Genomic DNA, 534,600 nt, shown 5'->3' on the forward strand with positions numbered 1-534,600 from the left:
GCTTCAATCGATTAATATCGAATTTGATTTTACCCGAAATGCCTCGTGTTTCTCCTCTTATCGAGGACATCTGTCAAGATGGAGAATCCAGAGGAAAACTTTCGCAGGGAGGGAGGGGGGAGGTGCATTTCCAATTCACGCATAAGAAAAGTACGCGTGCACCGACCGCGACCACGCAGAAGACGCGTAACCCGCGCGTCTTCTCGGTCGCGCTCGTTTAAAGCTCTGTCGTACATACATCCTCCCCCGCCGCTCGTCTCGCTCGTAACCACCTACACCGCCACCGTGTAATCGCGCGGTGCCGCTTCTTCGTACGCGCGTAACGTGTGCGTGTGTGCGACGGTTCATTCATCCACGTCGCCGTATTCGCGCGCATTATGTGCACGTGCACGGGGAGTGCGTGACACATACACACGCATACATGCACGCGCGCGCGCGTCGACGACGACGGCGATTCGCGCGGTCAAGCCCGTCGACGGCGACGACTCGCGCGGTCAAACCCGACGACGGCGACGACGACTGTGAATGAAATAGTTGGATCTGTCAGTGCCAACTATCGCGCCGTTCCCGATGTTACGCGGCGCGCTCATCTCTCCGATCTGATCTTATCCGCCGCCTCCGTGCGCGTCCTCCTCGTCGTCGTCGTCGTCGTCGTCGTCGTCGTCGTCGGGCGCGTTAAAGAGGTAGCGAGTGGCCGCGAAAAGAGCGATTACTCCGACCCGAAGGTCGCGGGACCTCGTCGGGGCTCTCGAAATTCTGAACGCTAAATCCCCCAAGTGAATTCGGTTTCTCGATTCGCCGCGAGGAACCGCGAGAAACGACGGCTCTCGACGGTGATCGCGAACTGCAAGCGAAAATTCGTGAAAAGTAATTTTTAAAGAAGGAAGGATTCTCTCGCTAAGAAAGCTTAGAAGTTAAGAAAAGTTAAATCGCGAAACACAAAAGCTTACAAACCTTCGCGATCTTCTTTCCCCCTTCCCCCCTTCCCTCGCGCGAGGCCTCTTACACGGCCTGCGTACGATCGTTTTATTTTCAATTCAGAAAGGGGTCACGAAGAAGCGCGGCTGGACACACGTACCTTTTAATTCGACCCTGAGCTACTTTTATAATCGTTGAATTGTTGTAGCAGCTAGACGGGGGGGTTACTTATTCTCTCCTGAACTCTCTGAAATTAAGTATCAGTTTCAGTCACACCTCCCGCCCCGTGGGAGGCACTTCTGATTTCCCTCTTTTCCCCTCCCCCCCCCCCTCCTCCCCATTCTTTCCCCTTTTACTTTTTGGTAACTTTTCGTCGAACGTGAGCACGTCGTTTTCACGAAAAGTTTCCGTCGAGCGATAGCGGTCGGGAAACGACCGATAACGCGTGTGAAATAACGACGACGTGATAACGATTCCAACGAGAGTGAGGAAGAACGAGAGACAGACGTCGCTATTATAAAATATAATTGCAAGCTTAGACGCCGGAGCGGCACCACGAACTTTCGTCGTCTAGACAGAAAAAAAAAGTAATATAGCCAGTAACATACGTAATTGCGGGCTGCCAACTAGAATACTCAATGCAATATATATTTGCTATTAATGCAAGTACAATGTTGACACTGCAATAGCATATATTGTTGTATTGAATATATCTGTAGTTGACAGCCCGCAACTACATATCTTATTGAATTTATTACATTTTTTTTTTTCAGTGCAGTTTTTCTTAATTTAGCTGATAACTGATTCCGAACGGTCCATGTGTTAATTTACGCATCTGCATTCCGATTGCATTCTCGGTCCGGTTCTCTCGAAATTGACCGCCCGAAATCGGCCTCGTTGGGAGACGAGTAAAAAAAAATAAGGGTGCAACTACGCGAGGAGTAAGACAATTGTGCCCCGACGTGAAAGATTTCGCGCGCGCGATCCATCTCTCTCCTCGCATGGACCATCGTTCGTCGGCGGAGATCGAATGAGTGATCGTCTCACGTGCGAGATCGCCGGAATGCGGAGCGACATCGCCGCGAGATCATCTTCCACGGCCAAGACGACGAGCGAGCGCGTCGTCATCCGGCGCTCCAGCTGACCAACGTGTAAGTATATCGACGAAGGAAGGGTCTGCACCTGCGAAGGTTGAAGGGATGGATGGATGGATGGATGGATGGATTCTCTCTCGCGGAGCGTCTCGCGTGTGATTCGCCATCCGGCGACGAAAATAATATAATCGCGGCGAGCGAGCGAGACGGCCGGTGGGATAAGATACACCGGGAGAGACGAGGTATCAGAGCGCATGTTAAGTTATTGCCCGTCATGGTCGAACTTAAACACGTGGAGTAATTTATCAATCTGCGAATATGTTACGGAAGCGCTTAGGCGCTCGCGTCGCCCGGAGAGCGGTTTGCGGGCCTCGTCGGTGGAAAAGCGTTTCGCGATGCGAAAACGTGAAAACCGATCGGTCAGGGGGTTTTTCCGGAGATTTTCAGAGTAAGCGTCTTTCCTGTGATTTTTAGTGGCAAGTCATTCGTCGATTTAAGACCGCCCCCTCCTCTCCCCCGTGCGCGCGATAATGAAAAAAGAATAATGCTACAAGTTTTGAGATGCTCGAATAATCGTACGCTCGGGTGTGCAGGGTTCAAAGCTGCAAAAAGAGATATTACAACATTGATGGATGTAATAGATGCTATAACACGATTTTAACGACACATTGGGAATCAACGAGTGGCATTTCTATAATTTTGGAAATGAATTTTTTTTTCTTTGACGTTAAGAACAGCGTTAATCAGCGATTAATTTTTAAATAATAACGATCGGAAATTTGTACTGCACATGTTATATAAGTATATCATTTGTTTTTGAAAGGTTTGATAACATTTTCGTCTTTAGGTTTGTTTTGGCTTTGCAATAAAAAAACTAAAAATTATCAATTTTAAAACTACAGGCTTCTCAAGTTTATTCCTTTTTTTTCTTAATCAATGACAAAAAATTTCCTGAATTTTGATCCTGAAATTATATACAAAGAAGAAAGAAAAAAATTGGTTTATAATAAATTTGTGAAATTAAAAATTTTTTGATAATACTTTGAGGTGTACACATACGTTTTTAAATTCAAAGTTTTTAGTTTTTAAACCATTACTTGAAGTCCTTTACTTTCATTTTTTCAATAAAGTTTAAAAAAAATGGCTTTTTAAAATTTCCGTTTCCTTCTTTATTATTTTTTTATTACTCTTTTTATAACTTTATTTAAAAAATATACATTTTACTGTTATTCCTCAATGCCTAAGGTATTGCGATTGAGAAACAATTTGTTACAATATTTCAATTTTTATAAAAGTTATAAGCAATCAAAATTGACTTGAGTCATACTTAATGTATCTTTCTAGAGTTAAAAGATCTAATCATCATTTTCTAGTGGCAGAGAAAATTAAGTGCTAGTACTGGACATGAGATCAAATCAATACGAAGCATAGAACAACGTCGCAAAAATCTTTTACTTCTACTACTGCATAAATATAAAGCGCAAGGTATAATTAAAAAGCTCATGACAATCTAAAAAAATGATATAAACATGTATTATACAGTTTTTTTAAATATGATAGAACAATCGTATCAATTATTTATACTTTTTTTACTACTAGGTAAATGAAGCGTAGGCCGAAATTAAATTAAGTAAAAGACTCACGGCTTACAAAACATGTACTTTACTAGCTATTTTTAATATGATAAAACAATTGTATTAATTGTACAATTTTTTTAAGATTAAAAAGGGAAACAGTATCGATCATCTTCTATGCATTCTCCATTTTGCGTTTAAATATATACGGAATGGTCGTGAGTAGCGAAATAGCAGAAAAGTGAGAATTTAATTTCTTAGCGCGATGTAAAACGAGACGACGAGAAGCGTGGCCGAGAGACAAGCGTAAGTGTAAAAATATCGCGCGCAACCGTCTCGGGAGTACCGGCAGTACCGAATCGCTCGCGTGTGGTCCATCAGCCGCGGAGGAGGACCTCCTCTCACGTTGCACGCGATAACGCATTGTGTAAACCGTCCGCGAGTGCCGTGCAAACGGACGCCGGTGGCCGCGCATCTGTTTAATCTGTCTTATCGGACTAGTCGCACACGACGATCACGACGTGTAATACCCATGGATCGCACCACACCAGGAGGCGGCCTGCAATTGGAGAACACGAGCGCGAGGCGGCGCGATCAATTAGCGACGGGTCTGTTAACGTGTTTCGATCGCTAATGGAGGGATTTACGCGAAAGCGCGACGGTGGTCGAGAAATGTATATCTTCTCGTCTGTCGGGCTGGAATTCCTCTCTTCTGGATTGCCCTGCCTTCGAAATATCAATGGGAGACCTCGCGACAATGGCGTACGCTCGGCGAAGCGACCGCCACGGGTGGTTCCCTCGTTTCAGTCTCCGATCTCCCGATTATTTATGTACCCGACTGTAGCACCGCAGCCGTTTATGTGGGTATAAAGGGTCCGTAATTGAAGAGGCAAGTGTAAGGTAGCGCTTGCGTAATGCTCTCCCGACGATGCTCTTATTGTTGCCCGCCAACGTGTTTACGATACGTGGGTGGTGCACGTCGGGAACAATAAAAGAATATGCGTACAACAAGGGAATTCGGTATCGGTCTCGGGGATTCGCCGAAATCCGATCCGACGTGCAGTCGCGGGGGTCTCCAGTAAGTTAGAGGCGTGAAATTTTAACAAGCTCTTCCCATTCCCGCGCTTCCTCCAGGCACATTCATCTTTTCGCACATTGCAGACTCCACGAAAATTTCACGAGTAGCGCACCTTCCGATAAAAACGGCTCGCTTTATTACGATTTTCTACTGCGTAACCGAATTGCGATATATAACACGCGATGTAATTTTATTATTATTTATTAACGCGTCACCTTTTCAATCTGATAAATTCTGATTCAAAAATCGCTCCATAATTTTAAATTACTCTTTCAGTTGGCCATAATTTATCGTGCCACTCGACGCGTTATTTCATTGTGCTCCATGAAAGAATTTGGGGTAAGATAAACGTAGCTAATTGGGACAGAATACAAAGTGATGATTTCGGTAGGAAGGATGAGTCACGAAATTGAACGTGCGACTAATTAATCAGGATGGGCTGCTCACTCGAGGCAATTGCTGCTCCTCGCGTGACAAATCTTAATTGAAAAAGCATACGCGATTCATCGGCACTTCATGGAAACAACTATGAGCTGAGTGAGTTAGTGTGTCAGTTATGTCATATATGCCTGCCACGAAGACTACGCTAACAATATACCCGGTATTTCATCGCCATCGCTTATTCAGATTGCACACGCTCAAATATGTAGCAGATTTCTTTTTACGATATTATCGTTTATATAATCAAGCTTTTGTGATTATTTCTCTCTCTCTCTCTCTCTCTCTCTTCCTTCTTTTTAATTGAGATTTTATTGCGCGTAATATGTACCCGTGCAGACGGTGCACATAATATATATGTCGCAATGTATTTATAAATTGTTTATTTACGTTGTGTAATTAAGCCGCAGAAAAATATCAAGTACTGAATATTAATTCTTAAAACACACTAAGAAAAAAAAGTTTGATATTTGATATACAATAATATATAATTGAATGTGGATTCTATTTTTACAGATATTATTGCTACAATATAATTAAGTCCTAGACACACACACACACAATGTGTTACACTGACTATAACTTATTGAAAATTAAAATTATTAAATTTAATTTATAAATGATTCATGAGTGACTATAAATATTTTAATATTTAATTATAGTTACAAATATCAAGTACTACTCTCTCAATGTGTAATAGATACTAAAAAAGAGGTTTGGCAAATGCACCTCTATATGAGAAGAGCAATTTGTGTAGCAATATGCTTAATATATATTATTATACACTCGCTTTGATACATTCTGACACGTGTCAAATTAATGAACTCAGATAAATAAAAAAAAAAAGCGGAATGTACAAATTACAATTGCATATATGCGATCCTGTCGCACTGGTCTTTCAAATGAGAAGCGAGCGATATGCAAATCTGACAAGTGAGATCAGGTGTCGGTGTGAAATCTCGTATATCCATCTAAACGGTAGAATCCACGCGCGTGGCTAAATTACACGTGGGTATACGCTGTTTTATTGAAATTGCCGCGGAAAATCGTCGCGTATTTGAATGCGTTCCAGTTACACACGATTCATTCAGACTCGTGAGTTTCAATGTCGACCTTTGTCGAGTCAAGAGCGAATCTTACGTAACCGGCGCTTTAAAAGGAACCACGAAAGGTATGCGTGTGCGAGCAGATAATATCGCTTCTAGGCCGGATATATGCCAAGACCTACGCTTACAAAGAAACTTGCAGGCTAGCGTGAAAATATTATATCTTCCAAAACAGATCCTATGGAACATGACTGTGCATTAAATTAATTGTTTCAAAACTGCAGTCACTCACCTCAGAAGTTTTATTATAATTAAGGATGTATATGTTATATTTTGAAGCGTTTCCAAAATTCTTAAAGTTTTACAGATTTTTTTGTTATCACGTTTGAATATTTCTACAAAATTTGAACATAATTTTCTCATTAGTTTAAAAGTTATTTAATTTTTTATTTTTTTGTGAATTTCATATAAAATTATATTTTGCAGTGCTTATTTGCAAATTTGACGATGAAGCATTACGAATTAAATCAAATTTACTAATAAAACTCTAATAAATATTTATGCAAAAGGTTATTTGGATCCACTCATTTGTTTAAAAATTATTTATCTAAAGCTAGTAGTAAAATAGAATTATTTTTGCTGCATAAGCCAATAAGCTAATTTTTTTTTCTTTGCAGTTAGTTTCAAAGCCAAAATTCTCATGTTCCAATTACGATCACAATTTTTTAGCGTTGATTCGAAAAAAAAAATAAACTTAAGAAACCTACAATTAAAAAATTTTAATAACTTTTAGCTTTGTAGTATAGAAACATCCTTAATCGATTTATCCTGAAAAAGTTTAATCAAAATTGCGGAGGACAGGAAAACGTAAAAATATTTGAAGAATTTTTGCGTTAACCAATAATTAAAGACAAAAAGAAAATCAGCGAAATAGAATAAAAATATATTACTGAGACCGATTTACAATTAGATCAGCTACAAATTGATTCAAATGAACTGTCGAGCTCCCGCTTGCTTGTCATATTCGACAAATGTCTAAATTAAAATTAAAGTTTCAAGAAACTCGAAGAAAATAGGATATTGATTTTAATTAATTACAACCTTCCAAGACTTTAATGCGTGCCTATAAAATTTGCGTTCTTTGCGTCAGCATGACGCAAGGATCGAGGCAGCGAACAGAAATTGTTATCGTCGCTCGAAGTTATGCGACGGGCGTGTAATTAACTCGATAACGTATAAACGAACGGATTCGGTGCATCGTAAACTTATCGTCATGTACGTACGATGTTGCCCTTGGCGCATTATCGGCTTGTCAGCTGGCGGGCACACATTATCGCGGAGTTTTCGAATCATCGTGCCCACGAACGAAACACGTGTAAGACCGAGTGTCCAGTACGAATGTCGTTTCGATGAGACGTCGGTATGATCTGTCGACTTGGCCGTACGCCTTTTGACGCATCGCTAGAGAAATTCGTGAGGAAAATTCGCGGTCCCACCGAGTGGATGGGTTTCTTCATATTCGTGAGATGAGTGTTAATCTCTTGCCTCGTAATTTGATACTGGAAAGGATACTACAAATCACCCGCTGCGATCTGATCGCTCGAGGAGGAAATTCGATCGAGCCCGAGTAAGACGATCACCCAAAGAACAAATTGCATCGTTAGCGTCGCGGCGCCGATCGTGTCGATCGCCGGATCCCGAACGATGGGTATCCTAGCCTTGTTGATCAGAACGATCGCCGGTCGCCAGCTCGTGTGAGTGGTGTTCAGCGCTTAGCTTATCACTATTTGATATCCGACACATTAGCTGGAGCCTGCGCAATTAGACGTGTAAATACGTCGACCCGTCCCTCCGGACTATAACCGGCTGTTATTTATATGGAAGTGCGAATTGTAAACAGTCGCGCGTCGTTAAAAGTGTCGTTAGGGACACGATTACCGAGCTCTTGACACCCAATGCTCTTATTGCAGAAGGCTGCTACTATTTTAAACGATATAATCGGCATTTCGTTGAGTCTCTTTGCAAAATTCGGTTTTATTAATTGAAGCATTGAACATACAAGTAGATCACATACAATTTAGATTTTCGTGGTTTACTTGTTTTTAAATGGGATTTACAGATGCAAAATGTTGATCCAAATTTCTTCGGCTTTTAGCGCTTTACTTGGAAACGTCAATTGTATTTAGTAATCTCTCTTCACCACGTCGCTGCGTGGCTTTAATGTGTCTCTCCTTCATAATTTTTCTTCCTTTTTGTCTTGAAGAATGATTGATTTCGCTTCGCAATCCGATAATTCGATGGTGATTAAATGGCATCCGCGCTCCGGCGACCGTTCTCGTTTATTCGCGTATGTCGAGACCCGAGCATCTCCGACGTCAATTGCTCGTACGACAGGAAATACACGCGTTTCAGCGGAGTTTAATCATTAGAAAAGCGGGACCGTGTAATGCACACACGAGTGTGACCTAATCCTCAAGTTACCAGAATACAAATTGCCGTGTCACGAACGGCCGGAGTGCTTCGCTCCTACACAGGATACGGTCATAGACGGGCCAGTGAATCCTATTCGCGCGTCATTGACCGACTGACTGTTATGAGGGAATTTTTCCGCTCTACTTTAAATAAAGATTGCTGCTGAGCGATATGCGACCCGTTGAATCAACAGAGATTGCAATTCCCGCGCGCCTTTACGGCACCGTGGGAGAAATAACATTGGACTTTAATCCTCGAGATTAAACCAGAAACTCGCGAGATGATGCAATAAATTTTGCGTAAAAAAAAAACTGCGCGTTGTCATATTCATCAAAAAAAAAAAGATGAATCAGTTTGAGCCAGTAACAGCACAGATTTTTTTTAATGCAATTTTATTCAATTTATTGCATCATCTTATAATCATTATCTAACTTAATAGGTGACCTGCTTCGATTTCCCGACTCGTTTGCATGGGTATCGTGCAATCGATCAGCATAATTATACCTTTTTTCCCATCATATCACATTCATGGCCAGCCAGTTAACTGATGTAATCATAATTCGAGACTATTGCGTATGAAAAATCAAAGAATAGATATAGCGAATAAAATGAAATCAAAGAAATGAAAAATCAAACAAGAATAGACATAGCAAATAAAATAAAAATCAAAGAATAAAATTGTGTTTCTAAAACAAGGATTTTTGTACTTGTTAATTTCGAATCTAGGTTTAGGTTTAAAAAATGAGCTTTTATTAATATTTAATAGAACTCAATCTGATTTTGTTATAACTTATAATATAAGTTGCTTTGTGATAATATGCTTAATAATAAACAAATTTTTTAATCTCAAACAATTAAATGGTAATTGTAAAATTCTATATAAAAGCTAAGATAGGTTCCACATTAAAAAATGTTTCAAAAAATTGTAAAAAATGGAACATAGATCGAATTTATAATCACTTTGTGCTTAAACTGTAAGTGCACATTTATTGTGAAAGAGAATATTACATATTAATATAGATATATTTGTGGGTTATCTTTATTCTGCAGATAAATTTTAAAAAAATTGATATTATTTATTTTTCTAACGTTGGTGAAACTCATTAAATAATACAAGGGTTGACTACAAACTCTATTGCTCGTAACCTAAAGATTATCTCCAGATAATTTATATCACGATATCTAAGTCTTGATATATGATGACATTCATAATGTTAAACGAAGTTTCCATATGCATCGTCGCATGTTGAATTTTTAATGTTGCCAACAGCTGTGTTGGAAACTCAAACATACAAAAACATTTTTCAAAACTGGAAATTGAGGAAATCGGAGCAACAATTCCATTAAATTTACATTAATTTACAATAAATGCAAGGTTATGATTAGCAACGGTATTCAGATAATATGAAGCTAGTTATAACACGATAAGGGAAATTAGAAATTATAGATGTAAAAGGAAATAATTAAAAAAAAATCAAGCTATTATTTGATTGGGGACTAGATTAAGGAAATCTGTAATAGACGCCGCTTCAGTGCCGCTTCGTAATTCGCAGGATACGTGCAATCGTTAGTCAGGCAGGTATAATTATGCATAACTCTAATGGGCTCCGAACGTACAAAATGAAAATTGGCAGAATATTGTTGCCGAGGTAAATTATCGCTGCTATCATCGAATTACAGCGCATAAAAGCGAGCCGCGAAAATTGTGCGCGAGACGGAGATGGTTGTGCAACACGCGCGTAAATGCGCCGTAAATTCATGAATGAACCAGAAGCTTCCGTATACATCAGCTGTTGATTGATGACGTAACCGGTGTTTGTGTAATCGCCACGTGTCCGGCCTTACACGCAAGGAAATATATCGAACCGGTATTACAAATTATTTTCCACGGATATATCCGCGGGCAGTCAAATAAATAAAGTGCACCGTGCAAATCTCGTTCTATCCGATCCGGCGAATAAAGTTGTAGGGTGACACGCGTGCAACACTTGCAACGATGACGCAATCGTTCGCGACACCCGGGGGAGGATTCCGAGAACTGACGTCATCGGGATCTCAAACGCACGAGGGTGGCTCGTCGCGATTTCTGGAAAATGTCGGAGGGTGTCAGCGGAGAACCCAATACGCGGGGGCGAGACGATAAATCACAGCGGGAGGGGATAGGACACGGGTAGAGCACGGTTTAAACGATAACGCAATCGTCCGATGACAATGGGCCCGAGTGACGTCACGCGCGTCGGAACGCGAAAGACGACCCTCGCAGCGTGGAGCTCCAGTGGGGTGGTTCGCCGTTGGCGTACAGGTACCGGAGTGACGGGTACGGAGAAGCCTCGAGAGGAGTTTGCTTTGCGGACAGTCCGACATCCGGGGGAGAAGAGGGGGAGGGGGGGGGGGGAAAGGTAACGGTGTGTGGATCGATAAACCTGCGCGTGCTCCCTCCGGCGCGCCGATACACAGACACAGACACGGGAGGCTCGTGTGTCCCCAAACTAGTTTTAAGGAGGCGTGCTGCATGCATGCGAGGCATGATGCGCGATCGCGATCAGTCGCGATGTAACCGCTGCGTGAAACGGCCTCGCACCAGGCCACCGGGTGACCACCGTCAGATGCTGCTGGACATGGGCTGATCTCGCGCCGAAGTACCGAATATCCCATCGGCGAAGCCGGCGATCAGCGAACCTGGGCGGTGGCAGGTGGGCCACGTGGAAACGCCGGGGATCCGTTTGTCTGGGGGACCACGCCTGGAGGATCCAGGTACGCGAGCGAAGGAAGCCGGAATTTGATCCGACTCAACCCCCGGCGCGAAAGAGCGCGATTTCTTTCGGACACTAGGCCCGCGAATCACATTTCGGTCGGCGGAAGGGTTTCCGGAAACTAGTGCTCGATCGGCTCGGGCAGATTTTCGTGTAGCTAAGAGTTTTAAGTCATGACCGGATCGTAACAGCTGACGCGAAGTATGTACAAGTAACGTCCTCTTCGCGATTGAGGATTAAAGCGCTGAATAATTAAACAGTTTAATTCCGTTAAAAAGATCTACTTAAGAAAATTACTTTAGAAAGAAAAGAATTTCGGTTAATTTTCGCCAAGTATTAGAGAAATTAATCGTTATCAAAGTCTTTTGACTTGCCGCGATGTCTGCGGCTCGTTCTCTTCAAGGCGTCACCTCGTGCGTTAGATCCAACTCGACGAGACACGTGTTCAATATCGTTATCTTGGTGCACGCAGGTGGCCGCTGATAAATTTCGTCATCGAGTTTTTGAAGGTCTTCCCCCTCCCTCCCCCTAGAATAACGAGAAAGAAAAAAGGAGAGAACCGGTCGGAGGTGAACGCCAGACGAAGGTCGGACCCGCCGACCGCGGGAACGCGTTTTTCCCGCCGCTACCTGTTCCGGTTCAGGAAACCTCCGCGACGGACGAAGGACGCGAGGTGCAGTCGGCATCCATCGAGCGCTCCATCGAGGCTCTCCGACGAGGAGGAGAGACTTGATTGAGCTCGTGGGTTAAGGTCACGAGAGAGAGAAAGATAGAGAAAGAGAGAACTCGTGCGATTCGCGCGATGCTTTCGTCGGTCAGTCGAACATGCGTGACGTGCAAGGTACAGCTGATCAGACAATGAATATCAAATGCGATCGCGCGGTCACCGCGACATTGATCTTTATCGATCAGCTTAACGGCCTAGTTGTATCTCGATTGCCGCGATTAAACTTTGCTTTCGTCACTTGACGAGGACGGCGAGTCAAATGTGACACCTCTGCATAAAATATTGTGCCGATCGAAAGGCATCGATAGGACTCGATCATAAGAAGCTGCACGTTCCTAATATTCAGATTATAGAAGACACTAATGAAAAGACACTAATTAAGCAAAGAGAAATCAGCTGTTTTAAAATAATTTTCTAATCTACATTGAAAAAGGAAAATATGTAAATAAATTAACTATAATGATTTGTAATTATTTTCGGTGCCAAGTATATATTCATAATTGTTTTATAGTTGTTTTTACCAGACAAATTATAATTTTTAAATAAATAAATAGTAACTAAATATTAACAAAATAGTTATATTCACTATTATAATTGTAACGTTTATTATATAGAGATGTATGTTTTATTTTTGGCATGTCTTGATATTTGACAACATTAATATATAAAATTGTCATAGTTTATTCATAAAATTTATTCATAATTGGTAAAACTAACACAAGCTCATTATTATTAACAGTAGTAATTAAAAAATGGAGATTTCAACAATTATTTTACCATGCAATTATAATCACAAACATCAAATACTTTTCTCTTTGTGTAAAGAATTACTGATTCATATTTAAGTTTCAATTGACAAAATTGAACATTTATATTCAAAAATGTTACAATTGATTTTTGTTTTATAATTGTTGTATATTCTCTATTATTCTTTACTTACAGTAAAATAATTAAATATCGCGAGTGATACCGATTTCTTGGAAGAAGTAATTCGATAATTACTTATAGCGGAGCTCTAATTTATCAATCGACCTAATAAATATTCAATTTCGGAATACATAAAATTTCCATCTGCTTGTTTATTCATTCGTAATACTAACATATGGGATTTCTTCCTTTTTTTTCAAGTCGCAACGTGACATTGGCTGTCACGCTCTTGCAACTTTTTAATTTCACGCGTAAGGTCGCCGCACGATTAAATATCGTTATCATTCATTATACTCATTTATCGATATCAAAGCGTAAATTTGCGTAGATTTTAAATGCAGATAATCGGACCCAAAATCGTGACGTTCTCAAAGGTATAAAGTCCAGATTCGATCGACAGATTCGATTGAGACAAGAGAAAAATTATAATAAATGGATCCTGGCGCCGCAAATAACATATTATGTTTTTCCATTTTATGTGTCATCATCCGCATAAATTATTTTAATTGCATAATAGAGCATAGACGTGCGTTACGTAGGATACAAATTACCGCCAAAGATTATCGCGATTCCTTTCGAGACGGAACTCAAGCGATGGAAAATTGAGCGTGTTAGATGTTAATTAGAGGCACACGTAATGTATATGAGGCGCGTCTATTCATGATAATATTTGCATGACACACGCGATAAAGATTCATAAAAACGCGATGCAAAATCACGGAACTACGTAGTCGGAGCGGCTCCGCACGTATGACGATATCGTTTCGCAGGTGCGAAAATTGGAAGATTAGTTCAATCGCTTGGGAATGGAATCAATATCGCGATATTTTCAAGCAATTTACACTGATCAGAAACAACGCTCCGAGGCGTGAATCTTCAGAGTGACGTAGATGAGTTGTGTGCAGGCAAGGAACACACGCGGGTTAAAATTATCGCGCAAACGAATTCGACGAGGCAATTTCGCTTCGAAGGTGTAATTTTCCTCAAATTTGAAAGTTATCGCGAATTTAATGCGCTTACATAATCGAGCGGGTTTCTTAATCTTCTTACAACCTTCTAATAACGACTCTAAGAGACTTTCCGACTACTTCGTACTACACGTGCTCCACTAATCTCGCAATTAGATTAACATGACGATTGTTTGGCAGTGGTCATCAGGCACGAAGAGGCAGGCAGGCTGCTCACCTTTCGTCGACTGGCACGTCGCTGGATGATTCACATTTTGATTTTCGTCGCGATTAACAGCAGTTCCTGAATCTAATCAGCAAGAAAAAGAAAGCAGGAGCGGGAGGAAGAGAGGGAAGAGAAAGATAGTCGCTCTCGCCGCGGCATAAATTACGTAATTTACGTTATTTGTATCCTGAAATACAACCGTCGTCGTCGTTGTCGGCGACGCGAGTCTTATCATTCTCAAAGGAGAATGGCGATATATTCGCGACAGCGAGTATCACGCAGCCTTCAGTAGGAAGATGATAGAGGGCCAGGTGCATCAACATCCGGTACGAGTGCCGCCCGACAAGCCGCAGCCGCTTCAGACCGCCAATACCGGCGTCAAGTTCGAAAAGTACGTTGAAAGAAAAATATCGAGGGGGGAAAAAACAAAGGTTTTTTTTCGGTCTCTCTAGAAAAAGTGACGTGGCCAAAATGTCAAGTGGGAAAAAACTCGAATCGGCGTTGCGAGCGCCAGTGCTCGATGGTGGGACCGCGAATTGAAAGAGAATCATGCGTGTGACGGAATTAATCATGGATTTATGCACGTGTGCGCGATTTACAATGATCGATCGCACCCACGCGTGCATGCATTCGTCATTCATCCGGCATCGATTCGTCTCACAAAAGTCTTTTTTTTTTATTTTATAATTTAAAGAGAAGTGATTGATCGTGCGTTATTTTCTGCGATTAACTATCTTTTTACGACGTAACAAAATATCGCTAAATGATGTGTAAGTCGTAGAAAAACTTTATCAAGTGCTACTCTAAACTTTATGTTGTTTTTTTTTATAAATAAATTATCAACATTAATTGAATCTTATTCTGCAGTCTGTGAAGTAAAAAGGACGACTGTACTACAATGTTTCCTTTTGTCACTAAACGGCAAATGTAACGTTTGGCAAAGTATACAATGTCTACTGATAAACCGTAACAATTCGAGCTTATCGTCCATTGTCGACCGAGGAGCTAATTAGACTCTCCGGCGTCAGCGCTGAAACGAAAAAAAAAAAAAGAGATTTAACCAGCGGAGATCTCCTTTCTGTCGGCAGTGAGCAATGTAAGGAGCCGCTGCTTCCGGAGAAGCAGAACTCCCACAGGATGACCCCGACCGACGGCCGCTCGCGGACGACCTCCGAGTCGAAGGACACCGCGACCGCCATCACCACCAACACCAGCGGCACGATGACGACCACCAACGGACAGGCGACGGCGGCGATGAATGCCACCACCGAGGATTGCCTCGAGGTGACCATCTTCGACGAGGGCGTCGACGGCGGCCGGCTGCCGGACGTCGTCGCCGAGAGCAAGATCTACGGCGTGACCGAGGAGGACGAGCCGCTCGAGTCGTACTTGGCGATCACCATCCAGGTCTTCATACCCTTCCTCATCGCCGGCCTGGGTATGGTCGGTGCCGGGCTAGTCCTCGACCTCGTCCAAGTACGAACGGAGTTTATTCCCTGTCTTATCGCGACGAACCCTCGCGTGCGAACGAACAATTCTGAAAATATTTTATGTAGAAGCGCATTCATTCGCCGCGATTTATTCTGCGACACGCGATCATGTTATTTAATTGAATATCCAAGTTATATATCGATCTCGACGAGCTTGGTGTCGATTTTTTTTTTAAATTCTCTATGACTCCATGATATCGATTATTTTTCAAACATAAAAGCACACAATTGTTTGTAAATATAAAGTTACTTAAGAATTTGCTAAGATTAAAATTGCAAAATTTTATCTTTAGATCTGTTAATTTTCTCTGTTTGTTGATCAAGTATTTCACATTGTACAAAATCTAACTTGAAATTAATATGATCTTGATAGTATTGACTCTCTATACACACAGAAAAATATTCTACTGCCAAGAAAAGTGATTACTTAATTTACATTTTTCCTTATAATAACAATTATCTTCAATAAAGAATATTTTCTCAGTAATAGTCTTAAAATATATTTATTACAAATTTTAGAAAAACTCATTATCGTATATTTAAAGAAAGAATTTATACTTTCCTCGAAGAATATTATAAAATTGAATTGAAGAAAAGTCAAAGTAATAAATAAATCAAATTTTTATTTTTAACTTAATATTCTTAATTCAAGCACATATTTTTTTTGTGTGTACACAAAAGTTTATTTTAAATAAATCTTACTTGTTTCAAGTAAATAATGAGTACATTTTAAGACTATTCATCAAAGAGAGATATTTTTTGCGAAGATAATTATTACTTAAAAGAAAAAAAAAACTAAACAATGAATAACTTCTGTTCCTAGCATGAGAATTAAATTTTTCTGTGTGTACTTGGTCAAAGAGAGTGAACCTTGGCATTCTCTTACAGCACTGGGTAGTCTTCGAGAAAGTCAACGAGCTCATGATTCTGGTACCAGCGCTTCTGGGGCTGAAGGGTAATCTAGAAATGACTCTGGCGTCGCGTCTTTCTACTCAAGCGAATCTCGGGCACATGGACATGCCGAAGGAGCAGTGGCACATGATCGTCGGGAATCTCGTCTTAATACAAGTGAGTGACAATCATTCGAACGGGGGAGAGGGGGACTAAAGAGCAAATTTTTCCGGCGCCAAACGACTCGACTCGCGTCCTCTTTTTCCGCGTCGACCGGTCGCAAGTGCAATTCGTTCTGGCTCGGCTGTTTCGCGAACATACTTCAAAGTACACAGTCGTGCGAAATGGCACGGGGGTTGTCGACAGCCGTCGCGTCAGACGCGTCATTCTAGCGCAAAGGCATAAAGAGCCTCAAAGCAAACCGTTTTTAGCCGCGGGAGTTTACTTTGGCGAAACTGGTTCTAACTAGATGCTCCACAATTAAACGCCGATATTTGCCGTTTTGTCATAAAACAGCAGGCTGGCTCCTAACTTAATTCCGTCGAATACATTGCGAGACGCGTATCGGCTCGCTTTGGCGCCGCCGTATTTTTCCTCCTGGAGCCTCTCTTCTCGATCTACCCGGTCTCTTCTCGACTCCTCGGAAGAGAGTCCCGCGCGTCTCGCTCAGTAACAACTATGCGACGTAACGCGCGGAAAAGTTCTGCGCTATTAATCATCCGGCCTTCTTATCATCTAGCGTTTCTTATCATCTAACTCAAATATAATACATATCCACTTGAAATTGGATAGTTCTTTTCTACTTTTGGGTTCAAGTTCAGCCTCGTCAATTTTCACCGGCAATAAGGTCGCGAGACTCTCGCGAAATCCCCGTCATCTATCGACATCGTTGCCGATGTTATCCTGGAAATGTCGTAAATTGACAGAGAAAACGCCGCGGACAATTTGACCCGTGGTTAGCGGTTAATTGTGAAACGAGTCAGCGACACGATTCCGAGAAAGCGAGCGATGCGTTTCTCCTGGCCGCTCTCGAATCGCTTGGCGAGCTCCGCCCGTCTTATCGTTGGCGCCACAATTTTATTTTATTATGTGTTTAACAATGACAGACAATGGCCTTCGGGCGAGTACAAGTTGGTTACCTCACGCGACACACACCGCGCGATAAACGGATACACACACGCTCCAACGAGTCTATCTAAAGTATCGAGTATCAATGATTGTCTAAATATGTATATAGGATCAGCAGGCGGTAAATGCTAAAAATAATTCTCCAAATACGCGAAGAACCGCAATCAAACGGTACCAAAGAGTTTTCAAGGCGAAATATAAAATACGTGTTTCAGAACTAATGTACTCAAATGGAATTTTTAAAAAAAGACTTCTGCCAATTATGTGCAAAAAATTAATACTAAGAAACAGATTATGCTTAAGTAATGTAAATTATTGACAATTCTCAGAATCATCAAAATTCCACAAACCTGAAATTCATCTTCAACTTGTGGCTGACTGTTAATTCTCTTTCAATTTTAATTGAAGATATTCGTCGAATGAAATATTTATTGACGCGTGATTCAAATAAAATTCGCTGAAAAAGTTTTATATATTTTTCACCGATTCAACAAAATATCTTTTACCGTATGCTACATTTAATAACTACAATTAGTAAAATCAGAAAAATTGAAGGAACAAGGGAAAGAACCTAATTTCTCTTTAGCCGTCAACTTTTTATCCGTTACTCGGGGCTAAAAGTCACCCTTAATCGTGCACAGTGTCAAGCAATAGTGGTCGGCTTCCTGGGTTCCGTGGTGGCAATCGTGATGGGTGCCTTCCGTAACGGCACAGTCTCCCTGGACCATGCCTACCTATTGTGCGCCAGCAGTCTGGTCACCGCATCCCTCGCGTCCTTCGTCCTGGGCCTTATTACCGCGGGCGTCATCGTTTTCTCCCGCCATTGCCACATCAATCCGGACAACGTGGCCACGCCGATAGCCGCCAGCCTCGGCGACATCACGTCGCTGGCACTCCTCTCGTGGATCGCCACCATACTCTACGAATCCATAGACAAGCAGGACTGGGTGGCGCCTCTCGTCATAGCCTGTTACGTCCTCGTGACGCCGCTCTGGGTATGGATCGCCAAGAAGAACAAGTACACCAACGATGTGCTCTACTTCGGCTGGACGCCAGTCATGGTGGCCATGTTGATCAGCAGGTAAAAAGAGAGCGTTTCTTCGGACCCAAAGCCTGGCAGTAACAGAATTTTGTCAATCAAAGGCCTATTATTAGATCTTTGTTGCATTTCGGTCACGATTGGAAGTAACAAATTCGAATTTTGTTCACAGCTGTGGCGGCCTTATACTGGAGTTCATGGTGTCGCGCTTCGAGAACCTGACGGTGTTCCAGCCGGTCATCAACGGCGTCGGCGGGAACCTGGTGGCCGTCCAGGCCAGCAGGATATCAACGGCGCTTCACAAACAAGCCGAGCTCGGCACGCTACTAATCCCACCGGGCCATACGCACCCAGTCATCTTCATCACTCCAATTGCTAATTTTTTCGGGAAAGGTATCCTCTTGCGCATCCCCCGATGAATCAAGATAAATCAAGATAAATCAAGATGCTTCTTGCTTACTGAATTTTCCATTCTCTTCACAGGTATGCACGCCAGAACCACGAGAGTCCTGATGACGATGGTGATACCGGGCCACATCATCTTCATTTACCTGATCAACTACATGAAGGACGGCAACACGTCGATGACGCCGCTCTTCGTCTTCGTTTACCTCTGCGCGGCGATGCTGCAGGTCGCTGCGCTCCTCTACATCGCCTACATAATGATCCACTGGATGTGGAAGCGAAAGATCGATCCCGACAACTCGGCGATCCCGTACCTGACCGCGATGGGTGACCTGCTCGGGATCAGCCTGCTGGCGATTGCCTTCCAATTTCTGTACCTGGTCGGAGATCAAGAATTCGACGCGCCCTGACCGTAGTAAGATTCGTTTCTGATTACGAGCACTAACGGCAGTTCCATCGTTTGCACGCGCCATAATTACACCACCAGTTAGCGTTCCTTCGAACTTCCGCCGTTATAATGCATGAAATATCGGTTCATCGCGTGCTCGAATAAGACATTGCAATTTTTCTTTTTTTTTACAGGAAGTCGCAAATTATAGCGTTCTCCGGCGGGCAGGACGCACAAGTTAGAACTGTCGGACCGAAAGGGCATTCCTTTACGAGGCTGTGGTCGTCTGAAAGTATATTCCATCAAATCCAATCGTCGATCTGCCAGTCCGCCGACGGGTCTCACGGACGGACGGTCGCAACGGTATATTAATAATTCATCACTTATACCCCGCAGTTCGTTCAGGAGGTTAATTAAAAGGCCTGGTATCGAGAGAGCTGTCGTTCGCATTTGGTGAAAAACCGGTCGAATTATCTCCGTTATCTCCCCGATGCGAGCATCTCGATACTTAAATAATTCATTAATTTTTTACAAACGCAAAACCCAAGTGGCCGATCGTTAGTACCTTGTCTAGCCGAGCGGGCGCGTACTCAGGTTTTAATTAGCTACTAATGTATCAGAAGGTAATACGAAATCGGTAGCACGTGGCAAATTAATTCGTCGACTATCTATAGAAATTGTATTTTGACATATGGAAGCATAGGATTTTTTGCGAATCACCCTATCTCCGGAATTCTAGTCTCCTGAAGTTCGAGAATTATTATAATTTCCTCGGCCGAGGAACGACCGAAAAACGGACATTTCATTGATTACTTTACCGAGCAACGGCGATAATTTTGCGGGTTTCCTCGACAATATGCACATGTATCTGATGAAATATATCTCTCGAACCCGAAGCCTAAGATTCGCTAGTCTCGGAACTTAAGGACCTCAAGATTCTGGAGAATATACATTCCTCAGTATTACGAGTAAAAAAAGGATTGAAGAACGGAGATGCGTCGTGGTTTTTTTTTCCAGGAATAACTTACGAAGTTGCCTGTTAAATTACAATCGCGGGAATTGCGGTGACAATTTAATTATTAGGATTCCGTAGGTCCGTAGTTCGCTCTCATTCACGGGCTCGGCGAGAAATTCCTGATTCTTCCACGGAGCGCGCGTAAAATGGAAACACGTGTAGTCGTAATACCAACGCGTATGTGTCTTCGAATAGTTGCCTTCGTATACGACAAAATTTAGATAGGTATTTAGAAGCTGCCACACGACCTATTTTTGAAGCTTCGAGAGGCTTTGGACGGAAGCTCTCGGAGATTTACTCGGAACAATCGCCACATCAAGTCCGTACTCTTAGCTCTTGCGGTGCGTTTAATCGGAACTCGGTCTTCCTTATGCAAATAACCCCGCGACTTTTTAATCTTCTGAATTATATCCATGCGAAACATATTTCGGTTCTGGAGAATAATCGCCCACGAAAAGCAGAACGTATTGTCGAGCTAAAAATTCGGGCTGATGACGTAAATCATTGTGAATTACAAGAGCCGGATTTCTCAAAGATTCGAACGGATTCTGAATAATTTATAGAGAAAAATTGGAGTACACAAACGTGCGATGATCGAAGCTTAGTCTAAGGCTGACATAGAGACGAGTTGCGCAGTTGTTAAGAAAATTAGTTTACGATTTTTTTATTCGACCGACTGTATTATTAGCCAATTGGAAAGTCCACGCAAAAGGATAAGCCTTAGCAAAACTGCGCACAAAGAGCATCGTTTCGAGGGGAGATAGTGATGGGCGACATTAGGAAATCGCATTGCATTTACGAGGTAATGTCCTGGTGGAAATTTTCTTAGAATTCGTACAATTCTTCATGTAATATTTCAGAATTTCTGTATAATTTTAAGAAAATCTTGGATTTTTTATACGAATGGAAAACATTTTTCAGAAGTGTCGAAGAAAAAATCTATATATTTCTTATAAAATATTTTATAAATAAATTTTTCAAGTATTTTCTGATTTGTTTGATAATTTCCAATGAAAGGTTAGAAATCCGAAGAAGTTTAAAATATTTCTTCAGAATTCTTTGTTCGTAACAAAAATTTATAAAATTGAGATTCAAATTAGAATGTAAAAATAAAATTCGCAAATTCAAAATACATAAAAGTTTAAAAAAAATATATAACATATTACGTAAGAATTTTTTCACCAGGAGTGAGCGACTCACTTCGTTCGCCCTGACGCGAGTACAACACGCTTTTGTGTTCAAAGAGGTTTTCGAGCGATACTTCAATCGATATTGATTTCGCTCGGTGCGCCTGTCGCAGTTCATGCGGATAATACGCTGTAATTGTAAATTAGGATATTCTGAAGAGGAAAGGGGAAGAAGAGAAACGAAAAGGCGCCGTCACATTTCCGTGTACATATTGCCGTGTATCACGTACGTGTTTTACGTACGCTAACGTATATTATAGGCGCGCAAATTCGGGACTAATATTTAGTCCCCGCGATAGGAAGGTGAGGAGGGATTCACGTCCAAGTCGACATCGCCTTTCGGCCCACGTTCAGTATTATCGCTTTTACGATATGTTGTGCCTGTGGAATCGCCGAGACACGGCACGGTACTCCGATTCCGACGACGGAACGGTGCCCGCTTCCTCGGCACCGTGTGTCTTCTGCGTTCGAGTCGATCCGATTGAGTCGGTGCACGGTGCGACTTACGCGAGTAAAAAAAAAAAGAGGAAGAAAAAAAAAGAGAATTGGGATCACGGCACGGTGCGTTGCGGTCGCGTGATTTAACAGTGCGTGAATTCACTTGAGGTTTTAACTGTCGAGAATCATGTTCATCTCACATTTAGTGTCGCTTTATGAGTTTTTCGTCGGAGTTGACTACGATAGAAATGTAAAAGGAAATCGGAAAAGGGAAAAATACGCTCGCGGAAAATTCGCGTAGGTACCTTGAACACGCTTATCGCTCGTAGCATCATATATAGGGATCGTTATTCGTTTTATTTTATATAAGAAGCAGCATATACATGTTTTTTTTTTACACGTTTGTTAGTTCTCTCGATGATCGTATCACACATGAGAAGACGTGCTTTGAATACGCAGACAATAAATATACAATCTGGAGAACGGACGTTCGAAGTATTTTGTATGTGTAAAAGCGGAATTTATATGATTCCCCCTCTGTACAAGGCAGACCTTTTGCAAATAAAAATGATAAAAGAAGACGATATTTTAAACCACTTTACTCTCGCGCTGCTTGCGAAAAATTTTTAAGGGCAAACGAAATATCATGGAAGAGAACGCGAATGCTACCACTCGATCGCTCTCATCTCGACGTAAAACAAAGACAAAGTAATAGTTTATTAAACTTTATCCGTAGTCCGAAACAGCGTTTGTTTCGTAAATTAGAATGACGAACGCGCAGACAATAATTATTGCACACAAGCCGGCGAAAGGGGAGGGGAAATATTTTGTATACGAGACACCGTGTGTTCTTGCGAACAATAGAATTGAACTAATATACTTCATCAACGAGGAGATCGAGCAGCGTGCTTCGGAAATAATGTTCCTGTCTACGTTAAGTCTACGTTTTTAAAAGTATAGAAAAGAAATGTGGAAGGTTATACCTGGCGATATCTGTAGTCAATTACATACGCATTAATCACGAGAAATTCCACGATGAAGAGCAGCGTAATGCATGGGATAATCGCGCCGACAATTGCCCGACGCGTCCAGCTGAAATCATTAACTGTTAAACACGAAATGGTCGAGCAGCATAAGTAGTCGAGAAATATTTTGACGTAGATCTCACCGAGATGTGTAATTTTGTAAAATATGTACAATAAAAACGTATAAAAAAATTTTTCCCCTGACTTTCCTTTCTACACGATGTTTGTTTTACTTATTACAAGACATTAAATATTGAAAGAACAAATTAATATTTATTTATAATTATTTTGACAATGTATTCTCTCTTTACTTCTAATTTATTATTTTATATTTTATTTTATATTTTATTTCTATTTATTTTTACTGTTTTATCTTACATAAGGTTTATCTTTCATTGTCGAACTTGTTTTTATAATTCATTGGCCCGAACTTATTAAACAGTTATGTTGTTCAGTACGTGAAATTTATAACAAATCGAAACTTGAAAAGGATCTAAATTAATGGTCAAAACGTAGTTTATTTGATAAACAAAATTTGTCAGATTTAATTTAACTTATTTATTTCTGGTTCATTTTTCAACTTTTTGTATAAACTGTCAGAAGTATCTAAAAAAAAAAAAACGTCCAAATTGTTACGCTAAACACTCTGTGCATTTAAAAAATACATAACGTTTGCGAAATTCAACTGATTAAATGTATTTCTGTCTCTGTCATGAATTCTTCGAAAATTTTTTCTAAAAATTTACTTAAAATGCATTATAAAACTTTGCACAAAGACCTTGCAACATGGCAAAAAGCATATTCGGCAAGCCGACACTTCCAGTGTCGTCGCTAACAATGCAGTAAAATTATTATTTTAAACATATTATTACATCAGCTTTATTGACGTTTGTCCGATCAATCACTACAAACAACCACGGTTTTGAATTATAACACGGAAAAAAATTAGATCAAATCTACAATTCATAATTTATGTTTTTCAATGAATAAAGATCTTACGAAAGACGCGTTTTTTGTTCTTAAATATAATATTTGCTTTACATCACAATATTTTTTTTTACTTATTTAATCAATTTATTAGAATCAGTATAACACGCACAAAAAAATAATTTTACTGAAAATTTAAAATGTTTAGTTAAATACAAATTTTAAAATAACCTTTTGATTCATCAAAATAATTATATACTACGCCAAAAAAAATGTTTTGTTACTGTAGATTTCCCGATGTCACGATCAAAATATATCGCTAATTTTTGTAACTGCTAAAAGTTTGACCGTTACGTATAGAATTTGTAAATTCTACTTCTGTCAATTAAATTAATTAAGTGCAATGCATATACTCGTATTACAGTATATTTGCTAATCATTTAATTACTTCAGTTAATTTTCACATTACAATTTTTGCTGAAGTTGCATATAAGACCATTATAAGCGGACGTGCAAAGCGTGCACCGCAGGAAACTCCAATTCAATATTGAATTTTTTAAGTAATAATTTTATAAATTTTTTCCAAAATTTTCTCGTCTTGTTTTGTAGCCTTGCCAATATTTTCAGACATGACTTGAACTGTAAATGGGGCACCAAATTCAAACTCGCACGCGGGCGCTTGTGAATACCTAGCAACAACTCTGATTGCAAGATTTTTTTTTTTAGTGTACTTTGAGATGATATCAGTCGTGCTGTTCGTCAATTTTTCTGTTAAAAGATAGAATCTTTTTGTTCGGTAAATATCGCAAATTTTAAGATTCTATAGATATCTCAAATATAATATGTTAATTCTCATTCAAAATTCTTATTTAATATTCACTTTGAATATTAAACTAAACAAAAATAGAATAAAGCATCTTATAGTATAAAATTTGCCCCTGTAAAAGTCTTACAAAAATTTACGTTAATTATTCATCGAAGAATTATAGTTTAATAATAGGAAAAAATTTATTAATCACTAAACTTTTTGAGCAATGTATTAATATAATTGTGATATTCACAATATGTGTATTTGATGTATATAAATGATATTAAATAAATAATATTAAATGTTAATAGCATAAAATTCTCTAAGGGTGCGTTCCACTTAACGCTCGCAATGCTTGCAAGCATCATTTATCCTTTTAATATTCGATAAACAAGGATGAAATGATTTCAAGAGCGTTGCGAACGTTAAAGAACGCACTTTAAAATATGTCGATCGTAAAACAGTCGTTACGTGAACGTATGAGATGACAAACGCGAGTGAAACAATAATAGAATCGAGCGAGATAATTGACTAACAGCAAGGAAGACTCGATCTTATCCTCATCTCGCTGTTATTCTCATCTCGCTCACTCCTACTACTGTCTCATTCGTTTTTATTGACACCCAACTAGCTTTTATATCTTCTCGTTCGTTCAAAGAGAGAGAAACCTGAGAGCCGGTCATCGCGTCGTTTTAGGTAGGTGTTTTCATCCATCAGCGCCTCTATGTGCACAAAATGTGCACATTAAACTATGTAGTCAAATATCTATGAATACTCGTAGGTAATGTCCACGATTATTTAATTCTGCTATACTCGTAAATTTTACAACGTTTATGCAAATGCACATAATCGTGTTCTATAAATGTGCAATACCACATATACATGATATGAATTCAATTAATTGATTTGATAAAAATTCACTCACCGATTGCTGTCGCTGCTCCTGCTGCTGATGCTACTGCTACATTCCTTTTCCAGAATACCGAATCGCTCCATGCAGAATGCCGCTTTCTGCTGACATCATCCTGCTATTCCCGAACCCTCACATTAATAACGATCGCCCGATACTTCATTCGGCACTCCCGATATTACGGATAACATATCACACATATCACACACGAGTAAAACGTAAACTGCGCGCGAGAATTTTACTTGGCGCGACCGTTACATTTGAAAAAATACGTGAAAAGCACGTCGAGGCACACTGAACAGAAGTAAATCAGTTCACTCGAATCCCAGAGTTTTGTATCTCTGTATGATTGCGCGACGACTAATAGTTTCATTGGTACGATCGACGTTCTACCGTATCCCCTTCGAGTAAACACTTATTTGCTTCAACGCACACGCGACACTTTACTCGAAACCGAATCGAACCTAACGCACGACGCCGCGCTTTACACATACGACCTCTGCTACGATTCGCGTGTCGTTTGCTAGCGCGGCACTCAACACAACACTGTATGACTGTACCTGCACAATTCGAATTCTGAATACGCGAAACACGCACGGAGTTAACGGAACGTCCGACCACGTCTGACCGACGCTGGAGCACGAAGAAACATGACGGCAGGCACGGCAGCGGCGGACGTGACCGTTGGTAGGTACACTCGGCGGTACTCGGGGCTAGTCGGCGCCACTCGCCGCGCCTGCGTCGCTGCCGCCATGTTGCTCCGTTGCTCCGCGCTCCCCAGTCACGTACGCCGCTCTAGCGCCGCCGGTCAGACGCATCAGACGCTCTGTCGACTCCGTGCGTATTTCGCGTTCAGAATTGAATTGTGCGGTATTGTGCAGGTACGGTGTGTTGTGGTGAGAGTGCCGTCGTGCTGCTAGCAAACGATACGCGAGCCGTGTGAAGATCGTATTCATGTGTAAAGCGCGGCGTCGTGCGTTTGCCTTCGATCTCGAGTAAGTGTTCGCGTGTGTGTTCGAGCCAAGTGTTTGCTCGAAGAGGATACGTTCTGTAAAATATCGCGAGTGCTAATTGTGAAGTGCTACTAATCGTCGTGCGAGCATACGCAATTTTCGAAACGAATTTATCTCCGTTCGTTGTGTCTCGGCGCGTAGTTTTCATTCGAACGGTTTTCCTCGGCCTGCGTTTCCGCGAAGTTACGTGACGTCACGCCACTTTCGTGCCATGTTGATTTTCGCCAATCAGACGAGCTGTCCTTTTCACGTATTTTTTCAAATGTAACGGTCGCGCCAAGTGAAATTCTCGCGCGCGGTTTACGTTTTACTCGTGTGTGATACATTATCCGTAATATCGGGAGTGCCGAATAAAGTGTCGGGCGATCGTTATTCATGTGCGATTCGAGAATAGCAGAATAATGTCAGCAGAAAGCGGCATCCATGGAGCGATTCGGTATTAAATATACTATTTTTTTCAAGTGATACATTTCTTTACCTGCTTTTGTGTTTGAGTTTAGGAATAATATATTTATCACCTTTTCAGAATCAAAATCGGAAAAGGAATGTAGCAGTAGCAGCAGCAGCATATCAGCAGTAGGAGCAGCGACAGCAATCGGTGAGTGAATTTTTATCAAATTAATTATTTAAATTTATATCATGTATATGTGGTATTGCACATTTATAGAACACGATTATGTACATTTGCATAAAACAGATTAAAAATATGAATGCATATAATTGTAAAATTTATGGGTATAGCATGAAACAGAACCAAATAAACGTGGACATGGCATAGAAGAGACCAAAAAAGTCATGCACATTACCTAGGGGATTCATAGATATTTGACTACATAATTTAATGTGCACATTTTGTACACCTAAAACGACGCGATGACCGCTCTCAGATTCCTCTCTGGTTCAAATAACGAAAAATCAATAAATCAATCACAGTGTTACTGACATGCACATAGCACGGAATGCAACTAAAATTGTATGTATGTACATACATACACATATGCATTACCCACTTGCAATGTGAATGTTAACTATAGGTAATGCATGTGCATAATTTCCAATATCCACAGAAAGTGTATCGCTTTTGAAGCTTATTTAAAATCGAGTCACTTATCAATGTTTCAATTAATGTTCTCTCTATGTGGGCCAAGTGGTCATCACCTTATACTCTTACACCGTCAATTCACTTTACATATTTCAAAGGATAAATCTTTCAATAATGCATAAACTTATTACAAAATCAATTATAATATAAAAAAATAAATATATTTATATCTGTTGCTCGACTTATATATATATAAACGTACAATATCATTAATATAAACTGTTTTTGAAATAATCTAGGCTGTAAGGTTCAGTAAATAAATAGCAAGCAACGTATCTTATCTTTTTAATGCTACAAAATATAAATAAGTAATAATATAACAGAGAGTATAAAAATATTATTCAAAATGTCATAAAGCATATTAAATTCTCTGCATTGATTCTCTCTATTATTTATCAAATAGTATTTTATGTTCCGAGTCCAAATTAAACAAAAATGAATATCGCAAAATATAATTTTTTAGTTAAATAATTCCAAATTTAGTCTGTAAAGAAATTCTAAATCAAGGATAATGAGTGTATATTACATATTTATACACAAGAAGATATAATACAGTATACAAAATGTAGGCAGTAAAGTATGCGCAACATTACTGGCCAGCGCTTTCCTATTAACAAGATATAATTAAAGACTGACCAATGAAAGTTTTGGTCAAAATTTGAACAATTAATTTATAATTGATAATATATTAATAATTTATTTTTCATGATTTTGTTATTTTATGAATTACTTAGACATGTTTCATATAGATGCGATAATATTCTATTTTTATTTAAAAAAAACTTCACTGTACAATTACTCGAAAACTAATTATAATCATGAAACAATTCAGTTTTGCATATAAGTTGTATTATTATATTTTAAATATGTACTTCTATGAAAAATAATAAATAATATAAGGTTCTAGAGATAAATTTCGAAAATTACCTACCTCTTTCTCTAAACCAACACCATTGTTTCTGCATGATTTATTGAATGTATATCACTAATTGTACTAATTACTACATACATATCATTTTTACGCATTCAATTCATACGTATTTATACAACTTACATGTAGTATGTAATTAGTATAATTTATACATGTATATATATTCAATACTCACATAAAAACGAAGGCGTTGATTCAGATAGGCAATCTTGGAAATTCAAAAATAATAAATATTACTAATAATAAATAAGTTAATTGTTCAAATTTATATCGAGCGAACAAATAATAATATAATAATGTTTATACTCTAATAATTTCTCTAATAACTTCTACAAGCCTACTTAACAAATGTATTAAATTTATTCAGGGTTGGCTGTTTTTAACAATATCTTGTCAATAGTATTGCAAAAGCGAAAAATATGTTATTAAATACATAAAAATCGCAGCGTGCTTGTTCTTAAAAAATTGAGAGCACTGTTTCACTGTAATTTGGCTTCTTCCTTTACTTTCCAGCGAATTAACTCCATACAAGCGACGGCATCTTCTTTACTGTCATGTCCGCCAACTAAAATACAAATTATTTTTAGATGTCATTTATATATAAATATATCTTCTATCCTTTTTAAAAAAAGATGTCAAACTCACCGTCATTTTGTATGAGCTTTCTGAGATATTCGGAACTGAGATTTTTTAATGCTCTTTTTTGTGGAAAACCATTCTTATGGGGAAACATGACGCTAGTATCCACAACGGTATCATGGAGTAGCCTTAAAGCTTTAAAATCGCTTTCAAGACTGTGACCAACCAAGATTGTTTTATCCGAAAACATTGTGAGGAGCGTGGCTTGTACATCTAAAATAGTTGTCGTCACATCCTTCATGTCTTCTTCTGTGATCCCAGAAAACCTAGCACGCACACGTAATACAGAAAATTACTACATATAAATCATTTCATCGATATAAATCAATATAAACCATTTCGTCAGTTTATATTTCAAATAACATATACATGCACATCTAATCAGTTTTAAATTTCTTATTATTCACCTCGTATTATAATCAATTATCGGATTGTGCGGTTTGACTAATGTTTCGTAAATCACCTTACAATCTTCGTCAATAATTGTTACTCTAGTTAGTTCTAAGCCTTGTGTAGTATAACACATTTCACAGTCGAGTGCGTAAACACCTTGCTCATCGACAGGAATATCTTTAGACAAGAAAAGAAAAGAAATTAATGTGATGCATTTGAATATATGTAAGAAAAGTCTAAAAAATCCGAAAATATCTTACCTTTCGATAAAGTCTTAACGTAACCACGAAGATTCTCATAGTCTGTGTAATCCCATACGTGCGTCTTCGCATCGCAGCAACCAGTGGCGGAACCGTATTGTTGACAACAACTATACTTGCCTTCGCCTCTAACCGTAAACTTCCTGCCCCAATGATATATACAATTTTGTTGTCGCACAGCAAACCCTTGTTTGTCTATCATATAAGCTTGGCCACATCGACTGCATATTCTTTCATTAGGCACTTTTGATAAAACGCTTTGGTTTCGTGTATTCATTACATAAACCATTGCTCGTCCCTGCAAAATATAAAGCGCATTTTGTTATAAATAAAATACTGTGTCATTTCGATCAAAACGGAAGTCTTAACAATTTTATATTTATTATCGTTTATCTTATTTTATTTTTATTAATCTAAATAAACGTACACTTCCTTATTTACATCAAATTTACTATTTATATTGTTTGGTCCATATTCAGAACGTGCTAACAAAAATGTTAGCGCGTTGTTATCCAATAGAAGAATCTGTATTATAAAAAACAGATTTTTTTATTGGATAACAACGCGCTAACATTTTTGTTAGCGCGTTCTGAATACAGGCCTTTACCTTTGTACCATCAGGATGTTTACGTGGAAATCCGTTATCTCTAAGCTGCTGTTCTGTCATGATCCATTTCTTGAGCATATTGTAGAGCGCTGGTCCTTTAAAATCTGTCATGGTCCTCTTGGTTTTAACTACGCTCCAAGAACCTTTCGACTTACCAGCAAGAACAGCTTCGTGGGACATTGTCCCGCAACTTGAACCAATGGATCTTTCATTCGAATTGCTTTGATCTACCTCCTTCCTTAATCTATGAGCTGCTAGCATGCACGAACTCTTATATACCGCGAGCGCCTTACACCTTTCGTGGCACGCGAGTTCTTCTCTGACGGCTCGTTGTGCCGCGTCGTCACAGTTTGTATAAATTTGCACGCATATATCATGCATTAAATTAATATAATACTGACGGACATTTAAAGGAAACTTCTGGGTGGCGACTTGTAGCGGTTCTGGCCGTACAAGTTGAGGCACCTGGCGTGAATAGAATTTCATTAAATACATAATATGGACATACAATTTTATTAAATACATAATATGAAAATACAAGCACAATATATTTGATAAGTACTTATAATTAAAACTTACCACCTGCGGTACATGAGCGACGCGTGCACCACCCTTTGTTGTTTGCGCTATTGTTTTGTTATCTACCTCCTTAGTATCCCCGCTCTTCCCCGCTGTTATGACTTTTTTCTTTTCCAATGCAAGGGATTTTGCATATGGGACATGAGCAATTCGAATGCGACCTGTAATACATGTTAAATTAGCATCAAACATTTATTATTCATAATTCACAATTTGCTTAAACTACGAATAATCAAATTCGTATTCTTTATTCATAATGATTCACTGGGTGCAAATTGATAAAGTCTATCAAATAAGAAATCTAACCTTCCAATGCAGACTCGTCATCTTACATAAAAAAATATTATTTTATTGCAATAAGTTTTCAAAACACGTAGTCTAAATTATTTTATGTAAAGCCATTATTAAACACAAGCATTTAATATTTATAAAAAATTATGTTTCTGTCTGTTTTGATTTTTGCTTTTTACATTAACATAGGTTTCTATTTAGGGCCATTATATTGAAATTCTTAAATTTGACCAAACTAACTATTGGCGAATTCGATTGGGTGCACCAGTGCGCACTGGTGCATCCAACCAAATTCGCTATATTAAGCATTTTCTGATCCTAGAATTTTTAAAAGAACTCAGACAAAACATTTTTCGAGAAAACTAAAAGGCATGAAATCAATCAAATCATTATTAATTCATTCATATTGATAAGTAGTCCACAGGTCCCAAATTCGATCTTGATTTTTATTTCACATATTTTAAATAGATTTGAAAAGTTGAAAATTATGAATAAAAGAATTATAATATCAAATAATAATTCGGAAACTCATATTTCAGAGTTATAGAGCACTATCCAAATAACAAATTGTGAATCACAAAAAGATATACGAAAAAACATTAATCACAAATAACATAATATCAATTTAATTGCATATTCAACTTGCCATTCGTATTCGGCAGCACGTCACTATTACTTATCGATGAGGTAGACTCAACATGTTCTTTGTGTACTAATGCACGTTGCATGGTAACACTCGAAAACTTATCTGCTGATATAGGTGAAACTTGAGTCTTCGGGTTAGCTGACGCCTTCTCCGCGGCTTTTGCGGCCGCTGCCTTTTCTGCGGCTTTTTCAGCTGCCGCTTCTCGCATCAAACGCCATCGCTCATACATTTTTTGTTGCGGAGTTATAAGCTTTTTTGGTGGCTGAGTAGGACCTAATTGTCTAGAGACACTTGTGGCTGCCGAAGGATGCGCAACTCTTTTTTTCCCAGTTTCTACGTCTTCTACATTTTCAGTTTCTTCTTTCAATGATTTTTTGATTGATACTAGTTTTGGATAGTCCGATGCTTGATATTCCTGAAAAATTAACAAAACATGTAACATAAACTAACTATAAAAGTTGTTTAAAAAGTATTAAAAATTATTATATCTATTAATAAATTTTTATTCATCAGGTAATAAAAAATTTTTTAATAAGATAAAATAATTTTAATAATTTTAATTCAAACTATAAAAAAAATATTAGCATATATAAAATATAACTATAAGAGATATGTATACGTATATAAATTATAATATATATGTATAAATTATAATTACAATTAAAATATTATAATTATAAAAATTACACATTATATAGACACCACATAAATATTATTTACATTTGAATATATAAAGATTGTTTACCTGAAAAATTCTTAAGCATTCTTCTTGTACATCATGATCAGAATCTGACAGTTCTAAAATCTCATTATTAATAGAGTGAATACTGACTATAGAACTATCAGATCTATCGGATGAATTCCTTTCACTACTGCTCTCTTTGTGCTTGCTGGACTTTCTGGACGAATCACTGGATCTTCGATTTGATTCCGAGTGATGCTTCCTATCGTCACTTCTACTCGACGTGTGTTTACTCGATTTGGAACGGGATGAACTTGAACTTGATTTATGCTTGTCGTGCCGGCTAGACTTACGGCTATCGTTCCGCTCTTTCTTCGGAGAGATATGTCTGTGTCTTTGTGACTCCGAACGTTCTTTGCTCCGCGAAGAATCTTTACTATCGCGACTGCTTCTTCTATCCTTGTCTCTGCTAGAGGAGGAGCGGTGCTTATCTCTGGAGTCCAATTTCTGTTTAGATTTTTCTTTATCTCTTCTTTCGGAACTATGACGATCTTTTTGATCTTTTTCCTTACTTTTATTACGACTCTCGTGTCGACTTTTCTTATCAGTACTCTCCCTTACAGGGCCCTCTCTTTTTTCCGAAAATTTCCTCGAGTCGCTCGCTTCATGCTGCTTAGATCTATCGCTACTTTTTATATCACCCGTTTTAGCATCATAATGATTACTGTGTATTTTATTATCTTTATTGCTTGTTTGTTTATCTGTAGTATCTACAATTCCTGTATGTTGCAAGTTCTCCTTCTCCTTCTCATTTACATCCTCAATTTGCTTGGACTTTTTTTCATTATGGTTGTCTACAGATGTGTCTTCCATAGGTTCGTCATCGTCGTCGTCGTCGTCGGAGAACTTTGGTTCGACATAGGAATAATCTTGCGAGTCCTCGCTGGTCGACGCTTTGGATTGTTCTAAAGTTAGAGGAGTGACGTGAGAATTAGAAGTAATGATCTCATCTAACATATCAAACTCGGAATCGAACTGAGCGGCGTCGTTTAATTGCTGTACCGTCTTCAAAGGTGCTTTGATCTTTTTCGGGACGTACTCCTCCCTTTTCTTTTTCGATTTTGGATAGTATACTTCCTTGAATTTAAGTTGATAATCGTTCGAATTACCGTCGTCGTACGAATTCGATGACGAGGACGCGTCCGACTTAAGCGTCGGCACGTAACCCTGTATGGCATCCTGATCGGTCGTGTTCACTATTGTCGTGGGTTTATACGTGATCTCAGGCGTGACCTGAGAGCTGCTAGGCTCCTGAATGACCACGTTCGACCAGGGTTTAGTCCTTTCCGGCGAGAATTTACGTTTCACAGCCACTCTGCTCTCCCTAATTGGCATGTACGAGACCACGGGTATATGCCGTTTCTTCAATTCCGCTATCGGCGTCGGATTGTAAACACAAGCGACTGGTTTCGTTATGGGGGTGGGAATCGTAAGATGTTTTCCTACGCTGGGTGTAGCGTTGCGCAGCGCAGAGGCGGTAGAACCAGAGGACAGAGTTGGCTTGAGCCCCTCCACCACTTGAGAGACAATGTTCTGCGAAACCTTCTCTGTATCGGTGACTTCCTGATCTGCGAGTACTTTCTTCACAGCTTCTGTCACCAGATGTTGCAACATGTCAGGGGCCGAGGATACAACGTCAGTACGTATATCCTCCTGTATCTGGCCCGTAGTCTGGGCCTCCACCACACCTGCCACTCCTGTTGCACCTGCATCTTCTATACAAAATACATATGTTATTTATTTCTATTCTATTGTCTGATATTGAAGAAATCAGATTATGAATGATTTTTCAAGATATTAAAATTCTCAATTTTACACATGCAATATCAAATTATTTTAAACTTTCCTTCAAAACTGTATCAAAATCTGTAACTGTAAATACAAATACTGAATTTGCGAAACTTGTGTACTTTATGTTGACTGAAAGGTACTAATTAATTTCAAGAAATCAAAGTGATATAACTTGTATAAAAAAGATTAAACACTAAATATCTTTTAATAATTTAAGATTTATAATTGATGATAGGTTCAATGGACCCATTGTCAACTCAGAAAGGTACACATCTAGATTTACAAGTACTTTATTAATCTTCAAATTGGACATATAAAACAATTGATAAATAACTCTACAAATATATGATATTAAGAATCAAACTCTTATAGCATCAATTAAACTGTTTTAACTTTTAAGTCCTTAGTTAAAAGAAAGCGTTGCTTATTTGGTTTTTCCGAAGTTCTTTGTCTTCTCTGATACAGTGGACAAAGGAAGCAAACAAAGAATTTATCACAGAATCGAAATTTTGCCCAAGTAATTACAACTCATCAGTGTACAAGAAACGCAAAAATGATACGGTCAACGTGCGAGGTTTCTTCTAACAATTTTCTCAACCGGCGAGATCCTCCCGTGCGTCGAAAGTTACGTCAAAAACCCCCGAGGGTAACGCGCCGTTGAGGAAGGCCAGTCAGAAGAGTCGCAAGTCCTTACCTCGCCTGGAGTGCTTGAAGTGACAATAGGGCCGGTCGCACGAGCCGCTGTCATAGAACGGGCAATTTATCGCCTTAAAGTAGCCGGTCGAGGGCAACATAATAACTGATTCATCGCACTCCGCGCTTCGGGGAGGCCATTCTCCGTGTGCGTCGTCGTCGTTGTCGCCCTCCTAATACGTCGCGCGGCTCGATAACACGACGACGTGCGACATACCCGACGGGATGTTGTTCACGCTACTCCCGCGTAATGAGAATCCTGCCCGCCGTTCGTCGAAATCAAAGAAAAATCGATGCGGCAATTCCACTTCCGTCAAGATTAGCCTGCTTCGAGGTTATGGTTCTACACCGCCATTCGATAGTTCTACGATTCGCCGGTGCGAGGACGCCACCGTGCTAGCTGCAGTAGTGACCTCGTGCGATTTACGCCTCACACTAGTCACGCGAGAGCAAGGATGATAAAACAGTTTGTTTTCTTTGGCTGTGTTCCAATATTATTACTACATGCCAATAGTGTCAGCTATAAGTACTGAACAGTACTGAAAATCTATAGTTGGCTCAAACCCAATTAGTCCACAGATTGACAGTAAATCATCATCGATATAACGCCTGACGCTAGAGCATAGCATTCCTATTTTTTGTATTTTTAACAATACATATTATTTGACTAATTGCCGTCAATCAACTGACACGCTGACATATTCATTCTTGCTTTGTTTTATTTATCCGTAACAGTAGTCGTTAAATCTATAATATATGTACCTTTCTTTTGTCTCTCTTTCATCCCATTAGCCTATAAGAAAGGATATGTTTTGACTTGTTTGTTCCTGTCCCCCACAGTACATATTTTTCGGAAAGTTTTCTGAAAGATGTGCTCTATGGGGCTTTACCTTAGTGATCTCTTATACGTAATAAGAAAAAAATCCGAAAAAATGTCTGAACTATGTATACTAATTTTTCTAACTGCCATCAATCAACTAACACTGATCTAACCATTCAGCCGATCGAGAAACTTGAACGAGCATGTATTTCTTTTGTTCCTCCACTTTTACCGGTGTCCAAAAAATATATTAATTAATATATCACATATTCTTATTCTTTTATTTTACATTAATAAAAATCTTTTTACATTTTTCTCCTGACGAAAGAAACTACCACCTTTTTACGTTTTCGTTGAGCAATGAAATATATTATACGTACGTAATATGAAATTTTGGTAGCGCAAGCTGGTCAAAAGTGATGGAGACAAATGCGTGCACCGGGTAGTACCGGGTGCACGTGTTGCACTGTTGCGATGAAAATATCCTCGAGTCGTTCCCGAGACCATTCCGCTTCTTGGTTTACCTCACCAGGAGTGAGCAAATAAGCGAGTTTAGTGAGGATTTCAACCGAACTCATTGTGCCATTTTGCCTGGACATTATTCGATTCTTTGCCCGCGACAACATCAACATGAAAAAGAGAACACCACAAATCACCGGTTAATTATGTATCCAATGCGTTCCATAAAATGTCAGATGGTAGTCACGCTGATTTGGAAAAACCAATTTCGGGCAGCTTGCCACATCGAGTTTGTCATCAGAGGTACCAAGGATTTGTGAATGCGAGATTAAGTGCTTGCTAGAGCTGAGTACTCAAGGGGATGTCAGAACTGAAGATCTATGCTCTAGTTTACACCGAGCACTTGGTACGCGTATCAAGTAATGAATTTAAGCTGATCAGCCAATGATTAAACACATTTACTAGTTATTTACTATTTGATACGCGTACTAAGTGCTCGGTGTAAACTAGGTCTATGTCTATTCAAGAGCTTACGAATTCAAAAATATAAAAACTTCGAGAACTTTGAAACTAAGAGTTCAGATTAACACTTTAAAAGCACAAGCGTACAAAGATCTAAATATATGTATAAGAGAAAATCCTACGAGTCGAAATAAAAAAACCTAAGAATCTTAAAACTTTGTGTATTTGTTGATTTATAAATTCAAGAACTGGTTGAAATCCTCAAAAAATATAATATTGTGAAATATCAACAGAGAATATACATATAATAGATCCTTTGTTAGAGTCTACCTTTAACTCTATGAAAATGAAAAGTAGCCAAGAAAATGCTTACAAATGATGCACGGTTTCAAGTTCATCATTTAAATTTCTTATCATGGAACAAGTCGCGACTTACAGATCGTCCTGTAATTTAGCAGGCAGAACTCGCGATAAAACGAGCAAGAACAAATTGCTGTTGCGGTGCTATTGATTACGCTACTCCCATACAACGAAGGCATAGTCACTGGCATCTCGATGTTCAAAGAAGTTACGGGGTCACCGTGTTGCACGCCGATGACGACCGCGACTTAACGCTGGTTTACAAGCGGAGAGTTAATCTGCAGAAGGTAATTTGCTGTGCCTATGTTCATTCACGAGAAAAAAATTACATCCTCTCATATTTAACAAAGAACAGTCGACTAAGAAGTCCCTTTCGGGTCATCGCGACTTGTTCCTCTTATGCGCATATAATCCATTTCACCGCGCATGGCCTTTATTTCGATTCCTTTGAAACGCTTTATTTGTCTCTTATGCTACCTTAAAAATACGCTTAAAAATAAATACACGACTCTCAAGCGGGATCCCATTTTGATCTCCATATGATATTTTCGGTCTAGCGGAACGACTAACGTATTCTCTGTGAAATAGAGCCGGCGTTAGGATTGCCTATGCTGCTGCTCCTTAGTTCTCGCTTACGGACAACAGAACCATTATATAAGAGAATGATGTGCTGAGCACCTGCAACACATATATTATTTATCATAACTTATATTGTAATGCAACTTAAATATTATTATAATTAAGAATTAATTATATTAATTGATTAAAATGTATTATAATTAAGGGATCATAAAGCCGTTTTTTTTTACACAGAGAATTGTAAAAAATAATTTCTGCAATAGGCTGACCATTGCGGAAAATAATTATTGAATTTTTACAATACACAGAGGATTGTAAAAAATAATTTCTGCAATAGGCTGACCATTGCGGAAAATAATTATTGAATTTTTACAATACACAGAGGATTGTAAAAAATAATTTCTGCAATAGGCTGACCATTGCGGAAAATAATGAATTTTTACAATACTCTGACAAGGGAACTTCGCGAGAACCCGTAAATTCTGATTTTAATGAAACTTGGCATAAATGTAGAGCGGGGTGAATACATGAATTTAGAAATTTTTAGTTGGTTCTCAAAAACGGTTTGAAGGAGTAAAACCACCCTTCAAAGTTGAGACATTTTTGCGGTTTTTCGATATATCTCGTAAACTAAACAAAATATTAAAAAATGTTTTATACAAAAGTTTTACAGCATAAATACTTTCATTTAACTACGCTATTCTTTAAAAGAAAAAAAAAGAAATTAAATAAATAGCATAGTTAAATAAAGGTATTTATACTGTAAAACTTTCATAGGAAACATTTTTTTATATTTTGTTTAATTTACGACATATATCGAAAAACCGCAAAAATCATCTCAACTTTGAAGGGTGGTTTCACCCCTTCAAACCGTTTTTGGGCACTAACTAAAAATTTCTAAATTTATGTATTTACCCCCTCTACATTTATGCCAAGTTTTATTAAAATCCGAATTTTCGAGTTCGCGAGGTTTCCCTGTTAGTGAAGCCAATTTAAAGACATTTTCTGAATGAAAAAAAGTTGGTAATTGACTTTTATGATTTTTATATATGAAACTTTGATGGACAAAATTGTGTACTGAAATCAGTAAATGTTTTGGCATTGTATACACTAGAATACTAGATAATTATGTAATTAGATTTCTTAAGATATATTATTTAAAATTAAATTCAGATATTGTTTGACACAATAATCCACTTACTTGAGAGAAACTTCTGAGAGACATACTGTAGAACTTTGCGGCGGTGATCTTGGAAGGGACTTTCGATCGCATCATCACGATCTGCAAGTTGCGACCGAAAGTGCCGCCGAACCAGCGGCTACAGTAAGCCGACTCGCCCACGGCATCGCTCTGATTCGTTACAAGCGTTGGCCGTAAATTAATTACAGGCGATTGTAAGCTCAACGAACTGTGTACTAATCAGGATATACATGCGTTGGTAATCGGTCGATATGATTATCGTGCACACTGAGTCTTCTATTGTTCGTTTAAACTTGTGCAATTGGCGATATATACGTGCAATCCGACATATGTGACATCTAATGATCCACGAAAACTTATATATGTATATAACATATAATGTGAACTAACAAGACACATAAATTTTGTAAAAAAATTAATTTTGCGTCACTGTTAATTGCGTTACTGTTAATTTGATTTTTATAATGATGACTTCTATGTTTTATTTTGGCAATAACACCTGTCACACAGGAAATGTATAGAACATAGCACATAGCATAACTATATCTCGATCAATGAACATCTGGTCGTCATAAAGTCGCCATATTGACTCACGGAGCATAACGAAAGCGTCGATTAGATGCTTGTTGGTCCAGACGATCTTATGCTATGCATATGAAACTATGCATTTTGTGTGTGACAATCCTAAATAACTAGTGACTTAACTCACGGTAAAAATTAACCGATTAATTATGGATAATTAAAATAACTATTTTGTTTATCGAGATTTATAGCTTTGATCGAATAATATAATTATTAGAATACTCGCCTCGTCTATTAACGCATTTCCGCTAATACTGAACATAAAAAGCTCGAGGATGGCGGAATTCAGGAACATCGTGTATTGCATCAAGCGGTGTTTGTCTTGCAACAACTAGAATAATATTCTAGTATAATATTTTTAGTTATAACGCGTCTTTACCAAGTGAACATACCGAAGTAATTTGAAATCCTGCGAAGCAGAACAATCCGGTGCTGAGAATGAACTGCGCTAACGCCAAGACGTTTATGATTCTTTCGAGCGCATCCGCGAAACTAAAATAGATAGAATGTTAACAAGAATTGCAGGAAATATTATATATAAATATTATAAACAAATTTTACATTAATATATTTATGCAAAGGTGTTCTTTGCCATAAGTCATTAATCAATTAACAGTCAATGTTCTTTAAATATTTTATTAGAAAATTATTTCAAAAATTGTTTTTTCTTAAATTGTCGGCACTTTAACAGCAGATTTTATCTCACTCTATGTCTAATAAATATAAACTTACGCAATAACATCTTGATGTTCCTTAATACAGTTAACCATTGCTATATTAGCGTCGGAATTATTACTGTTTATTGCCTCTAGATTCTTTCGCAGCACCGCGAATTTCGCTGATCCGTGTGTTACTACGATAAAATTAAAAGTAGTTGCGCCGCATATCAGAGAACATCCGAAAAGTCCGCCCATTATATTGAAGATATAGATATATTCATAGTAGGGTGAAACCGTTTGATTGGCAAAGAAATAACCACGGTAAGGGAAGATTCTTTCCTTTCCATGAAAATATGTCTAGTCAAATAAATAAATTGTTTTTTAAATTAATTGAAATAGCTAGACAAAAGGTGTTTACTATCGAAAAAAAACTGGGAAAATCTAGAATTTTTTATCGTTGCAAATCATAAATTTTAATGAGATTTGACTCAAGGAAATATTTGGAATTTTACTTTTAAATTTAAATTTAAATCTCTCTCTCTCTCTCTCTCTCTCTCTCTCTCTTTCTGACAAAAGTTTTTTGTTATTTTTTTGCTAATGCAAAATGTTGATAACTATAGTAATACATACATGTCCATGTATATCCATATAATATCAAGTATAATATGTAAGGAACTTGGGGTATAATGGGGATACGGCATAGGGAGATATAATAGGATCTCTTTACAGAGATTCTCCCATGTAATACAATATGTTGATACATAATAATTTTTACTGTATCAATTGGTATTTGAATACCGTTATTTTTTGTCACATGAAAAAAGGAGAATCAGAGGTCGATTTGAGAGATAGTGCTGAATATATGCAATTCTTGAAGACAAAATTATATAAGGAGGAAATTATCATATAATTTCTATTAAATTTTAATCTCCCAAAACTTTCAAACAATATATTAAAAAAAAAACAGTTATAAAGTAATCTCATTATACACCGCATACAAAAAGTATATCTAGATTAATTCATTCTTTTACTATTAAGAAATTTTGTGTTTAAACTAATTTTTTACACTAAAACTTATTTTTTTTACAATGGATATTCTAAAGAATTTTAATGGCAAACAATCAAGTTATTCACTTTTAATATGCTAAAAACTTGTGTAACGCTTAGGATTCCCTATTTTCGTATAACTCGCGAATTTAAAAAAATAGAGATACTAGAAGCCAATACAATCTTTCAAAATTGACATATATTGCAGGTTAATTATATCCATATATTGCGGACAGATTATTGTATGCCATGTTCAGTTTATATTATTTTTTTGTACTTTCTTAAATTTAATATGTAAAATTTATGTGGCATTTTTTAAATTAAGGAATATTAAAAGGTAATACATGGTAATACATGCAAAAGATACAAAAGCATTGAATATCACAAGAATTAGTATAAAGATGCGACTATATGCATAGACAATGGAATCGCCATATTTTTTTAAAAGTTGCCTTTCAAATAAATCGCGAGAATTTTTGCACATATCTAAAATAATAAAATGATAATATAATAATTTATTTTAAAGCTTCATTAAAATTTTCTAATTGTACTTGAAATTTTTATTAAGTATAATTACTAAAAAATCCAAGAATATTCTTAGAAAATTCTTTTACAAAATTTTAATAAACAGTCTACTAAATAATTATCACTTACTATAGTTAACTAATTATTTTCTTATCATGTTTATGTAATGATTATAGTTAGGCCGAAAACATAAAACAAAGCAATTGATAATTATTTACTATTATAGAATATTTGTGACTATCTTACCTTTCCAATTATATTATTTAGTATGAATTATTATTATATTATATTCCTCTCCAACTCAAATTAATTTTGTGTAATTGTTAATAATTTATAAACAATTTAATTACTTGTATATTGAAGAAATAAATATGGTAAAGGGATTAACATTAATGTAACGTACACAAAGAGAAAGATTTCTTTAAATTTAATAAACAGTTTTGTTTGACTATTCCAAAGCGCATATTTCTTTGTTTCTAATAAATTTTATTAAATCTAAAGAAATGTGTATAAAATTTATTAAAACCAAAGAAATATATGCTTTGAAACAGTCGAACAAAACTGTTAATTAAATCTAAAGAAATCCTTCTGTTTGTGTACGCGTACGTAGTTGTGCAGATATTTTCGAAAGCCTCGTAAAGCGAAACGATCATCGAGAAACAATTGTTCGTGTTTGAGCACTATCACTTATTGCGAAGCGGTAATAAACAATTTCAAGAAAACGGTATCTTGTAAAAAAAGTAGGATTTTGAAAAAGCTACAAATGTCAGCGTTAATTTACATGTTGTATATGTCAATCTATACCATTGTTTCGTAGAATGGACATCTGCGAAAGTAATTTCTCTTGTTTGAAAACGCTTGATTAATAAACATTTTGCAGTTAAAATTTATTATTTAAACATTATTTTGTATTTAAAAAAGTAGGCAGTTAGATTTAAATAAACTTTCGTAGTTAATTGCTCTACAGGTACAATTTAATAACGGATTCAATTAAAAAGTTATATTACAGATAGAAGGATGAAGTCCTGAAACTAAACTAAGAGCTTGGAGAGATCTGAAGTTTTATCACTGAAAGATATTTTAATGCCACTTCATATTTAATTCAAAATAGACCTTCTATTATCATAAAATTGAAGATTTGCAACGTTACAAATAAAATAAAAATTTTAAAATTATTATTAAAATATTTAACACTAAAAATAAAACAACGAATAAATTTTTCTCATAAAAATTGAAATTTTAGTAAACTTCATTTTCTTTGATTTAATTTTCTTTTCTGAGCAACACGTTAATTGTTCAAGATATATTGGGCCAATTTTAACCCAACGATCGAATTGTGTTACTAGGGTTTAAGACAGTCTGTATATTGCATAAATATCAGAAATATTAAATGTTTGATTTCTTGTACGTACCTCTAAAATTGGCGAACATGCGAATATAATTATAGTTACAGTTACCATAGTTATGAAACATTTTGAGACCCAGAATGCAAAAAGGCACTTCTCCTTTAGAATAGCTCTGTTTTCATGAACTGAACAAGTCCAATCCTTTCTCATAGTCTCGACCACGTACGACATATCTTTTTGATGAGTCGAGAAAACAATGAGGCGTATTATATCAAGAAAAAATGCGCATGCTGTTAAAGCGCATGCCGTCAGTTCGTCCAAATCGTTTAAGTGGTGAATTATATCAGCTATTATGACGGTACACATTATGGTGAACTATACGTTGTAAATTGAATTATTTAGTTAATATCTAATTATATAAGAGAATTTAACAATAGTTCATTTTTATTGAAAAAAGAAATTTAATTGTGAAGATTTTAATAGCAACAGAGAAATAAATTTTCTTTTTTTATCGTAAAATTTTGTTTGCATCTAATTCAGTAAGATATTAATGCTACATACTAGAGCAACGAGAAAGAGCACGTGACAAATCTTGAACAGCTTCATGCTGGTCGAATGATCCCTCTCCAAAGGCCAGAATGACGCGATTTTGGTGACTATCATGATGGGCTTGATTAAATTGTCGTATTCCTTATCAGCGTACACTTGATGTTCCATGTCTTCTCTTTCTCGATCTGACTGTCAGTACGATCGGACGATGTGATTGCGGCTCGTGATTTTTCGCGACTGCGGAAAAGCTGAAAGTCCGTCATCGCTCGTGTCCGGCGAAGGGTCTATAATATGCCAATTTCGAAACTGCCAATCTTTTCTTCCCCTCAGTTCTCGTGATTCGATCGTACGAACGACCGGGTATCGTTCTGATAGGTGGCATAATGCCCGGAGTTGGAAACTCTCGGTAACGGGCGGGTGCATATTTCTCGCGTGCATAGATGTCGACTTATTTCTCCTTTTCGATGGGGAAAGAAAAAATACGTTATTCTCTTTCTATGTGAAATCGTGAACTTTTTCATGCAAGAATTTATCATTGTTTATAAAAAAATCAAGTATTATATTTTTACATTACTTTTATGTATTTTTATGATACTATAATTGATTAGCGTCCTTCAGTTAACAATTGTAACGTCGAGGTGGTCAAGGGTTATTTCAGAGTCTGCGCCAATGACTTAGGGGAGTAGAATGGGGGATGGAGTTACGAATATTCTGTAATCATGTAATCATGTAATCATGAACGTGTAGAAAGCTAGAAAATAATGAGAAGATGACAGTAGGTTCTATCTTTCAAAGTGATTTTTTTCGATTTTATTGCAGGGAGATTTCGTAGAAAGAATAAATCTGACGTCATTGAACGTTCCACGTTATTTGAGTCAGAAATAAACGAAATAGGGAAGGAAACTCGTAAAAGAAAAGTTATATAAGAGTATATAATATGTGGAGCATATATGAATAAATTTGGAAAAAGTGAAGTGTATATTTCTTTTGTGCATAGTTGATAATCATAAATCCACATGCATTTATTGGCTATTTATGCGATTGAAAGTTTCTTCAGAATAATCAATATGTATCTATACAAGAGTATCAACTCGCATAAATGTGAGAGATGCTATTCGCATTATAATCCCAGAAACATTTTTTCCCGAGTATACACACAAGGCCGAAATTTTTTAACATATCGTTTGCATAGAAGTAGAACAAACCGAACTGAGTAGAAAAGTTCTCTATCATTTTGCAATTGTCGCAATAGTTATTAATTAAGAAGGAATAGCCATTTTGCCCAGTCTACCGCCAAATACTGGCAAGCGCACGGCAGCGCGAGGCGAGATAAGCAAAACACAGCTATAGATTATAGAATTACTTCTTCTGAAAAATCAATGTAAACAAAATGAGGAAATAATAAACTTTAGATTTTTGGAATTAAAATACTTGAAGTTATCAGTGATGGCTTGTTTTATTTGATACTCAATTATATCGATCAATATTTTATCAATTTCCGGGAATTATATTTTTTGTGATTCAAATTTTAAAATTCTTAATTAGATAGAAAACTTTCGCAATAATTGTTGCATAAATCATATTTTTTGTTACAAAAGAATTTTGTGATTATATTATTTCTAAATATTTGATAAATAATTTATTCAATTATCAGATATTTAGAAATTTAGAATACCAAACATTTAGAAATGATATTGAAATAATACTATGTTATATGCTTGTTGCTTCAAATTTTTTAAAATTTTATTTGAGAATGCTTGAATAATAATTGTACAATTTCATATGCTACAATGTTTTTCTTTTATTTTGCAATAATTTGTACAATAATTACACAATTAATTTTAGAAATGTATTCAGCAATAATTATAAGATAATTCTTATTAATAATATAATTATACAGGTACTTTAAGCATCAATTGTTTAAAAATTGCTATATATCATTAAATTATATTTAAAATTAATAATTTTTCAAAAATTATATTTACAATTATGACATAATATATCATTATTATGACACATAATATGACATTATACTTTGAAATTAAAATAGTACCATAATTTTTCTTACATGCGTTCTTTTATTTGAAGAGAATTTTACTCGGAATTACGTAATTTCTTAAAATTCTTGAAAAATTCTTAAAATGTTAAACAGCGCAATTCTTTTTGTCAATTATATTCTTCTAATTCTAGAAAGTCACACAAGTATATATTAGCCAATAAATAAATAAAATAACTTAATATAATGTTATTTTCAAATAAGAAAATCATATTTTAATAAAATCTGTTTAAAAATCTAGATTTAAAGAGGTTTAAAAGATATTAATTTATTATTTTGTAATTTATTATTTTAAAGCTTTATTATTTAAAAAAAAGTGTTAATGACGCCAGCGGTAAACAGAATAATTTTTATCAATTAAAGTTTTTCTCTTCTCTTCACTTTTCTCGTTATCAATTATCTCTTATTATAATTTCGGAAACTTCCGAAAATCTTTTCAATGAATGCTTTATCTTATCGACCTCTCTTGAGTCATCTGTGCTGCTACTCGAAAGATATAGTTATATTTATTTAGAATTTCTCTAATAGAAATATTTTTCTAAAAATCTCTTGATTCATTTGAAATTCATGAAATTCATTAAAATACGTTAAAATTATTAAAATTTATTAAATTTATTTCATTGTTATTTAACAAAAAATAATTTTTACAAATTTTAATAAATCTTAAAAAACATTAATGAATCTTAATGAATTTTAATAAAAAAAGAATCAATTTTTTCAATTAAAACAAATTTTTCAATTAAGACAAATTTTCAGTAAAATATTATAGTAATATATTTCCATCAGGATTCTCTTATAAAAATGTAATATTGGACAATATTAAATTGCCCAGTAATTAATACTTATTTTAATTGTTGTTAGTACTTTTAATATATATATTCAAAATAAGTAATAATTATTAGTCAATTTAATACTGTCCAGTACTACATTTTTATAAAGATTTTATAAGCTTTGTATTCAGTCCAGTCTACATCTTCAAGTATGGAAGTTGTCACAATTAGCTCCTCCTAATGAATCATCCCACTTGTAAGATTCGAGACCCATCTTGCGTTTAGTTTATAATCAATTTTTTGCTGTCTCTCATAACTCAAACATCTTTGATTCATTACTATGTACTGAATAGTCTTGGCAACAACACTTATTCAGCTTTATTTCATTTACGTCACGTTCTACCAACGCGGTTCTTTTCCATATACACGTAAGCTTATATTATATAATTACTTTAATCTTCTACAGTTTTGACGATTAATTTAATGCTTTATAATCATGTTTATTATAAGTGAGTGAATGTGTTTTTGTGACTGAAGTGATTGAATGTATTTTTGTTTTATCAGCACCTGTATAACAGTGATTTATACCAAATTTTGACTTTTTATATCACAAATTACACAATGTTTAGAAAAAGTATCGAATCATCCGTACTATATCTACAGTATCTATACATTAACTAGAGCAATTCACATTAATACTTTTAAATATTTTTTATTTATTTTATCGAAATCTCTCTCTCTCTCTCTCATACTTTTTTTACTATTTTAATATTTTTTTTACCATAATGTAGCGCCTATCGCATTAATTATATTTTAACGCTTTTTAAAAAATTTGCAAGCAAACAACAAATATAATTATCAAAGTCTATCAGACATTCCGTATCCGTACCGTACACAGATAAAGAAACACACGTGTAATCAATCGTGATCACTGTGATCATTAGTACCGGATGCTTGTTATATGTCCGTATCCGTGTACGTATCCGTGTACGGATAGCGTATACATATGTTGTTTTATACTCCTGATTTTTAAAATATTTATTTTGGTTCTTTATTAATGTTAAAAATTGTCAACTGAAGTAAAGCAATTTATAATAATTCTTTTGCATGAGGAGATACTTGTTCTTGTTAAAGATATTTAAAGTTAGATCTTAATATTTAACTATTTAATTTATTTTTTCGCTTTAATTAAAAGTTAAATACTTAATATTATAAATATAATTTAGCATTAGAAACTTAATATTATTGTTGATTTATTGTTCCATGTCGGGTTAAAAATTTTATAATTTTTAATTAAAAATAAATAATTTTGTAAATAGTTTTTGTAAAGATCAAAGATATATAATAATATTTTTAATACTTTCTTGTGAAACATAAGCATATAGCTATGTTCCTGCAACAGAATCGTAAGGCGAGTTTTTTAATTCGATTGATTAATTGTAATACGCGCAAGTGCAACTTTTACAGAGCAAAGTTGTATTTACGCATAGTGTAACAAGTTAGTAAATTAAAATATTTACTTTTATTGGCACCTTAAGACTGTTAATACTTTTAAAATGAGAACGAATTATAATAAATGTTGGCCTTTATGTATACAGAGAAGGAATTTGAAGAGTTTCAACTTCTCTCTTCCTTAAAAATTGTTTATTTTTTCATGTTTAATTATATATAAAATACAACTTTATCTTTGATTTTAAATCGATTTCTTGTTATTACATAAAATATTGCTCACGATCTCCTGTTACATTTTGATATCTTTTGCTTACCTAAAAAAAAAATCTTACATACGCCCATGCTGACTTATTTACTACGTTCTTTTATCACATTACTACATTTAAAGATAACTCTAATCGAACCAATTGAATGGCTTATTTTAATCAAGAGGAAATCAGTTAGATAAGTAATATTCTCTAACTTGTCAAAACATATATACTCACCAGAATAAACGTTAGTCAAATTATTCACGTAACAGAAATAAGATGTTCTTTACGAACACATAAATATCTATATTACACATTGCAGTAAAACACGAAACTGTAAGTGCACGCTAGAGACGAGAGAAGAAAACGTATCAGTCAACGAATATCATGCTGACGATGGACTGCTTGATTTATTCCACAACCGCGCTGGTAATATGCCTCAGCCTCTTCTACGTGTACGCCAAATATAAGCTGTCCTACTGGAGTAGACGTGGAGTAAAGAGCCCACCGACGCATCTGTTATTCGGCAATTTCAAGGAGTGTGTCACCCTGCAAAAACCACCGGCTGAAATATTGCGTGAAATCTTCAACAGTGCCGATTCGGATGATCCCTACATCGGTTTTTATATCTTTCACAAGCCCATGCTGCTCTTGCGGGACCATGATCTGATCAAACAGGTGATGATCAAGGATTTCGATGTCTTTCCAAATCGACGATTCGGTTCAGGCCTAGAGAGAGACGCGGTAGGTCTAAACAGCATCCTATCCATAAAGCAGCCAAGATGGAGATACCTGAGAAACAAACTCACTCCTATTTTGACTGGGCAGAAACTAAAAAATATGGTATCACTAATGACAGAATGCGGGAAATGCATGTTGAATTTCATCGAGAAATTGCCCACGGACGAAGCTGGTAGGAAAGAGTGGGAAGCAAAAGATATGGGCAGTCGTTACACCAATGATGTCATAGCTTCCCTGGCGTTTGGCATTAGCATAAATTCTTTCGACGAGAAAGAAACTAACTTCTTGAACCATGGTAGGACTTTGCGTTGATTTTGTCTTGCGTAGAAGCCTGCAAACAGCTGTCATTCCACAATATGATATGCTACCTTAGAGTGAAAATTTTTCTTAGAAGTTGTCATATAATTATTTTATATCATTTTTCAAAATTTCTATTAAAATTTCAGAACTTCTGATTTTATAATTTGTAATTATAATTGTATATTTTCTTCGAAAATTTTAAATTTTTTTTATATTAATTGTAATACTTAAAAAATGTCATAAAATCGTCAAATTTATATTAATAAAATTTAAGATATTTTTTCAGAAACTTTCATAAATTTAAAATATTAAAAATTCTTAGAAGTTTATGAAATATTATGATAATTTTTTTTTCATTAAGAGTGGAATCAGAAAATTGTTTATTCTTTATTGTGTATTTGTAGAAGAAAAAAGAAAGATACATATGCTGTATGAAATAACGTAATTATATATATATATGTATATAATTTCATTACGTATTTGTAGGTGCGGGGATCTTCAGAGGATTCATGCGCAGCATTATATTTATTATCTTTTTCTTCATTCCCGAATGGGATTTCTTGACCGCACCATTCATTAAAAAACCGGCAAACTATTTTCGCGAGATTTTTTGGGACTCCATGAATACCAGAGAAAGGCTGGCGTTCAAGAGAGGAGACATGATAGATTCCATGTTGGCGCTCAAAAATGGAGAACAGAATCCCATTTACAGTAATGTTCATTCTATTAATTAAAATAATAACAATTATATCATAATATTGCGTAACATTTATACGTAATATAATGATACTCTGCTATATCATGAATTTTAATATATTTTTACCTCGTCAAACATATACCAATTAAGAAAGTTATAGAGATCAAGACACTTGTTAATATTAATACCATCATTTTAATCGTTTAATTTATGATGTCGTAGAGTTCGAAGGCGACAATTTACTGGCACATTCTCTTAGTTTTTACACCGCCGGATTCGAAGCTACCGCGACGACAATCGCTTTTGCCCTATATGATTTGGCACGTTACCCCGAGCATCAGGATACTTTGTACAACGAGATGCAGACACACCTAACGGGAAAAGAATTGACCATGGATCTGATAAATGAACTGTCTTTTTTGGACTGCGTTATAATGGAATCTCTGAGATTACATCCTCCTCTACCCGTTACTGATAGAATAGCTATAAAGAATTATGAGGTAGGCAATACAATACAAGTAAGTGAAACCTTTTATGTTTCCTTGACTTTCTTGACTATTACATACATATCATTTTCAGTTGCCAAATACTGGATTAATAATTGAAAAGGATGTGCCAGTGTACGTTTCTATAAATTCAACGAATCAAGATCCCAAATACTTTTCAAATTCGCGTGACTTTATTCCGTTGAGAACAGAAAGTAAAGAGAACAAAAAGTTTTACGAATCCTTGGCATTTGGTATTGGACCTCGAGCGTGTATAGGTGAATTTTAAAATATTTATAGTACAAAAATTTATGATAACATATATTTTCGTGTCATATAAATTTTATATTAATTATAACACGAAAATACTGTTATCTTATTTCTTTTATATGTGTATTATTACAAATTTATATGGCAATTTATATTGAATTTCAGGACAAAGATTGGGTCTATTAATGACAAAAATTGCATTAATTATGATTTTCTCAAATTATACTGTATCTTATGAAAATATTTCACGTGACAATGATGCTATTCACGTATTTACATACGCAGCTAATGGTTTATACGTGAAATTCAAAAAACGTAATTAGGTTTTTACGTTTCTTGCTTAAAACCAGCTATCTTTGATTCAATTGAAAAAAAGTATATCCAATAATTCGTAACATTATCCATAACAGTATTCATAAACAATGCTAGTAAGTAACAATAATCTTCTTGTGTTTTTATGGAATTGGCTTAAAACTTACTTAAAACTAATACATTATATATATATGTATTACTTGATCTTATTTTTGCTTATGATTTGTGCATATGATGATATAAAGTGGCTTAAGTCACATATTTCTCGTTTCAAAAAATATATGACTTTTTTATTTGAGACCAATTTTAAACTACTTTTTTTATTTAGACCACTTCCATAATTACTAACGTATTTAGCTCTCAAAATAAATGTTTAAAAAATTTTAGGTAGAAAATATTAGGTAGAAAAGATATTAAAAAACACGAAACATTAAATATACAAGATTGTATATTTACAAATGTATATAACAGAATATATCTCTTTAAATAATATAATACCATACATTTGTTAAAAAACTAATGTATTGTTACACATATCTTTTGTAAATACGAATGAAAGGTGTACGATTCTGTATTCAGGTAACTATGCATTATACAAAATTTCAATTATACACGAATTTTATGTCATGTATTTATGTTTATTTATTATTTGTGCCATTTTAATTGCACGATGCTTAATTATGTACTTGATTTGTCGTGATGCCTTATTTGCATAATTTTATGCAAAACACCACGAAAAAATTAAATTAAATTAGATTACGTTAAATTACATCGCAAGCAATGCATGCTAATATACTCTCACAAAAGAAACCTCTTGAATGTATTCTTGTATATGTGCATGTATTATGTACTATTAAATATGCTATTAAATATACTGATTTGCGAGCTCAACAGTTTTATACTGCTAACTGCTTTAAGAGAAGAGACAGATTCTGAAAGATATTTTTGAACACTGTATTACGCATTTTGCATGACGAGATTTTCAATTATGTATTACACCGTAACTTAAAGTTTTGTTTCATGCTTCACACGTGTTCTGAGTAATTGACCCGGTCGTAAAACACCGTGAGAATTATTTAAATAACAATTGTTAGATGTAATGTTAGTTGCACTGCACTCGGCGTTAGAATCAGCGACCCCGTTCTCCTTATTATTTTCGTATACGTGACGTCTCTGTAAGATTTCATCATAGTTGTGACCGTGATTGATTTTCATTTGCATTTGTACTTCCGAGTCTGTTTCATCCTCGTTATCAGCACTATCTACATCGCCTGAAAAAAATTACTGTCAGTATTAATAAAAGCATCATAATTGATTAAATCAAATTGTCTTATAAACATTTTTGACATGCAGTACAGATAAACTGCAATAAACAAAAAGCGTGCGTGCTCACCATCAGAGCTGTTGGTAGACGGCAAGTAAAAACGCGAAGAAGATATTTTATTATTTCCTGCACGGCGTTCTCGTTCTCTCACGGGGCCGTTAGGATTATACTTAAATTCACGGGGTAGCGTGTAACTCCTAGGTAACGAAATTTGGCTGCCCTCCATGTCGCTGACTTCCGCTTCTCCATCACCCTCACCTTTGGAACTCTCTTCGACGCCATTCTGATTCGCGTGTAATCTGATGAAATGAAATTTTTTACTTAAACAATCTCATCCAAATTCAATTAATCATGTTTTTATTTACCTGTGACCGAGATGTCCAGGCAGTGACCAATGGGGATAATGATGAGGAAGGCATCGTGGTGCTAACAGTATCTCTGGCGTGTCCGCTCGTTCTCGCTGAGGTGCCGCTCTCCAAAGATTCGAGGAATGCGAGTTTGGATAATACGGTGAGGAGGGTGGCGGAGGTAAAAGGCAGTGCATTTTCACGGGTGGCCAGGACGATAAGACGTTGCCGCCGTTCTGCTCAGAGAACGAAGGCGGAGATGTGAATAATGGGGAACTCGGTGAAGTATGCAATTTCATATTTGGTGGTGGCTGTTGATTAGACGCGGAAGGGGAGGACGAAAAGGAGGATGTAGAAGCGGAGGGAGGTGGGAATAATTTACCCTCCTTGATCTCCTCCTGTATCGCTCGCAACTCCCGCAGCTGTTGCTGCTTCTTCTCCTTCAGCTTCTCACGTATTAACGTGACGTTCAACGAGCCACCGATTGCCATATCAGTTTCATCTTTGTGGTCGTTGGAACCATCGTTCTGCATCAGAAGATTAATTTTAACGCAATGTTTCGCGACATTCGGTAATTAGATTTGTCACGAGTATTTACCTGTATTATATTAGAGGCTAAGGGTTTCTTCCAAAATGGGATCAACTGTCGCGATCCGTTGCCCATGTTGAGCCACTGTTTCGAGTCGCCAATCGCCGCTATGGAATTCATCACCGTTTGCGATTGCGTCGGCGGTGGTGGCGGTACGAAGCTTGTCGGTTTCTTCTTCTTCCGATTTGGATTTACGACTGTCGGGTTTGCAAAACGGCAATTAAATACACCCGGTATACCACCGTTACTTAATTTAACTTTCCTCATGCCAATGCTAATGTTGACCTTCTTTCCTTCATTGTAATCTATCTGCTTCTCTTCCACATTGTCCTGAAAATCCAAAAAATTGTATCACAATGCTTCTGAGAAACGAAATTCCGTCTTGTATCATACCTGATTAGACAGGGTAGTGAGATTTGAACCAGTCATTCTTCCACCAGCCTCGTACCTTAATCTTCTAACGTGAAAAAATCTGTACCAAAAGAGAAAAATGTAACGCAATATTAATAACTGATATTAGTAAAATAAAATTAAATAAAATCTCGCGCTCACCTATAATAAAGACCCATAAAAAACATGCCACCGAAAAATAAAGCTAGTAGAATAAGTACTAAAGTAACTGGATGTAGATGATGCTGGTGAGACAAAAGATCGGCACGATTAACACCAGCTATCCACACACCGATAAGTAAACTGTTCTCCAAGAACATTACAGTATAAAATATCACCTAAAAGAAGGAATAGAAATGTAACATTATAACACGGATTAGTATAACCTAAATGAAAAAATCTTTAATCTCTACTAACCATTTTTTGACGATGATTCGTCTCGTGTAGATTAACATATGCAAATATATATACAAAGGCGAGGAGGGAGGCGAGGAAGGTCTTCCTGAAAAGAGGAAGACGTTCGCCACCATGGAAAAGCCCGTCCGGTGTGAGCAGCAACCACGTCAGCATAGACAGCCAGTGGAGTGCCATCACAATCAACAGCCACTGTCCGCCGTACAGCGAGGCGTACGCGACCAATGCCCCGACCCGAGCACTTACTGTCCCCAGACGCCAGAATAATTGCGCCAGCACTCCCAGCCATGTTAACACTAAGCGTTCTAGATTACGCAGACGCGCGGCACCCTTGCTGAAGCTAGCGACCGCCCAGCATACGCTCCACAAGGAGAGTCCCGCCGATACCAGGGTCAGCTCCTCTAATTTACCGCCGTCCTTGCCCTCGCTTTCTTTCAGTTTTCCGACCGCCGTTTCATCGCCGTCGGTAGCGCCAAACAAGACATACAGCTGCAGAAGTAGCATTGGAGCGGCCTCACAGAACGCGTGTATCAGCCGTAGCACACAAAGCTCCCGTACCTGAGACAACGAGACTCGTGTAATGAAAGAAAAGAGACGACAAAAGATAACATTCGTCGAAATAACGTACCTCGTGCTTCACGTAAGTTAAATTGACTGGGATAAATAATTTGAAGTATCTCCATAGTACGCCGACTTGAGTGGAATGGAGTAATAGAACACAGCTTACGGTCCAGTTACCGACTTTCTTCACCGGATTTATGTGACAATTGTTTGGTGTGCTGTTTGTTAATTTACCTCTAGCTCCCCAGAGATACCATCGCAAGCTAACGATCTGCAGAAGTAATTATACAAATTACTACAATGGAATATTAAATATAAGAACAGCATCAAATTTATTTTTTCAGACACAAACCTGAGAAATCAACAGAGAAGTTGCTATAAAAGTGATGCTTAATGGGAACAGTATGGGTGGTGCTGTTGCTTGATGGGCAAGGGCGTATACCATTGCAAAATCGAAGACAACATCACAGAAATAGGATGCTAATGAAATAATGTTAAATAGTACATCGCACAGAGGCAAAAATTCGTGCTGATGTTGTGGTTGATGACACTGGGCCATAATGGGCCTTTATTGCCCATTTGGAATATTTAACAATTTTTTATTTTACTCAATCAATCTACGTTTTCCTCTTCCTGTAAATAAAATATTGCATATCTTATAATTAAATTACAGTAACAAATAAAAAAAGAGGCAATACATTTTTCATTTTTAATAAAATTTATATTTTTATCCGAACAAAATAAATTTCCTTCGAGGAGAAAAATTAGTTTTTCATTATAAAAAGCAAATTAAGAATAAAAGTTCATATTTTTATATTTTTCTTTAATCTTTGCATAGGTTCTCTCTTTAAATTTTTTTAAAATAAATGTACTTTTCTCTTATTATACTCCTTTTTATATAATTTAAATTTCACTAATTAATGTGTATCTCTCAATAATTTTTAATATATATAATATATACGTATATGTATAATTTAATATATATATATAATAGAATTAAGAGATGTGAAATTATTTTACAATCAGAGCCATGATAAAAATTACCAATAGGACTTTCGTGACGGGACAGCTATAAACAAGCCACGACGTACGATGTCACAGGTGAACTCATTTGTCCGTTATGCGCCGGGGTCAAACTGACGAATGTCGCTCTCGCGACGTCGCGAGATCCGTGTTTGCCCTGCGCCGCATTCAAAACGCGTTCAATCCACCAACAGGGATTCACCACACTCACGACCGACGTCGGGACGCGCGAACAGACGGATTTTTAAAGGCCCAGCATAACGAGGCGCGGACGCGCAACAATGTCGGCGCGCGTATAGCGCAGCGTGGGATCGCGCGCTCGCTCAGCGCATTCCGCGCGTGTCATTGACGAGAGCGGCGATCACAAAAATCACTCTCCCGATCCGGACGCTGCCGCCGCCGCCACCGCCGCAGCCGCCGTCGCCGCCGCTACCACCGCCGCTCGCGGGGAAGCTGGATCAGCGGCGTTGGTATGCGCGGAATTCGCCGCGGAGCACACGTTTAGAGAACGCGCGTTTCCACCTGGAGCGTCGCTTCCCCTCTCTTCCTCCTCCTCCTCCTGCTCTTCTTCCTCGCTACTCGGCCGATCCCGCTCGTCGTCTGCCGTTTCCTAAGACTCGCCGTCGTACCGTTGTCGTCTCGCGCTCGTTTACGCGCAGCATCTTTTGCGGGGGAACCGCGACGACGTATCCTGGCGCCACGGCGATAAAACGACGTGCGTACGACGTCGTCCCACGCATACCGATCCGCCGATTTACCTGTTGATTCAGTGCAATTCAATGCGGCCGTCTCACGCGTACACCGTTCGCTCGCTCACTCATTCCCTCCCTCCCTCTCTCTCTCTCTCTCTCTCTTCTCTTCCCTGTCGGCTTTCTCCTCTCTTCTCTTCTCTTTCTCTTCTCCTCGCTCGCATACTACCGCCGTAAACACCTGGCGCCGCCGGTGAGGAACGCGAGAGCGAGCCTTACCTTAGGCGGCCCGTGCGCGTCCGGAGATTTTTTCCGGTTATTCTTCCTCCCGCGTACCGATCGTCTCGATATCGCGAGGGCTGATGCGGATTCGGGGGGCTTCGCTTCATCGCACAATCTCGCGCGGCATGCGCATGTGTGCCTTTTTAATAAAATCTACGAGCGAAAATTGATGACCTTATGAAAATACAGAGGAATATTTTTCGCATGTATCAGAATAACGTTCATGAATAGACGAAATATGTATGATATGTACAAACTTGTATTAGAGTAAAAATTTTGTGCTTTACCACTTGCCCATATGTACATAACTTATAGTTTCCACATGATACACAATGTATAATGTATAAAAATCTTAGATTAACATCTTATATTATGAAATTATCAAAAATTCGTAATCACAATTCAACAAAAAGCCTCCAAAAGTTACATTGTATATACTTAGCGTTTCATCGTTTATGCGACTCTTTCATTAACATCTAAACCACTATATGCTGTAGGCTCATGACAACAGACCGTTCGTTCATTAAAGAATAATTTCATTCTTGTAATTTCTCGTAAGCTCCTTGTGCGGTAGAACAATGGAATTCAGTAAAATTTTTTCCGCTGCCAAACTCACGCTGGTACCTAAAAAGGTAAAGTAATAATAAAAAAATAATAATAAATGTTCATAATTGTAGTTGTACATAGAAAAAGTTTTTAGTATATCTTTCTATTTACCGAGTATAGTAATGGAAGGATTTAGCTTGCCGTTGACGTTAAACAACGGCAGGTTGTCCATTTTCGCGAACGGTTTATTAGGATTGGGATCGCACGGGGTCCCCTCGACGCGTGCCCATTCGCCTACGTTGGTGCCCGTCCCTATAATACTGTGAAGAATAAGGGAATGAGCCTGTACGTGCGCGTTGGCCAACACGATCGACTCTCTGATTCTCACGCCAGCCTCGATTGTCGTGTACGGGCCTATACTCACATTTGGACCTAACTATAAGTTAAACAGAAAAGTTACGTCAAAACAGGCGAGCAAATTTTTAAATCCATAATGCAGGACAATTTAGTCCTCGTACCACAGAAGTCGGATGCACGGAAGCTGACGGATGAATGTACACGTCCCCTATGATGCAACAGGAATTCTTACTCGTAGAAGCCAGACGACTCGACTGCTTTTGTTTGTAGAGTGCCAAATAATGTCGATTGGCGTATATCGCAGAACCTGCGGTTTTCACCTGCGACCACCATCTGAACACAGGTAGAGCGAACAGCCGGCCAGATCCTGCCAGTCGCGTCAGTATATCCTGCTCGAACGCAATGTGCGCTGGATCTCTGCCGTTGCAACACAGCTGCCTGCAGTCACAAAAAGAATATATTTAAAAAAAGAACAGACCTTCTATTATTGCGAATCAAAGTAAGAAATAATTTACATTGTGTGATCTTGCTGCTGATTAGAGTGAAAGACGTCCGCCATCGTTTGAAAAATCTCCGGCGACGCGAGATATATCCCACAATTGATCAGAGTTGAAACAAATGTCGAGGGCTTCTCCACATAATGTGCTACTCCACCATCCTTCCCGAGAACCATACACCCGTAGTTCAATGACTGCTGCCGAGTCGCCTCCGTCGCCATAATTGTGAGCAGCGCTTGCTTACCGCTGTGAAATTCCAGCATCTCCTGCAGAGGGAAGTCAGCACAGACGTCCCCGTTCATAATAAAGAAGTAGGTTGGGCTGCCTGAACGGATCTGATCGCGGAAGTGATACATGCCACCTGCCGTCCCGAGAGGTGTGAACTCTTGAAGATACCGAATGACTATGCCATAGATGCATGACATCTCCTGCACGAACTGAGCCAGATCGTTCTTGGGATACGCTCCGATTAGCAGCACTTCGTTGAGCCCGGCTATCTTGGTGCAGGCTTCAATGTGGTGCTGTATCATGGGTAATCCAGCCACTGGAAACAATGGTTTTGGAATGTCCAGGGACAGAGGTCTAAATCTAGTCCCTGCAAAAAAATTAGATCAACTTAATAAACATACAAAAATAAGAACTGAATCAAATATCCCTTCTCTCCATTAAAAGAATCAATAAATTATATTTATATTAAGGATTTATATTTAAAAAAATACATGTAATAGATATTTAAAAAATATAATAAATATAATAGATTTACAATAAAAGAAAAAACTACTGATGATGATGAAATAATAAAAACATTGCATAATCCAATTGTGAAAACAAAAGATTACATAGGGTCAACTGTATTATCAAATATACATAATAAAAATGTATAATTACATAATTTTAATATCTAATCTTGACAATTCTTTAACTCTCAATTTCAATTATAATTTCATAATTGAGTGACCAATACAAACCTTTTAAAGGACCTCCGATTAAGATAACAGCCTTCAACATGATTGCACCAAGTTAAATAAACCGAATAATTCCAAAGTATTCCCGTATTCTCGTGAGAGGATGCGGCGATCATCCAAGTCCTCCGAGTCGGCGAGGGAAACTAACGCTAACTCGGCTAATCACACCGTAGCGCGGACATGTTGTGTATGTACACGTGTGGAATTGTAGACGTGTCATCGGCGGCGACTCATGAGTGTGACATACGCCGGGTATCGATGAATCGACTCGGTACAATTCGGTGACGGAGCAACCGTGGAAAAATGACTTTCCTCGAACCTCTTCCAGGTTAAGCTAAGCTTATCAATGGCGAATAATCGGTAGATACGACCGCGTATTAGGGAAGGGAATTCGTCGAGATAATTGCCAACCACCACTTCAAATCTTGCGCACTTATTCGTGTTTCCATGTTTCGTCCCAAGTCCTAACCCTCTCGACGTCGTGCAGAAATCAACTTGTTTGGTTAGGATTAAATGGCGATCAGCTGACCGACGGGAAGTACACTCCTATTAGCTCCGATTCCTTTTCCCGCTCTAAGGGTGCCGTCCCATTAAGCACGGATCGGAATGACGGATCGGATTTCTCACTAGAATTGAGCGATCCGTTCCAGTTCCGTTCCGTAAAAATTTGCTCTACCAGTCCCATATAGCTAAAACGGAACGGAATGTCACATCGGTCGCAAGTTAATACGCTTAATTCATTGATATTTCGTTATTTTGATGCGACTGAACCGATAACATACATAATTTGTTTAATTATCTTGCCAATAACATTGATGTAAGTACTCTGAAATACTGAATTGTAAGAATAAAATATATTTTATAACCAGATTCCGTTCCGTTTTTGCTACATGGGACGGGTAGAGAAATTTTTTACGGAACGGAACATCCGTGGTTGAGAGGAGAAATTGTAAGAAACGTAAATAATATATGTAATATTAGACAGGTTTAATTTTAACGTGGAAGTGCGTACGTGCTCTTTGGACCCAAAGTTTGTGATTTTAACTATTATATATTTTGGCGAAGTCGTATTGTTTAGACGATTCTACATCTATATCTGGACATCCTTTCATATCTGAATATCAGCTTGCTGGAGCTTGTATAAAAATATATTTTGAAACACATAACGAGATGAATGAAAAAACAATCTTATTAATTATGTTAAAAAAACTGCAAACGGCGAAGAATTTGCCAACTTGGCATGCTGTATCGGTGTTCGAGAGAGTGCGGAAATTGTATTTAGGTTTTGTTTTTCTGCAAAAGCAGAAAATTATTAGAAAGAAACGGAAATTCTGGGTACGGCCAATGTTCACGCACGTAATGAGGCATTTGCAAGGTGCAAGTGACAATTTAGTTGTTGAGATGCAAATAAACGATCGTGAAAAGTTCTTCAATTACTTCAGAATGACTCCGGAAGCATTTCAAGAACTACTAATGTTAGTTGAACCACGTATTAAAAAAAAAGAAATTTGTCGAATCCCAATTTCACCTCGTACAAGATTGCAGCTGACATTGCGCTGGTTAGCATCCGGTGACAGTCTTGCATCTCATTCGTATGCATTTCGTATTGCATCCAATACAGCATCAAAAATCGTAAGGGAAACTTGCACTGCATTATGGGAGGTCTTAAAGGATAAAGTTTTTCTGCAACCCACCACTGAAAATTGGCAACAGGTTGCTGACGAATTTCAGGAAATTTGTCAATTTCCAAACTGCATTGGCTCTTTAGATGGGAAGCACATTAACGTTCAGGTACGTATCTGATACAACCATTTTTTGTACAGTTTTTATAAATCTGACATTGTATTCTTGTTAATTGTAGGCACCACCGAATAGTGGCTCGTCCTGTTATGATTATAAAGGTAACCACAGCATCAACCTACTTGCTGTGAGTGATGCAAATTGTTGCTTCAGCATCGTGGACATTGGAGCGGAAGGGAGACGTAGCGATGCGGGTGTGTTTGCTAGCAGTAATCTTGCTCATTTATTGGATACGAATTCACTTCAACTGCCTCCGGATAGGCATTTGGATAATAGTGGATTCAAATTTCCATATGTCATAGTAGGGGACGAAGCATTTCCACTAACATCTTATATGATGCGGCCATACTCTCGAAGTGGGAACTTAACTGTTACAAAGAAAATTTTTAATTATAGATTAAGTCGGGCACGAAGAACTGTAGAATGCTCATTTGGGATACTAGCGGCAAGGTGGCGAATTTTTCGTCGACCAATTATCGCTCACATTTCAACGGCCAAATTAGCCGTTCAAGCTGCAACAGCTGTACATAATTTTCTTATGAAACGCGAACTTCAATTAGAGTCAACAGAAAGAACTTATTCTGTTTTAAGTAGCAATGAGCGAAATGTAACGTCGACTGGAATTGAAAATCTACGTAATTGCAGTGTGCGAAGGAACGTTGAAGCCATACGAATTAGAGACGCTTTTGCTACGTATTTCGAAACTTCAAATCCACTTGATTGGCAGTGGAGAAAAGCACTAAACAATGAGTATTAAATTTCTATTATGTCCCTATAAACACAATATTCCTCAAAGAAAATAAGATATAATATCCTACACCTCATTGTTTTGAACTTTGAACTTACGTACATGTATATGTAATGTAACAACAAAATATTAATTTCTTTTATACTCAAATATGAACTACTTATCACGTTTTATTGAAATAGAAATAAATGTTTTAATATAAAATGTATTGGTAGAAAAATAAAGATAATAATAATACAAAAAATTTATCGCCTATGAAGTTCCGCTTCCGCTAATTGTTTGTCTTCTGCTCTGTGAACGAGCTGCAGCAGCTCTACTTGTAGTTGCCTTCTTCGGAGATAGCTTAATCTACGCAGGATATCTCCCACCTGCTCCAGAAAACTGTCTACTGCATCCTTCTTTGGTGCATTTTCACCAAGTAACTGCTGCAATATGTTATTATGCAGTGCCTGCGTATCGGAGTCATCCTGTTTTCCTGTAACACAAAAATTCTTTTTAATGCATTCAAAGTAATACATTTTCCTACATTTTCATACATTGTTAAACAGAGCTAATTGTCCATGAAAAAAGTAACACAATTATAATAAAAAAATTAGTGAGTCCCAAATGCACACAGATCAAAACGGACATCACCAATCAAATTCTATAAATTTATCCTAACTCAAACTAACTCAGCAATCTAATTGGTGGTGTCCGTTTCGATCTGTGTACATCTGGGACGCTCCCTAAAAACAAATCAAATACTAAAAAAATAGTATAAATATAAGAAAATGCACATTAAAAAGATCGATTTGAGATTATTACAAAAGACAAATTCTTCTGAAAAATGTGCACAATATAACAATTTATTAAGAGTTATGAAAAGTATGAAGATTATTAATAAATTATGAAATTTATAAAAAATGTTAATTATCGATTATTCATAATTAGCTCACTTTTTTTTTCTCGTGGTCTGCAATTAGCCGAATTTTCCGGTCTTTCAGGAGTGTCTGGCGTGGAACAATTTCTAGGAGAAGACACATTATGTTCCTGGGATTCCGAATCGTTCAGGTTCATTGTACTATCTTCGTCACGACATATGTTCCGTGGTAGAGAGCTCGTTGTACTAAAATTGAACAACAAAGACATGACCGTATAATTGGTTTAATTAAAAAAGCGTATAGTTGGCAGTGTCAAAAAAAAAATTTTTTTAATCCAATCGCTTCAAAATCATTTGAATAAAGTATCAAAATATTTTGATTGTTTGTAAAAAACAAGAAACAATTGTATTTTGTACAATAAAAGACAAGTTTTGACAGCAAGAGACTAATTTAAAAGACTAATTAAATGATTAATTTAAAGGACTAATTTAAAAAACTAACTTAATTGTGATTATTGTATGGTTTTTCAAACTCTAAAAAGTATTTTCCAAATACCTCCAAATAATTTTCAAACAATTGGATAAGATAATTTTAAATAATTTTTAATTTGCTTGACAACTATACGTCGGTAAAAACATGTAAAAAAAATATACAATTTTTATATTCTAAAGTCTATATATAAGACAAGTTATTACATACGAGGTTTCTTGTGCAGCATCGTCTAGAAATTGCATCCTTGAATAGAAACGAAATGTACTTTTTTGCGGATGCCCCGCTTCCGCACACGATCCGCTGCGTACGTAACCTTTCATTTTTTTGCGAGCTTTTGAGTAGCAGTCCCTCAGGTACGTCCACCGAGATTTCATCCACGCTACATCCTTAAAACCTGAAAATCCCTAGTTTAAATTACTCAACTCGCTTACACGAATACAAATGTACATTAGCCCATTTGCGAGTGCAGATTAAATATATATATTCATGAGTTCATAAAACAAAGTAAAATAATTATAATGAAAAATTTATCTTGTTCTTTGCCAATAAATAATAAAATACAAAAAATTTGTTTCGACCAAACTGACAAACTTTATTTCTTTTAATTAACACGACGTCTCGACTGATCGAGACTCCGATTCTTCTTAAATATGTTATATTTACATGTTCTTACAGACATTTCATTTATAATTAAGATATTGTGCCAGCAATAAATATAAATCAAAGAACTGAAAAATTAATATTGAATATATATAAAGTTAATTATTGACATCCAAGCGAATATGATAAAATAAAACTTACACATGTTCTGTGCGTCAATTAAAAATATAAAATACAAGTGGAATTATTTTAGATTATGACACTCCACTATATTTATTATTGTCAATCGATGCACAGAACATGTAAGTTTTATTTTATTATATTTGTCAAAACGTCAATTTGTGTGTTAAGAAATAAAGTTTGCCAGTTTGGTCAGAACAAACAAATTGCCTACATTTTAAAATGATTATATATTTTACCAAGATTATTGAAAACTTCATCCCACAATTCTCCTCGTACACAAGGACTTCGCCTTTTAACTGGCAATTTTTGATTCCACAGACCTGGTCTCTTCTCTACGGCATCGATGAGCATCTCGTCCATTATATCTGTTGAATACGGAGTAGACTCATTGTTACTCTCTGATGGTGGTGCTATATTTTCTTCTACTTCCTTCACTCCTATTTATACATAAATGAGTATATTTATTGAATATATTTAATATTTGCAGATAAACGTTGAAAAATATTTGCTTGCAAATAAAATTACTCATTGTAGCACGACCCTTCTCATCGACAACAATAAAATGAATATCTTCATCATAGCTTTTGAAGCAGTCATGGCCTATAATTCCCGCACAGGACCCGAACATTAACCACCCACAGTAACCGCATTTTACAGCCTACAAATATGAACACATGTAACATGAATCGCATAATATTTGAAATGTTGTCCGTATTGAAAAGATTAACGTGCCAAAAACTATTTGGTAAAAACTACGGAAAAACTATGTGGTAAAACTACATTGTGAAACAAAAAAAAATATATATATACGTTCAAGTAATGTTCAGTCATATAGAAGAAAGTATTGCTACCATTTGATGGTTTGTCAATGTAGTTTTCCACATACATTTTTTAAATAGAGGTGTCAATTTCAAGTTTTTCTTTTGGAAAACAAACAAAACTATAATCCTACAACCTATTAATACGCGAACATAATTCTGTGATATGTTCTGAATAATAATAATTAATGAATATAATGACCATGCAATGTCTATTTAAAATTATTATCATACCGGTCCTTTTCCGTGATTGTTGGTACTCATCTCGGTATAGAATTTCAGCTTGTCACACTATTACGTGAATTGAGACAATTCGGAATAAAACTTCATACCCTGTAGGCCTATTCTATAATTCTTAACGACAGTGTCGATATCGTTACATTGTCGTTGCGCACATATTATATGACAAAAAAATTGTTGCGCAACGACAATGTAACGATACCAAACTGTCGTTAAGAGTTACAGAATAGGTCTATTAATGATGTTTTTCCAATACAATGGTGTTTTAAAACTTGTGCGGACAGAAACACCCGCCCGATCAGTCCGGAATTGAGGAATATACACGTTCCGATCGGATGGAACAGCCGGATCAAGAATTCACTAGAATTGTCTCTAGCAGAATCCGTTCCGTCATTCCGATCCGTGCTTAATGGGACGGCACCCTAAAAGTCCGATCGATCGATGCGAGGACAACTCGACTGGTGCAGCGGGGGACGCACTCCAAGTCCAATCGATATTCCGATTGGAGATTTATATCTTTCTAGCAAATAAAATTTTTAAATCGTGGGTGTTTAACATTCAAAATATCACTGCAGTCCATCAGCTCACTCGTGGAATAAATAAATAACAAGAGAAAAGTTAAAAAAAAAATATTTGGATGAATATCCAGCGACAAAAAGTACTATTGAAGATCTCAAGCTTGCGAAAGTTTGTTAATTAAAATTTAGATGGTTTAGGATTCATAATTATGATAATATTTTTCCTCAGAATTTTTAAAATAATTTTATACGAATTGAAACATTTTTCGAAAATACGTACATTCTTTCAGAAAGGTCTACTTAAGAAACGTATACTTAGAATTTTTCATGTATGTAAATTCTGAAATATTTTAAAATTTCTAGAATTTTTAGAAAATACTTTAATCATAGAAAATACTTTAATCACTTTAGATTTTTATAAGATTTTATTAGAAATCTTAGGATTTTTCAGTATTTATATATAAAGAATTCATTCAAAAAGTGTTCCAATTCGTATATAATAAAAAGTCTAAGAAAATTTATCATAACACGATTTATTACAAAAATGTGATAATGGTACGACAGTGATTGTGTTTTTTAATGATTAGTTGTGCAACAACTATAAAAAAAAGTTCAAGTTTCTTGTCAAACTAGATATTATTGTATCATAATAATTATAATTAAATTTTTATTTATGACTGACTATCCAGATATATATAAAATGTGTCTATATGTTTTTTATTTTCTTATATAATCTTTGTATATTCTACATGTGTAAAGAAAAAAATAATAAGAATAACCATTAGAAATACCATTAGAAAATAAATTATTGGTTTTATAAAAAAATTGTGATTATAATCTATAATGTTTCATATATAATCGTTTATATTGTATTTAATTGTTTGATCTTATACATATATGAATATATATTATATTTTTTAATGGAAAATTTTGCTATCAAAGAAATATGTGCAACAAAAGAGCATAAATTTTATTACCTAAGGTAAACGCTAATTATTCAGATAGTTATATTGATAAATAAAATATTAATATATTTTACTAGTTATAAACATATATTTTCAAAATATTTAAATTAATATAATTTATGAAAACTTTTATAAATTACTTAAATTTATATAAAATTTTTAATAGTTTAAGTTATAGCTATCAAAGCCTTTTAATAATAAAAACTTCACACAAAATAGAATTTCATTTAAAAACTTTAATATCGGTAAACTAAGTAATATAAAAATAATTAAGTAATTAATTAAACTATATATACAAGTAACTGTTAAACTTTTCAATTACAAAAAATACAATTTTCTTACAAAATTGTTTAATGAAAGGAATTATTAATTATCGACCAAGTTCATACGAGGCGCCATACATCATTATTGACACGCGCGTATAATCGTCCAATAGCAGCGCGAGCGGGCAGGACTGCCAATGTTACCGCCTAGAAGAAACTAATCTAGAGATTCGTCCCACGGACCAGGGAATTTAAAGGCGGTGAGATGAGTCATGATGGAGGAGGGGGAGAGTTTATTTGCAGCTGAACTTTCTCCGTACTCTTTTTTTCCTCTCCTTTTTCCCTCCAATGTTTAATTATATATCCGTCCGTGTCGTTTTCGAGTGTAAAAAGTGCGACGTGACGAGGAAAACGGATCACAAAACGGAAAAAGGGAGAAAGGGACAACAAGAGAGGATCCAAATGACGGAGTCGAAGTCGGAACAAGTCGAACCGAATCTCACTTCACTTGGCGCGAAAACCCACCGACGATGCCGACCTCCCCGCCGATCGGCAAAGGGCGCCGCGCGCGCGTACGTAGGTAGGTGGTGTGGAGGGGTGAGCGGGACTGCGGGGAGCAGCGCACAGGGCGAGAGCGAGGAGGGCACGCGCGCGCGATCAACTTCGGCTCGGCTCGGTACGACCGTGCGCATTCGGTGCACTCGAGCGAGGACCAGCGTAGCGCGCCGATGGCAGAGGCGTAAGACGCTCTCGTCGCCGCCGCCGCCGCCGCCGCCGCCGACGACGAGAGACAGAGAGAGACATAGACTGGGACTCTTTTTTTGGTGCGCGCGACTCTCGGTACACCGAACCCGCGACAACTCGGGGAAAGTGTGAAGAAGAAGAATACAATCGGGCAAGAAGTAAGTGCGTGCGTGCGTGCGTGCGTGTATCGCGCTGCGTTGCGATAAATTCGCACTTCGTCGAAAGGAGGAAGAGCGAGACACGAGAGACGACGAGGGAGGACAAGGGCAGAGACTAGAGCGAGAGAAGAAACGGTGAGGAAGAGAGAGACGCACGCTCTCGGTGGCGCGTTTGCACACATAACCGCGGACGGAAAGAAACAGCCGAAGTTTGGAGCGGCCGGACGGACGGACGGTCGGGCGGACGGACGGACGGACAAACACACGTACGAAGAGACAAGAAGTGACGTGACGTGACGTTACGTTACGTTACATTACATTACGTTACGTTACATTAGGAACGCGTCGTCGCCACCATTGTCGTCGCTCGTCGGAGGACTCGCAGTCCGCGACTTCTTCGAGAGGAGCGTTGGCCAGTCGCACCCGCCGTTCGCTCCCGCCTCCCGCCGACGCGGATCGGGGGGTTGCCGCCTCCACCGCCGCCACCGCCACCGCCACCGCCGCCGCCGCCGCCGCCGCCGCCGCCGCCGCCGCCGTTGCCGTCGTTGCCGCCAGGGCTGTCGCCGAGGACGGAGCACTACGTGCCGCTGACCACCTGCCACCGGAAAGCATGGAAATATCCAAGAGTCTGTTCGCAGAGATCCTCGCCGTGCAACAGAAACTGCATAGCGCGATACTCGAGCATCAGGTGAGAGAGAGAGAACGAGAGCCTGAAAGAAAGAGAGAGACAGAGAGATAGACAGAGAGAAAGAGAGAGAGAGAGAGAAAGATTGCGATGCTGCGAGTGTGCGATAGCGATCGAGGAACGGGCCGCAGGAGGTTGAGAGGGGGAGGAAGACAAGAGCCTCCTCCTTCACCTCCTCCTCGCGACACATTTATCCTTGGCGATCGAAAGCTTTTATTTTTTTTCCCCCCGTGCGCGCGAGGGGCACGCGAGTGTGACGATCCCCTCGTAGTCGTAAAGTCCTCTTCGAGTCGATGCGATAGATCGAGAGCGCTCGAGACCGAACTCGAACTCGATAGATCCGCCAACGGCGTCTTTCGCGGATGTAACTTGAGCGCGCAAGCGCGTACGCGCGAGGCCCCTCGCTTTCGGGATCGGAGCGGAGAAGTTTTGCGATCGCGAAAGGGCGAAGGGCAGCGCGCGAACGTCGAAAGTTACATTTACAACTATTTACAACCATTTACTCCCGTCTCTCCCCCCTCCTCCGCCCAGCGCTTTGTTTTTCCTCTCCCTCCTTCTCTCTCTTTTTCTCTCTTTCCTCCTTTCTCTCTCGTTCGCTCTTATTACACGCCTCGTCGCAACCCGAGAAATTCGCCGCGCGCGCGCGCGCGGCCGGTGGGGGGAGGGGGGGATCGAGTTACCAGCAGCGTCTTCGCGAGCGATTTATCTCGGCGGCCGGGAACTTGTTGATCATTGATCGCGCGGCGGGCGAGGGAGCGCCCGCCACAATCGCGATATAGATTCCAAAGACGTCTCTCCACCATCTTTTACAATGTATCGATATTTACCGCCGTGTTAGATTCCTTTGTGCCGAGCGCCCGCGATAGTGACCCGCGCGGCGGCACGCGCGCGCGAGAGCGAAAGGATTCCCTCTCCCTTTCCCCTCTCGCTTACCCTCTCTCGCGTTAATTTCGCGCTTGCCGAGAGAAGTCCCGAAAGTTCGCGCGAATCTAATCTACGGGCGCCGTCCACTCGATTCGCGCGGCGACGCTATCCACACCGCGGACAATCGATACTCTCCGAATTATCCGGCCGCGCGCTTTCCCCTGCCCCCTCCATCTTTTTCTTGTTTTTTTTTTGCGCGCGCGAGACCCGAGAAGGATGCCGCCCGCGCGACGCAGCCGCGCGCACGTTCGGCAAACTTTGGCATCAGTTTTCCCCGGCTTAACGACCCTTCGGGCTCATTCCCGTGATTCTGCGGATTCAGGAAGAGGGACGAAATCGTCGCGATCAGCGGTCATTAATGACGTAGATCTCTTCCTACCGCCGCCGATATTTTCGATCCCTTTACCTTCAGAGAACTGGAAAAAGATAAAAAGGCCTGTTCTTTGTCGCTGAACTGCTGCACTGGTGCAGTAAGTTAGAGTAAGACAAATTTTTTTTTCTCATTCTAACTTATTGCACTAGTGCAGCAGTACAGGAATAAAAAACAAATGTTCTCTCCTCTGTTTTTTGTTTTAGAGTGAGACAAATATATATTTTTCTCATTCTAACTTATTGCACCAGTGCAGCTACCAAGAACGAACCTAAAGGGTAGGACGAACCGAGAGTTTAATCTACATCATAGAAATTGACGCGAGAGGAATTGTTCTTGTAAGTTTATCCACGCTGCAATTGTTCTATCTTCGCCGGACGCGATTTACGTAACGCAAAGTTCGCATATCTCGCGCTGGTGGGGGAGACAGGTGTACGAGTCGATACTTGCGCACCGGGAAAGCTTCCCCGTCGTCGTCGAGTCCACGCTTGATTTACTTTTACCGCGAGACCACGAGACAAGGTCGTTCTCTCCTCTACTTTTGCGCGATACGCCAGTTCCGCGAGTTTTTACCGCCGAACGAATTGCTCTACTTCGACAATCGTGCCGCGATAAAAAAAAAAAAAGAAAATGGAATCCATTTCCCTGCGCGTCAGAAGAGAAACAGAGTTGCTGGCGGAGCAACTCTTCCCATTTCCTCGGTGAAATTGTTTTTACAACTACTTTTAGTCACAGAATGGCTTTTCTTTTAAAATGCAATATAATTAAGAATTATGTGTATGACTATTATTATATATAATTATGCAGCAAAAAATATAATATGCATTCTTGTATATAATTAAAAATAATATCAATGTAACGAATGTTAATGATATTTAAACTATAAGGATCGCTTTTGAAAACACGAAGAGAAAATTATAAATGTACATAATTAAGAAAGTCGTACTATAAATGAGAATTTACGTTAATTGTGGGTGTAACTTAGAATCACATTAATTAAAAGAATGTGCATTGTACATTTTACGTGATAATTCACATGCAAACGCAAGTTACCTCCTTATGCTTAAATCGTGATTAACCTGCTTCCTGAAACGGCGAAGAAACTTAAATGCGAATCGCAACGGAAATTAACGAGATGTTAAATGCGAGATTCTAATTTGCATCTTTATTAATTAATGGAGGCAAAGGGAGAAAGAGAGAGAGAGAGAGAGAGAGGGAGAGTATAATTGCGTAATGGCGCATCGTGCTCCAGTTAGTCGTACATTGTGACATACTTCTAAATTATTTCTCGCTCGGTCTTGCTCCCCGATAATAACAAATATAGAACTTATTATTTTTTTATAATAATATTTAATAAATATACGTGTCTTATTGTTTTTTTGTTGTTGATACTGATACAATTTTTTCGTTATATTGCAGACAAGCGTGGAAAAGCTGAAGAATGATCCAAATGTAAGTATCGTTAAATTTATTGCTCGATATACGATTATACATTGTCATTTAATGACGTTAATCGTATGATACTGGCACTCAGCGACTTTGCAACTGCTATAAAATTTTTTCTTAATATGATTAGTTTTTACTCTTAATTTCTATCGAATCAAAAGTAAAAACTAATCATATTAAAGAATCTTACAACGCAGTTAGAAGTTTTTTCTGTTGAACGCAGCTCATGTATTTTTTCTTACAAAGTATAAAGGTTGCTTTTTTTATGTATAAGATGATAATTCCAATTATGGATCGTTGAAGGTTAAAATGATTTTCATAGATTTGTGTAAATTTAACACTCAAACCTCTAAAAGAATTTAATATTAATATAATTATAACTTTAAAGAAATATTATGTTTAATAATATGATTGTAAATTTAAGAAAAATATTCAAAAATGTATAAATCGTAATTATGAGTACATAATTAAATTTACCTTAATATATATGCTTTTAATGTAGAAAAAATGATCGGTATTAGCACATCACCTTTTTGTTTGTTTTTTTAAATATTTTTTTAACAAAAGTTAAAAATAAAACTTTGAAAACAAATGTTAACTAAAAAGTGTCTTAGTGTTAGATGCATATCTCAGATGTATATAATCATTTTTATTGTTTTATATTTTGTAATAATTAATGTTTTTGCAGTCAAGAATAAACATCTGAGAAATTGAACAAAATTGGCCAAGAGGCTTTTCCTTTTCTTTACGTTTAATATGAAATATTTGTATATAATATTTACATGTATGGGAAGATTCCTGGAAGCCTTTCACTTTGATGTAAAACATTTTTTGTCGATTATTCAAATACCTTGGGCTGTTCCTCAAGATACAACATGTAATATGACTCTACATAAAAGTTAGATTTTTCAGTATTCGATTTTATATAAGCCATGAATGTATAATAAATCACGGGTTTTTTTTCTTTAATTATTTAATTGTAAACAGATCATGTTTTGATTATTAATACAGTGTAATGTTTAGTTTCTAAGAAATAAGAAGGTTTGGGTAATTTATTCCAGTAAAGCGACCTTCCTCTATGTTATTGCATGTATTGTACTAAATACAGTCTACTAAGAGTATCATAATTTCAGGAAATTATTAAAGAGGTATGTGGAGAGTTTATTAGAAAGCTCATTAGAAAGAGAGTTTATTAGAAAAGTTACTTTCCGCTTCTCTTTCTAAACGACAGCTATGATTGAAAAATGGATTTCATATTATAATTAAAAAATATTAAAGAATGTAAAAAAATTGTAATTTTCTTAATATATGTAGGTATATAAAATATTTACTTTCGCTCAAGTTTTATTCACAGTTAGAACTCGATCCATAATTGAGTCTATAATCTTATTAAATATCTAACATATTTATGAAATGTATAAATATGCGCGCCGTGCAGAATTTCTGCACAGCGGATTTGCAATTTGACACGATTTATCTGGAAATTACAACAGGCTTCAGGAAACAGTCAATAGAGAAACTTTGAAGGAGTTTGTGTGCAATTCTTCTGGAACCTCGTAAGCCACGCTGCGCGCAACAAACTTTGACCAGACACTTCGTCTCTCGCGGCAATTAGTAGTAATAGATGATATTTATTGAGGAAACTTTTTCGTTATACATATTTAAAAGCCGAATTATTAAATCAATTATAATTCGAGCTAAAGAAAAAAAAGTCCTTGATATATAACTTTGTTACGTAAAATGTTGACTTCTCGTTAGCGATTCCAAATCAATTTTAACTTTTTATGATTGAATCATATCATCTATTTGCTTTCGTTTCGCATTACGCGAATGCGTATAAACATATTAATATTACACAATTATCCCGCGTAATATTCCAGAAGGACTTCGATACACGCAAATCATCCTAATTTAGACCGATTACGTGTTTCCAGTTACGATATGTTCGACTATGATATAAAATTGCTTTTGTCTTGTTACAGAACCAAAGCATTCTCGGCCAGATAAAGAAAATTCAGGTGCACATCGTAACTTTGGGAAAATGCCAGGTAAGCGCGGACAATTGACTTTTTGTGTCGCATGCACATAGTTGATTCGCGATGGCATCTATACATCGTCGTTTCTTCTCAAGTTACGAGGCCCTGCAATTTCATGATCAATCTCTCGGTAGATCGATCCTGCGATTTTGAGTATGAAAATGCAACTAAAGTTAAACGCGTTTGCGACGATTAAGAATGATTGCGCTTTGAAGACCGACAATTCCTTTTCTTCGTATGCATAGATATATGTATTAGCTATAAAATCCCAGAAAGATTCCGTGTAAGTTACATTATCGATCAGGGCTATTATTGATCCGAGGTGTTGGCAACTGCATAGCAAAAACTTTGGCATGCCTTGTCTAACTTTTACAAAGTACGACTCTTTATCGTGCCGCGGTATCATTCGCGTGTGGTGCCGACTGCAAAACGACTAAACATATTGATCATTTTTTTATATAAAAATTGGGTTGTTACGGCGAGTTACGGATACCCCTAATGGACAAGATGCGCGTGAATGAAATTTGTTGGCTTCATTATTCCAAGATCAAGTGCGAAATGTGTTTGTCACTCCTCTCGTAGCTCTGTGCCCGCTCGTTCCTTTCCAATACAACGCTCTCGTTCCTTCGACGACGTTGATAACAGGCGAGATAAATAGCCATAGGATGTAATGGACGGAGGATAGACGAGGGATGATACGCAGAGGCTGCGAGAGTGGGAAAGCGCGCGACGCGACCGCGCGCGGGGTATGGGGGTGCGAGCGGACCATGGAGGGAGGCGACAATTCAGAAAGAAGAAGCGAGAGCGACTTGGGAGCGAAGGAGAAGAGAAGCCGGGAGGCAGAGACGGAGCGGTTCAAAATCAATAAAATGTCCTGCGAAAACGTTTTCGGCTCTCTTTACAAAATCTCCGTCTTCTTTCATTCGTTCGCGCCTCCTCGCTCGACTCTCTTCGTCCCGCTCTTCTCGCTTATGCACTCTCCAAACCATTTTTTTTCAACGGTTTGTCGGTTTCTCGTTTACTTCGAAAGTGCCGGAAACTTTCCAGAGCTTTGCGAAAGTTAACTTTTGAATATATATACAGGATAAACGCGTATTCTGGCTTCATGATTTTAATCGAAATTATGCATTAATATTCTATCTCGCTGCAGTATTTGTTGTCTCTGTTTATTTTACGTTTATAAATAATTTACAGAATTATAATGATTGTCCAAATTGTCGTACACGTGCGCTTTGCTAAAACGTACTGAAGCTAATGCGCTTAGTTACGTCGAAAGTCGTTTCTAAAGATTCCTTTTAGAAATCAGCACTATTAAATAACACTACGATGTATATTCTATATATATCTCTGGTTGTTAACACAGAATCAGATCGTGCAGCGGCTGCGCAAAGAGGTAGAGTCCAAGGCAGACAACGCGAACGGATCGAAAATTTCTATCCCGTCTCTCCTCGGCCTGAACAACAACAATCACATTACGAACAATAATGAAACGAAGCATGAAGCGGCCACCAATGGTTTCGAGACGAAGGAGGACTACGAAGAAGTTGTTAGGAATGGCGATGTTCATGGTTCACAAGATAACGATTGTGCGAAGTAAGCTTGTGTACGGTAAAGAAACAGTAAATTGGTTAAAGAAGTTCTCCAGCTTAGAAAAGTGGAGGGGAGTCATGGAAGTTTTGACCATTGCCATCTTCTGATAGTAGTAATGGAGAAATTATTACTTTCTACATATATATAAAATAAAACTAAAACTTCTTGTCGCCAGTAATAAAGAATAAGAAAATGCTTCTTGTCGATACAACTGGCCAAATCTTTCCAAAATGTTGCACGTTTTGCTTAGATTTCAGATTCTTATCGAAAAAACAATTTAGGGAGTTCGAAAAAAATCGATGTGGAAATACTAAATGTGCTTGCGAAATATAAATTTAAAATTTATAAAAGAATGTATAGAATACAAATTAGTTAAGCTATTGTCACATTTAAACATTGTAATTTATTATACATACGCCAAACAAAGACATGTTAAAATATGTATTAAAAAACACAGCAATGATATAAAAAAAATACGACAGTAATTATTCTGTAATCAGTAAACATAGAGTAACTAATAATCATAATTTCAATTAGTCTAAACTTAACATTTTACATGTTGAGAGTAACAGAAGAAAAAAAAGATTGCAGAAATGTTCTTTATAAGAAATATAAGAATACTATTTACTTACAGAAGGACATAGAAAATCTCAATATTATTAACAATAAAATCATGACATATATCTAATTGTTGATCTCTGGTTTCTTCTGTTCCTCTTTTTATATACTTTAGTCACAAAGTGACCGCCGGCTTTTCTGTAACGACTTAAGAATTTCAGCGACTTTGTACAGTCTGATTCTTATTTCAACACTTTTACAAAGATTTTCTCGATTATTTGGACAACTGAAAACACGTAAGTCTTGATACTTGACTAAATGTGCTTACAAACAAAAACAAAATAATAGCTTAACTAACTTGTATTTTATACACCTCTTTATATATTTTAAATCTGTATTTTGTGCACGGACTTATGGATTAGTCCGTGCACAAAATACATATTCTACTAAGATAGTGTTTCCACATCAATTTTTCTCAAATCTCCGAGATTGTTTTCTCATTTGACAAGGATCTGAAATCTAGATCGAAACATTGTGCAACAATTTTAAACAAGGGTTGGCCAGTTGTGTCGACAATAAGCATTTTCTTATATATATATATTTAATATATATTAATTATAAACTTATTCTCAAAATTTGATTAAATTCTTGTATTCTATGAAAAGATACTAGAGTACTTAGCTAATTTTATTTAAATAACTAATATACTGAAATTTATTGTAATTATAAAGGTTTTGGAATATTTTCAATGGAAAGTTTCTTTATAGGCTACGTCCTAGCTCAGTGGAAACTGTCTCTGGCGAAGATGAAGATATCGTTGAGGTGTCGTTGGATGAGAATTCTGATGACAAACAAGAAGTCCAAAAGGAAGAGGACATCGAATCGCCTGAAAAATACGACTACCTGTATCGCCTCGGGCTTATTACCAAGTCCAAATGCATAGAGCTACAGAACAGAAGAGTAGAAAGAAAACGTCGTAGCACAGCGAATCCGCAATTCGTGTACTCCTTGTTCGAGCAACCATCCGTAAGTATAGATCAACGTTTTTGTACGTATTCTTACATGAAATATAGAGTTCCTGAAATGCACGGACTTATCTTTTATCCTCTTATATTCTTTCAATCAACCTCTTATAAAACTGAAGCATACATGGGATGAGGTTCGAGATTTATGTTGCACCTGAAACTTGCTAACACTGTTTGATATGAAGAGTGAATCACGAACCGGACTAAGTCAATCCTTATAAATTTTTTTTGTTTAAATAAAATTCACAAATAAAATTGCTCCATCACATTTTCGAGCTATTGTAACTCAAAAGTGAAATACCATTTTTTACGATTTTAAGTTCAATTTTCTAAAAAATGTGATATACAATTTCGTTTGCGGATTTGTTTTCAGCAACAAAAAATTTTTAGAAATTGACAAATTCTATAGAAAAGTTTCAATTTGTCAAACAATGCTATTAGTCAACTGCTCTTAAATGAAGCCATATATTATTCTTTTACATATAGATACTTGTTTTGGACGATAGATTAGCATGGCCTTTGCAGAAATATTACACACAAAGATAAATTAAATCATCTACATATACTATTAAAAAAGTAAATTTAAGATACTTTAAACAAAAATAAGTTTCTTTTCGATAATTTGTATTATTGACTTATTTAACAACTGATATTCTAATATCTAATATTAAAATCTAATGTATATATTTTAGAAGCGAAAGAGGTACTCGTATTTACAATCTGGAAATGCACCTCACACCCGACAGACCACCGCACGTATCAACGGCCCGTCGCCACCACCTAGCAAAACTCAGTCAACCAAATCTACCTCGCCACCAGCGCAAACGATAACGAAGTCGTTGATCCCAGTCCAAAAATCCACTACCAGACCAAATATCCTCAGAAACGCGGACAGCAAAGTCTTCGTCAATAAAAATAAAACGGAAGACAATCAAATGCAATTGTCCATACCTAGTGCCAAATCTGTTCAGTCGATGAATAACAAAGCTGTTCACATACCTGGATTGCCGTCTAGCTTGACCATTGAAAGGATTGGAAGTGACTCTATCGTGTGCATCTGTTGTGAAAATCCAGGTAAAAATATGGCATTAATTTTAGAAACATCATTAGTTTTTTTACACTTTTATTGAAAAAGTCTGTGCGAATATAAACATGCATACATATTTAATGTATATGCGCACACACTTTGTTATTTCGTAGGTTCGTTAACAACATGCAAGAATTGCTCAAGTAACTATCACATTTCGTGTCACATCCGATCATCGCCGCCATCCAGAATTTGTCCAAAATGTACACTAGCAATGGATGAAGAAGAAGATACCGAAAAAGATGAAGTAGGAGAGATCAAGGAAGAGATGGAAGACGACAACAAATTGCTACGTTACAAAAAGGACGAAAAATTCGGTAAATCGTCCTCGGTTTCTTGAAAGAAAAAAAATTCTTTAATAGCACTAAGCGTGTGATTGACAAAAAAGTTCTTGCTCCTACAACTTTAGTTATGAAAAGGTTCGCGGTAGACTTATCTCATTTTGCGGCAGCACAAGTCGAACGGGAATTATCGATTTTTTGATTATAAAGGAAAACCGGCAATTTTTTTGCTGCCTTTTTAGAGGATTGTAGAGTTAACGACAAGATGCATATCGTGAACTTGGTCGAGATAAAATCAAGAAAGACCGGTAAATCGGCGCAAAGCACATTATTTTAAATAAAATATAGGAATTTGTATAACATGAGTCCATAACTTCTAGATTTAACATACAACGAGGTATCGCAGCGTTACCGCAGACTTAATTGAGCATAAGCACGCACGCACTGAATAAACGAGAGAGGCAACCTGCCGGAAGAAGTGTCCGCGTGTGAGACCGGCTTCTCGATTACGGCCGAAGAATTTGCAATTAAGAAGAACTTTTTGGTCGATCGTCCACGATAGGGCACACAAAAAACAACCTGTGTATTGAACGCAAAATATCTTGCAGAGGAAAAAGAGAGAGAAAGATATGAGCTGCGCGAGCGAAACTCGGATCTGAGATTGCAGGTTTACGAGTTGGAAAAACGCTCACAACTACTCGGCCAGTCACTCCAGGTTCGTCCTGTTGGCCCGTATAGAGACAAATTATAAAGTTTATTTTTGTTTGGAATGCTCTTCAGTTCGAACGATTATGTAAATTATAAACAATTTTGTCTTTTTGTTTTTTTCATTCAAAAAACCTGCAAGATCTCTGCGTTTTCGTTTTTTTTTTCTTGTGATATGTTTTATGAAGACGAGTCGATTCTGTTGTCTAAAATATTTTTATAAATATGAAAAACGATCTATTATATTCAATATGTGATATATATATATATATATATCACATAGTAAAAAAACATCGATATATATATATATATATATATATCGATGTTTTTTTACTATTTTATAATATATTTTTTATTTAAATGCATTAATTAAGAATCGATCAGTCTTATATATTTTTATTTATCGATAATTCTTTCCATTCATGAGCCAGCTTCATTTCTTTAAACATTTATTTCCTTCGCACGATCTATAGATGTAATTTGATCATTGCATAAATAAGAATATAAAATTCCTGATTATTCAAATTTAATTTTCTTTTTTGTTATTAGTATCAATGACGATAGAAATCTTATATGATATCTAGATTTATTTCCCGATCACGTTAAAATATATTTAAAAATCATTCTAATTACACACATACACATGCATGCACGCATACATTATTGTATAAAATGTTAGAGATTTCTAAAATTTTACAAAACTTGCAAAACGTTCCTTGGATATTAAAAAAATTTCTCGAGTCTCTAAGAATCTCTATTTTATCTATCGATTTTCTTTATTTTGTAATACTAGCAATACATTTGAAAAATTTATCACAATAATTGAAACTGTAAGGTACTTCATATATATCTAAAGCCCATATCAGACTGCGTACTGCGAAGGACGACCTGATCGCTGACTACGATTTTGGACCAATAGTAATGACGCGTCAACTGACTGGATCAGCCAACTGGCGTTTAGATTGGAATTTAAATGCAAATCTGTGTAGTCGAGTCAACCTTCACAGTTAATAGTTAAACGGGCTTAATAATTTTTTAAATATCTTTATTGATAGTTTTTTAACATCTTTTATTTAATAATAATACAACAGTTTTCTAAATATTTATTTTACATCTTGATATTTATCTTGCCGAAAAAATATTTATAAGGAAAGAAAAATCGATATATTACTTAGGTTGGGCCTACAATAGGTGTAGTAAGTTTTAAGCCATAAGGAATTGACCAATCACAGTTGAATGTGATAAAAATAATCGAATATAATTAGTTAATTTCTTACGAGTTAAGGATTACTATACTTATTGTAGACCTGGCCTAAGTCTCTTCGTAACTGTAACATACTAACGTTACGTGATATAATGAAAAATATGTGTAATATATACCTTGCATAGAGTACGTTTCACGTATATTTTAAGTTTTATTGTGTCATGTGAATTAACAATCTTTATAAATTAACGAGGATTTGTAAAGACTTGCGTATTTTTTTCCAAACTAATGATCTGTTCTTTTTTGTTGTACTTCTTACACAGTTTACATGAAGAAAGAAAGAGTGAGTTTAATTGTAAGAGGTACAGTTAAAAAGAACAGACTATGGATTGTATGCAAACTAGAAATACACTATTGGCTATTTCGAATGTTAGAAACATTTAGATTTCTAATAATCTACTAGCTTGCATGATGCATGTATCATAGATTTAAGAACTGCATAACACTAAAAATTTTAGATTTCTTTTGTCGCGAATTTTTGGCAAACAATTTTAGTAACTTTTTATATGTAACGCGATAAAGGTTGCTATAATTGTAAGCTATTTTGGATAAAAACATATGCAAATGTCCATCTACAATTTTTATTAATTATTTTTTTAGACTCAAAGAAATCTTATTTTAAAATTAAAATCATTCTACCAAGTTAAATTTTAGATTTCAAGCAAATACCGAGGAAAACGTATAAAGTATAATTTCGATAATTTAATGTGAAATATATATATTTAATATTAAAGAGTATTCTATAAAGATAAGAATTATCTCATATTTAATGTATACTTTGTAGATTTACATATGTTCTTTAGATTTCTCGAAAATGTCTTACATTTAAAGATATTACCATGCTACATTATTATTTTGGAAATTCCAAGTTTTACAAATTACAATGTTAATAGAATACGAATATTTAATGTTTTATCGCATTTAGTTTTTATATGCGTGAAAACTACGTACTAGATGACTTTCTTTTTGTCACAATTCTCTATTTATAAAATCAAAAATAAAATTGGAGAGGACATTTGCATATATTTATTTGTAACAAAAGTTCACGCTACATCTAAAGTCCTCGACAAAATATCTAAAATATTTATGTCTTTTTTGCAATAGCTACAACAGCGAACGCGTCAGGATTTACTGGCAAAGCAAGAGAAAACTCAGAGATCTATAAAGCGCCTAGTGGACTTTATAAAATTGATCCAGCTCAGAAAAAACACATCTTCTCCACCGTCTTCGGCATCAATCAGCTGCCTGCCTCAACCTTCCTCATCCCGATCACCGCGAACAATGTCTCCGCCTCAAACGTCAGTCAGTCAGAGGACAAGCTCGCCTCGGTCTTCGATACCGAATACCGACAAAACATCATACATCGCAACCATCACATCGTCAGTCACCACTCACGGCCGAACATCACCTACATCCAAGAAGAGGTGTCCCACTCCTATCAATTGCCAAGTACCACCAGTATCCAGCCAGAAAAACATCAATCATATTTCATTATCAAAAAAATCACCGAATCAATTGGAAGGTCCAATCAGTCTCCTAGCAGTGAAACCGAAGACGAATACCGCTCCACAACCAACATTTTCAACCACCAATTGCCGACCAGTAGTTGCAGCGCTACCATTCAATCCGGTCTCCATCCCGTCATCACCTATTCCCTGTTCCACGATCGTAACAACCGTAAGAAACAAACCAATCGTGCAGTCTCACTCCAACCAATATCAAAATTGTCAAATTCTCTTTACTCCATCTCGAACGACTATCAGCTGGACCGAGCAACCTTCAATGGCAAGAAGCCCTGGGCCAAACTCACACGCGGCAAGCTCTGTATCAATCAATCAACCAGACCAACAGAAATCTTATTGTCTTCTTGCGACGACGTCGAAAATAACGGCAACGAACAGCAACGGCCAAGATCAACCGGATCAGCAGAAGAAGCAGCTGCAGCGAATCTCGATGGTTATAGCAAACACCGATCAAGAAACTTCATCCACTCACTGTTCCCAGGCCATAACAAGTCCAATACCATCACCAGTTGTGCACGCGAGTCACGAGGCGTCCGCGCAAACGACCGAGACTGTCCGCTCTTGCGACAACAGCTCTGTCGTGAGGAACACGAACTGGAATTGCGCGAGCAGCCAGAAGGCAAGCCAACAGCAGCAGTCCAGCTCCAGCGGCACGCTCTCACGCGATTCTTCGAGCACGTGAAATTGGAAGAAGCGCATATATCAGCGCCACTTAGAACAAAGCTAGCACACAAGGATGAGGTCGACGATGACGATGATGACGAGGTTGCCCGGGAGGACGAGCAGTACGATGACGGTCGTACCGTTGCTGAAGCTCCACTGTTGACAGCGTGCGATGTGGATGACGATCGCATGGTCATTCGCGTTCCTTGGCTAACCGACGACTCGGAAAATGCTTGCGACGGCGACAATATCGCGAGCAAAGCACCCGTTCGTCGTGTTTCGGATGCAGCCTCGACGCAATCTGGCAATTACATCGGTTACGAGCTCGTTCGCGTTGATTCACGATCATCGGCGGAGACTCGACGACATTCGGCAGAGCGCGAGGATGATCAATCGATGACAACGACAACGACGGCGACAGCGGCAGCACTGCGCATCGCACAAAGCAATCTTTCGGAGCTCCGTAACGAGGTCTCAGTTCCTGACGATAAGGCTGATACCGAGAAACAAGACTTACCCAGTGGTGGGCGATTGAGAAGCAGAAGCAATAGCAGTAGCAGTAGTAGCAGTGGCCACAGCGATACTCCAGAGCAAGCGATGAACGTGAACGATCTTACGAACGATTTTAACATGCTGACTAAGATGGGTCTCGTTTCTCCGGAAGAAAGGGACGAGGAGTTAGAGCAAGTCGGTGACGAATCGGCGAGTGAGGCTGACGCCGCCACTGGTTAGACATAGTTAGATTAATTATGCGTTGACATTAAGGCTCCTGATTTTACGCTGAATTACGAGCACGATTCAGCACTGAGGAATCATGGGAACGATTTTCTTGCACTATACAGAATAAATTAATTTTTTTTCATCTGTTGCGTACCTCACGTATAGTGTGTATTGGTAAAAACACTTTGAAAACTCTTTTGTTTCTAACAAAACATAAATACGCGAACAATGGAATCAGTATGTTCTATATTTAGCGAAAATGGATCTTTCGATACGAAGTTGATAAAAATTTATTTAATAATTGAAATGATTAAAAAGATATATATATATATATATATATATATATATATATATATATATATATATTACTAATTTATATTTGTCGAATGAGCAATGAATGGCACAAGAAGATAAGATAAATGTATATTGCAAGAGAAAAACAAGAGCTTTGTCGATTGTGCTCATCGTTACTCCTAATCGCGCTCAGAAACCCACAGGCAAATTGTCATAGCAATTATATCAGTATACGATTGCGTTGTATTCTAAGATATATTTTAACAATTAACAGCAACATCCCGTGAAACTTTTTATGCTAAGCGTCAGCACGATATTATGCCGCATCTACCGATGTATCGCAGCCTACGACGCGGAGGATAAAGACGTTGCTACGATCTTGTTAATCATTTTACTTTACGAATTATTGTTTTAAGACTCGTCCAATGATTTCACTCGGTCGAATTAGAATAGATTATTTGAGATCAGGTACGCTTCCTTTCGTAAAGTTAATTTTCCTCATTTTTCATATATATGTACGATTGTTGAAACTTTTTCCGAAGAAAGAATCACGTTATTTCTTTCGTAACGGAATTTATATCCAATATATGTACACGCAGAAGAGTGCGTCTAAAAAATCGCGGAACACAATCGAAAGAGGAGATCGCACAGTTTCATTCGATGTTTGTAAACGTTAAGATGATTTGATTTCTCTCGGTTCAACAATTTTGTCTATTCGAGTTGTTAGGCTCTTGAAGGGAAACTGAACAGTAGCTAAGAACGCAGTGATACGATTCTTCACGAATGGAAATCAAGAGCGATCTGATGACAAATCTAAGCCAAGTTGGACGAATTTTCCAAGTCGATTCTCCCGGAAACGGGACCTCGTTTTATTCTACGTGCCCGACTTTCTTCCGAGAGATCCCTCATTTGGTTGTGCGCCACGTTCTTCGAGGGAACCTCTTATATCCCTCCGCGATAAGATAAATCGAGCACATATCCGAGACGTCGCGCGAATATCTTGTCCCGAGAGAGAAGAGGACACGGGAGGAAGCCTAACTATTATTACGTAAATCAAGTCATATTACCATACTGCCTTAATAGTAAAGTAAAAAAAAGTGGTACTCTCTTTTTAAAAAACCGGCAGTCGGCGGAAAGCTGATCATTCAGCCCGGTGAAACGGCGGATCGCAACACGATGCGATCGCAATTTAACGCTGTTGGCAATCTAGATAACGAGAGCAATCACAGTGGAATAATACGATTAATCAAATTCTCGTTACCATAATCGAAAGCGTTTAGATATTAAGGACTATCGTCTATAAGTTCCACAAAGCGACGGTGGTAAAAATCGATCGTCCTGTTTCTCACGAAAGTTGTATCCTTGCCGAAGTTCGAAGAAAGGAGGAGGGAGATAGAAGGAATTATTATATGCACGCGTGCATGTATGCATACTTCGCAAGCAATTATTACGTTTTGTCGCAGCGAGTTGAATGCTAATTTCGATGTTTGGCGTTACGTTGACTTTAGTTTGTTTATAATTTTTTTTTTTTTTTTTTTGTCGCGATTAGAGCGGAGCTGTGATCTTTTGCAGCTTTTGTTTTGCCTGCAAAAAGGGACTGAAAACGGGATGATTGTTCGAAAGATACAATTACTAAATTACTTTACCACGTGAGAGACGTCGATGATGCTAGTATTATTTCTTTCTTTTTTTTTGTTTCCACGAGATTGAGCGAGTTACGCGCGAATCGACTTACTCGTTTTATTTATTTCGTATTGACGTTAGTATTCGCATTAACCGGCTTTTGCCCGTTATTTACATCTAAATGTATAAAAGTAAGGAAGAGCGAAAGAGACGAAGAGAATGTTATATGCAGCGTAGATGCAACGAGAAACTAAGATCGAAAGATTCGTATTTTTTATGAAATAAAGACAAACTTCAACAGCACTGTGTGAATATGTGTTTCAGTGTTTGCGAAGACCTCGACTGGTTTCTCCCCGAAGGAGGAATGTTTGTTTCGCGCCGTGGATCACGCCGAGTTCTCGCGTTCCGCGATCGATCGAGGATTTTCGCGCTCGGTGCCGGGGTTGCATTTCGTTGAGCCGCGAGGATGGGTTTTCGCTGAAAAAAAAAAAAAAAAAGAATAAACCGCAGGGACGCAAGAGCGGGAGGGAGGGAGCGGTGGAGTTACCAACTTGGACAAACAATCGGCTAATGACATGTAAATATGGCAGAGCTAATCAAGCGGCTGTGCCAACAGGCCGCGGGAAGAGACGCTGCGACCCGCTTCGCTCGCTCGCTCGCTCGCAACGGCACACAGAGTAAGAGTGGGAGGGGATGGAGGGTGTCCGATATATACCCGATGTATTTGCGAGCCCGACCTGCGCACACGCGTCGCGCTGTAGCAACGCGCGCGTACATATTTAATGGTTGCACGTTAATTGCGCTCTGTTTGCCCATTCCCCATTCTACGCTCCATCTACACGTCCACCCACATTCTCTTCACCCTTTCCGTGCCGCAATACTCCTTTGTTAGCGTGCGCCGTGCCGCCGCGGTTCGATTTTAATCAATTCACCTACGTGGGCGCCTACCTACCACCAGCTGGTTCACGCTCGAGATCCCACGGAAACCTACTTTCGACGGCGCATCATCCGGGCCGGGCCGCGGCCATTTCCGAGAGCCCCCGCGCGTGTTTTTACGCGCGTTACGCGCGCGGATTTTTCCGGCGGGGCGCGTCGTTGCGTAATCGCGGGGGAAAGGATTATTTTCGGTCGCGCGGTTATTTTCGATTGGCAATGCGCGGAAAGGAAACCAAGAGAAACGGGGAGAGAATCTGTCCCGGAGAATATAAATGCGACAGAAATAAATAAGCTCGTCGAGAAATTTCTCCTGTTTACGAGCTTTTTCAATCGATCAGCCTTCTCCGGATCCTTCGTGATTCAAATCAACGAATCTCAGTATTAAATCGTAGAAGATTTAATCGAAATTTACGAAATTATTTTAAGGACAAAAATTAATTCTCTGTTTAAATATTGTTTACTATTATATTTGAAAGATAGCCAATTAATTTGTTCTATAAAAATTATTTTTAAACTGTAGAAGTTTCTGTCACTGAGAATAGGTCCGAAAATTTCGTGTAAAAGTAGGTCAGGAAAAAACAATTGCTTCCCTAGAAATTACGGGATCGTGAAAAAAAAACTCGAAATTTTTGGGCTTAACTTCAATAACAGAAAATCTTACACTTTTGATAAAGTTTTTATTTACAAATTAACTTTTTATATCTTTTAAATATATTATAGTTGTAATTAACACTCAAATGGCGAACTGTCTACGCGCACATTTTCTCATTTTATGCGTTGCTATAAACTCAAATTTTATGTCAAGTTCAATCTTCTTAATTCAAAGTTGCTTAACGATCAATCTTTCTCTTGTTGAAGGATTTTATAAAGATCCCGAAACGTATATAGCCCATGCCAATTGTAAACGTTCGTGAATCGCAACGTCGAGTTCGCGGCGGCACGGAAAAACGTGGAGGCTAACACGTTATTGTTCAAAGTTCTTTAATTATCTCGCTTTGCGCCGTAAAAGGAGTGAATAAGGAAAGTACCTCACTTTTGTGTCAATAGAAAGAGAAAGAGAGAGAGAGAGAGAGAGAGAGAGAGAGAAAGTGCGGCAGTCTCTAAATACACTTTTTAGTCAGTTTTCTCTCTCTTTCTCTCGAGACGCGCTCTTGCTTTATGAAACGAGCGTTTCTAATTAGAAAATTCTTTCGAGTATATTTTCCGTTTCTCCCTTCTTTCCGTACCGAGGGAAAAAGAAAGAATGAAATCATCAAGCTGCTCGTGTATGTTTTTGTATGCATACGCGTCGGAAAATTAGTATTCTTTACTTTAAGATTATACTATCTCATAGAATAACCTTTCAAGATCTTTCGAGGCTTATCGGAAAGAAAATGTCGCAGCATCCGGTTGCGATCGAGACAGTCGAGAAATAATTTTTTCTAAATGATTCTCGAAGCCCGCTCTACGTCCTGTGGGAAAATTTGTCCCTTAAAAAAAGACCGAGGAACACATTTTTTATATCATGATAAAAAAATATTTATATTGAATTTTTTAAGTATCCAAGAGTTAATTTAATATAATTTAGATAAAATAGATAAATCAATAAATAACAAAATAACAGTTTTTAAAAGTATAAATTACATACGCACATAAACATGTATGTGTGTATGTGTGTGTGTGTGTGTAAAATGAATGCTTTACTAAAGAAAAACGTTCCAAAATTGTGTCACATTTATTGTGTTAATTTTCCACATAATATATTTACGTTACTTTTTAACATACTATCTTATGTTAAATTAACACGAAAATTTGGATGAATTTTTTGGGGTATGTTAAATTTAATGGAAATTATTTTTTACCGTAGACGCTATTACGGAGCACGTTTGGACGATTCCCACGCGAAGAAAGAATCAAGCACGAACCTTTTATGTGTATTCGATTCCCGATCTCGTAGAAAGATCGCGGGCGAACACTCGCGATCTCCTACGATTACTTTCGCGTGGTGCAATCGCCAAAGTTTGGACGCGGGCGCGATCAAATTTCTTTTTCGGTCGCTTCTTCTTTCCTCGTTAGAGATCGCGCGCTCGTTAAGCGCGCCGCGCGCCAGGATCCCGACGTTAATTGTCCGTTAAGCGGGTCGAAGTGCGCGTTGTTGCTCCGCGAGGAACCCGCATTGGAGTTGACGAGCGTCTTCCTGGATCGAGAGGCGTTCGCCGAGAGACAAATGAAAACCGTACGGGATGTCGGAGAAAGACGAAAGGAAATAGAAAAAGAGAGAGAACAGAAGAGGGAAGGTTCCAAAGAAATTTTAATCAAGAGCCGCTTTGCGTTAGTGTGAGGGTAGATGCTTTCACGTGTTTGCGTGCATTCGTGCGTGCGTGCGTGCGTGCGTGCGTGCGTGCGCGCGCCTCCAGTTCTGCGGTAAATTGCACATACGGGTTCCATTACCGGACCTCGTTACTTCGGAATCGAAAGCCTCGGCGTCTCTCCCGGCCACCGCGGTGCTTTCCCCGAGCCACGAGGAATCGATATCCTTCCGATAGCGCGGACTATCGGGCGCTCGTCGAGGGGACGCGAGCGCGAAAGTTACGTTCGAGGATGGACGGATAGGGGCGAGGGAAGGAGGAAGAGGAGGAGGCGGGGAAGGTACATCGTTTTTCGAAACCACGCGTGGATCGGCGAAGAGAGGGAAGAGGGAAGATTTGCTTAAACGTCGACCGCGCGCTTTCCGATGAATCCGCCTTCGAAATTATTTAGCGGATTTAATAGGTACGGCGCGAAGTAACCGTTCGCCCCGGGGAAACTCGGAGTGCCTCCTTCCTCCCTTCACCCTCTCCCCTCCCCCCCCCTGCCCCCGGGAAAAGAAGGGCGTAACGGGAGAAAACGAAGGCGGAGACAGCCCCCTACATCCTTTACAATCCTTTAACGATGACACATTACTTCCGAGCTTTCCCGATGGTCGCAATTCCGGCTGCGTTACTGTCACTTAGCGAGCGAGAGTCGCGAATCTGTCTCGAAAGAGAGACCGGCGGGGTAATCTTCTCTCGAGATTCACCCCGAAAGGCGAGGTTTCTCCGCACGAGACACCGAAGGCTCGCGAGATATTTGCATTTTTCTCTTCTTCTTTTTTTTTGAATTTTGATAATTTTCAGAAAAAAACGATAACATTACGGTATAAAAAGTATAAATTTATTCGATATCAATCCATTAATTTAAGTTTATCAAAAAACGTTCTTTGTATGATATAATACAGTAATTGATGATTATATTTTCCAGAGGGAAATATTTATATTCCTTCGAGAGCACCTTCTCCTTGCTTTGCAGCTAAAAGATTTTTAACAGAAATTATGAAAAAGTGGCACTCGGACGTCACACTTTTTCCTCCTTCCCAATATTTTTTCCGTCGCGATTTAATATCTTAATAATTCGACCTTATTACGTTATATATAAAACCTTTCAGTTGAGTGAAATCCGCTTTATTTGAAATAAGGTGAAATTAAATTAAATTGAAATTAGATTACGTGGATTAATTTGCGAGAGGCTGCTTTAATGGCTCACGATTTGAAGAGGAACCTCTCGGATTCAACTACCCGGATCCGCGTTTATTGCGAGAGCTCGCGCCGCCGTTTTTGAATTCGCAACGCAATCCCAAACTTCGCACATATATATTTCTCTCTCTCTCTCTCTCTCTCTTTCTTTTTCTTTTTGCGGAGAGTCCTTTGGCGACGAGAGTGCTCGCGTTTACTTCGCTCGCGCGCGGCCATTGCAAATTGCAAAGGATAGCCAAGGTGAGAGCATACCTGCAACGTCTCCGAAGCCATTTGCGAAGTTTTTCTGAGGATAACCGCGCGCGGCGGGCGGGGTGGATAAGAGCGACCAGGGAGAATGAGAGAGAGAGAGAGAGAGTGTGCAAGTAGGAAGATACAGGGGGGGGGAGGAGAGGAAAGTCCTTAGTGGTGTCACCGTCGTCGTCCTTTCGTCGTCCTTCTCTCTCTCCTTCGCTCGGTACAGGCAAGTGCGACCGATGAGACGTCCGGAGGACCGGCGAACGGTTAGTTAAGGAACACGAGAAAGCACTTCTGGATCACTCTCGGCGCTCGCGTCCCTCCCCCTCCGCCACCCCGCCCGCGGAGGAGGCGACGTCTCGGGATACGGAGATACGATCGACTCTCTCTCCCCATAGATATCATCTCGTGCATATAATACGTCAATTTTCGCAACCTCGTCGTCGCGCCGATAGCCTGACACGCGTGGACGCGAAAGATCTGCCCTTCTTATTATTTTTCAATATCGCGGGCGCGCGCGCGCGCGCGCTTCCGGTCCGACGAGAAAAGAAAAAAGATTATCCTTCCCCCCCACCCGCGCGCGCCGAGAGTCGAAACGTCATCCGGTAAATAACTTTACCCTTCGCTCCCGTACTTTTATCTTCGACCCGTATCCCGAACGATACTTGAGGGTTCCGGGCTCCCGGGGCAACGTTATCCCCCTTATCTCGGACAACGAATCGGCATTATATATCTACTAAAAGTCTACGATTTTTTGAGATTCTACATTTGCCGACAGCTACCGCGGCCGCGAAGTATACTGTCGAATTACACAGATAAATCACAAAGAGTGCTCTCTCTCTCTCTCTCTCTCTCTCTCTCTCTCTCTCTCTCTCTCTCTTTCTCATCGACGAAGGATTCTCCGGTCGGAGAAAGTCCACCTCCGTCTCCTCATCCTTTCTCGTTCTGCCGGCGGGGTTTTTCTGCCGGCGGCGCGCGCCTTTTTCGCGCGAAACCGAACTCAGAAGCGATGCATCATAATCAGGCGGTCAACTTACTTAGTCTGGAGTGCTGCGCGCTTAAGTTAATTAGCTAATTACTAATTTTAATCGGATGACGTATGCGCATCTCGGGGGATACAAGCAAACCCTCTTAGCTAGGGATAGCTCACCTCCCCCTGTCGCCCCTCGTAGCTCTCACACAAATGCACACCCATCCCCGCACGACTCCTCTCTCTCTCTCTCTCTCTCTCTCTCTCTCTCTCTCTCTCTTCTCCTTTCGACTTTGCCATCCCCTGCTGTCGTATACGTCCGACGGGGCAATCCCACGGTCTAAGTAATTTAACTAAAACTTCTCGGACATTTTTCCACCATTTTCGAGCGTCACGATTCTCTCTCTTTCTATCTCTCTCTCTCTCTCTCTCTCTCTCTCTCTCTCTCTCTCTTTCGTTTTTGCTTTTTCCCTTTCCTGTCTTTTCTGCCAATACGTGTCGTGCGAGTGTCCGCTTGCAAAACGCGCAATTTCTCAGACTCTGTTGACCGGACATGAAAGCAAACAAGCACAGCTCACGTATGAGAGATACCGGACGCAGAAAAATAAGAACGGTCGCGTTTCACGAGAAATTCGTACCGTGCCTCATTTAACCCTGGAATAGTCACTCTAATTTTATTATCTTTGTGTAAACGATTACCCGGGTAATTGTACAACGTTATTATTGATTGTTCAATGCTTAATTTATTAATGTCTAAGGACATTGTGTATATCAATTTATACAATATTCTAATCAATATTTTCTGAAAAATTTTCTGAAAAATTTTCTGAAAAAAATAAAAAGAAACAAAAAATATTAAACAAACGGAAGGAGCATATTGTGCTGTTAAGCAGCTTATTGTAATATTATTTCTAAAAGAATGATTCAATCGGATAATAAAACGCTTTATATTACGGGTTTTTGTATACTAAAAAGGGCTTCGTAAAGAATAGGTATTAGAAAAATAATAATATCCCTTTCATTAGCAACTTAAAATAAGGCACTAAATCGCTGACATAAAAAAATATTTGTATTGTTCTGGCCGAGGTATTATTTTTTGCAATAAATTATATACAGTTTTTTCGAACAAAAGGCAGGATTTTATAGATGCTTCTTAGTGTCGGTATTTAGTTAGTAACTGTGTTTCAAGATTGATGAAACGGCGCGCAATTTATTTGAGCTAGGAAAATGAAAATTTATAATAAAATTATTATTCAGCATTAAGATCCGCTGCCAACCGAATAGATAGACGATTTAATCTTTATCTTTATGTTTAATATTTATATTATATTTGCTATTGTGTGCAGAATTATTAAAAACGGTTAATTTTTTATTATATTTTATTATAAATAAATATATATATATACACAAATATAAAATACTATATTTTTATATTTGTATCTAAATACTATAAAGTATTTCTCAATAAAAATAAAAGTAATGTTTATAAAAACATGACATAAACTTTTTATATTGCATAAACATAAAGATATCAGTACCTTATAATATTTTTTAATTTAAACCTCATTCCGAAACTCATATTATTATGAATCTCAGAAACTTCAAATAAAATATAGATATGGATTTTAGAACAAAAAGATTTGCTGTGACGTGAGCTTTATTTTTTTCGCCTTTGTAAAAAACGTTCCAACTATTCCAAGTGACAATTCTCTGCAATTAAGCAACAAAAGAACGAAATCTTGACGCGAAACATCCAAAAAATGTAAACGTGTTCTTGCATTTCGATAACGATGAACGTTATCAGCTATTGCCGAACATCATGGACATTTCGAAACGCTTTAACGTCACAATTTTTGTAATTCCCATATCGTTAAGCAAATTATTGTTAAACGCCGCGGAATCCCGTTGCGGATCCGCTTGTTGTATATCTTGTGCGAATTTATCAAAGCACGGAAAATACGACCGCTGAGACAGCCGGCATGAATTTCGCCATACGGCATAGCGGCTTTACGCTAAGCGTTTCATTGGAAAATTGCTCATACATATTGTAACATATCACATCATATGCTCATGTGTTTTTCTGCAACTGCTTGCGAGAGGCGGCCTTTATTTAATATGCATCAGAGCACCGTGCGCAAACTAGCGTGTCCAACAGAATTCGTTATTGATACCAATGTAACTTTAACGCGCAGCACTGCATGCTTCAGGATCTTACTTTCCCATAGCTACAGGGACACAGCGAGAGCGGCGTGATAGCGTTCCGAGAACAAAAAGAAAAAAAAACAGAGAGAGAGAGAGAGAGAGAGAGAAAGAGATAGAGAACTCTGGTCGTGCTGGCGAGCGGTCGGGAGCGAGGAGAGATAGTAAAATCTAGACTCGTTCGTCGTTAACGAGACACGGATACGATTACAAGGGGATAACGACCGCCCTTGGAAAAACATCGAGAGGGGGAGGGGAACCAGACCACTGGACATCGCGCGGCGCGTGGTCTTTTATCACCGGCCGCGCCGATAATGCGGCGTTGTTAACGCGGCCGAATCCAATATCTGGCCGGCAAATTGGCAGCGAGGGCGGTGAAAGAGAGAGAAAGAGAGAGAGAGGAAGAGGGACGAGCAAAGAGGGGAAAACGGAAAAGCCGTCCGCAAACAGTTGTTATTAATAATATGCAATATGCCGGGAGGGAGAGAGGGAAGGGAGGCCCCACGTATCTGCGTAAGCTTCGCGATATCCGGCCGCCACTTACGGCGCGCGCACAGGAGGAGAAGCGCTGCTGCGCTTCGCTAATGAGGTAGGAATTAATTAATCGGGGCCTGCGCGAGCGAACGGGGGTCGGCGGGTGGAGATGGAAGAACGGGGGAGGATGAGCCCCCGGGATAGTCCGGGGAGAGCGGGGGATGCCACTGACGTACGAGTTTCGCCGCGCTCTCTTTCTTGCGGACTCTCTCGATGGAGAACCCCGCAGTATCTCCGCATCAGCTTCCCAGTCTCGTCGCTTACGGTTCAGGGAAGTATCGAAAGACATAACGAAAAATATAATATCATTATATTTACCCGAGCTTTAAACGATCGAAACTATATAAATATACTGTATGAACGGTGCTGGCTGTGTATCTCTCGGACGCTAATCAAGCCCACTTCTTGTACATTGTCGTTAACTAATATTTTCAATTCGTTCAAATTTCTTCACACAATTTATGTATGTAAGTTAAATATATAAAAACTTGAACTAAAGAAATTTAATTGAGCTGAAAATTTTGGTTAACAATTATATTTTTCCAGCGTAGATTTTTTAATTTTGGTATTAGAATATATGATATTATCAATTACATATTATTATTTTAGAGATCAGTTTGACTGCTGAAAGGCCAATACAAGATAGGATATTGCCACGTAGTATAGGAGCTTGCAAAAACGTTGCTGTAGCATTGCAACATTGCATATTAAATTACGCAACGTAGAATAAAAGGCACGGCATTATAAGATTTTTCACCCACATTCTAATGAAATAATTTCTTAAAGAATCTTCAAAATTGATTTTAAAAATGAAAGTAAACGAAAAGTATTTGGACAGTAAAATTTTTTATTCTTCTATTTAAAAAAATTAAAAAATTAATTCAAAGACAACCTCCTGATATTTCTAGGAGTTTTACTAATTGTGTTAGTATAATGGCATCTGAAATATTATCAGAAATACCAAAACAAAATATTGATCTGTATTTAGAATTTATAAATATGTTAACAAACTTTTCGTTATCGTTTATTAGACTTAAAATAAGGATGGAATGTTAAAAAGACACGTTAACATCTTTATAAATGCGTTCTGAATATGGACCATTATATCATAATATTGCTAGAGATCTTTTCATCTATCGCAATGTTGATAGAAGGCACTTTTTAATTTATATTTTGTATTTTCCAAATTTTTAGTTTCACATTGAAGAAACATTATCCAAAAAGACAAAGTGATAGTGCCAGTGATAACCTTTCCCTATCTTTTTATGATAGGAAACGCAAGGAACGTCACGCTTGTGACTCACGGCACGTGACTCTCGGCCGTGGATCCCGCCGAATAATTTTTCCGGTAACGCACGAGTGACGAGAGATAGCGGCGCGTCGTCTGTTCTCTAATTAAATATCTCGACAATTAGTAGTGGCAGATAACCGCTGCGCACACGCGCTCTCCGGCGTGTTACACATCGCGTAGGCAGCTTCTATCCGTTCCGCTAACGAGGCAGATTATTCGCGTCGGCTTCCCGACTGACAAGAAAACTAACGAACGCGTGTGCATAGGAAATGGTTTATCGTTTGCATGCCGATAGCACGGCGACGTCCTCAGCTCGAGAGATAAGTGCATCTGTCGACGGCGACGAGTTTGCCTCTTTTTTTTGTCCCCCCCCCCCCCCCCAGCTTCGAGAGCGAAAACGCTCGGAGGGTCTACCAATTTACTCGTTAAACGCGTGGGAAAAAAAAAGAAACAGGAGGATGTGTCGTGTTAATCTTTGAAACTTGCCTCCTGGTGAGCGCATTCCACGGAATATTTGTCTACGGGCTGCCCTAAAGTTGTTCTTAAACTCTTAAATTCTGGCAACGAATAATAATGCGAGGAAAAATTGTCGTAAATATGTAGACCGATTGTGCTGTTAAAGTCATTATCACGCGGGTGACGTGAAATCAATCACGAGATGCTCTCTTACGTAGCCTTTGATTTTAATATAATAATTAGGACGTTGAATTCTGTATACATCAATCTATTTAGTTATCGAGAATGAGCAATTTGATATGGAGACTCATTCTTTTGAATTTAAAATCCACAGAAAAATTGTACGTACATAAGATCGTTAAAAGAAACTCAAAGTTACCTTTTATAACTCAATTTTTACGTATATTTACAGAATACGTTTTTTGATGCAATTAAGATCAACTGGTACGGGCTTCACTCGCATTTCACGTGTGACGACTCGATCGATCCGGGTGTCGTGCATTGAAATCCGTTTGCTAATAATCGACGAGAATAATTGTTGCGTGATATTCGCCCGCATTGTATTCAGTATGTGCGTCAGTATCGCGTTTGACAGGTGCTCTCGATTGATGCGCCACGGTCATATTTGATTCGCGTACTCGGAATCCTGTAATCGGACTGGTGGCTCGACGCAGTCCTAAAGTTTCGTTTTCGTACAGTAAATATAATTTATCGTACTTAATTAATCTGGGATTGAATCAATGATGTTTTTACACCCTGGCGAGAAAATGCAGTAGAAATTACAGTAATATTTCTAGTGATTGAAAATCCATACCTAACTTTTTTTTTAGAAAGTATTGAGTAAATCTGTATACATGATAATAATTAATCTCAAATAATAATATCTACAACAATCTCTTGTAGTTAATAATTATTTTAATGGGATGTAAAAATCGTCTTAGTTGATCGGGAAACCGTGACACATTTCTAAGAAAAAATTATCCCTGAAAGAGTTAAATATCTGCTTTAATATCTAAAACAAGTATTCACAATTATGCAGTTCTTTATCAAGTTAATTAAAGCGTTTAAGAGTTAATAATTATTATAAGGATAATTTTTATATTCTTATATGTTAAAACATCTATTATCAATCTAAATCCGGATAATATTTCATTACGATAAGAACAGGTCAATGTGTAGCTAATGGCGCGTAATTATATTTTTTAAAATCAATCCAAATATTTTTTTCAACTTGAGATTCTAAATATTTTCAATCGCATGTATATTTAATTTTGCGACGGAAATGTAATATGTAGGCGAGAAAAATATTACTCCGTACAAATAACTGCGAGAAATAATTAAATGGTCAAAACATTTAATTAAATAATGAAATGATTGAATATTTACTTATACAATTTATTTTATATACAGTTGCGTTTTAACAAAAATGGTAATAATTAAATAACACACGGTAATTAATACGCACGGTAACGTAAAATGTAAGATAAATTAATAATTATAATGTATGATTTTTTCCAGATACTTGCAGCCAAGGATAGCTAGGGTACAACATCTGGTGAGTGAACTCGTTTATCATGTTTACATAATGCATGATGGTGGCGTTCAACAAATTCTCCGTTGTCCTTGTATTTGTTCTGCTATTTATCGCGCAATTATTTAATATCGCGCTCATCTTCGTGTCGCACCGTGAATAAATAATAAAATACAAAATTACTTTCTCTCCCTTTCGATGACAAAAGGATAATTGAAATATGTGATAATAATGAGCGATGATCATGATCATTATACATATACGTCAACAACTTTATTCGAGCGTCGTCTATTCTCCTCCCATCAAAAAGATGCTAAATCGCTGTAATTACCGTCATGATAAAAAAAACACTGACTTACATTTAAGTTTCGCGGAATTATAATTAATCAACCTCATTTTTTTTGTATTTTTTTTTTAAATCTAATAGCACAATTAATTTATAACTTCCTAAGTTTTATTTATTTTTTATTTCATAGAATTGATCGGTTTCATTTCTGAGGATTACCGAAGTCCTAAACGCATGTCTAAGAAAATTTATCTTACAACTTACAAATAAGTATTTTCTTTCATTTATTCCTTTTTTTTAGAAACATGTTATTATCAACTATGACAGCTGAAATTACATTAGAACAATACAGGTTTTGCGTTGAGTAACGTATGAATGAGACGTAATTTATTACGAACGAACAATAGGTGGTTCTATAAAGACATTTACGAATTCGGTCTGATGTCGAAGCTCGACACCCGTTAGCGTTACACAAAAATAAAACCGTAAGGATCGACGTCGCCAGAGACAGGGATAGAGAGAACGAGAGAGAGAGAGAGAGAAAGAGAGAGAGGAAGAAAAGAGAAGGCTTTCTCGCGCGAGTGGCGCTTTCTTCGGGTTGGCAATCCTTCACAGTTAACGCCCCTAATCGTATTCATTAAAGTGCTCTCAATGCTTTTACACGGCTCTCAAGCTTCTGCCACCACTTTCTCGCTCCCGCTTCTCGCAAACGCTTCTTCCTCGCCCTCCCCCGTCGCGTCGCGGTCCTTCCGCCTTAGCGCCTCCGCTTTCAGCATCCAAGATTTCGAGCTGACTCTCTCTCTCTCTCTCTCTCTCTCTCTCTCTCTCTCTCTCTCTCTCTCTCTCTCTCTCTCTTTGTAGGTTAAATAAAATCTATCTCTCTCCAGCTCTATTTTTCTTCTCTATCTATCGAGCTCTCCTCGTCATCGGCTCACTTTCTATTCTCTTTTTTCATCTCTCTTTCTCTCTCTCTCTCTTCGAGCCCGGTCGTCGAGAGAGCTTTTAAGTTAGCAACAATGCGCGGATTTATAAACCAGCGGCACCGGGCATTGTTATCGGCGAGTGATTGGAAGCCGTCGTTTCGACACCGGTCGAATACCAACCATCGGTTGCCCGGGCCATTGTTGACCCCTTTATCTTGGAAATTCGTGGGTGCTACGGTCTCTACCTTCCGCCCGCACGCCCGACGTACGTACGTCCGTCCGTCCGTCCGTCCGTTTCGTCCAGGAACTCGCTAAATCACTCGGGTTTTATTGATGGACCGCGGGGCAGAAAGGCGCGAGCCCGAGCGGGCCAGTGCCCCGATATCACGGCTCCTGATAAACGGCCCATTGTAGATCGCCTTTTCTTCACGGTTCCTTAGTGTGTCGCGCGTGCGGTAGTTTCGACCGTTTCCCCATTTGAGCGGCCGGATTCGGGCGCCCGCCGGAATCGGATTTACTCCGTTTCTACCGGCCGCCGAATGACGCGATCGCCGAATGCCGATGCACGTCCAATTCAGGATTGATATAGCATAGGTGCGGCCGGCGGTGCCCGATCGAACTTCTCGCGAAACGGGGAAGTCGTTCACGCTTTTAGTGTCTCATTTCGAGAAAGTACCTAGTTCAATCGGTGTAATTTAAGAAAGGCAGACACTTGTATCCTCTTTCCGGCATAAAGATTGTCGAAATGCAAGTAAATTTTTATCGAGAAAAATATGAGAAGACGCGTGGCACTTTTAAAATTCTGAAATGCATCGTGCGAGACTTGTTTCGGATTTCTAAGTTAAAGAGACGGCCCCAATTACGATTGAATTCTTATTACGGGTCAAATTTGTAATATTCAATATTTTACAAACGTGTATGTATTAATAAAATTAAAAAAAAATTTTATCCTTTAATTTTTTGTAATTATTGTAATATAAAACAATTTTCTCTATTTTTAGTGATATTTTTGAGAAAAAAAGCGAGAAATTATTGTTAATAAACGTTCTAAATACCTCGTTAATAATAATTTCTTAAAATTATAATATTCTTATTGTATTTAATGCATACTAAACATTTAATGTGCATTTAATTATGTTGATTCGTAATTAAGATTTATATGTGAACGTTTGTAATATTTGTTCAAAATTGTCTGTCTGTTGAATATATATATTATAAATTCTCTTTAAACTTATAATACCAAATCATTAACAACTTCTTTAAGTGTTCGTTTGTTCAAATTTACACGAATTAATGAAAATTATTTTAACTTTAAATAATCCATAATTAGAATCGTTATCTTAATCCATGTCAATCGAGCATAAAATAACAGTGCCGTAAGTTAACAAAGGGGAGCTTCGAGCGATCGACAGTTTAGCTAGTTTTTATCGCGACAGTCTAAATTCCCGCTAAACGTAAACACAGAATTGAGAAATAATCCTGAAACGCTAAGGTAGCTTCGAATAACAGTATTTTCCGGGTCCGTTTCAAGCCGAGGAACTGCCACTTTTCGGACAAAAGCTGTGTACCGTGTGGGTGTACGGAGCACCTATATTTCTCGTCGATAGTGCAGCTTTTGTCCGAGGAACGCGGCTTCCTCGCTCGAGGCCGAGCCCAAAAGGGAAAAGAAAAACGCCGTTGCGGTCGACACCGTCGTCTCGCGCCCAAAACTACCCCTCCCCCCCCCCCCTACTCGCGGCCAAAGGGTTAGGAGCCGGACCCGAGCGTGAAGAAAGCGCGTGACCGCTGTCCGGAATACATATGTAGATAGGATTTCAGGTCCGCATTTAACCGCCTTAGATCGGCGTGTAAACGCGTCGCGTTCTCACCCTAACGCCCCTAACCCTGGGCGATTCGCGCTTTCTGCCGCCGTCGGTGTAGCTTTAATGCGGAGCACGTGGATGCGCGTCGATCTCGCCGAATTATACACGTCGGTGACACTCACGTCGGGCACAATGGGGCACCGGGGTGAATCGCGCGGGTTTCTAACCCCTCCCCATCCTCCCCTACCCCTCGGCAAGCTGACTTTCCCATGATGTGTCCGTAATCAGATCATCTCTATCCTACCCACCCTACCCTACGGAACCGTGCGTCGGGTTTGTGCCGTTCGTACAACCCCTCCCCCCCCCTGTCCCATATTACCCTCGCCCTGCCACATTATGTGCCGACGGTCTCTCTCTTCTATCGGCTGCATCACGCACGTCCGCACACGCGTGCAATCTGCTCCGTAATCCCGAATTTTCTAACTAACTGGTTTTTTACGCGTCGCTCAGCCATGTAATCAATCTAACGATTAGCCTTTGTTACTGGGGGTAGCGACGAATATATAACGACGCGGCATACATTGTATATTACCGTGCGCTTTCTACCGAACTGTCCGCGATACTTCTTCTTTGTTTACATTGTAACTTTTTCCCCCGACCTCTCTAAATCGAAACGTGAGAACTTGGAGATGCGATATTGCATCAGCAATTGCAACGAATACGTAGATCTTAGGCGTTAGTGTTTTTTTACTGAATAAATCAACAGTCAACTTAAAATCAAATTAATAAACTAATTTTAAGCTGATTATTAATTTATTCCGCACTTAATTCTATGATCAATTCGTAGTAATTTTAATGCTCATTAAAAACCAGTGACGTTCTGATTTTTTAGGTTTGCTCTACTTGGCCTCTTGATTCCTCAAAAATTCGCATTTCGAAATCGAACTTTAAAAAAAAAAAAAAATCACCGATCGCGAATGACGCGACGACCCTCCGGTTCTGCGGTTTGCGGCGCGACGTCGCGTGGATTCCTGCGCGCGCCAAAATATAGTACGTGCAAGATACACCGTGCCTCGTACAAAGAACTATCGATTTTCAGGAGCGGGAGGCACGTGTCTCGGTATTTGGGACACGTGCCGGTCCCGCTTCGGTTCCGAGAAACCGCGAGACGCACACACTCCAGAGGGAGAAAGAAAGAGAAAAAGAGAGATATCGTCGATTCGGCCACACGCGTCTAATAAATGCGCCTGCGTGTATATCGATCTCACACGCGCGATTTCGAAGGTTGCCCTTCTCGCAGCCCGCTGTTGGAGGCAATCTTCCATCGATCTAATCCGTAATTACGTCGCTGAAAGAGCGAGACCCGGGAGTCACGGACACCTCGATAACGGAGAAAAGTTCCCCAGTCATTTTTCAGACGGGTAGGCCCCGCGATCAACTACACCCGTATATTCCCTCCGTTGAACCGGAGAGATGACATCTTTCACATAAATGCTATTAAAACTATTGATGTCGGATTACCGCCGCTAATGCTATAATACGTTAATTTATTATAGAACTTAAATTATTGTGATTTTCATTTTTTTTTAGACATGCTATTTATGAATAATTGAACATTTCAAAGTCAAGTATTCATTGTATGTCGTTTTATTATTTGAAAAATATATATACTAATTATAAATAAATAAAGAAAAATTTTAAAAAGATACATATCTCGAATAGTAAAACTGTATGCTTTAGTAAATTGAAAACGAGAGAGAGAGTTATCAAGATTTCTTTCAACTATTTATCTCATTTATTTTCTTCGATTTATTGAAGTTAACAGGCCATGTTTTATTCATATTATAATTTTTTTTAAGAACAGTTTAAAAGTAATAATTTTTAAGAATAGTTTAAAAGTAATAACATCATGAACATTATTTTATATAAATTTCTTGTTTATCAAAATAGAAATAAAATAAATATTCTTTAAATAATCATTAAATCTAAAAATACTTTGCAGACTTTTATTAATTAATAAAAAAGTTATTATTTTATTTTGGAACGAATTTAAATAATCTACAATTCAAAAATTTGCATAAATATATACATTTCAATTAAATGGTGGTCTCAGTCAATTAGAATTCAAGCAATAATAACTCCGGATATTTTTCCGAAATCGAGAAAAGTAAGAGTTTTTAAGATAATGTAAATGAATTTATAAAAAAATAATATTTTAGAGCGACAGTAATCAATGAGTTTAATTTGAAATACAAGAAATTAATGCCAGCATATTCGTACATTAAGAATTACGGTAGAGTTTTGCGTCAAGTAAATATTTTTCGCAAAGTTATTTATTATTCATTTCGTAATATCCAAATATTTCGTTGCGTGATATGATAATGGTTTGGACGCGTTACACGAAGTTTGAGTGTTATTTGTTTACTTGTGACATAGTCCGTATCATCGTGTATATACACGTGGATACCTTGTTGCGCCATTTTTACGGTGACCCTCGAGCGAAAAAGCAACGCGAGCGCACCGTGTACTACCGTGTCATTTCACGAAACACGACTACGACAAATAGCAAGTGGAAACAGGAATATTCCTTAATTATGATAATTACAGAATTTGTCCATGTAATTCCATAATTACTAGGTTAACTTCGTTACATGTGCTATTGAAAAGTTGATTTATCAGGTATCATTTATTATCTTTAAAATAAATAAATTATACCAATAGAAACTTTATTCTGTTGCTATAAAACAAATTAAATGGTGAATTATTCGTTTTCTTTATATTAAAAAAAAACTTGTAAGAATTTTGCATTTTTTTAAGTACACAAAAAAAAATTTACTAGATTAAAATAAATATTTTTGCAAATAGTACCAAGCAGAAGTTTTGTAAAAAATAAATAATATTTATTTTAAATAAGATAATATTTTCTATAATTTAGAAAATGTATTATACATTTTCTGTCAATCTAGAAAATGTATAACATTATATTATCTTATTTGAAATAAATATTACTTATTTTTTACAAAACTTCTGCTTGGTACTATTTGAAAAAATATTTATTTCAATCTAGTAAATTTTTTTTCAGTGTATATCAAAAGAAGTAAGATATACAGCCACTTATGACGAGGACAATCTGAACAAAGAATACAAGGGCTTAAGCACTTGAATTTTAATATTCTATCCATCCTTTATTATCCCTCTACACTTGTGAATCACGAAATAACCCCATCATTTACACTCCCTATGGAGAAAGATAGAAAAAGAGAGAGAGAGAAATCATTTTACGTATGTTGTACATCGCTGTACTATTCACAACATTAACAAATTAATTCAACTCACGATGGTTTCATTAGTATTAATATAGAGTGGCCAATGTTAACATACCCCTTTATTTTTGGTTAATATTTCTTAAATAAAAGCTAAAAATAAAAATTGAAAGAAATAAATCTAAACTAGAAAGAGTTCTCTATCAGATGATATAATAATTTGTATAATATTGTTTCACATTTTGTGACAATTAACGTTCAATAAATTCGAAATAAACCAGCAATAAAATTCTGAAAAATTGGACCTTAAAATCAGCATAACAAAGTTGCACTTTTGATATACATATATAACATTGGCTCGACTTGAGCTTATCACTCAGCGTGGAAAAATTTTTCGCAAACCCTGTCAATTCACAGAGTTTACACAATTCCCACCGTAACCTGGATATAACGGCTGTAACGGTTTCGGTGTACAGATACGCTCACACGCTTCTTTGCCGTGCTAATCTGTCCCTAATCGCGTACCAGACTTTGTCACGGCGGTGCCGTTTTCCCCGGCGATTCAATGCGAACCACCGTGAAGGATCCGCACCCCTCTCGACGGTTCTCTCTCCGTCTCTCTCTCTCTCTTTCTCTCGCAACACGACGGTAAACAAGTGGCCGGGTTTTTCTTTGCACAATATGTTGCAGGACCATTACTTAGTCGTGGCAACCTCCGTTCTCGCGGGGAGAGTGGCTCTTACCTAAATAACCACTCAGTCACTCGCAGACTTCTCTTAGCCAGAGAGGACGGCGGGAAAGAGGGAAACAGAGTAAGTAAGACAGAAACAAGGATAGAGGAAGGGAAAGAAAGAGAGAGAGAGAGAGAGAGAGAGAGAGAGAGAGAGAGAGAGAGAGAGAGAGAGAGAGATCATGGAACGGGAGCGGATAAAGGATGTGATACGAGGGGGCAAGCGAGCGGCCGGACCGGGCGGAGGTGGCCCCGATACTATTACGTGATGTAAGAGTAACCGAGCATCCAGAAACCACCCCGTCAGATTAACGAGGCCATTCTCCGATTGATTTCTCGAGGAGCGCGCTTCGACCGTTAACTTCTATATCGCGCTTCCGCGAAGGTGGAACGGCTGCTTTTTGCGCGATTCGATATACAGGGCCGATATTGAACTCCGGCCGATGGACTTTCGACCATTAGACGGATTATTTGATCAATTTGGAGCTGCGGGAGAGAGGTTTCTTTTCCCGTAGACAACAATATTATTATTACTCTGAGTACATTACCATTGGCAAATATTTTTGTCATGTCTCACGATAAAACTATCGAGCAATGGAACGATGTATAAAACGCGCCATGTATATGTAACAGATAATATGAATTAAATAATAAATTAGGGATTCTAAAAAATAAAAAAAAATTATGAATTGCATATTTGAGAGAGTACTACATTTAAAAGTATAGAAGAAATTTTTTAATGTAATTTTAATGGTATTTTTAATAGCATTAATAAAAGAAGAACGAAGTATTGAAAAATAATAAAGAATCCTTTCAAATAGAGACAAAAATATTGTTTCTTAATTATTTTGTGATAGAGTCTGTCGTGATAAAAACCTATCTGAGATCTATCTTTATTGCTGCAATACTAAATGTTAAAAAATTATAAAATCATGAAGCTTTGTAGAAAAAAAAATCAGTAATTATACTGTTAATACGGTGCAAGCTGTCGCAGCTCTCTCTCTCTCTCTTTCTTTACCTTGATTTGCTGATTCCGCAAGAGCGCGCGGTGCAGCAGGCGAAATGCATCGAGTGGCGTCATTCGCGCCACAGAGAAGCGGAACTCGAGATACAAAGGAGGGGAAGGGCCACAGGAGAGTGTGCGAAAGGAGGCGAGACGAGACGAGACGAGACACGTAATGGCGTGTCGGAGTTAACCGGTTGATAACCATCGGCTATAATTAACTCGGGCGAACCGGCGAACGAGCACCCGATAACTGCACCGTGCCGCAAACTATGAGTTTACGATACACGCGCGATACGTTTGTACGCGCGATGGAGGAGGGGTAGGAGGTGGTGGGGTGGGGTGGTGCCCTTCTTGCCCTTTCGACAATCGCGGGATTCTTGACGAGGTCGCGCGCCTTCGCCTCGTCTCGCGGGGAGGAAGCCGCCCTGTAATCGGAATTACGTTCGAGTGCATTACGTACCCCCGGGTGCGGAGCGTATACGATAATGTCTGTTTTACGGCCGGGTAGCTTCGCCGACCGACGATGATATTGCCCGCGCGTAGATACGAAAAACCGGCAGATTTATGGAGTTGTTGTTTACATTTGTTGACCAAAGGATCAGAGTGGCGTGGAAAACCACAAACTAACATATTAAAATAAGAAATCGAATTGTAAGTTAACAAATATTCACGCGTGTACGAGATAAAAATTTAATCGGATATACATTTCGCAAAGTGAGAAGTGCAGACTTTCTTGCACTACAGTTGATTACACATATATACGGATTGATAAATAAAGTACGGACGTAGTCGAACGAAACGTGCCCGCGTGTAACGGAAAAAAAAACCCGTCGTTTTACCTCACATTTTATTTACAATGCAAACAGTAAATAATGTGAGGTAAACGAGGAGTAAAATTTTTTTACTAACGAGCCGAATGAGGATCTATTCGAATAGTGCCCGACTTTCTCCGCGGATTATATACATCCGGAGAACTCTCGCCGGGCGTGAATAATTGACGGGACGCATTTGGCAGCCGGGCGGCGATCTGTTCGCAGTCGAATCCGCAATTTTCGTTAAGCAACGGTCGACTCTTCCTCCTCCTCCTCCTCCTCCACCCCCGAGGGGCAGAAAAGTTACGCCACGCCGCGCAATCATCGGTCAAGTCTTTTAATTTCCTATATTGGAGCGGGTACACTGATGTGAAATTGGTGTGCGAACGTGCGTACGTACGCACGCGTGAGCGCCAGTGGAAGCCAGTGGCGGATACAAAATAGATGTATGCGCTGCTCTCGAGGCTCTCGTGCACTGGACGAACCTCTCGGTTTCTCATAGACCCGTCGGCTCTATAAGAATAACCGAAGAATTCATCATTACGTTCACGCGACACCCTACCAGAGATCTATTACACCCCGTGGGTCATATACATAGCACCTGGGGCGTCAAACCATCTTGACTCGTCACTGACGTGAGGTGAGGACGAAAGACCGACGAAGGAGAGAAGGAAGCAGGGCGATGGTAGAAAGAGTCGAACGAGGACGGGAGAAAGAGAGATAGAGCGAGGACAGAGGGGGAGAAGGGAGGGAAGGAGCGCGAGGGTTGAAGGGATGGCTCGTGCGCGAGGGTCGGCACGGAGTGGTAATTGGCTGTCAGTGCTTCCCAGTCCTACCAACCACCCAACAACCCCGAGAGATTGGTATCGCTTATAATTAACTTCTCCGTGCCACGAAGCCACCGTTTCCATCGGCGTCCACGAAGGGAGGACGGGAGGGGGTGGCGGAGGAGCTGGAAAACAGAAGTATAGAAGATCGCCGGGGAGGGATGAGGGGGAGCTGTTCCCCGACACGGGGTGGACGAGTGTTTCTGGACGGTCCGGAAGTCCGAAAGATGACTGGTGGATGCGGGTAGCCGGATATCCGCGGAATCTCGGCTTTCACGACGTATTCGTGACACGTAGGGCGCTTGGTAAATAGAAAAAAAAAAGTCGGAGATTTTCAGTGACCGTGGATGCTCGAATACAAACTCGAATGGTGAACGTTTTTCCATTCCGTACTTCATTCGGGAGTAAAGAGTACATTAAGCCGGGAATTTTTGCGTAAATTATTTTATCCTTTAGCAGCACGTTAATTTCATTTACCTTTAATTAGCGTGTACCTCTTTATGTAAATATCTCTGTAAAAAATCATAATTACCGCTCTCGCATTCTTTTTCCTTTGGATAATAAATCTCAGGGAAAAATTGTATAAGCAAGAAATTCAGAGCGTGGCGTATGGTAAGAACAGGAACAACGCGACGAGCAAGGGACAATCCTTAATCCACCATCTCGCTCTGATTTTAAAATAAAAATTTTATTACGAATAATATAATTAAAGTAGACGAAATATAGACGATTTATTTTCCTCACATTCGTCCGCGATGGATCAATTTCCGAAGGCTTATTACGCCTATTGTAGGTTGAACCCTAAGACTTCTGAGGCATAAAACAATGATATTACAATGATAAGACAAAATCTTCCTCTCCCTTTCTCCCGCTATCTAATTCTCAGATCTCGGGCGATCAATTATCCGAACGACTCCGGTATTGATTCGAGACCTTCGGGGGGGAAAAAAAAAGAAAGGGCCGTTGAAATAAAATCTTTTATACCACTACGTCGGCCTTTAACGAGCCTCTAGAACGACTCGAGTCGAAACTCTAAGTTCTCTTTCTCTCCCTCTCTATGTCTCGACGCATTCTTCCACTCTCCTCTCTGAAACGGGCACGGGCGGCCCTGCAGCGATCCACGCGCGCGTCGCAACGAGCGTCGTTAGAGCCCCGGCGATGTCAACGGCAGACCGAAGCTAAGCGCGTGCGGGTCGCATCAAATCAGCGGGCTAACGAACTCGCAGCATCCGCAGCGCGCGCGGCGCGGGTTGGTTACCGTCGTGGAATACGACGTGAGTCGGCCGGGGCCATCAACCGCGCGCTGCGTCGAGCGTGTACCACACATACTCGCCCTGCGCCCCATCCACTACTACCACCCCCTCCTCCTCCTCCTCCTCCTCCCCCCCCCTCTCTCACGACCGGCATATAGGATCCACGGAATATCAGTGCAACCCTCCGGTAACTAGTTTCTGAGCAGGTCACCCCAATTAACGTTTCCACGTATAGCACAACCGCCCCTATCGTCCCCTCCTCGTCCCAGCTTCGTCTCTCCGTCTCGCTCGTTCATTTCGCTTTCTCTCTCTCTCTCTCTCTTTCTCTCTCCATCCTTTCTCACCCTAGCGAGCTTCTCCCTTTTGGTACCGAGGCTCCTACCGTTTTCCGCTGTGCGTCGCGCCGCGGTAAGTCTCCCAGAAACTTATAATTGCGAAAGGAGTCGGCAATTATAATTGCCTCAGACCGACGGAGACGGCTGTAATTATCCAAAAAGTCGGTGCACGCCGCGCGAGAAGCGCTCGAGCACCATGGCTCCGCGCCACGGCGCGCCGTGGCTAGCTGCACGTAGAGTTTTCTCGAAATCGCAGGGGGATTAAGGAGAATAACGGACCAGAGAGAGACAGAGACAGAGAGAGAGAGAGAGAGAGAGAGAGAGAGAGAGAGCGCCCGGCGGAAAATTTCGCCACGCAGCTCCCGCCGCTCCGTATAACAGAGAACCCGGCCTCGAATTAAAGTTCGTTAATTATTTGCATACTTGGGATTCGACGCCGACGTCCAAATCGAGACCTAATTCGGGGCCGTTAATGCCGGGAATGAGGGCCGAAGCGTTGTTTCGCTCGCGTGATCAATCTACATACGGTAACCACGTGATCCTCTGTTAAAGTCCGTTACTTCAACCAATTGCCTACAAAATGTATTTTATATATTTTTTTTTTAAATTTTGTTTTATCCTTTATTTTTAAACGGTATTACATGAAATTAGTTTCCAAATGTCTCGCAGTGACGAGCGAATTTTTTTCGAAAGCGACCGAAATTAGTTTCATTAAATTTTTTTATTGTTTTAAATTAAAGTTGTAGAAGATGAGATAGTTTTTATTTCTTATCATTTCAAATACACTTCAGCTATAAACCGAGGGTTTCGCTTCAACACAGTCAAATCAGTTTCTAACTGTCAGAAAATTGCGCGAAAATTTCGCAATGCGCGAATTTCCGACGGACTAATTTGAAAATATGTAGAAACGAAACTCTCAAAATTTCTTTATTTATCTTTTATTTCGTTTTTAAGGAAATATGGCCACCATAGGCAGACCCGATGACGGAACGATATAAATATAAAAGACTTTGTACACGAGCGTTTTTAAATTACTTCATCGACTTGCAAAAAAAAAGGTAAAAAAAAAATCGACAGCGCGTACAAGCGTCGAGACGCCGAGTCTTCTCATCCGCTCGGCGGAAAGCGCTCGCAATAAAATTCGTCGCGCCAAATCGAGTTTCTCCCTCTTTCTGGCGGGTTCGGCGGCGTTTTTGATTAAGTTCGCTCGGGCGGAGGCATTTAACGGAAAGGCATCCCGTTCCCCGCGGCCGCAATCGGTAAACTGATTAAAATATAATCCCGGGGAGCGGGCGGGCAAACAATCGAACGAATATCGCGCGCGTATCGACTGACCGATCGCCGCGCGCGCGGCTTCTCGAGAAGCCGCGCGTGCACGCGACGGGTGAGGGGGGGGGAGGCGTTCGATTTCATCGCCGAATTCTCTCGATATTCGGACTTCGGACGACGACGCCGCGAAAGCGGGGAAACGGATTAAAACGAAACGCCGAGCTAATTTAATGCCATTCAATCACGCGCCTTGGATACGCGCGCGCGCGCTCGCGCCACGACGACCACGTCGAGCTATTTAGTCCGCACGCGCGCGCGCGCTCGCATTTTGCGCGCTAATTGCCGCGCGTCTCTGAATGCCGCATGTCTCATTCATCTGATATGAATATTGCGCCCAACGTTATCACGGCTCGGGAATCAAATGGCCGCGCATTTAACGCTAGCGGCGGATACGTCGCCGTATATGTACGTATGCGCGCTTCCGTATTCCCTCTGTCGTCGGGTCCCGACGGTTTTTCGCTCGTATCTGTTGCGCCGGAAACAAAACGGCCGTGCTCGGAAAGAAGCTCGAGGGATGGGGAGGGGGAAGATTAGCGAACTTCTCCCTTCCGCGGGTTTCCCTCGCGGAAGATGTGCGATTAAAGCACACGCGTCGAAATTCCGCCTCGCCGCCCGGAGTTATCGCGTGGCGCGTTTATTAATTGGAGGCGGCGTTTTTAATCGCGTCCTCCGAAACTCGCTCGATCTCGTTAGGACTTTTGCCGGAGAGCAACGGGACGTCTGTATTTAACACGTGACGTCACTTTCGAAATATCATTGTATACGTCTAGGAGCGGAGAAAGAGAGTTGACTCCCGTCGCCGCCGCCGCCGCCGCTCGTTGGCCGATTGCGGATGCCTTCTTCACGGCCCCCGATGTAATTTTCTGAATGACTGCGTAATTAAAACTCTAATTTCCTGCGCTTAATTGACCGGAGTCTTGGTTCCCCCTTTGCTCGGTGCCTCCCCGCAGTCTCCCCTCCCGCCCTCGTCGGACCGCCGCCCGATTCACCCACCAGTCGCTCGCTCGCCCTTACGACCTCGTAATAAAGTAAAGACGCGAGGAAGGTGGGTGGGACTTCGTGCCCATTCTCGAAGTATTTTTTTTTTTTCCACGGAAATTTGGACCGCGCCGAAATGACGGAACAGTATACTAACGCTATATCGTGAATTGTGCTTCTGCGAGGAGAGATATGGATACCGGTAAATATGCGGACGAATATATCACATTCGATGTAATGCGATTATTCGGAAATATCGAAACCACTTCGTAAAATCGCGCTGACGTCATACGAGATGCTGATATCATATGAAACTGTCGTCGATGATGTTATTAAGAATGTACGATAGATGCAATCTCAGCATAAACCTACTTATATTATTGAGAACATAATAATTTTGAAAAATTTAGAATTTATTTCGATTATATAAGGTCACTACTAGTTTCAATTGAAGATTTTACGTACTATTTATGTATGTATATTACATTTTTTTTCGTAGTTTATTATTATATTTATTAGTTTGATAACTTGTGATGCTTCAATAATTATTTACACTTGAAATTACAACTAGCTAGTTTTTTAATCAATATTTGAATTTTATTATTTTTTAACAGTGTTGTCCAATTTGCGGGTTTTTTTGTTTATCAAAAGTTATCTTTCGTACTTTCATCAGTTCTTTTACTTGTACAAAAAATGAGGAGTTAAATTTTTACAAGGCATACAAAGAGGTTTATTCCAACTATTCATATAATTATTATCAAAGCGTTCTAAAAAAATAACGTAACATGATATATCAATCGTTCGATGTATTTATTATAAAATCTGCTATATATAAGATATAAAAGAAAAGATTGCTGTTAAGATTACGTCTATACGGATTATTAATATATTGTTTATGTTATTCTTACACAAGTTTTTCGTGTAGATAACACAAGCAATGTAAATTATTATAAATTCAATAACACAATGTAGAAAAAATTATATTACAAGAGTGTTTTAAGATATCTTTAGTATCGATATAAAATAAAATTATAAAACTATAAAATACTATAAATAATGAAATGTTCATTATTTGAATGTACATTCCAAAATATTTAATATAAAACATTAACTTAAACTTTTATTTTCTGAGAAATTACACGGCTAATCGGTTCAAAAGTTTAACATAATATTAGTTTCACTTTGTATAACACGCAACGTATTTTCTGAACACATTCGAAGCATTTTGACGTTTCCTTAAAATCATATGCTCGCGCGCGCACATTCACGAGGATGAGAATCAAGAAGGAAAGTCAGAAAGACCGCAGCACGATCACAATTAGGAAAATAGATTTTAAATCCGGAATATAGCGCCGGCAGACGCGGACAGCCGCGGATGGGTTGCGCGTGACAGCGGAGACACGGCACGATGAGGGGGGAAAGGGGGAGGGAGAGGGAGAGCAGACGTGGAACTCCAATGGAAATTAATTCATTACTCTAATGCATTGAGCGAGAGGGAATGAGCCAGGCGCTGAAGCGTTGAGCACCAAGCATTTCGCTAAAGATGGATGTCTCGTTTTCATTTCGCAAATTAACACTCTTCGCCGCTTACTTTTCAAGCCCGACCAAGAAATCCCGTATTGTGTTTCGCACCCTTCCCCCCCCTTACACGTCCGCATTGTAATTGTGTTTCGAGAATGAGAGAACTCGGTGGAAACCAATTTTGAGATGCGACAGGTTTAAATATCAACCCATTGAGATGGTTATTTCATAATTAATTACGTATTATTTTATGATGCGGCAATTTTTCGTCGCCCTCTCGTCCGCGCGAAATTTCATTTTGAATAACGCGCGAGTCGCGCGCATATTTAATAAAAAAGGAATCGCGTAATTCTATATTTAATGAAAAATTCACAACACGAGGTAATAAAGCTGGGGGGTGGAAAAAAAATGTTTCGAAACGATCACACATTTTTCGTATACTCGCCGATATTATATTTTTATTTGTAACATCAGCGGCAAATTATTCGGAATAACATTTAGGGGAAAATGCGATTTTCGCGGGATGTCAAACGTCGCTTCGGGAAGCGGGAAGCCGGCAAGCGCGATCGCTCTTGGCGTTTACGGTTTTTCTTTGACAAACGTTTCCTTTTCACGGCGCTTTTACACGTTCCGCTTTCCGCTGTTTGTCGTCGCGCGACTCCTTGGCCGCTGGCGAGGCTCGCGAGGTGCGTAGCGCGCTCGTTAACGTATTCATGGGTTTATGGGACAATTAACCCTTTGAGGGACAGTTTAATTACAGAAGTGATTAAACATCTTAACGTACAAACTCGGTGGGCCCCGGGACGACGTATATGCATTCGCAACGCGACGTGGCAGGCAGGCAGGCAGGCAGGCAGGCAGCCAGGCAGTCGGGTACGTCGGCATGGCATGGCATGGCGAGGCGTGGCGAGAGGGGTAGGAGTCAAGGGCGGGGGAGGCAAGCCAGGCTGTTACCAATTAACATACTAATGACACGAACCGCTTTTCGAGGGCCGGCGTAACCGGCCGGCAACCGAGAGAGAGAGAGAGAGAATGGCTCCGTGTAGGTGCGCGTGTCGCGTTGACGTCGAACGTGCGGTACATGTGTGTGTGTGTATGTGTGTATGTATGTATGTATGTATGTATGTATGTATGTATACGTGGGCGCGTATCTCAAGAATTGCGTTCGCGTCGGTGGCAATTAAAATCGACCGGACGTAGATTTTAACGGACGTCAATTTTTTTAGAATCAATTTCATTAGAAGTAGGGACCGCATTATCACCCGTCGTCTTATAAATAACATTCTCAGTATCAGACATTTTATATAATTTTTGAGAAAATCGATTAAACAACGTATTAGTATATAGTATATAGTTGAAAATGTCAAGCTTTTAATTGAAAATATTGACCATTAACAAAATTTTCGTGCAAAAATGTGTCATCACATTTTTATAAATAAACATCCTAAGGTATCAGATATTTTACAATTTTGAGTGTAGAATCGATTGAACGATGCATTGGCAAATGGAAATTGCCCAAGTTTTCAATTTAATAAAATATTAATTATCAGCAAAAAGTATCGTAAAGAAACGTAAACGGAGGGTAGGGAGAGCAGGTCATCTTCCCCTCTATCTAATCGCGGGGAGGAACGTATAGTTGGCTTTTGCGCGACACCCATTTCTCCAGGAAATATACTTGGCTCTCCCGCGTATAAAAAAAACTCCTCTTCTTCCCGCGCGCGCGCGCGAAGCTTAATTAAACGTTTATCGGGGCGAGCTTCGGACGACCGCCGCTCTCGTCGAAACGCCGCGACGAACCCGCGCGAGCTACTCCCGATAGTAAATCTTGCTCGACACGATTGGATTTCACGATATTGTGTATCTTCACGGTGGGGCGAAGTGCGCACGACGGGGTAACGAGCGGGGGGGGGGGAGTGGGTCGGGGGAAAGGAGGGTCGCGAGGAGAGGGAGCAGGGAAAATAGAGAGGGGGTGCCGCAGGGTTGAGCGCGCTAGATTTAATTAGCTGATTATAATGTTTATTTAATTAATATAATTGGCAAAGCGGCCCCGCGAGCGTGTGTATAGACTTACACTGGCGTCCCGCGGCCATTCCGCCGGCGTTGCATTTAATGACGTCCATTAACGAACATTTACATTAGCAGTAATTATTATCGCGTGGGCGACGTCACAGTGCGCGTGGACCCGAGCGACGAGGAATTTTCGGGCACTCGTTACCGGGTGCGGAGGCCGATAAAAGCGACGATTATATTCCCTACCCTCTCGCCCTCCCGTCCCTTCCACCTACCCAACCCCTCCCCCTTCCTCCCCCCGCCCCTTTCTTTCTCGCACGTACGCTCTCCCGTACGCGCGGGATTATTAACGCTATTTTGTTAAACTTTCCACGCGCGCTGCGCCATATAAAACCCGATCGACGCCAAAATCACTGTTTAACCGATATTCGTTACTTGATATTAATTGAGCGTTTACACCGACGCGATGTTTGTTGTTCGATACCGCTTCCGGCAGCAATATGCAGCGTAAATATATGCGGCGTAATAGTTAGCGGGAACGAGCATTTCCACGCCCGTGTTTTTCGTACGTCGTTAACTTTTTCAGCTGTAAACTTTCCGCGATACGTAAACGCTCTCTCGGGGGTTTGCGTTTTCCAGTCAATCCTCCGAATACGCGATAATAAAACACATTTTGGGTGAACGCTCCTAAGGTTGTTTACCAAGATTATGACTAGAAGTCTTCTCTTCTACGATTTGAAATTACATCGTAACCTCCCTTGAGAAAAAAGAAAAGTGTTTGGTATTTGTGATTGTAATCGTGTGATGAAATAATCAAAAAACTTAACCATATATTTTACGGTAATTATTACCGTTATAACGTTTGTAATAATAACCTTGTGTTCATAATCCTACTATGAAATTGTACTATAAATTATGACAATTTCAAATGTTAATGTAGTGAAATATGAAAATGTGGACAATTTAAATAAAATAAACATTTATATATAGTAAAAGCATTCGCAATTATATTAAACATAACTATTTTTTTAGATTTGCTTATGTTAATAATAAGCATTAGCTATAAATTTACTTAATTAAAATATAAAGCATTAAAAATAATTATAAATTATGATTAAATTACAGAAATCTTTTCTTCTCTTGGTGCGAAATAGCTGCCTGTCAAATCGTTGTATGTGTGTTAATTGTTGAAGCAAAGAGATTCGCGTAAAATATTTTATATAATGTAATACCTTAAAAAGGCGATATTCTCGATTATAGGTCAAGTCCTAATTTGCAAAATTAAAAGATTTACAGACGTACATGTATTAATAAAATTGCAGACTTTTTTATATAATATAACAGTGCAGACTATTCTTTACTTTATTATTACAAGCTTTTTCTTAATCATTGCATATTTAAGAAAAAAAATGGAGTTTTAATAACCTCCATAAATTCTTTACATATTTCTTTAATAATTCTTTGAAATTGTAAAACTTTCTAGTTGATTGTGTTTAATACACTACATATAATAACACATATTAAAAAAATACATTAAAATTCATACTTTAATATACAATAATTGTGCTGATCCATAATTGTAACTTCTACATTAACATTTTTTAATATTTTTCAAAAAAATCACAAGTTTATAAAACAATTTTTTTTGAAGTTACAGTATTTACTGCTTACATTAACATTAATGACATTTTCGAATATTCAATCGTTATAAATTTGCACGAATTAATGCAAATTATCAATCTTAAATAGTTCATAATTGTAATCGACATTTTTCTCTTAGTGTGGAATAATTATTATGTCACAGCATAATTTTAACTTGCTAACAATCGTAATTCTTTTTTCAAAAGTTCTATATTAAACTAAATTTCATTTCCTTAAAAAAAAAAAGGAAAACTTATTACAGATAAAGTTTAACAATCGGCACGCGAGGAAGGACGGGTGAACGGGCCCAGAGAATTCCGCTACGCGTGGACGGGCCCGCGCGTCTCGCGTGACGTGATCTCCGCTATGACGCAAGGGGAAGGCACAGCAGCCGCGTATATCCTGTACGTACATCCTGGAGTGTGGTGGAGCACCCGCAGGAGCGAGAGAGAGAGAGAGAGAGAGAGAGACAGAGAGAGAGAGAGAGAGGCAGAATAGACGGGGAAAGGGGAGAAAGAGAGAGATAGGTAAACACGAGAGGAGAAGCGATCGCGCCGCTTCGGGCGCTCCCGGCGAGTCTCGCTCGCGTCGCGACGCGCGGTGCGCGCCGCCTCCTCGTCACTTCGCGTCTGAGTGCCGTCGCGTGCGGACGTGCGGACCGACCGACGTACCAACGAACGAACAAAACGAACAACCGGACGTACGAGCGAGCGTAGTCGCCGTTGATCAGCCAGTTGCGCACAGTTTGCGGCGGCAAGGAGGGGTGGTGGACGCCTCTCGGATCATCAGTGCACGACTTGACGCCGCGGCGACACACAACGACGACGACGAGGACGACGAGGACGACGACGACGGGGGGGAGAGAGATCGTCGCCGATCGCGCGACGCACACGACGCACACGCGTTAGCGCGCGCGCGCGAGCGCGCGCGCTCTCACGCGCCAAGGAGGTGATCCCGAAGTGACCAGCCGTCGAGTGTCCGCGGCCGCGCGCGCGACGGACGAACTGCCGTGGTCTTCGTGAAGTCTTTCTCTCTCTCTCTCTCTCTATCGACGGCACGCGTGCACGCGACGACGACGGATCGATCGCGCTCATCGTGACACATCGAGAACCCGCCGAGAGTTGTGAGAGATTCCGGATATCGGGAATCTTGTTCTTGTGTGAAACGTTATACTAACGTACCCCCTTTCCTACGCGCGTACACACGCACCATCTCCGAGTTACGGCGAAGACGACGACGAGGAGGAGTAGGAGGAGGAGGAGGAGAAGGAAAAGGACAACGTTCCCCGTCGACGACCGGGCCCCGTGCCCCCCTTCCATGCACCGAGTGGACGACCGCCCGCCGTCATCGTCGTCGTCGTCGTCGTTGCGAGGATCATCGGCCGGCGGCCCTCCCGCCCTCCCATTCGTGAGTAAATTGAAAGCTGTATCCCCTCGGGACACAGGAGGCGCTTGTATTTCGAGATCGAGTATAATTAACGCGCGGATGACGCCGATGAAAGAAGAGGTAACACGACCGCGCGCGCAGGCATTCGCGGAAGGGATAACGATAGCGGCGATAAACGGCGGCGAGTATGATGCAAACGCGTCGAGTTATACTTGTGGCGGCGACTCGCGCACGATGAATCACGCGGATTCGCGCGGGCAAGGAACTCTCGCTCTCTCTCTCTCTCTATTTCCCTTCTTTGCCCTGTGCCCTTCGCTCATTTTAAGCGCGCGCGAATTCAAAGTAAACACACTCAACCGGTCGCGATTATCTTCGAATCTGAGCAGGGAGGGGAATTCCCTTTCGGCGCTTCGACGCGCCACGGACGGGGATCGATTTATCGATCGATTCGCCGGACGCGCGCGCGTAGGGCAAAGATTATATGTTGCGTCGCGTCGAATCGCAATTTTCGACTTTCGATCGATAATACCGGGTGGGTTGCCCGCGTTCATGAAAATTATATCGGCACGCGCTTCTACATCCTGATAAAAGTCTACCGCGCCACTCATGAAATTTTTGGCGACAAATTGAAATTCAAATCGCGTCGCCAGTGGCTCTCAGCGCGGCGCCAGGGTGCGCGCACTACCGCTTGCTTAAAAAAAAAAAAACCAGGATCTGCCGCATTTACCGTCCTCCTGCCCGTGAACCATATTTTTAATAGCTGGAGATTACGCGAGGATCCATTTATATGCATGAAAGATCACTTTTTTAAGAGATGTAATAAAAATGGGGAATTTTTAATATACACATTTTACACAAAAAAAATATAATTGGCGATAAACCGTTTGATTAAGCCGCGTCGCCGTTATTATTAACGTGCGAGTGGAAGGGCGAGAAATAGAAATAAACGGAATGCGAGATCAATCGCGGGGAGGTGATTCTCGATAGCTCTCAATAAGATCGAAAACGGGCGCACGGCCGACCGGATGAGGAATCAGTGGCGAAACAAGGCACTTACGAAGAGAGGGTACGTCGAGTGAGGGAGGCTCGCGCGGGATCGGCGGGGAAGGGCGGAGGAAGGGATGGGGGGGAGGGCGGGGGTGGCGCGCAGGACGGAAGAATCAACGTGGGCGCGTGTGCGTGCGCGAGTGTACGTATTGTACGTGCACGCGCGCACGAATCGGCGCAGGCGCGTTCGCCGAAATGGAATAGTATGACCCAACTCGAACGAGAAAAGGGAAATAGCTGCGGGAAGGGCGAAGGGAATGAGATGGAAGTGGCGTAGAGGTGGCGGTGGAAGAGGAGGAGGAGGAGGAGGAGGAGGTGGAGAAAGAGAGAACCAAGATAGAGAGAAGGAGAGCGAGCGAGGGAGAGGATGATGGAACGAGGGGGCGAACGCGGCGCAGGGAGCGGGCGGGCGAGGGGGGCGGGGGTCCAAGGCGTTGCTTGCTTAATTACTAAAAGCTAATCAATTCCGGAGGAAGTAAAGTTTAAATTGCAAACTAAAGTATAGCTACCCTTCCCCCGGACGTAACCCTGCAAAGCGATATTACCGCTCGCTGCATTCTGCAATTAGCCCGTGGTAAATCATTGAAGGAAAATTATGGCCCGCGCGCTCGTTTCTCCAGAGGGGGGGGGGGAGGGAGGCGGCCGGCAGTTTTTCGCAATTGGAAAAATTATGTAGCGCCGCGGTTATCTTTTTCCTCGTGCCCGTCGCTCACCTCTCGACATCTTTTCTTCACAATTTATTTTTTTTTTACGATACACAAAAATTACAGGATCGGTCTCTTAGACCTCCGGAGTCTAAACTAAATAATTCGGCGAGTTTTCTCTCGAATAAAATCGCGTTTCACGCCGAAGCGATTTATTCGAGAGCGTCGAACGATATATATACTCTCTCTCTCTCTCTCTCTCTCTCTCTCTCTCTATATATATATATATATATATATATATATATATATATATATATATATATATATAGAGTATATATTGTATATCGGTATCTTTCGCGCGAACGCAACGAAGTAAGGGTTGCGGAGATGGCTGCGGAAAACCGTGTCGCGGTTCTGTGCAGGAGAGGAGCGGGGGAGGGTCGGCGGTTGGAAGATGGAGAAGAGGGTAGGATGAAGTATACAGCGCTGGAAACAAGCAATAAAATCAATGTCGTTTCCGGCGATTCAATTCGCAAGACACATCGCACAATTTCACATACAATTTTACGGCAGAACGACCACGACTCCTATTTACTTCACGGCCGCCATTCCCCTTTCCTCCTAGCTCGCCCCCTCCCCCTCTCTCCTCCAACCCCGTCGGCCGTTCGCTAGTTCACTCGTTTCACGCCGTCCCTCAACTACACCTCCCTTCCTCCCTCCGTGTATTTTAGTCTTTTACAAAATAATTCGATTTTGCGATCCCGTTGACTCGGTCGGCGGGAATAAGATTTCACGAGGGCGCAATTTTTACGGAAATTACGTAAGAATCGTCTCGTTAACCTCGCAATGATTTTCACGCCGCGTACGATTGCGAATGAGCGATCGGTAATGGAATCCGAAACGTACGAGAAGCGCCAGAGAGTGCTTTCCGTCACTGTTGATTCACCTTTCCCTTTTTTTTTCCGCCTTTTCTGTACCGCCTAACGCTTAAACTCGGGGAGAAAGCTCATTCGTGATTCTCGAGTTTGGATTATCCCTTGCTCCTTGGCCGGGATCGGATTCTTAATCGGTGAGCACTGGCCGGAAAATAGCCACTTTGCCCTGGCACGAACGGGCGCGAATCTACAAGCGCTCCTATCGCCTGTACCACCGCTCTGGGTCGCGAAACAACCGGGGGGCGGGGGTGGGGGGATGAACGGGAGAGAGGGAGGAAACCTCGGCTTTCGAAAATCTTTCTTCTTCGGACGAAAAATTAATTGCGCGCGCGCGCGCGCGCACACACATACGCGCTTGCAGGGACCGAAGTAAGGACAAAAAAAAGGGGCAAAGACCCAATTATTATTCTCTCTTTCCAGTCGCAGATTCATTCATCGGGAATTCGTTCGGCGGGCGATTAAAATCGCTTCACAGCCCGAGCTTCCCGACGGTTTGATTTCTCGAGCTCTCTCCGTCTCTCTCCCTCGCGGAGCGTCAATTTTTGCAAATTAACATGACACGCTTTGGCGCTCTCTCGTTCACCCGGCTCGTACGTGTTAAACTCGCGTGCGCGTGTGCGCGCATGCCGACGGAGACGGCGGCGGCCACGGCCAAGCGAATCGATATCGGCGGGTAATAAAATTTGAAAGAATGTAATTCCGAGAAAAGTAGAAAACGCAATAACGCTTAATCGTATTTGCAATCTGCATCCTATATCTGGCCCGAAGTCGAGCCGGGGCTCGCCGCGTTCCGATTCGATCTGCTGCCCGCGATGCGGGTATCATAATCGCCGGCGACCGTAATATCGTTTTTATCTGGCGATTCGATATCGATTACGTGTATACGCGCCCGCATCCCGCCATCGGTAATCGTCGAGTGTATGTACATACGCGGTAATAATGTAATCAAATAATACGTCGAGGTGTTGCGGGGGGAGGGGGGGAGACGTCTGTCTTTTGTTGTTTTGTCTTTCAGCGCGTGAAATTTAGGAACCTGTACCAAATATAGGCCACCTAAGCATTGGAGATTTTTCTAATTTTTTTATGAATGCGAAATTGAAAGATAAGTATCGGAATAGGAAACAATTCTGAAACCAAAAAAAATGTACGAAGCATTTTCAATTATTTATATAAGTATAATAAAGATTTAAAGAAAAAGATTAAACTTGGTCCTTGTTGATTACATGTGTACTCCAATGGCTCAGTTATATATTTTTCTCTTTTTCATAAATATATTCAGAAAGAATGCAAAATAAAAGAAACACGTTTAATTAAGCATTTATTAACATATTTAAAGAATTACACATACAACTATTTATTAAATATAAAACTGTTTATTTACTACAAAGCGTTACCTTATCTTTTACCTGTCAAAAAGCTCCTCCAACTAATTAGAGAAAGACAAGAAATATTAAATGAAAGTTAAACACTAAATAAAGGAACGGAATCTTAACTCTTATGTAATAACTAGAGATATTGTTTCCAATAATATCCCTGACCATAATGGTTTCATCATATGACATGAGTGTAATGGCTATACTGGGTACCTTATTTTATTTTTATTTTTTTAATATAACGCCATCGCGCCACGTCGCCGTACGTCTTTGTCATTCCTATCGAGTCCTCGGTAAAACGCGGGACACGCGGTCCTCCTTTTTCGCGTTTACACCGCGGTAATTAATCGCGCATAAATAACGCTAAGCGGGACTATTATTACATCCGGGGATATTAGCGTATTACGGTATTACGTATCGCGATATTACAATATCGCAATATGAATATTAATCGCCGACGTATTGTTCGTTCGTGTAATTAAAGTGGACGTTCCATCGAGTTGGAAATTGAATCAATCAATACGGAGCTCGCCTAATTATCCGCCCTCCTCCCGCGCACCACCCGCGCCACCCCGCGCGTTTACAGACGATTTTTCGTTGCTTTAGATTGGATTATCGCGCCCCGTCAATCGCGCGTAACGGCGCGGTCATCGCGGACAACGCTCTCTCGATTCGCGCTTTCGATATTACGGCAAAACGGCCAATAACAATCGCCGTGCGATTTAACGTTTATTATTGTTCGAGCGGGAGAAGAGGAAGACGAGATGCGCGTCGTCCCCGGGGGGATAAACGACGACACGGTGACGGCGGCGGCCTGAGTTTCCGAAGTAAATTTTCGGGATTTCATTTGGAAAACATAACGTGCCCCCGTGCGGTATTTACGGGTTCCATTAGGGAGCTGTCAGTCGGTGATCCCGCGGCGCATCTTTGGGCCGCACGTATCTGTGAGGGGGAACTCGGGGGGAAGGGGGAGGGAGAAGCGGGAGGGAATAGAGAGGCGCGCGACATACGATGCTGCAGCAGCAGCAGCAGCAACAGCGGTGCGCAGTCCGTGCAACCATGAGACACACTGTACGTTTCGATGGAGGACAAGCTTATGGGATGGAACGTTCATCCGCGGTGATCCTCCGAGTACCGTTTCTTTCGGCTGACTTCCATCGGCTTCCGCCGCCTCTCATGGGCGTCGATCGAAAACGCGATAGGGCTCGTGTGTGTGTCTCTCTCTCTCTCTCTTCGTTATCTTCGTATAATGTTCCTGTTATTTGCGATGAACGAATTTTGACGGGGTAGATGAAATGAAATTTAAAAAGAGGAAAGGGGGAAATTCGCATTTTTGGAACGCGCGGATTACAATTCAAATCTGCAGATTCGCGAGCGGCGACTCGTCGCCGAGCTTCCTCCATGAATGAAACATCTCGGTCACCGATGGTTGTTCCGCGATTTTCCTGGAATTTGAGAGATTCGGTCCGCTACCAATTTGCGCCACCAAATCCAATTACGGTTACGATCGGGCAAAAATAACACTACATGATGACACGTGTGTGTTTTTGAGCGTTTTTTCGCCCACCTGAAATAACTCGACTACCGTTCCGACCAGTCGTTACGAAATTTGATATCCGCGAAGAGAGAGAGAGAGAGAGAGAGAGAGAGAGAGAGAGAGAGAGAGAGAGAGAGAGAGAGATAGAGAGAGATAGAGAGAGAGAGCTGCGCTGCGGATTCGACATCACGGGATCGAAGGCATCGCTAATAAAAATGTTCCCAGGATGGCCCCAATCCGGACAGTTCGATTGTCTATTAACGCTTCGTCTTTTTTTTCTCTCCCTCTCTTTCTCCTCCCCCCCCCTTTTTTAGTGACGTGTTACACGCCAAGTTACTACGCCGTCCGATTGAACTTAAATTAGTCGCAAAACAATTTACCGCGCCAGTGGATATCTCTTTTTCGTTTGACACGACTGTAAATAGTGTCCACTGCTCTGCTTTGTAGATATCGATTACTCGGCATCACTGGCTAACTGCACAATCTTTATTGGAGGCACATAACTGATCGCCGATATGAGAGCGTCCCTCGCAAGGAGACTTAAATTTAGACTCCGTCCGTTAAAAATTTCTCCCTGCCGAAAAATTCTTCACGTTTGAAAAATCCAGGAAATTCACTGTGTTATTTGGATATGTCGTTAAGAATGTCATTTTATTTAACGTTATTAATGTACAACTGCACTAAAGAATTTGCTAAAAAAGGGGAATTTTTTAAAATTTTAATAAACCACATGGTTGCATACAACTACGAACGCATTTTCTTAAAATAAGAAATTGTATTTATTTATTTGAAAAACATAATTTTCCCTATTCAATAAATCACGTATTTATTAATTATAAAGATTTTATTCAAGTCCCTTGTTCAGTGGAAAGCAAATTTTATAGTAAATAAATTTTTCAGAAGTCCTTTTTTTAGTTTTAATGCTACGGGTTATTATAATTAAGAGGAACAAAACTTTATACTTTGATCATTACTTAGTTAAATCAAGTTGATATAATTTTAATAAATATATAAATTTACTAAAAATGAAGAAAATTGTTTTCCTCACAGAGTGCATCTTTTCCTAAATCAGATTAATTATATTGATAGGAATGACAAGTAGATGTGATTTTTTTTATCGCTTATCGATATTGTTTTTTAATTTTCTCACTCGGTCTAATCTGTTACGTTACAAAAACGCATTTATCCGGTTATAAGCACCGGCTATAATCAGTTAAGTCCCCTGAAATATTCACAAAGGTACGATCGATTAGCCATCGAGTACTGCGTAATTATCGGTGCCGCGCGTATATAACTCCGGATAACTCAGTAATTAGAAATTCGCGCGAGAGCGACGCGAGTTGTGTGTTGTATACGTCCGTAACGCGAACGATCTTCGTGAGATTGACGCGATCGACGTTAATAACTTTATTAATTTACGTAACAATTAATGCGACCGCGATAATTAGTCGGCGTTACGTCGCCGCGCGTATTGCCGCGAGCGGGCGCGCGCGCGCGTGAACGCGGCGCATTACGCAAGTTGTCATCTGGGTTTTTCACCGTCGCGTCGCGCCGTTGGAAAAACTCGCTTTTTGTCGCGCGAGTTCAGGTCGATCGTCGACGTTGTCGGATGCGATGGCCCGATATGGAATATTAATTTTCGCTAACTCACCAACCTCTCACCTCCCCTCCCGCTCCGCTGGATCCGTCGAACCCCTTCGCCCGGCCCGTCCGTCCTCCCTACCCCTCGTCGCCCCCGTTCGTCGTCCCGCCACCGCTCCTTCGTCACAATTCCGTGTCCCGTCCCGTCCCGTAGTACAATGTTTTCCAATTAACTTTATTCGAAATCGAGCGAACCGCCGCCCGCGCCGTTTTCCCTCTCCCCCCCCCCCCCTCTTCCGCCCCCCCTGCCGTCGACCCGGGTCGCACCCCCTTATTCGCTACACTCGGTCGTAATAGCCGGATTCCATGTACGGAAAAATTTACGAAACACTAGAATATCGAAAATCCAGAACGTGGTATGTTCTGTAAAAATGCGCGTAATTTTCGCGTCCCGTGGGAAATGAACGTAGAAGCAAATGCTTGTTTTTCGCGCGTCCCGCCGCCTCCTGCAATGATTTTAAAACGAAAAACATCTCGAATCGCGAAAAAAAAATTATAGCGCGCGCGCGCGACGACGCCGGTGTTCGTTTAAACCCGCCTACCATTTCCCCCCCCCCCCTCCCCACGCTTTTTTTCCATCCTAGTCGCGATTGTCTCCGACTTCCAATGACGACCGACGTCAGTCGGCATTCAATAATCGACTTTAGACTCATCAGTTGATTAGCACGTCTCGCCCGGCGAGAAATGCGTCATAGTTACCTCGGGCGGAAGTCCTGTATTATTTCACGCGCGCGAGGTGATATAAAGTTAATGATATTTGGTGCCGTCACGTTCCGAAAGTTAATTCGTTCTCGGTATTAATACGGAGAGTGCATCCCCGATAATGAGATTGCGTTGTGCGAGGGGACGGATATAAGAGGTAGGTTATAAAGCTGGATCGTAATAACGTATTGTCTGGCGAGTCAGCGCGCGTGTCTATCGAAAACGAAACGACTCGTCGCGCACTGCCATGATACGTCCGTACTAAAAAGAAGAGATCCGTGCGCCACAGTTTTGTATTTAATTATTTTAATCAAACGCGATTTTGAATCGGCGAACATTTGGAAACTATGTGACCTCATTAAACGATTTTAATTAAAATCTAAAGGTTAAAACAAACGATTACAGCACGACTTTAATCGAAGTGCATGTTGTTAATTTCATAATTGCAATATTAAATTGATAATTAATGTAGTACTGATTGATGCTATCGAGTATAGAGAGAGCTAAGTCCAAATCTTGGTTTTACTTTTTTGCAACAAATTTTCCATCGTATTTTAGTTAGGGAGATCTTAGATTCCTTGCTAATATTAGTATTGATCGCCAATTTAATATTGCGATATTACTATTCTCGATTCTGGTTCAATTTAAAAGCTGCGTTTCAAGATCGGAAGTAATACGGCCACGATCTATCTTTTTCTATCTTAAAAAATTTCATATTCAATAGTCAATGTTCCAGAAACGCAATTTTTTAATCATATAAAATCAGTAAAAATTGTAATTTAATAATAATGTGAGATTATAGAGAAAAGTCGCCAAAATACTATAGCATATCACTTTGTTTTTAGATAGTGTTTTTAAATAAGAGGTAAAAATAAAACTTCGAAAACATTAATATAAACTAGAAAGCGTTTTTCTATCAAATGGTACATGGGAGTTTCTATAATACTTTGTAATAATTGTTTGCCCGACGTAATAAACGTCTGAGAAACTTGACGTTATAATATTAGCATTACATTTATCTTTTCTTTTTCTTTAACCCGAGTCATTTATACAAAATATTTACAAGTTAATGTACATACGAGTAATTTACAAGTTAATGAGATTAATACGAAGACTTATAACCTTTTCATTTCGATGTAAAACATTTTTTTGTCAATTATACAAATACATGCTGTTGCATAACACAACACGCAACATGTAGCGCGATTACATATATAGAGATTAGGTTAGATGCGTTTTTAATATTAATAGATTTTTTATAGATAAAATGAATATATAAACTATACGAGTTTTTTATTTCTTTAATTATCTAGGCAGATCGAGTTTTTCTCAGCATTAATAGTACTATCAATAGTACATCACACGTGTAAATGTTTAGCTTTCGATAAATAAGGGGGGAGACCTATGCCAGTATCAGCGATCTTCCTCTCGAATAAGAATTGTAATTGTTAATGAAATTCTTCGCTAGAATTACATAACGCATTAAACAAGATGTTTCGCATTCGATTCGGCTCTCGAGGCATGTGCGACAACGTATTTGGAGCGTTGTCAACACCGTGGCTCACGGCCGTTAAAGTGTTAATAAATCATAACCGCAAGTCGTAACCGCAATTTCTTTCGGAGTCTCTTTATGATGCTCTGGCGCAGCTAAAAACCGTGCCTTTCAAGTCTAATGCACGGACCCCATAAATCGAGGCGGCTTCTTGTCGGTGGGCCAGACGATACGACGACGGTCCGACCGGCCGTTTTTAGTTCCGCTCCGGCGCTATTATTATTGCGCCCACGCTTATAGGTCAGAAATCCACTCTTATACGGGGGAGATATTTATACGCCATTCCATTTGTGGGGCAATCATGGATGAAACAAGTTGGAGAGAGGAGAGTCCTCCCCGTATTGCGACACATAAATTACGCGCGTTGCCTTTATACACTTTCCCCCCCCCCGGATACCTTTATGCAAAAGATCCTTATTCCTTCTTGTTTCTTCTTTCCGCTCTTATCCGCCGGGGGAGATCTTGCGCCGCATGTTTGAGAAAATTTCGCCTCCAATAATTTCAACTTTTTACGGTCGAATCTCGCGCGAGAGACCATTTTAGCAGGCGAAAGTAATACTCTTGTACCTCTCTACCTTCCTCTCTCCTCCCCCCCCCCCCTCCCATTCTTACGGTCGTCTTTTTTTTTCGCTCGCAATTTAAAAATTTGTCATACGCGTAGCGGGACGTAATTTTTCAAACTTAGTCCGGGGGAAGAACGTTTTCTGTATTCATTACATACACACGGGTGCCGCTTTGGCGCCCGGCTTGAAAGCGGTTCGCGCGGCTCAAAGTAAAATTACGGGTGTATCAGCCAATCAAGCGCGGCACGAAGAAAAAGGGTATTGACGTTGCCGATATGCGCCCGTGGCCAATGTGTTAATTAGACGGGTTTTCTTATGATCTGGACGCAATTACCGGTTTCTCTCGCCCCCTTCTCTCCTCTCTTCCCCCTTCCTCCTCCACCGCCGTTCTCACAACACCGAGAAACGATCCGTCGCCGTCCATTGGACGGACGGCCAGGCGAGACGTTCCTTCCGTGAAAAAGAGACGTGGCCGGCCGTTCGGAAAGATTCAGATAATTACTTTCGCTTCTCGGCCGCGCGCGCGCTTCCCCGACGAGCCCGGGCTCGAAACAACCGTATCTTGCGGTCATGAATTTAATTAAATATTTTTGTGGCCGAATGTGTCCGTTCGGCCGCGCGATTATCTCGCTGTTCTTTCGCGAGCGCGCGCGCGCGTGGAGACGAGGCAATTTACTTTTTTAATCTCCGTAATGAATTAAACGCTTCTCCCTCCCCCTCTCGGTCTGGCTGGCTCTCTCGCCGCGGTCCCGCACTCCGGTCCCGCACGCCAACCCCCCATTCCGTTCCGCACCCCGCGCCGCGCTGCTGTATTAGCTTTTCCGATGGTTCTTCGTTGCCCATTGAGCTTCGTCGCTCGGTCGCGATAGATATGCGTACGTGCAGCTGTAGAGTGTGATATTGGTCGCTCGGAAAGAGCACGATCGCGATAATACGCGCCACCCGCAAATGGTCGGCGCGCGAACGAAAAAAAAGAGAGTGAGGGAGAGAGAGAGAGAGGAAACCGCGGTTCTTCCGAGACAATTTCTCGGCTTTAATTGCTTAAACTTTCGCGCGCCGACGGGAGAAACGGTGGTTTAAATTTAAATTTAGGAATTATTGGAACGGCGGCCGCGAAGTGATATTTTCCAACGCCGTTTATTGCAATTTGCACGGGGCACGTTTCGCGGTCAGCGAAGCCGCGCGCGACTTTCTCCGCGTGAGATCTCCGATCGATCCTCCGAGAAATGGATTTATTTTCTTAACAATGTCAAGGGAGAGCCCGTGGTCTCGAAATTGCAAGCGTTTGAAAACGAAAAGGGGAGGGGGGGGAGCGGGGGGAAAAGGGCTTTCCGAGGAACTTGCGAGTTTCAAAGGTGCAAAAGGGTAGTAAAACCTTATTCCTCATTTAATTCTGAGTAAACTACTTTAACAAATTTGTAATTTAAGGATTAGTTACAAAGTTATTTAATGTTGAAAATTGGAAACTTACGACAAATGACTTTGCCCGCGACTTTGCGCCGGGGAAAAAGTCGATTCCACATTGGGAGAGGGATGTATAGATGAAAACTGGTCCGCTGGAGATATCTATAAATAATCCAAGTGTAACTTTTAAGGGCTGACCTTAAAACCACTCACAAGTATTTCCTTTTTTAAATTTAGTATATATAATGTAAAAAATGTGCGTACACATTGTATGTACGAGGTCTATTATTCTCGTTCCGTCTTTCGTCGCCGTAAAAGCTTGACTAAAGTTTAATGATGCGTTTCGCGGTTCCCTTTCATTTGCCCGATTGTAAAATTGACTCGGTGCCATTCGGCATGCCGTTGCTGCGGTTTTCTCGATCAATCCCCGGCCGGCGCGAAATCGGCGCTTTCCAATGCACTCGACGATGAAGAGAGGGGGGGGGTCCGTGTCGGCAAGGCTATATCCCGCGCCACGTCGTCGTCGTCGTCGTCCCTTTCCCTCCTCTCGCGGGCGCGGATAACAATCGGAGTAACCAGCGGGAAACCACGAGGGAAGACAGTAAAAGTGGCCGCGCGTCGGGAGCGCGCGCGTTTCCACCCTCGCCGCGGAATCTAATTTCGTCGAATGTCATCCCCGAGACTCCTCTGCTCCACGGTGGCAGCGGCGGTGCAGCGATCTGCATCCGAGCGCTCGAATCGCTCGATAGCGATTTCCAGCTAGCGCGGCTAGAAGGAGGAGGTGAGGGAACACGGGGGTGTCGAGGGGTCGCCAAACGGGGGTGTATGCGCTGTCCGTTTCCCCGAGGAAAAAGAGAAAGATAGAGGGAGAAAGAGAGAGAGAGAGAGAGGGAGCACCTCGTCGAAGTATCGAGCCCCTGGATCGTGCCGGCTATAATATATTTTTTATCTGATCGAGGGGATCGTCTTTATGGAGGGTGTTCCGTGCAGGCTCCGGACAGCGCCGGCGATCTACCGGGTAGCGCGCACGTCCGCCCCTCTGTTCCGGGATGCTCGAAAAAAAAAAGAAAAATACCGATAGCCGAATACCTAATACCGGGCGCAAAAACGTCGATCGATGTCGAAAGTGCTCGTTACCCGATTTGAAGTATCAATATTTCGGCGGTCCCTCGATACTCCCTTTTTTTTCTCTCACTACTCTCTCTCTCTCTCTCTGTTCCACGATACTTTCGCTCTCGAATTCGTTTTCGCGCGTTGACGTACTTTAAACTCCGATCGGTAATCCCGCATCCATCCGAGGGTTCGTGCGCGCGCGCGCGCGTGCTCTGCGGACTTTCGTGAGTTGCGCGTGTTTGCGTACGCGGCCGCGTATTAGGGACGGTGTACACGCTTGCTGATGGCTGCTGTTTTCTCCCCCTCCGGAGAGCTAATGCGGGCGAGCAACCCTTTGAGCCACGAAAATACGGGACGAACTTAAAAGCGTGCGTGAGTGCCGGACGCGGGGCGAATTGCCCGTCAGGATTACCCCGGCGTTCGTTAAAGGAAGCTATAAACGGCGTAGCGACGTTGTAATAAATCAAATGATAATCTCGTATCTTCTAACGGAGTCTCGGAAACGCGTGTAACGCGTTCTCCTCGCCCTCAGCGCGGGCGGACCACGTGAAAAGAGGAGAAATTGAAAAATCCAGCTCGCGAGAGATCCCCCGCACCATTGGATCCCGCATAAATCCGACTTTTGAGAACGATCGCCATGGCAGCAATGACGACGACGACGACGACGAGAGGAATCTACCGGGTGATACGCGCGCGTATAGGAGAGCCGGAGGGTGAAAGGGAGCGCGCGCGCGAGAGAGAGAGAGAGAGAGAGAGAGAGAGAGAGAGAGAGAGAAGGGACGCGCGGAGACGGAGATGGCGGACGGGGGTGGTGGTGGTGGTGGTGGTGGTGCGCGGCCGCCACGCGAGGGGGCGGGAAGGGGACGACGGGGTCGGTATAGGGGATTGAAAAGCAATTTCCCCGCGACGGGGATGCGCGGGATGTGGGCCGAGCTTTATATTAATGATCCAGATATATTATCGGACGTGACCGAAATTGCTGTCAAAAAACTCGGATATTGGAGCGAGTCGGGATCGCGAGACGGCCGCCGGCTCCGCTCTCTTTCTACACGCGCGCGCGCGCGCGCACGCACGCGACGTGGGGCGACGTGGAAAATGGCATCGATCAAATAGCGCGGGGAAAAGTCGGGACTTCACGGCCGCTTGCGCGTTTTTTGTTCGCGCCTAGCTCTGTAGCGGAGATGCCACGGGGACGATGGATCATTCGCGGGCGCGTCTTACTGCGGGGGGGACGCTCCAATCCCGCACGATTATCCCCGCGCTGGAGATTAGTTTCTCGTACCGAGCTCTCGGGTTAGACACACGTAGACATCCGCTTATACATTTCCGTCGTCGATACCGTTGATAAGAGGGCAAAAGATTATAAGCTCGGATATACGTCGTATATGTCAATTAGAGATCGCTCGAGGGTCCTTCGTGAGATTTTTTTTCTCCCGGGACGGTTCCTTCTATCTCGCGCGGCGCCAGATATTCTCATAACGCTTCTCGTATCGAATCGACGAGGATGCGTGCATACTGCGTGTCGAGTGCGCGTCACAAACGCGATGGTCGTGCGTTTTAGGGACGCCCCGCTTATGCGGGTACGCTAAGTAGGGAAACCTGTCTTGCCACATGCGTATCCGGACCATGTCTCATGCGAGTCTGTGATAAGCAGCTGCAACGACCGCGTCTCGAAAAGATAACGCTTATGCATACATCGACGCCGTGCGTGCGTGCGTGCGTGCGTTCCGTAACGTAAGCGCGTCCCTGTGTCCCTTTGCGGCGGAGATAGCTCGGCGATTAGCGATTAAGTTCATTACGCTCGTTAATGAACTTTTTAGCGTAATGAGCACGATGTGGGGACGGTAATTGACCGCCGTTGTGACTCAAAGAGATAACATTTGCGCGTACATCCTTTATGCTCCTGGAGCATTCATGCGGCCATTGGCCCGCCAGATTGGTACCTCTGCAGATTGTTGTTGCCGCGCGCACGTTAATTGACGAACATTACTCGCGATCGCCGAGTTTTATCGCGTTAAAAAAAAAAAAAAAAAAAAAAAAAGGTTCGGGGCACAATCAACGCGACAATTTTCGCCGTCCGATTTTTCGCTGTGTCGCGCGCACGGTTTTTTTTTCCTGAGCGAGCAGCTGAAAGATTAACGTAGATAATTACCGGTTCAACTCCATTAAGCCTGTTAATTTTTTAGCTGCTTCAGCTCGGGGAAAGCGATGCGGGGAAATCGGGCAGAATCGTTGCATAATAATGAGTTCTTTGACATAACAAACATTCGCTTAAGTGCTATCCCGTTTCATTAACTTCCGCCACTGTCTCAATCTTGTGAAGCGAAACTTGTCTGCACGCTACGAATATCTATTATAAACATATAGAAACTTATTATTAACGTTAAATTTTTTTATAACATTAGCATTTAATTGTAATTCTCTATGCATCTAAAGATATTTATGTGAGATTATTTTAAATAATATAATAATTCATGTTAAAAAAGATAAATTTATTGCAGAATTTATATTTTGATGTGTTAAAAAAATTTTTTAAGAAATATTACGTTAAGATAATATTTTTTGTATTGATTTTACAAACAATACAAGGGCAGGTATTCAGATTATTGAAGACAAGCATTTTTTAATTATGTGCTAATGGATATTGGTTTATTTCGATGTTTTTATTATTTTCGGAGTATTTTAAAAAATTGTTTATATTTTCACAAGTTAAAAAATAGTTTTTACATATTTTGAAACATTTTACATATTTTATGTCGTAAATTCTTACAATTTAACAATTTTGGCTCCATGTCATTACATTTCCTTACAACATGAAAAAATAACAGAGAGAAAGAGAGACCATTCGTCATTACGGGAAACACGTCATTATAAGAGGAGACACATTCCGAGATCTTTTCAGCTACAACGGGAGAACAATGCGGGGGCCCGTGAATAGTCCGATTATGCTATAATGAGGCGTCGATTATATCACTAGGCACTATGGGGATTCGATTCGCCGGTCGATAGTTACACAAGCGGCGGCTATAATGGTGTCGCTGGGGTTAGTGCTCCCGGTCTCGATTCCGGATCTCAAAGATCGCTTTTCGCTGGTCCGTATTTACATAGCGGAATACACGGACTTGGTAATACAGCCCCGTTGACCGCCGTCGGTTGGCCGAAGGGTAACGAGCTTGCCTGTCCGCCCGGTCGTTGAATCGGACGTCCACCATCACCATCGTCAGGAGAGGTGGAGGAAGACGGAGGAGGGAGCCAGGGAGAAACGGTAAGGGTGGCAAAGGGGGCGACATCGAGTCGACTCACGGGAGGGAGGGGGGGAGGGGAGTTGCTGTCGGCCCGGTAAGGTGCTGCTTGGATAGGCGTAGCACGGATTTCCATATCTGGGTGATTGTAATGCACATTTATTAGCTGGTAACGAGAACGGGCCGGAATTAACATTCGGTCGGGCCAGGTCGCCCCGAGTATTTATATTTATGGCCGTTGTGTCCCTAATGCGATTAGCTCGACTACGTGTTTCTCCCTTCGCCAGGCCCGTCGTCGCCGCGTCGTGTCGTGTCGCGTGTTCGTGCGTTGGAAGGCTTCCGCCTCTTCTAGCCAATCAGGTCTGGCAAGCGCGCACGTGTGTGTGTGTGTGTGTGTGTGCGTGTGTAAATCGACGCATACGCTTTTAAGGTATCGCAAGTTGGAAGGCAGTCGGCGTTAACTAACGTCGTTAGCATTTACGTTTTCATAAATTGCTTGCCAATCATAACGCTTTTATTACTTCGTTAAGACGTATCCAACGAGACAGAGGGAGAGAGAAAGAGAGAGAGAGAACGAGAGAGAGGGTTGATAAGTAAATTGCCTCCCTGCCCTTCCCGACTTAATTCGTCCTTCGCATTTGGATGATTCATCCGCGAAGTTAAACGCGCGAGCAATTTATCATTTCCAACGTACCTTTAAATACCGTTAATTTCTGCGCCTTCCTTCTACGCTCTTCCCGCGTATGAATGTTTAAATCGTAATCCCTAATGGAACCGAGTGAAACCTGTTTCGCGACCGGTCCCTAATTCGATTGATTGTTTCCATCGAGCGGGAATGCATCCCGCCCGATGGAAGCTTCCACGCCGGCGGGGGTAATAGCTACGGGCTAAAATGTACGTCGAGTCGACGTATCACGGGCGACAGTAAACTTCCACTATCGTTGAGTGCAGAAAAACCGATCCTGCCGGGCGAAGTAGCAAGGGAGAACTCTTCGACCGGCACTTTGCGCGACGCTGCTACCAGCGTCGCCTCGTCCTCGTGGAAATCGAACGTGGCGTGGCGTCGCGGCGAGGCTGAATCGAGTGGCGGCGGAGTGAGATACGGGGATGGATGTGTCGGCAGAAGCGGATGGGAAAAGACGGTGGTGCGGTGGGGAGAGGGGAAGAGGGGGGGGGGACGAGTGGGTGAAAGTGGTTTGTCGAGCAGCGCGAGCCACCAGACGCAGCTTGGCAAGCCCCGGGGCGAAGAGAGAGAGAAAAAAAGGAGGATATAAAAGCTACTATAGAAGATAAAATAATAATAGCACGATAATGTAAGATGGGACGGTTAAAAAGCAGCCTGTTTCGGTTGACAATCCGCATTAAGCTTTAAATGTGGCAATTACGGCTATTAATCGAAGAGCAAAGATTTCGGAGCAACTGAAATTTTACGCGAGAAATTTCAATTCACCTCGGTCTTCCTAATTAAACGAACAAATTTGAATTCGATTTTTGCCCCGATGAAATTTCGCTATCGTTATCCGATAAACTTTCACTCATAAATCCTGTAAATAAATTCATTGAAATAAATTTCGAATTTCCTATCTCTCGTTATATTTTGTCATTTATTAATATTATCATCATTTATTACAGATGGGGAAAATGACTTTGTAAAATATAATAGTTATGTGTAAATATATATTAGAAAAAAATTAAAACATTAACAAGTAAATGTTACTTATGACATTTTCTTTTACATTTATTTAAAAAATTGATTATGATGACGAAATATACGTTTGATTGAAATATATCTCATTGTTTTTATTAATTTATTCATTTGCTAGCAAAAATTTTAATACATCGTATTTAAATAAAAATTCATTTTAGTGAGATAAATTTATATTTCATAAATAAATTTTTAAATATCTTTACAGTATAATAAAAGAAAAAAGTAATTTGAGCAAAAATACAAACTTTTTTATATTATATTAAATTGCTAACTTTGACCTTTATATTAAATCGTGCTATTATATTTAATATGAGATAAAAGTCATATCATAAAATGTTACAATAATATTATACAAATTTTATTTTGATGTTAAATAATCACGTAATTAAAAATATATAGTAAATTATGTGTAAAAAAATATTCTCTAATAGATAATATTTTATCTCACAGTAAAGATGCACTGAGGAAAAAGTGCTTGGTATTTATAATTATAATTTATAGTACAATAAATAATTATAATTAAGGACACAATTTCTATGTAGTACTTCCGTTATTATAATGCTAGCAATAACGTTGTGTTTATAATTCTCTATCGACTATGAAAACGTTATACCATAAATAATTGCGCTTTCAAATATTAATGTATTTAAAAAAATAAAAAAATGGATGATAAAAATAAAATAAACATTTCTATATGAACAGTAAATGCAATCACAATTATAGTAAATATATAATAGTTTTTAAAACAATTTTTTAACATTTTCTTATTATTTAGACTACAAGTGTAACACTAAAAAACAACTATAAGTGTATAGTTAGAAAATGACTACGAATTAAATTGTAATAACTACAAATTTACTTTTTTTTTCTCTCGGTGTGGCTATTATGCAAATTTAATAAGAGTTTCAATTCAGTAGGAACGGTCTGATGTAATATATAGAAATCTGTGTCCAAGAATAATTCCACAAATGATCTGAAGCAATAATGTAACATTATCGAATCGGCAAACGCTTAAATATATAATCGGGGTAAGGGAACGGATTCTATTAGCATCGCATTAAGGATTCACCCAAGTTAGCAAAGGCGAACACGGACGAATTTAGCGTCCGCTTCTCCTTCGAGGCATCGACGACAGATGGAACGTGTTTTACCGATGTGAATTTCGTCCGTCCATTCGCTCTCGAAGCGAATTCGTTCGTTCGCTCGCTCGTTCGGTCTGTGAATCCACCTTTAGCCCGAGTAACGGAGCAACGGCATGACATCCAGCTCCGAGCGAGACAGAGAGCCCCGTGGAACGTAGCGTCGGGGATGGAAGAGATTCTACGTCGCGGGACGAGAGAGAGAAGGGTGCAAGGGGGGAGGGGGGGGAGAGCACGAGGGCCCTCGGAGATCAGTAGGTTGGTCGAGGGCTGTGGGTAGGGCTGTGTCTGTACTTAGTTAGCGGACAATGCGGCCTCTAATGAACAGCCAGGGGCGCCCGATGCGGCTCGGCGCCGCCGCGCCTCGATGGAGCAACCGTTGGAGTGCGCCGACCAGTCTGAGACCGTCAGATTGCGATACACTACGCGTTACGTAGCGACGATGTCTGTACGTTGCGTATACGTTAATACGCCGCGCTCTAATGCGATACTTGGAAATCGCGCGGCTCGCTCGCTTCTTCTTGCCCCGACGGAGGAACGACGATGTGTCTCTCCCGGGGAGGATCATTTCCGCGCTAACATATTTATCGTCTTATCATACGCGGCGCCGTAACGCGGCGATCGTCGTCTGAGGGTACACCTTAAATCACGTCGCGCGAAGGTGCAGAATGGCACCCCACCCGGAGATTTTCTCTTTCTCGCGCCCGCGCGCGCGAGTCTCATCAGAGTTTCGTCCTCTAATCGAAAGAATGTAAATTCAATTCAGCACCACTCACAACGCGCGCGCGATGGAAATTTAGATACTAAAATCTCATTAAAGACTTACAGTCTCTTTCAATCTCGCGGCTTAGCATGTGCCGTTACGAGTCTTTTAATCGTTACCGTAACGGGAGAGAGGGGGAGGGGGGAAGGGAAGAGAGAGAAGAAAATTGACGGGCGGGGAAAAATATATCGCCGTGAGAGGCACAGCTTCGCGGCGGCACAGTATCGACTCGATAGAGAGAATTAGACGGTGGATACGGGAGGGGGGGGGAGGGTGAGAGGAGGAAAAAAACGCGACGCGGAATGGGCGGGATTGAGTATCACTGGCTCACCGCGACGGTCGTAATTAGATTCAATTGTCTCGCGTTAAATCAGTGACTGCGCCGCGCCGTCCGTTCCCTCATTCCGCGCGCGCGTCTGTCCCACGATGCCGGCTCAATTGAAATAACTCGGCCGCGGTTTGCCTATCCGCGTTTTACGTGTATATATACGGAAAATCGAGCGCTCCGGCGCGCCCGACTTTGAAAGAAGGTGCCAACTCTTGCCGGCGCGCGCGTGCCAGCAGCGCGTCGGAAGGACACCGATTCTCCGTCCGCAACACGTTTCTTTGTCGCCGTCGACATTCCGCGCGCGAATCGCATTTACCATTTTTTTTTTCCATTCCGCGGGTAAATAGCGTATCCATCGGCCGTAACTAATACTCCTGCGTGCGTTTCCCCCCCGCCCTTCTTTCTCGGCTTAACCGCGAAGGGTCTCGCTAAGCGCCATTCCCGAAATGAAATATCAAACGAATAGGAGAGAGGGGCGATTTCGACGGGCGTGAAAACGCTCGAAAATTATCGTTGGACGGCAAAATCCAGTCTTTTCGCAATTTTAGATCGACAGACCGAGGCGACCGAGGCTCGTCCCGGCGGCATCCGGCATATGCGGGTCATTTGAGAATCCCGCGTCCTCCCGCGCTCCTCCACGGGGAGAAATTCTTTTGTGCGGCAATTTGACGGAAATCAGCGTTAACGATTCAAATTGAAGTCATCGGGCGAGACGCGTTCGGGGGGGGGGGGAAGGGAGAGGGAGAGAGGGTGGGAAGAGACGCGGCGTCCGAGAGAGGAGAGCCGAGGGAATCGATCCGATGACGACGTGCGGCGTCCGTTCCGTTCGAATCCGCCGAGCGGAATTAATAAGAGAGAATTAATAACGAAACATACCCTCCGCGCAGTCGTCTTCTCCCTCCGCCCCCTTCTCCCCCCCCCCTTCCTCCCGCGTGCATCCGTGTTTCCGCCGGCTTAATCTCTTTACGCGGCCACTCGGCACTCGCCTACAAAAGCGGAAGACTTTCGCAGCGCGCGAACTCACCGCCGAGTTTAATGAAAATAGTTCTTACGTTTTTACCTGAGAAGATCGCGATCGGCCGCGAGGGGGGGGGGAGGAGGGCGAGGGAGAGGGATTGGAGGGGAGAACGCGCGGGACTTACGCGCGTGGTCTCTTAACGAAGATTCTAATTAAGCGAGCCTTTCATTAGCTACCGCTCTCCGTCGCGATTCCCCGGGCTTTTCCCGACCGTTACTCCACCCTTTTGCGAAAATATCTGTGTTCCCCAGACTGAATAGAGATTTCGATTAGCCGCGGATGAGCAGATCGAGTGTCGCGGGGAAACGGGGGTTCGGGGGAACGGGGGGGGGGGGGGGTTACTGTCTTTGATTAAATGCGCCGTTCGATTTTACGTCGCTCACGGTTCCGGCGCGGCACGGCGTGTCTTGCGTTTGCGTCGAAGAGCAGTTTCAGATTATTTCGATTATACCTCCCCCTCGGCACGTCACAGTGTTACCGATCGCGCCACCGATAGCTTTACGAAGGATACAACATTCGACGTCGGCTTCCCCAATACGGTACAGAAGTTTGCACAGGCAATGTAATGTTGCAAAAATTTGTTTTTTTTCTTACAATTGCCTTAATAATGTCGCAACATCGTTAAAAAATATTATGAAAAATAATATTGTCTCACAAGTAAATCTTTAAAATGAGCTCAAAGATGAAAATACATGAGATACTTTGAGTAGTAAAATTCTTGGCTCCTTTGTATAAACATTAATTCAAGGACATATGATAATTCCTATAGAAGTCATATGTGTCAAAATGTGTTAATATAATGTATTCATCTGTATTCAGAATGCTCTTATAGAGATGTTAGCTTTTTCGTTCCATCTCTATACTTCGTTAGGCTTAAAATAAGACTAAAATGATAAAAAAGTGCATTAACATCTTTATAAGCGTGAACCTTTATTCCATCGTCGCAATGTTGCAGTAACAACGTTTTGCAATATTTTTGCAATATCGCAATCTTCCGATAAGATATAATATTTCTGCAACGTTACAGTCTTTCTGTGCTGTAGAATCGAAGGCAACATCGAAAATTGCAAATTACGCAAGTTATCTTCCGGATAAAGAATGCGCCTTTGGGATCTCACACGTGATTTATCGTGCTATTACGTCCTCAGCTTGTCGTATCACTTTTCGCTTTGAAAACGCGAAATTAGCGTATGCTTGAACCTCGCGTCCCATCGTCGCGAAGAATCAAGTAGGGGGAGAGGGAAAGAGGATGAAGATGATGACGACAGCCGAAGGAAAGGAACACTACCAACGGCTACGCGTCGAAATTTTCATAATTCCAGCTTACAGAAAACGACAGGTTTTAACGTTGATGTTCAGTTTGTAACGGGTGTATTATTTTAAGTGGCGCTGTTTCTGTGTATAATTCGAGATGCGCGGACGAGATGAAAGATGGTGGAGGACGATGGCACGAGCGGGGGAAGGGAGGAGAAAAGGATAGAGAGATAGAAAAGGGAAGCAAGAGGAGATAATCCGCGCGAGAGAGAAAGAGAGAAAGGAGAGGTGGGATGAGAGAGAGAGAGAGAGAGAAGCTGAGGGTGTGAGAGAAGGTCGACGCGGTAATGGCATCGTCATGTCGCCAGCCTCAAGCTCCAGTGATCCTCAATCGCGCGAATTCGTTCGTCGGATGCGCGCCGTACCGCGCGGGGACGCTTTACGCACGTGGAGGTAAAGTCCTGAGGGCTGGGACAAGATTGCACTCGTCGGGAACGACGGAGGGTGCGGGCGCGACATTTGGAAATTTAATACGAGAGCGGTGCCGCTGAAATAAACACGCGCGAAGAACACCACGTGACGCGCGTTCTCGCAGGATATGTTCCGAGATCGACCGGTTTCCCGGTGGCGTTCGTCGTCTCGCTGAGGCCCCCCTTCCCCTTCTCTTCTTTACGTTTTTTCCACCCGTCTAATTGTCCGCGTTCCACTTTATATCCCGATCCTACCGCCTCATTAATTCCGACGATTAAAATCGAAGGCCCGCATGTAGTTTCGTTGGCAAAGATGATGTTTTCAACACTATTCTTCTCGAAATTCGGACGAAACAGGAAGAATAATTAAATCAAGATACCATTCTTTCGCTACAGCAATGACATAACTCAAAAATTGTCATTTTAACCTTCCACGAACTAATATGTTGAACTTCGGCGGTTTTGGAACTATTTTTTTTTTTCAAAACATAGGTAAGCGGTCTGAAAAAAGTTTTCATTTTCAATTAGAAGGAAGTAAAATTTTTTGTATTTGTGCTTTTTATAATAAATTAAAATTAAAATTAATTTTACATGGTTCAGAACTTTTACTCACCTGATTCGCGGAAGGTTAAAACATTGTCTATTCAAAAATGAAGAATTCCGAAAAGATTTCAATGCATTTGGAAAAAATTGAGTATTTCCAACCAAATAATTGAAGCATTTTCTAATAGCAACTAAGTATCCTGTTTTATATAAGAATATTTTTAATTGTTTCTGCTAAATATATTTTTTGTTTTTTTTGTTTGATTGTTAAGCAACCTAGCAGCACATTGTAATAACAAAATATAACATCTATTTAAATAGTTTTGTTTAATTACTGTGGGCATATTTTAACCAAAATGTTTTGTTGTTCCGGAGAAAATTTTGGTTTATAGAACAAAACATTTTTCTTAATGTAAAGAGCTAATATATTTTTATTTCTCTCTACAAAATTAGTAGACCAAATTGCAAGTACAAGATTTTTCGTATGATATTTTTCTATAATAATTTATAGGCTATAACTTTTGTAGAATCTCACAATATCGCAGAGTATTCGAGGCTTAATTCTAATTAACGAGAATTTTCTAAAGTTCTAATTTTGTCAGACAATGTATCAGAAATCGAAATCGCTCTTTGCGCAATTTAGGGGTACAGCGAAATCGAATTCGATAAAAATAAAATTCGTCAGGACTCCAGGATTGGATCGGCATTACGGCGAATGCGGATGAGAGAAATCGAGTACGTGAATCGTTCCGTGGAACCGCTTAGTCGCTCTTCCCCGATACCGCGGCGATGGTTAATTCAACGGAATTTACCGACGTTTGTGCGCGGCCTGAATAGCGTATAAATTTTACCCAAGCGAGACGCATTACTTTCTATTGTGCCGTGTTGCGGTCGTCCCCGCGATACGAAAATCTCGCTCGACCTCTCCACGATGATCGTCTCGTTTTGACCGCGTTGCATATTGCCGAGAGAGATGAGCGATGAGTCGTGGGACTGCGAAAGATAATGATAAGCGGAAAATAAGCTTATCCATTAATTTACAGTCATTGACAAATCTCTCTCTTTTCAGAGGAAAATATTAGAGAGCTTTATTAAAAGGCAAAAAGTGACAAAAGTGCTGCTTTATTATTATTATTATTATTATGCCGTATACTCGGATATTTTTAAACAAATATAATTTATCTCATGTTCTTTCGGCTAAGCGAATTAAAGAAAATTCGAACTTTCAATAATTCACATTTCAATACGTCTATTGCTCAATAAGCGCGAGCTGCTCGCTCATTTTATCGCTCGCGGCTTTTATCTCACGGCTCGTCGCTTATCGTTTATCAATGTGTGCACGGTCTCCTCATTGGCGATGAGGCTGTGCAGGAACGAGGCCGGAATTCCAAAAATCCAGGGTGCCGCGACGGTAGCCGGGTGAGTGTATTTAGCGATAACTGCCGCGATATTTAAGGAACGATCGGATCGCCGCTGATGACGCCCCCGTTAATACGAGGGATCGGGGACGTGGTAAAGAGAGATCCCATGCAGGAAGGAGGAGGGAAAGGCGGAGAGGGAACGGAAAAGTAGAGGGGAGAGGGGAGGGTACGAGGACCGATAGACCTAGGCGCCGTCCAAGTTGCGCCGTTGATTGCACCACAAAGGGTGCAATTATGCGGCCCTTCAGCAATCACCGCGCATTCTGCCCGCCATTTGACCTACCCCTCCGGTTCTCTCTTCCCTTCACCCGACCCCTCCGGTCTCCCCGTTCCCGTCCCAGGCTCTCACTCTCTCTCTCTCTCTCCCAGCCAACCCGATTCTGTCCCGCAACCCGCGCGCGAGATATATATCGCTCTCCCGGAGGGCTATCGCGTCTTTTTATTTAAATGCACCCCGTCGACGTGTCGACGTGCACCGGCCAACCTGAATGCAATTCGCGCGCGCCGATGTGATTTAACCCGCTGCCGCGTCGGCGGCGCCGTCGCCGCGAAGAAATCTGTTAATGAGCGATTGTCGGGCGCTTCCGAGATCGGGAATGAAAGGCGTGCCCGGCTGAAAATTGGGCCGCGCACAATAGAGCCTAGAATTATCACGCTTTCTTTCGCCTACGAATTCCGTGCACCCTATATGTATACTTTTTTTTGCTGTTGATTTTTCTGCACGGTGAAAATTTGATTGAAATTCACCTTCCTCGGCATTTCACGCGTTGATGTACAAATAAAATTAGCAATTCTTAATTAGCAAATGATATAAAGAGAATAACGATAATATAATTCCTGACTCATTATGAATCTATATTATATCTTCCAAATTTTAAAATATAAATAAGTAAGAATGTAGCAAACTAAAATATTTCGTTCTGCTAATTTTATTATTTAGGATACATAACATATATAAAACAAGTAATTCGTCGAAAAATTTTACTGGCCCGTCGCAGTTTAGATTAGAATATTCAATATTAAATATACGAAGTTGTATTAGACAAAGTATTTAACAACGCTGTAGAGTGTGCCCTTCCGGTTAGGGTTTCTCCATCGTACATAATACTCTATTAGAGTGACGTGACTTTGACTCCGCGCCGTTGGCGTGCGAGACCCGGCCGGCGTGAGGGGCGAGACGCAAGAAGAAAACGAAAACAGGCCGTGAGAGAGAAAGCACAACGGGAGGGGGAGGGGAGCGAAGAGGATACCGCGGGAGATATGTTCCAGATGTTTTCGCCGGTTTCTGAGCAAGTTCAAGTTGCCAGGCCGCGCGGTCTCATGGCATGACCAAGGCAGGCAGGAAGTGCCGCATTAAAGTCGTTAATCCGCGCGCTTTCGTGCCCCCTCTTCTCGTTTCGCACATTATCCCGATCTACGCTCGATTATCATCTCGGCACTTAACAATTTAAAACTTTTAAAAACCTCCCGGGACGTGAAAAATAATCCCAAACTATGTTAAACAATATTTCTTATCGTGTTTTGCTGGTAGAACTTCGTTAACGCATATATACTTACACGGTAATTTTTTCATATATATTTGTTAATTGAACACGTTGCGGCCCCGCAACGTTACATAATAATATGCCGCTAACGAACGATAATACAAAAATCACGCAGCGCAGTTAATATTGATTATTATATAAATTAATTGACCGTTGAATATAATGCTGTCAGCAGTCTTCGATAATGTCATATTGAATATCAAAGTAACGGCCATTATTTTTTAATGAATCAATAATTTGTTAACGCGAGGATTAATTCATTTCGCTATTAAATATGATCGCGCTGGATTTATCGTTGCGAGCGTTTCGACGTCAATCTTTTAAACGTTTTACACAAGTTCTTATTGCTAATTCTTTATGTGTTTTTTATATATATGTACATACTGGAAGGGGCCGGGGATGCGGGATATTGCGAGGTATACCGAAAGGCGAGACGTTCGCAATAACGCGCGCGAGCGAACCTAAGGGAAACGGTCTGGAGTCTGGGGGGGACGGGGTGGAAAATGCGGGATGTGGCCGCGGCTTAAAGTAAATTTTGAAAACGGCTTCGACGGCCCTCGACGGAAATCTTTCCCTGCGGTCCGCTTCCGTAATCCGGGGACATTAATTTGTCGGCGAAACGGTAAACTTACGAGCGCCAGCCGTAACATTTCCCCCGGGGGACTTCTTGTATTTTCTCAGGGGTTTGTCCCGGGAGGGCGGGGACTTGCGCGTTCTGACAAAATTTTACGGTTCCGCACGACCGACCGACCGGCCGGCCGGCCGGCCGTCGTGTGCGTTGCACGGAATCCACCTGGAAATATCGTTTCAATAAGCGCCGAAACGTTCCGAGTCGTTCGGTCCGGATAGAGAGGTCACGTTTGGGTATCCGTCACCGCGCACACGCCGGATGCGAGGAAAATTGAGCATCGGCGCGAAAAAGCGGCTCGAAAACTTTTAATTTTGTTTCACATTTTCTAAATTGAAAATTCACGATTACGTCCTAACGTGTCGTGTGCTTCTTTAAAGAAGCAGGCCCGGGTTGCGAGCGAGCGAGTGCAAGGGTTCCCGCTTCGCTATTTAGAATTTCTCAGGCCACTCTGCTTCCCCAAAGGGTAAGGCTCTGTGTACGGTACGTCTAAAGTTTGCGCGCGCATTATATACTGGCAGTAGGTTAATATCGCGCGTAGCTAATGCTGCCGTAATTATGGTAATGCTATTGCGTTTATTATCGTCTGATCGTCGTTTATGTCCTCTTGCAGCCGCCGTTTTCGTGGCGTTTAATCCGACGCCGTAAAATACTAAACGCAAACGTTTGCGGAGGGGTTGATTATCATAAGCACGGCGGAAACGAAGATCTTACGTTCTTACGCTATTGTGGTAGGAGGATGCCGTAACGATCTTGGCGCGCGTGCCGTCGCTGCACACGATGTTTCCAGCGGATTAAAATTGAAACTTAATCGATTCCGTTCTCCTCGCGTATCGAAAATCATCCCTGGTAAATTTGCATGTCGAGTGCGAAGCAAATAATTCTGAAAGTTCCTCAAAGGAAAGAGTTGTAGCATAAGAAATATATTATACTTTTATAAGACTCTTACGATACAAACGTTTCTTAATATATGTATAATCTAGCGTTATATATTAAAGTAATATCCTTTTGTAAATGTTTTAGTTGCTGAATTATATTTGCAATTTCTCAAGCAATAAAAAGTTACGAAGTTTCTGTAAATACGAGAGAAAATCAAAAAGCAAAGTAAATTTATTCCTCACGTGTAATACAAAATATTGCAGAGTATTTCCTGGAATTTGTTCATTTAGAGATCATCAATATTTTTTTAAAAATAAGATGGCGTATTTTATTATAAATCATCTTGTAGTTAATGGGGTTGAACATTTTTCAACTGCGTTAATGAAAATAATGCCACTCTATTTGAAAAATCTTCGCGATCTTAAAATCTCGCAAAGTAATATGCATGAAAAAATACTGCCTATATTTGTCTCTTTCAAAACAAACTTTTTCTTTTGATATAATTAAAAACAAATATTCAAAGTGATTAAGTTACAAGAAACATCTTGTATACAACATTATTTCTCAATAAAATTGTTCAACTTTGCAATACATTTTATGTACGCAATGGTCTAGAAATTTTCTGATTTTGTCTATAAAGGTTTCTGGCTGTTCTCGAACCTAGTTATGTATCGCTACCTTACTTTTTATCACTGGCTTACCCGTCAGCCATGCAGGGCTTTCTTTAATAGTCCAAACAAATAGAAATTTCAAATAGCAAGATCAAAACTATAGGCTGGCTATAAGAAAAGTATACTTATCTTAGAAAATCTTGAAACCTTAAAACTTTCTGCGCAGATAGAATCAAAACTTGTGATTATATCGAGAATTAATTTTGTATATACAATTTTTGTTAATGTAACGTACGTCAGGAATAAATAAATTCACTTTATTTTTTGATTTCTCACAATTTTTATCCTTAATTCAATATTGTAATCTATACAATATAAAATACGTAGCGCAAGAAATTTTATATTATTAGAAGAAAGATTGGAATTAGCGTTTCAAATAAAACCTGAAAGTAACGTCTTGAAATCCTGCAGACGTGCTTCTAACGCAATTAACGTACCGTTGTGTGCGCCTCGTGGGAAGCACAAGTAACTCGGGGTACTACGAGGGCCAAGTTCGTCGCGGGGGAGCCGGCGTCAAATCTCGCGGCCGTCTCGCTTGCTCCGGACGGCGGCGGCGGCGGCGCGGCGTTTAGCGTCGAACGGTCGCGTATCAGTGCTGTCGGTGGCAGAGATCCGAAGGTGGGTAAACGGAGTCGGCGAACGGGAGCGGGGGACCCCGGGGGTGGAACGGGCGGTTATTGCCTGTTGGGTGATTTATCTAGTAATACTAGCCGACAGGCCGCGAGAGCTCGGGGCATGGGCAACGGGGGCGAACCCGTGGGCTTCTAACCCCCTACCCGCGGAGCAGGCCAACCACCGGCACTGGTGGAAATTAAAAACTCACTTTATTACACGTCTCATTCTGCGCCCTCCTCGGCCCACCCCTTCGGTCGCTTCCAACCCTCGATCCTTCTGCACGGCCTCTCCTCTTTTCGCCACCACCACCCCTCTTCTTCCTCCTCCTCCTCCTCATCCTCCTTCTCATCTTCCTCTTCGTCGTGCCACCTCGTGCGTCCTCTTTTTCTTCTCTCTTCACCCTGCGCCCTCCACTCATCATATTCCGCCGGTCTGGCGGCGCGGCGCCTCGTTCGCGCGGACCGACTTAATATGAGACCGGCTATACCTGATGGAACGAATATTATTAAAGTTCGCCTGCACGCGAAACCGGTGAAATATCGCCGGCCGCCCTTCTCCTCTTCCTTCGACCCCCTTCGTACTAACCGTCTCCCCCTCCCTCCCCCCCCGTCGGCCTTTCGGTCCTCGCGACCGAGGGCTCGGGCATCCTTTATTCGTCCTTTCTCTTTGCCGGCAATCTTTATCGTCTAGCTTGCGCCGAGTGCGGCTCAAAGTCGTGGATGTTAAATCGATTTGTAAGAAATACAGCGCAATAGATATTACCTCGCAATCATTGTTATCATCGCACTCTGAATTAGAATATGATTCGATTGCAAATCAATCTCGCGCGTCGTCCGAGAAAAAGTTGAGAGTTCTCGACTTGGACATCCACAATTTCAATCGATACGCGACGTAGATCACAACGATCACACCTGGGAACGTCACAATGCTGATGTTAATTGCGAAAAAATCTTCAGCTCGCGCGCTAATTGGATGTACGTTTTCCCGTACGTATACGCGTGCACTCGACGGACAGACGTTTATGGGACTCTCGATGACATGGCCGTCGGTATCCGGCTCGTTTTATTAATGTCAATAAGGCAATTATTGCCGGCGGGCGATGTGCGTGTATATGTGTGTGTGTGTGTGTATGTGTGTAGGTCGGTATCTCTCGTTCATACCGCCACCGATGTAGAGAGAAAGAGAGACAGAGAGAGAGAGAGAGTTACCTGTCTCGACTGCCGATGGCTTCGAGCATGCACTTAATCCCGTGCGTACGTCGCGCCGGGCAAGAGTCGCCCAGCCACCCCAGCCGGGAGGCAACGGGGATGGATTACTCGCTTATGTCGACGCCGATAATCGCCGCGCGATAGACGGGATCGATCGGCCGGCCGATCGAGAAACTCGTAATCGCGGCCGGCACATTTAGATTCGGCGAAGTAATCGATTTCCGCGACCGCATCGCATTACGAATTCAACTCCCCCGCCGATTAGATCCCGCTAATGACCCTCGACGTCGCTCCCTGGTGGCACCGATCGGACGTGGTAATTATCGCGACATCGTGGCGCTTGCGTCACGGCGAGGGGGAGGGAGGCATTTTAGCCCTGATGTCGCTTCGTGTTTCCCCTCTTCTTTTTTTCTTTTTTTCGGAACGGAGAACGTGGAGCGAAATGACGCCGCGAGTTTAATACGCCGGCACTTGAACGCTCGCGCGTCACTCGGCGCAGTCGCTGAACGAGATCCGAAGAGGGTTGAGGGAGAATAATATGGGAAAGAGGGGTTTCCCTAGTCTCTCGCGCGCGGGCTAAGCAATATCCATCCGCCCACATGCTTGCCCGCCTGTCTGTCTGGCTGGCTGGCTGGCTTTTCGGTGCCGTCGCCGTGTACGGGCGCGCGCGTCCAACAATTTATTCATTACTGTCTCGCAAATACCCTCGATGCGCGCTCCATTATTCCGCGTTTCGCGATTCGCACTCGCTCGCGAACGCGGCGCGAGGCGCGAGGGCGTCTGGAATTTCGTTTCCTCCCCGTAGAGGGTTTTATACGTCGGTCTGAGGATTGACACGTGTTCCGCCAGTTGTTCCGCCGCGTAAGAATGTACCACACACCACCCCGAAGTTTACCCCCGCGATTCGTAGCCGCGGGGATGCCGATGGTACTCGCGGATAAGAAATCCGAAGATACGACCGAAAGGCGGATACTTGACGAGTATGTAATCGGGTGAGTGCTCGTATACTCTCGCAAGTAATGCATTAGCCGGTAAGTGATTGGTGGAAGGACAGACTGCTCGCGAGCCCGGAGCTTACATTTGAACAGTCATACTTATCCTGCAGGCAGCTCGCTTTCCCCTCGCTTATTTTTTACCCGCTCTTCGTACAACGAAAGAAATAAATGAAACAATACAGGGTACATATGGGTATTGCAACTAGGAAAGGAATAATTTTTTTTTTTTACATGAAAGAACAAAGTCTTGTAGAAAAGTATATTATCTTGCCGTGTTATTTTACACCAGTTTTATTTTATTCTATACATTTATTTTTTTCATGTCTCTTTAGCATAAATTATCTTGCGTACACAGTACCAAGTTATTTTGTATTCGTGTTAAAATTGATTTTGGTGTAAAATTTTTGTGTTGGTTTAAAAATTTCCAAGATATCTAAGTATTAATTTAATATAATTTAGTGTTTTCATTATTTTTATTGCGTCATAAAAAAAATACATGTATAGAGAAAGGTAATATTATAGCTTTTGTAGGCATTATGGCCTATAATCTTTGTGAGGTATTAATATATTTTCGTTATTAGATGAAGAATTCTAGTGATTACTCAGGGAATTATTTATTAAGTAACCTGCAGCTATGCAGTGACGCTAATACACCAATACACAACAATCGACATTTGTCAAAAGGCATATTTCTAAAATTTCTAAATTATATCAAAATATTACATTTTTGTGTTTTTACAATTTTTTACAAACTATTTATGCTACTTTATAATAAATTCATCTTGCATTAAATACAATAATTTGAATAGACCGTTTTAGATGTGTAAATTGAGGTAAATTTAACACATATTTTTTTGTTGTGTAAAGATAGCTTGAAGAAATTTTATATAGTATTATACGATGAAAAAATGATAAAGTTATATCTAGATGAAACGCATATACATATAGATAATACGCGATCAATCATTCACAGTATTTTTTGTCGCTTTTGCGGTGTGTATCGGATGCGGAAAAAAGCAGTATCATAAATAAGTTTGTTAATATCCACGGGGGGATGATCAAGTATTAATCCGCAGCTCTCGGGACGTATTGGAGCCAACGTGTAGAAGAGAGAGAGAGAGAGAGAGAGAGACGACAATTTTGCAGAAAAGCGTAGAATTTCGAAGGATTTTTACTATTCGAAAAGTACTGCCGACACGGGAATACCTCGGGAGATGCGGCAGCAGCTATCCGAGGAAGTCTCGGGGATGGTCCGTGGTGCCTCGCGCGCATAGCAACTCCAAAGACGTATGTCGGTTTGAAGCACCGAAGGCCCGGCGCGAAGGCCCGGCGCGGAGGGAGTAAAAATTTCACGGAGTGAATAAATCAGGTGACGCGGCGGCGGAACGGGCGCTCTTAGTTTAAGTACATCTGGCACAGTATCCCACCATCTTTCCCTCTCTCTCTCTCTCTCTCTCTCTCTCTTTCCTTCCACGTTCGACGTGATCTCCTCTCACATCGCTTTCTAGCTTACTCTATTGCGAATAATGCGCGAGAAATAGAGTTCCTTGCACCCCGCGTTTCTTGCACGCGTCGCTTTTTGCACGAAGGAGGTGAATATCTTCGACTGAATGGAAGGGCCTTATATCAGTACGGTCGAGAGGAACCGAAGGAGATTTCAGTTTCAATTAAGCGTAGATTAAAACAGCGCGCGGAAATTGTTACGGATTATATTTAATTCCGGTGCGCGAATTGGATATTTACAAACGGCATGTGTATTTTTCAGGGAAACGTTCGCGGTGGCAAACGTTCGCGCACAGTATGCTTCAATACTGGAAAAGTAGTTGCGCGCGGAATGTATATGTGTGAGTATGTGTGTGCGCGGTCGGTTCGCGTTCGGCGATTCCACGGGAACGCGCGGAGCGCCCGTCCTTTACGTCGAAGAACGAGATTGATCTTTTAAATTGCGTCGTGTTTACGGTCTGGCGCAATATATTATATATGTGTATGTACATATAAAGAGAGATAGAGGGAGGGAGGCTGTGCGAGAGGAAGAGAGACGGAGATTGGGGAGCGAGCGAGTTGGAAAGTCTGGGACGCGGGGCGGAGGGAAGGTCATTCGGGAGGATGGCGGCTCATCTTGTAATGGACTCAGAAGACAGGCGAGTCGGCTAATGGAGCCCTGCTCTTCCAGAAAAGCTCTTAGTATCCGCGCCGAGCGTCGATGCTGTCGGGCTGCGTCACTCCAAATCCGCAGCATCCTCCCCGGTGGTTATTTCCGCGCGCGCAGGTGCCGGGGACAGGCGAAAGAGCGCAGATTTAGAATACTTCTCCTACCGAAAGCGCTACGATATTGCCACGGCGTTTTAGTAAAAAATTAAACAGACGCGGCCTACAGATATTGATCGAAAAATTATTAGAGAGCTGAAAAATATGTCATTCGAGATTCTCGATAACAAAGTGATTTTCAATTTTTTTGTTGTTGTTATTCCATTATTATTTTTGGGGAATATGTATACGCGTGGCTCGGAGATTTTCTTGTCTTGAGATTTTAATATGTTTTGGTGTCCGAATTGAGAGAAACGAAATCCTTCCTCGAAGAGCAATTTAATTTCTATTACCGACGGCAACGGAGCATTGTAACTTGCGCGCGCGTGTCGCCTTCTTCAAGTTCGACGCGGAATTTATCGTCGCGCCGGCGCGACGCGGGCGCGTCGCGTCGTTAAATGCTTTTTCGCGAGATAAGGACATCGCGAGCGGCGGTCGGTGAGAGTGCCGCTTAGTTTAATACACGTAACGCTACTTTCCGCCCGCTTTTTCTATCAAATGCTCCGCGCCGGGGCTCCGACGGGGTTCGAAGTAGTATAAGTCGTGGACAAAGTAGACGGCGTACAGAAAACCTCCATTATTAAAGTCCGTAGAAGTGATTAGTACGCTCCCCCATTCCTCTTTCCTCCGTTCCTGCCCCTTCCGCCTCCCGTCCTCCACTCTCTTGCCCTTCGTCCTACACAAACACACACACACATACACACACATAGAGCTCGCGCGCGTACAAGTGCACGCGATACCCCCGTTCCTCCCCCCTTTTTCACCTCTTGCAATTCTCAGGGCTCTCTCGCGTTTCGCTTTCTCCTCCTTCGCGCGGGCAGGCTTTCGAAACGCGCATCTCGCGCGATACTCGTGGGAGAGCTATTATCGAACGTCGTATAGTGATTTTGGATTTTGCGACGCGGTGCATAGGATGCCGCGAAGCGACGCGCGGTTGAATCCGAGAAGTGTGTTACCTTTGGGGTTCGGAGCCGGGGGAGGGGGGGGGATGAAAATCGGGGCGCGCAACGGTTTTATTTCGCGCGGCCTCTCACTTTCCTCGACATCAAGTATCTCGGTTAGCCGGGACGTGTGTTTCGAATTTACGGCATTTAATAGCGGCGGTAATTAAGTCGCCAATTAAATTTCTGTCTCAAGTGCACCTGAGATTAATTGGCAAATGAAGTTTTATTACCTATTTACACCCTTGAAACTTATTCCGCCGTAACTCTTTAATTTTCAATATTAAACAACTCCGTAACTGTACCACGGGTTTGAAGATCCGCCGAGGAAACGTCGACTCGAAGGAAAAAAAGGAAAACTTATCGCGGCACTCTTTTAAACCAGACCGGTGTAAAAGTGCCTTTTACGACGGTGTCGTCGGAAATTTTTCGTCCCAAGATTGTAGGGAGCTGCCCTCTATTTTTTTTTTCTGATAACGGCGCCGAGATTAATACGCGGGCAGTAATACAAGCATGAAGCCGCGGATAAGATCGCGAAGCTCTTTTTCTTTTCTAAAAAGGAAAACACTACTTCCCGAGAGGTAACCTAGACTTCCCGCGGTTGTGCGATAGACGTGACGTCATAAATCAGCCTGTAATTAAAAGAGACCATTGACCATCGGCGGCGATAAGCACGGGTTAATCCATTTCATCGGCCCGGCGTATATGGGAGTGGAGAGAAAAAAAAAAGGTCGTAGCCTTTCTAATTTAATCTGGCGAATGATTCCGTGATTCTCGAAGCCGGCGGCAACCCTTTCATTACTTACGTTCCCACCCTGCCTCGCAGCTCCTTGCCTCCCCTCCTCCTCCTCCTCCTCCTCCTCTTTCTCTTCCTCCTTCTCCTCCTCTTCCTCCTTCACCGATTCCTGCACCCCCTCGCGCACGGGCGCCACCGTGAATCGGCGCAGAACACTAAATCAGCGACCGGTGTAATTTTTGTAATGGGAGGTGTGGCTTCGTAGGGGTGGCAAGCGCGTGTCCGCGAGGTAGGGGTTCCGCACGCGCGGAGGGGATACACCACCCCTGCATCGGCTTGCTTGTAGGTGGTACGGCAGGGTGGAATTCGTAGGGGCGATTCTGAGGGATATCCCGTCGAGCGAGACGCGCCACGCCGGAGGTTAATCCTCCACAGCTATTTCACGACCGTCGACGAGCGTGATCGTCCCTTAGAAGGATCTTACAGGGCCCTCGTACACGATTAGCTTCCACTACCAATCTATTTATCGACTAATAATTAATGCTTACGCTATGATCTCTCACGTTCTACTATATACTATTTTTTTTTTATTATACATCTATTTTCATCTAATTTTTTCTTTTTCTAAATAGCAGCATCCGGCCATTTCCAAAAAGATTTAATTATAAAACATTGTTTTAATGGAATAATGTTTTACATTTAAATTTTATTTTTACGTAATATCAATTTAATTAGAATAGTAAAGGCGTTTAAGAAATGCAGTTTACTACAACCATAAACAATTTATAATAAATCGAAAGAATTTCACTTTTTCCTTATCTTGGCAAGTAAGATGAACTTTCGTACTTGCATACAGTGATAGATATGCACAGTTCGAAGTTCCATGTTAATAAAACATTTAATACTATTTTCTTCATAATTAACAATTAACAAACAATTAATAAATTTTATAAATAAGTTCATTACGTCTGGGGAGTGTACATACTATTAATGATGATGCATAATGCATGATACCCGTAATACCATAAATAATACAATCGGGTTTTACTTGCCTTGTTAAGCTGGTTCTTCTGTCGCGTTTGCGATTAAAGTCAGCCAACAGGCAGCTCGGTTCGTTACATATTCATTACATATTAATAAATCGTTGATAATTGAATCCCTCACTCGGCCGTGATTACGATCGCGCACGTCCCTCATCGAATCCCGGACGGAGTCGATTCCCTTACCCTCTCCGCGGGACGTCGACAGGCGCGAAATTAAAAAGAAACAAACACCGGCGCGCGTACCATAATCGATATCCCCCCCCCCCTCGCAATTCGCCGTCGTCTTCACTTCGTGGCGGCACGTCGTAGCGGCACGTTCCATCCCTTCCGTCGATCAGCCCCGCTCTCCCTGCCCCCTGGCGCGCTCGCTCTTCGTCGCCGCTGGAAATCGAGGGCTCATAACTCGCCGTCCTAAACGCGCCGCCTAATCGACTGGAGTGCGGCCGCTATTCCGAATCGAGGTACATCCGGCGTGATGCCGTGCGAGGGGGAGGAGGGAGGAAGGCTAAATTGTGCGGTGGAGCGCGGATAGTTGAAGGATCGGGGCGCGCGAACGAGCGGCCGGAGATGAGAGCGAGCGGAAGGGAAAGGGATGAGAAAGAGAGAAAACTACGCTCGTGAGGGGTAACGCGAGAGAGGTGGCCGGCTGGTGGTGGCGGCCGCGACGGTGGTGGGAAAAGCGCGTAGGGGGTGGCACGGACGACGACGGTGGCGGAGGCTGTCGGGAGAGGGGTAGCCGGGGTTCATGGTGGGGATTTATCACTCTCGGTGGCGTGCCGTGGCCGCACGCGGCACTCGGCAGTTTACAGCCGACCGCCGAAGCGGCGGTCTCGTGGCACACTCCGCTTGGGGGAAAATAACCGCTCGACGCACGTTTCGTTCTCTCGCGCAGCAGAGTAACAAATCCTCGCGCGGCGAGTGCAGAGGAGGGTAAACGAGGAGAGGACGCGTGTAATTCTCGACAGGCCGAGTATCGATCGTATATCGACAGTTGATCATCGATGGGGAACGACGAGCCGTGGACGGAAGTTGGTGGCCGTTTCGTGCGTCTTGTGCAGTGCCACGTGACGCGGAAAGCTTAAGCGGAAAGAGAGAAAGACAGAGAGAGAGAGAGAGAGAGAGAGAGAGAGAGAGAGGATCGCTGTCCCGAAAACGGAGTCTTCGCCATCTCAGATTGTTGACAGGTAAACGCGAAATAGACGCTTAAGAATGAGAATTTTGTATCGCGTCGAGATTTAATTGGTTCAAGTGCAAGAGAATCGAACGTAACTGTTCGCCCCGGTGGGCGATACGGTGGCGGATCATCGATCGCGATCGCGCGCAGCGCGTGGTATTTGCGGAATGCATTTGCGAATACATTAAGATGCGCGGAACGCAGGATGCGGGGAAAATAAAACGCCGCCGATAAGATCGGCGGCGTATAAAACGAACGTGCATTCGCTAAAGAAGTCGCGTGAGAGTCTCGCGTTAATTATAAACTGTCTTGCTTTTTAGCTTGGCAGATAAGCACGCGCTGGCACACTTCTGTATAGTCATTCACCCCCTTCTTCTCTTTCTCTGTCTCTCTCTCTCTCCCTCTCACACGCGCGCACTTGCATCTCGCGCGCGCGAGGGTCCCGTCTCTCATCGACCGACGTCTGTTCCAATTACCGGTCGCGTTTTAAGGCGATTCCGTTTTGGGGCTGCCGTTAGCCGTTAGCCGACGCGGATTAACTGCATCCTTAGAAATGAGTCGTATAGCTCCTTTACTTCGTGATTCCTTTGTCCCTGAATCGTCCGTAACGGCGCGTGATTATCGACTAGCGCGGCTGCGAGGGAACGCGATTAATTGACGCCGATCCTTGAGACGTTTAATTAAAATTAAAGAGACGTTTAATAAGTTTTTATTGCGGCCGTTAATTTAATCGTTTATTCGTCGGTACCTTCTTTATGAATGCAAGGAATCGCGCGAAATTGAGTTTTTGTTCAAATATTTTTTTTTTTTTTGCTTTTCCAATTTGCAACATTTTTGCCCTCGAAAAAATTGAAATTTCAGCGTTCAGAATCGATCTTGTCCATTCATGACGATAGAGATACTTTTCTTCATTGAATCGTCTTAATAGTAATGTCTTAAGCTACGGATGCTACGAGATTACATAATGCACTATGTATGAATCGTTTTCGAGATATCGCCATCCAATATGCAAGAGCGAGAGCTACCGGTTGTAGCGCGTGACAAAGCTTTCACGAAGATTAGCGTTAGGTGCAATCTCGCGAGCGATTCGTTGGAACGGCGCGTTATTATCCAGCTTCTTGGAATCTATTTTAAAATCTGTTGCGTGCGAGATAAGCAAATTATAAATATACTGTTATTATATAGAAAAGGAAAAAAATCTCCCCACCGATTTAGAAACTAATAGCTGTCCGAGGTAAAAATAGTCATTAATTTTTCAGATAGCTTACTTTTTCAAAGCACAATTTTCATGTCTATTAAAAAATTTTTTTTTTAAAGTTACTTTACTAAATGGGTCGACTAAATTTCTTCATTTAAACCATATGTATTCAATTACATTCAAATATATAAAATATTAAACTTCAAATACTGACGAAAATTAATCAAGTTAACAACTTTCTTTCTCAACGTACGTTTAAAATAAGTTGTTGTACAAAATTATTCTACCAAAAGATGTGTTTTGCATTTCTAAAAAAAACATCGATACATACGAGATTATCCTACGTGACGAAACTTGCACTCCCTATTTATTTAACGAACATTTTCTTAGAATTTTAATTAGCGAATTATCGAACATCAAAAGCCTTCACCTTCGATTAAGAAATTGCAGAGAAAATTCCAGAGTGGATAAATGCCGCTGATGAACCTCCTCGTTAAAGGAAACCGGAAACATCGGCGTCTTTAATCTTCCTTCCTCTCTTCCTCTCGCAAGATAAGATACAGATGTATCCTCTTCTCGCGCGTAGCCGCATTTTATTCCACACATATGTCGTCAGGGCGTCAGTTGAAGTTGAAATAATGAAGCTGACTGTCCGTCCGGACGAGCATCCCATCCTGTTTCTCCCGACCGCCTTCTTCATCAGAGACCTCCGCCTCCTCCTCCTCCTCCTCCTCTTCTTTCTCCGTCCTCCTCCTCCTCCTCCTCCTCCTCCTCCGTCGTCGTCTCGACGTCCCGCCGAGAGAACGTCTCAACTGTCGGCCACCCGCGTGTACTCGTCCGTTTGAATGCCGATAATTGGCACTAGTTTCAGCCGGCGGCGGGCTCGTTAGCCGGCCGGGCTAAAGAGAATCGCTTAATTATTTCGTTTGAAGTTCGCTTCCGATAGGAGGTAGGTAGGTACGGCTAACGTTAGCGCGCGGATAAATCGAGAAAGCTCGTGCGAGAGAGCGCGAGACCTTCGACCGGGCGCGTTTGTTTCGCACCGACAAATTGCCGCGGCTAATTAGCCTTGTGGGCTAAAAGAGGAGGGAAGGTTGCTGCTGCTGCTGCTGCTACTTCTGTTGCCACGGAGGGCTCTAGCCGTTACTGTTGCTATTTCGTCGGTTTATTACCGCGCCGAGTTGAAACTGTGCCTTCGTCATCGTTTCAAAAAACTTCCCCGCTGCTCGTAAAAAATGAAGCGAATCGTTACCGGTTCGTTCTTGATACAAGAGGGCACAATTGCGCCTCGCAAAAATTGGCTAAACTTGCTTGCTACACGCAGCTTTAACGGTTTCTGTACGAGACGTGATATCTCTCCACTGAAAGTTGCAATGAAACTAACGCGCGTGTAGTAGTGGTGGTGAAAACAAATAGATGTAATAGAAATGAGATAGGAATAAGTAAATTTAATTTTAGTGTGATAGTAAATAGTAAAGAGGCTTAGTAAATGTTACATTCATCCCAAGTGTTCTGTCAGAAAACAGTCACTTTTTCGATAGAGCAGATCCCTTTTTTTTTTTTCGCAAACGGCATTTTCCTCGTTTTCCGGATATTATAGCGTGCTACCGGGCCGCGCTGCTATAATTTAATAACGCCGGGGCGCGCGTAATGCCTTTCGACACGAGTCAGCGATAATTCCGCGGCGAATGTCCAATAAAAAGCCACTTTGCCCGATCGAAATATCAAATGTAATCCTCTTAAGTCGGCCGCACCGTCGAACGTGTATTCTCGCGAGCTGACCAACGCGCCCTGTCCACCCCCTACCTCGCGCCCTTCCTTCCCCCCCCCCCCCGACGGTCTATCAACCCCCGTCCTGGACTCTATCTCCGTCCGCCTCGGTGAGCTACTAACTTTTACTTCCCCTTCTCCATTTCCCTTCTTTCTGTGCCCGCACACCACGCGTTCCACCCTTTTCTCTCCGTCGTCCTCCTTAGGTCGCGGAGGAGCTGCTTTTACGGCGATTGAGGCTTCTCGTGGGTCCTTGGGCACACCGCCAGGTGCCGCCAGTGCCGCGTCCTTCTGGGCGTCGGCCCCGATGTCCTTTCCCTCTGCGAGATTTTTTCCCCCGTATGATGCTGCCCTTGTGTACTTAGGATGTCGCACGTGTCGTCTCGGAATACCGACTCCCTTCCCCCGGTACCCAACAAGTACATCGCTACTTGGAGGGAGATAGAGGGATTAAATCTCCGCTTCCGAAGCGATCTGAGAAATCGAAATCACTTCAGCAGAATTTTAACTAACGCGGCAAACTGACAGAGAGAGTCACGAGATGTTGGGACCGACCGGGGATCAACGCGAGGACTACCGCGGGGGATGTACCTTCGATCGCGGATCGTTAAAGCGGGGAGAGGGGAGAGGGGGCGCGAAAACAACGCGGACGATACTGCCGCGAAATTCCGCAACATTCTTTTATCGATCGTTAAAAGTTTCATCGGCGCCCAACGGTTGCTCCTTCGACGCGCGACGCTATTGAGAGCACCCCGTACAATTAGCCTCGCTCATTAAAGAACCATTCGCAGCGGCACCGAATGCCGGGACCCGATGCTGAATAATTAGCATTCGCTACCGACCGAAATCGATTTGTTAATTAATAAAGCGCTAACGTTCGCCGTACTAATAATACCGGTCAACAATTGAATAGAGAGCGCGTTCATTAACTTGCTGCGCCGCAGCAGCCAGCTAACGCCGGGCATCCCCGGATCGACTCTGTATCGACTCGGATAATCGAATTTGTCACGGGGGGGAAGGGGGCGATCGCCTGGCGTATCGCGTCGCGTAAACGACGTTATTTACAAGAAAGGAATGCGTTGACTATACGGAGAGGAAAAGGACTTTACTTTATCGTCGGATATTCTCGTTGCAGCCAACTCCTTCTCTCTCTCTTACTTTTTCGTGTTTCTTCCTCATTGTCTGTTTTCTTTTCTCCCTTTTCGTACCTCCCTTTTCACCAACCTACCAAGACTCCGTGCCGCGAATTTTCCTCTTCGCCCTTCGCGGTAGGGAAGCCCGGAGGAAGGAAAGTTCCTTTTCCAACTCGTTCGGCGTGCTCCGACGGGTTACCGGCTATTGGCCAGGATATCTTTCGATTATCAAGACCATCCATACCTACCTACCGCCTTAACCGAGCCGGTTCCATTGTCTTCTCGGCTCTTTCAATTAATGTTTTGATTGATTTCGGACCCTCCGCTGGAGAACGCGACCCTCCCTCACGATTGGCGCTTCCTGCCCATTCTCTCTCTTTCTATCTCTCTCTCTCTTTTTCTCTCTTATTCTCTTCAGACAATACTCGAGTTGGTTCTCCATAATCGGCATTCCGTGGAAGATGGGGTGCGGGAACGTGAGAATCTCGCGTGAAAGAAGGATATTGCCGTCGTTGCTCCCTTCATGCCGTAATGGCGCGATATGCACAATAATAAATTCGATTGCCGATTTCTATATCGAAAACTATGAGAGTGCACACGTTTTATACTTCTAGAGTTAGCTGTCAGCTTTCAGGGTGTGAAAGCTATACGATAGATGTATCAGAGAAAAAAAAGGAAAAGTTTAACGTGGAGATACGTTTATAAATTTAATGAAAGAGAAATATCGTTATACAAAATAAATATTAACACGAATATGTACGGAAGTAGCAAGTATTTCTTATTGTTTGAGCACGGCGGAGATTGAATAACGAATTTAAGGAGTTAACGATTCTAAAAAGCTAATTGCGGTCTCGGGTACGGATTACCAGAGATTTTCCTCTTCCGGAATACTGCGTGCCGCAGATAAATTCTGCCCTCTCGTCGTCCCTCTCCTCTTCGTAACACACCGCGGGGGGGGGGGGGGCGGTACGTACGGGGAACGCGCGCGCGACGTCTCGCCGACGACGCAGCGACCAGGAGAAGAAGGGAAGGGGGATGGGGTGAGGAGAGGAGATGGCTGCTGGTAGACGATGTCGGTCCCCGAATCGGTGTTATACCGGTGGCTGTTTTATTGCGAGATTTGCGGCGTGGCCTCCCCGTGTAACAAGACTTACTGAGATCTTAATAGAATCTGAAACCACCCCTTCTCAGCGGGTCCCACACCACCGCAGGACTAACTCGTTCCTCGTCTATGGTTCCGCGCCTTTCCAACCGCCCCTTCGTCTCCGTCGACCATCCTCCACCCCCTCCCCGCCCCCTCGGAGGGGGTGAGGAGGACCGAGATCGAGGGGATCGCGCGGAGAAGGGCGGACGGGAAGTTGACCCCGGCTCTGCATCCCTTCGGCGAAAAAAGAAAACTGGCGCTTATATTCTAAGCGTATATAAGAGGGATGGGAGGGCGGGCGGGGAGAGGGAGGGGGAACGAAACGCGGCGAGGGCGGGAGCGATCTGAAGGGTGATTTATGAATATTGCCTACGGAGAAAAGTGTATCGCTACCACGCTACCACGTCGATTCCCTTCTCTGTCTGTCTCTCCTCCCCGCCCTCTCTCGCTCTCTCTCTCGCGAAGACTTCGGAACGACTCCTGCGTGGCGATTTCTTTGGTATACATTCGCGTTATTTCCGGGAGAGGGACGGGAACTTTGTCGGCTCGTATTGACGAGTATTTGCGAATGCACGATAAAATTTTCATTGTTTAAACATATAGGTCTTCACAAATCTTTTCTAAAAAAAAGTTTCATCTCAATTTTTAAGCGTCAGAATGAGCGATTTGTCTTTTTTTTATATATATAAAACTGAATCGTGATTAAAATGTGAAGGAACTTCATAGGAAATGAAAAAATAATGCGAGAGCCACACGCAATATATTTATATTGTGCAAAATTTAAAAATCTCATGCAAGATTTTTTTTTAAGATACAAAAAGTACTAATATTATGCAAATTTTATTGGAAGGAGCAATGTCATGTTGCACGAAAGACGGTGAAAACGAGACTCTTTTTTGCGATCAAATTCACCCGCCGTATTTCGCTCTTTTGTCATTTCGGTTTCTCGCAGTCGGATCGATATATACACTACCCCTCTGCCTCGGCCGTGCCGCGTTTCCGAGGCTCACCCTTATCCCGTAACGAACACAATTGGCATCGTCAAGACGATCTCACGTGCGTCTTAATTATACCGTAGTGCGGCGCCGGCCCGGTCAGGAGCATCGAGTTGCAGTGAATATTTTATAGCGGTGGTGCCGAACAGAGAGAGAGAGAGAGAGAGAGAGAGAGACGCGAGGCGTCGCGACGCCGCTTCGCTCCGCTCCGTTCCATTCCGCGCTGCGCCACACCGACCGGTGCGATAGTCGTATAACGACGCGAGAGTAGGTCTGTCCTCGCCCTCTCTCTGCCTGCTCTCCTTTCCCTCCCGGTTCACCCCCACCCCTCCCCTCAGGAAGCTTGTTAGGCGACGCCGTGCTCCGCTATCTTCTAATTGGCGATATAATGATCCTGAAGGATGGAATACCGTGGTCCTGAAGGACCCGAGGAGAGAGAGAAAGACAGAAAGCAGCCTCAACCTCTCTCGCTTTGTCAGGGACGAAATTAAAATTTGGCTCTGTCTTGCTGTTCGTTTTTTTCCCCTCTTTCTCCCGTCGGCCTCCCTCTTACATTTTTCCTTTTCGTCGGACTCATTTCTTTGCCCTTATTTCGGCATGCCCTCCTTCAACACCGCGTTTCCGCAATTTGGAGAATCTCCGAGATGGGGAAGAGAGTTAAAAAAAAAATCATTTATTTCGCGCTTTCTCTCTCTCTCTCTCTCTCTCTCTCTCTCTCTCTCTCTCTCTCTCGTCCCCAAAATGTCCGCGCGCGAAGAAAGAAATCACAATCGGTCTGCGTCCCGTCCATATCGGCGGTTTAAGCGCCACTCGTCGCGGGGACTATTAATTAATCGACCATTACCTGCATAGTTTGAAATGCGCAGCGCGGAACAAGTACTCGTTCTAATTACGCGCGCCCTCATTAACCGTAGTAATATAGTAAATTTACAACTTGTAATTATCTCTCATCCGGCGATGGCGACGGTTTCGTCGACGACGAACGACGACGGCGGCGACGACGACGACGACGACGACGACTATATGACTACGATAGCTCGCGCAACGTACCGCCGCGACGTAGTTTCGCCCGTACTCCCCCCAATCAGCGAAGGCGGTATATCCGTATCGTTATCGCTGCTCGTCCATTCAGAATTTACGAACGGACCCTTGTAGCAGTGTTGATAGTTACGAGGCCGGTCTCAATTAGTGGAACTTACGTCGCTAGGGTCCAATTAGACGTAGGCCAGCGCGCAGCTACACCCTGTTTGCCCAAGTTTACCGTACACCATCCTCGCCAACGTCGTCGTCAATGTCGTCGTCGTCGTCGTCGTCGTCGTCGTCGTCGTCGTCGTCAGGTAGAGTTGCCCGACGTCGCGTCGTCGTCCCGTAGCTGCAGCGCGGCACTGGTTGAGGGTGTCTTTTTCCTACGCTAATGACTAATTAGCAGTCTCTCCACTTCATAGTATAATGACACGGGTTCCACAGCCCCGGAAGGGAGGGGGAGAGGGCGTCGGATCATTATTAAGCCCCGAAATTGCAGCCGTGCTTGCCTGCCATCCCTTTCTCGTCGACGGTTTTACCCCTTTTCCCCGTCCCCCGCTCGTCCTCTTACAGGATTTTCCAATTCGGGGGGTATTAATAAACGGACCTCTCTCTGTACCCGTCCGTTCCGCCCGCATTGTGCCAGAACGAGGCGCGCCATATTTTATTGAGCATCTTCCCCGAGAGTACGAGAAGAGACGGCTTTCGATTGCATTGCCGAGCGCAGTCACTCACAGTTTGGGTCAGCCGGCTACGTCACGCTGACCTTTAACCGTAATAATATATTGAGTCCACTATACTTGCCGTTTCTCCTGCGAGACGACTTCAGCCTCCTCAACCCCCCCTTCCCATCCCTGCTCTCTCCCTCCGTATATATTCGTCTACGTATATTTATCCGTTCCGCGCGCCCACGGATCTCTCCTTTCCTCCTCCACGAACTTTCTTTTACATTTATTTATTTCCTAAACGTCCGTCCCCACCGGCTACTTTATATTTGACATTTTTATTAAACCACCTAGAGCGGACCCTGTGTCCGTTCCGACGGAACCCCCGGGATAGACGGTGGGAAAACGGCGAGTCGGGAGGGAAGGAGGGGTGGAAGTTCGGGAGCGCGACAGGAGACGCGCGGGGGTGGATTTCTCCCATATTGCTGTTAGAGCAATTTCGTAATCTCGGAAGGGTGCCCCTTATATTGACTGAATAAAAAGTCGTATCCGTTGCCGATTCCCCGATCGAACATCGCCGTTCCATCCGAAGGAACGTTCCGCCTGTGTTTCGAGTGGGCGACTGGCCGCTCGCGCCGACACGGTATAACCGCTCGAAATCAGTTTGCCATTTTACGATTATGCTATCTCGGACGAGAACCGCCGCGCGGCGAGCCCGAGAAATCGAATTTCCCCGAGATCACTCCTCGAGAAGGATAACCGCCAGTTTTCAGCATCTAAATATGCGGCAAATAGCACACGCAAACGCTAGTGGGATTTTTATTAACATTTTATTGTACATATATTACCAGTGTCTTATCGCGAAACTTTCTGTCTGCCGTGGCGCATTAGTTTATGACGAAATCGCTGCGCTTCAAAAGAAAACCTCTGAAAATTCCTGGAACCGGGGGAGGGAGGGGGGCGGGGGAGAGATGCGAGAAGATACCGTCGCAGTAAAGCGTCTAATTTCCATAAGACCGGCACAGCAGTAAAAGCAGCCGTAAATCGCGTCGGGCGGGAATTCGGTCGTCCTTTTGCAATTTCGTTTTATAAGCGATCGAAGTATCGACGTTTTGTCCGCGCTGAGACGACATCCGCCGCGAGATAATGCGTCCGAGAGCGTTCTCGCGACGACCGATCACTCGGATTGGCAAACAAGTCGTGATACTCCGATATTGGTATCCCCGAAGGAAAAAAAAAGGATCGCTCCACCGGTTTTTGGGGGGGGGGAGGGGGATTTTTACGCGAGCGATCCAAATATACTTTCGCTTTGATCTAATTTAAGAAACTTTCCCGGCCGCCTAATCTGTCACCCGGGGAATAGGTTTCTAGGCGAAAATAAGAAGGAAGTTCTCATTTTATTTTCCTCCCGACGTTGTGATATTTCGTCGATTTTAAACGCGACTTTCTTCTACATAAATTCGTTCGTTTTTCCAAACGCGCCAGATGAACTTATGATCGCGACAGGTGAGTAATTTTAATCAACGTACGATGTGCGAATTCTCGCAGCAGCGGGCTCGAAATTTTTCACCAACGCGAATGATTAATTTTTCACCCTGATTTTTTTTTGTTTGGTATTTTTTTTTGGTACCCGTGCACCGAACTTTTAATTTGCTCGCGAGCATCGGCAATTTCGATATTCGCTATTTGCCAATGAAAAGGGTAAAGTAACATCCTTTTTTTTTTTATTGTTTCTCTCGCAACTCATCGCGATCAAATACACGATGGCGTGCGTGGTGCTGTAGCTTTTGAAAAAATGCGGGACGCACGAGCTTCTCCCCAGTCGCGAGCTCATTCATCGGTCGGGTTCATTCCGAGCAATCGGTCGTTATCGATCGTGCAATTAACATTACCAGGCTTTTCCCTCCCCCCCCCCTCCTTTCCTCCGAATTTGAAAAAGGGCTTGAAAACCGTCATCGTTAGCCGCGTCTTTTCGCGGCGCGTCGCATTTTGCCCTTTTTTTTTTTTTTTTCAAATTCTACCACGATGTCAATCGGACTAAGGGAGGAGAGAATCATTAAAAAAAACTAGACCCAGGGAAAAAATGAAGCGTACGTTCGGGTCGTTTGACGAATCACGAGGCGTCTCTTGGATATACCGATGTGGGAGGCGCGCCGTGGGAGGACACGATGCGGGGAGCGAGGGGGATGATGTTTTTTTCCTCGGCGGCGCCTCTTTAATTTGCCCTCCAATTAACGAACGGGGTCCTATTTGAAAAATACCTGCCACGAGGGCTGGCAATTATACTTCTTCCTTTTTTTTGCGTCACGAGCGCGTTATTAGCGCTATCCGTCCAACTCCCGTCCCTCTCTCTTTCTCTCCCTCGCCTCTCTCATTTGCCGTTTCCTTCCGTCCACCTCACACACACACACACACACACACACACACACACACACACACACACACACACACACACACACACACACACACACACACACACACACACACACACACACACACACACACACACATTCTCTTTCTCTCACCTATTTCCTCCGCCTCTCTCATCCATTTTGTCTTAGCGCATGTGTGCGAGCGCGAGGGGATAGCGTACCCGCGCGATTGTATGCGTTTTACGTGTATTGCGGAGTACGCGGGTGAAGTGATGCGGGCGATGGGATGGGAAAGGCGAAGGAAGGACGGAGCGAGATAACGAGATGGAGAAGGACAGGTGAAACGGAGAGAGAAAAGGGATTGGTGTGGCGGGTGGTAACGCGAGAGAGAAAATTGGAACCTGGAGCGGGAGCGCGGGGGAAGGGGGGGAGGAGGGGTAGCGGTACAGCGCGGTGCGGTGGCTGCGGGTCGCAAGAGGCGCGAGGAGGGGGGAGAGGAGGAGTGGCGTTTATAACTCGTGCCCGGGTCTCTCCCGGCTTTGAGAAGGCCAATTAGCAGCATAAAGCTGCAGCTCGGCCCCGAGGCCGAGGATGTTTGTATGTAATAATGGATTGTTACTCAAAGTATCCGGCTAATTAATTAAGCCCCCGCCGCACGTCCTCCGCCCGCCCGTCGTCGTTCCGAACGGCGGCGAGGCGGTAGCGGCAAAGGGGGAGGGGGGAGGTAAGCAAAGTGGGTTGCCGGTCGCGCCACCCCCGTTGTACGTCACCCTCACCCGCCAAGTGGTTACGCGGATCGCCTCGGAAGAACGTAACTGCGTCCTCCTCCCGCGATCGTGAATGCAGTTTTTTTTTCTTCCCCTCCTTCCTCCCCCCCCCCTACCTCCCGCGCGGACGCAATAATGTATGTAAATCGGGCACAATTGCATCGTTAACTCGGCCACTGTGGCGGCACAAATGCTCCGGGCAGTTTGCGATTTCCGTGATTCAGAAAATGTTTTAATAAAAATCGAGCTAGTTAAAGCCCTGGTGAAATTATTTCAAGCAAATGTCTGATTAATTTAAGAACAAACCACTAATTGTACTTCCCCACATGGTTACCAGACGGTTGATTGTTATTGTTACATTTGATAATATTTATTAAATGTCACGCTAATCATTGATTATCGCTTCTTGTCCGTGATTCACGAGAAGGTGCATCACCGTCAATTTTATTGCGCGAACTTGAAATGCAAGATCGAAATTTTGCGTGACTACACGCAAGCCAAACATCCCAGGGTCACTCATTCCCGTTAACATTCCCGAGCGGGACGGAATGGTTTAAAGTTCAAAGTATCAGCGGTTTGTAATTCATTCTGGACAGGATAAAGCTTCCGGTTTCCCACTTGTGGGAACGAAATAATTGGCGTTATAGAGAGAAATTTATTTTCACCCGAAGAACGCGCTCGACCAGCGCGGTCGTTCCTTTGGACGTCGGTACGAGTGACGAGGGAAGAGGAGGAAAGAGAGAGGAGCGAGAACGAAACGAAAAAGAAATGTTTTATGCATCGCGAAAAGATTTCGTCGCGTCGGCGCTTATTGGAGTCCGGGCGCGCAGGCACCGGGGTTCCAATTAGCCGCGCTAATTATTGCGTGCTGTCAGCCACTTACGACGACGACGACGGCGGCGGCGGCGGCGGCGGCGGCGGAGACGCGCTTGTACTGCGCGGCTGGTGGATGCGCGTGCACGGCACGCCAAACGTTCGCGGTGTGTGTCCGCGCGGCTCCCTTAAAAAACACGCGCAGATGCATACGCGACCCGTCTGAATATGCGAAGGGGAAGGTTCTCATTAACTCGGGGAAATCAAATTTCGAGACGCTCCGAAATGACGACGACGCCGCCGCCGCCGCCGTCGCGTATAATTCTCTCGTCGCCGCGACTTTTTTTTCTTTTTACCTCTCAGACACCGAGCTTCTTTCGACCCGATGAGAATTTTATTTCCGCGTAATAATAAAAAAATAAATTGTTAATCTCGGTGATCTTTAGGTGTTCAGCGATTAATTTAATCTCTGTACCGCGACGCGATATGATCAAGAAGGATCCTACGGGCTCGAGATTTCTTTTTTTTTTTATAACAACTATGAGAGAGAATATAATTGTAGCAATGTAATTTGTCTTTAATGTTGCAGACGGCGCCGTAGTTGAGATCACGATGACTATGGACGTGAGCAAATCCGAGACGAGTAAAAATGGTTCGACGCAGCAGGAGTGCGCCGGCTGCGGGAAGACAATTACGGAGAGGTAAACGGCAACTTGCATATATATACATACAATGCACAATCCGTAGAATCTTGTTGCATTCTCGATGAGAAAACATCATCACGTCCGTCTCTCTCGCCTTGTCTTTTGTTAATAAAATCTGTCGTGTTGTGCTGCACTTTGCCGCGAGAGGACGTAGATATCGATCTCTCTAAAGCAGTCTCCTATTTCGCCTCGCGTTTAAAATATTCAGCCGCGTAAATGTATATGTTAAATATCGAGATAAGAGAGGTATTTTCAAGACTTAACGGCCGGTAAGAACGAAAACTACGGTCGGTCCTTCAGGTACCTCCTCAAGGCCCTGGACCTCTACTGGCACGAGGACTGCCTCAAGTGCGGATGCTGCGACTGTAGGTTAGGCGAGGTCGGCTCTACCCTCTACACCAAAGCTAATCTTATCCTCTGTAAGAGGGACTACCTCAGGCTCTTCGGGAACACGGGATGCTGCGCGGCATGTAATAAGCAAATACCGGCGTTCGAGATGGTCATGAGGGCCAGAACGAACGTCTATCATCTCGACTGTTTCGCCTGCCAGCAGTGCACTCATCGGTGAGTGCGAACGACACAATTTACCCTTTTTATCCAGGTCCCAGATTCTCCCAGCGGAGACCCTAGAGTTATTATTATTATTAGATCTGGGGTTAATTAGATAATCCCTTTTTTTTTTAGCGGCACTTTCCTCGTCTATTCTCTACCTCGCGTTCTGTAGCATGAATTTGTGATTAAGTTTTATTTCGAGTTCAGAAAATGTAAAAAGAGATACGGCGCTGTATATTGGGGGATCCCGCTATTCCGGGACCATGCGAACTGTAACGCGCGGAATTATTCAGGAAATCCGTGCGATTTGCTTGTATTAAACGACGGGTGGAATTTCGAAAATAGAAACGAGACTCGTTGCGGCTCGTCAATTATTAAAAATTATCGCGCGACGTGAAACGTCGGGATAGCCGGCGGAGGACTCGGCGAATCGGTAAATTTGCCCCCCCCCCCCTCCCGCCCCTCTTTCCCAACTCACCGTCCTTCTTTATTTTCTACCGTTCACCTTCATGGCGATGCATCTTTCGCGTCGCGTGGACATACAGGTATAGGCGAGAAACGGCCACGGGAAAGAGAGACTTCCGCGAGACAGACTCAATGGGGCTAGGAAAAGGGGCGGAGGGAGGAGGGTTTAACGGGGATAGGTTGCTTTACAGGTCAGCTGGGAAATCACCCTGCGCTTTCCGCGCCATGACCTCTCCTTTCTTTTCCGCTGCCGTTCTCCGGAACCGAAAGCTCGGTCGTGAAACCTCGCGGCACGTCCTCGCGCATCCACCTACCTCGGTTCTCCATTTGCCGAGATGCACCGGCTCCCTTATTGTATTACCCTTCGTTCATTTTTATCGATATTTATTCTTATCAATAATAAATAAACATGAATTTTTATTTCGATCGATATAATTGTTATTCTGTAAGTAAGTGATGCAAATTAATATGAAAATTTATTACAACACAATAGCTGGAAATGTCACTTTGCGAAAGCGGTATTTATTTATTCAATTATTTCCCACATCTCAATGTTCCTTAGGACTTTATCGATGTAACATTGATCGATTAATCTTTTCAATCCTGAGCTTTGAGACCTTTTGTAATCAATGAGTTATTACGAACTGAACGATGAACTCTGATGGGAGATTAAGCATAGATCCAAATTTTAATAGGTTTTGAATTTTGTCTTTATAAGTTTCTTCTGTATCCTAATATAAGTTTGTAAGTTTCATAAGTTTCTTGGCAATATAAAGGGCTTGCTTCAGGGCGAGGATAAACGCCCTTCTCTCTCTCCCTCTCTCTCTCGCATGTTACCTCATCTACTTTGTCTTTCATCAGTTACTTGCGTAATACCGAATATGGTACGTTTAATCGAGATCATCTTCGCGAGCGGGGCACCGATATTGACTCCTCCCGAGATCTCGTATATATGGTATATCGCCTCGTGATGAATAGCGAGACGTGCAATTCACCGAGCAGAATCAATTGCAGCAAGTAAGATCGATGGTCGGGGATTTATCTATCGAGCTCTCGCGTTATCACCCGTAACTCTTTTCTTCGGTCATTTTAATTATCTCCGGGCCGGCGGTACGACGTTTAAACAATATGTAGCAACGAGGAGGCGGCCGGATACCTGTCGCGATTCAATGGCGGGAAGCGTGCACAAACGAGTGCACAAAAGCCAGCGGGGCGATACAATGCTGGCTTACGGACGAGCTGACTCGTTTTGGGGGGAAGTAGCAACGACCGACAGGAGAGAGCAGATAGAGCCGAGAGAGAAAGAGGGCATCTATAGCTGCTCTATCGGTAGAGAGTGACGACAAAAAAAGGAGGGAGAGAGAGAGAGAGGAGAGGGGCAGGGGATATGATAGACGAGCCGGAGGTGGAGGATGTAGTTCCAAGCCAATAGCAACGATTCGTCCAGGCGTGTGGCAAACGTTGCGCAGCGTCTCAAACAATGTGAACAAAAGAGCATCAATTTTACGTTTTTATCATCCAGCATTGTCTATCTTTGACAATGCCAACCCCTGCTCGCGCGCGCGACTCGCGGCGAAACCGTCGTCCGTAGGAGTAAAAGCGGGAGGGGGGGGGGGTAGCGCGGCGCACGTCAGGATCAAAAACGAAATCCCGCGCGGGGAGAAGGGAAATCCGCCGTTGGGGGGATTGTTCGGTCCTTCGGAGAGAGTCACGCGGACGCGTGACGTTTCGTGTGCGCCGCTGGCCGCGAGCTGGACTCACGGCCGGGGGAGGGGAGGTTGGCTGGGAAAAGGCGGGCTGCGAAGAAATATAAATTGAGTCGGCCGCACTCAGTCCGGTCATTATATTTGTTGTAACAATCGCGTTGCGTGTCGCGGATGATGTACGAGCGCAATTAAAACGCGCGAGCGCGCGATAAAATATGCCTGATGCGGAATATTCGGTGCGACCACCCCTAGGCGCGCTCGCGCGCGCGCGCGCGGGCGCGGCGCCAGCGATCGTGCCGCTAAAAAGCAGGCAGGCAGGTAGGTAAATTTGAAGAGGGCAATTACTCGCAGCGCTGCGCGTCCCTGTAACGAGACGACTTAGAGTTTGCAATTAAACAGCAACAATTACACGGGGTAACTTTAGACTGTAATAACACAGAATAAAGGGTTGCCAGTGGCTGCGACTAAGGCTCCCACCCTCCTGGTTAGTGGATGATTTACCGATGCAATTAGCTCTCTCCCTCACTCTTTCACCCTCGATGCACACCGACACACACACATGTGCATTAATACAGGCGCAAACGCCGCGTTTATTCGCTTCCTCCCCCTCTCGACCCCCGATTTCTTTGCTTTCGTCGAATCCGGTCAAATATAATGACTGCCCGATTAAACTTTCGCCTCCGCGACTTGGATTTGGTAGCTCGCCGTGGCGAAATTGCAAACAACTCGTTCGTGGATAACTGCTATTTGCAACACAAAACTGTAAACGTAAAGTGTCCTTATGTTTCTCTATTTTTTTTTTTTTTTTTTTTTTTTCTGAAAATGGTATTAATTGGTCATATCATGCGATTGTAACGCGTGTAACATCGCACGTTATCGCTCGCACTTTTTTCATTATACGCGATAGAATCAACGCGCGGCGGTTATCTGTTTCGAGGAGACATCCGGATTGCGCTCGTATGTACGTGTGTGTGTGTGTATGTGTGCATACTGCCGGCTCGACACTCGGCCCGCAATTTCCGCGATTCACGCCGCGATGCGTCGAATAAAGATTTTATCTGAGGAACTGGCGAGACGCGCGAGGCGACGAGGTTCTCTCTCTCTCTCTCTCTCTTTCTCTCTCCGCTGAAACTTTGATGCGCCGAAGCTCGCGCGCAAAGAGGACGGTATTACTCTTTGAGGGCTACGGCCACGTCGTCGGGACGGTCCCCGTAAAGTGCCTTTCTCTAACGGGGTCACACGCATTGCCACCGGCGGTATCATTTATTGAATCGCAGTGTCGCCTTTCCGCCACATCGACCGGCAACGTCGTCTTCGTGCGCGCATCCCTTCGCCTTTCGCCTCGCCCCGGTCTCTCGATCTTCTCCCCGCTCCCCCGTTGTCCGAGGCACAGCCGGGCTACCCTCGTTAAAGATTCAACCGAGTTATCCGAGCGTCGTCCAGATTGAAATTTTCCATGCAGACCCGAGAAGTCGCCGTCTCGCGCGCGACTTTATTCCTTCGCACTCTCCCTTCGCCAACTACCACCCTCCGCGCGGACGGACACGATTCGCCAACTCGATCTCTCTCGGATGTCGTCTCCCATGTACTCGCGACGCGATATCGATGACGATAACGATCCTTTGAAGCGATCCTGTTGAGTTTTGCGAAAACGGATTTGTAATCGGCGGCTCGTAGACTCTTGGTACTTCCTGACGACTACATACGCGGTATCCTCCGACCAACGACCCCTTCCCCTCCCTTGTACTTTCAAAAGCTGAAGAAATTGCAACGCGTCGCGGACTCCCGGGTGCCGTGAAACGTGTCAAAACGGCCGTAAACAACGTGATGTATCCCGCGACGCGCGGGGAAAGGGACGGGAAAGGGAGAGAATACGCGTGCGACGTGGCGGGCGGCAAGGGCGGCTGGCGAGCACGTAATAAAAAGAAAATTGAATGGAAACACTTACGGAATTGCGCCAATTACGTAGGTGCGGGCGTGCTGGATACGCGCGCGCTCGTGCTCTGTAATAAAGCGTTCGCACGGTGGCGAATTTGTTCTCATTGCGATGAACGCGGAGCGAGAGAGATAAATCAAGTTTCAAACGTTTACGACTTGGCTCGCGCGCGAGCCGTGTTACCGCGATGAGCTCCGATACGATAAAAATTAAAACTTTGTGTAAAAAAGGGCCTTGCACCCGACCGCGATTTTAATGTTTCGCTCGCGACGAGTCGCGAGTGAAATGCATCTTCGTATTTTGCCCGAGGCGAAACGCATCTTTGCGAGGTCTCCTCACGTGTCTCTGCGGCATTTAGACTTCATTCTATATCATGTACACCGAAAGAAAACAATAATGGCGGTAACCATAATATCATTATAATTTCTTATCATTTTTATAGTTATTCAATAATATAAATTAGAGTTTGTTTAAATTATATTAAAGTTCTCATAACACCTATATAACTTTTGAGACCAAAATAGAGATTTGAATATAGTAAGTTGTACCATACAACAATTATTATGAACATTTACTATAATAATTATATTCCTGGCTACAAATGTTTTACTTAACAATAGTCGCAATATGACGTTTTTTTCAGTGTAAGTTCCACCACATTTTTTTCTGCGATTAGATTAATCTTGAATTAAAAAATATTTCCGATTCTGATAATTTACTCTATATTCTTTTTTTAAATTGTCATTAATATTAATTGAAATCATGATGATGATAATAATGCCTCAATGATACGTGTTTTTAGTTTTGATTTTAAATCGAAATTTCGCCTAGTATTTTACTAGCTTCGAGTGTATGGCTGACCCGAATAAAATATTCGCCCACGTCTCCTAATATTCCTCGTCGTCACGCTGATTTCAGACCGGTCGCGACGTATCGCACGGCCGGGGTGTAAAAATACCTAGGGGGCCGCAGCTGTAGGTGGAAAATTACGGGGCGCGGCGTGCTCGCTGATATCATTCCGCGACAGACATTTGCGCCGTTTTCGCGAGAAAGGATCGGGTTTTGCGCGGCATTATTCGCGCGCGCATAATGGAGGGCCCCGGGAATGACTGCGCTCGTGCAACGCGATAATTCCATTGCCCGCGCAATTACGACACAGTATCTGCCTCTAGCCAGATGGCCGAAAAAGGTTATTTCGAAGCGTTACAAGGATTATTTTCGTTTAAACCTCGTCGGGAGTATTGCCGTTGGAGGCCCGGATATTAATTCTTTTTTTCTCTCCCCTCATTCCCCCCCCTCTCTCTCTCTCCCCGCGCCGCTCTCTCAAACCACCCCGAGATTAATGGGAAATGATTAATGGTAAAATACAAATACGCTTCCGTCGATTGTATCGCGCACGTATGATGAAACGCAGTAGGAATATCGATTACGATAACGACAAGCATTATTTCAATTAATTCGTTTAATTCGCGTTTATTGTTTTAACTTTGTCCGCGTTTTACTTCTGACGTGTCGCGATTTGATAGGCAAAACGTTATAATTATATCCGTTATAATTATACTCCGTACAAAAAAAAAACAAAGAAAAATCTCCATTGATTCATCGTATCGTATTCTCCATTACTGTTTGATAAAACACGGATAACATTAAAAAATAATTCGTGTCTATTTCAGAAGAAAAATCTCATGGCGCACTAAGTAAATAATTTAATTTTTCCAAGAAAAACCTTGCACGACGTTCCTACCGCGCAAGCCATGTATTTTCCATGCAGTTAATCGGTGTAAAAATAATTAGGCAAATCCGGATTAAAAGTCTAATAGAGCGACCGGCCGCTATATCGAGAAAACGAGAGAGAAAGAGAGTGAGAGAGAGACAGAGAGAAAGGGTTGTATAGAGGAGAACGCGAGGGGAAAGCGAGAGGGATAGGTATCCGATTGGAGTGTGGCGTCATTTAGCAGACGACGCGTATAATGGGGGAAACGAGCGAAACCCGGCATGTAACCCGCGCGCGCTTGCTGCCAGCAACGGCCACGCGCGCAGCAACGCGATAATTCTATTTGCCGTGCGATTATGAGAGTATCTATCCCGAGCCAGACCCAGAGAGCGACGCCATGCCGCCGCCGTGTGCTCTCGTATTTCGCTCTCGTATTTCCTCTAGCCGGGATCAAAGCGGATACGAGGCTGCTCTCGCGGACAGAGGGCGGCTCCTCCCTTCCTTTCCTCCCTCTTCCTCCCCCCCCCCCTTGGTAATAATTATTTGTTCGATATGCGTTACGATATGCTCGTTATCCAGCGGAACTTCTTTTTCGTGCCGCCTCCCTTCCGTCCTCGCCGCGCTCTTTCTTTCCCTTCCACCCTTACCCTCCTCGCGCCGAACGATCGATCGGATTTGGAATAACGAACGAGCCTCATTTGTTAATCGTTGTTTCTTTTTGCCGGGGTCTCTCCGCTAAGTCTTTCCGGAGCGACGAGCCGGGTAAATCTCGCGGTTAACGTCCCGACGAACTGACGCGCACCAATCTGTCTTTTTACATTTCTAATGACGTTGAGGATTAACTTCTTTCTCCGCGAGTGTCTTCGATTGGGTCTTCGATGTAATTATCGGCGCGTCGGAGAATAAAATTCCGGTAACTTGCGAAACATCAAAGCGAATCGGTCGCAGCGGTCTGCGTCCCTTTGACACAACGTGTTTCCATTTTTTACTTACAGGTTTTGCGTAGGCGATCGGTTTTACTTGTGCGAGAACAAGATCCTCTGCGAGTACGACTACGAGGAGAGGCTAGCGTTCGCTAATATGGCGTTACAGTCGCCCGCCTCATTAGCATACATCAAAAGGCAGCTCCCTCCTACACCAACGCCCCCGAGCCAGAATATGCACCCGGGACACAATCCGCTCCAAGCTCATCAAGGTCTGGGGCAGCCGGTGGCCCAGCACAATCACGTGCCCAACGTAAGTGCCAACAAACTGCCTAAACGAGTTTGGTCGATAAAACAAATTCGAGTATATCCACAGTGCGATGTAAATGAAAAAATTATCGTTGTAGAACAGTAAGATAAATTAAATACCATAGCATTTATATTTATTTTGTTTTTTCCCCCCTTATCGTTAATAATTATAATCTTTTATGTGTAAGCGAGGCAATCTTTTCGCGCGCGAGAGGGAGAAGTGGGCTTTTCCCTTAAAATTTTTAGCAACTGAAGTTTGCGACAATCGGAACGTGAGAGTTATGTCACGTTTCGTAAATCTTTCATGACTTCAGGGTCAAATGTCAGGCACGCCGACGATGAATGGGACGACTATAGGGGTCGGCGGACCGAGGGCGCCGGGCGACATGAACAACAACGGCTTGTCCGGGCCCGCCCTCGGGCCCGTGAAGCCACCCCCGATGTCCATGCAGGCGCCGACCAGCTGAAACGAGGCCTCGCCGCCTCTGAAGAAGCTCAGGTGTCTCAGCGGTTACTAAAAGCTAACGGGGATTCTCTTCGCTCGTGGAACGTGGATTTTCCGGACAGTTGAGAGAGAGAGAGAAAGAGAGGTAGATAGAAGAAAGGTATACGTTGCACCGCTGAGAATGATGGGACGAACAAAAAAGGGACGATAGAGAGAAAGAACTAGAGATCGGACGTTAATCGGGGAAGGGAGGGAAACGTCAAACGAGGGATCGGACAAGCCGCTTCGCGAAGCGGAATCCGAGACCTCGAGGACTAAGTGACGGAGAGATTGGAATCACTGTGATCGTGGAAAATGGACACAAATCTAATGGAAGATAATGTTAATACAGTGTAGAACAGAACGCGCGGCGCGAGCTGGAGCTCGACACACCGTATTTACCACAGGCATACAGATACACTGAAACACACACACACACACACCCACACATGTATACAAATGTACACATCCCTTCCGGGCAACGCAAATGTTTAAATGACGTCGTAAAATTCTCCGGACGTCTTTCACAGGCGTCTCTCAGACTTTTGCGTTGTTTGCTGATGCGCATACGTGTCTTGTGAGGTACGAAAAACACACACACACACACACACACACAAGAATAAATTAGATAATTCGTGTAAGATATATTTCTCTAGCGAGACGGAAGCGAATGTGATTCTGCGCGAGTGCGAAAATTGCGTATGCTTGCGCGAGCGGCGGAGTCGCCTGTAAATATATCTGTGTCGTATTCGACTCCGTGAAAGAAAGAGAGAGAGAGAGAGAATGAGAGAGAACGAAACAATTACCAGTATACGCACTCCCACCGAGATGACTCTTGTCCCGCTCGTGATACCGCCGTCGTCCACGCGTGAGGACGCAAGGAGCGCCGGATTCGAAAGGAGAGGAGAGGAGGGAGAACCTTAACGAGAGGCGCGCGAAAGGGGAACGCGGGGGGTTCTGTAACACGTGCCGTAGATGCCCCCGTGATCTTCGCGTTTTACAGCCACGAAAAAAAAAGGGGGAAACGGACGAAGCAAGACGACAGTCATCTTTTACACGCATCCTTCGGAATTGGAAGATCGGGGGAAAAAAAAAACGTGATACCCTCCCCGACTCTCCTCGGGATATTCGTTTAAAGAGAGAATCCACGTTAAAATTTCCCGTCGCCCCGGTAGCCACCGGTTGAATTCCCCTCCCCTCGTGGCCCTTCTAGTCTCGTGAAATTTCCGTTGTGTCGTTACGTCGCGAGTCGGATGCGCGCGATCGGCGTTACGGCGTTACGGCGTTACGGCGACAGCCGATACCAAAGATTAAATTAAAGACATTAGGTTTAAGAACCCCCCCGGGGGCGAAAAGCGCCGCGGAGAGATTCAGTTTTAGACAGCCCGAATTACGTGTCACACGGCGAATTACTTTTCGTAAGCTCTATCGACGAATCTTCGTGAGGATAGCGAGGGGCAACGGTGAATTCGGATCGCTTGGTCCTCCGAAACAGGCGGACAGTTTCGTAAAACGGTACTCAAAAAAAAAAGGATATTACTTTTTTAATATTCTATCGATTGTTCACCCATTGACAATATCATCTTAATTTTTCATTTTCATTGACGATGTCGAAGTAGCGAGGCTCAAAGTGATTTACGGCGAGAGGAGGAAGGGGAGGAAAGGGACTGTCAAGCATTCCGTAATCCGCCGTTGTTCGAGCTGCTCCTGTCGGAGCAGAGCGTGGGGCTTAGTCACTTAGCTTTAACGCTTCAATGCCAAAAATACAGGCGGCGCGCTTATCTATACCAAAACGCCAAAAAAAACGGCACACGTTCGTAAACGTACGGAGAAGCCGAAAAGGAGACCGACGGAAACGCGCTTGCCGCCGCGGCGCGTTATTAACTGCGAGCTCGTAACGCTATTAACTGTGAGCAATTTCCCGCGACGCGCCGGAAACGCCGGTCCGTCTCATTCTCGCGCGTCACATCCGGGCTTTCTCTCGTTCGCGGCCGGTTGCGCTTGAAAATAACTGTAATGCTACACTACTACACCACTTCTCTCATCCGTGTCGTAGCCAGTAACGGCAGCAACAATTTGTTTATCTCGCGGATACTCTACGTAATCTTGATTTATTTTATGCCGAACTGGATCGAAAATTATCATTACAGTTATTTTTGAAAAAAAAAAAGAGAAGATTAACTACTGTGAATCTGTGAACGGAGCTATAATCACCTGTCCGTTTGGCATGCGAGAGAAAGTACGCGTGACGGGAAATTGATTCATCATGGAAACACTTGTAAATTATCGAGGGACAAACAACGGTTTCGGACCCGACGACTGTCGCACCGCGTTAGTACAAAGGTCCTGCGACACGGCGGAGGGGGAGGACACAGGTCGGAGGACGACAGAGGCGCAAGCAGCACGAGGCGAAAAGGACATTGTCTCCCTACGTAGGACGGAGAAGACGACCGGGGACGACACTTTCCCGTTTTTTATCCATCTGTATATAATATCACTTACATAGGGCTCTATTAATAATAATTACGGACCGCCCGTCCCCCCCTCGCGAGGGGGGAGGGCGGCAGCTCCCATTACTACCGAGAAAATATAACATTCTTATAAATACAACCTGGTGTATTCCAAGAGCGTTTTTCATTTCCAGTCGAGAGGAGGAGTCTGTGCAACAGACTTTCGACAGATACCGGCAGATCCCGCGCGCGTTCCGCATTCGGGACCGCGTCCTCGCCTCTTCACCCTCACCATCACACTATCTCCCTCTTCTTCGCGTCCCTCTTCCGGTCCGACAATCTGTCTGTTTCGCCGTCGAGGAGGAGTCGACATCGAGGTAAGTCCCAGCGTGTCAGGAAGATCTTATCCGATCCAATGGAGGGTCCCAGTATTTCGACGCAGTATGGAGGAAACGAAAAGGAGGGGGGGGCGGGGGGTTGGCAAGAGAACGGCTCGCTCTCTTTCGCGTGGCGCCGGAGCTAATACGAGAAGGGTGGAAACGCGATTTCCCTAATGCCCGCCAGGCCGCGGAGCCGAATGTTATTATGCGCGGGTGAAGACTTTATAATGGGACGTGGAACTCCTTAAAACTCGCGGATACGCGCCTCCGAAAACGGCCGGGCGGCTCCGTTACGGCGCGGAGCCGAGCCCATAACTGAAAACTTATGCCGCTGCGATTGCGTTACGAGGTCGTTTCGCTCGATGGGCTGTTTCATTTTTATAGAATCGCCCGTCGAGCGATCCGTAATCGGACGCGTCACGCGCGTTACATCCGTCATTTGCGATGGAAAAAAAAAAAATTGTTACGCGGTCTAAATAAAATGCTCCGTAATTAACTGTTCGGTCGGAGCTTATGGCAACGCAAAACATCACGAAGTCGCTTTGTTTGATGTATCTCGTTTGGTTTTACGATTGAAAAGAGAGAAAGGTATACACGTGTGCGTACGTGCATGTGCGTAATTACATCGGGCACGTAACGCCATTGATTTTTTTTTTCCAGTTGAAAATCACACTTTCGGGTTAATAAACTTCAACGTCGTAATAAATTACGCGATGCAGTTCGAAGATAGCGGCGTTAGGTGGCTCCGTTGACTTTAATTAATTTTTCTGGGGAACGGCCCCAGAAGTTGTTTTAATTCGTACGCCGCGCTATTCATCGGCGAAGATGCTATCAAAAATAATATCCACTTTTAATGCGTTCGGGCCGGAAGGGGTTAACAATCTCGGGCCGCTTCCGGTGCGTGCTCGGGCGAATTAATCCGGCGTCGCGCGAGTAGCCGCGACTCGTCATCTCGACCCTCGAACTACCGAGCACCACTACAACCCCAGCACCGTTACCACCACCAGCATCGTCAGCGTCCACGTCCAGAGTCGCATTAATCACGTCGAAGGCAGACGGGGGGGCGAGCGGGGGCCAAGGGCGGCGCGAGACTAGGAACGAAAGGGAGAACAGAACCCCTTAAAATAATCTGGCCCGAAATGAAATCAGCCAAGGCAATTTCCAACCGCCCCCTTCACCCTTCCACCCCTCCCGCCCTTTCTCGTATCCGACGGTGATGTTAACAGCGGTGGCGGTTTTATCCGCCCGGCCAGCGGACCCGTCCTTTCCCTTTCTACTCCCTCTCCCCCCCTCGTTCATCCCCCCATTCCGTCGCAGTGCAACCGACAAATGACGACGCGGCGGCAACCCCCTCGCGGCGACTCACGGAATTAAAGATCACGAGATAAGGGTGTCATCCTTCGCTATGCATTATGTGTTCGGCAAAAAGCTCACCCCCGGGCCATTCCGCCGCCTTTGCTCCCCTGCACCCTTGCTCTCTCTCTCTCTCTTTCTCTCTTTCTCTTCTCATCTGCTTTCGCTGTCTCTTTCCAACGCGTTTCGAGAGAGGGAGAAAGAAAGAGAGAGAGTAAAAAAAGAGGGCGAGAGACTCTAATTAATCTACTTCGTCCATTTTTTGCCTGTTCGAGGCATCTCCGCCTGGCGTTCCTCTCGCGTATCGACATTCTCCCGCCAGAAACGCCCGTCGTTTCGAGAGTGCGATGTAGATATAATGAAGAGGAACGCCGAGTGTTTGACGAGTTTGCGGAGATTTTCTTGGAAAACGCTATTGCGACACGGATACACGCGGGGATGCATTTCGCGGTTATGATCCGCACATCCTCCGGACGAACGAGGTCCCTTGGCGCGGCCGGCAGTCGTATTTCAAGTTTTATCGCCTCGAAAACATTAAGAGGACCTGACGTCGAACTCCGGCAACAACTTCTGCGAATTCATCGGTTCGAAGTTCGAAGGCGCATTGTCGAAGTGGCGAGATGATTGCGAAACTGAATGTTCCCCCGAAATTTATTAGGTGTAAACAATAAAATGTGAAACATGAAAGAAAAATAGAACATTTTGTAAAAAAAGTGAAAAGGGTAAAAGTTAATTAAAACGCTTATCATGTACTTAAGTTGCAATCGCACAACGGTTCTATCCAGATTACGTGAAGGCCTCAAAGTAAGTCAATGTAAGATTAATCTATTTTTCATAAACGTAAACGCAATTCTTACAAAATATCCACTTGGTCGGCGTTATACTTTTTCAATAAAAAAAAGAAAATAATTAACAACTTTATACGAGATGAACTCCGTTCACCAGCGAACGGAGAGGCGGGGAGTGAGGGAATCGCTTAATATCGTCGGCGAGAATCGAGTTTCAGGCCGCGTTCAGGAAACATCCTGAAACAATCACACGGTTTGGTCGTTAGTACGTAAGGCCGTGCAACGCGGACGGGAGCCTCCGACGAACGGCCTTTTGGTTCGGGAGCCGACGCCGTAGGGCCGCGCGTTATGTATAGGGTGTACCGAAGGAAATAACCGTCATCTGTATTCGCGATAACATCGTAATTGAATGCGGTTGACGGGGATTTGCAGTGTACGACGGCCGAGACCACCGGCGGCCCCCGCAAAACGATTCCCTTCTCCGTCGCGCTCTTGCAGTTCTTCCTCCGCCCTTCCGTCGCGTCGATGATCCTTCCCTCCCCCCGCCCCCATCACGTTCACCTCGCCTCTTCCTTTTCTTCGTTTTTTCACTGATACCTTTTTTTTAATTCACGTCCTGTCCCTTCTCCCTCCGAGATGAATTCAGAGGACGCTAAGGCGCAAAGTTAGATGCCGTGTGATTAAGAAAATTAAAAAAAAAAATAAGAAGGAAAAACTCGCGAATATACAATTAAGACTCGTTGCAATTTATAAGCCATAATGTTTCAATTTTTTAATATAAAAATTAACGTCCTTCTCTATACCGATCGTTTTCGCGGCTAATCTTCCATCACGATCTCCTCTGTTCTCCCGTTGTTTGCTTTTTCTACCCCCCGCTTTCTTGGCCGACCTTCTCATTCGCCGCGTCCCATCGTTTTCTCCCCTTCCCTCCCTCCTTTCACTTTTTATCTTCTGAGAGTGAAGCATTAATCATATCAAGACACGGGAAATCTACTTCGATATTTAGGGTGTGTTGCGGTATTGTCACGTGTGTTCACGCGTGCGTGGGCACGCGGGGGAGATCGGGGGTGCCGAGGGATCGGTGGTGAATAGCGATACGGCGATAACGCAGAGAGGAGAAACGCAGCCGAAGGTTTATGAAGGAAATTTCGGAAAGGAGATTCCATGGGGGCTATTTGGTCGTCATCTTTTTCGTTCCGAAACGCTCGCCCGTGTGACCTTTCCCCGAAGAACTGAATAGCACGCGGCAACTGCGTCTTGCAAGATGAATTCGGGTCGATACGTCTGCGATATTCTAATTAGGTCGCGACATCGCTAAATTTACTTCCTTCGACGTAGACCAACCATACAAGTGCACCAATAGCACCAAAATTATAAATACACACTCTTAATTCTTTTAATAAAACGATACATATTGTCTACGTAATAAAATACAGTGAAGTATTTTAATATTTAAAAAAATGTAATATGTTGTACAATCCTAAAATTGTCAAAAGTCCTTTTTATTATAAAATCCTTGGTCGATCTGAGATTGATTTTTTTCATAAATATATCGAAACATTCTTTCGAGCTCTTTCTAGCAATCAATTATTATTATAGAAGGAATTCTAAGCACATTGAATTTTTAGAAAAGGAATAAATGACGAAAGCTCTTTATTCAATTCCAGATGCTCTAAAGAGAATAAAAAGATTTAAAGTGAAACTCGGTAAACTTTTATTCATTATAGACATCAGAATAAATTGAATACAAAAATCTTTTATAGACAGTTTTTACGCATATTAGCAATATTATATATTTGCAATAAAAAACTAGTTTCAAAGGTACAAGGTATTAACATATGGAACTATTACAGTCTGACCATTCGTGCGTGTAATGGTTTTTCAAAAATTGCAGGTGATCTAACTAAACAGCATTATGTTTCGAAAACTTTCCACGAGAATAAACTAAAATAAAATATACTATAAAAATTAATAAAACGATGGCAATAAATTTAAAAAAAAAATCAAAGGTGATTTTTATAAAATGTAAATAAATAATAGTATAAAGTTTGTAGTTAATTCCGTAGAAAATTGAAAGCTCTTTAATAAAAAAAAAACATCTCAATAAGTTTAATTTTTGAGTTATTCCTATCAAATCATATACGCGTTTTCGAATGCTCTTTCTCTCGATCTCAGCTCCAGCTTGGACTATCGGCAGTGTCGGTATGACGGTTAATCCCGAGATCGGAAAAGGGACGGGCCGCGCGGATCGCCGCTAATCAACGTAGAAGAGGTCGTTTTGCGATCCGGGATGGTGATCCTTGCATGCGGAATGCGCTGATGGGAAATACTTGTTACGTCGTGGCTACTGTCACGGCCGCTGATTGGCGCATGACCGTTGGATTTCGCGCTTTATTAATGGCCGTCTGTCGTCGTCCTTCTCCCTCGCGCTCCCTTATCGTCCCAGACGACGTCCGACGCCTGCGCCGCCAAATTATTTACGGAATCTCGTTTTTCGCGCCCCGATTTCGCCGTCCAAACCCGAGCTCGTGACGCAGATCGCGCGAGCGAGATTTTATTTCGGGAGAGCACATCGGGAAGATCGATCGCGCAGGCCGCGCGGCTCGCGATAACCCCGCGACTTAATATCTCTTTTAATTTCCTCGGTACGTATGGCACGGGAGAGAACAATGATAAGAAGCCCGTCCCTCCAAACGTGTAATTTCATCTAATACACGGGCCTGCAATTTTGCTCATATTAACTTATTGAGATTTGAGGTGACATGAACATTTGATAATTATCCAAATTGCATTGTGCGGTGCTATCGCATAAGGTGGAAATTGATAATACATCAAAGGGCTAATAAACATGTTTATTATATACGTTTACGTCGATCATGGCAGCGCGTTGCTATAGTTAATCCATCGGCATTTACATCGGCATATATGCAGACTTAGAACACAACAACGGGATATACGATGTAGAATAATGTGGAAATAATTGCTGCGCACGCGAGAGCGAGAGAGAGAGAGAGGGGAGGGGGAGGGATCGATCGAATGATGTACATATTAAATCGTTGCATACTATTTCCTGATAATCAATGCAGCAACGATGTGCGTTTCTATGTCCGATATAATAGCATCGTTATATCGCGGTTACATAAATCAGTGATGAAGTCCGAGCTACATGCTCGATGCTTGTAATATTCCGTTTGCCGGATTTCCGCGGGCGCGCTTGTAGAAAATTATAATTATGCGAGCTTCGATCGCGCGTAAGCCTATAAATGTATATTGTAATTGTCCGATATTTTCATCGTGCCGTATATTGGTGGCCGTATATTATATTATATTATACGGGCCGCGTCTCAGACCTATCGTAAAATATTTCGAGGGTAAATCCAAACGTGGATTCGATTTGGGAAATTCAACATCGAATTTGCATATAAATCAGTAATAAATAATTTGCCGAAGTGGATTTAGAAATTGAACCTTCCGTTTTTATTATCCCACTCGACTCCTTTTTATTCCTGAAACGCGATAATTCTATTGATATTAAATTTTAATTAATCTTGTGGTTTCATCAATTTTTCATTTTTAAAAAAAGAGTAAAATTTGTGTACTACGAAAAAAAAAATAAAAAAAAATAGTACACTTAAGACGCAAATACCCATCTAAACTCGGACGAGAAATGCGCAGGACGATAGAGAACTAATAGAGAATTGAGATTTTACTGTTCGTTTACATGCCTTTGAATAAAATTATCACGTCGACCGGATAATCACGCGTAAGCAGGAACGAAAGGGACGTTAAGGCTCCAACTTCCTTACCCCGAAATCTCCGAAGTCTCGTTTATCGTATTACCAAGCACCATTCGCGTGCAGGGTAGACGCAACGGGTAGGATAACCGGTCGCTGGCTGCTGCGGAGGACCTCACGCGCGAGGACACGGCGAGGACTGTGAGACAAACTAAGAATATTACCCTTGGGAATATACACGGACTAACGATCTACCGATGCGTATTAATAGTCTCGACGGTGCTAACTGTCTTAAGCGCCGAGGTCTGGCAGTCGAATATTTATGCCGCTTCGTAATGTCTCTCGAAGTTCATTGAGCTCTCTCTCGAAAATCGAGGCGATATTTGATCATTATAATGTAAGCGAATGCTTTTGGATCTCAAAACTACTCGAGGAAGTTTTCTGCTCTCGACACCATTTTCCATAACAAAACGTTTACTCAAGATAAAATTAAGATCCCTTACTTCATGGTTTTACGTTACATTTTTTACAAATATTAATTAAAATTTAATATTGGCAAAAATATTCTACAAAAAATCTTGAAAATTTCTCTCTCTTTTTTTTTTTTGAATGCGCTCTTGTGCAGGAATTAAATATTTCACTGGATAATTGCATCACTGCACGAAAACCGCTCCAACTTCCTGCCGCAGATTTTATTGTTCGTAAGTGAAGTAGTCCGCGTTCCTCGCTCTCCCTCGCTCTGCTTATCCGCCCGCTCATTCGTCACTGTTCCTTCAACCCCCGAAGACGGCGGGGAGAGAAGACCGTTCACGGATTTTACGAGGGACTAGAGTCGAGTATCGGTGGGCAATTATCCGCGAAACAAACAGGTCCACGAGGGAAAGTCTAACGACTGCCGGGGTCTTCCCGGCGATTACCTCAAAGCAAACCGCCTAACAAGACATTGTTCCGAATAGCTTAGCCATTCCTCTCCCCGCCATCACCGAGCCGGGGGTGGCTCTTTTCCACTCTCCCTCCTCCCGCGAAACCTCGCTCCCACGTGGAAGAGACACCACATCCACCAGGACGACCGAACCCAGCAGCAGTTAACAACCCCGGTCTGGCGACGGTCGTTAGCAACCAACGTGGATCACCTCCCACGTTCCCAACTTAAATCTATACGTAAAGCACATCTCCACGACGAAGTTTCGTACATATTTTTGAAAATGTAGATGGATATACTGCTTCTCATTACCGGAACTTGTAACAATTCGGTCAATAATTTAATGTATACACAATTTCAATAAGAATTTCGATATGTCGAAAGTTTTATATAATTATTCTTGATGAACATGTACAAGATTTACTACATGTATGTATATACTGAAAAAAATCCTTGGTAACCTATGAGATGCATTTAATAATTTATTTAGATGTTCTTTCAAATACTTGATTGCTAGAAACAAATACAATAATAACAACAAAGCATTTGGTGATAATTATAAGCATTTCGTTACATTATTATTTCGTTATAATTACCTTACGATTAGTTAAAATTGTTTTACCAAAGCTTTTGATAATTTCTAAAAAAATAATTTCTAAAAACCTAAAGTAATTATAACAAACCGAACGTTTTGTAATTATTATTATAATTTTATTATTATTGTATTTGTTTATAGCAATCAAGTATTTCAAACAATATCATTACTAAATGCATCTCGAGGATTTTATTATTTTCGAAAATTTTCAATATTTCGAAGAGAATTCAAGATTTTAAGCCGCGCAAGTCGACCAAGTATCAAGGAAATATAATTAGCAAGAAGGTTGCACTAAAGTCTAAAATTCTAAGAAAGTTTTCAAAGTTTCTGAAATTGTCTTCGAGACGTTAGGTGCGCGTGTTGTCTGGGAAGTTGTAGGTCCCATTACAGTTAGGTACAGATTTGAAAAAAAAAAAGTGCGTTACTCACCAACCATATTCACTCACATCCGCGACTTTGACTCCCCAGTAGCTCTTAATTTTTCCAAGCTACGTCATTATTTTCTCCCGTCTTATAAGAAATTATAGGTCTCTATTGGAGAATAAGAATAATGCTGGATGCTCCGGCGGGACATTAATACTGTTTACGAAGGCTCCCGTATTAGGCTCGATAAAGTGGATGCGTCGGAAAAGGGAGATTTTCCACAAGAGGAGGACTCCATTCCTCGTCTATTCCTTTAAGAAGTTCCCGCGTCACTATATACACCTAAGTACATGTATATATATATATATATATATATATATATATATATAAGTATATATGCGCGCGTTAGCGCCATTATCGCCATCCGCGATAAGGTCCCTCGGGTGATAATATATTCCAGCAAGCATCTCGGGAAAAAATACAGATTAAGGCTCCTAAGCACGGATTTAACGCTTATTTATACTCCGCTAAGTACCGGCATTACCGCGTATTACGATCCAAATGGTCGCTCCAACTTTTTCACTGTCACCTGGCTTCGAGATTTTTTCCACCGCATTTTCCACCCCCTCCCCCCTCTCCTCTCTCCTATACCCCGTCGCGCTTCCTCGAAGGACAAATTTTTTTCTCGCGCTACTCTCTCTCTCTTTCTCTCTCTTCCACCCCTTTTCTTCTCTCGCAAATATGTATGTACGTATATATGCGCACACTTCCTCGAGCTTATACGTCGCGTATTAGCGAGAAACTATCGTCCTCGTTTCCGTCTCGCTGAACAGAAATTACCCGTATCATCCGCAAAGATACAATATAAAGCGGGACGAGATCAACTCCGAATCCATCGTGGAGGTAAGCGTCGTCGTCTGCGCTACGACAGACGTAATTTTCGGGAAGACCAGACCACCGGTTCCCCCTCCTCCTCGGGTCTCGAGGAGGCGAGCTGTAGCTATATCTCGCGCGAGTGCACGTTTCGCTGTTTCTTGCAGTTCGTGCCCTTAACGATCCTGGAATACCTCGTTTCCTCTGTCTTCTACGAGGCGCGCGCGTATCCCTCCGGTGTACCCAAGGGCTCTTAACGGACGATGGGCGATAAGGGCAAACGGCTTACGAGCCCTTCGAAGCCGCCGCCGCCGCCGCCGTCGCCGTCGCCGGTCTATTCACTTCGGGTGATCCTCCCTCCCAATCGTAGATTTTCCGCTCGCGTTCGCGAATCCCGGCTACTTCGGAAACATTTGATTTTGATCACCGCGAGGCCGCGCGGCTCGGCAGTATAACAGTCATTCTTTCTGCCGGCCGCTCCGCGCCGGTCCGGCCGAAACTGCGTGCGCGGCACGAGCACGTGGCCCGCGTCCGGCCGTCTTACAATACTTTGTTACTGCGTCGTTAATTTTAACACCCGCTACGTGCCGGCCGGGCGCTTTCACCAAGTTCTTCGCCGGGGCGGCGTTAAGGAGTGAAATGCGCCTCGTCAGTTCGAGAAAATGATCGAATTTATAGCCGCGGCTTTGGAACTTTCAGCTTTGAAACGATCGCGGTTTTAACGGGCCGCTCCCTTTCAATAAATCCACGATGTTATCGAGATTACTATGCGAGACTCAAAACGCTCCGATCGAGGACCGATTGAAATGACCGCCGCTGGATTCCGGTTGGTTTATCGGTTGACAACGAGAGGCGAGGCACCAGGAACTATTTTAACGCGGGGGACCGAGGGGACGGGGTCTAAAATCGAATTGCCCGCACGTAATTATTCGGTCTCCTTAGCGTAATCGCGGTAAGATTATCGCCTATCTTGCGGCTCGATTCGTCGTCGTTAAAGGGAACGCCTTCACGTCACCCCGGGGAGCACGTTGGGGACATTACGGCTGGTAGGCCACCGGAATTAGTAAGAGGCGAGACGATAGCGGCTCGATTCGATCTATCGTCGCGCTCGTTCCGGATCTCGGGAACGGCGCGTGACGTAATTTCCATAAATAAATTTTATAATCAATCTAGAAACAGCGTAATAAATCCCGCATTTGCAGGAGTCGCCGATCATTCCGCGTAGATGTCGATTAAATCGACGTAGGCCTCCCCCGATGACGAGGGCGGTGAATCGATCGGATCGTTATCCCGCCGCGCCGTCTGCCGCGTCAGGTCCGCGGAGTGAAGTAAAATGTACTCGAAGGGTTATGGTTGGCCATCCGCGCGGGGCTTATGGGCCGATCGCCGCCGATGGAATCAGCGTTCTGCCAACCATCCCGCTGCTCATAATCAGTTTTAGATTAATTAAATTTTACGGCCGCTATTGTCGATAAACATTAAATTTAACGGGCCGGTCCCTGGCCAGGCCGTTACCGCTCGTTATACGATCCCGTACGCGTCACGGGCGTTCGCTCGAAATACCAATCGCTCGCCCCGGATGCTTCGGTTGCGTTTTTTACTTTGTCAGGTAGCGCGGTAACGCGGTGAAAAATCGATCTCGAGATTTTTTACGGAAACACACGCACGTCTTCCTGTGTACTTGGAAAGGGAATAAAATCACTTCCAAAGTTGTTTCTTGTTTCAAAATCCCTCTTTCTTCTCCACGCTATTAAAACAATTTATTTTATATTTTTCACGAAGTGTAAAAGAATTCTCATTCTTCAGGAGAAGTCGCCAAAAAATCGATATCCATCATTCACTAGATGTATTTTGTAAACAAAAAGTCAAAACTAGTGTATTCTAAACGCAATCACTGTTTTATAAGCAATAATGTATGGTCTTCTTTAAAGAATTTCACAATCTTAAGCAATATATTTTTGTTTTAATATTATATGAATTATATAAACAACACTATATAATTATAATTATTATATGCAGAACACGCAGAAAATAACATTCTTATGTTAAAAAAGCGATCATATAATTTACTTTTTTCCTTATAGTAAGTGATGATTATCTTTAAGAGACAGAGAATATTTTCTCTTTCTTCTGATAACTATCTTAAAATATTTATTACAAATTTTAATAGTAAGATTAATTTTTTGTAGCATTAAAACATTCTAATTCTTGATTTGCGAAGGTATTATATTTCCCATTCTTTTTCTCTCAACTCGTGAAAATTATTATCGAATAACAAAAGTATGTTCCTCATAATAAACCTAATATACAATTTTTCACATTACATAATCTCATTTCAATAAAATTTTTTAAAACAAGAGAATATTCTTATTAATTATCTTTTACTTATCATTGCTTAAGAATATTCTTTTTTTTTTCTATGCAAATATAAATCTAAAATCTATAAAGAAGAGATCAATGTGTCCAACGTAAAAAAATAAAAAAATAAATCTATTCGCTTTACGCAGAAATTTAGTCTGCGACACTGGGGCACCTAGTAATGTACACGTAACTGAGTCGAATCATCCCGGGTGGTTAGCGATGCGCGAGTTTCGGGCGAATTGTTATCCCGCAGCCGTGAAACGTGAATCGTTCTCGTCGACCAGAGAACGGCGGGCGTCGGCGCGGTGGCGTAACGCGACGACGAGCAGCAGCAGCAGCAGGAGCAAGCCGAGAGGTAAATCTGGCGAAGGCGGTAATTAAATTAATTAGCTATCTCGAGGATGCAAGGATGTACCGTGCCGACCGAGAAAGCGGCCGCTCTGCCTCTCGCTCGCTCGTTTTCTCTTTAACGGTCTTAATTATCAGGGACTCGCCACCCCCCATCCTCGTTCCGCTCCTCGTCTCCTCCTTTTCTCTCTCTCTCTCTCTATCTTCCTCTCGCTCCCCCGTAGCTCGCCCCCGCTCCCTCCCGCGCGTCCGTGTCTCCGTCCTTCTTCCGGCTATTTATTAGGTTTTTTACTTATGGCGCCGGACGCAGTGCAATCGTCCGATCTGGACCGGCGTGCGATCGAATTTTCTCATTATCGTCGACCTTCTTCGACGGACGAAACTTTTGCCGGCCGGGCTCCACGGCCGGCGGCGGGCGGGACGGCCCGGTTTCCGTGAAAGAAGCAAAGCACTCTGGGTAATTAGAAGCGGAATTATATTCCGCCGCGTCCTGTTTCAGTTTATAAACAAGGACTCTTAAATGAAGTTCCCCGGGAGCTGGCCGCTTTAATGCCTCGGCCGATGCGTTCCCGTGTTTCGATTCTAAAACTCTGGACTCGAGTTTCGCCGAGCTTTTGACCCTTTCTTACGACCAGTGCTATGCTAATGGAGACACCCATTTTTTTTTTCTTCAAAGAAATTCACCCGAAAAAAAAAAGCCAGAGGCGAGTACAAATTCGGGAAAGCGCGCGAAGAAGTTCTTATAATTTTTTAATGTACAAAAATCGTTAAATGAAATAGGCAGTTCGACATTCCCGTAGCTCAGTCGCCTGTTTTTCGTCGATCTAATTAGGGGCAAATCGCTAACAGCGTCGCTTAATCATTCAATCGAGCTAATGGTTCCTCCGTAGCGCTAGAAGAGCGCGCACTCCTCTGTTTTCTCCCTCTATTAATTCCGGCATTGAGCTAACTCAGCTTCACCTCATCCGTCTATTTCGAATCACGCGGTTGCGATTGTAACGCGAATCCGAAGCTTTGATCTACGTTTGCACTTAGAAATGTAATTTACAATCTTCGAAGATCACCATCGATTCTTCTCCCCCTCGCAGGGATACGGAGCATCGCAAAAACCAACTCGTTTCTCTATTGTAGCGGACGATTGTACCGGCCTCACTGTTCGAAACGTTCTTAGCTCCGCTAAATATATCGCTCGCTCAATCGTATTTAACTTTGAAATTAGGGAAACGTACTTTTTTTTTGCCCTCCCTCGGTCTCTCCTAATCCGCACCTTCAGATTCGCGCCGTCATTTTTCTCCGTTTGCGATTTATCTCAACGTTATATTATACGTCGCACGCACACGAGAGACGCCGAAGAAACCGCCTAACGACGTACATTCATAATCGATCTCTCGCTCTTACGGGTACGTATATGCGTACGTACATACCTACGACACTCCCAAAGGTACCCTATCCCGATACGGCGCGCTACCCTCGCCGCACGACTGCGAAATTAGCGCCAAGCCCCTGCGCACCGGGAGCTTTCCTCCCCGAGAGCTCCAACTTCCTAAGCTCGACCCAAGTTTGGTCCCCCGGTCGACGCGCCGCGCCGCGTCGCTCCGGCTTCCCTTCCCGCCGCTCCGTTCCGCTCTTCGCGCTCGCGCGCACACAACGGGGAGGATAGGAACACGCGTTTTAGTTTTTAATGATTATTGCGCCCAGCTACGGCCCAGGTAGGCAGGCAGGCAGGCAGGCAGGCATTACCCGCCGCGGTCTCCCTCGCGCGCATTTGCATATCTTTCCACCCGTTAGGAATTGCCTGCTGGTTGCTTTCGTCCGCTCCGAACGGGGTCTACTCTGGTGCTTTCGCTTCAACTTTTAAGCCCCTTTCCTCTACTCTCTCTCTCTCTCTCTCTCTCTCTCTCTCTCTTTTTCTTTCACTTCTTCTGTTCCCTTTTCTCGTTCTATTTTCTTTATTCACGGGGTGTTCCACAAAATTCTGTGCTCTTTCCTTAAATGCAAATTGATGATTTTTCGAACGATGCTGTTGTTGAAAATTTGATCAAAAAGTGATTTCATAACTTTCTGATTTTCGGGTAACGGTCTTGAGGCTTTTAAAATTTTAATCGAATCCATTAAATATTAATTCCTTAGTCGCGAGCGAATACGCATGCAAAGATTTAAGATGCTTGCGAAGTAAGTAGCACGTAAAACTCAAGTGAATAATTTATTAAATTAACTCGCGTTAGTTATTTGATTTAGATTGATAACGAAATAACAAATTATTTATTTAAAAAAAAAAATAATTAAATTTTTTTACGTGTTACATTTTACGTAATTTAAAAGGGAACTTTTAATCAAAAAATTAAAATGCAACTTTTTATCCCAAGACAATGATTTACGATCACGAAATTTTGGCATTAAAATATGAAGTTTCTATTACTTTCGCACTTCGAGAAGTCTAATATGTCAGAATCAAAATTTTTAATATTGACTCGCTGGCACTACCGTTTTCTCTTTTCACCCGGCGTGAGGATTGAGAGTCACCCTGTATAATCTCTATCTCTTGTCTCCTTCCGACACCCCTCACCCCGAAAGGATGTTGGCGTCTCTCTTCGGTGCGTCGCGGGCGTCGCGACGTCTCGCTCGTGCTTTACGAGCAGCAGCCGCACCAGTAATTTCTCTCTTGCTAGTCTCGCTAGTCTTCGGCTGCCCTCCCCCCCTTCCCCGTCACCACTTCCCCGTCCCACTTTCTTCCTTTAATGGCACTTGGTTTTTGAGTGCATTAATTAACGTTTTGTGTCAGCCACCCCTTAATTAGACTGCTTTTGAAAAAAATCAGTCAGTGAGTCAGTGCGTTCTCGAGGCGGGAGGAGAACGAACTCCCTTCTATCGGGAGGGTTGGGTCGCTACGCGACGTTTATTATCCAGGCGGAACGACGAGCTAATGTATGCATTATTAATAATTTACGCGAGTGTCGAATCGAGAGTGCATTATTAATAATGCATTAATAACGCGCTCTGCTAGAAAGAAACAGGGACTTTCACCTGCGCCCCTCCCCCCTCCCCCCCGTAGAATAAGTGACACAATTATTCGATCCTTATTGCCGCCGCCACGATTTCAAATGCGTTATTTCAAACAGACTTACGACGCCATTTAATCCCACGATCTACTTACTTTCTCTCGTAACTTAATTCTCAGATTAGAAACAGAGAGGCTTCCTGGAACAAGACGCCAATCGTAAAACCGTTCCGGCTGTTCCGCCGCCGGATCAATTTCGCATTACTTTCGCGAACACTTTCCTCCACTCGTGCGCTATTAAATGCCGCCGCGATCTTCATAATCTTCGCGAAATATCGCGCGAGCGAATAGGCGTACGTAACCTTCTCGAGGAGCCCTCCGGTGGTTTACACGTTATTTGGCAGACGCTCTCCCCAGTGAGTAAATCGGCGCCGGCGAAACTATTGACCCCGTCATCGCGCGCGCGAGACTCCGGTCTTCCATTTCCGCCGTTTCCCCGCCGTTATTTCCTACACTCAGCCAAGACTGCGACGAGCGCGTCGTTGCTCCCCGTCGCCGGCGCGAACGATCGAAAGGGAGGAACTGTGCGCTTCTTAAAATCGTGACCGACGAACGCGCGAACATTTAGCTGCGCCGACGTTCGCGAGGAGGACGCGGAGGACTCGGATGCGCGACGACAATAGTTCGCCATTGACAGCGACACGCTCTCCCCGCGCGGAGATCGTATCTGTATTTCATTAACATTATTCTCGGCGCACCGTGCACTCTGATGCTCCATTCCGCGCCACAATATCTCCCCGAAGACGGAGATGACCGAACTTGAAGAAATAAACGTAGATATGGATGCGCACAGCTCAGAGGGTTAAGGGCGAAGACGATTGAATTAACAGCATGTTCGTTGGAGCGTACACAGAAAGAAATTAGTATTAGTTTAAACGTTGTTTTATATGCGAGAACGTAAAATCTTCTTTAAAGAGATTGATTTTCTTAAATTTCACAGCAAGATATTATATTTTTCTTTCAATATTATAATCATCTAAAGAGCATAATATATAACTGTTTCGATAATAGTATAAAAATTCTAATTCTTAATTTGAAAGTACTATTATTCTCTATCCAATAATTTTTCCTCTCGAATCAGAAAAATCAATATTTTAAAATAAAGATGAATACATTTTCCTCGACGAAATTAAACTTACAATATTTCTTTTGTGAACAAATTATGTATACTCAAAATTATCGAATTCATTAAAGAAGACTTTATATATTCTTGATTATATATAAAACAATAACTAACACTTTAGTTCGATTGAGAGAAAAAATAATTGCAATTATCGTAATTATAATTTATAGTCATTTTTTGATGCCAAATATATGTTTATAGTTGTTTTAATAAAGCAAATTGTAATTACCGGTTATTATTACTGTGTAAATAGCAAGTAAATGTTGAAAAAAAAGTTAAATTTATTATAATTACAATTGTATTTATTATACAAAAATGTTTATTTTTTTTTATTATCATATATATTTTTATATTTTATTAAATTAATATTTGAAATTACCATAATTTATAGTAAAATGTTTTCATAGTTAATAAAACTATAAACATAAAATTATTATTATTAACATTATAAAAATAATAATTATAAAAATAGCTTTTCATTATTTATTAATATGATAATTTTATCAATTCCAATTAGTGACAAATACCACACTTTTCTCTTGGAGATAAAAATATTCATTTGCAAAGATTTTTGTTTGATAAGTTCATAATTTATATTTAGCATATACTTTTAAAAACTCCTCAGATTTCAAATTATAACTTTTACACTAATTTATATCGCCAATATTACAAATAGATCCTTCGTACCGCACGCCATTAATTTTTTTCTGCCAATAGTTTAATAAGTCGTCGAGTTTAACAACATTTTATCTTGATCCCTTTATTGCTTGATTAAAAAATTTTGCTATTTGCCGCGATTTATTCCTGCGTCTACTGAATTTACTAATGTCGAATATACCGATAATTCCTCATCGTTATTACATTATTTTATTTCGCAAAAATTGAATATAATAAAGTAAAATTAAAAACACGAGACATTACTCTTGGCAGTGAAGAGGGGCGGAAAGGTAGCGGGTAAAAAAGACAAAGAGTCGGCGGTAGAAATCCGCGTATACGTGCGATAAAACGGCGCGAAAAGTGGAATAGGCGGCTCCGGCGGCACCGCAGAAGCGCCGTTACGAAACGGCCCGGGAATTCAATAGCGACAAACTCTCTCTCGCGCGCTCGGATATTATTCGGCAGTAAAATTTTATTTCGTCGGCATTTATCGGTCGGCATTTGGTAAAGCCGGCTCGCACGGCGAGCCCAACGTACGCAAGCGTCGTTATTTGATAACGACGAATTATTGTTACGAGAAAAAATGGACGCGCATCCCTTAACTCACTATCCTAGGCGCCCTCCTCACCCCGACTCGGCTCGGGCGCGTTGATCACGTGTTATACGCGAAAGGGAGAGCCGCGTGTGTATTTCACGGTAGATAGAGAAATGATAACGCGCGTAAACAATTAACCTTTATCAAATAAAAGCGAGAAAAATATCAATCTTGAAATCAGCAAAAATTATACTTAATAACGATACTACAAATAAATATAGTAGCAAAAGTTTGAGAAAAATATTACACTTATTTAAGACTTTTCTTATATGTCACATTAAAAATTGTCTTCTTTTTTTTTTTCGTAAAATATATAGTTGTGGAAATTCGGTAGTCAAACAAATCGACGAAAGGCGCAAAGAATAACGAGAAAAAGAATTTTTGAAGGGAGAGAAGGGGAGAGGCGCAGGGTGATACCGGCTTTGGGTCTGATCCACGGCGGACTATCGAGCTACTGTCCGAACGCTAATCTCTCGATATATTAGCGGATTTATATTTTCAGTATCGGCAGCTCTGCCTGCACTCCCCCCCCCCCCCTCGAGATATTTACGTTGAAACACGCGACGGACGTTTCGTTCCTCCCACCGCTCCGACCTGTCACAGTCTCCTCTGTCGGATTGTCACTTTTTTTTTCCTCATTGACATTCAGCAATTTTTACAGTTTTTAGAAATTAACAGAGGCTCGGTTAGCACCAACGCCGCGAAAGAACTCCGAATAACCGATAACTCGATATCCACTTTTGACGTTTTAGCGCCCGCCTATCTCTTACTGATATATTATATTAACACTTTTGTTGTAATAATTACGTCCCATAATTTTTCCATTCAATTAACTACATTCGAATTCGGTCGATCAGGGTTCCACCACTGCAGCGCGGCGCGGCACTCGGCGTCGAGCTGCTTTAATAAGCAGCGTCCGTCGCCCTCGTTATGCTTTATTAACCATTTACGTTATCAGCCGGCCGACATTATATCACATTTTATCAGCTGCAAATATCGGTAATCGCTGCGTTCCGGCTAAATTATCGCCCACGTGTCCGATCAGCGATTCAATTCGGCGAGGCGCTCCGAAATCGGCGTGACGGACACGGTGGCCCCGTGGTGGCTTTTTACGTCGACACGCTTCTCTCCGCGAGACGCGTCACGGCAGAGGGCGAGAATACCGAGAAACAATACCGGTTAACGTGCTCGAGGAGAATGAGGGTGGGGGGGGAGAAGGAGACGACGAGGCGGGGAGAGGGAGGGCTTGCGTAGGTCTCGTGTAGATACGCGGATATATCCTGGCCTTGCCGATGGTGCTCTCGCTGCACCTGATCCTGGTCGGCGAAATTGATGATATAATCCTCCATAACTCAGGATTACCGTGGAGAGGCTCCGGGCGTACGTACAGCCTCTCGCGCGCGCGGAGAAAGGGCGCGCGGCTCGCGCGACTTGCACACACCGGTTGGTCCGAAGCAAGATTGACCTACACTACTTACCGCGCGTGGAGGAATCGCGATTTTTCGAAGCACGCGTACTAACTGCCGAACGGTTCGAAGTAATTCTTAAAGCGTGAACATTTATTATGTCGAATAGTTTAGTATGTAAGATGTAAAGACATGGAATGTCTTTAAAAAAATGTTTGTTTGTTTTTTTTTTAAATTAATTTCGATACTTTTTTTTGTGTCTTCGCGAGGCGTATGTAGACTTTTGTTACTAATGGCTATTTCACCGACCTTCCCGAAATTCTCGTTAACGAATGCGAAATTGACGATCCGCCAATTTTTAATGGTTCGTTAAAAGTAGAAGTGATTTAACAATCGTTAGCGCTAACGGACGTCGCTGGATAAAAAAAATTGCATTTACAGGTTTCATTCAACCCCGGTGATTCCATCGATCTCCCTCGAGACAGTTAATGTCCGTTAAACCTTCGATTAGCGCAGTTATTCAATAGACAGACTTAATATCTGGAAAAAAAATTCTGAAATCCCGTTCAAAAATTTTTCGACCTGATCCTTGATATGCGGAAGAGAAAAGAGTTGTAGTTGCACGAATACAAGAATTCAGTATAATTACGTAAAGTCTCCTAGAAATAGCATAACAATTGCTATCTCGTGCTACGACTGTACATTGTATTCGCACGGATAATTTCAGATCTAAAACATCTTAGTGAACTAAAAATCAAACCAACAAAAAATAAAATAATTATGCAGAATGATTTAAATCTTGCACCATGTTCCAATATATAATAAAAATTGTTATATTCTAAAGGCATTAATTATTTTTCTTTATTTCGATTAAATTTTTCCATAATGAGTTGAAGTGCAATTAAAAAAATGGTCAAACAAATTAACTATTATTATAACATACTTTCAATTTTTACAAATCATTGCTATCGAATTTATAACCGTCAGCAAATTAATTTTAAAAGGAACAAAGGTATTTTACATTTTTGTAATTGATATTTATAGCATTACCATAAATTAAGATCCTGTTAATTCCACACGTCTCTAATTTCCGGGAAGAAATGATTTTTCGAAGTTAGAGTAAGTGAGGGAGTTAGAAGGTGAATTCTCATGCCGACCGTCACGATTTCGAATCTCGGCGCGAGTCACGATGCCAAAAAACCATGGACGATGATTCCAATTTTTAGAAATGTCACAACGTTTGGAATTAGAAGATTAGAGGCGATAATCGTTTAAAAGCCGTCCGTAAAAAAAACCGCCGTTCATTTCCGGCGCGACAGCGTGAGCGTGAAGCACGGCCGAAAAAAAATCCGTTGCTCAAACAAGCGAAACGTCGAAATTTACAACCTTACATTTCGGATAAAGGGTGGCCGTGGCAGCTTTAAGCAGATTTGCAGATGGGCGGGCGAGAAAGAGAGAGAGAGAAAAAGAGAGAGAGAGAGAAAGCGAGAGAGTGCGGAGGAAAAACAACGTCTAGTCTGGTGTTGGAGAGCTGTCGCGTAACGCGAACGTTAAAAAATTCATAAATACTACTCCTAGGTGCCATTGCGAATTGTCCGCGGCGGAAGAAAAAAGGCACGAACGAGCGTACGCTCGTCTTGCAGTCTGGAACGTCGCATAAATCGCATTTTACGAGATATATCCTGAATAGTGTACCAGTGCCTCTTCTCTCTCTCTCTCTCTCTCTCTTTCTCTCTTTCTCTAGAAAAACGCGTTTGAAGATCGTCGCACGTATTTATGGGACTTTCAGAATTATTCAGCGGCGACCGAGCTGGAAAGCTATACGCGAGATTGTATGTCGGCTCTAATAAGCGGATAATTAGAAATAATAATGGATAGATAATATTAAATATTTATATTGAAATTACATTATGTGTAACGTTATACATATTAAACAACTAATGTTACGGATAATTTGTATTATTAATTTGATAATTTATCAACGCGTTGAAAATTTCCAACTCAAGATACGTCACGTTACTCTCTCTCTCTATATATATATAGTTAAAATCGTGTGGCAAAAATTCTCGAATTTAGACTGCAGATTTCTCAAGAGCTCTAATTATACGCCTGTAAAGAAGTCCATACGCATCGTTTTCCCTCGCGTTAATTCGAATCACTGTTGAAAATCCGGCTTTGCTCAATCGCGCAAGATTTTCCTCCCTCCTCGAGCGCGCATTTCTTCCCTTTTAAACATACGGGCTTGGCTGCTTTGCAAGCCCAATGAGAGTATGCAGAAATTAGAATGGGAAGAACGCTCGTCGCGATCCACGATCCTTCCCGCGAAGGGTACTCACGGCGTTCCCCTCGGGGGTAGAACACAGGCGCAAAATGCAAAATTCCCCTCGGTTCTTGTCTGCCGTGCTTGATCTCGGCAGGAAAGCGGTGACAAAGTTGTCCCGATAATGTTTCTCGAGCTTCCTCCCCACCCTCGTCCCCTCCCCCAACCCCCTCCTCCCGCCTCCTCGCGGAGTGAAGTTCCGGCTCTCTAGTGCCACGCCTGGCACTCTTGCTCGGTATGTTAATTAACGGCATAAGCTTCCCTAGCCACGAGCTTGCGAGGAGGCCCTTTATATAACTAATTAGCACGGGCGGTATTCAGATTATTTACTTCATTTGGCTCGGCTTAACTCCATCCAGCGACAGCACACCCTCTATCGTGGCGCAGCACAGCGCGGCACTGCACGGCATGGCACACGCCCCCCCCCCTCCCCTCTTCCTTCCTCCTCCCCCCGTCCCACGCTCTACCTGCTATCGCCACCCCGCGCGCTCTCTCTAGCAGTTTACAATATCCTAAACGATCACCGAACACCGTAGCCGGCGGCGACGCGCTCAAATTTTAATTGTCCTCGTTTGCTCGCGTCGTCAAATTTCCAAATGACGCGACGAGTCACCCGATCGCACCGCTCGCGCGCACGGGGGTATATATTACGTCTCCCCCGCGTCCTTTTGCGTATCAATATCGCGGGTTCGTGCGCGAGAGCGGTTTGTTTTCCGCGCGGGCGTAAGAAAAAGGGAAAATATAAACCTCCCCCGAAACTCTCCAGTGCGCTGCCCCGAATTAGGGAGTCGGAGGGAGGATAGGATTAAGCGGTGAGCCCTCGCCGCCATCATCGATTACTGCGAATAATATAATTGCCTAATGGCGGCATACAATGGGCGTGGGTACGAAAAAGGAAAGAAGAGAAACGAGGGGCGATTTGGTAAAAAATTAATTAGTATTATACAAGTTAATCTTTTTAGCTCCGGGCTGAACGGACGGACCTTCCATCGTGTATGCGTGTGCGTTAAGGTATAGACATCGCGATATATCCCGCGTTACATTAATAGTTCGCTCGGGGAGAGGAGCTCGTCTTGGAGCGCGATTATTCTTGCCTTCACGGAGGAGGAAGACGAGGGGGGAGAGGGAGGGGAGGCGCTTATTCCTGTATCTCATTCTCTCGACGAAGATTTTGTCTCTGTAATTATTGTTTTCCCAAGGATATGAGCGTTTCTGTTTACTGATGAGGTTTCGAAGATACGAAGGCCGTGCAAATATCGGGAGCGACGCCGCATTTTCGACGACGCGCCTCGTGGCCGACCGGAGGGTGGAGGGGAGAGGGGGATCCCCTCGCTGCCCCCCCGGCCGCCGCGCGGCGGCGGCGGCGGCGGCGGCGTCTCGCGACGCGGCGATGTCGTGCAAGATTTTTAATTAATCGATCGAGACGGGCGCGCGAGCGTTGTGCGAGCTAGCGAGCACCGTCGTCGTTTGCGGCGGCTGGTTCATTAGAGGCTCTTAATTAACTTGCGGCGCTCACGCGACTTCGCACAATGGATCGCGCGCACGTGCGTGTATGTACGCCCCGTGAGTGTGCGCGCGTGTCGGTGCGCAAGCTGCCACACACACACACACACGCGCGCGCGCGCAGTATCTACACGCGTCTCAAGCTCGCGCCATTCAATTACATGTTAATAATATACGCATAGCGCGCGCTATGCGCGGAGTTACATTGGCTCGCTTCCACGCCGGAAACTCACCCGAATCGAATCTACTTTCACGTAAAATCGAGCTCGAGGTAATCTCCGCGAGCGGCGCGCGCGCGCGCGCGCGCGTGAGAGAGGGAGAGAGAGACTGAGCCGGATCGATCCGGTAATTACATATTCGCACGGTGAATGCTTCTTTATCGGGGCGACAATGGAATTGATTCGCGACGGCCGCGTGCAATTAATTAGCGGTGACCGGCGCGGGAGTGATTAGCACATACGCGGCTGACGCCGCGCGCGCGCTGCGCGCCGCTCGCGACTGTAATTGCGCGCTTGTGACAGCGGAAGTATTCCGATACGCGGGGGCTCTTGCGGCGTGGCATTCATACGGCATAGCTGAGCGAAAGCTCGCGAGAGATCCGGGGATAATATCTCGTTAACGTTTTATTATTCGCGTGACGATGCGCGGCGAAAGTGACAAGTCGTTATCGCCGTCGTAGATCGCGCGGCTTAGAGGACGAGCCACGAAATCGTTGGATGCACGTGCGTAATCACTGTAACGTTAACGAGGCGCGAACTTTCGCAGTTAGACGCCTCGACTTCTGTCGTCGCCGCCGTCGTTGAACGATCGAACGTACATATATACGTTGCGGTACGCGCGAGCGAGCGTGCGAGCGAGCGAGCGACGACGCGGCGCGAGTGACAAACGCGCGCGCGCGCGCGCGCGCCGCTTCTGTATGAAAGGGCGAAGGATGAAAACGACCCCGAAACTGGTAGAAACTGGCGACATATGTTCAGACAGGGCCGCCGCGCGTGAATGTGCCGGCCATATATATCCGAGGACGACACCCACGAGCGGGTTCCGGCGAACTGGTTAACCGCACTCGTTAACCAGTTCGTTCCATAACGCGTTTACTCCATAATCTAAAATCCCGCACGCACCCCGGACTCACCGCTCCGGGGGTCGCGTGCGCGTCACTCGCTTATTTTCGCCGGTTATCGCATCGAGCCCTCGCATATCGAAACGAAACGAAACGAGCGAGAGGAAAGAGGCCGACGTCGAAGAATTCGAAGGCGGAATAAGACGATGTTATTAATTGTTTCTAGATACACCGGCGTGATATTTCGACCGAGAAGTAGAGAAAGGAAAAGAGATCGGTCATAATTTTCTTTTAAATGCTTCCACCGGCACGTAAAAAAAAGCGGGGGGTGAGAAACGAAGGTCGATATTGTCGAATCGGTTTACTGTCGGCTGAGCCGCTCGAAAGACTGGCTCAACAGCTCATAAAAGGGCGCGAGCGGGAAATATATGTCGACATTGAAAAGTTTGTCGAACAAGCCCGGCGACATGTTGCCAGGATAGCGCTATAACTTAGCGCCGCCGTCGATATATGGGAAAGGAGCTACCGATGGCGGCGGCGGGCGTCCCTTCTCCTTATCCTTATCCTATGACACCCGTTTCACATCCAGTCCGCTTCCGCTTCCTTTCGCCCTCCCGCCGGCCCTTTGTACAACGCGCCGTACGAAACTTTGGATCGCCTTTGGTTATGTGCGAGCAGAAACGGCGAAAATATGGCAGCGCGATTTACGACTCCGCCTAAACGCGGGGCCCTCGAAGAGACCGATTTTCGCGTACGTACTTGCGATCGTGAGACATTGCGAGTGACGGTTCCTTTTTTAACATCACTATTTTTCATAAACTTGTTGCCTACATGCTATAATTTACACCGTATACATTGAATAATTCTAAAATTATTAAATCTTTATACGAGTTTTAAAAATTATTGACTATTAGCTTATTCTTTATCTAAAATTTTATTTTTTAAAGCAATAATTAATTGAAATAAGATATGTATAAATTAAAATCGAGAAAATTCAACAACGACCACAGCAGGATCTTAGTAATCATATAATATTTAAATAATTTTGTATACATATCTTCTAAGTCTTCGAATTGCATGCCATACTTTCAGTCTTGAAACGCAGCTATTAAATTATAGTGCAATATTATAATTTATTTGCTAAATTTTAATTTTTAACTTCTAATTTATTTTTCTATTCACTATATATATTTATTATATTAAAAACTCTTATATTAATCCTTATGCATAAAGTGCTAACGTCTAGTTTCCCGAGCGTGTATATAAAAATTTATAAAAGTCAAAGATGACAATTTTTACTTTTAATTTTATGTCAAAAATTATTAGAAATAATTATTTTTTACACTAAAATTGTTATTTAGCCTTTATAACTTGACCTTTTTCTGGCACTGAAAAGTTTAAATTCTAGGTATTATCAATCATAGACATTAAGTACGGTTCTAATATAAATATTATAAGTCATAATTGTGTTCATTGTTAACTCGTATCTCTGTCTCCGTAGACAAAAGGAGACGAGATATCAATATTTTTTAATATCCTCAGAATTATGAAATATAAAAGAGAAAAATTGCTATTTCTTTTGTCTTCTAACGGATCTACGCATGAAACTTTTAAGTGCAATTTTCGAAAAGTAAAGCAACGAGAAATAAAAATAGAAAATGTGCTCAGGTAGCGAAGTGTGTCAGAGCTTACGCAAGAAATGCCAGCGACCATAAAAATATACGTCGCGACAGGCAAATGGCGCGCGCCTACTACAACTGCCCCGTCAGTGCAAATCCGCTTGTAACACGTGTCAAACAATTAAAAAAGCGTTCCGCTTTCGCGGCGCTTTTTCAACCCGTTTAGATTATTCCCGCTCGCTCGCTCGCTCGCTCGCGGAGAGCTAGACAAACGGATGCCGCATAGTTGCATTCGCCGCCCGCGGGATGAGCCGCACGTTCAACGCTGAAAACGAGTATACCCGAGTGTACGTGCAGCCCTGGCGGTGTGGGCTGTAGGCTGGGGTCGGTGCAATTAGGGGTATTAATTAGCGGGTACTTCATACCGCCCCCTTTCCGCTTCGCTCCCCTCTCCCCCTCTCGCCCCCTCCCCCCTTCCCACCGCCGCCGCCCCTTCCGCTCGCCCCGTTCTCATCCACGAACTAACCAGCCTCCCTCGCGTCCTCTTCGCCCTCCGTTCTTCACATTCTCGTCGACGAGCGTGTCTCTTTCTACCCTCGTGCCCGCTCTGAAGTGTGTGCACCACCGCGCTACCGGAGCGCGGGCCAATACGAACAAGAGGCATACATAGCTAATTACACGGTTTTATGTCATCGGGCGCGGGGTTGGTATAGAAACACCCCGAGAAACTTGTGACGTCAGCGAGAGAAGCGCGGGCGGGAGACGTACGCGGCGCTACTCGGGGGGTGAGGTGGGGTGAGGTGGCGTCGTCGTTGTGCGCCGCGCGCAGCGGGATCGAAGATTTAGTTATTATCCTTTTTACCGCTTTCATCCGCCCGAGTACCAAAAGCGCGGGGGTAATTAGCCGCGGAAATAACCGTGCGGCAGCGAAGCTTCGATACGCCGCGGAAACACGCGTCGCGGTGATGATAACGATTTTTTTCTGGGATTTGTGAATTGATGGTGGGACGATAAACGGAACAAATTGATCGATAGAAATAGAATAGGGACTTGTGCGGTAATCAAATCTTAAATTAAATACAATCTTTCGAATGTAGTTAATTTGTCTGCTGTAAAAATAAATTTTCAATTTCGAAAGTTATATACAAAAGGTCATCAATGCTGGCGTAGCATTAAGTTTTGGATAGTATTTCTTAAACGAAAGCTAGAGAAATAAAACTTTGGAAGAGATAAGTGTTAATAAAAAGTGTCTTCTATCAGATGATTAATTAAATAATGTTTTTGAAAACAAAAATTAATTCTTTTGAAATTGGAGCCGAAAACTAGCATCGTAGGTTATATTTTCTTTTCCTTTAACATGTGAATTATTTGTTACAAAATATTTACAAGTTAATGTATACGAGAATTTCTAGAAACCTTTTACTTCGATGTAAAACATTTTATGTCGACTATACAAATATCTTATTCTGTTTCACAAAATGCAACATGTAGCAAGTTACTCGTATATATAAAGCTTAGAAAAAATTAAATTCGTTTTTAGCAGATTTTATAATATATAAAAAGATATGAGAATTTTTATTTCTTTAATTACCTAAAATGTTTCTATTAGTGTTAATGCAGTGCATTTCATTAGTATCAATACACAACAGTGTTTAGTTTCCGAGAAATAAGGGAGTGTCGTTTCAGAAAATTGTCTTCTATTGTTAATAGATTGAAAGCGAATTTATATCACCGATACTTTATTTACGGATGTTTTATACGTGTACGCAGATGCGCTACTATCAAAATTAAAAATAAAATGCAACATCAGCTTTGATCTTTATTACGTTTTGTTATTTCAAGTTACTTTGACAATGAAAAAGAGTTCCGCTTTCGCAGGTTTATGCAAATATTGGCCAGTATTGGTGATCTTTCTGTAACTTTCGTAAACAAAGATTTAAAAACAGTAAAATCGCATTTTATCTGAGGAATGTGATTTTGTTAACCACGTCTCATTACGAAACAATTGGGGTAACGGTCGGCGATGAGTTCGAAGATATCCTTCCTGCTCACTTTACGTGGCGATATCCGTTAGAAACCGCAAAGCCGCTATCACGGGGCGGTTAGCGTCGGCGGCAGGGGGTTAGATATTCATGTATTTAAATTTATTTATTGGCAGGATTTTTGCTCTCCGAGGGCGACGGTGGAGGGCGGAAAGCTGGACCGATCCCTCACCCCTTTCGCCTCCCCTCCCGATCCCCGCCGCCCTCCTGCCACACAGTCGGCTGTTAAACCTTCGATGGTCTACAACCCCTTCTGGGTAATTTTCCCGCTTAAAGAGATCTCGGCCAATTACACGGGCTGTCCGACGGGCGTTGAATTTTAATCGAAATGGAAGAAAGTAGAGACCCTCCTTGCCGGCTCTTCACGTCCTCCTTCCCTCCCTCCCCCCCTCATTCTCCCGCCCTCGCGGGGAGGGAGTGCCTAAGGGGTAGCGTGGAGAAACCGCGACGAGTGCACGTACACAATACACGCGCGTGCACGTTGTGACGACGTGATTTCGATCGCCATCGACGTTCAACGTTCGCGGCACGTCCCAGGGGGGGGGGGATGGGAAACGCGACAAAAACTCTTCTGCCTCTCGCGATTAAGTGGTTGAAGATCCGGTGCGTCATTCTGCAATCGGCATGAATCACGCGTGAGCTGGCTAGAAGATTTCATTCAACATTATTCAAAAACGCCTCTCTCAAATTACGTTCGAACACTTAATTAAGATTTATGTACGTCATTTTTACGTTGCGGTCTCTTCCTTTGGGGTAACAGAGGCAATCCTAATAAATAGCAAAATTATTTTTTCTAATATAAGCAGAGCTTTATGAAGTAAAAGGAAAAGAAATGACGAATTATAATAATAATTGAGATAGGTTTTTTTCTTTTAAATATATTTTACATGTTGTTCAGTATTACGCACGCCACAGTGTAGCAAAAGGGGTGAGTTTCAAGAAGCACCTGGAGACGAATTCCTCTCCGTCGTGGCACGGGTGCTGCCATGTCGCGGAGGCGTAATAAACTAGCTAGCCTCCCTCTTACCACCCTCCCGCAACCCCTCTAATCAATTTCCTAAAGTATCCACATACGATCACGGTATCGTTCCCAAGATTGGATACGTTCCACGTTTATCTGATACTTGGAAATCAGATAGATAAAAAAAAATATTAATTCCTTGCGTTATCGATTGCATCGGAACGACGATGTTTCGCATGGCACGCGTCTCCCCCTTCGCGTTTCAGAAACGAAACGGCGAGGCATCACTTAATGTCCCTTTCTTTCTACCATTTGCACCTTCCTGAGAATGAAAATGTTAAAGCATGCATGTGTGACTAACATATTAGTAAAGTTCCGCACGCGGATACACGTGTACTCACGTGATTGCGCCTTTTGTCGTCGACTCTGTGCCGAAGAAAGCTAATAAGTATCAAGAAACACGAGTCGAAGTAACTTTTAAGAACTCCGCCAAGAAAGAAGGAGAGAGAGAGAAAGAGAGAGAGAGATCAGGGGTGGCTCCCTCCGAGTTTGCTGCGGCCCGCAAGGGCGTCGAGCGGCAGAAGGGGGGAGTTGCCGTACTTTATGAACGGGCTTCACATAAATTGTCGCGGCTCTTTAAGAAATTGGAAAAAGGCGCGAGTGCCTCGCGTGGAACAGCTTGCGCCGAGAGAGCGGACTGAGAACTTTTTCTCAACTGCCGTCGGACACTAACTAGAAGGGGATCGGCGAAACGAATGAGCGGGCGAACGCCGTGCGTGGGTGCGTGCGTGCGTGCGTGCGTGCGTACGATTGAACGGAAAGAAATGGATATATTACGGTTACGGAAAAGAAGCAATCGAAGAGCTCCTCCGGTCTATATTTTACAAATGAAAATAACACGTTACGCACGCAAAAAGCTTCACAAGAATTTTCACATTTCGTTGAAATATAATTTTTTTTTTTATTTTAAAAAGGTATATTTAAAATAATAATCAGCACTTCAATATTTTGTTTTATGGAACTTACGATTACTTCTATTTCTAACAAATACAAATAATTGTAGAAAACTGTAGTAATATATATTATAATAAATTGAATTTTTTTATAAGAGATCTTTTTAGAAACATTTGAAGATATCAAAAACGTTTTGTGATAATCGCGTCTTGTAAAATAAATATAAATATATTATTACTTTGGGGCTGAATTTTGGTATCTTTGTAGCATCCACGTGCATTGCCCTTACTTTTAATCTTCGAAGATCGAACATATCGAACTTTTGATTAATATCCCCTTTATGCATGTGTATACAAGCCGTAGATGAAGGGCTTCGGGTGGAGTGACAACGAGATCAGGACGAGAAGGGCGATTCGGTGGAAGAAGGATGCGTATGCCTATGGGACACATTTCCCAGGCAGGTAATCTTCGTTCGAAGGCGAGATATTACATTTGAATAAATGTCGCCGCCGATAACCGGTGCCGATCGCAAATACGATCGCGAGATACCTATAGGTGGGCCTGTCGCGCGACGTGATGCCCCGTGGGAAATATTTGCTAATATCGATCATATCGTCATTAATGGCTTGTCGCGCGGTGGTTCCTCTCCCTCCCACCCTTCCCTCTCTCCCTCCCGTGTCTCATCCAACTCGCGACGCCAACCCTAACTGTTACCTACCGTCTTTGTTCAGCGCGGCGCCCCGCGCGAGTTCGCAATAGTTCGCATTAATCGAATTATTCCGTAGACAGGTTGCTCCCGTCCTTATTCGCGACCGCGACAATGCCATCGCTGGCGCAGATTTCGCATCGCGCGAATTCGATTTTGTCAGTAGTTTCACACAAAATTGTATGTAGTTGAATATAATGTTCTTTTGCAGCTTGACCTATCGTATGCTGTTTCTAGTAAATCAAAGTTAATCAAGTTTCTGGTAAAGAAGTCATATCTCAAAGTCAAGATTATCAAACTTTCTTTTAATTTTATAGATTGTTCTTTTAATACGTTCAAGTATCTAATTGAACATAAATTTCTTACTAATTTCAAAGTTATTTAATTTTTTGTTTGCTCTTGACTTTTACGTGAAATAGAGTTTTTGCTTATTTGCAAATTGAATGATAAAATAGCACTAAGAATTAAATCGAATTTTTTACATGTATTAATAAAACTTCAATATTCGTGCAAACGTTTATTTGATCTACCTACTCGTTTAACAGTGTTTACCTTTAAATTGCAGCAAAAGTGTTATTTTTACTGCATACACCATCATAAGCTCAATTTTTTAGTATTATCTAGTAAGTTTCAAGATCAAAATTGGAGTATCCACAAATTTTCTTGTTACTGAATATAAAAAAATAAACCTAAGACTCCTTAGACTAAATGATTTTTAAATAACTTTTAGCTGCTGTTAGGCAGCTAAAACATTTTTTAAAAAAGCTCTAAGATTTGCAGAAGAAAGGTTTGAAAAATTCAAATTTGATTGAATACAAGAGATAATATACTTGTGCTTAATTGTATTAATTGTATTAAATTAATATGTCCATCACATACATGTATAAAAATAAAAAATATATATAAATAAAAGAAATATTTTTACTGATTACTTATATAACTATAAATAATACATTCAGCATATAACAAATGTATTCAATAAATATGTAATATAAATATGTAATTACTGAACGCATTTGATATGTGTAAACTAAGTATTGTATTATATAAATAGTTATTATTTTCTTTCACAGATCTTTCTAATTAGTAAATATTTCCCCATAAGTAAAATGCTATAGCAGAAGAAGAGAAAAGATCGGATTGGTCTCACCGAGAATGGCAAAAGTGCACAGGGGTTGAACAGAAAGGGATAGAAAGCGGAAGGGTTCGCGTCAGCCGGGGTGTCCGGCAAGGTGCAACAACAATCGTCTATAATAATAATGTATACCGTTCCGTGCGGAGAGAGCGGATGAGGAAAAGAGGGGAGGGGGAGTAAATCGGAATTTACCCCAAACGCGGGGCGCGCGCGGTCGCGACCGTATCTCGTCGGACTCACCCCCTGTGGCCACTCGACGCGTCCGCCGGTGTTTACCGCAATTATTAAATGTAAACTCATATTTCGTAATTGCCAAATATTGGCGGTCCGATCGTTCGGCCGCGGCCCGATGCGCCTCACGCGGGGCTGGTTGCAAGAGGCGCCGGAACGAGGGAGAAGGGGCGGAAAATAGCGGGGGGAGGGGAACAGCGGGGGAGTCAGGATCAGGCCAGAGAGGGGCACTGTGTTGCTCGCATCGTTTCATCCCTTCTCGAATAACAATCCTTCTCTCCCCTCTCCCCCTCCCCCGCTCGCCGCGACCCTCGAAATGAATTAAGCCTCGGCGAATCGATAAATGAACGTTGCAGGGGGAGGGGGTACGCGCGACACGCACCAAAAAATCTACATCAGACGTAAACGGATTGTTTGATCCATCCGATATATGACGCTTCTAATAAATCGCCGCGTTATTGTATATGTACGGTATACAGTAGAGAGAGAGAGAGAGAGAGAGAGAGAGAGAGAGAGAGAGAGAGAGAGAGAGAGAATCAGAATATCATGAGGCGATATATTATAGCGGTCTTGTGTAACTAAATGCATTATATCTGACTCACTATTTTGTTCGAAGAAACTTATCACGATTCATACATGATGTAAAACAATAATAGACACACTAAAAATAATATACATTATTTTTTATCGAGAAGATTACAGAGTTCTCGAGTTTAACTCGCAACTACCTGCTCAAAACTAATTTCATAAAGGATATTTATAATACAAAACACAACTTATGCCGGGATATCAAAGTCAATTTAAAAAAAAAGCGATTCTCGAATAACGGTGGGAAGAAGTGGAAAGGGGTAACGGAGATACCGTCGAGGGTTGTCAACGGGAAAGCGGCGTCAGCTTGTGTAACTATCGGTAATTAATCAGAATCATCCCCGCATATCGTGTCCGTCGGACGAGAGAGCGGGCGAAGGCGCTCCGGCGTGGTGACGATGGTGGTGGTGGCGATGGTGGCGATGGTGTCGCGGTGGTGGTAGTGTGCCAGCCGCGAGAGGGTAGTTAACCGGTGACGTCACGCCCGTGGCGACATCTGGACCGGCACTAACCGCGCCGAGCCGCGCTGAACGGACAGTCCGGCGCGGCGGGCACTGGACACCGAGCACCGTACCGGCACACAAACTCCCCGGATCCGGGATCAAAATTACCCTGCGCGCCCGCCGCGGTGAGGCCGCACGCCGCGCCGGCTGGCACCAATTAATTTCGCATTCGGCACGTTCTGCGCCCCGGCTTTACCCGCCGACCGGTCGCGGACCGGTCGCGACATGACGGCCGCTTCGGGATGGACCCCGGAGTTTTTTACGGGAGATCCCCTCTCCCCCCCCCCTCTCCCTCCGTTCCAAAGTAATCGAGAATATCGAAAAACTGGGAATTTGAGAACGAAAAAGCCTCGACTCTTCCCCGTTCGATAAAAACGTTGGGCAAAACAATTTTACGTAGACAGATCCATTTGAATTTACCGAAGAAAATCTTACTATTCATGACTAAGAATTCATATAATGATCAATTAAACGAAACGAATTGTTTTTAACCTTTAACTGGTGACGTGACGTCTGACGGGCCGCTGTCTTTTGTGGACACTTTTACAAAAAATAGAAAACTGTAGCTTTACCTATGTATTTATTTTCTTTTGGAACATACTTTTAGAAATAAATAAAACAACTGCTTTAATAAAGGAATCATATTTATTAAGAAACAAGCAATTACAAAATTTGTACTCTAAAAATCTACAATTTTGTTACAGCCACGCGGGTCTGTGAGACCGCACGTCACCAGTTGAAAGTTAAATTTTTGTTAAATTGAAAAGTATTATATACGTATAATGTAAATGACGATCGTACTATATATAAAAATTTCCAGATCTTACCATTTAAATGAAATCAAAGTGGCAATTTTGTTTTTTCTAATTTCTATGTATATAATCGTTTAAAGGGTTGTATTGAAAAGTTTTTATGAAAGAAATCTCAGATGCAGAAGTTAAAGAAATATAAACTTAAAAATTTGCGAGAACCTGCTTCTCATTTATCATTCTACATTTAATATAATTTTTTTCACAAAAATGATCAGCAATCAACTTTCAATTTTAAAAAACACTAATTCAAACATTATGCAAAAATTGAAATTTATCTTAGAATTTTTGTTTGACGATAAAAACTACCTTAAATTGTGCATTTACAAAGTACAAGCTAGAATGTAGTCTTAATAGTCGCAGCGTCAAAATTTGTATGGGAAATTATTTTTCTAATCTCTTACTATAGGATCGCGATCGAGACAAACAGTCAACTAATTGTTGCTTACAAAAGTTGCAACGCGCTCGGAAATATTAATTTAAACCCGAGCAAGAATGCAACTCCGTTTTCATTCAAACGGTTGCTCTTTGAACGGCGAACAAATTCGGCGAACGTCCCTCCATTCTCGTGGCTATCAATTGCGGCTAATCCTTCCCCCCCCGAAAGCCGCCGAGAAAGTCTTGTCCAGCGTGGTCTCTGCAGCGACTGCGAGGTAAAATCACATCCGGCGCTCGTTCGCAGAAGTGTCAATCGCGTCATTGTCATTTATAACTCATCGTTCACAATAATCCGTTCGCATTCAACGATCGTCGCGAATCGATACTCCCGTAAGACCGGACGGATTTTTCGACAGGACAATTAAAATTCGTGCAACTCGGTAGTTCGGTCATGTATATTAGATACCCAATTCCAGCGGTAATCCAGCTATAAATATCTCTGAATTATATTTTCTACCGGGTCCGAGGGCATCGCGCCACGGACGATTTGTCCTGAAAGGGTGGAGAAGGGAGCGTAGGAGCGACGTCGCGCGGTGTCTGTTTACCCGTCAATCGTGCGATTAAATTGGATCGCCGGTATTATCTTTTAATCCCGACGCGCCGGTAGAGTGGTGCGGCTTTCGAAAAAAATCGGTATAAAATTTCACATTGCGCCGCCTGCGCGCCGTTCGGGTTATAGTCTCGCAATCGGAGACTGAAACAATTTGGAAACGCGGCACGCAGTACTTTATTTCACGCAGTAAACTCGAATTCCCGTTTTGTGCTCGTCATCAATCATCCGCCTTGAATATATGGAGTGCGCGCGCGTTACAGATCCTTTTTTGTTACAGATTTCTCGGTCGCTCTTCGAAATTCATCTTTCTTTAACGAAAACATTGATATATTATTACCTTGAATAAACGTAAATGTCAAAAATATGTGACTTTCTTCAAATACAATTACAAGATGGAAACATAAATCACAAAATCACATTTTTCAGTTAATTTCAATTTTTTTCTTTAATAGAATTTTAATTAGACTATAAAAATACTTAATAATAATAAAAAAAAATAGATTCAATAAATAAGTTGATTCTCATTAAAAGTGACATAAATTCGATTTTTTTAAATATATGTAAACTTATGGTCTGATACAGTACTTAATAATTAACAACTTTATTACTCAATTATTCTCTTTTCATGTTTTCACGTAGCTACTATTTTTGACTTTATTCTTACTATTTTACATCTGAACATATCAATTATTTTTCCTATCAACCAATTGATTTTAAATTTAATTACATTATCGAAATTTTTCTTCCAAAAAAAGAAAGGACTAAATAATTAAGAGTTACTTTTCTGAACTGATCTTTATTTAAAAAATAACTAATATAAAATCAATATTTCTGCAACTTTCGATATGTTAACGTATATGTGTGCGTTCGAGTTTTATTTATTTATTCAATGTACTATATTTTCCAATTCCTACAAACTTATTTTTATTATATCAGTTTTATTTTAATTATACGTAACCAGATACATCTGTTTGACCCACAATTCACTATTTATTTTAATTAATATTTGCAGCTGGTAAAAACTGAGTAAAGATAAAACTTTTTCAACAATATTATTTGTTAATTTTCATCTTTACATCTGATTTAAATTTGTATTTAAATAAACGAATAAATAATATTACCTTGATTAATTTACTTGTTTGTTTAACGTTTTATTTACTTGTTATCATATAAATTTGTTTGTTTTTCTTATTATTAAACTTAGTTGAGAGCGAAAGATAGTTAAACAGCAAATATTATTTGTCAAAAATAAAGCTTCGAAATCAAATTAAAATATAATTCTCTCAAGACGAATGTCATGTCTTTTGTTCTTATGAGATATCGAGTCGCGCACCTCTTGGTGCAGTTTTCGGTAGTTTATCTTCCATTGTTATCGCGTAACGAGGGGTACTTTCCCTCCCGTCTTTCCTCTCTTTCCCTCCCTCTCGTTCGCGACAGCGGTCGGTAACGGCTAATCCAATCCTATTTACATCGCGGAACTGTCGCGGCGGCATTGACGCGCGCGGAAATAAATCCCGACACGACTAACACGAACGAACGTTCGCGCGCGTGTAAATCCCGGGCTTTCTCTCGGAACAAATCGAATGTCGGTCGATGTAAATGAATTCCGCTCTAATTGCAATTATGCGACACGAATGCGCATAAACGTTCGCGTTATGCGATAAATGACACGTCACTCAGAGCCCGGTGCGGAGCGGTGCCCGCGCTTGCCGCCCGCTCTCTCACGTCATTGCGAATTTATGAAATGGCGATCGTTATATCCGTATCGGGTCCTCTCGAAACCGTTCGCGTTATAATTGCAATTAATCAATAATTGACGTCATATAATTGGGCGGCCGCCGAGACGACGGACCGTTAAACATTCACGTGCGAGCGTCTAGTGGATGGCATACCGAAATGAGCTTCCTGACCCCTCGATTTTGCACAAGACGCCGTCCGATCGTTGACGAATCTAGCATTCTAAATTTAGACAAAGGCAAATTACCATTATTATTATAAGGATAAATATATTTTTGATATTTCTGCCGTTATCTATCTTGATGCGCAATGATTTAAGTGTATCAATGCATTTACCGAAAAATGGTTTGGTAATAATAATTGAGCCTGGATGGTTACTAAGCTTTAGTAAAATAATTTCAATTAAACATTCAATTAATATAATCAAATATTTAATATTTATATTGAAAAAAAAACAGTTTTGTTACATTAATTAGAAATCTGGTAGATCCAATCAGATTGTCTATTTAAGGCGAATGACTATTAGAAATCTTGTGGGAATTACCGGATTGAAGTAAATCTATCAAATATTTTATTGTAAAATTTATTCCTAAGTCCTATTGTCATAATTATGGTAATTTTACTTGGTTTAAAAATGCACTCAATCATATACGTCTTGCTGATATAATCAACAATCAAACTATTTTCCTCAGTGCAGTGTTTGTCTCGCTTTTTGACAATCGTTTAGTAACTTATTATTATGTTTTTGATTATTAATATAATTACTAAATATTATTGAATATTTGATTATATTAATCAAACATTTAATTGAAATTATTTCATTAAAGCTTGATTATTACTAAACTCTTTTCTTCGTAATCGTATTTTGATTCGAAAACAAATCAATACTTTTGCTGTAACAAAAAGATTCAAAATTCATCATGAGCCAATTAGCAACGTAATTTATTTCAAATATATATCCGTTTCACGTGAGACGCCATCTCAAGCATATTTATATGGCAATATGTGCATATTTAAAAACAATTTTTAAATACTCAGCGAGCGCTGAAGTGTGTGTACGCATATACAATAATCAACCGTACAGCATATAATTATTGCGTTCAGTTGTATCGTTATCAAGAATTAATTAGTAGATCAATAAACCTCTGTACCAATAGGTTTCTGGCACGAATTATCAAACAAATTGAAATCCGTGATGAGATCATCTTTGAACCGGCGGAACGCCGACCTCGAAAATCCGAGCCATAATCGATAATACATCACGTCAGGCAGTTCGAAACGCAAATACCACCTCGCCGAGAGTGAATGGGTAAAATTGGGCGAGTACAGCGATCGGTAGACATACCGTGCAAATACGCGATAAGGGGGGGGGGGGGTTCGCCCTTGTCCCACGAACCAAATTCCCAACCGACTCGCCAGGCTGTTTAGCCGGTCCGATTTATTTATCAGCCAATTGTGATTAGACTTTCGCTTTATCGTGGATTCGCGGCGGCCTCGGCAGACATCCACCCATCGTCCGCATTTGTTAACGACCGAACGAACATCGCACAAGTATCCGAAACCCGTGCAAATGCACCGGCGAGAATTTCGCTTCGTTAAATCGGCCGTTCGCACTTTCCCTCTCCCCACCTCCTTTCGAAATCCCCCCCCCCTCTCTCTCTCTCTCTCTCTCTCTCTCTCTTTTTGTACATATATATATACATATATGTGTGTGTATATGCATTTGTTTTTGGCAGTATACGCTTCGAGAGTCTTCCACCTGTTGCTAAAAAAGAAAACTATTTTATACCATCATTGCAATCAATATTTACGTTTTTTTCTTAGGCTAACACAGTCATTTTTCAACACATAAAACAATATTTCCCAACAATAAGCAATATCTATATACATATTATATGTATATGTGAACAATATCAATATGTATGTATGTACGTGTTATATGACTAAACAGAAGCTATGGTAAAAGTTTTAAATAAATATCTTTTTTATTTGCTTCATAAACCATATTCTATTGAAAATTTCTGTTGGAATTTTTTACCACTAATTAAGAAGTAAAATAATTAAATTAATCATCTTGAGATATACATGATTAAAAAGAAAAAAAAAATAATATATAGACTACTTTTTCTAATATAGTAAATATTTTAAACATAAGAAAAAATGTTAGCTAACGCAACTACAGCTTTCACTTTCAATGTGTATCCTTGTTATATCGATTTTTCAACAACAACTTCACTCGAAAAAGGCTTTGGCCGAAGTATCTCACAGCTATACCACGGTGTCTGATTTGGCACTGCCGTTACCACTGGAGGTTAAATCCCCGCATTCTCGCCGCATGATTTCCTCCGCGGTAACGAACACTCGAGTGCCGCCATTCCATCGCCTCGAAAGAGCACGCCCGTTCACGCGGAAGAAGCCAGTTCGCAAGTTCGAGTCTCGGACGGGAGAGCAGTTCTCGCGCTCGTTACGAGATTAAGGAAAAAGCTTCATGCCACGACGGGGGGTGGCGAGGTGGCGACCGGGGCACCCGGGGCCCACCCATGGAGACGTGCCCCCTTTCGGGGTGTCCTATCACCGACCCGAGCTTATTCCGCCCCTCAAGCTCGGGCCACACCCGCAATCATGCGCAGTTTCCACCCATCAGCCAATGAAAGCGCTCGGTAGCTTGCAAGCTCGTCGCTCCGGCTCCGGCTTTCGTGGCCGAGCCACTCCGACCAAACACCACGTGGCACGCGTCCGAGTTGCACGTGCATTCGCGGAGCTGCGGGAGCCCGGTGCGCGCGCGAGAACGGGCGCTTGCGAGAGAGCTTGCGAAGGGGTCGAATCCCTCTGTGTCTCCTCCCCTCTCTCTTTCTCTTTATTCTCCTTTGATTGCTCTTTATACCTTGCGACGCGTTTCATATAAATGACTGATCGAGTCATTGTCATGTTGCACTATTGTGACGTGAAGATTTAATTGTGCTTTGAGAAACCTGCTGAGATCGACGTCTTTCATCTTCACTGATAATCAAGAGTTACTGGCAAAGACGAAGATTTCAACGAGTTACGGACGAGGTAAGACAATTATTTTTGTTATTGTCAAAGCATGTTGTTTTTATACGTAGAAAATTTAATACAAATATTATTTTAACGGTTTTAATCTACATTTCATTATGCGTAATCAAAGCTATAAATATTCATCATACTATATAATTTCTGATAGCAGTTAATTATAATTAATATTTACACATTAAAGATAAAATATTTATAAAAGTAAAAGAATGTATACGTTTGCTTGAAAATTTAATATCTCTTGTATGATGGTAAAAATATAAATGTTAGAAAAGATTAAGATATTTAAAAAATTAATTAATCCTTTGATAATAAATTGTACCTTAGTATTTATGTGTGTCTAAACATTTATAAAACTTCAAATAATTATTATAATATAAAATACAAAAATTAGAAAAGATGTTCTTCCTTTATTATTTTTTTTTATATTATATCTTATGTTGATTATTTTGTGTAAAATAAAGAAAAAATTATAAGAAATTAAATAATTAATAAATTTAGAAAATCTATTACTTCGCATATAATATAAATAGCATCATTCAAAATGTATCTATAAGTTCACCGAATTTTAGACAATAATATGTTATAGTTTTAATAAGAATAAATTCTTTAAAAAACCTCTATATAAAAATAGAATATACGAATGAAATTTTTTGATAGCATAATACATTTAAGAAAGTTTGACGTATAATAAGCGTCTGTGTCGGCTGGAAGAGAGCCGATATTCAACAGTTGGTCCTTCTTTTATCTTTGAAACTTAACCCTCGATGTTACCACCCTTCAAACAGACACCCTCTGCTCATACACCCTGAGAGAAGCACTTCTTGAGGGTGTAACGAAAGTATTTAAAAAAGTTGAGGGAATTTTCTGCGTGAAACGAGGTAAAAATATATTCCGAATAATGAAACGGAATAACAAGTAAACTGAACTTTTCCTCCCTAATCCTTAAATTCTTTTTACAATAGATAATTATATAACAGTATATAATAATCTCTATAATATAATCAACAGTCTGCATACTTATAATGTATTTAATTAGCAAAAGATTGTTATTTATTGGAGAAAGAGAAAAGGATATTTTATTTCATATTTAATTTTCTCTCTTTCTTAGGATAAAAAACGATTTTATGATATAATATTTAAAGTAAGAAAATTATTTTAAGGTTAAAAGTCGTATAAAATTAAATTTGAGTCTTTCTTAACAAGACATAGAAGGAAATCATTATTTGTCACTACGTCAAATTGACAATTTTAATTAAATGTACTATCGCAATGAATTCTCAGATTATAAGTCTATTCTTATAAATTTCGTAATTAACAAAAATTTTGTAATTAAATAAAAAATAAGATTTTAATTTTTAAAGTTTCAGTTATGAGAGTTTTTATCTTTTATTGTTTATAACTCAAATTAATTTCTCGCATTGCTTTTCAAGGTAAAGACAATTGTTAATTAGCCAAAAAATTTGCAGATAAAATATCAGTTTACAGATTTGAGACGTTCTGCACACAATACTCTATGCACTAAGAAGATTCTATACATCTCCTTACGGAATTCTCACAAATAACCGTTTCATTAATGATAAAATTGTTAAACTCTCTATCTTGCTTCGTAGTACACGAACGATCTCCCGAATGAGCCAATTCATTCCCAAAAGCACCAATTCCCCTATCCGACGATGTTCTTTCTTCGGCTGGGCAGCGGAGGAATTTGCGGACTCGGTGCAATAGGTGCGGCCATAGGTGTAACATATTTATGTTGTGAACCGGCCGAGTGCGAGCAATAAATAGCGGAAGCGTGGGAAGGGTGAAAGAGAGAGAGAGAGAGAGAGAAACGAAACGCATGTAGGGGGTAGTTCGTCGAGGCGCGCGGGGCCAGAGCGATTACGTTTCCCAAACCCCTCGCTCTCTCGCGCGACCGAGTCACCGGCACCACCATCCACCACCGTTTTGCTCCCTACAATCACCCCTCCCCCGCGCGCGCGAACCCCCAGCCTCCGCTCGCGGCCCCCGCGTCTCCTCGCCTCGTCCCACCGGACCCTTTACGGCGCCCGAACAACCCTATTCGTTTGTTTCCAGCCCGTATGTGCGCGTACACGGAGGTATGCAATTTCGGTGTCGGGAATGCGCGCTGCTGGACGATCTGTGCATTGTACATACATTCGTGTATTAGTATGAGAAAACTCTGGCAAAAAGAAAGAAAAAAATTCTTTGAAAAAGATACAAAATTGAAGAATGTCAGAAGAGAGAATGCCTTGTCGGAACGTGAGTTTTAGAGATCACAATTTTTACAGGAACTAACGATTACGTCACAAATACTAGATATCACAAACATTCTACTGGCGTTACGTGGAAGTTCAATTATATAAATGTTAAACCGTACGATAGATCCGGTTAATGCCGCGCGCGTTGATTTTCACATTCTCAAAGACGATTCGAGAACTTTTTAAGGACACGCGCAAGTCAGGCAAGCGTGTCAAGAGCCGGAGATAATTGTCTCAAAAGCGACGGTGGTATGCGAGATTCGATACGGTATTTCGTATTAGCGCCCCTATTACTCTTCCGCTATTAACGGTTACCAGGCGACGTGACGCTCTCTCCGGTAACGAAGCGCATACGAGTGCATGCGTATACGGGCACGCCGGAACGCAGGCCTCGTCGAGGCCCGAATCCGGCCGGCATGCTCGCGCCGAGCTATGCTGAAAATCTTGACTGGAGGACCCTTTCGCATACCGATCGCCCGGGGCCAATCCGATCGAGGATGCATCCCGATGCAGGCACGCCGATCGGAGACGCGCTAGTCGGCCAGTCGGGTAACCAAATGATGCATATCTCTCAGTCCGTCGTGTCCCGAATGTCTCGACATGTTGCACAGGACGACGCAGGAAACGAGGGGGGGAGGGGGGGGAAAGGGGGCGAGAGCCGACGCTTAGGATCGCGTAGGGCGAGGTGGGCGGCCGGAGCGTAGCTCGAAAGGGCGCCGGGGAAGGGCGCACAAGCAGCGCGTATGGTTGCGATGAGGTCGAGAGCTTGCGGCCGGATGCCAGTCTGACCATGTCTCTACCGGGCGCGTTACTTGCGAGCTCGTCAGCCTCTCGCTCCTCGCAGACGCATCCTCGCCAGAATCCGAGCAATGCGGCTCAAGAGTCCGCGCCGGCGCTGCAGCTGCACCCTGGAGGATGCAGGCCCTCGGCAGCCGCTATACCGGGCGGCGATCCTCGACGGGGATTGGCCGGCCGGAATATCATCGAGACGGGGGGGCATTGGGGTGGGTCCTCAGTGGCTGCCGGTATGCATGGTAATAGGGGGATCTTCGCCGCGGTATCGAAGGAGGAAAATTACAAGCCGCACCGTAGACGCGGAAACGATAACGCGTCGGTGTCTTTATTATCCGCGAGATTTCTTTTCTCCCTTTCGCGCGAAATTTCCGTCCCGCTCTCAATATGAGGTAAAACGAGAACAGCGTTCTCTGTATCAAATTGTATTTAAAATAAATATAATAACAGAGAGAGAGAGAGAGAGAGAGAAATGTAAATTTATATCGGTTGATTTTATAAATTTCGCATTTAGCGGTCTAAATTTTGGTCAACGATGCTTTAAAATTCAATGTTATACATCAAATTCGTTGTTATAATTGTGAAATTTGCATCGCCCGCTGCGCATTACATTAATAATTGGGTCGACTCTGTTTAAGCTTTTAATCAAGTACTGACAAAATGCGCGCGCGTTGCGTCGATCGCGTTGCACCCCCGCGCGCGCGATATATTCTCTCTCTTTCTCTCTCTCTCTCTCTCTCGCTCGACGTGTGTGACGGAGGCGCGTCAAATGCGGCTTTTGCAAATGAATTTTTCGGGGCACGCCATCGTTTCGCGTTGATACGCGTTTGCATCGCCGGTGATTTCGCAGGGCACCGAGCTATATAACGCGCCGCGCGAGGGGCCGCGGGTAACGAAATTCCCCCGATGCGTGCATCTCACGCATTCCGCAGCGAGATTGCGCAAAAATCGGGCGAAACAAACGCAACTAATTTAACTGCTTTCGAACAATTAATCCGAAGCATTTAATTTAATTGCGCCGCAGCCCGTCGAGTCCGGCCAGCGGCAGTCGAAACAACACGACCGACCGGCGCAAAACCCCGGGACGGAATTTTCGGCTCGACGCGATGGCTCGAATTCTTTGGCGCGTGTAAAACAAAATAAAAACATTTGACAGTCGAAAGTTGACCCGGAGAAAACGCGCTTGCTGCAGCATCGACATTTCCCAGGCTTGACGCCCATCTATTTGGCAAAAAATGTTTCGTCGAACATTTTAATAAACATATTATACAATTTTACAAGTAGATCTTAATTTAATATCTTCTGTTTAGATTAAACGTAACGATAAAAGAACTAAAAAAAGAATTTTTTTGCAATTTCCAACATTATTAAGCATCGCGCACTTTAACGAGCCTTAAGTTAAGATTTCAGAGGTGAAAAGTTAATTACAGAAAAGATTTGTTACATTTATTTCTTTCTAATTTAAATGAACATGAATGAGCGTAAACGTTAATAAAAGCTCAAACCGTCGTGTGAGGATTAAAAAGGAAGGACGATTGATAAAGTGGATAGCCACGCGGAGAAAAAGACGGGGGCGACGAGACGATACGGGGAAATGGGGAAACGGGGAGGAGGGGAGGAGAAGGGAGAGGAGAACGCACACTAGTAGGTGGGTGTAATTAATAGCAAACCCGTATAAATCAGAGACAGGTTGGATGCACGCTCGTACTCCGCGCGGCGTTACCGATGCCCAGGATTATGCCCGGAGGGGCGGTTACCCCACGACTCGCTAATTTTTCACACAGCCGCCATAATGGTCCGGGCTAATTACTGATTTTTATCTCCGCGAGTTGCTTCCACGCGCGTGTGAGTGTATACGAGCGTGTACGGGGAAACGTCGGTGTGACCGAGAGGTGTAAAAAGAGAAAAGGGCTCGCGGTGATAAAATGCGGCAGAGGGAAAAAAAAAAAACACGATCCGCGGCTGAGCAGACCAAACAGTCGATTTCATATTACGGCTGTACGATACGAGCTTCAACGCGGACAACGCTCGCGCCGCTGTAAACAACAGCACCCCTCTTTTTTCCTTTTTAACTGAATGTCCAAAGAACAACGACAACCTCGCGCCAGGAAAATCGGCAGCCCCTCGTCTTCGTTTACATTTACGCGATTCCTCGTCGCGCTCTACAGGCCGCTCCAAGTTTCGCTCTCTGCGCGCCAGGCGGAGATATTCCTACGCTTCAGTAGATACAACTAACCAACCCCAGACGCCTATGTACTTAACGTAACCCATGTAAGCTCACGCTAGAACAAATTTACCACCAAGCTGCTCCCCCGTCCCCGTCCACCCTCTCCCCCCCCCCGTCTTCGCCGAGCGCTCCTCGAGTCCCTTCTCGCCCCTCGTAATTCGCCCTCGAAACACCGATGCTATGAAGTTGTGTTGAACTTTTCGCGAGCATAGTTTGCAGAACACCCTCGGGTGACTGCGAGCGCTTACCTTCGTTCGTGACATATATCTACAGAAAGAGAGAGGGGTGTCTGACAGAGAGAGAGAGAGAGAGAGCGGGAAGCGGGAGAAATGAAAGGTGAGTCGGGTAGACTTTAGGTAGATGAGTGGAAGAGCGACGTTTTCCTCGTCGTCTGAAAAAGTCGCGCGAAAATTTTTATCGAGGGCTCGCTAGATCGACATTAGCGGCTACCTGTTGCCCGCTACCGTGAGACTTTGATCGGCGAATCGTATCGATTCAATGACTCCGACGAGTTCATTCAATTATAAGTCAAGTACGGTCTGTTAATACGAAAGCTCGAGAGATCGCATTGTCGCAAAAGCCTCCGAGAAGAGATGAAGAGTCTCTCTCTCTCTCTCTCTCTCTCTCTCTCTCTCTCTCTCTCTCTCTCTCTCTCTCACGCGCGCGCGCCCGGTGAAGAGTCAAAGAGTCGCGCCAGGATGCTGGACGAACACTCGGTGAAAAACGTATTGCCTCGTGTTCGTTTCGGGCTCCTCGCTTTCTTTTCTCCTCGAGTCTGTAGATCCTAACTAGCACATACGCGCGTTGGCAGCTAAAACGGTACACGCGTTAGGAATTCTCGGCATGGTAGTCGGAGCCAACAGGCTCCGCGGAAACTTACGGGCCAACTTTGAGGGGGGTATAACGGCATTACAACGTTATTAGATTTACCGCAAGCACCTACCCGGAGGCACTCCTGCACATTACCCACATACCCCTACCGAAGTATAAGTAACCCTAAGCGTCCCATAGAGCTCACCTCGTGGCTCTCCTCCACCGTCGAGCATTAAATTATGCGCGTGCGCCCTGCAGCTGCCGAGCTACCTCGTTTGTTTTTCATACTAATTCTGACGAACGTTCGGTAGAATTTTTCAAACGGGTTTAAAATTAATCTTTGATATATACTGAAAAATAATATTCTCAAATAAATACACATCTTTATATTACACTGAGGAAAGGATATTTATTAAAAATTTAGATTCGCAGGATATAATTTTATTTCACTAAATCTTCATTAAAATACGGCAAAATAAAATTTTATTCCTACTAATATTTGAGTCTCTTTTTTTCAGGATATATTTTTCATTTATTAATTTACAACAGTAAAATATATATATTAACTTTTTATATATTTCATATCACATATGATGAGTTACAATGTACTTTAAATTATTTTACATTACTTACTTTTAATACTTTTGGCGAAATTTTCGAGGGAGGGGCTTGGAGCATCTTATTGTGATCTCGTACAATGATTGCTCGCCACGAGAAAGAAAATAACGAAATAATTTAAACGCGTGAGGAACAGTCGTGAGAACGCGCGATGCGTGTGGCAAGTATAGATAGCACGGGTGCGAGAAATGCGAGAGAGGAATTTTGGCGCGGCTAGCTATTGAGTAGCTACCCTTAAGATAAGGGTGGATTCACCCCGTCCCTCATACGTTTCCGCTATCTGACGCTAAACGGCACCGCTGTTCGGTGGCCTTCCGCGGTAAAAGGGATGGCCCCGACAGTACCCGGTTCTACATAATACGCCGGCACATTACTGTCGAAGCGCCGTTAGATAAGCGGAATTTAGAACGGAGCGAGACAGAATTTTTGTACGAGCGGCATTCGTGAAGGATCGCCGGATCTCCGGCTCGCTCGATTTGTGCGCGCGGCGTTTCTCCGCTCGCCTCTTATCCTATAGCAAATTCGCATTCCCGATTTCGTCGAGGAAGACTTGCACAAGACTTACGTTCCTTCCTTTGTCGGGATAAATTGTCGGACTTTCGAAAGGCCGAATAATATTGCGTAGAAGAAAAGAGAGGAGATGCAACTAAAAATCGGCATCCAAACGTACATGCGCGAAGATTAAAATTTTTTTGTTAGCGTCACGAGTATTGCGACTAAATAAAACATAATGAAGTTATCTTCAATCTGGTACAAGTTGGGTAAGTTTGTTCGGACGTTTCGATTCTTATCGCCGAATTCTTGATGTTCGATGAAATAACGTTCGCCGACGACGAAACTGATTTCGAAAGCCGGGGAAGACGAGGCCAGCGCAACAAAGGCCTTTACACGTCTCATCCCCCCCAACTCATTTAAGGCTAACTGTCCACAACGGGGGTGCAAACTACCCTTATCTGCGGACGTTTATGCCCACGCCTTATCTGGTAGCCCCCGACTGCCTCGCGCTCGCTAACAACTAGGTATTCTCTCTTCCAAGCCAATCTCCTTTCATGAACGACCTCAAGTCCTCTTCCTCTCTTGTCGCAGGCCCGCTTTCTATTTTCTTTATTCAAATTTAATTTGTAGATTTATCAACAAATTTATTCAGATTTGACATGTCCATTGGCACGTTTATTTTTTCTAATTCTTTTGTCACTTTTACACTGATAGAAAAATGTCTTGTATTTGTAATTATAATTGTGTAGTAAAATAATTATGGCCAGTAATATCATTTTTATAATAATAATTATTATTATTTTAGTAATACTAACCAGCTGCTATATTTTGAAGCTGTATAATTGTAATAGTTGCTATAAAAATGATATTCCTGACTATAATTATTTTAATATAATCTCATGTATTTTTCTATCAGTGTAGCAAAAGTAAAATCTATTACACTATGCAAAGTAACTAGGCTATCTTTTTAAGATTTAGTTAAGCCAAAATAACATTGTTCAATAAAAATATATTCGCTAAAAAATAACTTGAAATACTAAGAACAATTTTAAAAACTAATTATGCATCCGAAAGAAAGAAGGATTAATCCTCTAGTGTATATTTAAACAGTGTAAAATAACATTTTCATCAAAATGAACATAGTGTATATTTGACAAATACATCCCCAATTATGTTTAATGTATAATTATTATATATTTACGTAATACTGATGATTGCGACAAGAAATTTATTAAATATCAAATTAGCGCGATTTAACTCGGTTATTGAAAGATTTCGATTCGCGATGATGCGACAGAGGGGAAGGCAGAAGACAATCGACGAGGTCCCGATGTTTCTTATCTCATGTCACTCCTACACCATCGTCTCGTTCCGTTTCGCGAGCCGAGACGGCCTCTGAACGACGAGGGAGGGTCTTTCCGCCTGCGGTCGCAGGATGTTGCGGTGAAAACAAAGACGTTACTCGCCCCTATCTGGGGGTTGTAAAGTAACCGTCGAACGACGACGAAACAGGGGCGTAATAAATGAGATAAGCTACGGATAGATTCCTGCGGGAGCGGAAAGCATAATCGATGCGTTTTCCTCGTAACGCGATCGAGCCTTATCTAATCGCATCGCGGGAAAAATTGGCTCGCGCGTGATACAAAATCCAGAAGCGACGGCGCGATAGAATCCCGTACGTATCGTGGGAGAACCGCGCGGCGGTAATCGCGGAAGGACAATTAAACAGATAGAGAGAAAAAGAGAAGAAGAGAGAGAGAGAGAGAGACTCGTTTCCAGTAAATTGCCGTCATCGCTGAGGGGAAACGTCATGCCTCCGATTGACGTAGAACTAGAATGCGGGTACGTGATATGTGGATGAAATAGCGTGTCCGAAGTCTACGGTAAGGGTTATTGAGTCAAAAGTGGTGACTGATATCGGCGGGCGGAGAGTGCGCTTGTTTGCGGATTGCGCGATACTATTGTGCTCGTAATCGCGCGCGAGGCGCGTTACGTTACAACGGACGTATTATCGACCGCGCGTCGCATGGCTGTTTTTTTTTTTTTTTTTTAACTCTTTTTTCCCCGTTACACTTTACCCCTGGGTGTCTCCGGACGAAACCGCGTCCACATCAGAGTTTTAACCCGTAGTTTTTTTTTTTTTCGGACGTGAAACACGCGCGCTCGCGCGCGCGCACGCACATACGCACGCGCCCGGAGAACGTCGGACTAATTGGAAGTCTTAATGGCACTCGACGGTAATAACGCAGTCGGGATCCGGGTGTGCATGCATCATATCGATCGGAATTTGCAACGAACCCCACTCGCTGCTACCCCCTTGCACCGCCGCCGCCGTGCGGCTCTTCTCTCGCGATTTGCCGCCCGCCCGTCAATGACGAATCAACAAACGGGACGGGTTTGATTTCATTCATTAATTCCGAGCGACTTCGCTCGGATTGATATCCGTTATATTTTCTAGTTGATTGTGTGTGCGGAGTATAAGAGAGCGAAAGATAGGTGGAGAGTCGAGCGAGAGGGGAAGAGACGGGAATAAGGGGTGGAGACGATATGAGGAGGATACACTTTTCCGATAAACCGAGGAACCGAATAAACGGCTGATAAACAGGGTATTAAATGTATCGCCGGTGTAAATCGCCGGCGAGATTAAATTACCGACAATTGTTTCCTCGTTAGCGAAGGTTTTTTTTTCCCGTCATCCAGCATACGACACGTGCAATTTCCACCTCGACGTTTTCAACGCACTTGTGAAATTTCGATGCGCGATCTGCAAAAATATGGAAACTCAAACACAGAAGTCCGGGGGGTTTGTTGGCAGTACGGGTTTTGCCCGATTTGCCCAGGACGTGAATTCATCGAGCGTGTACGCGAGGAGGCAAATAGGAGCCGGAAATGATAACTGCCCGCACTCCGGTACGGTTATTGTTATCGGTATCCCATATAAGCGGTTATTAGGATAAAAGATGCACGGGCATGTGCGCGCGTGGGCGGATCTCGGACGAGAGAACGCTCCTAACGCAATCTGGATTTGTAATCTCATCAACTTTTATCATCGTGTAACAGTCGCACCAGGGATCTCGCACGTGGGAACACATAAACGCAAGTTGATTTATTTATTTCGCCGTTTGAATTTATCTTACCTTGCATATTGATTTGCTTGCCTATCAGTTCGAAAATATTGAACAACAGGTGTATCCAGTGATATTCGCATTCGTGGCCTTTCTTCATTTTAAATATCAATATGTGCTTATCGAGAGTGCAGTACAGGATGACGCAAATCTAACAAATCATCATCTTCGCTCTATAGAGCTATTTTTACAGATTTAGATTTGTCAGACAGTTTAGAATCTCGATTTTTCTATGCTTGGAAAAACGTCGAGAAAACTCACGTTGAAATAAATAAATAAGGCACGATTCTTGTAATGAGATAAACCCCCAACTTCACCGTCAAACGAAGAAAATAGTATAAAGCACGCCAATCGGGATTGTATCGCTCTCCCCAATTTACGTGCTACTCACGTGCGTCGAGCACATACGTGGAGGGAGCTTTGCGCGTTATTTCAAGGTACTCTATTACGAGATTCCAGTATTTGTTACAAATTTACAATTATTTGATATATTAAACGGTTGACTCTTCGATGTTAAAACAAAATCTACTTGAATTCAATTGAATGAGAAATAAAAATTGTACCGCTTGCGTGTCTTTCATGATTACGTACTCCTTACCTCTTTCGCTTAATTCCGAAATTATTGGCTCCTCGTAAAGATCGTAAGACGGCTCGGCGGTTCTGGGACATCCTGTACACGGCTCCCGTAACATCGGCGAGGAGAAACGGCAGAATGCCGCGAAGGGTGAAGGACCCGTCTTATTGACATCCCGTAACTGTACCGTGATTTAATATAAACTGCACAAAGCGTCTACCTTTGATAGGTAAATATGAAATACTCCGCTCGCGGACGAGTGCCCTTTCGGGCACAGGCTCGCGCTCGAGGGTGCGTTCGGTCTCGCTTTCCGACAGGATGCAGGACATATAGACATACCACGTGCCATCACCGTGCATCCCCCTCCCCGCCGCGCCGTCCGTTCGACTCGGGGGAAAATACTCTCGGGATAAAGAGCGGACGTGCTTTGAGAATTTCGAAGACTTTGTCGTGTGTGTCTCTTCCTTCGCCAAGCGTACCGTCTGAATTCTTTCCGCGTGTGCATATCTGTCGAGGACGATATTCGCGAGACTGCCTCCTGCATCCAGTCGGACAAAACCGTCCAAGAGGGAATTATAACACGGCAGGAATGCGCCCACGATCGCTACCACGAGCGATGTCCGTCGCGTAATAGTCGATATGTAGGATAAATAAATATAAATAAAATCTATCTAAACAAATAATATTTTTAAAGTAAATAAAAACGTTTAAAGTTTGGATAAAAGAAAGCTACAAGTATAGCCGGCCACCTGCACCAATTGCGGTTTATTTGTCTAACTGTAGCGCGTTTAATACTCGCGCGGGGAGAGATGACGAGAACGAAAGTCGGTAAAGATATGTCGCTCGAGAAGATATCGCTTTATACGGTTCATCCGTCGTGGGGGGGTGCAATATTCTTCTCGCCGGCGCTCTTTGATCCTTTATTACATTTTTACAAGCGATTACATTGGCCAGCCGCCGGCGAGCCTCCGGGGCGACCTTATTTCCGCTCCTTACGACTGTCTTCGGATACCGCCTCGTCTTTGCCGGGCGCGCGTACCCATCTCCGAAGGCATAACAAAGTTTCCCAGTGCCGCCGCAAGGATGAAGATATTGTTCTTGTTTATAGCGAAGTTAACTCGAGTCCTGCCCCGCGATCGGGGGGTTCGTTCGCCCTTAATTAAGTTTAGGGGATTATAGAATTGTTCCGCAAAGTCAATTACAAGTCCGATCCGAGGAAAAGACGGCGGATTTTACCCATGCACGAGTACGCGCGGAATTGGATTGTCGAGATGTCTGATTAGCGAGATTCGGTCTTGAAAAAATATGGACAAAAAATGTTTGGTACTTTGTAACTGTATAATTGCATGGCAAGATAATTATAGTTAGGAGCATCGGCTTTAGAATTATTACTGTTATAATGTATGTAAGAATAATCTTGTGTTTATCAATTCTACCAACTGTGGCAAAAGTTTACAATAAATTATGATAATTTTAAATATTAGTACAGTAAAAAAAATGTCAAAATATGATTGATAAAAATAAACGTTTCCAAATGGACTCACAATTAGAATAAATACAACTACATTTTAACATATTCGCTTACCTACGTCATAATAATAAATAACAACTATAATTTGTATAATTAAAGCAACTATTAATACATAGTTGACGCCGGAAATGATAGTTAAATTAAAGTAGTTGCAATCATTTTTCTCTTTCGGTATGCGTGTGACACTGAAACTGACGAAACAATGACTAAAGTTTCTCTTCCCCTCCGAAGGTAGTCAATTATATTTCCGTATATTTTTTTACCGCTCCCAGAGGATTTAGTCTATAACGCGATCGATTATCCGACTCCCCACGGCTCGTTGCGCTCCCTCTCATTGAAATTGGAATCACTCACGCGGCATTTAAGAGCGCGCGACAAGGAAGGCCGTCCCCGGCGGCCTTTAATTGGTACCGGCCACTAGTTAGCGCGAAATCATAGCTTTTGAGCGACACACGTCACGGGCAGGTGCATGCGCTCGCTCGCCCAGCGCTCCTACGGACGCGGTTTGAATTCAAAACGGCGCTTATCCCAGAGGTTATCGCGGACCAAAGGTGAGCGGGAAAAAGGAAAAAAAAAAAGGATGTAACGCTCAAGTGTGCATGTGAGCGTTCTCGCAATTTCAAACAGTCTCCCGCGACTCGATCCTCCGACGTGGCTGGAAATCCGGCTAGTGAGCCTGAGCGTGCAATGATTGATGCTGGAGCCAGCGGTCGCGCGGGAAGAACGGAGAAGGGATGAGGCCAGGGGACCGGGTGCCAATGGTCGACGCGTAAGGGAGAGAGAAAGAGAGGCCGACGCGCGGTGCTGAAAGTGAGGAGGGCCGGAGGATCGGTCCTACGGCCTGGGGAAATTTAATTAACGTAAATGCCGCCGCCACGGCCGGCGCTACACGCCGTGTGTGGCAATCGCTCATATGCAACTCAACCCTACCACCCTTCCTTTTCTCCCCCTTCCGGCCCAGTTTCTCCCGCTCCTATAACCACCACCCCCGACACCCTTTAGCCGAGCCGCGGTACCCCGCGCCTCACCCCAAGGCTTATCCGCTATCACGTGCAACGTGATTCTGAACGGCCGACTGGGGAGGTTATTAAACATCTGGGGAAAGGGGTGAGAGGAATCCCGATTTCGGGGGGTGGGGGGCGATTGATAGGTCCCGAATCGATCGCGGCCGATTTCGATTCATATACAAGTTCGATCGTGCGCGCGCCCCCCCCGCGGCGACGGTGACGGCGGCGGATAAATAATCGGTGCGTAATATCTTCGGTGGAATTCGAGCCGCTCCTTTTCTCCCCGGGGAGAGTTAATGGCCCGGGCTAATATATTCGGCTGACATCGGCTCGCTCGCGCGCGGGCACCGCGCCACTCGATACGACGGAACTTCCGATGGCGGTTCACCGTCGCACGAGGGTCTTTACGGCTATCTGTTGCGGGGTGTGTGTTTCCGAGGTGGAGAGAAATGCGATTTCGTCGTCGGCCTGGGAGGGGAGAAGGTTAAATTATCTCCAAGAAAATATACCTTTCGCTTTATTCACACAAAGCATCTTAGCTTGCGTGAAAATCGCGCTTTTTTCCCATTTGCAAAATCCGATCTCAGAGCGACGTAAATTGTCGTAAATTAATCGCCAACGATTTCTTCGTAATGCGACTGTATACTTGTGAATTTTTACAAATCTAAGCAGAGTAACAGCATTGGTACGCATTGGTACGCGAGTAGATAGTAGAATACACGCGCGGGGAGGAAGGGAGGAGGATAGAGAGCGGGTGAGACGGGCCGGCCGGTGGTGTCGAGGGTGACCAGGGGGTTGTGATGATGGAGGCGAGCAGCGCGGCGGCGGCGGCGGCGGTGATGGCAGCGGCGACGGGGCGAGGGGTATGCTCTATAATGGCCGCGGCACGTGGTGCGTGCCCCCATTAAACCGATCGCACCCCGGATTGATTTTCAGCCTTTCGGCATTTGATCCGAGCAAACTTCGTTGTCGGTATAATTGAATCGCGAATGTTCGCCCGACTCGGCCGCAAATTGACCGAAACGCGCTGCCGGCCGCGCGCGCGGCGCAACGCGGACGAGTTGGCGACTGCTGGCCGACGAACAGCAGTGAGCGCGAGGGAGTTGAGGGACAGGGTGAAAGAGAGAGAGAGAGAGAGAGAGAGAGAGAGAGAGGAAGAGAGAGAAAAAAAGGTCGCATCGTGGATGAATAGAATCGATGAAATCGAGAAAAAAGGTATCGAGAAGAATGGGAGGGAGGGGGAAAGGGGGGATAAGGGAGAGACAGAGAAAGGACACGCTCCCTCTCTTTTTCTTTTTCCGCTGATATGGAGGGGAAATAAAACGGTAACTTAATTACTCCACGCTCGTTGTTTGGCGATCGATGTCGACGCTCCTCCACCGACACATCGGCCGCGTCGTCGATACTTTGACAATTAGCGGACCTGATGGATTCGTTGCGCGCTCGTCGCCGCCTCGATTCGATTGCCGCGTCACGTCTACGTTGTAATTCGATTCAACGTGCGCAGTGCGGCACCGAATATGTGCCGCTACTCCCCCCCTCCCCTTTCACTCTTTCTCCATTTCGAAGTCCGTTCCAAAAGGGTCGGACGGCAGGGAGGAAAGGGGGGAAGATGTATCGCGGGAGCGCGATTGACTCCGCGTCGGTTAAACTAATTCGGCGAAACTTCCGAGAGCGGTCATCGAGTTAGGCGCACGGTTTCGGATGGGTCTGCGAAATGGACATAATCGAGTGACACGCATGGAAATTTTAAAAGAGCTTCACGATTCGGTTTTTGTCGGAAGAGAGCAGTCACGTGAGACGGCTGTCCCCTCCCCTTCCCTCCCCGCGCGAACGAACGACTCGTCCTCTACCTTCCCCCCCATTGTTCCTCGTGAAATTCCCAAAACGACCTGTTTAACTCGATTTTACTTGAGATAAAAGAAACGAGAGGAAATATATATAGATTCGCGCGGAATCGAATCGGCGACACGGGATCACGTCGATAACGAAATTTTCAGGACTTGAAGGAAACTCGGAAACTTGAGCGAAATCGGTGAACATCAGTTGGACCTGACGTTTTCGGCCGACCGAGATGCCGGAGACGCGAAAGAGCAATGCGCGCAACGCAACAGTAGCAGAATGCATTCGTGCGGTCTACAGGCCATAACTGCTAATTAGTCTATACAGAGCCGTATGGCAGGCTGTGCAGAAGGGTCGACCGCTCGACGAAGCGAGTAGCAGGATGCACCCCTTTATTAAATACCATCGAAATTAAAATTATAATTGCGTTCGCTCGCAGTGCCCCTCGTTTGCGCGATAGTTCTCTCTTTCTCTCTCTCTCTCTCTCTCTCTGCGAGAGAGATTACCCCCCTCCCCCTCTAATATCGCGGGTCGAGGATTTTGATTGGAATTCGACGCGCTTAAAAACACTAGCGAGTCCCGATGAAGATTTCGGGAAAATGTATACCATCGCGCGTTTGGCGAAATTTCGATAGTTGTCGATCCTGCGATTGAAATCGTATTATAAAATCGCGAAAGTTATTCAGTATTAGAGAAAGTGTAGCATTCTACAAATCTGTATAAATTTATTTTAAAAGATACACAATTATACCTCTTAATCATTTTCATGTTATTACACAAACAAAATTTTCTCTCAAAAATTATCTTCAGAATCACGATAGATGTATTGTTACAGAAATATTATAGAAATATAGTAAAATTGTTGTAGAAAAATAGTAAAATTCTTTACGAATGTTGTGCCTTTCATGATTTCAAGAGCAAGAGGAAATTCATTCTATGATTAAATTACAATTATTATTCGTTCAAAGATTTATGAAAAAATCACTTTACATCGCGAAAAGTAATTAAGCATTACCGAGAGAGGAAAGTGGGGGAAATGAAAAAACTTGGGGATATCGGCGGGTGCAACGGGATACGGGCGAGCACTGTAATCGGCCAGCGGATATTCTAATTAGGGGTAACGCGTGTCGGTTTCTCTCGCCAGCTGAGTAAGGCATACGAGTATACACACATAGGAAACCGTAGGTGGATGGCGAGAGGATATCGGAGAAGAGGGCGAGCGGCGGGAGGGGGAGGGGAGGGGGGCAGTAGGTTGTATGGCTCCTGTCAGCCACTGTGCCACTGACGGCTCGCTAATTGCTCAACCAACCTCCGATCCTTCCACCCCCTCCTTCCACGTTGTGCCACCCTTCAAATCCAAATCCATCCCTTCGTAACGCCTGGTCGGCACCACGACCGTTTCTCGTCTCCTCCCGCCCCCTCCACCCCTCCCACCTTCTGCCTTCGCCTCTCTCAATCTCTCTCTCTATGCAGCCGCCGCTGCACCTCGACCCTCCTTTCCACCCTCCGCCGGAATTGCGAGCATAGATCGACTATCCTGGGAACGCCGAAATTTCTGGGTCGACGACCAAAGTGGCCGCCGCAATCGACAGATTCTTCATCGGTATTGTGCATCTACGCAGTTTAATTGAATTATTGACGCGGCCGGTAACGGGGCGTGCGTTTCACGCCGCAGTGAATTACCCGTTATATTTTCTACTCGCCGATGTTACACACTTTTTCGTTGGCGATTTGTCTCCTGTCAAGATACACGCGTTCGACGATCACTTAATTTGCAAAACGAGTATCGGCAGAGAATATTCATTGTTAATAATATTCATTCCAAGGCATAAACAGATTAATTACATCAGATACCAAATTTTGTCACACGTTAAAGAGAAAATCGAAATTAAGATATGATTTTAAATAACTTTGAAATAAAGTCTCGCGTTCTATTTTACAAGTTGACCGATATCAATCTAATTTTTTGCGAAATACTTTATTTATTTATCAAATCCTTAACGACATAAAAGAAAAAAAGAGGCCCATAGAAAATTCAACATTAAAACCTCTGGGAGAAAACGGTAGAGCGTCTTCGTCACATCTCGTGCAAAAATTCTAATTGCTGATAACCGAAATCAGCCCCGTGGTGTTTTTTGAGGCCTCGTCGATAAAAAGCCGCAAAGTTTAAAACGCCAAGTGCGTACGTGCGTCCACGTGCGCGCGAGATTGATCTCGCGCGCGCGAGCGAGCGAGCGAGCGAGCGGTTTAGCGAATGGATGGACGGACGTGCGGACCAAGGGTTCGGCACGGTCGCGAATTAATCGAGCATATAATCGATGTGCGCCTGTCGATGTATGTATATGGAAGCCATCCGCCTGGTCACCCTCGCGAACGCAGCTTTCCCTCCCTGTCCTCCCTCTCGTCCGTTCTCTCTATGTCTCTCTCTCTCTCTCTCTGTCTCTCTCTCCCTCTCGCCGTCCCACCCTGCCCTATCGTTAACCAACGGCGCCGCGCACGGTAACGCTAATTTCTGTGCCGGACGTGTCGTCGTACTAACCCGTCGAAAAACGTCAAACGGCGAGCTTACCTTCTCGTTTGTGCCCCGCGCGCGCTTTCGAGCGCGTCCGGGGGCGACGATATTTTCCAAAAGTTGCCGCTTTGAATTTTACTGTTGACGGACGTCGCTCTCTCCGCGAGCGGGCGAGCGAGCGACGTCTGGCTTTGGCAAAATTCAATTGCCGCGCTCTGTTATAGTTGCGATGAAAAGTAAACGTAAAAAGCAATAACGATGGGCCGAGCACTGCGCGTTACGTTTGTGCCATAGTTTTGCATCGGGCGTGTGGAGGCGGAAGCTAATTTTTCAAAACTATCGGCAAAGGTCCGGGCATGGGTCACGCAATCTCGAAATTACGAGAGAAATTCAAGCGCGAGCGTGACATTCGACACTCGTAATACTTAATACGGCAAAAAGTCACACGCGGGTAGAAAAAATTTAATCCCGCTGTATTAAATTGAAATTAAATGATTCCAGCCACAAAAGAAAAAGAAAACGAAGCGCCTTTTTCACGCGGACTCCATTGGAGCCAAAAAAACCCCCCGGCTCGAATCGCGCGAACTCTGCTTAATATCGTCGAATATTTATGAAATATCGGTCGCGTCGCGTGGATATTGGATAACAGAGCCTGAAAACCGGAAGGAACGTCGGGCGCAGTTTGCGCGGGGCGGGGGGGGGGGAGGGTTGCAAATTTTGTATCTGATGTCCCCAGGACGGAAATCAAGGGGCGCTGCAAAATTGATCTGTCTCCTGATTTATTACCGCGAACTAATAAAGCGCCCGGTATCGAGCGTGGCCCGCGGCGGGCGTCCTCGAAACGCACGCACACACACACACACGCAGACACACGCGCGCGCGCGATAGGTGCGCGCCCTATCCCGCGGCATCTCTATACGACTGGTCCAAATCCATACTTTACAAGAGCGGGCCACCCTAATAGCGGCCGCGGTGATGGACAGCCGTGAAAACGCCCGCTGTCGCCCGGCCGTATACTCGATTAACGAGAACCGCCAAATCGAAAGGCGGGCAAATTTTCGATATATCGCTCGGCGAAATTTAAAGCGCTTCCTAATACAAACGTCAGTCGCGCGTCGCGCAGCACGCGCGGGCGTACTTTACACGCGTCCCCGCGTTGATTCAATTTAATCTCTCCGAAAATCCTCGTGCCCCGCGATTGCGGAACATAAATTTTAACCCTGCCCCCCCTCCCCCTCCCGTCGCATCGCGTGCGCGCGGGTGAAACGACCGTTCGGGGACCGTAACTGCGCCGCATTAATTCCTAGATTCTGAAAAAAAAAAGAAAAAAAAAAACGCTTGGCTTTCTTTAGGGGCCAATGAGAGGAACTGTGTTTCACGCACACGTATTATACGCACACGGGTGCTGTATCCCAAAATCGCAAAACGAGCGATGTAACGCGCCCTTCTCCTCGAGTCCCGACCCCGACACTTTTTAAAATCCGCGCGTCAGATCCCATATTATGTTTCTCCGTTCCATTTGCGCGGGACAGGGCGAAATTAATTAAACAGCTGATACCTATGGCGCGTTAGGGAGAAAAAGCGAGAGAGAGAGAGAGAGAGAGCGCGCAAATACGCACCGGCTGCCTCAGGGCAGAGGGCTAGCGTTCCGGGAGCGGCGGCGGAGGGTACGGAAAAACAAACGCGGCGCCGCGTGTCCGACCGCCTCTCTTGGAAATCAGCGCGGTCGCTCCGGAGATTTTCAATTTGCGGATTCGTTAAGGGCGCGCGCAAAACGCCGCTCCGCTCCGCGCCGCGCCGTTCCGCTCCGCCGTGTGGAATACGTCAGTTCGCATACCTGTCAGTCGGCTGTAAGGAAAAAAAAAGCCCGGCATAGTGGTACAAAGTAAAATTAACCGGCCAGTCGGATCCCCGTACAGATTGATCGGATCGGAAATCTGATTTCTCCGATTTCCCCGGCTAACGCGCGGTGAGATCGGGCGCGAGTGAACGCTGAATAATTTTTATCGCAACGCTGCCTTCGGACAGCGGCGTAAAACAGGCGGCTTTAGAAGCGCGTATCTCTGCAAAATTTGATATCGCGCAAAACCCGCTGGTGTCGGCCCAATGGTCCGCGAAAAAGATCGCTCGCCGCGAGATGAGAAGTGGGACGTCAAATTTACATCGGCAACGAAAATCAAATGTCGTTGTGCTAATATCAGCGAGAAGAAATATACACGAGATGCTTCCGGTAACTCGATCATTTAGAAATCATCAACATTTTAAATATACTTTTATTAATATAATCGTATTGTTTATAAAACGACAAATTTAATATAGGATGTATTGACTTTAAGACGCTCTTAAACATAAAAAATTACTTAAACGTAAATTTTTAAGAAAAATATATCGCATCCCATTTGAAAAGAATATTCATAAATTACGTAAAATAATGACAACAATAAAAGATGCTGCCTATAATAATGCCTGTCATATTTACTCTTTTAAAACGAACAACTTTTTCTTTTGATATTTTTTCGTGTCACAGTTTAAAAATAACAGAGATATTCTATGTATATATGCATATGTGTGTGTGTGTGTGTACACTTTTAATACTCTGAAAAAAAAAAGAAAATATCACAGAATAACGTGATCAGCTTTAAACCTTGAATCTCAATTCTTTTATTACAAAGAAAATAGGACGTCAACATCGTGTTTTCTTAACGAGACAAAAATTTTATATGACGTGTCTTATTTAACTGTTTTAATCCTTGACCTGCGTCAATCTTACTCTCCCTACGTGTAGGATTACTTTTCGAAGAAAACTCGGGTATCGAGCATCTCCGCGGAGCCATAAAACTCTCGCCGGGACTGTTGTACTCGGGATGTTTGCAGCTGCGTCACGTACGTATCTCGCGTTATGTAGGAAATTACGGACACGCTCCAGGCGCCAGAACGCGCACGCGGCGCTTTCTGGCGGCGGGGCGCGCACCGCGCGCGCCGACGTGATCGTCGAATTCGCAAACTACATTTGCATAAATTCCGAGCTACACCGAGACAATTTGGACTCATAAACGTAATTAATGGCGGAGCATTAATTCACAGATTTTTCGCCGGTTACAAACACATGCCGCGCCGCGCCGCGCCGGTACCAAGTGTTCCGCAATTTAGCTAAATAATTACCAAACTTGCCCCGCGCTGCCGTACCCCCAAGCTGCACCATCGCGCGACACGCGACGACGTTACCGCGAAACGCCGCCGATGTAATCGCCGTGAAATAACGTCGCTCGTCATTAACCTCGAATCTCAATCTTTTTATTGCAAGGAGGCCGTGGCGTCTAGATCGTGTTTTAAGTGCGCCGCGTTTCCTTTAACGAGTAAATCTGAGGTCATTCCCTTTTTTACCAAAGATGACATTATTTCACTTTTCTTATTTAAAAAAAAATGACTATAAGGGAATTGAAAGTAAAACATGTAAAAATTTTTATGCACGAAAAGAACGGTTATACTAAAAAGTATCTAAAAATAATTTTGTGTGTCAGGTCATCAAAATAATTATGTTAAATACACAAATTGATTGCTAGAATGTCAAAAACTTTTCGCAGCGCTGTTCATCACGTTTAATCATTCTTCATAATTATTTTAAATTGTTCTTCATATACAGTTGAATTTTTAGATACTTACATGGAGAGAAAAAAATAGTCATGGTGACCATATCATTATAATTTACAGTCGTGAATACAATCATATTTTTGTAGTTGTTCAACAGTACCAATTATAGTTTATTAAAGCTATATTAAAGTTCTCATAATTATAATATTAGTCTAATGTAACTTATGATAAGATTGTCATACATAATTAAAATACCAATTTTTTAATAATAAGTTGTACCATAAAACAATCATTGTAAACATTTACTATAAGCACATAATTATTATTACCAATATTATTGTAATAATTACTATAAAAACGATATTCCTGACTATAATTATTTTATTATGCAATTAGAGTCACGAAAATCACCTTTTTTTTCTCAGTACAAGCGTTCCGTGCGGAAATAAAAAGCGGGAACTTGTCGGCGATGCGACGCCGGAAATCTCCAAGTGCCTATTCTTATAGGCGAGACCGCTCTCTCTCTCTCTCTCTCTCTCTCTCTCTCTCTCTCTCTCTCTCTTGAATTCTCTCTGAGAGAACGCCGGCGGATGCTGCGCGGCGAGCATATATACATATGTACGTATACACAGACATTTGTCCCGGGGCAGAGTTGCCATCCTAAGCCGGCTTGACTAATTGGCAGCGTTATAATCATGGGTACACGGTTAGGTTGGTATTACCGCGAGTTATAGCCCCGTCTCCGCATTGGCGACCGCCACGCACATTCGCGCGCAAGAGGGGCGCTTAATGACCCCGTCGTTTACGCAAATTTTCCCATTACGCGACGCGGTTTTCGACCGCCAAACGGGACGCTCAGGACTATCGCCGGGACGAAACTAACGCCGTATGCGTTTGTGGCGTATTGTCACTACCGAGAGAGAATCCGTCGATTGACAACGATTAAATTCTTTCTCGTTTAACATATTTGCGATTACATTCAAATTTTCCTAACGTAATTGACAGCGACTTGACACTCTGTAGCAACTAAATTTTTTTTTTTTTTACAATCACGCAGCTTTCTATGAAATAGTAGTTCGTTCAAATTTTGTAAATACTGCGAGACGTGATAAGAGATAAATGTGTGTTTGAAGAACATCTCCCGGTACCTCTCGGTCTCCTTCGTGGAAAGCGGATGCCACTCCTCGATGCTGAGGGGCCGGGAATCGCGGGCACCGATACGCACGAGCGATTTCTTTCGCGGGAGAAGATAAGACGGGGACGCGGTATATTTCTCCCCCGCCGGGAGGGACGAGGACGCTCGCGGCCCTCGCACGTATGTGGCCGGGGGATGATACTGATAATAAAAAATCGTGGGATATAAAGTAATTCAAACAAATGCGCCGGCTCGCGGGCCCGCGGCGATATATCCCCGCAGGGGCTTATCCGCGGCCGGTCATTCATAAACGTGGGAAAAAATGACACTCTAATGGCCGGCTATCCGTAACGGTTAGGAGGTAGGAGAGATTTGTTGGCGACGGACGCCGCCGGTCGAACGGTCCCACCCAGCGTTCTCGTTCGCGTGACTCTCCTTCGACGACGCCCGAAGACATTCTCTCTGCTGTCGCGAGAATCGATCGCGGGACATCGGCGTTCATCGGGGGTACGTGTCTCCGGCGCTGATACCTCGACGACGAAGGTTCACTCTATACCAGGGCTTCCCGACTCGTGCGAATCGCGATTTCTTAAAAATATCTTACAAAACGACAAACATTCGCGAACCCTTTAACACTTTGAAAAATAAAAAGAAACGGAAAGGGAATTGATTATTTTATTTACAACATTTAACCCCTCCTAAAATTTAACTTTTTATATAGTAAATCTTCATTTTTCAAGATATAAGATTTGAAGATGCACTTATTTTCTATTTGATATTTTTGTATTGAAACAAATTACTTTTATGTACAAGAATTTAATAAATGTATAATTTATTTCGAAATCCGGTATTGATTCCTGAAATATTTTTTACGGCTCGCTAAAAATCGAGCCTACGTCTTATACTTTGGAAATCCTTGCTCTAGACTCTTCCTCCGGAAAATCCGATTTCTGTAACACGATCGCACTCGTCCGACCGTATTCGGAAAGAGTTGCAATGGCGGGAACTCCGGCACGAAGAGAGCTTCTCGGAACTTCATACCGATAGCCCAGGCGCGTCCCATCAGCCTGTAGTCCCAGGGGTGTGATCGTCGGTAACTAAACTTGTAAATCTCCCGTCCCGTCCTGGGCTTTCCCAACTGACCAGAACGCATTTGTCTATCTTACGCGACGGTAAGCGCTAGCGCTAGAAAGTTAGACGAGTATGCATCCGATTGCGCCGATTCGAATTTTAAGTGTACCCGACGGACAATTCCATGTATAAAGTGTATTATCTTTGAGCTTGTTATGTTCAAATTAAATCTCGTTCTGGATAGTTAAAATACAGAATAATTCTAAATAAAGAGCAAGAGTTACAAAACGAGAAGAATTGTTGTGCAATCGCACAGGTTGATAATACTGTCTAAATTAAAAAATGTATTTAAAGTTTTTGGTTTCTTTTTTTGTGTGACATGATCTCACTTGATATTTACTTGACAATATAATCATGATAGATGTAAATTTGCAGAAAATTTAAATATTTCAATCCGTTGTATATGTATATATTAATTCTAAACGCAGAGAGCGAGAAAAATCAAAAGCATACATGTAAATTACACATAAAATATAAATTACATTATAAAAATACCAATAGAAGTATAAAAAATCAATACAGTAAAATTAAAAACGTATCAAATATTGCATGGCCATAAAAAGCCATAGATAAAGTTTGAAAACTCTATTAGAGAGAAGATACTAAACTATTGTATATAAAAAAGATTAAGTTGGAATTCAAGAGTGGTTTTAAACCTTCAGAGATAACAACAACGTACTTTGAAGGCATAAAATTAACATCTTTTTTCATACAATAATTTAGTCTTCTAACAGATTTTTCAAATCTTATCCGCTTTTTGCAATCAGACAGTATTTAATATATTCTCAATTTTATTGTTAATATTCATCTTTTCTACATGTACTTTAATTTATTTTATTGAATATTTATTAAATAGTAATTTATTGGAGTTTAATTTTAATCATGTTTTCCTTTGTTTCTTTTTCCCTTTGTACGCTCACACATAACTCTTTTTTTTTTGCTTTGTAATCTAGATTTACATGTGCAAGAATCTTATGTCTTGAGCCTTTTAATTCTGTTTTGTTTAATAAAATAATATCTTTTTGTTAATTAAAATATTTTCCAACGTGGGGGGGGGGCAAAGATTCAAGTTGAACGTCATAATTTCGTTTCGGCGTTTAACATAAAGTACGAGAATGTTCCTTAAAGCGAAGCAGACTTCGTCCTGCGTTACGCTGTCACTATCGTGATTTAGCGTCTCGCTCGTGCAGTCGCGAGCGTATTCACGAGTCGCGGCCCGCTGCCGCTCGCCACGTTTAACGGCCGCAATCTCCTCGCGCTCGTTCCAGAAACTCCATTCTTATCCTATAAACTTTGATGTACGGAGACGTAAAGGTAGTTTCTGGCGCTCGGAGAGATACATCTCGCGCGCGACTGGCGAGGCCGTCGCAAACAAAAGCTCGGCAAACGAGAAGTTACGAGGACCCTTTACGCCTCCCCCAACCGCCCGCCTGCCCGCCCCGGCATCCGGTTGTCTCGCGTATTATGACTGATGTCTTAGTTAACCGTTTCGCCCGCGCCGCTCCGGGCCTTAATGTCCCACGGAAGAAAAAGAGCTCGCGAGATACCCGGCCACTTGTGCCGGGCGCTCGCGTTGCCGCCGCGTCAGAAATTGTGAAAAATGGTTATGGCGTGGCAGTTGCGGCGATACCACGGCGGCGATTTGCAGCTGTGATTATCTACGTTCGCGGATTTATTAGGCTAGCTTCGGAAAAGAAAGGGAGAAGAGAATGAGACCCGCACATCGGATGATTCTCAACTGATTTATGCAACCATGGAATATTAGCGATACCGTAAGAGCGAAATTTATCATTTATAAAATGTCGCCGATACGACGTCTCGTTATTTCCGTTTGCGAGACTAATTGCGTCGACGAGCTGCCAAAAAATTCGCCGTCGAATCGGGACGACGCCTCGTTGCCTCCGCCGCGAATTATTAAAAGAGCGTTTAATTTTTTCTCTCCTCTCTCTCTCTCTCTTTCTTTTTTTTTTTTTTTTGCAAAGAGTCACGGCGCCGTCCGCTTTATTTTGCGCAACTTTCGGTATTCCTCCCTCTTTGCCTTTCCACCGCCCTTCGAGTACGGACGGTTTTTCATTCCTGCCGTGCGCGCTCTAATCGCCGACCCTTTCCGCGGTAATATTTAATTTTTAATCCGCTCGTATTCAAATGCACCCGACCCGCACCCCCGCGCTACCCTCCTAATGGGAATACAATTTATGCCCGAGCCGCGGCTTATTTTACATTTTATGCTAAATACTCGCCCGGCTACGCGCCTACGGTTCGGAGTTTCGCCGACAATTAATCGTATGGGTGGCGCGTGTGAGAAAATGAACAATGTAATCCGGCCAGATGCATCTCTTGACGTGCACGTCACGTGAGGGAGAAAAACGCCGTCCTTAATAATCTACATTTTTTTCTCTGGTTCTGCAAGAGTTTCATACGCTGAATCCAACTTGAAATTCGTCATCGTGTCACGTGTGTGTGTTGTGCGTTCTATACTTTGCGAACAAAACTCTTGAAAATTAAAAGATTTATCGAAAGATGATTTTAATTTTCTTCTGGCCAATTCCATGCGTGTAAATTTTTTTACATTTTCTTATTATTTATATTACACAGCTTAAAAGATGATTAACGTACTTGATAATGATTTTGTTATCAACATCGACTTCGAGGCTATGAAAATAGTTTTCAGCTTATTGAGGAGGTCGTGTTTCCTCGTACTTCAAGGATGTAGAAGTATACACCACCCTCTCGTGATTATCTGCTCGAGAAATTTAGCCAACATAGCCCGAGGACGTGTGCGAAACTCAGTTACGGTTTGGTCAGTCGTGCCGGGTCGAAAACTCCCGCGGGGCAGCTTTAATCTGTAATTTTTAATCAAGTGCCGATTAAGCACTAATAGGCAATCCTACGTGAAAATGACCGAGACCCTTTCGATTCGTCGCTGAATATGTCCCTCGACGTCCTAGCGTAGCAGCGTGCAATGTGTTTAACTTTGTTTGTTGCCGTATCCAGAGTCTAATTCAAATATTATCAGAGCTACATTTAAATAATCAGTTTAACGTTCACCGTTTGAAAACATAGCGTAAGTCAGGAGCTCCGGCATTACACCCTGCGTTCGCACACATCGAGCTGGCCTCCCGTATCTCGAGCGAATGTTCCGCCTGAATCAGAAATGAATGGCGTCTGCTTGTCTACGTTCTCATTTCCGGCGTGCCGACCGACGGGAGAAAGGAAAGAACTCCCTTCCGGCTCTCTTGGCCGCTTATTTTTTGACTGGTTGCTCATGCATTATTTAAAGCTCAGCAACGAGCATTAAAGTCTCTAGGAAAGCTTTGCGCCGCCGGCGCGAACGAATCTCCCAGCTTCTCTCTTAATTTCTTAAAAAAGTTCTCTTTAGTAAAACGATACTTTCGGTAGAGGAGAGAAAGAAGAGAATGAGAGAGAAAGAGAGAGAGAGCGAGAGAGAGAGAGAGAGCGAGTTATCCGCCTCGCGTCCCTAATGTCGTTTCGATCGATTACGAATGTGGCGTTCGCTATCGATTAGGTATCGGCGGCCGCGCCTCGTTGATATACATATACATAAATTATGCTTTCGTATGTAGGCGATGCAACATTTAAATGCACGACGAGCAAATTTAGGTTTCCTCCCAGGCAACCTCCGGACATAACCGAGATCTCGATTTAGACCGACCTAACGAGGCGGTGATTTGAATAATTGAACGAATCCTAAACCTCATGTCCGGCTATTACGGACGTTGAATATTAAAGCAATCGTTCCCCGTTCTGCTATCGCGCTCGCCGGCGGCAATTCCGATTCCTGAGGAATAAAAGATTCCCGAATACTTTACTCGCGCGCACCGAGGCTCCGAAGCAAATGTCTCGAAGCCGCAGTTCTTGAATGTAAGCTTACGCTCAATATTTCCTTGCGTTTGTATTTTGCACGAATATCGCACAGGTGCTTTGAATAACAAAATAAAAAGCTAAAAATGTTAAGCATGCATATTATCATATAAATAAATTTAGCTTTTATTCTCGTGAAATAAAAGTATACAGTAATAAAAAAAAGAATACTCGATTCAAGTAAATAAACGTTTTGCATTATTGGAATAACTTATTTGCTTTGAATAAATAAATATTACGTATACTTGAAATAAATATTACTGGTTTGACATAAAATAGTTTTGAATTGTGCTAGTAACATATTTGAATCGAGTAAGTTTTCTCGCGATGTAAATTCTGTGATCTGTTTATTACAGATTTTCTAAACGCAATTTAAAAAACGTGCCTTTATTTTCGCAAATACATCAAGATATTTTCAAAAATTCAAACACAGATTTTTAAAAACAATTGAGAAATGTAATTATGATTCGGAAATACCCTGCACTCTTCATTTATTTGTCCTTTGAAGGAATAAATTAACAATTGCGAGTTTTTTTATTAGACGCATTAATGTCAATATTGTTACATGCATACGCTATTACCGAGAAAACTTCATACTCAATTAATGTTCGTTTTTGCACCCCCGTCGCAGATTACCTTGCCAGAAGGAACGATTTTTATAGCGCATTTAGCTAATGGAATCGATAATTATCAGACGGCGCTATTGAATTATCCTGCCATTACTTGGGGAAGATAATTAAGCAACGCTTCGGTAAGCAGCGCGACAGTGGGAACATATATTCTTAAGTTTCTCCGCGAATATCCTTCTCCCGCGGGACCGGCGGGACTTCCGCTTCAATCGTCCCATTAGCCTTATTAAAGGCCTTCACAAGTCAGTGTCTGAGCTAATTGAGATACGACGGTTAAAATACAAGATCCATTTTATGTCACTTTATTCGGCAAGGTTTGACGCACTTGACTCAGGGCGGACCCTCGGATCCTCTCTAATCTCGAAATAACCATCAGAGACCATGAGAATCACCGTTTCCCGGTGTTAGCTATTCGAACGAAGCTATTCTTCGCCGCCTAATGACACCCAAGATAGCAAAGCACAACGAAAGCGCCGCGCGAAAACGTTTACCTCGATTCGAGAGATAGAGAGCTATATAATATAAGGGTTATTAAGTAGCCGCGCATTCACTTAATCCCGCGGTGAATATCGCGCGGTATCTCCACGCCGATCAATCACCACCGTAGCCACGGGGGGAAGGAGAGAAGATGGAAGTTGCATTATATGGAGGGTGTATCGCGGAGCCGTGGCAGAAAGGGCCTCCGAGCCGCCGGAGTGAGCGGGCAGGCAAGGGCAAAGGCAGCCCGTCCGGGTTTGGCTTGGTTCTCTCCCGCTTCCCCGTAAATACGTTCGCACGAGTGAGCGAGCGGGCGGGCGAAGCGGGAGCGCGGTCGCCATATATCATTTCGTTATCATCGACTCTTTATATGCGGTCGCGCTCCATTTTCTGTCTGTTTGCCCCGTTAAACGCCCGGCCGCCCGGTTTGATTCAGTGAAACCATTAGCCGGATTTCGACCGCCACCGCCGCCGCATTTTCCGTCCTCGCCTATCGCCCGGGCGTATCTCGGCGTATCATCCGCGAATGACTGCCACCATTATCGGTACGTACCGGCGCGAAAGATAACGCCCGGATAGGGCCACCGGCAAAAATATCCCCGACGCTGGATGCGGAGCCGCGCGTCCGTGCCCGCCGCGAGATAAGCAAGATCGCGGATTGAGCGCTGCACCTATCGGGAGATGGACGCGAGGCTAATGGTCTTTTAGCAGCTCTATGGAACTAATGAACCCCCCAACGGGCAAACGCGACTTAATAGGATTCACTTGGGTGGAGATACTAAAAGGCTCGTCTAGAGTAGACTAGGAGATCGGTCTCTTGGAAAAGCGTAATAATACATCGTTGAACTCTCACGTAAGACTTTCTGCTGCGCCTTATTCTCTGTCCATTCACCTTCGTACGTAATTTAACGCAGTAATCGATAATCAAATATTATGTTTCTTATTACCAATTCTTAGTAACACACAGGAAAAAACTACTATTTAAGAATCATTTTCTTATATCTATATAAGTATGAATGTAAAATTATTTTTAAAGTTTAATAATTTTAAATTTCAGCAAAATATATTAATAATAATGTTTAAAGATTCTTGTTTATTGTTTGAAGACATTGTTAATTTTTATCCGTTTTCTTTTCAATTCAACAAAAATTATTATTAAAAATAAGAATATTTCTTTCTTGATGAAACTGTAAAGAAACTCTTTGTGTAAGCAAGTTATATCTCTGTTCAACATTGACAAATTCTTTTAAAACATTTTATATATTCTTGTTTATATGTGAGAAATTGATTGTAGATTTGAGACTAATTTTTTTCCTGCACCGTTTCGTATTATAAACTTTGCAATAGATGTGTAATGCAATAGATTGTTGTTAAAACTACAATTTTTTAAATATAAAGTATCTAAGTTGAACAAGGTTTATTTAATTGATTTTTTATAAACTTTATTACAGAGTTTCTAAAATTTTATTTTTTAAAACTTTTAAATGAAATGTTACAAATTTAAAACCCCGTTTTTTAATTTTATCTAACAAAATTTTTTAAAGATAAAATTTTTTAGATACTTCATTTAATAAAATTTAAAAAATTCTACTTAATAAAGTTTAAAAAAAATTTAAATTAAATAAAAAATTAAAAAATAAATTAAGCAGATTTTATTTAATCAGGTACCTTATTTATTGAAAAGTTATCTGAAACGGCGCGCGGCGTTATGTTACAGTTTGAAGATTAAACTGCCCGTACGTTGAACACGCATGCAGACAGATCTTTACCATTTCCATCCGCGTTTTTTTGCAACACTAAATCTCCGAATGCATATGCGAGCGAATCGCGTGAACTGACGCCATCTTGCCTCGGATGGCATGGAGTGGTGCCTGGTGAGGCGGAAACAACTGATAGTGACGTCACCGATCGACGCTTACGGTCGTTCGAGGACGGTAAGCGCCGATATTATCCATTGTACTACGAATACTCGCGATAAGCCGAACGATAATAGAATTTACGCGACGAATTCGCGCCCCGTTCCCGCTGACGGTTGGATATTGGAGTTACAACCGTAACGCTTGTCGAAGCTATTAAGCGCGTCTCCAAAGGAGACGCGATCGATCATAGATCGAAAGGGAGCTTCAAGATACGTCAGCTTACACCACGAATACTCGTTACATCTGCGTCTCTCATCGATCGCCATTATCGTGATTGCGAGAGCTCTTCTTCCCCTTTCGAATATGATTAAAGAAAAAGCTCGAGAATTCACAGAAAATCATCGTAATTATTCAATTACTCGTCCAAAAGATAAACATTTTCGTAATCGATTCCTATGAACTTCTCAAAACTCTAAACCTTTCATCAGTTCGAGATAAAACACGAAACTAAAATCGCGGAGGCGAGAAGATTTTTCTCACGATGTTGGAAAAAAAAGAACTTGTGCTCCGCTAGACGCACTCCGGCGGAGCCCTCGGAAGCTTCCGGGGTCGCCCGGAAGCGGCGTCGAGAGACCGGAAGAGGCTGAATAAGATCCGCCTTGGCACATTTTCGGGACGCAGTTTCGCGCGACGGCAGAGATTGCGTCGGGGTCGTTGCAAATAGGGGTGTCAACGGCATCGGGGCTGTATTGTGGAACGTCAATGCCACGGAAACTAACTCCGGCCCAACCCCTTGGTCCCTCCGGCGTTTCCATGCCCCGCTGTAGCACCATCAGAAACCGTCCCCCTCTGCCATCCGTTCCTCCAAACGGAGAGCAGAGAAACGGCGGTGTCAGATCCGCGTCGCGTTGACTCGCAGAAGCAGTCTTACGTTCATTCGATTTCTACGACTCGATCGTATCTCCCGCGATGTTATCAGGAACGATCGATTATCGCGTTTGCGGCCGAACGGTGAACGGCTTCTGGAAATATCTAAACTATTGATTCGTTTGAAACCCGAATGACGAATTTCTTCGGGAGAATAAGACGCTAATGTCGCAAAAAATTTCCAACGCGCGTTTTTCATTTCTGATTCGAAAGTTTCGAACGTCGACCGAAGTGTTTTATCGCGATACAATGTACGTCGACTGCCCGTCAAGCTTTGGTGATTGATAAAGATGATAAGCGATAATTAGCGTCCCTCTTTTAGAACTCGCCACGAGAACCCGTGATTAACCCTCGCGGATCTCAAATGAGAGCGACATCGCGATTCCGCGGGCACGTCAATGGTAAAATTCGACGCGCCGTCTTGTCAAGGACTAGTAAGTTGGAAAGTTCTCGATAGCCGATAACCGATAACCGATAACCGGCTGTCAGAGCGGACCACTTGTCGTGACACCTGTGTCGCTCCTGGTTATTCAAAGCCGACGGCGCACCGTCAAAAACGATGACGGCGCCTTTGTCCGCCCGGGTCCAGTGACAAAGCGAGCGCGTAGCCGACGACAACTATTATTTTCCCTAACTGGACTCGTTAGATTTCCCATTGTACCGCGTGCGGTCGCGGTAGGCGTGGTCATTGATCTTGCTGTTCAGGGCTGACGTACTGTCGTTTAACTCGCGGGAACCGGGTAGCGTCGCGACGCCGGTTAACTTTGGCGGAGGCGACGCGGATATATCATAAAACCTAGCAGTAGAACAGTTTGACTGTGGCATCAAAATCGTGACGATTAGAGTAGGAGAGGGGAAGAGAGAATTACAAAGAAATACAGAAGAGAATGTAATTTCGAATTGAGCCTCAATCATCTTCTTTGGCGATACATTAAACAATGTTTTGCTGTATGTGAAACGTTAATCTGCATGTTAAATTGAAGGAGAGAAGTCAGTCAGCTGTTACATAATTAATAAGTTATATAATTAACGCCGTTTTTTTTTTTTATATTGGGAAAATAACATTTGTTATTTTTGTAATTCAACGTGATACCTAATGTTAGATTTTCGCAGAAAAATACTCGGTAAGTCGTTCTTAATGGATGACCGCCATACCGCCGCTAATCCAAAAAGCGTTACAGGGCGTGCTGATTTTCCCAAGCACGTCGCGGAAGGTCCCCGAAAGTAAACGGGGGGATAAAACGATTATATGAGAAATCTCGCTTACCCCGGCGCGACAGCAGGGTATTCAAAGGGTGCAATTCCGAGCCGCGAGGCCGGCGTGGCGGGGACGGAGGGATGGGCGGAAGATGGAGAGGGGATCGAAGGTCTTAACGAAGGGTTAGGGCTACCGTTCTGCGCTCCGACTCGAGTCCTTATTAATAAGGTCGGATTAGCATAACTGCTCGGATCCGTCGACTGAACTTCGCATAATTAAGCCGCGAGATCTCGATTACCATCTTGACCGGGCGAGAGCATCCAAAGCGTATCGGGAGACCGCGTGATTCGGGGAGATAAGCCGCTAACCCTTTCCATCTCTCTCTCTTCCTCAGTTTTGAGTGCGAAATTCGGCGAAGTTATAGATATAGGACCGATAGCGATGAAAGTTCGTGCCATGTTTCGTAATATCGGAGAGCTCGTTCTCCCGCGGGGAAACCCCCTCGCTATCCCCGGCGTTACTTATCTTCGAAGTTTCGATCGGTGTGTTTTTACTTTCGCTACATATACATACATACAGGCCACCAGTGGAGCATACTAAATCCGGCCCCCGGTATTGATAACTCATAAATTTGTACGCGCCGCGCACACAGTGCGGGATATCAATTAAAAATATCTCTGTCAAGCGCGCGCGGTACTTGAAAAATACGCTCTGATGGGAGATTAAACGGATGTTATGAAAATATTTCCCGTGTAACGCGCGCCGAGAGAGCGCGTAACACATCGAAAAATACTCAATGTTGTCGGCCCTTCAAATGTTTGTGCAGCGTAATTTTTTGACATTTGTCTCACTTTCATATAAAGGAAATCAAACATCTCTGTAGACCTCAACAAATATTTTCAAGTCACGAGAGGATATTCGCGCGGCCATTACGAATCCTCCAAAATTCAACGATCCAATCGAAGCGAAGAATTAAAAATACTCGCGCACCAATGGGAACGAACTTACGAGAGAGAAGTTTACGAGTTTGCTCCAAGAAGACTTGGCGTTCTTGCTAACATTGACGGTAGCTTCGCTGCCGACAACAAAGCTGGCAGCGATGTTGCCTTAATACAGACGGGGGGGGGGGAGGGGAGAGCTTATCGTTCGGAAGAGCTAATGTAAACTTTGCTCGTCACGGTCCTACGACGCAAACTGCAAACGATAAACAAGCGCCGGGAAATATACCGGCCGTGGAAGAATCAGCTCGGATAAATTTCCTAAACGCTTATCGCGCGCTTTCTGATATTCGCGTTCTTATAAACCGGCGATTGCGCCGGTTGGCATTGTTTGTCGCGCGACCGTTTCCATTTCGTGGCCGTAGTTTGTTTAACCCTTTTCACAACGCAGGTCCCGATAACGCGCGCTGACAGCGAGCGCTGTCACTGTCACGTGCGTCACACGACGCGACGAAGAAAAGGGATGTTTGCGCTCCGCGGGGCAAAAACTGGAGGCCACGTCACGACGACGCGGTGTAACAGCTTATCGGGCCGGTGCGGTACATTAAGCACGGCCGTTACCGACTCCACCGCAAAACGGGGAGGAGAGGGGGATCGTTTCGGGCGCGGGGCGGAGGGTGGGCTGTCGAGAGATTATCTTGTCGTATTCAATATTCCTATGGAACGTTCGGGATGATAAATCGTCCTCGCCGATAGAAAAGATGCGTCGAAGCCACATTTCGGTGCCACATCATCCGCTCCGCCACGGTTCGCTTCGTGGTGGTTTATACGGGGTGTCCGCCGAAGTGCGTGAGAATAATAGTACCGTCAGGGTCGCGTAGACCGAGGGCTGTTTTTTTGTTTTTTTTTTTAAACCAACTACGCAATGCCATCCGAAACTGGCGCGTTTGATAAAAAAAAAAAAAACGTCTCATTTCGGTGGCCCTGTTTTTTAAATGAAATTTTTTCGGTAATTCGAGTTGACACTTTGTCAGGACAAAGGCACCCCCTCCCGACCTCGCCACTGCGTATAACCGTGCCGTCGCGGAATTTTTATATCCCTCTCTTTGACGGAGAGAGAGAAAGAAAGAGAGAGAGAGAGAAAGCCGCGGAAATCATGCGGGTGCGAATGCATCTACCAAGAAATCCCGCGGGTATCAGTATAATAAAACCATTAGAGTGATCCTCGTGCGTGCATTCAAACCGTATAAATATCCGGCAGAATATCCCTCGCGCCGTTTCCAACTTCTGTGTAATGTTAAACTTGCGATAAATCCGAAGTGGCCCGGGTGACGGGGCGTATCTTTTGCCCGTCGCCGCCGGGGCGAGTCGCGCCGCGACGCCCAACCCGCGCCGACAATAGTTCCTCGGCCGCCATACGTGAAGTGTGCGGAACCCCTATGGCGCTGTCGCTCGTATTACGCGCGATATATTTTTTTTCCCCTCCCCCTTCCCCTCCTTCCTCCCCCGCGCCTCCGCGCGCGCACACTTTCGAGGTTCCATTATTTTATGTGCATTCGTCGCGAAAACAATAACTCCGCTGACCTGACTTTCTCTTCGGATACCCGCCGACTTTTCCGTCGTCGACGGACGCGATATAATCCACGGTTCTAGGTTCGTTTTATAGAATTCGAATATTAAATTGTAGAATTCAATAAAATCTCGCGGCGGGTGTGACCGTTGAATCACTTCTTTCGAAAGGCGCTTTGTTGCGGGAGCGCTTCGAAAAGGAACGTCATTTTTATCGCGTACGGGGCTTTCTTCTACGTAGATATTTGTATAGAGAAGATTTTCATTCAATTTTTTCTTGACGTACATACAAGTGAAATAGTAATCAAATATCTTTACGCAACTGCATTTATGTTACCACATATCTTTCACCTTCCGAAAACAAGAAAAACTTCAAAATAAATGCTCCTTTTAATATAAACAATTCAGCCTCCGATAAATAAGCTGCATTTGCAGGTATGTCATATTTTTAAAAATGATATAAAAGTTCCCAATCAGATGTGACGAATCAAAATTTTATTCCGTATCCCGTCATATACCGTTCCATCCCCCCCCCCCACGCCGCGCGTTCCTTGCATTCCCTTGGCACTTACTGAGACTAACAAAAGGACCGGTCATCAAGATCCTAAGCAAAGGCTGACCAAGCAAGCGGCCTGCTGGGTTGCCGCGTGTAAACGCGTACATAATTATCGGGGTGTATACGATGTGATGTCAGCAATGGTCATTTGCCGCTATCGGCTGGCTCGCAGACTATCTCCTAGCTATTCTATTCTCGCCTGTCCTCCCTACTCCCCGGCCTGCGATGTATTTTGCCTGGTGTGGGAAAGGGAAACGGGCCGATTGACCGAAGTAACCATTAGTAATCTTGACCGCATTATTAACGACCAATTAATATCCGTTGCGCTCGGAGCGTTCATTTAACTCGACATTGTTCCCGCACGTACGACTCCATTTAACAAAATGCACCGATATTTTGCCGAAAACATTCGAAACGAAACTTATTCCCGACTCGTTTGGAAGGGTCTCAAGACGGCTCGAATTCGAGAGAATCTTCTCTCCCTAAATTCGAGTAATTCGAATGTTATCTTAGGCCGTTCTTACCGGAATCAACAAGTCCAATCCGAGCGCTGTAGCTCCTCACCCTGTCGCTTTCTCTATCGTTAAGACCGTGGATGCACATAAATTCCTCCCCTCTCGTGCTTTTACGGACTCTTCTCCCGAGCGGCGATATATCATGGTGCACGGCAGCGGCCTGACGTTCCCTGTCACCGGTTTAATCGAGCACCACTCGGATTAAGTGTTCTCGTTCGCGCTGCGACCACGTCCGAACCCGGTTGCTGTCGAAACACGTAGACAGCGACCGCGAAGAATAGCTAACGCCCCGGCTCTCTTTCTCTCCGCCTCTTCCCCTCCTTTCATCCTGTCCATAATCTTCGCCCGTTATGTCGATCGCTTACCGCTAACTTGTTCGGAACTCGATTCTCCGCAATAATTCGATAAAGACTAAGATCGATGGCACAACGAAGGTAAGACAGAATGGTTCGCTATCGCGGTCAAGCGTTTTCTTTCAATAATATTAACTCTCAGCGGGATATAAATTGAAATTTTCGATATCATCAAGTGCTATATATCTCCTTTAGCTACTCATTGTAATTAGAAATGTATATAAAATGTCTATTAAATATCTAAAAAATACATATTATTAATAATATAACGTAATTTTTTTATGATAACGAGAGAATATAGGTGAACAAGTAAAAGCAATTAATTATAAAGACAAGCCTTATTCGATCACAGCTGAATCTTTGCGGATATTCCTTGTCATTTTATGTACCTTTTCAATGAAAATTTCAATAGATAGTAGATGTTTGTTAGCATCATTATTATTAAATCGATCAATTAATATCGTGATATTATTATTCTTGCTCGACTTACAACTGTGTTTCAAGACTGAAAATTTATTTGGCGCGCAGTTTGATGAACTCGAATATAAAATCACACAAGAAATATCATTATAAAGAAATTCAACTATGACCGAATAAAGCTTGTCTTTAATTAATTGTATATTTTTATATTAATTACCACTTGCTACGTCACTTGTTATAATACGCGATAAAAGATGTTTATTTTAATTCAAATTTATAATGGGCACTAATTAATCGTGAAAAATAATTGAAAATAACAACTCTATTTTGCAAAATTCTCGATTTTGCTTGGAAAACTTGGGGATAAAGAGTCTTAAACGGAAAATGAGAAGATCGTTCGAGAGACATGGACCCCTCTGACCATGGCGTAAACCGCTTCTAGGTTATTTACGTTAGCCGTTAACGGCTGCGATTTCCGGAGCGGTCCTAACTCACGCGCAACGACCAAGAATATGTCCCGAGTGTCCGGACCTTCGTCTTACTGCGGACAGACCGCCTCGGATGAGTTACCTTGTGACCGAGCCACGACTCGGCGGTAGAGAACCCGAGAGTTAATCTCACGCACCTGCGTCCGACCGCCTTCGCCGAAATTTGAACAAAGCGCGGAATTCATCCCCGCAATGCCAAACAATTCGAGGAATGTTTCTCTCTCTCTCCCGCTTTCTCTCCCCGCAGGAATAAATTTAATAATGATTTAATTAGCATTCCTACGCTTACAGTTATTCGCTTTCAATATAACCGGCTACCTGCGAATTCAATATGATTTCAGTATCGCGTATCCGCGAAGGTTAAGGAGAGGAGAAGAGGAGAGCGGCGTGCGCGGCGGATGGTGAAGAATCGTCGGGCGGCAACAAACGCGCGGGGCGATACGCGCGCTAGCTCTCTGTGCCGCGGGACAGAAATCGCCGGCGCGTTTTCTGTGTTACACCGGCGGGATCGCCGCACGTTATCTTGCCGCGAAACATTAATAATAAAAGTTTTCGTTTATTGTCTCGCGCGAACGGCAGACCGGCTGCCGGTTAGGGGAGGAGGGACGCACTCTGGCGACGCTGCACAACTACGCGGTTACGGCCACGTTTTGTCTTCGTCATGAATGCCCCCTTATCTTCGAGCGAGTCCATCATCGCGGGACGGTTTTGTCCCCGGGCGTGTTCCGCCGTAGGAACCTGTCTGCGGAATTGTAAGGAGACAGGAAGCGGCAGCGTCTGGACAGTCGTCCACCAGTCGGAAAATATTTCGAAACGTCGATCACAGAGCCACGCGCGAAACGAGGGGTCGAGAGCAGCGGTGGTACAAACGACACACGGGAGTTGTTAAACTAATGCGTCGATGCATCCTCACCACCCTTCCCCGCCCCATCCTCCTCCCCGCCGAGGGTTTTGTCGTACATTCTCCTACCCCGGTCTACCCTCCTAAGTTGTACGGCGAGTCGTGTCGTATTTTTTCAACTGCGACGCGTTTTTTTTTTTTCCTATAGAGATAGAGAAACCTCGCTGATATTGGCGTAAGCGTTTTAAAGCAGCACCCTCTTATCTCTCGGAAATTGCACAGTATTAATGTAAAAACATGATCTGCTTGGGTAATTAAGAAAATAAAAATAGTTAATGGTTTACAGCTTCTTTCGATGTAAAATGTATTAAAAACAAATCTAATCTTTGTATAATAACGCTACATGTTGCATCTTGGAAGAGCACAAGTTATATTTGTATAATTGACCAAAAACTATGTTTTACATCAAATTGAAAGGCTGCTAGGAATCGTCATTCGTTATATACAATAACTTATAAATATGTTAAAAAATATATAATTTACTGTACCAGTCTTGAAGTACCCATTCTCTTTTTGTTATATTGCGAAAATATTAATTATTATAAAATATGAAATAGTATTATAAAAACTGTTAAACCGTCTGACAGACACTGTCTAGTTTACATTTATGTTTCCAAAGTTAAAAAAAAATACTGTTTGAAAACAAAATGGTATACTAGTATTGGTAATCTTGAGCTACGCTGACAAAAAGAATTTATTAATTTCTTTTACCATGCCTTCCTCCCTTTCGAGTGGCAAGTAGATCTTATTATTCCTTTTACCGAGTTTCCTTTTAACCGTTAATTAATGTCACTGATCGTTTCCTCGTTCGCTGTGCGACCGGCTGTAACAGGCAGAGATACACGAAGGTACATTGAGCGGGTGCAAATGAGAGAGAGAGAGAAAGAGAGAGAGAGAGAGAGACGAGATTAGTTACCGTCGGTTTCGCTCGATGTGAAACGGCACGAGGACTGATCACAGGCTACGTTTCTCAGCTGACCGCAGCTTCCCGCCGGCCGTGCTTACCGCGTCCGGTAAAGGGACGTGATGTAAATCAGTCTAGCGGCCAGCCGCCTGCACCGGCCGCACATTAAGTTGCCTCCAGGCGTTTCTGTCAGGGGGTGGAATGATCCGGGTGTCAGGCTTTCAAACCGAAATCGCGTGCCACGGGAAGTACGAGCGATTTCCGGCATCGGTTAACAACAAGCGCTCGATGTGCCACGAGTTAAGATCGCACATATACGCGCAACGCAATCCATTTGTTTCGCGATTACCACGCCTAAGAGGGACGGATTTGTCCGAGCCTTTTCACTGGACGCGTATCGCCGAAACGCACGTTATGTGCGTTGCAGGAGGAAGCCGATCGATCGCTAAGTTGGCGCCGCCGGCTGCCGGGGACACTTACAAATTAGCCAATCAAGTTCTAATCCCTCTACGATTTACCCCAATCAGCCCGCATCCCGCCGCAAATACTTTAATCCGTCCATTAATCCCGCAAGATAAAAGTTTCTGGAGTAGTTACGGCCCCTTTGTCGTCGCCACGGTCAGCCGAGCCGTATCGGCTCGGGAGGATCGGATCGAATGCCGAACGGCAACGATAGTTCTCGATTCCCTATTAGTGTCTGTCACGCGTTATTAGTGAAATAAGATCGTCATGAACACAACGATCAGATTACTTTGATATCGTGGATTAACGAGTGCTAAAATATTTCTTCGTATTATTGTGCGGAAAAGGAGATTTGTACCCAACTTTTTCCTTCAATCTTATTGTTTCGAAGCATCGTTTTGAAAAATTCAAAGCGATTCTCGAAAAATACTAATTTATTTTAGTTCATTTTACTTCTAAGACTCTTTTAAATGTCCAATGTATATTTTCTCGAAGTTAAAATGAGAATTGCAAAATCTTTCCGTGCGCAAGAGAAAAAAAACAGTTTCGCTGAAGATTTAAAAATTTTACTAGATACAGATCTCTCTAAAAATAATTTTGTCGCACCATCGAAATAATGTAGGACGCTTAATCAAGAAATAATGCTTCACCGAGCTTTGACATTCTAGCAACCAACCTGAGCACCTTTGAAAATTATTTTCAAATCGTTCTTTTCGCGGATAAACTCACAAATAGAACGTTTCTCTTCTCCTAGACTGCGCATCCCTCGGCGCTGCGCGACGTGGCGTTCTATCGCGGATACGCGTTTCCGCGCGTCGGGTGCGCTGGTATCTCTTCGGGGGTGGTCATCCAGTTTATTTACGCGTCCGCTTTGCGGATCGAAAAACCCAAAAAGGAGTAAAGCGGCTCCGTGGGAGCGGATGGACCGGAGCGGCGCGAGAGAGCGGAGGTGCGAGCGTCGCTGGAATTTATACTCCGCGTCGTCGTGGCCGTCCCCGGGCAATTTTTTTTTCAACCTCAACCTCGAGCAAAACCCCGCGGTCCTCCACCACCCCCGGCTACCCCCGGGCCCTCGTCCCGTCTCGCTCGCGCTACCGACGGCTATATACAGAACGCTGGACAAACAACAATAAATACATTTTCCCAGGCCGGGTGGCAAACCCGGTGAGGGGTGGAACTTCCATGCGAGCACGTACGGGCATAGCTTAGCGTAATCTGACTGCACACCACCCCATTTCAGCCACCGACCCTCCGCGCCAGGACGCACGCAACCCCCGCGTCGTCCCCTAATCCCCCTTTTCGCCCGCCGTCCTCGCCGTACCGCTGTCAGGAGACTGCAAGCTCCCATGCCGTAGAGACAGAAACCGGCGAGGGGGTGGGCGGAAGAGAGATGGGGACAGGGGAAAAAAAAGATAAATACAAGAGCCGACAACGCAGCGGGGAGTTAGGTGGCATCACCACCTGACGAAAGAATTCCGCGACCTGACCAGAATTTCATTAGCCGTGGTCTGGCGAGAGAGAAAGAGAGAGAGAAAGAGACGCGGCGAATAGGGAAGAGAGTAGCGAGAGGGGCAAAGGCGGAAAATGGGGAGAGAGAATGGAGACGCGTCGGGCGCGTTTATCGGCGCGAAAGAGCTTGTTAAACGGCCCGTTTCACGGTACTGCCTTTTCTTCTCGGCGGTGTCGGGGGTGTCGGGCAGGGAGAAACGGAGATTTCGCGCGCGATGACGGCTTAAGGGAAGCGCGTCGTTACGGCAAGAACGAAAACAATTTTCCTTCAAGTGGTACTACATTGTTTCAGACGTTATTCACCGTTCCTATGTCGTAAGAAATAAACACCAAGTATGGCAGTATAATAGTACAATTTACACAGGACGAAAGACCCGAGAAGGTAGAACGATAAGGACACGCGAGGATAAATCGTGTAAATTTTTCGTCGTATCTTCATCTTACTCTCAATTTTCAAGACATAAATTTAAAGCAAAGTATATTTAAAAGTGTATATAAGAGTGTACTTTACAACAACTTAATAATTCAAAAAGTTAATGCTGTATCTTCATTCCCAATGAAACTTAGTTCACATTATATTATCAGAGAGATAAAGGAAATGAAAATACAAATATATAATAAGTAATTATTAGATATTTTAAAAAAGGAAACAGTCCGAGCAATCCGAGCCTAAAGATTGATTAGGTGTTGCGTTATCCAGAATCAAATAAATTTCATACGATATCACAGTAGAAAGCGAGATATCTCGTTACACTCTACGCTCAATTTCGTCGCGTATCGCGCGGAAGGAAGATTTAAACGTTACAAGTCGACTTCCCTATTTAGCGGAACGGAAGTTTAAGTGCGCCGTACTCAGCGTATCCGGAATATCATGGCGGCTCCGGCCGTTCGGAATGCTAATGCGTGATTACGGCGGCCACGGTCGTAATACGCGAACTTTTTGTGCGGCTCACGTGTGACCCGGGGGCGCTTAAAACATCCCTTAAATTACCCCCATTAGCAAGGGTTGAACGCCGGGTAAACGAGGATTTCACTGGCGCTGTTACGCGAGATTTATTCCGTGGGAAATATTCCTTTCGGACGTTAAATTACGTCGTTACGGCGGGGGCTCTTACTCCTCGCGCGCCCGACGAGTCGATCCAAGTATAAACTTAAGCCGATTTCGCAACGTATTGTACCGCTATCGCGCGCGTTTTCGCCAACGTATTAAATGTGAAGTAACGAGCCGACGGCGGCGGTGGCGGAAGTTATCGCGGCGCAACGAAAGCGACGATTTCTATGGGGACTCCTTCGCTGAAGTAGTTACAGATACGCACATAACACACACATCAGTGTGGAAACACTCCCCGGTAATCGTCTGGAAAAATACGACGTAGCCCTCCACGCAAAAGTTGAAGCCGATATTTTATGCGGGGATAATGGCAAGGTTACGCAGAAAAACAATTAGCCCGGTTTTTCTTCAATAAATAACTCGTCGAGACTTATTAATCTTACACGAATCAAAGGCAAACGTTAAATATACAAAGTTTCCATTATGATTATTATTACCAATTTATTTTAGAATAAATCTATGGGCTATGAAGTAAAAAATTTAAATAATACTAACAAAAGAACAAAAATTGACATATAAAAATACAGTTAATTAAATACAAATCTTATTCAATCTGGACCTTTGTGCTGATATTTCTTGTGTAATTTTATTTTAACTACACGCCAAATATTTTTTCTTGAAATATTAAAGTTAAAAGTTGAACAAGAATAACAATATCCTGATACTACACTGACAATCAATTTAACAATAATGATACTAACAAGTAGTTGTTACGAAAAAAATAACACCTCGTCTAGGAATCAAATCTGGGACTTTTCGATTTTCTGGAGCAAGTGCTTGAGAAACTTAGAGAATTGAGACATAAAAAAAAAATTAAATCCAATGCCAATTGCATACAACGAACGCCAATTACATAACTGCATAACTTAATGATTTCAACTTATAGTACACATTGCTCGTGATAGCAAGCTCCTCTCGAAGAGAAGAATTCTGCTGATGGCATCTCGCGTAGCTTCGCACGTGACTAACGGCACGCGGCTCGAATCTTATCTCCCTAATTCCTCGAGCGCGGCCGAGTTCACCGTCGGCAACGCGCGCACCGTCGGCACCCGGGGCCGAGAGACGCTCTCGCGGACGATTTACGGAATTTAAACAGCCCCCCCCGGGATAAGGCGGCGGCTTGGCGTTGCGTGGCAGGTCGGATTAGCAGGTTGCCCCCGCATCGGGATAATTCCCGTCTCGTCCCCTGCCACCGGCCACCCCGGCGCACGGCCGCCCCCGCCGTCAGCCTCCGGGGTAGGTTACGTCCTTCCTGCGGATAAAACAAAACAGCCAGCGGAGTATATTAATGCCCGGCTTAATGCGGCCCGCCTAATTAATGGACCGGCTCTCCGGACGCCCGCGCCCGGACGGCCGCTCGCTCGTTCTAAAAGTAAGAGATAACGCCGCTGCAGAAGCATTATTAAAGACAAAAGCGCGACCGCGCCGCTCTCTCGTGCCACCCTGGAACGAGTGGAAATTTCGGTAAGCGCTCCCTGACGTAAGGGATTTCCCACTCCCCCCCTCCCCTCCATGGTGGAGGATGATACATTTATTAATGCTATATCGGCTTACTGTTTTCACTTGGTTTATTTCTTGAACGAATATCCCTCCCGCCCATATTTTTCTAAACAAAAACTAATCTTTCCTTAATACCGAGAATAATGGAAACGTCATCGAATGGTATCTCTCGATCGCAAGCTGTGGAAAAATGGTGGAGTGTGAAGACAAGAGGAGCGTCGGCGAGTAAGTTTCCAAGACACCTGCCGGGCGCAGCGCGCCGTACTTTCTATTTCTTCGGAGAGATCCTGGGAGGGGGTGGCACACTGGGAGTGTCATGGATGCTGCAGGGGGCGGAGCCTTGAGAGGGTTGCATCGAGACTGCTCGGCTACGTCGATAAGCAGATCGCCCCCGCCCTCCCACTGTGTTACGTACTCTTCATTTTACGCGTTTCTTACGGTATCGAAGAAGACGTTCCTCTATCAAGACTCACGTCCAGTCCCTTTGCTGAGGTCCAGTTCCACAATTCAGTTTAACCGGAGTTTAATCATGTCCATGAATTTGTTTTATTATGTATAAAACAAAATTCTTCCGTTGAACATGGTTAGCTAAACTCTGGTTAAACCAAGTTGTGAAACTGAACCTAATTTGCCCGATTTCGAGGACAATCGCGATCTCGTCGTCCCGAGAGATATAAATCATCCAGGAAGATCGATTCGAAGTAAACGGTCAAAGCTCCAGCTTGGTTTTTTAATTACCTCCTCGTAGCCACTCGATCGGCCTGAGAGGGCAGGCGATCCCCACGACGCGCTTCCGTAATATCCATCGCGATGATAATGACCACCGGGAGAGCGGCGGGCAACGGCATGGTCAAGGAGGATACGTACGCCGACGTACTCGTCGACAGGCGGTTAGCGGTTCTCGAACGTGTAGCGGCTAATCGAATTATCGATGCTTTGAGGATCAGCGTCCGTGGATGATTCGATCACGTAGCTGATGAACAGTTCCGGCGGTCAGCGATGCGAGCTTTCGAAGGGAAACCTCTCTCTCTCTCTCTCTCTCTCTCTCTCCCTCTCTCTCATCGTTATGGACCCTCCTGGACGGTAACGTTTGAGCGAGCTGTGTTTCCGCCGTGCTCCGCTGGCTTCTCGACGACAGTGAACCCCGACCGTGTAATTAGTGTCGCAAAAACCGACACCGGCGATTGACCGCGGGAATTTCGAGCGCGCGGAATTCTTCTCGCAAGAAAAACCATCAAATCACGATCGAAATCAGTAAGAGGACGGATGTTCCTTCCGAGCCCGGAGAGAGAGGGGGGGGGGGGGGAAACCACACCCACCGCACCGCACGAAAATCGCGGTTAAATACAAAGTGGAAATTGAGCGCCAACCTGGCCTGGCGGTCGAAGGTTTTCGAGGTCGTCGGCGGAATCCAGGTCGGCGTCCGCAGGAATTTCTGCGGTGAAATTCCAGTCCACGTAACTCCAAATATTTCTGTAGTATCGTAGTTCGTACGACGGGGGAGAGGGGAGAGATTTCGAGTTTCAAAGGAAACACTCTCGCCACTTCCGTCGGCGAAACAGCGAGAGTCTGACGCGCGCGACGAGCAGCGGACACACAGCCGCCCCCACGGAAATTCCCTGTTGATAACTTTGAAGGTAAACCACGCGCGCATTCGCAGGTGAGAGCTGCGAAACGAAAAGCGGGAGATAGGGAGGAGGGGAGGGGGGAAGCAAAGGGGAGAAAAAGTGCCTAAACTGTTTTCAATCCCGATCTAATTACATCGCGGCCGTGGTCCGCCGCAAAAGAGCAACATAAATTCAACATATCGCACGAATCGATATCGCCTAGCGATTATTATGTGGGAAAGTTTATATGCGGGCGGATTTAATAGTTTGCATAATTTACCCCGCTAGTTAGTTATTCCATTAATCATTACCCCGGGTAGGTGTGTGCGCGCCCCCGCGAATAACAATCGTACTATTATTTATAACGTATTCAATTTATCGGTAACCCGCGGGCGGAGGTAAAGCGTGTAATCGATTCAACTCGATTAATTAACTCGCCCCCGCGTATGCGATTGTAACCGAGGTGCCTCGGCCGCGCATGGAGGCGTCTCTCCCGTCTCTCGTTATCGTGGACGAAAACTTCCCTGCGTCGCCATCGCCACGCAAAAAAAAAAGAAAAAAAGAAACGCACATATATACACACACGCGCGGGCGCGCGTAATTCGCGGCACAAAGGCATTTAATTAGAAGCGCATCGGAAAACGGGGGCATCATCCGGCATCTGGCATTTTTGTCCCCGGCAATTTTCGCGTTTTCCCGCCAAGGCGATACAAGGACTTTTCATCCCCCGACGCCGCCGTTAATAATTAACGGATCAAAGGCATCGTATTAATATTTGCCCCGAAGTCCCCGCGACCGCATGGAAGATATTAACCCGCGTAATATTGTGTCCATGCTGAGGGGTGGGAGAGGAGAGAGGGAAGGACATATTGAAACCGCACAAACTTCGCTCATAGCATCCCGTGCCGGGTACGAGCTCGTAAATATACCGGGTGGCTGAGATCGAACTTGGCGCGCCGGGACGGTGGACATCGCCCTGGGGAAAAAGGCTCGACCCGCCAATATGCGCGAAGTTAACCGCATCCAGACCAAACCGGCATCCGAACAACATCCCCCCGCTGTTTATCTTAACGTGTACAATTCGCAGTTAAAGAGATCGCATCTGCCATCGTGAGATAAGTGACGTTCGCGAAGAACTTGTACGTTTCCGTCGATTCACCAGGCAGGGCTGTGTTACCTTTTTTCTTTTCCTGCGCAACCGTTAAGCTATTCTTCTACGCTTAAAAGGACATCGTGGCTTTTCAGAGGGATACCTAATGTTTATCCGGAGCACGGACATACGGCTGTCCGAGTCGTTGGGTCGCCTCGGAGCCGGTGGTGCTTAAGCGTGCAATAAGTGGGGGGGGGGGAAGAGGGAGGGTGTGCGGGAGGGTCAAACTAATTCGATTCTAAACTCTGACCGCATCGCGAGAAAGAGAACCGTAGGAGACGAGGGACCCTCTGATGCGGGAGGGATCCGCGCGAGGATGAGAAAGGCTACACGCCCGAACGGGCCGAACGGACGGGGGTGGACACAGATGGCACTAACCGCGCCGTTAAATTCTCAAGCCGTAACTCTAATTACTCATAGACAAGCCGACATTTTAGTGCCAGATGCCGGTGAAACTTGTTAAAAGCACGCGAACGCGATTACTCATTCGATCTCGGACTACGCCGGCAACTGCAGCCGAAAGTATCGGTCCGACTGCGGCTTCCGGATTGAGATAACAAGAAAACAGCTTTTTTCTAATAGATACACAGGATCACGAATTGTCGGAGCAAAATCCAATAGAGCAAATATAAAAATAAATCTCTTGACGAGATATCGCACTTTCAATATGTTTTCTAAATGAAATTCGAACCGTGTGTTCAGCGTAAATTGTATTCAGAGACGCGGGGGCAAAAACGTTCGACGCGTAGTTTCTATGACAGCGACTCAACCCGACGTTTCTGTACCATGTTGCAGGCGATAAAATGACTATGGATGGGAGCAAGAGCGAACCGGGCAAGAACGGGGCCACTCAACAGGAATGCGCGGGTTGCGGAAAGGCGATTACGGAGAGGTAGGTGTTCCGCTTCGTTTGCGTGACGTAACGCTACGTGTGTGCTTCACATTCTACCCTGAAAGAACGCTAACCGTAAGGACGGTTCGCTTAACGGTCGATCTTAATGCCTGTCTATCGTACAACGGTCGTCAAACGTACGAATTGGGTTAAACGCACTTTCTTTCCTTAGTGAAATCGCGATAAACACGCATTGTTCAAAATTCGATATTTGATATTTGAAATTTGAACGAAGTAGCAATGAGCAATATTATAATTGAAAATGGACAGCTGTGTAACAATGCAAGCTCGACATAGTTGTGTAGAATATAAGAAAGTTGCATTTAATTTCTAGATTCTTATTAAAAAAATTTTGTCAAAACAATTTTAAATAAGAATTAGAGTAATAATCTCCCTTATTTTCTTTTCAAATATCTTTCTTGATCGGTAATATTACTCAATTTCTAAAATTTAAATGTGTGACCATAATTTTTGTATTAAATATAATATTCTTCATTGTATATTATTATTATTATTATTATTATAAGATCAATCGTACATTCAAAATATAGTAAAAAAGTATCTGCAGAGAAGAAAAACCTAAATCTTACGTATGTCTTGAATTTTTAAGAAGAAACATAGAGCTCTTAGAAATTTAAGTCTTATAAAAAAACATGTTTTATAATAAGTTCAATAATTACGCTTGCATTTTCTACTTGGACGCTATCAGAGATAATAATTCTTCTCAAACAGATATCTACTGAAAGCATTGGACATGTATTGGCACGAGGACTGCTTGAAATGCGGCTGCTGCGACTGCAGGCTTGGCGAAGTTGGCTCGACGCTTTACACCAAAGCTAATCTCATCCTCTGCAAGAGAGATTATCTACGGTAAACGACGAACAGGCAATTTATAATAATATATCAATCAGTTTTCTCGCGAAAATCTTTTCGGCAAGACTCTCGACAGACTTCGGCACGACGTCGACGACGAGTCAGTAAACAGACGGACAGATTGACAAAGCGATTGACGAGAGACGCTATCGCCGGGGGAAAGCCGAGACGAGCGGCGGCAACAAATCGAATTTTACAGATGAATTTCCCTTATTGAATACACCCACGTCCCATATAAACACGAGCAAGAGCAAATAAACCGTGTTGAGATTACGGAGTCCCGAGGGAATGCGCGCAGGTGGCGCGTCCGCACGAGAAACACGCACCACGTCGAAACATTGTGGCCTTTATTAATGGCCCAATATTTGAAGACGGGCATATTCGCGGTGCCCGTGAGCTTATTGGTTTCCGTCGCGCGCGCAGGGGGAGAGGGCGAAACTTTCCTCTCGCTCTCTCCGTCATCGAACGAACGACTTTTCTCGCGTGACGAACGTCAGACTCTTTCCCCAAGTTCCGAGTTGGTGTTTAGTGTTTCACGGTGGCATTTAATCGGCGGGAATCGTATAAAAAATATAGCAAATCTTGATTCGAGGAACCAATGCAAAAAAATATTTTACAGGATACGTAATTATTTAATATAAGACTGATATGTTTAATAGCAATGATAGAGTTTTTTTTTTTTGTTTACGACAGGCTCTTCGGAAATACCGGTCACTGCGCGGCGTGCAGCAAAGTCATCCCAGCTTTCGAGATGGTGATGCGCGCAAGGACCAATGTTTATCACTTGGAGTGCTTCGCTTGTCAGCAGTGCAATCACAGGTACGTGAGAATAACGACACGATTGAAATTTTCTTCCTCGCAAGAGGACGATAAAGATCAGATCTTTAAACTTAGAGAGGGTGAAATGATAAGACTGCGAGACTGAATTAATCGTATTCCACGTAGCCGCCAAAGTGTAGCCGCTTTCGTGAGGGGGGTGGGGAGGATTCCCACCCTAGCGGCGCTATTATTTTATTAACAATAATGAAAGCCAGTAATTAAACATTCACACCCGGCGGCGCCGACGTCGGCGGCGACGGCAAAGTCGCTTGCTCGAGTATTCCTCGTGGCAGCTCATCCGTATAACAATTTAATTCGAGCCACCCCAGCCACGCGCGCGCACCCGGGGGTTTGCCTAACTTCTGCAGCACTTCGCAACACTTCGCTTACTTATTCACAACAACCGAGTTAAGCCGAGGCTCGTTCGAAAGCCAGGGACTTGAGCCGAGACGCCTCGGCGGGTCTGCCGAATGGAGATAATCGGCGCGCGAAGACTCGAGAGCCCGCACGTCACGCTTTCAAGAAGAGGAGGAGGCTTGGTCCTCCGCCGTCCCTGCCTTCCTTATCCTCGCGCGAAACAACGAGCAACATCTCCCCGTCGCGTTTTCCAAAAATTCTTCCCTTAATTAAAATCTTTCACGATTAGAATCTTCAGCAGAAATTGTTACAACCGTGTTGAAACAATTCGAGCAAAAACAATTCTGAGAAACTGTGCGAAATAAATATCCGAACGTTTAATATCGTTTACGAATAAGAGTTATTCGTTTCTGGTAAAAATTGGACGTTACAATTTTCACTGACTGCTCCATCTCTCTCCCGCTTTACGCTGCGGTCGGCGTAAACGTTGGTTCGCTCCCCTAACTCGAGCCTTTCCAGGAGGATCAATGCCGTAGAGCGAGAAGAATCCGCTCGACGTTTCCTCTCTTGACGAGCATAATTGACGCGAGAGAACACCCGACGTGGATGCGAAGGCATTCGGAGACATTTGCCGTCGGAGAGGGAAGAGAAGAGAGAGACGGAGAGAGAAGCTGCGAAAGTCAGAGTTACGAACTATGCGAGCGATGTGTGGGCGCCTCGAGGTGCACGTCAGATGCAAATCATACCGACTAATTTCTCGGAAAACTCACAGATCCTCAGAGAGAGAGAGAGAGAGAGAGAGAGAGGAATATTCACGGCGAGAGATACGTCCAAGCATAATAGCCCAGCGATAAAGCCGAATGGCCGAATTAATTATATCCCCATGTCTTTGGTTGTCCAAAACAGTTGAACCACTCGGTGCTAACAATCCTTTGGTCCAATTACCAAAAGCGTCTGTTTTACGTACGCGTTTGATTAACTTTTGGAGAGGGAGAGAGATTAAAAAGATTAATCTTTTTAAATGTCGACATATTAATATTTTATTTATTCAAATTAAATTCATAAAAAGCCGCTCGTGTATAACCAAGGGGATAAAATACGTGAAATTTTGATTTTTATATTTTCTTTTCAAAAGGACACACAATACAATTATTTAATTTAACGACGGCGAGCTGGCTTCGAAAATGATTAAACCAAAATGATTAAACTCCATTTAAACGATTATAATTGCACTCTCTTTCTCTTTTTCTCTCTTTTTAAAATAATATATTACATATTATATATTATATCTCTTAATAGCTCTTAATCTCTCTTGCACTTTATTTCATCATCCAAAAATTAACTTAATTGTGTATCACTTTATATTGTTTTTGTTTCCTTTTATATTTCTATTTCTTATAGTTTCATTTGTTTCTCTGACTTGTATATGCATATATTACACAGAAAAAATTTTATTTGACCATTAAAATTACTATATAGGACGCTCAAATAAATTGTGTTAAAATGTCAGAACTTTTTGCACACTGAGAAAAAAATATTAATTTGACTAAATTTTTCAACTTGATTAAATTTCTTTAGTTTAAATATTTATGCATTTAACTTAAATACATATTTGAACTTCAATTTAACTATTTATATTATATATTTGACTAAAATATATAAATAGTTGAATTGAAGAAATTTAATCATTGAAAAATTTAATCAAATTAACAACTTTTTTTTCTCAGTGCAGCATTGCTCATTACACTATTATTTTAATAGTCTAACCCAATTATTTGTAAAGCTGTATCCAGTTAGATTTTTAGAATACTTCAAGATACAAAATTGTTCTTCCTCGTTCGCGCATGTACGAGCAATCGTCTACACAACATTATTATTTTACTTAATTCTACTTTACTTATATTCCTTACCGTTATAGGCTTTTTACAAATTTCTCACAGTCTTTATGTAATAGACTTTAGAAGAATTTTTTTGATCAATCAAATGCCATGTCAATATCAGTTATGTACGTCAGGTTGGAAAAAGGATAGGAAACGATGAGATCGTTTCTTTATGCCACTTTATGGGGTCGATGGCATTTCGGCATTTAATGTCACACCCCGACATTTGCTCGACCTTTCTTGCGCCCTACGGCTGTCTAGTCTGAATTGATTTGGGCCACGAGATCGAAACATCGAAAAGCACACGTCGCAGTACTGGAGGAAACAAGTTTCGTATACATTCGTGCTTCAGCATAGCCATCAATAATTAAATAGATTAACTAAAAGTATAAAAAAAGTGATAATAAATTGTAAAACAATTAATGACAATTTTCACAGATATCAAAAACGACAGTCTTTTACACAGGTCGAGAGCTACTGTCTCTCGTGATCTCGATTCTAAAACGGATGACTTTACCGAACGCGGAAAGCAAAGTCGTCGTCGGGGAGTAAAATTTAACGGCTCCCGTCGCGGAGAGCTCGTCGTCGCGACGCGTGACTATCGAGCGAGAAGCCGATTACGGCTTAAAGATACGTCGGCGGAAAGTATACTTTCTTTCGCGGTCGATGTTAACGCGCACCCTTAAGGCAAACTATTGGCCAGGACCGGGGGTCGAAGAGGTTGACCGTACGCAAAGGCGGAAACGGATGTGGCCGTTGGGTCACGCGATCACCGCGAGCCGAGCATAAAACACCTGAGTTGTTTAATCATACGCTCTCGAGGTGGAAGCCCCGTGCTCCGAGAACTCTCGGTATATAAGGGCGAGACCGTCCGGTTTCTTTCTTTCTCTCTCTCTCTTTCTCTCTCCCTCTTCCTCGTCTCGGCCACCCGACGTATTCTTGTATCGCGATACGGAAGTGCGGATTACTCATTGACGAACGCGACGATAATGAAGGCTCTCGGACGAATAGTCCGTGATAGACGCGAGTTCGAGTATGAAAGTTTAATCCCCGCCGACTTAACTTGTAACGCGTATAGCGTAGGGCTCCCGTTAATATCGCCTCCCACGATAAACTTGTACGATAATTCTGTGATAATTACGTGAAAATTTCAATTTGTATGCTAATTCTCCTGATATCACCGTCTTACACAGCCAGCCGATTTATTTATTATTAAATGAAGGAAAAAAAATCTGGAGGTAAGAGAATGGCGCTTAGAAAACTGTCGGTGCTTGTACTCGTGGGTTTATCAGTCGACGCTACACGTCGAAGTCGGCTATACGTTTACGGCGTAAGAGGATTTGAGCGCAAGGGGGGAAATTCCAATTTCTACATCGCGGCATTCGGCGCTCGCGCGACGACGGCGAGGATGCAAATTCATAAGGTCGGCCCCGCGACGGAAAACTTAAGGTACCGAACTGCTCTGAAATATTTTTCTACGGCGCGCGACACGGAGTTATTCCTGCTATAATGTAATCACGCTCCTCGTTCGCGGCGGCGGCGGCGGCGACGACGGCGATATCAGCGGCAACGTGGTGTTTTCTCAAGCAATAATAGAGGAGAAATCGCTTTCGAATCGCGGGAAACGCGCGCTTAATGAAATTATAAAAGCCCATCACACGCACACATAAACGGCATTAACGGCGACGGACTCTTCCGCCTGTTTTCCCAGCGTGATTCTCAGCTAATATCTCACGGCGATCGGTACGCGCGAGAGATAAAAAAAATATCAAATTTATACCGTCCCATCGGTGGTATCGCTCCCGCGCGCGTGCTGCACGCTGTTTAAAGCCGATGACGCACATTGTGAGATTTATCGCGGCTGCGTTTCGGCCAGCAATTCGTCGGCGGTGGCTGCTGCCGCTGCTGTTGCTCGTCGCTTCGCGATTAATTTAAAGTGTCACTTGTGCGCGAAATGTCGAGCGGATAAGTCGAGCAAATCGGATAAAGAAATTACACATCCGTGCGCGCTCATATGAAAATAAGCCGGTAATTTGTCCATATTTTGCGGCGAAACTTTTGGGCGGCGAAAATCGGCTTTGGCAGCGCGATTGTCATCAACATAATACAGTTAATGCATCGCAATAATTAATTAATAACCAACCAACGGAGATACACACGTGCGCGCACGCGCCGCGTTATTAGCTTGTCAAATAATTGTATCAATAATCACGCATTGATAATTATTGTGTATAATGAAAAAGCGAATGCGCTCGTAAATCACGCGGTGAGTCGTCGCGGTTGCCTCTCGCAACATTTTCTGAAACGTATAAAGTTTCAGGAGAGCTGTCGGGTAGATTTTAATTAAATTCTACGATCTCTCTCTCTCTCTCTCCTCGCGTTCTCCAGAAACGACCGCGGTAGTAAGACGCGACTGACTTAAGCTCTTCCTCGACTTACGATCTCTGCCCGAGGAAGCTTCGCTCCGAGTCTCGCCTTTGTCTAACGAAAGCACGGCGGGCATTGTCGGACGACGACGACTGCCGCTCGTCCTTACCCGCCGGCAGGCGCAGCATTGTTCGTGCTTATATTGTATTTTGGCATTACGAGTTAGCCGGTTTAATTGTTATTGTTCCGCGGGGCTTATCGAACACGGTGCCCTGTTGCATTCCCACGCGAATCATCGCCCGGCATCGCAATTACTCCTGAATCACTAAACTCCCTTACCTGCGAGCGAGCAGTTATACACGTAACTTACGGCATTGACACCATTTATCGACTTTCCGATATAGCGCGGCGGCGCTCTCCCGCCGCGTTATAAACGTCGCGAAACCGCGCCCGCCCGTACATCATCGTCCGATATCCAGTTACGATATTTAATAATAATACATACTACAAATCACGAAACACAGTATCAGATATAGAGGGTCGGTATTATTCTTTAACGTATCTTGTTGGTTTTCTTCGAATTGAACTTGATCCTAAAATAAATAAAACATGATCCATCTTTCAAAATCGAAATAAATAAAATCATATTTTTTAATTCACAATTTTAAGCAACGTTTTAATAGAATTTTGATTTAAAGGTTGCTTTTATACAATTTTATAATATAAAGTGTTTAAATGATAAAAATATAAAAATAGAAACTGTATTAAAAATTATTAAAAATACTTTCACTCCAAATCATAGCGAATCATTAAAAATTAAACAATGTGGCGATAAAAACTAAATAAAAATGAGACATGCGTGCCGCACAATTTATCAAGATTATAGCGCCTAATACCAATGGCCAAAGTTAAAAAAAAATAACTGCAAATTGATGCTTAAGGGATTCGCGTAGGGCATTTAAAATCGCGCGGATCATATCGCATTCGCGAGGGATAATACGGTATCGTCGTATCACAGTTATTACTCGTCTTGCCGAACTTGTATCCGAGCACGGCCCTGCCATTAACCGAGAGCTAACCCGCGCGAGATCCTCGGGAATAAGGACAATGCAAAGTTAATTTCGCCGTACGATTCTCGAGGGGTGAAGACGGTGAGGGGTGGGAAAGAGGGGACGGCGGAAACGCGGCCGGGTAAAGTAAGCGGTATAGGTGGTAAGCGTCGTGTGCGATAGGATGAGGTGACGGCGCCAAGGCGATGGTGGTGTGTGGTCGAGAAAGGGTTGAGAGGGAAGAGAGAGAGAGAGAGAGAGAGAGAGAGAAAGCGGCCATTTTGTTTCCGGTGTCCCGGGAGCACTTCCGGTCACCGTCACGCAGTCCCGCGCGCACGGAGTGCCCCCGAGCTCCTGAGAGATCTCCTTCCGCGATTATATTCAAATTAAATGCGCCGGTCCGACCGGTAATATACTGCCGCCAATTTAGCTACAACCCCCCGGGGGATGGTTCGCCTTACCTCCTACCGCCCTCCCTCCGTTACGCGCATCGGAGGCGCGCAAGAACCATGCGAATTGTCTCGTTTCGCTGGGGCGCGTGCCACGCTGTCGTCGATGATTTTCGACCTGCGGTTTCGACGCCGGATATCCTCGATAAAGAGCCGCGGGCCATCGTGCGCGATCGCGCGGTGAACCCAATCGACGCGGCATCGCTCTAGTGGGAGGATCGTTTCCGGAATTTCGCGGCAGATAGAAATGTATAGAGAAAAATAAATGAGTATACCAATCCGACAAACGGAAAGCGGAAACGCACGGGTTTTTCCCGCCCGTCCGTCCGTTTTGCATCCGTGACGAAAGATTTCATTAGATCTCCCGGGGCTTCTTGTTCGTGGGACATTAACATATTTTATTTGGAAATTTATACGTACGTATGTATACACGTTGCGTATATGTTCACGCGCCGCAAACGCGTCTTCGTGCTACAAAGCCTACGCGGCACAAAGGGCGAAAGGGAACAAATTGCAGAGGGGTTAAACTCTAATGATAAACAACAAAGGTGGCTCGCGAGCGACCGGGATACAAAACCGTAATCGTTTTCACGCCGCGAGAGTCCGACAATAAATTCCCCGGGGCGCGGGCGCGACAAGGAATTCGCTTCCGGTTTTGGTTGCGTCGCGCCGCGCGTTCAGCACGTATCGCGTTCAAGCGCGGCTGCATCCGAACAGTGGGGTTTCGGTTGCACCATTTTCAATGGTGATAATCCGACGTGCCGAGAGGGCCTCGTTGCGCGCGAGTCAAACCTGCTTTGTCACCGGATAACCTAGACTCGCATTCCCGGCTCCGATGGCGATAGACCTGCCACTTCCTGTCCCCCTCCCCTCTACCCCTCAGTCCCCTCTGACGCCAGAGGCGGCACATCGGTCGCTCCCTCCCGCCGATGGGCCCCCGCGTCCGATAACAGTCCCCGACAAACGCGCGCGGGAGAGCTCGAGAGAGAGAGAGAGAGAGAGAGAAGAGACGAAGAGGGACGGAGAGCAAAACCGTCATCGACGGCGCGAGCATATTCGTGTGCACTTCAAAACGATACAACACGAGCGGTAATAGGTGTATACAGCCGTGATTATAAATGAAATGCGCGCCGCAGGGGGAAGGAGGGAGGGAGGGAGGGAGGGGGAGACGGAATCAAATTACTCGAACGGACGGCGACGAGCCAATTCTCAGGTGCGACACAGAGAGCGAGCGAGTGAGTGAGTGAGAGAGAGAGAGAGAGAGAGAGAGAGAGAGAGAAGGAGAGAAAAGGCATTACACAGTAGAGAGAGAGAGAGAGAGAGAGTGATTAACGAGCCGCTGCCTGTGCGTGCGGCTACGTACGCACGTGATTCGTATCTCGCGCGTAGAAGATATCGTTTTCGAAACGAGTGCAGCGATACGAAGAATTAGTCGTACAATACAGCCGCGCGGCAATAACTAACAGAAAGAGAGTACTTTCGGCGCTAATAAACGTACATCAAGTACAACGCTACACTGCCTTGTAACGTACCTCGATATCGATCCCGCCCGGAGTTTCTCTCGTTACCAGTCTCCCGTGTCTCTCCCGCGCAAATAGCCGTGGATGGAAATCAAAGATCGTTCCTGTGCGCGAGCGAGGAGAAGAGGCGAGTGTCACAACGTTTGCGTTGGCCGTTACACGTGTATTCGTTTACTCGGTGAACTGTGGCTGACGGTGGCGGAGACGGAGGGGAGGAGCGGGGGAGAAATTTGCCGGAGGCGGCATCGCGTTCGAGGGAAGAGAGAAAGAGAGAGAGAGAGAGAGAGAGAGAGGGAGGGTTGTAATAGGCGTATACGGACGCGCGTACACGTGTGCGTATACGCATTTACGTGGTGCGCTGCCAATGATTTATGTATACCGCTAATTACCAGCGTGCACTGCACTGTTTTATCCGGCGATCATAGTTTTATTAGGCCAACCTGTGCATTGCGGTATTGTCAGCGCCAAAAGCACCCCCGACACGCCGAGCGCAACCATACCCTTCCCCCTGCCCCCCCTCCCCTCCCGTGCCGGCTGCATCAGAATGCATCGCGCACGCTCTGCGCTTCGTAACGCTGCGGGCGCAAACACTTTCCGGGAGCGAAACCGTTTTGCGAGGTGTTCCGCAAATCCGGCCGTGCTTTGTCATTAAATTTCAAGAATCCTTTCCATTCGTACTCTCAATGAAAACTTATACGTGCCACTAAAACGTTTTATTTAGAATTACGTTTACATCACTTACCAAAAAAAAAAAAAAAAAAAAAAAAAAAAAAAAAAAAAAAAAAAAAAAAAAAAAAAAAAAACAGATAATTGAATTTTGCCTATGTTCTGTGCGCGATTTCACGTACCTCTCGAAACTTTTCCTGCACTCTTAAACGGCAACGGTAATAAATTATTTGACGATAAAGCGGGACATAGCCATGGATTCGCGGGAGCGACGGAGGGATACGCGCAAAAAGGGGCCCTTGTTATAAATGAGAGACGCGGTTAGCTCTTAACGTCAAAATTAATTCATATCCGCCGTCGCCGTTGCTGCCTAGACGTAATCCCTGGATTTTTGGAGCGCCCCCGCGCAGAGCGATAGCTTTAATCTCCGGTTTAGGGACCTTGCTAGAAAATAGACGCACCTAAGCCCCATACGGCTTAAACCTGGCTTTAAACTCGTCGTACGCGGTACGATGCGCGGATGATCCGCGTCACTCTTACGCATGACGCGCGGCCATATGATACGTCGGAGCTCGCTTCCGGTGCGCAATTTGTTACGACCGGAGTAATCGAGGTTCGGGCGAGCGGTGTAAAAACGCGAAACGAACGATGACTCGCGAGAGATTATTCCCGCGGATCGCGTTCCACTCGAAATGATTCCGCCGTTAGTTAGTTTCCGAGGCAAAGAACTAAATTTACCTCCACTTTTATTCGCACGATCCATTAGCCAGCGGATTCCATAATTAACGCGAAAACAGCATCGTCAGTGCGCGCGCGAAATGCTCGCGACAGAGTAATTAGCGAGACATGGGATTCCGTTAAACGCGTAGAATTAATCGCGCAAATACGAGATTAGCCGATGTGGGACGTGTATGTGTGTATAATACATGAATGTAAACGTGTACCATATCTCTCTCTCTCTCTCTCTCTCTCTCCTCCCTTTCTGCCCTCTCTTCCACTCTCTTTCGTATTCCTCTATTTCGCTCTCTATAAAATATATACGTGTTATATATATGTAAGCAAATTGTACATTACATTGCCCATAAAACGATACCAAAATTGCTGCACCGCAGCAAATATCGTTATAGAAACTAACACGATTCGCCCTGCGGGCTGACCAGCGTGTCTAGATTTACTATAATTATGCTTGAAATGCGATCGTAAACACTTCCATACTACCGACTTAATTGCAATGTGCGCGATTCAAAGAAATCCAATTAGTACACGCTACACTGAAAACTGGTATCGCGCTAATGATTTCTGAATTTTTGCGTGCAGCGACAAGATTTTTAGAGCGGCAAATTTTTAAATAAATACACTATTCTCTCGTCGCAAACATTTGCGTAGTTCAAAACGCACTCGCCCGGATGGCGCATACGGGATTACGTTTCGCGAGATAAAACGCGGATCGCGACAGACAGATGCTTATTTATTAGCGCGAATCATGACTGTCGGCTGGATCCGGCGAAAAATTGTCTTTTACAGGACAGGATCGGGGGGGTTTCGCGTCGCTTCGCGACGCGGCCGATGTAATCGCGGCAACGACACGCGTGCCCGCGCTCACGATCGCCCCGCATTCGATAATCCGCCGTGTGTTTGTGCGCAACGACCATGTTGTGCCGTGAAAACAATATACGCGTACATTTTTCGGTTGCGCGCATGGCTCGGCATAAAGCGAGCCAATTACGAAAAAGCGCGGAACGCAGCTCGGCTCGCCGAAACGCCGCTCGCGACGACTGCGAATATGATCGAGGATATTTCCTCAATGCCGATCCCTCGTGCGAGAAACCGCGCGATTTTGTACGACAGGGCGAACGAATCGTCGATCCGCGGCGAATCGAACGTAGCGAAACGTCGTAAAATGATCCGCGCTTCCCCTCTTTATGGCAATTTCGGCGGTGAGAAATGTGGGGGTGCGGTTTATCCTCCAGTGGCTGTAAACGTTCTCGATGGTACATGCGAAAACAAAAAAATTTCATATTTCCTTCTCTTGTTGCATTGCTTATCAAAAAGAAGCGACTGAGAAAAATGTTATTAATTTGACTAAATGCTTTTAGTGATTCATAGTGAGTTTTTTAATTCAAATTGGTGTTTAAATTAAACGTATATGTAAACGTATAATATCCAAATTAAATACATATATTTATTTAAATTAGTAGGCATTTACGCATAAAATATAAATAATTTATATCACATGTATACAATACAAACTATGTAAATTACATTTTACGTGTCATCTATATGAGTAATAATTCATGAATCATAGAAGATTCAGATTTGATTAAAAATAGTAAAACATTTTTATGTACATTTTCATTTTTAATATATACTTTTGTTTTATTAGTATTAAAATCAGATATATTAAAAATCAAATAATTTGATTGTTCTTTTCTGTATTGCATTATCTAATTTACAATAATGTACATTGTATTGTGTACGTGAAAAAGATTCGTATATAAATATAACGTAAATAATATACAAATAATCCAGATAAACGTAATCCTGAAATTTACGATACCTTGATTTATTATCTAAAAAATTTAAGATATATATTTAAAACACATATATATTCAAATTGTGTATATATTATTCACATATATTAAATTTAAACGCACAAATACTTGAATTAAAAGAAATTTAAAAAATTGCTACAAACTAAAGACATTTAACCAACTTGACAACTTTTTAATTCTGTTGCGATAAGAGAGATCGACAAATCTGCGCAGCCACTGATTTGACATCGCGTTATCGTTAATGCAATCAGAATTTCTTATTCCGCGAGCGTATCTGACACGCCATAATGCATGACGTGAAATTAAACGCGTCGGCGATATCGCGGTCAGTTTTAATGCACAAAACTGCATAACCGCCGCCGGAGCTCTTTCGATAATAGCGTTCAGTGCGTTCGCAAAACGGAACGTCGGCCAATAAATAATAAGGGGGTACAAGAGATCGTGCGCGCGTGACCGTCGATAAAATAATAATTACCGTCGACAATGCGCCCGAACAAATTGCCCGTTAATTTTTGCCGATAAACATTCGTAAGCCCCGTAGAGGCGAAAACCGTATGCACGCGACGCGTAAATAATAGCCAAAATGCGATCACCAAAATCGCTCCCCCAAACCCCCGCGCGCGGAAGGGTGCGGTTTGCGCTCGCTGGTGCGTGTCGCTGGTGTGTATGCGGCAGCCGAGAGAGCGAGCGAGCGAGCGAGCGAGCGAACGTGAGCGAGGGGGAAGGGACGGCTAGCCTCCGCATAAATATCAACGCATAATAATTTTGGATGGTTATTAGCGATAATAAAATCCCAATTTATCGAACGGCAGCCGTCCCCGTCCTACCCGCGCGCGGCCTTCGCAGATTTATAATCTGCCCACCCAGTGCTTCGTCACGATCGTCGCCGGGCTGCATCAAAACAATGCGCTCGATGTTTATCGGCATTTGGAAGATTTTATTCTCGCAGCGATCGAATTTTTTTTCGCGGATTAATTTTCAAACATTTTTTTTCTCGTTTTATAAATCTTTCAACATAATTAAGCTTTAATATTTTATCACCAAAACTGCGAAACGGAAAATCGCGCAGGAACGTCCTAGCTCCGTTTTATTTTCGCGCGATTATCAACGAGATACGTTTTCTCGACGTTGACGTAATTAAAAGAATCCTTCGGGTGAAATCGAGCGGGATCCACTCGCGAACAGTGATGTCTCGCGAGAGAGACTGCTCCTGGCAGATCATAGTCAAGCTAAGGCGCGCGTCACCCTCCACCACTCCGCCTGACGCATTTGGTTTCTGAGTTACGCAAAGTCTGCCGTAGACACCCTGTATCTACTGGCACGCAACAACACGGGGGATAGACGCGGCGCGTTATAATATCACTTGTCACGTCCGACGGCATTTCGTTGAGCAGAGCTGTGTGCGTACAGTTTCCCCCGCGGTGAAATTAGGCGGCGTATATCTAAAACTCCCCTAATTACGCGGGGATCACGCGAGCCATCTGCATCTGATCGATTTTGAAATCAGTTATTACCAAATTTCTCGTTATTAACCTTATTAGTCAAAAAGTCGATCAGCAGCAGCCATCAACAGGCAATGTTGCAGTGCAACTTATGCTAACAAGTTGCGGAAACCATATCCCGACGGCCTAACGCACACATCTCTACAATCGATTTCGTTCCATCGGTGACGGTGGAAACTTTCCACGATAGTTCTTTCGTTCTCCCTTTCTCTCTTGCGCGAATAGCTTTCAGCAAGAACGTATATACACCTCTAGCACCCGTCCAGTGCATCAATTTCAACTTCGCCCGCCATCTCGAGTCCCTCCCGCATTCTTAGTCAACGCATTTTCTTCCACTTAACTTTTCCGGCGATAAGGGCGCGCAGCCCATCGTCGTTCGCGTTGTCGACAGGGGAGGGTTTGGCGAGCCGCTGGGACGCATGCAAAGTAAACTTGTTCTTTAGTTCGTTAGGTCGGGCAAAGAGAACGAGCGGAGAGAAAGAAAGAGAGAGAAGGGGGGTTGCCTTCCGCCTTACTTACGGGACTCGAAGGTGAAAAGATAACCTACGAGCATTATTCACCGTGGAGGAGACGAAGTGGCGGCGCGGGCTACGACCGGATGCTGCCTGAAAGCCGAGAAACGAGGGAACGAGATCGTTCGCTCGCACCGCCTTACGCACCGTCGTCCTCCGTAGTTTTATCGCGAGCACTTGGCCGTCTCTCTTGTGCCTTTTTACGCCGTTTTGATACCACTTCGAAGTTTCGAAATTTATTCGCGCGACGTGGGGAAGAAGGGGAGAAATTTCAGGGCGTTGCGTCCTCTCGCGCTTTCCGTATCCGCGCGTAATTTCGACGCAGCTTCTGCTGCTGCGACGAAAATTCAACAAGTCTTTTCCTTTAATGATTTGCTATCAGTCTTGAAGAGAGTTTCCCGACACACGCAGAATTCGCAACGTCCTTGCAACGATCGGAAACGACTCCACGATCCCTGCATTTTTGCCCGGCGCGGGCATTCGTCGTCGTTACGATCTCGTTAAGGAGCGAGTTTTGCACAGCTCATCGCGTGGGCAAAGGAGGATGCCCAAGGGCCAGTCTCTCGATGGCCTTCCCTTACGAGGGTGGAGGATGGATTCGAACTCCCAAGGGTGAAATGGCTCATTCCGACGCACTTATCCACGCGGGCCGTAGATAACCATAGATTAATGGGGCCTGGAGACTTTGCTGAACGATAGAAAGAGAGGGTGATATAAGCGAACGAGAGGGAATAAGAGAATGAGCGATGGAGAGCGAGAGAGGGTTTATTTCGGAGAAACGGACGACGGAGTCAAGAATGAAAGAGAAGGTAGATCCATAAGAGGGGGCGTTATACCTAGACGACCCCGCTGATTTATTGTTTATTGAGAAATATGGCCGTTACCTCGCTCCCATAGATTAACCTCCTTCTTTCTCTCGTTCTTAATGTTCGATGGACTCGGACATCAAGCCGTAAAGAACGCCAGTCTGGTTCAAACTTCGGATTATCTTCCTACTTGGACTAACAAAAGTTATTTCGGAGTTCGTTCGGAGGATGTAGCTCGTTTACACATCGTAAAAATTATTCCAAGGTTTTTAAAAAAAAAAAAAAAGAACTTTTTATTTTAAAGAAACGCGCGAGATGGTCCGCAGATCTCGGAGAACAGCGACCTAGTCGATCAACTTTACTTAATGCAAAGCCAACCCACGGAAAGGATTAGACTGTCTAAGCCTGTCTTTCGACCTCTTGCTTGGTTATTCTATCGTACTTGTTCTCTCTACCGTCGTCTCTCCGGGAGACGTTTCTCTCCAAGATAGACTCGCGGTGTTCGAGTTATCAAGTGCGTCCGGTCAGGAGGAGACATCGCCGGAAGTCAAACAAGCTGCCCTATGGCAGATAAGGCTGTCAGCCGAAGGTAGAGGCTAAAGGGTAAGGAAGCTATCAGCTTGTTTAGGCTGAAATTCTGAACGAGGTAAAACTTGGCCGACAAGTTGCGCAACGTCATAATCCGCGTCAACGTTTGTTCTTGCAAATAAGTCGAGCAAAATTAACGATATTATCGATATCTTTATCCAGGGCGGAGGTTTCTCTCGCTTTCGCGCATACTAACGCGATCTCGCGAATATACTAACGGAATTCGAAGTTTTCAGCGAGCTTCTGCGAGCTAACTCGCTCGACAAGATTGAATAATTAGACTGCGGTCCGTGCAACTTTGAATTATGCGTGTTCACGGCATTGCGCCGGAAGACTGAGGATCCTTGGGGGACCAATTTGTTGATTAAGCCCGCCATAGATTCAGCTTCTTGTCTTTTGAGCAACCGTTTTCTAAATAACGTCTTGATACGAATATTTTCTTTTCTATGTCAAGCTACTTACGTTTTTGTTCGCTTAATTACATTAACGTGTGACTTTATCTTTTTTCAAATAAATTTGATAAAAATAAAATATTAAAAGGAAATATAAGTCAAAGGGAAATCGATTTGCGATTATGTTAAAATGAAAAAATTCGGGAGTGATACAGCCAAGATTGAGACGGTCAGATATTTCCTCGCGGGATTACGCAACTTGTTCTGATATTTTCCGGTCGAATAATAGGGACGTCAACACCACCACCGGTATCCCTGTCATCCACAGCGCTCGGCTATGGATCGAGGGCAGCGAGCCTCGCTTTTGAGCGTAAAATTGAATCAACGCTTTTTAAATGTCCCGTACACTTCGCTGTATACATTTCGTTCAGTGTTCCCTTGCGTTTGATGCGAAACGAAGATCGTTGACAACGCCATACCAAATTGTTGCAAAATTCATAGCACGCTCGGCCATCATCCAATCACGACCGGACGTTAAACATAATTCAACGAGGCGAAAGTACTCGTGGCACTAATTGACAGAATTAATAATTAATTAGGCGCGATCGACATCGCGACATTTCAAGAAATGTGTCACGCTATCCAAGTTTTCCCTATAATTTTAGGTATTACGTCTGCGTCTTAAAAATAATAACGACGTCAGGTCGAGATGTAATCCGATAATATTCGACGAAGGAGTAATATTGGCGGTACCAATCAATAGCCCCCCGATAAGTATTCCTGTAGAACCTGCGCTTCAAGTTCTCTCCCGAGTGCACCTCGACGATAATCCGGGCGAATCCGCCCGGAGTGAAATCACGGGGGCAGGCAAACTTGGCCCGAACGAAACCTTGACAATGCCCGCCGGTCACGACTACACGGACGCGCGCGATATGGTAACTTTACCCTCCGATCCGACTACACGCACCAAGGGCCTCGCCCTGCCTTGAAGTTCGCGCGGTCGGTTACGTTACACGAGCAGTCACGTATAACGCCAACAAGAGAACTTAAGTTACTACCCGTAAGTCATATTTAATCCGACTCACCGTGGCCCGACGTACTCGTGCTGCCATCCGGACTTTGCCGACGTCGACCCGCTGTATCTGCCACGCGCACACCTGCGAGAACATGATAATTATACAAGACACTGATAATAATAACAGTTTTGACATTTAGAAAAAAGATTACTGATAACATATTTAATATACAGAATATCACTGTTACAGATTGTTATCACTAAAATTTGCACAGCATAATTTCTGCACGGAAAGAATGATTTTACTGCGGTAAATAAAAATCTGGCTAGATACGAATCAGATAGTAATTTGTTGGGTCATCAAAATAATTACATAAGACGCTCATAATAATATTAAGCAAAAAAGTTTGATATTCTAGCACGTTCAGCTTAAATACGTTCAATATAATTCTTGTAATTGTTTAGTATAATTATTTTCAGATCTGTGTTTTCGTGTATTAAAAATACAATAAATAAAGTCGCCGCTCTATTATTGCGTTCTATCTCATTAGCCGGCAAAGATCTCAATCACACGAGATTAATGTCTCATTATCGTGAATGATGTTGGTGGAAAGGCTAACTTATCCGAAACTCCATTTCACCCTTGCTCGATTCCGCGCGCTGATACGCGTACCCGCGCGAGTATCCGACAGAACGTCGCCGTGGCGGCTCGTTACGTCAGATTTCGATCTCGCTTCGAACTGCGAACGTCAATTTGAAGAAGACGAGAGCCCGCCGGGGATCTCACGCGACTCGTGATCGTCGCCGGCGATCCTGGCGAACCGATAAGTACTCGCTCCGGGCGACCGTAGATTTATTGCCGAGCCTTGCCACGTCTTCTTCTCGCTATGAGCCACCCCTTAGACAGCCCTTAACCGCTCCCTCCCCCTCCCCTCAATCCGACTTTCACCGTCGTCCCCGTCTTGTTATGCCGCGCGGAGCGATTCACGGAGTACCTTCTCGACCGAGACTCGACTTCCGTTTTATTGGCGGAAATAATCTTTGATGCGATTCCGCCGCGTCTTGAAAGTTTTTCTGCCGTTGCGAGGAGAGGGGGGGGGGGAGTGACGGTAATCGATTCTCGAGCGAAGAAGAAGAAGAAGACGTTGCTCGGCGTGCGCGAGATAGACCCGACTGATCGGCATAATGTTTAACCGCACGATGTTCTTATCGGCGCACGATCGTATCGATGCGCACTGCCGCGAGCTCGATGGCGCCATAAATGAGAACAGTCGTTCGAACAAACTACAACACGGGATAATGATTGTTCGCGTCACCTTCGGATCCCTAAAAGCGATGTTATTTAAATCCCGGCACAGTAAACCAGCATCGTTACCTAACGCGATGTAATTTCGAAGCTATATACGATCGTCTCTACGAGCACCGAGGTATTTAATAAACATCGCAATATCGACTTGTGTTTTTAGAATTACTTTTCTTAAATTTCGTCACATTACGCAAAAAAATTCCCTAATTCTTAAAGCGAAACTCTCTTGTCCATTTATGGAAATCTTGTACTCTTTGTAATTGTCGCAAGTAGACGCTGATAAAATATCGCTGATAAAAGAGACTACTATATTATTAATACTATTCGAATAATTTATTCAAATAACATGTTTATTTCAATCAAGTAAATATTACTTGTAGAAAATATTATGTTTAAAGTATTAGTTTGATTACAATAATTAAATATTACTGACAAAATATTTATTTGACTCGGGCAATCTTTTTTCCTAGGGTGAGCATTTTAAAATCGCGAGTGACGTCTCCGCGCATGTATTTTCTGTTACTTTATTCCGTCTTAATATCTCGCGGCGACACTATTAGAGTCCCGCTGCGCTTTTTTAATCAGCCAATGTTACGGGGCGCCATTCTCAACCGCGCGCGCAGATACGGAGCGGGCACGATTCAACGGTCCTCGACGGCTCAACCCTTTCGCCGTAAGTAACAAAGGAACAACGCCTAGTCCCGCCGCGGTATCTGCGACCCATCGCTGTCTTAATTTCCTTCGTAATCTACGATATTAATATGGCTTAGGGGTCGGCCGACGCGCGTAATTTCGCGCCGCGCAGAAATTAATAGAAAGACGAATGTTCCCTCCGCGTGCTTTACGGTTGAACGCTCGGCCGGAATGGTTAATGGCGATGATTTCTCCGCGTTTCCGCGCGCCAGCTTTGCGAGAGCGTGCCCTGCGACCAGCGCGGAAAGTAAACCCCCACGTCACCTTCGAGACAAAGTGTTTCGGCTTAGGCGCGATGCCACACCGCATTGCGTTATACCGGTGTTGGACAGTAATTGATTTATTGTCAAGACAATTACATGGATAATCGTCAATGAGATGAATCATAATCTACATTCGTAATCTATGAGGAAATATTAACAGAAGCAATCTTTCCTTAAGCTGGAAACGCATTTTAATTTAAAAATCGAATATTATGTGTAACAATCCTTATTTTACAAATTAGTACAATGCAAAATTGGCTAAATATGTAATCAAATTAATGGATATCGATTATGTTTGCTAAGCAATCAAGTGATTAGTAAATGTAATTATTAAATAATTAGTAATATATCGCGGTTAATAAATAATGAAAATATTCACACACATAGCTAAATTAATACTCGACCTTGTGATTAAATTATTAATCGTTAAACAGAAACTGATCATGCCTTATGAACAATTCGAGAAATTAAAAAATGTTAGAAACAGGCAAATACATTTAACTCACTCTCTCTCTCTCTCTCTCTCTCTCTCTCTTCCTCTCTCTTTCCTCTCCCGAGCATTTATTAATTAATTTCCTTGTTCGAATTTTTTTCAAGACTTCAGCTTAATTTCAACGATTTTAAACAATGAGAAAACTGTCGGTATTTTTCCCGAGCTTTCATTCCGAATATCGTGGCTTCGTACAACGGCGGGCCGTAATTCATTCATCGGAATTTCACCTTGTCGAGAATGACACGCGCAAGATATTCTCCCCGGCGCATCTTGTTCAAACGACGCCTACGCCGCGCGCGCGATAGCGGCGCGGAAGTCCTCGGCATCCGTCCATCGTTCCGCGCGCGGATGCGATCGCGGATCGCGCACGTCGGACAATGAGACGTGATTCGAGACGGCGACGGCGGCGCGGCGGCGCGCCCTGCCGCTTTGTGTTATCGAGTGGCATTCCGACACGCTTCTGGAGTGACATTTAGATAGCGACGTCAACTGTCTGCGGAGCAAATCCGTCGTGGAAGCGAAGGCTCTCCTCCTCGTACTTCCCCGGAAGCCTGACGGGCGAGAGAGCCCTCCTCGCCGCCACCGGAGCGAGCGAATTCACTGCTGATCGAATTAGCGCGCCACGGTTTCCCCGATACCCTGACAGTCTGAATTAATTAACAGGAGAACGCGCTAGGTAAGCAGCCATTATCGCGACAAAGTGCGCGTCGCGCGAGCGCCGGGGAACCGGGAGGTGACTGTTCAATGGTGCAGTCATAAACGTCGACTGACGGGCGCCGTGGATTTTTCATCGTGATCCCGATTTACGGAGGAAATAATTCAATTAAATGTATACGTACACATATACGTAAGTTTCAATTGAATAATAATAAATCTCGTGACAACAAAGATGTCTATGATAAGCTCGCTTTAAAATGCGAGGTGTAATTTAAAAAAAAAAACGCGATATGCCTTACTCGCGAAAAAAGCAACGATTGGCAAAATGCAAGGGCTGCTAGAAAATCCCTCGTGCTAGTCGAGCATGGGGATGAATAAAGAATATCCTCGAATTTGGAGCCGCGCGCGCGCGCGCGGCGAGAGTTTTGCGTCTCGGCGCGACGTCTTGACTCCATTAACTTCACACTTAGCGGCACCTTAGAAAGCCCCGTTGCCGTCGGGAGATCTGATTAGGGGTTCGAGTCTCTGCTAAACGCGTTAGTCTCGGCTGCGGGGCGTCGCGCGAGAGAGGACGGGGGCGCGGCACCATCAGGTGTTAGAGAGCGGCAACCTCGGGGATAGGGGTCCTGAGAGGAGGGGAGGGGGGGCGGAAGGACGAGGACGACGAGAGGGCGGTCGTTGGTGTCTGTCTCTTCATAGTTTGATGCAAATTGAGTACGAGCACCACCAACTACCGGCAGTACAGACATTTTCCTCTCTCCCCCCCTTCTGTCTATCTACACACACACCTATACACACCTATCTACCTCGATCCAGAGCCCTCTCTCTTTCTCTCTCCTTTGTTCTTGGAGAGGACTCCGCGATCGCGAGTACGAAATTCATTCCGCGCGACCCTCTGCGGCTTCAAGCAAACCTCCAGCCCTCCCTACGATCTTGACTACCGCCGAAGTGTTGCCGTTTTGGGGTTTCCCCGTCCCATGTTGCGGAGCTCGCGCTGTTTGCCGACGAATCTCGGAGGTTTTCTCTCGACTTAGCAGCGACAAGAGAAACGCGTTTCGATCGTCTGCCCGAGATCTTCCGACGCTTAGAAACGTAGTTCTATTAATAAATCGTGATTTTTCTGGCACACATACACCAATACTCACACTGTACGTGCGCACCGTGCACCTAAAGAAGCTCTATGTCATTCTATAAATTCCAACGTGGAAACTATCCCCGTTCGTTCTTTAATTCAATGAAATCTATAATAATCACTATATACATATCTCCGTCAAATGTCGCATTCACTCGCGTTGTTGAAACATCGCACAGATCGATGCTCGTTCGTACCTTATATTACCGTTTAAATTATAATGATCACTGTAAACTACAGAGCGCGTTTGTTTCTCCTAATCCACGTCGGATTGAAATAAAGTCATTTGATTTTCGTCTCGCCAGAGGTATGAAAGCGACATGAAGCTCCGAAAACGACCGGCGGTACTAATGCCTCGAACGTTTAGGGTTTCGGAGATTACAGAAGCGGCGTTTATCGGCGAAATATAGACGCGTATCTAGACGCGAAATCACGACACCATTATAAAGGATCGTTCTTCCCTGTCGCTCGGTCGAAACTCCTCCTCCCCCCCCCACCTCCTCTCGCACCTACGTCCCGTAATGTTCCTTTTTATGGTGCATGATTCGAAGCTGCCCCCGGGATCGATTTTGTTCCGTGGCGGGGTACTTATCGTACCCCGTTACGAGGGCGCATTGCTTTTTATGGTGGTTACACGTTCCGATCGCACACGGTGTGACTCCTCTCTTTCTCTTTCGTCTCCCCTTTCGTTCATTTTATTATCGCGAAACGAGATGTCTGTGTGTACCGTGTCAAAAATCATCTAAAACAGTGCTATCTCGCAGTTAGATTATATTATCCGATTATTCGTAGAGAAAATCGGTGCGCGGAGATTCCAAGCTGAAGCTTCGTGTTTTAAAGATGCATTGAGCTTCCTTCACGAGACATAGGATCATTCAACATCATTAATTAAATTACTTAATTAGGCGCAATCGGGTAAACGCTAAACCTGTACCGTAGTACGAGAACATTAATGTGAGCGCCTCGGCTCCCCGACGACGTTCTGATTTCGCCGAAATCAGAGTGACAAGCTTATTTATATATTACGATTAACCCACACTCGGCTATCGATCGAGACATCGCGGGCTCACGCGCTGATCGCGGGCAGATATTTTAAGTTCAATTATACCGTCGGCAATCAGGCTGAATATAGAATCGCCGTTCACTATTTTAAATCGAGTCTCCAACGTAAACTCTGATGCATGTGTAACTCTTCGTATTTATATTTCCGAATCAATGACGGGATAGCGAAAATCTTTAACGGCGGTGAACAAAATCGAAATTATACGAAATAACTGATACTCCGTTACGAAGCTGTAAACCTGTATTTATAGCAGAATCCGTTTATCAATCTCAATCATATCTCGTTTGTTTTCATTTACATTGAGCATCATAAATATCTTTTGTTTACTACAATAGTCACTTTTGAAGAAAAATAGCAGATGATCAAGCAACTGTTCATTGATACATTTACTCAAATAAGCGATTCTACACGGAAATAATTTCGATGAGTCTACCTAAAAATTTATACAATTAGATACCAATCTGAAGATAATTTAATTAAATCATCAGAAATAATTATATTATGATGAGCGTGATGAGCAATGTTGCAAAAAACTTTGACATTCTGATAATCAGTTTGAGCGTTTTAATTAATAATTATTTTAACAGTTTAACACGATTATCTTCAGATCTGTATTTGGTGAAATTTTTATATAATTTCAGCAAAACCCCGTAATTTCGTCGACATGCAAATTGCCGGTGTCCGCGGAGACGCGCCGCTGAGTTCGGCGGAAAAAGGAGTGCAGACTACGCCGGATACGGCCGACGTACGTCGTAGAATCTCATTGCGATTTCATGGTCCTCTCGGAAGGAGGCGACGTCGGCCGACCGGCTCGTTTCGAATGCTACAAATGTACCGGAGTGCGCTCGTTCAGGTGGCTCGTAGTAGGTGCTGAAAAAAATCACGTCTGCATTTACATAAGCGCCGGTATAAACCACTCGACAGAGAAATCCCAGACATAAAACCCAAACAGGATCCCGTGCGCGGGACAGCACATCCGTTGAATACGCAATGGCCGTATGTAGCCAATGTACTTCCCTACCTCTCCCCCCCCCCTTTTCGGCGACCACCCTCAAAAAATGCTTTTATTATTCACCGGTGAATTACGAACGGTGTACGCGTTTTACCCCGACATTTGCACTGGCGTGGAGTTTACACGGCTCATCGACGACGTCTTCGACGGAAAGTCGCTCGTTTCGTCGATAAATATCGTTAGTAGCCCGAGGCGCGACTCTTTTCCTTTGTGGTTTTCATAGTTTTTATAAAGTTTATACACTTTTTTAAATGCTTAACAATCGCAAAATTACGTGAGAAAATTGTGATATTTAAAGAAAGATGTTATAACATTGTAAAACAAGTCGAAGACGTTTTCTTTATTACTTTATTGGATCGTTCGGGGATAAAAAATGATATAAAATTAAAGATAATGTAGCGATGCCCGTGGCGTCCTTATAAGAAATAAAGAGAGGGTCGATTTTCGCCGAATGGTCTACACGCTCTACATTAATGATATCCGAGGGACCCGACGTGTCCCAAAGACTCCACGGCACCAAGTTCCGCGAGCTCTTCCGCAAGACAAATCGCGCGAACACGCCCGTCATATCGCGATCGATATAACACGCGGCATGTATAACGTCCGGAGAGTGATGTCCCCGGCGCCTGACGGGAATTTTCAAGATTTCCCGTGGATCCCGCGACGCAAAACGATTTTCGTGTCCCTCGTGGATCTTCGATTCTTTCGTAACGCGCCGGTCGCCCCCCCCCCCCGCCGCCGCTTTCATGGGCTCTTTAGCATTTCCGGCGTAACGTCCTTTTATGCGAACGCCTGCCTCCCCCCCCCCCCCAACCGGCGAAGAAGGGGCGCGGTAGAGAAAAAATTGACTTTTAAACCGGCAATAAAAACGAAAAATGTGAAATCTTTGATTTTAAAGGCCCCGCCAGCCCGCCCGCCCCTTCGCGGGGGCGACAGTTGGTCGATGCGTATAACCCTCGGTGGCAACCTTATTTCTCTGATATCGCAAACCGAGCACGTTCGGTACCTTCGCCACAGCGTTCCGTCCTGAAATCCGCGTGCAGCGCGGTATGTATATCGTGTCGGATTACTCCGAAATCCCGGAGACTTTTATACGCTGAATTTTAAAATACACTCTCCGGCGTGTGTGTCTCTCTCCTTCTCTCTGATTTTATTCGTTGACATTTGGACAAACGTCGAAACTGGCGCGTAAACTTTTGAAGATTTTCTAACGCGCATCATCGTTTAAAAAGCGTTAGCAGCAATGAAGAGAAGTGTCGTGTGTATAAGGAGGGAGAAAACTGCACAGATTTCCAATCGCGGTAATCTGAGCACGATGTCTGTGCGAATCGACTGAAAATTTACATTTAAGAGTCTTGGAAGCCGTCGGAGGAAGTGAATGAGGGGTGGCGTTTCGCCGCTTGTTTTTATTTTCTAGCAATTTCCTTCGGCGGCGCGCAGGACGGAAAATAACCTTAAAAGGAATTAGCACGTTTTACCGCTCTGTCGATTTCGCGCGACTCGTAAACGGAATACCTCTTTCCCCGCCACCTCTAAACGCTGCTGCGAATCGACATGATAACGAAAAGGTCTTCGCGTTTTGCATTCGCCACACTAATTTTCCTGACTTTCCAGATATGACGTCAATTTTGCAGAAATCATACATCTTCACAGCCTAATTTTAACGTAAACAAAATTTAATTTCTGATTGCAGATTTTGCGTGGGCGACAGATTTTATCTCTGTGATAACAAGATCCTCTGCGAGTACGATTACGAGGAGAGATTGGTTTTCGCCAATATGGCTTTACATCCGCCGCCAACCGCGACCCTGGCACACATCAAGAGACAAGTGACGCACCTTCAGCCGCAGGTAAGAGAAAGAAAAAGAATTTGCGTCTGCTTCTGTCAATTGCGAAATTATCGCTTGCGCGTGACAATAGAGCGAGCCGCGGGTTCGCGTTATTGTACAAAAAATCGCGTCTATCGAAAGTACGACGAATTTTCATTATGAGATGACTCCAATATATAAGATACAGTAGAGTGCATCGTGGAATTTCCTCTCTGGGCCATGGCCATCGGGTTTCAAACTCGCAAAAGGCTTCGAACTCCTCAAGGCGCAACCCCCTTAAGGCGGGTTAAAGTGGCAGGTCGCCCGTTCTGACCCTCTCGACAACAAAGGACTCCCCCGGGGCTTCAGCTATGCTTTATCATCCTACCATCGTCTTACGAGTTAGGATATCGCGTGTCCTTATTAATTAAGCTCTGCCCGTTAAGCAAGCCTCGTCGCATGCCTTAACGATTCGCTGCTACTCCGTCGGAGGCGGAACGTGCGAAAGAATTTACTCCCCACGGGGATCGTTAGTCGCTCCCCGAGAACTATTTCGCGAAACTATGAAAGATCATCGCACACTTTTTTTCATAAACACGAATTTTTCAGCAATCGATAAGAAAATAGAACTTTTACGGCGCGAGAGAATAGAAAGACTCAAAAAGAAGGAAAACGTTGCAAGTAAACTTCTCTTTCAGGAATAAATAATAAAAAAAAGGAATATTTAATGTACTTAATTAAAATAATTGAAGTGAAAATAGTATAAAACTGCGGCAATGAGGGACAGATGGCGAGAGCAGCGACGGGAGAGAGGGAGACGATTTTCGCGAGCAGGAACGTCCAGAATTATGAACTCATCGGCGTTAAGCTTGTTGGGATTAAGTCTTCTTGATTATCCTAAGGCAACAGCGTTGTTTCGAAACAATATCTTAAGCTCCTGCCGCACGAAGGACCACGTCCCACTCGACCTTAGGAGCCTATCCATTTAATCCGGGTGCCGTCTTGCGAGAATTCCGCCGTCTTCCTTGCGCAATAACTTGTCACGTATTCTAATTCGCGACATTTACTTGAAAATAATGACGCGATAAGAATTACAAAAAAAAAAGGAATCTCTTTTATTATTATAATATCAGAATTTCTCATTATGTATTTCATTTACATTCAAAATAATGAATAAAAGTCTGATTGCACAAATTCCTTTCGCGTGAAAATCTGAAATGAGTTTCCCTCGCGAAAATTGAGTTGTTGAATACGTCATCGGCAATCGCTGCTAATAATATCGCTCTCGCCACCGTCCCCGGTTATTAGAAAATCGTTAACGAGCCGCGGTAAAGTTTCGTCGCGGAAGGTTTGAACTTTCGGGACGGTCTCGGTCTACGAAGGCGGCCGTAGATGCTCGTCGCACGCTAGAATCGTACGCATGCACAGAATAACGAGGTCCCCGTTCCGATGATATCAAGCTCGGTAACGTGTACTACTTATAATATGCAAATTCGCTACCCTTAGCCGCCCTCGCGAGCGAGCTGCGTGTAATTCAGGGGTTGGTAACCCTTGCGACTCTATTCCTGGGCCGTGCGTGCGTGCGTGCGTGCGTGTGGCACGTCGCTTACAACAATGTTTAAAGAAATATCGGCTCACACGTGAACGTAGGGGTGTATCGTATTAAACATTTTTCAGGGACACTAAGGCGCGCGTAAATCTACCGCGGCGTCTCGCGTCTTAAAATAAAATTCGTGAACTCGCCCGACTCCCCCGAGCGATAAGGGACGCGTAGCTTTAATTAATACGAGATATTTTTTTTACTGCCCGACACGGGGAAATCGATGCTGTTGTTGTTGCTTGTTTTTTTACTTCCTGGTAAATTTCTGGTACCGTCAATCGGGAAAAATTGGCACGTCCGCGGTGTATTCCGCGATATTGCGCGATCCAACAGCTTTCACACGCAATATCGATTCGCTCGGAGGGTTTACGGGTTATAAATGACCGGTGTGCGAAATAACGGGATGGCAGACTAATGCCAATAATCGGCGTGGCATGCTAATGTCGTCTGCGCATCTATTACGCTAAAGCCTGATGGATCCCTCTTGACATCTCGTTCCTGGAGCGTGAATATCTTCGATCGCGGTGAGAGAGAACACTCAAGATATTTACCAGCTAGACCGAGGGTCGTTTCACATTTTGCATTTAAATGAGAGAAATTAACACATGCGTTGCACACTTTTGTCTTGGATATGACGACTCGCAAATATATTGCATCGCAAAGTGAATGAGCGAGCCGAAACGTCACGCGATAACATGTGACTTAAAATTGATCTTTTAATCCCAAATATCATCCCCGAAAGAAGAAAATGTCGGGCTCTCTAGTTAGATTCGGCAGTCTAATAAAATGCAAGGACAAAATTGAGAATACCTATAAAGTGTACAAAAGAGAGAGAGAGAGAGAGAGAGAGAGAGAGACGGAAAAAAAAGATGTATAGAGAGAGGAAGAAGGGAGCAAGGCGTTAAGATTCTTAAAAACCGCGAAGAGGGTGCTCGTCCTGGAGGCAGCTGCCACCCTTGTACTCTCCTTAAGCTGCGGCTCGTCGGGGGCGGCAAAGTACCGTCGACGGATGGTGGGAAGGTAGGAAGGGAAGGTAGGAAGGTAGTTTTTCTGATTGCCTGAGAACAGACAGCTGTCCCAATCTTTCTCAGCCGCCCTGGAAGGACGGCTCCAGCGCGCTTTTGGCGAATAATGCCGGGGAGTGTTGCTTACGAATAACTCGAGTATGCCTGATCCGGGGGTGAGCCGAGAGGAGAGGGGGGGGGGCGACGACGGGATGAAAGGAAGAGGCGAGACTGGACCGCCTTCAGCCGTCAGCATCGACAATCGAGTTCTGTCTCGGTGGAGACGGATGACGGATCACTTCCGATATCATGGTCGACCTATTGAAACTTTATCGTACGCACGTTGGCACACGAGTTTTATACACAAAAATCGCGTCAAAATCAATTGTGTTTTCCCATTATTACGCAGGCGTCGTAGAATTCTTTATTGCATGGATATAATTAATAATTTGTGCACCGATAAAAAGATCAATATTTGATATCCGAAAATAATTCCAAGATAAAGAAGTTGAGAAGACGTTACAGCACATTATCGTCTCTCCAGAAGAAAATTAATTAAAGGAAAACGCCGTTGCTCCGCAAATAGTAATGACGGCGAAAAGACTCGTGAAGCTTTAGAGCTCCGTTTCTCGACGGGGAGAGATCTTCGATCGAGCTGCGCAATCTCATCCTCCTTCGAGACAAGTGTAACGCGCTTAAAAATTGGCGAGAACTTTTATTTCGGTCTAATTTCCCCCTTGGGATTTGGCGGTGGAACGGCAGTGAGAGGGCTGAAAGGGGAAAACGTGAGCGGGGGAAATATAGACACGGGGTAAGAACGAGAAAGAGAAAGACACGAGACGAGAGTTTGGAACGATTATCTGAGTTTTAAAACAAACTCTCGAGTGTCTGCGAAGTCCTTCGCGAATCAGAGGGGAGGGCGGAGGAAAGCGGAGGGCCGAGGTGCTCCCCAGAAAGGAGAACTGTGACAAGAGGGATAGGGGAGAGGGGTACGGAGGTGAGATAATATGCTAATGCCAAGACGGAAGGTACATGAGAATTTAAGAGGATCAATGGGCGCAGTACGAGATTCGTACGGGGAATGAGGTATTACAACGTCCTCTATATTGCTTCCAGGCGATTAGATTCCTGAAAGTTCGTTCAATGCGGGCGACTAATTTCGACGAAATTAAACTTTCGATTTAACATCGCTTTTATTAGATCTCAGTGTTCAATATCCATTTGTCCAGGGATGAAGTAAATACGCGTGACGGGCGTATCGAAACGATAAATTGAAGAAGTTGAAAATTATATAAGTTGAGAAAATGCCCCGTTATTTCTTTTGTTTATTTTTTTTTTTTAACGTAATGTAGAGGATCACGTGAAATAAATAATAAAAAATTAATAAAATAAGCGAAATAATATGATAAACTTTTAAAGTGAACAGAAGAAAAAAAATAAATATTTCATTTAAAAGATTTATACGTTTAATTGTAAAATATGCGTGTATTTTTTCACAACTATACCATTTCCAATGTCGGTATTGGTAATTATGCGAAACTGATTTAAAATAGTTGCTCCGATATGAATGAAACACTTACAAGTGATCGGTATAACGTACGCATTAGAATATCCGAATAGAATGTGTCAGAATAGGATATGATACCATTAATAATAATTAATGTAGCGCACGGTTAATCCCTCGAAATGTAGCGTTTAGCGAAATGGACGCGCATCATCGTAATGCAGTACTATACAGAGCCACGAGCGTATTCCCACACTGAACAAAGCCATTAGTCCATCATTAATCCTTCATTGTAGATCTATCGTTGTACATGCGAATACGATCTGTTTAGAATTACATCGGGGATGTCATAAAATTACCCAAAATTAATATTCTATCCGTAATTAATTTGAAAAAAGAATCAAAGGATTTATCCTCGATAATCTCTACGTAGGCGCGTCGCCGTAGTCGAGATGTTTTCCGGACGTAACAAGAGTTTCAGGGCGGCCTAATCGATCGCCGATCGATCAACCGATTAGATTGCCTCTTGGTCAACGTAGCGTAAGCTATGTCGTGACAGGAAGACAGAGAGAGAGAGAGAGGGAGAACACAAAGAAGAGGGGGACAGACAGAGGCACGTACATACGAACCCTTGCACGCGCGTAGTGTACACGTCGTTCTTGTTAACGAGCGCATTATTAGGTGCACCGTGCTTGGCTGAATTTCACGTAAAGCCTCCGCGCGGCCCCTTATACAACGCGCGCGCCGAGAAAGCTCGCATGGGAAAGCCCGGCTTGCAAGCTTATGCGAGATTATGAGTTTAGTTGGGAAACAACTCGGAGAGAGAGAGAGAGAGGCAGAATGAGAGCTATGCGCTACGTGGTCGAGCTCACTTTTATAACGATTATTACCGGACGAGTGTATGGGACTCCTGCGTCGTCGCGACTGGACGCGCTGCCGAGCTTGTCCCTCATCGAGACATCGACGGTAATGAGATACGCAGCGTGTTTTTATGAAAAACTTTACTCGATATTACAGGCGCTTGATGGCGATAAATGATACGGGATGAAAGAAAGTCAAACGTCCAATCAAATTGAAGAAAATCGCGACTGAATAAAGCAGCCTGTAAACGCAATTGACGTTGTGCATCTCATTTTTCCCACAACAATCTTAAATGAATTCTTCGCAAGAGGAAAACGTTAAATAAATTCCTTTTCCTCCTGCAGAAGAATCAGGTGGGGCTAACGACCCGCCAGTAAATTCCGCTCCTAAACGATCCCGGAGCGATTAACGAAACGTCTTGCCTAATTCTCATCTCGTGTCGGACCCGAGCGCGCTCGGGTGTGGGTGATCGCTAATTTTTGCGCGTAAGAAAAGCCGCGCGGCGCGGCGGAGGAACGGGAGGTAGCCCTGGCGCACCTGGCCGTTTTCCCATCCGCGGGAGATCAACGGACAAATGACACGCGATTCCCTACAAGCCCTCGCCGCGCGCGATGGCGATGCTCCGCATTTACCGTCAGTTACAAACTACCCGGCCCCGCATTACCACCCTCGCGCCACGGGTCACGATTAATGTCTTATTCGCGCGTGCGAGGTCTCCTTCTCCGAGAGAAGGAGGAAGAGGAGGAGAGGAAGGGTGAGGAGGAGAAAAACTCGGGAGATTACAGCGGGAGATGAGAACGGGCGCGAGAAAAGCTGCTCGCGTCTGCTATCTCGGGCATAATATTGTCTTCGCTAAAAGTGTCCTTTCCGTACGAAATTTCTAACCAGTCGCAAGAGAGTTCGGCGAGAGACGTCGTTTGCGTTCGACTTCGAAGAGGAGACCCACGTAGAATCCCATCTCACTCGCGTATATACCAGCCAGTTTCCGCAAGGCGCGCGTGCCGTTTGATTACGACGTCGGCAGTAAATCCACAGCGCGGTAATTCCTCCTCTGGCAATTGTAGATAAAACTTGAATAAGTCATAGACTTAATTTAACCCGTAGCGGCGTTCAACGGTGGTCTGGAGCCTTCCACGGAGATTTCTTAATTACGAGCAGGACCCTCTAAGACAACGGGGGATAGCGAGATGGAAGAGGGAGAGAGATACCGAATAGATGGCACGAGGAGGGAATGAGAGGGGAAGAGAAAGAGACGGAAGTCCTACTGGTGGCTACAGGGGGAAAGGGTTCTCACGGCGACGAGATTTAAGGATTCTTCCTAAGGAAAAAAAATTGCCTCCGCCGCGGAGACAGATGATAAAGCATTTCTCTAGCGGCGCTTTGTCATTTTTATCATAATTATTTACGAGTTAATTACTCCGCGGCCGCATCTCTCTCTCTCTCTTTCTCTGTGCCGGCTACACTTTCTTGTGTTCTTTAAAACTGAGAAAAATGCTTTATTAAGACACTTCGGAGATAACACCTCTTTCACGGGCTCGCGAGGCAGATTTGCCCTCCTTCGTTCTCGTTCTTCCACCGCAGGAAACAAAAGCGAAATATTTAAAACAAAGTAGATTTATATTTTAATTTGTATGTCACAAAATTATAAAGAGTAAATAAACGCGATTTATCGTCAATAAGTTTCCGTTGTGACTTGTACTCTTTGAAAGAAAATATCATAATTAAGATAGCGCGTGACAACGATAGCGTTCGTCGCGTCGCAACGAGACTTTCCGTGGCGCGGGATAATTGCCGAAAATGGAGGCTTAATTCGGCGCCGTGCGAAAGTTAGTATGATCAACTTACGGGCCAAAATCGTGGCGGGGGAGAGAATTCCGTCACGAGGGGTTGAGCCGCACGGTCTGCCGAATTTTAAGCCTGTATAATTTAACACCTTTACTGCAGAAACTAAGAGAAACTGAAGGGAAAGATAGATAGATGGGAAGGGAAGGGGCGGAAGGCACGCGTGTTCGCGAGAAAACGACGAGACGGCAACGAAGATCGACGAAAGACCAAGAGGAAGCAGGAAGATCGGCAGGATAAGACGAAGGAGGGATGATGAGAGGGAGGATGAGACGGAGGAAATGCGAAGTTCGAAGTTTTCAACGGCACTTACCTAGCCTAGTCTACACTCTCCGCCTCTCCCACGGGTGCTCTGTACTCACCAGCGCACAAATATAGCCACCGGATGGTGACGGAGACGGATAAAGAATCGGTGGTTGCAAGGGCGAGGAAGAGGGAACCGCCCAAGTTGAGTCGTGCCGCCCCTCCTTTTTGCCCGAGAGATACAAATTCGTTCCTCCGGCCTTTTGTTTTTGAAGTGGAGTCTTAGACGGCGATGTTACAGAGAGAAAGGGGAAAAGGGCGAGAGAAGAAAGAGAGAGAGAGAGAGAGAGAAACGCGAATTCGTTAACGTTGTCAACCCCTTAAGGGTGGAAACCCGTGCGTTGGATTTTACGTGCCGCGTCGTGAATAATTGTTTAAATCGAATAACGAGGCTGCCGGGCCATTGATCGACCGAATTTATTCTTGGATTTTATACATTGTTCTCTCTCTCTCTCTCTAATCAAATTAAATTCTTCAGAATTACAAATTCGCCTTATACATTCTGATATGCATTTAAGCGCTTGATAAATGAGTTTCGAGAATAAATTGGACCGCGAATTCTTAATCGATGTGCTTCTTGTTCGGTTAAACGCAACTCGGAGGGAAACCGGTAGAATCCATGAATTTTATGCAACTTGGATGAAACGTGTGTTATGCGCGAGGAAAAAAGAGGGGAGGGGGGAATCGTTGTATATAAAATATTAAAATCAATTTGAGTAAACGATACAATACATGTTTTATTTATAATCACGTGTCAGACTCAGCGACGTGATTAAATTAACGGGTTATATTCCTAATAATTAACATTTCCTAATAATTAATCCCCAAATGAGGTAAATGTGTGAAACTTACTGTATTCCAGTATTAAATTTTATGTTTAACTCTTCATTTCGCGCAGTGTCCCGAATAAGTCGAATAACGTCTTTTGAATAAAAGACTTTCTCGACACCGCGCTTGGTCTCTTTTCAGACAGTATAGTCGCGACAATTTGCAGCAAATATTGTTGTCTCAGCCATGGTTAATTAAATCTTCTTTCTCAATCTATGTTACAGCTAGAGTTATAATCTAGACAAGGACACGAGTCACTAACCAGAATTTGTTAACTAAGGCGGTCAGTGCGATTCACCTTCTGTGGTACGGTATCATACGCATTGATATAAGTCACATAGATTACAAGTTAGTTCGTTTCAAGAGAAACTTTAATACAAAAGAAAGCGTGTTACACATAAATGTATAGAAAATATTTCGCACACAGATACATATGTATACATATATATATATAGATCAAATAAAGAAGTATACCGCGCAACTTCGATCGCGTTTTCCGCTGCTCGCGGCGATATGTCGTTTTCCACGGCACTCTTTGCGAAGGACGTTGTGCCCCCCGGTCACATAAATTTTCCGCTAAGTCGAGATCGCCGATCGAGCCAAATTGAAAGAGAAAACCGACCGCCGACCACCCGTGTAATCCTAACGCGTCTTCTTTTATCTTGCAGAACGTAGCGGGCGGCCCTCAGCGGCAGGCGAACGGGGAAGCGGCGGCCCATAACCACAACGGATATCCACCGCCAGCCAGCACGAGCGCCCATAACGTCCTGAACCCCATGAATAATTTAAACGGTATCAATGCGCAAGCATCGTACGACGCCAAATGACAAACGAAGTAAGCGCCGATATATTCGATATTGAGTCGCGCGCGCAAAAGGGGAGGCTCGACCGCGTCGTCGTGTGCGTCGTTCTCATTGTCTTCGTGGTTTATTTACCGCGCCTGATCGTCCGAATCGTCGTCCTAACTTTACGCACGCGACCCCGCGCCAGATCCCGCATAATCGGATAGACCCTTAAACCCTATCGAGAAGAAAAAAGGGAGGTGTCGTCAAGTTATCGCGAGCAAAAAAAAAAAGATGTTACCGCGTACAGATATGTATTATATAATCGCATTGAAACGGTTGGCTACTTCGTGTGTCATGATCGGAGATCGATCGAGCGAAGCTTGAAGTTTATGTAAATAGAAGGCAACCGTAAAAATTGCATGCCGGCGTACCGCTGACACCGCGCGGGTAAGCGGCGTAGGAGAATTCAAATTTGTAATTTGATAAAATATAAAACAATTAACGATAACCGATATATCGTCTCGTCAAATTGAAATTGACATCTTCCGATAAATGACGAGATAACTGACAACACTGCTATTTTTCTCCTACGCCACCTTAGATATCGTTTAGCGAATGCGTATTTCCCGGACGAAATTATTATTCCGTCTCCTCGAGTAGATTCTCTCTCTAATATAAGATAGAACGTGAGGGAAGAATATATAAATATATAAATCCAAAATGCGTCTTTCGTTCTAGCATCTAATTAGATTCATGTATCCGAAGAACGAGAATTCGTCTTCCCCACGCTCGACTGGCTAGACGATAAATAAAGTAGGTAGACAGTTAAAAATAGAGATAAGTAGATAGATAGCTAACGGAACGTATAATATATTGGCCAGCTACGGCGAACTATTGGTGCTCTTTAGATTATAATTGATCGAGTTTGCATGATTCAAATCGGACTGCTAAAGGAACAGATAAGATCGAGCAGGAGAAACCAGAAACTAGGACTTGCGTCATAGAATTTTTACGGGCTAGAGAGACACTTTCCGTCGCGATCCTTTCCGGATCCTTTATCCGCCTTTGTTGAGAAGATCCTATGGCAAATCTACGCGTATGTATCAAGCGATTCAGCGATCGGTGCAGGATATATCTTCACAGCAATCGGCGTGTCATGAACCGAAACTCGAAACTTCGGGACGGTAAATAAAGTTTGGCGTCGCGCATTTAACGGTCGCCTCGGTCACCGAAGGGGGTGTCTCGGTGAGCAGACACACGGGATGACCCTCGGAGGACCCTCCTCCTGCCGGACGAGCTTCGAGAACGAGATCGAATCGAGAAAGCGGCGCGGTTCTGCAGCACCAGTAGCAGCACCAGCAGCAGCAGCAGCAGCAACCGCTCGCAAGCTCGCCACCCCATGGGGCTCATACGTTAGGGGTGACTTAAGCATTGTTTCAACTTCGAATCTCCCGGCAGAGGCCCAGATTGATGTCGCGAACTTTTCCGCTGCCTTATTTGCGAGTCAGATAACGAGACTGAGTTATATCCAAAGTTCTCTCTTGATCTCTCTCTTTCTCCGGCCCGGCCCGTGCTGATCGTATCGGATCACGAGGAATACCCGCAGTCGAGGAGGCTGTTTTATTTCCTCCCTCTTCGGGGATTCGCCGCTGATGCCAAAAGTATCTATACGTCGAACGGTAATAGGCTAGCAGCTGCGCCGAGAAAAACTGCTAAAGACTAATCCGCGAGAAACGCGATCCTTGCGGTTTTCACTCCGGTCGCAAGTAAGAAGAAAGATCTTTGTTGCTCGCGATTGGCGAAAGGAGGCAATAATTATTGTTGATTATTGACGGCAAGAGGATTTAAGAAATAAATATTGTAACCGTAACTCCGCGAAATTAAATTGGGGTTGACCATGAGTTTATTGTTAACTGCGTTAACGAATATTTTTTTATATTATATTATTTTCTTATGTTTTATATATATAATATAATAAACAATTTTATGGGAACGTAACTATATAAATAACTTAGTTCTTCATTTCTTATATGTAATCGTATCTTATGCATAGTTTTATAATGTGTATGTAAATAATAAACGGTCGCATCTTTTGGACTATTATAAATAATCCTTAAAGTATCATCATGAGTATTTCGTATTCATTCCATCTTTGGAAGTTTCTTAAAGTTTCGAAAGTAATTAAATTACACTACATTTTATTTTTTCCAAATAAAAAAAATGTACTTTTTGGAAATGCGTTCATAAATTTTGGGAGAAATTTTTTTTTAATCACCTTAAATAAATAAATAAAAAAAACGAAATCGAGATACTCATGATGGTACCAGGAAGGTACTTTTTTCACATGGTACCTTAAGGGATAATATTATATATATCATAACATAATAAAGTTAACGAGTGCCAATTTGTCAGCGCACTTTTCTTCGCAAAATGACAGCATCAAATACAGCATTTATTTCAATCTGCCAAAATTGACTTGAAAATCATCTCAAATTGAAGAAAGAACTATACATGCCGACTTGCATTTTATATTTTCGTACTACACGAGTCTCCACACAGGTTGCATCCGCCGTCGAGCGCGTTAAAGTCGCCCGAACTGAACTGGACGATTCCTTTCGACATTCAAACGATACTTCAAACGCGAACAAATAATTCTCCCGTGGAATGTACGGCGATCTAAGAATAAAACCAACATAGTTCCTAAACGCGAAAGGTCTTCGACGGAAGCGACCGCGCGATCGCGATATATAGAGAGAGAGACAGCACATTTGTACCGTACGCGACTATCGAATGAACCAGGCGTTTAACAAAGCGCAGCCAGCGCGCGCGAGCACATCGGAGCCCTTTTGTACATTGTATCCCACGGTATCGCTTTCTAAATCTCCCCCTCCCCCCCCGCTCCCTCCCGCGTAAATCCCGGGCCATTATATACGCATCCAGTAGCTGCATCACTGCGCTTGGATCACGATAACGAAAGAACCGAGGTCATTTAATTAATTAAGGAAGTGTGTACGTTCGCTAGTATGTAGATACGTTTTGTATTTATAGTTCTATCATAGAGGTATTAATAAAAATTTGTTTCGATGTTATGCAAAACGCAAAGTTGTGTTGTGATTCCGTAAAGGCTCTCCGGCACACTGGCACCCCGCTTTCCCGTTTTCTTGGCCTCCCTGAAGGTTTACACTCTCGTTTCCGGGTCGCGAGAGAGCGCGCGATATTGATTCGCGACGAGTTGATGCGAGACGCGAGAATCAACACGCGGAATGACTTTCGCCACCGTCTCCGAGGAGGCCCACCCTTCCTCCTCCCCTTTCCTCCTCTCGCGCTCACATCCGCTGTTCGTATCTCCCTTGAATTATTTAAGGGCGCTACGTGATTGGCCGACAAATCCGGTCGGCCTCAATAATTTACCAATCATACGCGGTCCTTTGTGTTTTATACGCCGCGTTTCGAATAAATCGCATTGTGTATTCAGGAGAGCGGCGTCCAACTCTATTCGGGTGCGAACGCGAACCCTCTCCGCGTATCCGGCGTCGAAAAGGAAAAAAGAAAGAAGAAGACGAGGCGAAGAAACGGAAGAGGAAGCGACCGGGGGAGAGATCGCGAAGGGGGGAGGGGGGCACGATCGCGCACGATTCGCACGAATTGACTTGAAATTCGGCTGAACATCGCGAATTTATGACGAGGCCGCGAGAGAAGGAGAGGCAATATCCCCCGCCTCTCCATAACGCTCGGGCTCACAAGTATTGCTAACGTGAAGTTAAGTTTAATACTTGATGTAGCCTGTGCGCGAGGCGGCGCGCTGAATATTTCAGGCAAGATCGAAAATTGGAAAGAAGAAAGCTCCTCCTAATACCCGTATGAATTAATACGCGTGCGTTTTATATCGCGACGCACTCCCGGACAGAATTCCGCTCGAATAAATGCGTAATGCGGAGGATGATCGAGATCCAGCCGCCGCCCTTCCACCGCGACTCCTCGGGAATCCATAAAGTACCCATCATCCAACGGGGCAATTTGTTCTCCGGGAATTAATGCGCTTGCGATTTTTAATATCGACGTATCTCGAACGGAGGAAGAGGAATTTGGCGAGACGACCGTATAACGCCGGATAACGGAAGGTGATTTAACGTCACGGGGCGAGACTGCTTATCTATAATCCGACGGGCGGACGGTAAGTAAACGAAGCGGGAAACGAGAGAGAGAGAGAGAGAGAGAGAGAGAGAGAGAGAGAGAGTGAGTAAAAGAGAGAGAGAGAAAGAGAGAGGCGGCCGGGCGGGCATTCGATGCAAATTGGCAATTTTTCCTCGTACCGGCTCGCGGTAATCATTGGCAATTAGAGCGCGGGGGCATCCCTCCCTCGCCCTTCCCCCCCCCGCCGCCCCTGGGATAAATGTTATTTATGACTATGATTATCCGGGGCGCGCCTAGCCATTCGAAGGCTCGCCTAACTACGACCTCCCCGGCCGTCTAATTGGCTGTCGATTACTCCTGTTTGTACAAAATGCGGCACTTCGTCGTTTGCGAGCGCAAACGAGAAGCTCTCCCACCCGAATCATCGGATCATTTCGCCTCCTTTAACCGCCACACTCGTCACGCGTTACGAGCGCGGTTATTTGCAGTAAGCCAGAATAATTATAACCGCGCGGACGAGCAATTAACCGCACGTCGGACGAATCTGCGACTGTTGAACTCGAGACGAAAGGTAAAATATTTATAGTTTTATATGTATAATACAGAGGACATTCGGGTATACACACCAAAATATTCTCGTGCTAAGAAAAGCGGTTTTTACTACTTTCAATTTTCTTCATTTTACGGTTGTCTTTGCAAATAATATCTTCTTGACGAACACTCATCATTTACTTAAAAGCAATATTTGGTTATCCATTAATTAGCTAAAATAGACTTCTGTGTGCGCGCGCGTATATATTATACAAAAAAATAAATAGTAGAATTAAATAAATATCAGTGATTTCAAATAATTCATATGTACAAATTTATATATCGAATCTATTTAAGTTCATTATAAGCATTAAATTTATTTAGAATATATTCTGAACCTTGACAGTTTAATACTTCAACTCCAATATTAAGTTAAAATACCAATGCAATTCACTTGTCGCTTTGACTTTTCTATTTTATAATATTCCTCGAAAGAAATTATAAATTGTTTTCTCAAATATAATGATGTATTTTCTAAAATTTGTGACAAGTATATTTTTAAAAAGTGTAATCGCTTTTTTCGGCAGTAAAATTTATTTCTTTTTGTGTAGAATATACGCACGCGAATACGCACAAAACGCGAGGATTATAAATAGAATTGAGCGGATTAATAAATCGTCCAAATTGAAATTCATTCATCACATCCGTAGTGTATTATTTTTGCAAGCGTATTTATCCGGAACATCGTAATGTTTAAAACACCGTATCAAGTGTGGCGCACCTGTATATACCTACGCAGAATACCGTATCGTTTTAAATCCCATCACGAAAGGAACGAGCGAGCCGACGGGTGTGATTATCAGTATCTATTTACCCGTCGGAAGTGCGCATCGAATCGCGTTCTCTCCTCTCGTTACGCGGAATCGTTATTTCCGTTCGGGCTATCCCTCCCGCTGTTTAATCGCGAGCAAATTACCCCGTGGAATCGCAAAACTCCCCCGCGGCTACGTGCAACTTGCGAGAAACGAGCGTCATTATCTGCTCGCTAACAATTTTTCCAGGCGCCCTTTCGCGAAAAGGAGGGGAAAAAAGAAGGAGAGAGGAAAAAGGGACGGCGTAACGTCGCGCAGGTTTGCGTAAATCACGCAAATCACGTATTGTGCGGGGGGGGAGGGGCGGAATCCGGCGGTGCAGGAGGGAGGGAGAGAGGGAGAAAGAGAGTCGCGCGGCGGCTACTTTTCCGCGAGCGCGCGAGCGGTCTCTGAAACAATATTATTACTAAAAGCCGCCCCGCCGACTGTTTCTCGCGAGGTCCGCTCGCGCGCGAAGAGAAATGGCGGAGAGCGCGGACGACCGCACGGCGACGGAGAGGAGCGATTAATTAAAAGAGCAAAAACTGTTTTCATAAAATTCATTTGCGGAAATATGCGCCGACTGAAATAATATCCGGCCGCCGATGGGAGAAGCGCGTGTCCCGTCCCGGTACGGCGGCCGCACGCTGTCGCGTCGCATCCGAGTGTAAAAAAGAGCGAGGCGAATAAAAATGAAGGCCGTACGATGCAAAAGTTTTCGCTTTTTTTTTTTTTTGCACCCGCCGCAGTCGGAACGCGGACGCGTATGACGTATGCGTAAATGGGAGAGGGTCTCGTTTGGCTTGAGCTTCAAGTCGGCGTACTGATAGATAAATTTTGCTTCGAGATCGATCGCGTGTAATGAGAAGAAGGAATAACATCATTGACACCATCGATTTTGTGGCAATTATATCTCTTTCAAACAACCGTTAAATGACATGTCGAAATATAGAAACGTCGAATAATAAATTCTCACATTGTCACTTTAAAAACTGGGGTATCGAACCAGGATAGAAGACATAATGGATATTTAAAGATCTCACGTATTATCCTTTTAATTTTCAAGTGACATAAACACACTATTAATAAATATAAATGGGAAAAAATTCAAAAAGATATTGACGTATCATAAGAATAAGTACAATTATCGCTTTTGTGCTTTTTTTATTAAATAAATTAATTGAAATGTAACTTACGACTGAGAAATTCTATTTTTATCTTTATGTTCGTGGTATATAAAAAAACTTTGAATTTTTGTCTTTACACACACACACAATTGGTATAATATTTAATCCTGATTTATTTAAAAAAAAAATAGAAAAAATAGCATATTTACATGAAAAGTTCATCCACATTATTTAGACTTCAGGTTTATTTTTATTCATTATACATATATATGAATGTATTACTATTTTCAGAAATAATATTTTAATTATTACCTTGTGTTTTATTTCTTCCCTGCTTATATCTCTTCTTAATATTCTGAAAAATAAAATTTATAAATTCATTTAATAGCCGGTTATTATTTATGTTAAATAAATGGTTCAAACGTGTAATTTATCGATATACAATATTATTAATATATTGGATCTATAATTTCACAAGTGCATTTCTTTTATCTGCCTTCAAAGTGCTTTGCAAAAATTCCGACAGGTAATAATATATTTGTGTTTCAGGTAATAAAATATAATATATATTTAGAGGCATGCTTTTTTGCGAATATTATTCTATCATTTGTCACCATTTCTGTCAGCAAAATTTGTTTACCGTTCTATACATTTATCGCGAGATAAATTTAAAGCCACTAATGTATCTTGCAATTAGGATTCTGTCGTATAATAATATATCAAAATGCACTAATAATTGGTATGTCGATATAATGAGCTCTTTTGTCAGTTCTCTGTGTGTGTACGAATGTATGCGCAATAAATTGACGAATATAATTGACTGTACATCATTACTTAGATTAAATATAGATCCTAATCTATTTTCTAGCCCATTCATTTTAAAAGCAAATGGATATATGAAACGTTACATTTATCCGCAATATGTTGTCAACTTGATATATTTACAAAAAGCAATAATAGAACAAGAAAATAGGTATTCTCCTCCTCTTTTATTCTATTATTGTTTCCGGTGAATTTCATTTACACATAAAACTCACGAAATATGCATATTTAAAATATAACTAGACGTTGAATATCCGCGACTGTTAAATGCGTACTAAATTGTATTTATCGTTTAAATAGATTGCGGGATTCATTTAGATTTGCGACAGTTGACGAAGAATTTGAAAACGGCATCGGCTACTTTAGTACCGTGAGCACGCGATCAATAAAATCGAGTTAATGGATAATTAAAACACGATGAACCGTCCGGAAATGTATAACCTAGATTCAGTATTGCATCCACAATGAATTTCAAATACGTAAATCTTGCGAAATACATACGTACTAATAATAAACGCCCGATATATTATGGCTTCCTGTTACACGAATCGCTCGATTATTACGCGCTCTTGTTTTGAACCCGGTGCACAAGTCAACGAAAAATCTAAAGCGCGATCCGAGTCTACGGGCAGTCAAAGAATTATTTATCTATCGCGCGAAAAAAAATTATTCTACATACCTATCGAGTTATTCTTTTCTTATAGAAGAAAATCGCAAGGAAAAAATACATGACTATCGCGACGTGACATCGCGCTTCGAGTCAGGTAAGTAAATCGCGAAAAATATGTACTGCAGCAACTCACCTCGATATGAGATATCAATCGAGAGAGTTATTCGCTCAGTAATCAAACAATCGTAACCGCAATATTCTCCTGCGTATACAAGCTCTCGCCTCGATCGCGTTTAAAAGGACAATAACACCTACGCGCCGTTCGCTCGGTCCACGGCCACGTAAACGGTAGCGCAGTGACCTTGCGTAAACAAAAACAACGCGCGCATTGAATATTCCTCCGTAACGGAGGTTGACAAAAACAACAGCTCGGTGATCAGCGCATGGCGTGATGTAATTGTGTATCGATGCTATGGTGGCTACTTATCGAAACTAATATTCTACAAATTTCCTTCTTTTTTTTTACAAGCTTTTTTTTACAAGAGCATTGTAATTAGTTGTAATATTTATATATAAATCATCTTTCTAATAAACAATCACACAAATACTTTCTAGAAGTGTTATGTGCAAGAGTTAAAAAAATTTTTTTTTATCTGTAAAAGTAATATTAACTCAGATTGTGTCGTGGCTCAAAGTGTGTGAAGGTGCTGAAAGACAATGTTTGTATAAAATGTCTGTATCAGACGCATTAAAAATTGAGAATTGTCAATTAAAGATTATAATTCAATCAATTAAAATGAAACGGATTAAAATTCCTAAATTATGTGATTGACCAAATTTTTATTTTCAATTCACAATGCTCAACTCCATTGCGTTATTTGATTAAGAAATTTACTTATATTTGACTTAAGAAATGTAAATAGAGAGACTGTGAATCATTTTCTCGTTGTAATTTTTATACAGGCAATAAATAGTTTTTCAACAATGCTCGAATTCGGATGCCCACATCACACTATAAGCATTTTATCGAATTTTCCATAAATAAATAAGTTGTCAAAGAAAATAAGAAAGATTATAAGAAACTAAAATAAAATTAATAAATAAAATATTTATCTTTTTAGAATATAAAGTTTTTTCTAATTTAATTTAAATTTTTATTCAATATTATTTCTTTCGTGGTATTTGAATCTCATGAAGGGAGACCGGGAAAATGTGTTTATTATTCTTCATGTGAAATAAAAATAAACAAATGCACAAAACTGACTATAAAATATGATAACTCTTAATAATTAAATGTATGGTTTTATTTTCTCTTTTATATGTATCCATCTTCCCAAATGTATCTCTTCAGAATTAAATATTGTATAAATATTGTATAAATATTGTATAAGTAATGCTAAATAACATATTTTCCTTGATATGTTATAACTATAAGAAATAGTTATAACTAAAGATATAAATAAGAAATTTTTCAATCAAATAATATATTCATATTAAACCATCTAATGAAGATACTTAAAAATGACAATTATTTATTTTTATGAAGTTCTAAATAATAAAATTTTTTAACATATAATAAAATGTCATCCAGTGCACATATTTATATTAAAATTAATTGCATTATTTAAAAAAAATAGAATATATATTTAACAGATAAATAGTATTCGGAAAGACTCAGTTCCTAAATTGCTAACAAGCAGAATAGAAATATTGCGGATAAATTCGTAAAAAAAATGAAATGATGAGATTTTATACGCGTTTGCGAGAAGAGATGCAGAAACTGAAGGATACTATCGTGTCTTGTTCTATTTTTCTGTGATAGAAAAAGGCATCCGTATGTAGCCGCGGTATATTGCACAGTAATTTCGCGACCGATAACACGTATTGTTGGCTACGTTCCCGCGTATACAACAAAACGCAGATACGAACTCCGGTACGAACTTCCGTACGCTCTCACAACGTGAGATCATTCATCTAACTGACTGAATGAAAAATGTATAGTTTGCGGTGCGCCGCGCGCGAGTCTATACAGCCCGTGAATGAAAAGTCTACGCTTAAAGTGCCAATAACTGCATCTCTACGCGTGCATCCGTCTGCGCGTATCGAGCGTTAAAATAACCACCTGTCCACCGTCGATGCAGCTCCCCACGAAGTAGCTCGTTCCGACTACACGAATCGAAACGTCAAGTACCAAAGTATCGATATTCTAATAACGATATAATAATTGCATATAATAATAACTATGACGGTGCAGATCGATACACACGGAAAAATACCAAGAAAAGCGATTAATTAATTCAATCAATTTTTTTTCTAAGTGACAATTCTTTTTAATTTGAAAGAATATAAATTCTTTTCTTAGCATATAAATATATCTTTTTAAAACAGTGCGATGAGTTTATTTTAAGATAATGATAAAGGAAATATTCTAAATGTCTCAGCAACTTTTATCTTTTATACTAATACATTTTTCTTAGCCCAATTATGAAAGGATGAACTGTTGCACATCAATTTGCAGTCTGAGATGTAATATCAACATTCTACTTCGGTTACAGTGAGTCAAACGAATCCTCCGTCCGTGCACTCACATCCCACCATTCGCCCTTTCCTCTCATCGCCAATTCACTCGTAAAAAGAATCTCTCCTTTCTGAATTCCGAGTTTCTTCCTCGCTTGCAGCAAGGCATCCCTCGCACCCGCGTTTTACTTTCCGCCTTCATCATTTCGCGAGCCGAACGCGCGGCCAACGGCGACGCGTGATTTAAGCGGGCGTAAAAGCGGCCGTTAAAAAACAAGAAAGCTCCTTAACTCCCACTTTGATTGGGCAACTCGGTTTATTAAAACGTCGCGCGCGCGCGCGCGCGCGACACACACCGGCCTTTCTCTTTTCGTTTTCCTCTCTCCTTATTTTTTCCACGTTTCTCTCGTTTTCGCGACGTTAACTTCCCGAATATATACCGAGAGGCCGTATTATTTAGCTGTGCTCTCTTCCGCGCCTGCCCTTTTCTCTCCGTCGAGTTTTACTGCTCCTTCGGCGCGGACGGCCCTAGCGATACCATATTCGACCCTTTCGTTAATGACACTTCTCGAGACGCGAATTTATCTTTGCGAGCTCGTTAACGACGGTATTAAGCGGTCGTCCAGAAGTAACCGAAACAATGTGGCAAAAGTGGCTGGGTGAGTAGTTTCGATTGAGCCCTGAGAATAACGTGTAAATGACAAGAACAATCTGCTCTTCGTATAACGTCAAGTCGTATAAAAATAAAGAGTTGCGCAACGGTACACAAGAAAAAACAATTTTACTGTGATATTTAAGAGCCGAGGTACAAATCAGATACAAATCAGAAATTTTGTGTTTAATTATGGAATAATTTTATATTAGAATATTTTACATTCTTTAAATTTAATAAACCGTTTTGTTCAACTATTCCGAAGCATATATTTCTTTGTCTCTAATAAATTTTATTAAGTCTAAAGAAATGTGTATAAAATTTATTAAAAGGAAAAAATATATGCTTTAGAATAGTCGAACAAAGCTGTTTATTAAATCTAATGAAATCTTTCTCTCTGTGTATAGTTAATTATTTAATAATAAAAGTATGTGTAAAATAAGTGCTTGAGATTAAGGTGTTTCCTCTGCAGATATGTGAATTCGTCTTATAATATCTATTATTATAATTAATAATGGCGAAACTACTTTATTTAGGTTATCACCGTGGCTCCGTAATTTCCCTAGCATTTCTCGGGTTTTAGGTTTAAACGGGATTAGCATATCTCTCCGTATCCCACGAGAACACGCGACACTTCGACTTATATTTAAGTCTCGGTTACAATTTACATAATATAAGATTTAATCTCGGGGCCCGTGTGTCGGGCAGAATTCCATGATTATTCATCGCATTCCGCGATTACATCGCGCTTCCATTTAGTTGTATACAACGCGAGTTTTTTCCCTTAACGAGAGAATAATCCGGCGGTTATCTTGACCGCGTAATCGCGTAAGCGAGAGTCGCGCGTTTCGCCGAAAGTATTCTTACCCTCCACATCCGTCACTCTCTCTCTCTCTCTCTCTCTCTCTCCCTCTTCGCTTTCTCCCTTCCTCCTTCTCCGCCTCCCTCCTCTATCGTGTCTCTCTTCTGTAATATTAATTAATAAGGCAACTTCCGTCGGACGAGATACTTGCTGCTAATTAAGAAATACCTACCGCGCGCTCTTTTCCAGCGCGCCGGGGCGAGGAGGTGGAAAAATAAGAGATAGAAATTCCACGCTGCTCTGGCACCCTTGAAACGAGGTAAACTTAATCCTCAGCCAAGTTAAACCAACTGCTAAGCTTTTCATTATGCCGGGAGCGAACGAGGAAGGGGGGAGGGGGAAGGGATGAGCGGAACTCGAGGTTGTGGGGCACCGCTTTTTCGTTAATACCGGAAAACTCGCGCTATCGCGTTTTCGCGATAATCGAGCGGCGCAAATACGTGAAATCGACGTTTCTGATTGTGATCTTGTTCAGAGCTTTTGTTTCTAAAAATACGTACATTTTGCGAACATTCGTGAATAGAATTCAAGTCTCTATCTGTTAACGTTTATACACGGAGAGAATTTTCCCTTAAAAATTACCCTGAAAATCGTGGTAATTGTGAAACAATGTAAACGATTTTCAGGGCAATTTTTAAGAGAAAATTCTTTCCTATAAGAGTAAATAACTAAAAATAAATAAAATATAAGATGAAAGTAAATGTAAGAAATAAACGGCGGAAGAGGCTAAGCGTAAACGAGTCGATCGGATCAATCCTCACGGCAATCGGGCTATCGCCTGCCCCCGTATCGCTTCCGCGTGAGATTTCCCGCGAGCGAGATTACGAGCGCGCGCTTAGGGCTACTCGCCTAAGGACATAATTTCGCACCGGCGGAACGGTTTCCTAGGAAGCTTGATGCGTCCCAGGAGTGCCCTCGCTCGGAGTGATGTTTTTCTCCGTGATGAGGGCGAAGGCTCGGCGACGCGACGCCGAGGAAGAGGCGCGCGAGGCTTCGAATTCGCGCGCGCGGAAGGCGACGAAAAGTTTTACGAGCGCGCCAGGCGGCACCGGGCGGCTGGTTTGAATTGCATCAATTAAAAAAAGCCGTTCCGCAAAAATTCCATAACGCCGCGTCGCGCCGGGAGAGAGCTGGCTGGCGGACGGTTGAGGGGTGCACGATGGGGGAGGAGGGTTGCGCCCGCGCCGCGTCAAATGTCCGCGAGCTTTTCCACGTTTCCGCGCGCGCGCCGCGCGGATAGAGCGCCCTTTTTATTCGCCCGCGACCGATAACGGCCGAGCCTGCCCACGCGACTTAGGCATCACTCGTAATTAATCCACGCATTTCCCGGCCATTATTAATTGACGGGCCCGTTAAATGAATTTTACCGCAAAAATGCCAAATAAATTTTACGCGCACCGCGGCGAAAATCCATACGCGCGTGGCTGCGTGAACGCCGCGCGTTAGCATATATACGCGTATATAACGCGTAAGGAAACACGTCGGCGATATAAATCGATCGAACGGCACCCCGCGCGACGGGGTGTAACATTCGAGGAATTTATTAGTACGTTTCAGTATAAGGATTCCCGTCGCTTTTGCACGGTGTTCCCAGAAAAGGGTCGATGTCTCCCAGTCTCGATACTTATTGTGTGTGTCGCTACCGGCTACGGAGAGGCGAATAACGTAACAACGATATGTACGAAAGTATGCATACGTAAGCGGAAGTCAAAGCATCCGAACTATCTTTTCATTTTGCTTTGTTCCGCGCGGGGCCGGGATGTGTGCATATGAAAATATGTGAAAAGGGTCGTCTATCTTGCGCGCGAGGGCGAGTGGGAAAATGTCGTCAGTCGGACAAACAATTCCCCCGCGACTGTCGTCACGCGCTCGTACACGTAACAGAAAGGGGTGGATTTAAAAAGGACGCCGGCGGAGGATCGACAGCCTCGGCTAGAAGCGCTTCAGCGACACGAGCGACGGCGATAATATTCATAATTTGCGCGATTAATATCGATACATTTTGTTGAAACGTAATGCCTTTTTTTTTTCTTTTCGTCGTAAAGACACGCGACCTACGCATGCAGAAGCTGAATCCCTGCTTTCAAAAACTTCGAGATAAAAAAATACGACAATAATTTCTCAGAACAAAGCACCGGAATGAGCCTCGAAACTCGTCACTATGATATATTTTCGCGCGTAAAGAGGACGCGGAAAACGTCGTCGCGCTGACGGCGGGCCGGAAAAAGAAACTGTTTCCTCTCAATGGCCGTGGCGTTTTCATAAAAAGTAATTTGATTAGCCCGAGTCATTGCTCACGAGGCTGAAGTAATCTCGGGCGGAACTAGGCGAACAAATACCACTTAATTGCTTTATGGTCTTTTCGCGTAAGGGAAAAGAATCTCGACTGCGTCGCGAAAGGCGCTCGGCGGGGAAGTTCAAAGGCTTCGTCGCGAGAAAGACGAGAGAAGGAGGGAGGGGGAGCGAAGCCTTTGAAAAATCACGGGGGTGAGAAACTTCGTTACCTGTCCCCGCTAAGAACCGAGCGCTTTTTCTACCGCGCGACTCGCAACACATTCGGAAATAAATTATTTAATCATTGCGTTGAAGAAAAAGAAAGGAAGAACGAGAGGTGAGCTTATTGTGTCACGAAAAAGAAGCACTTTTGTGCACGACAATGAGACCTTTAATGGCATGTCTTGTATGTCAAAAGTTCAATTTGATTATGTAAGGGGAAGAATTTAGAGGACTGGCTTTACGATATTAACATCATTTCATTTTTAAAGAATTGGAATAATATAAAAAAGCGAAGGTAAAAAGCGAAGTTAGTTTTTCTTCTGAGATATTAGGAGATAAATATCCGAAAAACAAAATCCGGTATAGTTAGAGTGGAAATTTCTTCGACCCGTGTAACAATAATTAACTTTAGCCGCGTCGCTTTATTCGATTTGCAATCGAGTCAATAACGAGCCAATCTTTCCCGCGAATTAGCTTGAAGTTGAAATCCACGTAGCGATAAGAATAATCATCCCATGTAAATCTCATTTGTCATAATCGAATCGCGGACTCAATTTCGCCAAATTTTCAACATCCGGCGGACTCGCGCTTGCAGGTCGTTATAAGTAATTCACGTAACTGACAGCGGATTACGTTATCCGCTGGGAATAGCTTCGAGAGTGCGTGAGATGCGCGGCTGGAAAATTTCGACTTTTATTATTACGGAACTTTGTCAGTTCGAAGATCTTCATCGAATCGTAACTTGCTCTCCTTACGTGACATTAGACAGACGACTACTCAGGCCACTCGGTCTATCGACGATTTCTCTCCCTCCTGCTCTCTCTCTCTCTCTTTCTCTCTTTCTCTCTCGAAAGGAGGGTGGGCGATTCTTCCGCGGGAGTTCTTGAATGAATCGAGCAATCTTGAGGTCCTTTGTTTTCGAGAACTGCCACTTGTAAATATAATTACCCCGCCGCGTACCGCCCTCTCCCTTTGGCTCGCCCTGCGCGCCGCCGTTCCTACTTTCCCTCCCTTCCGCCGCTGTGTCTAATTTGATTCCGCGGTTGTTTTCACCCATCCCCACCCCCCCCTCACCCTCGCCAGCCCTCTCCCGGATCTCTCCTTCCCGCCTAAACCGCCACAGAATACTTCCTCTCCGCCCCCCCCGGCGTTCCGTTCTGTTCTGGGCGCTTCGCCCACGCATTGTCTCTTGTCTCTTCATTCAAATTACCCTCGGCTTTCCCATTCTCGCGCCGGTACAACTCGCTGCCGTAGCCCCTTCCTCCCCCTCCCTCCCGTTCCGGGCCTCCTGTCCCTATTCCTCGCGCACCAGTCTCGCAGTTTTCACCCTTATTGTTGCGGTTTTATTGAATCCGCTGCGCATTGTCTGCGCGCGAGCGAGAAACGCGGTTTTCTGTTGTTCAAAGAAAATTGGCGCGCCCGGTTCGAAAATGTACCCTCCCCCTCCCCCTCTCCCTCCTTTCCGCCGTCACGCTCTTCACCGTTCATCTTTCGGCCAGTCGCGCGACCCGCCCGCTCCAGATCAGATTTCACGGCTGCGTAAATGTGGTAAAAGGATCGACGACGTAACATCGTTGCACATCTTTCGTCCGTCGCCGTAGTCGCGTCGTCGTGCGTGGAATCGCATTTGTGCGCGATTTTTACAAAAAAAAAGTCCGCGCGCCAAACGAGCGGAAACGGGGCGTTTTTGTCGCGAATCTTTTAGAAGCTTAACTTGCTAAATAATTCTCCGAAAGGTAAATTACGAGTACAAAGTAAATTATAATGTAAAACGACATCGTGCGTTTGTGCGGCCGATTAATTTATCGCGGGAACTGGGACATGTGAATTTCAGAGGGGAGCGGGGGAGGGAAGAGGCACGTTCGTCGATACGCGAATCGCCCTTTACCCGACTATTTTTCTACGTAAGGAACGGTATTTTACGCATGATATATGTCGAACGACACTTGATCAAAGATTCTTTTATTACAAAGCGCATTGTTTCACGGATTTAATGAAATACTCTTTACAAAAGCGTAGGACAAAATGTGTCGCGAGCCGTATTTGAATCTCTCGCCGAGAATCCATAAGTTCGTTTCGGGGAAACAGCGGAAGAGGGCGAGGGAGGGGGGGGGAGAGGGGAAAAAAAGGGCGCTTAATAGCCGTCAGCCTCGTGGCTGTTGACTCGTGTAATGAAAATCAAGAGTAATCGAGAGGGCGATGGCTTTTGTCGGGGACGCATGAATTTCGACGGACGACCATTAATTATTCGAAATTAAATATCCTTCGCCGGCTTTAATTAAAATGTTTACGATATCGTTCAGCCGGGGCTTATCGGCGACATTTCGCGCCGTTGATATATCAAAAACAGAACGAAATCATTTCGTCACGAGAAGCGCGCGCCGGCGATATTTTCCGCTCGCATACTCGGTCTGCATGGACCGTAAAAAAAAAAATATATATTGTGTTGTCATAAAAAGTATTTCGATCAGCTAGTAACGACATCGGAATCCAGGCCGACATCTCACCGTGCTCGCGCGTCGGACCCTTCGTCTCTCGATTTCTTACTACAAAATCGACTAATGCAATTATATCCGCCCGGTCGCGGGTAATATTTCCGTAATTAAAATTCCGTCCTTGCCCGGAATAAAGAGCGAGAGAGAGAGAGAGGGAGAGAATCGGTCCTTCAACCTCCAGCATCGCGCGCTGACTCTAGCGAGCAAACGATTCTTGTTTGTCTTGCAAACAAAGGGTTTCTCGCGAGGGTCGGGGAAACGTCGCGGGGAGGATGACGGCGGTTCGTGGAGAGAAGGAGGAGGAAGAGGAGACGCGGCGCGGTGGAAAACAGGGGCGGAATTATTACATCTTTTGTCCGAAGGCTCGAATCGCCCCGTTTGCGGAATTGCGCGCGATCGCGATTCAGCCGGTGCGATTGCGGACGCCGAATGCCGCGCGTGTGTACGCGGCGCCCGGTACGGCCGAGAGAGGCCTTTTGTTAGTTTTGACTAATTTCCACCGCGCGGGTAATCTGCTTCAATTCGGACGCTTATCCGAGGTTATTCCGTATGAATACTATGAAGGTATATATGTCTCACGTTCCTATAACGAAAATCTTGGCGTTTCTTGCATTTATCTCTTTGCCTATGGCAAGATGGCTCCTGATCCTCTAAAAGTCACGTCGTTGTACCGTTATTTTAAAAGAAGGTTTTCCAAATTTTATTCAAGAATATCTTGCAAGTGAAGAATCTATCGATGTCTCATTTTTTTCTGCATAGAGATCTTAAATTTTGTTGATTAATTTATTTTCATATTTACGTGTGAAAAGTGAACTAATATGCAACGTAGTGAGTGCTGGAGGATTGATCACGCATCAAATATTGCAGCAATAAAACGCTCTCTATTTTCATATTTCCATTCACGCAGATCCTTAAGATCATCCCTCCCTTCTATCCTCCCTATTATATCATTACAATAATGAGGTAACCTCTGCATTAAAATGTATATTTTGCACCTCTCTGTGGACAGATAGCGCGTTAAATTAAACCGCGGCGTTCGTAATTCAAAAATTTTTAATAATATAAATCGAACGCGAAAGTTGCGCGCCCCGCGATTTATTGTTAAAAGCCGGGCGCGCTTCACCATCGGACAATTAAACGGGATAGATCGCCGCGGCGGCGGCGGACTTTAAAATTTAATACCAATTTGACGCTTGTGCCGCACCGTCGCCGATCTCTACACCCCTTCCGGGCGAGTTTAATTCTTGTAGGTCCCATCGGTGACTTTATCGCGAGAAATTGCCACGCTCCGGAAACCGTCGTTACAGCATCGTTACCGTAAGAACTTACTGCGGGCATTGTTACGGCTAATGGTACCGAACTTGGTTAACTTTCAGTTTTACCACCGATTCGGATTAAGAATTTATGGTAACGACTGGTTCTCGGTCTATTATCCACCGCGAAGGGAGACGTTGCGCTTTCCATCGTCGCGCTTTAATTACGACACACTCGTACAGTATTATTTTTCCGTCTACGGGAGAGAAAGAGAGAGAGAGAGAGACAGAGAAAGGGCGTTACATCGCGTTAGGAGAAACGCTCGTTGTGTTACGCCATGTAAGCACTTTCGTCTTGAAATTGATACAGATCGTCGCGTATCTGTTACGATGAAGCATTAAGGCTCTATCACGTGTCGAACATTTTTTTTTGTAAGATTAATATAGATAAAAAAATCTTCCTTACCAACTTTTACATTCTACACGTGCTCATATTTTTCTTAATATAAAATATTCCATGAGAAAGTTTCGAGGTACTCTCGCGTTCCTCTTCCTCCCGCGTTTTTTTTTTCCCCAGCTCTCGCAACAGCGCGATAGGGGTTTAAGAGCGAACAAAAACACCGTCGCCGGCCGAAGGAAAGATGCGAGTCTCGTGTGTCATCTAATCCGAGGACCTCTCTCGCCGACAGGCAATTGCATTAACGAAGAAACATGGCGCGACACAGAAGCGAACGCGCGATCAGAGGCCAGAAGTTATAACTCGCCTCGACTCTCTATTTTTATCCTACCCGTCCGCCCCCGCCTTCCCTCCCCCCCTCTCTATCCGTCCGAAAGTACACCCGTGGCGTGGCAACTTCTTCGCAGTCGGCTAACTTCTGCTAATAATGGCGAGACATTAATTTCGTGCGATTGGGCCCGGCGGACGGCCGCGACAAAGGCAACAAACGGGGATAGCGCGGCGTGGTGGAGGACGAGGGGGTGAAGAAGACCGGGGGAATCGGGGATGAGATGATCCTCTCTCGTTTTCTCCTTGGCGAGTCCTTCCTCGAGCTGGCGAATCCTCCCTCGTTCGAGCATTCGGATTCTCTCTACAGCGGGAGAAAGAGCAGGGAGTGAGGGAGGGGGAGGGGGATACGTTTTAACCCTTCTTCTTTACGCCGTGGCCGTATAATCCTTCCCTCTCCTCCGAAAACGGAGCGGTCGGTATAATCGCGCCACACTGCTGTTCCCGTGGGAGCTGTTGCTCCCGACACGATTCTGCGAAGGACGAAAACGACGAAAAGTTTAATGAGTCCGCCCACCGCGCGTTTTCGGCCGCTAAGATTGCGGCTGCCGACATTCCCTTACGACCTCCCGATTTGTAAGGCACGTGAGACACCCCCTTGTTGCGCGCCGATCGGCCGATCGATACTGGGCTTTCTTATGTCAGTCAAATTGAGATAAAACTGAATCTCTAGAAATTGAGAGAAGAGATTCCATGAAAGACTAGACGCGAATTAAAAACACGTTGAGAAAATCGTGAAAAGCTTGCGGTAACAACCAAGTAAAAATTAGATCTAATGTCCCACAGCAAACGAGACAACTGAAAAGGCGTGATAATTCTATGAATGAAGAGAGGACGAATTTCTAGTAAATCCATTCGCGCCAATTAGAAGACAACTGGAAGAAGATTAAAGACCTTTTTTTATTTCTTTGCCGTGTGTCGCTAAAGCGTATTATTAGTATTTTATCCTTTTCGCCTCGAGATCGATTAACGAGCGTCATATTGTCCGCACATCCGGCGAAGTTGAATTGATTGATTAGATATCGAAGGATAATCATCAATCATCCGCGCTTGGCCGTCGCGGTGCGAAACAATTGCGTCGAATACGTCCTATAATCGATTGCATATCGAAACCCGTGGACAGCGCAAAACGGCGATAAGAGATCCGCGTCGAGGATCCAGCGTCGGACATTCCGCGGCGCGAAAGCCACTAGACGCTAATGGGCCGTCTTAAATATGTAAGAGTGGCCTGCCCACCGGGTGCGGGGTAACAATAAACCAACACTCAAGACATCCCGGGACACAATGCCAAGTCGCACCCTTCGCGCTAACGATCTCACCTACGAACTCCCTGCGTTGAGCTCTGCATCCACGTGATGCCCGATGCGAAAATTTCTTTCTGCTCTTGCTTGTAAAATTATTGTATGTATTTTTGTTATTATCATAGAATGATGTCTGTGTGACAGCAAGGTGGGAAGTAACACGTTATCGTTGCAATTATTATACTCTTCTTTTTTTTAGTAATGGTACATGGAGAGATATTTTTATATTTACTATACTTTTTAATAAAATTTACTATACTTTTAGTAAATTTTACTGAAAGTATTAGTAAATTTCACTATACTTTTAATAAATTTTTTACCAAAAAGTATAGTAAAATTCCTCGAAATCACACATTATTCCACAATTACCAGATTTTAAGGGTAAATTTTTAAAGAAAATTCTCCCCGTGTAATGAATCTTACAGTTACTTTTTACAGTTGGAGCCTACTTGCGACAATTAACCATTTGTGTACGTGTTCGATGTTCAGCTGGTATTCATAGTCCGTTGCATTTTGCGGCGTGCGTTTTTATTCAAAGCAATAATTATTCACGGTAAACGGACCATCTCAATAAGAACTTAGCACATTTTCTTTTCGAGACGAACGATAGGGAAGTCCGCGACCCCGGCACATCATAAGAGCTAACAATGATGGAAATATTAGTTCTTAAAGCCGCACGGGGTGTCGTTAACGACTCTCTCTCTCTCTTGGAGTAACGGCTCGCGACGTTGCGAGAAGTTGCCGCTCCCTCGACGCCCGTCGAATTTCTTTACAAATTTTCCGCGCATTATATCTCTTTCTCTTTTCTTTTTCTTCTTTCTCTCTCTCTCTCTTTCTCTCTCTCTTGCACACACGAACGGCAGTTATAACTTCTCACAACTTCCCTTCCTATTGTACTATCGCGGCGAGCTGACGGGAAAAAGGACTGCGCGCGAATGAACTTCGCTTTTCGGAGTTACATCTTAATCATGTCGTTCACCCTCTTCCCGAATGTCTCGGCGTAAAAATATATGCGTGAAATACGTATATACAGAAGGAAACTCCAATAAACATGATAATAAAACGCGTCAGATTCTGCTAAATACGTATAGTAGAAAAAACATTTTGTCCGTACAATATGTTACTAATATTATTCAGGTTAATTTAATATAATGTAATTATATTATTTAAATATTTTGTTTTAAAGATCTAACAATTTTCAGAATTAAAATAATATTATTTATGAATAAAGAATTGAATGACAAAAATAATGTAATTTTAAAACATAAATTCTAAGATTAATGCAGATATATGTTACATTTAACACGAATTTCCCAACTATGTATACTTTATATGTTAATCTCGAATGCTACTGTAATTCATCCAAATGCTAATTCAAGTTTTTTAATAGTTTTCCTCATTAAAAGTGTGTGATAGCTTAAAATAACATTTAATAAGACTTCTTTACATTAAAGTAATTTTATACAGTTAACACTTCGCAAACCTAAAGTTGCAATGTGTCAGACAAAAAAGTATAAAAGATTGTTAATTACGTGGGTGAATTCCCCCTCCCCTAAAAATATATTAATATTCGGAAAAAAAAACCATATGTGAGTAGTTGAAGAAATGCCGAGCAAACTCGACGAGAAACTTGAAGCGAAGAGCCGCAATTGTCGCAAGGCAGCAATCGAAATTTCGATAAATATAACATAACGCATATAAACGAAATCAAACTTTTCGGGCAAGTAGCTATCCTTAAATTCGTTGTTTGCGCGAAGCGGCCGAGCGGTAACGCCGAAACATTATAAATTTAAGCGCTTTTAGCGAAAGCTACGTTAGGTCACAACCGTTTCGCACGCAAGCTGCACTTTGCATGCCGCATTCCGTACGGTTTGCCACCCTTGTTTGACCTGGCCAAGTGGTGTTGCGCACAAAGTCCGAATGCATAATTAATCGGGTTATCAATTAAAGGCACACCGGCTGACTCTCGCGATCGCTCTCCGTGGTAACTATCGACTACTCTTTATTTATATCAATGTATATTATCGATTCGCTAAAAAAGGGACGTTGGCCCGATTGAATAAATAATTAAATTCAACTAATTCAAAGAATTGTCAATTACGACGAATCGTCGTGGAATTGAATTATAAACGATTTTTCTGATATCCTCTATTTTCAACTTTAAATAGTATAACACTCCAGCTTCAATTAAAAATTTTATTAAATTGACACTTGCAGACATTTAATCGAATAAATCTTATTAATCTTCAAAAACTGTCTCGGTAGTACCGTATTAAAAAAATATTATATACATTCAAAAATTTCATTTCCGATTGTTTACTACACAAAGGCTATTAATATTCCGATATATCGATAGATACAATTGCCATTATTATTGATTTGATTCCTAATATCGTTAAAGTACATGCGATACGGGACATTCTCTCTGTATAAAGTAATGTGATGCGTATTTATATTGCAGCAAAAATTATTCGATCCTCTCTCCGTCGGGCAATAATCCAAAATATATACACAATGCCGCGTAACCCAACGGTTTATATGTAAAGATTAAATTATTAATTGATCTGTTGTGCTGCGCGTATGGCCTGTTATAATATTTGACGGGTAATAAAGAGTAATAATAATCGCGGTATTGCAAAACAAATAGCACATAATCCGAAATAAATCCGCAATCGACATTAATTCTGGTTCTTCAAAAATAATCGTATTACTTTCCGATGCTTTTAAAAAATTTACAAGAATTATACACGAAAATCGGGTATTATCTAAAATAATTTTACGCGGCGCGTTTCGCGAACGGGTGAAGAATGGACGTGTGTTTAATGAACATATTTCCTGTAATATATTTCCTATCAAACACAAAAATAATTTTCCTCCGATATTTAATTAAATCCTCTTCCGAAAGATTCCTAAATTTTAATATTAAATGCTTCGCCGCGGTTTTGTAAAATAATTTCTGAATTTTATAAATGTATTAGTTGCTAATCTAACGAGGAAAGATTTTTCATTAAGCGATTATTATTTTTACGTCTCATTAAGCATGGAGCTTCAATTTAATAATAATGGGTTGCACGAAGCATCCGCTTCGATAAATAAAGGTGAAAATGTACGCGCGACTAATTACCCATTAATTTATTCGCTACGATTTGACGTCATTGCGTTATAATAATCGCGCTTTGACAGGCTTATAATATCGCTTTGAACACATCGAATAAAAAAGTGGAAACAAAGAGGGACAACGTATCAAAATAGAAAAAAGTGAAATATGAAAGAAATTAACATTTATATCTCATAACTGTAATATTAATAATGTCTATATCCCTTTAATTATTAATATTATTATTACATTGCTACATATTTAAAAACCATGAAAACAAGTGGATGCTTTACGCTTCGTTTAATTGTTTGAAATATGATAAAGAAATTTTCCTTTTTCCCCAAAAATATTGATGTCTGATTGCAAATCGATAGAAGGATGCATTGTGCTCTAAATTTCTAGAATATGAATTACATATTGTTTATGTTATATTTACACGAATCTTTTGCATGTAGACAATACAAGCGATTTAAATTATCATATATTGGATAACTCCATACAGAATAAACAATTAAGTTATAACGTTGTTATAACTGGTTCTCTTGATATTAATTTCAAGATTGTGTCTATATGGATTGCATGTTGCTTATGTTTACACAAATCTTTTTCATTTAGACAATGTAAATTATTATAAATTGAATAACATAATATAGAAAGCAATAATTAAAAGTTATAAAATTGTTAATATATCTTTATTATATTAATGAAATAAAAATATACAATATTCATAAGAATAAAATTTATATAATTTTCATTATTTCTGATGAAATCTTAATCTTTCCTGGTAGAAAATCATGTAATTTAATATTTGGCAGCTCACTATTATCTAATATTACTAATTTCTTTATACATATATAAAAAAATATTGTGTAACAACCAACAAATAATTTTATGTTATTTAAACTACAGTTTTCATCTCTATTTATTCTTTTACCGATAAATAATTAAGTTCAGATATCATACAGTTTTTTTTTTTTCATACAATAACAGCGAAAAAAAGTTTTATTTCTTGGAATCCTACTTTTGCTGTTCAATTACTATAGACAAATATTTGTATAATTGTTCAACAATCAATCAAAAACTGCATTAATTTTCTACCAGGATTCTGATATGATCCCTAGATTATTGTTTACACAGATGAAATATAAAATACGTAATTTACATGGTTTGCATTGTATACATTGTAACATAAAGTAGATTATTTGTATCTTACGCGTAAACGCCCAATCCTGCAGGTTTTTAAAGACTGACGCGCCCTCGCGCGTATGTGGGCATCGCGATTGATTAGATACCGACCGAATCGCACAAGGAAGCTGCGATTATCTCTGGAGATGGATTACCGTACGTGGTTTACCGACGATAAAATAACAGCCTATCTTACCATAGGAGTGCTATTTACCATGACCTGCAGATTCGTGCTCAACGAGCAAGTAGCATACATGCACATTGTTCTATCTTTATCTCTACCTTAGAGAAAAGATAAGGATAGAATGACAACAACGATTTACGTAAATATAATCGCGGTCGATATTATAGATATATGCATCTACCTCAAAGGCCGGTGCATTTTTACTTGGCGGGAAACCTAGCTGTTGCACGGCTCGTCCTGACCGCGCAAAATTCTAATGTTGCATATAAATTCTAACAATTAGCCGGCAACGCTACTAAAAAAACTGCATCCCGCGGCGAATCGACACCGGATTATATGAAAATGAATGAAAAAGTCAAAATATGGCTAGCTCGTAATCACCCGTTGAATTCAGGCGACGTGCCGCACCGATATCAATTCCCGATTATCATTCAGTATACATGCGTAAATACCTGACAATCCTGCAATCCGTCCTCGTATCCTGGCTGCGGATTATGAAGAGAAAATCCAAGATCCAGGCGAGTTGTTGTGTCCCTCTCGGCGCTCCATGGACTCCAAAAGCGTCGATGCACTACACCAATTAATTCACGATTTTCACATTCACAACTTTATCACGATCAAATATGCTACATTGTCATCACACGCACACCGTATGTTCGTACGCGAAATCTCCCTTTGGACGGTAATAATCGGCGAAAGAAATGGAGCAACTCGATGCGACTCCATGACGCCCCGGTCTCGTTCCTGGAACTGACGATTAGGCGCGCAATTGCGAGCCTGCAAAATTTCAAATTGGCGGACCAATCGCGTCGCGGCAATCGGACGCACCTCGCCTGCACTCCCGGTTCGCACCGGTGCAGAGAGGTGCGCCCGATCGCTGCAACGCGATTGGTCTCCTCAATTCAAAATTTCCCAGGCTCGTAATTGCGCGCCTAATCGTCAGTTCTGGAAACGCGAAGGGACAATGTGGAATCGTCTCCGAATTGCTCCGTGCCTTTTACCGTTGTTACCCGGTTACCGTTGTCAATTTTACGTGTGACCTGTGCGTGCGTGCGTGTGTGTGTGTGAGTGGTGAGAATACGACATACATCATCGTAGTAAAGTCGTAAAGGTGTATAAATCGCAAGTACTTCGAGTGGTGCATCGAACACTGCGGCGATTCGCTTCCTCTGATTCACGGAACGTCGAGAAACTCGCCCAGTTTTCGGATATTCTCCTCGAAACGCAGCCAAGAAATAAAGACCTGCGAAAGGATCGTCACAGGTATTTACGCATGTACTGATAATTGGATATTTAATATCGATACGAGCTCGCGGAGTTCATTCAATTTCTGACGCGAGAAAGATGCGTCAAATGTATTGCCCTGGCAATTCACGAGCGATTACGAGACGGCAGATTCCGATATCGTATAACCCGATGTCAATCCGATAAACAATACGCTGTCGAATACAGATTTTTGTACGATAACGCGACGAATTCGTCAGGCGCGATTCATACGATCGTAGCGTCGCCAATTTCTGATGACGTCACCATTTGTACAATATGCGCAGCAGTTTCATTAGGTTAGATCGTAAAGAATCATGGATTAGATTAATTTCGCACCCTCACAGGAGCAACCGCGCAACGAATCTTTCGCGAAGTAAAAATATGTTAACAGTCAGAATATGAGACATACATATAACTATACGTCTAACAAATATCATTAGAATAGCGATAAGCACTATCTCACAAGTTATCATCTAAAAAGATTAGATCTGTTAATCTTAAAAAATTGGATGAGTTGTACAATCATTTTCTTGATTTAAAATTTAGATTCTTTAAACGTACACTATGAAGTGAAAACCTTGAAAGTTTAAGAATTGTATCTAGTGCTAAAAAAATTAGCCTTTCAATTTTCAAAGATAAGATTGGATCTAGAACGTATTGCATTTTATACTTAAATTTGAACCAACATTCTCGGCATAGATATATCGTTGACTTTTAATTAGATAAAATAATGTCAAATAAAATGTATCTATAGCATAAAGGGAAATGTATTAACATTAAAATAATTTAACGTGTAAATAAGATTAAATTTATTAATTATTCATTTAACAAAAAGCGAAAACTTCGCATCTCTAATATTTACTAAGCATAAAATTTTACATTGTTATAATAATGTGTTTCGGATTTTGTCTACATGTTGAAACTCGGGCGCGTCAGGGATCTATTATCATCTCCAACGTGGATGGTCCTTGACATGGTTGTTAATTAACAGGTACAAGGCTTGCACGTGCACTTTCCCCCAGCTTTGCAGCCACATTGGTCTGTAAAAAGAGAATACAGTTTATTTATCATAAAGACTAAAATTTTCTATAAAAAAAAATAATAAAAGCGCAGACTTAGATAAGAGGCTACTTTAAACAATCCTTCAAATAAAAACTAAATGTTGACTACTTTTGTCATTTCTCGTATAAACAAAAATGGAAATATTACTGCTCTTTACCAATTCATATGTAAAATGTAAAAAATTGTGAAATGAAACTCAACGAAAAAAAATACAAAGTATAGGTATGTTAAATAACTAAAGAGAAAAGGAATGCACGGTGTTCCGGGAAATAGTGATTCATCTCATTATGTGCAATGATCGAAATGACCGACGACGGCGTAGAGGCTTCGAATAACGTATTACGCGTAATTGCACCATTCAACGAAATTGCGCCACAAGTCCCGTGGAATTGCGATGCACGGTGTTAAAGGGTACAACGAGTCGGCGTCAGCGCGCGCTGTTATTAACCGGTCATTGTCCGCGAGAATGGAAAATTAAAAAAAATATATAGTTACTGGTTGGCGCACGTTCTCGTTCGCCGCTTGAAAAAAGAGACATTCCAACGCGACATTGTGAAAGCGAGCTTGACAGCTCGAAACTAGTTACAATTAAAAATAATAACTCGGCAGAGGTACGACGAGCAAGCCGCGAATTGCGCAGTCAGAGAGTGCAAAATGCATTATTGAGGTAAACGTTACCCTTGCATCCCTGCGAGTCGCAGCAGCAATTGTCACCGCACTTGCAGCCATCCTTGCATTTCTCTGTAATAAATTTTTGTTTAATTATATTCCAAATTTAAAAAGAAATTAAAACTTAATATAAGTATAATATATACTTATCAGGATATCTTTTATTTCTATCTGATTCACATATATTTAAGTTTGCAAATTATTAAAAAAATCACGTTGTCTGTGTATGTAATAATATTTAAAAAATTATATTTTAGAAATTTAAAAAGATTTAAAAATTAGAACTTAAAAGTATATCAGAAAATAAAATATCAGGAGACAATTCTGAATGCCACGTATATATTTAATAATCTGTAAATTATTTAAAAATCATATCTGTAAATTTTAAAAAATTATCTTAGAAATTTAAAGAAAGAAGTTAATGGTGAATATCAAGAGACAATTCTAGATAACGCGTTTATATTTAGTAATCGGCAAATTAATTAAAAAATCACGTCTGTAATAAATTTTTTTAAAAATATTTTAGAAATTTAAAGAGAAAACTTAAAGACGTATATCAGGAGACATTTCTAGGTGACGCATATATATATATATACATACATACATACATACATACATACATACATACATCATATATGTATATATATATATATATATATATATATATATACACATATACAGACACAATAAGTTGAGAATTATTTAAAAATCGAGTATAACGTTTCACCAATCATCCAACAAAATATTTCAATAATTTAGCTGATACAGTTAATTGCCCTTTGACCACGCACTCCGAAATCAACGATAATTAAAAATTAATCGCGTGAGGTCTTCTTAAAGAGCACGGATCCGTTTTCCGTTTGTATATCTCACCGTGCCCCAATAACTCCTCCGTGGAGAGTAACAATTGAGGAAACGTCATGTCAAATTCCCCATTAGTATCCATTAAATATTTATGAGCAGACTCACCCTTGCATTTATCGCATCCTGGTCCCGGCATCTTGATCAGTTCTGGCTTGTCGCTTCGCAGTCGAGGCTCTCAAACTCTCAGATAATGCAGCGGAATGCTTACTCGCCGGTAGAGCGTCGTGCCTTCGAATTTATCGATCGTTCCCCACCATAGTCGGGCTTGGTTCCGAGCGACCAGACAAGCGCAACCGCGCGGCGTGTGCAATCGTCAACATGCGTACCATGCGCAATTCCTCAGGGCCGTGTGATTCCAGTGACGAATTTTTTTCTAATAGGCTGTCTGCTAGGATGACGCAGAAAGCGACGTTATCTCCATTCGGTCCCCCACCATTTGATTTCCTGTAGACATTTAATTCGAATCAATTGGCGCTTTTGTCTTAATATAATTCAAACAATGTAATTTTTATTCATTTTTGCCTTTGTGCAAAATTGATGATCAAAAAAATTTTTAATTATATGAATAATATCAAACCAATATTTGTAATTTTATATATAAATTTAAAAATAAGAACAAATCAAATACTCAATCAAAATTAACATGTATTAATTTTGGATTCTGCTTTTACATCGCATTGTCTTTGAAGAATTTAACATAGACTCATAAATATCATTTTCTATGGGCAAACTAGGTATTTAATAGAAACTAAAGATATTTAATAAAGAAGCGATTTTAAAAGTTATTCAAAAAACATATTTACTATAGAAAATAATTTATATGCAATACTTAATCATTTGACGGACAATATTTATACATTTTTATACATTTTCATGGTGCTTGACCGATATCTATTGTACGTATCAGGAAGTGGAACGTTACGTAATATAAAAAAAAAAGATCGAGTTCGATATCGAGGACGCTCAAATCACGCCAGCAATACGTGTCCTCGTACTCTTTCCTAATTATTTAATTAAAAATTCAATGCCCGCGATATTGGCACAATTCTTGAAGGTATTATTGACTCGAGATCGGCGGCCCTGTCTCGATACGAAACCAATCATGAGAATTACAAGAAACGACGCAATTACATAGCGCCTCAATGGTACCGTATCGATAATGAGAGAGAAAGAAAGAACCTCCCACAACCGAGCTCCCGTTAGATTCTGAAAACCACACAGTGATGATCACTCTTCGAGATTCTTCCATCCATTCTTTCTGCCATGTTCATGTCATGTTTTTACAGCATATTTTACGACGTTTCTCGTAAAAGCGTTCTTATCAACATTAGTCCGAAGTAATTCGTTGAAAAGCGCTTCGTGTTTTTTCTTCATTTCTATTTTGCATTTAGATCACTTCGTTTAGAGATGTGTGCAACAACACTTGAACTTTTTTTCCAACTGAAATAATGCTCAACGTAATATTAATATTAGGATGATAAAACTTAAGAATTAGATCAGCACATTTGCAATTAGATAAGAACAAGAATGTGTGGACTCTTGAACGTCACTTCTCTTTCTCTCTTTGTTACGTTTATATTTTATTACTGCATACTATTTTTCAAGAAACAGATCTGGATTTAATGAATAGTTTTCATGTTATTTTTAATATCACATGGAGAATTGAAAATTGTCGCATAGTTATAATCATAATCAAACTGTTTAGAAGAAAAACTTGTTTAATCTTTTCAAATAAAATGGTGTGCAGCAAAAAAATGTAATAATTTTACAATACAAAAATGCAAAGTAATTACACAAAAGAAAGTAAATTTGCAAAATTGCACATTTAATAGAACTCATATAATTCATATATATGTAATATAATTTTTCATAAAAGTATTAACGCGTGCATTATAAATTTATATTCTTTGTTATACATCACCGATCTTCAATTAACAAATCATCAGTATCACATTGACTGTATATGTATCAGTTATAAATTCTTTTGTACATGAAAACGCCTTTACCAATTACTTATTCAATATGCACGGACTTTTTTACGAAATTGAAATAAACTTTGAACTCCTCCAAGTGGTTTGGTTTAACTGACTTTATACAACCTGAAATGCAAACAGAATGTAAAATTAAAAAATTGTATATATATTTATTTTCAAGCCTAAAATTTTCAAAATTGATAATAATTTATAAATTTGATCAGTAATTTAAATCTAATTTTGATTAAAAGATATATATATTTAAATATATTATAAATATATTAATTATATAAATTAAAAAAGCCTTTAAGAATTTATATATATAATGCCAATATGTATAATTAATAATAGCTTGTAAATGCAAATTTACCTTTGGGAACCACAACTTTGTCTTGCATAGAATGCGTAGTTATTTGTTTACAATTTTCCTATTTATTTTTTGATTTTCTTCTTCTTCCTTCATTAAAAAAAATTTAAGTTATTGCAAACATATTACTTTAAAATTATTAAACTAAATTTTTAGTATTACTACATACCATGTGTGGAAATTTGTAATCCATTTTTGGCAAAAAGTTACCAGCACTGTATTCGTTTTTCGCTGTTCCAGTCAGTTTCTAAATAAAATAATAAAATAAGATTTTTATTGTATTGCAAATCTTACAAATTATATTTATATCTTTAATGTTGTCTACCGCTTTTGATCCTCTTGGAGAATTTCTTTTCGGAGATAATTGAAACTTCGTTTTTGGACTGGACGATCGTGTAGTCCGTTTTCTCGGTGTCAATAGCTTTCCATCTATTTTAGGCTTTGGTTTTTTTAGCAAATGTGAATCCATATCACCTTTTATGTACAATCCAACCGGTGATACTACGTGTTTGTAATTTCCCATGTCTCTTCCTATTCCTGGCAGCATATTGGGAAAGTATGTCCGCTTCGGCTTATTACCAAAATTACCAGATGACTTCTTCCCAGGAGTTACAAATAGTCGTGGCTTTGAAACAAATGTTTTAGTGGAATGATGTTTCGTCGCCGAAGGACTCGTACTCTTTCTCCTCGGTGAAAGCTTTGTCGGTTTGTTTCCTAATATAGTCGACAACGCACAAGTTGACAATGTATTGGCATTTTCGTTGGACATCCTTTTAGCTCGGACATCTTTCTTATCGTGACTATGAGTGCTCGATTTTGCTTGATGAAGTAAACTAAGCAAGGGTGTTTTCTGCTCCTCCAAATAATTACAATACTTTTTCATGTGCTTTAGAGTTCGCAAAAATTCATTCCTAGTTGGTGAGACTTCAGTGATTACGATATCTGGACACATTTTTTTTACTTCCATCGACGTTGAACTCGCATCAATTTCCATTAATGTCTTTGCCGTTTCGAGACATCTTTGTCTTTTTTTCGCAATCTCATATATGAGCGAATTATCAAAGGTGTCCAATTTTATCATTTCTTGACGTTTATCACATTCTGTTTGGTGCTCGAGTCTGTCAGATACTCTTTTCGAATTCGTTTTATCATATTTTTCACATGGCAACAATCTGTACTGCAGAATCTGTGTTTCAGGTAATTTACTGTTTCGATCTGCCAAGTCCGATGTGCATGCACCAGCTTTTTTCATTTCTTCGCGAATATCGAGCGAATCTTCCAAGGAGGCCATTTGACTGTCACATTTAAGCAAAATATTATTCAAGTTTCGTGAGGGTGATTGTAACTCAATCTTTTCTTCAGCTGGGAGAGTTTTATATTCATTGGGAAATAATTCTTTACAATACGCCTCCCAGTGTTCAAATGTACATGTGTCGTATGGAAAATTTTTCATTGTATACGAAGCATTTTTCGATATACGTCTTTGTATTTTCTTGGGGCTTCTAATGTTACATTGAAGAGAAACAGGCGTGGTATACGGACTTTTATTAGGAGATGCAGAAGCAAGAGATTTCCGTGAGAGATCGACTCTAAAACTTTTTTTTGCCATTGTGCTAGGAGACTGAGGCCATACAGGAGCGGTCTCGTCCTCTATAAATTTACATGTTTTTCGAATTTCCTCGTTGAATCTCAATAAACTGGCGTTTGAATGTTGTTGTACACATTGTGAGTCGTTATTTATAACTGATTCTTCAATTATTGTCAATAATCTTTCTGTAAAAGTTTTGGGCGAGTCGTAATAATTCGCGGACATACGTCTCAAATGACGCTCAGGTGTCTCTCTCAGTGGTTGTTGATCAGTCATCAAATGTAAAAATATTTTCAATTCAGAAGGGCTAAGATCCTCTTTCGAATTTTCCTCGCTGTTTACTGAATTATATATCTGACCCTCTGTAGAATAAGGATCAATTTTCTTGCTTGGTAAAGTACGAGGTTTTGACAATGATAGTGCATCAAAGGAAGGAACGATTGTTTTAACTTTCTCATTATTCTTATTGCAACTTAGTTTCATTGCGATCTTGGCAGGAAACTGGTTAGCATTAATGTTGTAATTCCTATCTCTGTTCAGAGGTTTGTCGAATATAGTGTGGCTTTTAGATCTTCTAAGATTTTGATTAAGTGAATTAATATTTAATGAATCTGCTGATGCAGATCGCGAAAGGCTATAACTATTAAGGTCCCATTGTATCATGGTCTTATTTTTATTTAAATAACAAGGATTAATGTTACTATTAGCTACAGTCTCAGACAGTGTAGCACTTGATTGTTCTTCACTGTATTCTTTAATCATGTGCCTGTTATCAAACAAATTTATACATTTGTTTAAATCAGGTTTCAATGAGTAATATGATGTTTCATCTGACGTACTTAACGTATCCTTCAACAAAAGTCTGTTATCTGCGATATTGCAGTTTTTCTCAACATTATTGCACAAGTCAGACGATTGAAAACTTTGTGTAGTGACTATATGTCCTGCTAGAATAACGGAAGCACGAGATGTGTTAGAACAGCTAGACTTATCAGATCCATTTTGCTTATTTCTTATAGAATCTAATGTCCTCTCTTTGTCTTCCGAGGATATTTGAGACATGGCTTGACTCAATTCCTCGTCACTTAGTGTCTGTTGACCTGTAAATATAATTAAATATATATAAATAATATATTCCAATATACGTATGTAAAAAGAAAGAGCAAATATTATGACCACTAACTTAACCATTTTACTTTTAAAATATGTTTAATCTACATATGCACGCACGCATGCACATGATTGTGTGCGTGCATATGTAGTAGGTATGATGATATCAATCATACACAGTGAAGCACTGTGTATGATTGATATCATCATACCAAGTCTAAGTTCACTTAAATGATCATACACTCTTGAGACTTTAACCAACAAAATGACTGTACGTCTCAAGATCATGAGTTTAAGACAATTTTGAATACAAAAATTATGAATATTTCTACACATTTCCTATGTACAGAATTCAAATAAATTTTATTTATAAATTTTAACTACAAGGTAGGAAAACATTGTCGTACTTACGAAAACTATATAAAGAATTTGTGAAATCATTCGCACGCCTTCTCCGATTGCTCGTTTTAACTTCTTGGGAAAAGATTCTGTCGCCCATAACGTGAAAACAAAACTATTTGTTGGAAAACTCAGAAATTCACTCTCACTTTCTCTCTCTCTCTCTCTTTCTCTCTCCAAATAATAACAGACCTTCTACTTGTAAGCTATTTGAGGCACCTATAACCGATTTAAAAAATGTAAGAGATGAGATGTCTTTAAATATACCTATACCTTGTGTGAAACTCACTCAGAATTCAGAAATTCACAGAAATTAGCGAAAGAGTGTGACACCCATAACGGATAAAGTAAAATTTACACTGAACTGTTTTCGAACAGTCAGGTGTACCAACATAATCAATCACGTGGTAATGAAGCTGCGTTCGGAAACATCACCTGAGTGCTCTCGGGTATCATTCTATCATTGTTGTTCATTGAATGTGAGACAAAGATAGAATGATATCCAAGAGCACTCGGGTGACGTTTCCAAACACAGCCTATATGGCCTTCTGTACTTTCTGTACTTGAGTTCCCGCTCCTTTTCTCTTCAACGCCCGAATATACACTCCATTTCACTTCAAACAATTCAAAGCTGCTAGTAGCTAGTAGCCCTTATAGCTTTTTCCATGTATAGGATTTTAATTCTTCGGTTTGTTCTTTTAAATATTTAAATTGAACAGATATAAATTTGGCAGTTGGCACCACTGCGAGATGCGTGCCATCGTGCCAATTGGTTTTGGTTACAATTCCCGATGTAAACAATTCTCGGCATGTAATCGTTTGATCACGTTTGATTGACGAATCTTTTGACGACATCCTGATATCTTTTGATAGAAAACAAGTAGTTCAAATATTGTGCTCTAAAAATAAAAGCACAAGAGAATCGTGGGATGATAACGAATAAACGTTTCTGTTTGGCGGAGATTGAAGTACAGCATCGCAATCTTCGTTCGTTCCAATGAGTTCGGATCAACAGGTAGCGGATACCGGCTCTCGATTGCCCACTGTGTATGACCAGAAGTATATAAATTACGTGGAAAACGTGCTGAAGGAAGCAGCCGACGATTTTGAGAGAGAGAAAAAATGTAATGTGGCCCATTATATCAATTGACGTCTCGGTACAGCTGCGTTTTCTTTCACTTTCCTAGCTTCAAATGTAAAAAAACGTGCCTATTACGTTTTCTTGACAATGACACAATATAGATGAATTTAAAATTTAATAGAAAAAAATCTGATGAATAAATAAATTTTCTTTATTATTTACTTTTTTAAATTTTATATTGAGGTAAAGATTTACCTTATAATTATTAAAGGTATTAATTTTTATTTCCTCGTCTCTGAAAAATTACCAAAAGCAAGAAATGTTGGAAAGTGCAGCTACATATATTCTTTAAAGATCTAGTAAATTTCAAGCCAAATTAGTACTTAGTAAATGTAAATATTTGTAATCAATATGACAAAATGATAAATATTTTTAGTTTCTGATCAAAATCTATTAAAACTATATAAGCTATTTGATGGAACGTTTGAAAGAGCATTAGATTTATACGAGCAACGACGAGTGACACAAATTTCCACTACTAATGCAATTATAACAGAGCCATGCAAGAGTGCTAATGAGGCCAGCTGGTTGATGCAAGTTAAGGGACATTCTGGAGCATTGTACACACTTTTTCCAGAAGTAAATTATTGTACATGCGCCGCTTTTAGGTATATCCATGTGAATAAATTATCTGAAAACAGTGCAAGTATTGTCTTCTAAAATTTTACATATTGAAATAAAGACCGTTTCCATCAATGTAGATTAACTTTAATTTTAGTTTAATTTACTTTTTATCTTTTCCTAATTCTATAACTAGAAAAAAATAATAAAATAATTAATGAAAAAATATAAAATGCCTCTAAATATAAAACAAAATTCTTATACATGACTCTTGCAACGTTACAGATATCAGGTTCTAACAGAACGGTCTACTTTCACTTGTAAGCACGTTCTGGCAGCTTGGCTGGCCAGTGTTGATAACGGAAAGTTATTACACCAACAATTAACACAAAAACAATTTGATAATTTATTGCTATACCAGGTTTCGAATAAACATGATGCCCTCTAATGCAGAAGACTACATACTGATTGCAAAAATAGGATTGACAAATCTGAAGATTGTAACACAGTTATTAAAAGCTATCAACTTTAAGGAGGTACTTAGAATGCTTATATTAGAATATATTTGTGTTTTCTATAATGACAAGAGAGACACGATATTATTTAGATAGCTACTTGCCTCGGTAGTAAAAATGGATTGAAAATCACAGTTGAAGATTCAAAATGTATGCAGGCCAGTGCATATATCCCATCTACAGTTTTCGATGAATTTGAATTAAAGGAGGACGTAACGTTTTCGTTGAGTCTAAACATATTAGTGGAGTGCCTTTGTATGTTCTGGCCCACCACGCAAGAGGATTCCGTCGTAGTGCAAATATTTTACAAAGTAAACTTTACATCTTAATATCATATTAACTCTTAACTATTTTAAATAAGTTTAGAGTCCAAACAAAAAAAATTAAATTTTGATTAAACTTTTATTTTTTGAAACATTAAATTTAAAAAATATCTGAAAATGTTTGTCTGTTAATATAAGGCAATTTCGATATCATCATTATCTATTATAGGGCACAGGTTATCCCGTAAGCGTTATCATTGAAGAAGACGGGATCATAACGGACTGCTCATTAAAAACTTTAGAAGTAGACACATTATTAGACTTTCATCTCGAAACGGAAAATGTCGTTAATAAAGTAGTATTGCAAACGGAATTACTGAAAGATGTCATGGCCGAGTTAGATCCGACTAGCGAACTAGTCGAGGTACAAGTCGTTTTAATTTTAATTCAAGCTGTAAGATAACAAGAAATTTTGCTTTTGGTGGTTATACGTTTCTTTGAAATATAACGTTTACGTTCCAGTTACGTTTATCGCCAGAAGAGCCCTTCTTCAGAATTAGCACGGAGGGCCTAGGCGGCATATGTCACATCGACTTGCCGCACGATAGTGATTTAGTAGATACCTTTCAATGTGTGTCAACGGCGACGTCAAATTTCAAACTAGCGCATATTAAACCGGCGATGAAAGCGTTATCGTGCGCCAACAAGGTTTCCCTAAGAACCAATAACGCCGGCCTGTTGTGTTTTCAGTACATGATTAAAACCGAAAACGGGCACACTTGTTACATGGAATATTACGTAAGATTTTTCATGATAAATTGTACAAACAATCACTCATTTGTACAATTGTACAAATCGCTAATTTAGTACCAATTAGTTTTGTATAATAAAAGTATTGTAAAGTTGTACTTTACGATACTTTAATGCAATATCTAGTCATCAAAAGAATTGTCTATTTTACAGATATCTCCATTACTTAATATGGATGATTAAACAGTGATGATGCACATCAAGTCAGAAATGAATACCTAGATGGCGAGATCCATGTATAAAAATTACTTTAATAAATATTTAAATATTTTGTATATATTTCATTGACACTTTTAAATTTCTTTTATATCTTACATGTTTTTTTTTAATTAATAAAAGAAGAATCTTATTTCATTATATATATATTTAAAAGAAATTAGAAGTCAGGAAATGAAAAACTCGTATATTTTTAATTGTATTTCATTATTCGTAGAAAAAAAGAGCAAACATTATTTGTAGAATGGATAATACAGCGATATGCCGCTGTATATGGAACATAATTCGCTGACGGTATTACATCTCATTACATAATACATAAATACAATGTGCGTACAACAGATGGCTAATTTATGTATTGTTTGTTATTTGATACATCCATTTTATAAATGCATACACGTATCAAATACGTGTAATTTCGTAAAAAACGTATGTACTCTTTAAGTTGCACTTTGACATGAATTTTACAATATTTAGCTTATAAATGTAATCCAATATTATACATCGTCACTCATATTTACGTTCAAATAAGCTTTCAAACAATAATTTACACTTTCTCGGAACACTTTTAGAAGCATCTGTGTGATGTTGTGCACGCCTTGGACTTTGGTAACTGTTTCCTATTCATGAAGCTTGTATACCCTTGTGCAGACAATGTCATCGACCTTCATAGTCTACAACAAGAAATAGAATTAGTAATATTAGTTTAATATTTGATAGCAATATACGAGATCTCCGCCGCAACGGTAATCTCTCGGAATTATTAATAGCAGCAGTTTCTATAAGTAGGGAGAGAGAAAGAGTGCGGGAATTATTCTTGCGCCGGTGTCTCACGGTATTAACACGGTATCGTCAGACAGATCAATGGATCTTTATTGGCACCGTTTCGGACCTCGGTGCTGTAGAATTGTACGTGTCACGAACAGGAGCGCACGCGATAATTGGCCGGACATTTGACGAATCATTATAACATTAGCCGCTCGTGCAACGATCGTCCTCTCGGCGTGCGGCGTTCCTTCACGTAGCTTTTGTACTTTAATCGGGCAACTCCTGCGCCCGCATCACCCGACACGAATCAAAGTTCAAGTGCTTGGAGAGGAAGGATGCACGCACGAGTGATAAATGCAATACCATTGAACGTCATTCCTATAACTCATGTTCTGTTACATATCGTCCAAGTTCGCAGGCTGGGGCATTTATTAAAGCAATCACATCACGTGAAAATAAAAAATTGATCGGTTTAGAAGAAATATAGCCATTAAACAAATTTTCTGAAAGTACAATAGGTAATTTTTGTCATCATTAATTTTCTGCGTTAAAGTACACGTTTAAATTGTTTAAAGTTTACTGTTGTATAAAGCTTCATCTATAATAGTCGCACAAGCCATGTCGCAAGAAAGTTTGTCGCATGTCGTTTGAATGTTGCTACACGAGTGTCTACAATAGTCGCAAAAATCTTCAGTGTCAAGGCGACCGCAACACAATGGACCATAAGCAACTATTATTAATTTTATAATTTTTGCAACTTTGCAATTTTTGAATTTAGTATCTTTATATGTGCGTTTGGTTAGAGAATCAAAAGATGATTGCTTGAATTTTTGGGACTATTAGTAGACACTCATTGTAACGACATTCAAACGACATGCGACATTATGCTTGCGACTGCTACATGTTGCGGCCTGTGCGACTATTGTAGATGAGCCTCATCTATCATGTACATCGATATTAATGATATTTCCAATCGTTTTTGAGAAACAAGATACAAGTTTGCCAATCTGTAATCGGATTCTCACGAATTTATCACACAGACAGGTATAAGACAGGTATAGAGAATCAAGAGTTTTTTTTTTTTAGTCAATGTTTACCCGAGATCCCAAAGATCAGCGTTGATTTTGCTCCTAACTTTTTTCAATACCATTAATAATAAATAGCCAGCTTAATCGATAAAGATTGCAATTGATTTGCGGATGAAATATTATGATGCAAAACTGAAATTAACTTAAATATCAACGAATCAATTAAGTTACTCATTAATTTTAAAAAATCCGCCGTAAAAAATTAATTTTAAAAAAACTATAAAATTTGTAGTGTATTCCATGTTTGCAAGAAATAATGATAAGTAACAATTATAACTACACATATTTTATTTTCATCATCTTTATCGTGCACAGGCGACAGATATCCGACAAGCCAATCTATCCGGGAATCTTGGAGGAAATCTTCCTTCAGGAAAAAAACACACTTACCGCTACCATCTCCGTGGGCGAGAATTCCCTCTCGATCGTAGTTTCCTTTTCGCCCTTTTGCACCTGCACAAGTTTGTTACCCTCCAGAGTGCAGACGCTCTTCACCTTTCTACCGTCCGGGGTCTCCTCGTCGAACTCCTCGCCAAGTTTGAATTTTATTTCGCTGTTTTTGAAGGGGCTGGTCGTCTTCAGGGTGTACAGACCGTCATTCTCCGTCAGCTCGACGACGGGGCTGACGCTGCTGCCCATTTTACGCGTCACGATGCCCACGCCTGAAAGAAGGCGTAAGCTGCTTTAAAGTCGTATACGCTTTTTATCGTCAAGCCCTATATGAAATTCTAATCGACCGGATGTATTTATATCATGCGGATGATTCGTCTCTCCGCGTTTATTAATTGCTGCTACTTCTCTCGGCGAAAATGCCTCGCGATCTAATTGCGAGCTATCCTTAAAAAAAAAATGTATAAAAACTTTTTTCTTATACTCGTAAATTTGCAAGTTGCCACTTAAGTTCTATTAAAGATACACAAGCTAATATTAAAGATACACAAGAGATTAGACATATGAACATACGAGCAAGATAAAATCGTAATTAGTGAGGAGTGTGCACTATGGTGTGTCAGACTCGATTGGTATAACCCTTTTTAAATTATGTATCTATCTAGATCACTTCAAGTTAGATGGAAAATAAATATTTTATCTGCCGGCACATTTGAAGTTTATTTTCAAGCAAGTTGTTTCCTATCGTATCAGAATCCTCAACATTCCCCCGGAAAAATCGATTCTCCCCTGTTTATAAAAAATTCATACGCGAAAGTACACATGAAAAAGAAAGGGTTTTACTCGAGTACAAATTTAACCGAATGCAGATCTGAAAACAATTTCATTCAAATAATTATATAAGCCACTTACATCTTTTTTTTTTCATTTATTACGCTCGAGTATAATTTTTATCATTATTCTGACAATCTAACTAAATTGTTTTCGAATCTGTAATTGAATTTTTTAAATACTTCAGCAAAACTTTTGTTTCCGCGTGAAGGTTCATCAGACAGCTGTCGATCAGAAAGCGATTATTTTCGGAAAAAAAAATAATTATGTGCATCTCGTCTCACCTAAAGCTTTCATGTATTCGTCGAATTTTTCGCTCAACTGGAGCTTATAACGCTTGCCCAGGATACCGGTTAGTAGTGCGGACGACATGGTTCGATCTTTCACCGACGACTGCGTGAACGGGACTGAATAACGGCCCGGCCGGTTTGCATGCGCTATGCCTCGCTTCTGCCGATTGATTAGACTTTATATCGTAGGTAGGACGAAGCGCTTTATCGCGGAGCGTATGTATATCCGCGTTGGAAACCGCGACAAGAGAAGTAAACTTTGAAGTTTGACCTACCCATTTGCGTTATTTATAGATTCGCGAATTATCATCCCGGTATGACATCATGTTGCCGTTACGAATAAACGCGACATGTGGGTCGGCGCCTCAACCAACGGCGAGATAAAAAGTAGCGACTACTCCAAGTTAGAAATCTTTTTACAGTAACGTGTTTTTTTTTTTTTTTTTTTCAACTAGGACAGTAGTTTAGCGTTCGAATCTCGATTTACTCCGCGACTCAGTAGCTTTCGAAAGCAATCGATCGCTGCTATAAATCGAGGTTTATCCATGAAACGGCGTGACAGCCGATTTGTCATTCGGGAGCGATTACGTGAACGCTCATTTGGTTAACAAATCCATGACTTACAATAGTCACGATTACTTTATTCCGGGGGGCCATTGAGAGGGTGATTACCTGCGAGGAAACAATTGTTATTCGATTATAAGCCGGCTCGATTGAGTCTTATGATAATGATGATAATGATTACTCGCCATCGCGCTTGACGACAAACGAACGTTCTTTCGACCTCGAAAGGAAAAAAAAAACCCGAAGATATATTCTTATCTTGTCGCCGCCAGGTGATAACGAAGTTACAAGTTTGCGTTTGAGTCACGCAAGTGTGTCCGCTTATCGATCTCAGCGTCGCTAAGACAGCGGCGATTCTCGGGAGAGTGTGACAGACGCCGCAAACTTTTTTTTTTCCGCGCGCGAAAGACGGTCGCGCGTCTAGACTCGCCTCTCTTATTTAATTTCCGGCAGACCGTCGCTCTCCCGCCGAGGATTACCGTAACGACGACGCTTCGGGCGAGGAAGTGGGAGGGATGGAGGGAGGGGAGGGGAACCCGTTGATCCATCAGTCGACGGGTTCTACTTTTATTCGAGGGGAAAAAAAAAGAAAAAAAAACATGCAATGGAAATTACATGTGACATTATCTTTAGTTTTATCTGGAATTTAAATCAATAAACATCAGATAAAGCAGATAAAGCTATTGGTCTCGATAAGAGTAATTAAAAAGGAAAAAAATAAAAAATAAAAATACAAGTGTTTGTGCGTCCAAAGGTGCTTCTGCTTCCACGAACGGATTTAACGCGATTTTCGATTTGCTTATAAAAAAACACGACGCTCGACCGACACAGGCCGTAGTCTCGAAATTTCGTATACCGCGCCGGACGCGCACGCCCGCGTGATTCGACTGACAATTATAGAATTTATTAATCGCGTTGATAAATTAATTCAAGTGTTAAATTAGACCGCAATCAGACGGTCCGCGGCACACGGCGGTCGGAATTAAGATCGAGGTCAGGTCGTTGCACGGAGGTGAGGGGGCGTAATTTAACGTATTAAAATTGATTAACATCCCGGGCTCCTCATTGATATCTCGCTGATGCACAAACGAGTTTAGCGGCTAATTAACCGATTAACCCTTGGCGAAGTTGATGTACGATAGGCACAGGCTACATCGAATTTACATTAGATTCACAAATTATGTACAAGCTGCCGAATCGAGAGGTTCCCTTCTATATATTGTAAATATCGGTATTATTCTCTATTCTTGTTTTTGTTTCTCGCTTTTCGCAAAAGTTCCGTGAATGAGCGAGGAGCTCCTCCCGGTGTTTGCCCGCGGCTCTTCACACGCACCTTCCGCATATATTAGTCACGTGCGCGTATTTGTTCACGTTCCGTGCACGCACATGAAATTACCGTTGACGCCGGTCCCGGCCACGCGAGCACGGAACGCACAAACGAAGTTAACGACAGATCTCACGACGATAATAACACAGTTCGCCCGTAATGCGTGTAATCGACGTTTTGTAAGAGAGGCAATTTACACGGCACTGCCCGATACATTGCCCGATTCCTTTTGCGTTCTATGGACTCGTCAATGTCTTACCGTGTAGCGTCCCTAACGATTTTTCAATTATCTTCCCTACAATCTGGTAGTAGTAATGGGTTGGAGATTCATTAAAGATTTATGCTGCCAGTGTGCTGAATGAGATTGTCCAGAGCGATTTTTCACAACAATGTATAACTTGTAAGAACTGACAAACATGAAGAGAATGTTTATAATTTTAAGCGCCGCGTAAAGACACTAATCTACAATATATATGCTCTTTGCTTTCTGTTTCTCGCTTTTTGCCTACTCTTTTTTTTTATTCGTGCACTATTTTATTAATAATCGTGTTTCTTGCCTGGAGTTCATCAACTTTTATCTTGTTAGTTTCAATAAAACACTGCGAAGAAACAAAAGACAGAAAGCAGAGGGCACATTATTACATTTGAAAAATGAGGAATGCTTGGAGTAACTAAAGGTTTGTTTTTTATTCCTGCACTGCTGCACCAGTTAGTGCAATAAATTAGAACGAGAAAAAATATATTTGTCTTATTCTAACTTATTGCACCAGTGCAGCAGTGCAGGAATAAAAAACAAACCTAAGAACTGAATGCCTTCCGTATTTTTGTAGGTATTTTGCCTGGTACTTACTGTATAAAAAATATATGTACTGATAATTGTGAAAATGACCTAATTAATTTAAGACCATTCTTATTATTTAGACCACTCATAATTATTGCATATATATTATATAAATAATATACATATTTTAAAGTGCATACGTATAAAAATATATTATGACAATTCGACGTGAATTATACATCGAAAAGCGAGCTAATATAAATATTATTCCTTGTCAGTTAGAGCAGTACGGTTGTTTTCTTCTGAAATTTCAGTCATGAATAGAACTGCGCAATCTTATCGTATTTAACGTAATGAGGCATTCGCGGTTAATATAACTAAACATAGAATGATATAATCCAAGGCCTTCGGGAAACTGCAGTAGAAAAATGACAAAGGAAGAAACTTGTTAAATATTGCGCAACATTTGATATTCGTCTGTACCGGCAAAAAAGTAATCCGCGAAAGAAACTAAATTGCATGACATGGCGAAAAAGTTTTAGCAGAAATGTAATTCTTAATAATGACCTCTTCTCTCTCTTTCTCTGCTGAGAACGTTCAACGATACGTATAGGTCAGGTAAAAATTCTTGAGCGAGTCGAGTCGATTTTGAATCTAAACAGTTTCTATAATCGATCGCAATAATATTATTTCGGGAGAATAATTGCTTGAATAACTTGTGTCGTGCGTCAAGCTTTTCGCAGTCTAAATTAACATTTCCGATGCACTTTGAACGGTCGAAACGGTGCCAAGAGCGATGTTCGATGTTTACGTACCAAGCGCGATCATGAACTCGTCGAAATTCTTGCTGCTGTAGAGCTTGTAACGCTTTCCGAGGAACTCGCTCGACATGGTGGTGAGATCAGGCGAAGACACGTGGAGAACGAAGAGGAAAGAGATATTAGGGGATCAGCGGCGACGGAACGTTAGTCGATACAAGTCGGAAGACCACTGAACCACCTCCTGGTTGAACGGCACGATTACGAGAACCGAACTGAACGTCGGCATGAAGAGCGTTGAGCGCGAAAACTCGCCTCCCCGGGCCGTTCATCTATCTGCCTCTCTCCTTCCCGAACTCTCTTCTCCCTTTCTATCTTTATCTTTCCTTCCTCGTCCCACACCCGCTGCGCCGCAACTTGTCGCTCGCTTGTTCCGCTATCGACATAGACGTCGGGGGTCGCGCTCCCTCTCACTAGACTTCTTCCTTCTCCCTGCGCGGAGCCGCCCTTTTCCCCCCTTTCTCCCTCCCTCGTCTATTAACCAGCTCCGTCTCTCTTAGCCCCTCGTTCTCTCTTCCATTTCGGTCCTTCCGCCCTCCCAACGAGCGAAACGTTCTCTCTCCCGCTTGAAGTGCTTCCCTCTCCGCGAAATTTATTCGCAGCTGAGTCCTATCTCGCGACCTGCTCTCTTGCGTAACTTTCGTCCTGCCTGCGTCTTTCTTGCGACACGTCAATTCTCCATTTGTCTTCCTTGTACTTGCGTGACGCGTGTTAACGAAAGAAATTAACGGAGAATACGGATACTTAAAGTCAATTCTCAAGTCAATTAAACAATTTATTTTCTGAATAAATTTAAAAACATCAATTACGTAATAAAGTTACCGCTACATTTATACATACACATTGATTTTACAATCGCTATTTATTTTAACGATGCGCGCTAATCGGAGGTATAAACAATTTTAACTGCAATTTTCCGATTTTGCTCAAAATTGCATTCAAAAATGCCATTTTAAATAATTAAGTTTCAAATGTTTACTATTCCCTTAACTTCTGATTGTCGTAATTCTAGTTTCGAATAAAAGATAAGCCATCCATGAATTATTCAAATGATTTAAATGGCATAATTTACTCGTTTAATATAAACACAGACGCCTAATTGTGAATTATAATTTGCTCGCATAAGCAATTTTTTTACACTGTTTACGGAAAAATACATGTCTTTTGTAAACGTGTAGCAGAATTTTCCTAACGAATGGAATACATTGTCTGCGAAATAAACAAGTCGGTACAAGTCGCACATAAATTGTTATTACGTTTATCTGCGATGTATATCGCGATAAAAAGACAGAATTCGCGATACAATCATGGGAATAACTAATCGCACGTTCCGAGCACGCGTGCGCAAATTATCGCGCGGCGCTAATCGTTCTCGTGTATATCCGAGCTAACTTGAAGTCCAAGAACGGCGCAAAGTCGAAGGTGCACACACGGCATCTCGAACTCGACATGCGTGATGCGAGGAACACATCGGACGATACGAACGCCCGCGTCCCATTGGTCGGCGGATCAATGCGCGCGGCTCACGACGAATAAGTTCCTACGAGTTCGAATAACCGGCTAATGGGCACTTACAATCCCTTGTAATCCTCTCGTAATTGCGCTCAAAGTCTTACTTATGCGTGCGGCTGTGTGTACGCATTATATTATTTATATTTCGATTCATACATTCGTACGCGCGGAAGTCCCATTTGCCCACAGCGTTCGCACGTGTCCCTCAAACGTCGTCTCCCACTCGTCTAACTTTCCGATGAGCTTCCGCACATGTTACGTTATCGAAGAAAGAACCTTACGTCAATTTATTCCTATTGCATTTCTTTTAGTTTATCTTGCTACAAGATACACTATTACGTCATTGCTGATAATCTCGTTTTGCATTTTAAGTAACTTTCGAAAACGGAGAGATTATAAACGTTCTTTTTTTAACAAACAAAAAATCCGTCGATTTTATTCTGGCTGGTTTAATTTAATCGTAATAACATTTAAAACTAATGGAAAGGTCACTGCAACTGAAAAGGTCACTGGTATAAATGACTATTAAAAAAAATATATTAAGTTAATAGGACTTTAAAACAATAAATTGCATTAGTTGATATTTTCAGTTTTAATTTTTATATAGGTTCGATTAAAATATCATTTATAACTTGAAAATTATATACATTGCGTAAAAAATATGCATAAGCTATGTAATTTATCAATAATTAACATTTTATTAGCTTATTGACTTTTCTAATTTTTATTAACTTTTAAAAAGTTAATAATTATTTTGTAAAGCTATTCTTAAATTACTTTTTCTTATATTTTTTCTTTTGTAATAAAAACTTGCATGTCATTGGTCATTCGTCACTTGTACAAACATGGTTTTACTGGTGTGCATTAATTAAGTTTACATTTACATACATAGGGAACATTTAAATACTGTGTTTTTTCTTTCATTCATCAAGACTATGATTTTTAATTAAAAAAAAATTTAAATACAAACAAATTGGTTTTAACTTTTAGCTTACAAATAGGTATATCTTTTCCGATTGACTTCTACCCATTTACCCTACATTTTATTTTATTTTTTTTTTTTTAATAAAATACACAGACATTTGTCCTAGAATCTTGAAAATATGTTGATGAATTTCTCGAGATTTTTCGAACCACTTTATAGACAAAAGAATTGGCAGCCGTACTCGCGCAAAACACACATGTTTGTAATTTCTATAGTGCCGTTTTAATTCATTGTAATGTATTGTAATGGTTAAGTTTTGCTATTGGAATACTCTCAAATAGAATTGAGTCGATTAAGCTGATCGAAGATGGTTAAATTTTATTAACGTTACAGCCTTCCGGGGGAGACTGGGGGGCTATATGCGAGGAAGGTATCGAAAGGTGTGCCACGTACGTCTGATCGCGGTGGCGTCGATTTCGTCGGCCGCGATCCGCAACGCCCGCCACGGTCGATAACGGTGCGGTGGAAACGCGTCGACGTTGCCGTAATCCCGCGCACACGCTCAGGGCGGACGCGGCGCGCGCGACGATGTCGCGTAGCAACACGTGAATTCCGACACCGACGGGTCCGACGCCCGGAGGCCGGCTTGGCAACGTCGCGGCGGCGGCGGCGGCGGCGGCGCGAATTCCGCATTCGCCGTCGGGTCGAGGGGTGTAGTATCTCACCCGATGCGGGAACCAGCTGGAACGTGTTTACCGGTGTCCGCGCATCTGATGACGTTTAATTATCCGAAGGAACGTCTCACGGGAGAAGTCAACGGGGGATACTTCGGGGCTGTATGTCGTCCGGGTTGCCCTTCGTGTTATTCGCGAGAGAGACGGCAAGGTCGATCTCAACGTGTAGATTGCGCGAGATCTTTATACTCGCTCTGCCGCACCAAAATATATCTTCCGCGAGTCGTCGCTTTTTATTTTTGAAACTCCCTGCTGGGATGAAGCTGCCCGTTGCCCCCCCTCCCACCACCTCTCATTTCGATACTCTTGCTCTGTCGTTACTTCTTTCACTCGGGGAACTTCGCCCACATCCGTACTTATTCCCGAGAAGAAAATCTTCATATCAAAATGGATCAAATTATATCAGAGCAGATCTAATTTTACAGACAGATTGATAGAATTAAATCTGAATAGGGCATATTTAGTCGGATGTATTTAGATTTGATTGGACTTTCGTGGGAAACAATCTCTATGTCAGAATATATCAAATTATATCGGAGCAGATCTAATTTTACAAACCGATTGGTATAATTAGATCAGAATAAGTACGGGACATTTCCGATGAGATTTAAATAGAGCTGATTGGACTTTATTACATATATTAGCACTTATTGTATTGATATAGTATAATATTTTGTATATTTACAGTGTTGGAACGATTAGTCTCAAATTATAAATGCATTATGTTCAATATGATCAATAAACATTCGGTCTAAATGTTAAATGAATGTTATATAATATATTGTATTCATATATAATTATTATTGTAATTTGTGAATGATAGTCGACATTATAAATCTGCGAAATATATGTATATATTATACACAATTGATATGATTATATATGATAATTCTAATTTAGTTTAATCTATTTTGATATAAAAATTTTCTCTCGCATTAATGTATTTCGCCATCTCAAAGAGCGTTTTTTTTCTTTGCTTTAGGGTCGGTTGTTCCAACTTCTTGGTAAACTTACCTATCAGATAAATATGTTTGTCTTTATTTATTTAAGAAAAGAAATGAAGATAGACACACGCTTACCCGGTAGGTAAGTTAATAAAAAGTTGGAACAACCGGCCCTTAATCTTTCTTTATCGGACACGTATATCTAGAATAGAAGCAAATAGGCCAGATTGTGTGTGGAATTTGTTAAAAAAAGAAAAGTATGGTACTTTAAAAGTGTTATATGAATTTGTTAAGAAAACAGACAGAATAATATCTATTAATCAAAATTAGAATATTTTAAATTATTCGAAATCAATAGAACAAGGAGTGTCATGTATCTAATCGCAAATCAGACACGCTAAACTTTCCAAAGAAAAGTATACGCATGTCTCGGGTTTTATTTCTCCTATTTACTCAACTTGCAAAATTTAAGCCATTTTTGCTAACTCTGTTATCTAATTGTGTTATTATCGTTTGTAAAGCCATTTATGCTAATATCTTGTGTACAGTTGGAATCTTCTTTTTTATTATAGCATATGACATAGCACGTTTTGCATCGCTTCGCACTTTTGCGGAAAGCTACGACGTGATATATGTATGAATTAGTACTCTAAAATGAAACGGAACTTTACTCTTATCCCTGTATTTTTGTGTACAGTTAAGTTGTACGCCTAATAGAAACTTCCTGTTGCTGAGTGTTTCTTTCATTAGGTTGCTGCGGGAAGTGCAAATCCGGAAGAGTCTTTCGAAAGCCATTAATGATTCTACTTCAATTATTAGAGCGACTAGATCACAAAAAGGGTACATGAGAGATTTGTTAAGCGAAGAGGAAAGGCAGTCGAAAACTAAACTTTTGCACAAATTGTACTTTTTATTATATATAACAATAAGTTTTTTTATTATTAACATATGAACTTGCAAATAATTTAAAGGTGCTATTATATTTATTACATGACAAATTTTTCAGATATGTTGATTGGCTGTAGAACATTCATATATAATAGAGAAAGGCCGCTAATATAATAGATAGACATAAGCCTTTTAAAGCTGCACCTTTTTTTCCTCGAAAATTAAACATTGCACTGTATTAATATTGATGAAAACATAATCTGTTTAATTAATTAAAAAAATAAAAACCCATAATTTATTCATTCTTTAATGACTTTTTTCTGTATAAAAATCGATTAAAAATGAATTTAATCTGATCTAATCTTTATAGCTGCACTACATTTTGCGTCTCGCAACCAGCATAAAGTATTTGTATAACTTACAAGAAAAGTTTTATATTAAAGTGAAAGGTCTAAGAATCTTATATTCATTAACTTGTAAATATTTTCTACAAATAGAAAAGAAAAGAAAAATGTAAACTTATACTTATCCTACATACTTTTCATGGATGTTAATTTCTGGTTATAATGCGCGAAAACAATTGTTACAAAATATAAAAGAATGTTATAAAATCGTTATATCATTTAAAAACACTTTCTAGTTTACATTTGTATTCAGAGTTTTATTTTTAGCTTTTGTTTAAGAAATACTATTCAAAAACAAAGTGATATATCGATAACCTTCCTCTATCGGCTTCAAGTTCTTGCTGCTTTGAGCTGTGATCGGTCATCGCGCACAAGCCTAATTTACTCGAATGAAATTACATTAAAATGAATACAAGAATATGTTTTTACGAATAAAAAAATATATAAAGATTTCAATTCGAAAAAATCTTCGAAAAAGCATGGCTGGTTATTTTTTATCGACTGGTGTAGCTACGAGAAATTGCGATTTCGATTTTCGATTTTATTTGGCGAGCGCGGCCATGCATGCGGTTGCGTAAAAATCATGAAAAATAATATGTCCTTCCTGCCTGATGTCCGCGCGCGCGAATGTTTCCATACGCGCCTGGACGCGTGTGCGTGCGCCCGGGCGCGTGTGCATGTGGGTAACACGCGGCGACGCGATTCCGCCGTTCTTTCGACCCGCGACGCGGCCTCGCCGACTGGCGCCGCCGGTCTGGCAACGTCGCGGGCGGCATAGATTCCGCTCCGCAACCGCAACCGCACGTTCGCCGCCGGGCCGCCATGATACCAAAGCCGTACTGGCCGTGCAACGGTTTCTCCGCAGTGACGCGCAAGCCGCTGCCGACACGACAACGCCGGACGACCGACGGCGCACTGCGGCTGCTATTCCGTTACCGATTTCGATCACTTTCGCATATTCGCCAATTAACACCAGCGACCGCCGTGGTCTTGGTGCTCCATCTCCGTCGATCGAGCTCTTTTTATCCAAGTTCGAGTTCTTCACGTGGAATTTCGATTCGTATTTTCGTCGTCTCTATTTTTGAGACGCGTTTTCCGTGTTCGAAGGGACTCGGAACACGATTTCCGGAGAAATTTCGAGAAATTACTAACAATAATTTTGCCGCGTGGTGCGAGATCGAGTTGCGAAGCGAAAGGACGACCGAGCGGAGTAATTGGAGGAAGGAAAAAGAAACTCTTGGTGACTCTCTATGAGCATGTTCGACACGGAGAGGTTCATCGAGGAGATAGAGAGACGGCCGGCGATCTACGATGTGAATCGCGGCGAGTACAACGACCGTAACGCCAAGATGACCGCGTGGGACGAGGTCTGCCAGGTGATGGTACCGAATTGGGCGCGCTTGACGGACGAGGAGAGAAATGTGGAAGGTATATAGCCCGGCTACCGCAACTGATCGATCTGGATTCCACGTCGACCGCGGCGGAAATCCGGCGACTTAGCCGTATCGATATTTTCCCCGCGTGATCGTAAACGACTGATAAAGATTTAATAAAGATGTTTTCGATGAAAAAAAAAAGATTGGACACAAGAAAACGTTTCGAGCTTCGGTGAAGAATTGTGGGGAAAAGTATTGCTAGAAATAGGATCAAGTTTGTTATGTATTAAAAATACGAATTAAATTTAATGACCAAGTCATATTTTCTAAAATTTGAATTATATATTCATAATAGAAATAATATTATATACACAGAAAAAAATTAATGTTAAATATTGTCTTATGTATAGAAGCAAGAATTATAATTTGTTTAAAGAGCTTAATAAATTTTAACAAAATATTATATTTTTATATCAATATTGTAATAATTATCTAGATTGATCATTATAATATTGATTGTTTTGATAATACACCAATGTGATTATTTTGATAACAGATAATAGTTTGAAGATCCTGTGTTATCTTTTATTCGAAAATGTTTTCTCTCAACTTAGAAAAAACTTTTTAAAAACTATTATTGGATAAATATATTTTTATTTTTTTTGATGCACTACACACACATACATACACAATTTTATTTCATAAATAAGTTATATCTATTTAAAATTCCAAATTCTTTAAAGATTTTATATTCTTGCTTATATATACATGTACAAAGTATATGTAATTACGTATATACATTGTGTATACATAACTAGGCAGAAGCCGCAAGAGTTAGGTTCAGAGCCTAAGACGAAGGTGAATTGACTAACAGTCAAAGTTAGAATATCTTTATATTTTTCCTTTCTCTTTTTAGGTTACAAAAGAAACTAAGTTACTAAGAGGAAAATTTTCGAATACCTCAAAGAAATCTTAGAAAGATGTTTGAAAAATTCTATAATTCTATTACATGTTATCGAAGAAATTCTCATTGCAATTGTTGCTTCATAATAATTTGTAGAGAAAAATTTGCGCGGGAAATGGAGGAACATACGAGATTACTTCATGAAAGAGCTCAAACTTCAGAAGGCGCAGAAATCTGGGCCCGCCGGCCGGAAACGAAAGAAGTACATGTACTTCGATCGATTGCTGTTCCTCATGCCAACAGTCGAGAATAAGAGGTATCAGCTATCATTAGAAGCGACAAGCGATTGATGACCGCACAACTAAATTCGACTTTTTTCTTAGGGTTTCCACGATCATCACTCCTCCTTGCAAATCGGAGGAAAGCGAGGGGGAGATGGACAATCCCATGATCGAGGAATACGACCCTCTCACTCAGACTGCTTCCATAACGGGTAGTCGCGAGTATCTTCAGGCGGGTACACCCTCGTATAAGGTGTGTCCGCGTTATTCGAAACAGCTCTGCGAGACATCCTTCACGCCATTCGACAACGAGATACACGACATCCTCTCCTCGCACAGTAGTCAGCGCGTCACCGTTGACGAGGATGACTACGACAAGATGTTCCTCCTTTCACTGCTGCCAATAATCAGACAAATACCGGAGGAGAAGAAGCTGGATGTTAGGATACAGATGCAGCAAGTTCTAGCCTCTGCGCTGCGTTCATCCGATAATAATATATGAAGCGTTCGACGTGCATTTTTGGGGAAAGAAAAATGGCTATAGTCGAATTTGAGCCTTTAGTTTTTAAATCTCTATTAGCTTGTAAGGTTTTATAAATTTAAATGGTGAATAAACAAATTAAAAAATTTATATATAAAATCAGAAATCACTACATCTTAATTTTGATTCTAATTTAAGATAATAAAAATTATTTTGTCTATAATGTCTTATGTTTACATTCGGTAATGTACTTTGATACATACAAAATATTACGTAAGTTAAAGTAAATTGTAAATATATACTTATTTTAATTAAGATATGATAATTGCAATTTTGTAACTATTGTATATGATGTAGAATAAGGATTGTGCCGAAATAACTTAGCATAAATCAATTATGAAATATTTTAGGCTAAGTAATGAATAAATATTAGATTATATATTTTAAATTATATATAAAGTAAGCATGGATATGAAATACTGCGTCTGTGATATTATGCTCTCATTAATTGAAGAGACGAAGACGAATATGTCATGCAATCTTACCTAATATTCAATTTAAATATATATATATATATCATATACATCTTAGTCTTTAACTTCTCTTTCCTTTTTATATTTTATGTCTGAATTTAAGCTGATTTGCGAGCATTATTACGATACGCGAATTCAATTATCAATGTTGTATCTCATTTTGTGAAAAATCCTGTATATAATTATACCCGTTTACCAAATACGATAACTTATCGGCTGCGAGTTCATATCAACAGAGTAGTAGACTTTTACATTATCCATATTGGACAATATTAGTTTCTTGCGATAATTTGATTTTGATTTGCAAATTACCGTACATTTTATTACATTATAAAATTGGAATATAGAATACTATGAATATAAAATATATATTCAAAGATGACTAAAAATTTAACGCGCATCGGCTCCGTCGGTATAGCAATTGTTTGTGTATTGATTGATTGACCTACAAGAGAAAAAAGTAATTAAGTTTATAAAATTATTTCTTATTTACTTAGAATTTACATCAAATTTTCATCTTTTAAAAGATATGCATTGCATGTGAAAACTGCGATTGCATTCAACGTGTTCCTTTGTTAAATTGCTCGTAGAAAGCAGCGGTCGGTTGATTCTTGTAAATGACACGGTTCAGGTATTCTTGATGTTGCTTCTGTTGCTCGGCAAGCCGCAAATTCTCCTCCGCGATTTTCTTGTTGAGCTCTCTAGAAAAATATAATGTAACATTTAAAATATTATTTACATATTTAAAAATACAAATCATGAATATCGGAGAATTTTCATGTAAATATAAAAAACCCTTAATTTTTTTCAACATACTGTTTCAAACCAACGATATATTTTTTTTAATAAAGAGAATTTTATTTTTTTTATTACAGATTCTAATTACACGTAAAAAATAATCAATTTTTATTTGAAATATTTTTTTAATACCTTCACTAAACTTTCATCATATACCAGTATTCAATAGAATGTTCCTACGTTACTTGTATAAAATTTTGAAGAGTTTTGTTAAAAACTACTTTTCTTTAAAAGAAATGTACCTAAAACTATATCTTTGAAACCAAATTCTTTCAGACATATAATCATATAAAATTTTTGTCTTTAATTAGTGAATAGAAAAATATATATATCAACCCTCAAAATGTTAAAGTATTTACCCATACAGCAAAATATATCTGAGATATAATCAGATATCTTTATGTTTACAGTTTTAAATCAGTTTCAAGATATTTTATTATAAAATATTCATAGAATTCTGCAGAACATCATTCCTTAATGTCACGTATGGTTTGTAAAAAGATATATCTCTGGAACATTTGCATATAATATTAGGTGAATATTACAATCCTTTTCACCTTTTTATTTTATTTAAGTTTGTTTCATGTTTATTTTGAGATATATTTAAGATTTATAATAAGATAATTTATACAACATTTTAAATATAAAAATTAAAAATAACCGTAAACATAAAAACAAATATCACATTGAGATAAAATTATTATGACTTTTTAGTATCTTGGAGATATTTTGAGAAACATTGTTAAGATATCGTAACAGTGCTATGTAACAGGTATTTTGATATATAGATCGATATTTTCAAGATATCTCTGTGATATATTTTGCTAGGTTACAACCACACTGTGTAAATGTTAAAAAAAAATTAAGTATAACGTTAAATCTTACGATTTTCTTTGATTTAATTCACGATCGTATGAGTATGCGGTTTGAAGATGTGACTCCATTAAACGATCCCAATCCTCTTTGATGCGTTTCTCTTCCAGTTTGATTTTCTGAAAAGACGAGTTCGATAAAAGTTTTTTATCTCTAATATTAACAGCTAGTTTTCAGGGGACTATGCGTGCCAACGAATATTTGAAATGCCATCAAATCTGTCGAAAACTTTTTTATTTTGAACATACGAATAATATGCGCGTCATCATGAATTCACCATGATGTCATCCATGACGCATCCACAGTTTTTGTCTACAGTTATCATTGGTGTATTGTTGAGAATGATTACATATCTGACTCGCAAAATTTATACTCCGGTAATATTTCATGCAATCCGATCATTGAAAAACAAATCTGTAATGCTTCGTCTTATTAAGCATGAGATATATTAGGAAGCATTAAAGAGAGATTAGAAAACAAAACAATTGACAAATTTGTATTTCTAAGACACGAGGCACAGAAATAAATTTTTCTATAAAAATTTTAAAACTACCAAATTTGAAAAAGTTTAATACCAAAATTGAAAAAGTTCAAAGCGGCAAAATCGTGAAATTGATACTTCAAAGTTAGATTGAAAGACTAAAGGTCGGGATTGTTGACCCGATAAAAAATTTTCTATATAAAAATTTATATAAATATATATAAATGTGTCCACATATGTTCATACTGTTTCTTTTTTTTTGTAAAATTTGTTTGATATAAAAAAATAATAGTCATACTGAAGAGACAATTAAAAAGATCATTTTCATATTATTCCTTTTACTTAACAAAACAGTTACTTAACAGTTAAGTCTACTTAACAAAAAGATAAGTATGAATAAATGAAGAAAATTGCCCATGTATAATCATATTTATGATTCATAGAATATATGATTATACACGAGCAATTTCTTTTTTATTTTTGTAAAAAAAGCAATGCAAAAATTATCACTTTAATTAGTTTTTGTCTTTTCAGCGTGACTTATTTCTTTTTATCAATTAAAAATTACAAAAAAAAAAGAAACTATAACAAATACGGATATATTTTATATGTATAGTATTTATATATGTTTTTATATATGAAAAATTTTTTATCGGGAATACGATAAAGCAACTTCTTCTTTCATACTAACACGGATCTCTTCCATTTGCAGCAGCTGAGCATCCCTGAAGACCTTCAACTCGTCCGCAGTCATGCCCTTGTATCGGTCCATCAACGGCCGGCATGGTCCACGGATGCTCTCGGCTTGCTCCTTAGCCTCGGTGAGGAAATCTCCAGTCACGTGATTATAGATTTCCGCTTTCTTGTCCTCCTCGTCTTGAACGGCTTCGCAGTGACGGCGATTCTGCTGCTCCTCGGCCTGCAATCGAGCGGAAATGAATTCCGTGAAATCATCGCGGGCCGTCGATCGCGGAATAAGTGCCCAGGGCCGCGGTCGCGAACTTAGGCGAGAAGGGAGGGAACGGAATTAACGCGGAGGGAAATACTGAGAGAGCGAAAAAAAAAAGAGGAAGGAAATTGACGGTACTTTGTTGTGGTTATCGGAGCAAATTATCGCGGCACTTTGCGCGATGATGTCACGGAGGTTTATTCATCGACCGCGAGAGAATCGCGTAGGCGATTTTTATATCTTAGCGGCGAGCCGCTGAAATGCATGCGGACTTTGCAAAAAAAAAGTCGCGCGTCTTTTGTTACGTTATATGCGCGGCCGGTTTATTATTACAAGCGCTTTTCGTTCGCATTTATCCTTTCACGAGAAAGTTAATACGGACAGAATACGCTTACAACGTCTGAAAAAGGAGAAGCGCCTTGCGATAACGACGTAGTTAAATTATTTCAATTTCACAGTCTTCCAATTCCATTCACGCAATATTCACTTATAATTTATAAATGCACGAAATTTTGTTTTAAAAAAATAATCGAACTAACTGTTATTCGTATCTCCCATCTAGTAGAGTTTTAACAAAGAAATTTAGATTTTCATGCAACGTACACTGAGAGAAAAGTGTCTAGTATTTGCAACTATAATTGCATAATAAAATAATTACAGTTGCAAATATCATTTTTATAGTTATTGTTGCTATAATGTTAATGTAAATAACCATATATGTATAGTTGTGCCAAACAGGGTAACAATTTTACTATAAACTAAAAAGTTTATTATAAATTATAATAATTTTTACCATACATATTCTACCATACAAATATTCTACCATACATAAATCACAATTATGGCATGTTTAACCATACATATGGTTGTATGAACGAATGCTATAGCTATTGTAACAATAATATAGTATTAAGTTAACTATAATTTATACTGTTAATTTAACTATAAAAATATTGTAACGGCCAAAAATAACTATAAATTATAGTTAAATTATGGTAAATGCAACTATTTTTTTCTCTCAGTGTAGCTTTCGTGTATCACCAGATCGGAATTTTCCTACGAGAGGTCGACCCAAAAAAGGAGGACAAACTCTATTACTCATATATTAATAGAAAGATTGAAATCGTAGACAAACAGACAGGCATGCTCTAATGTGTCAACACCATCACGTCAAATGTAACGACGCTCGGATCGATCGCTTCATTTGATACAAATGGGCGTGTATTCAAATATAAACGTGTTTTTATCCTCCAATCGGACACGATCAAACGTTAGCCGGCCTGAAAAAGCCACGGCTCTTTCCGCGAAGCGGTCTAACAAAAACATTACACTCCTCTCAAACATCCATCCATCTTGCTCGCCAGACTATTTTCCATTTGACTTCTACCTTCGTCCGGAGATCAAATTGGCCAAAGGAATCCATTTTTTTGCCGGTAGCAGCGATAGCAAAAACTGCAGAGTCGATAGACACTAGGCCTTACGAGACGCGAAATAGCAGCCAGCAGCAGCTGCCGCTGCTGCAGCTAGTGCTGCACCTCGACTCAGAATGGAGATCTTATCTCGGAGATCATACGGTTGATTTTTATCTAATTTGTTAAATAAATCGAGCCTCCCTTCTTGCGTCGGGACCTCAAGATCAAAGGCGCGACTAGAGAAGATTTTTCTCCCCTCCCTTCTCCCTGTACCAGAGCGCGATTAAACGTCGCCGTGGCTTCGTTCAGCCTTCGCCGGCATTCCTCCTCCATCCGCGCCAGCGTCGTCGCGCGCTCGTTCCTGGAGTGGACGGCTTCCTGATAGGTATCCTCGGCGTCTCGCCGCGCTGCCTCGGCCGCCTCGCGCTCCTCCTTCTGCCTCTGCAGCCACCAGCGCGTCTGCTCCCTCTGCGCCTTCAATCGCTCGTGAAAATTGCGATCCTCGCCCTCGAACCTGCGCAGCCATAATATTTCATCGTTTCTCCTCTCTTCCGTGCGGCGCGCGCGCGCGAGTCACCGCTCATTACCATTGCGCCAGGGTGAGCAGGCTGCGGGGTAAATTATTACCCGCGCGCGAGGATCTTTCGCAACGAGAGAGGAGAAACATCGTTATAATACCGTACGCACAATAGCCGCGGTTTACGGATTGCAGAAATTAATTTTTCCAGCTCTTCTAATATCACGAGAATTTTAATAAAGACGAGTTGAGGAGGGAGGATGGGGAGGGAATGCAGAGAAGGGAGCAACGAAGTTTCACAAGCGCGCTGCTCCTATCTTCGTCTAGAGAGTCTGCGATAAAACTCTCCCGTGACTTTTCTCCCGATTGCACCACTCATTGTTGGCGGTATTAATCAGACTATTTACGCACTTCTGAGCGGACGCTGCTCCCAAGCCGTTGTCGTCGTCCACGCGCGGTGGAAGCGATCTCCTCAACGTCTCAGGGTCGTACAGGTCGTAATCCTGCCGGTTCTCCGCACGCTGATGCACCCGTCGGTAGAACTCGACCTCCTTGTTTATCCTTCGTCTTTCCTGCGAACAGAGAGCTCGTATCACCTCGGAGCGTGCGTTTTCGTGGCGTGTGACATCGAAATCGCCGAGTGTGCCAGCTCGAGTATCGATCGGGCATTCCCGCATAATTATCGGGATTGATCGGCGTATACACTCTCTCTATCTCTCTCTCTCTCTCTCTCTCTCTCTCTCTCTCTCTTTGTCTTCCCTCTTGTCAATTACCTCCTCCTGCTGTCTCTCCAAATGCGCGGCGTGTTCGCTGCTGCGAACGAGAGCCTCGTCCAATTGACATTCTTTCGCTCGTTCCCACTCGCGCTGCCGCTGCTTCTCCTCGACTTGCTTATCCAGGAACGCCTTGTCTATCTGCAAATGTCAGGGAAACAATCGCGCGAATCCCTCTATCTCGCATCGGAGCGAGCAACTTCCCAGACGTCGGATCAATCGAGCGTCGCGTTCCATCGAGTGACGCTTCCTTGTGGAATTCATAAATTAATGGATACTCTGATGAAAAAAGAATGTTTATAATGTATACCGTAATGTTTTCAAAGATTTTCCAATTTCCGAAGACTTACGAAAATATACTTTAAACTGCTTTTCAGAAGATTTTAAAAGTTTTCTTTGGAAATTATGAAGTGAGAAAATTTTAGAAATCTCAAAATATTCAAAATTACATTTATAAAGAATTTCAAAAAGAGTGCAAACTTTTATCCTCTGTATGCATCTTTTGAAAATTGTTTCAACACACACACACACACACACACACACACACTTATATAAAAAGAATCTTTTTAAGAATTTTTTTTTAAAGTTACAAAATTATACAGAAACTTTCAAACCTTTATATATATAGAAATTCAGAAAAACTATTTTACGAATTCCAAGGAAAACTTCACCAGGGTATTGAAGAATAGTTAAATATATAAAAACATAAAGAGATTAATTTCTTCTTCAAAAAACTCAATTAATTTGGAGGCGTCAATAAAACCGACAAGTTAATAAAATGGTAAAATTAAAAATTAAAATAGATTTGATCCGACAGTCTAACAAAAACAACCCAGTATTTTTACCCCAATTTTTCTAACGCAAGGGTTAAAGATGCGCAGCTTCCTCGCCTCTTCGATTTGCCGTTTGCGTTCTATAGACGCGGCGATCTTGAGTTCCTCCGGAGTGGCGCGTTCTTGAAACTTAAGCATTTTTCGAAACACTTTCTCGCGGAGAATGGAAAGCGCGGTATTTTTTTTAATGACGGCGAGGTTACACGTGCGAAGCGAAGAGCGTGAATGTATTCGAACTTTTCGGCCTGGAATCGAAACCGAAGTCTCGCTGTCGAGTTTCGTTACCATGGTGAGTTTGCCCGGTTCAGGAGGGTCATTGTACGTAGCCGATAAATTCCAGCTGTACAATGCACAGTATTCATTTAGGGATTTTGTCCCAAAAGGGAGAGCGATAAAGCGCGTGTATTTCTGCAGCATATTCCGTTCAATTAGATAGGCTTTAAATAGTAATTTCGCAAAGTGTCTAATCAACCGGTATTAATTATAAACGTTAGGGAAGAAGACTCGTTAGGAGAATAAACTTCGGAAGAACGGACTCTAACGAGGGTTCACGAAGCGAAGCGTAAAATACGCGATAATATAACGAGCCAGTTTCAACGTCATTTTTTTTAAACTTTCGTTCGAAGAACGCGCGCTTCGAACTTTAACAACGCGAGAGTTTATCGCTTCTCGAAAAGTTCGCTTCCGCGAGCGAAAGTGTATCGTTTTCTATTAATTCTTCCCTTCGACGGCTCTTTCAAGCCCTGCACACTCGCGCTTCAATTACTGCGCGATCGATACACGGTGATTGGAATGTTGTCGTCGAGCGAGCTCGATGTTTGACTTCGGCCACGTGATTGTTTATCCGTCGGAATAATAAAAAAAAAGAGAAACAAAAAGAGCTCATAATTATTCAGCTGTTAGAGAGACATTGATACGAGTTAGGTCACGTGGGGAGCAGCTGCTGATCGGTATAAACATGTGTACCGCATCTTTATCTCTGTGCTGATTTCATGAAATCCATCTTACTCTCTTCCGTTACGCGGGCTGCGCCCGCGCCGATTCAATTTGTCATCGTATCATCGTGGCGACACGCACGATAACGCGAGCGGCAGGGCGGGGGAGAGGACAGGGGGGAGGGGTCGATTAAACATTTTAATTGGGTTAGCCGTATCTCTGCCGGCCGATAAAACCGCCTCGCTGGCTCTCATGAGTCCGGAGGTCACATGCCGCGGAGTCGCGTAACCCCTGACGCATTTATTTGCTTAGAAAGCGCGACAATAGTACGGTGTTGTTTTAATTAGCGAGCGCCCTGACTGAGCGCCGATTAAACAGCGACGGATTTCGCGATGGACACGTTTCGGACTTTGAAACGTTCGAAACGTTTCCGTGAGTGAATTGTTGTTCGGACTCTGAGACGTCTCCCGCTCCTCGAAGGGGGAAACGCGCGTGTAGTAAAACGGTTTGATTAATTAGGGCACCGGAGAGGGGAGAGGAGGGAGGAAGATATGCTGACAATTCCAGCCATTATCGTCGTATAGGTTTATTTTTCTATTATCGTTGATCGTTTCAGAATTAATTAGATTTTTTTTCATGTAAATTTCTCTTCAAAAGAAGCGTGTTTTGCTTCGTGGAGTCAGTTTCTGTCAAAATTAGAGATATTTTATATGTGATTTTGCGGCGTAAAATGTGCGAAAAATACGCCTGGAGGATCCGAATACGTATGCATCGAGATAAATCAAAACAACAGATAAGACGCGCTCCTTTGTTTCGAGGAAACGAATTCCGCCATCGGGTTGCCTCAAAAGTCAGTAAAGGGAGAAAGCCGTCCGGCGATCATTTTGACGGCGAGCGTGGCAGGCCGGAAGTGACGCTCGCGGAAGGCGGAACGGAACGAAGGCGAATCTCGGGATCAATCGCGCATACATCGGCCTCGCTTAATTAATTCCGGGACGATGCACGCGCGGTGCCCGATCTTCGTAAGATCGATCACTCGCGTTACAACGAAAGGGGGGGGGGGGGGTGAGCCGTGAAAACGCCGTTGCAGTTTTAATCACACGAAATCACCCCGTGCGATCGATCGGGGAGGGGGAGGGGACGCTAAGGGCAACGTATAGCTAATCTGGCCCGCGAGAAGGAGAGAGAGAGAGAGAGACTCTCTTCTCACCCTGGATTCCTGGAACCGCCATGTTCGCGTCAGGGACTATAGCTAGCCCGTTCCCGAGGTCGATCGCGTTCGCATTCGTGTCAACGAAAAATCGCCGTTGACAAACAGACTCGGGCGAGCGCGATAAGAGAGGGACGCCTCTCCTCGCGCAATTTGCGCCGCCGAGCGTCCCAGCGATATCGCGCGCGAACAGAAAGAGAGAGAGAGGGAAGATGCGCGCCCGCAGCATGGCGAGACTCTCGGGCGCCTGCGTGGCTGGGTGACGTCATTAGCGAGAACCGGGCAGCTCGCCGTCCGCCAGACATTCAGTCTCGCCTCGGCGTTCGAGGAGATTGCACGCGTACGAGTTTCTCCCGATCGAGAGATCGCACATATACACATATACCATACACACACACGCATTTTCTCGTCAGCCACCGTCGCGGGAACCTGACGAGCGCGCTTGATCGAGCTCCGGAATCGATCCCGGAGATCCGAGAGGCGGAGGATCTCAAGGGAAGGAAAAGGAATAAGGAGGAGGACGCGAGCGCGCGTCCGCGCGCGCCTGTCTGCCTGCCTGTTTGACTAAATCGCGCCGGTCGTTCACCCGGTCGGTGTGCGCGTTACTACAAATATTCTTACGCAACGAGCCGATCGCGCGCGTGACAGAGAGAGAGAGAGAGATCGGCCGCGCTCCGCGAAAAGTTTCCCTCCGAGCGGGAGGGGAGGAGGAGAGTAGGTTTTCCTCGCCGGGAAAGTCGGAGTCACGAGAGAGACAGGAGGAGGAGGAGGAGGAGGAACAAGAGGAGCGCGGAGAGATCGAAGGAAGGACCGCGAGCGACACGTGCGAAGGGCTCGCGCGCGCGCGGGGATGCGCGGCGCATCCGCCGTAGTCCCGCCGAAGTAGGGTCCCTCCTTTCTTCCACCCACGGCGGAGAGTCTCTCTCTCTCTCTCACTCTCTCTTTCTCTCTCCGCTCCGCTCCGGATGTGACCACGCCGACGACGACGTCGACTGACCTTGCTATGCGCTCCGCGCTCCTGCGCTCGCCGACGGAAGAATGAGTTGCTCGGTCAAGATCTCGTGCGGCAAGGGCTGGGGTGGCTCGCAGCGCAGGATCGGCTCCCTCGCGGAGGAGGCGGCGCCGGTTAACTGCGCCGCCGTCCAGCCGACGACGTCGGGCTCGACGAGCACGACCAACACCGCCGCGACCGTCACCGTAGCCTTCAACAATCCCGTCATCGTCACCACGAGTACCAGCACTGCCGCTGCCGCCGCAGCCGCCGCCGCCGCGACCACCAGCGTCAACGTCATCGCGGCCGGTAATCAGAGGGTGATCCCACCACGCCCCGTCAGGTCGATCGCCGTGAAGAAAGGGGAGGACACCACGAAGCTGCTCAAGTACATCGACGACAACGTCATCGGCAAGAACGGCACGTTCTTCGGCCCGTTCGGCCGCAGGAAAGGTCAGTGATCAATATAGTAGACTGTTCCGCCACCTCCCTTCTCCCCTAGCGAACCTCCCCCTCGCTCGGCGTCCATCCCCCCGGCCCGCTACGTGCATGGCGGCCTTCGTCGGGACAAGTGTGGGAATCCACCATACCAAACGCAAATGCTGGGAGTCGGTTAGGACTGCGAGTTAGATAACACGGCACGTCACTCGCCGCCTTATCGCCACGTCTCGCTGTAGCCCGACTTGAGACGCCTTTATCCCTGTAAGCGAATCGCGATGATTGGCACCCCCGATGAAACTGAATACGCCCGCTTTTCCCAAGGCCGCGCAGATAATTTCGCGGGGAGATTTTTTTCTTTTTTTCGTCGTCTCGGGACGCGATTATCGGGGTTATCGGGGAAAATTGCGTCGGCTTAATCTGTCTAAATTTAGATTATTTATTATACATCACGCGCTTTCTCTCTCTCTCTCTCTCTCTCTCTCGTCTCTAAAGCGAAAGCAAATATGATTATACAATACATATTTATGTAGAAAAACGATATAATTAGATATTACGAATATTTTATGTATGCCGTTTTTATTGGCTACTTCTTCCTTTGCATTTAGAAACACATTAATGGGACAATTCTTCCGTTGAAACAACCTTTAACGAACGTTTTTAATTACTTGTTTTCTTCGACTACTCCGCCGCAATTATCTGCAAACGAGAAACGGAATGGAATTTTGTTTTGAACCGTGAACAATATACTTAAAAAATACGTCGCTCGAGAAAATCTATATTAATATACCGAGAGGTGTAAAATAGAAAATAAAAAAATATCAAAATAAAAACATAATACGCAATTGTTAAGACGCGATTACTTTATCGCTACGTAGATCAGAGAAATACCCATTAGTCATCGATACCGTGCCGAACATCAATTCGGAATCGATGTAACTTTTTGATTAGCTTTCGCGCGCGGTCGGCTCTGCCAAGTAAGTAAAGTGCGAAGTCGACGATGACGGAGAATTAGCTTCGCGAGTTGTGCGTGGCGTAAGCCCTCGCCCGCTCGATTGGGACACCCTCCAAGTGCTGCTCGCGCGCGTACACCTTCCGTGTAATTCGATACTACCCCACGAGCGCGGTAGCGCCCGAAACCCCTGACGTGTGCTCCCCAAGTATCCCCAATTAGGAGCATAAAGCCGTATATATATTTTTAACCGCCCGATCGATTTAACGGCCCGCGGAAGATTTCCCCGTTGACCGACCGATCGGATCGTTCGCGGCTTCCTCCCGCGTCGAAAACTTTCCCTTACCCTCGCCCGTTCCCGCCCTTTTCCGCGAGCACGTGTAAAAGTCGAGCGCCTGTGTGTAGTACGGCTGTGTTTCTAATTAACTTGAGGCGTATCTCTTGACCGGAGCGTCGGGGACGTTCCGCGTAATTGGGACACGCAACTCCCACGTGGACCAAGCCTTTGTTTACGATAAAAATAGCGGGTTTGTGCCGAAAATAACTTTACCGCGGGATAACATTGCGGGAGGCCAAATTTATTGAACGTCAAAAAAAAAAAAGAGAGATGGGAGCGGTGGAAGATAGTAACAAACATTTCGACGATCTTTTTCTTTCGCTGTAACTTGGCGCATTTTTTAATTTAATATAATTAATTTTAGTAGCACAAACATTGTCAATGTTTTCCCAACGTAACGTCAATATTGATAATAAAATATTGGTTTTCAATTAAAATGCAGTTAATGGCCAATATTAAAAATTAATTAACATTAGCCCAACTTGAACTAATATCGCTGCTTAGACAAATTGGATATTTTGTAATATCGAACTAATATTGGGAATATTGCCTTTACATTACTTTTCAATGTTGCGCGACTAGGATTATTAGTTGTAATTAATTAAAATGATAGTTTACGATGATAAATATATAACATAAGTTGTAAAACTGACTATCGCTACGTTTCTCAGAATCTGTTCGAGTCTACTTTTATTGATTTTCAAGAAAGGAAAGATTTCAAGAAAGGCCCGCAAACTTTCTTCGAGCTCGACCCTTTCGGGGGAAATGTCCACTCTACGTGCTTCTGTGCAAGTTTAGGCAACCGCGCAGCTGTTGCACAATGCACCAATATGCACCCTTTCACTTTTGCATCCGAACGACTCGATCGATTCGGGCGCGAGCGTGAGACCCACGATGAACAACTCGTAACTCAATAATTTAGCCGCGAACTCGGACGACCGCTCTCCTTATCGAGCGTTTATCGTGTGTCGTTGACACGTGGCAGGCGCAAAACTTTGCCGCTAAAGTTTACTCGGCGGTTTCGTGCGGCTGACCATCGGGGGGGTGTCATTGTCCGAGGATCACCTCAAACGCCACGTGCTACCTTGACTGAACCCGACGCGATCAATAAGGCTCGCGTGAGAAGCGCCGCGAAGGACCTTGAACGCGAAAGAAAGATAAACAGAGTAGCAGAGCGAGAACGAGGAGGACCTTCGTCGTATCGAGGAGATTGCCGCTTGGTTAATATCGCATCGACGACGGACTATTTGGAGCGTTCCCGCTCGTTCCCGCGAAGACAGTTTCCTCGGACCCGCGCTCACAAATATCGGGCTGGGCTGACGTCATGCGTCGCTCGGCGCATGGCGACCTTAAAGCTCTCTTTCGCGCGCTGGGCAGCTCGCGATCTCTCCGCGAGCGCGGAATCGCACGGCGGAATTGCGGGTGTCGCGGGGTATCGAAGTATCTTAACGTACGCGGCAACGATCGCGTCCCGATCGACTTATTTGCCTAACGACGTGAAAGTCCGACGGACTTACGGTGCAGATGTACGTTGACTCGCGGAGCGCGACGGGCGATCGAATGGCTTCCATCGCGAGTTTATGAGCTTCGGTTCCTATTTATGAGCCTTGATGCGCGCGCGAGGAGGGGGAGGGGGAGGGAAAGCGGGCAATCTACTATTTCTTTAATCGAGCGCCTATAACAACATCACAGTGATTTATTGCAGTTCCGCGTGCGCGGGAGATGCGGTCGTAAAATCTCGAATTCGCGGTCGCGGCGGCTCGTGTCGTACGCCGCGTGTTGCACACGAAACAATCTCGTGATCTCGCACGCGCAGTTCGTGGCCTCCTCTTCGCACACGTGTCAATAAATTGTTGAAACTAGCGCGCGCGCGCGCGCGAGTCCATTTAACGAATGGACGGCTCGACGACGCGATCGTGCTCGCTAATTCGATTTGCTATTCGATAGCGCACGGCTTTTTGTTCGAGAGTCAAAGCCGTTTAATGGCTTGCTCGCGTCGTAATGAGCGAACGTAACGACGTTTGACGGCAAACACACCGTGCGAGGGGAGAATAATTGCGTGTCGCGCGACAAAATGTTATCTAAGCTCACGAAAGTGACATATAGAGAGCTCGGCTTCACCGCGAGTCAATATCGCCGACGGCGTCGAGTACGCGAGAGGACGATGTCCATGGCTCGATTCTTCCTCGGAACTTTTTTTTTAACTAATAATTTTTGGAGATCTGTTGACCTGTAACACTCGTGGCGACGCACTGTATATGCAATTTTCGCGTCTTTGCATTCGCAAAAAATAAACCTATATAACACTTTGCGATTAAAGGTCGCTTTGATTAATTAACTTTAACAAACAGATTATTTTTCACAGTTTTTTCAGTTTTCAAGATGCTTATAGCATTATTATTATATAAATTTGACGAGCAATTTAATTTGAGATATTATTTCTAGCTTTTAGTTTACGATTACAGTTATATATAAGTTTGACAACCGAAAAATGTAATGAATGATTTTTTCTTCTTTCAATCGCACTACAGTTCATGGTCAGACCTGGTCCTTCTCTTTTTGTAAATCAAATAACTTAAAGTGATAACACTCTCAAATAAGGTAACAGAACATATGACACATTGATTTCGTTAAAAATATTTTTAATTATACAATAGTAAATGTTATATTTTAACTAAATTAATATTTTTTTTCTTTAAGACATTTTAAAATTAATGAAAGTTTAATTAAAATTCCACGAACTATCATTGTATTTTTATCATCAAAAGCAGTGTTGCGATTAGTTACTGTTCATATTAAAATTGTGAAATTTTAATTAAACTTTTATTAAATTTAAAATTGCTTAAGGACAAAAAAGTTATTTATTTTAGTTAAAAAAGATCAAATTTGCTATTATATTAGAAACGTTTTCAACGATATTATCAACTAATTCATTTCGACCAAAAAGTGCCACTTTTATTTCTTCATTGTCAGATCGACAGAATTCTTAATGAAGAAAAATTCTTTTGTTTCTCTTTAAAATCTACTACATTTGATTGATCGTAGCATCTGATACATACCATATTATGTGATGAATATGAATTGTTGGCAACACGACTGATAGAATTAATTAATTCTAATTAATCGAAGTGACCTTAAGAACTAAAACATAGACTGCGAGAGGGATAACAAGTGTAATAGTGCGATATGTCGCTGGGACACGCGATAACGCGGTGTAGGCACGTCTTTAAAAGCTTCGCGCAAATAAAATATTGCTGATAAATAATGTTCTCCAAGGTGTGACGAGGCGTTAGGAAGGTGGCCTTCACCGAAAAACAGGTTCGCCGCCGCGATGATTCATAAACGGCGACGCTCGGTGGGAAGAATGACGAAAATCTGCATGAAATTTGCAAGTGGGACCTTGTCTCCTTTAAAATAGAAGAGCCCAGGATTCGATCCGCGTCTCTCAAATGCGGGTCTCGTCAGTTGCAGTTAGGTCATATTCCTGTTTCAACAATCGCGGGAACGGAAGCGGGGAGACAAAGAGCAGATTTGTTTCTCTTGTTTTCTTTTATTTATCTTTAATACAATTCACACTTGCAATTCCGCTGTAATAATAAATGGCAATGAGAAATAAAAATTGCAAAAATATGCAATTTATCGGGCTGTAAAGTGCCTCGGCCGAGACATTTCATCGATTGCGAATTTACGAGAATACCACTCGGTGCATAATGTAGCGAAACTCCGACGTTCGCGCTTAGAGACGTTCCGCCAACAGTAAACGAGTTTCTCGAGTGGGTCAGATGTCCGTGATGGACGATCCGTTGTCTTCCGATCTCGGTTGATCTTGGTTTCTGACACGTCCCGAGGTCGACGGGAGAGATATGCGGTCCTGTTAGCCCGCCACTTCGGGTCCACGGGTCACGTGACGCCCCGGAGAAATAAGGATGACTACGTCATCAGCGAGGAATGACTTGCTCCATCACTGCCTCCGACACTTTCGTCCGGCAAACAGGCCAAGTCAATATTTTGTCGGAATTAAGAAATTGGAGTTAGTGTCAAGAAGAAAATCCATTCGTTTAGCTAAATATTTGTTAACATCTTCGCGGGTCCCGATATCGACATAGCGTCTCAATATAGCGATTTGCAACAATTCTACAAACATGAGCGAGCGTGGTCAGCTGTACATACATTTTCGGAATGGCAAAAACTTTGCTATTCGAGTGGCAAAAGTGTTTCGAGCATTCTTGTCGAGAGTAAGAGCGGAGGAATTATCGAGTGCCCCTCTTCCCCTCCCTCCCCCTCGGCCGTCTCTTTATTACCTACAATTTATTTCCTCGCGTGACGGACTCGCGCGAGAGGACGTGATAAATTCGTCTCCGTTGCGGAGCATCAATAACGGCGGGCAGTGCCGGCTCGTCATAAACGCGAGATTCGAAGTTCGTCAATAATACACGTGCGCACGCACGCAAGCACGCGTCGTTCATCATCGATTCGACAATCCCGTCGCGTATTAACGAAACGAAACGAACGCAAATGCCACGGGTAAATGCGTTCCCGGATCAGTAATAATGGCGCGTTTAACCCAGTTTTACTTGTCCCGCACTAGCGGCGTGACCCAGTTTCTTCCCGGTCGTCTCGGGTTGTAATACCGGATCCCGAGCGCGGAATTGGTGAACGTGGAATATTATTCTCGCCTCGCTATAACTCACTTTCCCGCGGACAACGCGGAAAAGTAACGTAATTGGCCGGCGATTCGTGATTTTTCGCGAGTCGCAATTTTTCTCGCGAAATAAAAAGCGCAGCGTTTTAGAATTTCGTCTAGGTGAGACGAAAATGGACGAGTACTCGTAATTCAAAAGGGTTGTAGGGCATATTATTAAAAAATTGGCAATTTTAACGCACGTTAAAAATGAAGAATTGAATAAAATACAAGGACGATAACAAAAATCTTCCATTTTCAAAACATCTCTGATAATTCTACTTTGATAAAAATCACGTTCTGATACGAAATAAAATTTAGAACATGAGCTTAAAGCAGATATCTATAAATTAATTAGACCGTTGTCTGATAGTAAACTATATCGGGACACGATCTTAAAAAATAACTTATTAATAATCTGAGGAGAGCTGTTTGTACTTGCGGTTGGTGTATCAATATCTCAAATCACAATCTTAGATTATTTTTCTAATGTTATTTTAATCGGAGGAGGAATTAATGATTTAGCATCCGGCTCAGCGTTATCGCGCGCATCGAATCTTTTCGCTGTTATTTCCAGATAAATCTCTCTCTTTGTTATGAACGTCGCGAGACACGTAATTAAAAAAAAAGATTATGATATGTACGAATATTAGTGACCCAGACAGAAAAGATAGCTATATTGTATATAACATTTTATATAATAAGATAAAACAAAAGTATCGGCTTAGCTAATAAAAATATTAGGTAACCATTTTTTACGAGAAGTTTCTCCGAATTTATTCATTATCGGTATTAATAATTATGTAAACATGTTGATTATTTAAATCGGATGCAAAGTTTATTCTACAGATAACGTGCTACCGAAAAAAAAACCGAGAAACATCCAAAATAAATATTTCAAAATATCTTTCGTTTCGTGTTTCGCAAGAGAAGATATTAAGTTGTAATCAAAGTTGGATAGTAACTAGTTAAAAAATTAAAAGTTGAGGAATAAAGTTAAGAAGTTAGTAACTCTTAACTTCAACTAATTATTTTTTAAATACAAACTTTAACTCATTAATTTTTTCTTAATTTAGAAATTTATTTAGAAATTTATGTATAAGAGAATAATTATAAAAAAACTTATTTTTGATTGTTTTATATAAACTAAATTTACAAAAATACAATATTAAATTTATTTCTGCATTTATATTGTAAGTAAATTAGTTTCTTATTTACTCAACTTTTGAAATAACTAAATTTATTTTAACTAATAAACCGTTAGCTTTAACTTAATTTAGTTAAATAAATATTTACCTTTTCAACTCTAGTTATAAATGGCTTTCGCTTTTATACATCGAAACACGTGACGATTTATTGACGCATCGATTACATTTATTTTTGTTTCCCGGGGCGTCTGGGTTTAATTAACCGACGGTAGCAATTAGCACCAATTAATTAAGAAATTCTTTCAAGGACGATTTGTTACGATGAAGAATCCGAAGGATAATTTTTCTCTTCAATAACGAGAGAATCGTGCAGCTGACCGTCACATATACACGTACGCATACCGAATCGCGCGAAACCACACAACACAACGTATAGCATTGTACGACACAAAGACGAGTATTCACTCGATCAGTCAGCGCGTCGGACGTGCCGCGAATCTCGCCGATTCTTTTGCGCGCGCGGATTAGAACAAAACTACCTCTCCGGGTTCTCGATCGGAAAAAAAACTACTCATCCCTCGTGACTAATCTGCCGCAGTGCCGCTACGAGGTTTGAATCGAGAAGCCGTCCCGCGGTCGGATTTAGTCAGCGGAAAATTTATCGCACTCGAGGAGCACGTGGAGCACGCGAACCTATCGGCCGAGCCGTGTGTTTTTTCGATTAAGACAGCGATGTTTGCAAACAGTCGATTATCAGATAAGCCCAATAGCCGCCCGCCGTAAATCACAAGTGGCATTTCGCGACGCGTTATCGGTTCCGTTACAAAAAAAAAAAAATATTAAAAAAGAAACGTGCTCCTCTACTCGCGACTCGAGTATCATCGAAGTATGCTGGCTGCGCGTGATTTTGTTACTACGTACTCAGGGATCGGATTCCCCTATGTGTTCACCTTACGCGCGGCTCATGTGTTATCGGAGTTGCACTTTGTCGTCGTTTTATTATTATTTTTGACATTCGTCACTCGCTCTCTGCTGACGCGCCGAAGGGGAGGGAGAGAGAGGAGGAGGGGAAGGGGGGAGGCAGGCTGCGCGGTTCTCTCGCGATGGTCACGATTTCGCGCGACAAATACGCAGTTGAGTCACGCCGCGATTTGATTTGAAGAGCAAACGAAGAACTCCTGTTGTCATGCATTTTGATAGGCGATATCTTAATGCGCTTTTGCAGATAAAAAACCGATGACACGGACTACTCTGTTAGATCAGCGAAAGTTATCAATGAAAAACAAATTATTATCTCGTTAATATTTCGTTGTATATTATTGTTAAGTCGTTACATTATTATTACTGTAAAAGCGAGCGATCGGGAGAGAGAAAGAGAGAGAGAAAAGGCCGAGTTTCCTACGTTGTACAAAGTCGATTCTCATTATTGCTTGTCTTACATGAAATGGAAAGCAGCTCTAAATATCTGGCATTTCTCGACGCGCGGTTATGCCGGTTAACAAACAGCTCGACTTTCTTGCTTTGAAAGTCCCGAGAGCTGCTTTAATATTACGTTATATTATATATATTTCAAGACGTGTTTACCAACGACACGCGATGCCGACGTTTAATCCAGGAAGTTGTCGCGGCTTCTCAAACAAGCGTTGTACGCCGTAATTTCATTTCCTGCGCGCTCGCCCAGCACTCTCTCGATCGAGAAACGCGAGATAACAATAATTCTTGTTTGAACTGGATGTTCCGCCGCATCGTTTCAGGTTACGCTACAACGGATGTCCGATAGCAAATATCTAGAAATAGCCGTGACGCCAGCATCGGACGCGCTGGTATCGTTATCAAATGAAAACTTCTACCCGATCCATTTTGTCTTGCAATCTTGCACTTTTACCGGGGCAAATATTTAACGCTGGAAAACGCAATGCAGATGCAGCAACGTGCGCGCGATTACGCATGAACGTCTGCGGTTTTGACTCACCGCAGCTCTGCAAACGTTCAACTCTTCGAAGCGCGGCTTTCGCAGCGTTCACAGATAAACCCTAGCAATTTGATTTCAACATTATTTAAGCGGATTATAAAGCGTGCACGATCTAAGCGTGATGATTTGTACAGCGAGTCGTTAAAATAGCGTAACCCCTTCTCAAAGCTGATATCATGGATCTATGAAATTCGTTTAATCCTCCGTGGACCAACCTGTTTTTCACTTCTGCTTAGTCGGACCAACTGAGTCGCTGGCGAACGGCTGCGTTTTAAAAAAAAATTTTGGGCTTTAAAAAATTCTAGTACATTCTCTTAACATCTAGATATGCAATTGTACAATTATATGATCTGAAATGTGTGAAAAAAAAATTTTTTATTGTACATGTTCGAATTTGAGGCAGAAAAGGGGAAACTCATCTCCCTGATTCAGATGATTAAAAGATATCAGTTAAGAATCAGTTTTAAAGAATCGGAATGGTATAATTTGTATTAAAAAAGGAGGAATAAATATTAAAAATTCACTTTAATAACAATAATCCAAAAGCCAATGGATAACACTTATAACCGCCGTTGATAACACAACTTTGATAACATGTGAAAGGCACACGGAGCACGTAGACGGTCCCGGTTTCGTCCTTCTTTGAGAGAAAAAAACAACGGAGACGTCCCAGTTTCTTGCCGCTCGTTGTCCCGGGTCGCCGTAAAAGGATCGACGTGGTCACCGCGTGACCGCGTGCCTCAAGGAGTAAAGGGTTATTGTGGAGCGACCGTCGTAAATCCGTATTTGAGTGTGCAGGCCACGGGCGGAATACGTTCCGTCGCGTCTCGCGCGTATGTAGGTGACAGACGCGATCCGCGCGAAGCGAGATCCGCTAACGGGACGCGGTAGACATAACGTATGTACTACGCGTACCGCGCCGATCCCGGAGACGACGCGGATTCCTCGTCCTCGAATGCGAATCCCGCCTTCCTCTTAAGGAACGCCGCGGCACTCCGCGCGCGAAAACGGGAGAAGCCGCTTTTAGTCGCGTTTAGTCGAAATTTACTGCCGCGGCGGCCGCCATTGTACCCCCCGGGGGCAATTAAACCGTCCGTTTTCTTTCGCCTTCGGGAGCCATGAACCGAAGGCGGATTCGTGTACGCGCGCGCGCGCGTACTCCTTCACGGCCGAAACATTGTGCGTCTCGGCCGTGACCATTGTTGGTTGCCCATTGAAGATTTTACGAGCGACACACGTTGCGACCGGCCGCCGCGTGCGGCTCTAGCGTGTGGGCGTAAACTTGAATGCGTCTCTCTCTCTCTCTCGTCTCGTTGTCTCAATCTTCGTATCGTAACATTAACCGCATTACGATCGCGCCGTTTAAGTTTACGATTCCCGCCGCAAAGAGAGCGATTGGTGTTTTTATAGTTAAATATACCTCGCGCGGATGTATACGCGACCACACGCTCGACAGGGAAGGTTGGAGGGATGCGCTTTGCGAGCGAGCGCACGCTCTCCGCCTGGGAATAATTTCATTTACCGCGATCGTGTGTAGCGTAGCAATATACATCTCCACGACCCGTCACTCCGCGACATAGTAGTACGTAGCGCATATTTATTACAGTCTTTTTCCCTCCGGTTATACGATATCGCGACAGCAGCATGGAGCACTTATCACTACGCGCATTAGTCAGCCGCGCGCGCGTTGGATAATTTGATATCACGGTGGAATCGTGTATAGAACGCACGCGAAATTGTCGGCGGAACGTTTTTAGCCTTATACACGTGTACGTACGCACGTATACGTCGTTGGACGTGCACGCGAGGTGCAACAGAGCTATATGCATTAAGGAAACGCGTAATTATCCGGCTGCGATTAGTCGATTATTAAACGAGAGAGATAACAGACATTTTACGCGAGGTCGATCACACACCCTCTCCACATCTGCGAGAACGCCGGACGCTTTTCCAGTTGTTTAAAATATTACGTGACGACTTTCGGAAAGATCATCAGAATGCGCGAGGTTTCTTACGTGCGTTTCTTATACCGCTTCCTCTTTACTTATTCAGAGTAGATCGCCAATTATGCCAGTTGAGATAGCCGACACCCTGCTTTTCCTTCCGCGGATTAAATTATATAATGGGAGCGTAATGTTTTGTGCGCGTGTAATTTAAATCCTACGAGGTGCAAATTAATTCACGTGAACTAATTCAAATACTCACGCGGAGAATTAAAGACAGTATAAAGTTTATCGTTTTAAATTGAGTAAAAATAAAAAGGGCTGTCTCGCATCGTCGATGTATTTTTTATTTCTTTACCGAACACAGCTTGAACGACTTGTATTCTGGTTTGTTTTTTTTTTTGCACTTTTCACGCGAAAGAGAAAAAAAAACAATAGTAGGTCGTGGAGCATATACGCGGAACCTGTTCGGTATGAAATGATAAAACGTAATTGCGTGTACAACACCGAGCCATAAAATAAAATGCGAGTTAAGTTTTTGCAAATTAACTTTACTATTTATAGCGGTATTATAAAAACGTCATTACTGCTGCATTTACACGCTGCGATTTACTTATAGCGAATGATTAGAGGAAATATCTCCGCGAAGTGGGATATTATTTTAAATTATGTTTATATATCAACTTATAGCTTGTCATTGTATTAATTTTCTACTCTACACAAGCGAGACAACTGAAAAAAAAAGTTAAGTAAAAAACTAACGCTTTTCCATCATTAAAAATGATGGAAAGGTAAGAGGAATTGATGGCCTGAAATAATTTTTTTCCACGGTTTCGTGAATTCTCAGAATAAAAGTTCAAGACCACCGCTCCACCTTGCTCCCAACCGGAAAGGGATGGAAAGCGAAAAAGAAATCATGAGGCGTTACGGCATATTCAGCAGTCGCGGCGGCCGGTCGCGAATCTTCGACGGTCGGAAAAATCCACTGCCGATCTTTCTCTCTTTCCCTCTCTTTCGCGCGATGCAACGCACGCACAAGGTGCATACACACAAGTGCAGCGCGGTCGGGCGATGATAATAGCGCGGCGTTGTTGCGTCGCCGACGCCGACGGTAGTCGATGCCGGTCGAACGCGGCCGAGCGCGTTCACCCGCACGCTCGCCGCGTGCTAGGATAGGCGCGGGATAGGACAGCCGGCCGATCCGCGCGCTCCAGCGAGTTACGTAACGCCCTTTACGCACCACGTAAGCGTTGCAAGCGGAAGCGGGCCGCGGCTATCTGCATTCCGCCGCTGCCGCGTCCCGCGGTGGGAAGGGAAGGGAGGACGGGCGACCATTGTAACGCGACACGCGCTATCCGCTCATCTGTTTGCATACGCATGATACCCTTGCTCGCCGACTCGAAATTCAGGAGAGAGAGAAAAATGTGCACGAAAACCATGTAATACATTGTATACCGGTGGTATTGGAAGACGGTATTAATCTCGAGGGCTCGTTCACCATTTTATTCAAAGGCGTCGTTCTAAAAAAAAAAAAAAAAGAGAGAGAGACAAGACATTGTGTAGCGTATTATGCAATAAAGAGAAAGGGAAAGGAAGCGCTAGGTAGAATCCAGCGGGATTAAATGACGTATATAAGATTAGCTTGTTTACTTGATGTTGTTGTGCTAACGATTCCAGCCATCCTTTACACGCGTTTCGAGTAAAAATAGGCCCGAGCGAAAATAGAGATAAAGTGGAATCGTCTCGCTTTGTCGCACTTTTATTTAAATACATCTCTTTCGAGAGATACGATTCTGTATGCCGCATTAACAACAGGTCAGTGAATCCTTTCAGTTTAAACCGATTCACCTTTGAACTTTCTCGTTCAAGTGACGTATTTTCCGTATTTTAAGACGCACGATTCCTTTTTTATCCGTAATGATTCAAGGCTTGTGCGTATCGAAAACACTCTCGCTCGCTCACTCGGTTCCGTGAAGAGACCTCTCGTTATTTTATTGTGCGCGTCTGCGAGATATCAAAGATCTCGTGGCAAGAGAACAGAGAAGCCCAGGCATAACCCGTATAACCCGATGCCAATTTCTGTTTCGCACGTTCTGTCGTGGACGACGAGGGAAAACGTACAAAATGGCGGAACGTCGCGCATTATTAGAGACGCATTTTATAAATAGACGCCGCGGGCGGGAAGGAATATACTCCCGGCTGCTACGTGCACGAGTAGTCTCGAAATAAAACACGCACCCCGCGCGTGTGACACTCGCGGGGATTATTACTCGCTCGCTTTCAACCGCTCTCTCCCTCTTTCTCTCTTTCTTGTCTTTGATTCTTTCTCTCTCAAAACAATTTTCAAGAGACAGAAAAATACACGCAATCGATATAGCGAAATTCGTACTACTTTTAATCTGTAAATGCTGTTTGCTCAAATAATATTGTGTCGAAGTCACGTATATTTGGCAAACGTTTTCTCTCTATATTTTTATGCCGCTTTACGCGCGTGTGAAATCTTATTTATATACGTACGTCATAACGGTTTGTTTTTTTTTTCTTTAATAAGGTAAAAATTATTGTAACGAGGGGGGGGGGGGGGAAATCTGCGTTATCTTGACATCTCATCGTCCGCACGAACTCGAAACTGAATGCAGTTTTCGCGCTGTTCCCGACACGCTTCGCTAAAGAATATCAAACATGAATTAGGAAAATAAAGCTCGCGCGCGAAGTTGGAAAATATACGGGCACGCCGGGAATTTCTTCTCTCACGCGGCCTCGGGGAAATTCACGCGCAGTTGTACGCCCGCGTCGACGCATCCCAACTCGATTTTACGAGAACCCGGAGGCTGCCCGGGTGTAATAAGGCGACGTGGAGTCTCAAGGTCGCGGTATCGATCCCGTCAACCCCTGCCGTCACCTCTGCCTACTTCTCCCAGCTCTCTCGCGATCGGCTCCGCTTTCGCCCAGCATCGCAATTTCCGCGATGCAGCCGGAAAGCGAGGCGAAAGGAAAAATAAACAGATACGACGACAGTAAGAAAATCCTACTGAGAATTATTGCAAATAAAATGTCGGATTTCATTAAATTAACTTTTACGGTTAAAGTTTCCCGCCCTCCCCTCCTCCTCCCCCGAAAGAAACATTATAAAATTCTTTAAGAAAAATATCAAGTTAATTGAATCCTCAATTGAATTGGCAGGTAAGCGACTCTCGAGTCAGCTCCATCAGAGCTCGTGGGATATTCCGGAAGAGAGTTTCACTTCTTCTCGTTTCTAATATAATATACCTGCCGGCAATTTGTGAATGAGAGGGCCGGGAATAAGCGGATCTAAAAAGCGACGTGGCGCGTTCGCGATCTCCCGTGGATATAGAACTCGCGTTCGGGGACAATTAAGGAACGGCATTCGTTATGCAAGACTTTCTATTTGAGTCCCGTGCCGTTTCTCGTGAAAGGCGTACGAATCCGACGAAGGCCGGCCACGCGACGCGGGGGTGATAACAAAGATGAATCACTCGCGGTTGAAAGAGATGATAAAGTGCCAATGGTATATCGCGCCAAAATAGCCCCGGCATTGTATAATTCCAAGACGATTGGCTATATATTGCGGGCCAGTCGGTCACACTTATCTTACGATTATCGGATAGATAATCTTCTCCAGCTCCGACCGCGGTTATCTGTCTCTGTCCGATTGTATCTTTCCGTGCAATCACATCTCTCGGATCGGCACGCTGTCGGAAAGTTCCGAAGAGGACAGCGGCGTGGCTAATAAATAACAGCTAAAAGACTCGGCAATTATTCCGCGAGAAGGAAAGATAGAGAGAGAGAGAGAGAGAGAAAGAGCCAAATAGAAGCGGCCGTCCAACATCCATGCCCATAATTTAGAGTCATAAATTGCGTTGTATTAACCATTCCAAGGCAGCCTACGACCGACCCGAGAGCCTCGGATGTTTCGATCGGGTGAAAGCGCCTGCGGATCGGCCTCGCGCATGATCAATATCCGCGGTCATATCCGCGATTCCCTCCGCTCGGTTTCCCTCCGTCCGACGTCGCCGGAAAACTGGGCGAAGCTGCGGGGGGAGCCGAGGCGTGGTCCGTGATGTCGATATAAGCGTTTTCGTTTTTCCAGTCTTCTTCCCCACCGCGCGCGCGTTGCTTTACTATTTTTAAAAGTATACATTCTGTTTTCCACGACGGAAACACACGGAGCGCGTAGAAGAGCGAAATTCACATTCGCCGATTTTTCTCCACGTTCAAACTTGGAATCGCGATTATTTCTAGACGAAAAGTACGTTGCGAAACAAACAACATACTTGGAATAAAATTTATTTACTTGAGCTTTTATCGAGGAAGGAACTTGATTCGCAATATACCTGTTTTCGTTTACACAGTCCCTTTTTTATTTTCTTAATTAATTAATTTAATATAGCTTTTATAACATTTTGCAACGTACTTGAAAATCTTGACAATGTGTTCCGTTTCTTAAGAGCGAGATTTTTTTCCAATTTACCGCACGGAAGCATTGGTACGTCCTGCGCGAGAGGGAATTCAATTACTTATCTGAAACTGTATACATCGCACACAGCTCCAATAAGTTTTCCTACCCTCCGCGGGCGCGCGGGAGAGCGAGATGGGGCGAGAGGTCTCTTACGCAAATTTACTATCGGCGGCGGGCGAAAGGTCGCAGGTCAATCGGCCTTTCTATAGCACGCTGCACTTTGTCTCTGCGCCGACGAAGTTTAGCCCTGTGATTTATGTGTTTACGTTGGCTAGCGCGATCGCTGGATGCGCGCTCTCACTTTCCGCGCGGCGACGGTCGCCTCGCAGAAGGTTCTCCACGTTTTATTATACGGCCGCGTCACGTGCACGCGAGAGAGGGAAGGTAAAAGTCGCACGGCACCGAGAAAAAGAGAGAAAGAGAGAGAGAGAGAGAGATTGGCGTGCATTGCGCACGGTGCACCGGAAGAAGCGGCGCGAGGCCCCGTTTGCACCGCACGAGAGGAATATATCGCGCCGCAGGAAAATGCTTTTGAATAATTAGAAAGTGCTCGCTCGCGCTTTTCGTCCGGCCGGAGATCGCAGGCCGAGATTTGCCGGCAAATATGCCAGTTACTCTCTCGCGCGCGCGCGCGCGCGAGGGAGATTACGTTCCGCCGCGCGCAATAAGAGGATCAATCTCGCGTGTGCAGTTCTCTCGCGGCTGCGAATTTTATCACGATGAATCCGCCGCCCACGCGCAATAATTAATTATCGCGCCCAATCGATATTCCATCGTTTCTCATTGGCACATTAATATTTCCTTTTAAATTCCTCGTTGATAATTTCGAATTAATGTACAATCCGGCCCACGGTCAGAGTTCGATTATTCGCACGCGATAATTACTTCCGGATTAAATAATAATAGTTAATAAATCAACGCGAGATTAGATTGCATCTAGCGTGATACCAGGGTACTCTGTTTATCGTTAAACGTGCAGGACGCGCGTTCTAATATTTTGACTCGGACTGACGGAGGAGGACAAAACAAAGGCCGGCAAAAATGTACGCGGGCTTTCCGCACCTTGCCCTAATTACGCATTCTATTTCGGCCGCGCGACGTCCAGCCGCCTCGCGCACGTCATTCTCGAAATACACTCGTCTGCGCACGCGATGTTTATTCATCTCTTCATCTCAAAGTGGCGGACGTGGTAGTGACGAGGGGGGGGGGGGGAGGAGAGCGAGAGAGGAGGGAGGAGACAGGCGACGCGAAGTCATCGCGCCCGGCCTCGTCGCGGTCGCGGTCGTTCTCGTTCCGCTCTGCTCCGCTCCCGCTTTCGGCAAGAGAACCGCGTTTAACGGTAATAACGAAAAAAAAAAAGTCGGCGAACCGTGGGCACCGAGCACGCCCCGAAAATGTACGCGCACGTTGTATATCGATGTCCGTGACCTCAAACTGTCCGTCTCTGTCGGTCCGATGCGACTTTTTCGCCGACTTTTTCTTCCTCTCTCTCTCTCTCTCTCTCTCTCTCTCTTTCTTTTCCTTTTTTCCTCGACGTATGGCAAATGTAACGATGAGATTACTAATTAGAAGCTTGTGCGGCTTCGAAAATCGCACGATTTGTTGGTCACAATGCGGCTTCAGAATCGGCGGGTCTTTTCCATGATTAATTGCAATTATTCGCGAGAGACGTTTATTTATATTTACGACATATGAAGCGCGAGAGTATTGAGATCGAAGATTTAATTAAATGCAACGTCGCGCCGGCGTTACATCAGCTGCTTGACAATTGACGGCGGAAGCAAACGGCCCGCGGAAATGCATAAGGCCGCGTACTACACCGCGGAATTGTTTGTCTACATATCTCGCGCTTAGATTTCGCAGAATTTAATTCGAGCTCACCGCTACTACGCTGTCTGAATGCTAAAGTTCAGTCTCTTTCAGAGAGTGAGTGAGAGAGAGAGAGAGAGAAAAAGAGAGAAGGATACGTCTCGTATTACAAGCTACGACTGATTTCTCGACCTATGGCAACTGTGATACAAAGTACGCGACGCGTACCTTGAATCGACAAAATTTCAAAGAACTTAAATTATAGGCCGAGACACACCTGATTGCAACGATAACCTTGCTTGATTAGCTCTGATTGCAAATAGCGAGAGATTCGCTCTGTCTCTTTCCCACCTTCCTTTCTACATATAGGCGCAGAGCTACAACGCGGGCAGGGAAAGGAGACTTAGTTTAGCGGATACCGGCAATCATCGGCCGTTAAGGACATTTGCAGCAGCAGCAGCCACGGTTAACGAGTTATAGGTGGCAATCTCCTTTTCCTCTCCGGAGAACGCAGACGTCGTCACGGCTATATAACTTGGAGATCTTAATTAACCGCCATGAGCACTAATCAATCTTATAATCCTCGTGTGCGGCCGACTTTACGTCGTTAAAAAGTTCCGAGAGCCACACATATGCGCATTTGATGTCTTTCTGAATTTATGAGAGTCGGTTTCACTCCGTTAATTCGCGAGGAAACGTAAGATCTGCAAATTGCACATTGACAATAAATAAGCCAATAAGCCGCGATTGCGCGACCGTCCAGGTCAAACGGGTGAGTCGTATACAAAAGCGCGTCTTAGTCCCTGAATGAAGTAAAGCAGTAGCTATTGCTGAACGCGCGAACGTCCAAAGCAAAACACACGCGGCACGTGACGGCCCCCTTTTCCATCCCTCCCGCGCGCGCATTAGCAATTCATCCGTGACAATCGATTCTAACGAACCTCCCAGGAAATGACAAATCCTATTAGCATTGCTAATAACGCGCGCCGCGCCGAGAGCGTCGGATTCTACGCGCTCTTAACTTTCGTCGTACACGTAAACCCCCTCCCTCCCGGAACGGAAGACCGAGAGTTATCGTCGTTCAACAGCCTTTCTTTATTTCCTCCTTGTTCCTTTTTTTTTTTTTTTTTTTTTTTGGCAATGTGTAATTCACATCGCGCAGCAGGAAGTTCCGTTTCCCGAGCGCCCGCGGCAAGCGGAAGTTAATCTTACGTACGTTTCCCCGAGATTATCGCCGACATTTTGCCTCGCGCGTGTAACGTGGAAACGAACGTTCGTTCCCGCGGCTCTTCCTTTCACCGGATCAATTACGACTCGTTGCGAGCGATCAGTCGCTCGCGTGGCGCGAATTGCGTTTCCCCCTGACATCTCTCTCTCTCTCTCTCTTTTTTCTTTGACGTCGACAGTCATCGCGTTAACGACGAGGCCGACGTTAAAAGGCGTGCGCGCGCGCGCGCTTGCTGTCGTCGTTTTCCTGGAAGCGGCCGATGCAGATCTCGTTTTTCTGCTCCCACAATTACTTATACTGAAAGATCCAAGAACGGAGTCCGACTTGACCGTCTGCCCGCCGCACGAGTGCCTGATCTAAAACTCAAACGGTGGTTTGTGGTTTCGTTTAGCGTAGATTCTTTGGCCAATTCATAATCGATCTCCTCTCGGTGCGCGTCGTCTTTTACCAACTTGCTGACTTTTTGTTTTGCTACGCGCCTCTATATTTAGACGGCGAATTAAAATTCTATTAGAGTACGGCCTGCTTGAAGTGAACAGTCCCACAGTTTTGTTATCTGTTTGCTCCGCTGAAGCCTGCGGAAAGTTCCTTATCTAGAAAACGCTAATTACATAGAAAATAGTCGCCTCTAACGGTGGCGCACATCGGGTGCAAAAATAATCGCATATTAATATCGCTATAATTTATAATCATTTTTCGATCCATATTTTTATAGTCGTTCAACAATGTAAATTGTAGTTTGTTTAAACCATCAATCAAAGTTTTCATCATAATATTTGTTTATGCAACTTGTGATGCGCCACAACTAAAATGGAGATTTTAATACAATATGTTATATTATAAAACAATCATTGTAAGCATATGATTATTATTATTACCAATATTGTAATAATAATAACTTTAAAAATGATATCTCTGACTATATAAATACTTTGCTATGCAATTTTACAGTCGCAAATATCGCACATTTTTTTCTCAGTGTAATCGAACACGACGGCATTCCCAAAGTGTCGCTATAGTATTACACTTTTTTTTTTATTATTAGCCTTGGATGATCGTTTATCGCTCTTTTCAATCTCAGAGGAGACTTAGGAAGATTTAAAGTTGCGTGAACTTTTTTTCGTACTCGACGAGAAGAGTCGTTACGGATTACGGACGGGTTTGCGAAACTTCGGAGCGCTATTATCTTTTTACGGATGCGAGTCATCTTTTGCGCGTCTCTTTTTAAACCACGTGGAAGCTCCGATAGCTAGACACTATCCGGGTCATTAAAAGTATCTTGCGCGAGGAAAACTCTTACAAAACTACGTTTTCCGCTCGAATGTCGCGACGGAGCGGGAGGATCGCGACTACGAAGCCGAGCGCATGTATCCGGACTCAATCAGCGTCGTAGCGCTGATGGTCCCGCGTGGTTCGGAAACATTGAGAGAGTGCCACGCCAGCGTGCATGCCGCGGTGGAATAAGCCCGCGCCTCGCCATTATGCACCGGCAGCATGCGACGCTGCATTTCCACGATTCCGCGCCGTGCACGGACGACCACCACGTTCGCCTTCGTGGTGGATGTGACGCTTTTGTGCTCGCGCTGGCCAAGCGAATTCCTGGCGAGGTGCCCGCTGAAAGTGGCACTCTTAAGGGGGGGGGGGATGCACCGCCGGAATCGCGGACGATCGGAGCTCCATCCTCCTCCGACCGATATTCGAGCCCCGCGTGTTCCATCTGGCGCGTCTCCCTTTCGTTACACGGTCCTCTATTTCCTCGTGCAGTATTTTCGCGCGACAATTTGTCGCGGGACACACGCGCCAGGTGTTGGAGAATGTTCAAGTTTTCTAAAATATAAACGAGATACGAATATATAGCGCGTCTCGTTAGCGTGTCCGGTGGTGTCTCTCGGTGCGCCGTTTCGAGAATTCTGGGATCCCTTTTGCGCTGGCGTCGACGAAACACGCGGCCCGGGGCGCTCGCGAGTACGATATGGGGGTCGGCCCTAATCCTCGAGGATGTGTTATTAGTCGATAATAGCGAGCGAACGAAATTGCACCTGCACACTTCGTGCCGCAGAAAAGCTGCGCTCGCATGCTTTTCTCCCGTTATTACCGGGGAAATTGGAGCGCGGGCTAATATGCATTTCGAGCGGGCGCGTTAGAGTTTGCAGTTTGCCTCCCTTGTCTTGCGCACACGGCAGATAAAACTCGCCTCGTGAAAAAGAGCAATACGTGTACACGACTTATCGGGCGCGTGCCTGCGAATCTTATCGTCGTTACACGCGCGCGGCGGCAATTCATCTCGCCCGTAAGTAACGGCAGGTAGTCATTTCGCCGCTCGCAATTTGAGTCAGATGGAAATATCGCCGCGCGCGGGCGCGCGCGAGAAAGAGAGACACAGAGAGAGGGAGAGAGCGACGCTTTTGTCCGCGGATCGTCTCTAATGGTGTTGCATTGAAAAAAATCATCGATGTGCCACTCCACGTGCGCGATTGCATATAATTAAAAAATAATAACGAAACGTGACTTCGCGCCACCGCGATAACGCACGTGCGCCTTCGTTCGAGAACAGAATACGGGACACACTTATGCCGAATGTCAAGGTGCACGTTGGCTCAGATTTTGTCGACAGCCGGATGATTAATTGCGGAAGGAGAACGGTTCCGCTGAAGCGTCTAAAAATATTTAGTCAGGTACGCACGTGAAAACAATTTTGTCAAACACGATGAGCGATGCTGCAAAGTGTTTTGACATTCTAGCAATTGGAACCAGTTCTACGTAATTATTTTGAGGGTCTGGCAAAATTGTCAAATCTCAAATCTCTAGCTAGCACATTTTTCTCGTGTATTGACAGAAAAATGTCGTATTTGTGGCTATAACTATAACTATAGTAGAATAATTATCTCATATATAAGTTAGAATATTCTTTAAAGATATTTTTACTTATAAATAGAATATTTTTTAAAGAATTTGACAATCTTCAAAAGAAACATCATTTTTTTATGTAAACAAGTTATTATCTATTTAAGATTATCAAATTCTTAAAAAAATATTCTACATTCTTGTTTATATATTATATGAGAATAATATTGTTGATTCGGAACTAATATTTTTTTCTGTGTATTACTAATATTATTGCAGTAATTACTATAAGAATGATATTCCTGACTTGTTTTACTATGCAATTATAGTCGCAAATAATCACATATCTTTCTATCAGTGTATAATCAAATTGATACGACTTTATTTAAGTCACGCGGGGCCACGAGATTTATTTGGAACATGTCCAAAGAGGTAGCTGAAAATTTTCCAGCGGGCAATACTTTCAAGGTAGATATACGCAAATTCGCGCGGATTCCCCCTCGACGTTATCAGGCCGGCGATCCCGGGCATTTGCATTTTCCTCGGTAAGAGGAGGAAAGCTAAAGTACGCCGCAATTTGCAACGTTCGCCGTTATCATGCGCCACGCTTCGCGAATCCGGACGACGTGGGTGCCCTATGAATTTCGAGTGTTTCGCTCGATAAACGACGACGCGGACAACCCTGGACGAGGTTTATGTGGAACGCGCGTTAAAAATACAAAGCGGAAAAAAATATGTGTATATCGCTCTCCTCCTCTCGCGCACCTCGGACGTTGACCCTCCTCCCCTCCCCCTTCTCCCCGGAGGGGCTGTCCGCGTCTCTATTTTTGGTCAATGCCTTCAATCGGCGCCGCGAGTCGTTATCCCTTCGCGAGCGTGCTTCGTTTTTCCGGTGAATAATCTTCCGGGTCTGCGCGGTGACTGTCGCATGTCGGGATGCATTCCGTCGGGAGACAATGTCCTGGAAATCGGCCAACTTGCTGCGCCCGCGACGTCACCGTGGTCGTAGTACAGCGTCGGAGCAGCTGCACTTCCTCGCGATTATATCCCCACCCGCGGTCCGCGGCCGATCCGGAACGGATTCCCCCGTCGTGCACGCCATCGCGCTCGTTCCTATTTCCTTTTCTTTTTATTTTTTTCACTCTTTAATGGAACGTCGAACGACGTCGCTTCCGCCAGGAACGCGCCGTCGCGCCGCTATTATTTTCTCAGGTAAAGGAGGAGGCCATCTGCCGCGTTTCGACGAGAGCCTTGACAATGCGGTTTAAATAATGTGCGCGATCGCGTTCGCAGTAGTCTTTCCCCTTATCCCTCACTTAAGGAGACAATCGCTTTGCGAGATAACAATGACGTAACCGCTATAAATCATATCGCTGCTGGCTTATCACGCGATTTTTATCGTTATTCCGTTGTGTTGAGAAAATAATGAGCCATCGCTCGATTTAGAAATTATCCGACCGTTTGTTGAAAGTTCGGCTCGGGCTCGTAGGGAAGGGTCTCTCCTCGCGCGTTTGTGTCACGGAGCGTCCCGAGTTCTCCGGAGCTTCCGGACTAGATCAACAAGCGGCGAATCTATAGATCGGCCGGATCGGGAAAATGACGATAGGCGGAATCGCGAGAGTCACCGACCTTTCCAGCGTGTCCGAGGGAGAAAGAGAAGTTCCGTTCTCAGATAAAATCAATGAAAGTAAACACCGAACGTTCCGCGTTCGACGCGCTCGTCCGTAAAAGGCGCGTGCGAGTCCGCGAAAGTTAAGACATCATCCTCATCCGTATCGGCTCGGAGCGATCGCGCGGAAATCACGCTCCCCTTATCGCGCGATCCGCGCAAGCCTTCCTTATGCGATGTCCTAGGCAGAGTTCCTCGCGACCACTCGATCGTTATCACGCGCTAAAATTATTGCGCGATTATTACGAGCAAAACAGTCGAAACTGCTAACATTTTTTTTTTTAGATTTCCAGCGCAGTTTTGTGATGCAAAAGCTGGATCTCGTCGGATTCGCGACTTTATTTTCGATTGTTGTATCTTGGCAAAAATTTGTAACAAAGAAATTTTTAATTGTTAGCTTATTAAAATCTATATCTGTAGAATGCAATCATTTAAATTGAGAAAAGGTATATTAGTCTTGTCAACACCAGTATTATTAATTAGATTATTAATTTAATATTTTCTTTAAATTTAATTTTATACATGTTGCGATCTTATTTCACCATTGTTCTAAAGAACGTATTTTTGGCTATCTTTGCCGAAAGGGAGTCGATATGCTTCGGTATTACATTAAAGTATCAGAAACCCGGATAACTCGATCGAGTATTATTAAATACAGCTGCCGTGTTTAAACCACGAGACGCCGCTCTGATATTAGTCGTCCTAATCGGAATATCGCTCGTGCGGATTCCCGACGGCACGAATTTCCCGTTCATCCCCGTGCTTTCTCTATAGCCCCGCTGATAGCACGTAGCGCACGATCGGCTTCTAGGCGGCGACCCAATTTACAGTTGTCAGGATCAATAAGCAACACGGTACGTGGGACACGATCCCAGCTCCGTAGAAAGTGATCGAGCATTTCCGGCTCTCCGGTGCGGATAATAGCGCGGCATGTTATCGAGATGAGGACGTAGAGAGAAAGAGAGAGAGAGAGAGAGAGAGAGAGAGAAAGAGGCACAGAGGTGGGAGGCACAGAAGAGAGGACACGAATGCGCGCTTCGTCGGTTAAGTGCAATAAATTGTCGTCGAAGGCAAACATCATGCCTTCGATTGCACGTGAATCGTCACGAATCATCCATTCTCGAGAGGCCGAGCGTGTCTCCGAAATGCGTACATCGATCAGGAGATAATTCGCGTGCGGCATTACGCAATCGCGCATCGCACGGGGACCGGAGATGGCGGCAGGTTCATTTGCCGTGATCTGGGTAACGAGGGAGGAGAGAGAGCCCCCCCCTCCTGGGGGGAGGAGGAGAGTTATAGGTTTCGCGTTGTAGGTTGTGTGTGCGCATATTCGTGTGTGTGTGTGGATTGTGTACCACCGCGCTTTCTCTGACTCGCGGGAAACTGGGAGAATAGAAATGGGACTGGTTGTGTGCAGATTGTATGTGTTTAAGCGCGTTGCGACATTTGTGGTCTTAGAGGGACCGAGGACATTCGGACTGAGTATTTCGGCAATTCGTAGTTAATCACAACGTGCCGTACGCCATGCAATCGGTGCACTGTAATGATTAACTGCGAATTAAAAGGAGGAATGGGATACGTTTGCGAGATATGAACGCGAATGCTCCGGGAATCTGCAGAAGAATCTCGTTTTTCTGTCAAGCGCGTGTAACAAATTGCCCTAACGATTCCTCGAAATTACCTTTTGTCGTAGCAGTCGTCGAGGTTCCATTTTTTTGTGGAATTAATTTGCGAAGCGTGAAGTAACAAGCTCGAAATTACGTATGTATCGCTAGTAGTATCTTATCGCTAATATTATGCAACTTTTATTTCAGCGGCACACGTCAGCCGTGCGCGGGCTCGCGTTTTATCGCATTTTTCCAAGTAGATAATTTTTTTTTTTTTACATTCGCGCCTCGAAGCAAATGTGTTTATCTCGAAATCGCGGGGCCCGTTCGGGGCAAGAAAGCGTCAGCGAGGCAAACTCGTCGTTCCGTAAAGCAACATGAATATTTGAACTTTCCGATAAGTTCCGGGAGTTATAACGCGCAATGCAAAATCGATACGGGCGTTTCGTGTTACCGAAACACGCACGAATAGAAACGAAACGGTGGTCGCACCACTCGCCGCGGTGCGTTATCCAATTTCGCTGATCGCCGTTCGAAATGGCAGCAAAATCTATTGCGTGGCGCGCGGTATTAGTTGCAATCGTCGGTTTTGCCTTCGGCCTTCGCTAGCGCGAACGATATACTGCATCGCGGGTGCATATTCCAGCGGCGATGGGGGGGAGGCACAATTTCCGTAATCGTGAATGTTCTACTTCGTAAATAGACGTAAGAATAACAATGCCGAGTGGACGATGAATATAGAGGCAGAAACGGGCTATCAAACATCCTCAGCGAGTGACCTCGATCTTCACGATCGTTCGAGAAAATAATCCGGCAATTTCGAAGCAACGTTCCGAGCGATTTTCTTCGTTTCGCAAAAGCGAATTGAGATTTGAGAAACGATCGAGCAGAATGGAACCTGCTATTCGTAATGTCCTTCTGGAACTGTCTTTTTGCGTATAACAAATACTAGGAAAGTGTAATTCGCGTGGAAATTGTGGAGTATGAATTTCAAAGACGTAAACGAACGTGCGTTGCGTATAAACTCGTGCGATGAAGACCGAGAGAACTGAGGCGGTAGATTTTCATATGTGAAACAGCGGTTCGATCGAAGATTATTATTGCCGCAAAAGTTCGCGAGTAAATCGCCATATTCCAAGAATCACTGGTCTGTTGCACTGTCGCGAAATTCACTTACCGGCTCGTGTGTGTGTGTGTGTGTGTGTGTTTTCCGTGCCTTTCATTTCGCCTGAGGAATTTACCTAGCTCCGCCGAGCGTGACCCAGTATTCAGAAACGAGTCCCGGCCGGTGCACGCGCTACGCGATGTTTATCCTTGATCCTGCAACCGAGTTTTTGAAGGAAAAAGTCAATTCGAAGAGAAAAAGGGGAGAACCCTCCGGTGAAATTTGATCTCTTACGAGCTCAATCGTACCTTGGCAAAGCTGCGATGTGACTCGGGAATCGTGCTTTTGAATATTGTAAATCAAAAAGATTGTATCCAGAATGTGAGAGACTTCCGTTTTTTGAGGGGATAAAGCGACATTGCAATATAACAGTTTCGATTTGTTTTTTATTGGACCAAAAATTAAAAATAAATACCGGGAGATTCAATCTAAACGTGAAAATAAAAAAATAATTTATCAATATATTATGTATAATTTTTTATTTCCTTTTGTATGTTTTCAAGCTTAAATTAAATCCCCCGGTATTTATTCTTGCGTATATTTAAAACATGTGAAAGAGTTATAAATTCAAAAGTCAGCTCGAAAAAAATTCAAATCCATGCGATGTTAGTGCACGGAGAAAATTTTATAGTAAAAATTACTATGGTAAACAGTAAATTAAGGGCGGACCAAGGAAGGAATTATGAAAATTTTTACCATGTTTTTCATCAAATTACCATAGTGTTTACACCACTTATGGTATAATTCCTTGAAATTTCTTCTTACAATCCGTAACTTTTACTAAAAAATTTTCTCCGCGTATAATTCCATCACACTTTGATACCCTTTTAAGAGGGAAAATAATGTCGCGTTTGATGATTATCCTTGTGTAAAGATTTCTTAAGAAATCTGCGGATTTCTATTTCAAGTACCACGCGTCAGCGAAATTCATTTAATGACTCGTGCGTTCGCGCCTTTCATTTTGCCCGAGGAGCCTGCCAGCCGTCGTCAGCGTGACCTAGTATTCAGGACACCCGATTCCCGAGTTGTTTGCCGTGCGGTATCCTTGATCCTGCCACGAGTTCCAGAGCGAGAGAGAGAGAGAGAGAGAGAGAGAGAGAGAGAGAATGCGAGCGACGAGAATTGTGTGAAAGCGAGATAGAGAGAGAAAGGAAAGTATTGTGCGTACGAAGGTGGTCGTTTCCATTGGTTGACGGCCATCGGCCGACTCGCCAGACCCGGCGTCGCCTGCGGTACATGCCGGCGTTACGTCACACACCGCGCGCGCACTTGCGATAAACGCGCACGAGTTGCGCGCGTATACGTGTGCCGTCAAGTGTCGGAGTAGGTGAGCCCGCCTGTTTCCGCCGTCGTCGTTGTAACGCGCGCACACGAGCGCAACCTTGAATGGCGACTGCGCAGCGCGCGCGCGGCGTTCCTCATTCGGCGAATTGCGAACGATCGGTATATTTCGTGTGTATTAATTTATGCCACGCAACAAATTTACGTAACGCATACGTGATCAACCCGGGCTTGTTTATGGTCCATACGTTTTGCATATATTGAAACTTTACGACGCGATCGCGCTCGGCGTTCGGCGTCGTTATCTTATCTGCTATTCATGTCAGGTTGAACAGTACCTGAGCCCCGTAAACTCGTTGAGGCTCGATACTCAAATGTCCCGAGGATGATGATTCCGGAATTTTAGAATTTTTCCCGGCCGCGCCGTTCGCTACGTTAAAGCATTGTTCTATCCCCCTTTCCCTCTATCCATCGCTCCGCAACCGCGCGGCGCGCTGACGTCACCCTCTCCGCCAAAGCTATTTCTAATGACGGGAAATATACGGCGCGGCCGGGGTCGTGTGTGGATCCATTCTCCACGACTGCGTCTCATCCCGCGCTGTTTTGCACGGTTTGTTTACGTGACGGCGCATACTCGGATGCCGAGACTTACGATATTTACGGGCGGGCTTTGCGCGCCGAGTGAATCGAGCGATAAGAGCGCATTTTTGCGATAGATAATTATCCATCAAGTCGATAAACTCCCGCAAATTGTTTTTCAACTGAGAAGTTATCGCGCCCGTCCTCTTCGCTTTTTTTTCGGAGAACCGTCACAACATGTTGACGATTCGGAGAGTTCTCTCATTAGAGAGGAATTCTTTTCTCTTTCTATCGCCTTCGCTTTGAAAATTCCGGGAACGTCTCTGCACACAAAGCGGCGCAAATTTCTAAATTTATCAGAGCGTGGCCGAGATCTCGCTCTCGTGGAAAACCGGCTCGGATGGCAAAAAAAAAAAAACGATCTCTCGTCGATGATCCGCACTCCGTTCACGTGCGCACGTGCGGAGTCCGGATGTCGAAAACACACCCGCTGGGAGTGACTGTCGTTTAAAGTGACACGCTGCGTGGCCCGGCCGGCGGGACTGTTTGCAAAACATAGATAGCGCGTTACTTTACACAAACTCTTTAACGCCCCGCGAGTATCTCAAACAACCAAGTCATTGTATGAACACGCAAGTTGTTGCGCGACACGCGATTACGTCAGCCTCGTCTCGCCGTGGAAAAGAGGCGTGCTCGCTCGTCGAGGGAGAGTCTTCTGCGACGTAGAACACTTCCGCAGAAACGCGACTGGTATTTTCCGTGTAATCGTCTCCTCTCCCGCGAAGGAGAAAATAAATATAGGAAAGAAAGAAAATAAAAATATGCGCGAGACACGAATGACACATCGGAATCTTTTTGTCGCGTCTGGATGTATACGCGCGAGGTATCTCGTCAGCAGTTGGTGTACACATCCGTCGACAGGCGAAAGTCTTTTATTAGAATCTCAACCTTCGGTTTTACTCAACGGGGAACAACTGTCTCTTAAATCTCAATAAAACTTTTTGCCCAATTACAGAGATACTTACGTTTACGTAACGCTCGTAATCTAGGTATTAACGATGCTTATGTAAAACCACGGACAATGAAATTAATAGTCATTTTTGACTTTGCTCTCTGCGCGATCGCTATAGTTCCGATAAAGTGCAGCAAAGTGCATCTTCTCGAAGTGCATCTTCTCGAAGTACATCTTCTCGAGGCGGACACACGTCACATCAATTTATTGTCCCTCTAATCGTACCCGATCTTCTTTTATTCTCATTCTTGGAATTTCGTTCCAAGTTAGCAACTCCGCTAGAACCAGTTAGCAACTTCGCAAATCGGAATCTGTTTTCGAAGTGCCCTCGGGCGAAGTGCGATGATGCAAAGACCCGGTTACGTCCTAGCGAAGTTATACCATCTTGTTGGCAATGTCGGCCGCGTTCTCGCACGAGCCGGCCCCTTACGTAACGATTCGCTCATGCGATAAACAAGGTGTCGAACCTCTCCGGCAATTAGTCATTCCGGTGCATCAGCGGCAAGCAACACAAACAATCGTCTTTTACCCACATGACGGGAGGTTTCGGCGCACATGAAATTCTAATCCCCACCTCTTTTCTTCTCACCCCTTGTTACATTTTTTTCGAGAAATCTCTACACCTACAGAAAAGATTTCTGAACCTAATGCTATTACTCTTCGATCTATCATAAAATAGGATTGATATAGCGCCAATCACATTTATTATCAAAGGAATATTTTATTCTTAAATGGAAAGTTCTTAAATCTAAAATAAAATGACTTTTGATGCTATCTTATTAATTTTCTCAGAATGATTTGTTTGATCACTAAATTTGTGACAATCTTATGATATTCTAGATTTGAGAATAGACTGATTTGAAGATAGACATTTTTGATTTAATTTTTATCTTGTTTTATTTTTATATTACATGAAGTTGTAATAAGATTAAATATGTCAAGAAAAATTTTTGTCTTGGTATCAGAAATTCTTTCTGAGAGAGTAGCACAATACATTGGCAGTACATTGGCTAATATTGGCTAAACATTGGTTATATTGGGAATGCATTGACCAATGTTTTCCCAGCGTAACACCATTGGGCCAGTATTGTACCAATATTACTGCTCAGACAAATTGGCTAAATAAGATGACACGTCTACTTTACAATATTGTGAATATTACCTTTTTATATTACTTCTCAATATTGCGCCAATGATTTGTGCTACTACGGAATATCTTCCGAGAATTCTGCGTCCCACGATTTCGCAAGACTCCGATCTCGCGTCGCTCTATTTTAATCTCTCTCCTTTAAATATTAAAGACCGAGATTTAAAAAAAAAGAAAAAGAAAAAAGGACACGCCGTGAAGTAGAGTGCTCTCTGAATCTTTATCGCTTCCATGCATCTGCACTTGTCGCGTCTCTCGTCTTGCACGCAACAAAGCTCATAGATCCCGAACGCATCTCTCTCTATCTCTCGTCGTTACGCGAGTGTCGGCTTTACGTAACCGCAGTCGTCGTGCATCGAGTTGCGCGCATGCCGTGATCGCGTGTGCGAGTCGCGATTCGCTCGACCGTGCTTATCGCTTTATTAGTCGGTTCTTTATTGCTCCCGGCGACCCGGTTGACGCGTCCCGTCTATGATAGCGATGCAGACGCAGCAGCGCGATAAAGAGTCTCACTCTCTCTCTCTCTCTCTCTCTTTCTCTTTCGCTGTCATTGCGCAGCTGCTACGCTCTCGCATAAGGTCGGCGAAAACTTTACAACGTTATCGAGCAACTCTTTTTCTACCCCAAGTACGTAAAGCGAATGTCGAACCCTGGCGCGATACACCCGTGCCTTAGGTCAGTGTCGCGGGGACACTTTTGACAATCATAAAAACGATAATCGTCTCACGTAAATTAATTTTTTTGTCTTCAGTCCGACCGCGCGTGTTGCTGTTAATAAGGGGATTTTTTGCAACGATCAGTCATTATTGCGGCGTATCGATCGTTATCGAAGAGGATCGGTAATGGTCGGTTGATATTAGTGACTCGCGTGGAAACCGACGCGACGCGTCGACTTCAAGGCCCGAGAAATGTCGCGCTCGCGAGCAGGACTGCGTCGCCGGTGCAACGGCAGCTGACCTTGACATTGACCACGGCTGCCACGGCGGGTTTACGTAATCGCCACCACCAACGGATCGACCGGCCGTGCACGGCCGACGACAACGCACGCCTAATGCGGTTGCGTGCACGCTAGCCGGTGTCACCGTGCGTGGTTGCGTGGACCTCGTCCTCGGAGGAGAAAAAAGAAGAAAAAGAGAGAGAGACAGAGAGACAGCCTGTGTTTCTCTCTCGATCAGCGGAGGAGGAGAATGAAAGAAACGGACGTAAGCAAGCCGGCCGGTCTAGCCGGCTGACTGTGTACGAGAGACTTGCTCACTCGTGATCGATGCGATCTCGTTGAACTTTGACCGGGGTATTGTGTCCCCAGCGCCCGCGGCCCGACACCGAAACCGGTATTACTGCCGGTGACTCGAGAGATCGGGGGATGCCATTTGGGATATGCAAAAATAACTCTAATGATTGATGAATGGTCGCGATTAAAGTTGACAGGAAGCTCATTTCTCAAAAGAGTTCGTGTTTCATTGAAAACATTTGACGCACACATTCGGTGACTGTTTCATAGCCACCGGATATCGGTTTCTCGCTCTTTTTTTTTTTTGCAACTTTCAAGTATTTTTATAATTAAATGTTAATTTATTTATTCTGTTCAAGTGCGCTTGGGGGGGAGGGGGATTATACGGGGGAATGTAATTTCATCGCTGGTGTTTTATTTTCGAATTTAATTTTGCAAGAAGCCATTTGGCTTCGGTCGATTAATTGCCCCGTATGTGCTGCTCTCGATAGCTGCAGATAGGGCAGATAGAGAGTGAAACAAACGTCAAGCGATGTTTTTCACGGACGACGAGAACGATATCGGTTAGGGATTGTCCAGCTTCGCGTGCGACTCTTTCAAACTTTTATCTTTCGAAATTATCGCACGCGCGCGAGATCGGAGGTCGTCGAGAATGGATTGCACGTTTCTACCTGCGCTGTTCACGTGGGAATCACGATGAATGCAGCCGACCGAGCACTCATCTATCGTGTTAATTATGCAGCTCACACCAGTTGTCGCCTGTTACGTAACCGACCACCTGAAGCTAAAAGTATTCATGTATTTTTCGCTTAATGGAATGCCCGCCGGGCGTCGTATATTTTCTTTACCTTTTTTTTTTTTTAGGGATGGAAGGGAGGCAAGGAGAACAGAAGCGACCTCTGTAATTCCGAATGGTCGCAGATGCGGATTTGCTCGTATCTCGGGGACTTTACTCGATATATTCCACCGATAATTACACGTTCGTTTTAGGATTACCGAGGGGGAATACCCGGCGTTTCCCGTAACAACAGCTCTGCGCCTTTGTCTCTCGTGCGTGTAGCATTTTTATCTGCGCAGCAGAAAACAAATCCGACTTAATGGAGTTTGCGTGGTGCTTAATTGCGGCCGGCATCCTCCAGGCGATTGTGACGTGCCATTTGCTCCAATAGAGAGAACGCGGCGCGATAAAAATATATTGCGGCACCAAGGTCACGCGTGTCCAGTTACTCGGCACGGCTCGCGTCGTCGACCCTCTTCCTCCCCGATCGTCTCTTCCACCGTCGTCGTCGTCGTCGCGAGAGATGTCATCCCGACGATGACGCGAGGAAACGCGAATCCGTATACGTGATCCTCCTTGATTTTCATCCGGAAAGATCGGCTCGCGAATTACGCGATTCTGAATAGTGGTCTGACACTCGCCGCAGAAAGTTTCGGCGACCGACGCGCAGGGTTCGTCGCCGTTGTTATACGTTGTACTACTTCGCAGGACTTATAGGTAAACGCGATTAATCGTTGGCTGAAGTCTGAGTATATTAGGAGCGCAGAGTACGCAAGTTCTTCACAATTGATATTGCTCGCTTGTATAATTCGAATTAAATACTTTTAGCCGCGTTGGATTGCGCAATTCCTGTCGCGGGCATCCGATTGTTCTCGGCAAACGATCACGCTCCGATTTCTCGGTACACGCTCCTCGTAGTAGGCCATCCGCGTCGTCCGCGCGTCATCATTGCTCCCAGGGTTAAACGCTCGGACGAGGAAGTGACAGTGATTTGATCGCTTTCGGTTTTTGCGACCGAGTTAACGGTCGAGTCCACCACGACGATCGATTTCCTCAATCGCCGGCAGCGAGGAGGACGAAGAGATCTGGAGGAGAGAGAGATAGAGAGAGAGAGAGAGAGAGAGAGAGAGAGAAAACCCTTCCGATCGATCGTCCCCTCCCCTCGACGACGTCGTTTCGTTCTCGCCTCGACGAGAAGCTACGACCGCGCTCTACGAGACACGTCCATCCCGTCGTAAAATATTAAGGTCGCTTCCGTACTTACACGTGCCGCTCGATGTGACGACACGATACACATACCGTACGTCGGCGAGATAAAAAGGCATTCCTCAAACTGGAATACCCGCGCGTATATAACCATATGTATGTGAGCGGCGAGGCGCGCTAATCGACGCCGGCTCGTTTTAATGAATCGAGAGGGCAATTGGACGGACCGAGACGACGGACATCGGTTCAAACCGCTCGTGGCTCTCTCCTCCTCCTCGCTAGGCAGGGATTATCGTCTCCGGAATTGATTCAATTGCCCGCGACGTCTCGCGCGATCTGCCATCGGCCAGATGACTCTCCGCCGAGTGCCGGTCGTTCCACATCTTCTGCCATCTTCGATCCGATAATTGGGCAGAGACGCGATAAGACTCCGGGAGCGCGCTTGGTCCCTGACCTAATCTATTCCACGCGAAAGCCGACGGCCGCGACAACAATGCACTTTTTCCCTTCCCCCTGCGACTTTCACTGCTTGACATTTCCGTTGGCGCCGCCGATCGCTTTCCAAGCGTTCTACACGCCCGGTAATACGCGCCTGACAGCGTCCGGCGTGGTTTCCCGCGTGTGGTGGCCGATCGATCGTACGCTATCTTTCGTACGAACGACCGCCCGCCAGCATCAGCACGGAGGTCTCGGGGCGAGAGAACGGCGGGAGGACGGAGAGGCGGCCGCCACGTAGTACGCTCGAGCGGACAAAGAAGGCGGCTACTATTTTCGTCCGCCGCTTCATGGAAGTGACCCGACAGCGGCGTGTAACGCTCGATCCCTTAGCGATGTAGGTCGCAAGCTCTGCTGCCTCTCGCTCTCTGTTGCGTCGATGCTCCGTTATGCGCGCGTTCTCGAGCCTCTCTCGTTCCAAATTTAGTGGTGCTCTCACCCGGAGGGAGCCTGCCGCCACCCCCCAGGCTTTTTCGACGCACCCCTTCCCCGAAGATTTCAAGGGCAACACCTCTCGACACGCGCGCGCACTACTGTTGCTGCAGCGAGTGGAGTCCCTCGTTGTCGAGGTGTCACTCTGGTAAAAAGTGGAAGCTGCAAGTGCCGCGCCCACTCTTGCAAGATCTTTTGTTATAGTTTCAACATTAGTACTCGAGGGTTGAAAATAAGTTCGCTTAAGAAGGGACGGGTTATAAATATTTGGAAGTCTCGTAGCAAGTCTTGTTTTACCTGCTCCACTTTAATTAAAAGTAGTTTATAAAGAACTTGCGCTATATAATAATTATTAATAAGTTTTATATGTGTCGAGCCGGGTTAAATATACATGTTATGCAAGCTTTTATACGCGCCAATTTCCGATATCATTTTTGATACGTTACCATTTGCCCGATGGATTTTGTCATCCCAGAGTCCTCCCAGTCAGTGGGAGGGCACCTTATAACTCCTGCATATTTCCTGTATGTTTCCTAAATTCGCACTCGCGAAATATCGTGGCACGCGCGGACGGAGCATAATAATAAAATGGCCTGAGCGCGTGGAAAAATAGAAAGGGGAAAGAGAGCTGCTGGAGCGTCCTAGTTTCCTCGCGATTAAAAAAAAAAAAAATTGCAAATACGCCAGTTTTATCTTGTTCCAGTCGCGCGCGTGCACGCACACAAACACGGCATTCTAATTTCGCGTGGTTTATTGAACGAGCCAGCGCGCGCTCTTTTTTTTTTTCCCCCTCGATAGTTAGTTACTGGTTTCCGAGCCGTGAGCTCTGTTCTGCGAGCCGCGGGAGGTGGATCGAACGTCGACGTGACTAAAAAGGTGGCGGGAAAGGGGGAGGGGGAGAGAGAGGAGAGTGATCGAACTCGCAACTGGGTCACGAATGTTCGATCAGCGTCCGACAGTCAACCTCGATGCCACCGGTCAAGATTTTTTGGTATTTTCCACGCTCTCCACGCGCACGTGTCAAACATGCGATTTCATTTCCCTCGTCATCGCGAGAGATACTTTTCCCGTGATATCGCGCTTCGGAGCATCCGGCGGCGATAAGAAAAGCGTCTAGGACCACCAGCGCAGAAATAATAACTCGGACAAATGGAACGGACTGTACATATTCTATTTGTCTTCATTTGTGAATATTGTCTCTGTTGAAGTCTCCCTGATACTTCTAACAGAATGGCAAAACTACTTCGAGGAATAGCCTCGATAGCGGCGAAGCGAGACTATTATGGTCGATGACTGTAGTATATATACCACCTCTATTCTATTCTATTTTTGATATCAGAAATGAGATACACGTAAGACAAAGAGTGGGGGATGAACAAAAATGCGCGTGTATCTTCTCTGTCGCGGTAATTTCTCCCGAACATTTTGCCCTTTAAGAGAAAGAGGAAAATGTAAATTGATAGACGTGGGATGTTGCTTAAAAATCCACGAGCAAAGTAGTAATGGTATATTAGCGATGTAAAATTATTATGTGACTCATCACACATAATCATCAAAATATATTGCGACACGACGTTGTTTAATGACAAGGCCCCGCATAGATTTGCATAGATACGAAAATAAATATACGTACGCGCGTCTCCGCGCGAGCGGGTAATCGTTTTAAATAGCTTAATCAATCTACCGCTTTGACAGATTGAAGAGGCATGCAAGGAAAAGTGCAATATACGCGCGTCGGACACGGACGCCTCCGGGCCTTTTTCTAGCGTCAAATGAGAAGGAGAACGCGGCGCCGCGCTGGTGTATACGCCGTGATGTGTACGCCAGCTATAAATTTCATTTCTCTTTAATAAAGCGAGGGTCAGACCGGCGCGCTTTTTTACCGGGCATGTCCTCCATTCCTGAAAGAAACGCCGCGCGGAGCAGACGGTTAGTTATTTTCCGCGTCTAATTAAAGGTGACTACGAGACTCGTGGCGCGCACCGGATGTACACGTATGCCTGGCCCCGTATGCTAATGAATCTTCCGAGGCCAGAAGAGCTCGGCTCTAAGCGGCCTGAGCGCAGACAGCGCGGCGCTAGCCGATGGATTATTAACTCCGGCACGGAGTCGAAGGAGAGCTCTCGAGCAGAGAGAGAGAGAGAGAGAGAGAGAGAGAGAGAGAGAGAGAGAGAGAGAGGCGCAAAAACGCGATTCTCGCGAAACGCGACAAATGGCGTGTAGGGCTGGCGTGCATTTAAATCACTCTGCGCGCACGTTTCCTTTTTCCTTCTTTCTTTCTATCTATCTCTTTCTCTCTGGATACGCAGAAACGAGCCGCCGCAGAAGTATCGCGCACGCGGATGTAAAAGCGATTCCAGCTAAACGCGCCGGTAATTACAATTGACCGACATCCCGCGGGTATCGGGACATCAAAGCGTGCCGCGCGCTTCCGCGTGTCGTTCATGGAATCGCGTACGCGCGACAGAATTTACATGCCGTTTGTGTCACATGCCGTGTGACTAATCATCGTTGAAACCCGTCGAACGCTCGTTCATCGCGACGGTAAAGCGACGCCGTCACGCGACTCAGTTTTACTTTTTTTTTCCCCGCTCGATAAATTTGCCACAAACTTGAGAAGCCACGATGGAATCAGCGGTTTGACACTCGAGTCGAGTTGTCATCTCGGAGGGATGCCAGGGAGCCGCTTGTCAGCCGCTCGCAATTGCATTTCGGCAGATATAAATTTTTCAGCTTGGCAGAGGACAGGAGAAAGTTATTGTTTCCCAGATCCGCGCTTTTCGAATCGCAATTGTTATTTTTAACCCCTACATGTGTGTCGAAATGTATTATTTTAATACAAAACATGTGATTAAAAAGACAACTTCAGTAATGATCATATCAACGTGTGCACCGAATAAAATAATAAACTGATAATGAGCTTCACATTTACTACATTTCTCGAATTAAATTGTTTAATCTCTATTACTTTAATTAAATTAACGATACATTGAGCAAGAGCAGTGACAATGTAGACATGATTAAAAAATGATTTAAATTGAATACAATTGAATGCGACGTAACGATATAGGTCAGGCCTACGCAATGGCAAGAGACCATTGATTTTTAGCGTAGATAATTGCAACAAAATGTATCGTGCTACAAATACACGATAACCACAGTGCACATGATAATTATCTTTTGCTTTGTAAAAATTAAGAAAATTAAGTTTACATGCGTATTCAATCAAGTTTACATTCATACATCTGTCCGAGTACTTTCATAGCGCTGGCTATTCAATGCAACGTTGCGACTCTATGCCCCGGGTGACATAAGGTTTCTACGGAATCGCGCTCGTTACGCATTCAAATGATTTCCACGGAATCGTCGTCGTCGGCGGAACCGAGGTTACAGCCGATTCGAATGTAGCCAGCGACTGTTCCATTCTGTTTATCGACAAGATCGCGGCACTTTAGCTCCGAGCAGCATCGATTACGTGCATGGTAGCTCGCTCAAGGTATAACATCCTGACGTCATCCACCAACGACCGGCCAGGAAATAGAGTCCCGACCGGGCGTACATCTGGGCGTAATTCAATAAAAACCACCACCGTCGTCGCGGTGGCTTGAACGAATTGCGAGCTGTCGGTCGATCCGTTCATTTCGATCCGCGATGATAAATAAGTTAAAAACGCTTCTCCGCGCGCACAGTAATCTCGCGATCGAGGAGCCGATCGTCGTTGCGCAATCAATAATACAAATACCCTTCGAGTACGCTGCTTTTCCTTTCGAGATTAGAAAAAAGTATCTCCCGCTCCGATCGCAACGATAGCGGCATTAAAAGGTAATAAGCACTCGCGCGATCGCGATTGCGTCACCGGCGACAATTACCTGCCTCGGCACGGGAGATACTGCTGATTGCAGTCGAACAAAAAAAAAAAAGAGAGAGAAAAACGAGAAAAAAAAGAACGAAAAGGATCACGGCGAGGAATTGTCAGGTGGTAATCTCCGGGATGTTTTCACGACGTTTTCCTGTGCAATTAGACGCGGCGGCGGCGGCGAAGCGGAAAGCAAACTCGCACACAAACACACACACACACACACACACACACACACCGGTTACCTGCGGACAGAACTCGAGAATTGTCGCGATGATGCCTGTCGCCGAGTCAGCGGATCCCTCGGATCTCCTGTCTCGCCTTAGAGAAAGAGAGAGAGAGAGAGAGAGAGAGAGAGAGAGAGAGAGAGAGAGAGAGAGAAATGTATATTAGGAGCGCGCACCATGCCTAAACTCGCGAAAGTTCCGCTCGCTCGCTCGCGTATGTAATTTCGCCGCGACCGGTTGTCGATCAAGCGCTTTCGTAAGAAACACCTGCGAGTCATTATCCCTCGTCTACGTTGGCTTTCCCCCGGCGGATTCGATTTGCACACGCGCGCGCAGAAGGAAAAACTCCGCTCGTCGCTCCGAGCGACGATTAATGGGATCGTCGCGTCGATCCATAGCGACGAAATTTCGGCAGATTCGCGCTCCCCGATCGAGCGGTGGCTTTCTCTCTGCCTCCTCCCTTCGATCTCTTTCGTGGTCGCAAAAATCAACGGGATGTATCGATTTGAGAGCACACGAAACAATTATAGAGACACATAACATAGAGATTTCTAGTCGCGAATAAATTTGCATATCTCGCGTGCAATCTGATTTCTCGGCACGAATCCCATCGGGGGAGGGGACTTGATACCGGGCGACATTCTGAACGGGTCTCAAAATGCGGTGTAAATCAAACCGCAAAAGCGGGCCTCGCTCCAGGCGCCGACTTTAATCGACGCGACGCGTCGTCGACTCGACGACTCTCGGTAAAGACTGGAAATAGCGAACGGAAACGGGGCCTCTCTTCTTGCAGTTTACGCCAGATATTTTAACACCTCGACAACGCGCATCGTCGACAAAGTATACCCGCAAATAGATTGCGCTCGCCACGGCCGTGCAAATTGCGCCTTTCTGCCGAGATGAGAGACGGCACTTTACGGTGAAAATTAAACGAGACACAGAAACGACACTCTCCTCCCGATTTAATTACAATTCGCTAATTTCTGATCTTTCCTTCAATTATTCCCTCGCGCTAAATCAATGTGAACGCAATTATTATATTATTTGATTAAGAAATTGAAGGATGCTGTCTTTGTGTGATCGCCGGTGAATTCGGAGCGCGCGGGGGTAAAAGTAGCGCGCGGCGTGACGAGCGGCGATTTAGCGCGACGAGATCAAAAGCAACGAAGGAAAAAACGAAGATCGCTCTCTCGCCGATCCCGAACGGAAACACCTCGCGAAAGCGCGAGAGAACGCCTATTCTTTAACGTTCCACCTTTCACCGCCGTGTTTACTCTTTCTGTTTCAGTGGTTTATTGCGACTACACCGCCTCGGGAAGGTCGCTGCAGTTCCTCGAAGATTACATCGCGAAGGAGGTGCTGCCATGCCTGGGCGACACTCGGGCGTCCACGTCCATCTGCAGTCTGCAGTCCTCTCTTTTTAGGTAAGCGATCGGCGTGCAGGGAGAAGCTCGACAGTTCTCCTCGTCCTTCGAAGGAGCAAATTGCTCCAGGCGATTCGCGCAGAGTTCCGCTTTCATCGCGATCGTGGTGAAATTTTAGTTCATTTATCGATCGATTGTCTCAATCGTCTCCTATATAGTTTTTTTTCCCCTTCATTGTACACAACAAATGAAATTCATTTTGTTCCATTTAGCTTTCAATTCACATCCCATGCCCGTACTCCACTTTATATTATTTATCGTAATTATTTCATTAACGTAATCTAATTTCCCTCTCTCGCCAGTCGATTGCTCGTCGTGTGAAAGGATTTCCATCCCGGAGAATAATGAAAACGCTTCTCGTTCGCTCTCATCCGTTCACCCACTCACTCGCTCGCTCGCTCGCTCAGTTATTCAAGCCGTAAATTAATCTTATTCATATTTCATTCCAATGCAACTGGGACACCGCGGCATTATCGGACGAAATTTTCAGCCGCCGCGCGTTCTCTCCGCTCGCATTTTATTTTTGTATGCAAATAACTTTGGCAAGGCGCCGCACGGCGAGACGCGACGCGTTTTGCAATTAAATCGAGTTATCGTCTCCGTTGCAATTTCTAATCCGACACTCCCCGTCCGATAAGCCGCAAGCCACGGCGGAGTGTGTCGCGACGGCGACGGCGATTCTTACCCGCCGTTCCGTGTCGTTTTGCTTCGCGTCGCGCTGTCCGGGAGATACCGGGCGTCTCGCGTCTCCGGAAACTTTCTCGGCCGCGACATAAATGTGATAGGCGATTAAAAAAATCGTTCAATGACGGAACGCGCTTGTCGGTCGCGTTATCGCGGCGACTTTCGTGGCGAAGGAAAACGCGAAGGACCGGATCGTTTTAAATCTCGCCCGACCCGTCTCGATTCTCCCCCTTTCCCCTCCCTCGTTTTGGCGCTGATGTCCCAGATCAATATCCACCCTTTCCCCTCCCCCTCCGGTGGCCATGGTGCTTAGCCACGGTGGCCTGCGAGAAGACCGCGATAATAATGACGATACGCACGATGCATGAGCTCATCACGCGACGGACGACATATTCAGAGGCGTGTGTGCACAATACGCAATAAATTACCGCGAGCCGCAATTTCAATCTCCCTCCCGTCCCATGATTGCCGATGTTGTTTATCTCAAATGAGGGACGACAACAGCGTCGTTTGAGGCGTATAACGTGAGGCTTTCTTTTCATAAATTATTAAATAGGGAAGAGTTGATAAATGCGTATTATCACTTAATTAGTTATTTTTTCCATTATATTTCTCATTTGATAAATGAAAAGGTAGTATTGTGATTATTTGTATTAGGCACACAATAATTTTCTTAATAATCAATCATATCTTAAATTAAATTTTAACGTTTACAGTTGTCGATACGTTGTTCAATCGATTTTAGACTCTAAAATTCTAAAATATTTATTAGATAACTAAGGACGTTATTTATAAAAATCTAATGATATAATGGGTCAAAGAGAAACAGGAGTGATAATGTGATTAGCAATAGTACTACAATCAACTTATCGTATAACTACTTAGATATGAAAACTTTGAAAAAGAGGTCATCGAAAAAGATGCCTACTTGCATGCTCAAGAGTCTATATTAACAAAATCCTATGCTATTGTTTGACTTTGCATGATTCGACATGTGTACAGCTGAATAAAATGTTGAATAATACAAGAAACTCTCAAATACACATTGTATGAATTGCTCAAGTTTAAGAAGAATGGGGAACTAGTGTAATACTGTAATTTAACGTTAAAATGTACCCTGAAAGTTATCTATTACGTCGTTTAACTTTTATCAATAATAAATTGTCATACAATTTTTTACAAAAGATACTATTTAGGCAAATCGTATCGTCGTATTAAATTTATAAATGAAAAATTTAAAATACAAAAAATTATGAACTATATACGGTTATTTTATAATATTAATAATTTGTTGAAAAAGAATTAAATATTTAATTAATGGAAAACGATAATAAAAAGGCAAAAATGTCGAAATAAAACTGGTTTGAGACAAATAATTGATATGAACAAAAATATGTCAGTTGCAAAAATAAATTCAATCAGTTTTATGTCGACGTTTTTGCTATTTTATTATTAATCTTTATTAACTAATAAGTATTTTTCAAAATATTATTATTAATAAAATATGTCTCACACATAATCTTAATAATTTCTTATATTTTTCCCCCATTTTTTAAAAATAAAAACACTTTCAATAATAGTCTTCACTTCATATTTTCAAGTATTGTAGATATTAAGTAAAAATGTAAAATAGTGAAGATGTATGATTTAGAAGATCAGTATATACGCATTCAACAACTCTCCCATATGTACAATAAAATGTAACGGTAAAAAAAGACCAAAAATTAATTGATATTATAATATTCTACATATTCCCTGTTAAATAAATGTTGAATAAAAAGAGACGCTCCGATCCAAGGTAAACATGTTCCTTATTGCGCGACAAGCGTGGCTATTTAAATTAACATCCGAGAACTTAATGTAATTAACTTCGCTCGAGTGTCGCGCGTCGTCCGAGTCTTGGGTGTCACCCCGAGTCCTCGAGCGCGTAAATTATGACTGACTCGCGCCGCGAAATCGATGGAGACTGTGCAAACTGCAAGGTGTGCATTACACTCCTCGACCTATGTCTATCCTGTCTCTCAGCGTCACATCACACGCCGCTAAATCCATATTGACTCTGCGTCAATCGCCGCGAGCACAAACTCACACGTGTCGGGGCCGCTCATGAATGTATGCCCGGTGCGTACAGCTTTTATTATTATGAATCAGCGGCCGCGTTGTGTCTACTGGAGGATACACAGTATCGTCAATAGCTTCCCCTCCTCCCTCCAACAAGGGGAGGGGGGGGCGGCAGATCGCGCCAACGGACTCTTTATCGTCGATTCCACGAAGGCCAAGTCTCCATATCCATTCGTTCATGTTGCAGGCATGAAGCCAGAGACATCGTCAGGCACGCGGTTGGGGCTAACGAACAGGATGCGGTCCTGTTCACCGGTCAAGGCACCGCCGCTGCCCTTCGCACGTTTTTACGGCACCTCGATCTCTCCAAGTCCACCGTGGTCTTCGTGGGCCCGTTCGAGCATCACGCCAACCTGAGGCCTTGGCGCGAGCTCGGTGTCAAGGTAAGCGGACGGATAAATTCACGGCGGAAAAGCCAGGCGGCTGCGACTCGGGTAACGGATAAGCGGGGGCAGGCAGTAAAACGCGCGCGACGGCGAAGTGGATCGTTAAAGCGGGGAGTCGAAAGGAGAGAAAGAGAGAGAGAGAGGTGCGTGAGAGATTCGACAAACGGTACGCAACAAACGCAGCGCGAGGCTGTGTAGCCTGAGTTTTGGCGGCGTGCCAGAACATCGTCTCTCACGCGAGCGGCCATTCCACCTTCCTTCGTCGCTCGACGGCCCTACATACGCCGCTTCGCTCCTCTTTCATTATCTAACGGTCGTGCAATTTAATCGTTAACGAGTTGAAGCCGGCGTATAAGGTATATAAATAATATTTGTGTACATCTATAAATAACTTTATTTTGTGTAACACGTGGTCTTCGAATATATCAGGCAGGCGGGCGCGACATTGACTTCGAAGAATCCGTCCCGGTAATAAATTTCGCGGTGGGGACCTTGGGGCATTTCGTATAAATATTTTCAAGGCGCGCGACGAGCCTCAGAAACGACCCTCGATCTAGAATAGTGTCGGAGATTGACTCCTTCGGCTCGCAGCCGTCTAATCGTCTAAGCGGCGGCGTCTTTGACGGAGCCCAATTGAACTGCATTGCAGATAGTACGAGTTTCCGAGACCCGGGAGGGCTTCTTGGACCTGAACGATCTCGAGCGGGGCCTCGCGAGAATGCGGAGCGAGGGCGTTGCGCAAATGATCGGATGCTTTAGCGCTGCCAGTTGCATAACGGGGGTTTTGGCAGATGACGTCGCGACGACCCTCCTGCTGCACCAATACGGCGCGCTCAGCGTGTGGGACTACACCACCGCAGGTAAGGAATCGAAAGATCGGTCGCGATGGTGTACACGCGATCTCCGAGTTTGGAGATAAGTGAAGGAAAAAACGACCGGCTAAATAATCGATCATACACGCACAAACACACACACACACACACATAGACGCAAAACATTTTATTAAATTAATTACACTCCGATAATTTCTTCTGGACCTCGCCGATGTCGAGAAGATTTTATCAGTCGGGTTTCGATACGCTTCGAGCGAATTACCCGTCGTGTGTGACGCTTGTAAAATAACGCAAATGTCTTTGTAACGAAGATAACTTAAATATTATTATTGATGACATAATGATCCCTTGCGTAAGCGCTCGCGCGTTACGTAACGAACAGATGATTAGGTGGTTCGGTGAAGGGGTGATTGATCAGTGATCGATGTTGTTATCGTGTTTCTTTTACTTTCAGCTCCGTACGTCCAGATCGACATGAACCCGCACTTACCTGGAGTCGCGGAGACCGCGGTGCACAAGGATGCGATTATCTTCGCGGGTCACAAATTCATCGGCGGCGTGCAGTCGCCCGGTATACTGGTGACGAAGCGGCGGCTCCTGCGGGAGGACGTCGAGCCGGAGGACATGAGGGACTCTCATCGCTACCACCGCGATCCCGAGCTGCGGGGTGAGAGCGGGACCGCCGGGGTAGTCGAGAGCATCCGATGCGGGCTGGCGGTCCAGCTGAAGGAGAACGTCACACCTAGGGCGATCATCGCGCGGCAGGACAAGATCTCTCGGTGAGTGTGATTTTCCTCCCCGCGGGAAGGAGGAGGCACCTCTTGGCGTTGTCTCGAAATCACGGACGCCGCGTGCGAGGATTGCGTAACGCGTAATCTTTCCCACGCAGCTTTTCTCACCGTTCAGGAAACAAATGCGATTTCGTTTCGAGTAATTTCTTCGCCTCGCGAATGTCTTCCTGCTCGCGAGAAAGCGACGGAGCGCTCCGTTTGTTGCTCTTTTTTTTTGTGCGTCCGCGGCTCATCGTTCTCTTTCGCGAGATTAGCTTTGCGCGAGGTTTGCTTTCGCGTTGCTACGAATACAAATATCACCCGATCGTGCTGCGACGCGTAATTGAGAGAAGATTTTCGATACGCAGTTCCGTCCAATTGACTCCGTACAGTTGCACGATACGATATGATAGCTCAATATTAATGGTTATCGCTTTCTCTTCAGGCAAGTCTTGGCCCACGTGCGCACCATTCCGGAATTGATTCTACTCGGCAGCACCTCGCAGAATGTGAAACGCTTGCCTATCTTTTCGTTTATGGTGCGCCATCCGCGCGGCACGTTTCTCCATCATAACTTCGTCTGCGCTGTTCTGAACGATGTTTTCGGTATCCAGGCACGTGGAGGATGTGCGTGTACGGGTCGCTATGCTCATCATTTGATGGGGATCGATCGGGAACTCGCCAAGGAATACGAGAACGTCCTCTTGGAAGGGTATATATATATTTCTTTTATTGCTCTTAGATTAAAGAGAGAGAGAAAGAGAATGAAACTGCTTTCCGAGTCAATTTAAAGTCATCAATTTTCCAAGCTGGATGAAATATATCAGGATGATTTAAAATTTAAACAATTTTTATTCAGTAGGCTGTCTTGAATTTATTTTTATATAAATCAAATATAAAATGATTCTGAATTATATATTGATACTTCAGAAGATGAAATTTAAGAAAAAAAGTTTGTCGTATAGATTATTTTTATATATACATAATCTTATATATACATAATTTTAATAATTATAATTAATTAAAAAATGCTCAATTTTGTCTATAATCTATATTTATAATTGCGTTATTGACGATTTACAGAGAACGTTGTAAAATAAACTTAAAAAATGTTTGCATTATTCTTAGAATTCTTAGATGACGTGAGGCATTTTAATAATTAATATCATTATTTCTTATATACATTTAAAAAAAATTACGATTAATTTCTTCAGTATATTAATAATTACATTGTTGACGATTCAAATTACAGAGGACATCGGAGTAAACTTAAAAAATGTTTGTATTATTCATAGGATGACTCAATGCATTTTAATAATATAATTATTTCTTATATCTTCGATTGAATTGATTTTTAAAAATAAATCCGTAGGAAGAGAAAACATTCAACGAATAGAAAATTCAATTTTGTCGATTATATCTTACGTAAACAGCATTTTTATTTTTAATAATTGCAAATAATATGGGTAAAAAGTAAAGATTTTCTTCAAATTATAATATCGATTTCAATTTTCAGTCAATCTTTTCATCTATCGCTTCGCGTAAAACAATATTGCCACACATGCGAAAGATTACATGCATTACATTGATCAACAGAGTAGGAAGTGATCGTCTATTAAACTCGGTGCGATGCAATTTCGCTTAATGGACACGCGTAGAAATAGATGTTACGTCAGCCCTCGATCCTAACTCGAAGCAAAATTCTATTTTCATGACAAGTATCGCGCATGCATCATAATAATTTATTTTACTTTAGACAACGGAACGGCATCGAGGAAACCACTGCGGAAGGCCTCAGACCAGGCTTTGCTAGACTGTCCTTCCCTTACTTTATGAGCGAGGCGGAAGTTGCCTTTGTGTTGGAAGCTCTTAAGATGGTAGCCACCGAGGGTTGGAAGCTATTGCCACAATACGTGCTGAATCCCGATACTGGTGAATGGCGGCATCATACTAACAGCGTCTTCAAAGAGCGCAAGTGGCTAGGTTCAATCAGATACACTGATGGTAGGATGAGTGCCACGGAGAGACGAGCTTCCGGCGCCGGCGTCTTCCCGCAAACCTACGGCGATTGTCTGCAGACCGCTCGGAACATATTCAATCGTGCCCGTAAAATGGCCCAACGATATCCGCTGCAGATCGACAAGAGCTTCAACTTTATGTGCGAGCGTATGGAAGCGCTGCGCTGGTTCATGCTGCCGAGTGAAGCGCAGGATCTCCTTTTGGGTAACTCGCAGAACGTCAAGCAGGATGTGCCGTTCAATCCATTACTAGCCTGGAACAAGTACAGCCATACGAACACCGTTATTACCTGTCACGATAGTTTGGTGAACTCTCCAACGAACGGTATGAGACGGCTAAATAGCGACATTCCGCGTTCGGGCAATGCGCCAATCTCAATGATCTCGCCGAGGCATCGAAGTCTACCAGCACTAAGCACAGTTCGGCGAACCTTAATGGCGACTACGGCGGAAATGAACCAGCCATCGTCATCGAGCAACAGCGAAGAGGAGAGTCCGAATCAAAATGAAAACGAAAATGAACACAGTCATTTCTCCGGTGGACACCGATCACCCGCCACATGTCCAAATTCGCCGATGCCAGTCAGGTTCTTGGTGGGGGAGGCTGTGACCACTTCGGTCCTGGGATCAATATCGACTACCCGACCGACGAAAGAACAAAGGGAGCTATTAGAGGCGCACAACAATGCCGGACGCGCAAGATGCAACTCCCTGGGTAGTACCACTGACGGATGTAACGCGCAGGGAACTCGCGTCGGTGCCGCGACAGCATCCTCGCTGATCCCGCCGCTTCCTCTGAGTCCGCAAACCCTGACCAGCTTGGGACTGAGCACGTCGAACGGTTCGTCAAGGCACAAACGTCTTCACTGCAGTTGCAGCAGTCAGACAGAGCTAAATTCTTTGGAACTGGATTCCGCCGCCAGCCCGAGTCATTCGATCTCTTCTTTGAATTATAATCATAATCCGGCGTCACCACCGTCTTCATATTCGTCGACCAGCGATTACACCGAGAGGCTGGTAGGCGGTGGTAGAGCATCGCCTATTTCAACGAATATGGGTCAGGATGATCTGAGCGCGTACGTGAAAGAGATGACCAAGGAGTTGGCAACAGAGATTAAATCGGAGATCCGTGAGGTGATTTCCAAAGTGGATGATGCCTTGTCGGAGACGAACACGTCTGAGAATACGCCGCAACATCATTCGCGACCTCAGAGTATAGCTAATCAAACGTACATGGAGGAGAAGCAGTCGAGGCACGACTCGTTTACGGCTAGCGACATTGCTGAGTATTTAATGGAATTCTCGAAGGAAATGGCAAGCGAAGTGAAATCCGAGATAAGGTACTTCATTATTTATACTATGTTTAATTTATTAATAGTAGTATATGTTAAAGTACTATACTGTGAACTAAAATATAAAAATTTTTAATAGAAATAGGATTAACGACATTACATAAATTGCATATGAACGTATTAATTAATGATTTCTAGAGTTATCATAAATTTATGCGAATTTTTTTCAACAGGTGCATGGTGAACGCCGTTGATGGACTTCACAGGTACTCGCCAGACGCTTCCACTTCAGATGTTTCTTCGAGCGGATGCGGTTCGCCCGATCGTGGAAGAATCGTGCTTCCTTCATCGGCGTCCCCGCGACTTTCGAACTCCAGAAAAAGCGGATCGATCGAGATCGCCAGCAAGGTTGGCGAGCTCTCGCAACAGGAAAGCAAAATGTCCAGCGAGTGCTCTTCAGACGAGACAGTCATTTACGTAATGAAACCTTCCGAGAACGAACAGATAGGAATGCGTGGTCGTTCGAAGACCGAGGACGAGGAGAATGACGTGGACGATTACGTAGACGATGATTCGCAGGAGGGACGCGGCGGGCTGGACATTAGCGACTCCCAGAAGGTTCTACCGAAGATTTACTCGGCCGTAAACTCGGTCAGCTCTCAGGACAGCGGTATAAATATGTCTTTTCAAGAGAGCGACAAGTCAATGGACTCGCTCGATCTGAAACGAAGCAGCAGCGCCGAATCCAACTCCACCCACAGCCACGGGCGGAAACCTAGGACGACGTCGATGATGAGTCTGTCGACTAAATGTGGCGGCAAGCAGCAAATGCGTCAAAACGACAATCTCTCAGAGGACGAGGAATGCACGGGAGATCTGCGAGAGGAGGAAGGCGACGGGCAGGAGAACAATTTTGATGATAACGAGTCTAGACTCGAGTTCCCGCGAACTCAATGGCACTGCCCGCCGAAAAACGTCTGGAAACCTACGGTGGAAGCTATGCAAGAATTTGACATGATTCGAGACAATGATAAAGTCTTGGTCTGCCTGTCAGCGATCGGCAGGGACTCGCTCTCTCTTCTACATACTCTACATCAGTACAGATTTTATGTTAGGTCGAAGGGAATCGACTTTGAGATCGGCGCAGCCACCATCGACGCGAGTGGCTCCGATCCTATGGAATTGATGAGTTACCTGAAGGCTTTGGAGATTCCCTACTTCTACGAGGAACAAGTGACGAACTCGATTAGCGTCAATGTTGACGATCCGTTAGATGCTAGCATTGCCAGTGGGACCTGCAGCTTTTGCGATAAGTCAGTTAGGACACACTTGTACTCTTTAGCGAAACGGCACGGATATAACGTGCTGGCGCTTGGTCAACATTTGGACGATCTCACGGAAAGCTTCCTCATCTCAGTGCTCCACGGTGGCATGTTGAAAACCATGAAAGCTCACTACTATATACGTCGGGAGGATCTCAGAGTTATCAGACCGTTCATTTACGTGCGAGAGAAGGCGTTGAAACAATTCTCCGAAGGCAAGAAGCTACGTATCTCACAGGATTCACGAACTTTGTCCGAGGTAAAATCTACATACATTCTGAAGATTATAGAATTTCTTTGAAAGTTAGATATTAAGCTATGTTTTTTTAATTGTTAAAAATTGTCAATATTGTTATTTACTTGTAAGGTACATTTTTCTTATTGATTGTTACAGAAGCAAAACAGAAGGAAAGAGTTGATGTTCCAACAGGAACGCACGTATCCACGATTGCATTGGTCCGTGCGCACGGCTCTACGGCCCTTGATAACTGCTCACGGACAAATTACCGCGTTTGATTTGGCCTGCAGCAGCAACGGCGGTAACAGTCCGAGTAGCAGTACTAGTAGCAGCATAAGCAGCACTTGCAGCAGCAACAGCGGCGGCAGCAATAACCAACAGAAACGACATCGCAGGACCAAGACGAATCCCTTGGTGAACGCTTCATCGTCCCAGCAAACCGACGAGAACGACGAGACCGACGAAGAGCCTGTGCTCTGAGGAGGGTCCATCGCGAGATGGGATTCCGACTGTCCCGCAGTCCCATCCTCGCGCCTTCGTCGCCGGCGTCCAACGTCGACGTTTGCACTCGTTAGACGAAGACGATTGCGCTTCGCAGCCGCCGGCGCCGCCGTCAGGGCAAATGATCAAAAATGCGCTGAGAACATTAACTGAGCTATGATAGCGAGCGGCATTTAAACGTAAGAAGTCTTCGCGAGGGAGATTTTTCGAGAATTGCTCGTGTCTATGAACATTATTCGCGAGTGATATATCCGTCTCTCGTCGCGAGTTCTTAGGGAGATATTCGATACATCTTGTGACAAGTACTCCGGTGTCGTTGCAGTGAATAATTGTTGGCTATTTAATGTAAACAGGACTCATAACGAGTTGTCATAACTCAAATTTGAAATAAAAGTTGCTTTCTGTAGGACATTCTTGAAAGAGAGTAGATGCGAGAGCAGAATGCTACTTAAACAGCGGACTTAACGCAAAGACGATGTAAGTTTATTAAGCTTACGACGGAATGATTGATTGTGAATAATTAGGCGTATCGGCAGCTGACCGCGTGATTGGCTGTTTTACGCGAAGATACGGCACGATGGTAATTGATCGACGAGCTGATAGGGGATAGAATGGTTGACAATGTATCGCGCCGTTACATTGTCACGTTATATTGTCGGTAACGAATACCGATATGCGTATACGATTAAGGGACATGATACGCTTGAGAGATGCGATAAGCGATAGCTGCTTAAACACTAACACATGATATGATGTGTTATGTATCTTAGAGAAGTCATGCAGCGAGGGGAACGGAAGACAGTTTCATGAGCAAGCCGGAAACCTCGCGAGAAGGAGAGAATCACGAATATACCTTTTTTTATACGTATACAATCATACTTTTTATTTGATATACTGCCTTTGGCATCTAATGATTATTAAGTCGCGCGATCGAGAAATTTTGTAAACAATCGAGGTCCCTCGAGATCCTTTTTTACGCGTCTTCAACTTTCCCGACAATACGACTTGACGACAGACTCATTTCTTTGCGGTCGAATAAATGCATCTTTCAGACAGTCTGTCGGGAACGTCATCCCAGGTGGATTGAAATGACTGCGCGGTTATCGTTACATTATTCGTTGCATTAATTAATCCGCTTTTCGGATTAATAGCTTGATCGAACATTTTCTTTCGAGAGGACCACATCGAGAGGTAAAGGCTGCGACAAATTCTCAATTCTCTGCATGAACTTCTGCTTCGAAAAAAAGAAGAGTGCCCCGCGCACACACACGACACATATAAGATTGACGTTTCTTGCGAATAGAGCGTATTAAAACGGATTGCGTGTGAGATTGTCTAAATATTCCCAAGCAACCCAAATACAAGTCTCCATTGAGACATCTGAGAAGTGACTTAGGGTTTCCTTCTACTTGAAACTCGCAACGCTTACGAGCGTTATTTGTTTTTGTTTATCTTTAATATTTGATAAGCAAAAATGAAATAATTACGCGGTCATTGCGAGCGTTAAGTGGAACGCATCCTAATGCACGTCTGAAAGATAGTAATGTTTCCCGTTTTGACATGATAAGTGCGAGAGAGGCTTGTAATAAAACATTAATTTAAGGATTTGTGGGAAGGAAACAAGTTTTTCGTTTCTATCCGACAAATGTATTTGGATGGCGATCTCCGATACTTTAGGCCACAAGACAAAGGCTTTTTCCTCTTAACTGGCATTAACGAAAATACGATGACACAATAAAGCTGCATTCTTTTTCACCGTAACTTTATTTATGCAGCTCGATCTGCATTGTGATCAATAAATTTAATTACCAATGCGAAAAGAATTAACGACGTCAGATAATGAATAAATTGCAAATAAGAGTTTAATCACTTCCTGGTTTATTTAAGTACGTAATAACACGATGAATCATTTTCTACGAAATCGATGATAAAAACGCTAAATTTTCGATATAAAAGATCAAATTATATTTTGCCACGAAGATGTATAAATTTATCTCTAATCTTCTAAGGATAACGAAGGCTCGTGCGAGCCAATTGCACTGATAGTCCGGTAATCAACTAATCCTAGATTTATTCTTTTTTATATTGTAATTGTACTTGTTAGAGAAAGATACGCAGGGCGATGGAATCAAATTAATCTACTAATCGATACTGATACACCGTGGCTTGATCATGCAACGAAATACATAATATTGTACAGAGAAGATATTTTAGAATCGTAATAAAAAGTAGTAATGACAAAGGATAGATGATGTTACGGTGGAGAAAGAAGGCGCACGCAATTGGACCATGTAAACGCCAGATGAGAGACGATTAGCCTAAATGGCATAAGGAAACTTAAAAAGAGGACACTCCAAGAAAAACCAATATCAAAATTTGCGAAAGGATGTCCGATAAAATATATAAGCCAATAGGCATCGATCGTTATGTCGATTATGATATATTTATAGCAGCAGCGGTCTTATGTTGTTCACTTCTTCTCTCATGTTTGGCTGTTGTACGCTCGCTAATCGTTAGTACTATAAGTAACGTTTAAGACTTGTACGTAGATCGTATGTGAAACAACGTACGCAACGTAGACGATGATCATGATATAAAATATTATGCTATTGTACGTACCATTTGCGTCGTACTGATTTTTTTAAAGTGTTCGTTCGTTCGTTCGTTCATTCGTTCATCGTTGAGTCGAGGATGCGAAAGGTGGAATTAACAACCAAATGCGATAAGCTAGATGGAAGTTTTGGATCTACACGAATCTTCGCGAATAGATATTCTCATATTTTCCGAGAGTTACGAATGGGACATTGTTACTGTAAAGATATGTAAGTTTATTTATCGCTAATAAAAATGAACGTTGAAGAAAAAAAAGAAATAAAGAAAGGTTTATTCTCTTTTAATTAATAATCAATTTTAAATAGAATAACAAAAAAGGATAACTCTGCGAGAATTTCAATACTTAGAGGGATAGAGGGAAATTTATCAGCAACACGGTTAAACGAAATCAGCAACATAGTATGCGGGGGGAGGAGGGGTGTTGAATAAATAGCCGTGGCTACATATTTTTTAGCGATTTATTAAATCCTTTAAAATATTTGAAACAGCGTGCGGCTTTGTTATTGGCGTAACAGTGATATAGTCGTTTAAGGTACATAATACGAGGAGGGCAAAGCGAGCGAAGATCGATGTAAAGTCCGCCCGCCGATCGCCGGATAGCTCTCCGGGCGAGAGAATCGTGGCGAGAGATCCATCGATTCGGCACGGTAATTCGGCGGATCGTCGGGATTGAGCGAGCGACCTAACGATCCTTCGGTCTTTCTTTTCCCTTCCCGCTCGCTCGCTCGGCGATCGCGCCATCGCGACGCATGCATGATCGGCGCGATCCGCGGAGAGGTTGCGGTGCGCGTCCGTTCCTCTTAAGATTAACCTTTTTTTTTTTTTAAATAGAATGTAACGTTATCTATAGTATTAGACGAGAGTAAAATCGAGGAAAAAAGTCCACATACGAGACGGAATTCATTTACGGTCTAATCGATCATTCTTACATCTTAAAAGGTCCGCCCAGTGCGGCGGCATCGAGAGACTCGGAAGAGGATATAGTCGGTACGTGGAAGCCGCGTCGCCTCCCGATATCGAAGCGCTAGGAGATCGAGGGTATATCGTGCGAATTACTCCTCAATCAGTTTAACGTCTCGCGCACTTGACGCTCGCTTCCCGCGTCACGGAAAAAAAAAAGAATCAGCGTGATCCTCGTCGCGTCGGTGAGACACGGGCTTCATTCTCCGAATAACTTCCGCTTTCCGAGAGATAAAAGTCGTATAGTCGACCGCTGATGATTTATCCGAAGTATTCAGCGGACTTATGGCGCGTCGCCAGAAGCCCTTATCACTGTCCAGCGCGGCGGAATCTCACCGGCTCATTACCAACTGCCAAGCGATTATCTCGAAGCAGTTATCGCCGTTTCCCCAGCGAAAGAAAGAATTTTTCGCAAATCTTGCGATTTACTCTCGCGTACAATTCACCCTCGATTTACATTGCAAACGTTTGTTTTATTTCAGAGGAAACCACTGTCGAACTTTTTTAATCAACAATTAAACTATGTTAGATGAAATCATTAAATTCGCACAGTCGCGCGTACTATTTTTTACAATTTTTTTTTACGGTTTTACAATATTCGCATGTTACGCGTTCATCAGCGGACGACTAGTGTTAATTAAATAGAGTCTCACGAGCCATCGAGTCATGAAACTCGTGAATTTTATCGAAAATCCCCCCCCGATCGACGGGGGTCTCGGTTCACGTGTATTTAGTATACATTGAAAATGCAAATTTGTGCTGTATTCACGATGATTCGCAGATAACGGTAGCTCGGTGCAGATTGTTTATTTTATAATTCTTTTTGTTATCTATATTCACAATGCGCTTAGCGAGACCTTTCGGGTTCCAGCATTAAAATTTGACTCGAAATTTGAGAATAAGAATGAGACTTAACGAAACGTAAACGGAGTTCACGAAGTCGAAAGTTGAGCCTCGTTCCGTTTCGTCAATCGATTGCGAAACGCGAGAGAAGGAATGTTTCGCGGAAGCGAGATTGCACATCGCCTTTGCCCCGTGTGTCGATATGACTTATCTAAAAGAGAGGTGTAAGAATAAATGTGATCTTAGAGCGGAGATTGCAGGTCGTCTTCGTCATCCTCCTCGTCCTCGTCAATTCCCGGCTCGCCGAGGGCATGAACGAATTCTGAAATCGCAAAGCAAAGAAGAGAGAATTAAAACAGATATCGAATGCCGAAACAACATGACTTCGCAATGCGCGCGCCAATCTCCTTTTGGGGTAAGCAAAAAAACATCTAATTGTTGGATAATATTGCGAAAGAAGGAGAAAAATAGTCGTTTATTTCTTCTGTAATCTCTTAAATTACTTTTTTACTCTTCCGTTGCACTCTCCTCTTATTAGATACGACTCCATCGATCATTTCAAGGATGGATCGGGTGCGAATAGAAATTGAAATCGTTTCTTCGCCGCCGACTCTTATCCTTACGTTTTCACGAAACCTTTGCTACGGCAGTACAAGGCGGAAAAAATCTTACCATAGAAATCAATTCGGCCATCTCCATCCACGTCCACTTCCTTAATCATATCTTCGACTGAAAGTAAAAAAAAAGAAGAGCGCTTTACAACGTGGACAAACTGCTTTTATTAATTAAATAACTCGCTGATGTAAAGAAAAATGTAATACAGATTTAAAGGCCCATATTTAGGAGCTAAATTTTTTCGCATTTTTTTCGCTGTGGTCGACTACGATTGGACGTTCAGCAGAAATAAAACGATATATTTAAAGTAGAATTAAAAGAATCGTTGAATCCAATGCAAATTCAAACGGATATTCCTGTTATAGTTCTTTGTGTATAAAATGCGTGTATATCTTTGCAGTAATTAATTTATCTTTCCTGTGCATTGTGCGATAGGATTAATTCGTATCACGAGTGCCGAGAGCGCGATGCCGAGAAAGACATTGCCGATATACTCGGATTATTTCCACGTAGAATTTATTGCTACGAAAAGGAATGAAGGCGGCATAACGATCCGTTACGGTACCACGCTGGCATTCGAGGACGTCCCCTCGGATGCCTTCTTGAAATTTCCGAAATTAAAATTTCCGCTAATAAGAGAATTAGGTTTCTTATTGGGTGCCCGTTCAGGTTCCCATTCTTACGTTAAGCATTTACTATACAAACGATCGCGCTTCCCGTGCCGTCTAACGTAACTTTCAGAATTTTTCATATCTCCTTAAATAAAAAAACTAATCTATCAAACAGCTTGAGGTAAACGCAATATTTGAGTTTTATTTGATATTGTTGATATTTTATTTTGAACTGCGAAATTATTCATACAATGCTGTACTAATTTTTCGTTTTACAGCGAGAAAAATGTTTCGAGTATAATATTAACAAAACGGGATGGTGGGATACATTTATGAAGTCAATCAGAATTTCTGATTACATTTACTAGTTTTTGACGTTTAGACGTTCTCTTTGCTGAGAATAGTTATACTAACTGAATTTATATATATATAATAAACTTAATATCAAGAATTTTAGTATTTTTAACAGGAAGGAATTAATTATACCGAGAGATAATTTCTAAAAGAATTTTGAATCGTTTTTCAGATACACTAATTGAATTTATTAAATTTCTAATTTTTATATAATTTTAGATATTTTTCAGTGTAGATATAATAATGAAATGCAATTTAATCAAAATAGATTTTAACATTTCCTAAATCACTAGTTCCATAAAAGTGCACAGTATTATATATATATAACATAGTCTTAGTGTATAAACTATAATTCTGCCAATTATAGAACGATTGTCCATCGACCGTTGCACGATTTAGTTAAAATTAATTATGACCAATCAAGAAACTTGTGTCGCTCGTCCGTTCGTGCGAGATTATCAAATCAATCGATATAAGCAGTTGCTTCCCGATGCACTTTGCGCCTCGCTGACGCTCTCGGTGCACTAAAATTACTTCTTCCTTCGTATCCAGCAACAAATTAACGTTCGCCTGGCGAACGCACAAAAACTCACGTTTCAACTTCCGCGATTACGTCAACACTTTTTCTAACGCGATAACGATCAAATCATATTTGAATTAATAGTCTCGTTGATCACATTTTCCCGTGTCTCTTGCCTTCCGCTTTTTATTAGAGTGTAATTAACTGGAGCGCAATTATATCGCGCAAGAAAGAGCCGTGTTTCCTTACATAGAAGCTAATTATTTCTCTAATCGCCACTTTAAGCGCTTTCGCGTGGGTTTTGTCGTAAAAAAAAAAAAAATAAACGTGTTGCGTTAATTAAGAGAAGCCTTTTAGGGAAGGGGAAAAACAAACGCGTAATACAAAATGCGAAATTTTTTTACTCGTATTTTCCGAAGCTTCGCGACTCTATTTTTATCCGTTTATTAACATCGGCATGCTTACCGGCACCCGCATGTGTCCGATCGATCGAAACGTCATTCTTCAAATGTCGAATGCAAAGCATCGCCATCGACGCTCGCGGAACCGACGCGACAGACGCGAGATACTATACATTGCGATCCGCAAATTTGCAAGCCGGTCGCACGATTGTCGCATCGTGATTGATACTCGACGTCTGAGGAGGTACACGACATGATTTGCAACTGGTTGCGGATCACGTTAATGAGTACAGATCACTAGGGCGTTTTGGTTACACATCCAGCGCTGTGTAATTTGTATTACACGATTAAAACATTTTGGTTAATTGTAAAATAATATATGGCACGTCCTAAGCAATTCTCTTAAATTTTGATGCTAGTTTAACTTTGAAGGAGAAATATATAACAGAAATATTTTTGTAGAAAATTAATAGACTGATAATGATTTTTGTAATTTAAAAGCAAATTTTGAAAGCATATTTCTTGAATAAAATTATATACATTTATAGTATATGTTAAGTTACCAACATATACGTATACAATTGTTAAAGCTACATTATTTTTATGTTATTTATTCACTTACTAAAAAATTATGTTATTTTAACACGAAGAAATATTGAATATTAATTTAATACAAAATATTCAAATAACACAATATTCAATAACACAATGTTAAATTAACACTTGGGTAATTTAAAAAGTCAATCAAAAATTTTAAGGATTGATTTCAACACAAATCCAAATTCGATTATAATCAGTACTATAGATTTGTCTTCGACAATCGGTCGAAGCAAGCCTACGGCAATAGCCGTACGGAATAATCAGTATTGGTGACGGATTCAATCCAACGGTACATTTATGATGGAACGGGTGATTCAGCCAAGTCCGTTGCTTGCTTTATTTGCGGAAACACTCGATTGGCACGAATGCGGGCGACGTGTGTCGAGACGTTTTCGCGGCGAGAAATAATCACCGGGGTGATGTGACTGAAGACACGCGTTCTAGATTCGCAATGGGCGTGTGTCAACATGAATTACGAAATTTAAGTCTCCGTAGAATAACAAAGGGCAGGCGTGCAAATAACACTTCGGGATAAAAATTATGGTAAAAAACTTGTGAGGGTTTATCATCTTCTTTTTTCTTAACCCTCCGTCTGTACACTGATCCTAGAAGGGAACAAGCGAAATTTTTCGCACGTGTAACCACAAGTCTGGTGATAAGCGGAGCTTGGTTCCCCTATAATAAATGACAAAAATAACTATTAAAATTAAAAATGTAATCACTCAAGGCGTAATTAGGAATTTTTCCAGATTTTTTGCACGTATTTAACATTTTAAAAAAAGAACAGAATAAAAAAAAGGGTCAGTGTACAAACCGCGTTAGTGAAAATAAGTGTACAGACGGAGGGTTAAAAATAATGTGATATATTTCAGGGAAAATCCTTGAAATGTTTTTTATATAAGAAAAAGTGTACACTTGCGCTCAGTATGCAATAAATTTATTTTCCTGAAATATATCGCGTTATTTTATGCGACATACTTCAGGCAGAAAAATCCTTAATAGTATTCTTACAAAAGCAGTATACACAGAGCATCGTTTTGCTTCATCAGGCAAGATTGCAATCTAATTCATTTTTAACAAGACACTGATAAATATTAAAAATAAAATAAAATTTAAACCAATTCCTTAAATTAAATAATATTTTGTTATTTTTAACTTCTGTGTAAGTCAAAATGTATTATTTTAACACAAAACATGTAATTAAGAAATAATTTATACACCTAATCGATTAATTTTTGTGATTAAATTACTCTTAGTTATTCTACAAAGTACAGCGTTTATATTAACATATATAGATTTATAGTAAATAATAATAAATTCAGTTTAAGTCAAATTTAATACATTACTCAAATTAAATTGTTCACCTCTAATTGTTTCATAATTAATAAAATTAACAACGTATTAAATAAAAATAGCAACATAAAATTGATAAAAAAATGACTTACATTCGACATTATGAATTAACAGTAAATGGATCATTATATTAATCTCATAAAGTACTACTTAATTAGCTAGCGCAAGCTCGCTTCGAAACAGTATTACATACAGTAGGAATAATTAAAATTCGATTGCTTTTGTGAAGTTGAAATTACATTAGTTTATTTGAGCAATCATGATCTGCAGTATCAATTAATAATATCGTGATTAACGAATAAAATTCTGTTCACGTCCATGGAAAGACAATTTAAAAATAAAACTCTTGCCGCATTAAATAGAAATTTATCCGTATAATGCAGCTCTGCCATGAAGCTTCCCGAGAATCAATCGACTTTAGGTATGCCAATTTAGGTGGAAATAGGATACTTTAGCTTTTATAGCCAAAGTTTCTCTTATCGAAAGTATTTCAGGAAGAGAAAGAGAGAGAGAGAGGAATAGAAGGAATGTCGGCACACGTTATAATCGGCACACGTAATATCCGCGTAATCGCATCACGTTCATCGCAATGGATGCGTTAATATCTAACAACTTACTCTCCTCCTCGGAAAGATCCTCCCCCAGGCATTGCAGCACCGCCCTGAGGTCCGACGCGGTGATGTACCCCCGATTATGTTTGTCGAACACCTGTGTGTAACAAGCAAACAGAAAAATAAATTAAATTCGTGACGTTAATGCTCTGGCGTTGTATACAAAAAATGTCGAAAGTAGCGAATCTCAGTGAAATTCGGCGCCGGTAACTTGCGTCGACGATTTCTTCAAAACGTACGATCCGAATAATCGCCATATAAAACACGACGAGAGAAAGGAACGTCTCTTCCCACACCGAGCTTGTTATTTCATCTCCCGCTCCGTCGCTGGATCTCCGCCGCGCGATCGCCTGGCAACTCCCGGGAGGAGCAAAAATATGTGGGAAATATTATTTTTCTTTTTTTTCCCGGGGAGGGGTTATCCCTTGTCGCGAAGCTCGCTTTCTACCGTTTACAAAGGCATTTCGCTTTTATTTCGATTCGTTAGTAAGAAACGCTTTGACGGATGTCGCGTCGACTTTCTCGCGGTCGGCGGAGGAAACCGAGACGAAACAGAGACGGAGTAGCTCACGAAGAGGAAACAATCGTTTTCAACCTCCCCTTCCCCTATTATTTATTGCCCACAACAGTCAATTCTGCGCTTCCACCACAATTTGTACGAAATCGAGGCGAACAGACGCGAATCGAATCGTCCGGATCCTTCCCGAAATAGAATTGGATGGAATTGATGCTGCACCAGGGAATTGGTCCCTGAGAAACGTTTGCGTCCGACACCAATGCGATCACTTATGTTACTAGCAGCAACAGCATCTTCGTTCGATGACGCTCTATTGAGGCAACGGGTGAGGCATCGTCGAAAACATGTCGAGCTCGAAGAAAAGGATCGCCCGCGAAGATACTGGCCTCGGTTCCGTCCGCGATCACGGTGGACGATCGCGTAGGAGCCGGTCTGCCGTTTAACGTGGAAGACAATGCAGAAACATCTATCATAGCGAACAATGATTACAGGTTACACGAAATACCGCTAACTTGCTCGCACGAGCATCGCGAGCTCGTTTCAGTCGGTTTCGCTTGATTCGGTTACACTAACGAGTAGTTATTGCAACTACAGAGGCGGCTTAGAATGCGTTGCCGAACTCAGTTTGCAATCTCTTTCTCTCCCCGCCTCCCCCCCCCTTGCCCCGTCTCCGACGTCTGTCGAGCACAGCGCGTCTTTTGTCCGTCCGCGAATCCGAATTTCGCATCAAAGAGGCACGCTCTCGAACTGCTGCACCATTCGAGAAGATTGGTTGGCGCGCGTACTTCGCAAGTTGCGCGCTTGTATAACCTCATTTTTTCGCCGTTCCGGTATTCAAATTCAGACAGAATCAGCGGTCGTGATACAACGAGAGGCAAGAGGAAAAAGGAAAGGATTGGAAAACTAAATTGAGACTCGAGCCAAATTTTTCATTTCAAGATTTTATTTATTTTATTTTTTCAATTAACTCTGGAAATTCAATAATTTGTCTCTCTACTTTTTACATTTAGACGATATAAAAAGACGTTACATATTTAATATATAATTACACGTCATTTTGGCATGACGATTATTAGATACGAGGCAATATAGATTATTGGAAAAATTATGTGTAAAATATTAAGGACCCTTCTCTTTTAGATAAAATATGTTAATTAAAGTATTAAAGTACATTTCATAATAAATTGCTATACTTTAAGCATTGAATATTTCATATTTTGATAACACGTCGAGATATGTTCAAGAGATTATATACGCAGACTTAAATGAAAGAAAATATCATCCGTTTCAATCTTGAAACGTGATTTTCTCGGAAAATCTCGTTTAAAATTATATTGTTATATAATTTCGATTTATTTTTCCAAAAGTAATCACTGTCTATTGTCTTGTATCACAAACGTTAATTTCATTTCGTTATATACTTTATATACAATATATGTTATTATAAAACATATTAAAAATAAAAATTATGTAAAACATTAAATATATGTATAAAATAAATCTCTACTATTTCTCAATCGTAACTTGGATCTTGTGACGTGCAATTATCGTTATCTCGTAGAAGATCAATGAAACGATTGATAAATCGACGTGCTTATCTGTACGCGAGGTATCTTTATATTCGTACTCGTGTATTGCGATAAACGAGCTAAGTGCCAAGGTATATTTTCGCAGCGCGGAAACACGGCAGATATGTAAGATATTTGTCACTTTTCCTCGGTGGAAATCACGGGATTGACTCAGTTTCCGACGAAAGTCAGAAGGGAAAGCGTCGCCGAGAGTTCCCTCGCCTCTATTAAACGGGAAATAGAGGCTCGTGGGGGGGGGGGGGGAGGGGGAGGAAAAAAAGAAGTCGTTGCCGAGGTACAATCGCTCTAAGTGACGGTCTTGTCGCCGTTCTCGCCGCGGTCTCGGGTCGGTCGTCTCCCACCTAATGCGGCCGAGGGAAATTACAATCAGACGACCGTTACGTTAATTAGTAAATTGTTTGGCCCGGCGACCGTTCGATCGTTCCGACCAATCGATAGCTCGTCCTGTTTACATCCGCAACGCGAACCGCTTGTCCGCGGAAATGGCCGCTGTCAATGCAATCATCGGTAATAATTAATTACAATTACAATTATTCGAGAATTTAATGAAAGTTTATAATTAATGGTGCCCTATTGCCCATAGCGTAAACACATCCTCGTCCACTATTTGCTTATCGAAAACATTTTCACATTTAACATGCAACGATACTCGCCCGCGGCTAAGAAAATAATGAACGTCGAGATTCCGCTTATCAAATAATGTGCACCTCCGGCGGCCACATGCACCTTGGACGAAACATTCGCCCGAATTTATGGTACGACGGAAACTCGCGTCTCGATATTAGGAGTGGGTTGTAAACGCGTGGCTTTTTCACGCCGGTCCGTCCCGGGCGTATCCATCCCCGGAGGATTACGCGAAAATAAATCAACCCCCCTCCCCCCTCGCCTCTTCCCACGCGCTTGTTGTAATGTTACCTGTCCGATAAGGACCGGGCGAGAAGAACGTTACGCGATTACCCGATTCATTAGCATGCTAATGCGAACTAAGGAATCTCTCTCCGCGTTTTTTCACCTCCACGAAGGTAAAGTTCACCGCGAAATTGCTCGCGCAGCGATCCAAAAGTCCGATGATTCTTCCGCGAGGATCGTCGTGTTTTTTTTTTATTTTTTTTATTTTTTCCCCCTCCTGTCCGGAAAGTTACCTGCGTCAAGTTTCGAAGCTCTCGCTGAAAAACTCAGCCTGGCATTACGTTCCCACTATGATTCACGATATTTTAAAGCTTGAATTATGGCTTCTGGAACGTCGAACGGCGTCGGCCACTCGCATTCGCATCACGATTGTGTGGAAATCCCAGAAAGATGTATGTGTACGTGTACTTCCCAATGTTGCGTATAAAAAAAGGGGAGAGAAGAAAAACAGAAATGCATCAGTCGCAACGTTTTTTCGCCGACGTCGCCCGCGGTTCGACGACGGTCAAGCCGGTATGAAAACAGCGGGGGTCTTCAACTACACCCTCTTGCACCTTCCAGAGCTCGATACTCGTCCGTAACGATTGCCATTATTTGTTTTTGCACGCGTGCATTTGTTTCGCCGCGGCCCTCCACTCGTTTTTTCCCTCCTCTTCTTTTATCTTGCCGCCCTGCATTCCCAGTTAGTACATTGTTTGCCCCTTTTGTTGCCCCAGGGGGGATTGTTGTTGCGGATTTTTGAGCCGTTACGTGCCGCGCATACGTTCTTTCCGCCTTTTATCTTGCAGCCAATCCCCCTTTGTTGCGAGAATTGTTTCATTTCTTCCTTTTGTGTTCTTTTTTTTTTCCCTAAAATTTCGGTGGCTCCCTCCGCGAAACGGGTTAAATCGTTGCGCGCGCCGGCGGATACATAACGCTCGTATAATTCCAGGATGAAAAGGGCTGCTGCGAGAACATTGGATGCGCGCGATAGGATAAATTTCGCCCAGATCACGCCAGACAACGTGCTGTTTGGATATTAGATTTTACGCGATCTCGGGAGTTCAGTAGTATTATTTGCAATGTAATCTTGCCTCTCGCACACGCGCGTGCGAGAGAGAAGGAAACTACCCTTTTCTCTCCTCGCGTCATAAATCTTGCTATCTATTCGCGATACCCTTCGGCAGGTTGCGGCTGAGTCGCCCGCCTCCCCCCCCCTCCCTCTTTTTACAGCCCTCATCGAGTCGCTCTTCCATTTCGGTCGCTTGTTTTCCACCCTTTACACGTTTCCCGTGTCTCGCCCCCTCCCTTCGCTCGCCCATCCCTGTCCCCGCTCTCCGCGCCTTTTATTCCAGACACGGGCTGCGATTGCCCGCGGCGGTGTCACGGTGGTAGTCAGGTCGTGGGGATTAAAATATCGACTTGGTGACTACAATACGTCACGTTTGGCCTTAATGCCCCGATCGTTAAACACTTTGGAGAGCTATGCAGTCTAAAGAAGCGGAATCGTTCCCCTGTTGCGCGCCGTAAATTTTACTACGTAAACGCGAAATACAGGGCGATTTGCAAACTGTCACGTTTCAAGGAATTTCAGAACATTTTCGTAACGTTTTCGAAGATCGAAAGGTTTCATGAATCCCCAAATTCTTAATGACTTGTTAACAAAGTTAATTAAATAGAACGACGGGAGGAGGGAATTTTCCGAAAGGACTCTGTTTACAAAAGAGATATTTCATTGCAACGGAAAGGGAACAGCGTGCCTTTGCATAGAACGAATATTAGAACGGATCGGAGGAGAAAGAGTCGACTCTTTAATCCCGTCAGTGCGAAATGTCGAGATAATTCCGCCATCAAACTGCCACTAAGGCGAATTTAAAGTTTCCCAGCTGTTCCGCCGTAGGCGCAATATAACGCGTGTATGCGTGCGCCTAAGAAAAACCTGGGAAAAACCCCCTCGAACGGGGGCGATTTACATAATTCCCGGAGATAAGGTGGAACGACGTAGTCACAGCGGTAAGACGAGGGAGGTATCTGAATGCGCGTTAAGAAAAGACAGCGTACGCGAGAGCCCGGCGCGTAACGCATCGCAGCCGGAAGGCAACCTTAAATAATAAGGAGTTCCTACGGGAATGGGGCGAATTTAATAATAATAAAAAAATATTCCCGCACAATAGCTCTTTAGAAATGACAGACAACGGAAACGGACGGCGGGGGGGGGGGGTGAGACGCAATTTAATGAAGGGCAATTAGACCGTCTGAAAATAAATCTGATAGTACGACTCGCGGAGAGACCCAGGGTAGCGGCAACCGGACGACAATAAGTCGTCCTGCCCGAGAGCTCATTTATATTTATGCTCACAGTTTTATTTCGCTAGAGAGAGAGAGGGAGAGAGAAACGCTCACCCCGCGTTGGTTTGCTGTGTTTCTCTGTGGAAAATGTCAGTCTCTTCAAATGTAATATGATGGTGACATTAAATAGGGGTAAGAATTGCGGAAACGAATTGCGATTGACGAAGTGGCACGACTCGAGCTCACGTTAATCGCGCCCTCGCGATTATAATGAATTTTCATTAAAATGTGAAATGAATTGAAATTAAATTTAAACGAAATAAATTTTGCATTAATTGCATAGAGCGTATTTCCATTCTGTGGAATCAATTCATTAAATTACTATTTACTTATCACGCGTCATTTGTTCGACTATTGATCGAAATGTTTGTTCAGCCGTTATTCATCCGTGTATCGCTTTCGATCGAGTTTGCGCGAAAGGTTTGCGCTACGCGGAATCCCTCAATTTTCGTGCAAGCGTACCTCGAGCGTGCTACACTTCGCCCGGAGAGAAGAGGTAAGAAAATGCAACGGCAACTGCCACATCCTCGAGAGAACATCGAAAAATAACACCGCCACGCGGCCAGGACTCGCCTGAGTAACCAGACAAGTGACAGAGAAGTGGCTCAGACAGACGGTGGTAGACAATCCAGAAGAATAGTCGAGCAAAGGGAGATGCTTCGGCAGAAATCCTCTCTCCGCGAAGCCGGCGTCATTAGGATATATTGTGGCGTAACAGTTTGACATACTTCCTTCCAGCACGCAGCGGCTACCCGGCTCGCCCAGGTGGATTTCTTCCCTCGATCTCTGTCGGTTCTTCTCGGAGGTGGGTATTTGCCACCTTCAGCCACCGGCGCTTCCGCGCACAATTGTAAATGCATTGCTTCCAGGGAGCTCGACAATTTACCTAACACCCTCCGCATCCCGGCGTAAACGCGTCCACCGTTACGAGTTTAATTCTTATACAAGAAGAATATACACTGAGAAAAATGTTGTTAATTTGACTCAATTTTTAACTTGTAATACTTGAAGCTTCAACTTATAATACTTAAGCTTCCATTCAAGTATTTATATATTCAACTAAAATAACGTTTTTTCTCAGTATCGGAAATAGGAAGAAATATGAATGTATTTAATGTAAATAAATATTTAATATAAAGATTCCCTCTCGCGTTGAAAAAGACGATCAAAGAAGGATTTATTTCACTGTAAAACAAAAATGTTATTTTAAAAATCGATGTTTTACCAATGATTTCATTTAACTACAAAATTCGTTTACCTGGATACGTGTAATGTTAAGAGGAAACCGAAGAAACCTTTTATATGTAAATATAATGTTCTGTAATACCAGATCTGTAAATACCAGATAAATCGTTCAGGATAATGTATTGAAAAAGAATGATAAATTAAATTAATATTGATACATTAATATTGGATTTTGTTATAAAAACGATAGCAAAATATTAATGAATATATCGAGCGCAAATTTTACACTTAACATTTGTTTTACGATTATTTGTTAACGCTCGATTGGCGTTCGGTTCGTCTCATGAATCAAAGAAAGTTTTTAAATAAATTCGATTCTGCACTTGTTGTTGTTCGCTGGATTAGTGTTTACCCACTTTTAGCGATCAGAACGACCCGAGCGCAGGTAGAGGCGCAGAGAGAATGAAAGAAGTCTAGACAACCGTAATGAAACTGGCGTTAACTGCAGAAACGATCCTTTATTTTTAGACCGTTTTTCATCTAAATGATACAACAAGTGCAAACAAGAGCTTGCGCCGACGGTGCGAAAAGAAACTCAATCATTTAATTCTAGTGCTCTGCTCGAGTTTATTTGACTCAAAATGTATTTTATTTTTTTTTTGTTCATGTTTTATTTCAGATTTATTTTCTGTGAAAACTTTTTATTTTGTAATTCTAGAGCTTTTGCATCGTATTGATCCGAAACAATATGATAGCGCAGAAAATTCGACCAAAGCAGCAGAGATATTATTACCAGTTTGATGTAGCACCTCTCTTTATGGTTTTTAATTCTCGAAACATCTCTCTCAAAAAAACAAAAGATAAACCTTTTGCACTTTTTGCGTTTGCCGTTAAATCGACAGCGTGGCTGAAATAAACCTGATTAAAACGAACAAGCTCAATGTTTTCACATATGCGATTATACTCTGGCAAAAAATATTTTTCTCAAAATACGCGGTTGTAACCTACGATTAAATAATCAAATTATTTGGATTGTTCTTAAGTAAACGTTATCTTTGCGTAACTGGATTTGAAAAAATAAATGTAAAATTAGAGGGTTACGAGCAATACAAATAATTAGATTACTTCATCGCGGGCCCCAAAGTGAGTTATAATAGTATTTTGGGAAAGCTACTTTTCCCAGAGTATACGCGTATTAAACACACGCAAGAATTAGCCAATCTTTCTAATCCCATTTTCTCGCGGTAATCGCACAATATGGGATAAAGCATTCGCACGGTGGATGAAAGCTCTTTCACGTGAAAGAATTAAGTATCGAGCGGAAGTGGAAAGAGCGTTCGAAGGACGAGGCAAGAAATGAGGAAAAGAAAGGAAATACAGTGGTGGAATACGAGTTTCGTCGAACCGGCGAAAACGAGGGCGAGTGAGTCGAACGCGAATCTTCGACAGGGGTGCGTTTTCGAATCCCGGAATTCGTTTCGCGAGAATATCAGTCGAGATGAGCGCGTCGGCGCAACCTCCCTCGTTGAGGCAGAGGGTGAGGGGCGGAGGAGGATGATAAGACGGAAAAATGTGACCGGGTTGACGAATGGGAACGATGAATGGGACACGAAATGCCCGGACGACAATTCGTCGGACAAAACGCCATCCTTCGAAAGCGACGTACATGTTCCGGTGAAGAATAACGACCAAAGAGAGGATGGGGGGGGCGGGAGTGGGGATAAGTGACTCTAGGAGAGGACGTTGCCGGAAACGAGACGTGTTACGAATGTTTAGGATCGGCGGCTTCCAGGTTTAATGGACGACCGCCGTTCTTACGCGAACTTTCAGCGTACTCGGCGTACTGCCTTGTTACTTGCTGCTGAGAAGCTCGAGGGATGTATTCGCGAAGGAAACTGCAAAGCGAATTGCAGCTCGAAACGAAGTGCGCGTTAAAAGGAGACGAGCTCCGAGAGGGAAATTGGCGCGGCACGATTTTACTCCATGCGTATTGAGTTACATACAGCGTTACACACAGCGTCGTTTCTGTTTGAACTGTTCGAAGAAATGAGAAGGGATGCGGTTTGCGCTCGTTCCACCCTTTTCTTTCTTTCTCCTAAGGGAGCATCGCCTTAAGGCAAATACCAGAATGGACGAAATTAGTCGAAAGTGGATTAATCAAGTCGTCCCGTCTACCACTATATTTACTTATTCAAGTCAACACAGTTTGACCTGTTCACTCCCTTCGTCGCAACTCGACTCGGTGAACTGACAGCTGACCATAATTGACATCACAGAATATTTAAGTTAGAATACAGGTTAGGCAAACAGAAAACAATCGGTTAAGGGGAGCATAATACACTTAAACGAGATCTAAATTTTGTGAATTTTTTATCGAAAAACGAAAAAAGGTAAAAGGGTCGTGCTTATTTCATTGTAAAGATTATAATTTTCTCTATTTTAAATTTAAATTTAATTATAAAATTATAATAAAACACCATTAATATTTGAATCATATATTTAAATACGCATGATCACTAGATTTTAAAGACGGCTCGATAAAACTTTACATGCTTTTTCCAGATACTAAAAACTAGTGTTTGACATAGAATTTTTTTATCATTTTATGTTTAGTTTTTTTTGTAACTGAAAAATGAAAAAAACTTTATAGTGAAAAATCGCTATATTGACTTTAGTCCAGTCAGCTGTTTATTTGAACGTAATTTGAAAAACGAATACGTCAAGCACTAGATGTGCATTCCAATTCTACAAAGTTTGTGCCATTTTTCTTTCTGATGAATTTTTCAGCAGTGGTCGTAAACGTTGTTTTTGAAAAGCATGATGTAGATCAAAAACTTAAATAATAATGCTATTTTGTATTATTTTTAAATAAAATTTAAATATCAAGTAGAGAAAGGTATGATCTTTATAATGAAATAAGCACAACTTTTTTATCCCTTTTCGTTTTTTACACAAAAAATTCACAAAGTTAGGTTTCGTTTTGACCCACCGTCTGTCTCAGCTCAAGCTGAGACAGTTCTACAATCTTTCGACATATATTCGGAATAAGAGCAATTACACGATGTAATTGGGTCGCTACGTGAGATTGTCAGTCAACGTTTAAGCCCGTGCTAACTCACGATGACCCGACATTAAACATCATGAGTCGTGAAATTGCGCGAAGTCTATATATACTTTGGCTGTGTGGGTTGCGAATTTCCTCGGCACTACACGCACCGTTTTATACGTGGCTTTAAATGCGTAAATCGAGTTATCGCGCGCTCGACGTTTGATCCAATGAGACATGTAAATTTTTATTTCACTTCCATGTAATTTATATAGTGCAATACTTATTCATCGGGTAAATTAAATTACACTTCTCTCGATAACGCATTACCGTGATTACCTGATAAATTTAATCGGATATGACTTCAATTAAATATTATCCGTGGAAATAAAATCTCCTGGCTTCTCGCTGTAGATCGTATTGTAACTTTATCCGAGTATCACGGCGCGAAACTCATTTGTTTTCGAAAAGGATATCGCTTTCAGGTGCAGCGATATGACTTTTTAATCGAGATAAGGGAAATGTCAGTGGGTTCCCCCCCCAAAAAAGCGGCGTAAGCGCACTGGTTTGATCTACCCAGCGGTGATTGCATCACGAGCAGCAAAGTAGGACAAAAGTTTTCTATTTCATTTTTTTCCCTTCTCTTCCTCCTTCCTCTTCCTTTTCTTTATTTGCGCGTAGGCGGAAACTGCCGAGTCGTAAGGAAGGTATGCGAGAGAACGTAACGACCGAGGAAGAATCCAAAGTAAATCCCGCGAAACCGCGTCCTCCATTTCCAGAGTGACTCCGTGTAGAATCCTCATTTCGTTTGCAGCGGGAATTTCGACGGCAACAATAACCGGGGTCAGCGGACTCCGGCACCTCGATCTTAATAAGCCTCCTGGGATTTAGCGACTTTAATGGAACTGTTATAATCGGTCCCGCTCGAAAGGGGACTCGGGCGAATCAGATTGTTTTATCGTCATAACTCTCGGCCGCCGTTCAAGGAGAGGACGTTTCCTGTCGAAAACGTCTCGAGGCGTACACATTGAAACCGCGATATGTTCAATTGGAAAATATCGCGGAAACGCTTTTGGAATCTACTCACGTAAAATGAAACGTGAAATCTTGGATGTGTTCAACCGAAAAATCTGAGGAGAACTTTAAGGTAGATTGAAACATAAAAATCCCGAATGTATTCGAGTAGAACAAAAAAAGAAAGAAAAAAAAGAAGCATTTCTTTTGCGAGGTAAGAATTCCACATATTACGCTCGCGCTTGTTACACAATTTACGACGCTGTTCGTCGTCTTTCCGATTCCCTGATTCGGTTGGCACGTCGAAACAAGCTTGGCACAGAGGTCAGCGAGCAAGCAAGAGAGCGAAAGAAAGAGAGAGCAAGATAGATAGATAGATAGATAGATAGATAGAGAGAGAGAGAGAAATTACATTCTGGAATCAAGTGTCGCATGTCCGTCGCGAGTGAATAGGTCTTGGCTGTGACTAGCAACCGGCCGACCGATCTGGCAAGGTGGTCCGAACAAATGCCGACGTATTTCTAAGAGAGAGAGATCTTGTACAACCCGGACGTAGAGAGCCGCGCGAAGTCGGGCGCTCCGTGTTTCCCCGCGTTACCCTTTTAACCTCCTTCTCTTCCCGACTTTCAGGGCAAGAATCCGTTTTCGCGTAGTCTCTCCTCACAAGTCTATCTCGCGCCGTACTTTTCTTTCGCGGATTTATTACCTTCATTCGAGAAGTTTCTGAAACTTTCCGACAACTTCCGGCCGCGTCTTCGGGCGCCTATTTCTCTCGTGGGACCGCTTACACCGCGCGCTCCGGGTTAAATTATCCCACAGCTCCCTTAAAAAAGAGGATAGCGAGAGCTCGTGTGTATTTAAACGCGAATCGCGACCGCTAATCCCCCGCAAGACTCTGCAGGTGCATTGACGCATTCTTCCCGCGACGCAATAATCTAGAAAGTCGTGTCGCATTAAACGGAGTATTTCGCGCTCTGATCCCGATTTATCCTTTAGTGTGACATAAAGGCACGCGTATACGAGGGGCGGATGCATTATTCATACAAGAATACCTTCGCCGACAACAAGCAAGAAAACGCTAACGCTTCGTGATCCTTTTATCTCCCGGCGTTTCGCACCCATAAAATCAGCGTATAATCCCAATATATGTCCTCATATAGCGCTCCAATATTACCCAGATTCTCGATTAAGCGGACAGCGCAGCTATCAATCCTAATTTTTCATCAATATTTCACGCGCAGCTCCCCGAATAAATGAAGATATTAATGTCTTGCCTCTGCACAGTATTAGTTAAAAGTTATAGAAATTTAAAAATTACAAACTTCCTGCAAAAAAATTTGGCAATAAATATCCGAATTTTAATTGTGAAACCAGCTGCGAAGAAGAAAACAATAAAATGTTTGGCCTGTAATGCATAGTTTATGCAACGAAAATGACTCTACTCTGGTTGTTAAGGAAATAACTTTTCAACTGAACTTCTACCTGGAGCAAGTAAATTCAATTAAAGTTTTGTACAAATATTACAGTTTTATTAATATAAAAAACTTTGTTTTAATTCGACTTAATTTGGTTTAACAAGAAACAACCTTGAAACTAAGAAAATTATGTTCACCGGATCAAACATAATAATAGAACAATCTGTGAGATTTTCAAATTTTTGATACTAATTTTTTATTTTCGTGACGTACGTATCCTTAATCTCTTTTATTTGCTTTTTGAATAAACCCAAGAATACATGCCATAGCGGAAATTAAAGGAAAAGAATAAATCAAGGAATTCTCCGTCTTTTCACACTTTTTCCCCCGCAATAGGCGAAATTCCTGACAATAATCGTAGAGCAATTTCCGATCGAAGCAGCAAGAATATGTATGAGATTTTTACTCAAGATTCATTCATCGAACCGATTAATTCACAACGAATGCATAGACATGTATTTACACGTATTTCATGCCGTACCTACGATCTTGGAGTAACAGGTAAAGGACTTTCTCGATTCTGCGTACCCTCACATCGTATATCACGTTAAATAATCGCATTATACATACGCGCGTACCCGCGCGGGTATTACGGCCGATGTCGTCGAGTTCTATACATTTTTCGCATTCACGGTAAACGTGTCGGAAATTTCGATGAGGGGCGAGCAGTAGCGCGCGTCCTTATCGAAATTTATTTTATTACAAAAAGGATCGGAATTTATTTTATTACAGAAAGATCGAGGATTGCACTCTCTCTCTCTCTCTCTCTCTCTCTCTTTCCGCGTGAGCCTCATTGAGCTTGAGGCTTCAGGTATCCCGATCCCCTTATTTCATGCAATTCCCACGAATCAAATTTCTCGTATAAACTCAGATTCACCAGATTTATTTATTTATTTGGTTATTACTTATTTATTATTCGCAACCCCGGGCATATTGCGCAATCTATATGCAAGAAATAACAGGATATTACATCTGGCGCTGCCGCAGTGCGGAAGGTAAAACGAAGTATCGACAACGAGGAAGTCGCGTGTAAGAACGTGGTACTTGTATAACTTGAAAATACAATCGAGTGCGAGTCGCAAATCTGAATATCTCTCGAACCGTTGGGAATAATTTAAGGAATTTATGATGCGCGCGACGGTTTGTCGCACCGACGCGACGCGACGCGACACAGGCCGCAGCTAATTTGGAAGATTATGCGAATATCTTAATCCGGTGGTTCCGACATTTTCGCCAGTGGTGAAAAAGGCTCGGGGTCCTCTCAAAACTCTCGGTAAAGTAAAGATTAAGAGATGCGTATTTGACAATCGAAACGGATTAAATCTCCAGCTTAAACGCGAAACGTGCACCCGGGCGCGTGCAGCGGGAAACTTATTAATACGATGCATAAAATATGCATGGAACACTCGGGTATTCATAGCGCGCATGTCGCGGTCATTACGAACTTTTGCGTTTCGTGAACAACGTCGTATCCTAAGGAGCCACGTGAGTGTAGTTTGTAAACTGACTCGCCCTCTTGCTTTAGTCCTTATCCAAAGAAACCGGCTCTATCGGCTCGTTTAAGAACGCCGAGAGCAAATCCTCTCCGCTCGCTTTATTCGAGCCTTTAGGGGGGTAGAAAGTTGGCTGGAGGACGGTCGCGGTAATCCGGCCGAAAATTGCTTGAATCGCACGAGAAATATGGCTACGTACGATATCCGGGTTCGGCGAAGGCGAGCGCTGGAGTTCGATCGGACGATCAAGCGATCCCGCGATCTCCCGCGGGGTGGCGAAGGAGCGAGCGAGCTGTGCCGGTCACGCACCATGATTCAAATGAAGCGCGAGCGCAACAGGAAAGGGGATCACATGTAAATTTATTTCACTCACCCGAAAGGCGTCTCGCAATTCCTGCTCCTCCTGATCCTGATCCGGGGGTGCCGCCGTGCTCGCACCGCCGATGTTGCTGACGATCTCGACGAACTCCTCGAAGCTCACGTTTCCATCGCCTGCGGAGAAAAATGGCAAGACATGGATAAAGACCGGGGGATTCGTGCAATCGCGGGAAATCGCAATGCGCAGCGAGCGGACAATTAAGCTGTCGGATTAAGTTTAATCGCGATGGCGGAATTAAGCGATTTGTCTTGAAGAGAGAGACCTGAAAATAATTATGCGGCAAGTTTTCGTTTCGTTCCAACGAAACTGAATCGGCATCTTATCTTATGGATGTTTTTATGAAAAGATTCTTGAAGACGAATGCAACGATATTGCAGTCGCCACGTCCACACAATAAATGGTAATAATAAAGCCGACAATCCTTTTCATTAAATGCGACTTAATTGCGCATGTAGGATAGAGAAGGACCTAATTGCAGAAAGAAGAAAGTCTCCTTGTCATTTAAATGCAGGGTCATGCAGTTCCTGAGCTCTCAGAGGAGCTGGAACAAGGAAGGGCCTGATTAAAGAAATTAATTTATTCTTGATCTAGACATTGGATTTATCTTTTAATTTCTTTCAGTTCTTTCTCAGCAAACCAAGCAGTTCAATAAAATACATAACTGATCATTGTGTAGCTTTTTATTGGAAGGGCAAGGCTCTTCTTCATTCTCTCTCATATTAATCCTTGTTCACATACACTATCTTATGCATGGAGAAAATTTTATAATAAAAATTACCATGTACGGTAGTATGGACTATAAAAAGAAATTTCAGAGAATTATATGTATAAATACTATGGTAATTTGATGAAAGACATAGTAAAAATTTTCATAATTCCTTCCTTGGTCCGCGCTTATTATTTACCATAGTAATTCTTACTATAAAATTTTCTGCGTGTAGTCTTTAGGAATTAATATATACAATAAAAAGTTCTAAAAAAGTAAAAAATAAAACATTTTCACGAAAAAGGCATCTTACATTAAAAGATGAAATCATCAAGCTACCAGAGAAGAAAGAACTTTTCTAAATAAAATATTCATAAGAAAATAAAATCTTTTCTTGAGTCAGAGATAGATCCCAACGCAGAACAATAGTTAAATTTTCACAAAAAAGAGATCTTACATTAAAAGATGAAATCATCAAAGAAGAATTTTTCTAAATAAAATATGAATAAGAAAATAAAATCTTTCCTGAGTCACAGGTAGATCTTAACAGAGAACAATAGTCAAATGTAGGCATCGGGCTGCGTTAGCGAGCAGTCTGGCACAGTCTACGTCGTTTCGAAAACGCGAGAAATCTTCCCCGCATTCCGGTAAAGCGGTTCCGCGACGCAAAAGCTTTCCGGCCTCTTAAGCGGTCGCGGAACCCCTTTATCGCGCTATACGCGTCATAATAAGAGGGAAGTACACGGCAATATCCGCACAAAGGCGCGAGGGTGAGCGGGGGAAGGTGAGCGTGGAAGCGAAACGACTTTGTGTACCTCGCGATCCAGAGTAATGTCCTTGCACACGCGGAGTTTCCCACCGCGAGGGAAAAAGAAAAACCGCGGCATCTTTCGCGTCACTCTTAAGGTGAGTTTTTAGCCGAGCTGATTCTCAGCCGCCCCGCGCTCTGCCTCGTGCGAACGCTTAATTACGATTTCTCGCGCATTCAGCGCTTCCCATTAATTCACCGGCTCGCCCTCAGGAACAGGACCGTCGTAATTCTTTCATTTACAATGTCGAGCTAATGAATATTAAAACTGTCACCTTATCATAATCTTGTATCCTTAGAAATAAATTAGTGTATTGACATTAATGTCGAAGCATTGGGCCATACAAGTAATGAGGATGTGAGTTCTTTCTTGGTAGAAAGTGGGAAATAATCTTACACCTATAAAAACAATTTTACGTAACGACATTTACATTAACATAGTATCGAAATGGTAGGCCGTACAAATAAAAATGAAACCGGCGCTTTCTTGGCGGAAAGCGGAAAATAGAGTAAAAACCACAATCTTTACAATTTGTGACTGCGAAAGATTTTTTGCCTCTGCATCAGGAGCAGATATTATCGACGTAAAGACAGGTATTTTATTTACGAGTGTACGAAATCTCGATATACAAATCTAATCCATCCAAATGTAGTACGCTTCATTCATATCTTTCCAAATTTACATTTTTTGGTAATTTTTTACAAGCACTTAAAATAAAAAACGGGACAAGAGCGTTCGCGTGCAGATGTGCTTTTGCTCCCTCGTTTCACCCAGTGTTTTCCGCGTTCCGCTACATTAACGACGGCGGGCGAGACAAAAATCCGCGAAGCTCGTGAACAAGTAATCGAGAAGTGCAACGTGTATCGATCGCTGCGCAGCGAGAAATCGAGAGGATCGGGTTGACGCACGGTAATATCTCGAGGAAATAAATCGCAATCGAACGCGGGACAAACGTTTATCGGGAAATCGAGGGCCCGTGGCTGGAGGATCCGCTCGACTCTAATTTGCATAATTCGACCACCGCCTAAATAAACGCGGTGTTGCTCGCGCGACGAACACAGTTTACAATCACATTTCGCATCCGTCAGCCCCAAACGAGCTAATTCCCGCGCAGCTGCAGACAGTTCCGCGGCTGGACCCGCAGCATGGCGATGAAGTCACGTATTATACAACACGTAATTACAATTTCTACGTTGTGTCAGCGTCGTTTAACCGCGAGGAAGATCGAAATTTTGACTTTAGCGAAGCGCTATTGAGGAACAAACATTACCATTTTGTTATGTTGTTACACACTTTACGTTATGACGTAATTTTGACAAATTAATATGCTCGGTGTTGTTTAAAGGGAAAGAGAAGGAAGCGCTTTTATTTAACTGGAATGTATATACTTTTTCATCTCGCGAGTTGGCATTGATGTAAATAGCACCTTTTTTCACAACTAAAATTTTCATGCAAGATGAAATGCGGTTAATCCATTAATGTTCAGAGAGAGAGGGAGAGAAAATAACGGCTAGGTAATGGTGCTATTTTTGGTGAACTTTAATAAGTTAACGAATTTTACCGAGTCACTTTTTGTCACGTCGCCACACGGAACTCTGCAATTTCTGCTTAAAATTTAATTGCGAAATCTCCTCGCCACGGCAAACAAAAGATTCAGGAAAGCATCCAATGTTAAAACGTTCAAATAAAAGACCGCACGAAATTTGAAATTAAGCGTTTACAGTATTGTATTAAGTGCGTCCATATCGAAAATTCCAGATACCTTTGCGTCTTTCTTCCGTTCTGAATTTCTGCTCCGTAGTTCTAGCAAAGTTAGGCGCTACCGGGTTCTATCCTGTGTTACGGTCGATAAGTTCTTATCAGGCTTCTCAGACGTGTACAATAACGTTTGATTCAAGGGAAAGTATAAGATGCAGCGTAAACGGCGAAATTTCCATTCTACAAAGACTCGAGTGGAGAACCGTATTCTGTTTATTCGCACAATGGAACTCACTGGTTGCGCTTAATTTATGATAACTGCGATATAAAAAAAAGATCTCTCGGGCGACTAAACCCCTCTCGTTCTCCAACTATCCGTTTATTGTACGTTTGCGCGTTCCTGATTTTTATCCATCCCAGATGGCTCTGTCCCAGAGACTGTTTTATTTCCGGGACGGAGAAAAACGCGACGTGGATATTACCCATCAATCTTCTCTCTGTACAGCGGAATCTGTTATTTATTGACATATTTCTGGACGGGCTTAACTTTTTTAAATCTTCCTTACATCCGCGTACGATTCTGACAAGAGGAGAACGCGCGCGTGCTCGCTCTTATTCCCCCGAAGATGTGGCATACGGAAAATGTGTTCGGAAGCGAGGAAAATGTGCGCGTGCATCGGACAGCCTCTTTTCTCTCGCGACGAAATCTAACGATATAAAATCCACGATCGGAAGCGATCGCGCGTCTCGACGCGTGCCTTTTATCGAAACCGTCGGGATATAGGAAAACGCGCGCGCGCGCGCGCGTCTTTAAAATCCGAGTCCTCATTTGCAGCACGTCGCCCCAGCCTCAGGACTTTCCACTGCAGCCGACGTCGCAGGCTAAGCGCCAGCCTAAGCGGATTTTAGCCGGATAACCGTCGGTGTAAACGGGATTTAGACGGCGATAATGCCGCGAGGAAGGGGAAGCACCCTCGAATGCAGTGACTTGGGGATTTCGTGGCACGTGTATTGACACACACACGCGCGCGCGCGCGCGCGTACGCACACACGCACATATTGACTTTTGCAGCAAGTTGCCGTGCATGCAGCGGCACGCACGCGGCACCTGCGCGTGCAAAAAGCGCCCGGCGTTCAGTGCCCGCGGGTCCAGCGGCGGTTTCCGCGCGCGCGATATCTCGCATGGATGGCTGGGCGTGTAAACGCGGGGCTATGCGATAACGATACGTGCTCATTCCCGCGAGGAATGAGAGCATAAAGTGCCGGGCTCTACAACGTGTCGGCAAGCGTATAAGGAAAAAGTATAAAAGTATAACGTTACGGCGCGCTTGCAAATTCGCCGGCAATAACATCCCGCCGGCACCTGGAGCGAACCGAAGTACGTATTCGTGTACTTTGGATGCTCAGTGACAGCGTTTACGATGTGCGTCGAATCACCTGACTGTTTCGCGTACGTGACTATTCGGCTTTCCCGTTTTCTTCTTTTTTTTTTTACGGCTTTTCACGTCGTTTTATTTATGCTAAGTAAGATGACATCTTCATTTGCGTAACAAAACGAAGGTTCCCAGAAAACATTGTAATGTCCTGCAGTCAACTAGGATTTTTAAGATTTCGAATATAATTGTTGTTAAATTAATAGACAAAAGAGCTACATGCTTGTACATGTGTCCATTGACAGTGTATGATGTTTGATAATTTTAAAAAATGCACAGACCGACCAATATCGACATATCTCATTTCTTAAACAAAAACTGAAAATGAAACTTTGAAAAACGCGTCTCTGGAAAAATTTTATTTCATTTTAATTAAGTCGTGCCACTAAATTATAAAAAATGCTAAAGTGCTAGATCTCAATTAACAGCAAATATTTTCTAAATTGTGTGATACGTCCAGGTGTCTTGAAAGAAAACGTCTTTTCTTAAGTATGCAAGTTATCATTTAAGTTTAACTCTGATTGTGAGTAAATATTGAGAATTCAACGTGTAAATTGCGTTAAGTTTCTTGGTCTAAGTGGAGCAGCATTAAAAAAAAAATCATCATTAGAATCTAACAGATCTTTAAGAGAGCAATCTTAATTACGCCACTTTACCCGCGGCAACTTTATCTTTCAAATATCGCTATTAATTAAAGCAACGTCTTGCCGCGGAAAGTTTGAAAGATCCCGTAATTAGATCTCCCAATGTTACATTAGCAGTGTACTTTGGACTATCAGAAGCTAAGACTACGATTACCTAAAGTCCCGAAGCGTAGGAGAGAATGGGAGGGGGGAGGGAGGGGGGGGAAGGGAAGGCGGGCGATTTAATCGGGAGATTAGTCTGTCCACACGGAGAATCTCGCGTAGAATTAATCAATATGCGATTACGATCATCGATCTGTCCTACATAATTCCCCGGTCCCCATTCCCCAGGTAACCCGTGAACGGACCGTGCCGGAACGGCGCGTGTAAATGCCGTCGTGCACGGCAGTCACACTGCTACGTAACATCGTGTGCAAGCGTTACACAGGCGGACACGGGGGGAGGAAGGGGCGACCCCGTGTGCAGTCCCCGGAGAGGGGAGGAGGGGGAGGCATTTTGTGATAGCGTGGATTCGTCGCGTGTATTATACCATGTATTACATGCCCCACGTACGTACGTATGCGCGGGCATACAAATTGACTGCGTGTTACGATACGGGCCGACCGGGATTCCCGATGAAATTCCATCAGGCGGGGAGGGGTCGCGAGATCGAGAGGAGATACGGGAGATCGCAATGCCTCTCGCTCTATCGCCGGGCGCAATCGCGCGTCGCCTTGGAGGAGCCTAGGAGGACGGATCAATCGACGCGCGCGCGCGACCCGATAAGAAGCCCCGCGGTGTTGGCATATTACGAATGTCACGGCCGCATAGTAGTTAACCCGGCGTATTGCCGAAAATGTCTGGTTTTTCTCTCTCGTCCCACTTCTCGTCCACCTCCCCCCTTCGCCGGACGTTGCACAAAGCGCCGATTGGCTTCGTTTCGCGTTCGCGCGCGCGTTTACATCTATTGCGTTTTTCCTTTGCTTTTTTCCTCTTTTCCTCAATTTTTCTCTCTTCCCCCCCCCCCTCCCTTGTCGATCCGCTCAGTCGTTAAAATTCTCATTAAACGCGCGTGGATATGCGCGGCGATCGTTCCTCGTTTAGACGCGGCTGTCTCTCTCAGACAAGAGCCTGTCCTAACAGAGAGGGAACGAGAGAGAAAGAGAGAGAGACAAGTTACATAACCAGTTATGTATTTCTCGTGATGGAAATAAATTCCAACTTTCTTAAAAAAAAGAAAAAAAAAGAAAAAGAAAAAGACGACGATATTTCACGGAGCTCTTCGCGCGACGTGGTAGATTTAATGATTAAGCGATCGACAGCCGTTCGCGAAATGAGAAATGATAAACGCGCCGTTCCTTGAGGGACCCGCGTTCTCCTCGCGTACACCCGGGTGACTTCTCGATTTCCCCGGCGCGGCGGCTGTCACGGCGGATTTGTGGGACACTTCGTTTCGTTTGTTAAGTGTCGCCGGTAGCCGGCACGAAAACCACTTTCCGAGACGAGAATTTAATTCTGGCGCGGACAGAACGCGCTCGAGGATATGAATCAGCACGAGCCACTGAACCCCCGCATATGAAGGACTCGTGTTGTGGTCGGGCGCGGTTTCCTCGCCCTTTGTTCTCCGACGATTTCAAATATCGTCGGCGCGCTAAATTGTAAACAGCCGATATCCATCCGATAACTCGTCGGCAATCGAGCGGTCGTCTCTCTTCAATTCCGTCACGTTGATCTCGTCCTTCTGAGACGCGCGAAATGAGAGAAAAATGGAGAGCTCGGGGGAAGCGAGAAAGAAAAAGAGAAACGGAGGGGAGGGGGGGAGTGAGAGGAAAAAAAACGAAGCGGCAAAACAACAATATACGAGGTAATCTAGATTGCGGATACGTCGAGAGACGACCGATGGAAACGTAGGCGATTCGCGAAAAGCGGACGGTATTTGCGGAACGTTATTACTTTCTGCCGAATAGGAGATCCATCGCGTCGAACAGATCGATCGGTGTATCGCGATATAGCTTTGACCCTCCCCTCCACCCCCTCCCCTCGTAACAATGATACATACTCACGGAGAATTAAATCGCGAAATAAAAGCGATAGGAAGACGGAAGCGCGCGGAAGCCGACCGGACGGATGGTTGCAAACCCGTTGGAAATCTGATCTATACACACAAAACATTTTTGAAACAGCGGTTTTCTGAAAATAAAACTATAGGGGAAACTATAGGGAAAAATGGAGCAGTATCGGTCAGTTACAACTGCGGAAAAATGAAAACTGCTGCCCTCGATAATTGCGACTTATATTCATACAGCACAGCTTGTAGAAGAGGGAAAAGATCGACAGGTAGTCTAGATCGTATTTTCTAATATGTCATGTAAAGATAAACAGAGTTATTTGTATATAACAATTAGGAGAAACTCGGGATCGAGCGCGATTGAGTTAAAAAAATAAAAAAAAGAGTAGCGAGATGATACATGTATAATACAATTGTTCCCGCAACGTGCATAAATACGAGGAACGTAAAATTATCTTCTAGCCTACGCCTTGCTTAATATTATGAACGTAAAATTGAATTGATATCGAGTTACGTGGCGCTATTATTTTATCGCAAAGTTGATTGCGATACGCACTGTTTAATTAATGAAGTTTGAACTCTCTGAAAACAGGATCCTCTTTTCGGTCCTGTTTACTCCCTCGAGGGGTTAAAAATATCTGTATTTTTTTTTTCGAAATTCAGTTTAATTAATACGCAGCAATTTTTTTCTATTAGTTCAATTGACATGTCTCTCCGGAGGGGGAAAAAATATATATTATTTCTCGGATGAGTGTCGGATAAATGTCGCTCGTCGCGCCCGTATCGCCGGCATCATCCGAATTGACCAGTACACGTGTCGAGGGGAAACGGCTTTAACTTATTCACCACGGCGGTACGCGCCCAACCGCTATAAATCTCCAAAGTGACGTAATAGTTGCGATCGCCGGTAACTTCCGCCGCGAACTGCGCGTCTCGCGCGCACGTGACGTTATTCATAAAGTGATTTTATCGGTGGAATTCGGCCCAACAAGGAAAGTCCGAGAAGCCAAAGCGAGGATGAATCCGTGGCATTTGATTATGCGAATTTCACGCGCGCGCGCGCGCGCGATAGCACGATAATTTACGACAACGCGGCCGCAAATGCGCGCGTGGGAGAAGCCGTAATGCGATCGGGGCGACATGAATCTTTGAGAGGATCCCCGAGAGCCACCCCCCGCCTCCTCCCTTTCCCGCCGCGAGTACGTGCCGGAACTTCTTGAGAACTTTCGCTTTTGCCGCAGTGGAACGACGTCAAATGCTTCCGCTTACCGCGGCGTACGGGGCGGAGATTCTGAGAAACCAGTTTGCTCACGAGGCTCATTCATGGGAGATAAGAGGGCCGGCGACCTTCCCGACCTTGCCGGGGTGAATCAATCCGGCGATTCTTCCGATCTCGCAGATTGATTAATTGCTCCGTCGTAGCAAACGAATGGCGGTTGTACAAGGTACGCACTTCGATCTTTCGCGAGGTATCGGGTGTACCTGTTAGTCATTTGGTACCGTTTCCCCAAACCTGCACCTAAAAGGTTTGCCTCATGCATACCTCCCATCTTAGGATATTTCTTAATGTTTTAGTGCTTCAGCATCGACAAGAGTGCTTCAATTTTCAATAATTACGCAGGCAACTCGAGTACTCGCGATTTTATTGGCTTTATGAAGATTCTATTTTATACTTGATGTAAAATATAATTTGTTTTACCTTATCATAATTTGTTTCAATTTGTTGATCGTTTATATATTCAACTGAAGGATGACTTGGCTTCATGATATCAGCTAAAAGTTATCGAAATTTAAAAACTGTACGCTTATTAGATTTTTTCTTGTTTAAAAACGGGAAATATTGGTCATAAATAAATTTTGGTTTTGACACTAGCTCCAAAGAAGAAAACAATGTGTAACTTTTAAAGTGTTTACTAAAAGTGTTTACTGAAATTTTGAAAAAATTTCTTAAAAATTCTTAGATTTTACTCGGGATACTCGAATCTCACCTAAAATTTCATTCAAAAGTTTAGTTAAGATTCGAGTATTTTTTACTGCACCTTTAAAGTAAATTTGTTTTATTATATCTTTTTAATATTCCTTAGTTAGACAGTCGCAAAGAAAAGTTAGTCTTGAGTTTTATTAAATATTAAATTTGTAAAAGTACTTAAAAAGTAATATGATGGCACAATCGGTATAATACCAAAAATCCCCAGAATTCGGAAAATTTAACACACAACACCAATTTAAAACTGTTTGTCGATAACTTTTTGAATAAAAACTCGTAAGTGACTTGAAAGTATATGTAGATGTGTATGCCACATTTATTACTAATCGATTTCATTATCAAGAAAAGTGAACAAAAAAATTTTTCAGAGAAAAGAGATAGAATTTAAATTTAAAAGTAAAATTCTAAAAATTTTCCCGAGTATTAGTAAAATTTAATAAAAATCCAAGAATTTTCAAAGATAAAAAAATGAACCTAAATTCCAGGTTTTCCAGTTTTTTCTGGTTTTCTCCGATGATAAAAATACTTTGAAGAAAAATGGATCTAAGAGAACTTGCGCACGAATATTCATTAGAGTTAAATTAGTGTGTATAAAAAATTATATATAATTTGTAACGTTCCTTTTTCTTATCACCAATTCGCAAATAAATACTACAAAAGGCGATTATAAAATTCGCAAGATTCTTTATAAAAATCAAGAGCAAACAATAAGTTAAATAATTTAAATAAGAGACTTACGTCCAAATTTTACACACAAACAACGTAATAGAATCTATGCAATTTTAAAATGTTTGATTATATTTTAAGATGTGATATAACCTTAACATATTTTTCATGAACATGTAATATCGGTCTTTTTAACGCAGCGTACGGATATGCAATATATTCATATGTTTTCGCACAGTCTAATCCGGCTTTGCCGGATTAAACTGATGCGATTTCATCGAGTCGCTCTTTAAATAATGCGAGCGGAGAGGACCTCATGTCAAAGCTGTGTCGCGACTGTCACATAGTCCTGTTCAATAAAGAGCTAATTCCAGCCTAATTAAACGCTGCGAGCCGCCTCTGGCCGTTGTACTTAATACGGGGGACTCGTGTCATCAATGTGCGCATACGTGGCATAGCACTTAGACGTAGATACTAATTAACGGGACGGAGAGGCTCTCAGAGAGAGACTTCGTTTTGATGCATATTCAAACCACTACTAACGTGATCGCATAGTCGAACGAGGTAGAAACATCAACCTGAAACGTACATATGCACTCGCTGAGAGTACACCATTCTCTCTCTCTCTCGTATTCACAGGAACAGTGTTGCATCCCGTCGTTAGAAATTGGCTTTGTTCTCATCTGACTCGATTGGTATGCGATGTAACTCTAATTAACAGTTTAAAAACTTCAACTTTGTTATTTTTCCAGGTATCGCAATTACGTGCGTCATTGAGAGGCGAAGAAGCGGCGAGCGAATAAAGAGAAGAGAGAGAAAAATGGTTGCCATAATTTAATTATAATTATAATTTATATAGTCATTTTCGATGTTAACTATATAGCTGTAATTGTTATAACCATGCAAATTAAAGCTATTAGTCGTTATTACTACGTAAATGGTAAGCGAATGTTAAAAAATAATTATATTCATTGTAACTGATTGCATATATTATATAAAAATGGTTATTTTCTTTTTTTCACTATCCACATCTTGATATAGATACTTTTTATTATATTAATATATATTTGAAAGTATAACATAATTTATAGTAAAATTTTGTCATAGTAAACACAAAATTATATTTTATTACAATGTTGACATTACAGCAGTAATAATTAGAAAAATAAAGTGTTCTTAACCATAATTATTTGTATGTTATTACATTATTTGTATACCATACTATTACAGTCACAAATACCAAGCATTCTTCTTTCAGTCAATGTATACATACGTAATAAGTGCTTTTTTACATACATGATAATCTCGCAGGAATATCGAGCAATATTTTAAGACCCCGTTGACGAACGAATTAAAGCTATTATTGAAGCTGTTGTTAAAGCTATTGACAAACTGATCGCATAAAAGAAGCAGCAAATTAATCTCCGAATTACTCGTTCGAAATTTGAATATCGTTTTGTTTCGACGCGGGCGTGAGCCAACGAGAGCCTCGATGTCCACCATGCTCAATAGGGCTCTTTCCTCGTGGGGAAGTTTAGCGAATTAAGCAATAGTCGCTCGCATCGAACCTCATTTGCAAAACAGACGGATCGATTAACGCTCTTCGCGAAATGTTTTTCGGCTGCTCGTACAATAACGCGTAAATTCCTGTCAATGAGTCCTCGGCGAGAACCCGACGTTAACCACGCTAATAGTAACAGTAACAATAATAGTTATATCAGGCTTGATAGCTGCGTAACGATAATGAGCCACTATTAACATAAACGTGACGTACAACGGACTTCTTAAAGTCGCCGTTCACGGGCGACGTTACGTCGAATTTTTCGCGATTGTATCCCGCGGAATGAAATTCCGCAATGGGAAGAAAATTTAGTGATCCAATGTCCCAAAAAATTTAGAAATAATTTTTCAAGTACTTTTGCATTATTTGTAGAGCAGCTACGATTTGCATAGTGGCTGCGATAAATCTCGGAGAAAAAAGCAGAAAAGGTTATATGCAATATAATTTGTTATGCAAATTTAATATTTATAACTAAGCAGATTTTGACGGCATAGCAAAAAAATTATGTCTGAAATTGTAATTGTTAGAATAACTGTATTAATACATTTTCTTCCGTGTTGTTAAAGATACTTTGCCAGGAATGATTGGTCGAATCGACGTCGATGGCATTGATCGATTCGACTAATTATTTTTATCAGGGTATAGTCGCAAGCTAACGATAATTTGTTTATAATCTCCATTATAACAACGCAGTTGCGATGATATAACAAGCTACACTGCTATTCAAAAGTTTCAGCTCAAATTTTTGATAATAATTCGATTTATCATACATAAGAGATGGAATTATATATGGAAAATGGAATTGTTAAATAAAAATCATATTTCTCCTTCAACCGATATACAATACATATTTGTCTACTTGAGAAATTTTTAATAATTTCTGCTTACAATTTTTTAGCAATTTAGCGAATTATTGAATACCTCCATGACCGAAAGTAAAGGAATATTTTATAAGACTATGTTTTATGTGCGAAAAATGGAATTGCTAGCTGCGCTGACAACTTTTGAACGGCATTGTATATTGATGGTGTCAATGCAAACAGTACCTTGTAATCTGCGGGAATGGAATTTTTCGGAACCAAGAAAATGAGAAAACTCTTAAGTCCGCGCGCAATCTATCAGATAGTGCAGCGAAGAGTTCGCAAACTTCCCGCTCAACTTTCCTTTTTCTACCCTTCTTATTTTTCTTAACAACATATTCCACCAGCAACAGCGACTTCCAAACCGTGCGACTTAGATCGAGAACTCATTTCCATAAGAAATGCAGATACGGGGAAGAGTTAATGTACGAAATGAGACTCGCGGTAGGGGAGTAAAAAATGTCATCGGTGAGAGAGTTTGTGTTAAAATTATTGCGAAAAACCATTGCCAACGTCACCGACCGACCGACCGACCACGCGCGCTCGCGTTCCCGTTTTCCGAGGAATCGCGACAAAGTCACGTAAAGTTGGCTGCAGCGAGCGGCGAGCGAGGGGCGGATAATTTCACGCGCGGTTCACACGATTCGCGATCGACGACGACAGTTCGCGAAACCGTATCTGTTCTCGTAACGCTACGCGAAGTACGGCTTCGAGCGACTCAAACGGAAAAGTAATCTCCCTCGGAAATATCCCCTGGAGGAGACCGCTCCGGCGATTATCGAGATTCGCCGTTCGCTTCTTCCTCTGCCGGCCGAGAAATCAGTGGTTCGGCCTCTTCTTTCTACCTTTTTTTTTTTTACGGTCGCAATTTTCGTACAACCGCGGAAATATTTCTCCTCTGTGCCGCGGACCGTTATGTTTAATCCCCTTCTTGCGACAGCTCGGCACATTAACGGAAACCGCGGGCCAAAGGTTGAACTCTGTAAAATCTTAAATCTCTTTCCACGTCGACTTAATCCGCGAAAGTTCGGAGAATTATTACACTTTCGGAGCTTCGGTAAAAAGCGCGGGCGCAAATTCCACCTCGTGCGGATAGCGCCTGTCCTCGCGAAACAATTTACTTCCGCGGCCGCAATTACTTTCGTCCTTTTCAAACACGCGGGGGCTTCGATTTACTCCCGTTTTCCCGCGACGCGCTCTCACGCGGATTTTAATAATCGCTTCGCTTCCCCCCCCCCCCCCACTCGCCGATTCCTTTGTCGCGAGCGCAGAGCGACTGGAAAACGCCAAATTTTCCCCAAAATTCGGGTTTTTCCTCTTTCAGAGTCGACCGCTTTTTATCGCGGGTTTTATCTCATAATTCTTCTGATTACAGGGAAAATGACTGGTAATAGCCAGCCGTTGTAGAGCGGACTAGCAACAGGTACAAGAACTCGCACCATCCGGCGTCAATACGTCGACCCGCTTGCCCGAGTCATCCATAGCGATTTTTCAACGGAAAAAAAAGTATTGATGTATAAAAAAAAAATTCTTTAAAAATATCTTTGAAATGTTACATACTGAAATGAGATTACATAGCGTTATTATAAACAGATAATAACTTGCTTACATGAAGAATTTCGTGTAGTTTGGACAAATATTTTTTTATAAATTCAGAAAAAAAATATCGAGTAGAAAATAACAATATCAATTTAACACTGTCATTATCAAAACAATCATGTATTTGTGCTTGTCAGATGACTATTATAATATTGAAATAAAAATTTTGTATAATGTTTGGCTCAAAAAATTAAGGTTATCAAATTCTTCAAAGAAAATTAAATTATATACACAAGATTATTATTGTTTCATGTATAAGCAATTTCATTTTAATATATAATATTTTGAAAGTACACATATTCTCGAAACAAGAATACTATTTTTCTCCATCATGTCGTTATTTATTACGTTTGCATTGTTGTTGTGTTCTCGCAATTAATTTAAAAAAATCAATAAGGATTACAGTTCGACTATTCGACGCATCACACACTTTGTGAATAAATAATTTCGATTTCTCACATTTGAAATATAGAAATACAGAAACCGATAGACAGCTGAAAGAAGATAGGTGATTTGAGAAATCTATTTCTTCCTATTTCACTCGTCCCTTCCTTATTTCGCCGAATAAGATATGTTTCGCGGCGAAAGGGTATCCTGGTCACAAATACGCCATTGGAAATATTTCAGAACCCGTTGGTTTGCGCCACGTACATAGCAACGCGAGAGTTCGTTTGCGGTAGGTATCTGCGCGGATTTCGCGCGGGCCTTTTCCGCCAGACAATGAAACATCACCGCCGAGCGTAAACGCGAAGGGAAAGCCCGGAAGAACACTGGAGGAATCCTGACGCGGCCGCCGCCGCGAAATTGGATACGGTGGCGTAAAGAGATGGAGTTCGGGGTGAAGGTGAAGAAGCACCCTCGAGAATCAAGTAACAGAGCGAGGAAGAGATCGGGGGGAGGGGGAGGACGGAGTCGGAGGATCATAATAAAGGGTTCGTAATAAAAGGGCTGCCCTCCCTCTCCCTCGTGAGCGAGAGCACGACCATCGCCGGAACGCGTTTCGCGAGAATTAGCTGCAATTGAGGTGATTTGCCGGGAGGGCGAAGAGTTTGCGCGCGTGGACGACCGTGGCAACAACGGCGAGAAGACGATAATAAACTTTCGGCGTTGTCGCTTCGTCGCGCGAGCTCTCGGGTAACACCGGGGGGGTGCGCACCCTACTTTATGATTATTTCGTAATCCCGGCGATGCGCCTCTCGCGCCACGGAAACAACGATTTTACGTTGCCGCTCGCTGGATAACGTTCGCGTCGCGATTGTTTTCTTAAAGACACTTTGTGCTAGCGCGGGTGTTTGCGAGCAAAATTAAGATACGTGCTTGTGAGGATAAAGTATCGTATAAACTCACGCGCACGTAACGGCAATAGTAATAATAATAATAATAATAATATAATATAATATATAAGGTAATATAACATGATATGATGTAACGTAATATAATACGCGTGTGTATGGCGCAATAATAATCAATAATATCGTTTATATCAATAATTGATAGAGTTATCGTCAATTTTTCCTTCAATCTACTCTCTCACGCTTCCTATTTCATTCGCAAACGCCTATTGGTCAACCGGTATTTCCTTTTTTCCTATCGGATATTACATTATCCACGTAATCTATTCAGCGACACGTGGCACGTGAAGTGGGATTTTCGAAATGCACGGATTGGAAAAACAAAAGGCGTGATATCGCGCGATATGCCCCGGCGGCGGTCAATATCACCCGTTACGATAAAACGCGACGCTTAAATCTTCATCAAACAACTCGCATACAGATGTCAAAAACAATTACGTTACATATTAGCCTAATTTCTCTCCTGCCGCGTTAATTGGATAAATCCAATTGATGAACGCTTCACAATTCAAAATAAACAACTATATCGCGCATTAAATTGCAGCGATTTGATTTCCAGCGAGCGATTCGAAATGATAAATATGAACTTGCGTATCGGCCTAATTTCCCCCCTTTGATTGGACAGTAATTACCTGTGATAATGGATAGGCGTTCGTTGATGGAAGCGCGATCTCTTCGAGTACGTCAAACACGACGGTAAAACAATGCACTCCTTGTGAAAACTTTTACCGCGGTCTAAAATGGATAATAGCGCTGCCGCTTACCGTCAATGTCGATTTCCTGCAGCATCGTGCTCAGCTCCTCCGCTCTTGCAAATTGTCCCAGGGAACGCATAACCCTGCCGAGCTCCTCTTTCGTGATAGTCCCATCGCCGTCCTTGTCAAACAGCCTGAAGGCCTCCCTGAACTCTGTCGTGGGAAAAGAAGGTACCGGCGTGAGTAAGTCCAATATACACGTTTGTTCCGCTTTCTTCGCTGGATAAATAAGTAAAATTACTTCGTTACTCTCTTCACCCGCCCGAGAAAATCGTGCACGCTCGCGTGTAAAACGCGCACCCGGCCGCGTCTCGTTGCTCCCGTTTACGGCAGCAATTCTCGTGCAATTTTTCTCTAATCGTCTACCTTCACGCTAATTAGATTAGCAGACATCGTGCGCTTTGAATTTTTCACCTCGGCCGAGTGTTCCGGTCCACCGGTCGACGTCAAGCGTCCACTCTGGAATTGCCCTTTCAGTGCCGGCCACCGAGTCTCTGGAGCCGGATTAACCGTACGACTAAGGGGTAGTGATCGAAATCCCGGAGCGAATTTGACGGGATACGAGTATTAGGGAAGGCCGGTGCGGGTTTGGCTCGACGGTGCTTGACTCGATCGCTTGATGGCCCCGTTTCCCCGTCGTTGATTTCCGCCTGGTGCATTACGTACGCGCGCGTATCCACGCGCAACTGCCCGTTCGCCAACGGAAACTACCGCGTGGCTCTTGTTTATTACGCAGCCGCTACTCAAATCTCGCCCCTTTCGAATGTCGCGCGTCGGCACGAAACGAAGTATTATCGAGTATTATCTCGAAATTGCGAACGCGAATTTCAGGGATCGCATTTGGCCGCGGGATTCGAACGGGAAAGTGGTGAACGATCCTTCTTCTTTAGCCACGAACTTCTGCTCCGTCAGGAGCGGTACCGCGCCCGTCATCACTCTGCCTCTTTCTTTCCATTTCGATTTCCACAGAAAAAAGCTACCGCGTGGCCGATGGTATTTCATATCGAGCCATTGAAATCTCTCCCAATAAGCGTGCATTGATCAACACAAAGATTACAGGTGGCTTCTTCCCAAGAATTCGGACTACTGAACAGCGTGTAAAAGAAACTTGGGATTGTGTTCTGAGACGAGAGTTTCATCTGAGTTTCTCAAATACTGAATCGCGATTTCACGAGTCATAGTCTTACGATATATATACCTGCGAAATGGTTTTCCTCGTCACGTTTCAAAAAAAGGCTCCTCAGCGAGAAAGTGACAAAAATATTTAAACCTAGTTCATTGTAATTGATTTTGATGATACTAGAAATTGCACTGATATTAATTAATTTTAAATAATAATTTTTCACAAATATATATTAAAATAAAGTACAAAAAAAAATTTTATAAAATATATACAATAGAAATATTTTTATTTCAGCCTGAGATAAAGATTAATGTGATAACAAAAGTTTACATACATATTTATATATATACATATAATTAATTAATTTTATTTATAGAGTTTAATGAAAATATATGTTATTTTCTCTCTCTTATTTATCTATTTACCTATCTCTGTCTGCGATTCTATTTACAGTGTGTATCGGTAAAGCGGACAATAGTGACACGATAACTGCTTTAAGAGAGGCTCTTTTATACGGAGGCGATAAAGACGTAACGATTTTCCGGGGGAAATTACGCTCACCAAAGACCGTATCGCCGAAGACACGTGACTTTGTTAGAGATTTTCAACAAACGAGATCTTAGTAGAAGAAAATCAACGAAAAGAAAAGGAGAAACCGCAATAAAAAAAAAAAAAAAAAAAAAAAACGAACTTTTCATAATACATCAAAAAACAAGATTTAACTTTCGTAAATTTTATTCTTGTGAATCGTGAGATCGTGCTTTCAAACAAGTTTCGTGTATTCGGGAGAGTGAAACTGAGGGATAATCGATCGCGCGGTATGTAAAGTTACGTTTACAACAAAGTTGGACAACAAGTCTGTCTAAGTTTGAGATGAGTTTGATGAAAACTAAAATATATTTAAGACGTAGCTGATAAGCGTTCGTCTCAAGCTGTATTAAAAAATATTGACGAGCTTCTTTATTAAAATCGCTGTCGCTTTGAAGGAAAGAAACTTTTTCAGAGACCCGCGATTGTAACGATAAAAATTACCGAGAGATTGGTTATTTAGTTTCGTCGATAAATACGTTTGAATTAATGTCCTTTCGACAAAACTCACGCCACGAGGAAAAAAGGATGCGAAACGGAAGAGAAAATTGTCCATTTATTCGCATTTTCGCGTTGGACTCTCTTAAAAAGAAATTGAAAGCATTTGATTCCTCGATTAATCCGGTTTTCCAGATTGGTTTCGAGGACTCGCAATAGAGAACATTTACGAACGGCTTAGCGAGAATAATTAAATATAAAAAAAAACAAGAAAGGAAGCGACAAGCACCACGAAATGTGAAACGATATTACAGGCATTACAATGCAATTTGTTTGACGTCGATTGGCGAGATCCGCTATTCATCTATACTGATGCGAGTGCAGAAATATAATATTCAATAGCGATGTTTATAAAGGCAGAAAGAAAAACAAGTCGCACGCATGGTGGACGACGGGCGAAATGTGTAAAATAAAAAATAGAAAAAAAAAATATAAAACGTTCGACGTCTGCATGACACCGTGTACGCAAAACGCGAAATTATTTATCTCGCGTTGAGATCTGATCGATCAAATTGGCCTGATTTTGCCGCGATCCTCGCGGACGTGCACTCGTCGTGTACGACGGCGATAACGGCGAGGAAAAATAATGGCCGTGGTAAACTGAATGAAGTCGCACACGCCGCGCCGCGCCGCGCCGCGTCGCGCCGGTGCACCCTGCCGGGCACAGTACGGGCGTAGTTTTATCGGGATTAACGAAGCGATGACACCAAACAGGCGAGATATCCCGTTAACCGGGCGTGCCAAATTGAATCCGGCGCCGTGGGTATCTCTATCATCCGGCATCTGACGCCGCGATCAAAAGAGTACAAATTTGCATTTCGCCGTGCGACGCCTGATATCGTAATATAATACGAGGTGATAAATAAATACGAGGGGTAAATTGTTTTTCCCCGCACGTCGCCTGTAAACGAAATTTTATTATCCGGATCATATCGAATTTAATTATTACTCGAATCTATTATGTTTATGTCGCTTCTACTAGAGTTTGGAACTCGGATTTCTTTTTTTTTTCTACGAAATTTTGAGGGATTTCTTATCGCAAAAATTTTTTTGTATTGAATAATTATCGTTATGCAATTAGTAGTTAGATAACTTCTCCCTTTCCGTGGATAGAGTTAATTATGCAACAGAAGTTATCTCTCTCTCTCTCGCTCGAAACGAATGAAGACCGTGATGAGTAAGCCTGATATTTCACGCGTCACGCGATAAGTTTTTCCGGCACTTGGCGATTGGCCATCGGACCGAGAATTTCTCGAGTCCCCCAAAAAACGTATTCTCTCAACAGTCAATCAGCCAAAAAACTTGCCGTACGACAAATGAAATATCATTTGTCGTAAAGCCTAAAGGTCAGACAATTCGTGGCGCGTCTTTAGAGGTCGAATTAGAAAGAGAAAAAGGGAGAGCGAAATTTCTTCTGCACTATTGTGTTGCTTTTGTACCCTCTTTTCCTAATTAGTTTAAATCTAGTAATATTAGAGAAATATTTTGTTAAATTTTTCGTGTTAAATTTTTAACACGTTCAAGTATAAATTTAACATAATGTGAATATTTAATTATTTTGTATATAAATCAATATTTAACAATTTTTAATCAAAATAACTAAATTTGTAGGTAAACAAATGACATAAAAATAATGTAGTTTTAAAATGAATTCTCTACATAAATTCTAACATATATTCTCTAAGATAAAATGTACTCGTTAATGTACCCGTATTATAAATATTAATTTTGTTGAAAAAAATGTCTTAACACTGTTTCCAAATTGCATCAAATTACATTTTTGGGGGATAATTTTTTATGTAATATTCATGTTTTTTTTTTCATATTCATCTTGTTTAAATCAACACAAAAATTCGAACGGACCGCTTGATATGTTATCATGTTAAATTTAACACAAATTTTTTCCAATTGTGCAATTAAAAAAAAAAAAACATTCAAAATCTCAACTCACCTTTCATCTGCGACTTCGATATGCCGGGCGTTTTGCTGGACGAGGAGGATCGTTTTGGTGAAGCCGGCGAAGCTGGCAGGGACCGGATAAAGTTCGCGGAGAGCGGGGTTCTGACGGGCTCGTCGTGGACCGACGACGAGGACGCGGGTGCGTCCGCCGGCCGCGTCAGGGATAATTCTTGCGGTTCCTGCTGCTGCTGTCGCAGTCGCCGGCGTTGCAAATTCATCGGGATGTCGGCGACGGAGGTCGTAGATCCCGCGGGAACGTAGATCGGCTGCATTGGTACCGTCGACGTTGTCACAGCCATTGTCATCGAGGCCCGCGGGGTACGGTCCAGAGAGCCGGTGTCCTCCCGCCCCTCCTTATCGTTTCCACTGCTCTGTCTCGTCTGCAAGTAATCGGCGGCCTCTCCGTAAGATGTATCTCCCGCACGCGGAAAAGTCTGTCCGGTCGATACGAATTATTTATTCATTTACGTTACGTTAAGCCGGCTCCTCTTTCTTTTCTCGCGTCTCGAACAAACGCGATAAAACGCGCTCGGGATTGGATCGTTGCACGCGAAATGTCGTATCCTAAAAGCGTTCCAGTTTACGGTTGGAATGCTCTCGTAAATGCTCCCCCGACATAACAGATTTTATACGAGCCACTCAGCAGCCTCTCGCGAGAGGCAAATTGATAAGCTCCGCGAAATAAGAAGTACAAAAAAATTGATAAAGTTGCGAATCGATGCTCTGGTAAGCTCTGGTAGCTAAAATTAAGAAACTTGTAAGAGCGGAGTTGGCCAATTTGACTTTCGAGAGGGTACACATATCAGCGCTAGGTGGACGTGAGGGAATTCCCCGTTCACATAGGTGCCCTCGAGTTTTTCTCAAGCGCACGTGATTTTTCAAGCTAACTTTTCCATAGATTTCTGTTTTTTCAGCAAACGTCTCTCTCTCTCTCTCTCTATCTCTCTTTCTCTCTCTGTACAGTGCATTACCTTATACTAACATTTGACAATTTTGATATAAAACTGTGAGCCCCGAGGCTTGGAAAGGAGACGTTTGCGTTTCGCGGATGCTTTTCAAAGAGGCGCTTAAAAGGCTCGCTTGTTTACAGCTTTTTCTCGTTTTTCTCTTTTTCCACTCTCTCTCTCTCTCTCTCTCTCTCTCTCTCTCTCTCTCTACAGAACTTTCAGGGCCGACTGCTATAACCGTTAACTCGTAAATGTGTCGTCGGGACGACAGGCGAATCGCCCAAAGTAAGACTACCTTAATAATTAATCCACTCACGTCAGACGCTGTTAGGCACGATACGCGGAACTTCCGAAGCAGTGACGCACACGTACATGCGACAGTATCCAGCAGTAATTTGACGACAAGCTCATTTCGTCGTTTCAGCGTCGGATCTTATCAATTATTAAAATCTGCTCGCACACGGGAGCGTCAGAGCGCACACGACAGAGGTGCGATTTTAATTTCAAAAACGTGCCAATGCTGACAGGAAAATTTTTTGACATTTATATCATTTTATAAAATGCGAAAAGGCATAAAAGATGAAGAGGAAAGAGAGAGAGAGAGAGAGAGAGAAACCGGTGAATGAGCCGGGCTGGTCTCCCCGTCATTTCGGATCTCCGTGATCCGCGATTTATCAGTCCGAGAGCCGCGCTCACCCCTGCGATAAGAGCGAGAGTCGATTCGGATGGAGAGATGCCCGTGCTTCATTATCGCAAAAGTTCGCGGGACGTTGACGTGCGATTAACCGCGTCCCACCCCCTCCTCCCCCCTTCGCCACGAAAGAATGTAATAGCGCCCGGGCATCCATCATTTAAATGAGGGAGCGTCGCAACCGCGGTGTCACTTCGCGGCTCGATATGACGGTTGAAAATGCACAGATGTCATTTCCGTTTTATCCCCCTCTCCGCACCGGACGGGTGGAATCCGCGGCAATAACCGTCCGCTCGGAATTGTTGCGGGGCCGTTGTGAATCGCTCGCTCGCCAATCGTCGGAATTGCGCCCTTGATACCAGCTCGCGAGGGCGAGAAAGCGCCTGAATATTCCACGCGAAGGCTCCCGGCGCGAGTAGCTTTTGGCCTTTGAACGAACGCCCGTTATCGGCGCGTCAGCGCGAGGCGATAAACTTCACGTGAGCTGTTAAATTATGCAACTCGGACTCGCGGCAAGGGGAAACAGCCTCCCTCTCGAAGATTACGTCGCTCGGACGCCCGGTACGCCCGGTTTGCGTAACCGGAATTGCCGATAAGATCCGCCGCCTCGAGAGGGGGAAGAACGAGGGTGAAGTTAAGAGCTGGGAGCCCTGCTCCCGGAGTTTATAATTGAGAGCGAGCACGCGAGGCAAATTGGGAGGCAAATAGCGAGAACTTAAGACGCGCCCGACTTATTTCCCGCCTTATCTCCTTCCGACTCGCCTCCGGCGCGACGGGTCTCTCTCTCTCTCTCTCTCCTCTCTCTCTCTCTCTCTCTCTCTCTCTCTCTCTCTCTTTCTCTCGGCGAAACCACCACCACTCTCGCCCAACCGAGTGAAACACGTCGCCCCGCGACAAACACCAGCTAGCTCACGCTGGTGGTATCGCCGGGGAACACATTTGCATTCCTGGGAAGTCGCTCCTAGGGTCAAAATGCATTTAGGTTCTTCTGGGGGAGGGAAGGACTTCGGGATTGCAGTAGACGTAGAGATCCGAGACAGGCGTCTCTGACTGTCTCACCTTAACTGTGAGCGAAGTCACGGGGGTGGAGGTGAGAAACTTCCAACGCGACGTACGGCGACGGATCCAACGAATCAAATTCGTCGCGCGCTACCTGCCTGATCAAATCCCGAGGCGGGTTCCTCGATAAAGAGAGAAAGAGAAGAGCTGGGGAAACCGACCGCGGGGCGACGGATTACGTTGCCCGCCGGCGAAAGTTTCGGCGCCGAAACCGCGCGAGGGAGAAAGTTTCGCCCGGGACGTCCGGTAATAGAAGCTACGTAGGTGAAGAAGAAACTTCCCTCGGAAGTTGCCGGCTCCTTTCCGCGTATCCCGGGGACACGACACGGCCGGTGACAAAATTGAATTCTCGTTAAAGCGCCGTCACGTTTCGCCGATCGACATCGACACTTTCGCGTCGCCCGGCAACCTGGATTCCTCCCTTCCTTCTCCCCTTCCTCTACCTACTCGCCAATTTAAATTACATTTCATTACGAAATGCTTTACGATCGCGGGTAACATTTATTTGCCCCGTGGAGAAACCGGGGGGAAACTTTGCGTTAAAGGTTGCGAAACCCCTGGGCCGCGGGAGGATAGACAGGTTCGGCGGAGTTGCAATTTTGCGAGGAAGCACGAAAAACAAAAGAAACGCGCGTTGTTTACTAATAATTCGGCCACCGCGGATCTTTTTAACAACATTTTTGCAGTTAAATATGCTTCATTAGAGCCGCGCGCAACAAAGGCAGAGTTAATTTGCTTACGCTATCGTGCCCGACATTAATTAGCTTGACAATGTTGTTTATCCGCCGCGTGCATGCGAGGAATTATAATGCACATTTTTAATGGCTATTTTAATAGCCATGTATTGGCGCTTAGCCAGGATTATGCGGCCACTGACCGTGTCAAAATGTACGCTTTTATGAGGGCATTGTGTCACCCCGACGGTCTTTCGACGGATTAAGGATTACATTGTATTTACGTTTATTTGTTCAAAAAGTACGATGCTAATGGAAAAGTTGCACAAACGTCTCGAGTTTCGTCTCGCATTTATTACCTGGGGCGTAACATTTTCATGGCATTTATTTTTAATAACGTATAAATAAATCGGGTCGAGGATTTCGCTTTAAAATTACGGCGTATCTACGGGATGTAGTGCGCGTAAAGATATTGTATAAAATTGCATAATATACGTGTAAAAAAGATCCGCAGACCGGAAAATTCCTGAATATCGAAGAAAGTTAAACGTACTTCAAGAGGGCCAAGATGGTTAAAGTGGGACAGTAGGTTTGCTCGGTCAAATTGAAGACAAAACCTGCGAGTTTATATCAGAGAAAGGAATAAAGGGACGCAGTTTAGATATGATTTATTATTATATTCGAGATGTAGAAAATTTATAATAAAAAGAACATATAGAAAATTAGTAACAATATAAATAAGAGAAATAGAGTTTTACATTTATGTTGCCATTTTGAAATAACATTTTTTTTTAATTGCCTATTTTAGGTTCAATCTGTGGAACAAATCCCGAGGAAAACTAGAAACAGAAAATAACAGATTGTACGTGACAAAACGTAAGACACGTCTGAACTTTCTGCTGAAACGGAAAACTATATTTTTAATTAATTTTATATTACAAATTAATTTTCTACGTCTCAAGGTAACAGTAGTGAGTTCTTAAATAAAGAACTGCATTCATTTATTTCCTTCCCCTAAAATTAATTTGCAAATTATGCTTTCAATTTGATCATCCAAACCTCCCGTCTTCTCTTAATTCGGCATTAACTTTAACATTTAACGTTTGTTGTCGCTTCCGGCGAAATAGACGTAAAATGTAAGCCTACGGATCGGTATACACACGTCCACTCGAATACGACATGTCACGGGCAAAACGGCCGCCGGTTATCGATGAACGAATGTATCACAGTCGATCGCACTTCGCGCTTTCCCTCGTGAAATAATGATTCTCGCTTCGTCACCGATCGCAATCGTTTGCTAACGGACGTCAGTCGGTCACCTTAATGAAAGTAATCACGAAGAGGAATGGCCCTACAACGGCCGTGAATTTCTACCACTTTTAATCGGCAGGTCGAACGGGATGTAAAATTTACGCCTTTCATAGAACTTCCCGTTCTGCGATAGAATTCCACGGGCATCCCGCCCGTCTTCCAATATAGATTGCCGAGGTTTCCGCGATTGCGCTTGTTACGTATCCCGACAAGGTCATCAGAACAAATCTGCGCGCACGGTGGAAGGGCGAGGCGATGAAATATCGGATCGGGAGTAAGAAACTAATTAACGAGTGCCGCGTCAATTTCTCGTCACGGTAAAAGTTGGATAAACGTTGCCGTCTTCCTGCAAGTTTTTAATTTTCACGTTGCACCTTCCCCGGCGACGATTAAACGTGAAAATAAATTACGTTATAAACGCCCGGTTGTAAAATTAACTGAAAAAAATTTGTCCTCCCTTTTTTCCTTTCTCTTTCTCTCTTATTTACCCCCCCGTTGCGAAACGAGAAGTCCCGGCGAGTTCGCGCCGGGCGCCTCTTTGCGAATTAAAATTTTTGTTTAAGTAAGTGTTACGACCGAGACGGAGAGAACCGCTCTCTCGTCGATATAAATTACATTAGGTATTTTCTGGGGCACATTATGCATTATGCATCGGAACGTCGCCAAAGTGGCGATATGATTTCGGCGGAATTCTCCTATTTAAAGGACTTAAAGATTCCTTGAATGCGGAGGCGGATGCGCGCGAGTAACGTGCCAGATAAATGGCACGTATTTTTACTGGGAGAAACCGGGAGAGTAATCTAGTCGCATTTTTCTGATTTTACGAATATATACCGGTTGGCCGGCGAGCCGGCGGCTCGTACGACGTGCATTTTTGTTCTATGACTTTTTGAGCATTTTTCCGAGAGAATTCTCCGAAAGGATCGTAGCTGTGCGCACACAGACACAGGGACACGGTTCTTTTTTTTTCTCTCTCTCTCTTTCTTTCTCTTATTAGATTACCTCCATAAACCGGGACACCTTTCGGGTGGTATATCAAATATGTGGGCGCTTTCGTCCGCAAAAATGTTTAGCGCACACCTGTGCTTGTAATCACGATGTGAGTCGCGTTTTCCACGCGATATATACGCCGCGCGTATGCATCGAGTTAAAATAATTCAATAAGCGGCCGCGTTCGCATTCACGCAATCCAATAAATCTCAATTACGCCCTGTTATTGAATTTATATTCTCCATTCTTATTGATTAACAATAATATAACACTGCATCAAAGTCGGCACGGACGCGAGCGGCGCGATCACGCGCCATCGAGGCGGAAGCAATTGTTTTACATTTATTGCAATAAATGATACATGCGCGTCCGCGTATCCAATTTTACACGCGTGCCCCTTATTAATTTGTCCAAAAGAACAATTCGAATTACCGTGGCGGTCGAGCCTCTCGAAATAATGTTGCCTCAACGGAAAGTGGAGCTCTTAATACTCAATCTCAATATCTGAACCGCAATTTATCTTCGGCTGATTCACAATTCACATTTAACCCTTTGTGTGGCAGCGGCAAGAACCTGCTTCCTTTTCTCTTTCATTTTTACGATTCATCTAAACGAAAATAAGTATGATTTTTATGATATACTAGTACTTATTTTACACGATTTTTATATCTAATATTATTCGTGTTTGATTATTTATAAACAAATAAAGGTGAAAAAAGCGATTAAAAATATGATTTCTTGGAAAGTATATACACGGAGAGAATTTTCTCTTAAAATTTACCCTCAAAATCTGGTAACTGTAGGATAATGTGTGACCTCGAGAAATTTTACTATACTTTTTAGTAAAATTTACTAAAAGTATAGTAAAGCTTACTATACCTTTAGTAAAATTTATAGTATAGTAAATTTTACTAAAAATAAAAAGTATAGTAAAATTCCTCGAGGTTACACATTGTCCCATAATTACTAGATTTTGAGGGTAAATTTTAAGAGAAAATTCTCTCCGTGTAAGATAACAGACTGAAAATTTCACTGAATATCATATTCTTTACACGTCAAAATATTATCTTTTTCCTTTTTTTGCACACTAGATTCTTTTAATAAACAAATTACTTGTATTTTACTTACATGACAGCATTGTTGGATCCGCTGTTCTAAAATTTAAAAAGTCTGACTTTAAACTTGTCAAGGATCCAAAAAACATAAAAATGCAAAATTTCATTTAAGATTAAAGACTGATTAAAGAAATTTTATTAAATATTTTTTCCAGAATTTTTTGTACGCTATATTTCTCTAAATGAACAAATCAATTGTAATTTGTCCTTGTGTGATTGGACCTGTCATTAAAAAATTTTCAAATCTGATCTCAGATTTGTAATCAGCGGCAAACGTGGAAATGTAAGAATTCACGGAAATACGTCGGGTGGAAAAAATGTGTCACACAAAGGGTTACACGAAGCGGTCGGTCCAATTGTTTCTCGCGATCTGAAACTTTCGTTCGGCTGTAACTTGTCGACTACGAGCGTACCCGCGGAATTCTTGTGGGTCGAAAATTAGTCGAGCGATCGACTTTCTCGACGGGGAAGAGCAATGACGAAGCGAAGCGCACCGCGACCTTCTTGTCCCTCGCCCTTAATTCCCTTTCGAACCGAATACTTCGCCGCCCAAGGAAAACTTCGTTAACGTCGACGACGACACTAATTGCTTCGCTTGATTCTCGTCAAGCGGCGGGACAGGTGTGGCAGCCGCGCGAGTAGACACCACAACCTGTCGTTGTGCACTGGCTTAAAGCCACGACCATTATCGTCGACCTCATCCCTCCCGCTGGCTCGCCCGTGTGCCATTCACGTTCCGCCACGGTTAAAAGTCTGGCGAAGCGTCTCACCGGGAAACGGGGAACGGGGAATGACAAGGGGGCGGTCCGACGCCGAAGTCCAGCGATCGCGGGATGCTGACGTTGGCGCTACGTTGCATAAACATACGTGATCGGGGTTGAGTTCACATGTCGGCGGGGACCGAATTCGAAATGCAAACGGGTAAACACACGCCCGGTGTGCCCGGGGACTGACATACGTATCGTGGATCGATGGGGACTAGTAAAACGTGGGAGCAATTCGGTATGGCCGACCGTCGGGAGATACGATGGTAAAAAGACGCGAACAGCGGAGCGTTTGGCGGACCGTTAAGCCCCCGCTGATTCATAATGAATCTCATCTTTTTAGATTTTCGATGAGCGCGCTGACATTCTCTTATGGAACGAATCCCTCCTACGCGCGACCCGGAGTCGGGGGATTAAAATTGGAAATATGATGACGGGAGGTTGAAAGAAAAAAGAAAATCGACGATTATTATTTTGAGCGCTCGAATTTAAGCGCGGGACCCGCGAATCCAAATCGCGTCTGGATTTATGATAATTAAGCGGCAACGTACACGCTGTTTTTGGTTACTGGCGGCGACCGGGCGGCAATTCGAGAGACCCCCCCTCCCCCCCCGCGCGGTTTCGACGTAATTTAGAATTGCACCTCGTTCCGATTAAACAGCTGCCCCCCTTTAAAATAAACTTTCGCCCGCGATACAGAAACACATCACACGGGGATTAATGCTGTTAACGCCATCCGACGCGCTCGCCCATAAATCAGCGACGGACGTATCTCACTGGCATCATTTATTCTTTAAATAAATCATGAACGCACACATTAGCGCTGCGATGACGGGCGATTTCGCAGCAGAGAGCGCGCTCCACCCGCCGCCCAAATACGAACGGTAATTTGTTGCGGATCGAGGGGTCGAGGAAGAGGGAAACTATTTTCACGATGCTAACGTTGTGTAACACCTGCATAATGCATGGCAAATAAGAGGCTGCTGTCGAATTAGCGTTGTGCACTCGCCGACCTGGCTCTTTCGCGAGGCATTTATGATTCGTTAGGTCCACCGCGAATAGACGTACCGGCGAGTAAGAGGCTTTTTATATCCGCCATTTTAATCTCTTTTCATAATAATGCTACGCTACAGCTAACGCGATCCCCGTTGCAATTGAAAACACGCCCGTAAAAGAAGAATTGGGTGTAGCCTCGCTGACTATTTTATAAAAGTTGCATACATACCGCAGCATTTTATAAATTATTTCAGTTTACTCTCTTGAGAAAAGTATGCGTCGGGGCTGCAGTGGTTTCCGGTTTTCTTACATAATGCTTTTTTTTTCCAAGGGAACGAGCACGGAATAACTCGCGAAACACGGTGAGGCAGCGCTCACGAAATAATCAGTAAAATTGTAAACATGGAAAATAAAACGGTCGCTTGGAAACAGTTAAATGAAATCAGTTAGGATAACTCAAGAATTATTGCGATGGAGAAATAGCTGAAACTCACGGAAACAAAATTTATTGATGTGTCTATATGAACTTTTCCTTCTCTCTCTCCCTCTCTCTCTCTCTTTTTTTTTAAGTACTGTACAATCATCCTTGGAGTGTATCCTTCATATTTAACTTTCCTTGTGTATTAATCGTGCGGCGTACGTTAACTGGAAATTCCATTTCCTCCATTTAATGCTGTTTAATCCTGCACGAAACATCCGCGAATAGGATTTTACAAGCGAACGACCGTGTGACTTTAAAGCTCTTCGCTGCTGATCCATTTCACAACGTTATTTACATTTTAATTAATACAAAAATAATTAATTGGAGACAGATGTCACACGAGCGCGGGTGCATTTACAATTTCGAGCTTTAATAATTTTGAGGAAATTCTTCGTAGGTCGCACTTAAAAGATTAAAAGGACGCGAGCGTGCGCCGCATGCGTGCGCCGCATTTCACGACGTTCCACCGTGTCCGGTATTTGGAGATTTTTCGGATCGCGCGATTGAAAATCGGAGCGAATTTCCATACCGGAGATTCCGCACGTGACGTCCGCGGCAATTAACACGCCCGGCCGGGGAAGAAAACATCCGGTCGAGGAACATCCGGGGAAGAAGTGCTGGGGCGTGGGCGGGGCGGAGAGTCGGAGGAGGGGGGAAGTGATGAAGAGAAGAGGTGTAGAAAAATCGCGACTGAAAAAGGAGATTTACGAGCGGCAGGCGGAGGTGCGATAAGGCGCGAGGCACTCGATCACCCTGTCCCGCGTTTTGATTGAATGAGAGGCGCCGCGCAGAAGACACCGGCGCGCGGCTCATTTCCGCGCCCGCCGCGCGGAAATTTGCATGCCGATCAGCGATCGCGCGGGCTGCGAGCCCGCGAAGATAGCGCGGCCGGGAGGGAGGGAGCGCCGTTGTATCGCGCCGATAAGCGTAAACGAGAAGGTCACCGTCGACAGTTTTATTGATACTCGCCGGAGCGAGTCGAAATTGTCTTCGAGGATCCTCCGTGTTACGCCTACGCGTTACGCCTTTGCCAAAGTGCCCCCGTAACTTGAGGATCATGACGTCGAGGAAACGAGTTTTACGGTCCCGATGGGGTAACTGTTGCTCGTAATCGGATCAGGGATGCGTTGCGGCAATTACGTTTAACGTAATCCTCTATGATGATTCTGTTTGCGATATATCGAAGGTATACCGCCGGCGGAGCGTAACCGAGAGCCGTAATCTATGCGCCGCGACGTATTTTGTTACGGATAATCAGATTTTGCCCCGATTGGAGGCCCTCCCGTTACATCGTCCGCTCGGCGAATCCGAATAGCGGGGACTTCCGGATCACCGAATCGACTCGATTCAATCACTGACACAATAAGAAATTATTCAACGAGAAGACGGAGATACAGGAGCGACCCGATAGGTCATCCCCCCGATCATTTCGCATCTTTCCCCGAGCGACGGTGACGTCAATGGGTAGAACTCGGCGCTCCCAAATTGACTGTAATACATCGGCTGATTAACGTAATACCGCGGAGTCGTAAGCACCGGGCGCCGGTGCTCGCGCGGAGCGCATCTAAACGGTCGATCTCGCTCGTGATTCGATTTCCCCCGTGTACCAATGGCGCAGGTAAGCGTTGGATAAGTAATTGCCTCTCGGGCACCGAGAGTTTCGGTTTAACCGCGCCGCGGAGCGTACACGAGGATCTCCCCTCTCGACGGATACTTTGAAATCTCGGGGCAAAATTTGCCGGCATTTTTCAAGATACCTAGAGATAAGACACAGCTCACTGCGTAGTCGGAGTCATCGGGCACCCTGTCAAGACACACACAAAGTCCTCGGGCCTTCCGCTCTTCCCCCCCGGGGGCCAATTCTCGGAAGTTAATTCCCGCGAAGTTTCCCCCCACAAAACTCGCCAAAATTACTGCGCCACCCTCGTCATTAATTTATGAACATGACGCGTGACATATCACTCTTCTCCCTTTCTCTCCCCCGGTAATCATCTCGAAATTAAAAGGATAATATATTTACAGTACGGGGGAGTCGTAATTGTTTTTTTTTTCTCGAGAGAACGAGCTAGTGCGCGATAAGTTAAACAAACGATGTTGAAACAATAAACATAATGTAATATTACGATATTTCTTGCAAAACGCGCGCGTTTGAACTGTACAGTCTGGTAAAAAAAATTCTGTGTGAAAAAAAGAATTCTTCGAGGTAGGATAACGAATTAGAGATGATGCATACGGGGTTGATCACTCGTTTTCAATTGTGGAGATTATCAGGAATTAACCGATTAATCACCGTAACGGGAAGGACGACAAACGTGTCGAGGATGAACTCGTTAGCGTTGTGGTTAACCGCCTGTTTACGACCGATTTCGCGTACGGCGCGACGCCATCGTTGAATATAATTGCGATTTCGATAAGCCTAATGATTTTGCGCCGTATAGCCATTCACAAACCGATCTGAATTTGCACCAGTTATTACGAGACGGGATTGCATTACATCGCCAAAAGCACAACATTGCGCGGCTTGAAAGATTGTAGATATTATTCGATTCGTGAAAAAAAGCAATTTCCTAGCAGGGATTTAGCCCGATTGTTGGTAGTACGCAGAAAAAAAGTATTCTCTACAATTTACAGAATTAAACGAAAAGTCGCACCCTATATAGCGACTGTATTTATTAATAATTGCAATTATCGGTAATTAAGTAGTAAAGATAAACCGATCGTTAATGAATAATTCTCATTCATAATGGAAAATAAATGCACCAGCCAGATTACAGAGTAATTTTTATAAACTGAAGTATAAATCGATACTGTCGAGATGTATTAATCGGTCGCGTTAAAAAAAAGGAAAAAAAAAACAACCGCATCACGAGGAACGCGGATGCCTATATTACGAGTAGCTGCGGTGGCAGAATAAAAGATCGATCGAAAGAAAACATACACGTCGGCCGCTTGCCAATACACTCTATTCTCTGCGTAGGCATGGGAAACAAAATATTGTTATAACGTATACTTTGATAAAACCTTCGCTTCCGCCGACGGCCCACGCGAGGGAGGGAAATTATAAATTCACACTGCAATTATTCGTCAATCTAAATAACGGCAATAATAATAGAAATAACACGCGGTGTTCAGTTGAATTCGTTGTTAGCACGGGCTAAATAAATTGGCGATTTCGTTACAGAAGGGATGTATCCAGCAGAGGCGCAACAATAAAGCATGCCGGGACCGGTTTTATTGAAATATTAGTCGACGGCTGAGAGACTCGCGGTTTTCCGGGGTTTCAAAGTATATCGAAATTTATTGCGAGACTGATAAACGGCGAGAGCCGATATAACTCTTAACCAGGTTCATAAACCGCGGCACAAAGGATCCCCCGCGCCATTCATCGCTTAACAGCGAGAGGTTCAACGAAAGGTGAATACTGCGGGGAAATATAAAAACGAAAGATATTGAACACGCACGCGTACCGAGAGCATTCGACCTTTCCATCGGCACTGCTCAATTTTTTCAGCTCGACCTTATTTCTATAACGACGTATTTCTCCTAACGTTATATATGTGTAGTGTGTATCGCGTATTAAAAAAAAATGTGAGCTTTAGATTTTAATTTTAATGAAAGCACAACTCGTATGCTACGTATATATTTTTCGTTCATTAATCTGTTGTTACAGTTTTGAGAAACAAATTGCATAGTCTGGCCACGAAAATGCGGGTAACATTGTTGCGCGACAAAATATTTGTTCCTCGCTTCGCCGACACCTTTGCGCGGCTTTTTTCCCGCGCGTCCGACATCGCGAAATTGCGTTACATAACGCAATTTAGTATTTTCATACGAAAGAGAAACTCTAAACGGGGAGGAGGAGGAGGAGGTTTCCGACGAAATCGCGTGCTGCAAGCGATGAACGATAAAACTTTTCCTTTGGCAGAAAAATGTATCGCAATCAGAGTGCAACGGTCGCCGGACCGGAAAGCGAGCAATTGTCAGAGACGTAACATCGTTTCGTCCACATATAATGCATCGTTGCAACGGGCTTAAAATTTTTATCTTTTAAAAGGATACACACGCATGCACGCGGACGCGTTAATCGCCAAGTCACGTGGATTTTGATTCGTCGCTATTGAATATCGCGGAAAAATCCGAGCGGAAAAAAACGGAGTTTCGTATTTTTCCGATCTCCAAATCGGGCGCGAATCCGTGCTTCCGGTATTCCACAGCCCGCGGAGGCGGGCTGCTGCATCAAGTGCGGGATATAGCGGCGCGAAATCGCCCGCGCGTTTCACATCTGAGACAATGGGACGGAGGACGACGAGTGGAGGAGGGTTGCGAAGTGCGAGACCGGAACAGGGATGAGAAAGAGCGCGAGGGAGACGAGTGGCCTCCCGGGAAGAGAAGCCAGGAGAGATCGGAGCGTGCAACCCTCCCTACATCCGGTTTAAAATGCCACGAGACACCCCGTTGCGATGTATCTCGCCATTTTTCCTCTCCGTCTCTCAGTCCGGTACATCCCGTCTCCCCCCCTGCGTCCTCGCCCTTCACGATTCCCGGTAGAACGACGGCTTACTCAGCAAAGACTTCAAAGTACACCCGCCTGTGTGCAACGGGAAACCCGTTCGAATGCAAGGGTGGAGGGAGGGGGATGTGTACGTATATAATATTTTGTACATACTGTGCCGTACATCGCGTCGAGTTGGCGAGCGGCCTCGGAATTCTCTTACGACGTCGCGCGCGCGCACGAAAGCGAGATACTCTTTGAAGACGTGTCGGGCTTGTTTATTCATCCTGGTTTTACTCTTTTGTCGCGCGAATCTCCGGGAATCTCACGTCTGTCCGGTTCCCCGTCGAACGACGTCAGACCAGATTACGTAGGTTCGCGTAATAAAAAGGAGACTTGCGCAGCTCCTTCCGCCCGTTCATCGCGGGATGACCGATTTATTCACCGCGCTTCAACCTCTGTTTGCTCTTTACACAATCTATAGAATATCGAGCAACAGGAGGTACGCGGCCGGCGAATAGATGGATATATTCCTGGCGGGAATACATCGCCCGAAATGTGTGCATAGGAAAACGCTTCTCCGTGTTATCGTTGACTTTCGCCTATGGAATCCGAGTTATGAATGACGTTCAACGTTGCAATAACATCGACGGGCGGCGGGGCGAGGAAGAGAGCGCGGTGAGACGGAGAGCTATAATTCCTAACTTTTGCACGGCCTTTGTCCGAGTCGTAATGAATGCGGCTTCGCATAAAATTATGCAACGGAGGACACGTCTTCTTGAGCGGGAAACGACCACCGCGCCGAATGCGAGCCGGGCCGCAAGTCGATCTAAATGCGAGCCCCGTTCATTTAACGCATTCAGGAAAGAAGTGTGCATTAAAATGCGGAAAGAAAGAAAGAGAGAGAGAGACAGAGAGAGAGAGAAAGAGAGAGTGACATTTTCGTGAAAACTTAGCGAAATCGGCTTTCGGTGAAACAGTTTGCATGAATCTACTGATTATGTTAATCTTTTCCTTTCTTCGAAGACAGAATTAGTTGTCCGTTTAACCGTTTTGGAGGTTTTCATTGTTAAAATGAATCATACGAGTAATACTGCGTTGTTGAAATTGATAACGTGTAGCTCGCGAGTGCGAGAAACAAAAGCGTATTAAGCTCATGACACACCACGTATTGCGCACGTAAAGGGTATTTTCTCATGAAATTTACCTTGAAAATCATGGTTGTAAGATAACGTGGTATTTATATTTCAAAGAATTTTATAATCTTCCTTAATTTGTTAATATCTGTTGTACATATTTTATAATTTTATAGTAAAATATAAAATGTATTATTTTTTTTAGTAAATTGTATTAAAAAATTTCAATAATTGTAAAATATATTGAAGCTCATAATTCTTTATTGTTAAATAGAATAAGCGCATCAATGATATTATGATAATTTAATTATATCATAGTAAATTGATCGGCACATTGTTTATATAAATAGATAATATATCAATAAAAGAAATAACATAGCACGCAAAGCAGAAGACTCATGATCCAGAGATTTCGGAATTGAGTCCTAATACGGCTTCAAAAATCGTATGTATGTACAGGCAAATTTCGTATATAATTACATACCATTAGAAAATATTATGAGAAAATTTTGTCTCGAATTTTGCTTCAAAATATTTTACAATGCTGTATGACAATTTTTATTAAGCCGTTTATAAAATGTCTTTTGTACATTTAAAAAATTGTATATTTAAAAAATATCTTTTGTATTTTTTTGTAAAGTTTCTATTGTTACTCACAACATTTGATAAATTGCCACGTTATCACAAGCTTATCATCACACAAGATAAAATTTGCAGCAATTTTGCAGTAAAATATAATGAAAAAATCTTCAATGCGAACACGAATCAAATCCGGATTGCAAATCATTTAATGTGTAGGAATTTTCCATTCACACTACACTTATAAAAAATAAAATATATGTCTCTTTGTGATAGATTATGGTTTGCGTAAATCTACACGAAAAAAGGCAGATCGTTTATTCTGCAATTCACAATCCGGATTTTTAACTTTAATCTGACTAGCTAATTAACAATTCGCAGTTTGCAATCCGCATCTGAAACGCGTAGTGTGTCGCGGGCTTTAGGTAAGTCTCGTGATTCTGATGGATGTAACATCGATTATAGGCGTAACTAGTTAGTGGCTGCGTTTCTGGTATCATTACAGTGAATCTCATTCATGTCAAAGCGTGTTGAGTAAGTTTTTTATCGCGTTAACCATCCTGTCGCGCTCTGGCTACGTGTCCCTTTCTATCTTTCAAACTGGAACGAACTCGGTGTCATCCAGGCGTTTCGTTTTCGTCAAAATGCCGTCGATTCGTTATGCGAATCGCACTTTCCATTAACGACATTAGATTGCAGAAGGAGAACCGTACAATTCACTACAACGGAATAATCGTCGCAATAATAATCGTGTACATGCAACTGCGAACTGTTCTAGTATTCTCGGCTGTTTCTCAGATATTTCTCAAAATACAATATCTCTTTGGAAAATCAAATAATGCGCCTGCAATCTTGTCGTGCTAAATTAAATTCACTAATGAAATATGTAAGTGGAAAAAATGCGATTCGAGCATACTGACAATGAGGTATCGATTATACTTTCGCACATTAAAAGTTGCCGAATAAATAAATTAAGAAAATTGATCAATTTATTGCGATATATTCCGCACACTTTTTTAATACGTTCCGATATAAGTCTATTATCAGATTCCTGCGTTGAGATAATCCTTCACGATGACAAACAATATAGCTGCGAAAAGAATTTCTCCTCTTAATTTTGCGGTTTGAATATTCATGCAATCACGTGATCAAATCATATTATTCGTACAATCAGATGACGTTAATTTATGTGTAATTAAAGTACCATTAAAAATTTGCCTCTCTGCGGAGAAGAATTTGTCCGGAAGCTTCCGCAGCCCGTTGCAGTTGCCGTCCGATATTAATCAATTGGGTCAATTAAACTTTTATAAGAGTACGAGGAAGCAGATTCGGTTGAACGTAAGTTTGTCAGTGACGAGCGCACTCGGTACTTCTGTTCGCGTCACTTAAAGTAGGATTATAAAATTATGAACCTCATTAGTAGTAACTGTAAAATATTTTAAGACGACGTCTGCTTTATCAATTACATCGTTTGTTGATATTCAACAGGCATAGAAATAGCTGCTGATAGCTCGATTCAATTTCGCAAAAAATACGTGAAAAAATACAATGCGAAAGTTTATTCGTTATCTCGATTTGTTTGAATAAAGATCATACACAGTAAAAAAACATTCTGTGTCAAAATTGTTCTATTGAATTTTTAAGATACGCGTATAAATATAACATAAAGTAATTATTTGAATATTTTAAATTAATTTAGAAAAAAGTTCAATATTTCTCAATGTTAAAATAACACAGTTTACGTGAGTAAGTGAATAAATAGTACATATTTTTTAAAAACATAATTTCTGAGAGAAATAAATAAAGTTCATACATGTATAAATTTAATATAATTATAAAAGTTAATTTTTTTTTTAAATGCGTTTACATAACTTATTTTCAACTGTGTCAAGTGTTACTGTTTGAAAGACGAACGAAGTATGTATTAAATTTATAAAATTTGTTATTATATATGTGTATTCGATTAAATTTGTACTAGCATAAAGAATAGTTTCTCAAGCTTCTTATTGTGCTACTTTGTTGAAAGCTAGACGTTTGCGAACTTTGCGAAAATCCTGCGAGAATACCGCGCAAGGGTGATAATGATACAGTAATGGTTCGCGTTTCTCTCACGCATACGGGGGGAGGTCTTGGGGTAGTATAATGGATCGTAATGCACGCTGCCAACGACAGCGACGATGATCGGCCAAAGGACATGACGACGTGATTGCGTATAGCCTGCTTACTCACGGTATATCGCTCTAAATGTATACTCAGCGCCTCGGTTTCTTCATAGCCGCTCTCGCGCTTTCATAAAAAAAAAAAAAAAAAAAAAAAAAGAACTTCTCGCGGCGCGAAATAATCAATATGCCCCACATCTGCGTTGATACGCCTCAATGTGTGTCAATACGATACACCGGTGTCGAAACTGATGTAGCGATATTCATTTATAAAAGAGGACGCGCATAAATCTGCCCGCGTGCGAACGCGAGACGCGGACAGATTTATGCCGAGTACGTTCGCAGACATTTGCGTACGTGGGTTAAAACCGGTAGTTACGTCTTCCTCATATCCGGTACTTAAATTTCATATTATTTAATATTTAATATTTTTAATAAAATATGTGAAATATTTTATTAACTCCTTCATGTAACGGGGACGAAAATGGAAAGCGAAAAATTGGCGCGCATTTATATTGCATTTATATTACCGGGCGTATATATGAAATGTAAATTCCTTTTCGCAAAAAAAAAAAACAAGTTTCGCCGCTTTCATTACATTTTTTTTCTGAGCGACAAATATTACCGCTGTCCATTTAACTAATAAGTCACCATTATATACGCGCGTTTCACAACAGAGCCCGGGATACGAAGGCGACGGGGTAAAAATAAGGGCGAAGATGTGGTCCTAAGGTAAAAGCTCCGTAAAATATATTTCAAGTGCACGCGCTCGTTTCAAGTTTTCCCGCTCTCTTGCCCGAGATGATTTTAAGAAACGTATAAAAATAGTATGGTATATAGTTGCACTGGGTCGCAGCTCGCGGAGTACAAGCCAGTTATACGACCGTGGTATCGCGTGATACGATCGAATGCATTAGAGCTATTGAATTCACACTAGCGACCACCAGATATCTTGATGCAACTCGGATAGCACCGGGCGATATGGAGGGAAAGGGAAGATGAGGAAGAGAGCAAAATGGGGGAGAATTCCGGGATATACCGGGACGGTAATCGAATTACACGAAAATCCCGCTCAATTTCCTATTAAGTCGTCTTTACGCGTCGCCTTTGTGCGGCGCAATCCCTGATGCATCCCGAGACAGGCTTGCCCCCGGTGTCGTGCCCTCGTGTCCTCTCCCCGCCCCGTCTCTAAGCTTATGATTTATGCGCGCGGTTCGCCGCGGGACATTTTCTCGGGAGCGTGTTCTCATTTCCATACTTTGCACCCGTTCACCCGAACACCGAGGGCCCGAAAATCGAATTCACATGCGCAAAGTACGCGCGGATTTGTTAATCATTAAGAAGATGCGAGCTCGTGCATGCACCAACTGCCAACGAAGTTTTCTCATCGTCGCGCGTATTTTCAGAGAGGCTGTGCATCAACCGGACTAGGCAGACGTGGCGCGACAAACTAGATGTTCTACTTAATGGAGTTAAGTCCTTCTCGCGGAGCCTTTCCCGGAGGAGGCGTCTTTGCTCGTCCGGAAATTGCGCGCGCTGCTAAAAGTAGTTCCCAAACGGCATTGTTAATTAAAGGAGTTGAATCACGTAGAGGCAGAGAGAGGCCTCGAGTGTTTTCAAGCGGACAAACTATTGAGACGGGTAGTTTCACGTATATCGCGCGCTCGGCGATGAAAAAGAAACGCAGCCCTTTGATTGAAAATTAAATGAGTTCGTGTGTTATTTTGACGTTGCTCTTCTCGTGTATGTAGACAGTTGGAATTTATTGGGACATTTAATGAAATTAAAACGAAAAAGATAACAATCGATTTCACGGATGAGGAACGTCGTATTGGCTGAGGGATTTCGACGCCTGGAATATTCTTCGTGCGAATATCCTTTTATACGAGACTAAAAAGATGAAACTGCAGTTGCGTGTCAAAAATAGCCGAGAGCATCGGCGCTTTCGGTTTATGTCACGTAATGGCCTGTCGTAAACTGTCTTCGACGCATTGCGTATACGTTAGGTAAATCGAGCGGTTGCAGTCATAATGGCTAGCAGTAAATAAAATAAGAATTTCGTTCAGGTAAGCGTTAGTATTATAAAAAAATTATGACGACGACGTAGCTCTTGCAGAAAATGTACTTCTAAGGTTACTCAAGTTTATCGTCATCGTTAAATCCCGTTAAAATAATGCCGAACGTCACGTAGCAACGATTGATTTTCTAGGATCAATCTACAATAAATGAAAAATTAACCAATCACGGAATATCGACAGGAAAATAATCGACTATGATTAGTCAACTTTTTATGGCTCAAAGTTTACTACATCAACAGCACGAAACATTTACTTCAATTTTCATAAAATTAAATTTTTAATATATCCAAGAGTTAATTTAATATAATGTACGTTATTAGAATATTTTGTGTTAAATTGATTCAACATTTTTTAGTCAAAATAATACAATTTATGGAGTAAATAATAATAAAGGAAAGTTATCGATATTGGCATCACTTTATTTTTAAATAGTAATTTCTCAAATAAAAGTTAAAACTAAAACTTTGAAAGTAAATTAGAAAGTTGCTTCTATTAGATGGTAGCAGTTTTTATAATACTGTCTTATATTTTATAATAATTAATATTTTTGTTATATAACCAAAAATAAATGTTTAAAAAACTGGCCCCGAAAAATGACATAGTAGACAGTAATGACAGAATGCAGATACGAGTTCGTGATGGAATTAACCATGTATTAAACTGTGTATTAAACAATAAAATTTATAAAATAAAAAAGTAGATTTGAACATTTTAAAAAACATTTTAGGGATTAAAAAATAAAAGCAGAAGTTTGAAATAAAATTGCGTCATGAAAAGACCGGACCGCATATTTATAATGTTCTCAATAAAACGCACTAGTTTACGCTCCACGATGATTTTATGTTTCATACTGCATTATGAGAAAAATACAAAAAAGAAAAATATAATATAATATAAAATATAATATAAAAACTATTTTAGGAAGTTATAACTTAATATTATCAACAATATATTTACTATCGTTCAAAATGATACAATTTGTGAAAGAAAATTATGCAAATGTTACTCCTTTTTTTTTTTGAAGAATTTGTTTTTAACAGCTTTTATGTAGAAAAAAATCACAAATATATAAATTATGGGTTTTTAATTATCTAAGCAGATCACGTTTTTATCACTATTAATACAGCGCAATATGTAGTTTCTGAGAAATAAAGCAATATCGTTTTAGAAAGTATATGCCAATAGACAACTCCTCTGCACATGAGAATAAAAATAATGTGTTTTGAAATGATAATTTTAACAATAAGATAAATGAATAAAATGTAAGTGTCAATATATTATAAATATTAATTGTATTTAGAAATATACTTTCATATTTGTTTCCAAATTGTATCCAAGTATTACATTTCTTGTGTTGATTTTGTACATACATAATACTTATCTTACTTTCTAACATATTCATCTTATGTTAAATTAACACAAAGATTTTAGAGTCGTTTGGAACGCGTAATATATGTTAAATTTGATAGAAATTTCTTCCAACTGTGTATTGTATGATAGATTGATCCTCAATTATCCAGGAACTCGATCGCCGCAGATTGACATTTCGCTCGATTTGCGACCATAAATCGCGACGCGTCTCCCGCGGGAACGACCTATCGAGTACTATCTGTACATCGGTAAACCCTATCACAATTGACTCCGCAGACGGTATTTAGCGCGGATGCTCCCGGTCGCCGGTCGTATCTACTGCCGCGTCTGCGGCCTATTTGTCTCGTCGCACGACAACGAACTCGGCCGGAATTTCCCGTCTGCACGTAGGTGGAACGTAACGTCGCACGATAAAGGCACTTGCGGTATGGCACCCTCGCAAAAGTCGTAGACTCGCCCCCGGGGGACAATGCTCGGACCCGCCGGCCTCTTCCGTTTCAGCGCCCGGCACGCACCTGTGTACACACTATGTGCGTGTGTATGTGTGCCGGTCCCTGTGTCGCCGAAATGTGTCGGGAAATGGAATTTCTACGAAGAAACTTTGTGGAAGCCTCGTCTCCCACATGAAGTGACGGGAGTCTGGATAACATCGCCAACCTGTACGAGTTGATGCATCTAACGTGTCTAATACATACAAATATCACAAATATGTCGTTACGTTCTGGTTATCATTGACGCTGGGTACCAATGTGATTAGTTTTTGGTATGACATCCATGTCATACCGAGGAAGGCGGAGGGGAGAAGGAACTTTATTGGACCACGGTCGAATCTGTTACGTACGTGCGTAACAGAAATTCCAATTTTCCTCATTCGTATCTCATAATTTGATACCGTTTCTCATATTCGCGAGCGTAAAATTCGGTTATTTGCGAGGAATTTTATGAACAAAAATTCAACAAAGCATTTACGCGACGTATAAAAAAGGGCAAAGTAAATAGATGTTACATACAACGTACTTCCTAAAGAAAGAAAAGCATTCCTTGAAATTGGAAAAAAGTATTTCTGTATTATTATTAAAAAAAAACAAATAAATAAATGCGGAAAAAAAAATTAAAAATAAGAAATAAGTAACAAATATTAAATAAAATATGTGATAGATGAAAAACAATGGAAAATAAAATATGTTTTATTTCCTCGTTATATCAATGTTTTTATCTAGCTTTGATTATTTTGTATGTTTTTCTTCTCTTTGTATTTTATATTTTTTTTCCTCCCAGCAAAATGTAATCACCGCGAATGCGCGTTTTTTTTAACTATTTTTATAAATAATTTAAATCTTGAAATATGGGAAAAGCTCGCATTCTCCAATTTATCTTAATATTGAGTTATATAGATATGCAACTTTAATACGTATGTAATTATACATGCCATTTCCAGATAAAAGCATGTAACGGAGCAAATGTTCGGCTCTACTTCAACGGTTTTAAAATAAAAACTGGCGGCCGGGGGCGGTTCGGTTATGTTTGCTCGCTGATATGGGATATGATGGGATTTTTCCTAAACCTCGCCGGAAATCTTGAAACGCAACGAACACGAGTTCCACTCCGGTTCGCGTTCCCTCGAATGTAATTACTCTTACGCGGGAGAAATCTCTCTCGCCGCGAGTAAGTCGTTTTTAAAATCCGTACGCGCCCGTGTATCGAGAGCGCACGTTAATTCACCTCGTCATTTTAATTAATTAAGGCTAATTAAATATTTCTGTGGAAGAGGGCGGAGGCGTCCGAAAGAATATTCCATTATATCGAGCGGCGGGCGTTCGGGGCCTCGCCATTTCTACCTACGTGTACAGGCGTATGTGCAGGCCAGTGTCGAGCGAGGCCATACCCTCGCTTTGAACCTCTGTAATCGACTGCGCTCGCAGTAATGATCCTGCGGTTGACGGTAATGCGCGGCAGACGACGATCTTCGCGTGCGCCCGTACCACTCTTCCTCGTGAAGACCCGATTCAGAATGACGCTCGCGTGAAGAGCGCGAATCGCGCGAGGAAACGCAGCGGTCACGCGACCGTTCTCTCTCGGGAGATAGTCCCGCCTGTCCGACATAATGCTGACAGCTACCACTTCTCACCGGCGATTCACGGAAATACCGCATACCCTCTACCGGCGGAAAGACTTCTCGGGTGTTTCCGGACAAAGTATCGCCGGTCGATTCGTAATTTTTTGGGGTCATAATGGGAACCTCGGGCTATCTTATCCCCCTACGCATTTTCGATTCTATGGATACACCTCTCATTATTTGGATTTTGTATCGATAACGAGGGGGATGAATGAGAGAGAGAAAGAGAGGAAAAGAGCGCGTTTTTACGTAGGACACAAAGATTTTTTTTCCACCTTTGTACATCATATCACAATCTGTCTACCGACATCAATTTTGTTCTCTTTTCCATCCACGTTCGTTACTTAGCCATATTCGGTAGCTCAATCAATAGGCTATTATTAGTGGATAATTGACTTATCGAAAAAAAAGTGAGCATACCTGGCTCATGCAACCCGGGCTTTCATTTCGGGATTACAATGGGGCGACGGGGACCGCACGCAAGCACGCGTATCACGCATCGCTGATCCTCGGCGGCATAATTGCGTGTAAACGAATACGCGGGAACGCAGTTAATTGCACATTATTTTAGCGTGACGCGCGCGCACTTTCGTAAATAAAAAGGTGTAATAGAAATCTCCACGAGTTAACATCCGCAAGTATTCGTACTCGCGGGGTTTAGCAATCGAATTAAAAATTTGTTATATACGTACCCCCCGAGAAAATATTCCGTCTTCCATTGTACAACGGGCAATCCGCCAATTAAGAAATTCTTACGGATCGCGTCGCGCTCGCAGCAGGGAACGAACTTTATCCCTTTAAAGGCGTCCCTTTAAAACCCTCTAATGAGGTATGGGCGCAGGTGTGCGCTTCGAGTTCCCCGGAATTCGGTAAGTAAATTATCAACGGAAAGCGGAAGGGTACACATTAACACAGGGCGTTAAAAGTTAAGTGTCTTTCTCGATGCTAAGCAGTTCGATGGGGTTGATCCCAAAGTTAAACGGTGAAATTTCTTCGGATTCCCGTAAAGCGCTTTCAGAGTGTGCCGCACGGGGCAATGTGGAAGATCAGGGAGGGAAATCTCCCGCGAGAAGGCGGAAAGTATATACAAATAGGGGCAGATACAATCGTAATGTGCAACGGCGTATCTTTAATTTCCGAGAATACCCCGTGCGCCCATGATCCTTCCCCTCCGGAATTATCTAAGCAATTATTGTTTGCGGGCGCACCGTTGCAAATAGTGTTTACCGAAACGCAAGTCGGGCAGAATTAAAAGTTTGCGCGCGATTGATATAATTATTTCAAGTTATTCCGCTTGCTCAAACTTGGATTACGTCGATCTTGATTATCCCTAGGCGCAATCAATGATACTTACGAAAGAGAAGAAAAACTATTTGGGAAATTAATGAAACGCTGTAAATGCATTAGTAGTTTCTAAATAGTTCTTCGTCCCACGCAAACTTCATCGAATTCGCGCCATGACAAATTAATTGGCGGATTTCTATCTGGGTTTTCGTTGGGTATAATTGTTTCTAAAATTAAACAAATCCGCTGCAAAATAAATAGGTATTGGGGTGACAAATTCGAGTGAGGAGTGCCATGTCGACACGATCAGTGGCGCAAAGTGGATCGACAATTATGCTTCACGGCCCATCAAGCTCTCCACGACGATGGAAAGCCGGGATGGTTAAGCTCCCGAGAAGCAGAATGTTCGATGAATAAACGTAAATTATGCACGGCGTGAACTAAGTGTGGAATTCTAATAATCAGTCGCGTGCTAAAGGTTTATTGCTCACGTGTCGGTAGATGAGATTAATGGAATGTACGTTATTTAACATCCGCTGTTAATTATGACAAAACTAATTATATTGTATTATATATTACTAGTTGTGTACTGTTATATGTTGCGAGCCAATACAATTCCGGTGTTGAACTTTGTGAACACACACCCGTGAGCCAAAAACTCGGATGGGGGATATCCAAGCGCGTCGCTCCGGGAGCGCGATGAAAAATTCAGGATCTTCTTAATTATATTAGAAATTTCGCTCACGTTCTCTCGCGGGGAAACTGACGCGGATGAAACTTAACTTCAAAAATCAATTTTCCCCGTCAATCAGAAAGTGGAATCATGTCGATATCTTGTACCTTCCTCGCAGTAACGGCGAACATCGTTACCCTGAAACTTCCCGGAGGCGGAAGGTACAATCGCGACGAGTGCCGTGCGACAACTGCGAACTAACTGTATTCAAAGCGAAGTCGAAGCACATACGTCCTCCTACGTCGAGAAAGCGAGAAACTAGACGGGGGCTGAGTCAGTGGCCGCGCGGACATTCTCGGTATGTGTCGACGAGAGAAAGAGAGAGAGAGAGAGAGAGAGACTGAGAGGGATGAAGGAAGGGAGGGAGTGAGACAGAGAGACAGAGAGATACATAGGAACATGAGAGTGAGACTCACCATCAGCAACTTGACCTTGTTAACCAAAGGGGACGTTGTAAGGAACTTGTTGACGGCCGTCAATATTTTCCCTTCCAACGTGGCAGCGCTTCCGGCGTCTTGTCCTCGCGAGCATCCGGGCCCGATGTCCGCCCCCTTCTCGCCGGGACTGGGCAACAACTCCCGGCAGTCGCCCGGCCCGAGATCCCTCTTCTTCAGCTCTCCCCGGGGGCCCTCGTGGCTCCGCTCTTCTTCCTCCGTGCACCGCGGCAACCTCAACGATCGCGCTCAGCACGTGTCGGCATCAGAACCGGCGACCGGCTGCGGGGCGGCCCGGGGGAGACCTCCGGAGCCTCTTTACAGCATTCACCCGGATGGAGAACTCCGTCCGGAAGCCAAACTCTCGCCAACGAATTCTAGGCTAGCCGGCTAACCTTCCACCGAAGATCTCTCTGTGACCCGTGGAAACCTTACGACCTCGCTGAGTGACGCACCTGCGTGTACCACACGAAGCGAGGTTGGTACCAGCTTTGATTCGCTACTTATACTAATGGAAGAACTAGCACGCTCCAAACCAAATTATCCTTTCGGATAATTAATAACGCTGATACGCGTGATGCGCAACGGCGATACTTTCTCGCTTTTTATTCCTTAATCTTCCGTTCGCCGGCGAGAAATCACGATCTCATAGTTTCGGACGATGGATCGCTCGGTGGACTTCGACACAGAGTGACGGTAGTGTCGGTTGCACGCGACGTCGGCCGCGAGCTTCCGGGTGGCTGTCACTCCTAGAGGTCCCGACAGTGGCGCGTTCTCGACGTGGACTGAAGTCCGGAACGGTCCAACGGATGCTGTGACTCGCTCCAGAGGCCGAAGAACGCGCGAGCGCGCGAGAGGAACGCGGCGTGCGAGATATGGAAGGGGGAGGAAGAGGGAGCAATGGAGAGAGAGAGAGAGAGAGGGTAGCGGACGCGAGACGCGAGAGGGAGGGTTCTCTCGTGGAAAATGGGGGAATGAGAGAGAGAGAGATCCTCTATCCCCCCCTCTCTTTCTCTTTCTCTCTTTCTTCTTCCACCTTTCTATATCTTTATATCCGTCTCTGTTCGACGAGAAGGAGGCGCAGAGGATGGGCTACAGGAGGGTGATTGTAGAGCTCTCGCGGGGGTTCGGAGGCTCGCAGTTTCGACGCCACTAGTTGCTGGTAAACCTCCGCAGATTTTCGCGCCCGATGCGACGACGGCCACTCCGACGCTCCCTATTTTCGCTCCTTCCCTCTTTCTCCCTCTATATATATATTTTTTTCGCCTTCCCCCTCCTCCTCTCCGAGAGATCCGATGGGCTTACACGAGTTACAGGTTGGCCGGGTCGACGGATGTTTTTGTAGATGTTATCGGGGAATTGATACCCTCATGAATCTGACATGATACAGAAAAACGGCAACGCTCAGATAGTGTATCGCCGCGGCTATTCCCCAGTGGGAAAACGAAAAACGTTAGAGCGAATTTGATTTATTTGTATTACCACGTGATCCCGCATTTGATTTTCAAACGGATACGCCGTTACGAGTTACGACCATTTTTTTTTTAACAGTGCAATTATTGATTAAAGTCGGCCACGAGTTTAATCAATAGTTTCTTTTTTTTTTTCGATTTTCCGTTTTGCGCAAGACCCGCGCGAGAAATCGCCGTGAAATCGAGATTCAAATTGAAAGACCTTGCGGGATTGTTACGTGGGCGATATATACTTTGTGCATATAGAAGTAATCCATCGGTCGGAAGGGTTTTCATTCGCGAGTACACGGGCAGGATCAATTTGCCAAACACGTTTAGGATTGGCATTCTCGGTATGTCGTCGATCGATCGTCAGTTCCGGAAAAGGGAAAGTCAAATATATTCCATTTCCTTTCGCCCTTTCCCCCTTGCGTCCCGCGTCACCGCCTTTAAATCCTTTATCCTATTTGCCTATATCCTAGGACAACGTTCAATTTGTAAATGTCGCGTTAAACGTGATATCCTCGTTAAGCCGAAACATCCCCGTGAATTCGAGGGATGAAGGATTTCGGGCAATTAATGGCGACCGGCCGAAATCGAGCGTTATCGAACCGTCAGTTAAAGCCGGCAATTAACGCACATCTTCTGCAGAAATCAACTTCCTTAGGCGACCTCGAGGATATTACCTTCGTTAGCGATCAGCTATACCGGGTGAACCGAAGGTTAACTCGAGGCCGGCAAGAAAACGTTAATGGAACTGATTGAAGGGCGGGACTGACGTGGGAGTTCGCGGCGCTTCATGTAAATTGTTATTTACGGGATAAACGTAGAGGTGGTGTAAACTAGAGCAGGGCGAATTTACTTTCGGCCGGATTCTCGTAATTCCGCAAGTGTCTCTGACAGGCCGCTTCTGCAGAGAATATTTCTTTGTTTCCACAGCCGCGTCCATGTCCATATTTACCGCAACGCTCACGTGGGCGGCCGTCATTATCCATATTGGTATTGTCTTCTGACACGCGGGCCGCTTTTATCAATGGGCGCCGCGGCTATATCGGCACACGGCGCATACGTCCCGTTTCTTTCGAGAAATCCCGCGCCCGCGCTGGATCACGTTTCATGTCAAGAATGGCACGGCTCTCGGCCGCCTCTTCAACAATGGCTGGCCGACCTTCCTCTCCCCCGGGCTCGCATAAAGGAGGAGCGCACTTCCTTTGCAAATTCATCGTGAAAAATCGCGGCGTGCTAACGATCGGGTAAACCGCGCTCCCGTTGTGCTACGCAGTTTTTGCAAAACCCTAATGGCACTCTGTAGATTAGCCTTCTCCGAATAATTCTCTCCGCGAAAAGGCGCAATTCGGTCGCCACACAAAGAGACGATAAATTATTTCCCGCGATAAAAGGAAGAATGAGTTTTTTTTAAATTAGCTATGCAGCATTCGAGAAGAATAATTTTGAGCTTGATCAATAAAATAAACTTTTAAGTCCTTATCTCATAAGGCTCATATGCTACGTATTGAAGATCGAGAATTGCCAATCAGAATTCATTGCGGAGATTAGAATTCAGCCAGAACGAATCGGATTAATAACAATTTCAATCAGAATCAAACTTAAGATTATTTGATTGATCGATTTCTAATCTTCAATTCGCAATGCTGCATACATTAAGAATAGCAATTTGAGTTTTAGAATCAATTTTCTCAATGAACATTAAACGTAATGCACAATGGATACGAATAAGATATATGATATAAATGTGTTATATAAAAGAAACATAATATATTAGTTATTTCTCTGTAGTATTTATTGGGAAAACTGATTCTAAAACTGATTCTAAAACTTTAATTCCTATTCCTATTCTTATATCTAATTTTCCTCCAATGAGCGATAGGCTTTAGTCTTCAATGCGTATAATTTGATACGCGGGCTTTATGTTCATTTTTAACAACATAGATTAACTTTAATCTCGTTTAACGACTCTTTGTTTTTTTTAATTCTTATTAGAGATTAAATTACAGATTAAAGTTAAGAGGTGTTATAAAGAGGTCATAAATTTAGAAATCTAATCTTTTTTTTAAATTTTTATAACTAGCAAAAGATACCGAGTAAATTAAACCAAGATTAAAGTTAACACTCTATACATACAATGAGATAAAAATGTCCAGTATAATTTGTTTCTTTAAAATAAACTTGTGTGTACAAAATGTTAATTCACATTGTTAGAAATGGATATTAAAGATTCAAACATTAAGTTACACGTGTATCGAATATAATTATTAGTTTCCATTAATCTTTTAAAATGTCAAACTGCGAGATAAAAACTTTGCAATTAATTATTGAAAAATCAAATGTGCTTTACCTATAGCGAACGATATTTAATCAAATAAACACGCGCTCTATTTTCCCCGAAAAGCGCTCATAATGAATATGCACCTCACACTTTTTACTTGCGTCCGTTTTCTCAGAAAGAAGTCGCTTCTTTGACATCCTTCGCGTAATCATTATTGTCTCGTTATCTCCGCTGTGCCGAGCTTTGTGTTATAAGTTTTATAGACAGGCGAGGAGAACTGAAGATTATAAATCAGTGGGAGAAAACCTCTCGTGTTACCTCGATGCATAAGCACCATCGATATCCCACATTCTTGCGCGACACGTCGTAGAGGATGACGTCGGATGTTCCCTCGTTTAGTTTCACGCGAGTCGCCTCTTCTCGCCTACCTCATTAATACTTTTCAATCCCCTGCAGCTAAACCTAATTATCGCAATTCCCCTGGGAGCTTTTACATTCAATATCGCGCTAAAAGGATTAACCTACACTTAATAACCGACAAATGCTGCCGCGTGCCGCGGCGATACGATCAATTTTGGATTTATTCGCGAATAGCGGACGCGAATGGACGGCCAAAATGGAGCGCTTGATCGGCGCAACCTGTCGCGGTTGTTCGTTGAAATACGGCCGTTGAATTTGGATAACCAAACGCCAGTTGATTTGCCCCCTTCCCCCCGCCCCCTCGTGCTCTTTGATAAAAATGCTCTTAGCGGCCACTAACGGATGTCGGAGCAATACGAGGGGAGAAAGGGGAGGGGGTGCAGTTGCACCGCACGATGCAGCTCATTACGTTTTAAGCTCATGGTATGTACGCGGCTCGCGTACAAACCGCTTTGCGTTTTTGCCGAAGCATCCCGGCGATCAAGCGCGCGCGCCGTGTGGATTTAAATTCTTTCGGGGAGGGAATTAATTTGGCGAACCCCCGAAGGGTAGCCGGCGCCGGGAGTATAATCTACTCGAATTATGTATAGGACAGTCTATATTTTCTTTCTGCCGCGCGGACCCCGAAAATTCAATCTTCGTGGTTCGGTGGTCTAGATAATTTACAGCGCGGCCGCGTTGCAAGGATATGCGCTGCGCAAAATATCGCGGGATCAGGGTCGTACGGTTAATCGTGGATACGCTATAATCTCCTGTTGTGGCTACACGCGCGCATCATGAGCATTATACTGCGAGAGTACATAATGTGTGGCGGGAAACGCGAATAGATAATCCAATCTGAGGTCTGCTTTGTGCGAATAATACGATAGATGGGATCCTGATTGAGTTTCGTTCTCGTTTGACGGGCATTTCGGGCGGCTTCCGAATTAGAATTATCGCTGGCGCACGGGGGTATCCGCAAGGCTATCGGATCAGAAAAGTTCTGAATGGCTCCGACAAATGACGTACGTTCGAGCAAAACTATCGCGCGAGTTCACCGATATCGGACTGGAATAGTTCCAGGTATGAAATATTAAATTCGCAGGGGTACGACGAGGAAAAAATCATATTCCACATCAGGATATTTGCTTCAGAAGTTGAGGGGCAAATTAACATATTTGTGAAAAGCTGCTCTCTGAAACGAAAGAAATGTGATATTTCGAGATCAGTCTATCCTTAAAGTGTTACGTCAAAACATTACGTCAAGACAAACACGAACATCGTCATTTTTTTAATTAAAAAACGCAAATAAATTCTAGCTTTTGCTATTTTATTTTACATTTCTCTGTGTAAAAAACCGATAGAAAAGAATAGAAACGGATTTAAATTTTATTAGAATTTTATTTAGTAGTGTCAAGTTATCATTTCAGTCAAATTTGCAGTTAAACTGTAGAGAAGTTATCTGCTTTTATCGTTTCTTAACAGTATCTTGTTTAAACAATAGTGTTACATTTGAACGTGTATGTTTTTCTAGACAAATTGTTTAAGAGAAATTGTATCAGATATCTTTACCATTTCTATTCTAATTTTCTTAATATTTTCTCAATTGCACATACCTTTTGCTTCATGAATGTTTGCCTAGGGCCTTACAGCAGAATAATTAACTTGTAATTTCAAGGCAAAGTTAGTTTAGTAATACAATAACTGTCTTATATGTTCAAAGTAAACTAAAGAGCGTTTGTGATTAATGACTAAATTGTTATATAATAACAAAAGCATTACAAATTTTACTTTCATACATATTACAGAAGAGCATACCATTATGCAATTGTAAGTGGTATTGAAATTATAATGTTATTCTACCTACTCTTATAAAACGCGTAGACGATATGTAAATATTAAGGTTGGGTAAGTTAATATTTTTTAAAACTAAATTAAGTTTATTTTAATGGCTATAAAATTAATTTAGTTATGTTTAAAGTGTACATAAACAAAAACCTAATTTAATTAAAAGTTACGTTAAAAAAATTAAATTATAAATTAAAAGGTAAATTTGAAAAGCATGATCATTATATTAAATTTAAAAATTGTTCAGTTACTAAAAATAATAGTGTAGATCAAAAGATCTAATATTTAATTTATAAATCAAATTTATATCAAATAACAAAGAATTATTGCTTTTTTCTTGGAAATGTATTTCTTTTGTAAATATTTTCCTTTTACATATGTCTTATACATATGGATATATCTTATACATATATGAATAAATTTTGAAGTTAGGAAAAGTTAATAAGTTCATGTATTTTAAAAATAACTTGAAGTAAAAAGTTGAATAACCTAAAATTAACCAGGATGAGTTACATTTTAATTTTGTTATTTAACTTTTAACTTCTTTTCACTAATTACTAACCTAACCCTAGTAAATACGTACGTGATATGAAAATATTGAGTAGTTTCAGTGTATTCGATAATTCGAGTGTCATATCCAGTCATATCGGTATTTCGTTTTGTTCGTCAAGCTCAAACGACTGGATTAATTATCCTTGTGCGGAAAAACATTAGTTTTTTATTATAAAAATACAAAACTCAACTACTTCCAGACTACGAAGCAAAAATAGTCGTGCCCTCTAGCGTACGGAAATTAATTAAATACTCATTTCTTCTCAGCATAGGAATGTCGGTAACTAGCAATGATCGCTAAAGTCGCTGGTGACTTTATCGCCACTAATTATCGTAGAGAGGAACCTGAGAGCGGTGCAAATGACGATTATGACGATCATGCATAATCGTCTTCTATAAATGTGCAATACCACATATACATGATATAAATTCAATTAATTGATATGATAAAAATCACTCACCGATTGCTGTCGCTGCTCCTGCTGCTGATGCTACTGCTATCATTCATTTTCTAGAATACCGATTCGCTCCATGGATGCCGCTTTCTGCTGACATCATACTGCTATTCCCGAATCGCACATTATTAATAACGATCGCCCGATACTTTATTTGGCAATCCCAATATTACGGATATCACACACGAGTAATCCGCGCGCGAGAATTTCACTCACGCGACCGTTACATTTGGAAAAATACGTGAAAAGTACGGCACGTCAAGACACACTGAACAGAAGTAAATCAATTGATCAATACGATCTCACAAGGCTCGCGTATCGTTTGTTAGAGCCACGGCACTCTCAACACAACACCGTACCTGCGCACAATTCGAATCTGAATACACGAGACACGCACGGATTCAAGGAACGTCCGACCGGCGCTGGAGCGCGAAGAAACATGGCGGCAGCAGCGTACGGGACGTACGTGACCGCTGGCAGGCAGACTCGGCGGTACTCGGCGCTAGTCGGCGCCACTCGGCGCGCCTGCGCCGCTGCCGCCATGTTGCTCCGTTGCTCCGCGCTCCCCAGTCACGTACGCCGCTCCAGCGCCGCCGGTCAGACCCATCAGACGCTCCGTCGACTCCGTGCGTGTCTCGCGTATTTAGAATTGAATTGTGCGATGTTGTGCAGGTACGGTGTTGTGTTTAGAGTGCCGTCGTGCTAGCAAACGATACGCGAGCCATGTGAAATCGTATTCATGTGTAAAGCGCGGTATCGTGCGTTTGCCTTCGATTTCGAGTAAGGCCGAAGACAGAGAACGAGACGTGTAAGTGTCGTAGTCGTAGTCGTAGGGTAAGGCAGAGAAAACGTAAGTCGTAATATACTACTATTCTAGAGTCTAGAATAGTATACTACGACGTGCCGTACTTTTCACGTATTTTTCCAAATGTAACGGTCGCGCCAAGTGAAATTCTCGCGCGCAGTTTACGTTTTACTCGTGTGTGATATGTGTGATATATTATCATATTACGGATCGGGATTGCCGAATAAAGTATCGGGCGATCGTTATTAATGTGCGGTTCGAGAATAGTAGGATGATGTCAGCAGAAAGCGGCATCCATGGATTGATTCGGTATTCTGGAAAAGGAATGTAGCAGTAGCATCAGCAGCAAGAGCAGCGACAGCAATCGGTGAGTGAATTTTTATCAAATCAATTAATTGAATTTATATCATGTATATGTGGTATTGAACATTTATAGAAGACGATTATGCACATTTGCATAAAACAGATTTAAAATATGAATGCATATAATTGTAAAATTTACGGGTATAGCATAAAACAGAACCAAATAAACGTGGACATAGCATAGAAGAGACTCAAAAAGTCATGCACATTACCTACGGGATTCATAGATATTTGACTACATAGTTCAATGTGCACATTTTGTGCACATAGAGGCGCTGATGGATGAAAACACATACGACGCGATGACCGCTCTCAGGGTTATCGAGATATTTCCTAGCAAAATTCAATTTCTTAAATAAAAGTTAATAGCTAAAACACAGAGAGCTTTACTTTTTTAATTTAATATATGAGATACGTGTAAATGTATATCTACAAGTCATTTATTTGAAAATCTAGTGATCTCTGAATCCTCCCCTTATACAGTTGGCAACAGCAATTTAACGGACTGCTGGCAGTGCTGGCGGATTTGAAAGTTGAGCCGGTTTGTTTCACAAACGTGCACGAACGTGACAAACGGGATTATACTCTCTATTCGACGATAATGTCGCTTTTACTTGATAGAACTCGATAGACAGACTTACCGGAATCGCCGTACAGCGTGCAGGACCGGTATAATAAATGTGAATGTGCAACGTGAACGAACCTCGTTGCCCTTACCTCTCATCCTCACCGAAATCCTTCACATGTTCGACTGTGTTGACGTTGACATCGCTTCATCTCTTATCTCTCTTATGTGTTTATTTCCTTGACCGAAGACTGTAGCTGTGGAAAACTTCGAGGTCTTCAAAGTGACACTCGCGAAAAATAAAAGGGACGTTATTTTATAGTTAAATGAGAAAATAAGGGACACTGGAAATAATGTATAATTGGCACGTGGGAAATTCGGTGTGCGATTCGCAAAACTTTGTTCTGCAACTCTCCGAGGATTCTGTTGCTACCTCCTCTACCGACGACTCTTCGCTGCAACGTTACTTTACCGCTACAAAGAAGTACGTCGAGAATGACGTTATTGTGATCAGCGACTCCAGTTGCGGTTCGTCCCCCGAGCACACCGATGTATCAAAATGGAAATCGACTTTAACTTCTAGTCTTCAGAATAAAGAATATCGGAAACTACATCTTTTGGAAGTTTCTTCGGATAGCGAAAAGGAAAGGGAGTCCGATTCACCATCAAGATCCAACGATAAATTCTCAAAGAAGAAATCTGTAAGCAAGACTGTTGTACAAGTTGACAAGGCATCTAGCGAGGCATCATTAATTTCCAATGATTTAACTTCTGATAGATTATTCGATGCCTTACTAGCTTCCAGTAATGCCTTAACTAATAACAAAACTGATATTGGTAGCAGTGTGAAATGTAATGGAGATCAAATGAGTAAATCCAAAAGATTCACTGATAAATCTAAGAGACATATTGATAGAAGTCCTATGTTAATTACTGATCAGGAAGTGAATTCGAAACTAAGAGAAAAATATAATACTGAAGAAAGAAATGAATTAATTAAATCAACATGTGCCACATACGACAATCCTAATGTTCTTGGTAAACATCTGGTTTTCAATACTCCAAAGCAGGACAGCACTGGAAAAGCCAGGCTTAAGAGGCATGACATGCACAGAATTTTGCAGAACATAAGGTATACGCAAGTCATGTACGAATCTCCTAGAGAGAAGAAAGAAAACAATGTGATAATTGACGAGAGCACAGACATAGAAGAGGACATGCTGCATCCAGCTATATCGCCCAATTGCAATAGAAAAGTGCAGCATGCTAATGATAGCGACATTATTGATACCACTCCTAAAAATGCTATTTTACAAGTGAATTCGGCCGAATCATGCAAGTCGCATTTAAATATATCAAGGGTGATGGATTCCTTCAGACCTCTCTCTGAGAAGAAAAAGAAGGAGATCAGGGAGTGGCTACTGACAAATTTTTCTGACTCTCAGAGTGACGGTTCCTTCAACACCGTACCTCCGAGTGCCAGAAACAGTAACTCTGGAAATAGCAGCCTCGAGAGATTGGAGCAGACCTACGAAACTCCAAACAACAGAGGGAGAATCAACAAAACACCGCGGACCGACGAGAGGAGACAAAAGACAATTGCAAATTCTGACAATGTGACAGTTCATTCACTCCTGACGCGTCCAAAAACATTGGATCAATATTTTAAACAAACCAAGAAGAGTTCTGAATATTGCACACCGGATAATAAACAAAGACTCTTGCCAAAAGCGCAAACAGAGACAACAAAAGAGACAACTTTATCGGTAATAAATACATTTGAAACTAAAACTGTAACAGACTGTGCGGATATTTTAGACAAACTATATGGTACGTCATGGAGAGATAAAGCTAATGCAGTGCTTTCAACAGGGAAACCCAAGAAACCATTTATTCAATCGACAAGTAGGATTGTTCAAACGGAACGGTAATTTATATTTTTATTGTACAGTTAATGATTTAATAAAAACACATTTAATAGATTGTAGTTTATTACAGGAAACCTGTATCAAAGAATCAGTATCGTGTAGATTTGAACAAATCTGACATAGGTAAGGAATTTTGTTGTATTTTATTGAAGTCTGATTTGTTTATATAATTTTCTTTAAAACAAACTTCATATGTTTTAGTTGAAAATAATATTAAACCAAATCGAGGAAGGAACGTCCAACGAAAACAAAAAAAAGTGAATGATTTTATCAATGATGATTCATTGTCAAGTAACAGTAGTGAAAGTATATATCACAGTGCGTTAACGAATCCTACAACTTTTATAAGTAGTACGACCAAAAAATCCGTATCAGTACCAGCTTCAATTAAACGGTACATTTATACTTTCATATTATTTGTCTCAAGAGATATTGAATTCACTTAAATGTTATATTTTGTTCGACACAGGCTTCAGACATTATGCGATACGGACACTGAAGATGAAATTGATAAATCCAGCAGTCCTAAGAGTTTACATGGGAGAAAACTATCATTTAGCGACGATGAAAGTTCGAGCACGAGCGAATTTGATCCTGGAGATTATGTCCCACCAAAATTCACGAGTAACAAAGGTAAGAAATGTAGGATAAAATTTAAATTGCAAACAAAAATTAATTTTAAAATAAAAATAGGATGAACTATTATTAATGATAAAGCCTCCAATAAGATAATGTTTAATTTTTATTTTTACAGTTAATGGATCACAATCGACCAAAGTAGCAACTAAATTTGAATCGACTAAGTCTGTGGGATGCGAAACTTTTCTAGCGTCTCTATCAAATGCAGTTCCAATGTATCACGCTCATCCGAATGCAAAGAAATATAGGCTGGATTATAAAAATAATAAGGAAGAGTTATGTAAAAAATTGTACGAACTGTACAACGAGAAGATATTTGATAACAAATTGCCTGGAGATATGTTGATTGAATGGAACGTTCGTATGAGAGGAACTGCTGGATATTGTTACAACAAAAAGTCTGTAAAAAGTCTTGGTGGTGTCATTAAATCTTCGAGGATTGTCTTAGCAACAAAGGTATGCTTTCTTTTTTATTTTTTTTTTTAAATATAAATTAGTTATGGTTTATGTTTTATAGATTTTAGATACGCCAGATAGACTAAGGGACACTTTGATACATGAAATGTGTCATGCTGCGTCATGGATAATAGATAACGTTTCAGATGGTCATGGACATTTTTGGACAAGATGGTATGTCATGATGTGTTATTCTATAATTTTCGGATAATTGTGTCATTAAGAAATAGAGCACAAATTAATTTTATTTATTAAAATAATTAGAATAACAAATCTTTATTTTGTCATAAAATTTTGCACAGTGAGTATAGTAATTATTTATAGTAGTCATTGTGTAGAATTTTATGTAACTTACATTACAGGGCTAACAAAGCAATGAAGACATTTCCCGAATTGCCACCAATTCGTCGTTGCCATAATTATGAAATTAAAACTAAATTTACGTACAAATGCACAAGTTGTGGATACAGGTACTGGATATTGATTGACGAATCGATTTGTTTGTTACATTTCTAAAATTTATATTGTTTGTATAATTGCAGTATTGGACGACATTCGAAATCCTTGGATATTGAGAAAAAACGATGTGGGTATTGTTTTGGAAAGTTTGAGCTGTTACTTAATAGGACGACAAAGTCTGGCACTGTGCAACAAGTGCAGACACCGAAGAGAGAGCCCACTGGTTTTGCGCTTTACGTGAAGCAGAATTATAATTCGGTGAAAAAAGAGCAAAGCAATATGAGACACGCTGACGTGATGAAGCTTTTAGGTCAGCAATTTTCGGCAATTAAAATAGCTAAGAAAACTGACGTAACTAGCAATTAAAAAATGTCTCACGTTTGGCTAAATATCAATTGTGTACAATTTAAGTATTTTATAAGCGATTTTGAAAATCCCTCCTTCCTTGCATAATTTGCAGTTTTAATTAGTATTAATTTTAGAGCAGGTTTTTAAAGTGGATAATTGTATGTATTTAGATATTTTAGAGTAATATTCTGCACGTTTTTCCATAGATTTTTATAAATGCATACAATTACAGTGTAAATATTACAAGATACATTTTAGAAGACTGAATCTCTCTTTTATCTATTACAGGCACTGGAATGTAAAATATATTTTTTACACATCTAAATATAAATCCACTTAAGATACATTAATATGAAATATTTATATACATAATGCGACAAGATATTTTATAACATAGGTCTTATTTAGAGGCATATACAAATACTTTCTAATTTAAGTAACTTGTGTTTATAGCAGTATTCAAACAATGACAGCGACAAAGTACGCTTCGAGAGCGCCGCTTTGTCATGTTAGACAAAAGGACCTGTACTAATTATCTTAATAAAAAGTTTGATACAAGATCCTTATTTTTGCATTGGTGTCCGTCCCTGAGATTTGAAAAATTTACCTGCTACGGTACAGCGAGCTCTCATTCACCCTTTCCAGCATCGCGCATCTAATGTGATTTGCTCTCGATCGCATCATTTGCTATTTGCCATTTAACTGTGATACGAGCGTCGAATTCAGAGTTTATCACCTGATCAGCTGCTCGACGTGTCGTTCATGACGCACGGGTTATCTAGAGATGTACGTCCGCGTCGAACGCGTACGTCTAATTTTACATGCAGGGCGCATATTCTGCAACTTTTAGCGAGAGCATTGGTACCGTCGTTACATGGTGCCGTCGAGTAGATATAGATCTATTTTACATTACAAAAAGCGGCGCGATGACACGACGTGATGATACCGACGCTGTCGCGGGAGAGGCGGGGAGAGGTTGCAAAACAGACCGGCGGGACGGCGCGGCGGCCGCGGCCCCCGACGCGCCCCCGTTGGAAACGCGGTGGCAGTCGCGGGCGCAGGCGCGGTGGGCGTCGCGGCGCGTCGTCCGTGGCGCACTCTAAAAACAGTCGTGCCGAAGATGGCGACGTGTGAGCGGCGGCGTCCGCGCGGTGTTTAATCTCCGAGAAGAGAGAGAGAGAAGTGCGAGGAGGTGTATCATGTTGCCGCGGTCGCATAGCCCGCAGTGTTTCCGTGATCCGCGTTAGGCTCGGCGACAAATGTAAAAGGAATGTCAGAGGGTGCGAAACGGGTGCCCCTGCAGACCCTGGAGTTCCCGGAGCCTCTGGGCCACGCGACGAAGAAGGAGAAAAAGGGGAATATGGGCAAGCAGCTCGCGCCCTCCTTCCGCTTCACGCTCACCCTGCCCGAGTCCAACGAGAAGACGTGCCCGGAGTTCAACTACGCGCATCTCCTCAAGTCGGCGGAGGTGAGGCTACCGTGCGATCAGCCCCGCGCACCCCAGGAGGTGAAAACAAAAGACCGTATGTCAAGCTTGTGCATACATACACGCGAAACATACGGGGAAATAAGGAGGAAAAAGAGAGAGCGTGTTCGTGCCTGTGTGTAAATGCGCGACGCGAGAAAGGGGGAGGGGGGGGGTGGGGACGGGGAGCGCGAGAGCGAGAATGCGTGTGTCCTATCGATGGGACGTCGACGTCGACATCGACATCGAGAAGTTGCAGGGAGGGGTTGGGGGGGGGGGGAGGAGATCCTCGGTCACAGAGGTGGCCGCGCGATTGTCACGCGGTTCGCGTTCCGCGCGCCGGAATCCGTCTGTCCACCTCTCTCTTTCTCTCTCCCTCTCTCTCTTCCTCCTCATCTCCCGCGCGTAAGGACGTCGGAGACGGGCGAGAACGGTTCCTTTTGATCGATTCCGCGGTGCCGGATTCTCGGCGCGCGGTTGTCAACGTCATCGCCGTCGCGCGACGTACGGAGCGTCGCGGCTGTCCTGTCACGAGGCGGACGGCGCAGCGTCAGTCAGTCAGTCGGCAGTCGGGTTCGCACCAGCGAGGTGCACGTCGTTCTCTCTCTTTCTCTCTCTCTCTCTTTCTCTTTCTCTCGGGAGAAACGCGGCGTCCTTCGCGTGCGTCCCTTCCGCTCGTAAAACGTCTGCAAGAGAGTTGCCATTACGAGACCGTCCGGCGTATTATCCGTCTCCGTCTTCCATTCTCCTCTGTCTCTCTTTTTTCCCCTCCTCGGAGAAGAAGAGAGAGAGAGAGAGAGAGAGAGAGAGAGAGAGAGAGAGAGAGAGAGAGAGAGAGAGAGAGAGAGAGAGAGAGAGAGAGAATGAGAGAGAAAGAGAGAGAGAGAGAGAGACGCACACACGGCAACGGCGATGCCTTATTCGTGTGTACAGACCGTCTACGCCGGTCTATTTCGCAAGCCACGTACTCGTGTCCGCCGGGTCTTGGTGCACGGAGGAGAAGGATACGCGGAAAACGCGATCGCTGGGAAGCGGGAGACAAAGAGGGAGGAGGAGAGAGAAAGAGAGAGAGAGAGAGAGAGAGAGAGAGAGAGAGAGAGAGAGAGAGAGAGAGAGAGAGAGAGAGAGAGAGAGAGAGAGAGAAATAGTGCGCGACACACACGGCGTGAACGTGTGTGTCGTACACGGAGGTCTCTTATTTCACGCGCGCGCGAGAGAGCGTGCTGCGGGACTCTCCTTTCTGAATTGTAGATCGATGCACCGGAGAAAGGGAAAGAGAGAGGATTGCTCGTGACCGTCAACACGTATCGAGTACGCCGCTCGAGACGCGTGTCACGCGTTCATACCTCCTCCCCACGTGTGACATATAATTCCGATGTAATGTAAAATAAATAAATAAAACTCGAATTAATCTAATCTGTTTCTTTTCCCGACAGTTGGCGAGTGTTCAAACAGCCGTTTCTGCTTTCGTGGGATGCATTCGCGAATAAGTACGATCCTGTGCCACACTGTTGATCCGGGACGATTCGGGACTATCTTTTCCATCTTTTGTAAATAAATCGAAACGGTTTTATGAACATTATCGGACGGCTTTGCCGAATATGCTTCGCGTATCGTTAAATAAAGTATAATTTTATTTTCGGGACATTCGCGCGCGCACAAATTATTCAGGTTCGTCGCGCCGCTTTACAATCGCTCTTTGTGTCTCGCGCGACGGCGACGGGTTTGATGGGACGAAAGGCGAGAAATGTGCGTGTTCGCACTCGCTCGTTCCCTTGTCGCCTAGGCCATCCTTTCCTCCGGCCCACGCGTCGCGATCGCTTCATTTCCATCGATGGCCGCGCTCGTTGCCGCGCGTGCAATTTGCAACTTTGTTTTGATCGCGCACGTGTTTCAAAAACGTGGCACAAATTCGCGTCGGCGAATCAAATTTCCGAGTGGCGGGGGCGCGCGTTTCGAAAATTTGCGCAAATGTAAAGTCCATGATTATACGCAGCCGTCCGTGGGATGATTTTAATTGTGCTTTGCGATTCGAGCGCGAAATCGGTGTTCCTGAAAATCGAACGTTGGTCTCTCGTCGCTTGACAAAAGGCCACGTTCAATAGGCTTGTTTTAATTTTTTAACTACTCTCATTCTCTCTCTTTCTCTTTCTCTCTCTCTTTCTCTTGTATTATTTCATCACCGTTTCGTCGCGCTCGCGTTTTCTTTTCCATTCAATTTCACTCTGAATTTTTTAATTCATCAAACGATGAAATCTCGTTTCGTGTTACTGGGTTAACTCCATATCTTTTTTTTTTGTTAAGAATTCCAATAATAACCGCAAGCGGTGGAGCAATGTGGGGGAAAAGCGATACCGCGTGTTATATCTCATCGATTGATTGAGCAACTAATTGGACGATTAACAAGGCTGATTTGAGACACGTTTGCGTAGGGAAAAAAAAAGAAATAGGGGACAACCAATTCTCGATCGTCAATAGCTGCGTCTTGCAGGCAGGATCAATCGCTTGATTCGGCGTCTCTTCGATAGGGGAACAGGAGACCGTAGGAGGTGGTTCGCGACGCGACGCGAAGGAAAGCGCGCGTGAAATCACAAGGACGACACTCCCGTTTTATGCGCTCCTGGTATCGGTGGACATTCATCCAGCACCCTTTCGGAGCCGAGGCGTCCATTCCAGAGCTCCTATATGTCATCTCTATTCTTCCCTTAGATTTTTATCCCTTTCGCCATGGAAAACATGATAATCTTGCGAAAATCTTGGGAGTAAAGACTATGATTACAATTTTCGATGAAAAATAATGCGAATTAAATCACGGACTATTCCTTATTAATCCTTACATTTTGAAAATAATCGAGATTTTTTTATTTATAACTTTTGCTGTAATTTAGAGATATTAGGTCATTCATAGTTAAATGGATTTTAGCAATTTTGTAGTTATCGTTTAGGAGAAATAAACATAATAGAAATAATGGATTTTTACCGATAAATTTCATATACGTTGATTGTGAAACGCCTCTCAATGCCTCTCGTCATTATCAACGATATATTCAAACTGGATTCGAGTGCTTATACGACTACGTGTACAGATATGGTCTATTCTCTCTGATCGATCTGAATTTTTTATAAATTAGTGAAAGTAGTACAGAGAGCGAAGAGCGAGAGCGATTTGATTGTGTATTACTAGGTCAGTTTGCAAACAAAACGTTTCGATACGTACTCGATCGAATAATTGCAAATTAATCTGTTTGCAGAAAAAGCGGCGGAAAGAACAAAAGAGGGGAGATGAGAACGCGACCAATGGACTGGACCCGTTCGACGACGACGATGACGAGGATAAGCTTAGAGATATGGCGAGACGGTTTGAGGCGAAATATGTACGTTGATGGAAAAATGATAAATCTTTGGTTGGATAAATGAAATTGCATAAACGATAATTATTTTTTTGTTGCTTTAGGGAACATCCACTATGGGAAAGAAAAGGCACAAGTATGACGATTACGTAGACTTGGGTGCGGGATATGACGAAAATGACTCTTTCATCGACAATACTGATGCTGTATGTGAAGCTCCTCTTTCTATAGAAAAAAATGTCCTCAAAAATGTCGTTTTTAATGTTATAATTCTATGTATTTTGCCAACAGTATGATGAAATCGTACCCGAAGAGATGACTACAGCGCACGGAGGTTTCTATATTAATTGCGGAGCTCTCGAGTTTAGAGCAGCTGATAGACGTTCGTTAGTCCATAACAATAACAACAACAACAACAACAACAACAACAACAATAATAATAATAATAACAGTGATGATGAGGAGAGTAGTGAAAGTAGCGAGGAGGATACTGAAGATGTAGATAGTCCTAAAAGAGAAGATAAACGAACCATTAGCTCTTCGGATGACGATGAGACAGAGGATATTACTGGTGATAACCCGCGAAAAGTAATTAATTTTTAAATATACGATACTATTTGCTTCTTCCCCGTATGTTACTTTGTAATAATATAATAACGCTTATTAACAGAGACGGAAAATTGAAGAAAATAACGAGAAAAAAGTTAATCACGAACATAATAAAAAAAGGAAAAAGCCGCAAAATCATCAGACGCAGGACGCACAACAGCAAAATTCTCAACAAGATTTGGAGCTTTTGAGACGGAAGGAAAAGAACGAGACGACAGATGCTGAGGGAGGTACAGGTAATATTTCTTACTTTTTAATATATTAAAACCTTTGGCACACTATACGATTTTTCAAGCTAGATCGCATACGAGGCGTCTTATGACGTATCTTCATTGGCTTACGATTGGTGACATAATCGTTCGAGCCAATCAGGACACGTATTAAGACGCCTCGTATGCGATCTAGCATGAAAAATTGTATCGTGTGCCGAAAGCTTAACTTAATAAATTTTTTTTTAAATGTTTGATTCACGCATTATTTGTGAAATAAATATGACTTTTCAGCTTCAGAAGATCAAGAAGAGAAGAAAAAGTCTGATAAACCAGAGAAAAATAAAATAATTGAGAAAAAGTTTGATATTAAAAAATTCGAAAAGAAATCATCCAATAGTAACGGATATGATGTGAAGAAAATAGATCTAAAAAGATTGGAGGCTAAAGACAGCAATATTGATGATGCGATAGAGAGTGTCGTCAATGCTGCTAGAGGAATCGAAGATGAATCGAGTCGCGATACAATGGATTCGGGAAAATCTCGTGCTTACCTTTGTGTTGAATCTGACGGAGAGGAAATGGAAAATAAGGAGGCGTCTTTACCTGAGAATCTACCCGATGATATAAGAGATATAGTAAATAAATTAAAAATTCAAGCGGAAAACAGCAAAGACGGCAAAAGTAAATTCTTTAATAGCACAGTTAACGAAATACTCTTTAAGTAAGTCTGTATTATAAATTATTCAAATTACAAATCACACAAATTATGAAAATTATTTTAATATCCGATTATTTTTATTACAGTTTAGAGAAGAAACTGCGAATATTGAATTCGCCTAGTATAAGATTACAAACCTATGGACATCTTGTGCGGTTTTTACCTTGTAGCAAAATTACTCTTCTTAGTAGGGCTAAGAAGCTTTATTTAAAAGACGCCGATCACAGAGTGAATGAACCGATGCAAAAGTAAGATAGCTGCTTTAATAATACATATAGTATATAATAAATTTATTGTTTTATACTTATTAGTAATATACAAATTATCTGTTAATTTTTTAAAAGTTATGTTTGACAAGGTTTATTAACTTTGCAGATTAAAGGTGCTCATTGATAATGTTATGCCTTCAGTTATGGACAAATACATGAAGGAATGTCAGAAAGTTGCTGATGAAAAGTGAGTAACTTTATTATATATCGTATAATAGTAATGGTCTGGCCGCAGCTTTTTTTCTTGATTGCTGCGGCAGTTCACTTCTTTTTTTTAAATAATATGTCTTAATTCTATTTAATAAATTATTAATTTTTATAATATTAAACAGTTTAAAAAAAGAATCCAGTTTGCCAGAGAGAACGCAATAGTAAAAAATATTAAAAAACTATATAGGTCATAATTTTTTGACTATAAACTTATTCTAATTTTTTATTTCTCAGTCCTCAATTATACTGGGAGATATATCGGTACTGTTGGTAAGGCGCCCCTCGTAAGAGGAACCCCTTTCTATTCTCGCCTCTTCGACTGCTCTTTCTCTTTATCTTTTTTCTCTATCGTCTTTAATCTTTTCCTTCTAATCTCTTCATGCTTACATGCTTTTGCTCTCTCAATTATCAACATTCATATGATTGATTATGTTTGCATATAGAGGAAAAGACATTTTATTACTTAGCTTGTGCACATTATTCTTCATCTGTCATATTGAGAAAGCAGAGGAAGATGCGGGGCTTTTTATCATCAGTATCAGTGTTTGGTTCATCACTAGAATCATCTTTTATGTCAAACGAGAAAACTAGGCATTTGATCTGGGACACAATTCGATGACGAGACTATTTGATTACTTATCATATGTTATTATTAAAGAAGAATTAAAGATCGCGGAATTCTGTCACAACAAATGCTGATCATCATTCTTTGTCATCGCGGAATCATGAATCTTCGTAATATTATCTTTATTAGAATGTAATTGATTGATCGGTTTCAGGGGTTTTGAAGGAACTCCTGCAGACGCGGAGAGCAGCGATGAGGAAGATGGTTCATCTAAAAATATGGAAAAGCCGAAAATACCACGGAAACGATTTCCATGGACTGACGAAGCAAAGTATGCTATTGATCAAAACTAGATTATTTATATGTAATTTGACGCATTCCACATTTATCATGTATATAAAAATCTCAATTTTAGAAAACTCGTTCTTGAAATTGCAAACGCCAGGAGACATTATTTCAAAATTCTCAGATCAAGAAAAGAGAGTATGGAATCGTTTGTGGCTACTTTTATAGATACAAAAGTCTTACCATTGTGGCCACCCGGATACGTGCGATTGCAAACTTTGCTAAAATATGCTAGTCCAGTTGAACCCGCGTAAGTATATTATATATTACTTTATTACTTATACACTTATATTCTTCACTATTGGTACACTAATGTCTACGTTAGCGTTATAAGAAAACTTTCGCTATTTGTGCTTTGTTTCGTGTGCATGAAAGTCCCTTATTATGGTTTTTTTCCTATTTTCACTAAAGTGAAAGGAGTGCGTATCTGAATTAGGATCAAGATCTTTGAAGATTGATTTAACTAATTTCTTTGCAAAAATTGCGACCAAGAAATCTGGCGTGTTGTCACATGACTATATAAAAAAGTTAATTCCTTTTTCGCTTCATTGTTTGATTATTGTATGTTTTAGGAAGGTGTAATGGATTAATACTGATTTCTACTTCTTCGCTCAAAACATTAACGGATTCCTAGAAAAAAAGTCATATTCTACCGAAAGTGATACTCAATTTAATGCATTTATAGATAAAACAAGATTATATGATTATAACATTACCTTGTACGCAAATGTTTAATGTTAATTTATTTTTCGAGTTTTCGATGTTTCTTTTTAGTTTCTTATACATGCACAAATTGCTTTAGTTACTTTAATTAACATATATATTTTATTATTATTAAATGCACACAGATAATCTTACACTTTTGTTTCTTATTATATACGGTTTGCCTTTTTCCTATCTTATATTTACATATTTCTTTGATATCAGTATTCATATGCTGTTTTATATTAATAAATTATTACGATTTTAGCATTAAGAAGAAATTGAAGAAGCCAAAAGAAATGGTCAGTGCAAACAACGTTACCACTTCTGTCAATACTCAAGTTTGCAATGTTGTCACAAAGAACGATGCAACAAACACGAATAATCTTTCATCTCAAGAAAATGAGAGGACAAACACGAATATGTCCAAAGTTCAGATCATCGGTGAAAATTCGACAAATTTTGCAAGTCAAACGACAGCGAAGTCTAACGACGTCAATATCGATCGAAAACAACATAGTAGTAAATATAAAGACAAGCATACAGAGAATAGTACGAGCCTGCAACAAGAATGTGCCGCGGTTTCCGCCAATAATTTCACAGTTGGTAAAATTTCTGTAGTACCTACAGCACAACTGATGGCACAAAAGCCAATGAAGAGTCACGCTGAGAAATTTAATTTCATGGATTTAACAAATAGTTCTCTATCTATAACACGTGTTGATTACGACAAAGTATCGCCAAAGCTAACTGAAACAATAAAGGATAGAGTTTCTATCACGGCATGTCCAGAACCCGTGAGTCATTCTAAAACAAACGAAACTCTTCCAGCTGGACATCATTCCATATACAGACAAGATACTTCCTACTCGTCAGGACAGGCCTTAAAACACAGATTTTTGCAGGAAAATACTGACGTTAAATGCGATAAGAGATTGGACGATAAAGATGTCGACGCAATGATCAACAAGACTGACAAAAAGGAGAAAAAACGAGAGCGATGTGTGGAAGTCAAGCATAAATCGTCGCACGATCAAAAGAAAAGAAAGAAGGATCACAAGATGATTGAGCAACAGACAGGGCCTATTAACCAAGACCTAGTGCCTATGCCACAGCAACCGACCCTTTCGAAGGAGGAACAGGAACAAAGACAAAACGAGGAAACGATTGCTGCAACTAATTTCCTCAGTCAGATTATCAACGACGACTCTTCGCCGCGAGGATTAACTGATAAACGGAAAGATGGTTTTATTACGGACGATACCTTGGGTAATACGATACAACCAACGGAACAGGAGAAAGATGTCCAGATGGTAATGAGGTCGTTGAAAGAGCTGCAGGAATTACAAGAAATGAAATACTCTCCTAATAATTCGCCGGTCGGCAGTACCATACAAAAACCTGGTAAATCGAACGCGCAGTATGTTACTTATCAAGAAGATTATCAAAGATTATATCTCAAGAAGGAGGTCTAAGGAAGGAATGATAGAAATAATGTATGTTATCGCCTGTTTGAAGTTTTTTTTTTCTAGGAAAGATATAGTGATGATCGGTTAGTTTTGCGAAGGATAATGGACGGAACTCTCGATATATTTATATATTTACGTTTTGTTTTGTACGAACGTTGTAGCGAAGGCTGACAGAAATTTCTTCCACTTGTATGAACCCGTCGCTATTGGCGATAAGAATGCAAATTAAAATGCATGCAGATGTCGAATATAGGTTTATAGCGATCATACTGTGTATGTCGTGTGTAAGGATTTTTAAAATATTTTCAAACAAAAACCGCCAAATTATGTACATACATTATAAATTCGCTAGCGGTAGAATTTCGGTTGTATGTGTACAGTATAAGTATATAAATTATAAAATTCTAGAGTACTCAAAAGAGATGTGGATATACTTGACAAATGAACAACGAGCGAACAGCGAGCGCAAAGTTGAAATTAAAATGTCTATCAATTTTGTAATAGAATTAAATGTGAATTAAATTTTGTTTATATTTACTAAGCATATATGTTTTCAAGGGTAATAAAAATTATATTTGCTCTCCGTTCGTTATTTGTTCGGTATATGTATATCGTAATAAGTATTTATGTAAATAAATGAGTGCAGCGTCCAGTCGCTCCGTGAATTGGGTGTTATCCAACAATTTTATTTTCATTTATTCGACGAGCCATCTGTAATTTTGGCGATTTGGTGACATTTACTTTTGGCTACATATATAACATTTTATTTTAATCATAAATGTAAGCATTAAATGCTTTCTTTTTTAAAAATAACGTCGCAGTAGAAACGAATGTATTATTGATATTCGTAAACTTACGCTTTGCATTTTCTTTAATTACTTTTTAATCACCCTGCGTCACAGAGCGAGAAAAAAGATGTCTTATGTACTGTTCATTCTTGTATTTTGGTTGTCATTTCTCATCGCAATATATATGAACTTAAACGAAAAGAAAACGATTAATTCGGTATATCTATTAATTTCTTGAAATTGCTTTATTGCCTTCCATGATATGATAATTATGATTATAACAGATGGCGATCTGCTATAGATAATAATTATAATTATATACGGATTGGCGATTGCACAGAACAAATTAGAATGCGAAACTGCGGTACTGGATACGCGCATCATTTGGTAGGAACAAAAGGTCGTAACACTTCCACTGTACATTATCTTTGCGCCGAATCTTTTTTTGTCGTAACATCACAATAAAATGTAACTTCAATGCTTCATAGTGTTGGAGGAGGGAGTGCGATTATCACTAGATTAGCTCAAGAAGGTACATGCAAGCATCCGTTGCTTTCTCAACTTGCAGATTTGTGTGGCTTTGTATGTGGCTTGACTGAACAATAGATACATTAGATAGTGCGAAGAGAAAGAAAGTGCGAGAGGACGTTGTGTGAGAAAGAGATGTCTAGCGAGACGATGAGTACGTGAGAGAGCGAGAGAGCGAGAGACAACTAGAATATTTTTGGAACACATAAAGATGATTAGTACTGTATTATATACCGTATACCTTACCTTCCCTTTCCTTTTCATATTTTATCCTTTATGATACTTAGAGTACGATTATGAAAAAAACGTCTTGTACAATTCCGCATTGAGAATTTTCACTAAGACGACTTAAAATATAAGTTTTGAATATTTTTTACAAAAATCATATTTATATCCTCAATTATATCCTATATAAAGTCAGATTTTTATTTTCTTCTACGACGCGAATCGCATTGTTGCTAGTGCTTGTAATCTAATTTATTGATTTACTGATAAACACAGTACGCGAAAAGATCCAACGCCGCCATTAACACCGTGTACGATAGGAGCGAAATATCTGAAATTTTCACAAGACGTGCTCTTACCGAAGATTTTATTTTTCACATAATTGCGAAAAATGTAAAAGAATTTTGCTTTTTGACTTACCAGAGTTTTCTGGTTGCAAACTCAAAGTGTTGTCGTAAAATATAAAATGCATCATCGTTAGATATACGTTGAAGGCATTTGTGCAGGTTCGAATAATCCACTCGTATTCAGGATCTAGCAATTTTTTTTCAGTCATTTTAATGTTTATTCTGTATTGTTGCATAAATGACAAAAAAAGCTATAATTTTGCTGATTTAAAATTAAAATTTTTCTGATTTAACATCTTGAGAAAAATAGTAACGCGTATCGATTATGTCATTTCTCTTCGACTGTCGGCATCGGGGCAATTTCAGAATGCGAAATAAGTAATGTGACCCAGATACCTATTTTTCAATCAAAACAACTTTGTGTTGGAAAAGGCCAAAATTTTTATTAAGTAATATAAAACTATAATACTCAATTTATTTTTAAGAGACGATATACATTATTCATACATAATTGAGCAAAATTTATAAGAATTTCTTTATTTTTATAATATATTTTACTAATAATAATTACTATTATTAATAATTTTTTAAATTTTATATATTCTTTTGAAATTGCAAGATGTCTAGCAAAATTTATATAGAGTGCCTTGAAAGCAACGGGCGCATTGCGTCTCGTGCAAAACGAAATGCGCTTGTCTCTTGGACTTCGACCATCGAATTTTCTTTATCAGTTCTCGAGATATCCGGCTAGCTGACCTCGCTCTTATTTTCATATCGCCTATCATCGCGCCCCATGCGCACGCGCATTTCTGCAAGAAGTTGGGTCTTCTGTCGCGCGGCGACGCCACGGTCGCGCCTCTCGTGACGTAACACGACTCAGCGGCCTGAAATGAGCGGGGGTGGGCGGGAAGGTGGGGACGAGAGGAGACGGCGGACCAATGTGTGACCTTGCAGTGTTTGTAAACAGACACACGTTGCCGTCGCGAACTGTTACGGACGATCGCCATCGCGAGGAGCGAGCCACCCCGTTGCTGCCTATCGTTCCTAAGGATCGACGCGCGTGGTGCCTGACGCCATGGAGGTGGAGCCGATGTGCATCGTGGAGAACGAGACGGTGAGTGCGCGAATTTTTTGGCATAAACGCCTGACAATGTGCTCGCGCGTGACGCAAACCTGCCATGGGCAAAACGAGTCTTGCGTGCGCGCTCTTGGCAGGATTACACCACATTGTGCAAAGAGGGCGCGCGTCAGGCTAATCGGGCTCACGTCTCGCACGTTCGACGATCGTGATTGCACGCGCGAATCGCAATCGTCTCGACACCCCAGCTCGCATCGATCGCGATCGCGTGTTCGGGGGGGAGGGCGGGTGGACGAGGGGGGTTGCTGTTTAGCTGGCCGATATCTCGTTCATGCGGTCAGGCTGGCGCCTGATTCGGCCTGGCATTCCGTGCGACAGATGGCGACGTCTGCGAAGTGCCGCCTCTCGCCGAGTGATGGCGCTGCGGAAGTTGGCGTCCGTTGAGCTCGAATCGCAGATTCAAATTGTCCCAAGATGTCGAACGATCGATTTCGCGAGTTTTCTTTGTCCTTGGATTTCGGCTAAAAGCACATCGTAGTACTATATTTTCGTGAATTTGTGTTAGTTTTCGAAATTTCTCTGATGCGACAATCGACGTTCTTCATTGAAACTTCGTGAATGACGCCGGTCGACATTTTGGATCATGTCTGGTCCCGCGTTTGCGTTGCGTTCGAGTCGTTTTGCATTCCTCGCGATCGTTCGGATAATTATTTCGCGAAAGTGTTTCGTAGTGTCGCAAATCTACTGAACGTATTCCACGGAGATTTATCTGGAGTCGATCGTCACACATTTCAAAGAGCCTGAACAGAAAGACTGCCGTAATAGGTGTAATCATTGTCAACGCACAAAGTTCGAAATATGTACGTATTTACATTACCTTGAATATTATAATTAATTTATAATTAAATGTTAAAATTATTAAATAATAAGTCGATCGCCTTTAACTCGATCTGTAGATTATTTCAATTGTTTCGTATTTGTCTTTTTTTCCTCTTAAAGAGGTTAAATACGCGCTCATTTTTACATGCCGAGTTTAGGGATTGATTATGTGTTGCGCAATTTTATGAAAACCGAGTAAATTTATGGAGCGTTGACCAATGAAATTATAAATACTCTAGTAAATTCGCTCAATTTTTATCAAATTGCTTTGTACATAATCGATCGATTCTCTCAGCAGAAATGATCAATTCTTAACGACAGTATTGGTATTATTATATGTTAATATTATTATGCAGATATTGCACATGAGATAATTTTTTAACTCGTCGATTGAATCGCATTAGGTGCAAATGCAACTTTGCTCTGTGAAAGGTTTCTTTGCACTTGAGTATGATGTGATTAATCGATCGAATATTTAAGAAACTCGCTGGTAAAAAAGCTGCGCAACGTTATCAACAACGATACCGACGCTGTTGTCAAGAGTTACGGAGTCCTGTCACAGAGAGCGCGAGCGTCTCTCGCGTCTCGCGACGCGATTGGTCCACTGTTCTTTCGATGCTTTCCCGCGCTATCTGCGCTCCGGTAGATTTCAAATCGGTCAGTTACGGAACGCTGTGTGGAACGCCGGGACTCGCTCGCGAATCGCTTCCGTATTTCTCGCGACAGTTACGCGTCTGAAATGAGTTTCGCGTGCGAATATCGATCGCGAGTGTCTCGTCGTGGCTCGGACTCTTACATCATTTCAACTGAGGCATCGGGTACGCTTCGCTCTGCCAGCAATTGCTCATTCCCGGTAGCGATCGTCGGCGGGAGTCGGAGATCGAGTCGCCATTGGAGGTACGTGTTCTAATGCACAACTGCGTAATGCGCGAAAGAGTATCCCATCAAGATTTTGTACGTTTTTAACATTCTTTTTAAGATTAGATGAAAGCAACAGTAGAAATGGCGACAATCGAGTTTGAAACGGTCCCTTTGACGCGATGACGAAAGAATCATTTTTCGTAAAGAAATATAAACTTTCGATTCCCTCCACCGTTCCGTTTCTCCGAAGTTTATTTCTGCCTGTAAATGCATAAATTTCGATCAGTCGGCGCGACGAAGACAGAGACGTCGCCGCACGAGTCCGACTCAAAAGAGATCGAGCGTGAATCGCGACTCCATGATCGGAGGTGGCCGTGGTGGCGGCGGCGCAATGAAAAATGGCGTCGCGCTTCCGCGTGGCGCCGCGCGATGGCGCCAGCGTCACCGGCCGCGCGCATTGGCCCGCGTCGCCGCCGCCGTCGCGGGCGCGAGCCACGCGCGTCACGTCCCTGCCGCACGAGAGCGCCTTTTGGCCCGTGAACTGCGCAGTTGACAGAGCCCGCACGACGCGTAGCACCGGTGAGTTTTCCCTCCAGATATTTTTCGCGCGGTGCCCGGCGTGCCTGCCGTCGGGCGTCGCGACGCCGTCGCTGGTACGCCACGGCGACGCCGTTCCGTCCCGCGGCACCGACGTCGTCGCCGTTATTTCGCGTCGCACTCGCCGTATTCCGTAAGTTTCGCACGCCGAGGAAGAAACGCCTTATATGCACAGGCGTATGTAACGTTTCACGGCGCGACGCGGCGCCGTCCGTGTGTCGTCTGTCGGTATGCGTGCGCGCACTCGTCCTCTCTCTCTCTCTTTCTCTCTCTCACTATCTCTCTTTCTTTTTCTCGCTCGTGCATCGTCGGCGCGACGAAACTGGGACGCCCGCTCGGTCCCGTATCCGAGACGATCGTAATTCATAAAGTGTCGCGACGTTTCCTCCGCCGCGACGCCGACGCGTCGCACCGTGCGAGAAAACCGGTCGATTTCGGAACGCCCGCCGCGTCGCGCCGCTCCGCTCCGCGTCGCGCCGCGTCGCCTACCCGCGCGACGCTACTGCGCAATTCGGCAGCGCGACGCGTGTCGCCGTCGACACGAGAGGAGCATGTGTGCGCTCGTTTCCGGCGGCCCCACGACAATTTTTGAGCGAGCCGCCTTTTTCGCGCGAAAAAAAACTGCGCAACGCGCGCGCGCGAGCGCGCGCCGAGTAATCGCGAGACAAGTTTTATTCTCGGAGGAAGGAGTTTCGCGATATCGCCGTCGTATTTTGTACTCGTATTTGCAATTCGTGTTTGACGAGCTTATCTCGAAGGGTCTCCGTCGTCGAGGTTTTTTTCCCCCCCTCCATTGCGGACGAAGAACCGAGAAAAAATAAGTGCGCACGTTGCGCAAAGAGACGGTCAAGTTCCGGCGACGCAATTCAATTATACTTAGAAGGCCGTGTCGTATTATACTTTGAGAGAAGTTGCATATACGGTTAAATATATTTGTTTAAAAAAGTTCGGATACAATATATACAAGATATCTAAATAAGGTCTACTTAATATATTTGAATTGTTAAAAATATAAATTATATAAGCGTGCCTTTACTCTGCCCACAGAATATCTATATTTTATATATGTGTGTGTGTGTGTGTGTGTGTGTGTGTGTGTGTGTGTGTGTGTGTGTGTGTGTGTGTGTGTGTGTGTGTGTGGTGTGTGTGTGTGTGTGTGTGTGTGTGTGTGTGTAATATGTATATTTATATGTAATATCAGAACTGTAATACATGTTAATCGAATTATTGAGAGATCGGAGAGCAACTGTTCAAAAATCTGATTTGGCGTACAATTTTTATTTTTTTAAGACGCAACAGCTCATATTCACGCGTGGCATAAACATATGCGCAAGTAATCTTTCCAAAGTTATCGTAATTTTATTTCCAAGTTATCTTGTTATCAATCTTCTTTTTAAATAATATAAGCTAATGTTTATTCGTCTGGTACGAATTATATCTCTATAAAGTATCTGGATTTAATATGATAATGAATGTAGTGACTTTATCTGCTGCAGCATCGATTAATTCGTGTCTCTCTCTCTCTCTCTCTTGTTGCTTTTACCTTTGTTCAATGCCAACCGTACGGACTCTTGCATCCTCGCGCTATCAGAAATTTACATTTATTCTTTTAACTACCGCGCGGTACGCGATATTATATATTGAAATAAAAAGATTTAGACGGTTCTTGTTGTTTCAGAAATATTGCGGATTATGCTTTTTCTCTCCCCCCCCCATCTCCCTTCACGTTTGACGTAATTGCTACGGTTTCATAATAATTTCTTACTGACATGTTTATCCCCGAGAGAAGTCGAAAGGTCGATGGAGACGGAGATTTTTTACGAAGGAGGTTTCGTCGGAGAAAAGATTTCAAATTCGACGAAGGATCCGTGACTGGAAAGACTCCCCGCGTACTAGTTTTCAAATAGTTCGTGTTACATTGCGTTACGGGGAAATCCACCGAGTACCATCTCGGTTAGTTGGGAAGTAATTGAGGTTCGTAGGCGAAGGCGTCGGAGGCAGCGCGGCGTCTTTTAACGAATCCGCGATATTTCCTTCGTATCACGTCCTTGGAAACAAGGTTCGCAATCTCGTGTCCGAGCGGGGAATTACGATTGTACGTGATCGTCCGTTGTCCTTCGTGCACTTCTTCGACGAGCATCGTGTCTCGAGCGGCGATGCAAGCATCCACGCGCGCGCGCGCGCGCGCGTTACATTAAACGCTTCGATGCGCGCTGTAAAAGCACTTAATCGAAGTCGCGCGATAACGGACGGGGAACGTACGTACCCATAAAAGAGCCTACAAAGAAGGAAACGGATATGCCTTCGCGTGCTTTGCATAATTTCGCCGTCGTCAGAGCGCATCTTTCCGTGACTTCTCTTTCGCAAGCTGTCCATTTAAATTGATCTATTCTCTATACCTAACAATTGACCTGATCGATCGCTTCGGTATCGTCGTGATTGTCGAAATCTCAATTTCGCATTGTTCCCGGAACTCGGGGCCGCTTCTTCGGGGCGAGTCTTGTATGAAATATACATATTTCGAGATACCGTATTCATTGAGTATATCTGACACCGTCATCGTCTCTCGCTCCGTAGCCACTGTATTTTAGTAGAACTTTAATGCCCCTCGTCGCGGACGGCACTCCCGGCGATTGTCGGTATTGCGAGCGTTATCGTTCTCGTTATCATTATCATCACCGGTGGTACGGCTTTAGGGTGTTGCTGCTGCTGCTGCTGCTGCTGTTGCTGTTACTGCAGCATCGCGCAGCAGCATCAATCCGTAGCAGTAACGTAACGGGGGATCCCTCGCGTTCTCAACGCCGTCACTCGTTCCGCGCTCGTCGTATCTCGACGACGAGCCAGGTTATCACGAGAAACGCTCCAGATGTTGCACACAGCGCTGTGCAAAAGAACCTCTCTCGCCGGGCGCAATATCTTTAGCGTAATATGTGGCGGTGCTACCGGCTCTAATAAGTATTATATAATACTTCATTTGAGATGGGAGCCTGCGATACGTCGAATTCATCAATGGAATTCACGGAAGTGCAATGCTTTATCCGTTTTCTAGAACCACTTGAAAGAATTCGTAGTGAACAAATAACATTGCCCATCTTATTATTAAATATGAATATTTAAAGCTATTAATTTATAAGTTTTTTTCTTATCGTTTTAACGAAAATTAAAAATTGTAGAGAATAGTCAAATAAAACAAGTGACGAGAGGAAACTACGATAAAAATACAATATTATTTTTTTTCTAGATAAAACAAATTAGATCTTGAAAAAACAAATTCTTATTTATTTTATAATGAATCTTTGAACTTGAGAAAATCCACGACGAGGCAAGGTCGTGTGATTCTCATATCTATCTCTTATACTTTCAAAGTTACACACTTCTTGTAAGCATAGTAGTGCATTAAAAAAAACGCGTTCTAAAAAGTAGCAAAGTATATTAAATTCTTCAAAGGATTTACGGCACTTTCCACTCGGTCTCTTGTCCCTCTTCCCTCCGTATTTGCCCTATGTGTTTTAACGTGCCGTTTTTGTTTTCAGTAAGACATTTCTCACGAACCTCTCGTGAGCCGACCTTTACGCGCTTGTTTCGGTATCCGACGGAGAATCGCGCGTCATCGCACGGTGTGCAAAGTGCACCGCGTATCACGCGGTTCATTGTCTCTCGCGCGGCGCAAGTATTGCGAATCATTCTTATTTTCATTAACCACATGCGTATTGGCCTCGGTCGATCGGCGGTATCTCCCATCGACGTCGACGTTGGCGGGGTGAATTTATACCCGCCTCGAGATATTATTCCTCTCTGTCGTCAGGATCTACGTCCTCTTCCTTCGCGCAGATGCGCTCGTGCGCTCTTTATGTCGTTGACTTTCATAAATTATTGTCGGCGACGTGGACGAATGCGATCGCATAAATCCAATCGCGCTCTCTTTGTCTCCTTATCAGCGTCGTGTATGCCAGCAGGGAAATGTACGTGTTCGCCTCCATATACTTTCCTCGCTGTGCGCTCTATTGAATGTGTGCAATTTTATCTCGATATCTCGAAGAAAATTTTTAGTCAAGGCACATAGAGAGGAGGAAGGGGGGGAGAAGGGAGGTAGTGAAACTTGTCACGTTATCAAGCCTATCGCAAAGGTGCTTTCGTGGATTATATCTTGTATATCTTTAAATTCTCGCGAGAACGCGTGTTAACTTAGCGATTTTTGAAAATCTGCTCTTGTTTACCGCGGGATATCACGAAGGTGCAGCGAAGGCTTCGCTTTTCATTCTATAATTTTATATCGGGTTACGCGAGCGTATTTTCGCGAGGGGCGGAAGTGCGCGCGGAGTACGCGGCGAAATTTACGTGATTTTCGTGCTCACGCAATGATTTCGCTCGCACTAGCCCATTGTGCTCGCGAAACATCCCCGTCCATTGTTGTACATAACGTCGCGCTGGAGCGGCGGCGGCGTGGCGGCTGGAAAATTACGAGGGAGCTTTCTCCGCCTCTTTCCGCGCCTCCTACTCTCTTCCGGTTACGCTACTCGGGACGAACAATGACCTGGAAAAGCTCAAGAAAGCTTTAAGCCGCGACTCTACGCTCTCTCCCTCTCTCTTCGCAGCTTTGTGCGTTGCAGAGAAAGAGAAAAGACATAGCGCCACATAAAAATAACGCGAAATCGAAATAACATATCTATGAGGTCGCTCAATTGTAAATATAAAGCCGGAAAGTCCGATTTGTACGACCCATCGCGGGATCATCGGGAGAGGAACGGGATTTAAAAATCACAAACATTTTTTACCCCCCCCCCCCCCCCGAGAAAAATATCACCGGATGTTTAAAGCGTCACTCCGAAAGTTGGACTCCCCTGAGGTCGAAATCCGCTTTACCGTCCTTTCAAATTGCCGCCGGGCGGCATTGTAACTTTCGCGAAAGCTCTCTACCGTTGATGCTCGGATCGTTAAAAAGTCTTACGTACGAGCGAAACATACGGCGCGCTAAATACGCCGGGGGATCTCCAAACACGAGAGGGCGAGGGGGGGGAGGGGGCGAAACCGATGAAATAATCCTCTGTTCGAGATAAGCGAAGCCGCGTCTCGCGCGGGAGAAAATGTGCGAGCGGATCGGAGGATTGTGCAACCATCGAATGGAGGTAATAATAAGGTCGTGGGCACGGTGAATCCCCCCGGTAACTCTTGCATCGCGCATTTGCCGGCACTGCCCGTGCTTTATTATCGCGAGTGACGAGCGAGCCTGCGCGTGTATTCACCGTGCGACGACGTATTGTGAAATCTTGATGAAAACTTACGTAAATCGTACGCGCCGTAAATTCTGCAGCGTTTGTACGCGCGTAGCGACGAGAATTAAGATTTTACGGCGAGCCCGCGCGCCCCGGAGTTTTACGTCCGTATGAATTCAAATCGGAGAATTTCTTAAAAACAAAGTCGTCGTCGTCTCCCCTTTCTCCCCCCTTGGCTGCACGCAAAGGGACCCGGATCTTTTTTTTTTACGCTGCCCGAAATATAATATTGCGTCCGCGCGAGTGTTTCAAGTTTTCGGCGCCAAAGGACCCTGCCGCGACAATAAATTAGCGTTAATCGCCGCCCGATGATTATAAAAGTTTGGACACTCGCGAAATTTTCTCCGTAAATCATCCCGCAAAATGAGAATTCACGAAAGACGAAAGAGTTAAGCGCGGACAGAGAACCGGCTTTTACCTCGCGACCACCATGGTAAAACGTTCCTATCCCTCACTCACGGCTACTTTGTTCCATTTCGGTCCACTTTAGTCCAATTTGTCTAACGTCCATTTTCCGCCGAGCGCCTTAAACAAGGTAGGAAAAAAAAAATATAGTAAAGCCAGCTACGTAGAAGTGCCTCCTCTTCTCGCGCGCGCGTGTCTTCTCGCGAACGTCCGGTTTCATCGTAGTGTTCGCGAGGTTGTTGCGTCAGAGGAGTAAAAACATAGAAAAAAAGGGAGCAGAGGAAAAATGAGAGACGATGGAAGGGTGAAAGAAATTGCTCGCCTCCCCCCCTTTCCCCCCTCGGCAAACCTGGTTACTGAGGCAGTTAAAATTAACCATGCTAATAAAACCGTGTCAAACGACGCTGAAATTCGAGAGGGTACTCGAGCGCGAAAAACAGATAATCCCGGAAGCAGAGCGGAGAAGATGAGTGGGTCCAGTGTGGGTGATTCGAATCACGAGTATGTGAGAAGAAACGGCGTGACTACGAGGGGAATAACAGGGGAGGGAGGAGGGGAGAAACTCTGCGCACAGAGAGAGAGAGAGAGTCGAGTGTTCTAACGCACTTTTGAGAAGAGAGGTCACGTTAAGAGAGGTCGCGGGAATAATTCAGCTAATAATGAAAATTAATTGCGAGCACGCGTTACCTCCACCTCCCCTCCTTTGCCACGAAATTCGAGAGTACCGTGCAATTCGAAAAAGCCGGCGCAAAAGACGACGAGGAGGAGTGGCTGAAGCGGTGGCGGTGGCGCGCTCGTAATTAAAGAGTTTTCTCTCGAAAAGCGATCACCTGAGACTCGTTCGGCGAAACGCGAGGTAGGAATGCGATCTAATGAATGACTTTTGCTCGCGGGGTTTTAAATGACTTGTAACCGCGTAAAGGGGAGCTCGCATCGTTAACTCGATTTTTCAACGTAATATAATCTATCCGCGCTCTTATTCGTTATTAATTATCCCGCTGATCGACGAGGAGCGTTTCTTCTCCGATTTTACGACGACTATTATTCCGATCGGGATTTAAGAAAAACTGGCAGGTTCTTCGATCTTTCTCTTTTGCAACTGAATTAAATTTCTGACAGAATAACTTGATAATCCAGAAGAGAAAGAGAGATGAGCGGTAAATTCGTGAAGGAATAATATATTCGAGGATTTTGAATGATGAAGATGGTAATGCTTCTTTGCAGAAGCGGCCCAAGACTTATTTATATTTCACAGTAATCCTTGAGCAGATTTCGGGCAAAGTGAATTTTTCAGGTTCCGCATTTACTTACGAGACCAAGCGAAATTTTAATAAAGTTAAATGGATTTTTGGGGTCTTCCAGCCAACAGTTTACAGTAAGAACATTTGTTTTAATTTATAACGGTAGAATGGCCTCTCCTGCGCGCGCGTAACGTGTTTCTATACTCATAATGTCAGAGATTGCTTTAATTGAAGTTTCATTTTACGAAAATAGTATTGAATTTTCAGATCGCGTTATTATAAACGTGTGCAAAAGAGGCTTTTTATTTATTCGCAATATAGTTTTGTGCAAATTAGGTTTTCCTGTGTGGCGTCCAGAATTTCTCATTTTAATTCCGTGACATTATATGTCTTTATGGCGGAGGTTCAATTTAAAATTCCGTTACAAAACGAAATTTATAAATAGAAATAAACTGAGAGAAACACGTTTTTCATCACTTGTTTCCACTTTCAAAGCATAGTTAATTGGAAGACCTGTTAAAACGTTAATTGCACAAAAATTGTAAACCTCTCTATAACTATGCTCGTATTCTAAAGTGCGGGGAATTTGTCATCGGTGCAGCGTGGTAGTGAAAAGGTCGGGAAGCCACACGTAGATCTACAGCGCAGAAATTTAATGCCCCCGAGAGTACAACACATCGACGTTGATATCTCAAATTATCGTTAGCGGACGTCAGTGCATTCGGCGCCCGAAAGCGTAAAGGTGATGGCGGCGGTGTGAACCATGTCGCTGCATCTCTCCGCCAGCGTATTGTGTGCAATATGCTTTACGGGCATCCGGTTCCCGGTGCCGCGCGCATAGTATCGGGCATCCGGTCTCGTCGTGGCGAGACGACGTTAAGGGTTCCCATTGAAGCGTGCCTCGAAGCTTGATTAATGTTAAAACGGTATATGCAGGGAGCCTTAAGTCCGACCGTTGGGTGCCGTCGGGGGGGTTTTTTTTTTTACGGTACTTGCTTTTAGTAATTCTTTTTTAGTCTTTTTAGCAGTAAGTAATAAAAAAATATATTTTTTATACACGTTGGAGCGCGTGACCGATACGAGTGCAGAAAATGTATCCATAAAAGATAATGACATTTTACATCGCTGCTTTTAGGGCAAATACGTTTTTTCTAGACGGGTTAGCTTCCGTAGAAAAAGCACACTCCACGTCTGGAAGTGGCGTGAAAGCGTTGTATGCAGAAGGGCTTACGGTTTAAAATTATAAAGTAGGCTCCTTTGCCACTATATCAAAAGAATATTTCTTTAAAAAGATATTTCGATGTAATTTTGAGATTATCTCTTAGAGAATATTGAGTGTACACATTTGCACACGTTGTACATATTTTCGCACAATGATTCTGCGACGGGATAAATTTTCTGGAGAAATGTTGGGAGATCAGAAAATTTTTATTTTTCCATCCTTTTTTTTTTGAACCGCAAAAATCGTAGAACGTCGATAATGTATTAACAGGTTTTTGTGCAAGTAGACAAATTAAAGTGAGCATTGCCGTTGCAGAAACTCGTTTCGGCGGTAGGACCATGTTCATTTTCTGTAACGGCATCAAGTAATCGAGTTTCGGTAAACTGAAATTACTTTTTAAACGAGAAACATTGCCTCTCACGCGTTTTCGCTGATAACGACGAGAAACATCGGAGAAAATGTCATAAAATTTTACATACGCGCGACGACGGAACCTTACGTTTCACTTTTGATAGTTGTGTCCGACCGTTAAAATTGCAAACGCTATGGAATTATAAATGATATTAGCACGGTACTTGGAAAGTGTACTGCGAAATTTGTTATATATACCATTATTTTATAACAGTAATATGAATGAAAAAATGTGTGACATCCGTGATGTCAATGAGAAACGTTATGTATATTAGTAGCAGTGCCTATAATTACGAATAATTGTATAAAATTTGTTTATGTTTAATGAGACATGCCTTTGCATCTGTTATTTTGAAACAAGAAATGATGCACTGCGTTTTAATAAGGATGCAAATGAGGTTTTTCAGAGATTTTAATATATTAATTTATACTTGACATAAATTGTACAAAATATATTTATATTTAATTCTATTCATTTCTCGTTTTCACTCTCTTTATAGTGTTGGAAATATCTCATCTAATTAATATAATTATACAATTTTGATGCAAAGAAACGTAATCAGAGTCGCGTTAATAATTGTCGGATGTACTTTATGGAAATTTTCGAGTACAATTTTCCATTTGATACCATGTTTACTATTGCATCATATCCGCGCTTGCACTTACTCTTCGCGACAAAAGGATGGGAATCGTAACGGGTGGTTGCCGGGTTCCGGAAACGGACTGATTGTTTCGTCGGTGATCGGATGTACGTCGATCAGACCGTCGTCAATGGATTGTCGTACGCAGGAGAAGGAATCGGAATTAGAGTTTGTGCGCTCGCAGTCTATGTGGCACGAGTGTGCGACACACACGACGGAGAAAAGGAAGTAGACGGGAAATGTCAGTATCAGCAAACGTCTGACAGATTTCGGAAGGGTTTATAGTCGCGGATCATTTATATTCCATAACGGAAATTTTATATGATGATCGTGGAGATTTTGGTCGATTTATACTATATTAATTCTGAGCTTCATTTTTACGCTTGTGTTAAAGGCGTCACACTCTCTGTGATATATGATGATGTCAGAACTTCCAAGTGATAATCATTTGTATTCATACAAACTGCTATCTTTACAATTGCCATGGGTAACGTATCTAAAGAATCGCTATTTCAATGCTATTGTGTATCTTCCCCGCGAGAATATCGGATACTTGGTAATCAAAATAAGATATTTATGCAATTTCTAGTCGATGCAAGGAATGGTTCTTTGCCGAATGTATTCTATATCTTCCTTTATTTCCAATTCTTTGACGAAAATGTTCGTCATGATATATACTATATTAATCGCGAAACATCTTTTATTTTTACCTAGCCGTAATTTGCATTAATTTATTCGTTGCTTTGTGTTTTCTTTTGTAAAAGTTTTATTCTTTGAAATGGCAAAAATGAAGGAGCAAAGCAATTTATATAATTTTGCGTCAAATCTAAAGTTTCTTAGAACAGATTGCATTATCATTTATTCGTTATTATTCGTAATCTTTTTAAGTATTTATTTGCTATTAAATTATTATTAAATTTATTATAATTTTCTATAAAAATTAGTTTTACTCAAAATATTTTAAGAACTAAATTTGTAATACTTTTTAGGTCGAGATTCTGAGGAAATTTCGTATAGTTTTATTATTTAATTTTTAATTTTTTAAAATTTTAATTCAGCACACGCACAGATTTTTGCGAAAAATCTGTTTCAAAAAAATACGGCTGACAGATAACTTGATACTCCTTGGGTATCACGATATTACATTTGCTAACGAGATGTTTGCATCCATATCGTTTGTCCCGTCAGTATATAACTACAATACACTACGTAAAAAGCGACCGCGAATGAATTCTCTGTTTGCGTACGTTACGTTCTCGATTTTACAGACCGTCGCGTAAATTACCGCGCGAGAATTTCGAAATTACCGACGTTTCTGCATTTTTCTGCATGTGAAGATCAATTTCAATTATCTCACACAATGGCATGAGGAGGAAGAGTTATGGATCAAAGAAAGAGAAGGCTCGGATCACCAAGAAGGTGATTATAGTGTCGGTTAAAAAACCCGGAAGTTCTCGAGGAGGGTAGGGAGGGGGAGGAGGAAGAAATGGGATTCGGGGAGATTTAATATCAGATAAGATTGAGAAGTGCGGACAGGTAAACGTAGCGGTAAACAGCGATCCTAAAAGGGGGCGAAATTTGTATTTTGTCACCCCTGAGCGCACATGCATACCTAAAAGGCCGCGGTACATGCGACAACCGTGCCCGTGGAGCGTGTAAATTTTAACAGCTTGTCTGCGAAAGATGGTGGACGCGTTTTATCTTGCGTGTGTCGCGTCCACCGTGGCTCCCAAGGCTCCGCGAAATTGTTCCTCCAGGTAATTATTTTGCGTTGATATCGCATTCGCGCCGGTGCGACCGGCTTTTTTTTTTTCGTTACAGGGGGACGAAATGAGAGCCGCGCGAAAATGTACGCGCGCCCCGCCGTTTGTTTGTTCGTTCGTTTGACCCCGGGCAGTTCGTATGCACGACAAAAGTATACTTTGCATAAATAATATCCTCGAGACGAGAGAGAGAAAGAGACGGAACCGTGGAGCATCAGGAACGACCGCGTGACGCAGTGACTTGTCTTGTAATAATGTATATGAAGGAAGCGTCGAGAAAACGCGCGAGTTTATGGAGAATCTGTTTACATTGAGGAACGTGGCTCGCATACGACTCTAAAGAGCAACACATTTTGCGATTAAGGATATATTATCTTACACTCTGCTTGCCGCGTGCGCGAAATGCGCTTAAATCTTGTATTAAGAATAAGTTTTCTTATAAAAAAATTAATTCTAAATCTCACGAGGGATAAACGCGTTTGCCGCGCGCCCATGTGTGATGCCAATTTCGGAATAGTAGGTATAAAAAAAAAAATGAAATGTTAAAATATACAGGCAACAACATTCAAGAATGTCTCGACTTTTCTCGCGTTAAAAAATCTCGCTTGCGGATAAGGTCAAACCGAGAGGTCCGCTACGTATGTATGAAAGGAAAAAAGAGAAGAGTTAAAGCGCTGTGTCTTTCGCTCGGTTTCATCCGACGGACCTCTGGGTTACGGCGACTATAAAACTGAACTTCGTAAAACCGTGCGTCGCCGGCTGCGAAGAAGCGGGCAGTTTGTCAGGCATCGTTCGGTCTCACATCCGCGGATATTGAATAACGCTCATTGCATTCTTCTGCGACCGCGAGAGAAAGGAGAGAAACACGCTGGACTTGGCGGCGAGACAGCGATTGCTCATTTCGCGTTTACGATCGGCGCGGTGTTGAGAGGAGAAGGGGAGGAAAGGAAGAGGAGAAAATCTTCTCGCGGACGAAGAAGACGGTTTCATCTGCCTGAGCTTTTCACCGCAGCGGGGGGGAGGGGGGAGGGGGCTCTCCTCCTCTCGGCTCCTTCTTCTCGGCGACACAATGAGCTTTTGTTTCCATTGAAAGCGACACCGCCGTGTTTCGCTCAAGATATTATTTCGGGACGAAACTCCGGCGCGGATCAAGCGGTATTACAACGGCCGCGTGTACGTGCGTACGTGAGACCGCGGCCCGATTGAATCGTAAATTACCTTCGCGGCGAATTATTCATAGCGCGCGAGCGCGCGCGAACGCGTTTTCGTTTCGGTAGATCGCGCGTTTTGTAGCGTTGTCAATTTTTAATGCCGTCTCGGCTTCCCGCGCAAGATTTGTCACCGTCGCGCTCCGCCCTCCTCCCCCGCGTAAATACACTCTCGCGGTGCGATCATTAATCATGAACAACTCCCGGTGGGATTATTCACCAGTCCCTTCCCATGCCAGCTGATAAAAGCCGATCGTGGGCGCAACGTGAATTGGTTTTAACGAGTGGCTGATCTCTCTGTTTTGCTGGGCGCGATATCTCGATCGCGGCGGGAGAGAGGAAAGCGTACGATGACCGACGACGTTGATTCGGTCATTAGCATTTACAAGGTGACGAGTTTTTGCCGCCAATTAACCCGCCACGTTTCCTTTCATTTGCAGGAGGGATCTCGCGGTGATCGGAAAGAGGGGGGCAAGAGGGGACGCAAGCCTGGAAGGAAGGCGGCGGAGAGGGCGGACATGAAAGCTAAGCTCGGTAAGTAGCTACGTGAAGGATACTTGTTGACGTCCTGGAGAGACACCTGCTCCAACATTTCGCTCCGTCGCCCGCTGCGCTTGTAACGACGCGATTTTATCGATGATAAATTGTTTACCCCGTGGTTGCGATTAGAACTAAAGGTTGTATCGTTCTAACGATTCGCACTCCCTGCGTTATGAAATTGCTGCGACAACGCAATTGTTTTCATAAATTGGATCAGCGAAATAATTTGAAATCAGTAATTAAGTAATTATCATTAAAATCTATTAAATAATTCATAAATGTGAATTGCATATACGATCTGTCATCCACACACATTACCCATTAATCACTATCTAATAATCATGAAATGAAACAATGTTATTATCTTTATTAGAATCGCTTTAGTAGCGTAACATGCATATGTTAATTTATTCAATCAGAATTATAATAAAAATATAATTATAGCATTATATAATTTGACTGTGATCGATGATAACTTTTTTGCTTCATTAATCGATGACAATCGAATATTGATCAATATTTTATTGCAAATTATAGGTCATTGATTACTATTATAAAATGTAGTGACGATACTTAAAACATAACCGCAATTAATTATCGATTCGATTACATTTTCTCGTTACAAATCTCTGTTGTTTGATACTTTAATTGGCTATATAATGTAATAATTTATGTGGTGATGAACTTATTGATTTTATGTTGCTTTGTTGCAACGGAAAATTATTATTTCGTAAGAATGCGCTGTTGTACGGATTTTCGATAGAATTGTTGGTCTGTTTGGGGGGAAAAAAAACTTTTCGCAAATCCGAGGGGTAAAAATGTGCGTTAAAGGTAAGGACGAAATCGATAAAAGGAACGAGAATTTAACGCGAGTGGATATTGGCTACTACCTGAATTTATCTACCAGCATCTCTCGTCGCTAAATGTCTCTTTAATCCAAAGTATGAAAGCTCGCATAAAATAGAAAATAGCGCGTTCTACGAGACAATGAAACGGACATGACCAGCGAATATCGGTCATTCGTTGCGACCGTGACTTTACGCGCGAACCCTCTAAATGGGAATCAATGTATTATTCATTGAAAGGCAGTGAGTAATTTGATTTCAGTGCTATACGTATAATTATATCAATCAGTGATATATATACACTGTCTTTCAGTGATAAAATACTCCTTTCTTAATCAGAGTCACCGAAAGACTCTGATATGAATTAATTACTGATGATCACAGTTATAAATGTAGCATAGCAAGATTTTATTGGTTTAGATTTAGAGTGTCGACATGGTATCTAAATTACAATTAGTGAAAATCGATGGAAGTGAAAATATATACATTGACTTTCAGTGATAATACACGAATTTTTAAATAAAAAATGATTAAGAAACAATGAATACTCGCTGATTATCGCAATTATAATGCCACTGCAAATCAGTAAATATACCGATCGCTATTTAGAAAAAGATTAAAATGTTCGATCATCGCGGCGGCAATATGCGAGGTGGGAATCGCGTAGCCGCCGATTACGTGACTTCCGTCTCGTTCGCGCCACCGTAAGGGTTGTACGAAACGGTGCGAATCGCCGGTAGAAACGTTTATCTCTTCCTCGAATGAATATTTATATCTGGGGCCCCCGGTCCCACAGCGGTTTCTCGATACCCCGGCGAACGGAGGATTACAGCCCGCCGCGCTCTCGCCCTGCAGTTATCGTTCGGCTATTTTGCAATTCCGCCACCGCCGCGGAGCTTCTCGGGGGGGCAGAGGGAGGGGGGGGGGGTAACAAAAGGCGCGGAGCGGAGGAGAAAGGAGGAGAGATCGAGCGTTGTGGAAACCAGCCCGCCGTCTCGCTGATGCTGTGGCGCTGCGCTGCTGGTTGCATGGACCAGCCAGCACCGAGTAATTCCGTGGGGTTATTTCTGGAACGCGCGTGGTGGCCCTCTCATTCGGGAACGGGGAAACTTTATAATCGCCTGGCGCGCGCTATCTCGTTCTCCTCCCTTTCTTCCGCTTTCGTTCCCGCGATTCCTTCCGACCGCGCGCGACGATGCGGCGGCGGTCGCCTTTCCGGAAACGCAACGCCGTTCAATCTATACGCTGTCTCTTGCGCCCGACACTCTCTTCCAGATACGGTGACTATCGGGAACATTCGCGGCTTTCGCTTATCTGAAAACTTTGCGGCTGATTATCATTTGTATAAAGTTTTTAATACAGGGATTGTGGATTAAATTGTATTTGAAAATTTAACAGCGGCAGCGCATTGCAAAACACTCGTACTATATTTGACCGTTTAAGATTGAAACTTTTAATTTCGATCCAATTTCGCAAATATTAATTTTCCACGCCCCATTAATAACTCATAAAACAGATTGATTTTTAGAGGCTCTGTGTGAATTTATTTTCCCATTAAAAACTTATTAGCTTATCGTTCTGAAAAATTGAATTTTTAATCGTTCTCTTTTCGCTATTTTTTTGTTGGGAGTTTACGTGCACAACGGTTTAGCAATTTCAATCCATTAAAGGGTTGAAACAACCCGTATTTTCTTCAGCTTGTTTCCCATATGTCGTTAAAGGGACGTCCTGTGGGTTTCGCGGCGACTCGCATGTCGACGGAAATTGCGCGCGAGTCTTTTTCAGCGTCGTTCTTAGCCGCGCGAACGAACTCCATTTTACTCCGTACGGCTAACGGAAGCGGCTTTATTTAAATTCGCTCGGGTTTCGCCTCGATTCAGTCCAGATGTCGGCCGTCGCAATGAGAGCTTAAATGGAGCCACAAATTGACTGTGCGAAAACGTTTAATTTCCGCGCGGCGCACCGATATCGATCTCCCCGGGCGGCGGGACGGCGATCGCGCGTCAGCTCCAATCGACATCAACGAATCTCTTTCCGATAAAATTTACGGCATCGGGCCGATCGACTGCCCCACGGACTGCGAAAATTCGCCGGCGGCTTGGTCACTCTTAGAGGTTCGCAATGAGACGAGTGACGTTTATTGCCGCGTAAAAGGCAGGTCTGGCAAGCCGTGAACGATACAGCGCATTTGCGAACCTCGACCGTAAAGGACATTTATTATATACCTGGGCGCGAAGTAGTTTCCACGAAGGAAAGAAATTTGGTTCTTGCGAAGCTATTTGATAATCTGGATAACTTGGAAAAATTTGAAAAATTTATAACGGTTCTTTAATTCGTAATCAAAGGAACCTACGAGTTAAAGCCACAAATTTCAGCCTTCTTTATTAAATATTTGTGACAGATATTGAAAAAAAATCTAAAAAACCTAATTACTTTCTCTCTTGGTATCACATAATTATGTAATATTTAATGCTAAAAGAAAATAATGTCAATCACATCTCAAATTTTTTAAAGATATATTTGGAGAGAAGATAAGGAAAATAAAGTAACTTATTTCTATACTTACAATTTTTTTTTATTATATTTTATCAATATTAATTAATTTATTTAAGTCTCTTCCATTTATTGTAATTTATAATATAGCTTATAATATACAAACTATAATTTATACAATAATATACTAACATAATAAAGAAATTCAGAATTTTATCTTATAAAAATGTCAATATTTTCTTTGTTATGATTTATTTTATTGTATTCTCATTTTTCTTATTTTCTTACCATTTAGATATGTAACCTAAATATTGATTCAACATTTATTTCGATACTGAAAATTGCTCAAATTTTAATATTACATGATGAGTTTCCGACGGTATTTTCTGAAAATTTCATAATCTGTATTTATATATATATTTTTATATAATAAAAGGAAATTTATCGATAAATAACACATCAAACTTCTCTCTTTTATGAATTTACATGTGCATCTTCATATATGCATAGTAAATCGAATAATTATTCCAAAAACAAATATGTATTAATCTCTTAATCTCTTGTAGTGTACAAGAGATAACTCTTTCATCATAAAACAATAGATTCGAGATTTATTTATCATTATATATAATTATTTTTGTTAAGCTAATATTAATAAAAATATATTAATTTCTGATGCTTTAATATATATTCTTATATTTTTAGGTACATATAGAAATACATATCTTATAATGCAATTTTCATAATAGATCCTATTTAATTAAAAAAATTATTATTTAGAGGAAGAATGTTGTAATTACATTGAATTTATATAATCTATAATAAAAGGTACAAATATAAAATACTGAATTGAAGCAGCATTTAAAATAATTTTTATTTTAAAAAATTATTACGCATGCATTTAAATTTCTTTATTTTTTGTATAGATATTGTGAAATTTTTAATTATATATTTTTGTATTTAATCGAGTTGAACTCCGCACGCGGTCTTTTGTAAATAAACGGTGCTTTACGACGTGCACAAACAAATATAATAATTCGTCGCCATAAAATATTTTACAACGCGCGTTATAATGTAAACGAAATACGTGCGTGCTGAATATTCTATATTCTGGAATTTCGATCACTACATTATTTGAATACATTAAATGTAACACTTGTTTGGAGAATAAAATCTCTTATCAAGTTGAAGGTATCTATATAAATTAACTTATTACATTATTACCATTTTCGATATTTTGTTGAATACAGATATGATATGACGAGTGTTATTAAATTGATTCTCCATTAATTAAATCATGTCGCTTTCAAAGACTGGTTTTGATTGGGTTCTTTTCAATAGAAATAGGAACTAAAGAAATAAAATACGGGCTTTAGAATGCAAGAATCTCAGAAGGAGAATCTAGAAACTCAGAAACCTCAGTGTTTGAGAGAATTTTGGAATTTAAAGCGCACAGAAACCGATAATCTGATAAAATTCTAGGATTCGTGAATTTGAATATTATAGATTTCAGATTTTAGCAACAACGTCGTTATTGAAATTGGTTTCGCGTTTCATTGTGCTTCGACTTCGTTCCGACATCCGACAATGCGACACGTTTATTTTCCCTCCCTACGTTCGAACAAAATTATAGCTTACCGTAACACACCGTCCGTCTTCGTAAAAGTTTCCGCTTTTCGGTCGCATATGCCGCGGCATTACCATGCGTCTTGCGCGTTTGTCGACATTATTAAATCGTGAATTCTTGTAGAGCTCGTGATATATATCTGCCACTTGGGTTGCCATTACGTCACAACCTGACGCCGAAAACCAGAGAAATTTATGCTCGGCGCGAATTTGGGGGGGCCGAAACTTTAGTCTTCGGGGCCATCACGCTTTTGCACGCATCGATTTCTCATATTAATATGGATCCACGTTTTCTCACCCTCGTTTGCTATTCTATTACAGAACGAAGTCGGCAGAGTGCGAGGGAGTGCCGTGCTCGCAAGAAGCTGAGGTATCAGTACCTGGAGGAGCTCGTGGCCGACCGAGAAAAGGCGGTGCTTGCTCTGCGAAAGGAGCTTGAGATGGTGAGTCATATTCTTTAACCCTTTCATAAACGAACGAATGAAAGTGGAGAATCTCCAAGATTTTCTCCTTTAGAAGTAAATTTATTGCGACGAACAAGTTGCGTGCCGAGAGAAAAGACAAATGCTCGTGAATGAATTGCGACTTACATTAAGAAATTGTTAGACAGAGTATTTCATAATAATTAGCAGAAAATGAATGAAGATACAATGCCGTCCTTTATAAAATTTAACATAATTCTTTCTTAGCAAAAGTATTGAAAAAAATTTAACATTTAAATTGTTATTAGAAGTTAACATTTTTCACCTTTTAACTCTCTTCCTTAAATATAAATGTCGATCTTACAAAAGAAAGTGCACTTAAAGTTAAACGACGGATAGTTTTCGATATTTATACTCTGATGTTTAATTCGCGAAAAGTTTATAAGCTTTCATAGCTTATGGTTTGAAAATTATTACCATATAATTTTATTATTAACAACAGCAATTTTCAACATTTTACAAGAAGTGTTATTAGTAACACTTTCTTAAGCATCCTATACATTTATGCAAATCGTTTATAATGAAAAATTAAATATGAATCTAAAAAAATTTGTTTATGTCAATCAATATTTGATTGCACACTATCTAGAGTTTTATACTAATTACTCGAATAGAACAAAAGCAAAAGCCCATAATACAGAAGGAAGATTTCTTCCTTTATTTATTTAATTTTATTTTATTAAAAAAGAGAAAAAAAAAGATGTAACTCTTAAAGTTACCTGAATTAGTTGTATCTCGAACATAAAGCAAAGCAAATTCTTCGGAAGCTGGAGTTACCTCGTAACTTTTTCTTTTCCATCGCCTTCCTCATCGTCTTCTTTATCGTCTTCCTTAAACCTTCCCTCGAAAGTGCAAACTAAGTTACTCGCAAAAGTGTAAAGTTCTGGCGGAATACAAAGGTTCGCTCTTTAGCAATACGACTAGAAGTATTATTCGCGTCTTCATTGTTTTGTTTTCGTAGAAAAGCACTCGTATTTGTTAGAATTATCTGAGTACTTCACGCGGTCGTTCGGCAGTGAATTTTTATTCCTTTGGTTCTCCATAGGAGGAAATATTTCGCGTAAATAATTTCCTATTTTACATAGATTCTCTTTGTTTGATTATGCTTTGTAGAAAGGGATTTGAGTGAAACTCAAAGACAGAACGATAAAATAATAGAAGACACGCTTTGGAAAAACTCGAAATAGAGAATTATTTGTTTGATTATCGATTATCGATTGATCGCATTCGTTTTTCTTTGTCTCCTTCGCTGTAACAGACTGCTCGTTAACGAGGTGCTCTGAAAATATTTGACATCGATGTTTCGAGGTTCTTATATCGATTAAACCGCCGAGTATTGCGAGTAAAAGGAACATTTGAAAAATTCCGACAAGTCCGGCGTTCCTGCGTATCCACGAGGCTGCTTCCAAATCCTCTTCCTGATCCCACCGAAGATCTCCAGCGGACGACGGTTTAGTACGAACAGAAAGAGCGGAAACCGAGAGACGCGAAAAACTCACGTACTTTACACACCACCGTTTGTTATTTTTCTGCAGTATCGTCAGTGGGGTCAGGATTTGGACGCTGGTCGAGTCCCCGACGGACTTCAGGCGATGCTGGAGGAATTAGGCCAGCTGAAGCGGGAACAACCCAGCAGCAACTAAGCGGCCAAGGAGGCGAGGAATAAGGAAGTCACGTGGATCGAGCTGTTTCATTTATCTTGTTCCTCCGATCGAAACCCCTCTCCTCTTTAGAGCTTTCTTTCCGTCGTCTCTTATCTCCCTTTCTCTTTTATTATTCTTCGAGGCAATAGAGAATAATTGGCTGGCGAATCTGAAATTTTCTCTTTACGTAGGGTACTTCTTCTATCTACGATTGATCCACTGAATGAACCGCGAAAGAAGCGCGGATCTTCCGCTCCTTTCGAGAATACGTTTCTTATGCGAATAGTGAAATTTCTCCCTCCTGCTTTTCCTGATTCTTTCTCCCGTTACGTCGGGATTGTTAGCCCCGATTACTTCGTTACCTCACCGTGTTACCTTTTTTTTTTGTACGTGCGTTTTGTTATCGCGACTCGTTACGTTGACACAATTTTTATTCTCGTTGATTAAAGACATTGGTCGATTATCTACGGCCTCACGCTTGAAATGTACCTCCCTCGTGCGATTGTTGCGATGTAAGAAAGTAATTATAGATGTATTGCTGTTACGTCTTGAAGAGAGAGACAAAAAAACGGTCGTTGTACATCAAAGTCTATATTCAGTATTGTTTGTTTGTGAAGAGCGTCGTTGCGGGTCTCTTCGTTGACCGTTTACTGATTTGTTTGCATTTTATCGACACGCGGGCTTCTTGTGACGCAGGGAATTCATCGTTTTGTACAAATTAACACGCCATTACAAAAGTTGATTCATATATGTGTACGGAAGAGTCTGATAGTCAAATAAAACCAATATTTTTTGATGAAAATTAAGCCTATGACGTTCATCGTCCCTCGTTTTCCCGAGTATCCTATACGAGAAGAATGGATATTGCAATTTTTAAATATTTTTAATTACTAAAACATTTGCGCGCTCAATGGGAGGAGAGATTTGCGAGAGGAGAGGATCGCACAACGAGTTGCGAAACGTGAAATCTTTTTTTCTGGCTCGCAAGGAACGCATATCCGTCGGCGTTATTCCAAAATCGCATTTTGGGACACTGCCATCTCGCGGTTTTGCGCAACGGGAATTTGCATATTTTGACGGGGGGGGGGGGGCATATTGGGCTGTGAAATCTCTCCTGCCTCCCGTTTACGTAGATTGCGATACGTCCATAGACGATATCATCTCCTGCGCTCGTTTGACGGTTCGTTGAAAAGAAGGAAAAATTGATGAATCCGATATCGCCGTTATCGCGATTATATTCGCGAAATTTGAAACGAATTTTGTTACGCAATTTGGCTCGTAGCTTTTAATCAACTTGAACAGTAACGAGCGAGCTTAATGTCGCCGTGTAGTAATAATTGCGACGATAACGATGTTATAAACGTTGGCATCGATTGAACTGCGAACGCCACGAATAAGAGCATAATCCCTGCACGGGGTACAGTACTGATTTAACGATATTTTCTATTTTTCAATCTCTGGGCGAATTATTGGTTTTTTTTTTTTGTTCACTCGCTTAGGATAACTGTGTCAGATCGGTTTATTCGGACATTAAGCATCGTGACGTTTCGTTATTATTGGAATACGTTTCGAAGTGATTCTTGAGCGAGACGTTCTTTTTTTCGAAGAATACTGTTACCATTGATACGAAATAGCAGGTAGTGCGAAAATGCGATGATTAACCCTTTGACGTCGGGTGACACGTATACACGAGGTGTTGATAGCGCCTACTTCCAAGCCGAATTTTTTGAAAAGAAGGTTTCTGAAAGTCGATTGACTTTCGATCCCGACGTGAAAGAGTTGAATTCTCGCATACCTACACAGCTCAGTTGAAATCTTTGCCAAATATCACGTCGCCCATAAATCACCGTCTCATCACAATGCGCGTGGAGTCAGACTTTGCTTTTCTATTAAGAAAGAAAATATATCGATTTTACTAGGTTCCCTCACACGTGAAACGCAGGAAAATCTTGTTAGAACATAAAGCGGAAGTGGAAAGAAAAAATTGGGGGGGGGGAGAGAAAACTCGTCGTTTTTTCACCACGGTCGCAATAAATCAGCGCGTTAGGCGGAGTGTAAAGTTGAAATATTGCCCCGTAAATATCAAATTGTACTAAAGTACCGAGCAAAGAACCGAGTGTTTCGCATTGTTATTAAGCTTGCTACATAGTAGGTACATTATGTACTGCCTGGCACGATGGCCTTAGTTGTGACAATGTCCGGAGATGATATATTTTACAAGTTTTGTGTGCCTGAGTATGAAATAACCATCTTCTGGATAAGAGATATTATGCGAGTCGATTCTATCTGATAAATTATATCGCGCAACCGACCTTCTACTAGCGAGGTTGGTGGTGCTCATTAAATTAAAATTTCAGTGAAGGGTATGCAGCTGAAAGATTCTCAAATTCTCGTTTTCCACGAATGTAATCTGCGATTGTTAAATAACTAGACACATTTGTTACACTTTTATTCGTGATATTCCGCGTGTTACGTTTAAAATGATCTTTTTCGCATCGGACGTTATAATTGCCTGGCATTTTCCGCGCTGTGTGCCCGACGGATACTCACGCGAAGCTCATTCAAGCCTTCGTAGATGTTCCGCGAGGAGCATTAGGGGGCACTTGCATGGATCGTAAAAAGCTGGCGTTCTGCCTATGTATAATGCCGTCTCTCGCGCCGGCAGTTAACGATACGCAATTCCGCGCGTCATAAACCGCGGACATTCAATTTCGTTGCCGCGGAAAACCCGTGTTCCTGCTGGACAGACGGACAGACGGGCGGACGTGTCGGGCGCAGAGTTGCATAAAGTGTAATGCTGCGGCGTGAAAAAAATAGCGGCCACGTTTGGGGACGCGGAAATAAGGAGAAAAAATATGGCCATCCGACGATGGAGCGAGGAAATACTTGTGGCCCTCGCTCTCTCGACCTCCGGGTTTTCGCCGCCGCCGCCGCCGCCGCCGCTTGGCATTTATTCCGATAGCACGAAAATGTTTTCGGTCAGTACCTTCTGCTTGGCGAATGCAATGTAATAATGAACCGCGAGATGGTTCGTTGCACTTTGCGTTTACAACGTGTTTTAGACAACTCGTGACTTCAATTTTACCTCTCTAATCGATTTATAATTTCTTTTGGTGAAAATGTCGGACCACTGGTAGTTTTCACACACCGCGAGTGGGAAAAAATTTTTTGGAGAGTTGCATTGTTAAATTCGTAATGCTGAATTGCATTGTGTTTTTTAATGCCTAAGTGCTCAATATGTTATTAATTTAATTAAATAGAAAAAAAACAATGGAATGAAACAATTTAAGCAAGATGTATTGAATTTGACTTAAATTTTACTTATTAGGTGTATATATTGTATTAATATGAAGTAAGTTTGATTGCTATTAAAATAATAAATGTCGACACTAAAAATTAAAAACTTACTTAAAAACTATTTAACTTACGGAATTAACTTAAATTTGATCTTTTAAGTAGTTAAAGTAATTGAACAGTGTAAGCCTCAAATAAAAAATATTTATTTTTAAATAGATCCGCTATTTATTTGAACTTAATTATTTTTTTCAAAAATCTTATAGTTATAAAAATATACAAACGGTAAGTGAATATTATTTAAATATAATTATTGAAATAATAAATTTCCTCGGCATTTTCACCGAGAAAGAACTGATTCTACATTTACAATAAATTCTTGACTCTAAAAAAACAATGATATTGTCAATTCATCAATCTATTGATAGGTTTGTCTTATTAAGGAGATCGCGGTGGACGTATAGTCGATAAAGCGGAAAAGGGAAGAATAAGTAAACGGAAGCTATTTTCCGAGGTGAGCGACGCGCAAAGCTCGTGAACGTGAGTTGAGAAACGAGAAGAAACTCTATCTCCGTATCTTCTACCCTCTATTTCCTCCCTTTTCTTTTTTTTCTTTATTTGCTCCGACAAAATGTGCCTTCGAAGGGGGATACGCGCGGGTATTATCGCGTCGCTGCGGTTATTCTAAACAGTATTACGAGTAAGCAGATCACGACATTCAATCTATATTCTCATGATGTTCCATTCTTCCATGAAGATATTACAAATAGCGTGGTATACAGAATTCGAGTCATTCGCACGCACGAGTCGCTGAATTTTTATGTTAAAAAATAATGGTTATTTTTATTAAAAAAGCAGTTTAGACAATTTAGAAGATATTTCCTTTCTCACTGTAGCTCGAGTATCACGAAAGTATCATACTGATCGTACTTTATTGTAAGAAAATTTGTGACCTGAAAATTTTAGATAGGCCATCTCTCGATGTCGAAAGGATCGAAATGTGTTCCGCACGCATCTATCTTCGTGAAAAATTGACGCTTCCCACATATATATCAAAGTGTCAATCGTGTCGCGGAAGATATATCTTTGGGCTGAATTTATTTTTTTCAAATGTTACCGAAGATAAACGTTTTTTTTAGTGGTAAATAAACGGCATTGTTTAGTGTGCTGCTGCCCGTGCAAACGGTTCCTGTACGTTTGCGCTGGTCAAAGGATGTCCAAAAATAAACATCGCATATAAATGTCTACAACAGAAGTGCGCGCGTGATTATTTATTAGAGTGTTATGAGATATGTCATTAATTATGTATGATATTATTATACGTAGGCTGGCGGGGAAGTTTTTGTTTCTCTCTTATGTATGAAGCTTTCTGAGGGCGGATCCTTCTTTCCGAGTTATCGAGAAAGTAAAGTAGCGACGTATAGATGAAATATGTACGCGATCACATGTGTCTTATACTTTGAATAGCAAAGATTGCGTTGAATAATTAATTAAGCGGATTATACAAAGCATATTTTATAAAACTCGTACTCCATAAATTTCCTCTCGAATTTCGAATCGACTTTAACTGCACGGAAATTTAATGTGAAATACTTATTTGATATAATTATTATGCTCACTTAATATCGGAAATTTATTATGTTGGAAAATTAAATTAGCTGTTCACAAAAGTCCTTCATAATTCTTGAAATACCGGCACTTCTTTCTGTATAATTTAATTTAGACGTATTACGTCGGTGAAAGATCTCCTAACTGACACGAACTGAGTTGAATTTCGCTTCGATCCATCATCCCTGATTCTCGGGGGGGGGGTGGGGGAGGGGTAATGTGTATTTCCTTTCAAAGGATAACCACTTATGAACATTACGACGACATCAAGCCGGATGAGATAAAGTGGAAGGCTACCTACTAGCGTTATAATATTCACGAGGTCAGTTTCGGACCAGTCGGAGTCTCCACGTCTTATTGCCGCGCGATAAGGGCGGTTATGTACACTACGGGGCGCACGGTTCTCGGCAGGACCGGGCAATCAAGGTTTACGATTGACCGGATCGTAAATCTGTTTCCACCGCAACGAGATACGATTCCTCGATCGTATAAGCCGAATTCCAAGGCGGTGTTAGCTAAATTCCGTACAAATGCGGCATTAGTTCTACCGCCGCGCCCCGCAGAGCGAGCGAGGTTCGCCGGTATCTCACGATGCCACCTCGAGGCAGTGCAGAGATTCAGGGAGACTCATATTTGTATCGCTCCAAGTCCGAAATTTCGGAGAGATATACTTGATCCACCTAAGGAGGGAGAGGCTGGTTGATCTTACAAGTTCACCTTAGGCGCTTTCCGTGCGCTTAACTGTTTCAAACAGAGCGCACTGGTTAACCAGTGAAACTATTGTGTAACGAGTAGTATCTCCATAATAATTCCGTCAATAAGTTTGCATTTTGACAAGGTAGCATCATAAATGAGAAAAGTAGAATTTGCTTACAGTTCTTCAGGCTTACAGATATTTTTATATGCTAAAGTAATTTTAATAATTTAACGCTGCGCGTGTGTCGTTTATCCGAATAATTATTCAGATAAATTTCGCTTTCATTTAAATCCTTTACATTTAGAAATATAATTATTTATTACTTTGTATAAAATTATTTATGCATTATGCTTGATAGAAATTCACATTTACCTTATATAAAATGTACAATGCATAATTGGATTTTCGAATAATGGTCCTTTAATATGACTATTGTTTTCTGTTAAAAGAGGTATAATATTTATTAAATTATTCGTTGTATATATTTGTAATAAAACTTTAATGCGAGTGCGCCACCGCAAGTTTATTTCTGTTAAAAGTAATAGCTCGAGTGTAGGTGAACTAATGCATCGCGTGTTTTTCTTTTCCACCTCCTCCTCTCCTCGCTCTCTTTCTTTCTGTCTCTCGCTCCTCTCTGTACACGGGGGATGCGGCTAGAGAATTTTCTTAACTTCAAGACCTGTTTTTACTTACTCCGCGCCTCGCGCTCACTTTGCGGAGCACTCAGGAATATCGTTGGCGAACTTTTTGCAAATCCAACAAATTCCGTCTGGGAAACGCGAGCGCGGTCGCGAGTGAGTAACGCCGTCAGGCGTTTCTTAAAACGGCCGCGAGGTATAACTCGACAGTTTCATATTATACGTTCCCGGCCCCGTATTAAGGGATGAAATTTATAGGTCGAGTTTCCACAGTAAACTTAGCCGATATCTCGCCGGGAGGCGAAACAAAGAGTGGGGTTTCACAAGGGTTGGCATCACCGCTACCTCTTACCTCCGGAGACTCTCTCGGCGATGGCCTGCTCGTTCGCGGCGACCTTTTGCAACGCTCCTTTACTCCAGCGGGGGCCAGTCTTCCCTCTCCTTTTTATCTCTCCTCTCTCTCTCTCTCTCTCTCTCTCTCTGTGTTCCCTCCGCGTCTTCTCCCTGTTTCTGCGGCGGAACGTCAGCCAAACGACGGCGGGAAAAAAGCTGAAAGCCGTCGCCGGGGTGACGGTAACGGCTGCGAGGTGAACGACGAAGAAGCGGGTGACGAGACGAGGGGTTGAGATAGGTGCAAGCGAGTGGGTCGTAACGGCGCGAGGTAGACATTGGAAAACGGGGGAAAAAGTGGTTACTTCCGAGATGTGGCCGTGGGGGCCGCGCGAAGAAAACCGGTCGTCTATTCAGCACCGCGGCAGTCCGACGGTGGGAAGAAGCTTAAATGGTTTTTCCATGGCCGAATCCGGGTCTAAACGTGTCGAAAC

General features: G+C 42.4%; 22 protein-coding genes and 3 long non-coding RNA genes across 50 annotated transcripts; 14 read left to right on the forward strand and 11 right to left on the reverse strand.

The window, feature by feature from the left end:
- Positions 1-506: 506 nt before the first annotated feature.
- LOC105832287 (solute carrier family 41 member 1) lies at positions 507-23,399 on the forward strand. Of its 5 annotated transcripts, XM_012673101.3 has the most exons (9): positions 507-1,505; positions 1,692-2,069; positions 14,176-14,591; positions 15,289-15,676; positions 16,579-16,758; positions 18,351-18,790; positions 18,921-19,141; positions 19,232-19,568; positions 19,736-23,399. In XM_012673101.3, the coding sequence occupies exons 3-8, from the start codon at positions 14,497-14,499 to the stop codon at positions 19,561-19,563; spliced, it is 1,656 nt and encodes a 551-aa protein (XP_012528555.2). In that variant the 5' UTR covers positions 507-1,505; positions 1,692-2,069; positions 14,176-14,496; the 3' UTR covers positions 19,564-19,568; positions 19,736-23,399. The 5 variants fall into 5 exon arrangements, with proteins under 5 accessions (XP_012528555.2, XP_012528559.2, XP_012528554.2 ...); XM_012673105.3 differs by lacking the exon at positions 14,176-14,591 and having other exon boundaries at positions 508-1,505; XM_012673100.3 differs by lacking the exons at positions 507-1,505; positions 1,692-2,069 and adding an exon at positions 11,110-11,374.
- Positions 23,400-28,234: 4,835 nt separating this feature from the next.
- Positions 28,235-36,421, reverse strand: LOC105831192 (RNA exonuclease 1 homolog). The gene is made up of 9 exons (XM_036290799.1): positions 35,540-36,421; positions 33,058-34,769; positions 32,313-32,727; positions 31,376-31,536; positions 30,797-31,261; positions 30,190-30,487; positions 29,944-30,106; positions 29,543-29,802; positions 28,235-29,462 (listed from the first exon to the last, which is right to left on the reverse strand). The coding sequence occupies exons 1-9, from the start codon at positions 35,637-35,639 to the stop codon at positions 29,377-29,379; spliced, it is 3,660 nt and encodes a 1,219-aa protein (XP_036146692.1). The 5' UTR covers positions 35,640-36,421; the 3' UTR covers positions 28,235-29,376.
- A 199-nt stretch (positions 36,422-36,620) lies between these two features.
- Positions 36,621-48,975, reverse strand: LOC105831193 (odorant receptor 4). 2 transcript variants are annotated; one of them, XM_036290811.1, is made up of 9 exons: positions 48,891-48,975; positions 44,702-44,838; positions 44,140-44,584; positions 43,645-43,953; positions 40,734-41,017; positions 40,394-40,493; positions 40,228-40,332; positions 39,420-39,569; positions 36,621-38,317 (listed from the first exon to the last, which is right to left on the reverse strand). In XM_036290811.1, the coding sequence occupies exons 3-9, from the start codon at positions 44,293-44,295 to the stop codon at positions 38,261-38,263; spliced, it is 1,161 nt and encodes a 386-aa protein (XP_036146704.1). In that variant the 5' UTR covers positions 44,296-44,584; positions 44,702-44,838; positions 48,891-48,975; the 3' UTR covers positions 36,621-38,260. The 2 variants fall into 2 exon arrangements, 1 of the variants encoding a protein (XP_036146704.1); XR_004964297.1 differs by lacking the exon at positions 44,702-44,838 and having other exon boundaries at positions 39,420-40,332; positions 48,891-48,962.
- Positions 48,914-52,089, forward strand: LOC105830460 (cytochrome P450 6k1). 2 transcript variants are annotated; one of them, XR_004964296.1, is made up of 6 exons: positions 48,914-49,689; positions 50,181-50,405; positions 50,614-50,891; positions 50,971-51,154; positions 51,312-51,574; positions 51,846-52,089. XR_004964296.1 is itself a non-coding variant. In XM_036290801.1 (5 exons), the coding sequence occupies exons 1-5, from the start codon at positions 49,041-49,043 to the stop codon at positions 51,467-51,469; spliced, it is 1,494 nt and encodes a 497-aa protein (XP_036146694.1). In that variant the 5' UTR covers positions 48,914-49,040; the 3' UTR covers positions 51,470-51,769. The 2 variants fall into 2 exon arrangements, 1 of the variants encoding a protein (XP_036146694.1); XM_036290801.1 differs by lacking the exon at positions 51,846-52,089 and having other exon boundaries at positions 51,312-51,769.
- Positions 51,889-56,979, reverse strand: LOC105829373. Its single transcript, XM_012668148.3, has 10 exons — positions 56,128-56,979; positions 55,436-55,716; positions 55,151-55,354; positions 54,526-55,080; positions 54,271-54,446; positions 54,112-54,190; positions 53,728-54,048; positions 53,148-53,656; positions 52,852-53,081; positions 51,889-52,729 (listed from the first exon to the last, which is right to left on the reverse strand). Exons 2-10 carry the CDS (start codon positions 55,640-55,642, stop codon positions 52,464-52,466), a joined length of 2,547 nt encoding a protein of 848 aa, XP_012523602.2. The 5' UTR covers positions 55,643-55,716; positions 56,128-56,979; the 3' UTR covers positions 51,889-52,463.
- A 339-nt stretch (positions 56,980-57,318) lies between these two features.
- Positions 57,319-59,587, reverse strand: LOC105829374 (mannose-1-phosphate guanyltransferase alpha). The gene is made up of 5 exons (XM_012668149.3): positions 59,446-59,587; positions 58,496-59,072; positions 58,142-58,418; positions 57,795-58,059; positions 57,319-57,701 (listed from the first exon to the last, which is right to left on the reverse strand). The coding sequence occupies exons 1-5, from the start codon at positions 59,483-59,485 to the stop codon at positions 57,601-57,603; spliced, it is 1,260 nt and encodes a 419-aa protein (XP_012523603.1). The 5' UTR covers positions 59,486-59,587; the 3' UTR covers positions 57,319-57,600.
- Positions 59,588-60,578: 991 nt separating this feature from the next.
- LOC118646897 (protein ALP1-like) lies at positions 60,579-62,234 on the forward strand. Of its 2 annotated transcripts, XM_036290803.1 has the most exons (3): positions 60,579-61,233; positions 61,304-61,436; positions 61,639-62,234. In XM_036290803.1, the coding sequence occupies exons 1-3, from the start codon at positions 60,613-60,615 to the stop codon at positions 61,641-61,643; spliced, it is 759 nt and encodes a 252-aa protein (XP_036146696.1). In that variant the 5' UTR covers positions 60,579-60,612; the 3' UTR covers positions 61,644-62,234. The 2 variants fall into 2 exon arrangements, with proteins under 2 accessions (XP_036146696.1, XP_036146695.1); XM_036290802.1 differs by having other exon boundaries at positions 61,304-62,234.
- On the reverse strand, positions 62,143-323,109 carry LOC118646898. 6 transcript variants are annotated; one of them, XM_036290808.1, is made up of 8 exons: positions 322,794-323,109; positions 304,396-304,438; positions 280,357-280,428; positions 64,651-64,783; positions 64,362-64,562; positions 63,550-63,736; positions 62,926-63,095; positions 62,143-62,465 (listed from the first exon to the last, which is right to left on the reverse strand). In XM_036290808.1, the coding sequence occupies exons 3-8, from the start codon at positions 280,381-280,383 to the stop codon at positions 62,236-62,238; spliced, it is 948 nt and encodes a 315-aa protein (XP_036146701.1). In that variant the 5' UTR covers positions 280,384-280,428; positions 304,396-304,438; positions 322,794-323,109; the 3' UTR covers positions 62,143-62,235. The 6 variants fall into 6 exon arrangements, with proteins under 6 accessions (XP_036146701.1, XP_036146703.1, XP_036146698.1 ...); XM_036290810.1 differs by lacking the exon at positions 304,396-304,438 and having other exon boundaries at positions 322,794-322,939; XM_036290805.1 differs by lacking the exons at positions 280,357-280,428; positions 304,396-304,438; positions 322,794-323,109 and adding exons at positions 65,178-65,234; positions 68,165-68,466.
- On the forward strand, positions 68,386-82,968 carry LOC105835336 (mucin-5AC). 2 transcript variants are annotated; one of them, XM_036290800.1, is made up of 9 exons: positions 68,391-68,519; positions 71,230-71,262; positions 73,239-73,304; positions 74,656-74,885; positions 76,208-76,466; positions 77,158-77,539; positions 77,666-77,869; positions 78,442-78,548; positions 80,907-82,069. In XM_036290800.1, the coding sequence occupies exons 1-9, from the start codon at positions 68,442-68,444 to the stop codon at positions 82,005-82,007; spliced, it is 2,460 nt and encodes an 819-aa protein (XP_036146693.1). In that variant the 5' UTR covers positions 68,391-68,441; the 3' UTR covers positions 82,008-82,069. The 2 variants fall into 2 exon arrangements, with proteins under 2 accessions (XP_012533947.1, XP_036146693.1); XM_012678493.3 differs by lacking the exon at positions 78,442-78,548 and having other exon boundaries at positions 68,386-68,519; positions 80,907-82,968.
- LOC118646900 lies at positions 77,878-78,408 on the forward strand. Its single transcript, XR_004964298.1, has 2 exons — positions 77,878-78,141; positions 78,214-78,408. It is a non-coding gene; the product is annotated as an uncharacterized LOC118646900 (long non-coding RNA).
- LOC105837287 (LIM domain only protein 3) lies at positions 115,634-176,847 on the forward strand. 2 transcript variants are annotated; one of them, XM_036290812.1, is made up of 5 exons: positions 115,634-116,432; positions 166,019-166,130; positions 166,434-166,697; positions 173,502-173,742; positions 174,053-176,847. In XM_036290812.1, exons 2-5 carry the CDS (start codon positions 166,042-166,044, stop codon positions 174,203-174,205), a joined length of 747 nt encoding a protein of 248 aa, XP_036146705.1. In that variant the 5' UTR covers positions 115,634-116,432; positions 166,019-166,041; the 3' UTR covers positions 174,206-176,847. The 2 variants fall into 2 exon arrangements, with proteins under 2 accessions (XP_036146705.1, XP_028045798.1); XM_028189997.2 differs by lacking the exon at positions 115,634-116,432 and adding an exon at positions 153,162-153,559.
- LOC105838102 (LIM domain only protein 3) lies at positions 215,080-300,542 on the forward strand. 2 transcript variants are annotated; one of them, XR_003625656.2, is made up of 7 exons: positions 215,080-215,441; positions 262,843-262,939; positions 263,672-263,809; positions 264,506-264,631; positions 288,599-288,755; positions 296,880-296,961; positions 297,324-297,432. XR_003625656.2 is itself a non-coding variant. In XM_012683392.3 (6 exons), exons 2-6 carry the CDS (start codon positions 262,851-262,853, stop codon positions 297,480-297,482), a joined length of 669 nt encoding a protein of 222 aa, XP_012538846.1. In that variant the 5' UTR covers positions 215,081-215,441; positions 262,843-262,850; the 3' UTR covers positions 297,483-300,542. The 2 variants fall into 2 exon arrangements, 1 of the variants encoding a protein (XP_012538846.1); XM_012683392.3 differs by lacking the exon at positions 296,880-296,961 and having other exon boundaries at positions 215,081-215,441; positions 297,324-300,542.
- A 1,283-nt stretch (positions 323,110-324,392) lies between the features above and the next one.
- LOC105838098 lies at positions 324,393-332,219 on the reverse strand. The gene is made up of 8 exons (XM_012683389.3): positions 331,929-332,219; positions 331,652-331,858; positions 328,868-331,230; positions 328,712-328,789; positions 328,546-328,632; positions 326,308-328,301; positions 325,348-325,410; positions 324,393-324,647 (listed from the first exon to the last, which is right to left on the reverse strand). The coding sequence occupies exons 2-5, from the start codon at positions 331,737-331,739 to the stop codon at positions 328,585-328,587; spliced, it is 2,577 nt and encodes an 858-aa protein (XP_012538843.1). The 5' UTR covers positions 331,740-331,858; positions 331,929-332,219; the 3' UTR covers positions 324,393-324,647; positions 325,348-325,410; positions 326,308-328,301; positions 328,546-328,584.
- A 195-nt stretch (positions 332,220-332,414) lies between these two features.
- On the forward strand, positions 332,415-333,472 carry LOC118646899 (zinc finger SWIM domain-containing protein 7-like). The gene is made up of 2 exons (XM_036290813.1): positions 332,415-332,763; positions 333,157-333,472. Exons 1-2 carry the CDS (start codon positions 332,637-332,639, stop codon positions 333,438-333,440), a joined length of 411 nt encoding a protein of 136 aa, XP_036146706.1. The 5' UTR covers positions 332,415-332,636; the 3' UTR covers positions 333,441-333,472.
- LOC105838100 (cell cycle checkpoint protein RAD1) lies at positions 333,298-335,208 on the forward strand. Its single transcript, XM_012683390.3, has 6 exons — positions 333,298-333,420; positions 333,627-333,877; positions 333,949-334,167; positions 334,349-334,543; positions 334,642-334,917; positions 335,083-335,208. Exons 2-6 carry the CDS (start codon positions 333,776-333,778, stop codon positions 335,110-335,112), a joined length of 822 nt encoding a protein of 273 aa, XP_012538844.1. The 5' UTR covers positions 333,298-333,420; positions 333,627-333,775; the 3' UTR covers positions 335,113-335,208.
- Positions 335,209-335,333: 125 nt separating this feature from the next.
- Positions 335,334-342,257, reverse strand: LOC105838103 (fatty acid-binding protein, muscle). 2 transcript variants are annotated; one of them, XM_012683395.3, is made up of 3 exons: positions 342,000-342,257; positions 337,392-337,663; positions 335,334-335,819 (listed from the first exon to the last, which is right to left on the reverse strand). In XM_012683395.3, exons 1-3 carry the CDS (start codon positions 342,073-342,075, stop codon positions 335,766-335,768), a joined length of 402 nt encoding a protein of 133 aa, XP_012538849.1. In that variant the 5' UTR covers positions 342,076-342,257; the 3' UTR covers positions 335,334-335,765. The 2 variants fall into 2 exon arrangements, with proteins under 2 accessions (XP_012538849.1, XP_012538848.1); XM_012683394.3 differs by lacking the exon at positions 342,000-342,257 and adding an exon at positions 338,507-338,759.
- A 2,038-nt stretch (positions 342,258-344,295) lies between these two features.
- Positions 344,296-351,034, forward strand: LOC105829302. The gene is made up of 3 exons (XM_012668035.3): positions 344,296-348,837; positions 349,846-350,005; positions 350,073-351,034. Exons 1-3 carry the CDS (start codon positions 348,660-348,662, stop codon positions 350,470-350,472), a joined length of 738 nt encoding a protein of 245 aa, XP_012523489.1. The 5' UTR covers positions 344,296-348,659; the 3' UTR covers positions 350,473-351,034.
- A 414-nt stretch (positions 351,035-351,448) lies between these two features.
- On the reverse strand, positions 351,449-357,758 carry LOC105829304 (RIB43A-like with coiled-coils protein 2). The gene is made up of 7 exons (XM_012668037.1): positions 357,633-357,758; positions 356,788-356,928; positions 356,426-356,586; positions 355,771-356,011; positions 353,828-354,055; positions 352,668-352,774; positions 351,449-351,685 (listed from the first exon to the last, which is right to left on the reverse strand). The coding sequence occupies exons 1-7, from the start codon at positions 357,756-357,758 to the stop codon at positions 351,544-351,546; spliced, it is 1,146 nt and encodes a 381-aa protein (XP_012523491.1). The 3' UTR covers positions 351,449-351,543.
- Positions 357,759-358,789: 1,031 nt separating this feature from the next.
- On the forward strand, positions 358,790-413,738 carry LOC105829303. The gene is made up of 9 exons (XM_012668036.3): positions 358,790-361,210; positions 400,563-400,698; positions 403,691-403,886; positions 404,539-404,749; positions 405,177-405,501; positions 405,938-406,204; positions 407,249-408,850; positions 409,036-410,383; positions 410,519-413,738. Exons 1-9 carry the CDS (start codon positions 360,805-360,807, stop codon positions 410,840-410,842), a joined length of 4,815 nt encoding a protein of 1,604 aa, XP_012523490.1. The 5' UTR covers positions 358,790-360,804; the 3' UTR covers positions 410,843-413,738.
- Positions 413,739-413,916: 178 nt separating this feature from the next.
- LOC105829305 (calmodulin) lies at positions 413,917-480,789 on the reverse strand. Of its 4 annotated transcripts, none has more exons than XM_012668039.3 (7): positions 479,957-480,789; positions 454,557-454,944; positions 450,406-450,549; positions 434,274-434,392; positions 420,351-420,441; positions 415,952-416,008; positions 413,917-415,601 (listed from the first exon to the last, which is right to left on the reverse strand). In XM_012668039.3, the coding sequence occupies exons 1-7, from the start codon at positions 479,957-479,959 to the stop codon at positions 415,522-415,524; spliced, it is 882 nt and encodes a 293-aa protein (XP_012523493.1). In that variant the 5' UTR covers positions 479,960-480,789; the 3' UTR covers positions 413,917-415,521. The 4 variants fall into 4 exon arrangements, with proteins under 4 accessions (XP_012523493.1, XP_012523492.1, XP_028045948.1 ...); XM_012668038.3 differs by lacking the exon at positions 479,957-480,789 and adding an exon at positions 479,648-479,890; XM_028190147.2 differs by lacking the exon at positions 479,957-480,789 and adding an exon at positions 479,452-479,572.
- A 7,606-nt stretch (positions 480,790-488,395) lies between these two features.
- LOC105840891 lies at positions 488,396-493,089 on the forward strand. The gene is made up of 8 exons (XM_012687975.3): positions 488,396-490,626; positions 490,698-490,750; positions 490,829-491,021; positions 491,097-491,260; positions 491,382-491,722; positions 491,784-491,896; positions 492,085-492,192; positions 492,265-493,089. The coding sequence occupies exons 1-8, from the start codon at positions 489,053-489,055 to the stop codon at positions 492,545-492,547; spliced, it is 2,829 nt and encodes a 942-aa protein (XP_012543429.1). The 5' UTR covers positions 488,396-489,052; the 3' UTR covers positions 492,548-493,089.
- On the reverse strand, positions 492,719-493,533 carry LOC114254797. Its single transcript, XR_003626095.2, has 2 exons — positions 493,137-493,533; positions 492,719-492,820 (listed from the first exon to the last, which is right to left on the reverse strand). It is a non-coding gene; the product is annotated as an uncharacterized LOC114254797 (long non-coding RNA).
- Positions 493,534-493,615: 82 nt separating this feature from the next.
- LOC105830093 (yemanuclein) lies at positions 493,616-503,985 on the forward strand. 5 transcript variants are annotated; one of them, XM_036290772.1, is made up of 12 exons: positions 493,616-494,036; positions 497,246-497,368; positions 497,449-497,550; positions 497,636-497,932; positions 498,015-498,189; positions 498,457-498,886; positions 498,970-499,131; positions 499,259-499,339; positions 499,597-499,632; positions 500,142-500,258; positions 500,343-500,522; positions 501,243-503,985. In XM_036290772.1, exons 1-12 carry the CDS (start codon positions 493,800-493,802, stop codon positions 502,447-502,449), a joined length of 3,147 nt encoding a protein of 1,048 aa, XP_036146665.1. In that variant the 5' UTR covers positions 493,616-493,799; the 3' UTR covers positions 502,450-503,985. The 5 variants fall into 5 exon arrangements, with proteins under 5 accessions (XP_036146665.1, XP_036146666.1, XP_036146667.1 ...); XM_036290774.1 differs by having other exon boundaries at positions 493,800-493,997; XM_036290775.1 differs by having other exon boundaries at positions 493,915-494,052.
- On the reverse strand, positions 502,493-504,817 carry LOC118646891. Its single transcript, XR_004964293.1, has 2 exons — positions 504,405-504,817; positions 502,493-504,315 (listed from the first exon to the last, which is right to left on the reverse strand). It is a non-coding gene; the product is annotated as an uncharacterized LOC118646891 (long non-coding RNA).
- Positions 504,818-504,910: 93 nt separating this feature from the next.
- On the forward strand, positions 504,911-528,341 carry LOC105836855 (REPTOR-binding partner). 3 transcript variants are annotated; one of them, XM_036291533.1, is made up of 5 exons: positions 505,272-505,445; positions 506,141-506,269; positions 520,351-520,444; positions 525,736-525,857; positions 527,432-528,341. In XM_036291533.1, exons 1-5 carry the CDS (start codon positions 505,407-505,409, stop codon positions 527,537-527,539), a joined length of 492 nt encoding a protein of 163 aa, XP_036147426.1. In that variant the 5' UTR covers positions 505,272-505,406; the 3' UTR covers positions 527,540-528,341. The 3 variants fall into 3 exon arrangements, with proteins under 3 accessions (XP_036147427.1, XP_036147426.1, XP_036147428.1); XM_036291535.1 differs by lacking the exon at positions 506,141-506,269 and having other exon boundaries at positions 505,279-505,445; XM_036291534.1 differs by lacking the exons at positions 520,351-520,444; positions 525,736-525,857; positions 527,432-528,341 and adding an exon at positions 506,769-507,185 and having other exon boundaries at positions 504,911-505,445.
- Positions 528,342-534,600: the final 6,259 nt, after the last annotated feature.

This window comes from Monomorium pharaonis, chromosome 8 (genome assembly GCF_013373865.1).
Source record: "Monomorium pharaonis isolate MP-MQ-018 chromosome 8, ASM1337386v2, whole genome shotgun sequence".
NCBI lineage: Eukaryota > Metazoa > Arthropoda > Insecta > Hymenoptera > Formicidae > Monomorium > Monomorium pharaonis.

Coding starts and splice junctions, on each gene's coding strand:
- LOC105832287 (XM_012673101.3), top strand. CDS start 14,497: ATGATAGAGGGCCAGGTGCATCAACATCCGGTACGAGTGCCGCCCGAC. Junction 14,592..15,288: donor ACCGGCGTCAAGTTCGAAAA/GTACGTTGAAAG, acceptor TTCTGTCGGCAG/TGAGCAATGTAAGGAGCCGC. Junction 15,677..16,578: donor TAGTCCTCGACCTCGTCCAA/GTACGAACGGAG, acceptor ATTCTCTTACAG/CACTGGGTAGTCTTCGAGAA.
- LOC105831192 (XM_036290799.1), bottom strand. CDS start 35,639: ATGTTGCCCTCGACCGGCTACTTTAAGGCGATAAATTGCCCGTTCTAT. Junction 29,803..29,943: donor ATAATTGATTATAATACGAG/GTGAATAATAAG, acceptor TGTGCGTGCTAG/GTTTTCTGGGATCACAGAAG. Junction 29,463..29,542: donor AAAGCTCATACAAAATGACG/GTGAGTTTGACA, acceptor TTTGTATTTTAG/TTGGCGGACATGACAGTAAA.
- LOC105831193 (XM_036290811.1), bottom strand. CDS start 44,295: ATGGAACATCAAGTGTACGCTGATAAGGAATACGACAATTTAATCAAG. Junction 43,954..44,139: donor TGCTCTTTCTCGTTGCTCTA/GTATGTAGCATT, acceptor TACAACGTATAG/TTCACCATAATGTGTACCGT. Junction 38,318..39,419: donor CTCTCAGAAGTTTCTCTCAA/GTAAGTGGATTA, acceptor TATGTGTTGCAG/GTGCTCAGCACATCATTCTC.
- LOC105830460 (XM_036290801.1), top strand. CDS start 49,041: ATGCTGACGATGGACTGCTTGATTTATTCCACAACCGCGCTGGTAATA. Junction 50,406..50,613: donor AGAACAGAATCCCATTTACA/GTAATGTTCATT, acceptor ATGATGTCGTAG/AGTTCGAAGGCGACAATTTA. Junction 50,892..50,970: donor TAGCTATAAAGAATTATGAG/GTAGGCAATACA, acceptor TATCATTTTCAG/TTGCCAAATACTGGATTAAT.
- LOC105829373 (XM_012668148.3), bottom strand. CDS start 55,642: ATGGCCCAGTGTCATCAACCACAACATCAGCACGAATTTTTGCCTCTG. Junction 54,049..54,111: donor TCACTACCCTGTCTAATCAG/GTATGATACAAG, acceptor TTGGATTTTCAG/GACAATGTGGAAGAGAAGCA. Junction 52,730..52,851: donor GTCTACCAACAGCTCTGATG/GTGAGCACGCAC, acceptor AATTTTTTTCAG/GCGATGTAGATAGTGCTGAT.
- LOC105829374 (XM_012668149.3), bottom strand. CDS start 59,485: ATGTTGAAGGCTGTTATCTTAATCGGAGGTCCTTTAAAAG. Junction 59,073..59,445: donor AATCGGAGGTCCTTTAAAAG/GTTTGTATTGGT, acceptor ATTTTTTTGCAG/GGACTAGATTTAGACCTCTG. Junction 57,702..57,794: donor TCCTTCCATTACTATACTCG/GTAAATAGAAAG, acceptor TTACCTTTTTAG/GTACCAGCGTGAGTTTGGCA.
- LOC118646897 (XM_036290802.1), top strand. CDS start 60,613: ATGAATGAAAAAACAATCTTATTAATTATGTTAAAAAAACTGCAAACG. Junction 61,234..61,303: donor GGAAGCACATTAACGTTCAG/GTACGTATCTGA, acceptor TGTTAATTGTAG/GCACCACCGAATAGTGGCTC.
- LOC105835336 (XM_012678493.3), top strand. CDS start 68,442: ATGGAAATATCCAAGAGTCTGTTCGCAGAGATCCTCGCCGTGCAACAG. Junction 74,886..76,207: donor CAAGATAACGATTGTGCGAA/GTAAGCTTGTGT, acceptor GTTTCTTTATAG/GCTACGTCCTAGCTCAGTGG. Junction 76,467..77,157: donor CCTTGTTCGAGCAACCATCC/GTAAGTATAGAT, acceptor TATATATTTTAG/AAGCGAAAGAGGTACTCGTA.
- LOC118646898 (XM_036290805.1), bottom strand. CDS start 68,443: ATGCTTTCCGGTGGCAGGTGGTCAGCGGCACGTAGTGCTCCGTCCTCG. Junction 63,737..64,361: donor TGAAGTTTTCAATAATCTTG/GTAAAATATATA, acceptor AGGGATTTTCAG/GTTTTAAGGATGTAGCGTGG. Junction 63,096..63,549: donor GATGCTGCACAAGAAACCTC/GTATGTAATAAC, acceptor GTTCAATTTTAG/TACAACGAGCTCTCTACCAC.
- LOC105837287 (XM_036290812.1), top strand. CDS start 166,042: ATGACTATGGACGTGAGCAAATCCGAGACGAGTAAAAATGGTTCGACG. Junction 166,131..166,433: donor GGGAAGACAATTACGGAGAG/GTAAACGGCAAC, acceptor TCGGTCCTTCAG/GTACCTCCTCAAGGCCCTGG. Junction 173,743..174,052: donor AGCACAATCACGTGCCCAAC/GTAAGTGCCAAC, acceptor TCATGACTTCAG/GGTCAAATGTCAGGCACGCC.
- LOC105838102 (XM_012683392.3), top strand. CDS start 262,851: ATGACTATGGATGGGAGCAAGAGCGAACCGGGCAAGAACGGGGCCACT. Junction 263,810..264,505: donor TGCAAGAGAGATTATCTACG/GTAAACGACGAA, acceptor TGTTTACGACAG/GCTCTTCGGAAATACCGGTC. Junction 288,756..297,323: donor TGACGCACCTTCAGCCGCAG/GTAAGAGAAAGA, acceptor TTTATCTTGCAG/AACGTAGCGGGCGGCCCTCA.
- LOC105838098 (XM_012683389.3), bottom strand. CDS start 331,739: ATGGGCGACAGAATCTTTTCCCAAGAAGTTAAAACGAGCAATCGGAGA. Junction 331,231..331,651: donor AAATTCTTTATATAGTTTTC/GTAAGTACGACA, acceptor TTATATTTACAG/GTCAACAGACACTAAGTGAC. Junction 328,790..328,867: donor CTCCAAGAGGATCAAAAGCG/GTAGACAACATT, acceptor TATTTTATTTAG/AAACTGACTGGAACAGCGAA.
- LOC118646899 (XM_036290813.1), top strand. CDS start 332,637: ATGAGTTCGGATCAACAGGTAGCGGATACCGGCTCTCGATTGCCCACT. Junction 332,764..333,156: donor TTTTGAGAGAGAGAAAAAAT/GTAATGTGGCCC, acceptor AAATATTTTTAG/TTTCTGATCAAAATCTATTA.
- LOC105838100 (XM_012683390.3), top strand. CDS start 333,776: ATGATGCCCTCTAATGCAGAAGACTACATACTGATTGCAAAAATAGGA. Junction 334,544..334,641: donor CGACTAGCGAACTAGTCGAG/GTACAAGTCGTT, acceptor TTTACGTTCCAG/TTACGTTTATCGCCAGAAGA. Junction 334,918..335,082: donor CTTGTTACATGGAATATTAC/GTAAGATTTTTC, acceptor TCTATTTTACAG/ATATCTCCATTACTTAATAT.
- LOC105838103 (XM_012683394.3), bottom strand. CDS start 338,594: ATGTCGTCCGCACTACTAACCGGTATCCTGGGCAAGCGTTATAAGCTC. Junction 337,664..338,506: donor CGAATACATGAAAGCTTTAG/GTGAGACGAGAT, acceptor GCCTTCTTTCAG/GCGTGGGCATCGTGACGCGT. Junction 335,820..337,391: donor CGCCCACGGAGATGGTAGCG/GTAAGTGTGTTT, acceptor TTCTTGTTGTAG/ACTATGAAGGTCGATGACAT.
- LOC105829302 (XM_012668035.3), top strand. CDS start 348,660: ATGAGCATGTTCGACACGGAGAGGTTCATCGAGGAGATAGAGAGACGG. Junction 348,838..349,845: donor CGAGGAGAGAAATGTGGAAG/GTATATAGCCCG, acceptor AATAATTTGTAG/AGAAAAATTTGCGCGGGAAA. Junction 350,006..350,072: donor CCAACAGTCGAGAATAAGAG/GTATCAGCTATC, acceptor CTTTTTTCTTAG/GGTTTCCACGATCATCACTC.
- LOC105829304 (XM_012668037.1), bottom strand. CDS start 357,758: ATGCTTAAGTTTCAAGAACGCGCCACTCCGGAGGAACTCAAGATCGCC. Junction 352,775..353,827: donor TGCAAATGGAAGAGATCCGT/GTTAGTATGAAA, acceptor TCGTCTTTTCAG/AAAATCAAACTGGAAGAGAA. Junction 351,686..352,667: donor GAATTAAATCAAAGAAAATC/GTAAGATTTAAC, acceptor ATATTTTTCTAG/AGAGCTCAACAAGAAAATCG.
- LOC105829303 (XM_012668036.3), top strand. CDS start 360,805: ATGAGTTGCTCGGTCAAGATCTCGTGCGGCAAGGGCTGGGGTGGCTCG. Junction 404,750..405,176: donor GTGGGACTACACCACCGCAG/GTAAGGAATCGA, acceptor TTTTACTTTCAG/CTCCGTACGTCCAGATCGAC. Junction 406,205..407,248: donor GAGAACGTCCTCTTGGAAGG/GTATATATATAT, acceptor ATTTTACTTTAG/ACAACGGAACGGCATCGAGG.
- LOC105829305 (XM_036291393.1), bottom strand. CDS start 477,510: ATGTCGGACAGGCGGGACTATCTCCCGAGAGAGAACGGTCGCGTGACC. Junction 454,945..477,249: donor CTGCACATACGCCTGTACAC/GTAGGTAGAAAT, acceptor GATTACTTGCAG/ACGAGACAGAGCAGTGGAAA. Junction 415,602..415,951: donor TGGCCGAATTGATTTCTATG/GTAAGATTTTTT, acceptor TTGCGATTTCAG/AATTCGTTCATGCCCTCGGC.
- LOC105840891 (XM_012687975.3), top strand. CDS start 489,053: ATGTATAATTGGCACGTGGGAAATTCGGTGTGCGATTCGCAAAACTTT. Junction 491,723..491,783: donor GGATTGTCTTAGCAACAAAG/GTATGCTTTCTT, acceptor TATGTTTTATAG/ATTTTAGATACGCCAGATAG. Junction 492,193..492,264: donor TGCACAAGTTGTGGATACAG/GTACTGGATATT, acceptor GTATAATTGCAG/TATTGGACGACATTCGAAAT.
- LOC105830093 (XM_036290772.1), top strand. CDS start 493,800: ATGTCAGAGGGTGCGAAACGGGTGCCCCTGCAGACCCTGGAGTTCCCG. Junction 494,037..497,245: donor AGCCCCGCGCACCCCAGGAG/GTGAAAACAAAA, acceptor ATCTGTTTGCAG/AAAAAGCGGCGGAAAGAACA. Junction 500,259..500,342: donor CCATGGACTGACGAAGCAAA/GTATGCTATTGA, acceptor TCTCAATTTTAG/AAAACTCGTTCTTGAAATTG.
- LOC105836855 (XM_036291533.1), top strand. CDS start 505,407: ATGGAGGTGGAGCCGATGTGCATCGTGGAGAACGAGACG. Junction 520,445..525,735: donor GGACATGAAAGCTAAGCTCG/GTAAGTAGCTAC, acceptor ATTCTATTACAG/AACGAAGTCGGCAGAGTGCG. Junction 525,858..527,431: donor TGCGAAAGGAGCTTGAGATG/GTGAGTCATATT, acceptor ATTTTTCTGCAG/TATCGTCAGTGGGGTCAGGA.